Source organism: Nilaparvata lugens, chromosome 3 (genome assembly GCF_014356525.2).
Source record: "Nilaparvata lugens isolate BPH chromosome 3, ASM1435652v1, whole genome shotgun sequence".
Classification (NCBI taxonomy): Eukaryota; Metazoa; Arthropoda; class Insecta; order Hemiptera; family Delphacidae; genus Nilaparvata; species Nilaparvata lugens.
Genome location: NC_052506.1, coordinates 18,530,265 through 19,106,980, shown reverse-complemented (window position 1 = coordinate 19,106,980; position 576,716 = coordinate 18,530,265). Strand labels below are relative to the sequence as shown.

The window sequence follows — 576,716 nt, the reverse complement described above, 5'->3', positions numbered from 1 at the left end:
GCCATAAATCTAGAATATAAAGTTAGCCTGTGATATTTTTATTGATTTCAAATATTGTTCTATTTTTTATATTATATTTTTTATCGCTCTATATATATTTTTTGCCTCGATTGATCTTTGCATTATTTGTGTAATATATGTGTGAAATTTACATGGTGTGCAATTTATTTTATATTCCTCATCTCTATAGTATAAGTATCATTTTTATATATATACTTATTATTTATTGAATCACAAGAGTCATAGGAGAAGCCCATATATAGGCCTATCAAGATTTTTTAAGACTGAATACTATTAGAAAACCACGCCCTAATTATATTAAATCTCATGCTTTACCGACTGATGCCAAGCAGGAGGCTAATCGTTATTTTTATATAAAGAATAACGTGACAGAAAGACATGTCGTACCAACGTGGGACTGATGATGAGAGCCAAGCTCATTAAATAATTATTTGAAATTAAGTCAATAACCATATTGAAAATTATAGATAACTTATACGAGTTGTGAGGAAAACTGGTGAAGTAAAATTTGTATTACTTTTTGGGGAATCAATAGCTTTAAATAAAGAGAAATTATATGTTTTAAAGAAAATTTTTTATTATTGTTATTGTAAAAAAGAAAATATATTTTATAGAGAGAGCTATTATATTTTATAGGCCTAAACTGCTAGTCAGAAATCAATGAATAGTATTATTATATTATAAGAGCTTAAGTAATAAATAGGTTACCTGGCTTGTAATGTCCATAGGCCTATCCTCATTTGTGTCCTTATTAATGCCTTGTTGGCCAAAACTTTCACTTTTTTAACAAACACTTGACACTTAATCCATTTTTAAAATATGAGTCTCTTTTCGTCCACGCAAAGTAAGGTAGCAGACACACTGCAGACGGCGATAGTAGCGGAGATCGACGCTGAGGGGGGCGCGATGGAGTCCAACGCCCAGATATCTTCAATCACCGCCAAGAATCCTGTGAACAGTAATAAACCGTTAAATGTCTCCCAAGAAGCAATAAGGAGGGTTATAGTAGAGGGGATGATCAAGTCATTTTCTAATAGTTTAGAAAAAACAATGACCACAGTAATGAAGAACTTAAAGGCGGAAATGAAGGAAATGCGGGAATCACTGAAGGATACATCGGTAAGAATGGGTAAGGAGACTGCGGAAAGAATAGATAACCTACCAGCACAAAACACTTTACAAATTCATGAAATAGCTACAAACAGGAACAATAGTCAACTTATTTCCATAAATAAACAACAGAATAGTAAATCTACACAAATAGCTCACCTAAATTCTGATATAAATCAAAACAAAGTACAACTTAATTCATTGGAGACAGCCGTTGGAGAACAGCAATTATTTTCATCTGAATTAAATGCCGAAGTAGTAGATAATGAAACAGAAGCTTCTAGTCATTGGAAACAGGCCCAAGAGAAGTTGGTACAACTTGAAAGTCAAATACATCAATTTCCGCACGAGAATATAGAGCCTATTCCCATAGCAACGTTTGATTCACTACACAGTTTCAATGAATTAGGCCGTTTTGACAATACAGACCGCTACCTCCAACCTAAAGAATTTATAGATCAGATAAAACTAGTTCAATCATTAACACCCACCTCTTGGAATTTTTGGCGTCTTCGTTTGACTAGTTTATTGATTGGCGAACCCCTGATGTTCTTTCGGAGTAGAGCCCATGAATTTACATCATTGGATGAGTTTGTAGCTGTCTTCCTGGAACAGTATTGGAGCAGAAGTAAACAGTTGGACGTGCTAGCGGACATTATATCATGCGATTTCAACCCTAACTTAGACGGTGCATGTACCACTTTCGTCACTGCCCTACAGTTTAAAAATTCTCAATTGAGCGAGCCCATTAATGAATCGGCATTAGCAAGTATTATTTTAAAGAAGCTACCGTATCAAGTTAGAATGGCACTCGCCACACAACCCATTACTGATTGTAAGCAGCTGATAAATCATTTATATGGCATACAGTCTGTGATGGCAATGTCAAACCACCGTTCAGACCAGAGATATACACAAAATCAACATAACTCGAAAAGTAATCAGTATACCAGCCAAAACTATGAATCAGTACCATATGATTGCTCACGATCTACCCCTCAATTTAAACGCCGCTATAATCATAATCATAATAACAGCTGGAATAATAGAAGTTTTCAGAATCGTCAAACAAATCATTATCCACAGCAAACCTATGAAAGAAATTATTATTATGGCCATGATCGATTCAACACAAATAATGATTACACTCAGAATAATTATAATAGAAATTACAAACCGCCACCTCATCAAATAAGTACAAACTATACATTAGCACATGCAATAGGTTTGAATCAACAAAAAACCCGGAACCCAACACCCAACGACCCGCCACCAGATATACAGAAAACTACAGCTAATAAACCAGGACTATATGATACCCCCGATATAACAAGCACAAGCTCAAATGAAACAAACCAAGAAAAGCAGGATATTTCAACGTCATACACCACATTCAGAAATGATTTACCGGAGACTTTGTTACAAGAGACACAAGATAACCCACCACCAGACACACAGGAGCCCATACAAGACAGCCTATCACAAAAAACCGCCGCCAAACATGCAATTAAAGCCAGCCGAAAGCATCAACCTCTATTAAGTATTCTGTTCCCCCCCCGAAGAATCACTACCGGCCACAACCCTACAACAAGAACCGATACACTATAATTATGCTGAAATCCCGCCACTGCCAAAAATAAACAGTTGCCAGGAGGAGACCGCCAACATGCACCCGCGCACAGAATCTATGCACCCATATCATTGTACCCCACTGAAGCGCACCAAGGACCCCAAGATGGAAGACCGAGAGGACAGCATACAGGACCGTAAGAACCAACATCACAAGGCCCGGGGACGGAGGCGCCCGAGGACACCGGACGGCCGACATCAGGACGGAGAGGACGGCATTCGGGAGAGGAGCATGCATCGTAAGGCCCGGAGGCGAAAGAAACGGAGGAACCGCGCGCGCCGATGGAGGCCGCATGCACGGTTCAAACGCCCGAAGAGGACACCGGACCGACACCGAGGAGGACAGGAGCGGACCGACGGCGTGCATCCGCGGCACATACGTTTTAAGAGGGCCAATCAACGATGTGACCGGAAGAATGGGCTAAAGGAATGTGATAAAAACGGATCGAATGAATGCATTAAAAATGAAACTGAAAGGACTATTATGGATTCGTGCATGGGCAATAACAAAATGGATTACTTGTGGGAACTAATAAAGGATAAACGGTGTTTGAGAAGAATGGAAGCAATAAAAAGTTATATTAATAAAATGGAAGTAAAATAGTTATTATATGATAAGAGGTTATACTATTGAAGAGAAAATAAATGTTTTGTTATGGTGTTTAATGTTGGTAATGGCTGTGATATTAATAAAAGACTGTGTTGTAGACATGATGGAAAATATTATATTGTTATTATTAAAAGAATCTAGTATTGATGAGTGGAAAGTTAATATTATAAAAATGTTTATTGTTGCAAGCCTAATGAGTTATAATGAGCCGAAATCAAGAGTATTAGATGAAAATAAAAGGAAGGATGAATTAAGAGTACAGATTGATTGGAAAAAGAATGGATTGAGAGGAACCACAATTAATGAAGCAAGGAATTGTTTGAAAGAATACACAAGATACCGGGGTTTTATATTCATGAAGATAAGTTAATAATAGGACAGCCTCAACAATCAACAACCGGAAAACAGATAACCTCACCAGCCTACAATAGCTACAAGCAGAATGCAAGAAGATGCAAGTAAACTACGGGATTTCTACATGAAATATCATCGAATTTGAAATAAATATGATAAGAAAATCAAGGAAAACATTATTATCAAACCGATTACTAACCTTCCTTAATAAATTTAAAATTGGTATAGGACCTCGTGGCAACAATCCAATGTTTTAATTCCTTCCAGCCGTTAGAAGCCTGCAATAAGGAAAAGAACAATTTTTAAATATGTAATTAAATTATATACATCAGATAAAAAAGGACACAAGCGGGGATAATAAAATTAAAATTTGTTAATTACTTTTTAAGAGAAAAAATTGAGCAGTTAGGTTAATAGTTATGAAACTCGACAGCGAATTCTGTAGAACCAGTGACCAGCTGGCCAAAGCCACCCAAATCAAACGAATGTAATGTCTGTTGAACATATGTTTATAAAAAGAAATACTGTACCCAAAAAGTTATTTATTATTGTTATTTATTATATTTATTAATGTTGATATATTTATTTATATGTTTTTATATTTATTACTTTTAATTATGCCACGTTTGTTACCTGAAAAGACTTAAAGTGAATACCAGTCACCAAAACCAAAGAGCCATTAGCAAAGAAAGTATTGTACCTGATGTATAGAAAATTATTTATATTAAGACCTAAGAAATACTATAAGATATAAGCCCAGAAGTTTATGAATCGAAATTATTGTCTAAAAGGAATCATTTATGAGAATCATGAAATGTGTGTAGTTAAGTTGGCAGCCCTGCAAGCGGCGAATTCAAAAATTACTGTGTTGTAAATGGTGTCAGGAGGAGTGCGTTTAGAAGTTTATATTTATGATATTTTTATGTGTGTTGAGGAGGAGAATTTGTTATTGTTTTTGATAAAGGTATAAAGGAGATGCAGCAAATATGACTGCGAAATGTGATAGAAGTAGGAGAGTATAATTTATAAATAAAGTATAGTGTATATCAATGTATTGAAGGGTGGGTTTTCATTAAAAACATTGTGATTCTCAAATATTTTGAATTCAAACCCAGGGGCGCGTGTAACATATTTAAATCTGGGTAGATGAAAAGCCCTAACAGAAATAGTAATAGGTCTAAAAATAAAGTAATTGGCTAATATCGCCAAGCAGATAATAAACAAGATTAGATAGCATCAACTTGTTCTGGCTAAATGGTACAAGAACTTAAAAAGGATTTGAAGGAAGTTTACTACTCATAAATAGATTATTTATAAAATATTTGAAGATTGAGGTTATGTAGATGTATTCACAGATCGGTGACCTAGAGATCGATCAAACCGAAGAACGTAGAATCTGACCAAAACCCCTTGGCAGAGCTTTATTGCATTCGGATGGTGTGCAATGTGAAAAAACACCCGTCCACGTGGCTAATTATTAAGTAGCATGGAATTAATATTAATATATATAATATTAACTAGCATGCAAAGAGCATAAATAAAAAACCAAATAAAAATAATTTAATGTATTCAGGAAATAAGAGTTACCAGGCGCATGAATACCTAATAAAATTTGCATGCACCAATAGTAAAACGGCAGTTAATGGGCGGCAACTGTAGGCCGATTCAAAAATATTTATATATATTTATATAAATGTACTAGTTTTCGTGTAAAAATTTGTGTAATCTATGTTATCAATATGGCTCGAATGCAAAGAAATTATTAATCATATAATCTAAGCAATATTTTGGCATTTTTTGTAAGATCTATTTGAATTTAATGGCGGAAGATTGAGATATTTAAATTTTATGCTAATTTGAAAGTCGGAAAGAGGATCTGTAAAACTTGAGAAGGAAGAACCAGCACTCGCCAGCCAGATGCCACCATAAGAGGACCCCAAATATATTAGAGCGAAGTACCTTATTAATAATTTTGTAAAAATTTAAAGTTAAAGTAAATTATTAAATTTCTTAAAAGACTTCGTGATGCTATTGTGAAGCAGAAGTCATTTTTCATTTTTATTAAATTTATAACCCCTTGGAGGAGACGATTCCGGCTACCATATTCCCGGACCACATGAAGTTGGATCGACATCGGCGGCTTACAAGAAGATTTTCGACACGTGAGTGATTTAAATTTGAATTTAGTGATGGGCGCCCTAGTGCTTCGAAATAATCTGATGATCAAAGCTAGCTCGCCGAAAGGGTTATTATAAATTAAGAAATTAATAAGAGTAATACTTGCACAAGTAAAAATTAGTATTAAAGGTATTTAATTGAAAGAAAAATATATAGATCAATATTTTAGAAATTTCTATTTAATCAAAGAAGTACGAAATCTAGGCTATCAAACGTATGCATACAATATTTAATTTTTTGCAATACAATTTGCGATAATTTATCATAGTTCTAATTCACTAGATGAATGGCTCTACCTATTCCGTCAGGTGCCGAATCTTGCACCCTGAGATAAAAATATATATTCGATACAAATAAATCTACTAAATACTAGAGATTTTAATATATAGATATATTTGGATTATTAGTGGCTAATTTATCAAGCTGATCTTAGAGCACATATTTTTGATTGAATTATCCAAGCCGACAAGTATTAGCAAGTACATGTCACAGCTACATGCCAAAGAATGCATATGATTTCAAGATAAAGGTACATGGTAATGATTCGTGCCATAAATCTAGAATATAAAGTTAGCCTGTGATATTTTTATTGATTTCAAATATTGTTCTATTTTTTATATTATATTTTTTATCGCTCTATATATATTTTTTGCCTCGATTGATCTTTGCATTATTTGTGTAATATATGTGTGAAATTTACATGGTGTGCAATTTATTTTATATTCCTCATCTCTATAGTATAAGTATCATTTTTATATATATACTTATTATTTATTGAATCACAAGAGTCATAGGAGAAGCCCATATATAGGCCTATCAAGATTTTTAAGACTGAATACTATTAGAAAACCACGCCCTAATTATATTAAATCTCATGCTTTACCGACTGATGCCAAGCAGGAGGCTAATCGTTATTTTTATATAAAGAATAACGTGACGTTGTACAACTGCCAAATCAGTGATCCGCAAAACGGACGTCTGGGGAGCAAACACACCAGCCTTCAGCCTTCGGGGACGTCTAGCCGACCTGCAAAATCATACAAATTCCCAAAATGACTTAGCCAGGCGCAACGTTAGAGCCATCAGGTTCACAACCATTGAATATTGCTGTGCTGCTTCTATTTATCACAGAGCTCACTGCTGACGCAGCAACTGACAACAACAATAACAATTCGCTGTGATGCTCTCTTATCCACCTCTGCTCACTCACACAACATGATTTCCAAATTTCATCTCCGATTTCACGAAAAAATCTCACAAAAATGTACCTCATTCCATATGAGACTCTCTTGGCATATTTTGTGCTTTTGAAAAAATATTGTTTCTTCGTAAGCAAGAAATTTCAGTTCCAAGCATCTCATCTTAGTTGAGCGTGGAAGAGAATTTTAAAACTATCATGTTTGGTGTTCAAATAACTCTCAACTTTTTATCAAATCTTCCTAATTCTCCGCACATTCCAGAAGAAATCATCTTCTTTTTCTACTTGGAAATCAAAAGAATAAAAAAGTAATTTGAAAAACAAGTAAATATAAATTAGTTACTGGAAGAAGCAAAGGAATGAGGATGAGTTGAAGAGAAAGAGTTGACAGTATCTTGTGGATCCCGTCATTTACAAAGCTCAAAGTTATCCGAAATCAATGAATTTTACACAAATATCGATACGTACGTCAATATTGATCGAGAATTGTTTGACTGATCTATTTTAGATTGATAGAATATTGTCTTCAATTCAATCCAATTCACACCTTAGTTTCTAATCGTTGGTTATTGATTCCATGATTGTCCGACTAACTAGGATTTTTTGGAAATTATCCAATACTATTGGAGCAGAAGCATGAACGTTGAAGATATATTACTATTCAACCATTCATCACTTGAGTTTGTTCTAAATAGAAGTTGAATAACTTATTCTAATCAAGGGTTGTCAGATGAATTATTATTCATGTGCAAGAAGTTAGTTCAAAATCTTCAACCATACAGAAATGAAGCTATGGAGAGCATCGAATGCATTTACATATTGAACCTTCCGGCTATCCTATTAGCTAATTGTAATGCGTCAATAACTCTAGAGAGCCAGGGCATGCGGATAAATCGCTTCAAATGAGCGATACCTCCAGTAATTCGTAAAACGATACAGTTTAAGCAAGTTGAAGCTGTTTTGAACTAGAAGAGTCCGAGACTTAATCTTATACAGTATAAATGAGGTCGAAAAATTATTGAGGAAGAAGATGTATCGAGCAGGCGATTAGTTAGACCAATAACATTCAGAAAGACCTTTCTGATCAGCCTTCAGTACTTCCTATCTCTATAAGAATATTTTGAACAAAACAAAAATTCACCCCATCGGCTGCTTATATACAGAGAGCTCATAAGCTTGATAATTAGTGTCACAGTGATCGGAACTTGAGTTTTTTACCCAGAACATCCTCTAAATTAAGTTGGATTGTGTTTATTATATTGAGTGATATCAACGCGACTAGCGAGAGAAGTGGAATTTAATATGGCGTCGCGTCGCTATTAACCTGTTACTCTTCAAGGATATTATATAGCTAATATATACTACAATATACAAGGGTAGCTACTATATACTATTCTTGGTTACTCTCTCCGTATAAGCAGCCTATGAGAGACGCTGTATTTTGAATTCGAAACCACTACTCAGAGCTCAATTTATGCATCTGACTCCAAACAATTGACATGGAATTCCGATGAAGAATCAAGACAGATCGTTAAAGACTCGTATCCCTCCAGTATATTCAACTGATTTAGATGAAACCAACAAATTGATGAACTCACAAAAACGACATACCAACTAATGTGAAGCCAAGAATATAAATTAAATCAAACATCATCATCAGAATTAATACATTTTCGGAACTAACAATGAACAACTCGTGTGGAACAATTTAGTGTCAAGCATCAATATCACAATAAGTAGGTATTTGAAACCAACTCATATGAGATCAACAATATTAATTTTATCAAGGTCTGACATCACAATACGTGTGCATATGAACCAACTTGGGTTCAGCATAGCGCGACGCAACGGACAGCAGAACAGCAAAGCGACATAGCGGCTGATTAGAATGCAATAGTCACGAGTGAGAGAGAGTGACATCAAGAAGCAAGTAGCAAGTAGTACCACCAGCCCGGGAGCACACAGGGCGTAACAAGTTCAAATTTACAGTCTTTGTTTACCCGGCTTATGCAAATTACTCGAGCAGCACAAGTTCATTTAGCTACTGTTGCGTGTGAATCGCAAAATAATTTGATCTGCCGAGTTTCTAGAATCGCAAAGAGCTGCGCGGGGGTTATTTCAGTCATGAATGTAAACTAGCAGCAAAAGTGGTCACACCAGACTCTGTAGCATCCGATGCAGTCGGTAACTGGGCGTGCGTAATTGCACACTTTACAGCTCAATGAACACTTCGTTTCGCGTTCAATGAACGAAATTCACAAGGAAACGTTCGCTGAATACATTCTGCGCTCAATATATGCTCCAAGTTTTACAACAGGAAAACGTTGGTTTTGTTTTTGTGTTGTGTTCCATGAGTTGGAACACGTGTTCTTGATACAGTAGTTGGGTTTGTGCTCAACGAACATACATTATTTTTGGAGAAAGCTTATTAGAATCGGATGTGCTGGAAACATTTTTGAAATATTCTACATCACAATCTAACGTATGAGCACTATTATAGAAGATTTCTTTTCAAGTTCGGTCTGAAATCCACATTAGAAGCAGGATTTTTCAAAATTCCAAGTTGTGACCTTACTTTGATCTTGTAATTTGAAGCACAGACGTATGTTTCATACAATACATAATATTGGCCACTTCAATGTAAAGCATACAATGCAAAACTGGGTAAGTGGAGTATAATACTACTCCCGTTATTCTTTAAATATCATGAATACCCCTTTGGGGAACCATGTTTGGAAAATAATTTCAAAAGAGATGGTGTGCGATGAAGTATTGAAGGAAGACTGATCATTGGATCTAGATGCACCCATTATCATTCCAAGAATCAATACATGATTAAACAGTTATGAATAGTTTGGAATACATTCCATAATTATGATACAGCAATACAAGGTTGAGAACAATATACATGCTTTGGTATAGACCAAGAAATTTCAACTGAAGAAACAACCAATCACAATCGGTGGTTTAGAATGCGATGAGTCAATAAGTCAACTGAAATCCTCCCATTGCCAGTAAGAGTTGCAACTGAATTGCAATGAAACTAACAAAGCTGAGTGCACCACTCCAGTTTTTCCAACTCCACAACCAATTAGTCCATCAGAGACGAGATGAGTCTGTTTCGACATTAACAACTTTTTGTTTTGAGGAGTTACAGACAAGAGAGATTTATTCTCCTTCACGTCGTCATAGATATAACACACTCCAAGCAGGGCAGCCGGATTTTGAAATGCTAATCTTGTAGCTGAATTGAATCAAAATGTATAAATTGAAATAAAAATGAATTTTGCGAGATTTTCCGCCGTCGCTAACGATGACAACGTCAACTACAAGACGGCACAATTAATCTCGCGGGTGCGCGTGTGTGTGAGCAAGATGTGAGAAGTGTTAGGAGGGCTGTAAGGGGTGAGAGAGGGGGGGTTTAGACGCGTACTAATGGTGAGAATATGAATTATGCAGCTCTTCATTCCCTCAATAATAAACGCCTCCCCATCCACAGTGCTCACACATGTGCTGTCGCTAACAGATCGTCGTGTCTCATGTCGCCAGCAGCAATCGGAGCCGAGTGACGAAACGTGAAGAGGACGGACGGACGGGCGGACGCGCTCACGAAAATATACATCAAAAAGCCGCCTCGCAATAAAGAACGCTCAAGGGCGTCAACGGGGTTGCTGTGGAAGTGTGGTATGAAAGGCGTCAACGGGCATGTTGTCAAGGATCAAAAGTCAATACCTCGGCTCATTTCTCATACTTCATTACCCGATCATAAATTCAAATTTTGCCATATCAGTCATGTTTTGTTGGTTACCCCTTACCTTGAGTCTTTCTCAACCCCAACTCGCATCTTTCTACCCAAACAGAGGGTAGATTTATAGTCTGTGCTTATAAAGTTTGCGGATATTCAACACAAACTAACAGCTTGCGCTATGAATAAGTTATTTTCTTGAAAAAGGAACAATTTGACTTAATTCGCGATAGAAATAGCTGAGATATCAATGTTTTAGGATTCGCATGAGAAATTTCTTTCTAAATTGGTGGATATGGAATGCTATAGTCAATTTCATAGACTGTAATGAGAGGGAGAGTCATTGCTATTAATTTCCAAGATTAGCATTTAAACTAAGTCTCAAGAACTCATAAACGCATTTTTATTATGAATAATATTGAAGAATGTCTTTCGTTAATATTTAATATCGGGGACCGAGCTTCGCTCTGGAGTACAAAGCATAAAACATTTATTACGAAAGAAGAAATTATATTAACATTCATAGTTCATACATAAATGTTCTATCTAATCACTGTAAATTGAGATTAATTCCCAGAGGAATGCAAAAATTTCCCTCACAAAGGCCCGGTTGCACAAAAGCCGGTTACATTTTAGTCCTGATTAATTTCACGTGAACCAAATCAGAGAAGACCATTTCAAAAAATCTGTTGTGGCGCACCTGATTGAATGATTACAAAAGTTCAACACCTGAGTCATAATTTGGACACAGTCCCACACACATGAACTCGCTCACACACTTCCATCATCAACAGACGACGAAATAATAATTATCAGTTGTTTTTCCAAGGATGAATAATAATTATCCTTTTAATGTCCTTCAGCGAGGTTTCCCAGGGATGAGACCTAGTGCAATCGAAGCTTGATATCATAAACCTACTATGTAAGAATCATAAACTATGTAATATCATAAACTTACTATCGTAAGAATCGTTGAAGCCGTTTTCGCGATCCGCTGCAATACAAACATCTAAACATCCAAACATCTAAACATATCAACAGAAATTGTTCGTTTAATAGTATAGGATTAAGAACACTCAACAAATCACGTCATGGAGATGCTTAACGCCTGATAAATCGGGATGGAACGTTTCAATAGCACACTTTAGTACAAAATAGCTAATAAGAAAAAGTAACAATTAGATAAAGTTCAAAAGAGAAAAATATATCAGTTATTTGGAGAGTAATTAGATTCAGTTACTTGTTGTGGTTGGTTTCATCATGTTGAAGATGACAATTTCAATTTTTAGAGGTAAGAATCAGATGATTATGAGTTATTAGTAGATAGCAAAAGCAGATAGCACTCACCGATGAGAGGGGTCCATCTTTTATATTGACCAACATCTGTCTCAGGTTCAAACACCGAAATTATACAAAACGTTTTCATCATTCGCATTGTGATGATTGTAGCTTCAACGAGCTAGTTCGAACTGTGAATAAAAATCGGCACTTGAAAGAATGAACTTTGAGCATGACAAAAATAGTAGAGAACTAGACGCACAGCGTATTTTTCAGCTACTGGAACAGAACTGGAAGCAAAGCGATTCCGACTGGCTTCAAACAGAATGGAAAGCGAAACTTTGGAAACAGAATGCAGAGAGTGTGAAATGGAAAAGGAAAGGAACGGAACATGCAATTGAAATAGACTGGCTCGCTTTGTGCCAGAATAATGCAACTCTTCCACTTGTAATGCTAGACTTCATGTTTGGGTGTTTGAACTGTATCACTACAAAAACTCGGTGTTAGGCCAAAACATGTTCTTCTTGGTCTGGCAAAATGGTACTTTGATAGATCCAAATCTACACTATGAACGACAGTAGACGTGTTCATAAGCTACACCAAGATAACAAGAGAACATATTTGTTATCAATCACTTACTCATGAAAATTGTCATTTGAGATTCATTAAAGGGCAAAAATGAATTATGAAATAATGAGTTTTTCTCTGCCCAATGTAATAAGAATGAAGCCTCTCACGGCAAGCCTTTCTGGAAATTATCCAGAAAGGATATCCTTCCTTGAAATGTTATCTCAGATGGTTCATATGAGTTTTGCTATTTACAGGATAGAAAAGTATAACTTGTTGATTTATAAAAAAGTTTCTTTCTCTACATAAACTCTGTGGATTGATTATGTTGAATGATGAATGTCAATTCAAATCCTCTCGATGTAATTTTCATCTTCATTACATTATAGAGTGGTGATTCAGTTCAAATGACGTAGTATGAAATACCGTCAAAAATGTGAAATTGTCAAATCGTATTTTTTGAGATTCCGGTATGAAAAACCGTATTCTAAGATATTCCAATATAGAAAATCGTATTCATAAGCCTTGAACTGTATTATTAAAACTCTCATCAAAACTCGATAGAAATGAGAAATGATAAAGTAGTTTAAGCAGAAATGACAATCAGATTAGTAGTTTGCTGTTTAGAACAGAAAATTGAATGACTTTTGAAGAGTGGTTTTTATGCGATTCAAAGAGAAGAATTAATGATGGAGGAAACGAGGAGAAAGTCTGAAACAACACTTGAAATAGTACGCAAAATACAGCATCGATTGAAAAAATATCTGTATTTGAAATCGACGATTGAGCCTCAACGATAATTTCCAACTCGCAGCCGTCGGACGAAACTTGCAACAAAAGTTTCTTTGTTCGCTTAGGGGATCATTATCGTCATTTTCCCCCTCACCTCCTCTCCTTGCCACTTCATTTTCCTTTCCGATCATACTTTCTCCCCGTTTTTCTCGTCCATCCACCTTCTTTTCCGTTCAGATTTTATCATGCCCGTTCCGGTCACTATTTCTTATGAATCTCTTCCCTACCTTCCGGTCGTTTGGGGCTTTCCACCAGATCTTTTCTTCTGCTCCCCCTTCTATTCTCCATTCAAGTCTTCTCCTTTTTCTTTTTCTTCTTTTCCTTTTTTGTGCCAGTTTCCACACCGCAACGCGCGCACTCGCAATCTTTTCTCAATGCCAACCTCTTCCGTCTGCTACATTCATAACCATCATTTCTATATCTTTGCGAAAGATGTCAGTTTTCGTATCGTTTCCGTTCTCTGCCCAATAAAGTGAGCAAAAACTCCCGAAACTGTGTATCTCTTATTCAATTTGAAAAAGATAGTTAGATCAAAATCATTGGCGTTAGAAGAATAGAAGAGAGAACCTAATGCACAAAAAAACAATATGACTGAAAAGGGAGCAAAATACAGGAACACCGGTAAGTCAAAATCTAAAACATATTGACAGTGGCCTATTTTTGCTTTGAGGAAGACAATATTGAACTACTCTACGAACAGATCGAACTAGTTTGTAGTTTTATTGGACTCACTTTCCAATACTGTGAGCGAACTATACTATTCAAGACCAAAGAGAAAAGACAAACCATAAAGTTTCATCAACTTGTCAAGTCATGTAATGACTAGGCTAATTAAATGAACAATGCTAATTGTTCTACAAGGATAGTGGTTCACCAAATCGCCAATTCTGGGAGTATAAGGAAACCAAACTTACTATAAGGAAACCAAACATATCGAGCTCAAATATGACTTTAATATGAACATTACCAAACGTTTTCTGCGATATTCAGTTTTGTTTGACTTTCAATGCATGAATAATGGATTTAAGAAGGGATGATGTAGTAGCGCTGCGAAGTACTGTACAAAGAGAAGATACGATTTGAATGTGAAATTTCTCGGCTGTATAAGCATCACCAGGCAAGGTGGGCTAACAGATGATGAATTCTTAGCAAAAGTTGGGAGAGATTATAATTTGAATAGCCACTTTTTCCCTGACAACGTTTCAGCGAAAGCCGTCTGAATGCAAGATGAGCCAAGGCGTATTGTAGTCGGAGTACAACTCCAAATCTAGATCCATCTCCTTTGCTTCTTGAGACGACTTGCAACGTTCTCTCGTTCTTCTTTCACAAATGATCAATGCGAAACGTGACGGCCATACGTTGCAACTGATCGATTCAATCACAACTCTAATCAAAGGTCACAATCACACTTCCAATGGAATAGGTAGCTTTGCTACTTTCATAAGAGTGCCCTCTACACGGAGGTGAGATTTGGTACAAGATCACATTTCCATAACATCCTTCCAATAGAAGTGATTGGAAGTCTGTGAGAGAATAGTATTGTCAAATCCACTTGAGTCTTCAAAATCACTCGAAATCGGCGATAATAATTATGCCAATAGTTCAAATTCCACAATCAATTACAGCTATCAATCATACTGTGATGGAATCGAAATATGAGATTAGAAACTGATTCACATACTCTTAGTTCTGTTTTTTTCTTGAAGTCCCATATTCTTTAAAATTAATCCGATTGACAATGAGCGGTTAGTTTCACTCCAAATAAAAAGTGATAACTGAATAACATGAATAAAGGACCTCCGAAACAATACTGGTCAATACATTCGTTAAATACAATACATTCGATAAACTCAATACATGGAATTGTGTACAGTTACAATAGCCTAGGAAAAGGGCCTCCGGCTATAAATTTGACAATTGTGTAATACTGAACATTCAAAACCATACCTGTTGTAATATTATAGTTGGACTAGTATAGTTGGTTGTAATAGTCTGTGAACAACCTACTGCACCTTCAATTGTACTGTTTTTTAATGTACGGTACTGTATTTGACAGATGGACCCAGATTGTGTCAACATGAACAAAGAGAGGCGCGAGACTGTGTATGATAGAGGGGAATAATAATTAGTCAATTATTAGAGGTATTGATTCATACTTGAGATATGCAAATCGCTCAGAGCTACATGCATACATAAACATGATATGGCTTGCAGAATACATCAAGCGAGCTACATCTTAGTAACTATTATCTGTTCCTCGAGCTAGAACAGTATTTTGATAATACTCTTCATGTAATAAGATCTACATTGTTAAGTATTTGTAATCAGAATTCATCAAGCTCTGTAAGGACGAGCTCAGATACAACCCTGTGTCTTGTCTGTGGTATGAGTTATTAGTTTTGTTTCAATTACAATCAATAGTTTTGGCTATTTGCCTCTTGAAGAATCAGAGAAAAGACAACTTGCCTTGAATACTTGGGAATATGAGCATTATATTATATTTTAGTACTGGCTCTCATACATTCACATTATCCGTGAGAATAAGCTCAGTGCTACGTAATATCATTGTATGATTTACTATACATACAGAACTCAACAGAAATTGTCCCGGGGAAGAGTTCAATTAGGCTTCAACAATGCTTCAACAATGATCAAGTCTGAACTTTCCGTGATAATGATTTTCCTCATCATCCATCATTTGATTTCAACAAGAAATAATAGAACATGATGTCGGTGCAGGCCACAATTACAATGTGCACACTGAGTGAATTTCCAGGGCGGAGAATTTCTAAAAGTACATTTTCCAGCGTCATATTGTACTCGAATGGAGATGAAGCAGTTCTTCAGTAGCTCTAAAAAATTAATGTTTTTGAAGTGTAAAAATGATGAATGAACCCTTCCAAAGACATAGCTTACAATTTGTTTTGGCGGCTTCGAATCAAGTTGGCACGTAGGTCCTAGCAAACAAACGAGTTCGAAGGTTACAGATAAGGGCAAACGTCGAATAAGAAGAGTCACTAGAGAAATCAGACGTATGATATGTGGCAAACAATATGTCATGTGTGGAATATTTTCAGCTCGGAACGGTTTATCGCCCACAAGAAGTGATCAATTTTAATCCGAACACAAGTGGCCTGTCTCGTTAAAAATATCTCGCCAAACAATGCGGTGTTATAGAGCGAGAAGAGGATGGAAGATCACTCCTAACCTGAATGAACTATATAATGAATTGGCTTGGTATTATCAATTTGGTATGGTAATATCAATTGGTAAGTAAGAAGAACGAAGAGCTGGAATTGTTTGTGTATTACTCTAAATGTGTGCTTCAAAATCTACCCAATAATATAATATCATTATTATTGGAGAGAGTATGAGAAATTATTGTGGAATTCAGAAAACACATAAATTGATTGGATTCTGCTCCTCTCTACCACACAATCTATCTAGAAACACACTCTCTATCACATACTATCTGGTGAAATCGACTGCGCCCCAACTCCGCCCTCCTAGGAAAAAAATAAAGGCAGCGACTCTATCTTTCTTCTTTCCTTCCTGATCAACATCCCCATGATGACACGGAAAGCTATAAAGCTGAAGGAAAGGAATTAATTGGATATGTGATTCTCTTAAAGTGCATATGATTTTGATGGAATTATAATTCTGTAATATTAATAAAAGATTTTATGGAATAATTATTTGACTAATAGAAAATTCCAAGAAGAGTTTCAAGCTTCAAGAGTCGTTTCAATAGGTGGAAACATTACTAGTAATTAAACAAACACGTAGCTAGAAAGAGTGAGCACGGAGTAATTGTCTTTTCTAAGGTGTGAGAGCTAAGTGTCTGTGTTAGTGCAGTCCCTTGCAGAATTGTGGGAAATCAAAAAAAGGATGATTATCCAGGAACAATTGAAAAAAGAAAGATAACACTATGATTAAATTGAAGATGAATTTATCATACTCATACAGTAGATGTTACATGGAATGAAGCCAAGGGAACAAAGTTTTTTTTCAGTCAAGTTATCTTTTTAGTTTATAGAAGAAATTATACGAGATGGCTTACGATGAGAAGTGAATGGCGGTAATGGAAAATCGAAGAGAAAGTCAATAATGAATAAGAGGCCGGTCAAAATCTGACCAATGGACAAAACCTTCAAAATAAAAAAATGAATGAGGAAGAAAAACACGTTTATTCCCTTCTCAGAAAAGATCATCTATGGAAGATTAATATTCTTGACAGGAGTTTAGTGTGAGGCGAATAGGTAGAAAAAAGGCATATACCATCGAATAATGTCACCTTGAACAAACTGCATGACAGATTATGTAACAAATACTAGAGAGTAAAGCTTGTAAGAGATGTATTATTTGTGGGTGTTCGGTCATCTAACAACGTGCTCGTCTGCCATTCCCCACTCTAGCACAAAAAAGCAGGTGAAAAACACCATGAATCTCCCGCGCCACAACTTTTCTCATAGTCGATGAGTTTTTATTATGTAATGCCACAAAGTTTTCATATTATCTTTGTTCTAACAACGCTGAAAAACGGCCAACAAACAACAAAGATGCAAGCTGTGAGCTTTCCGCACAAAACTTTGTCTCATTTATTCAGTTTCATTGGGAATATCAAATTCAGTGCCTACATTAACCAGTTTCATGAGATCAAGGAATATTTCGATGTGCTCTCTTCAATGTGTTACGTATTCTACGATGATTTTTGAATCTTTCTAAAATTTTGCGTAAACAGTACTTGATATAAGGAAGTCTAACATGCAAATCTCACCCAAGTATATAGAGGCTGCCATGAAAAATAATGTATAATGATGGCTGCATTAGCAAATATATTGATTTCAAATTGATAAAAAATATAAAGACGTTCTACTATGCTGACGTTAACACTACTTTACGGAAAGAGCACGTACATTATCAACATAATTATTGAACGGAAATAGCTCATCTCAAAGTTCATAATAATCAGAATCACAATTTGAGTTTCGAGAACATCGCAGTCTATATCATCATAACAATCAATACTCAACGCTTTTCACAATGACAAGTAATGGATAGAAATGAATGTCTATTACCACTTCATCTTCAGAACGGGGAGTGAAGTCGAGTTTGAAGTATTTCCTCAGGGTATTTTATGTATTTGGCTGAGCTCCAGTATTGACTTCTCACACTATTTCAGCCATCAGCTCCACTTGCAAATGGATTCTGCACATGATATTTCTTTCGTCACATCATCTATATCCCAATAACACTCGGCAACAATGATAGAAGATGAATGGATATTTACGACAGATGAATTATTATTATCATCACTCTGTTTAGAACCCTCTGCAAAGACGTGAAATACTTCTGTTGAATATTTGAACAATCTGGTAGAGCTCTCGAGATGGAAAAAATAAACAGGGATTCAAATGCTATTTGTTCATGATACACCGACTTAGTGATTCCTTTGTCGTTGGAATTTTATATTAACCCAGGAAAGAATCCGTTGGCGTTTCTGTAGCAGCGCACGAGAAAACCACTCGAAAAAACGAATTTCATTCCAAAAAGTACTTTTCAGAGTCAGATATACTGCACAAATGGAGGTTTTATCTATTTGTTTCTAGGTACTCTCTGACAGATTGAATTGAGGTACGTTTCTGGCAGATTATAACGAATGAAAAGCTGATAAAGTCGTTTTGATGAATGAATAAAAATACGTAAATGATGATAATCATTTCGATGATGTCTTATTGTATGAATCAATAAAATGTTCTCTGGAGCATTCACGTTGTGCTGTTTCATGAAAGATTTATGAGAATAAACTTATGCAAGCTCGGTTTGCTTGTCTAGAAACCAACAACAGGACCCAATCTGCACGATTCTATTGATGCTTTGTCGCTTGGCAACCAAACCAAGCTTGGATAACTTCGTTCATCAACAATACTTTTTTCAGATTCTCAACGCTATCTCCAATAAGAGTCGAAACATAGTGAAGCGGCGAAGGTGGAGGGTAGCGGAGAAGGTAGCTAAGAGTGATGAAAAGTGATTTGTGAAGCTGTTTGTATCCAATGTTTCAAAACATAGTGGGACAGCGAAGTTGGAGTCGAGCGGACATTTAGATACTTGCAATATTTTCAATACTCTCAGCTACCTTCTCCGCTACTCTCCATCTTTACCGCTTTGTGTTGGTGGAACCAAATATTTTACTTCAATTGAAAAATAGAGATCTGAAGAGAATATATTCATTTTCCTTCCCAGTGACTTTTGATAATCATTTGATATTAATCAGAGATTAGGGAACAATGAGCCTCAACCAGTCTCCAAATGAAATTTCATCACGATCATGACTAATTTGACTGAGCTACAAGATAGCTTATCCAAACCAGCATTTCGTTCCATATCTACGTTGAAGATAACATAACATGTGAGTGGGAATTGTTTTCCCAAACAGCCTCACATTGTTTGCAGCTTCACACCGATCGATAAATACATGCTTTGCACTCGCTGGCAAGCGAAAATACTTTCACAGAAGTTCACCTTATCGACACTCCAGCATTGTTGCGAGGCAAAACTCGTGGCACAGTGTGAATTTGCCAAAGGAAGCGGCTGAAGCTTTGGAGGCCCATACATATACACTGGATGCTGCGGCCAAGCATTACAGAACGGGCTCACAACCAACTTAAACCAGCCTTTGGGTGTGCTTTATTGAGCCAAGAACTCCGTTACAAACGGTCTCCCATCTTCCCTCTCTTTCACTCTGCCTATCGTTCTTTCTCTTGCTGCGTATCTGCGATACGCAGCCCCCCTCCCACTTCAACCCCTATTCGACCAACATCACTCTTGTCGCTCACTCACTCACTCACAAATCTGCCACCGCTGAATAAACGACCTGGCCGCTGGCGGTACGCGCGCGCGACCAGCAAATAACTTTCTTTTATATTTTTTGATCATTCTGCTGAGCGTGCACTTGTCCGTTGAGCGTGCATAACGACAGGCTGCTATCACCGGCAAAGAAAGATCCGCCGGCTATACACATCCGACGTTTCTTACCACTGTGGACCTTTCATGCTCCCTCAAGGGTAACAAAGAATTGCTGAGTTTGAAGAAATCCTTCACCAATTCCTCGGTATTATCGGGTTTTGTGGTTATTCATAAGAATATGCCAATCCATATCTTTTCATTTCTTATCAGCGCAATTCCTTGATATTATCGGGTTATGTGGATATTCATAAGAATATGCCAATCCATGTCTTTTTATTTCTTATCAGCGGTAGTGTTTCGAGCGAAATAGGGACCACTTTTGCACAGCTTTTGGGTTTTCTTTGCTGATGATGGTCACATGTATTTTTGTTATTCAAATAAAATCTTATATAAATACTCATAATAGCCTGGACTATTCGTTGCAATAAGGGAGAAATAACGTTTGTATTTTTGTCTTCATGTTGGTTTTTATGTTGCTCTGATATTCGGAGGATAGAAATAAAAGAGGTGAGAGATGTACATATGCTCTGCGTGTAATGAAATGATATTTGTCTAGAATAATGGATAAATAAAGTGAAATGGAAATTTAGTCGAGGTTAAGAGTGGTTTAGCAAAGGTTATAATAGCTGATCATGATTACTAATGTTATGATTACCTAAGTTCCAATGTAGGTCAACTGTGGGTGTACATTGCTATTTTGCCGCTCAGAGGATTATGCTCATTACTTATTTTACATTTTACTATCCAAGTATCTCTTCTCCTCTCAAACTTCTCCAAATTTTCCATTAAAATCTGCTATTCCAATAAATTCTGATCTCTAGAAACTTTATTCTTATTATATCAACAAATTCAGGACTTAATAATAGTCCAGGCAATGAATGATAGAAAAAGGGTATAGAGGGAAAAGTTTGGATGACAATTTTTGACCCTGCAGTCCTGTTTGGGGTAGTGAGGAAGTGAACATATCAAATGTCCCCACCCCTACTTCCTGTGCTAAGGGGGTGGGGGTGGTTCAAAGGTACCACTTTTTGGTTTCGTATTTTGGTACCAATTTTCGAGTTATATGCGAGAAACCAAAAAATGGTACCTTTGAACCACCCCCACCCCCTTAGCACAGGATGTAGGGGCGGGGACTTTGGATATGTTAACCTCCTCACTACCCCAAACAGAACTGCGGGGTCAAAAATTGTCTTCCAAACTTTTCCCTCTATAACACTTCGTTGACTGGGCTATAAAGAATGAGAGCCTGGGTGATAATTATTTATTGAACAGTTCAAAAAATTCGAAATTTAAATCTATTTTACACTCTTAAATACATAATACAGAAATCAAATAAAGTTCAGCATGACAATATGATTCAACTAAAATTTGATAATAGATTGTAAATGAAAAAAGCACTGACATAAGATGACTCTTGTTCGCCAATGGGAGTAGGAATCGACAATGAATTAACAATGACCATTGAAAAAAAATGATGAATGGAATTCAATTCAAGAGGTGTGATTTGAAACATAGTTCCATAGGAGATTTCAAAATTATAATTTGATAGTAAGTCTCTTAATTTTTTGGAAGCATAATTTATATTGAATAATAACATAATTCATTTGATGAATATTTCCTTTACTGAAGTAGAATAATGATGAGCTTATTTTGAATTCAAATGCAATGGGGACTGAATTTTTTCGAAACCTCTTTAATTCCAGTAAATTTACGTACTTACGAGCAAGTATGATGTAATAAAAAACTCACCTCATCTAGCGGCTGAGCCATGGCATTCCACATGAACATGAACACGACAACTTAGCCTATTAGATTCAATATTCAACGGCATTTTGGCCAGAGAGACCTTGCGCGCTCGAAAAATTTAATTAATTAGAAGCAAAGAGAGGCAGACGAGTTAAGTGAGGTGAGACCCTGGAAATAGATGTCTCGCCTCTGCTCTCTCACTCTCGCCTCGAGTGAGGAAAGGAAAGAGTGATGTCATTAACACGGGTGGCCTTTGTGGCCAAGCAGTTAGCATGCTTTCCCTGCCAAATCGAATCAGGCTTTTCCTTGAAATGAGAGGCCTGTGGGTTGCCAACGGTGTAGTGGAGGCGTACAGCACTTCAAGACCTGTTTTGCATTGACTGACTCAAGCGAATATTCTATTTTATTTCAGGTGAGACGAGCCACCCCACAAGATGATACTTTGTTACTAAGTCCAGTGAAGCACTCCAATCATGAGATAATTAGCCAGTTTTGATTTTAATCTAATTGGAGTTTCCAAGAATATCTACCCTAAAATTTAATAAGCTCGATAATTCCCAGAATACAATACAGCGAGTCTCCCGCACAGCCTATTTACAATGAATTATCAAGAATTTTCTCATCATTGTTTTAAAGCATGTCCAATTCATTGTTCAAAGCATGTTATATCCTTTTTCGAATATCATGTGAGCTTTATTAATTTGATTGCTTGTATCTTAAAGGAAAAGCAACTTATCAAGATTTTTATTCATGTGATAATTCCATCCATATAGAGCTGAATTCTGAACTTTTGTGACAATAAACATCAATTTTAGGAATTAATAATTTGGAAAGTTACAAAAATAATTGTATTTGATTCGTCTAGGCCCACCGTTTTTGATGCATCGAGTATCAAACTGTTCTCAAACTTCAAATCAAACTAAAGCAAGTAATATAAAACTTATTCTTCCAAAGAAGCTGCTTAAAAATAGTACAAGAACTATTGTATCCCATCAAGATAAACTTGTTCTGGAGAAATATGATAGCGTTGAGTACTAAACTTCAACAGTCTTCCTATTCAAATAAAAACTTCCATGTTTTATATCGCTGGTCTTCTCCTCCTGCTAGCAATAGTCCAATCAGTTTTATTCACCCTCATCTCCTCTCTCAGCTCATCATCCTTAATGGATATCGCTCAAATTCATTGCAATTAGAATAGAAAATTTGTTCATGATCAAATAATAAGCCTTCTATACTAGAGTTTTACCATTAAATTCCTATTTTTCAAAATGAAAATCGACAATGATCTTAAATAAAAATTCAAAGATGAATAATTCGTTTCATTGATTTTATGGAAGAGGAGTTCTGGAACAGTATCCAATTCTCAAATCGTGAACAGGATAAAACATGGGGCACTAATAGAACGGTAGGTCGATGTCAGTGTAGGTCGCAATCGAGAATGTCCTTAATGTAACACAAGCACTTAATAATGCAGTGCATAGGAGTGAACGTTCAGTTATTTTTCAATTCCTGTTCAACACGATGATATTCGAATGTTTTTATTATTAATAGCTAAGTAGTGGAATGGAAAGAAACTGAGATATACTTCGCGACCTGTTCGCATGGATTTATTACATAATAAGATATGGGTATCTTTCAAAAGCCGTTCTATCAAAATATTGCATGTGGAATATTCCACCTTCTCTGGTAAAATACCAGAATTGATAAATTGTTTGGAGCTTCCGAATGGAAAAATGATCAAGGAGTGATATACTCTCGATCTTGAACTTGACATGATAATAAAACTTCTCCAATTGATTTTCTTTCCGAAGTCATGCCAATAAGAAACTTTATTCTTATCATGCAAATAATAGAATCCACAACAAACAGATTCAAACTCTTCGGAAGATACGACTTGTGGAAAATTTTCCACGAAGCACGAGTCTGAAGCGGAAGTCTGAGCAGAGTGAGAGAGCGGAATTCGAGAGGTATGGTGAGGGGGGGGGAAGGAATGCGATGGAATGATAAAGCAGGTGTAAAGCAGCACTCGTGAGGGACGTGAATTGGCGTGTGTGAGTTGTGTGAGGTTTAGTTTTGGCAGAATGTATGTGAGGTGGTGTGTGCTAAATTCCCATACAAAGCTCTTGGCTTAGCCCTGGGGGATCGGGAAAGACAAGGAAAATTGTTGGGGGGGGGGGTGAAATAGAAGCCACTTTCAGTGTGTATGTGTGTTCTTCTACAGGGGAATATCTCGATATTGCTGCTCTTCTATCTTGTCAATCTCCCCGCACGGCGCGGAAGCTCTCCTGGCTTTCCCCTATCTTCGACTTTCTCTAATTCCCTTCCTCTTCTGATTTTTCACCCTTCCTCTCAATCTAAATCTGGTACAGCCCCTACTTAAACATCAGCTACATGTCTCTCAACTGCACCCCTGCTCGCACCCCGTCTCATCTGCGGAATCAAGCCACCTAAACCTCATTAAATATGTATTCAGGTCTGGTTCCCAACATGTGCTCCACGTCTTACTAACACAAATATGTCTCACCATATGCTGCCAACAGGAGTAATAGCTCATTCAATAGTTCCTGGAAGTTCAAATAATACGTTTTTTTAAATAACTCATTAGGATATAAATGCCTACTCATAAAATGTTTTATTGAATATAAAACTGTCGGTGGAGTGAACTTTAGAATTTTCAGTACTGCTGTACAAGGGTGGAGATTGAGAAGAGAAAGGGTAAAAAATTGTAAAGAATGTAGAAAGTAGAATATTTCTGTGTTTGGTCTTTCACATTCACTTCATTAAGATATAGATCATAGCAAATCTTTTTTTCTATAATCAAGATTCTTTTCAAATGTACGAGTATCCCACTCTAAAACCCGAATGATTATCTGCAATGAAACTTATAGCTCTAAGACTTGATTAAATTGAATGTATAGTCTTTTCTGAAACTATAGTATGATTACCGATTATCTGACGATTACGTGTCGATTACCTGACACGCACAAACGAACTTGATTTTCAAATTCAAATTGTTTTATTCATAAAATATTACATATTCACAAAATATAAAAGTGTTATAAATTACATGAATAAATTCTCCCTGCCTGGATGATTTGTCCGTGTGCAGGGAGGAGTCGCAAATTATCAAACAGAGGGCAAACACTAGCAATAATAAAATAAATTACAAACTATGAATAATAAATAAATTTGAAAGAATAATAAGAGAGTTTATTTTAATAATAAATTTTAAAACTAAAGATAGAAAAAAAAACAATAAATAAATAAAATAAAAGTGTCAGCTCGACGGCGTTTAAAGGGCTGAGTTGGGAGTAATATAGCTTTATTAGCGTGGTACTGTGTGTAATATTTGAATGTTATTCTGTGTTCAGAACTAGAAATATTCATCTATATGGAGAATGTAGAAGAGCCTCCGCATCATCTGAACCGATGCAGAGCAGCCACCCGGTCACTCTCCGCTTGTAGACGGCAACGCTAACCCCCTCAGTAGTTGAAATCTCGGCCGGTACATTACGGTAAAGCCAATGGGCTAAATGAAAACAGTTTCCAAGTTGAATTGAATTACTTAAACGGGGAAATTGAATATTTATATGCAATCTGTTTCTAGTGGGATAATAATGTTGAATTTCATTGAAGACAAAGTTACTTTTTTTATAAAGACAAGTAAATTTTTTATAAATAATTGTTTTATATTTAATACAGGGAATTCTTGGAAAAGTAAATGTGTTGGATATCTATGATTTTTGGCCAATAGTGTTTTAATAAGTGCTCTCTGTGAGACCGCGACAGGACGCAGGACACCCAAGGAGGCACCGCCCCACGCCAAGATGCCATACTCAAGCAATGCCTGCACATATGCATAGTAGACAGAACGACAGTGTCCAGGACTCAGGAACCTTCCCAGCTGTGCAAAAGCATAATTCATTTTACGCAACCTCTGCCTGAGGTACTGCACATGGGCCACCCAACTCAACTTGTGGTCGAATATTATGCCAAGATATTTGTAAGTTAAGACTTGTTCTATCTCAGGACAGTTACAGTCATTGGAGAATGGGTCACCACATGAATGCATCCTGAGCACCCTGGGCCCGGGGCTATTACGAAGGAATATAGGTAGACACTTGGATTTCGAAATATTAATTGACAACACATTGTTGTCAAACCAATTTTTTAGTTTAAGGAGATCAGAGGAAGCATTATTGAATGTTTCAGTCCATGTGCAGCCTGTAGACACAAGTGCCGTGTCATCGGCAAAGAGGAATAATTGACCATGTAGGTGCAACCTGGATATGTTATTGATGTAAATGAGGAAAAGATTTGTGGAGTTTATGTTTCATGCAATGAGTAAACTCGTATGGTTTGGATTTCTATTGATGAAGATCACTTCACGGGAAGCTTGAATGATTATTTGCAATGAAACTTATAGCTCTAAGACTTGATTAAATTGAATGTATAGTCTTTTCTGAAACTATAGTATGATTACCGATTACCTGACGATTACGTGTCGATTACCTGACACGCACAAACGAACTTGATTTGTGGAGTTTATGTTTCATGCAATGAGTAAACTCGTATGGTTTGGATTTTTATTGATGAAGATCACTTCACGGGAAGCTTCCTAGCTAGCCTGAATATGAAAGCCGTCAATGAGCCTTGTTATACTTCAACCGGGACCGACAATATACCGTGCTCAGCCGATAACACGAGAGAGATCTAGCTACAAATTTTTGGTCATATTATCTGGGTTTATATCCAGCACCTCTAAGCAGCCACGAATACACCCCTACCACTAGCTCACAAATCACTCCAGTATATTATATGCAATACATCATGGACTACGTGAACCAATATATTCGAGTTCATATTCATCTTGTTTGGTGTATTAATACATAAACATTCGAAAATCACCATTTCATTATCCACTGTGACTTATTGAAAAACCATTCAATAAAATTATTATTCATAAAATTCATTTATTCATTTATCAAATTGAGTACAAATATTTAACATGAGGAAAGGCACAACAGGCTCATGCCCAGAACTGTCCCATTTCCAATTTATACTATACTGTCCAAATCAAAATGTAGGTTATGTCACTTTCAATTTTCAAAATACAATTTATGCTCTTCAATACTCAGATAAAAGAGCAAATCTTGAATCAAACAGATACTATTAGAACCTGAAATCAAAAAATCTTGAACAGTAACTTAATAATTATTCAAAAAGTCTAAATTTTGAATGAAACTAGAACTTTTCGATCTAAAAACTTCACACTTTACAGAAAACAACCGTATAATTATAAAGAAATTGCACAATATCAATTCTATTCAACAAATTTTAACATCAATTTTAATTTTTTTTAAATGCAAGTTTGTTATCTATAGTTTTGTCCTCCAGAAAATATTCATAATAATCGCAGAAACTTTTCTATATTTGCTTTTCTCTGTATGGGAGCTTCAAATCGATTTGAAGATATATGCAAGATATTCAAGTTTTATGAGAGAAAAACAATGTTAGCAATATTAGTTCATTATGTGTTAGTACATATTAAACTACTAATTCAAGTTGCAATTGGTGGTCTTCCTCGTCTCCTTTGTGACCTAGTTCCAGAATACATATTGGAAAGGAATCTGAAACAATCCTTTCAAGTACTTCAATAATATATGGTTTCCTGATATTGTGACATCACATTTCATAAGCGGGCTGGCATAGCTGAAATTGATAGTAGCGAGCAGCAATATCGATTAGATAAGATGCCAGCCTGCTATTTCTTCGGTTCATACAGCTTTAATTATAATAAAAATTCATTCCAATACTGTGATATTATAAATGTTTGTCAAGTTATATTTTTAATTATTATTATTTACCCTCTCTCGGAAAGGTGTTCTTCAAATTATCTCTACCTCCATGTTCATTATCTATTCCTCTTATATTGAGAGTTCTCTCTTTTACAATTGAGGGTGCTTACCCCCACCTCCATAACTTTGGGGAAATATCGGCGTTATCTGCTAGAATAACGGAACTCTCTCCCGGCAACTGAGAAGGAACTCTGCCTGTGTTTTCGTCACTCTTCTCCTAGACTCCTCGGGACTTGCAAACGTAAAGGTGTGCGGAGAATCGAAGTGATTTAGTGGTTTAGTGAATACGCGTGTGAAAGAAGGCTGGCGGACGGAAGACTACCACCTAATGCTCTACCGACTGAGGATTGCTGTCTGGGGACGATACTTAAACTAAAACCGGTGAGTCCGTTCCTTATTGAAAATTAGTAAAAGGGACCCTTAGGTCAAAATTACAAAATTCTCACAAAATGGCGACCCGCGAACATGGACTTTAGGAGGGGCTCACTGTGAATAATATTATTCATGAAAAATAATCTCCTGTTGAAAAAGCAATCAGTCTTTTTCTTAGTAAATTTTGCATTTAGAAACAGCATATTAATTTATTACTGATCCAGTATTAATTTAGATTAATTGAAGATCAAGTTACCTAAGATAGAACACACGATTCGAAAATTATTAAATTTATTAGAATGATTTATAGAGCACACCTTACCGAGAGAGAAGTTTACGCCTTTGGGATAGATGTTTAAGGCTATTTCTGTGATATTCATATTAATTTTAACAATATTTTAAGAAAATTGGGCTATATTATAATATCATTCAGCAGAGCTGTACAAGTAATGAATTATTGAATTATACAAGTCACACCTTAAAAATTATTATTGCAGGTCCTATCCTACAAAAAGCATGCTGTTGTTAATATTGAAACATAATACCTATTCTTGTCATATTGAATTGAATTTAGATTGAAAATTCTAAGGAAAATATATTATTTTCATCATCAATAAATCATAGTTCTTTGACGAGACATGATGATCGCAGATCTTGTCCTGCAAGAGCTTGCAATAGGCCTATAATTGTGATAGCTTCAAGGTCATTCCAAGGATTTGTGATAGGCATATTGAATAAACTGTGATAATCATACTATAAAATTATTATTATTATAAGCAGAGTTTTTATGAATAATTTATTCGAAAATTATATGCAGTGTTTACATGTATTATTATTGGAGGATAATTTATAATATAATAAATTTATTACGATATTATAAAACTGATATTATATGGATTAGCTCAATAGTCAATCGCTACTAGACTTTTTGTAGATACTCCATCAATAAAAGTTATTCATTCGTGTAAGCAAATATTTCAAATCGAAATAATATTTATCTTATACCAATGTTATTGGCATATAATGAAATTATTCATTATCAGAAGCAATGCTATTTTTATTGAATAGGCTATAATATATGCTAATTATTATGTGGGCTGCCTACTACTACAACCAATAACTAAGTATTTTGTTTCATATGCTTCCACATTTCAGGAATAATTATTTGAATGAACAAGAGGCATATAAGATTAATATAATACCTATAATTCCTTGTTATGGTGTGTTATACTGATGTTATCGAAATTTATGGTAACACTTTATGGAATGATTTACTAGGTTCAATATCTTGTTTAGAGCATATTACCAGTCTAATTTTTTATTTTAATACACGAATGTTATAAATTGAGGTAACATTTATTCATGCAACATTTTATTGGAAGTTCCATTATCTGGTATTATATTGTTGCATGAAAGATACTACGACGTGCTTGAAATGCTGGAGTAGCCAATCATTTACAAATAAAGTAATTTTTTTTTTAATGGTAATTATATGAGCATATATGAATGCAGACAGTAATCATCTGGGTTCGCTTTATTGTTCCATCGTTTATTGTTATATAATTTTATAAAATACTATTTTATAAATAAGAAAAGCTTCTCACGTTTCATGTGAATGGAAAGATCTCTGGACGTTGACTATTTTACTTATGCCTATAATTAATACGCATTAACCGCGATTTCTGCCTATTTTCATCGTGCACTCTAGCAATTAATAATTATAGTAATTAATTTACTCAACCTACAGTCATTGCATCTACAGAAACAAGTTTGTTGTGTTCTTCACGTTTTGACTTGTAAAGAAAAATATGGCAGACGGATCGACTACCGATTTCAGCTCGGCCGAAGACCAGTCACCCGGCGGCAAACATCCACGATCCAATAGTCTGACGTCCGAGGCGTTTTCGCAGGATGTACTGCATCACATGTCATCCACACAATTGAATGCAACAGATACAATGCAGGAAAGAATGTCGCCCACCAGAGTGACGGCCGAAACTCCACAGGGGGACGTCATGCAGCAGGTCGCGCCAGCTCAGCCCAGCAGTGCAGCTGATGGAAACCCGCCTCTCATAGACAAAACTAACGAACTAAGAAAGCAACTCTACCACACACTACCTTCACCGGAGATGGCAGATAGCATGTTAAATTTTATCAAAGAAATGGGCGAGGAGCAGAGAACTAATCAAAAAAATCTGGAAAGGAATCTAATACAAGTGATACAAGAAGCTCATACAAACATGAATTCAAGACTGGATAGAATGCAGGAGAGTTTTAAATCGGAAATGCTCAACCATACCGAAGGTTTGAGGAAGGAGATGAAGGAAAAAAATACAGAAATCAAGAAATACACAGACCAACAGACCGAATTGACTCGAGCAGAGATGGGAGCACAAATTTCCGAACAAAACAACAAATTTACTGCTCTCACAAGCGCCGTAGAGGTTAGATTGAATACCACCTTGGCTGATCATAATCTGGGGGTAGATTCAAAGCTTAAGGAAATAGAGCTAAAACAGATCGATACTACAAAAAAGGTTGATAGAATCGAAGAAGAAGTTCAGTTGTTGAAAAACAATAATTTGATCCTATCTTCCAGTTCAGAACTTAGCTCACAAGTAACTCTGGCAGAGGCTAAGCTTAGCGAAATCAAGAATAGCTTAGCAAGCATGGCTAGCGCGCCCAGAGATAATAACTTGAGTCAAATTTTGAACTCTATCCCCAATTTTGATAATTCCTATGGTACCATTCTACCCCGTGCTTTCACCAAACACCTATTGATGGTCAACGACATGTACAATGTTAATTGGAATATGTGGAAATTGAATCTAATAAGCCGATTGCAAGGCGAGCCTTTGATATTTTTCCAGAGCCGCTTAGAAGAATTTACGGATTTGAATCACTTTGTAAAAGCATTATTGGATACATTTTGGAGTCCTGATAGACAACGAGTACTACTAACACATATTATTACCTGCAAATTTCAAAGGAATGCTGGCTTATCTATGGTTGCTTTTTCAGCACACTTGAAGTATTTGAATTCAGCACTAGATCACCCTATACCACTGGATAGTCTTATTCAAGTGTTGGCTCAAAAATTGCCAAAAAGCGTTCAAACTGCCCTTAGTACCAGAGATTTTGAAAATTACAATCAATTTGAATCATGCCTCTATCGACTACAATTCATACATGATCAATTTGAGTCAAATGGTAGCAATACATCCTTCAACGACAGCTACGACCTAGGATGTAAACACTCACCTCAAAACGAAAATGTAAACCGAGGCCCGGTCAATAGTAGAAGCCAGGGGTGCCCACAAGGGGGGGGCATGGCGCAATTTGCGCCATCAACATTTTTGGGGGGGGCATGATTTTTTGTATATTTTATGTCAACATTTTGAATTATGATTAAAAAATCAAGGTATTAAATAGAGATATCCTAATGTAGTTAATTTTTCCCTTCTTTACAATGTTAATTTTGCTAAGTGTAACTCAATATAAAACATAAGCACAATTGATAATATTTTGTATGCAGGAATTTTAGTAATTTTAAGCCTATGAGTTTGAAGATAAATCTTTGACAAAAATAAATTATAACTTCATCATCCACTATTATTCTGATTTCCTTTGCTTCATTTTAATTTTTAATGGTCCTGTGTTTGAGTTTCCTTGCTGTTGCAAGAAATATGCGATATTTTTCTCATTTTCACAGTCTCGCCAGTTTTTCGATATAAACAGTAATGCAAGATCAATTTAGGGCAACTCAGCTTATAGAGCATGAAATTTTCTCTCATTTAAGACCAATCGCAAGTTTCTATCATGCATTGTACTCATTTCAGAGACTCTTTAATAACAGTAAAATCGCAAGAAAAATGAGAAAATAAAGATCATTATTCAATTGGCTGTAACTTTTGAACGGTATTGAAAACAGAAGTATATTTCATGGGAGTGAAAAGAGGAGAAAATTCATCACAACCTCGACCACTTTTTGGATTTTGCATCTGAAGTGTTCCACAAGATACGCAACGTTGCATATGCCAGACTGTGAGAATGGGGAAAATATCACAAATTTCTCGCACATTCAAAGTTGCGTATCTTGTGGAACACTTCAGATATAAAATCCAAAAAGTAGTCCTGCGCGACCACTCAATTCATTGGAAATTTATTATCTTTAATATTATATAGAGAATGCTTTTACTCGAAAAATTCAAGGTTCTCGAGATTAAATGGAAAACTTGAAAAAATCGAAAATTTTGGGGTGAAGTCGCCTTCTGGTGTGTCAGCAAATTTCAGATTAGAATTCAGCGCCCCAAAATATATATAGGACCATCGAAAAAAATTATTTCGGGACTGTTTCCTGAAAAACGACCATTTGACTGGACTATAAGTTGTTATCCTATTATAATAGCGAGCAATTTATGTACATCTGTTTATATTTTTCTATTTCTATATCTGGTTATCTGGCTATCTGGTTATTTATGTTCAACGGATCTCGGAAACGGCTCTAACGATTTTCACGAAACTCGGAATATAGTAGGTTTATGATATCAAAATTCGATTGCACTAGGTCTCATCCCTGAGAAAACTCCCTGAAGGACATGAAAAGGATAATTCATCCTTGGAAAAACAGATGATGATTTCGTCTGTGAATAAATCACAGACAAAATATATTTTTCGTAGTGAATAAATCAAAATTTGGGTAAGTAACAGTTTTGGGCTGTGCCTGTTAGTACTTCCCCAATCATTTTAAAGAAATGATTATCAATGAAATAAATCTGTTTATCAATGAATAAATAACGAGCAAAGCTCGGTGCCCCGATATTTGGTATTAATATAGATAGAATTTACAAAATGTACTTGTTCAGAAGATATCTTTATTCCAAAAACCAAACCATTTAAAGATACATTTTGTTCGACTTGTGTTATTTACTCCTGTAATGTTAAAAAGTAAATACTACCAACAACACAACATCAGTGACAACCTATTCCAATTCATGATAAATATCGGGGCACCGAGCTCCGCTCTAGAGTACCTACAAAAGCATATAAAAATTATTACGAAAGAAGAAATTATAATGAATATTCATAGTTCATACAGAAAGGTTCTATCTAATCACAGTGGATTGAGAATTATTCGCAGAGGAATGCAAACATTTCTCTCACAAAAGCATGTTAAATTTTAATCTTGATTCATGTCACGTGAACCAAATCACAGAAGACCATCTCAAAAAGGTAGCTTATCTGATTGGTTCTACTGGAATTAATCAGGATTAAAATTCAACCGGCTTTTGTACAACTGTCACTAAGTACCTGATTGAATTATGTACAAAAGTTCAACAGCTGAGTCATAATTTTGTCTCAGTCCCAAACACATGCACTCGCTCACTCACTTCCACCATCAACAGACGCCGAAATTATCAGCTGTTTTTCCAAGGATGAATAAATTCTTTTAATGTCCTTCAGCGAGTTTCCCCAGGGATGAGACCAGGTGTAATCGAATTTTCATATTATAAACCTATGTTCTGAATTTCGTGAGAATCGTTAGAGCCGTTTTCGAGATCCGGTGAAATACAAACATATAAACATCTAAAAATTTAAACATCAAAACATCTAAACAGAAATTGCTCGTTTAATAGTATAGGATTTAGAATACCTAAACTTGCCGACATTATACATTGTATGAATAAAATCGTTCCAAATTTGTATGAATGTTTACCAAGATTGCTATGCAATATTCTTTTGCAATAAAGAATTATCAATGATATTATTATTCAACTTTTTATAAGTAACCTTAACATTTAAAAAGCAAAGCCTCCCTTACTTATCTTTTAATATCCTATTAAAATATGTGTCATGTAGTTTTTCCTGATGTAATGAAGTTCTTTCTAGTCCTCCCGAACAAGAACGGGTGCACTGCTAGTCTCAAAAATAATATCAAAAAAATACTTTATTTCTATTTTAAAGAGATAAGAAACGATGGTATAGTCTATATTTTTACAATATTATGAAAACAGAAAGAACTCCTCACAAGACCAAAGGTAAATAATGTCCTTTGGAAGATTAGAATGTAGAGGTGCGTACCTTGGCTGATGCCAAGCTTTTTATATCTGTATTTTACCGTTTCTGTAAAAATACAGATATAATCAGCTGATTGAAAGTGAATTGCTCATGTTCGCGGCGCGTATATCTGTAAGTACCTAAAGATGTGAATTTTATTGTCATACACTGACTAATTTTAAAAACTAAAGAGTTGGGAGTTGGGGTACTTTGGGGGGGGGGGGGGCATTACACATGGGTTGGGGGGGCATTAAACTTGAATTGGGGGGGGCATGCGCCATTGGCCTTGGGGGGGCTGGGCACCCCTGGTAGAAGCTATGGATACACAAAAACATTCAGTAATAATGATGCTAACAATTATCAACAATTAAGTAGCAATGATCATTTTGCTAATAGGAATGGGAATCGATTCAATAATAATAATTCAAATCGCATGTTTGGATACAACAGTGAGGTTAATGGTGGTAATCATTCTAGATCTACAAACACAAGCCGGCTGCCAATGCCATCTGAGGATAGAAATCGTAGTTCACCCCAGACCCGGAATCAGGGCAATAGGAGTCAGCCAAACTCTGCCGAAAACTCTACTTCAACTCAGCAAAATAGAAATTGACAATTAAATACAACCGCCCTCACCAAAGTAACAGATGGTTTTAAGACGAGGGTGGTTAATCAATATAACAAGTCTTCATCACAAAGAGTTATGGGATTGAACGAAAGAGTTGGCCAACCTGTTTTGTTTGAAAGTCAGACTACCACCAGTGGAAGAATTTTGTCGCCAACACTACCTAGCAGTGATTCAAATGTTTCCTCAACACCCGGGTCGATTCAAAATGTTGGAGTGAAACTGCCAGTGACAGAGAAGAACAAAGAATCCAGATCAGAACTGCCTAGACTGTTCATGATATCCAGACATGGAAATTCGGAGGATGATAACAGTGATGATCATTGTGAGAAACTATCTTCGAATGGCTATAAACAGGGAGCGTCACATGCAGAACCTCAAATCTCAAGAGTCAAACACAGAACCTCGAATAATCAACAAATCTTGAAAACCATCTCTAATAAAGATAACGAAATGACTTCTGAGAAGAACAAAACACAAAATGAAACTAATACAGCCGAGGCTTGTGAAATCACCTTAAATTGTTGTACTATATTCATCGACACCTTATTGGAGGAAGAGAAAGATGATAAGCAGGAAGATCACTACAATCAAAATGATAACTATGTGGATGTAGTTGTTTATGGGTTACATTGTCGCGGTTTGTTAGACACTGGAGCTCAATGTAGCATTATACAGAGTGATCTTTTCTCAAGAATAAAGGATCAGCACAAGATAGCCATTTTGCCTCTCACCACCACCTTCATACGTGGAATCAACTATGGTCGCCGCACTCGTATCACTATCCAATGCCTGTTGGACTTAGAAATCAGTGGCAAAACGTTTTCACATGCCTTCCTTGTACTACCTTCGAAATGTCCTTTACTCATCATTGGTGCAGACTTTCTAAAATACTTCCAGAGCATAATCAACCTAAGGGATTCAACAATATCACTACAGATTTTGGAGGGTCAATCAACCATAACTGTGAATGCATCCATAGTACCAGGAGATTTTGTTGGACATATTAGCGAAGTCTATCGAGTCTACCATGATCCAGAGTTTGTTCCCCGTGAGTTTGGTCAGCATGATCTGGAAGAGAGGTTGAGTGACTATCACGCCTTCATAAATTTGCAGTCAGACAGCGTGATAGATAATACTGATAAATATTTCCAAGAAATACTGGATGGAATTAAGTCACAGCCCTGGGATGAAAAGGAGATCCTGAGGATAGTGAGAATGTTGGAAGATAACCGGGAAGTATTTTCAGAACTACCAGGTCGCGCAACACATTTCACCTGTCACTTGGAGGTTCAACCACATAACACATATTTCCACAAGTCTTACCCTATTCCATTTGCTCGCCGATTGGCTGCCGATAAAGAGATTCAGCGGATGGAAGATCTCGGAATAATTGAACCATCATCAGCTCAATACAGCTTACCACTGGTTTGTGTTGGTAAGAAAGATGGAAGTGTGAGGCTTTGTCTGGATGCTAGAGCCCTGAATCTCATACTAAAGAATGACCGTGAAAGCCCAACACCTATTGATCAAGTTCTGCAGACCTTCCATGAGAAAAAGGTATACTCCACCATTGATCTGAGTAGCGGATACTGGCAGCTTGAAGTATCTGAAGCATCCAGGGATTATTTGTCATTTGTTTATAATGGCAGGAATCTACGTTTCACCAGGCTTGCTTTTGGAGTTAGAAACGCAATGGCTTTATTTATCAAGTGTTTGCGTCAAGCTGTTGGAGAAGACACCTCTGATTTTTGTACATTGTATGTGGACGATGGAATTATCTCTTCTGTTTCACGTCTGGAACATTGCCATCATCTTGACCTCATATTTCGCCGACTCCGAAAATGTGGATTGAAACTTAGGCCTTCCAAATGCAGACTCTTCAGACAACAAGTGAAGTATCTAGGGCATATTGTTTCAGCTGATGGCATTAAGCAGGACCGAGACAAACTCAAAGCCATAGAAGACTTTCCCTCTCCCACTGGTAGAAGACAACTACAGAAGTTTCTTGGTTTTCTGCAATTCTATCGCAGATTTAGTCCACACCTATCCTCCTACACAGGACAATTGGGACATGTCTTATCCACAAATAAACCATGGAGATGGGGAGAAAAAGAAGAGAAGGTTTTCCAAGATATCAAAAAGCATTTCCTTGATGATGTTATGCTCAAGCATCCTGACCTTTCTAAGCCATTCTACATAAATGCAGATGCTTCACACCATGCAATAGGATCTGAAATCTTCCAGTTGGATGAGAATGGAGAGAAAGGTGTGGTTGCCTTTTTTAGTAAGACATTAAACCCTGCACAACGGCGATACTCTGTCACTGAAAAAGAACTCCTCAGCATCATTCAGGTATGTTTGAAATATAGAACCCTACTCCTAGGACACAAGATCTATGTGAACACCGACCACCGTGCACTCACATTCTTGAAGACTGCCAAGCTGACCAACAACCGGATATCACGCTGGTTTCTTGCTCTCCAAGAATTTGACATCCAGATGACGCATCTCCCTGGCAAGCAAAACTGCACAGCAGACTTCCTGTCCCGTGAAGTAGATGCCACCCACACTGAAGAACAGACATTTGCGTGCTATGCTGTGGACAATGCTACCCCAGTCCCATTTCCAGAGGGTATCAAACCAAAGGACCCCAGCCAGCTGTTAACGGTAAACAACGTGGTTGAGTCACAGAAAGGGGATGACCGGTTGAGAGTCATCAGGGAGCAGTTACTCTCCAACACTCCAGCCACACTTGACAAAGAGTATCTGAAACAGTATGCATTATATCAGAATATACTTTTCCATCGATCCCGGCCTGATTCATATTGCTGGAAGATAGTTATCCCGGAGCAACTGATAGTGCCAACAATCAGAGAGATGCATGAGCGCTTAGGCCACTTTGGAGCTAAACGAATCTACAGAGCCCTAAAGGAGCTATGTACGTTCAAAGGAATGCATAGACACGTCAGTCGCATCACCGCTGCTTGTGACATCTGTCAACGCACCAAACATGATCACTTTCTGATAAGAGGCAAGATGCTACCAATCATACCGGACAAACCACTGGACCTACTATCTACGGATATGTATGGGCCACTACCTCAAGGATATGGGCAAAAAAGATTCGTTTTTGCTGTCAAGGATGTATTTTCAAAATATACCCGCCTGTTTGCCATTGGAAAGATAACAGGAGAAAGGTTGGCACACTGTATCACTCAGCAGTGGATACCTCAAGTTGGTAGACCTCTTCGTATACTTTCTGACAATGCCACCTACTTCCGCAGCAAGAAGTGGCAAGACATCTTACATGGTGAAAACATTCTGCTCTCCTACACCTCCAGTTACAGTCCCAGTGGAAATCCTGTGGAGAGGAGTATGGCTGAAATATCAAGGTTCATGAGAGTATACTGCCAGGATGCACATCAACATTGGGTGAGATACCTACCTTTCCTTGAAATGTGTTTGAACCATTCTTACAATGAAACTACAGGGGCTACACCACATGAGGTCGTCTTTGGCACCAAGAGCACAAACTTTCTACGAGATCTAATTGAATTCCCGACTGGACATCAAGAGATGGTCATACCCACCATACAGCTTGTCAGACAGAATCTGGAAAAGGCAGCAAGCCAACGGAAAAAGCAACATGACAAGCATGTCAGGACTTACCAGTACACAGTTGGACAAGAAGTATTGCTAAGATCCCATCGTACTTCTGATGCCCTTGGGAAAGTTACCAAGAAGTTCTTCCATCTCTATATAGGACCCTACACTATCACCAAAGTATCCAGATGCAACACTGTCTATCTAAAAAATCCTCAGACAAATGAAGTGGTTGGATGGACAAATGTCCTCAACATCAAACCCTATCAGCATGAGACATAGTTGGATCAGATCAAAAAATTGGAAAAAAATTAAGAAGGTATCATCCCACTTCAATACTCATATCCTGGAGGAATATCACATCATTAATGTTCATGTCACCCCTTCATTTCCTGTTATTGTTCACTAGGAGAGTCTCTATGCTTCAAGAATTGTCATTCTACAACCCACATGAAGCACACAGTAGTAGAGAAATAATTTAATTGTATCCTGAAGTTCCTTGTTGTTTGTATTATGTTCATATTACCATTATTATTATTCAGATATTTAATTATCATATTATTATACTGTAAGCCTGTATGTAAATGTATCCCAAAGGCGAATTTATGTTATATTTCTATGTCACCAACTTGAAAATTGTCAAGTTGTGTGTTGTGTCTCCTGCTGCCCATTTAAATGTATAATACACTAATTAATTGTGATATATTTTCTGTGAACTTGAATATCATAATATTCACTATTCGAGAATATTTTTCTCAATTGAAGCAGAGCCTAATGTACTCTATTCTCGATTTTTATGTTCTTTAAATGTTATGAGATGGTGCAGCAGGATAATGTGAACATTTATGTAAAATATTATATGTCTTTCTTCATGTGCCAGTGCAGTTATCAGCACCTTAAGTGCGCTCCACTGTTAGGAGTAGCCCTTCTGGTCTTCAAGACGAAATATTTTGAAGCTATATTCCAAATTTGGAACTTGAATTTTCAAATTAAACTTTACAGTTTTCCACATAAGATAACTGCACAAAACGTTAAATTAACATGCAATGCGCATAGTTGCATGAAAGGACAATTTTGATACTAACTGATCTTGTATTTACACTGATTGAATAATATTATCAACACAGACAAAAAAAAAATTTAATTAAAAGTTGGAGAAAAATTACTAAATCAATAGCAGCAATGTGCTGTAATAATAAAACATCAAGTAATAAAATGAAATAACAGAACAAAGCAAAAAAAAAATAAATAAAATAAAAATTAACCAAAGAAAAATGTCTGTGATATATTGTAAACTAACTCAGTATTATTATTGTTATTAGCATTAAGATTAGTATCATTGTTAAGATTATTATTATATTTGTTAGATGTTATTTAAATGTATATTATTTGTTATTATCAGCATGCCCCACTGTAAGGAAAATGAGAAAGTTATTAGATTCAAAGCTAAACATAGTCAATAAGTAATTATCAAGTTGAATAGGAGGAAGTAGAGTATAGTAACAGAAAACAATGCACAGCCAACAAACAAGAAAAAATCGAGTAGAGAAAGATTAATCATGAAATAGAAATGAAAGAATAGAGCCCAACACAAAATGAACACATCCAAGAGGGAGAAATAATCAATTGAAAAGACAAGTTTGTCTACGGATGAATAATGAACACAGATATAAAATTTGGAAACAGTTATAATTGAAATTGGAGAAATCAAAGACAAATTAAGTGAGTCAGAAATGTGACATAATGCTCTAATTGTATTCAGTTTGTAGGAATTGCTATTTGCAAACTTATGTGGCATCACAGATGTTGTCATGTTGGAGATATTGGAGTATGGCGGGCCAGCAAACTTAGTATTGCATCTTTTTTGGTCCTCCGGGCCAGATTATTATTTGGGATTTTCTTTTCTTTTTTTTTTAGGTGAGTGGGGCTTGTTGCCCACTTCACTGATTATTGTAATTGTTGTGGAGAGAATTCCACTTGTAAAGTCGAAGGGCTTGGACCCAGACTCATATCAATTTTGTACTGATGGTTGATTGTTTCCCATTGGGTACTACCATAATCTTAAAATATAACAGTGTAGTGCTGGAGATGCTTGGCTAGTCTTGCTGCAGTTGACCCGATGTGAGGGCTGAAATGTGCTGTATGGGTGAGAAATTGGCAAGACCTTGAGACTCAACCTCTTGCAAATTTGGGGCTTTTATGTGACATCACATTTCATAAGCGGGCTGGCATAGCTGAAATTGATAGTAGCGAGCAGCAATATCGATTAGATAAGATGCCAGCCTGCTATTTCTTCGGTTCATACAGCTTTAATTATAATAAAAATTCATTCCAATACTGTGATATTATAAATGTTTGTCAAGTTATATTTTTAATTATTATTATTTACCCTCTCTCGGAAAGGTGTTCCTCAAATTATCTCTACCTCCATGTTCATTATCTATTCCTCTTTTACAATTGAGGGTGCTTACCCCCACCTCCATAACTTTGGGGAAATATCGGCGTTATCTGCTAGAGTAACGGGACTCTCTCCCGGCAACTGAGAAGGAACTCCGCCTGTGTTTTCGTCACTCTTCTCCTAGACTCCTCGGGACTTGCAAACGTAAAGGTGTGCGGAGAATCGAAGTGATTTAGTGGTTTAGTGAATACGCGTGTGAAAGAAGGCTGGCGGACGGAAGACTACCACCTAATGCTCTACCGACTGAGGATTGCTGTCTGGGGACGATACTTAAACTAAAACCGGTGAGTCCGTTCCTTATTGAAAATTTGCTATCCACTATGCCACAGGAACTTTCCAATCACAGATCAACGGCAAGTTTTATCAATTGACGAATACCACCAGCTTCTTATACTCTTCATTTCGAGGGCTGCATGTCAGGGCTGAGTGTAAGAGAGGGCCGGCTGCGCCTAACTTCGCCTTCTTAAATGAAGGCAGCTAATCAATCATTTCCTTCAGACAATTTCTCGATGACTCATGCCAAACACAGTTTTGTAATGCACACGCGTAGTTTTCACTTTGATAACGGTTACTGAGCAATGTAACAGGCGTATCATGGAGTAGACACCGCGAGTGATTCATGATTATTATGAAAAAATATCGTAAAAAAACTTTGAATCATACCAGCATATTGCCATTTGGAAGCTGAAACCTAACCTCTTGACCTACCCTCTCACCACTGAAACATTGATAGACATTTTCTTGTTGGTTATGTTACAATTACTTATTCAATACATCGTTACCAGAACTCATTAAGCTAGGTTCGCACACAACAGTGACAATATAATTCTCATATGTTCTAATAGGATAAATCACACTCGCTCCTTATTGGTTATGTCATCATTGCTTATTTAGTACTCCGTTCCGGGAACTCATTAAACTATCATACAACAGTGACAGTGAACAGTGAAAATATAATTTTCATAATTTGTAATGAGATTATTTATACTCGCTGGGCTGGACTGAATGCAAATAGTCCAATTAGAACTCCTGGGAATTATATTTTCACTGTTCACTGTCACTGTTGTGTGCGAGTCCAGCTTTACGGTGACCGTTAGCTGTCGTTACTCGTTCTATTTGGCAGCGATCATCAACAAGGAAAACGTTAGCGTTCGGTACTCTGTCTATTTGGCCGCGATCATCTACTAGAGTAAGCCTACTCACATGCGGCTCGCCAGCTTTGTGAACGGTCTTCTCGTGCTCGAGCAGCACCTCGACAGCCTCGACGAACTCCTCGGAGATAGCGTGGAGCAGCGCGTCCTTGGTCTCGACGCGGAACTCGATGAGCAGCTCCACCATCTCCAGGTTCTCGTTGTCGATGGCCATCAGCAGCGCCGACCTCCCCAGCGGGTCCACGCAGTTCATGTTGATGTAGTCCACCTCCTGTTCTGCCTTCATCAACATTCTGCAACGTATCAACATATCAGAATCAACAACTGAGGTTTGAAACATTGTATATTAGTAGCCTGGATCACATCAACATCAATCATTAGGATCAAAAAAGGATCAAACATTGTAACCAAAAAGGGATTGAACATTTAAATAAACCTAAAACCTGAAATTCATCAACCTAAAACTTGGTCAAACATTAGAAACAAACAATGAATTTAAACCATTCCATCAACAACTCAGAATAAATTCCAAAAATATGAACATCAAACATTTTATAAACAAATCAGGGAAATACATTGAAATCAATTCATCATATACTTTAAAATCACAATTATTTTCTCTGTTTGGATGCGAACACAGCCACAATGACATGCCGTGCCCTGATGTGGAAAATATTCTTGTACAGTCGCTACTGTAGTTAGCTCAGATATCTTCACAGACCAAGTGTAATATTATTGGAAGCAGTGAAAAGTGAGTGGAAAGACTGAGATAGATGTTGCAGTGCACTGAATTATGCTTTGAAGGAAAAGAAGGAGAAGAAGAAGAAGAAGAAGAAGAAGAAGAAGAAGAAATGAAATAGAAAAAAGGCGGAAAAGAAGAGCAAAAATCAATCCAGAATCAATTATTATAATATTACTATTCCCAGCTATTGGAATTAGTTATGGGGAATAACACTTGAATGTAAGTGGAGAAGAAAATGGAGAGGAATGGTCAAGAAAAGGAAAAATGAGGAATGAGCCAAGAAGGAGAGAAAAGGTGCAGACACTTTAAATCAGAATGATGATAATAAGAGTGAAGATTTGTAGAAAAAAAGAGGAGAGAATAGTTGGAATTGCAGAAGAAGAAGGAGGAGAAAGAAAATGCAAAAAAGAATCAATTCAAGAATATTATACCTCTATTACAAGCATCACTATTTGAAAAATAGTTATAGGCCAAGAAAATCAACAAGAAAAGAAATTGGAGAATACAGTCGTCATCAACGGAAAGAAAGCTTCCAATAATTATCACTGGATCTTCCTTAACATTGATGTCAGGTCTTATTCCAGCCTGCACCAATAAAATAGTGCCAGCTTTTCTACGGAACTTCCACATCATTGCCATCAAGTTTTACGTGTACAATGGCAACAGTCCAACCATAGCTAGAGAAAAAGGAGAATAGAAAGTACGAAGAGAAGTTGAGAGAAAGAAGTGGAAGAAGAAGAAGAATTGAGACAAACAGTCGATGGGAAAAGTTTGTGTCACACCATCTTAATGGAGTTAATTCAGTTTTCCCCATGAAAACGTTGCCAGCAACTTTTCTGTTGAACTAGCAAGCAATAAAGACAAATTGCAATTGAAACGGCTGCTCATTCAATTCTTACTGACAATTAGCTCGATGCTTCAAGGAAATAAATCTAAAGAGAAAAATCTGTGTGTAACTTTATTCAGGAATTTACGATAAGTTCCAGAAAATCTGTTGCTAAAAGAATCTCAGTCTACAGATTCTCTTCTGAACGAGAAAAATGAATGAAAAGGAATGTTGTTTTCTGTATGGTTATTCATCCCAGGAGTGACTGGAATAGTGTTTAATTACGGATGCTCTATTCGAAATGAATACAGAAGTTCCTTCTTGATGAACGAGCATATAGTGAGGTCCACATTATAATGACAGTATTTGATGAACTTTGGTTTTGCTATACTTGTCTATCATCCGACAAAGTCGGTGGTACTATCCTTTTCTAGGTCCACAACGATGCCAATTATGTTTTTGACAGTGTAGAAATATAATTAATTAATGCAGAGAATCGGCATCGCTATTCTTCTATCTTCATCCACTGCCATTATAACGTGGACCTCACTATAGAATCACTTTAACTTTCATTTTCTAGAATGAAAATCTCCATCTCCAGTGGTTTGAATTATTTATGCAATAACCAACTAACTTTTAAGGGGAAACGCTTAGCGAAATCATTCATTGATATAGTTTTGAAATGTTGTTTTGCATTGTAATACAGAATATACAGAGAACTTGATAGTGTATTCCTATTTGAAGTTGGAATATTTTTTCAGATATGCAACCCTCAATTCAATAGAATGTGAACTTCAACAGGTAAACTCCATTATAATATTTACTTCTGGGTATAAAAATTACAGTTTTTGATTCATTACCTCAGAATATCATCTTGTATTAACATGTTCAATCTTAATCCTTATTATTTGACTCCAGAGCAATCTTGTTTCAGGCATTCTCAATCTATAGATTAAACTAAATAATATCTACAGATTAAACATCTCCTGTATCAATCTAATTGGAACTGGAGTCTCCCACTTGATAAAAATTTGTATTATTGGTAAAAAAATCAAGTGATGTTTGAACAAACCTGTCTGATGCGCATGAAAATAAGAATAGCAATTCGAACGAGACAGCTACAAGGAGCACAATGAAAGTTATAATTATAACCAGCAGGTAACCCGTGCTTCGCGAGGGTCTTTCTTAAAACTTGACGTAATGAAATCTAGAAGAATTCAAAATAGGCCTATGTACAGTAAGTCAGTCATTCTATCAGGGCTCCAATTATTTTGAAATTTCAATTAAATAAAAATGGAAGAATATAATTTCTCTATGTAAATAACAACACCTTCATTGAAAGACATATTAACTGCATGCGTTTTCATATTGCCGATACAGCATTGATGAAACTGTAGACGTTTATTTAGCATTATTTGTCTCAAAAATTGTTCTAGGTGAAAAATTAATAATCCATGCCACGTGTAGGCCTAAACATTGCATCAGGAAAACGAAGTTCAAAACTATGGTTTTCCTAAACATATGTTTTTGAGATAATTTCTTTGATGCAGCTGTTTTACAGAGTTTGTGAAAATAAAAATATTTCTTGAGTATCAAAACAATACTATTATTATATTATATTAGCTGTTATCATTTATGTAGCTAAGGAGAAACGTGATATTTTCGAGCTCAAAATTTAAGTGGATTCATTCTTTATTTTGTGAATTTAAAGTTTGTTTCATGTTTTTACGAAAGATTTACTATCAATCTATCCAAATTTGAAATTGTTTGTTTTATTCTAATTTATATTCCCAGATTGTGATTTGGTGTAGAAATTGAAATGGACATAACCTATGTATAATATTTGGACAATTTGAAACTAAATTAGGAAATTGGGAAAGTTTTAGGCAATAGCCTGTTTTTTCTTTTTCGATCATTATATTGTCTTTGCTAACCTAATAAATAAATATTAATGATAATAATTAATTATTAAAACAATACTTTTATTATATCAATAATAATAGTATTAGTAAACATATTTATCAATTATCAGAACAATATTATTGAGGTTGAGTGGAATCAGGTAGAAAGCAATAATAGAACAGATGTTCTTTTTTGAATTTATATCATATTATTTTGTTATTTCCAATGATTACAACATATGTTAGAATATCACATGTCAATAAATAAATTATCTCATTTCCATATGGCACTCACCTTACCATGTTCATAACCTTACTTAATAGGATCCTTTTTCATCCTTTGAAATCTTTATATTTCGACCATATGATTTGGTGATTTTTTAATGAAATCGAATGTACCATTAATGGAATTCAAACATTAATTCTGAAAAATCTAGAAGAAAATTAAAATTTGGGCTTCCAGGTGCACGAGATTGATATTTTGAGAATCTATGTGCAAAATTTGGAGATCTAGATCATTCCCGTTTTTTCGGTATGCAATCCACAAGTTGACATGTTTTGATGCGAACAAACGAACAAACACAACCCTACTCTCTCTTTTTATATAGATGAATTAATAGTTCTACTCAATATAGAAGCAGATGTTCCTTTTTTTATTTCGACCATATGATTTGGTGATTTTTTAATGAAATCGAATGTACCATTAATGAAATTCAAACATTAATTCTGAAAAATCTAGAAGGAAAATCAAAATTTGGGCTTCCAGGTGAACGAGATTGATATTTTTAGAATCTATGTACAAAATTTGGAGATCTAAATCATTCCCGTTTTTCCGGTATGCAATCCACAAGTTGACATGTTTTGATGCAAACAAACGAACAAACACAACCCTACTCTCTCTTATTATATAGATGAATTAATAGTTCTACTCAATATAGAAGCAGATGTTCCTTTTTTTATTTCGACCATATGATTTGGTGATTTTTTAATGAAATGGAGATCTAAATCATTCCCGTTTTTCCGGTATGCAATCCACAAGTTGACATGTTTTGATGCGAACAAACGAACAAACACAACCCTACTCTCTCTTATTATATAGATGAATTGATAGTTCTACTTAGCAGCATCTCGATTTTCAATTTAGTAACAAAATCAAGCAAATAATGTGACATGAAAATGTTGATCGACTGAATGCACTTGTAATTTAGAATTGGGAATCGTGTGATTGACATAAAACGGTAATTGGATTGCTGACTGCGCGTAATGATGTTCTAATTACTCGATAATAGCTGTAGTCGGTCGTTAACCCACCGAGATAACGATCAACCCTGGAGTAGGGTACTACCCCCCCCCTCACCACTACAAAGCCAACAGTTGAACTATGCTTGCTGGTCTCCTTTTATCAAGTAACCGGAATCATAGCAATCTACCTCAACAATATCATTATCTGAACTTGATCTTGTGGCAGGTTTTCTTTTTTAAAAAGCAGTTATGTTCCATAAATAAGTGCCTCATAATGAGAGTGTTCTAATTAGGATGCTCTCATTCCGGATTTTCTACCTTGGTTTTTAGTGGAGAGAATTGGGAAATTATAAAATCGTGAGTGAGATTCTTGGGAAACACTCGAACTCCAAAATTCATGATGTAGTTTGCAGAGGAGATTGTTTAGATAATTTAGATTACATTGCAATCAAGTTTTACGTGTACAATGGCAACAGTCCAACCATAGCTTAGATCAGATAAGGAAAAGGTAGAAGAGAATAAGACAGATGACAGGAGGGAAGAGGAAAAAGGAAAGGAAATAACTACTGATTACTCATAGTTTCTTGGAGCTTGCATTGTTTCAATTTAATATCTCAAAGACTAAATTCTTATTCTTCACAATAAGATATTGAGTTCATTGATCTCAAGATATCCCAGGTTACCAGTTCTTAAAATGAAACATGACAAGGACCTTTGAATAATCGGACAGGTAAGCATGAGAAAAGCAAAAATAGAGTGTTGAAAAAAAATGTTTTCAAACTCTCAGCCTCGTCATTCCAGCTGAACCTGTGTATTGAATGAGAAAAATTCTAGTTCAGTCGTTCTTGAAATGAATAATCAAATAAACCTTCTATTGCATTATTATCATTGAATAATCAAGACACTAAAATTGAATTCATGTAGGAGTGACTGACTTAGTAGTCCAAACCTCCAAAACTAAGGAGCTGTCTGATTGGTCTATGGGTTGATTAGCCGCCACTTTAACTTCACAGCTCACTACCAATAGGAAGCGAGCAGCATGCAAATTGACTGCTTGTTGAATTTGGGGCATGGCTTAGGTTACCACAGTCACTCTTAATAAAATATACAATAAATATGAAGTTGATTAGTGAGTGTCCAATGAACTAACATGATATAACATAATAGGCCCGCTATAGTTTTTCAATTTATGATTTTAGTACATCAACTCCAACAATGCCAGGCGGAAAAAATCAGGTCTTGAAGCGCCAAATTGCAAAATTTGGCTCTCTGTGCGTCTGTGATGGGTTGATTGATAATGAGAAATCTATGAGCATGAAGATCTGCATCTTTATATCTCCATGAGTGTCATTCCCCCTGTTTGCAGGCAATTATTGATTTGATTATTAAAAATTAGAAAACACAGTACTCTCGTGGGAGATTTAATTATTCTACCCATCCTCAGAAACAAAATTCAAATAAATCACAAAGAAAACTATAATCTAATTCTTCCCTAATTCTTCAATTTGTTCAGAGCAATGGGAGAGTTTTCAGTTGGATAAAAACAGTAAGGATAAACCACAGTCCAATGAAAAGCAATCTTTGAATATTCCAATGTCGTCAGCATTTTAATGGTGGAACAATCTTACAGTGAAAAATGGGGAGTTATTTTTTCAACTATTAGTGAAAAGAAGAAAACTGTTCGTTCAATCTTCAAATGATATGATGTAATGGAAGTCCTCTCGATAGAAACCTCTTCATTGGAGAGCTTAGCGGGAAATTGATATCCGACATAGAACAAGTACGGTACTAAAGAAACTTAATTATAGTATTTTTAGTTTTCCCTCACCAACTTTAATGTTCGGCTCAACAATTTCCTGACAGAATGTAGGTTATCAATCAATTAGATATAATTGAATACAATCAAATGCCACAAGTGTTGAACCAACAACAAATAGCTCTATTCATCATACCTGCCACTAACAATCAGCCAACTACAACACAGATACGGAAACCAAGCTGCCAAGGTAAATAAGCTGTTTGTGGTTGAAGTGAGAGAGAGTGGGAAAGAGAGAGAGAGAAGATGAGAGAAACAACATTATGCCACACGACAACCATCAACCAGTGACCGATGACACTGGATTTAGACCTTTGTGATGGACAACACTGTAACTGTTGTTCTATAACCCACTTGTCCATCCAAAGTGGATCAATTCACATCCAAACATCAACTCGTCGTGTCAAACCAAACTGAGCATGTGTCACACTTACAGGATTGCTCCAAATTTTAATCATAGACTAACACAAGTTGATGAAAACATAGAATGTTTGAAGCTGCTACTTAGAATATGGTAAAATGGTCAGCTACATCAACTCTCTCTTGATCAGTTATGTGTGAGTAATTTAATGTAAATGATTCTGAGGTTTCCCAGAAAGCTTATAGGAAGTCAACTTCAACACTTAATTATCCAATAACATGGAAACTTAATTTCGTTTCCATTTTGTGGTGATAACAAATCTGACTGACGACATATTTTCAACCATATTCAAGTGATTTTCGCATTATTCAAGCTGTATTCCCACACACAGGACAGTAAATAGTGGAAATATGATTACCACAGGTTCTAATTGGATTATTCCCATCCAGTCGTGCTGAGCGAATATGAATAATCCTGTTACATTTTATGGGAATTATAGTTTCACTAATAACTGTCACTGTTGTATGGGAATTCAGCTTTATTCTCAATTCACATTTTGCTTTGATTCTTAAATGTTAAAGTAAATCGGAGAACAGCAGTGATAAAGACTGCCGCTATAGTTCTCATGGATGAACATTGAATATTTGAATGTGAAAACAGGGTAAAATGTGGCCAACGATTGAAAAACAAGTGCTGAGAATTTGAAAACTGTTAACGTTCAAGAATAATTATTACACTCAGGGGGGCATGCATAGTGCAAGCTTAAACTAATCGAAGTAGTACCAAAAACTATTCTTGGTAATACTGTACCAGTAGCTGAACTCATTATCTTAGCATTGAATTGTTCATTCGCTCATTACATTCCAAATTTTTCTATCCTGGAAAATTCAAATTTTCATTTCTGTGATAATAATTTCATTCATGATTTAATTTTCATCATCAGAGCGAAACCATCAGAGTGTGACAGTATAAAGTGACTGATTGATGCTAGAAAAAGAAAGACAGTGTAACTGAAGTGTGACTGAGTGAGAGGGAAGACAGATGCTCATTCACAGTACACTCTGTGTGGTGTACGTATAGGGTGTGGCGATCCTGGCACCGTCGAGTATTTGATAAATGGATCGACACTTTATCGCGTCGCGGACATTCCTTGTACCCCCTCTCCTCTTTACCCCCCTACCACCTCTCCACCCCTTTACCACCACTACCTCATCGCCAGTTCACCCTTAATGTCATCAAGTGACCTATTATACACACTATGGTTGATAGTGTAGCGGCAGAGCAAGTGCTAGCTATTCTATTCTCCTCTAGAACTGAGCTGGAACCGCGGCAATACATCAGTCGCCATTCTATCCTAATAAATTCGTAGTCATTAATTTGTTTCATCCAGTTGTCGGTTGATATCTGTTGAAAGTTGAAGCCCAGCAATTGAGAATGTTGGGAGTTTGAGAAGAGTAGTGATTTGATCTAAACTACTTCGATAACAGTGTCAGTTATATAATTACTTGTGATAAAAACTATGGTAGAATTTGCTATGTCAACATATCAAATTTCAATATTTGAAAATCAGATCGGTTGTTTAATTTAGTGGAAAGTGAAAATTGATAATGTGATTATGACACATTGTTCTGCTCTGGACAATTTAATGAATTTTGGTCTACTGTTAGAGACGAGTTTTTTCTTCCCAATAATGTAATACTTCTGACCTAATACATGGATTTATTAATATTATTTAAAAATGAATATGTGATTCCTTAAACATTTTCCTATTCTCTAGCCATTGATGGATAATTCAAGTTTCCAAGACTAGATTGCAACTTTTTCATTTATTTATTTTTCATATATTCCCTATTACACTTTGTATTGCATTATTCTTTCACACTTGTGTATCATTGAGTACGAGGAAGAGGGAAAAGTTATATCTATTGTAATTGGAGTAAGAGGAAGAGGGAAAAGTTATGTCTATTGTAATTACCACTTTCCTTATGTTTATCATTGAATAGGGGGAATACTTTCGTGGATAGAACCAATATACTAATAGCAAGCTAGCTGGTGATTCAGGCTCCGCCTTCTCTCTCTTCTCATTGGTCGCAGCTTGAAATAACCGATTTTGAATTCTACGAGCAGATGTCAGCAGTTACTGGGAGCCCCAATTCGAATAACATGATTTATTTTTCAACGTATCAAATAACTCTTGCATTGAGAATGTGAACAATATTAGATTGATAAGACTCAAGTGTTTCGTTAAGCGTCTACATATTCAGATCCATGCATATCTCATCATCATCGTTGTCAATAAATTGTTCAATTTCCCGAAGAAGCCTTATTATACCTTACTATTGCTTATCTCATATTTGAAAGGTGCAGCCACAGATTTTTATCTTCAGTGAATAAATGAAAAATAATAGTACTATGATTATTTCTCAAAAATTCTATTCTCCACTTCAAAGTGTCATCATTCCTTATATCCATTTTTAATTATATCATTAACCACGTAAGACCCAGTGTCATGTAATGTAAAGTATAGTGTACATGGATTTCACTCTATTCAGACCTGACCTCTCTCTCAAAATACAACTTTTCAAGAACTCCACAGTTAACTGTGGCCACTGCTACCTTTATAGTTGTTATACGATAGCTGACAATGTACACTAGTAGTTCTGCGGAACAGTAGACCTCGCTCATGAATAGCCTACAACTTTCAAACTAATGAGAAGGGCCATCAAGAAAGTACAGTATATTGTGAAGATTTATCCATGTCATCTATTATTTTCTCCATTGAAAGTGCTAGAGACATTGTTTCCAGGGACATAGGACTTATCTCCCAAGGAGGTGCCTTTATATCGTCTCCATATTTACAATATTACAACTTTTCTAATAATTAATTATAAGAAATCGGTCAACTGACAGCTCAGATCGGTCAGCTCAGAAAACGAATGTACAGTATAGTGTACAAATCAACCGAAGTATAAGTAAGTGGAAGAAGCCAGTTCTGACGAGGCCTGTTTTTGCACTATCTTGATGGAAATTGGTATAATTCAGAAGCTTGAAGGAGAATACTACATATTGCTGTATGAATCCATTATATGATAAAAAATAAAATCTGAATCACTGATTAAATAATTCATAAAGGGTACTGAGATTTTATTTTTCTTTCTATTTCTATAAAAAGTAGCCCTATACAGAAAAGAGATAAATAAGATGGCATATCAACCATTATATGATGTATGTCCAGCTAGGTGATGCTATGATGCTGTGAGATATTCAATCATTGAATATTTCAACTTACTAAAATTATTTTTTTAAATGATGTGACAGTTTTGCCCACTCATTATAACTTCCATACATGTTCAGTCTGGAACGCCTTTTACTTTCCTTGCCCTCCTATTACCATAGGTAAGAAAAGTATTGCTTTCCGAAAAAAATTAAGGTAGGCCTACCTCAATTTGTAAATTTCTATACATTTCGAGGTCCCCTGAGTCCAAAAAAGTGGTTTTTGGGTATTGGTCTTTGATCAAATTCATACCTAAAATAGTAATTGATAAGCTCTATCAACTGCTAAGAGTTCCATATCTGTAAAAATTTCAATAGCTCCGCCCCATCTATGCAAAGTTTGATTTTAGATTCCCAATTATCAGGCTTTAGATACAATTTAAACAAAAAAATCCAAGTGAAAAAGATTGAGCATGAAAATCTATTCAAATAATGTTATTAGTAACATTTTCACCTAAAATTGAAAATAAGCTCGAAATTCGAGAAAATGTTATTATTTCAATCACAAACTGTTGGCAACTTTCGATTCTATTAAATCATTCACTATGAAGAGATAGCAAACTTCGTGTGTATCCAGCCTTATTGTCCTGTCATCAGCTGGCTTGGATCTTTGAATAGTAGACTTGAGATGCGCGGGAACACTAGCGTCAGGTGATAAATTCTCATAACGGCAAGGAAAGTTGTGTGAGTGCGCCACACCAGATTTTTTCAATTATCTACCAATAATTATGGAGCATTTCCTATTTCTACAATGTCTTCATAAAAGCTGACATGGAAGAGAAGCTATACTGATCATTGATGCCACAAAGTTTGCTTATTTTTCTAATTCTCTCATGCATTCTTTTATCTCATCATTTTGGAAATTTTAGATTGTCAACTGTTTTATTTCAACAATGACACTGTAATTAAAATGTCAAAAATGTTACGTTCACTCATTATTGTACAACCGCATCAAAATTTCATAGAACCTAGCACACTAACAAGAAAAATTGGGTAATTAGGTAATGCAATGGGAAGTTTTCACTTGATGGAAACATGCCATTACAACAACGTCATGCAAATTTGATGAACAACGGTTCAATAGGATAAGCGGATCTTATATAATTCTCCTATTTACTCTTCAGTAATTAAAGAGTTAATAATATAAATAATTAATTTACCAACTAGTGATTAAATTACGAACTGGATGGTTTTGAACTTAGCGTGTCCAAGTAAACATAGGGAACAGGTCATTAACTGATTAAATTAATTAACTGAAGCTTGTGAATTTTTTTTGCTTTCTAGAAATATGATATCCAAGTTTTAGTGTAGTTTTCGCAAAAACTGCCATTTGAACTCCCACACCATACGAAAACAACTTGTTTTTATCGAAGTTAGAATGAAGAATTATTAGATTTCACCGAATCTACGCAGCAGACAGGACTATACGACGTCCATTTCGAAATACAAACAAGACCTGACATAGTTGGTTTACCAGACATATAAAATTGAGAAAGATGGAGCCTGTATAGAGGATATATGTCTAGTGCTTCCGCATATGATAGTGACAAGGGGTGGTGGGGGAGTATAAGCTTGATCGAGAGGTTTTTAGGGAGCTGGCAAGCAATCTTCTTCTTATTCGTCTTTTTTCTTCTTCTTCTTCTTCTTCATCTTCTTTTACCGCTTTCCTTTGTTTTCTCTTCTGCTGACTTTCTGAGAAAAATGAGCCCTCACAGGCCAATACAGGACAAGTCTCAAGTTTGTTGTTTGAATTTCTGTACTCGTCTTCTAATCTTTGGAGAGGGACTGCTTTTCCTTCCTCTCCCCTCCACTCAGCTCACCACCTATTTCTTTGTCCCCTCTTTCTTCTTCCTGTTAACTTGATAGTCTTCGACAAACAGCCCATGTCACCCCGTATCGACCCTCCATGCACTCTTCTTTCTTCTCCTATTCTACACCCTTCTTCTTCTTCTCCCTTAACTTCTTCTTCCTCATCTTTCCACAAGAAAAGAGCCTTTTTGTCTCAACTTTCACGTCTTTTCAGTTCACAATTACTCTTCACGCATCCCTTTTTCCGCGAAATACTTTTTTGTGATCTGTATTCTAGTGACAATACTACAATCTCAGATTCAATCTCGAGTCGACTCCAATCGCACTTTAATACCATGATAAAACTCATTTCAGCTAATAAACAGTGATCGTGAGTAGTCTCGAATATAGCAGATAATGGGTAACAATAAGACAGATAGAATACAGGTTTTATCAACTGATACATAGATCATTTGTTGAAACTGAATTTCAAGAAAGTTTAAACGTCATCCGAACCCCTTTTTCTTTCTGAGTTGATTATGAAAGCTTCAGAGAAGTTAGCAGCGAATAAGCGAAGAACAGTATCTTTGTATACGATTCTTGCTGAGGAACGGTACTTGAGCGGAGTTATTTTTAATTAAACAAGCGCAGTATTTCAAGCGACAAACTTTGAAACAAAGTTGGCAAGTGTTTATGAAGTTATTTTTCAATTACCGTACTAAGTTAATGAGCTACTATAATTCAGCAATGTACTGTGATACCAGGACAACCGCTGAATACAGAAATCATCATGATCTGATCTCTAGAGAGATAAATCTTAACAGATACCAAAATATTAAACAAATTTTATCTGTACATTTTGCTTCCACAAGTTCGAGCTTGCTTTCTTGGCGAAGTAGTTGTAATTATGATAATATCGAGTGTCCTGGCTGGCTCAAGTCTGATGTTAGAGTTTTCAGGTCACACCTGATCCATTTCAGGGCCTCTGACATGACCTAACGACTGTTATTAAGCAGCCGGGACCGACATTTGAACGTGTCCATCCGAAACTATGGAGAAGTAGTTTCCAATGTTTAATTTTGTAAAATGGTTGAATAATCACAGTATGTATTTTTAATCTATTGATTTTTTGTAATGCTATGAGGACTAAATAGAGAGGATGATAGATAAGTATTTTCATTTATAGAGAAAATTGCGAATGATATAATAGTTTCGGAAATTAACATAACCAGTTTCGAAATTTGTGTCAGGGACTCGTGGTAATCGATTCATGCTCAAATCTCTGAATCAATCACAAATTGGAGCAAAAAAGAGTATTGCATTTTATAGGAATTTTCGAGCTCATGAAAAAACAGAAACCCGTGCTAATAGGAACTGGTGCCACTGCCAGTGCCACAAACGTGAATTATTGTTATTTATTGAGGAGAGGATTAAGCGGGACTTTCCACAGTTGCACGGATTATTGAAAGCCAACCGTTCGCGGCTTTTCCACTTCGATTAATATCTACATCGATAATATTAAATCTTGTCGATACTGAGCTGCTATCGATTAGTGTGATAAGCCGAGCTGACTTCATTCTCTCGACGCTGCAACCACCAACAGTTGTGATTTAATTGAACCACTGTTGCCGGTTGAAATCGAAATCAGAATCATGGGGTATTCATTGACAACACGTACGTTTTATCTGATATTGATTGATGTGTATTTTCGGTACTCCTCTCAAGCCAATTCATATAAAATCCAAATCGTATTTGCCAGCTAATATTATAAATGCATTATCGATACTTTTATATTGTCAAGTGATATGTTTCATAGGCTATTATTAATATATTGTATTCTTATGGAGAAGTACTGTGGCTGAAATCATTTTCTGTTTCGTGGTGCAGATGATATTCAAATGAATATTCACATGAATATGTGGTGTGAAAACGTTTAAGTTATTATATCTTATAAGATTGATAGAATGAGTATTCCACTAAAGATTGATGAAAGAACCACAGATCCTAGTTACTTGTTACTCCTATTACAGTATATTGAGCGAGAGTATGTGTATGCAACGGATCATGAAAATTTTTTTGGTCTCCAAAGATTTTGTTGAAATTTGAATGCAGGATATGATTGAAAATTATATCGATTTGATCACAGACAATCTTTCCGATGATAATTGGCTTCAAATTTGTCAAGCAGATTTGATCTCTATCAATAAACGATAGAATGAACTGTAAACAATTCTCTCGAATTAAGAACATTCGAGCTCTTGAAGAACACTCAGCTCCCAGCTCAAGTGCCAAGGATCTTCTTTCTTGGAGAAACACAATTTGAGGAAAGTTCTGCGCATAGGAAAGCTGAAAACTTTAAGCTCAATAAAGTGCAAGGAGTATCCCTTTTCAAAAGGGAAGAGACCTGATTTTAGGGACAAAAGTGTGATATTATATCTGAGTAGGAGAAGGAGTGAATTATATTGAAATACTATACCTAGAGCAGAGAATTCTAAAAATATTATAGAACACTCTCAAACTCAAACAAATCATTCATTATTGATATATTTTGCTTTTTAAGATATGGATTGATTCTCTTATTTCAATTTCTGGGTTATAAGGGCATTAATGGAGTCTCAATGGTGCCCTCACTTACCAAGGTAGTAAGATAGATCAATGTAGATAATAATTTTATATTATTGAATCAATAAAAGAAAAGAATAGATAGACAATGTAATATATCTATCATCTCCCTTGTTCACTCGCTACAGATTTTCAATAATGGGTGAATAACGGATAAGCTTGTTAACTACATAATATTATTTTCAAACCATTTGTGATCAAATGATCATATCCGTTGGATCAAACCTGACACAGTTTTCATAACTTCTTGTGAGAAAAGCACAATGGTGCAAATGTTTGTAGGGATAAATACCACACACTTTTCAAAAGAGTACAATAGTTTCATAAGTTAACAGAGGTTATTCCAGGTTTCGAACTGAGCTAGGTACTGTTTAATTTAGTGCAATCAACCATTTGAGATCAAGTGGCTTGAAAGTTACGGATCAAGAAGTCATCCTGTAAGGATCAAGAATGAAGTGTAGAAGTAGAGACATACCTGCGCGTTGATGCGACGTCACCCCTCTCCACCATCAACAGGAACTTTTTCTCGTCCATTTTGAGCTGAGCCATCTCCTGATGAGGGCGGACCACGTTCTCCTCCTCCATCATGCCGTGGATGCTGTGTCTCTAAAATCAAAAACATACAACGAATAATTTATCAATTTTCACAATAAATCAACAAATAAAAGTCTCATCTCCTGATATCCAATTAGAACTTTTTTCCCGTATAGGACGTCAGAATGCATTTACGCACAGTTATGAACCTAGCAAGCTATAGTCCATACAAAATTACTTTTGACTTGGAGGAATATGAGGCACAGAGAAATGGAGGGAGATAAGCCAATTACAGAGATGAATATAGTCATAGGTAGAAGCGCAGTTGCCAATTTGTCGATTATACTCAGTCGACTCAGTGCTTTCATACAGGAAACTTCGCATGTGTATCATGAGCACCTTGCACACTCATTGGAAATTAGAGAACGCTGGTCAGTTTAGAAGGGGAACATCACGACGATGTATCCCTGCCTTTCTCTGCTGCGCATGTCCCTCCAAGTCAAAAGTAATTTTGTGCGGACTATAAGCTCACTGTGTGCGAGACTCTATTTCTTAGTTGAGAGCCCAGTAAGCATGTAGGACTCATTCGACATTGTTGTGCGTCCCCGGCATGGCAACTCTATCAACAAATAGTCAAAACTGGAAAACATGAATGGACACGAATCTCCAATCCAATTCTGAAGACAGATTCTAAAAAGCAATTCATAAACATCTCTGAAAACTGCAAAAGTACAAGTTTCTTCTCCATGAATAATGCGAATCTCTTAATTTTACTGACAGTCATTAACTTGATAAGAACTGTTTTTGCCTAACCGCATGAGTAGTCCCATATTCGATTACACGATGTTTTTATCTTTTACTTGAGATGGAATTCGTGAGATTTCTTCTCTCTTCACAATTTTGTCGATTAGATTTCTCGGATGTGATGGATAAACTCATTTGAATGAATTATTCATTTAAATATGAATTGGAGTTTATGTGGACTTTGTATAAACTTCAAATAAGCTTGTATGCTTGTATATAGTCTGTTCCCATTCCCAACTCACGAGACTTTTGAGTTTTCAATTCTCATGATACTGTCCTTATTTGGGCTATGAATCTGAACTGAGAATATGAAAAGTATTCATTCTTACTTCAGAGTAAAAACTACTTTTTGAGAATACAAGTCATTAGAGAAAAGTCAATAAGAAAAATACTAGTTAAGTCACCCATTTAGAATTTATCTAGTGAGAGGAAACGGAATGAATACATATGAAGGAATTATTCTATTGAATTGATATTATATCCAAAAGATCTGATATTAATTGAATTGGAAAACTATAACCTCAGAAATCGAAAACAATTTTCTTAAACTGAGACGTATTCTATACACCCACATAAACCTTTCAGAAGCAATTCAATTCCTCTGTTCTCGCAGTAACTTTATCAGGAAATCAGAAACAACAGCCACGAATGACACGTTAAGTTTTTGAGGCACTTTTCGTTTTTGTGTATTGCCTGTTTGGCAAATAGGAAAGACGAGGCTGCAGAATCGGTTTACCAGTCGGTCGTAAATCAATCTTTCCTGTTTGTTGGCAGTTGGCTCCCGAGGGAACACACAAGAAATCCAGTTTTCCTCTCTCTCTTCCTCTTCCCATTGACGTGGCCCATCAATACAATCAAATCCTCTCTCTGCTGCCATCACTCACTTCCTCATTACTTAATGACGACGTGTTATTTTTCATTGCCGCAACTATCAGCCAAATCATTATTTATTACGCCCAGGACGGTTTTATTGGAAAATACTGCTTTTATGGATTGAATGAGGTTTGAGCTGTAGAACGAGAACACCCACACCCAAACAAACATGACACTCACTCATAAGGTATGATGTGGCTCACACAGTAGGCTATCAGGAATGTAAAACTCTCACGAAATATGTATTTGTGTGTAAAAGTGGTGAAAAAGTGATTATACAAATATTGTCAAATCCACAAAATTATGATTATTTTATTTACCAATTTTATTACATCAGTGTCATTTGCATTGTAAATAAATAAAAAATTAAGTTTTTTTTTAAAAACCATACTCGAGTTTCAACGCCATACTTGACATCGTTTTCAGTGTAAATGTATTTTTGTGTTTGTGTGCGCAGATTCCTAAGAATTGGCAGTATTTCCAAAGCTTCTTCAATAATTGAAGAATTATTTTCATCCTTCTCCACAAAAATATTTCAATTTTCATAACAAATACAACTTTTCATCATCCATCCCAACTCACATTATTGATAATATTGTAACTCAATCACTCATAGAGAGTTACTTGATATTTATATTAGGGCCAAGCCACACAAGGCGTTTTTTCAGTCGGCAAGACAGGACAGGAAATTCTCCAATTGGCTTGGCTTATTAGGGCGTATCGAGTGAGATTAATGTCCTGTCGTGCCAACTGAAAAATTCCTCGTGTGGATTGGCCATTAAGTTTCATTGTTGATCTCTAAAATGTAACGTTTCAACTGCAATGTAACGTTTAAACGTTTTCAACATCCCTCTCCAACATGTATGTATCCTACATTTGAATTATTCAAAATATTGATTGCTATGATGCTGAAATAGATTAAATTTATTAATGTACGAAAATGAATATATGTTGATATTTTCATCAAATTCAATTCTCCAAAAGTATGAATAGCGACTATTGATAACCAAGTTGGTTTGAATTAACAATCGATCGAGAAAGATGGAGACGATTCTAAAAGATATATGTTTTCAATTTTGATTAAACAAAGAGGACATCCTCTGAAATCAATAAGAATCTTATCGGAAATCACATCCATATGAAATCCAAACTGCGATCTGGAATCAAACTCCACTCTTAAATAAATTTCCCTTGCAAGATGAATGGTATTTCCGATTGGAGCCGATTCTTGGCTACACGATTAGTTATATGCCATTACTTATTGAACAAACTGCTTTTGGGATCGTTTCCAAATGCAGGACTTCTTGAACTGGAAGGGTTGAATGTATCAGAATCTAGTTTACGGGGTGGGAAATTTACATAGATGAGTCTAGATATAAACAAGGCTTGAAGAGAATCGTTTCATTGACAAAATTGGATAGGGATGATCAGATTTGTTGCTCTCCGACTCTCTGTTTTATTAGGTTTCACATTCTTCCTCCCTTAAAACCTAACACAGCTAGCTGCGTCTTCTAGCCTCATCATTCAATCTTATTTTCTCCTGTTTCTACGGAGATATTAATAATTACTATATACTTTGACTGTTCGCAGGTAACAAAGCTTTCTCAATCATAAAGAAGTCTTTTTACGTGTGAATTTCAAGCTTACTATACACTTAGTACTTACTATTTGCAGGTAAAAAAGATTTCTCAATTATTAAGAAAGCTTTGTTACCTGTGAATTTTAAGCTAAGTGAAATATTACAGTAAATAGTAAATACTTACTATTCGCAGGTAACAAAGTTTTCTCAATTATTAAGAAAGTCAATGTATATGGAAAAATATTCAAATTTTTCTCTTTCAAATTTCAAGTATAATTTTGCAATAACTAATCGAGTAAAGAACGGTAATCGATAATATTATGTTGGTTGTTCATGCCAACGACCGAAGAAAGATAGCATTCATTGATCCTTATGGAAGTATTCACAGATTTATAGACTGACAATGCGTGAACAATCCCATAAGAACCAGAGGTATTTTTTGTTAGTCGTCGACTGTGATCACATAAACTAAATCGTAACTGCAAAACTCCATTTCATCCACGCGTACCATTATAGTGATATTGTTCAAAGGTGGATAGAAATTGGAAATGATCACAATGATAACAAATTATAATAACAATGCCATAGTTCATGAATCAAAAGGAAATGATCATAGCTATCATACTAACGTTATTCACAGGCGAAGCAGATAACAATAAAATTCTCTTCGTATTTATTGCGATCGTCAGAGAAATTGATTGATGGAAAATCGTAGAGTCACTGAATTCTGGGATCCAATAAAGACAAAAGATACCGTAGTAGAACAGCCAATGTAAGAAAGTCGGGAAAATGAAGGGGATGCAGCCAGCTGAGTTCATTGAAATTGGTGGAGGGCGTTGGAAAGAAAATATTGTTCACTACCAGGAAAGTAAGGAAGAAGGGATGGAGAAGTCTATGGCAGTAAAAATGGTCATAAAAGATTACGATCTATTTTAGTATCTCATCGGTTGCTGCTGCAAAAACAACTACCCTTTCGAATGCAAGACGCTTGCATAATTCATTGTTTGCATTTTTTTTCAAAATTATAAAAAATAAACGTTTCCATTGATAGATAATAGGCTGCTCCTCTCTGGTAACTCATAAAAACGTTTTCAGAAAGTAGAGCTATTAAACACCTAGAGGTGTCGATGAGTGCATTAGTTTGAAACTCTACAATCTTTTAGGTCGATGCCCCATTCCTCACTATTTATGTAGCGAAATAATTGCTGTTCACGCTTAGAGTATCCGCTCAATGACTGTGACAGTACCATATATCAATCGTTACATTAGCGTAACCAACTTCCAAGCTCTGAGGAATGCAATACAGTTCCAAATGAATTCTTCTGGCTGTCTAGATTACGATGTGAGGCTCCAACGAGCATCGAGAGTGAATGTTTAAAAATAAAATTTATATTGATTTAAAATATCGCATCTTGAAGCCCTTGAAAATTTCACTCAATATTATTCCTGAAATATACAATAATAATCGAGCATTGTTCTTGAAAGATAAATGTAATTAATTTCAGAATGGAAGAATCTGGATGCTCATGTTCATGATAAGATTTGCTTACTTCCTATACGGAATCTTCGAATGAATAATAAACATCTAAATCAATCAAATCAATGAATCTATCCGCTATATTGCAATATAAGTTTACCAGCATATTGTATGAACTTCAAGCATCAATTAGATGGATCTTTCAATATTAATGGATGTATCGATTAAAGCGTATTAGAAAGTAAGGTCTCACTCGCTCTTATTATAGATGTTGCTGATACTATTAATATTGGAAAGAAAATATTGTTCACTACCAGGAAAGTAAGGAAGAAGGAATGGAGAAGTCTATGGCAGTAAAATGGTCATAAAAGATTACGATCTATTTTAGTATCTCATCGGTTGCTGCTGCAAAAACAACTACCCTTTCGAATGCAAGACGCTTGCATAATTCATTGTTTGCATTATTTTTTCAAAATTACAAAAAATAAACGTTTCCATTGATAGATAATAGGCTGCTCCTCTCTGGTAACTCATAAAAACGTTTTTAGAATGTAGAGCTATCAAACACCTAGAGGTGTCGGTGAGTGCATTAGTTTGAAACTCTACAATCTTTCAGGTCGATGCCCCATTCCTCACTATTTATGTAGCGAAATAATTGCTGTTCACGCTTAGAGTATCCGCTCAATGACTGTGACAGTACCATATATCAATCGTTACATTAGCGTAACCAACTTCCAAGCTCTATGGAATGCAATACAGTTACAAATGAATTCTTCTGGCTGTCTAGATTACGATGTGAGGCTCCAACGAGCATCGAGAGTGAATGTTTAAAAATAAAATTTATATTGATTTAAAAAAACGCATCTTGAAGCCCTTGAAAATTTCGCTGAATATTATTCCTGAAATATACAATAATAATCGAGCATTGTACTTGAAAGATAAATGTAATTAATTTCAGAATAAAAGAATCTGCATGCTCATGTTCATGATAAGATTTGCTTACTTCCTATACGGAATCTTCGAATGAATAATAAACATCTAAATCAATGAATCTATCAGCTATATTGCAATATAAGTTTACCAGCATATTGTATGAACTTCAAGCATCAATTACAGATGGATCTTTCAATATTAATGGATGTATCGATTAAAGCGTATTAGAAAGTAAGGTCTCACTCGCTCTTATTATAGATGTTGCTGATACTATTAATATTGGAAATAAATACTATAAAAGGGTCAGAAGCGGCTGTACATCAATGTTATGATAGCAGCTGTCTGTTATTGACACAAAAAACATACATTTCAAAAATCTGGTGTGGTACACTCACACAACTTTCCTTGCTCATTGATCTATAAGCCTCATTCTTAAACGAGGATAATCTAGGGGAATAACATTATGCCGATTGGCGGCTAAATAATTTTATTAAAACTACGATTATACTATTGTTATTGTTTTTAGAGTACATTTTCCTTTGTTTGAATAATATATGAAATTTGAGGATTTTTTAAAAGTTGTCAAAACAGCTGTTCTACAAATAAAATATCGAGGTGTGTTCTTCTAAATAAACTGATCTACTCACCTACCTCAAGCACCAGAAGGAGGTTACAAAGTAAATTTCTCAAGGATGGAGTGGACCCCCTGTTAGTTTCTCAGGGAGGAGACTCATTCTAGTTGATAGAGCTGATATATAAATACTTTACAGGGTATGAATTTGAAAAAAATCGGTCAAGTCATTTTTGAGAAAATTGTGAAAAACATTGTTTTTTTGTGATTATCCGCCATTTTTCTCAAGAATATTACGAAGCTCCTGCAATTTTCCCAGAAATGAGACTCATGTCAGTTGATAGGGCTCATGAATAGCTATAAATTTGCAATATAGCAATATAGCAATATAGCAATGTAGCAATATAGCAATATAAATTTGAAGAAAATCGTTAGAGCCGTTTTCGAGAAAACCGTGAAAAACATGGTTTTTTAGTCATTATCCACCATTTTTTCCGCCATTTTGAATTGAATTTTATTGAATTTCTTATTGTCGGATCCTCATGGTATAACGGACCTTAAGTTTAAAATTTCAAGTCAATCGGTTAATTAGGAATGGATTTATCGTGTTCACAGACACACACACCACACACACACACACACACACACACACACACACACACACACACACACCCAAAAATCTTTTGCTTTTGGACTCAGGGGACCTTGAAACGTATAGAAAACATTAAATTAGGGTACCTTAAATTTTTTTGAAAAGCAATACTTTCCTAGGGCAACGAAAGTAATACCTATGGTAATAGGGCAAGGAAAGTAAAAAATGTATGGGAATGTATACTCATTACTATCCACTGGCAATAACGAATCGGCAACCAACGAGTTTGCCATAACTCATGATTGAACTCGGTGCTTTAGTGACAATATGATTTATTCAAGACTTGCTTTTGTTTGTAGTGATTGATTTCTCCTTTTCATGATTAATAAGATATATCAGAGAATACTGTAGCTCTAAACTTCAACAACTCGGAAGATGATGGTATGTCGGTTCTCAATGATTTGATAGTATGATTGATCACATCGTCTCAAAAACAAGTCGTAGTTCTTCAAAGAAGCAGGTCTTCTCAAAACGTTGTAGACGAACTGGAATCGTTGAAGCTCTTTTCATGTCTGCAAGGAATCACAAACGATTGCTCGACTAGACGCAACTTTATGCCTTTGTCAAGATCAGGAGAGCGTCAAAGGAATATATTCAACAGTTTGAGCTCACAACTATCAGCGAATTTGCAAACACATGCATCTCGTCGCATTGACATTGCCACTCAACAATAGCAGCAGGGTCTGTCAGTCTGCCACGAATAAATCTTTCTCCCAAAATTATTACCATTTTATCTATCCTTTCTCCGCATGGATTCCGGTTTTATTCCATTCCTCAAACCACCCCCCCCACCCAATCTATCCTTTCCACACTCTCAATCGGGAGTGAGTGATAGAATGCAGGGAAGAGGAAAGAGTGGATAGTTGAGAAACTTATTATTCTCGGTTTACAACAGATGAAAAAGGTTCAGATAAAATATTGGATTTTAATATTCTTTACAAACTTTATATGATAACACGGAATCGGATAAAACGGAGATAGAACTATAAATTATAATGTCTGCAGTTGAAACAATCATAATATTATCATTTCGAAGTGCAGTATTGCAAGAGACGTTTGACATTCTTCCCTGTGGGTTTGACTCGGTTTGAACTCAATGATTATTTTATTTTATCGTTGAATATATTACTATATCAATAATAATACTTGAAGAGCGTTATTATTATGATCAATTCCGAGATTTTAAAAAACCAACAGAGATCGAGTCTCAAACGATCAAAAAAGCGGTTCGATATTGATTAGGAACATGTTTTTCTGTAACTCATAAAGGTGTAAAATTACTGCAGATTAGAATTTGGAGACGAGAAGCTCACATTTTCTCTCTCTTATTTCGAAAGTGAGATGTTAATCATAACGCTTCACAAACATTGAAGCTAATTACCATTCCTCAACCGATTCCAATCACCGTTTTTCAACATGTTATTAAAAGACCGGTATGATGACTTTATTACGCAAAAGATGATTACTGCATATTTTGTGCGAGATTAAACAGAACACTGTTGATAATATTCATGGCCAAAAATGATGATCATTTCAACTGATTGAATTGATTTCGAGTTCCAATGATTTGATTCACAATTGATCGATTATTATTATTATTTGATTATTAATTATTCATAATTTTGTAAAAATTATTAAAACTCGACAATTATTATATTATTTTTCTGTTCACTTATATTCTGTTTATCAGGTACTTGGAATATTGATAAAATTCAACATCCATTAACAGAATTGTTTCATTTGTACAGCTGTTATTACATTAAAAAATGTATCTCTTATTTTTAGAACTCGTGGCTGGAGCTCAAAGCTTCTTTTTCCAGTCACGCCAAAAACTATTGTATTTTAATGATTCTTTTATTTGTAAAAATATTTCTTGTATTTGGCAATAAATTCATCGTTCATCATTCATTCATTATATGGCATTGCTTTGAAAATTATCTGATACAGAACACTTGAACCACAACGAAAACTGAAGCCAAGAGTTCTTTAATTTCCATATCCTATCCTGTGCCTCCTTGATCCATTGACTTTGACTGAAATAGAGCTCTGAGTGAAGATTTTGTAACCCAGGATATTTCCTTCTACGAGGTATAAGGATATAACTACAACAGAAACTCTAACGTTTGCTCAATGTTTTTTTAACATGAGTTTTCATAATCTGTGACTGGAATAAATTGCTTTTTAATCTCGTGAAAAAAAATTAAACGGCTGACCAACCATGTTGCACTTTACTTACTCTGTTGAAGGGCAGTAAGAAACATTTTGAACAGGATGTAAAAAGGTGATGGATGGTTGGAGGACTAAGTGACAGGCCACCTGCTTACTCAAACTCATTCTTCATGTCGCGGAGAACCCACAACATCACATCTCTGAGTGAATTTAATTTGCACAGTCAAGCTTCAGTGAGCTCAATTGAAATGGATGTTCATAGTTCTATAACAACGGGGATGTAAAGTTCAGACTCTGTGTCTATACTCGTGGTAATTGAATGAGTACTATAAGACATGTAGGTTAAGCTATTGATTCAAACTGTAGCCGAGTTGATTACCATCAATTGAAAGCAATAAGGAAACCACATCCTCGTCTTCTTCGAAAATCCTTACCTTCTCTTTCAATGTCATTCTCCTCTTCTCATAAAGTTATTCCTCTCCTTTAGAATATCTCTCCTCCTACCAGTTCTCCTCCTCCTCCTACTCTTCCAACTTCTCCTATTACTGTCCCAACCATTTCTACTCCTTCTCCATTTTTAACATCTACAACTTATCTTCCTCCTTCTTCTTCTTCTTCTCGTCCTCCTCCTTTATCTACGACCCTATCTTTCCCCTCTGGCTTGTCCTCTTCCCCTTTTTCTGCTAATACTACTAATTCTCCTCCATCCCCTCTTGAGCACCCATCCACTTGATGTACCGACTCAACTCGCATAATCAAGAAACGGATCATCTTGGAGTATCAACTGAATTTTTGTGAATTCAATTCCCTAATCTACTCTGTGTAACTATCGTTTTCAAATTTCATGTCCCCTTAACCTACTTTGAGATTGTTGTTGTTTGAGATTGATCGTTTGTAGATTTTTGCTTCATTTCTAATGAGATTACGGGTACCATGAAAATGTATTGAGCAGGTGGGAGAGATTAATAGAACTGGTGATATTCTGAAGTTTGAGTTAAATAAGCTCAAAAGTTAGATTCCGGGTAATAGTTTACAGTTTATACTTAATAGTTTCCGGTTTAGTTTACATGAACTCAAAAGTCAGATTCCGAGTAGCATGAGAATGTATTTAGCAGGTGAAAAAAATGAAGGGAACGGCTTCATAGTCTTAAGTTTGAGTTACATAAACTCAAAAGTTTTATGTTTACAATATTGAACTTATGTAACAAAACCTATAGGCTGTAAAGCAATTTCCTTCATTTTTTCCGCCTGTCTAATACATTCTCATAGTACCCGGAATATCATTTGAAAATAAAGCGAAATTACACAAGAAGATGAGCTCTTCTTGCTATACTCTACAACAGGAAATAGAACCAAGCAGTGAGTCAATGAGGACAAGATTGATGAGTTATTCTCTTCCTTTCTCACTCATTCCTTCACAATAGATTTGGGATCCCAGAAGTACTTTTTGAAGCCAATACAATCAATGCTGTCAGAAGTAAAGTATCATTTGTCATCGAATTCTATACAAATATTCTTGGGAAGAGGAGGGGGCTATCGATTATTACTCACATTGCTATAGCCTAGTAATAAATGGCAAAGTAACTCATATCTCACATTATTGAGTTAAAATCAATCATGCATAAGTGTATTATAGTTATGGATAAAAAGTTATGGATATTCGTTTATCGACAATACTAATATGGGATGATATTAGACTATTATATGGGATTCAATACATGAATAGTATTTAGTATTATGGTAATGTTAGTGTGCCGAGAAGAAAGATTCTCTATTCGACAAGACTCTTCTCTGAAATATATCATTAGTTGCTCTCGAATAATCCATAAAAGAATCAAAAAGAAAAAGTGATATATTGTTTATTACATTCTTTGAATATAGATGGATGGACGTCTATCTAGGTATTTCATCGAGGTGTACTACTTCTAGATGAATGGTAATATATCTTTATCGTTTGTCTGTATCGTCTTAATTGAAAGTAAGTGGTGATAGTAAGATCACACGCATATAAGTAGAGAAGTCTCCAGAGACGAGAAAAATTCCCATTGCTGTATGGCTCAGAATAATTTTGTTTACACGAGGGAACTAACTAACAAATAATAATCGTTAATATCAGACTTATAATTTGTGAATTCTTTATAAATAAAGATTGATATTGGTGATTATTCTAGTAAAATTTTACCTAATTGATAAACTACGTAAATTTCAGCCCGTACAGTTTACTCAGTATCGAGCACTTATTGTAGGGCTTCAACAGTTGCCAATTTTCAGAATACACAATTCAGGATATAATAACCAGCAGCAGTTTTATGTGATTAGATAGTTTGAGCAGGCTATAAGCAAGGCTGGGTCCGAGCGAGCCTGGACTTTGGTTGAGAACCCTTTCTGCTCTACACTGGCCCCTGGCCACATGCCATCAAATGCAAATTCCAACTCAACCTCATGCCGCTCGAGTGTTCTAAAACTCTTCTCTGCCCTCGAATCCTCATCATGCAAATATTATTATCCAGAACAAGTCATTCTAGCAAAATAAATCATTTTTAACAAGGTGAAACTGAAAACTTCCCTCCACACAGGCCCTGAATGTTTTTTGGAGAAGGATGATGTTGACCTCTTCCAGTGGACGAGAGAAATTCAAAACATGGAGGAAGAGAGTGGATTCTCTCGCTTTTAAGCGAAAAGTGTTTCCAAATTAGGATTAAAATCTGGGTTGCACAAAACGAGATTTTGGTTCGAGATTACTACAATGCTGAGACAACATTAAAGGTTAGGATTTGGAGCATTTGAATATGGTGATAAAAACGACATTTCGAGATCCCTCAGTGGGCTACCTTGCTTCTAAGTTGAGAATGTCTGAGACCCTGCTCGGGGTCTCAAGGCTCATTGGTGCACAAGAGTGAGATCCCATAAGGGATCTCATGGCCTATTGGTACAGCTGGGACAACTCACGTTACGTTATGATGATTGGAAAAGTCGGCTCTTCATAGGGGGCTTCATATGACTTCATATGAAATGGGAAGGTGCATGTTTCTCAATTTGTATTATCGACTAGCCGTCAGGCTCGCTTCGCTCGCCATATCCGTCTAGCCAGGGGGCTCCGCCCCCTGGACCCCCGGCTGGATCGTCCAAGAATAAGATCAGCAGGCTCGCTTCGCTCGCCTGCATTTTTATCATATGTTAGGACAATCCAGTCGGGGGTCCAGACTAAACGGATATGGCGAGCGAAGCGAGCCTGACTGCTAGTAATATAATATTCCCAGGATTGAAGTAGCAGTGCCCAATCAATATTTTTCCGCGATAAATGCATTTAAATCTTCAATTTGGTGCCAACCTAACAAAGACAACTCAACTTAATGCCAACCTGACAAAATTATTAATTTAGTTGCCAGTTAACAACTGTTTCAAAGAGGTACTCTATCTAGATTATAGTTCTATAGTAACATATGATATGGAAATTTCAATTATAATTGAGAGATTGGGAGAAGAAGAATATACATGCTAAAAGACGAACTTTAAACCCTTAAAAACAACCCTTAGAGTTAAAATATTGCCAAAAGATTTCTTAGTGCGCCTCTAAAGGGCCAACTGAACATACCTACCAAATTTGAACGTTTTTGGTCCGGTAGATTTTTAGTTATGCGAGTGAGTGAGTGAGTGAGTGAGTCAGTCAGTCAGTGAGTGAGTGCCATTTCGCTTTTATATATATAGAATAGAAGAATAGATAGCTTATCAGTGCAACCACGGAGCCAATGGCTTCCCAAACAGCTTGCAACACTACAAAAGAGAAGGAAAAAATCATGAATGCAAGAAAGAAGGCGATTTGTACAAATGTAACAAAAGTGAAATATTGAAGACGAATAGTGCAAAAGTAACAAATAACGTAAAATATCAACGTACATCTTAAAAAGAAGGGGAATAGTGGGAAATTAACAGAATAGCTATAATAAGAATACAATTATGATACTAGTTGGGGAGTAAGTGTAAAAATGAGTGGGTGAGTATGATCAGGGATGGCAAAGAGAGGGTAGAATTTTGTCAGTTACCTTGACATTTTTGAGCTGCGGCCTGGGCTTCTCGCCTAGGGCGTCAGCCAGGGCGGCCTCCACGTCCACATCGTGGTGGGGGACGTCGCCGCCGCCAGGACCCCCCCACCTGCCCCCTGTCCCCCTCATGGCCACCCCCTCTCCACCACCAGCCGCCGCCACACTTTCCTCCTCCTCATCCTCACTTTCTGAAAAAGAAACACCAAAAACATGAATTAGTTCAAAAGGGATAATGCGTCAATTGTGTATATCCTCAAATAATCTCATATATGTATAAGCCAATTCCTTTTTTTATAATATATGAAACATGAATTGATCCATGACATATACTAAAGATATGTATCTATGTATATGTTTCCGTATATGTATATATTGGATATATATACTACATATATGTAGTATCTATGTATATGTATATGATACATATCCAATGATATGTATTATGACCCATAGAATTATTATAACAATATTGTTTTCTATGTGCCTTGTGTGTTGCGGATACATTGAATTGGAAATAACTGGTTGGTAATTTTTGCAATTAAACTACTGATATATTATAAAACTAAATATTACTGAATTCAAACCACTGTGGTTCTATGTACACTAGCATAACGTGTTGTCCTGTCCATCCAATTCCATTCATTATACAGGAGATGAATAAGAAAACCCTGAATCCAATATCTCATGGATCAAGACAGTATTCTTCCTGATCGATACAATGAACCATTTCTTGAGAGGTTGTTATTGTATTGGAATAATATTATTCTTTTAGTAGTCTATGTGGACATTTTCCATAACACCAAAATCACATACCACTCATATTGGATGGAGTTAATCGATTCATATTCTCTACATTCAAAATACTATAATAGTGAGTTCCACCTTACAATGACAATGGAGAAAGATAGGAGAACAGCGTTGCCGATTCTCTGCCTTGTCACTGCCTTCTATAGATGATGTCTGATGCCGGTATATTTTATGTAATATTTACTGTTAATTCTTGTTTGAAATAATCAATTATATCCAAAGAGTTAAGGAAATATATTTTTTAATGATTAAAGGATAGACTTCCATAATTGAGATTCAATATTTTGTTAATTAATCATCATACACATCATAAAACATGATCTGGCAACGTTGCAGAGCTAGAAATGATAGCGCCATCTGCTTTGTTGAATGATCGACAAAGATAACAACACCATTGTCAATAGACTATTGCCATTATAACGTGGACCTCACCATAGAGATCCATTTGAAAAACGTCTACTTTGAAGACACTATTACTGAAGTAATTAACTTAATGCAAGTTCAATACAAATACAAATAATCAGGTGTGTCCACCCCGCCTCGCCCAACCCCAACCCCCAAATTATCCCAAGCTCCAGTACTACTCCCTCTAAAAAGTCATCCTCGCAAAAAGAACGTTGTCAGACTTCAATATTAACCTTTTTCTCGAGAATTCAAGAATTTTCGTCTCTGTAGGTACCCCTAAAATGATTGTATTTCATTGATAAGTCCTCCCAGAAGAGTGACCTCCCTTGTTCAATCTATTTCAAAGACACATTCAAACAGTATTCAATTTTCAACTCAATCATTTCGGAACCCAATAAAACCAAGTCCAAATCAAATTAAATTTGCCAGCACTCAGTTAATCGATTTTGAATAACAAATCTGCAAGTGATTTGCGACGATTATTCTAATGATTGAAGCGGTTGACGACGGTTGCAAGCTTTTTCAATTCTGCATATTCGAAAAAACTCGCCACTAAATCACCGCAGCCACACCAAGGGTGGATTCGAGCTGCAGATGAACAAAAGAGCGATTATGAAGAGATTCGACCCCAATTCACCGGGTCGGTCGGTCGGCAACTGATTTTTACGCTTCTCATTTCTGTTTTCCTCTTCTACTCATTTTCCCTCGTCCTATCTACCGAAAATCCGTTGTCAGGGTAAGGGGGGAGGTTGTGAAGGTGGTTGCTACAAACAGATGACGGCTCTCTCTTCCCTTCTCACACTCTCTCTCCCCTCACTCATTCGATCTCTCTCATTTGCCAACAGATTAAAACCCTATCAAACATCTGACCCTCATTTGTTTCACAATTTCACACGCGTTTCTGACAGATTGGCATGCCCTGTTCGCTCTTCAATCAATCCAAGATTTGTAAAGAGTTAATTACTCCACGGTCCGAGTCTGCGCAGTAAGCGGTCTATTTGCATTGCGTCGATAATCTCACACCGGTCGCAAAATAATAATCGTCGAAAATAATTGAATCTGACTATCTCAATAAATTGAAAAAGTGAATTTGTCGTTCCCAATTATATGAATAATGAGTTTCACAAGTTTATCGGCGAATTTATTATCCCCAGTAGACTAGAATTACTGTATAATTGAGTGTATGCTTTTCGCATATTGTAATAAAGTACTTCATGGCCACATAATTTAGCTCATCGCTTTATGATTATCAGAATAATTTATAGTCATATCTATTATAGCCAGAACCGATATTCTGATTCCGGATCAGTTTTGGCTGAACTGTCTAGACTGAACTTACTGTTCATCATATTGTTTTATTGTCCGTTAAACATCAGAAACACTCAAAATGTTCATTGAATGTTTTGAATTTGTTTGCCCCTTGAGAATTTCTTCATATTGGACATTCCACTTACAGCGCAATATTAACCATACTAACTACAACCAGAGAATAGATTGGCATTGGCTATTCTATGCTACAACATCGTCATGAAACAAGATATTCGGAACCTTAGAACATTTGAAAAATATTTAGTGTATTTTAATTTATTTGTACCTTGAAGTATGTTATATTCTATAACAATAATAACAATGATAATAAATTATTGTTATTATTATTTTTCTTTCAGTAGTTTGTTGGGGCACTGATCTTATTATAGGCCTATTATCACACCATTATTTTTGTTACTAATGCTCACTATTTGTCAGCTTTTAACTAACCTTGAAATATAACATCAACAAACAACAACAGTAGCAAAGGCGAATCAGTGGTGTTACCTCATGAATAAATTATATCAATTGCAAGTTGAATCCAATTTCAGTTACAAGCCAATTCACGTGAGTTGGGTTATGCATGAGGAGGAAAACTTTGTTAAAGCTCCCATTCTGCTCCAAGACGATTTGAACACATTTGTAAAGTAGCGAACGCCGAAAGGGTCAAAATCATGTATAATAAAAGGCTTTCTCCTGTTCTCACAACCCCTAATCTTCTCACTGTTAGCCGTTTAGTGGGCAAATCCCTGTTCTGGTCTGCTAGCTTCACACCAGAATGCGATGCGATGCGATACTTGTGTATTACACAAATCCCAATCCCCCTCACACCTCATCACCTCATTCTTATCCTACTTATTCTTTTGTTGTTTATCGAGCAGGTGCTGCAACAGCCACTTGGCTCTGCTGACAGTTTGGATTTACAGCGTCGTTACCTTCGAATGGTCGGTCTATATAGTCTCCAGAATGTTGCAAGGAGTCAGACTGAGGTGATAAATTTCGAATTTGAAATTGAAAAACGAAATTGCAGTTCGTAATAAAATGCTATAATATTTAGCAGGAGGTATTTAAGTTCAGAATGAAAGAAATGTCCTCGTCATTCCAAAATTGATGAGGCTTTGTAGAGGCTGTGGACCAGACTACCAATAAATTGCTATTGAGGATGTAAATTGTACATACAATCAATATTATCACAATTTGATTCATATTCTACTGACTGTATGAAAGTACCACAGACAAGTATCCATTTATTCACAATTGATTATCACATTTACTGATATCGATTGAATTTCATGAAGGTTTAAAAGATTAAACAAAAAATATTATCATACCTGTGATCTGATGAACCCTGTGTACTGGACTCAAAACATGCAATAGAAATGGTTGTAGAGGATAACATAGGATCTATCATTAGATGTTTCTGATTCGACTAATTTTTTAGGTTTTATGATATGAAGACTCAAATTTTCTGATCATAATATGCAAGCTCGATTATGATTATATGGTGAAGTTGATTGCATGTGAAAGGAAAGGTTTACAAAAGCTACTGGAAAAAGGAACGAAAAAGATTGGATACAATTGCATTCCTACTGACATATACATGAAATTGTGTGAGAGTTGTTGCCTCCTTTCAGATGAATAATCGTTCAGTAGAATCATTTGATATTTACATGGGAATTTCTTCCGAAATAACCAACTTGATCGAGAGCTAATAGCATACAAGTTGTATCCCTAGACACTTCTGGTCGACCAGAGTGAAACTCAATATCACTTCCAAACTTTTGTCGAAACAATCATTCTTGATCTATCAACAGTTGGAGCTACTTAATTCTCTAGAGACTCATGCCTATTATCATCACTATTCAAACCAACGGGCTGACCCACATCTTGTTATTTATCACAGAGAACCAAATTGTTATTCTGATGGAAATAATGTGAAATTTCACAATCATCAATATCAGTTTGATTCAATAGAAGCTTTCGTTTCATAATATTTTTCACCACAAATAATAATCAAGAGGATACCAATATTGTATATGAGATGTTGAAGAGAACTAAAAACATAACCTTTTTACACTATATTAAATTTCAAAATTCATAAGGGAAACATATTATTTGAATTGATCCTGTCGATTCTCTTTTGATCTTTCTCTTTTTTGAGCCAATCATTGATTAGATTATGTTATTCATTCGTTTTTCTTATCTTGTATCTAAGGAGCGCAAATCAAGGTACCTGGGTCACATAATGAGAGGACATAAATATGGAATATTGCACTTCATTATGCAAGGCAAAATAACAGGTAGGAGGTCAGTGGGGCGAAGAATGATATCTTGGTTGCGCAATTTAAGGTATTGTTTCAAGTGCACCTCAAATGGACTTTTGAAGTAGGCATGGTGAAAATTGCCATCATTATAGACAACCTCCGCCATGGAGACGGCACATGAAGAAGAAGATATTATGTCTCTCTTATTTCTCCTTTCTGAGAAAACTAGAACTCTGAAACTATAATTTGGATGCACTTCTCTTGACGATATCTTTTTGAATATCACCCAGGTAATTAAAACTATTGTTTATCTTGTCTGTGTCCAATGTTGAGCAATCATCAGTAATGAACGTTCAAAGAAAAATTAAGAGGCTGCAAATCACAACTGTTTGAGAACTACACTAAACTACTACTGTTTAGAAGAAAATAATATTAGTTATAAATAGTTATCCTATGACACTTCCAAATCATAGAAATTGAGATGAGATAAACTGTGAAGGGTTGCACGGCTTTAACCAGATCAACCACCAAAAATATGTGGAGGCATATTTGGAATGAGTGAACTTCAGTGTTTCTCAAACCACCGCCATACATAATTAAGTTGAAGTGAAAAGTTTCAGTCAGATGTAACTTAATTCACCTACTACTTAGTGCGTTGTTTCTGAACAGAGACTCGTTCTGTCGAAATTTATCACGCTCTCCTGATGAAATCATACGAATGGGAAACAGAAGAGTTATATAGGCAGGTTTGTCAAGAAAGTTTGTGCACATGAAAGATGATTAAACTTGTGAGAGAGTGGAAAGCTGTAGTGTATTCCTGTGATCGGAAAGAAACCCTTTTTGTTGAAACATACCTTGCCTTCCCTTACCAGCATCTATATCGGTTCAGATATACATGTGTATATCTATGTTTTCATAGAGAAAACATAGGAACTCAATAGGTTTCTCTATTCTCAATCTAATGATTATATTCTCCAATACACTCATATCGGAGTAATTCATATTTATTCTGTTTAACCATCACTTGTTTTCTCAGATTTCACACTTGTGTGAGTAAATGTGATTAAATTCACTATGAAGTTTCCTTGCTTTTAGTTTTCTCTGTTCCTTTTTCATTCATTTAATCTATGTATCAATTTAGTTGTTTTATTGGAATTGTAATCAATCTTATAGTTTCATTGAAAAATTTTGTATATTAAGTGGTTGAAGGGGGCTTTTATTGCCTCAACTTCGCCCACATCACTTTTTGTAATGTTATAAAGTGAAAATGAAAGACATTCATCTATCTATCTATCTATTCCATTCGACTGCAGTCCCATACTGTTACTGTGATTTCTATAAAATATCACTATGGTCAAATATGAAATATTTCTTAATCAATCAAAAGAAGTAATTCAATTTGGTGAAACAATTAAATCATAGGATTCCATCACACATTTATTTTGTAGACATCATTGTAATTGAAAAAACCCGCACAATCTACAGGATGAATTCATTCATAGTATTTTATTCAATTCATACTATACTCTTCTCAGAACGTTCACAATCAACTGGGAAATCTGTTGATGAATGAATAGATTTTTATATTCCATATTGTTCTCTTGAATGCATAGGTAGTGTTATGTTAATTAAACTGATAGTGATGTTGCTCTCAATCATATACGATGGCAATAATAATCATCAGCATTCCCGTCGGAATTTTCCATTTTCGACAACTCTACCTCTAGAATTACTCACCGAGATACTCGGAACTTTCCTAATTCCGCTAAAAGGAATCGTTTTCAAAGATGTGAAAATGTTCATAACAGTAATTAGAACGAGAGACATTTCTCTTTCCTCTTGGGTTTCTTCTAGCTCTCATTTCTCTCAAACCTGGATTCGCCTAAAAACCTCCTCTTCTTCATCATCCTCTTCTTACCCCCTTCTACTTGGTCGCCATCCACCCTACCTTTCGGACTGACACCGTTCCCATTGAGCAAAGCAGCAGCAGCTCTGTTTTGGAAGTGCTGGTCACATTATTGCAAACACCGCTTTCTTCCCGTTTTCTTCTTGCTTCGACAAATTAAATCCTTTCAGCAAAGTTCACGCAAACTCCTTTTGCTTCTTCATGGATGGAGCAGCGAGCAGCCTGGCCGACTCAACCTCCACTCCTTCTCTACTGCAAAAACCTCATGGCAAAGATTTCGAGCGGAATCTCTTTAATTAGCTCTTTGTGTAGGAAATCTACTGAGAGAAAAAAAGTTTTGAAAATCTTGTGAATTCTGTAGATATCAGTTGAAGAGAAAATTAAAAACGGATCTAGAATGAGAGTATTCTCTTTCTTATTCAAATACGAGCGTATAATCATTTTAATACTTGCAGCATATTACTTTTATCCTCAAGATTTTATTTGATATTTCTTACAGAGGGATTTAATGGTAATAAATATATGCATGATAACTGACTGGAAATCGTGTCTCAATACATTTTTGGTAGCTCTTGATGAATTTATTGAAAATACTATCTTCAAATAAAGGTACATGAGTTATTAGAATTATTTCCGCATTCCAAACTCGAATATAATCCTATTATATTGAGCGAGCAATTTCTGTATATATTTTTTTCGCCACACTTGGATGTAATGAGCTGGTTTACGTGCGTCATATGGAGGCCAAAAGTGATTGTTTTCCGACCAGGCCGGTAAAACTTTACGGCCCTAGGGCTGTAAAATGACCTTGAATAACAGCTGATCGTGTCCGATCTCACAAAAATCATAGAGAGATAATCTCATAACGACTGTAATAATCTATATAATTATGTATCGTGAATCGCGGTATTATGTCTATAATATATTTTATAAATTACTGTTTCATAATTTAATATTTGTTATTGTGTTTTTGATATCAAACAATAGAATACGATGATATTTCCATAGCCTCAACAATATACTTAATGTTGGTTGCATTGTCCATTGTCAGAAAGGTACGTATCGCAAGTATTTAAAAGTGAAGAATCGAATTTGAAATCAAAGTACAATAATTGAACCAATATTTTAAAGTGAGGTAGAGTAATAATTGTTTCTTTTTATTGTCGAATTCCACTTCTTAATGCAATACAATCAACAATAATACGGTAAAGGCGTAATACATCAAACCTCAAAGCTCAGTGAATAACAGACATGATCTAGGTTCGAATCTCGGTCAATGACATTTTTTTTGTCGATGAATTTCGACTTTTATTAGCTATTTTTTATATTAGTTACCGTAATTTAAATTTCAATAAATATTTTTGATATATTTTGAGACAAAACTGTGAAATATGCAATTATATTTAATTTTTCACATTATTTCAAAATAGTAATAAAAATTCTATTCATCCATCTATCCATGAGATATTGCACCGGGCGCAAAGCGCGAGCTATAAAAATTCAAACAATTATTCGAAATATTAATAGTATAAAAATATGGTCACTATTGTAAATTATTAATTAGTAATATTGAAATTAATTGACAGTAAAAGTTGTCATAACCAAGATTCAAACTATCAAAATAGGCTGTTTGAATTTTATTTATTTTTCAATTTCTTATATATTGGGAAGTTTTTTTATGGTGTGGCGAAAAATAGCGTTCGCAACATGGGCAAAAATGTTTTTCCGGCTCTCGAACGCTTCAAGTTCTCGACTTCGTCTCGAACTTGAAAACCGCGATCTTGAGCCGGAAAACGTACATTTTCGACCCTAGGTGCGAAATATACTATTATATTTATCTGGTTATTTAAGTCCAACGGATCTCGGAAACGGCTTTAACGATTTTCACTAAATTTGGAACATAGTAGGTTTATGGTATAAAAATTCAGATGGAATTAAATAGAGAATGCATTTATTCAAATGCTAATTGATATATAATTATTATTCAACGAAAATCCTAAATAAATGCTGCAAATCACCCCGAAGACCTCTGCTACTGCAGACATTGACAACAGGGTTAGCAGCTAGATGGAAATTCCATGAGAACTACTATCCAAAAATTAGTTGCCAGCCCGGGAATCGAACCCGGTACATCCCAATTGCTAGTCAGGAATGCTTGTTGTCAGGTTGGCCGCTATGGCTTCGTATAAAATGAGCGCTGCTATCCAGAGATTGTCAGTTTGGGGGTAAGCATTCCTGACTAGCAATTGAGAGGTACCGGGTTCGATTCCCGGGCTGGCAACTAATTATTGGATAGTAGTTCTCATCGAATTTCCATCTAGCTGTTAACCCTGTTGTCAATGTCTGCAGTAGCAGAGGTCTTCAGGGTGATTTGCAGCATTCATTCAGGATTTTCGTTAAATAATAATTGTATAAAAATTCTATTGCCTTAGGAGTCATTCCTGGGAAAATTCGCTGAAGGACATGAAAAGGATAATAATCATTCATCCTTGGAAAAACAGATGATAATTGCGTCGTCTGTCGATAACAGAAGATGCCTGCGTGCCTGAGTGGGAGAGAGACAGAACTATGTTCAGCTGTTCAACTATTTGCAATGAATCAGCTTATTTCACGAGAAATATTAATCCAGAAATTTTAATCGACTTGATCAAAATAATCTGATTTGTTGACATGACATGGTATATCATTCTAAATTAGAGTATATCATAATTTTCAAAGTTAACCATTATTTTACAGTTTTAAGTGATTAGTGAGTGTTATTTTGTTATTCAATTTGGTTTGTAAACAATCTAAATTAGAACTTTTCTGTTTTCAAATGTTTGGACTAAAAATTGGACCTGAATACAAGTGTATGGAACATAACCTACTTTTTGAATCATTTATAGTGTATGAATCAAAATTCGGGGAAGAAAGAGTTTTGGGCTGTGCCTGTTAGTCCTTCTACAATCATTTTAAAGAATTGTTTTCTGTTTATCAATAAATAAATAACGAACAAAGCTCGGTACTCCGATATTGAGCAATAATGAGCTTCAAATATAATAGAACTCACACAAACTGTACATGAATAGCATAGCTCAACTCTAATCGTCCACATGTGAGAGAACATGAATTTGGAAGTTTGTAACGCGACGATGACAAACAGTCCTCCATTATAACTATCAATCGCAAACTTCTCTGCCGAAATAATATCATTAGTTTGCCGAGTGCAATGGAGCGGAATATCATTCCTCGGCAACCCCGCCCACACAAAGGCCTCCTACCTTGTCACCTATCCATTGTCTGTGCCGTACAATGCTTACCAGTAATCCTCACTCAGTTTACTAACAATTACAGTCACAAAGGATTTCATCGTCAAAAGCTTCATTTCCATAATTCAAATTCAATTTAAGCATCGTAGATGCATTCCACATATTGCAGCATTGAGGATCGCATGGTCTCCAAGATTCTTCCTTTTTCATCAAATGTTATTATAATCACACGTGAATGAGAAAATATACTGTGTATAAGAAAATTTCACTGCATTCATAAGAAAAGAATGGAATTTCAATACTCCCCCAAATATTTGGGACACATTTTAATTTGTACCCCACAAAAAATGTATTACAAGCTTTTTTGTTCAGCTCGTCAAGGTAAGTGTAATGCCATAGCTAAATTTTAACCAAATTCAAATGGCGACCCAGGAAAGGGAGTTTTCATCGAAATTTTTTTTTGTGTGTGTTTGTGTGTGTGTTTGTGTCTGTGTGGGTGAGAGATCTTTGGCAGTGTTCCAAAGGCTAGCTTCACACTGTTGATTTTTACGTCGGCCGATATTTGTAACATGAGCGCAAGTTTCAATATGCAGTCGAAAGTGTAACTGATATATTCATGGATAATAATGAAGACAATAGGTTAATTGCCGTAAATATTCCACCCCTAGTATGTTTTTGTTCCTCTTCATTAGAAGAAAATTGAGCTAGGTGATAAATCAACTACATCAAAAACTCAACTGCTTGATCAAGAATCATTTCATACGTCATCAGTGGATTTTCTATTGATTTCAACTATTCGTATTATAGAAAGAGTAATATCAGGATTCATTCAAGTTTGTCTTCAATATTCACGTTGATTCATCAATGGAAAGCGTAAACCAATTTAAAATCGAAGAATTTTTTTATTGAGAATTCTATAGAGAGAAATTGAGAATAATTGTGTTAAGTATGAATAAGGATGGAGTGAAATTTCATAAAGTTGGAGTTTCATTGGATTGTATGTTTATAGGGATGTAGGGATATATTCCATGGTTACTTGGACCTGAAAAACCGAAAGTTTTTTGAAAAATACTACAAGAGGAGGTGTTTTTTGCCATGATAATTAAATTTCGCCTGGATTAAAGAATTCGCATCAAGTATATATTTGTATGTGTGAAACCACTGAAAAAGGGGCATAATTATTTGTATTTTTACTGTGTTTTATTATTTTATTATTTGTGTTTTACTTTGTTTTCTCGGTGGTAGAACATTCGTATACAGTATATACTAATCTTGCATTCGCACTACCTCACAATAGCTCCTCCACTACACCTCAACTCTTCATGCCAGACTCCATAAGGAATCGAACCCAGCACTCGTGTTTCATAATCAGTATCACAAGACAACATGGCTATTTGCAGCCTCAGCGATCGTCGCAGCATGGAGGCCTCGTGTGTGACAGTGACAAAGCAGCTACAACCGAGCGATCGATGTCATTAATCCCATTGACAATTGTTACCCTACTTGAGGGAGATGACCACCAATATTATGATCATGATTATGACAGGGAGGTTGTAAGGGTGAGGGAAGTGGTGGAAGGTTGTGAGAAGGGGTGTCGTGAAGGGAGGGGTGGTAAAGGGTAGGGGGAAGGACGTGATGGGAGAAAGGGGAAAGATGAGGAGTGATGAAGGGGAGGTGTTACATGATGACGCAACTGGTGTGAAGATGACCAGCTAAGGGAATAATGACAAGGCCTATTGAAAGGGCGGGAGGAACGTGGGTGTGGGAGGACTATCTATCTGTACTAGTGTGTATTGACGTGGCCATCAATTATGCTCACTTGTGTTGTTTCATCAATGGTTCTAGGTCCTCGGCGACTGCAACACAAGGCGATGAATTGGGCGCGTTTCCACAGCATCAACCACAAATTATAGCTGGATGGAAAACGGCCAGCTACCTTTCAAAACTTATCACTACACTAGGTTCGGTCTCTCATGAATTCGGCAGATACACTGATATAATGTGAATTTCATTATTGATTTGATGTATAAAATTTCCCTAAAGAATGACGGAAGTTGGAAGCAGATCAAAATTTTCAAGTGACGTTCGCGCCATCTCAGTTTGAACGGAGATTGATCAGCTGTCGGTTTAAACCAGATTTGGAAAAGATCATAATAAATGCGACAAAAGGTCGATTGAATAGGATCTAGCAATAGCTAATACTAGGATTCACGTAAGCTATATAATCTTATAGCCTGACATATCTAGTAAATCGATTGTAAACCTATCATTCAACCTAGATTAGCGTTAAACGGGTTAGGTGCATATGAGCCTATAGTAGAAAAAACGGGAGTAATCTCGAAGTTGAACACGGTTATCATAAATGTATAATTGCTACATAATGTAATAAATATTAATCTTTTTTTCCAATTTGATAGTATTCATTTATACAATAAGTGCATTATCAAAATGATAGGGAGAGGAAAAATAAGGAAGCCTTGTGCTATTCCTCTTCCAAATTCAGATAACACAAAATTCAAAATTGGTTAAGTCTTGTAGTTCTTCAATTCACAAAATTTTCAGTTGCTCAGTAAGGTTACTGGGTTTTTTTTCTTATAGGTTTTATGAAATTTAAGACCTTCTAATATTTGACTTGTTTCATGGATCGAGAAATATATCTATCTATCTGTTTTCAGACATTGTACGGTTATATGATATTGAAGTGGAGAATAAACCATTCCCATATCAAGTCAATCGCATAAAATGATAAAGCGCGTGAATATCCTTTAGGAAAATGGATTATTTAAGCTCATTCAGCGAGGACAATGGTTCAACTTTATAGCAAAAATGTTACACTAGACTACATAACAATCTGCAATAAATAATCAAAGATTTCAAGAATTGGAAAAAGCATCACAATCACATTTTCTGTTGAATTCAACAATAATACAACAAGATTCAATCACTAAATAATAAAACAAGATTTTAATTACTGATGTGCCGAATTTTTTTTTCAAAATTATAACTTCTCCAAGATAATTTTCATTAGAGTGCTGGATTAACGTTGTGATTCTCACGGTATCGGAGTAGTTTCATGATGTACTTCAGCACATTACGTAATTAAATTCTAATATTTCCTCTATTGTTTTCCAACGTTTTCCTTGAGTACTTAGAATTGTTGTAGACGCAAAATCATCATGAAAAAATCAGTTGAACATCCATTCTATTGCTGAGTCTCCTACTTCGATTGAGGAAATTTCGCTGTATTCTGTCCTTGTTAGTTGTATTCCTTTCTCGTTCTATTGAGGGAAATTATTGTCGTCACCACCACATCCTTTGTAATTTGGTATTTTCTAATGTATTATTGCTCAGCCTGATACCTAATTTTTTGAGCCTTATTCGGTAAACTTGGAGAGCTGAGCGAGAGAACACTTTTAGATTCTGTAGAGTACAGACTTGTTTTCTGAGCTTAATTATTTATTGGCCTGATTGAATCATGTCTTTTCCAGACAGTTTTTCGTTCTCTCCTGGAGACTAAAGTTATTTATTATTATTGGGAATCATGTATTCCATCAGTTTTGTAATCACTTATTAATGACATACTTTACTTAACTTCATTCAGAGCGGTTGACTGCTGCAATTTATTAATCTTAGGCTAGATGGATTAGTAACAGTCGAAAACCTATTTAAGGGTGAGTAATGAATATCTTATAGTATTGTTGTATTGTCTGTATCTTGATAATTTTACTTGTATGTATCAGGTAACAACCCCTGATTTAATGATTTTACGTTTTCTTTTATTGTTTAATGGATTAATCAATTATTTTATGATCTAATTTCACTCAATTTTTTAGTCTTACATCTGAGATGTATGACAATATCCTAATGTACAAGAAAGTGATACTAAATGGAGTATTTTCCTACTCTTTACTTTATTGGTACAGTCATTTATATCTCTGGAATTTTGTAATTGTGAGTGAAGTTTGAAATACTCACTGGTTGTACATCAACTGCAACTCTGTAACTTCTATCTTATATTGTATCATGACAATTTTATCATCATGATTGATTGTATATTGTTCATCAATCTTCTAACTAGTAATTTCTTTTCATAATCCCATTCATTATAGATTTCAAAGCCTACAATTGAAACCTATAATAGTTCTTTCGTTTGTCATTTTATTTTCAATGTAAATTGTATGTATATATTGTATTCATTAGATGATTTCTTGAAAAATCATTCATTGAATACAATATTAAGTATTTTGCTTATTCTAGCATCACTAAGTAGTTGTGACTTGTTTCGCAGTTTTTTTTGTGTGTGTGTGTATTCTTGAATACTCATTTGAGGATCGAGCTGTAAATATGCCTTGCTGTCGTGGGCTGACGGATTCGCCGACCGAGATGGCCGGTGATATCGGACATCTGACCTTGCCGTGCGTGGCTGAAAGACGATCTTCGATCTGACGCCACTAGCCCGATGCCTGGAGGCCATCACCCTTCACCCTCATCCATCACCCTTTGGACACCGGACTCGAGGACGACAGATCTTAGATAAATACTTGATACCCCCCACTACAATATCAGATGTGCCCCCGTAAATTTGGTCTCTTGAAGACATGAGTATTTGGTCTCTTAACGACATGTTGTGTTGGTCTCTTAAAGAGAGATTGATTATTATTTGATTATTCATGTAAAGATATATTTTGTAATATTTTCTATATTATTTTCATTATTATAAGAGCACTCAGTCAACCGCAGGCTGACTATTCTACTGAACGTGATAGTAATTCTGATTTTAGATTCTATCCTGTTAAAATACTATAGCACCTTTGTAGACTGACATTTATAGTTTGATTCACATTGTAAATACAGAGCTTTCGTATTGGAAATATCATATCATACTCCATCATAGTCATATCTAACTTCTATATGGGAGATTGTGGAAAAAACAAAGAGCACTTTTGTTCAAATATTAGGCTATGTTATGTCAGGAATTCGTTTCTGACTCACATGATTTATCAAAGCAAACATTTTTTGTTTGTGATTGTTAACAGACTTCATCCGCTAATCAATCAAGATTTTTTTTCTGTCTGAGTTTCATCTCCATCATAGCCTCCAGTTGGCCTTGACAATGTCATTCCTGACCGAGTTATTAAGAGTCCAGTCCGAATTGGTAACATTTTTGAGTAAGCAAACATTCAGTTGTACTTGACAATGGTGCATTCGACCCTGGCTGATTGATCAAAAATTCACTTCGACTGAATAAAATTCTCATGTGTTGTGCATATCACAAGATCCGAGCTTACATGGTGCGGAGCTCAAATAAACAGAGTCACAAAGAGAATTGATTTCAACAGCGCTCCCAGATCCTCAATCTAGTGGAACACACGCTTGTAACGGCTTCGGATAAGCCTTTACTACCTTTCTGCACAACAGAGCAGCCGATGTACAAGCCGATAAGTCCAACCAAAGCACAAATTGATGACACGACTTTGCTGCTGATAAAAGTGTAATAAATTAAGCAGGGCTTCTAGTGAACTTGGATACTACACAAGTGTGCTTCATTGCTCACAAAAAGCTTTATGGCACTAAAAGTTGTGTTGCAAAAGGTCGACAGGATTGATTCTACCCCATGGCCGATATTTCAGCTTCGATACAAGAAAATATACTCGCAACATTTATCACCTTTGATCTTGCTCCCTCGTCTCATCGATCTTTTGATCCGGTTTTCCAGTTGTTTTAGCTCTCTTCTTTGAACAGTCAGGTGGAAATTCAATAGCGCGATAGGAATTCATCAGCAGTTGAGCTCACAACAGACAACTTCTCAACTCATTGGTAACTTCTTAAAGATCTTTTGAAATGAGTTCATTCAAAGTAGTTTGAAAGTATGTATTGAAAAAGTAACTATTCAGTAGTGACAATCAATTTATAATGAAGATCGAGAAATCCAATATCATACTACTGCATACTATGTAGATCGAGATCAGTCATGTACCTTATTTATAATAATTATCCACAAGTTACCTACACTTGATAGCACAGGTTCTTCTTACATTTTGTGCACAGTTTATTTTGTTCACAGATAAACAATGAAAATTAAACATTCACAAATGAGAATGAAATTGCTTTCGAGTGAGATAGATCACGATGAATGCAAGAAAATTCCAAAAGGTAGTAAGAATACAATACATATTCACAATATTATGCTCGTATCACATCTAGAAAATTGAGTTGGAAATGATTCTCATTCGGATAGCAACAACATTCCCCATTGAGTGACTCTGAGAAAGGAATACAAACGAAATGAATGCTCAATACAAGCAATCGATCGATCTCTGAGAACTGCAGACTGCTCTCTATTACACAATTCACCCACTTTCAGAAATGTTGAAACAAAGATTCACATTGAAATGCAGAGGAGCTTACACCTTTAACCTGAATTATTAAGTAGTTAACAGTGGTAGTTGGAAGTGTTCAAGCCTAGGCTAAGTACTAAAGTACTGTACATACAAGCAATGAGCGGAAGGAGGCATGCCGATGGAAAGTCATTATGCTGATGTGCTCAATTCTACTGGATGATGATGATGATCATGATCATGATGATGATGCTCTTGATGTTAATGATGCTCCTACTTCTGAGAACGGCTCAATGTGTGATTTGCATTTTAAGTGAAAATTGAAGTCGCCCCTCTCCTCCACATCCTCCTAACACCGGACAACATCTGAGAGCCCCATGGAACATTCCTCAACTAGTCCTATAGCTGGAGAACTCGTTCATCAGCCACCAATTACACGCGCTCTGCATTCTTCAGGGCTAGTGCTCATGATTTAGAGCTGGTTATAGTGATTGTTTCGGAGAAATTCTGTTTTCCATAAAATTCGGGCCAGTATTGCTGTTTGTTGATAACGAATATACGATTGATGTATTTGAATCATGTGGCTGTTAAGATAGGAAGGTTTAAGAAAAATTACTAAATATCTATTTTCAGTTTTCTTCTTGACGTATCTTCTCGAATAGATTGTCACAAGAAGGAATCAATCGTCAATAGCAAGCCTTTTGCAAACTCGACTGATCAACAGTTAGATAGTAATAATGAGGTTATGTATCAAGAAGTGCTGGAATACGATGAATAATCATGATATTTTTGTAGGTTGATAGTTCTCATTATAGTATTCCCATGTTGGGAACTCCCAACAATCAGGCCCGATTTATGAGGACTTATATGAGTGGAATACTCGTTATCTTGTTGGATTTACAAGTGAAATGTATTTAATAGTATTATATATATTACATACTGTGTGCGTGCGGTGCCTAAGTGGAAAGTGCTCTTGCATCAGTACTAGAGAACTAATCTGTATTGATGAGTTTGAGTTTTTATGTATTGATGAGTTATTTGTTTGAATGCATCTTGATGACATATTATTTAATACAAAGAGTATTATAATTAATGCTTTGCTAGTCGTAGCACTTAAATGTCAGCATAAGCACCATGCGCAAACTATGTGTAATAATAATGATGGGCATGCGAATACAATACCATAGAGTAGTTACTATCAATGCTATCCAATCAGCTCATATAAATCATTAACTCATTCGTAAGAAATTAACCATCCTTTGTTCTTCATACTTTTACGACGCCGTAATAGCGATAGAATGAGGCGAATCTGTTCTATCATTTATAATGGGATTGGCTTCCAATACTCCAGAAAGTGTAGAAGAGCATTCACTTTCTCTAAGTGGCTCGGACATTAATGAGATATAAACGGAGGAAAGAAGAGGCGGATGAAGAATACTGAGCGATAAGTTATATAGCTGAATGGGAGAAGAACAGAGGAAGATTAACGAGGGATTAGAAAAGGACTTGAGCAATCAGGAAGAGTGTGTGTGTATGCTTTTGCTGCGAGACGGTGGAAGGGGGATTTGAATGGCCAACTCGTACACAAACTGGCCTAATGCGGCCTGCAGTGCTGGCGCTTTTTTATCGCGGTCTCTCCTGGAATACATACCGCCCATTAAACAGCATAATGCAGGTTCCAAATTGGCTTTTAATTTCTCATATCACTGGAGCCTGTGCGCAGGCCTGCTCCATTGCTACAAGTCCAGTCAAAGCTCCATTATGACCTCCAAACATCCAATGAAACCAACTGTACTGCCCTGGTGGAGTGGAGTGTTATACGCATTCCATCATACATTAAGCACAGGTTTGTGTGTTCATCATGATGGAGAGACAATTTGAAGGCAATTGCAATTATTATGGATTGAAGCACCACAAACTTGATACGAGTAGGGTCGTTTGTTTATCATGTTACACTGTACTGTGTGAAACATTTCTGCAAAACTTGCACATGAAACATTTCAATTCTAGTTAAAAATTATTTAATTATATAGTACAAGACAAAAATGATGAAGACAATGACAAGAATGATTTTCACAAATCCAAGTATTTTGTAGAAACATAAGTCTAGAGAGTTTTCAAAAGCTTTTCTCGAAAAATCAATGATCAATGGTCGATTTGGAACTCAACGCTGAAATACGCTGGAGCATTGATTTGAATAACAAGCATTATGAGTACCTGATACTTCCAACGTGAATCTAGTCATGATGGAAAATTCCAATGATCATTTGAGTAGAAGTTCAGAATTATCTCTGGACGACCAAAATTTATCTCTGAACCGATATCAAACTATGATGTTCAGTCTATAATCGTCTGTTTCTTGAATATAACAATTTTATCAGTTACCAAATTGAATCAATTATTATTGAAAAGAATAAAAATGACAGAAATACAACTCTTATCTGATACGGTTCTAGGGATTATTCTCAAATTAACGGATGAAAAAACTTGGGAAAATGTCTGAGATGAAACTGTGATTATTATTACGCGATTATGAAAAAGAATTCATATTGTTTCAGAGAGTGTCATCAGATCATGCTGTGAGGTGAAAGTGAAATTTAATATATATGACCTTTCCATTCTGCCTTGATACTTTCATCCAACATTTTAAGAGGTTATACCGTACTTCTTCATTAGGAGGAAAACGTTAGCTATGTAATGCGAGAGATTGGAGTCGAAGAATAAAGCCAGTACAGAAGTAAGATTCCAGCGTGAGAGGGCCTCGAGTGTTGAAATAGAATCTCGACACAGAGAATATAAATGCCGTAGAGCACACAAGCATATGCCAATAGGGCATAAGTGGGTGGTCTCGGGTCTCGGCTGCGAAAAGTGTGTCGGAAAAACTGTGATCTGTCAAGACAGAGCTCTGGTTCGCGAAAAAGCATATTGTGAGTAGGAAAACTGCGAGAAAGAGGTGAGAAGGGAGAGAATTCAAGTTGTGAGATAAAGGCAGATGGATTTGACAGAGCGGACGAGGGAATAGAAGAAGACGAATCAATATAAGACCAGCAGCAGGAGCGGCAACAAAGCTGGGAAAAGCGTGAAAAGCGGAGGCCCGCTATAACAGGGCGGAACAGTTCCTTTCATAAATCTTGATAGACGAATCGTATTCGTCAAGTCGTGAACTGAAATGAAGAATGGAAGAGCAAGAAAGAAAGCAAAGAGAAAACCCGGGAGAAAGTGCTGGAGGGAAGGTTAGGCCGCAGTTCAAAAGCTAGCAAAAAATGTTGGGGTCTTTCGTCATAATATTTCTTGCTGAACGATTCCAGGCGAATTTTCGTGAACAGCTCTGCTGCGAAGATTGGTCGAACAATGGATTCAACAGCGCTATCAGCCGAATTCAGTGCGGATTAACAGCGAATGAATTCCATGAAGTGTGCTCAAGTGGATGACATAATTATCTAACTGGGTTTTCCGATTTTCCGATTATTTTTGTTCAGCACAGGTCGTGAATAACCATACCCATAGTAAGGCTACAATAAAATCGTTATGATCACTTAAAAATAGAATCTACATAGTATTTTACTGTTCTTTATCACTCAACTTTTCTTATTTTCTGGAATAATTTGTGGTGTTCTCAAATTGTAGCGCTTTTCATATCTGATTCTACGTGGAAATTCTAAGTTCAGTTTTCAGTACATAATAATTTTCAAGTATTTGATCCCTGATGAATGATAGGGAACGATGGATTACACGTTTACACGAAATGTTCCTCCAACAATAACATCCATACAATAAGTATTATTCAATTATTGAATGGAATGGAAGAAATGATTGTTCACAGATGAGAATGATAAAAGTGTTTATAATGCCACTGATCCATTAAATTCATTCTAAACATTTAAACAAATTCAATTGCTCAGTTGTTAGTTTCAAATGTATACACGTATACTTTCGAACATTTTTTCGATTATGATACCCTCCAAATTAAAATGTGTGTATTTCATATTTTTCAAAATCAGTTTATATTATGTTTTGACATCATTATATTTCAAATCTCACTGCTGGTTTATGAAATTCACAAAACCTCTCTTGAATGCACTCTGGACATTCTTTATAATATTGATAAGATTCCAACACCAAAACCTGATGTAGAAAATGCAGAATCCATCAAGAAGTGGAACGATGGTGAAAATTATGAAACTTGCACACGGACAAATCATCCACACAGATTATATTCTTTATATTATTGTTGCACTATTATTCTGTAAATATGTTTTTTTGATGAATGAATTTGAATTTGCAAATTTTCAAGAGGGTGCCAGGTCCCCTTCAATCTTCTCAACTCTTCAACCGCTCATTTGACACCAAAATTGAACTGAAACTCTTCCTGACAAGCATCTCACTTTTGATTATTTAAGATTGGTCCATTTATTTCAGAAATCATCGAGTTTTTTGAGATGTTCATCTTGGAATAATGCAATCGATATATTATATATGCTTTTCCTTGTATTCCACCAATTCAAATAATATTATAAGACAAGAATCTATCATCCACGATTTCGAGAGGTAATCACAGTACAGAAATGTTATTCCCTGCATCAGACCTTCCTAGGAGAACTCTCGCATATGAGTTGAAAGTTTTTCCAGTAAGCACTTTACCTAACAGAAAGCAAAAAATCCTTCTTTATAAGTGTGAGAACTTGTGCAATATGTTAGGAGAGCATCCCGCATTGCGAGGTCCGTTTGCGGTGTTGTCGATATGGAAACTGAGAAATGCCTGGTGGTTTGGTGGAAGGAAAAGTGTGGAGAATGAGGGTTTTGTGGGGAGGAAACCAGTACCAGAGGAATTCAAATATCCAACCTCCCAAATTTCCTTCGTCAGACATTAGTGGAGGAAACTTGGTGAAAAGTCTGGGCCGAACAATACTTGTATAGAATGCACGAGAAATGGAAGTCTGGGAGAAGGGGTAGCAGTTTGAGGGGGTTGGGAATCGCCACCCATCCTCTCAGATTCAGTTCTAAGTTGTGAGTCTGTCGTGCATCATCGTTACTTTCTTATCGTGAAGCTGACGTGCTACTGATGAACTTATTTAAGTTCAGTGTCTCCGAGTTGAGACACTCATTTGACATCCTCACTCTCTGTTCACCATGCCAAAATTGAACTGTCTATCATGCCATACTCGATCAAACTAGCGCCATATCTTGTTCAATTAAAATTTACGCTCAGCTGTTTATTCTTTGTTGTTACTCTGAATCTTATTTGCATTTTAAAGCATTCTGAAGTTGCGATCCCGTCATCGGAATCTTCATTCCACCACTTGTTATCAACGATGAAGAAATACTTTTGCGATTTTAGGTTTCATTGTTCCTTTTTCCCGTTTGGTTTCAACGCACTTTGCATGATAAATCGAAGTCTATAGAGACTGGACTCCTGTTCTAGACCCAGTTAGAGGGACTATATGTAACCTTATCTAAATTTAGGAGAGGAATAGCACAAGGTTAGCTTACGTTTTCTCTCCCCATCATTTTGATGATGTAATCATTGTATGAGTCAATCAACAAAGAACAATTAATATAGCTAAATAAATTATAGCTACTAGCAATCACCAAGCATAATATATCATAACTTCCAAAATAATGTGATGCTGATAAGTTATATGGATTGATGTGATAGAGGTGGAATGATGTGTGATAAACGAAACGCTTTAGGCTTCACAAAGTTGTAGTTTAAACATGATATAACTGTTGAAAATTGATTCTCACATTCTTTAGAAAGTGGTAAAATAGGTTTCCCAAACATCGTCTCAGAGCGTATGAAATATGTCTTGGGCTAATCAATTCATCCATTTCGAATGCCAAATTCGTATTCCGAATGCCACAATTTGGAAAGTATTCTTCATCTTGCGTACTTGGATACTCATTTTTATCTAAAGCGTACACGTTTACTAAACGTACACTGACACAAACATGGAAAGCAATATCGTAAGCAACCTACAGATAGTATTATTCATGAATAAAATTTTCGAGAGAAGATTCATAATGTTGATAAATATCACTTTCTTATTAGAAATCATTTTTTTTATTATCCTTGAGGAAGAAGAAGAAGAACAACAACAAGAAAAAAAGAAAAATAAGAAGGAGAAGAAGAAGACCATGATGTTTCGAGTCGTAGTCGTATTATAATTGCATTGATTCTCATTCTATTAATTGATTATTCACTATTATAGTTGCTCATTTCTTATGCCTCGCTTTTTCACCATTATTCAGAAATTCACCGAAGGCCACAATTTGTGATTGCAGGCTAGTTGACAATACTCTGAAGAAGAGTATTGAAATCACAAGAATACTCTAAGGTTAAAAAGATAATAAAAATGAAAAAGTCAGCTCTAGTTCTAGTGATTCAAGGAGAAGCTATTACAAGATTCTTCTCGTGAAATAACTTGAAGTATCAATTTAGGATAGAAATAAACTGATCGGTTGTCCCAGTAACAGTTGTTATATTCAATAAAAAAGATATATTTTTGAGAACGATATTTTTATTCCCAAAATACAGTGAAAACTCTCCCGGTTTTGTTACTGAAAGAACAAAATTCAGACAGACAGATCAAACAACAAAGGCAGTCGAAAGGCATTTTTATAATTTGAGAATGAGGCAGCGGAAGACTTGGTCATGAAGGAGTGCGGGAGGGGTGCTCCACGTGGTTTGAATAGTGGCGAGGCGATCGGGGGAATGAATAGAAGAGGGGAAAGAGAGCGTCTAAGCCGTGAGGCGCCAATCATCTTCCTAATGTTTGGAGGAGATAAGGCACCCCTTAATGACAGGCGAGAAATAAAACGACGCTCTGGGCGTCTGGGCACTGGCAATCAATTTTATGGACAGACGCAACGCAACGCACAACGGGGAACGAGCTAAAGGTGCCTCTGTCTCACTCACACTCGAAGGTTGGCAGGCCTACATTGCACTTCTCCTAACTGAACTTTTTATACCGAACTGTATACATGTGGTCTATAAATAAATATACAGTACAATGCACTTCCCTCCACTGTATAACTTTGACTACACAACCAACTATATACATGAATAGGATAGCCATAGTTATATATAGAATGCACTCCTATTCACTGTGTTACTCTGTACTCTATATAGATAGTTATATACATGTGTTGTCTCATACATAGATATAGAATGCACTACTCTCCACTGAATAAAAGTGTACACTACACAGCCAACTATAATGCACAAATATGCACAAATAGGTAAGCAATAGTTAGATATAGATTAGAGATATATAGCTCTTCTCTTCACTGTATAATACTGTGCTCTATGTAGCCAATTATATACATATAAGAGTGGTATGATGTGTAATATTTCTTCTATATTCGGTATTGAAACAATGTAATTTGAAAATCTGATTTCTGAAAATATTTTTGGACTGGAATTTTGTGTAGTATCTTATCTAAATTTGGAAGTGGAATAGCACAAGGTTAACTCATTTTTCCCCTTTTCATCATTTCAATTATTACTTACTGTAAGTATTAATCAAGAATTAGTGTGAGAATATTTAGATAAAGAATGCATTTCGTTCCACTACATAACACTGCAATCTATGCTGACAACTATATACGTGAATTGGTTAGCCATAGTAAGATATTATAAAATGCTCTTTACTTCATTGTGTAACACTGTGATCTATCAACACAATTATATACATTTGGGAGAGCCATAGTGGGATATAGAATGCATTTCTATCAACTATATAACACTGTAATCTACGCATCCAACTATATACACCGTGTCCCACGAAGAGGTTAACACGTGTAATTCTATATTATGTGCCCATTCATGCACTGAACTATTTTAAATTTCACACAGTTTACAAAGTAGGTCCTAAAACATTCTAGGAAAATTTCAGCACTCTAACCTTTGTAGGAACAGAATGGCGGCATATTGAAAATGTTGATGAATTGTTAAAATTTCAATATGCGGCCATTTTATTTCTACGAAAGTTAGGGAGCTGAAATTTCCCCACAATATTTTTAGAACCTACTTTGCAAATTTTTTAAAATTTAAAATTTTTTTATTTCTCAGAAATTTGATTCCTTTTCCCAGCAATTGAAATTTTTTATGGATTTTTAATATGCCGCCATTTTTTTCTACGATGGTTAGGAAGCTGAAATTTTCCCAGAATATTTTAAGAACCTACTTTTTAAATTGTGTAAAATTTGAAAAAGTTTGGTGCATGAATGGGCACGTAATTTAAAAATAAATGTGTAAAGCTCTTCGTGGGATACGGTGTACATGTTGATTACCATATAGTATACACTTCAGTATTACACTGTGTACCATTTTACTGTATATAGTCAACTATAAACATAGCTCCTACAGAACGATATGTGTTGTGCGGGTTGCCGGTCTGCCCCTGTTTCTCGATCGGCTCTACACTAAACTTGTCTCCATGGGTCTATAAACGACCTGTTTACTTCTTAGCTGCTGCATTCGTTTCGAACCTACTGCTTCTTGACAAGTAGTAACTGCTTCAAGAAGAACCCAACGACTCAAGAGAAGTGCAGTTCAATCCATACTTATTTGAGTGGAGACAATCTATATTGGGTATCTACTGCTGCCTCGAATACCAATGATAATCTAGTTGGTTTGCTTCATTACCGTAGAATATTGTAACCGAATTTATTTATTTATTTATTCATCACATCGTGTACAAATACTTTAGATGAGGAAAGGCACAACAGGCTCATGCCCAAAACTGTCCCATTTCCAATTTCTACTATATTGTCCAAATAAAAATGTTGGTTGTGTCACTTCACTTTTCAAAATACAATTTACGCTCTTCAATACTCCGATAAACGTGTGAATTTTGAATCAAATAGATACTATTAGAGGCTAGAATCAAAAAATCTAAAACAGAAACTAAGTAATTATTCAAAAAGTCTAAATTTTGAATGAATCTAGAAATGTTTGAGCTAAAAACTTCACTCTTTCAAAAAATTGAATTGCATCACAATAGAACTGAGATTAGAAAAAACACTTCACTCACATGGGCTACTTTTTAAAAAAATAATAAAAACAGTATTAAAATCTTGAAGTACCCTTTATTTATTCATTTATTTATTTTAGTTGAACTATTTTAAAGTTTTCAAAAAGTGAAGGGTACTTCAAGATGTTTATGTTGTTTTTATTAACTAAGATTAGATATACCAGTGTCTTCAATAGGAATCATAGATAGTATACATAGAATTATAGGATTATAGAATACATGATGCTTGAATTGAGATTTGATAGATGAGGCTCGATGCTTGAGCTGAATGCTTTGGCGATGATACAGATTCGAAGCTTGTTCCAGAGTAATGCAAACGGACCCTTGGCTGAAGTTGTATTGCCTCTATTGTTTTACAAGGTAGAGCGATTCAATATTGGATCAGTTTTTTTTGAAGATCTGGAAATCTTATGTGTTTATTTGATCAAAGAAATTAATTCAAGCTCTCATCAATATTGTAAAGCACTTGTTGTAGTTTAATTCGGTGGTAGTTACAGCATTGTTTGGGTGCATGATAAATTTAAGTTTTTGTAATAGATTCGTGTGCTCCAGGGCACAAGTGCATATGTGGAATAAGCATGTTTAATCACAGCACATTGTAATGATATATTGAACCCCCGAATAAAATATTCTTCCATGAGAGGCTGAAATCATCAAATAATGAGAAAACTAAAATGTTGATGCTAAAACTATAAAATTGCCGAGAAATATTCATGAATTAATAAGATATGATGGAGAAAATCACCTCAACAGTGACTTAAATGAAGAGCTCTTTCCATGAATATGTGTGGAAAATACATAGTATTATTATAATGAAGGGATCATACATAGCGAATCTATTGTTGAACAGAACCAAGTCATCTGTACTGTACGGTAATAAAGTAAAGAACTGGCGTATACACGTACAAATTGGGCAAATTATGTTTGACGCATCAACACGTCTAAACTACTGGACTGATTAACTTGAATTTTTGCATATAGATTCTCAATCGACCGAGGAAGGATAGAGGCCTATTTAAAATTCTTCAAGATTCCATTACTCATTATTCAGTTTGTCATGTTTCAAAATATACCATTACGAAGCACGGGTCTCCTGCTTATCATTCATCATTTTGTTGAAAAATTCTCAATACTTGAACTCTCAAATTCTTCTCAGTGATAGTTCAATTTGACTGCAGTAAACGGCTTGTTCAATGCTCATTCAAAAAAATTAACAGTTTCATCCAACTGAAACTAGGACCTCGAACCAGTTTCACATTGGTATGCACCCTGATGTTTCATATGTGAGCTGTCGCATTAGAGCTGCTCCTGGCAATCATAAATCAGGCAAGTTAATGGGAACAGAATGCAGCCAGTTGAAGGCAGTTGCTACTGCTTCTGCTACTGTTGCTACTGCTACTGCTGCTACTACTACTGCTACTATTACTGCTACTTCTGCTGCTGTTGTTGCTGCTGCTGCTGTTTTATAGGACAGTTGTCGCCGACTCTGCATAGAATAGAAGAATTGCTAACATAATTTGCAAGCTGATGTTAGCGGTTGGTTATCTTTGCCGCCAAAATACGGCGACTGGTTTCACATGGTGACAACAAACAGTAGCTCCAACATACGCCACAGCCCAATTATTTATAGCCTCACCATTCCGACCCAAAAATCTCTAATGACCCACAGAGCTGTGCACTAATGCTTGCTGGTCCATTCAATTATTGTTCTATCAATGAGCTGAGGTTGGCACCATCGTAATGGGTGTGCGAGCGCTCATTTAAGGGCTATGTAAAGTGATCTGATATTTATGTTGATGATGATGGGCCATCTGGTACTTTCAAACAATTTCGATGCTACTAACGTGATAGGTCGAGTCTACTTGAATCATTGAACAAATGACCAATCAGAGAAAGAATGAAAACAAACTTCATATTGTCAAAACTACTGAATCATCAAAACAATTTCAGATATTGTTGTTACAATATAATAAACCTTCAGTAAACTGGAAGTTTAAGCATCTAGAAGCAGAATATTATATAGTTTTAGGCCCTAGGTGAAGCGTAGGTGAAGCCCTACGATTGACCAAGAGCTTTTGACCAATTGAGGTTGAACTGTACTGTCATTGGCTGAGACTAGACGCACCCAATTATCTCAAATTTGTCATGAGAACCTATAAAAAACAGCAAATGGAAATCCAATCCAAGAAGTTATACTCACACTATATTGTTCTCCTCAATGTGACCTCTGTAATGTTAGCTGTACTGTGAGCTCTCAGTTTAATAGAGATTGTCAATGGTGTATCAACCAGGACTAGTATCTCAGATGTTTGAACAAAAGATTGGTTTCCGACAATATCAATTCGTTTTCATTCAATATGGATAACACTAAATCATGTCTACAACAACAGCGAATAATTGGAGATGGCATTAATATGCGTAATCAATTCGAATATTACAATAGAATGATTATTGACGTCTTAAAGCAAGTGTTTTTCCGTAAATGAAGCAATTAGTTATAAGAGAAAATTTGTATAACCTATCATATTACACTATCGATATCTTAATTCGAAAAAATCTGGTGTGGTACACTCACACAACTTTCCTTGCTCATTGAACTGTAAGCCTCATCCTCAAACGAGAATAATTTAGGGGTCACAATAATTTAGGGGGGGGGGGAATAAAAATAGGGTCACATCATGACAATTATTGGCGGCAACATATTATTTGCAACTACGATCAGACTACTGTATATGTGTATAAATAATTATTGTTTTCAGAGTACTTTTTCCTTCGTGTAAATTGTGAAATTAGATGATTTTTTTTTTAAAGTCGTCAAAACAGCTGTTCTACAGATGAATTATCTTGACTATGACTGTGTACTTTTTATAAACTGCTCTACCTACCTACCTACCTCATGCACGAGATGGAGGTTACAAAGTCCATTTCTCAAGGATAGGGTGGACCCTCCATTAGTTTCCCAGGAAAAGACTCATGCCAGTGATAGATCTGATAAATAACTATACAGGGTATGAATTTGAAAAAAATCGTTAGAGCCGTTTTTGAGAAAATCGTGAAAAACATGGTTTTTAGTCATTATCCGCCATTTTTCTCAATAATATTACGGAGCTCCTGAAATTTTCCGGAAATGAGACTCATGCCAGTTGATAGGGCTTATAGATAGCTATCTATGATATGAATTTGAAGAAAATCGTTAGAGCCGTTTTTGAGAAAACCGTGAAAAACATGGTTTTTTCGTCATTATCCGCCACTGCTACTGCTGCTACTACTACTGCTACTATTACTGCTACTTCTGCTGCTGTTGTTGCTGCTGCTGCTGTTTTACAGGACAGTTATCGCCGACTCTGCATAGAATAGAAGAATTGCTAACATAATTTGCAAGCTGATGTTAGCGGTTGGTTATCTTTGCCGCCAAAATACGGCGACTGGTTTCACATGGTGACAACAAACAGTAGCTCCAACAGACGCCACAGCCCAATTATTTATAGCCTCACCATTCCGACCCAAAAATCTCTAATGACCCACAGAGCTGTGCACTAATGCTTGCTGGTCCATTCAATTATTGTTCTATCAATGAGCTGAGGTTGGCACCATCGTAATGGGTGTGCGAGGGCTCATTTAAGGGCTATGTAAAGTGATCTGATATTTATGTTGATGATGATGGGCCATCTGGTACTTTCAAACAATTTCGATGCTACTAACGTGATAGGTCGAGTCTACTTGAATCATTGAACAAATGACCAATCAGAGAAAGAATGAAAACAAACTTCATATTGTCAAAACTACTGAATCATCAAAACAATTTCAGATATTGTTGTTACAATATAATAAACCTTCAGTAAACTGGAAGTTTAAGCATCTAGAAGCAGAATATTATATAGTTTGAGGCCCTAGGTGAAGCGTAGGTGAAGCCCTACGATTGACCAAGAGCTGTTGACCAATTGAGGTTGAACTGTACTGTCATTGGCTGAGACTAGACGCACCCAATTATCCTAAATTTGTCATGAGAACCGATAAAAAACAGCAAATTAAGATCCAATCCAAGAGGTTATACTCACACTATATTGTTCTGCTCAATGTGAGCTCTGTAATGTTAGCTGTACTGTGAGCTCTCAGTTTAATAGAGATTGTTAATGGTGTATCAACCAGGACTAGTATCTCAGATGTTTGAATAAATGATTGGTTTCTGACAATATCAATTCGTTTTCATTCAATATGGATAACACCAAATCATGTCTACAACAACAGCGATTAATTGGAGATGGCATTAATATGCGTAATCAATTCGAATATTACAATAGAATGATTATTGACGTCTTAAAGCAAGTGTTTTTCCGTAAATGAAGCAATTAGTTATAAGAGGAAATTTGTATAACCTATCATATTACACTATCGATATCTTAACTCGAAAAAACTCTGATTAAGAAAAGTTTCTGTTTTTTGTACAATGTGGAAGAGGATGGAACCCCACATGATTGAGATAAGGCTTGGCCAAAGATGAAGGAAAGTGGATGGAGATGACAGGATTCAACATTCTATTCAATAATCACCTGGATCAAGGAATGATTTATTGATAAAAGGAAAAATAAGGGAGGTTGAGGGTAGTCAATATCATAATACCATAAGCATACACACCATACAATAATGAAATCTGTTACTTGACTTGATAATTTGTTTGGCGTTACACAACCAGAAATTCATTGACATTTTTTCTAATCAATAGCAATATATTGAAAATATCATCATTTTCAAGAATATTTCCCCAATTCACGAATGAATAAAGAATACTCTAGCAGGTGACTTCAATCTTTAATGTGTTTCCTTTCTGATTTTTCTTCACTGTACTCAAATACTCACGAGAAAAACTTCAAGTCTCATCTCGGATGTGAACGAAAAAAGCTTTCCACCAGTGAGACAGACTCTTTGATGCGCAACTGTTAGTAGTTTGCTGCACTCCGCAGAGCACATCCCAGAAGGACCATAAACCATTGTCTACTCAGCGATAATCACACCCGTCGCATCGCACGGCTCTCTCCATTTGTATTCTCTCCACAACGATTGCGGAGCACAGCTTCGGACCAAATAACTGAGCTTTATTTGTTTATTTATTGACGATAGAGACAACGGGTTCACCAAAATATGTCTCCTTTACAATACAAATTGTACAAATACAAATGAAAACAAAAGTTACATTGCTCAATGATCATCAATTCGGAGGAATAGGAGTCTAGAGAACTGTAGAGCAGAATATGATTATATTTCATGCTGATCGGAAATTCATTACCGATGTCTAAATTCAAGATTCCATGGAGGTGATTGAAATGAATAATAACATTAATATTTCGAAGTATGATTATTCCAATTTATTGTAGCCTGACGACTGATAACACAAAAAATCAAACATCCTGAGTATATTGAAGATTCGTCGACTTATTTAAGAAGGCACTCCACTTTTACATTTGATAATGTTTTGTTATCAGGAAGGTTGAAATTCATGTCAAATCGTCTATATTAAGGAATAGCTGAGCTCTTTCAGCAAGAGGATTGTTTGTTCATTAGTGATGAGCCATATTGTGCTATATCTGTTCCCTCTAGTAGTTGACGAGAGCTCAATTCTCAATACTGCCGTGGAAGGATGAGTGGCCGCTGTTCAGTACGGTACAACTAACTTCCAGTTAAGCCACATCAACAATGCCAATTTGAAACTGAGGGTCCACTCACCAACATGATTTTCATGAATCTATGCCTGCATCATCATCATCGTTATCATCATCATAATCATCATCAACAAACTCTTAAAATCTAAATCATCTATAATGTCTGAACATTATAATGTCATTCAACCATCTTCAAATCAACATAACCATTTTTCATAATACTAGGGTGTGACAGACAATCGTAATATCTATCTTCTTACAAGGATGCTACAGACTATCTTAGGAGGTCATTCATCTTCCAAACACATCACTACTAAGTACTCTATTGCTCTTCACTTCAGTCTCAGTTAACGAGGTATTGATAATAACAGTGGAAAGAAGTATCTCAATATTGAGATAAATTTGTGGTTCTGATAACTCTCAATATTTTAATGCCATAGCCTGAACTATTCGAGAATGAGAGAAAGTTTACTTACATCAGTAGTGCCATTATTTGTGAAGGTATTATGTATTATGGATTATGGGATTGTTCACGGAATGAAAATATTCTGCTCCACATCCTCATGCTTGAGAACTGAGTTGAGCCCGTCAGAAACAGCCTACAGATGAAAAGTAGATAGTGAGTGAGAGAGAGTAATCATTGTTCATAGCTGCACCGTCCAATCTGAGTAAAATTATCCAGTGCTTGTAGTACAAGAGAGCGGTGGATGGGAGCGTGTTGCTGAATTTGAATGCACATTCGTTTTTTCGAGCCATTGTTCGTTCACAACTCCATTCGTTACAACAACTTTTTTTTCGGCCGTCGAGGCACTGCAACTGTTTTTGTAAACACTCCATTATACTGTTTTGAGTCTTCGTCGCCAGCATCTCGTGCACTCCATTGTACAGCTTTCACATTATCTAATATTCCAGTAGCGGCTGGCTCTATTGTTTGTACAATATAATTAAAACGCCACTCATTAACGAGAACGAATAGTTTTCTATTTGTCAATTGCCAAGAGCGAAAATTTAGCGATTAGTGCCCTGCAGGGATGGGCGAAAATCAAGAACAACAAATCTCAGGCATCTTGTGGAATTATTTTAGAGCCAGTTTTCTGTATTAGAGGAAATAGGATGCAAGAAAGTTGGAATCGGCATTTACCAAGGATTCTCTATAATTTGGTACCTGTACTGCATCTTCTGTATATCCCAGTAAGTATAAGAGCTAAAATGCTTTCCACTTCTAAGAGAAAAGCTGAAATTCATTACTTGTTATCGAACTTTAGTTACCGATCAGTGAGTGAAAATTCTTGATGTCATGCTGATCATAACCCTTCTTTGCACAACTCATCCAACTAAATTCAGGAAGAAGTGATGTTGAGTCAGTTTTTTTTTTTTAATTTAATCATTGTGATGCGTGTGATTCAATAAATGGAAGGACTTTGAATGAAAGGTCATCGACGAATAGAACTTAATCTCTATGACGTTGTACAACTGTTAATAATTGTATTGTATTACGTGTAAACTATGTTGAATAAATTTATATCTTATCCTTTCTTATATTAACAGTGAAAAACTTGAAAATCGAGTACATTGTGAACTCTATCTCTAGGTCAGAGAATCCATGAATGGTGATACTGAACGAGCTTGAATTTGACAAAATAAATTCAATTGAAACTAGATTGTAAATGAGTTGAACAAATCATATACCTGAGCAAATATTGAGAAAAAATTAATTGAGGGAAGTCGGTAATTGCTATGAATAGTCAAGTAAAGTTGAAGTTAGAAAATGAACATAACTTGGAGCTCTATTCAACATGAAATACATCTAATTATATGCATACATGTATATAACTATATCAACGTGTAGTAAAAAAAGTATTCAATCGCATGCAAGTTATTTTTGTATATGAAATTTTATTATTTCACTTCCCTACCAGTTATTATTTCGTTGAATATCATTTCCAGAAGGAAATCGGCTGCAGAGTTGGATATTCATCGACTTCTGAATCCAATTGCAGATAAACTGATATCCAGAAAGTGCATAAATTGAGTTCATCCCAGAGGAATACTTTTCACTTTCAATTGCGTAACTGATATCCAGGAATTACACAAATTAAGTTCATCCCAGAGGAATACTTTTCACTTTCACTAGCGTAGCATCATGAGCCTTACAAAATTCACTCAAATCCATCATGTTTGATACTTGTCCTTGGGAGTTATACCATTTAATTTCAGAATAGAATACACTGAATACTGAAATAAAATTAAATGCTTGAATTGCTCATTGATTTCGTTGTCGTAACTGATCACTTACAAGTTTCCTAACGAACTATAGTATCTTACTTGTTATCTTATTATTTTATCTTTTTTCTTATTTCTTTCTTATTATGTATCAAAAACCCCACAACAAGGTTATATAATTATAATTTGCGATCTATTTTTATCGATTGAATAATTTTCGATCTATTCAATTCATGATGTATAGTGCTGATTGATGAATTAACTCAAAAGAAGGTACTGAATCACAGGTATTACTGCTACTATATCCATTAATTTGATCTGGAACACAAAATCACGACACTGCTGTACATGGTAGGAACACCATGGAAAATTTCGCACCATGATAACACCCGGCCGTCCATAGTGCAACTGAGGATCCGTGGATAGGCTGCAATCTGTAGCAGACCGCGGCCACTGCTCAAAGAGAGAATCTGTTTACACAATTGTCCGTCATGCCAAAAATAGCTTGCTTTTCAAAGCTAAACTCAAACAACTTCATCAAAATTCTCGACTGGCTACTACAAACAACTGCACACTCGCCTTAGATTATTTTCCGATCCCAGCCGTATCAGAATATCAGAATGCTTTCGCTTGTTGCAGCCTTCGGCAACATATCATCTCATTCAGCTTTTTGTCAACAGACTGAGAATGTTCACACTTGGCTTCAAAAAATAACAGGGGATTTCTAATTTTCAAATTCTGGAAACATCTCGAGCATTCAAGCCTGCATTCGAAGTTTTTCTTCAATGCTGTTTTGGGAAAGATTTCATCACAGTCTCAAATATTGACTATTCAATGTTGAATAATGAAGATGAATCAGAAAATCCTCTCAATATTGATGAAGCTCTAATATACCTTCCACCGTATATTTCTAACCATAGTATATCGTACCGCATCTTGCTTCTCATCTTGCTTCTATAACTTTTCTCATAACGATTTGAACAAACAATTATTCAGGTATCTTATTAGACAGATCAGAGTACTAGGCAAGTACTAGAGACTCTCCAGTAAATCAGAACTTATCCTTACAAACACGAGAAATGGAAATTATCAAATGAAGCTATTCTGCTTTATCTGGAGCTATTCTCTACACTCATGACGCAGATTTGAAGAAGAAATCTAGGAAAGGAACATAGTAATATGATGTTATCTATGAAAAAATATAATTTGACGTTGCAATAACGTAGAAGTTTTATGCGACTATCAATTGAGTCACATATCAACTTCTCGAAGATCGTGTCAAGTTATAGCCAACAATATCGAGGAAAGAAAAGCAGAGGTTGGTCATGAACTCCTTCTATTCAAAAATTATCTTATTATTTCAAGATTGATAATGATGATGATTGACAAAACTCTCAATGTTAACAACGCATGACCTGGCCGAGTGTAATAAAAAAATGCATTCACGGTTTTACGACTAGGAAAGCAGATTTGAACCGTAACGTTATTTCTGAGCAACGCTTTGCACTTGTAAGAAACTCAGTTAAGTTTTGTATGAAGTCTCACCTTGTAAAAGTGTATAGTGTAGCGAGATAAGGGTAATGGGCGTCAGATGAAAATGACACTGACATGACATGCAGAGGCGAACGCCGCAGCCGACAAGATTACGAAGCCGACATGGGGTCCATTACTTGGCTCAATGGGCGCATCGCAGCCTCCGTCCGCCTCTGCCTTTGCCTCAATACCCACTGTAGACCAGAACCATCCACCCAACCCCTGGCTTGGCCTTCATTCCCGGCTCCAACGACGACTTCAATATTAGAACTGAATTCACAAAGCAGATGCTCATGACTTTCAGCTCAAGTTATGATGCAACGGTGCATTGCATTCACACGTGAAGAGTAGAAATAGCTCTAGTGGATCCGGCATTGAGAATGGAATATTATTCTTGAGATAGTATAGGGAATACCGAGATCAAGCATTAATGTGTAGAGCTTTTCTCTGTTGATACTGTCATAAGCCTGCTTGAAGTCTATGTAGAGATGATAGACATCTATGTTAAATTCCCAGAACTATTCTGCTATTTGTCGGGCAACAGAAAGCTGGTCAGTAGTTGACCTGCCTCATCTGAAACAAGCCTGATATTCTCTTAATACTCTCTCAGCATACACATCTATTTTATCTTTAATGATTGAGGTGAACGTCTTATATGCTGTTGATAGGAGAGATGCCTCTGTAGTTCTTGGGTTCAAGTCTATCACCCTTTTCATAGATGGGGCATATGATTCTCATGTGCCAATCCTCAGGTAGAATTTCAGTTTCCCACACAGAGTTTATAAAATGAAGCAATTTTGTTGTTAATCTCTCGTGACTATTAAATGCAAATTGATGGGTAACATTCAGTTGTCACCAATAGAAGTTTTTTTAGAATTCTCAAGGAATTTAATTCCGTGATATCTTGATAAAACTAGCGATGCTTGACAGCAACTATTATAATTATTGAAAAACACAGTCTCAATTCTGTCGCATCCACATTAATTTATCAAATTTGTTGACATGACTGCAATTATGATTGTGCAATCTCCAATGAATTCCCCTTATAACATGAAAAATGTTGACAATAAAAATGAATTTGAAATAATGAATATACACTATGTGTACACTGTACACGGCTCCAGGAATAGAATAGTATCTATTCTATTAGTAAATCAGTCAAGTTATTTGATGGTCTACTGTGGATATTGTGAGTGAATGAGGAGGTATTGAAGAAATAGTTTGGAGATTGAAATGATGAGCATAATGCCTGCTAGGACAACCATGCATCAAACAATAGCAGGAGTCAAATAGAAATCATGAAACCAGCTGCCAGAAACGATCCAACTGGTTCATCAAAGCTCAAATCTCTCATAAATACGGTCCGTATTGCTGTAGGCTTATTGAACCAGAATAATATATTCACAATTACTTGGTCACTTCAACAATGAATCTTACCAGTGAATTCAACATTCAAGAGTACTCAATACTGGGAATTTATTCATTTATTTATTTATAAATGAATAAATAGTATTTTATTTATTCAAATAAATATTTTTCTGGTTAAAATCATTTTTAACGAGAAGTTTCATAGGGTTCTCCCTTATCAAGACTCCATATCAAGAGTGGTATTGAAGCTATTTCTAATAATATCCGCTTTCTAAAGAATTGAAAGAAATGTTAAAAATGAGATCTTCCACTATCTGTATGGAATTGAGAAAAGCTCAAGGTAACGGCATTGAATCGAGAATGAAAAATGAGAGGGAAAAGGAATCTTGGAAGGATGCCATTTCTTAGAACCTCTATGACAGCTTTTCCAGCAATAAAGTGACATAGCATATTAATTCAGGCTTTGAACTGGGACTGGAAATCCTTAAACGTGATTTTTGAATATATGATTATATTATTATACTAATTTGATGTAGAAGAATTTCTAGAATCAACCCCAGAGTTGAACATTGTGTACGTTCTGTGTACAGTAAATTGTTCCAGTTCCAATCGTAAATTGTTCCATCACGTGACTAGAGCAAAGTGTTCCCATGGAACGCCATTTAAAAATCGTTGGTTCAAGCTTTTGGCGCGCACTTATAAAATTGATTTACAACGAAATGTGTCGTTTACTAGCAGCGTGAATGAAGAAAGGCTGTTTTACAAACTTACAGTCTAGAAAAGTGTGCATTTCTTTCATTTCATTACTCTCAAATTTTCTATAGAGAAAAATTCATTCAACGAATGGTTATGAAACATCATTTTGTTGGTGATGTATTCTATGGCTATGCTATTGTGAACAAACTAGCTATCAGCGCATACGCATAGAAGCAAGCAGACTACAATCCAATCCACCAATGAGAGAGCTCGGATAGTTGGAACTGTAACAATTTACCAAGCTTTGACTGTGGGGCAGGAACTTGGAACTGAAACTGGTTTCTGGTACAGAATCTGTCAAAACTCTTCCCATGGGACGCGGGACTTTTTACCTGGTGAATATTGTGAATCGGACAATTTACCACATTCTATATACCCAGAACGGGCTCATTAATTAAAAAAACCATCTTTGTTACCGAGACAGGCACGTATCATGTAAGTGATTTCAGGTAGAGATGCTATGGAGATGATTCTAAAGAAATATTGTAGTTGAACATCCAGCAACTTTTTCCATTACACTCACAACTAATCAATTTTATTTGATCATTTTTAAAACAATCTGAAGTATCCTATACAAAACACTCACCTGGCTTGTAAACTTATCACCTCTACTGAAGTTTAATCAAATAAATTGATCTAAATACCAGTAGACTCACCAATAGCAGGTATGTCCCTGTCATGATCCAGCCATTCGGAAAACTGTAACAGAATAAAATTTTAGCTTATTTTACTGGCTCTCATGGACTTTTATGTAGCAAACATTTGATGACCAGTGAGTCAAAAGTTTCAGTGCTACCATAACGGACAGACCATTATTCATTCACATTTTATCATTTTATCATTATGGAAGATATAAACCATCAACAGGAAATATAACTTTGTGTGGAAGAACTGCAGTGAAATACTCTTCCATTCATTTTTATCACAAGTTGAACGAAAGAATAATTCATATTTTTGCCATTAAACACACATTTTGCGCATTTAACAATCATGATCAGGATGCATCTCATCTCAATATTAAGATACATCATTGAAAATGTTATGTTCCAGTTTCTATTTAACACTGAATACATCACTTTTTCTGCTATAATATGAGAGAATAATGTTCATGTCATGTATTTGTTTCATATTTTATTGACGTGGAAATAGGCCATAAATTGGGATAATCGAGAATTGAATTCGAAAACTACCTATAATTGACTATTCGTAAATCCAATTCAAGATTATATAACAAATACATGTTATCTTGCAGTTCATTATTGTAATTACTTCAAAAGTCTATGATATTTCACCCAACGTGGTAAAGTGGTAGAGTGGACATTACTGTCAAAATTTCCTTTCAAAAACATCAACAAAAGGTCATCTTATTCTATATTTTCTTTTTATTCCCAATGAATATATCAGAGGCTGTATGATTATTACTCAAAGTGGAATAATATCTCAATATTGCATTCCATTAATAAAGCCATGGCTATCATTGAACATACCCATTGACTATTTTTTGTATAATAGTCATAAGTCAAGTCACTGAGAAAAAAATAGTTAACTATCAACTTTTTGAGATAAAAACAAAATTCTTGTATCAAGGGGGCTCAAAGATATATCAACAAACCTTAGCTCACTCAACTTTCTATGAAATATCATATCCAATCTTTCTCATTCAGTCTGTATCGATTCATCAAATCAGTTATGGACCAAACCAAGAGAAAACGATCATTCCTATATGTCTCTTCTTCTTTCAACTATCGATCAAAAATGTTGAAGAGGGTGCTATCAGGTACTTGCCTAGGGTGCTGTTTAATAAAAAAACGTACAATAATTATTACAAAAATATAACTCACCGCATAACAATCAATTCATTTCAAGGATAAGCATTATTTTTTAAGATTGGGAACGGGTCACGACCGCCTCACAATTTCCTGAATATTTTGTAACCTCCTTATGAGTGAATAGAGAGTCTTCGTCACTGAAATCTGAGCTGTACTGTTCAAACCTCTACTTGAGAATGCAATGGAGCTAAGGATTGTCTATACACATGGAGACATTCACTGTGAAGAAATTCTTTTGATCTGCAAAATCATAAAATTATCATTTACAGAGACCTCCAGCCAGTTGAATTGCGAACAGATAAATAACGATGAGGTGGAGTGAGGTTGGGCTGCGGTGCAAACATTTATCAGGATCAGTTTGTGTCCTGACACATGAACACATCTCGGCTCTGCTTCTCAATGGATCTGTCTGACGGTGTCACGGCGTGGAGTCGTCACGGCGCATGGCGACGCTACGTTTGTCAACGTTACTCTTTGGCCCAGAGTTCCAGACGTTTGATAAAACTGATGAAAATATTTCTAGCGTCTTCTTTTTGGCAATTTTTTTCTACGTACCATTAAGTTCAAGTACGAACTCCCTTCAAATTTACATTCAATACCTTTTTTACAAAATGTTGAGTGTTGACTTGATTATCAATCATCGTCATCCGTAATGGTTATTTTGTAACAATTAAACAGTATGGGTATTTTCGAGATAGGTATTTTCACGTTTTCGGAGTTGTTACAGCGCGAAAAAGTTTGAAAGCATACACGTACATACGAACGAAATTGATGAATTTGTGTAATGATATTACAATTATGTGTATTCGATATTAATATTTTCTGTCCAAGAGAAAAATTGACGTTGTCAAGATATGAAGAATCTTATTAATTTCCAACGTGATATTACATTCAAATTTCAGATATGTATCTAACCCAATTAGAACTCATTGACGGAGGCTAGTCATTCATTCTAATTTCATAGTAATCGGGAATATTGTTACTCATAGATCAATAATATTGTTTGGAAATCTATTAATGGAGGTATCATCAATTTCAAACTGGTATTGAATTATCACTGGTGAGAATATTATCCAAAACCTAGTATGGAATGGGAACAAGAGACTATCACTCAAACTTCTATCACAAACGTGAATAAATAAGACTACTGTCTACTATACAACAAACAGTGTCTTCCATATTTTTCTGTACTCGAAAAGGTGACATGTTTGTTTCTGTGTCACGTATCCTAGCTTGCGCTTCCATTTTCAGGAGGACATGATGTGCGTGTGCATGTGTGGGTGCGTCTGTGTATTTCGCAGGTCTTCATGAAAAAAGTGGGCGGCGAAGAGAAAAAATGAGATGAGCTGGGTTCTTGGCAGCATGCACGCGGCAGGAGATGAAGTTAGCAAAGGTGCGGCAGATAGAAGGTAGTTTGTGATAGGAAACGGGAGAGACGCATGCAGTAAATAAGAACTGCGAAAACCCCCGGGAAACTTGGAAATGGAGGGAAATGTCGGGAAATCTCTCGATAAAGTTGGATGAGTTGATCAATGAGTATCAGTTGAACAAGAATGATGCAATGTGAGTGATTTTAACGGGCTGAAATCAGATCACTGAGTTTCTATCCTCAACAATCAAATTTCCAACGGGCAAAAATCAGATCATTGGATTTCTATCCACAAATATAAATTAAATCGACTTCTTTTTTCTTATAGATACTACTTGACATTTACATTCTATGAAAGAATTCAGGATAAAGTATAGGGAAAAATATATACTTGAAAAAATATAATTTTTAAAGCAACAATTATAAGCAACTCTTTTCTATATTAGGTAATTTCATGTGATGAGTAGGATATTAAAAATAATGTTGCGGGAAGAACACTCTTTTTGAGGTTAATCCTTTCTTGGAGGATGATTTGAGGGTCTTGTTGCATTCACCTCATCGACATGAAACGATGCTATCACTCACCTATATGAAGCAAACGGAGAATTCCTTGAAGTGCTATAATCAAAAAAACACGCATCCTAAACACCGAATTTCACGATCGAAAAATCAAATTGCAAATCGAGCCACCGAACTGAGATGACTGCCACATCTGCCAGAACAAGCTTATAAATTTCGACTGCCATGTGAGCAAATATCTGCATACATACACCTGGCTTGACTTCCGCCGAAAGATAAGGCACTCTTTGTGAGAATTGAATACCTTCAGAGGAAACGTGATGTTTGATTTATGACGAGGAGAGGTGGAGAGGGGGAAGGTTGACTTCATGTAAATAAGCGGACCGAAATGGGAACTACACGCGGAAATTTCTGTTTTCGAGAGTGAAAATTCACGCTGCAAGAGAAGCACCGAAAGGTTAAACCTATTACGTTTCAACGCGAACCCTATTCAGTGTCACACTGAAATAATTGACGAGTGAAGACCTCAAATCAATGCGAATTCAACTCTCTGAAAAGCCTCAAAGAGCCATTTTCATGCATTCTCTTTGTATAGTAGTAGTGGAGTGGAAGCCTGTCTACATAATGCATAAACAATCTCAAACACACTCTATATAACGGGTATATGACTCAAATACAGCAGCATTCTCCACCGCAAAGCAATAATATTCGAATTGAGGTGACTATGGAAATTGCTTTGGCCGCAATCTCTTCGAATTTCAGGCATACTTCCACGAAATATTCCAATCAAACTCTGATTGTGCGGACAGCACACCTATTAAGTTTCTGAGGTGAGTTTACATAGTTGAATTGAAATTTTGTTCTGTATTATTTTGAGTAGCATATTTTTTGCTTGATCGGAATTAACCGACAAAGTGTTTGCCAGTTTAGGACGAAAAAAATGGATTCATTGAAAAGAAGAGAAATTGGAATGACTCCATTGAAATTGAATTAAGTCGTTTGAGATTAGATCATTCCATAATCTTGTAATATTCATTCAATTGTTACAGATTGTATTTGTTATCCAATTGTACTTCTGACATAGCCTGATGTATTTCTTGTATTTCTGAGCCATTCAATCATTGGATAGATCATATGGATTAGAATAAAGATATAACTATGAATTTATCATATTCAATAAGACTATCAACTGAAGAATGTTGCTTGATGAAAGCTATCAAAATCAGACTCTCTACATCTCTATATATTCATATTCTGAATATCCATGCACAAAGTTTCAAAGCACGACGAACAAAATTTTTGTACCTGTGCAAGTCCAGCAATATAAACTGGTCATGTTCTGATTTGACTACAAAGGCACGAATGCCCTTCACAAATACAGTCATGTTTTTCACCTCTCATATTATAATAGGTAAACTCTACACTAGACTAAAATGTGGACTACACAGATGAAACAGACATTTTTTCCTGTCAATTTAATAAAGCCCTGTGTACACCAGCGCAAAACGCGTTGACAGTGACAGCAGCGGGATACCCTTCAAGTCCTGATTGAATCGTTGAAATTGTCTTGCTCCCGTTTTCCTTCAATGTATTTAAACCGATGAGTATTAAAGAATCTATCTATTAAAATTGGCTACCTTGATTGTAACCGACTATGATAAGATTTTCCTATTCGTTCTATTATAAACCACGGAGAACATATAGCAAATACTTGTATCAACAAATTTAATACGGTACGCTAAAATCTATAATCTGAAACAGTTAACTCCCGAATATGGTTTCAATTTGAAGTTGATTTTAATTGCATGAGCCCATGCAGCATGCATAAATGCAGCAAAGTACTGCTTGCAGTTCTGAACTTTGAACTTCCCTCCCCAACTCCATCAATTGCACCCCTACTAGTCAACTCTGGCACTTTGTAATGAGCTTGACGATCATGCTGATGATGATAACGTAGAATGTAAGACGATGATGGCACTAAGTACTGAGAATGTGCGTTTCACAACAGGCCATTAATAATAGGTAATGAACAAAACTATACAGTTTACTTGCACTATAAGCATCGCACCACGGCCAACTTATACAGTGAACTTGCTTAATAGTTATAACAATAGGTGAGCGTAGTAGGCTGACTCGTATTTTCGATTGCAATCCTCCAAGAAGCGAGTGAAGGTAACTGCTGCGCGCACTGAGCTGAGCTAGTGTAGAGTCACAGCATGACAGTAAATGCCAGACAGCCACGGAAGCCAAGCCTTGCTCTGCACGCATTCAAATTTATTATCCAGAGGCCGTTGAACTATTCCCATTCAGACCTCTGCATTGATCTCACATGCACCGATTGTCAAGTCTGAGTCGTTTACTATGCGAGTGTGTAGTCTAGAGTTTTCCATTAACTTGTATCTACTACTATTTCTCAAGGAAACTATATTGAATGAACTATTTAAATCAAACTACTGAATCAACAAGTAAAAAACCACTGAGAAAACTGTGGTTGTTTCAAACCACTGAAACAACAATTCCATTAGATATGAACGAATCGGTATTAGCACGGATCTAACCCATTAGCACAGATATCTAATCTATGTTTACATAGTCTATGGATGGTATTAGTGTCCGAATCCGGTTGAGTGGAAATATTGTTCCCACGAGTTGTAATGGGGAAAAATACGAGTATTTTCACTGAACCGAATCTGGACTACTTACAGGACTACTCCTGAATACTAAGGTGGGAATCAAGCTTTCATCCATTAACTTCGAGTATTGTCCTTGAAGCTCATTGATAATGTGATATTTTTTGTGAAATTAAAAATTCTCATTGAATTTATTTGGTTTCTATTCATACACCAAACAAATAGTAACTAGTTTTGTGTTTTCTGGTAGTAACAAGTTTTGTGTTTTCCCACAAAGTTAACAAACAGAAAAGGGAGCGAGAGTCCTCGTTTACTATACTCAAGATTAATGATTGACATTACTCATATCTAAAAATATAATACTCAAGATTGAATGTTATCAGAGATAAGAGAGAAAATAACTCCACATATGAATGCGGATCTATTGTGATGACGTAGATTGAAGAATAACAAACTGTATAGGAACTTCTTGAACCAAAGTTTAAAATGGGAGAAATCTATTTCTTGAGAGATGATCAAGTTATAGTTTGAAATAACAGTTGAAGCGAATGGTGACGCCTTTACAAATGATTGATTTGGATGATATAACCCAGTAGTGGACCAAACAATATTGGATTTAGTTCGCTTGTTAGGCCGATTCGAATTGTGTGAGGGTGTGAGTTAAGAGCCCCAACTTACTCAATTTGCAGAGCAAAACGCTTATTGGATTCTCAAATTACACGCGGCTGTATTGTGGATAATTCGAATGGGTGAAGTCAGGGGGGGTTGTGGCGAAGGGGTTATCCCTGCCCCAGGGACCATTCATGTCTGGCAGTCCGAAAATGGGTTTATTCGCCAATTCTCTCCAAGAAGCACTCCATTGCATGGCTGGATTACACGCCTCACTCATTCTGTTGTGCATTTGATATCATCTAGCAACGTGAGATTGAATTGCGCCACTGCTTTCCATTGTATTGGTTCAATTAAAACGTCGGTGGAGAATCTAGTTTGTGTTTTTCGGGATATTTGTTTGTCAATTTGATTTGTTACAGTGTTACAATCGGAAACATCATTTGTCACGTGTTACAAAATTCTTCAGCTTTAGCATGAACAAGAGGATGGACAAGTAGACAATTTCTAGGATAAACAAATTAACAGTCTGGATGTAAAACTTGGAGATACTTACAGCGCATCTTGCAGAAAACAAATAATTGTGGTAAAAAAATACCGTATCAAGTACCCTTCCTTTACAATTTTTTCTAATAAAGAATACAGAAACAACTAGTTTAGAATGTTTCCGGTTTTAAAAAAGGCTACTAAGGTATTATTTTTGAACTTGAAAATCAAGTAGCACTGGAGAAATACGTTGTCAGTTAGGAATTTGAAAATCTACGTTGTGAAAATAATTAAGGACAAAAAATTCTGTGAAGTGAACAACTACAAGACTTAACCTATTTCGGACTATGTGTAACCTTATCTAAATTTGGGAGATGAATTGCCTCAGGTTACCTTATTTTTTCTCTCCTTATCATTTTGATAATGTACTTATTGTATCAATCAATAAAGAATAATTGTGATATGGGTGGATCATTACAAATTTAGAGATTCATCTGGAATTCATTATTGGTCAAAATAGTGAATCATCATAAATTATATTCATCAATCGAATGGAGAACAGTTGAAAGACGAAAATGTTGTTGGAGTATTTTGCAAACCTATAAATTGATTACAAGCTCAGAAGGAAAACCAACCATAGGATCGATGTGAGAACAATTTCATTAACTAATTTGATAAATCTACAGTGAAGTTCATAGAAATTTCCATCTCTTTTTAATGTCCCGTATTTTATTCTCATGTATTATCTGGTTTGAAAACATTACACTGATTTATTCTTCATAAAAACAAAGTTAATCGATAATGATAATTATTGGGAAGCTTCAGTCCATTCAATAGAAGCTTTTAGGTAAGAGCTTATCGGATTTTTGGAAAACCGCAAACAGTCCTTAATTCTTCTGCAATTCCACATCACGGAAAACACCGTATAGAATTAGATTCCCCCATAACCAATAAGATTGTTTGTCAGCGATAGTCCGGCCCTTAATCCGAACAACTCTTCTACTCACACGTTCCGTCCGCTATGAAGCTTTCAAGGGAACACCGGAATCGATCAATTCTCAATTGAGTTTGAAGTGTATGCTGCTGGACGCTTCATCAAGTTTGATAAATTACCTCCAAAGCTAGAGCCAGCTGAGATGTTCATCAAGTTGCGCGTGCTGCAAACGATATTCCGCCGGAATAAATCGATCTTGTGCTGACTCTGAATCTCATCTGCAACCCCAAGTACAGTAGTCAGCCTCAAGGCTAATCGAGATTTACGGTTCAAGTAACGCAGGCCTTTTTATTCCCTCAAGTTCAGCCTATTTTCTCATGGAGGTTCATTCAAATTTGATGAACTGAAAATGAGGATGAGATGTATCCGTTGAGAGCTCTAGGTATTCTCGAAAAATCAGCCGAAAACAGGGAAACAGACGATATAGTGTTGAAAGTACTTTGTCATGAGAGGCTATGGCAATAATAAAATACAACGCTACTTTCTGAAAGGTCCTACTAGGAGCTTTCTGATTCGAGTTGAGTGAATTGAAAATTTATGGTATGTACCACCAGGTGAATAAAAGAATGTGAATTCCTATTGGATAAAAATTGTTTAAAATACTCGCGTTGAACTATTCGCCCTCCTCCATCGATGTTTGCGGGATGCGGGACCATGATGGGAGCGACACAATTTCTGTGCCACAACAATAATTATACTAAATCACTTTTTGCTATTAGAAAAAACGGCTAACAATCAGATATGACTGCCAGTCGTTTTTTCTAATAGCAAAAGTGATTTAATAAATAGCAGTTCGTGATGGAAATAAACATTGAAAAACAATATATACTTTTAATAATTGAATGAATGAAATTATCTGGATAACGTACGCTTCCGCACTCAACCCGTCGATGTGGCAAGGCTCAACTGAACGTTCCAAATTATATCAAATAAACAATACTCATAAAACTGAAGAGACTTGAGATATTGTCACTTTATTTTGATAAAAATTATTTAATTACATCACCTCAAATAAAGTTAATTGGTGGATTTTTTACAATAACTCGAGTCTCTTCCAGTATGGAAAAGTTCAATATTCACTCTACAATACTCTCAGGTTTTTTCCCAGTACAATAATTGATTGTATGTCAATGACACGATAGAGCTGTACAACTTCTATATTCGGCCGAGAAATATAGGAGTACGTATTCACAATAATTGCAGGACAACTATGAAGACCTTGACATAGCCTTATGGAAAAATGAACTGTCTGGTCATGTGATATTCATGATAATAATAACTTATTGATAGGGCTGAAGAATATAATACCATAAAGAAAAGATAGCGTAAGATATCTACTAGAAGATTGCTAATTGTATCAGTTTTGTCTGATAATACTACTCACTGCAAACATTCATAAACTTCAGGTTTTCCACCAGGAATGGGTATGTTGTAATTGATGCTTTGAGAATAAAGTGATGGAATTATAGTGTTGAGAATGAAGTATTGGAAGTAGAGCTTCTGACTTTTAATTTAATACTGAGTAGTCATGTAACTTCAGCTAGTAATTCACTCCAGTATTAACTCATCTACCTTCATCGATTTACAAGCTCTAACGATATTGTGATGTACCAATGATCGTACAGCCCTCAAAATACAAAATAAATTTGTTCATAGGCTAGTACAAGAACGGAATAGCTTCTATCACCGTAGAAACATATAATCTTATCTGAGGTCGATAGACGATTGTTATCTAACTTACCAGGCAAGAAATAAATAAATCTGTAATTGTATGCCTTCCAAAAAATTAGTCAATGGAAAAAACCATATATGTTTATATGCCAATGGATTAGAACAGTAAAGTTATATTTGAAGGTTAGTTTCGAAATGAAAACATAACCCCGAAACAAACCAAGGCTAGCTCATTAACAAGCAGCAAATTGAGAAGGCAGTTCAACTAAACATCGATCAAAGAAATAATATATTATTAAATTTTTCATTTTTATACTTTCGTTTCTAGGCCAAATAAGCCCGAATATTTATTTATTTAAACTACAAAAGAAAATATACTTGTTAGAAATATATGAACAAATTAGCTTAGCCATATATGACGTTTGAGGGTCGATATTCTAGCGTATAAAAAACAATATAAACAAAAAAAAATAGGAAGAAATATTTATTTATTATGATATTCGTTATTGTTATAAACATATATACCCTTGTCTACTGTATCTTATACTAGCATGTCTATGTTCTATAATTATTAGCTGTTCATTGAAGCCAATTTAAAAAAATATCATCATAGACGAATTCTATTATTTATGTATTATTATAATTATAAAAAACTATATGATAATTTGGAACAACTTCAAATCAGGAATTTCACCATATTTTTAAAGCTTTAAAGTTGGACACAGTGACACCACCCATTCGGCGTATTGGTTACGTCACAGAATCGGACCAATCCCGAATTAATATGTAAATTTGGCAAGATAAAATTTGGAGGAGAAATTGAAGTGAAAATTAGAAGAGGAAGACTCGAGGCCATTTTGCAAGGATCATCGGTAGGATGCAGACCTAGTCCACGTACCTAATTGTTTAAAAGCTTTAATTTCTGTTTCATGTAACTTAATCTTCGTTTTTCTGTTTTTTAAAAAGTTGTTCCAAAGTTCCTATAATAATTGTGATATTAAGATTTTAAATTTCATTCAAATAAGCCCTGAAATTATATCAGTGAAGTCTGTTCAACATTTTTCGCCACGTGGAAGGACCCAGCCGGAACGATCTATTCTACGGCCGAATATATTTCGAAAAAACCAAAAAACGGAAACAAAAGTCTGCGTAAGTTGCTCGAATATATAAAAGGGGATCCCCATAAATCTGCGAAAATTGTACAGCGCATAAATTCGTTCAGTTAGAAAAGTCATGACTATAGTTTTAAGGGTACAAAACTTATCATAATTAATTTTTATAATATTAATACATTTAACTATCCACGCTGTACTTAGCTAAAAGGTCTATTTTCCTTAGGCGAAACCATACCCTGAGAATAATTTCAATTATTAATTTATTCTATTTTCTGAATCACCATTTCATATTAACTTGTTTTTTCTTGTTCAACTAGTTCAGTTTATGACCCTTTCCAAGGGCTATTATCCATTTCATTTTGTTTAATTGAAGAATACCGAACTTTCTATATAATCTTTATAAATTAAAGATTCAAATCTGCTATCAACCAATATTTATTTTGTATCTATTGAAAATTATTATTCACATAATCTGTTCATTAATTTATTCCATATTTGCTGTAACAGTTTATCTCTCAGAATATATCCATATTACCGTTTTGTTAAACTGGGTTTACTTCACTTTACCTCCAAATTCGTTCTTTCTCGGCCGACACACATTGGTCATTCAGGACACGTCCTGTTTTGCAATAGCCAGACAGTAGCGAGTATAGTATCTATCATTAGACTATTATCTATTCTGGTGGTAAGTGGTGGTCGTTTTTCTTATCAAGTAATAAATTCTGTCATTGGGAGTATCCCACAGAATCAAATAGTAAATCGACTCCCACCGGCCTGCTACACCGAGGTGAAGTGAATCCCGCATCATCAGCCGATCAACGTTTGAAAAGAGAGGTAATAGATCGTATAGACAACGTTAGAATTAAACTCGGCACTCGAAATATTTACTATTTTGGTCCAGCACTTTGCTACATAACCTATAGTATTTATCAGAGACCTGGTTCGCATGGATTTGCCATTCTACCTGTTGTTTCATACGGTCTAATATCTTTCCAAATTACGGCACAAGTATTGGATTCTGGATATATTGGTCATCACTTGGAGAAAAGGTTCACTCTAAAGTTACTATCTCTGTCTGATCATAGTGACAACAGGATTTATTTTCGGCAGATTCAAGTTGCGCTGTATTTTATTATTAAAGTGAATTTAATTCCACCTCACTATATTATAGCCACCTACCATATTAAGTTGGAGTCTCAGGTCCCTTACTTCGGCTACCTTTGTAGACCGACAAACCCTCTGTTGAGCAAATTAACTTTTCCAATCTGTCCCATCACCCAATAAAGTTGAGGATTTTAGACCAATCAGTATTTTACCTGCATTGTCCAAAGTGCTAGAAAGACTCATTCATGCTCAAGTTGTAAAATTTCTAGACAACAATAGTAAGCTTCATAACTTTCAATCAGGCTTTAGAAAATTCCATTCAACTGAGACAGCTCTGCTTCGTGTCACTGATGATATAAGGTTAGCTATGGACCAAAGAAAATGCACCATCCTCACCCTATTTGATTTTTCTAAAGCATTCGATACTGTTGATCATACAGTCCTTCTGAATAAGTTGGCTATTCTTGTTTTCAGTCACAACTCGTTAGTTTGGTTAAATCCTATCTATTAGGTAGGAAACAATGTGTATCTGTCGGTGACAAAAAGTCAACTTGGAAAAACGTTATGCATGGAGTACCACAAGGTTCAATTTTAGGCCCTCTCCTCTTCACTTTGTATGCTAATGACCTTTCTTCCATTATCAAATTCTCCAGTTTCCATACTTATGCAGACGACCTTCAAATCTATTTAAGCTGTCCCATAACAAAAATTAATGAAACAGTTGGAATAATGAATCAGGATATCAATTCGATAGTGGAATGGACAAAGAAAAATGGCCTTAAGCTTAATCCCATCAAAACACAACCCATTATAATTGGATATTCTCGTCTTATAAACAATATTGACCTTGAATCGATTCACAAAATTAGTGTAGACGGTAATGACATTCCTTACTGTAGCTCAGTTAAAAATTAGGCATTATTATGAATAATACTCTTGACTGGTCAGAACAAGTGAACAAAACTTGTAAAAAGGTATTCTCAGCCATGCATGCATTGAAGAAAATGCACGATATCCTCCCTAGAAACATTAAATTATTATTGGTTCAATCTCTCATCTTCCCACATTTAATGTATTGTAATTCTGTTCTTAACGATATGCAAGTCACTCTGAATGATAAACTACAGCGTTGCCAAAATTATTGTCTACGTTTCGTCTACTCTCTCCAACGCCATGATCATATCACCCCAGCCCACATTGCTAGTTCAACATTAAAGCTTCCCGATCAGAGGCTTTTTCGAATAGTCAAGCTTGTTAGAGATATCTTGATATACGGTAATCCGAACTATTTTAAAGATGATTTCAAATTTGTCTCTGAAGGTAGGAGGATAGATGCTTCACATACTAGAAACGGAGAAAGTACTTTAAGGATACCCAATCATCGAACTACTATTTTCACAAAATCCTTCTTAGTCAGTGCCTGTCGTGCATGGAATGCACTTCCTGTTTCTATCAGGTCCATCGAGAGCCGAACGAGCTTCATCCTAACTTTAAAAAAACATCTTTTGGAACAAATGACTGAAACTGTCCGGCCCTAGAACGATCACATGACATCCATCCCCCACCCATCCCACAAATACAAACCTTTAAACCATGTTATAGAACGAATTGTATATATATTGTGATGAATTTTTTAAATAGACCTCATGAGAAGAGAGAAAAATTGTGATTACCTTTTAAAATGAAAGAATTTGCTAAAGGAATAGTTAGCGACCGAGCGATAAAGCTTACTTATCAGTAACTGTATATTAGATAAGAGTACCGTTCTGTACTGAACATTTTCTAGAAAATTATTCAATAAAATTATAATTATTCTGCAAATAAAGCACAATTATTTACGAATTGCTCATTGAATTTGAGGTTACACTTTGTTTACTATTGATCAGATGTTTAAAGCAGCCTGAACACAGCTGACTGATTCAAAGTATTGTCAAATGTCATGCCGGTTTTCATGCAAGGTATAATATCATTCCTAAAAATTATAAAACTATCAATAAAGGACCAAGAATTTCGAATAAAAAATAAATGTATGTATTATCGTTGAAATTATTTATTATTTAAGAAATTATATTATATGTCAGGTCTTATTGTAACTAACTAGGTCATAGCATGAACAGTATATTATTGATAAAACGGCAGAAATTAATTATAACAGTCTCAAACCTAATAAAAATTGTATAAGAATATTAATTTATTAATGATTAATTCAACTGAACACATGGTAATTAAATCTCTTTGGCAAGCCTAAGCCAATCATAGTGCATAGAAATAGCACCAAAAAGGTGATCGTTTGAAAGCAACACATGTTAATCTACTATCAGACAACAAACCTGCCTTATCATATACGCTAGCACATGTACATTGTATGAGAGGAACTATGTCTATGAGATTAAGCAGTTTTAAGAATTACATAAATTGAATTATTATTGTAATTAAAGGAATTATATTCTACTGCCTGCCACTGACGTCACGTCTACGTCACAATCGTTCTACCAATGGCAAATTTTCATGCAAATTATTACATCGAGATTCTCAGAAGAAAGGTCTAGCCAAGAAGCTTAGAGAAAAAGACAGCACTTCCCTTTTGAAATCCTCACCGTTCAGATCTCTTTATAGTTACCAAGACCTATTTGTAAAAAATTCTTGTTCGATTTTATATGTTTTATTTGTGAGCCAATATTTTAGGCCAATATATCTGTTATTTGTTAATTTATTTCCATCAATCGATAAATTGAAGAGTTTAAAGTTAAATCATCCCTTAAATAATTTGGTGAAGGAAATATTAAATTAAAATTCCCCACGTGCTGAAACCGAAGCCTGGACCCGCTGCCGATCAAACGATTTTTGATCTAAAGAAGAAAACCACGACCACCAAGGAATTTCACGTGAGTTATAAGTTTAAAGGGGCCCCAATCTACGCTTCGAAAATATTTCAGTGCAGAAAAACATAAAATTTTCTTCGTTAAATTATTGGCCACGCCGACAAGCGCTTTAGCATTTAAGAGCCTAGAATTTATCCATATAGAACTTCTAAGAATTTGTAGTTTGATTAGCTATCCTCCGCTGCCAGAACCACGACCCCGAGCATTTTAAAAAATATTTTTTATAATTCATTTTTCACTATTTTTTCAAAACTGTTCAACTTTATCAATTGTAAAATTCTGTCGAATCACGCATGGTATCATGCAAGCACAAGAACATTTTTAACTCCTTTTGTCAATGCTAAATTATTATCGATCTGTAAATCAAATTCTGAATCTGCCCTGTATGATCATATATTTTATTATAATATATTCCAGTTTTGTTAATTCGTTTTCTGAGTTCGATTATTTCTTAAGCCTGTCAATTATTGTGTCTGATACGTTCTATATCATCAAGAACCGATCGAATACGATCATTGAAATAATTGAATTAAGCTGGATATTGGAACAGGTCTAAGTGGATGTAGCGAGTGGGGTCAGATCGAGATATTTATTCTTTGTCCTTACCTGCTCATATATCAGCTTTTATCTGTTACCAACCTCGACTTAGGAGCGAACACATCAATTGTACAGCAGATGCAGCCAGAGATCATATAAATTCCTACAATAGAGCTTAAAACCCGACAAGACTCTGTTCTCGAAGTATATTCTGAACGATATTTGGTCCAAATACCGTATGTTAATCCTTCAGAACTTATTAGAGACGCAGTCCCGTAAATTATCTACATCGGGGTTTTTGCTCGACCTGTATGATTTTGTATGCTCATTCTCCACAGGTAATAATTTTAAGGTATCCGTATTCAGTGTTTAGCGGTCGCTACACTGCTTATAAAAATTTCATCATTATACAATCTGTCATTAGAAGAATCAAGGGTGAGCGAGCGTTTAGGCCTCCCGCGATTCCGACAATTGTATTGAATCTTGTAGTGAGTCAATCTGTCTGGTGTACACTCAGCGTCCACACACGCCATTACAAAATTTATAGCCTCTACACCATTGATTCAGTACAAGATTCACTCTACATGTGTGAGGCCTTCAAAAAACGCACCACATGATTTGCCGGCCCAACGTGAGGCATTTAAATACAGCATTACATGATTATACATATGTGAGGCGAGTAAAATAACGCTCTACAATATATATATATATATAATATATATATATATATATATATATTATATATATATATATAATATATATATATTATATAAACTCATGTTATTTCAATTATCCACTGCATAATGCTGTATATTACTGAAAGTTGATAACCCTGATCTACTTTCAGCCTACTTCATTTTATTAATCAATTATTTGATCTTATCTACCTATATAATTATTTTACTCTATCAATTTTCTGTTTTTTTTCTCTTTAATATTCATATTGATTAAAACTTTTACAATATTCCATTAATAAATAAATCCTTAGTTTAAATAACGAAATTAACGTTTTGGTAGAGAGTTAGTGGGGAGGATATTTTTAATATTCTTTCCGAAGAATGGACATTGATATGTCCAAAGCTCCGCCAATTATGTAGATGCATAACAATATGATTATTATCTATAGTTATTATATTACAAACTGCTTTTTCATATCATATACAGTTCAATAATTATTTTCTTAGTCTATATTATGTAAATTCATCTATAATTTTGCTGTATTGTAAGCTATTGTATATAAGTGTATAAGCCAGAATATATTGTAATCTACATAAATAAAGTACTCAATCAATCAATCAATCAATCAAACCATCCATATACTAGTCATTCTGCTTCGATACATCGATTTAAGTGATATCGACAATTCGATTAAACAAAGATCAACCAATCTAACCTACAAATATCTATCATTGAATCATAACCTCAAATATTACAACCGTTTAACTATTCTATTTAATCTGACTATTCTAATCATAAATTACTTGTTCATTTTGCGTCCTCTTCTTTCTACGGAACAAAACAGTGGGGCATTAAACGTTGAGGAATATTGCCCATGGTTTATGATTGTAGTTTTGGTTTAATTGTTAAAAGTTTTTAATTATCAATTTTAGTGCATGTTCATGCCCCTCCCCGGAGCAGAACTTGACAATATTTATTCACAATATTTATAGCACATTGATGCATATTCAGGCATTGATAAGGAGCAAAGTAATATTGAAGTTACTGTACATTGTAGAATAGAAGTAACGGCCCTCCCAAGTTTTTCTGATAATTCAGGCTCCTGCCTTGGAGAAGTTAGAGAAAGAAACAAGAAAAACCCAGCAGCAATAAACTTGGAACTTAGTGATTTCCGGAATCCATTTTTGACATTATACGGAAAGAGAAGGAAAGAAATTCCTTTGGAGTTTTGGAGCAGAAAGAAAGCAGCCAACAGATAGATATAGACTCGTTACAGTGGGTTGAGTCTCGCTCGAATCATCTGGCTCGATGATTTTTCTCATTAGAGCTACTCGGCAGAGAGGATGGGATATAATACACGGCAATGAAAGCATCAACTGCTTGCCAAAGAGTTATTGTAACTCTCCAATATGAATGGCAGATCCTCATCTGTTTCGATTGCGTTCACATCGTTCTTCATTTCCAACTTGGATGATGAATAATAATGCTGGATGGTCTGCATCTGTTCGTCTGTTTCATCAATTATTCAGTTCTCAGCATGGATACAGTATTGTAATTAATACAACATACACCACCATATTGATGAAGTTGAAGTACTGTATGATTAATGAACTAACACAATGTCAACTTATTTGTGAAATTAGAACCAAATAAAGAATTATATAGGGTGGGTTGTGATAAATACTCTTGAATCGAACTTGATTATATTGATACGGTTTAATGTGTAATTGAATCGAATTAGCTATCATATTCTATTAAAATGATGAGCTGATATTGTTAATCCACCAACCGCGACTTACTCGTTCTATTAGCACCTCAAGTGTTGATGCTACTGTCATATCAATCAATTCCTGAAGTCTGAGTCACACTCTAAGTAACACTTCAAACATGATCCAGAGCAACCTGGTCGGAAACTTCTCCCCTTGTTCTACATTTCGTTCATGTTTTACATTCCAGTGCAGCTCCATTTCATTTTTGTCACGTGTCTAGCCCATATTAGGCAGTCAGTCCAAGAAAACCCGAACCGATTTCCGTTCCAACTCGGCTAGCAAAAAAAGAAACGAAAAATGGGTCGACCTCACTAATGCGTGGTGAGTGAGGTGAAACGCGTGTCGAGACGCAACTCATTCAATCGCTGAGGCGTAAGGAAAAAAGAGGGAGGAGGAAGAAAATTGAAGGTGGGGGATAGAAAGAAGAGAGAAGGAGATGGAGAAAAAGGTACATTGCTCATAAAAAGGGCCGAATATTGAATTGCAAATGTGGTGGCACTAAATCAGTGGCTAGCTCTCCTATTAGACCTAAGCAATGCTAGAATGCTAGGCCTAGATTCATGCCACGACTGAATACAACCGTTGCCACTCGCTCATTTATTCCCTTATAAATCCGATTCCCATGGAATGCATGCCACTTCAACAGTTCAATAACCCCTGTCTGGCTTGAAAATGCATTTTTTTATATTGAGGTTTAGTTTAGGATTGAATTGGGATAGCTGGATTAGATGGCATTTAGATAGCTCAGCTAAATTGAAGTATTTTACTTGTATTGATTCGAATTCTTATTTTCTCATCAAGTAGAGTAATATCAATTACACTATGTTAATCCACATAAATGTAATGGGATAACATGAACTAATTCATACCGATTTTTGGACGTAAGATTTATCTCAGTCCTTATAAATTCTAATTAGATTAAACAGATTATGTTTGACAAGTTCCGTTTCATCAGATTGAGTTAATAAGGACGGCAAAAATCGATGTGTGTGTAACTGGCTTAATTGGGTAAAGAAAAAAGATATACACAAATTTATGAAAAGTATAAGAACTGTTGGACTCAATTTTGGAGCCTAAGAACGAATGAGTACTAAAAAACAGGACACAGGGAAAACAAAGCACAGTCCACCAGCATGTCACAATCGTTTGATGCTTTTGCCTCTGACCAGAGTCCATAGGGTCCACCATGGGCCTGATTTAATTTAGTCCGCTCTCCACACTCTTCATACACACATCGCAGCCCTTTTACTGTGTTTTGTCGTTTCTCTCCAAAGCAGCATTCTTGCCCAATCTTCCACTGCCGCTTTTATACGTCGCGTTCTTTTTTCACTTCTCTGTCACGCGTTTTCTTTCATTGGTTGCCGCCGCCGCCGCGACGGACGAGTGAAGGAGAAGAAGGAGAAAGACTCGACAGACACGAGGCGTCGTGTGGTGTAGGATACTACTCCACAGTAAGAAATTCGACTGATAAAAACTACGTCGCCCAACCCCAACTCCTGTCACATAACGACCCTCTTTTTGTCTTTTACAGTGTGTGCCTCCCAAATTGGGATGTCCTCCTCCACCCCTCTCATCCACAAACCACAGCCGTCTCTCATTTACAACAGCCTTGGAAAATCGTATACCGGAGACATAAAGGAAGAAATAGCAGAGACCTCTATCTCGCTGGTGACGCGCGCATCCTTCCACTCTTTCACTTCCTCCCAATCTAAATCTATTTCTCTTTCTTTCAATTTGTTAGCCAAATTTCAGTTGAAACCGTATCCCGAGCCTGAGTTTCCACTTCCTAATGTCTGAGCTGCAGCCAATATTGTGCCCGGAAATCTGCATTAGTTCCACTACCCAAACAACCCAACCTAATTTGACAAAGCAACTTACACGTTTTTATTATTATTCAGTGTTGCTGCAATAGTATGTTTCTTCAAATAAGGATATCGGGGAGAGATCTTAAGTGGTGTCCATTCTTGGTAGAGCTAATCTTTAATTTCAAAAAATATCTTAGCATATTGTTTTGAGTTCTCTGCTGTGGGTTGTAATAACATTCAAATAATCAACATTATGAATTCTTATAAATATGTTATAATTTTCAATTAAGATCATATAAGGCGCTCAGTGTTATTTATTCTTGACGGAAAATAATCTCCATTGAGATAACTATACGAACATACCATAATGGATTCTGTGCTTTGGATTGTAATAACACTTAGATAAACACATCATTCTCAAATCTGTTATAATTTTCATTTAATTCGATCATTTATGAGCATCAATATTATCAATTCTTTGCTCAAATTATCATTTATTGAGAAAAATATGCTAAAATACTATAGCATTCAAATTATCAACTATTATAATCGCAAATATGTTATAATTTTCAATGATTTAGAACAGATAACAACAATATCTCCTCCACAATCAATATAGGATAAATACAATTTGAAATCTATTATCAAGGGTTGGACACAAAATCATAAGTTTAGTATCATTGACTTTGCACTACATGTTCCAATTAAATTTCGACTAAATTGAGAGTGAAAACGGTTAGGGAATAGAATAGAATGACTGCCTTCACTTTTCCCAGCGAGAAAAGTTATGGTTGGGAGCGGAGTTACGGCGAATAGCTTACTGCTTGAAAAATGAACCAGGAAATCAATTGAAAGAACTCATTCCGTTGGAATAAATCAATTGCCAGACAAACTGAGCCACGTTTATGGAGTGGTAGTCTATCGAGAGTGAAAATAGCTAAAATCTTCTCTAATATCAGTATTTCCTTTTTGCAGCCGAGAACTCAGATGTTGTTTCTAGTTGAAAGCTTTTCGAACGTTATCTCTTCCTCCGTTACATCTGTGGCAGGTAATCACACATAGAAGATCACAAATCTCATATACCAGAGAAAAGACATTTCTTTAATAATCATTTCGTAATTCATCATCGAATTATTGGGATGGACAAGTTTCCAATATTTTTATCGCGCACTATTCTATAATCTATTCTAATCTATTCTATAATCTACTATTCTATTTTATAGCACTATTCTCAAATCTATTATTATTTTGTCGTATTTAGATAATAGATAACAACCCCAACTCCAGAATCAAGACTTTTTGTGACTCCTACCAGCGGTCAAAGACTTTTCTTTCGCTTGTGGTGCCTGAAACAATTTCCAGTTTTTCGGTTATGGGTATTTTATTTTCTTGTGATAAGTGTTGATTCATTAACCTTTGATTTGTTGCGTTGTTAAATTCTGGCAATAAAGAATTGTATTGAATTTAATTGAATTGAATATTGCATTCTAACTTGAATATTATAGAATCAAAGAATCAAGAGCTTTTAATTTGTTTTATTTCAATAAATTATGATAAATTAATCACCATTGCAAATGATATTATACATTAAAATACGATCAGAATGATGACTGTGCGAAAACTGTTGCACTGATGTAGTCAACCCGTGATTTCAATAACCCCAAAAAATATATAATTATTTATTGTTGACGTTATTTTATGTTTCGAAACTAATCATTTATCAGAGTGATTGTTGCAGTTACTAATTTGTCCAATAAGATTCTCTCCGTGATTCCTGATAATTGAACAAACTCCTGATCAATAGATGGGAAAAATAATAACAGTCTAGACAAGGTAACTATTGATAGCCATGAATATAATGGATGCCTATCATCACACTTTCCCTTGATGATACTTGGCACAACAGAATGCAGAATACCCTCAAATAATCAAAACCAGCTATTTTCAGTTACGAAGGTAACAAAAGAGTGTAAATGTTTTAAATAATTGAACAGTAAGAAGTAACTGGAGTAGCGCTCAAGGTTCAGACTCTAAATAATATGGTAATAGCAATAATTTGGGTTTACTGTTGTTTCAGTTTATTATTATCAACAGTTAATCAAAATTATTCCCATCATGCATTGTTACATCGATTTTTCGGTACCTAGTGTTCTGAGTAAAAACATTCATTACTCTACCTTTTCACAGCTTTCACGTTTCGAAACAGTATGGAAATTCTGTTATCATTGAATTCCCAGCTGCCATACAACTTCAACAAACTGACAGCGGCCGAATAATGTAGGAATATATTGGAAGAGAACACGCAATAGCCGGATAATTTTATTCTCTTGAGTATTGCGTTGAGCTTAATAATTGATGGAATTAATTTTTGCCTCACCACTTTAAGCTGATATTTCACAGAAATTAGTTATTAATAACTTGAGCCTATAAGATGAGACAAGGAAAATGTTACACTACATGCTGTGCTAAATATCGGGGCACCGAGCTCCGCTCTGGAGTACAAAAGCATATACAATTTATTACGGAAGAAGAAATGGTAATATAATTATAGTTCATACAGAAAGGTTTTATCTAATCACAGTGGATTGAGATTAATTCCCAGAGAAATTCAAAAAATTTCTCACAAAAGCATGTTGAATTTTAATCCTGATTAATTATTTCACGTGAACCAAATCATAGAAGACCATTTCACAAAATGATAGCTTATCTGATTGGTTCTACTGAAATTAATCAGGATTAAAATTCAATCGGATTTTGTACAGCCGGCACTAAGTACCTGATTGAATGATTACAAAATGTTCAACAGCTGAGTCATAATTTTGTTTCAGTCCTACACACATGCACTCGCTCACTCACTTCCATCATCAACAGACGACAAAATTATTAGCTGTTTTCCAAGGATGAATAAATCCTTTTAATGTCCTTCAGCAAGTTTTCCCAGAGATGAGACCTAGTGCAATCGAATTTTTATATTATAAACCTACTATGTTCTGAATTTCGTGAGAATCGTTAGAGCCGATTTCGAGATCCGGTGAAATACAAACATATAAACAGAAATTGCTCGTTTAATAGTATACAGTCCGGTTACTTAAGGGATTTCGTGTGCACTTCGTGAAGATGGAAACAGACCTAAATATTCTGATTCTAGGATACCTCAGGATATCCGAACCCCTTGATTCGCATTTGGGGGTCGCGACTGGGCCGCGTAATGGCCGATTCAAAATGACGGATCCAGCATTAATTAAAACGGTCATAGGATGGTTACCATTCATGATAGGGACCTCTAGTGGACGCGAATCGAATCACAATGAACTATTCTACCAAGTTTGTTATTACACATTTCCACCTAAAACATGATTTTAACCTACAAAAATGAACTTTTTCAAAATCATTCAATTTTTCACGAGAGTTTTTTCTGAATTACTACTCTCAATGACAATTTTTGGAAATAAAAAGCCAAACAAAACTCCTTTGAAATAGAATTTTCCTACAGCTACCTCGGAAAGTTGCTGTTCCTGTACTGATTACAATACCCAAAGATTCACTTTTCCGCTATAGTGCGGGAAAAATTTTTTCTGTACTCCAGATTTGCAACATGGCAACACAAAATAGTTGGTGGGTAATATGGAGGATTAGTGCACGAAAACAAAAATTAAGTTGGTAACAATGACTGTGGTTAGATTTAGATAAGAATCATTTCAATGGCTACCCTTCATTTATGATAAAATCCCAATCTAGAAATCCAAAAGAAGAATAATGTTCATCCAAATCATAATTAAATAATCATCATTTACGAATTCTCATCATTTAATAATAAATAATAGTTCTTTACTATTGATAATTATTATTTCAACTGCAAGAAATGAGAAAAGTAGCAAATATACATTATAAAATTCGAATTTTGAGGTTAAATGATTACCGTTCGATATTCATATAAATAAAAATAATAAAAAACATAACAATACTACAATAAATATTCCCTGTTGTCTATGTAATTCTTATGAATATTTTTCAGTTTACTTTGAGCATTTTTCTCGGTAATTTGAGCAAATGTCTAAATTTCTGAATCCTGTTTCAGTAGCTGGATGAAACAAACTTAGGTACGATTCTTCCCGCTAGGTCACGCACTTGTCGGTTCAGCCATCTTGCAGCCATCTTGTTGGCGTGTATTTTGAATGCAAATTTTTTGTTATATCTGTATTTTTTCTGATTCTTGAATGGATAAAAATGAGAACTTTGGCTGAGAATTTTCAACTTCAATTGGATTATCAATTTTTATTGGTGTAGCAGCCCTACCTGTGCTGACGTGACACGAATGCACTACGGTTTTGTTTACGGAGGTAGTGCCTATACCCGCTTCGAACTTCAGAGGGTCGAATTTATACACACATTAAGTATTATTGTTGCAGTTTCATATGACGAATAAGGAAATTAAAGTGGAGTGAATTATTACGTTGAATCATCAGAATGTTCTTCATTTCCAGAGAGAACATAGAGGGTCACAGCTTTAGGATAAACATAAACCACTGGAGCTGATGAATATATCAGAATATTTGGATATGAATGATGAAAATATTTTCTCTTTCAATATCATTTTAATAATAAGTAGTTTTTACTAATAAATAAATAAATGAAAAAGTATTATGATGCGTATTATACTTCTATTTGAAGTATGATCTTCTATCTGATTATCTCTTACACTTGTAAATGACTGTAAATGGTTCGAAACATGTTGTATTAAAATATATACTTAAAGGTGCTATGATCTTTAATCTGTATTATCTCTTACTATATTGATCTATATACAACTATTCAGCTATCAATATTCGTAACTATAAATATATATATATTCATAGAAGAATTACATTTTTCCCATTAAACAAGCAATCAAAATAATCATTTCAAATGGTAAGGAGACTATTCTATTCTATTCTATTTAGAAGCCTTTCAGGCTGAAAACATATCAATGTACTAATCTCCATGATTGAGACATTCTGTAACATCAATGATTCCCATATCACAAACAAAGCCGAAATCGTTTGTAATACATCGACACATCTGTATAGCATGGATATAACATGAGATCGAGTAATATTATCATACAACCTAAACATCATGAACAGAGTATTGCAGATGACCAATAAATTGGTGGAGGGAGGGGAGTGGTGTAGTGGACAATCGAAAATTGCATATTGCAAAACAACTCTTTCTCCAAAATAAACACAATCAACTCAGTACGGTTGTTGAGAATTATTATTACAATACCCACACGAATTGATCCCTCCAAACGAATTCTGTACCGGAATATCCATTATTATTCCGCTACGACCACAGTGAAATTCCGGAGACGAAAAGTTGGAACGAAAAGCGAGGCTACACACTTGGAAACAAGAAGAACGTTATGTGAAGTGGACCTAGCTCTTTGTTTCATAAAAGGGGAGCAACAACCCCGATTTCCACTTTTCATTCTCAACTTCGTCCCCTTCCCCCCCACTGCCCTACCCGCTCCATCACAAAACACCAGACTTCTCTCTTTCTCTTTTTGGCTCCAGCTCCACTCCTACATTCTTCTATCTCATAGACGTTCAGCTGGTATTTGATCATTGCACGAGTATCCCCGGCACAAATTTGCAAGAGTCGCTCTCGAAAAGGTCGAGTGGCTTGAAATTGGTTACCGAAAGTCCGAATGTATGCGGGCAACGGTGCTATACGACAATATCTTTTGTAGGATGATCGTACTACGGCAAGTATGGATCAGTAAGGCATTTCGGAAATGGGATTATTACAGTGTTCTTACCAATTCGTATTCAAACGCTCTTGGGTGATAGTTCTGAAACTATATATTGGGTAAAATATGGATGTATGAATCCGTAAAGCGATTGAAATGGACAATTGCAGAGATAAAAGAGTGCATATTGAATGAAAATATATTATTCACAAGTTGATTGATTGATTACAGATAAAATATTATCTGAAAAATTCAAAATTTCAATTATTCCATAATGAGTATGAGTTGATTACAGTATGCTCCGAGAAAGCCTTGACAATTTAATGAGGTAAATGAAGTTTGATTAAATCACTGGCCTGATAGTCCAGGTCATTCCAGCTAATCAATGGAGTAGAAAATCAAATTTCAACTCTCTCTCTTCCGCGCTTTTTCTCTCCCTCTCTTAATATATACACTCTTTCCTCGCCTCCATCAATATATGTGAAGTAATTAAATCAATGTAATTATCAATGCCATTACTAACCAAAAGTAAAGTGGAATAGATCAAACTATATTCTGAGCTTTCTCATATATTAGTGAGAAATTTATCTCTTCCTGGTATAGACACTGGGATAGGGTGGAACATAATATAGTAGGACTAATTTTAATTCAATAATCATTCATCATCATCCACGGCTTTACAATCCGAAATGGATCTTGGCCTCCTCCAGCAATCGCCTCCATTCCACTCTGGCCATGGCAGCTCGTCTCCAATTTCTTACACCAAGCCTCCTTGCATCTTCAGTGATTGAGTCCATCCATCTCAGTCTTGGTCGACCAGGGCGTCTTCTTCCTTCCATGTTATAATTCATGACTCTCTTAGCCGGATATGAGTCATCAGCTCTTTCAACATGGCCTGCCCACCTGAGTCTCCCTACTCTGATAATAGCCAGTGCATTGGTGTGGCCGTACATATCATACAGATCCCTATTCTTTCTTCTCTGCCACACTCCATCAATTTGCACACCACCAAAAATTCGGCGTAGAATCTTTCTTCGTTCGAAAACGTTGATCATATTCTCATCCAGTTTTGTTAGAGTCTATGCCTCACTGGCATAGGTCAGCACAAGCAGAATCAGTGAGCGGTAGACTCTTGTCTTTGTTTCTCGGCTCAAATTCCTTGATTTGAAGTGTTTGGCTAAACCGAAGTATGTCCTATTTGCAAGTAGGATTCTTCGTCTGATCTCATTATTTTGTTGTTTCATTTTTTGAGTTTACTGAAGACCCAAGGTAGACGAACTCATCAACCACCCCCAAACCACAATCAGCTATCAGGTCACACTGAGCAGCATTCAATCTATGAGCATTGGACCTTGATGAGACCATAATCTTTGTTTTCTGCTTGTTTACAATCAGTCCCATACTATTTGCTGCCCCTCTCATGCTATTATATGCATCCATCATATTAAGGGACTGATCTGGCTGCAATGTCAATATCGTCAGCATAAGCCAGTAATTGAATTGTCTTATTGAGCAGGATTCATCTAGTGTCAATTTTGGAGTCTCGTATTACTTTTTCCAATGCCACATTGAAAAGCAGACATGCTAAAGCATCACCCTGCCTAAGACCATTGTAAGACTGAAATGGATCCGATAGAAGATTCTGTACTCTTAATCATTACATAATGAAAATTTTCATTGTGATATAATGTCTGTCCAGTTCGATATTATTGTATAGTATCATACTTCTCCTGTATGTTTAGTAATAAAGCACAATTATCCCATAATTCCACTAATCACTCAAAATAGTTCACTCTCACAATACATCAGCATCACATAATATCCTCTCCCACCACCGATCATAGAATAAATAAATATTGATTCAAATTGGAAATGGAGAGTTCCAAGTGATTGAAAAGTAGATTAAGGTTGGCCATCCACTAGAACCGTTTTCGTCCGAACTAGCATCGGCCGAAAACTACCGAACGGGACCGGACGATCCCCCCGACAAAGGAAGGAATAGATGCTCGTCCATTGCAACAGGTTCATACGGCCGTGCACGGCCGTCTCCGGCCGATCAATTTTTCGATCAGAATTGAATAGGATTTTCCGGCTCTGTCCGGCCGAACTGAGCCGGACTAGTCGAGCTGAGACAACAAAGTGTTCCTCACCTAAAATTGTTTTACAGTCTTGTTTGTTTTTGTTTTTTGAAGTTGTTCTGTTTTATAAAGTTGTAACTATGTACAATGAAAAGTTGATAAGTTTGGTTTAAGAGTATGTTCCATTGTGGGATATGAGAGACAAAAGTTATCATCGTCGTGATGTTCAAAGGAATCTGTGAACAAAGATTACTTGATAATGGATAACTAATTTACTTACTTACTTACTTACTTACTTACTTACTCACTTACTCACTTACTTACTCCCAGGGCTATCTATATCTAAGTTGACATTTGGCCGCACCAACAAACTGTCTGCACGTAGTTCGATCCTCAGCATCTCTTTCTGTCGCTCCAAGTCTCTCCATGTCAGTCTTAACCTGTTGCCACCATCTCTGTCTGGGTCTTCCCCAGAGGGTTCTTCTTCCTAGAGGGTTGGGTGTTAAAACTTTTTCAGCTTGGACTCTTTTCCTCTTCTGAGTATGTGCCCAGCCCATTGTAATCTCCTACATTTTATTTCACTTACAATGTATGGTTTATTGTGGAGGTCTCTGATTTCCTTATTATGTTTCCTCCTCCATTCTCCTTGCTCGTACGTGGGCCCATATATCTTTCACAGTACTTTATTTTAAAACACTTTGACCTTTTGTTCTTCTTTCTTGGTCATTTTCCAAGTTTCAGACCCATAGAGTAACACTGGACTTATAATTGAATTACTAATTTAGTGGATATTTTTTGCAGGTGAGATTATTGTAATGAATAACTAATTCAGTGGGTATTTGTTTATTCAATTTTCAAAATCTCAATATAATCATTGTTTATGGAAAATGATGGTGGCTATGATAGTAGTTAATTCAATAATTGGCAACTAGACTGACGTAACGGTTCTAATGGACGACCATATTCGGCCGCATTAACGGCCGGCAGATTCGTCCGATCCAACGGCCGAACGGATCGGTTGAATACGGTTCCAATGGACGGTTACCCTTAGTGAGAAGGTTTTAAAGAATAATATTGAAGAATGGGGGATGAAAACGATCTAAGACGCAGTTACACGGTGTTAGAAGAACAATAAAACGACTGTTTTACAACCAGGCAGTGCAACTCGCAGTTCAGTGAAACAAGTTTCTATTTTATAGGTTCCACATAAACACTTCATTGAGTTCAGCTTCACAAGTGGGCGCGATTGAAACTGTAACATGTATAAACTCAACCCTACTATTCTAAGGGCTGTTAACACTGTATACGTTCAAACTGAATTAGAACAGCTACTTGTTTAAACTCAAAAAGTATCATTTTATAATAAATTGAACCTGATTCTATCCACCAGTTGTTTAAAGTTGGTTAAAGGTGATACCATGCAAACGTCCCTATGATCCATTATTGTGTGGGATATTCTACTACTGGAGTTTTTCAAATTCTCCCTTTTTAAAAATTTACTAAATTCCCACTTTTTCTCAATCCATCAGAGTACTTGAGGCATTTTATCTTATTTTCTATGTAATACAATGTACTTCACATTCAATATACAGTGAAGAGAACATGCTGTGGTCTATGGTAGTGAAACATGGCAGCTCACCTTGACTTTGCGGCTCTTTCTGGCGGCTGCGACAGACCGTGACTTCCTCCTAACGCGCTCCAGAGCAAGAGTCACGCCTCCACCTCATGCCACGTCACTACACATTCCAGCACTTCTGCAAACACAACAAAATATTGCAACATGAAATTTCAGAGGAATACTGAGCTTATTTGTAGAGATTTCTGTAAAACTATGTAAATTGGAACCATAAAAGTTTAAAACGTGATCACTACCACTTAGAATTTTATATACCTAATATGATACTCAATTGATACCCATTTTGAATTGAAGTTATTAGAAACGTCATTTCAAGTTGAATGCTGTAATTTTCAGAACTGCGAGTAGAGAATAAATTCATACATTTTATGTTCATTCACATAGAGGCACATACTTGTTGAGGTGGAACGGATTGTAATTAAAAAGTAGTATTTCAGGTAACCAGTACACAATCTCCACATTTTAAAGGCAATGTATTTGTGGTAAAGAGAACTTCACGTTGGAAACTATAGAAAACATGTGGAAAGTGGAAAGAAGAAGAAGAAGAAGAAGAAAATGGAATATATTAAGGTTGGTTAAGAGGAAGAAAATTTGAAAGAGAAGAGCCGGAGCCCAAGAATTTTGTAGTTGTAAGCTATTCAGTGAGGTTAGTGACTAGGGTTTAACTAAGTTAATGTTCAGGCATTACTATAATGTGGTTACATCGATCAGTCTCATAAGAACAAAGTAGAGGTGTTGAGATATGCAAAGTGAGAAATCTTTTCAGTGCTATTGATATAATATGCAATATAATAAGCTGTTTTTTAGATTCTCATGGCCGCATCAAGAAAACACGTGTATTGATACCCATTCACAGTTAACTTTCTATGATTTATGAGATTCCTCGAAAAATCTTCCCAACTAGGGAGGAGAGTGTACGGTCTAGGGTGTAATAGTTTTTGAAGTTATGGTATATGGATCATAGATTCATAATACTGCATTTTTATTTCCCAGTCTCGTATCAAGGCCTGTAGTGAAGTATTTCTAGGCATACAAACTCACCTCTCAGCCAGAAAAATCGATCCTACACATATTGCAGTGTTCAACAGAAACCTATAATATTTTTCAACAGTGATTCAGTTTATGCCCAAATTAAAATTCCCTTTGTTGACATGCTCATAGTCTCTGGCCTGGGCTGCATCGACTCCCATCCCCTCAAGGGAACACGTAGCACCATGTCAATAAAATAACGTGTTTGTTACCGTACCAGACTCCAATATTGGTTTGACTGGTAGTATGGTGAACGCGTACGTGCGACCAAACATAAATCATGTTTCAAAACCCCAAACCCCCTTCAACCCCCTGCCTGATCCTAGACCCCGCAGCACCGATTCAATAAGTCACAGGGTTTCATTTCTATCCGCAGTATCCATAATGGTCTCTGCGTCCTATTCAACAACTGCTGGTCTACCTGCCTGCAGCCAGAGCACAATCACAACAGATAGTTGATAGTATCAACAATGTTTTTGAAACTAATTAATTTCAACAAAGACTGTTATTATGAGTAATGCTGTTCAATTCGATTAATTTACTGAATCAAGTACTGGTATATTGTTGTGATACAGATGCAAGATAATGAAGATAATGTAGTTAAATGATGTACAGTAGAACAATACTAACTGGATTCCATTTATGGGTGTATTTGTGTGGATGAAATACCTGTGAAAGTTTTCATCTGTCATTCAGCTACCATTTCATTATCAAACATGCTGGGAATGTGTCTGCTAATACTTGTGTCAGGATTATTGTTTGGGATATTTATTTTCTTGGCAACTTGGATCCTTTTGGTCAGACTAATTGGATCACAGTTCTTGTTTCAACATAGAAGTCAATTAAAATATTCCAGACGCAAGCATAGGATCTTTAGATTATGACTAATTTGTATAAGAATTATAAGTTCTATTCCAATGAAAAATTATTAAGTTGAAGAATCACATCAATGGCAAACATGGTGAAATGAAAGAGCGAAAAGTGCATAAATCATGGTATGGTATGTTCAATTCAGAAGTTCTGTACAGTGATACGAGGCAAACTATCCGCTGAACGAGGATAGCAGGAAATTTATAATAATTAGCGTATGTCCAATGTGTTATACAGAGAAATAAAACGCAGGATTTTGAATTTTCAACAGTCATGTTTTGAGTACAAAGCATCTCCATGTATTGAAACAGTAGTTCTCTTTCTCATATATATATATATATATATATATATATATATATATATATTGTAACGTATTAAAATTCGATAAGCAAGCAAAATCGCTAATGAAAAGAATTTTATAGGTTTGGAGCAAACAGCTACCGGTACTCTATTATCGCCAAGTGCGATAACAACAAGTGAAAGATTAGATAATAACGGGTACCATGGCTAAAATTAGAACAGCCGAATAGGAAAGAATTTTATTTGCTATTTATTATATTATAAAGTATTGGAAATTTGAGGTTAGGCTATAATACCTACTGGTCGGCTACCTAATAATCAATCAAGCCGTATAAAGTGAAATCTAACCTTGGCAAAAATTTGTTGTAAACAAATAGTATTCAACTAGAGAATTTGGAAAGCACATGGCTACTTGTTGTAGAGTAAAAACAACTTATAAATTCCAAAAATATTTATTATCTGTAATGAGCATGAACAAGTACACTTAAAAAATAAAATTAGAATATTAAGGAAGTAGGATATTCATAGGCGCATGGATACATTTGTGAATTTGCATGAACCAATCAAATTACAGTAACCGATGGGCGGCAATAAAGAGCCAATATATATATATATATATATTATATATATATATATATATATATATATATATATATATATAATATATAATATATAATATATATATATATATATATATATATATATATATATATATATATATATATATACATTGTACTAGCCGTAAGGCTCGCTTCGCTCGCCATATCCGTCTAACCTGGACCCCCGACTGGATCGTCCAAAAATGAGATCAGCGGGCTCGCTTCGCTCGCCTGCATGTAGACCTCAGCGGAACCTCTGTACCGAATTTAAACGTATTATGTCAATCTGATCTCAAAAAACACCTGTTACTATATCGGCGTATCTTTGGCAAACAAATTCTTCCATCTCAGCTAAACCTGTGTACTGATTTTTTTTAAATATATTTTCATCAATTATTGAAAAAGGTGAGGAAACGCAGAAAAGCTGAGAGAACGCTAATTTTGGCTAACTGGATAAATTGGTATTTAGGAGGTCCTGGATAAATGCATTTGAATCTTCAACTTGGTGTCAACCTAACAAAGTCAACTCAACTTAATGCCAACCTGACCAAATTTTTAATTTAGTCACCAGAACAACTGTTTCGAAGAGGTACTCTCTCTAGATTATAGTTCTATATTAACATATGGTATGGACATTTCAATTATAATTTTAAGATATTGGAATAAGAAGAATATACATGCTAAAAGACGAACTTTAAACCCTTAAAAACCACCCATAGAGTTAAAATATCGCCAAAAGATTTCTTAGTGCGCCTCTAAAGGGCCAACTGAACATACCTACCAAATTTGAACGTTTTTGGTCCGGTAGATTTTTAGTTCTGCGAGTGAGTTAGTGAGTGAGTGAGTCAGTCAGTCAGTCAGTGAGTACCATTTCGCTTTTATATATATAGATATGATCATGTTTCTCATAAATCAGGTGGGGCTGGGAAAATTTTATTTTCCATTGTTTATTCAATTCTACTTGTTTTATTTACCTACCTTCACAGTTTCTCAAACTCTATTCCGTAGAAGCAGTTTACGATCGTAGCTTATGATGTGAACTGAGTGAAACACAAACATCAATAAACAAGCAACTAGATTCAATCATACTGGACACATTAAAAATGGAGCCCGGCCACACCACAAAGGTTAATTGGTCCCTTTCAGCTGATGGACCCAGATCCCCAAACGTTCAAATTGGTGGAAAGTTGAGTTTTGTTGTAGCCGTTAGGTTTGCACAACGGAATGTCCCAGCCGAGACAGACAAACCCAGTAAAAAGTGGAGTGCCGATTGAAACTTCACGAAACAACAAAACTTGACAAAGTTTTCTGGCGCTGAAAACACAAGACCGAGTTACTGTTTTGTCTCCTCAATGCTGCGCAGACTGCTTCCGTCCTCAGAAAAGCTTCTTATATTATGAGTTAGCACTGGGAGACAGTTTCAACATTTCGTTGGGAAAAACGAATATTATTTGATGCTAACCATTTTTACTTTCCTTGCCCTATTACCATAGGTAAGGAAAGTATTGCTTTCCGAAAAGAATTGAGGTACCCATATTTCTAAATTTCTATACGTTTCAAGATCCCCTGAGTCCAAAAAAGTGGTTTTTGAGTATTGGTCTATATATGTGTGTGTGTGTGTGGTGTGTGTGGTGTGTGTGTGTGTGTGTGTGTGTGTGTGTGTGTGTGTTGTGTGTGGTGTGTGTGTGTGTGTGTGTGTGTGTGTGTGTGTGGTGTGTGTGTGTGTGTGTGTGTGGTGTGTGTGTGTGTGTGTGTGTGGTGTGTGTGTGTGTGGTGTGTGTGTGTGTTGTGTGGTGTGTGTGGTGTGTGTGTGTGTGTGTGTGGTGTGTGTGTGTGGTGTGTGTGTGTGTGTTGTGGTGTGTGTGTGTGTGTGTGTGTGTGTGTGTGTGTGTGTGTGGGTGTGTGTGTGTGTGGTGTGTGGTGTGTGTGTGTGTGGTGGTGTGTGTGTGTGGTGTGTGTGGTGTGTGTGTGTGTGTGTGGTGTGTGTGTGTGTGTGTGTGTGGTGTGGTGTGTGTGGTGTGTGTGGTGTGTGTGTGTGTGTGGTGTGTGTGTGTGTAACGATAAATTGATAAGCTCTATCAACTGCCACTAGTCCCATATCTGTAAAAATTTCAGGAGCTCCGCCTCATCTATGCAAAGTTTGATTTTAGATTCCCAATTATCAGGCTTCAGATACAATTTAAACAGAAAATTCCAAGTGGAAAAGATTGAGCATAAAAATTTCTACAATTAATGTTCAGTAACATTTTCACCTAAAATTGAAAATAAGCTCGAAATTCGAGAAAATGTGATTATCCAATTGCAAACTGTTGGCAACTGTTGATTCTATTAAATGATTCACTATGAAGAGATAGCAGACCTCGCATGTCTCCAGCGTTATTGACCTGTCACCAGCTGGCTCAGATCTTTGTTTATAAGTAGTAGACTTGAGAAGCGCATGAACACTAGCGTCAGGTGATCAATTTTCATAACGGCAAGGAATGTTGTGTGAGTGCGCCACACCAGATTTTTAGGCTAGTTTTGAGGAGAATATTATTCAGACTACCATATGCTACAGTTAGGAGTTTTTAAGCTTTTACAGAATAATATCATAGAGAAACAATAGCGTAAGTTTGCTATCGTTTCTCTATGATAATATGAACTTGGATATCAGCTATTTCAAATTTATTTGGAAATATTTTGAAAAATATCTAGATTATTCATTGATAAGAATGAATTCATTAGTAATTGCTAGCTTTATTGCTGATTCATAGCCCCCTGTTCACACATGATTCATTTCCCCGTGAAGATGCCGCGTGTATTGTTGTGTTACATGAATCTTTAAGAACCTTTCAAAATTAAGAAACCTTGTTGATAATACAGTGGCAGAGCTATATTTCATGTTTCGCTAAAGGCTATTTCATATCGACAACTCATAATTGGTCAGGACCATTTTTATAACTCTACCAATCAAAGCTGCAAGTGCATGATGTGGATTGAATGTGGCTATCCAATGCCAAATAATGTGTACAAAAAAAAGCATGCATGAGAAAATTGATGAATTCATGGAATCTCGTAGATTGAAACATCATCTTACATCTACTCGGAAAGCACTGATTGTTACAGTGATAATCATTAGCACTAGAACATAAACTCATTTGGACTTCAATAACAATCTAAATTAGGGAGAGAAACAGTCTTGGGATGATTTTCATTTCTCAAAAAATCATTGATTTGATTATGTGTTTTTGTAAATTGATTAAAAAAATCGAATGAAAAATGGAAATACGTTTTCTCTCGCTCATAGACCCACTTCTACTTTTACATTCAATCTAATCACCCTAATCATCAATTCATTCAGATTTCATCTACTGAGCATATTCGCAGAAATATTGCAACTCAAAGCCGACCAAATGAATTTGTCAAGACAATAGCATGATTACAGGGCTCATTTGTCGATGTGTCTACCTCGCAGTTGCAAATAAACGGATGACTGAGTCACATTGAGCCAATCACTGAGAGAGATGCGGGTTTACATTCTACTGATCAATTGAGTTCCCCTGGTATGAGTGCGAAGTGGATGGAACAGAGAAAGAGAAAGGATAGGAAAGGCAAAGAGGATGAAGCGAGAAGGCAGATATCAGTTTTTCAGCTGACCAATACAGACCGGCTAAATGCGACGGGGAATCACGCTTCAAAAAAGCCAATCACTAATTTCCCCTTTCCACATATTTCTGCAATCTGCAATGTTTGATTGGGGATTCAACTCTTGCTGCCGAAATGTTTTATTGCATTAACAATGATGTTGAGTTTAACTAGTCAGTCGTGATGTCAATATCAGGGCGTATTTGCAATGAACTTTCTCTTTTTTTGTGAGGATAATACTTTCTACATTACAGTATCAATACTGAAAAAGATTTTTTAATTTAGAATAATTGTTCTGCTCTTTGAAGCGTATAAATTACTTTCTTTGGTAAAGTTGATTTGAAATAGATATTGTTGATACGGCTGATATTATTGATATAATGTAATAGATGTAGTAAATTTGCAAGAAGAGACAAGAGTTATGAAAAGTTGATAAAATGGTTGAATGAATTAAACGAGAGAGAGTTTTCATCATAAATTAAACCTATTGAGCAAAATCGTATTTATCAATCCTTAAATCTGGAGCAAAGGCAAAATAATATTTTTAAGTTGGCATATATAAGAAGAATTGGACAGAATGTTTTTTAAATTCTCATTTTGAGATTTCATGAATTGTATATCATAAACAAAACAATCCCTTTGGAATCAAGTTCAGGATGGATAAGAAGAGATTTTTTCAATTTCATCATGAACGAAACGCGAGGCTGAAGCTTCCGATGTCCCTTTTACAGGGCATTGCAGATTACGCCGGAAATATTTTGTCAATTTGATTCTACTTTCATTTCCTCGGAACAAGCATCCTCTCCAATATTACGCCAAACACTCTTCTTCTATCCATGGAAAAATGTATATTATTCCTTTTGAGAAATATATTTCTATTACTAATTTGGGATCCTTTATTATCTCCAAACAGAATTGAGTTGCAATCTCTCAGAGAAATTGAAATTAGAGGAATTTTGATCAACAATTCGTAAAGTTCAATTTATGCTAGGTCACAATGTTTTTTGGAAAAATTTCACCAAATTCAATACATCTAGCTCAAACACATTTATCATTCACGGTGGAAATTGCATAAATTCAATTTCAATAAATCTTCTAATTCATTGGACATTTACTTTCAACCACCAAAGCCATCTCATATTATGTCAGAAACCTACATGCAACTGATCATATCAGGCTCCTGGAAATGTTTGAGTGCATTTTTTTTTATTGAACTTTCACTCAATCTATGTAATTTGATGCCAAAAGATATATGTGGAATTGAAAGTAGTTTGTCACGACAAATTACGATTGATGAGTTTGAATCAATGATAGCGAACCAATCCATTAACTCACTATCTTCACTGATATGTTCCGAGAGTACAAAAATAGCTTTAGTTTTGAATCACTTCACTCAGTAACAATGGAAGAAGTAAGATTGGAGCTTTGTGTGACATGATATAATTTTTTAATTATTGACAATAATTACATTGATTTTTCTCAATACAGATAACTGATCCGGGAACATAATTTCTCTTGATGAACTCCAACTATTACTACTGCGTCCCTTGACGGCTGTCAGGTCTATTTCTACGCCACTGATGGAAAGGAACTTAGACGTCATCCTACTAAATCATCAGACCCACCTAATTACAATGTGCTAATCGAGTTGAATCCAATCAGATTATCTGTTCATCAGTTGCATTAGAAACCATGCGCTTGGAAATAAGGAACACGCCTGGTTATTTCCTGTGGCTGTGCGAATATTACATTACAAAGATCAGTTTCGACAGTAAACGGATACAAAACTTGGAAGCGAATTTCGGCTGGTGTGGAAAGGGAGAGGCTTGCTGTGAGAGAGAGAGAAAGCGCGTCCATGATTTGATGAAGAGAGGAGGGGATGAAAGAGAGAGAGCTAGAGAGATGCCCGTCAGGGAAGAGTCATTAAGAAGTCGCTGCTGCCTGGAGAGACAAGAGCCCTCCAGAACCGAGCACCTCCGGATTGATTATTTCCTCTAACCAGACGCTGACTGAGAGCTCACAACTGAGAGCAACGCAGAGCAAAGGAAGCAGAGCGCCTCCCGGGACCTCTTCGCCCCCTCTTAACCCCCCTCCTTCCTGCCGACCAACTATTGTCTTCGCCAAACAATATCAAAAGGCCAAGAAAATAAAATGGCGCTAGCTAAACACTGCACTTTTCTCTAAACGAAAAATCTCTTCAGTCCATTCATTAACTGGTTTCATAAAGGATTTGGTGCTTATTTTGCTCTGACTCTATATTATTACCACCGATTATTATGCTGACCAGTAGAACGGTATCATGTAATAATAGCCGAATTTATGTTCCTGCCGAATAAGTGGGATAAAAATGTATATATTGTAATAATTTGTCTTATTGGTGTGATATAAGATGAATACTTTTGTTTCACCGTTATTCATAGAAATAATTGAATTTTGTACTCAAACACTAATTTATCATTGATCTCAATTAAAGGCATTCGATTTAACAGATATGAAAGGCAAATTTTGCAATGCCAAGACACACTTAATTATTATAAACAACAAATTGATTCAAATGAACAAGGAAATGATTCGAAAAAATTACTAAGCTCTTGCTGCAGGTTGATGCGAATATTGAAGGTGAAGGCTACAGTAGAAAACAAACAACTTCTGATATTTTGTTGAAAATTCATGAGTTATACTTTTTTGTACATCGGAAAGAAATCAGAGAGGAATTTTTTACCCTACACCAATTAGAAATAAAAACACTCTGTGTTACAGGTATTTTTATCTTAAAATATTATTCCACTTCCATATCAACTCATAAGTTATTCAATAGTATGTTTTCGTAGGAGAAGATGCCCATACGAGTATTGCACGTGATTAGTGAGGCCCCAGAATAATTGTTAATGATATAAGAAATATTCTATCAGTATTTTTAAAGATAAGTTCTGTATCACGATAAAGTGATTCAAAGAGCAGAAACAAGAGAATAGAGCAATGGTTAGTTTAGTGCATATTTCTAAAAAGAATGATTTCATGCAAAAAATACAGAGTGAATATTGGCATTATTCGAACTCAATGACACTCAAGTAAATAAGAATGGGGACTGAACAATATAAACGTTATATTGAGAAAGTAAGAGTCTTTTCAATAAGCGTCTCTCACAAGTTCCGAATGCCACGTCTTGACAAATTTAACAGAAAATTGAGCCAGGGAGATGATAAACAAAAGTGGGTAAGACCAAGAATCTGTCCGAAAGGTTGATATCAAAAGTTTCTCAACAAACGTATAAACGAGCAGTGTCTGTGAAAATGTCAATTTCAAACGTGAAAAGCTCTTCATTCTTCTACCTCGCTGCTTGAGATCTCCTTTCAATCAACTGCAAATAATCTTCTTTCCAGTGCTGAGAGCCCTTGGGAAATATATTGGACTGTCGTCTTTTCTTACTGGATGCGAACAGAGTAATCAAGCGTTACTTTTAATATTCAAGTGAAAGTGGGAGGTGGTTGGAATGTCTTCTGGTGATGATTGCTAGGAAATTTAGAAACTAAAGAAAATATTTAATTCCAGACTAATTTCTAGGGCGATCTCCATCAACGAACATAAGATTATCATTCTTCGGACTTACTCATATGAATAGACATTTCTCATTAAAAGATCCAACAATATCAAAATCAAAATCTCTCAGTAATACACAATATCTGTGTGAACAAACCAATAGTGTTGCACATTAACACAAGAGAAAAATCGGAAAATAATTGAGTTGTTGACGACTCTTGTGAAAAGTAACTTACTCCACTAATTGGACTAAATGTGAAAATTTATCCACTCCACTAAATGTGGAAATTACTCCACTAATTTTTGCAAAGAGTAACGATAGATTTTCGCCATTCCTCCAATTTAAATTCAATTTAATCAATATTCTGGCAATTATCGATGGTTTCTAAATGCCTTTGTTATTAAGAAGTAATATTATATGTTTTATTGATACTTTCCTTGAACTGAGATGATTTCCCTGATGTTCTGTTACCTGCTTCTTATTACCCAACCGTTTATTCATATCTCATTAGTCTAATCCAATTCTCATTTTTCCTGGATACCTTTCTCGGTTGACAATCTAGGGGTATTTCCAAGTTATTCGTTTATGATGTTGTGGAATCTAGCTAGCTTCACCACAATCTTATTCCCATTTTCTTGAATACTTCTATCGTTCAATACTAATCAGCATGGCTGCCTCAGATTAATGAAGAACCCATCGTCGTTGCGTAAAACAAAGTGTAGTGGCGTTATCAAGAAACTGGTAAGACGCAGAAGGCAGAAGGGGCAGTGATAAGACTAGAGAAGTCCCCTGAGAAGCTCATCAGTTGGTGCAGAGACATCAGAAGCAAATTTCAGGAGATAGGGGCTGCCATTCAGAGCCGATGAGAGACTGCTCTCAAAGCCCAAGTGCACCGAAAGGCTTTGGGCAAAAGTAGGCTAGTCTGAGATTTCGACAAGTGAAAATCCTATTGATGAGTGTGCATTACTGAAAGTATTACTAAAGTATTCTCCTATAATACTTTAGTTTCATCTACTAGAATCTAAAGTATTCTCCTAGAATACTTTCTTGAGTATCCACAATCTCATTCAAAAACTAAACTTCAAACAATGGGTTCAAAATGATCCAAAAACTTCCATTAATCTTTTTCTTCTATCTTTCGATCTTCAGCTTCTTCTTGAGATTAAGTATCCACAATCTCATTCAGAAACTGAACTTCAAACGATGGGTTCAAAATGATCTAAAAACTTCCATTAATCTTTTTCTTCTATCTTTTGATCTTCAGCTTCACCATTGCTACTATTCTATTTTACCATGTACATTCCCGTACATTTTTTAATTCAGCAAAGTTCATGTCAGCGGGAATAAATAATTCAATAATATATTTTAATGTTTATCCTTCATTGATCCATACAATAAGTACATCATCAAATGATAGGGAGAGGAAAAATAAGGTAACATTGTGTTATTCCTCTCCCAAATTCAGATAAGGTTACACATAGTCCGAAATAGGTTAAGTCTTGTAGGTGTTAAAACTTAACAAAATTTTCAGTCCTTAATAATTTTCACAAATAATTATCAATTATTATTTCAAGTTTTAATTATTATAATCAAATAAGTTATTATTTATAATTATCAATTTGTAATATTAAACTTTCATAATGATTAAACGTATACTTTTTCTATGATGATGATCATGACAGACTCAACTGCTAAAATAAAAAAATTACACTCTTATATAGTTTTGATTTTCTTAGATCAATACCTATAAGATCTTAACCTTTCATCTCTTTTGGCAAGTTTTGCTTCGTGCAAATCGCTCCTAACCTCCATTTCACGATCACTCCTTATCTCTCCATTTCTTCTCTCTCAATCCTCCAACTTCCATTTCCTGCCATCGATATTTTCTCTGACCTTTCTCACTTTTGATGTTGGTTCAGCGTCTATACAAGATCAATCTTTCCACTCGTATGAAAGGACAGGAGAAAGAGGTCTGTAGATGTCAGATGAACTGAAATTTTATTCTTATTTATTCAGAATTGGGCGTTCTCCATTGGACTTAGAAGTATTACTTAGTGTACAAGTTTCTTGGTGAAAATCTATCTTGGCGATAGTCGTTTGATGGTATCAGAGAGAAGATGTAAGATTGTATTTCCATGTCTCATATTTTCCATCCCAATAAAAAAATCGCACGCTATGAGATGTATTACAATAATAAGCATGGAGCGAATAATCTAATCGCATGAAGGAGAATGCACCTGGTAATGAAGAGCAAATCAATAGTCATAAACTAGAGAGTGGTCCTCACTCGTAGATTTACAAACAGAATCATATTTATTGTTATTAGAGAATTACTTGTTAATGATGTGAATAAACATCATTATATCTATTGGGCGCATGGACAGGTAATAAACTGTCAAAAATTATATATTGCCTGTTGTTTTATTCGAATGTACAATAGCACGCTTGAAAAACATTCACCGAAATCTCCCCAAATTCTTTCCGCCCTGGGCAGTAACACACTGAACAAATTCATAGGCAGTGGCCTGATTCAAGAACTGGAAGAATAATACTGGATGAATAATGGCATCGGCTACCTTCACACAGATATAAATTCAATGTGATAGTAATACTTGCAGAAAAACAATAATAATTTGAATACCATAAGAAAGATCCTCGTAAGAGAAGCCACTGTTGACAAAATTCAGTTTTATATCTATTTCATCCGTCATTTACTATCAAAAGAAACAAATGGCTTAGTTGAGTGGGCATACTGTAGTTGCTGTGGAAGTAGCCCGTGCTATTCCCATAAGTTAGCCGTTGGATATTTGCAGTTGTGAAGCTGAAACTGACATTTTCTGTTGTGTGAAAAGGAGGATGACATTCCCAGTTGGATGGGCAATGCCACTGAGATAATAGTTTGTATTAACCAAGTTAGTTGAGGTTGTAGTCCTCCAGTTACACAAGTGGTGAGTGGACTTAACAGGTGTTTTGATGATAACAGCGGAGAGCTGAGAGCCGAAGCTCGAATTCATTCCATTCGTCAAATGAATGAATGGAATGAGTCAAGGGAAAATTTCGTTCTCAATTCAATGCAGTTTGTAATTACTAGAGCGGAGTAATGTCAACATTGTCAACCTACAACCTGATTCCTGGAATACAACTGCACATCGTGTGTGGAGAGTTTCGGACTCGTGACGTCATCATTGATTATTTCACACATGAAATTGAGAGAAGCGTCATAACATTGGTCATGATGTTGATCCTTGCAGAACAATTACTCTGATACAATTACAGTACATTAAAATTTCGGAATGAATCAATTAGAGAACATACATTTTGAAAGCAACAAATATAGCATTTATTTGATGATTTTCACAACTTCAAAATTGAAACATTAAAAAGATTGAAGGAGATTGAGTATTTGTTAATCTACATACTGATCTATTGTATGATAATCATCATATGTTCTCATAATCATATAATCAATATGATCACCAATATCATAGGTTCTCATAATCCAAGTGAGTCCATGAAAATTCACTTACTGAAAAATGTGTTATCAGCTTAGAAAATCAAGCCTTCGACCTTATTTGAATCCAAATATGAACCAAACAACATAATCATAATCGAAAGTGGAAGATTCGAGCATTTTTGATCCAGGTACCATTAAACTCAAATGAATTTGATGAATCACTTTTTTATTTGGTTCAACTTTTCAACAGTAGTATTTAATCTTGAGAGTGCGAGATCGTTTATAGTGGAATTCACTTCAAACTGTCACCACTTCTTACAAATAACAACATTGCTGCATATTCAACCAATGCTGACAGTTAGAAATGAATCTCTCTATAGAATGTGCGATCGTTCTTCAATGTCTTGGGGAAGAAAAAAAAGTTGGGAATGAAGCCGCCGAAGTGAGGTAAGATTCATTGATCGAAAATTAACGAACTATGTCGTTCAAACGCCGCCACCCTCCAATAAAATCTGTGATTCAATTAATTATTCCTTCCGCTAACGTTCGTAGTCAAGGAGAATTCCCAGCTTCTTGTTTTTGCATGCCAAAGGGAGTGAGAGAGAAAGATAAGATTTATCATTTTTCACGAAGGAAGACAGTTCACCTCAAGTTTTATTCAAATTGAAATGCTGATGACATACAACAATAGAATTCTTAAAAATTCTCGTCTGTTATCATAATATTGCCTTTTCCGCCTCAGACCCCTTTCCATTCATCATTGATCATTTCTCCTACTTCTCCACAAGCTTCTTCTCATTTCCTTGATATTTTTATCTCAATAAGTTATTTTTATATTCTAGAGGTATTTCACACTTTCCGCTTTCTCTTGCACGCTCAACAACTTTTCCCTTTTTTCCTTGATACGGTACACGTTTCACTGTTTTTACTTTCCTTGCCCTATTACCATAGGTAAAAAGTGGTTTTTGGGTATTGGTCTGTATGTGTGTGTGTGTGTGTGTGTGTGTGTGTGTGTGTGTGTGTGTGTGTGTGTGTGTGTGTGTGTGTGTGTGTGTGTGTCTGGGAACGCGATAACTCCATTCCTAATTAACCGATAGACTTGAAATTTTAAACTTAAGGTCTTAATACCATGAGGATCCGACAATAAGAAATTCAATAAAATTCAATTCAAAATGGAGGAAAAAATGGCGGATAATGGCTAAAAAACCATGTTTTTCACGGTTTTCTCGAAAACGGCTCTGACAATTTTCTTCAAATGTATACCCCTAGATAGGACTAGAAGCCCTATCAACTGACGTGGGTCTCATTTCTGGGAAAATTGCAGGAGCTCCGTATTATTCCTGAGGAGAATGAATTTTGTTAAATTTCTATCACGATTTTCTCAAAAATGACTTGACCGATTTTTTTCAAATTCATACCCTGTATAGTTAGATATCAGCTCCATTAACTGGCATGAGTCTCCTTCCTGAGAAATTAACAGGGGGTCCACCCCATCCTTGAAAAATTTACTTTGTAACCTCCTTCTCGTGCGTAAGGTAGGTAGGTAGAGCAGTTTATTCAAAAGAACACAACATGACGATATTTTATTTGTAGAACAGCTGTTTTGACAACTTTCAAAAAATCCTCAAATTTCTTAATTCAAACAAAGGAAAATTTACTCTGAACACAATAACAATAGTATAATCGTAGTTTTAATTATTTAACCGCCAATCGGCATAATGTTGTTCCCTAAATTATCCTCGTTAATGAGGCTTATAGATCAATGAGCAAGGAAAGTTGTGTGAGTGTACCACACCAGATTTTTAGGCTAAGTTACACATTACACAAATGAGTCATCCAGCACTATTGATACTAGCATATCAAGTATTTATACTAGTAAGGTGTGAAAGCTACTACTGATTCATCATCCTGATGACCAGTTTACAAGTTTTTTTTTATTTAAAGTCTAGTATTTAAAGTTTTAGTAAAGATTAGCAAAGCATAGAAGAATCCAGATAGTGTCTAGTTTGTTGTATAGTCGAGTTTCCTTGCACAACTACTCTTTAGTACTTACTACATCTACTCCCACGACTACACTCAACTATTGAAGTATCATTCTAGTCAGCAATAAGCACTAGTCAACTAGACTATTCACCAAAACCGTGTTCCCAAGTACTTCTTCTTCCTACAAATTTCTACTTTTTTGGCATTCTCAACCTTCTGTCTCTCCTAGCCTCCTATATTTTCACTTCTCTTCTCCTTAAAGTTCACAATCTACCTCACTCTTCTTTTTCCTTATTCTTATTTCCTCCTTTTCCTACAATGTATTTCTCATATTTTTCTTGCTTCTTTACTACTCTATTTCATCTCCTCATCTTTTATTATACCTCATTGGTCCACCTGCACCAGATGTAAAGTGTAAGAGAGGACCGACTGCGCCCCAACTTCGCCCTCCTAGGTCAAAAATAAGGGCATTCATTCTATACTATTTTCCCTTCTCTTCTATTCTCTTCTCTTCTATATTTCTCTGGAGGGTTAAGTGTCAGAGAGGGCCGACTGCGCCCTAACTTCGCCCTACTATGTAAAAAATAAAGGCAGTCACTCTATTCTATTCTATACTATTCTATTCTATTCCCCCTTCACTCTTCCACCCTACCTGATTCGTCTACTAAAACTTATTTTTCATCCTCTTCATTGATCTCTATTTCATTTGTACCTATCCTCAAGATCCAAAATACTCACCGACTACTTCTCCTTCTTCTCTCATCTTTCTTAATATTCTCCCATTTTCTCCTCTCCTCCACCCACCATTTTCTCTCTCTTTTTTTTTCACCCTTCCCTCTCATCTCACCAACTTCTTCGCTGCATCTTCCAATTTATTTAGTGAGCAAGTCTCTAAAGTGTGACCACACTGTTGATAACATTATAGAAATGGCACAGCAGATAAAAATGAGAATACAGGCCATCTCCTGCATACGTTATCTGGTCTTTATAGTCGGTACGCGCTGTGCAAGCTAAACTTTGTCAAATGCAGCGGCTAATATGAGTTCACGGAGAAGAGAGATGAGAATAAGGAGAGAATTTTAGTAGAAGAGAAGAAGTAACTGAGGGTGACAAAGTGGAGAGAGTGTAAACTGAGAATATGAGTGTTTGAGAGAAGAAATGAGAATAAACTAGGAAGATGAGAGTGAACGAGAAGAAGAGAGGGTAAATTGAGAATATGAGAGTGTAGAGAAGGAGGAAACTGGGGAAATTAGAATGGAAAAGAATGCATGGTGAGAGTAAACCAAGGGTATGAGAATGTAAGAGGAGTGGAATAAAACTGGGGGGATAAAAGTGGGGAAGGAGGAAGCTGAGGAAATGAGAATGGAGAAGGATGAAAGAGAGTGAACCAAGGATATAAGAATGGAAGATAAGGATTGAGAATGAACCAAGAATATAAGAGAATAAGAGGGAGAGTAGACCTAGCATATGAGAGAGAGAGCAAAGCAGGAAACTGAGGATATGAAAGTGGAAGAGAAGATGGATACTGAGGAAATAAAATTAGAATAGAATTCAGAGAGTTAGACTAAATCAGGGAATAGTATAACAGAATGTGTAAGAGTGAAGTTGGGAAATGTGATAAGAGTGAGAGAGATGGATGAGGGGAGAATGGAAAGGAGAAGTGGGGTGAGCCTGCCTAAGTTGCTTATGATATTTTGAGAATGTCCGTTTAGCGTAGACGAAGTCGTGCTGTGTGTGAACTTAGCCCCCTTCCGCCCGCCGCGAATCTTGCCCCCGTGCCCCAACCCCGGCAACTTGCAGGGTGAGAGAAACTGACTTTTAATGGTCCGTTCGTTCACTCCGGCCTTCTGAGGGCACGTGCGCGCCTCCAGGGGCAGTAGAATGGGGCGTCGCGAGGAATGAGAAGTAGGTGAAGAAGGAGGAAAAGCAAAAAACATAAGAGACGACCGACAAAACGGGTGTCAACTGCCACACTGCTCCACAAACATCTCAATCCCTCTCAGGCGGTGAGAAAAAGACGTCACTATTAATAAAACTTGATGACGGAAACTCATAACATTTGAATCGTTTCCCATTTCAAGCTTTGACAATAATTCTGTAACAAAATGATGTATATGTTCTAATGCACATTCCAACGTGCGTAATTTTAGTGAGCGCTTATTGATTCAGGCACTTATTGAATTGTACGAATAGTTACTCACTGAATCGAGTTGCATTATTGCTAATAACTTATGAAGACAAGGAAGATTAGAGTCAATTACTCCCTTATGCCAGTAGATTTCCACCAAGCTTATGCTATTTGGAGTGTTGAATTATAGTGTCATGATAATCCTCATTCCATTCAGTTTGATTGTACATTCTAGTATCTTACTAGATGAGAATAAAAGTATTGATACTATTATTGTTCAATTCATTATTTTTTAGTAAGGAATGTTATTATTTGAATTGATTGTAATTCATTGCATTAGTATTGTATAGTTAAATGTCTGTACTTTATGGAAATGAATTTGAATTTAGAGTAGCGTTTATGCAAGAATTCTATTAGATTCGTCCAATCTCTATACAAGAAGTAAGTTTCTCAGAATTAAATAATAGAAAAACAAAGGAGTTGAATTAATGCCGAAATATCTGGGAGCAAACGTCGTAGAAGTTCAGTAAATGATGTTGAAAATAGAAATGAGTAACCCGATTCAAAAAATCAGGCTAATCAAATAACGGCGATATCATACGATGTTAACAATAGAATTTTAAACATTCATCAATAACTGATTATTGATTTGAAAAATTCAATCTAAAGGAAAGAATATTGACATTAATTTGTGGTGTGAATAGATAAAGTCATTTGAGTAATTATCGTAGTCCGATCGAAAATTCCCAAAGCAACAATTGGATAATGGCAATCTAAGAACCGTATCCAGTGTTCTGCCTTTCCTCACCCCAAGCTATAACAACATAGGCCTCAATCCAAAGCTTCAATAAAATGTGTAAAAGCCTCCCGATATGAACATACTCACAGATTTCGCAAATAGTTCCATATCAAAAAGCCATTTCTGGAATCTTATCCTCGGATTATCTGGGTGTTAATGCAGTAAAACAGCCTGTAAAGGCACCAATTACGGGAAAAAGGTGACTGCGAACAAAGCCGAGATAACAATAAACTCTTGACAAAGCCTGGAAAGGAACAAGCCCCGCCAACAAAGACTGCGAATCGTGAATAGCCGAATCGAGAGATGACTCTGATAAAGGCGGATGTAGGATGTATTAAGAAGGAAGGAGAGCGAAGGAGGTAAAGAAGGATGATGTAAGGAAGGTGAGAGGAAGATGTACTCTCTGTTCTGAGTGCAGCATCCTCGTCGGCAAATTCCTTTTCAGCGCAAGGTGATTTATCAAACTTCTCAACCCTTCAACATTTTATACTCTATTACAGCGGTTCCCAAATCCCAAACTGTCGGTCGCAAAGGGACCGGGTAACAGGTGAAGTTCTAAAACTATTAGAAACCATGGTATCAATGATAAGTAGAATATAAGTGGAATATATTTTTTACATTATGTCTTGAATCATAATGTCCTTCAATATTTCAGTTCTTTAAGCCTTCATCGTGAGTTATTTTTGAAAAAATTATTAATCTAATTGAGTTTATAATACAGCAAGATGTTACTCTCTTCTCCACCCGTTTTTTCCATATTATGTTTATCAATTTGACAGTTTTCAAAGGCTATTCTCAAATTTAAATACATTTCACACTCTAAATATAAGGAATGATGAGTATGGACAGAATAATAATGAGTAGAATTTGCAAGGACCAATATTGTCAAAACAATAGCACACTTCCATAGCGTACCTAGTGAGTCTATCACTTTTTGGCTAGTTCATTGGAGAAAAACTCAGAGAAATTGGATGGAATAGCTATTATTAATTTGATCTTTGAATCTTAATTCATCCAGTAACAATAATTTTTATTTTGTAAGGATCATTAGTTCACATTTGGCACTTATCACCTTCATTTGAGAAGGAAGTCTTTATATAATATTTATTCCAGAAACAATAATCAAATTAAATTCAGACAACTTTTTATCGGCAAATCCAGTGGTTTTTATCAAAACAATTCGAGAAACTAAATACTGTTTTCGGTTCTTACATTATCATTAATCTCTTTTCAAGTGAAAGCTTCAACATTTAGCATCAGATTGCAGAATAAATATTTAGTGTGGGTAGAGCCGTACGATTCACCATTGAACAATAGAGGCTGAGCTCTATTGCCATTGGCCGAGACAAGACACGCCCAAATATTCCTGGGAATGGCTGGGAATAATTGAGCGTGTCTTGTCCCAGCCAATAACTGTAGAGCTCAGCCTTTATTAGTCAACAGCTAATGACCAATAGTAGTGCTTCACTCACACTATATATTTTGCTACACAAGCTTCAAACTTTCAGTTTACTAAAGATTGATAATGGTGTAGCAACCGAAACTAGTATCTCGAATTATTGCTTTCATAAGCCAGTGGTGTTGACAATATCGAGTAAGTATAAGTAAATAAATAGTCATTTTATTCAATAAAGAATATACCACAGCATCAACTTCACAACAAGACAGAAAACTTACTAAATAAATATTGTCACGTTATTTTTGATGGAATAACGCTTTGCCTCCTGCTTGGCGTCAATCGGTAGAGCATGAGAATTAATAACTATAAAATCTGGTCGTGGTTTTCTAGGCTATAATTTCGCCAAGATCCTAATAGGCTCATTCAGGAGCTCTCACAATAATTTAATACTGATAATTAACATATATATATATATATATATATATATATATATATATATATATATATATAATTTGTATCCTATGGTATTGGGGAATAAAATGAATGGTAACCCATGAAAAATTTGATACATATATTAAACAAATAATCTCAAAGTTAGATCAATATAGAAAATATATAGAGCAACAAAATATACAATGAAACAAGAAACGAAATCAAATAAAATATCACAGATCAGTACTATTTTCCAGTTCCTATGGTATTGTCCATGGTATTGGGGAATAAAATGAATGGTACACCATGAAAAATTTGATACCAACTTGCTGTTGCTTGTCGATTTCGATAATCCTACTTTATATATTTATTAACTTCCCAAATCAGAGCATGATAAATTGACAAATCAACAATTAAATATATATTAATTTTTACAGTTTCTAATAAATATATATATATATCTCAGGGTGCAAGATTCGGCACCTGATGGAAATAGATAAATCAATTTATCTAATGAACCAGAGCTACATTATATTATTACAAATTATATTATAAAATCAATGATTATGTGAACATTAGTATTATTAGCTTAGAACTTAATATTCTTTCAATTGGTGTATCCTTTGATTTATAAATTGACTTGTTCCTATTCAATAAAATATTTCTTATACCATTTTTAAGACTTGCGCAAGTATTTTTATTAATTTCTTAATTTTTAAAACCTTTCCGATGAGCTAGCTTTTATTTCTTATTTCACTCGAAGCACTGAGGGCGCCCTATTCTTATTTCAACTATTTGTCACTCACGTGCTGGATTTTTTATAAGTTGCTGATGGCGATCCGAATTCCTGGTAGTCCTGGATTATTGGTGGCCGAAGTCGTCTCTTCCAAGGGATTAAAAAATATTTGAATGACTTTTGCTTCACTATAGCATCACAAAGTCTTATGGAAAATTAATAATTTGATTAAACTTTGAGTCATTAAAAATGTACAGTAAAAGATATTGTGCTCTATAAATTTTGGTGACATTCCATGGTAGTGGTTGGCAGGCAAGTGGGCAGGTTCTACTTTCTTTTTCACAATTTTCATTTCCGACTTGCAAATTTGCATAAAATTTAAATAATTCGTTACTACGCCATTCAAGGCTCAAATAATTCGTGCCAATCTATTAAATTATTACTTATGTCACCCATCTGACATTATATCTGTCTTCAGGCCATATTCAATACATAAACTGAACAACAATAATTCATAAACTCTTTATTTAAATTTTCATTTTCATTTTCATTTTCAAATTATCATTTATAGAAATATATACAAAGACATTTGAATCGGCTCACTATTACCGCCCATCAATTGCTACCATTTGATTGGTTCATGCAAATTTGTTACAGTATACATGCGCCTACGAACCTCCTACTTCCTTAATACATTAAATTATTTTTATCTTGGGTTTTTAGTACATTTTTTACATGCAATATAATTTTCTAATGATTATAGGTTGTTTCTCACTTTATAACAATTAGCCATGTGCATTTTTAATTCCTCTAGTTGCATACCATTTAGTTACAATAAATTTCTGCCAAGGTGTCTGGCTAGATTTTACGTTATGCGACTCAATCGATCATTATGTCGCCGATCAATAGATATTTTATGCCTAACCTCAAATTTTCAATACTTTATATAATATTATATAAGTAGCAAATTATTTCCATTTCTATTCAGCCGTTATAAATTTAGCCATGATACCTGATATTATCTAATCTTTAAAAAACGTTATCGCATTTGGCGATATTAGCCTATTATTCCACTTAGACCTATGAATTTCTTTCAAGTAGGGATTTTTATTTACCCATCAGATTTTGATACGTTACAATATATATAATAAAATATATGGATACGATCCATTGTGAACTGTGACAAATACAAGCATTGCTAACAAGTGTGAATTGAATTGTTTAATTTGTTCTGAAGAGAAGTCTTGATTTACCAGCAGAGACTCAGGAATCAATAAAATTATATCTCTGAGAGGATGATAATTCTATTTTTTTTTTTTCTAATCATGACATCGACAACTAGGTATTCACCGTTAATATATCAGAGGTCCAGCTACCAATCCACTCAAGGAACGAGATTTCTCCAACAAAATCAGAACACGCACCTCGATTAGTTGAGCTTTGAACAAGATGAAGCCGATTGGAGTATGTCATAAATTTCGAGAGCCTCTCCAGAGATGTGCTGCGCTAAGACACGAACATGGACTGAAGCCATAATATGTTACTCTGGCTGTTCAATACTAACAAACATCTCTGCCCAAGCAAACTATTTAACGGAATTAGTTCCCCCAATCATGAAATATTATCAATCAGGTTAATGATTATTCGAAGGATCAATAGTTGTAAAACTGAAGGAGATTACACAATTCGGAAAAATAGAATTTTTCGATATCTTTTCATGTGAGTATTTTTTGTGATTCACAATTATTGAAAAAACAGATTGATTTTTTAATTTCTCTGCTGATTAGTGGAGACACCAGTGAAATATTTTTGTTTTTTAAACTAGCTTTCAAACATAACAATTTGAAATGATTAGTGTAATCGATAGTTTTTGAGTTTTGGACTTGAAAGTTAAAAGTGAAAACATAACCTCATTCTTAACTCCGTCCAATAAAAACGTTTTCCATTCCAGAAGATATTTAGCTAATATTAACAATCAATAATTATCCATTATCATGAATAATCATTATCCTTGATCATGGAAAATCATCACAAAACACACAAGTTTTCTTAATGTCCCCATTGTTCTGTTCTGTTCATGAGGATACTCTCACATTTCCCTCCATATTTGGAAACGGTAATAGAACTATGAACAAATTAAAATAAATTTCAATAGATAGACCAAAAAAATCCTTGCTCTTGGGGGAATCTCACAACGTTTCCCTCATTTTTCAGTATTTGGGAATTCTTATAGCCTAATTGAGCAAAAATGAAATAAATTTTCGTCCAGCTGTCAGACAGGAAAAATAGCACGGAATTTATTACGGCCTAGTGGGTGAATATTTGCGGTCGAATAGATCAGCGATTTTTCACGGTTGGGTTAACCGAGTGTCGCCGTGAATGGAAGCCGCAATCGCACTGTCTCTGTCAGGCTTTGAGGCCGTGATCGCACTGTCTTTGTCAGGCTTGATTAACTGGATGCCCGCCAGCGCTCAAACCGGCAACAATGATAAGTCACACCGCTACACCACCACCTTATTATTTATTCATCCCCATTGTACTCCCCGCACTAATAATGCTCGCTGAAATTGCGAGACTGTTTCAATAGATTGTTGCAATCGCGACCACCAAGTGAGCAGTTTCTTTGAAATTGTTTTTGTGTGTGTCATATCTGGGCCAGTGTTGACTAGTATATTTCTAGAATTTCTGGTGCGGTTTTGTAGTAGAATAGTTGAATGGACTGACACTATTAGTTGTAGGTATTACATCAGTGCAATAACGCATTCACTTTTTAAAGATATTTTAATTGAAAGAATAAGATTTTGATATTGTCAATACCACTTTAATTTATTCGAAAATTAATTCATATTACAGAACCAGGAAATTTCTAATGAATTTCGCAGTTCAGATACACAAGTACAGTACATGTAAGGCCCGGTCGCACAAAGGCCGGTTAAATTTTAACCGTGATTAATTAATTACACGAGGACCAATCAGAGAAGGTCTTTTTGATAAGACGGCTTCTCTGATTCGTTCTGGAATTAATCACGATTAAAATTCTACCGGCTTTTGTGCAACCGGCACTAGGTCAATCAGTCAAACAATATTTAATTGAGGAATCAGTAAATTAATATATCAAAGAGAAAGAATCTATCTTATAAAGAAGCTATAAACAACAATGGAATGAAATTAGTAGAATTGATGGTGATGTTGTGAAATCTCTCCATAATAAGAAAACAAAGAAATTTCTAGTGAAATTTGACAATATCTTTGTTTTCTTATTATTAACAATGGAATACCTACAAACGTTATGAATTCCTATCTCCAACACGTTCTGATAATGAGCTAGATAAAATTATTTGAGCCTATTACAATTAATTTTGTTGAAGGTTAATCGATCTAGCTGGATCATAGGATGATGAAGAGAAAGTTTACTGTAGTAAATCCTATTGGAAAGATTGGCAGGTGGAAAATGAACATGATTGAAAATGTCACGATTGTATTATGATTATAGTGTTTACATAATAAATGAATGAATGATGAATGAAATATAAAGGGTTGAAGGGTGCTTGAGTTTTTTTCATTCCATGAGTTGTGGAAGCCCTATAAGGAAGAGCGCAAACCTGATGAAACTGTTGAATGATTGCAACTTACAATTTCGACTCGATTCCCTACTAAGTATTGGGAGAGGCATGGTATTAAGAGCTCGAAAACAGCTCTCAATCATCCTCCCATTCCACGAGATTCCAAGACAAATCCTCTACAAATCTGTTTGGAACTTTGGAAGCACTTGCAATACTCTAATCTCCTAGCAGACTTGTTTATCGATGAGGTAGGTATTTCAAGATCGCCAACTTCTTTGGATTACTCACTTCAGAATTAATTAGAGCGTGGTACGGCCTAATTTGCCAGCTTTTAAAACCCACAATAAGGTTAGGGCGAGCTCTTAATCAGTCTTCAAAGTTTACTAGCCTTTACAAATTCCAAGAGAGGAGATGCTGTGTCACCTTAAAATTCCAGTTATATTTAGCGAAGATCAAAAGATAGAATAAGTTTCAATAAGACTAGTCGCATATAATGAGACGCGACGTGACGTGTCATGATGTGACTCGAATCTGCTAGATGAGTACCTAATATAATCATAATTATAGTTGTGTAATTCTGAATGATTAAATAAATAAATAATATCATAATGTTCACAAGTGCTAGTTTCATAATAATGTGAACATTATGTAGATGGTATTAACTCATCTAGCATACATACTCGCCAACTGGAATTTATTCCAACGTCAACAAGGATCAAAGATTAATTATTTTTACTGTGGTAAATGATGGAGAATAAAATGGTTTTGAGATAAAAAAATATAGCATTCATTGTTTGAATTAATTTATTTTCTCACTAGCCCTATTCAACATTTTGATACTGGTGCCATTTTAATACTTACTACTTACTGACGGGCTTCCCAGAAACTAAAATATTTCTTAAATGATGGACAGAAAAAGTTGAAATTGCAGAGTAATAAGTAGAGTAATTGGTAACTAGTTGATAAATTGAAGGTTGATTTTGAGAGATAAGACTTTGCTTTTATCAGAGGCGTTGATATTGGAAGGGCTTAGGTCTTAGCTAAGTTGAAGCTCGTGACTTGACAGGCTAAGTCAGGAAATGCTTGAGCCAATCGGATTCACCGCCATCTTAGAAATGGAGATGGACAGCCAGAATCACTTCCACTCCATTCCAATCTTCTCCGTTCCACTCACTCCATTTCCTTTGCAAATTTGGAATTTATCTCTGTAGAAAAGGTACATCAGGTGGAGTAATGTTCGAGTTAAACATTAGATGCATAAATTAGAAGTATCGATGGTCATGAAAGAAGTGCGATTACTTCCAACCATGTGAAAGTGGAGTTATCATATTATAGAACTTTTGAAAATTATTGAAGCTTGATGTATCACTAAGTCTCAACTCACATTTACGCGACTCAGGGTCGAGAAGAGACTAGAGTCGCAGTCTCTTCTCGACTCTGAGTTTAAATCTATCAACATTAATGGACATCGGCCATTCTGGCCATCATGACCAAATCGGCCATCAACAATAATGTTAACTCAAATCCTGATACTCGAAATAATTGATTTACAAATATTGTAAAAGTAATAATAATTGACGGCATTTTCAAGATCAGCTTTAAATTTGAGAAATAAGCTTATCTTGGAATTCAACTATTAAAACCGACTCCTGGCAGATAACCTTCCAGGTTTTGCCATTTGTAATGTCTTAGTTAATTTTCTGATTTATAATAATGTCGAAATATGGTAAATTTTTATTTTGTTTCATATTGGGTTTAGTATTAATGGCATTTTTTTGTAAAGTGTTGTTGGTTGTAAATAAAGACATTTTCACTACTACTACTACTCATTGATTAGAATCTTTTCGCTTCTCGACGCAGGATGTGTTTCCAAATAGTGACACTCAGACCAGTCGATTCTAGTCTCCGCGACATCATGTTTGAAAACAAATGTTGCGTTGAGAAGAGACTAGAGTTGCAGTCTCTTCTCGACTTGAGTCGCGTAAGTGTGAGTTGAGTCTAAATGATACCAGATCTTAGCAGAACTGATTGATGGATGAAGACAGAACTGTTGGAATGAAGTCACTCTATTGTGTTTGATGAATATGATGCTTAAGAGGAATTGCTTAATTTTCTCAGAAATTGGGAATAAGCCACTTTGAAACTGCCTCCTTCCTGAACTTATTCTGCTGAAAAAGCCTGTTGATCTATGAAATAAATTTGAAAATCTTTAAAAAAAAGTAAATTTGTATGGCTTTTGTTGGTGGTGAGTCCCTTGCGGGAAGGTCCCACCGCCTGAATATATAATTTAAGCCGTCAATGGGCCTTACGACTGTCATACTTCAGCCGGGACCGACAATTTAACGTGCCCGTCCGAACACGTACATGGGAGTGATCTGGTTAAAAAACTTTTGGTAATGAGGGGGGTTTGAACCCGGGATCTCTATGCTGCTACCCAAGCACTCTATTCACTAGACCACGGATCACTCCGTGAAAATCTGTAATATGAGATATGTCAGAAGTATGAGATAATCTTTTTGTTGCATAAATTGGAATAGGATTTGGGCTTGAGCCTGTGGTACTTCTATGAAAGTTACATATTTCTGAATGATTGGTTGAATTAACAGACACTTTCATATTCATTCAAATCGCCATTTTTCAACAACGAATCAAACATTTTCAACTTTTCATACAAAGGTACATAAAGATCCATATCATAGAGAAAAGATAACATAAGAAGATATCCCATGGTTCAAGGAGTTTATATTCCAAATTCCACTGCTAGCTCAAGCCGATAGTCCTACTAGTTTTTGTTCGTGAAGCTATGTGACGCTTGTAGTCTCTCATAATGTGCTGTTCTAACACTCTCACCCAGCCAGAACATTGATAATAGACAGAGTAGTCGAGGGTAATCGGCCTGAGTTAACAAAAAATAGTCTTGAAATTTGAAACATAAACGACCTCTATGCCACGAACACTCGCATTTCACTTTTCATCAGTTGTACAAATACAGATATGATAAACTTAACATCAGCTGATTAAAAAGTGGAATGCCATGGCTTACTTTAGATAAGCCTCTATCTATAGTAGGCTGTGGAAATGCCCGTGTTCGTGACGGGGTTCAAGTCTGTACCTTCATGCAACATTTCGAATTTCCCATACCACAACATATGTTCTGATCAGCATCACTCTCGTCGCGAAAACAACACCAATAGTGTTCCACAGCAAAAATCACAATGAAACTCCATAAATAATAATAGAGAGGTCAAAAGTTGTTTGGAAGCTCAATCGCTCGCAAAATTTTCACGTTCAGCGTTTCAGAAATCACATTCGGAATTCGGCATTCGATCACAATCAGCAATCAATCAGTCAATCAGCAATTGTGGACTGTCGCTCTGATTCCTTCGCTCGCTCGCTGGCGCTCGTTCGTTTGCTGACTATTGACTGTTATTTACCATTCCTGCTCTCCTCTTCTCTCGTTTGCCTCTTCCTCATTCATGTCTATCAGTCTCTCCTCGTTTTCCTCTCTCTTCCTCATTCATGCCTATCCGTCCGGCAGCCGTAAATTGGATGATACAGAGAATAGCTGTTGCAGCAGTCACCGCGTTTTGCCTGGGGTGCACTGCTTGCTCCAAACGCCACAAAAACCAGCAGCTGAACAGAGACAGAAGATCGCCAAATATTTATTGGCGCCGCAGCTAGCAGCGTTCACGCCTCGAGCGCTGTTTCAAACTTCTGTCTGTGCGTTGCAATCGATAATGAGATGCATTACTACATTGATATCAATTGTGCGTTATAGCCTCACCATGGATTTGCCAGGCGTGCGGGCGGTCTACTGCACATTCAAACAGGCTCTCATGAGACCAATAATATCATTAATGATGAATCAGTCTCGCTTTGAATTTGCATCAATATTGCATTGTTGTAGTGCATCGTATAATGTTTCTGCGACTTAAATAAGCTTCATTTCCTCGTTTCCACTCCGAGTAATCTCTTTTTCCACTTTTCTTATTGTTCAAGAGCCTTCGATTGAATTTTATAAATAGTGGAGATGATTAATATAATATAAGTTGAAAGACTTGGCTCAAATTTGAATGGTGAAGAAGAATATTTTGATGATAAATAATGATTTAATCATAGGACCTATTGATAGATTGAAATGAAATTATAGGAGGAGGAATAAGAGTGTAGTATCTTCAAATAAGAGCAGTACTCTGATTGTGTATGAGCCTTGTCTCGTTTACCGAAACGTCGTAGTGATACAAACAAAAAAGTATGTATTGGTTGGTAAGATTATGCCATATAATGAACTATAGTAGTTATAATGAGCCGTATAATGGACTATTATAATTTTGTTGTTATGGAAGCAATTTTTGGAAGGAATCCTGTACCGGTATGCTTCCATGTTTCTCATAAATGAATAAATTATTAGCTGCAAAGAGGTTGATTCACCTAAGCTTTCGTGAAGCAAAATGGATTAATTTTCAATCCAAGCTATTGTTTGTCTAATTTTGGATATTATTTGAGCTATAATATTTGACGAAGTATTGGAATCAACACTATTAAATAGATGTGAATGAACCCCAAGTCTTTCCAGTTGATAATTTTAACGAACAAAATTATTTAATACTTCAATCCGTTGTTAATGTATTCTGAATATTCTAGGTACATGGTTAGTTTCGGTAAACGCTCTATAGCTCTTGTTTGGAGAAAATTCCATTCCGTGAAGATACTATTGTTGCAAATACATTGGTCGTTTCAGCAAAACTCTATACCTCTTGTTTGGAGAAAATTCCATTCCGTGAAGATACTATTGTTGCAAATACATTGGTCGTTTCAGCAAAACTCTATAACTCATGTTTGGAGAAAATTCCATTCCGTCAAGATACTATCGTTGCAAATACATTGGTCGTTTCAGCAAAACTCTATAACTCATGTTTGGAGAAAATTCCATTCCGTGAAGATACTATCGTTGCAAATACATTGGTCGTTTCAGCAAAACTCTATAACTCATGTTTGGAGAAAATTCCATTCCGTCAAGATACTATCGTTGCAAATACAATGTTAGCAGCGACATTGTTGCTATTAGTAATATGGAACAACAGGTGTATCCAGTGGAATGGGATGGGACCATAATGAGCAGTAGGATTAGTTGATGAGTGTTCAATACGTGAGTTGGGAAGTGGTTGTATGTGTTCCCTTCCCTGTTCCAAGGGTTTCCATCCTAGATGGCTTAGCTAGGAAAATCGTGGCTGTGAGTTCCAAGTGTGGATATCCAGCAATAATTGGCTAATCCCGTTAAGCTGATTAAGATTCTTGAGCGGCAGGATGAATAATCATCAATCAAATGAATTGATAGACTACTATAAAATTAAATGCGCACTCTTTGGTCGCAGCAGCTGGACTGGGACAGTGAAGTGCCCGCTCTGCTGCAGAGTCATTGGAAAAGCTTGACTTCAAATATGAAATGTTTGGACCGCATCATGATAGGCTACCCAGATTGTTAGCATCATGTGACTCAACCATCCATCTCATCGGTTTCACTGACGCATCTGAAAAAGGATTTGCTGCCTGAGATTTGTATACACAAATTGTCTATAAGTTAATAGATTAATGAAGAAAGTGGTAAATTGTAAAGGCATAAGCTAATATTGATTACTTCTATAACTTGTAGTGAAACAAGAAATCTGCTAACCTTATAGTGATTTAATGGTTATTATATGCAATTGAAAAAAATCCTCAATTTTGATTATTTCTGAGTACTCGCGAAGCAATTTATCAATTCGAGGGCGCTGAATCCGAATCTGAAATCAAAATTTCTCGATCTTCATTTTTACGCAGATTAAGTTTCCGATGAGCTACTGGAGACCGTCTGCCGTCTGAAGACAGCGCTACACATTACAAGACCAGACCAAAATAGTGTTCCGGGAAGCACAAACAGTCTGTTGTCTATGGTTCAAGTCAGCAGACCAGCAGACGGTTTGAAAATCATTAATCGGTCTGAAGACAGCCCTACACACTTGCAGACCACACCAAAGACTCAGACTGTTTGTGGTCTGGTCTGGAAGTGTGTAGGCGGCTTAACGCACATTGTTAGATAATAATATGAATATGATTCATTAGTTGTAAAATCGCTTCCCAGTGGTTCGGAACTCACCTAAAACTTGTATTCCCATTCATCTCTCATTCTCATCCGCCTCATTAACCACGCTCAAGCCTAGAGCTCATGTGGGCATCACTCTCAGCTTAATTTTTCAATAAATATATTGTCATTACATACTAACCTATAATTTTATATAATAAAATTATCTGGCCCGACAACAGATTTTATGGCGTCCGTGGAAAGCTATTGAGCTCCCTATATAACAACTTCATAAAGGTTAGGAAGGTTGGGGGGAGGGGAAAATTTCATTTCTTCCCCAATTCGGTTGCCTTTCATCCAAAATTTTAGGTTGTGGCCCTTGAGAGGAAAAGGTTGGAGACCCCTGTAAGAATCTATTGCATAATACCTTAATAGCCTAATTAATAACATTGCGAATAGATAAAAAGTAATGGGTATATAAGAGAATATAACAAGTAAATGATTTCAAGGAGCTGCTCACTGTAAGAATTTAAGAATTTCAAAAAGAAATTCTGAATATCAAATGGAGAGAAATGGGAAGTACGCATGGAAAACTGTTGTGTAGATATTTTGTGTAACTCGACTGCTGTATTTACAATCAACATCTAGAGTAGATTTCAATTTCAAGTAGAATTGATGATTTCTTTTATATTGATTCTCTCCATTACCCATGCCTGAACTTTGAGAGTTCGAGTAGGAGAGAATAAAGTAATGGAAAATCAACTTCCCTCAAGTTTGCTTCACGGATAAAGATGCTTTTAGTCATTCCTAGAAGTATAAAATATCCACTTCATGAATATTCATTCCTTCGAATATTGCAGAATTGAGAGATTCCACTTCTCTTGGAAGTCTTCTTTCTCAGGAATTGACGGAAATGTAGTTTCTAGAGTGTGACATATATATTTCAAACTGAATAATAGGGAAGAACAGGATGATGAAACTCTTTCTTCCATGAAATCTCTACAAAGAAGCGAGTCAATATTCATAATTCTCATTGGAATGAACGTCGTCTTTTAAAGAAAACTAGAACTACAGTAATGTATTTCCGAGTCAATTGATAGAGACATTTTGGTACTCAGCTACTGATGAGAAAGAATGATAGTAACCCAATTCCAATAGTAATTCAAAGTGATAACTAATAGGAATTACCTCTTCAGGGGAATGAAATATTCATCACAGAACTGAAGACTATCCAAGACTTCACTTGGCGAGGGATTCGTGTTCCAATTGAAGAGTGATGAATAAGAGAAACGTTTCTATTTCTGTTCTCAACTACGGGCAGAAATATTACATCATTGTCATCTTATCAGGTATTTCAAGGTCTTTTTCAACTGCTCTAGACCCTGGAAAATCGGCCATTTTGGATCAATCGATCAATTAATCCGAAATTTTCGGTAGGATCTTTATTTTTTCAGTTTTTTTTTTTTTTTGAGAGAGAGACAAATCGCTTTAGAACGTTCACTATTAACTACAGCGGGAAAAACGAGTCGACTACTGAATTAGTAAATTTATTGAGGATAGACTACTCATATTAAGTACTCACTGTATGAAAATATCAATGGATGGAATAAATTATTAAATATATCTCGCAACAGTAAATTGTTGGAAAGGATTATCATATTCGCCGTAAACATATTGATTCTGGGAAAATATGAGCCAGGCTTTTAAATATTCACCATGAGCGTGAAAATTGTAATGATTTCACATTGGGAATAAAACTCTCTCTTTTGTCAACTCAGATTTGATAATCGCGTTTGATTTCATCAAATGCCTAATTTGTGTCTGTTCCATGTTTTCAATTATTGTCATCATGAAATTTAGAAATGTAAATTTAAAAGTACAACTTTAGATACCTTTGATATTCCTCCTTCTGTACGCGTATTAGATGTCATTTCGTGTTTATTCCTTGAATAATAATTAGTCACAAACAAGAAAGCTTATGTTTTTATACTTCTTCGCTCTAGCACCGTTATATCCGATAAGGTTATTGCAATAAATTAAAAAGTATTGGATTTTCTTTGAGCTAAGGTAGGTACTTAAAATTAAACATTCGGAGGTGGAATGTTGATATCGCTATTATGGAAGTACCTGGATGAACGTGGATAACATGGACAAATCAGACATGAACATCGAATTACATCACAACAGGATTGTAATCAATTTTTTGACAGTCTATACATTTCTACGGTTTGTGGATATCAATAAAAGGAGAAATAGATTAGTGTCGTTATATTATGAATATTATGTTTGTAATGGAATGTAGGACTCACATTTCTCCGATGTTGCACAGGACTGCACTAAATTCTTGTTTGATGATTACAACCAAATATTGGTTCACAATGTTGTCCGTTTCTACACTTGAATACACAAAGCAGCGAATAAACACACGGCGAAGACTGTTACTTTAGTACGCCTAAACAAATTTATCCACCAATTAGTTCACACTCCATAGAGTAACTTCATAGGATATCGCAAGCACCAAGTATTGACTACAAGTACACGAAGCATGCATATTATTGTATTTGCATTAGTAGGCCTACAGTTTATCTATTATTCAATGTATACTTCATTAAAATGTGGTAGCGATTAAAATTATTCCTTTACAAGGCATCTTAGAGCTTCAATCTACATTGTAAGTCAAATGGATGTAAAAAGTGAATGGATTTAGAGAAACTCTCTAAAGGGAATCCAGAATTTATATATTTCAAAAATCAATACTGCCTAATGTCTCCCTCAAGCTTTTGACAGGATTCAAATTCCATTCTACAAGTACGCGTACAGTACGTATTTTGGAGAGAAAAATTCAATGTTGAGGAAGTCTTCCAGCTCAAAGAAGTTAATCGATGTTACGCGTCAATACATTAGTACTTGGGGAACCATAGTTGGCAAGATACGTATTTCTTCCATTTTCCAGCAAACCACATCATTTCAGCAATTTGGCTTGTTTTCATTGTGTTACATTCAGTGTCTCTGTTATTTTATTTGTTTTATTGTATGTTGGTTTTCCCTCATTGTATTTTTGTGTGTTATCAATGAATTGAATTGAATACATCAATAAGATCGGCAGTCTACAACTCCAATGAAGTTAATTAGTACTAGCTGCAGTGTCTTTGCATAATACAGTGAATATGGTGATACATTGATAACATATTCGTGAATTATACAAATATTAAGAATCTGATGAAAAGGTGTGATACATTCAATGGAAAAAACTTCTAACACTATTATAGAGTTGATTCTGATCACGATACCATGATATTCTTGTATTCACTAATACTGGTTGAAAATTGAATTGCAATTTGAAATTAACAGATAAGTTGATGATAGTTGGGTGATAATGAGTCATTTATCACAATTTGCTATTGAATTTGCTTGAAAAAAGAATGAAATTAATAAGATCGAGAGAAAAATTCACAGTAGAGTTTACAGTAGTACATTTTTGCTTTACAATTTCCCAGAGTTAAAGAAAAAAACTGTTAGGCTATCTGTTGACAATTAGCTTAATAAAATGTGAGGACAAAACACAAATAATCTTCTTTATAATATTATTTAAATTACTTTTCTGGAGTAATGCTTGACAGAGCCTCTCTACATTCTACTCACTAAAAAACTCTTTGAATTGAGAAAACATCATTTATTATGATACGATAACATCAAATTCTACCTTATCATTATTGAATAATCCACGAAAAATGTTCTAACTTATTATTTATCAACTATATTATGTTATCAACCTTCAATAGTATTCTTGTAAAATGTAACTAATCATAGAATCAATTGATTCAAATTTGAAGAGTGTATGCCTGTTTTCAAATTCACTCAATTTAATATTATGACCATCTTTTGAAGAGAAATATTGATAGAAGATTGGCCAATTCTGTAAATAATTCGTGTGCACCGAATATTTACTTTTTTCAACACTGGGGAACAACAAACTACAAAAATTGTTTAATAAAATAACTAATATGAAACGGTCACGTGAAAAATTAATTATTTTTAATGTTCACCGAATGTTATTCATTTTTTGTGTCTGATAAACAACAAACGATAATATTTGGGAGGCTACGGTGACCAACCATTGATAAGATTGGTGATAAGACGGCTGTACGATGATCGGTCGAAACAGAGATAGTGGGCAGACAGAGAGCGCTGGTGAGTTGCGCTCTACGTTACACGCGCGCACGCGTACGACCCGCCAGGACGAGCTCTGTTACGCAGAGGTTGCCGACGGCGACTGAAGAGAGGATTGCCTCTGCGACTGAGGAGAAGCCACACCCTCACCCTCACCCTCAACCCCACCCTCACCCTCACCCTCACCCACTCACCCTCACCCTCACCCTCACCCTCACCCTCACCCTCACCCTCACCCTCAACCCCACCCTCACCCTCAACCTCACCCTCACCCTCACCCTCACCCTCAACCTCACCCTCACCCTCAACCTCACCCTCACCCACTCCCTCACCCACACCCTCTCACCCTCACCCACTCACTCACACCCTCACCTTGCCTCAGCGCCACCAGAGTGCATTGCAGCATCCCCTACCGCCACCCCCACCCAGCCTACAACCACCCAACCCTTATTATTCAATAACCGACCCGAATATTTGCTTCTGCCGTTTCTTTTCGTTGCTTCCTTCTCTTCACTTCCTCTTCCTCTTCCTCCGCACCATTCTTTTCTTCGTTCTCCTCACCTTGTCCACCAAGTTCTCCCATCTACACCTTCCTTCATCATTTGCTGTTTTTATTCAATTTCCTCACAATTTTCTAACTGTTTTCCCTTTTTTTGTACTTTATGTGATCTTTTTTCAACTCTGAAACCTCTTATTTTTCTCCTCCTTCCATCCATCACCTTCGTCCTCTTCTTCCCCTATTTATTAAACCCCTTTCATCCATTCTATCCCCTTTTTATCTATCTACTTCTGGTCTTTTCAACCCTCCACACACCACCACCTCTGTTCCTTGTTCTATTACCATCCTCTTCTCAAGCTGTTTCTCCACTTCTCTAATTTTATGAATTTCCTCCTATTCTTCTTCGTTCTTCTTCTATCCCCCTTTTTTATCTTTCACCATCTCTAAACTACTTTTTCATTATCTTCCCACTCCTCCTCCTCTTCTCCACCCTCACCCTCGCCCCTATTAAAACCCTCCTTCCAACATCTCTACATACTCTTCCTAGTATCTACATACTCTTTCATCTCTTGATCCTCCTCTTTTCCCTACTATTCCATTCACACTTATCAAATCCTCCTCTTCACTCTCTTTATTTTTCTCATTTCTCTCCCTCCTTCTCTTTCCTCTCTTTATTTTCTCCTTTTTCTCTTCCTAGTCCTTCAGTACTTCTCGTTTTTCCTGTTTCTTTTTTGTGCCATGTTCTTGTTACTTAATTCCAAAACTCAACTCACTGATCTCACATCCTACCCCTCCTCATCCTCATCCTCCTATCCTCATGTTCCTCCCCCCTATCATCATCTTCCTACCCCCTATCATCCTTCGTCTGCCCTCCTTCTCCTCCTACACATCCCCTCTATTCATCCGGCTTACTTCTCTAATTCTCTCACATTTATTTTTCATCATAACCATAATCATTTTTATCGTACCTCAGACGGTGATGGGTGAATTAGCTAATCCCCTACCATTATTTTCCCTCCTCCCCTTTTCTCTCTCCTATCATAGGATAATTATTATCTTTGGTAGAGAGTTAGTGGGGAGGATATTTTTAATATTCTTTCCGAAGAATTGACATTGATATGTCCAAAGCTCCGCCAGTTTATGTAGATGCATACAAATATAATTATCTATAGTTATTATATTACAAATTGCTTTTTCATATCATATACAGTTCAATAATATTTTCTTAGTCTATATTATGTAAATTCATCTATAATTTAGCTGTATTGTAAGCTATTGTATATAAGTATATGAGCCAGTATATATTGCAATCTACATAAATAAAGTACTCAATCAATCAATCAATCATTATAACCAACCTCCTGGTTTTCTCGGCTACTTCTTCCTTCCTTCTCCTCCCACTCTTCACCTCTCATTTCCTCATCTGTGTTTCCCCATCCCTTCAATCCATTCCCTTATACATAAAGCTATGCTCATCCAACAGATTGAATGGAAACACTAGCCTAGATTCAGGTTACCATATGGTCTCCAGGCTGTCCTAGCTCAAATTTCCATGTGAATTGGTCTGAATATCTGTATCCAAAACCCACTCATAATGAGTTGAATATTTCACTTGTTATTTTAGGATGGTCACACATAGTAATGATCAATATTATCTCGACGAGGTTGATTCTATAGATCTCAATGATAGCCATCTCAATACCAAATATATTGATGTGGGAAACATATTACTCAACATCTATTATAGTCTGTTTGATGCCGGGTGATGTTGATAGAGAATGTATCTGTTTGGATGAATATCAGTGCGCATAGCAACGAATGCTAATTCACAGTATCCCAGGATTAATAGAATTTGCCTATACATTGAGAGTAGAATGACTGTTTGAAAAACGAGAATCGATCACTATAAATTACCACCACTTCAGTCTCACTCTCTTGATTACACACTCGAAATTGGACTTTTATTGATTAAAAGAGGATACTTCAGTGGCAAAATTTATTCTTCCTACAGTAACCTTGAAAAGTGACCATTCCCATTGATTACAGAACGCAAAGAATCACTTTTCCGCTCTAGTGCGCAAAGAATAGCTTTGCGTACTCTTAATACTTTGCGTATTATCTTGCAGCCATTCCAATCAGATGTTGACATTGTTGGCGTGTATTTTGAATGTGAATTTTTTCTATCTATATTTTCTCTGATTTCCCTATAAATAAAAATGAGAACTCATTAAATTATACATTTTGAATATTATTGATTAATCATTATTTCAAATAATATTTTTTTCATTCATAAATTGACTGGTTGAAAAATTATTTATAAATTAAGATTTACTCAAAATTATTCAAATTTTCAAATTAATTGAATTAATTTAATGTTTAATTTGAATAGATTATCGATTATTAATTTTCAATTGGATTATCAAGTTTAAAATAAATTAAAGATGCTATTAGTAACAAAATTATACAGACAAACATTTGATTGATTTCAGCCATCATTCTACCCATTATAATCAACCACTTTTCAGATCCAATGGTAACTGTAGGAAAAATTTGATGTGAAATACGTGCGCAAAGCTCCTCTGCTGCACTCAAGAAACCATTCCGCCCTCGCCTACGGCTCGTGCGTAAACGTTTCTTTCGGTGCAGCAATATGTCACTTTACGCACTTGTTGCACAAATAACTATTGCAAATGAAATAGGTTTCAATACCATGTAAATGCTACAATTAGTAATGCTGTCTAGACAACATTATACTAGATGCCAAACAAGCTATGTCACAAGATGAATTATTGATATTGATTAATGAGAAAAAAATCATTTACAGAATTATTAAGATTGATTGATGGAAAATAATCATTTACAAAACTGACCGAGTTATTTCATACGTTGAGAAAATGAGATCTGTGAGTTCTCAAGTGAGCTGGTCAGGAGATACTCAGCCTCCTCTATCACGCTTTTCTTTCCAGATTTCAAAATTATTACAAGCTCATTGTCATCTAATTTTGGAATCTTTGAATCTTAATAGAAAAATTAAACAAAATAATACGAACAAATATCAATTTCAATTGAAAACCCCAAATTGATCAAGCATGTGTCATTGAGGAGTGGAAATATATGAGAGAATTATATCAATTATTTTATTGTGAGTACAATATACATAAGAAATATAGAATTAGTCGATGCTATCTATAGTGATATCAATGATTACACCAAGAATTTCATAAAATTATTTTTCTCCAGATTCCAATAAAGGCATACTTTCATCTCATTAGTTTAAGATTCTTTGGGAAGTTTAAAATATGAATTCAGATCACTCAATTCTGATGGAGTCGGAACGTCATTTTTCTCAAATTACTTCGAATCTGACACTCTCAATAAATTATTGTTATCAGGACAGGAAATGATAAACATCTCACTTCATCCCGAATGTTGATCACCTAGATTTCCAAGACTTTGACACTTATTTCGAAAACTCCACTAACACAATTCGAAAGTATTTTGATATATTCAAATTAATGTCTGAAGCGTGGAACAGTTCAGCAAACTTTAATGCAAGAGTTCCAAGTTTCTCAGAGATTTGTATCACTCTCACGTCAGCTTGCTATAACTAGTCTTTCCAACTCCATTGTGCTTTTAAATATGCCCATCAACTGTATCTTCGAGATAATGTAACTCACATGAAATCTCTCATTAATCTCTTCTTCATGAAGTAAACTCTAAATGACATTGCTACTAATTTGATATCATAAAACTTTCTAATAAGATGACTTCCTTTTGGAGAATCATGCTAGCTTTCACTTCAATTCTATTTTTAATTCCACTGTAAGAGTGGTAAACCTTCGACATCATTCAAATAGCTTTCGAGTCCCGATCATTTTGATGAGGATTGTTTCAAAATATTTATCTAAATACTAATGGACCTTGCAAACAATGAATGATGATGGTATATTAAAATGAGTTATGGGATTATACAATATTATCATTCTTTACCTTCCACAATCATTCAAACAACTCCACAGGAATATATAAGAAGTAGAGTTCTCAACTGAATCATCCGATTTTACGTTTCAAAGGCATTACAGTATGTAATGATTCATAACCGAAATGAATGAATATAGATTCAACTTAAACTTCTTGTATTTTTCAGGTATTAGATCACTGTAGAATATCTTCAAATCCCACAATTAGAGCTCACTCTTCAAATCCCACAATTTGTCTTTAGAAATGAAGCTCCGACTCATGCGTTGCTACATTTTCTCTGTTTTGCTGTATGGTGTGGAAACCTGGACTCTGAACAAATAAATCACCAGGAGACTTGAAGCATTTGAACTATGGCTTTACAGAAGAATTTTAAGGATATCTTGGACACAAAAAGTCACGAACGCAGAAGTACTACAGCGCATGAGAAAGGGAGCAGAGTTGGTAAACACCATAAAATGCCGGAAACTCCAATACCTCGGACATATAATAAAAAACACAGAAAGGTACGGGCTACTCCAAGAGATCCTTCAAGGCAAGATAAACAGCAAGAGAAAACCGGGTCGAAGAAGAATATCTTGGTTGGCAAATCTGAGGAAGTGGTTCGGTAAAACATCAGTGGAACTCTTCCGAATCGCAACCAACAAAATCAAGATAGCCATGCTGCTGATAGCCAACATCCGGAACGGATAGGCACTTAGAGAAGAAGAATATCTTACAAACAGAAATAATAATATTATAATGTTCTACTCTATATATCTGACAATCATTTATCTCAATTCATGAAAGATCAATCTAAAACAAATAAGTTATAATAGATTATCAACGTTAGTAGACTGTCTACTAACTTTGATAGATTATGGTATTCGCTATGGAATAAGTTGATAAATTTGATGGAAAATTGAAATTATCTCATACCAAAGCAGCTGCTAAGATTCACTGTAGTAGATTATTGAATGGTCCATGAATTCAAGTTGGTCATCATTATCAATAGGCCAGTATTATATCCGAAATTGAGTGATAGACAAACAGAAAAACAGTGGTAGAGAGGACAGGAAAGTCCTAACTCCACCTAATAAAGTTATTCCATTTCATTACATTATTAATTGAACTTGTGATATTAATAAGACAGGGAATGGAAAATATATTGCATTATTTCATTCCAAGACAGAGATATGATGTAGGCCTATATTGCTATGTGGAGTCCGATCTCACTAGGCGTTCAATCTGCAAAATCTGTAGAAATCATGAAATTGATATCAAATTTAAATCCAAATTAATTTAAAATCTGATTTTAAATAATGTACTTGATGAAGTTTGAGTTTTGCACACTTGTGTCACAAGTGAAAATTTCGTATAATAAAATTATAATTTGGTATAGACCAATAAAATACCTTGTTAATAAATTAAACGTTCTAATTTGTGTTTTTGATAATTTGTTATTTTATATTAGAGACTTCTCAAAAAGAGTACTATGATGTTATTTTACAAACAATGAAACCACCTCTAAATCAAAGTACGGTAATACTCATGTATAAAATCCATGCAATTTAAATTATGCTTCAAAGTGATATATTGTGGACACTTACATAAATAATGCTGATCACTCAGTAGCCTATAATGCAAAAATAACTAAAGTCTTCTCTGTAGAATAGGACAGAAAGAGAGAAAATTTGTTTCGAAAAACAAGGTTTTCCCAAGACACTCACATTGCGTGAGTATCCGGCATTCAGAACAAAAAGAGTATATTCGGTTTCTTCCGTAAGGAAAATATTCTTTGGATTATGAAAGTAGCCGGCGCAAGAAAAAACTACCAGATTGCCCCAGGATTGAGCGTCTCGGGGGGACGCCACTGTTTGTTTACTTCTCTGGTACTTCTCTTCAATAACAACATTCTTGCTTCGATTTCTTTTGAATTGAATTCCGAGCAGCATGTACAAATGAGGGAAATATGTGCATAAGTTATCGTATTATTATACAACTCGCACTGCATCTTATGGAGTTCTGTTATTCAAAAACAACAGTTTTGATAAACTTTGTTTTCGTTTCATTTGAAATTATCCAAGCTCACTTCCTTTTTACATCGGCATAGTGATATAAACGGAAAATAACAGGGAGATGGAGACTGAATCTATACGAATCTATTATCTTATAAAGAACAATCGGCAGCTCCAGTCAATTCAGATTCTAAACTAGATTCAAGAGTTTCGTCCAAACGGAGATATTCATTGTACCTGGTTGGGGAACAAAATTCTCCACTAACTCTAGTTAACAGTGAAATCCTAGTAGCAATCTTTAAGGCTAGAGTATCATTGTTTCAGAGTGTTCATAACTACCGTAAGGAATTATTGAAATAGAGTAATCATTTGAACACCAGAAAATTTATTGGACAATGATCGTAATAATTTCCGAACAATTAGAATTCATTATTCATGAGCTTCAATCAAAGATCTTCTACAGTAATCTATCTATACTTTTTTCAGGGCTTTTGGCAACTGCCCATTCACGAGACACCATTTTTATACTCTGATCATCATTGAATCACATGAATTGAGAATAATTGAATGATAGATTTCAGTTAGTACCAACTTTATCTAATCAATATGTTTTATCATAATATTGGAATAGTTTATGTGTTATCAATAAAATCATATAATCAATAATATCGGGGCACCGAGCTTCGCTCGTTATTTATTTATTGACTTTGATAAACCGAACACAATTCTTTAAAATGATTGGAGAAGTACTAACAGGCACAGCCCAAAACTGTTTCTTTCCCGAATTTTGATTTATACACTATAAATAGTCCAGAAAGTAGGTTATGTTCCATACACTTGAATTCAGGTTCAATTTTCAGTTCAAACATTTTAAAACAAAAAAAAATTTAGATTATATACAAACCAAATTGAATAACAAAATAACACTCACTAACCACTTGAAATTGTCAAATAATGATCGACTTTGAAAATTATGATATACTCTAGTTTAGGAGGATTATCATATAAATGATAATATCATGCCAACAAATCAGATTATGTTGATCAAATCGATTAAATTGTCTAGCTAAGATAAAATTTCTCGCTTATTTATTATGATTACACAGCTGGAAATAATTCTGTCTCTCTCCCACACAGGCACACGCATCTTCTGTTATCGAGAGACGACGAAATAATCATCTGTTTTCCAAGGATGAATAAATTATCCTTTTAATGTCATTCAGCGAGTTTTCCAAAGAATGAGACCTAGTGCAATCGAATCTTTATATCATAAACCTACTATGTTCCAAATTTCGTGAAAAATTTTAGAGCCGTTTTCGAGATCCGTAAAACATGAATAACCAGATATATAAATACAGAAATTGTTCGCTTAATATAATATTATTGTAAAATTACAATAAATTCAATGTTTCAATTCGCTATATACTTTCTACTACAACCTCTTGAACTATGACTAAGCACAGCAAGTGTCAAGATTCCAGTTTGATCCCTGTGTGGGATAATTACGCTGACCTGGTCAATACACACCAGGAGGTAGGTGATTTCATCGTGGGTGAGGGTCTGGCCAGAATGGAGAGCTCTGTTGCCTGCCACTGTAAGCTTTGTGGACCAAGGCGGTCTACCCGAGTCCATTCAAAGGCATACAAAAGGAATAATCAAATCTCAAAGGCCAGACCAAGTCATTAGTTAGGATCTTGATAGCTTATACATGCCTTGAAACAGTGGCCAAATTACAATCCGAGTTATTGTCGAGTCTAACTACTCAGATCCTTCTTTTGTCTTGCTTGAATTACGCATGAGTATCTCTCACGATTGCTCTATTCAATGGTTATACAAAACAGAATTTCCGGCCCAATAATAGCTTACAATTCGAGGAGAGTCGTGTTTCTGCCCACTCACTCAAGCCAACCAATCTTCAGGCTCCATCTTATTAGATTAATAGTTTTTCTCGGGTGACATATCTCCTGTCATCTTATCATTCCCTATTATCAACGGTTTCCCATTAGGGAACTTTGGACTATATACGGCGAGGTGGAACTACCCTTGGGTCTCCCCACCATTCAAAGCCATACGCTAATAATAATGATAACTGCAAAAATAATATGCAAGTTGCAAGATACAGTACAAATTGTACACTGTAGACTAGAAGCGGATTGGATATGGGAACTTAATGGATAAATGGATAAATATTCATGTATGAGCTATACTGTATGAATGGATTTCTGAATCACTTATCATGAATCATAGACATCAAGGATTACTGAGAATTCTGATCTCTTATTATTTGAGTACATACCGTACCTGAGTAACTAAGTATCTTACAACAGATTCAAATTCAATTTCAAATTCAACCTTGAGAAGCCACTAAATATGATCTATGAAGTAGTCAAGGGGATCAACATAAACCGTTCAAGATGAATCTTGAATTGGTGAATTTTGATTAACGATGACATGAATTCACATACTCATGATCTTTATCTACTTAGCTCACTGCAACCTTCTATGTGAAAAACGAATTATAATTATGGTTAATGAATCTTCATCATCATCATCATCATCAGTATTCTTCTGTCCCAGGGCAGGTCCATACATGATGCCACTTTCTCCATTCTTCCCTGTCCTGTGCTATTCTCTTAGTAGACCACCATGCCTCAGCAAGTGAGGAATCAGTTATTAGTATTATCCTCAAACTTTGAAATTACATGAGAATTTCAATCGAAATTATTTCAGCCTTAGACTAACGTTATGATCTACTTATTAGCCGGTAATGGGCATCACTTTTTGTACATTACACCTAATTACCACGGAAAAACTTGTTGATTAACATGAATAAATTTGATCTGAAATATTAAATATGACCAATCCAAGCATTTGAAACAATAGTACAACATACTCGTAGTAGCACAATCAAAGAGCCGAATTCACCAGCTCTTCAAAAGTTAGTGGAGAATATCTCAAGCAAGATGTCACATTCACAAGTATTCATTCTTCTCAGTTTTGAACAAGTCCTTTTCAGGAAAGCTCTCTTTTGTGGATCGGATCACCATCACTCCAATATAATCAGTTTCAAACGAGAGTAATGCTCGTGTAGAGGTTTGAACAGAGGTTTAAACGGACTAAAGTACGGCTTGCTTTAGCACTGCATGAATAAAATCATACAAAAATAGAGATGAATGATGGTGAGGTGAAGAGTGAGAGAGAGTGAGAGAGAGGGAGAGAGATTGAGAGAGTATGGAGAGAGATTTATAGAGGATGGTTTTAGAGATTTGAAGGAGAAACGGAGGAGGAGGAAGTGGAGGAAGAAGAAGAGAAACCCTGAGGAGAAGAAGAAAGCTAATCCGCAGTATATGAGGACGCATTGACGAATATTGCCGAAGCCGCAACTCGGCTAACTTTTGCTAGTCGGGTTATTTTGAACCCGTATACGAGATGAACTTTGGCTTGGCGGAAGAAGGATAGCTCAGGAGAAGAAGAAGTGGGGGGAAAAGGAGAGGGGAAGAGGAAGATGAAGGATGAGAAGAGGCAGAAGAAGGAGAAGAAGAACGGAGGAAAGAGGAAAAATTCACAGTAACAATTTTTGAGTCGCTTCTTCTCTCGCAATAGCGGCTCAATCCACTTTTTGCTAAGTTCTTGTGACTGCTGGGTGGCTGCTATACCCTCCAATGCTACCGCCGCTAACACGAATTTATTTCCATCAGACGTCAACGGCTTCTTCTCTTCTCTCTCTTCTCTCTCTTCTCTCTCTTTCTCTCTATATATACCTCTATCTCTCTCTTTCTCTCTCTATATACCTCTATATCTCTCTTTCACTCGAGAAAAGAAAAAATTTGGAAAGCTGGATGAAGAGGCGAAACTGTACAGAGAGATCGCAGTTGATACTGGAAGATTACACTGGCAGAACGTCAATGAGAAGTACGTGAACATGGATGCAGGTTACCAGAAGGCTAGATTGGAGAAGTTGAGGAGGATTGAAACGAGAAGTATGTGGGAGAGAATTGGCAAGGCTAAAAGGGGGTTACAAACCGAAAGAAGGGAGCATGATGTTGAGAAAGAGGCGTGAATGAGAAGAATGATAAGAAGTGGAAAGTCGACGATTGTGAGACAAATTGTCAAGGATTGATAAGACAAATGAAGCATAACCAGAGACAAAATCAAACAATAAACGGAAAAGAGAAGGATAGAGTAGTTCGGGGTGAAGTAGTGGGAAAAGAGAATGAAGATAAAGAGAAAGAATAATCGAAAGGGAGGCAAATAAAGGGTGGAGAAGTGAATAAAAAAGTGACATATAGGTAAAAGGACGAGAAGACAGGGCAAAAAAGTAGATGTTTTTGATGTGAGGGAGAAATACATGTGGAGAAAGTGTACAGTAAAAAAAATGAAAAACTGGAAGGAAAATGGGAAAAGGGAGACGAAGAAGGCACTGACCAGCAGAAAAAATCCAATCTCTTGGGGAAAACGGAGATCGTGACGGCCATGGCAGAATAAAGATGAAGATGGTTCTGATGATGATGATGGAGCAAATTCATCATATGGCACGCACGCACTGATATGGACCACCCTTGACCCCCAGGGGGTGGTTAGGACAGGAAATATTGCTGAAATGAAATGGCAAGGGTAAAGCAAGTAATTCAGAATAATGATGAATCTCTGTAATTTATTTATGTGGTAGCCTGTGAAATGTTGATTATTTATTGGAGAATAACCAAAGCTCTCAATTTCAAGTCAAAAATGTAATCTTTCAAAATGCGATTTATTAGTAAATATAATGGTATCTATATAGTATTGAGAAATTAAATTTATAGAATGAAATATGTATTTTATAATAATGTACTTCCACGAAGAAAATTTTATACAATGTTTACAAGATCTCATGAGCAGAGTTTCCACTGTCATGACAAGTTGTCTGTGTGAAAAGTATAGCTCCTTTGAATACATAAGACTAATACTTGAATATTAGTCTTCATACTTAATACAATAACTATCATTTTACTGTTCGAAAAAAAATATTTTCATAAGTACTTTTATTACACTATTCTCTTTTTATAATATACTGACACAAAGTTATAATTTAATTTGATATCCTTAGATTATCTTCATCTGAGTTAATGAATGAATCACATACTATGAAATTGAAAAAGTAAAGTCAAAACTCAAGGGAGAAGCTTCTCACACAACTAACATTTTTACTTTCCTTGCCCTATTACCATAGGTAAGGAAAGTATTGCTTTCCGAAAAAAGTTAAGGTACCCCAATTTCCAAATTTCTATACGTTTCAAGGTCCCTGAGTCCAAAAAGGTGGTTTTTGGGTATTGGTCTGCGTGTGTGTGTGTGTGTGTGTGTGTGTGTGTGTATGAGTTTATGTGCGTCTGTGTACACGATATCTCATCTCCCAATTAATGGAATGACTTGAAATTTGGAAGTTAAGGTCCTTACAGTATAAGGATCCGACACGAACAATTTCAATCAAATGCAATTCAAGATGGCGGCTGAAATGGCGAAAATGTTGTCAAAAACAGGGTTTTTCGCGATTTTCTCGAAAACGGCTCCAACGATTTTGATCTAATTTATACCTAAAAAGTCATTGATAAGCTCTATCAACTGCCACAAGTCCCATATCTGTAAAAATTCCAGGAGCTCCGCCCCATCTATGCAAATATTGATTCTAGATACCCAATTATCAGGCTTCAGATACAATCTAAACAAATAATTCCAAGTGGAAAAGATTGAACATAAAAATCTCTACAATTATTGTTCATTATTGTTCACCTTGAATTGAAAATAAGCTCGAAGTTCGAGAAAATAAGATTATTAGATTTGCAAACTGTTGGCAAGACGTGTTGATTCTATTGAATCATTCATTATGAAGAGATAGCAGACTTCATGTGCCTGCAGCGTTATTGTCCTGTCACCAGCTGGCTAAAATCTTTGAATAGTAGACTTGAGATGCACGGGAAGACTGGCGTCAATTTTCATAATGGCAAGGAAAATTGTGTAAGTGCGCCACACCATATTTTTACTGTGTATAATTCCTTCGTTACTTTACATTCACAAATCACAATATTGAACCTGATGATAAATCAAAGATGCTAGTGACAAATCACAAAGATGAGATAACTAATCATTCATTTCTTATAACTAATATATTCACAATAATCATGTAGACAAATCTAAAAGTTGGCACGAATACCTTTTACAAGATATTCAACATCGTGTTGGTTGAAACTTCTGTCTAAAAAAATTCTTATTAATATATGCTGGAATGTTTCAGACTGTTTCCATGTATAACTTAGTCCATTCATGTTCTGTTCAGGAGTCGAAATAGTATATTTCGCACCTAGAGCAGAAAATGAGATTTTTCCGGCTCGAAATCGGTTTTCAAGTCCGTGGCCGTAGGCCGACTTGTGCCACACACAAAAATAAACAATATATTTATGAGAATAGTTGTTTACTAAACACTTCCGAAAGCAGAAGTGGAAGGTGATAGCTCTAGCAAATCTGAGGTAATCTGAATATCAGGAAATTGTCCAAGTATTTTTATTTTTTATTCTGATTGCCTAAATAACCTAAAAGATGATGTTCAATTATGTGGGAGGTTGAGTTTGTACTTTTTTATTCTTTCAAATGACAATAAGATGATATTATTATAAATTTTTAGTTATTGAATAATGAACACAAATAATGAAAAGTTTTTTGATCACCTTTCTTAGTTCCATGTTAGCGGCTGGAAAGGGTACTCTTTCCGGCCTAGGCCGGAAAGAAACCTCTTCTGACGTCAGACGAGAGTCGTCTGCAAACAATGTCTCTCAGATCTACGTAGGGACTGGAAAACAGCTGTTTACTGTGAAGTTGTCCCATAGTAGATGATACTACGTTCTCGTATAGTTCTTGTAACTGCTCAGTATTTGAAAAATTGTACCAAGACTGTTACAATACTCTTTGCAGTATGTTCATCTACTTTATTAGTACAGCTTGCAATGTAGACTACTCAGTAGCAGTTGCCTACTCTCAATCATTTTTTCTCACAACGTCAACTTATTCCATCTTCAGATGCTATAGAATAATAATAAGAGAGTGGGAAGTACGATTATACAGTAGCATGTTGAATTGGAACAATTTTGCATTTGACGTGACGTTTGCGATCATTAATTTTGTCCCCTTCCCTCCCTTTGCAAAAACGTCATCCTTATCTTGGGAGCAGGCAGCACTTCTCTTCATTTTCTTTGCGGCCGGCTTTTGCACAGCCTGCTTCTGACTTCTTTTCTGGTCAGCCTCTTCGCTCATTCTCATCTACTTTCTCTTATCTTTCTTCTCCAGACACATTCATTTTCATTCGACTCCTTTCCCTCCCTCACATTCGATAAAGTTTCTTGTTTATCTTCTCTCTTGTTCTATCTTCTATCGTCCATTCATTTCATCATTATCAAACTTAATATTATAATAGACAGTGTCTGAATTTTATTCATTCCAAAGCCTGAGAGCCAGATGGTCCACTAATCTGCCTCAGGAAGCCTACTAACTCAACAATGATCAACGAAAGAGAAAGAGATAAAGGTTTGATTTGATTGACACAACTCTCATTACAAATTTATAAGATCCTATCAAACTCTATCAAATCATTGTATTACTGTAAAAAGATGTTTGTTTCGATGATGAGATATGGATATTTTCTCTTATTGTACTATTTTTTGGATGGATAAAAACTTGTTCATTTTCAAATGGTAACATACATAAGTCACAGTCACAATAATCATTGCAATAATACATACATTGCAAAGGATTCAGTTAATGGGTTAATAGGTACCATGAGTCTGTCAGGTTTCTACGACATTTCAACGACTTTCACTTTCTTGAGACCGGACTTTCACTTTCTTAGGATCATGACACATCGGTCATGTACCTTTCCGATCCCACTCCGATCCGATCACAGATCGGACTCCATTAGATCGGAACGCTGCATGACAATATTGTGTTCCCGGCTTTACTTGTTGAACATTTGAAACTGAGAAGGATGGAGAGTAAATTCATGGAAAGACAATCTAAGTAAATAAGTGAGCTCCAGAGAGTTTAGTATATAGGCCTAGTATTCATTATTGTGCTTCCTGCTTGCGGTTGTTGATAAGATTATCAATGTACAGTCTATCAATACTCTCCTGAGTCTCTTAAAGACAAATGTCATTATGTATCTTCTGTTTTATTCAAATTATTTGTTTTTAAGGTAACACTAAAGGTGCGTACAGATATACGCGCCGCGAACATGATTTCACTATTAATCAGCAATTCACTATTAATCAGCTGATGCCAAGCTTTTTATATTTGTATCCTACCGTTTCTGTAAAAATACAGATATAGTCAGCTGATAAAAAGTGAATTGCTCATGTTAGCGGCGCGTATATCTGTACGCACCTTGAGAAATACTAACATAATGGATTCAATTACTTCAATCTTTTTTGGATAAAATTTACAGCTAAATTAAATTATCAATAATCATTTTTCAAACATAAGAATTTAGAAGAAAGTAGAAGAAGCCTTGTATATTAGCCTTGTATATGGAATGATAAGATTGACTGTGAACTTTTGTAGACGAACATAGGAATCAACAAGAAAGTAAAGAAGCCTTGTATATTACCCTTGTATATGGAATGATAAGATTGACTGTGAACTTTTGTAGACGAACCTTGTTTATAATATGGAAGCTTGTTTTACTCTTCACTCGAGTGTGACGTACATTTAAAGTTGGTCTATACTATTATGAATTTGAATACATTAGTTTGCATAATTCAAAAAATGAGGTTTACTTGTTTGGAGAAAGATTTTATATTTAAAAGTTTTCGTCAATGACCCAAAGTTTGTATGTCGAACCATAAGTACAGTAGAAGCTGAGACATAATGCTCAGTGGAGTGAGAGTAAGGCGGTGGTGCAAGTTTTATGGGCCAATCCAGTCATCTGGAACACATTCTCTAATAAAGCGCAACCACGCCGCGTATTTTGCTCAGCACTTAATACCAAAATACGATGCTATGGTATTAGTTCCTCTCTCTTCAGTAGCCGAGTACGGTACGCCCCAATAGAGGTAACTAACGGCAAAGTATTATTAATGGCTTTGATCTGCTCTGCTCCGAATTTGTTGCAAGTTCAAGCTCATTCAACTGCCACAGATACAGTAATACGTCTTGAGAAGGCGGATTGCAGTCTAGCCATTTGAATATTCACCAGTCAATATTGGTTTGCTGGTTGTTATAGTTAGTTTTCAAGTTCAACTTGACACAAGATAAGAAAGCTTTCGAAGTTCTTGGAGCAATCAGATGGAGCAATGAAGACAATTACAGAGTTCCGTCCCGTCCACTCTCAGGGAACAACCAATAGCCTACTGGGATGAAAACATTGGTGTTCAGAGTAATAATTTACTAAAATACTTTTGCTCACTCTGCAAAACATTTCTGATAATGGCTGTATTAGAATCTCCAATGAGATAGGCCTATAATATTACTAGTTGTAAAGTAGTAAAGTAGATTTTAGATTAGTGGCTATATTCAGAATATCTGGTAAGATATAATATTACTATAAGTACCTAAGCCTATGTTTAGTCAAAGCTAATTAAGAAAAGTGGGGAAAACAAACAATATCCACATTCAGGAATTTATAAATGTATACTCATTTTAATAAGATCCACAAAAAATATATTACATATGTGCTATGATTATATACGTTTTTGGAAGGATTGATCGCTCGCTACCCACTGGACTAAGAACTTAAGTTCTTAGTCTTTTTCATTCAATATGAATAATTACCACAATATCAACTTCTCAACTACACAAAAAGTGAAAAAAATTAATGTTGTAATTTATTATTTCATTTACATCAAATAGTAAGAATAGTGCAGACTTAAAATTTCGATGAAAAATTAATTCCTGTACAATTCAAAACAGAAATATAAGTGTTCAATAATTTTGTATTACTTTTGATACGGTATTTACAATTTCATTATAACAGTTCTGGAAACTGTTTCATCGTTTAATGCCGTATTTTATTGCATGATCGTTTGCCTTCTTCTGGAATTTCTTGTAATCAGAAGAGTATTCCTGAGCCAGCTCGGGCCGGATGGCATTCTCCGGCTGCGGGTTGTTGATGACATCCAGGAGAGCCAAGATGACATCCTCAACTTTGGTGACGGGCTTCCAGTGCTCCATTGAAATAATCGGCAAACACACGTGACCACTCTCGTCCACGTTCGGATGATAGATTTTCGTTATGAAATTAATTTTCGGCGCCAGAAATGGATAATCGGTCGTGAATTTTATTTCAATCTGGAAGGCGGCCTTGTTGTAGGGCGGTTTCTGTGGCAAGAGGTTGCCTTGCCATTTCAGAAAGTTGGAATCGAGTACGGTTACACTTTGGAAATCTTTTATTTTGCCTCTCTGTATCTCCTGGAACTCCTTTTGCAATCTTCTCATCAGATGAGCCATGGAGGGTCTATAGACCAATAATCAACGTGAAAACAGTACCACAGTATTTCTATGATATAATCAAACTACAATTTTACAGCACATAGCTTTATAGATAATCGATTTCATATTAGATAATTATATCAACTTTTTGTTGAGGGCTACTCATCTTATTTAACAAAAAATAAAAAATCCAAGTACCCTTTTCAAAAACTTTTAATACAAAATATGTTTCAACATTAATGCCATTTTTATTTTTTGATAAATCATTATAATTATATTTTTCACAATACTCCATAAACCCTTTCAATTAAAAAATAGGTCCATCAGCAATCTGATGTAGGATAACAATTTTCTATATTTAAGTACCGTATTTTTCATATTTTTATAATGTTCAAATTATCCATGTTCAAATTTTGAAACAAATCTACATAGCTTTTGTAAACTACGGACACATTTTTGAACTCTGATAGTGACACTTTTTAAAGTGCAGAGCTTATTTTCTATGATGAATTTTGACATACCGTAGTTTATTATCAATAAACTAATATGTAAAACATGTAAACATCTCTGGTTTTTACTCTCAACTTAGATTTTCAAGTGGCTTATAATAAAAACAGGAATTTATCATTAAAATGAGTATTGAAATTTTGATACAATGAGCAATAAAACTTTTCTTTTTTCAAAGAGAAGTTGGAATAATTGTTTTATATAAATTTGTATTTTTCATTTGAAAATAAGATAAAAAAAATTTTCGTATAATTTCCATAGACGGTACATCAATTAAGATGAATGCTCACAAGGATTTTGAGTTTTTATTTATTAATGAGAGTAGGGGTAAAGTGAGAGTTCTGGAAAAAAGCTGGCTCAAACCTGCCCCAAAGCTGCCCCCAAATCTGCCCCAAATCTGATTCTTGGTTCTAACCTTGCCCAACCCAATGTAATCCGATCTAACCTAACCTAGCCATACCCCTAATCTCACAATAAACCTCAAATGAAGATTTCCCACTTTTTTGGAAAAAAAAACTAGATCCAGCTTTTTTTTATTTCTTGAATAACTAGGAAACCGTTAATTTTACAAAAAATCTACAAGAGTAACTTTTTCCAGTAAATCTAATAACGAATCCATTGACACCCCATTTGTCAAGATTGAACAGAAAATAAGGATCTCATGGGAAAACTAGATCCAGCTTTTTTTTATTTCTTGAATAACTAAGAAACCGTTAATTTTACAAAAAATCTACAAGAGTAACTTTTTCCAGTAAATCTAATAACGAATCCACTGACACCCCATTTGTCAAGATTGAACAGAAAATAAGGATCTCATGGGAAAACTAGATCCAGTTTTTTTTATTTCTTGAATAACTAAGGAACCATTAATTTTACAAAAAATTTACAAGAATAACTTTTTCCAGTAAATCTAATAACGAATCCATTGACACCCCATTTGTCAAGATTGAACAGAAAAAGTGGATCCAATTTCTTGAATAACTAAGAATAATTTTTTTCAGTAAATCCATTATTTGTCAAGGGATCCTAACTCTGAAACTGAGCAACAAGCATTTTTATGTTGAGACCCTTTCTTAAGCAAACCTTAGCACTAAACCCCCCCCCCCTCCCCACAAGGGGGGGGGGCTTGACCCTCTGCCTTTAACCAGCTAAGCTTGAACTACTTGAAAACTCACCTCAGGTTGTATTGAGAAGAAAAAAATATATAATAAAATGTATAAGAAGAAGTCAAGTCGGATATATTACTTGTTGATCAGAGTGTACATCTTGATGAGAGTATTACCAAATTGAGTATATCCTCACACACCATATATTCAACAGACATTTAATTACAATGATGAAATTCGAATTAGTTTAAAACAAGAAGATATTTATACACTTCCAAGTAGAAGTTTTCTCATAATTGAAGATTGAACAGAGATTCCCATTTGTCAAGATTGAACAGAAAATAAGGATCTCATGGGAAAACTAGATCCAATAACTAAGAAACCAAGAATAACTTTTTCCATTTATCAAGATTGAACAGAAAAAGTAGATCCAATTTCTTGAATAACAAAGAATAATTTTTTTCAGTAAATCCATTATTTGTCAAGGGATCCTAACTCTGAAACTAAGCAACAAGCATTTTTATGTTGAGACCTTGCTTAAACCTCAGCACTAAACCCCCCCCCCCCAGGGGGGGGGGTTGGGGGCTTGACCCTCTGCCTTTAACCTGAACTACTTGAAAACTCACCTCAGGTTGTATTAAACATTTATTATAAAAATAGATCATGAGTGTTGATAAATTTGGTCGATATTTGTATAATAAAGATAATAATAGAGATATTAATGTTGATATCAAAAATTTGATTCAGAATTTTTTCCATTTTTTACAATGTATACCATTAGCTGCAACTTTCATACCAAACATCAATCTCAATAATGAAAAAGAATGGAAGTATATGACTGATCCAAACTTAATCCAACAATTCTCACTTTCCTCTGGAATCTCTTTTAAAGAATGGTATGAAAAAAATGTAATAAATATAGGTGAAAAATCTTAGGTTTAGGTGAGTACACCCAGAAAAAAATTGTAGATGTAGGTGAGTACACCCAGAAAAAAATGTAGGTTTGGTTACCCAGACCAAGAACATTATTCAACTTTAATGAAAAATCTAAGCTCATATGGATAGCACTATATCATCACAGTCAGTATTTTGCTTTGAAAGAAGCTGATAATTGAATAATAATATAAAATGCTTTAAAATTAAATTTGAAGAAAATGGTTGAGATCAAGACAAGAACAATTCTACAAATCAATGGGATGATACTGAAGGTAAAATATTGATACATTTGTAGATAATACTTTTGATTTGAATATTGTCTAGTTCTTTGTTATTTTATAGAAGATTTATAATACTCTTTTTACTGTTCCACTCAGTGGTGTATATTCAAACTCATTATCATAGAGGATTAAACAGTAGGCACTGGTTTTTTCTGAGAAATTATTTGTTGTTTCCAATGTCAACTTTATGTCTATTGCACCAGATTTCAATAGTTCATTTTGCTTACTACAGTCTATAACAACCAATGGTGCATATTCATCAAATGTTTTATACTCAATTGATGTACTGCTGTTATAAGGATAGTATTCATTTTGGAATTCAGAGAACATGTGATACAATAAATGTTTATTACCAACAATATTTTCATAGGGGAATGATTGAGCATTTAAATAGAGATTAACATTATTCAGATTACAGAAATCAAAATGTGACCTGTTAGCAGTTATAACATTTTTCCTATTCTTTTGAAATCCAAGAATAATGAATCTAGGTTTCAATATGTTTGAAGTTGTCTTAACTGTCCATTGAAGATTGGTAGTTTCAGGTAATTGTGGAAATTCATGCAATTCCCATGATCTGAATGGAATGGTAATTGGTATATCACTATGTGTTAAACTCAGCAGATCAAGACAAACAGTGTCAGAAGCATGTATATAGGGTACTTTCCATTGTAGTTTTGTAATATCAATTTTCACCGATTTTGCTGTCTCTGATTCAATACAATTTAAGTCTGATGATGATCTTAATAGAACAATTCCTGACGAACATTTAATAGAACTTTTCTATAGTCTTCCATTACACCTAACCACATATCCAAGGAATGCAAAAGCAGAATTTATCTAAACTTTTCCATCCAGTCAACTTCCATCCTGCATTCTCCATAATTTTTTCATTGAGTTTTGATTGACGTAGATAGTTTTTCATGGTTGTTGTCAATCCTACATTACGTGTGCGATCAACTTCAACCCCTCCCAATTCATATCTGATTTCATCAAATAGGTATGCAACTCCATTATTGATAAGTGAAAAGTCCTTGGTTTCAACATCATTCTTATCTTTCACTTTGATTTCGCCTTCAATTATGAGAAAACTTCTACTTGGAAGTGTATAAATATCTTCTTGTTTTAAACTAATTCGAATTTCATCATTGTAATTAAATGTCTGTTGAATATATGGTGTGTGAGTGATATACTCATATTTGGTAATACTCTCATCAAGATGTACACTCTGATCAACAAGTAATATATCCGACTTGACTTCTTTCTTATACATTTTTATTATATATTTTTTTCTTCTCAATACAACCTGAGGTGAGTTTTCAAGTAGTTCAAGCTTAGCTGGTTAAAGGCAGAGGGTCAAGCCCCCCCCCCCTTGTGGGGAGGGGGGGGGGGGTGTTTTAGTGCTAAGGTTTGCTTAAGAAAGGGTCTCAACATAAAATGCTTGTTGCTCAGTTTCAGAGTTAGGATCCCTTGACAAATAATGGATTTACTGAAAAAATTATTCTTAGTTATTCAAGAAATTGGATCCACTTTTTCTGTTCAATCTTGACAAATGGGGTGTCAATGGATTCGTTATTAGATTTACTGGAAAAAGTTATTCTTGTAAATTTTTTGTAAAATTAATGGTTCCTTAGTTATTCAAGAAATAAAAAAAACTGGATCTAGTTTTCCCATGAGATCCTTATTTTCTGTTCAATCTTGACAAATGGGGTGTCAGTGGATTCGTTATTAGATTTACTGGAAAAAGTTACTCTTGTAGATTTTTTGTAAAATTAACGGTTTCTTAGTTATTCAAGAAATAAAAAAAAGCTGGATCTAGTTTTCCCATGAGATCCTTATTTTCTGTTCAATCTTGACAAATGGGGTGTCAATGGATTCGTTATTAGATTTACTGGAAAAAGTTACTCTTGTAGATTTTTTGTAAAATTAACGGTTTCCTAGTTATTCAAGAAATAAAAAAAAGCTGGATCTAGTTTTTTTTTTTCCAAAAAAGTGGGAAATCTTCATTTGAGGTTTATTGTGAGATTAGGGGTATGGCTAGGTTAGGTTAGATCGGATTACATTGGGTTGGGCAAGGTTAGAACCAAGAATCAGATTTGGGGCAGATTTGGGGGCAGCTTTGGGGCAGGTTTGAGCCAGCTTTTCTCCAGAACTCTCACTTTACCCCTACTAATGAGCAAAATAAAAACTAACAAATTGGCTAAAGTGCACGTCCAGTGCCAACATACCTGTCATAAACTTTTTGGTTGGGATCAATTTAGTATGTTATTTTGAGCACAAAATCACAAAAATTAAACGGCGAACACTAACTTGTTGTTTTTAAAATAACTAAGTTCAAAGTAGCACAACTTTACATGCATTTAACCTATAAGTAGCAACCATAAGTAGCTAAGGTTAGGAAAAGCTTTAGTTTAGGAAAAGCTTTAGGTTGGGAAAAGCTTTGGGTTAGGAAAACTCAGATTAGGAATATCATAATTTGATGATTTCAATAATCAAAATGGCTGCTACTCAGGTTAAATGCATGTAAAATTGTGCTACTTTGAACTTAGTTTATTTTTAAAAAAATAGTGACCGCCGTTTAATTTTTGTGATTTTGTGCTAAATCGATCCCAACCAAAAATTTTATGACAGGTATGTTGGCACTGGACGTGCACTCACACCAGAATTTTAATATAATTGAATTTTTATCTTTATGTCACTCTTTTGAACACTTAATTTTTAAATGACAGCATTGAAGAATATAAACTGAAAAAGTTAATGAAAAATTTCAGACTCACCAAAACTTTTCAAGTTTTTTTAGTTCTATGTAATTTTAAAAACAAGTTAAAAGCATGAATCCTGCACACAAAATTTAAAGGTTATAAAAATTGTAAAGCACACTTTAAAATGACTGTGATGAAATAAAATCAAAACTTAGCTCAGCTTGTTACATTTTTTAAAATAATATTATGAATCAATAACTCAGCTGAAAAGCTGATATTTTCCGTCATTTAATTTAAGACTGAGTACCAAAGAAGTAAGTTGATAAATAAAATCCCAGAAGACTTATCACTACAAAAATAGCAAAAACTAAACTTAATTCAATAAAGGAATGGGTGAAAATAAATTATTACTTTGAATCTCCCAATTAATTAAGGGAATATATTTTTCCAATTTCTCAATAATTATGTTTGATGTTATTAATATGTTTACTGAAGTATGCAAATTTCCACTAATCTGTTTTTTCAATTGTAGTGCTATCTTGAATACTTGAAGTAGCTTGGTAATATTATATGATTAACTATATTAATTATATGATTGTTTATTCAATTTATCTATCTGCATTGTACTGGTCTTGATTATATTATAAAGAGCTGTATAAATTCTAAAATCATGTTAAATATAGTAACGAACTCGTGGCTAGAGCACAAGATTTATTTTTCTAGCCATGACAATTTTTTAACAAAAAATTATGTATTTATTTTCCTGTAACACTGTTGTTAATAATAGTGAGTAAATTTGATTTGAATTTCTTGCATGGAATAAATGACTTAATTCTTTCATGTATGCTTCCATGCTCTTTAAAATATGAAACAACAATAATAATTTATTATTACCGGTATGCTTTGAAACTTTATAATTACAATATTATAATTAATATTCTTCCAATATTATTATCACTTAAAAAATGTTACTTTTTAAACTATAGAGCTGGATTTCCACATATAAGTATGAAAGTGCGTGCCCACTTCAGTGAAAATATTATCCTCATGCGTTCTAATGATACTACAGATCCCAACCGAGCGAGGTCCCTATTGGGTTTCATTAGAAAATAACTATTTTCTCTAAATCGTACAGGTACTCTGATACTGATATGTTGGAAAATAGCTTAAATACAAGAAAAGTTTCAGCAATAAAGATAACAATTGTCTGCTTGTGGTCATATCATCAGGAAGGCTCAGGTAACACTGGCATAATTTTTGAATTCCAATTCATGGTGATCCCTCTCCACATTTTGAAACCAGCGGGTTCTGGGGCGACTTCTTCTTCTAGTTTCTATACAAAATCAAACCTGAATAGTTTTGCTAAAAATTTGCAAGAAAACCTTTTTTACATTTTTCTGTAATTTTGGGAAAATGTTTGCTCTCAATTTCATGCTCTTTAAAACCAGGGACGTCATTTAGGGGGGGCAGGGGGGTTCCTAGGCCCCACCCAAGGATCAGATAAATAATGGAAATGCGGGTCTATCTACAAGAATCCGTAGAATCTCATACTGAGCTAATCCTTTTTTATTAACAGCAGTAGTACAGTATCATATTCCTTCTACAGTATCAACAATGTAGCAAAATTGCCTTGAAAGTATGGCTACGGGTATGGAGTAATAAAGGATATATATTTCCCTGTGGTATAGTTGAAGCTTAAATATAGAATGGGTACAATTATTAATCAGGGCACAATAAGTGAGTTATTGCATAAATTTCAACGTGAGAATAACAAGTTGCAAGATGTTACAGTGAAAGCAAAAGAACGGGCACAATCAGACAATCAAAAATGTATGTACAGAGTTGGTGAGAATTATGGGAACAGCTTAATGTTTCTTTAGCTTTCTAACTGAAAGTTATTTTCCAATTAGAATATGATCCCCAATGAAACTGTTGAAATTTTCATTGCAAATGAAGAATCTATCAGTTTCCATGATTTTTAAGAAATCTGTTTCAGTGTATTCCTACTTTAGGGCATCTCTGTAGGCCTATATTTCTAATAAATATTTCATGATTTAATAACTAATAATGTATATGTTTGTATTGATACTTCAACCACATTTGTATAAAACTGGAAAAAATGAAACATATAATAACATCTTCGAATGTAAAATTTATGGGGAAAAACCCAGGACCCTCTATCCTTTGGGGGTATTCCATCCCCCCCTCATACCTCTTGGTTTTTGCCCCCCCCCCTAGTGGTTTGGTGAAACGGCGCCACTGTTTAAAACCGTAGAACTCTAACAAAGTATTGAAAAAAATAAATGTTCATAACAGGCTTGCAGAGCATGAAACTCTCTTCCAATGGAAGTATTTTCCTTCGAAAATATTAAATTCATCTAGTGTTTTAACTTGTCACCTTTTCTGAATATCGTATGACTTCAAGGACCTCATCACACCAATTCCATAATTGGATGCCTTAAAAAACATGGCTGAAATTAAAAATATTCTGTCATGACGCTGTTTCTATTAAGAATGAACAGGTTTTGAGAAAAAATAACGACAATTGATTATTATAAATGTGGTAGTTTAATTCAAGTTAAGCTTGTAAAACTGGTCGCTCGTGTTTAGCTTCAAGACCATTATTAGTAGTGGAGTATCCAGTTCCTCCCTGAAAACACAAAAATACAACTATTCAGACATTAAAGATAGAATATGAAGAAAAATACACAAAAAGGCTACTGAAAACTTTTGTTCTGCTTATATGCTATGTCCTTCGGATATAGAGATATAGGGGATAGAGTTATCCCCTCTAAAAACCATAAAATCGTTTTTATTTAACGGTTGTTCCAAGGCAACGTATTGTATTATCATCCGATATTCGGGAAGAAAAACATGGCTGATTTGAATAAGGCTGGGAGTACACCGGTTAGTCAAGACAAGACAAGACATGATCAGACACGTCCAGTCACAATACTTCACATAGTAGCTTATGAAGACATGTCTAATTGCAATGACTAATCAGTGTGAGTTGCGTCATAAGCAACAATGTGAAGTATTGTGTCTAAACGTGACTAGTCTTGTTTTGACTAACCGGTGTACGCCCAGCTTAAGGCTAGGCGCACACCAGTTAGTCAAGACAAGACAAGACAAGACATGATCAGACACGTTTATTCACAATACTTCACATTGTTGCTTATGACGCAACTTACACTGATTAGTCATTGCAATTAGACATGTCTTCATAAGCTACTATGTGAAGTATTGTGACTGGACGTGTCTGATCATGTCTTGTCTTGTCTTGACTAACCGGTGTACTCCCAGCCTTACGTAGATCCAAATAGCAAACCTTTTGATATTTGATCACTGTTGAGTGAGAAACTCTAATTCTCTTTAAATTGCAGTTGTCTACAACACCTCTAAAAACAGTTTCTATCAAAATTTTGGAGAGAAATGGTACAGGCTCAGCCTAGTTATTCCTCCACGGTCATAATAATTATGTCATGATTTCGTGTTTTGTACAATAAATGAATGAATGAATAAGTTTTGAATTTTCAAATTTCACACATGCAATAGATCAATTCTTTTCAAAACTCAAGTCTCAATTCAAACTGTATCCTGAAATGTTATGATAATTATTGGCTCAATAGGTTTATATTTTCATTTTCTACAAAATTTAACATACCTATTTTAACTATTGACACAAGTATTTGGAGTTCAAAAGAAGGCCTATAGTTGAATTGGAGAAGGTATAAAACTACTTTTTTACAATAGATTGCCTACATATTATAAATATGGATTTCCCTGCCTCGTTCTACTTAACGATTGTACTAAGGCGACGTATTTTATCATCATCCAATATTTGGGAAAAAACATGGCTGGTTTGAATAACGTGGTTCGAAATGCCAAACTGGTGAGAAACTCTAATTGGCTTCAAACTTCAGTTGTCTACAACACCTCTAAAAACAAATTTGAATTTCCAATTAAGTTATTTAGCAAAAGATAATAATCAAAGCATAGCTTGACAATAAGAGTGTAAGCCTAAATGAGAAACCATAAAATTTACAGACGACTCAAGTGTATTGAAAGTTTGTGGATTCATGTTGATTAATTCAGCTATGTTCATTACTGTCTTGAGGAACGACGAAAGTGCTTATGAGCATAGCATTGAATTAGATTGATTGATTGAGTACTTTATTTATGTAGATTACAATGTATACTGGCTTATACACTTTATATGCAATATCTTACAATACAGCAAGAATATAGATGAATTTACATAATATAGACTAAGAAGATAATATAATTGAACTGTATATGATATGAAAAAAACAATTTGGAATAACAGTATAACTTAGATAATATTGTTATGCATCTTCATAAATGGGCGGAGCTTTGGACATATCAATGTCCATTCTTCGGAAAGAATATTCAAAATATCCTTCCTACTAACTCTCTACCAAAATTAGATTGGATAATGTTGGAATATATTGTTTATTGAAGTTTTGTCTCAGTACTCGATAGAATATTGATAAACAAACGTTAAAACAATAAACGAATACTTACTCTTTCCAGGTAGATTATATCTTTCTCAGTGAGTTTATCTCCAGTTAACGGATGTGTCCAATCTTTCTTGATGATTTTTTCAATGCAATTGACTGTTACTACATCGCCACTGAAAATCGAAACAATTCAACTATAACGTACAGTTTTCAATCAGATTGTTAAAGAGGAAACATTTATGAACAGTTGAACTATATAGGTAAACAACACGAACTATATTTCATAGATTATTCAGTTGGATCTATAAGTGGATAAATTGCACCTTGAATATTAGTATCCACCGCCTTTATGTTGATGATAATCAGCTACAGCTATTTTGAGCTACTTATTACTCACTAATTATTAGGTAGAGCTAATATTTTGTTATTATATGAGAATAGATTCCAGGGTCGATTCTAGGTGCGTTAAAAATGAAATATTTCTGATTTTAATGAATTTTCAAGATATTTGCATTGGTTAAATTCAAGAATTATAAGAAGGGATTATTGTCACAAGTTTGCGAGATTCATACTTTTAATAAAACTAGTTGAGATTTTGTGAAAATATTTGTAGTAACCAGGTGTAACGGGACCGCTACTTGTCTTGTATTAGTGGAATGGGTAGCCAACTGGGTGTCCTTCCACTATTTTGACTTTTTCATTTTGACTGAATCATCTACGCCACCGAGTAATTCACATTCTAAACCAAAAAATTCTGAAAATTAAATTCCATAACTTGATTGCATAACTCGATTGTTTTACCAGATTCAATCGCAATTGTGATTGAATAATATTCTCGTAAATAATACGGTGATTCTAATAGGCTTCAATTATCCTATTAATTAATTATACTGCAGAAATTTATTAGAAAGAAGTAACCTAATGTACTCACGTAGTGCGAAGAACAGCACACGGCACCGAATTACCCAGGATATCATGCGTCACTGGGCACATGTACCTGTTCTTCTTTAATATCAGTGACTTCTTATCATCAGGATCTTTTACCTCTGTGAATTTGACATCGATCAGGTCCTTCATTTTCAACGGTTTTCCTGTCATCGGACATAATACGTTGGATTCCTATAAAAAATGAATTGAAACTTCAGTTGAAAATATTATGAGCTTCCACTGGATGAAGTTTTTTCACTGTTCGAAAAATGATTAATAATATCATGGATTATAAAATATAGACGGGGAAAATTTATTTGAAAAAAATGAATCATTCTTATTTTCCGTTAAGTTTGTTATAACTTGGTGATTTTGTGGAAAAGTGAAAACTAGTTATGAATAAACGAAAATGAATTATTTATTTATTTATTTATTTATACGTGAATACAATAACAAATCATATATAAACATGATTGGGAAGGAACAACAGGCTTGGCCCAAAACTATTCCATTCCCAAATTTTGATTAATTGATTATTAAACGAAAGTTGGAAACGGAGAAATGAATGTATTCATTTTTCATGGATAATAGAATTAAATAATGTAGTCCTCGGTAAGTTGTAAAAGCATAAAATAGTTTCAAGTAGTTGAATGAACATTTTACTGGTGATTAACACACAAAATTCCATTACTCATTTCTATCGACTTTTTAGATTCGATTTCAATGATTTATAGAATAAGAGATCATGTGACAAGTACTCACCGGTTTTTTAACCGCAGTTTTCTTTGCTTCTGGCGTTTTTGAAGGAATCCAAAAGCTTGGGAGATGCTTATCCCTGCCCTCTGTCATATTTGAAACTGAGGGACCACCAAGTGTGCTATCTGGAAATTGAGACAGTAATTATTATTAGGATATGACTATTTAAAAGCATTAAAATGCAATTCCTCAGGGACAACTATAAATTCTAGCCTCTCGATGGCTGTCATCACAACAAATTATACCTAGCCTACCTTAATTAATAAATTCGCTGGTGGTGACAACCTGTCTACTGTTCTTAAAATCTGTATGCACAATTACACTTACTAACCTTTCTATTTTTTTTTTTTTTTTTTTTTTAAGCTATCCAATAATCCTCAATATGTAATAATAATATTAAATAGGATTCTGAATGCAGCAAAATTAGTGTTTCCTTACTCTCTATCAAACTTATAATATGCAACTCTGGTTTGCTCACAGGCATTTTTTGCCCATGTAGACCAATTTCTAAAGATTTATTTGTCTTAGTGTATTCATGAGGTTGTTTTTATTCTTTGTTGTTGTTTTATATTGATAATGAGTACATGAGATTATTACTTTGTATGTAAAGTGATTTTTTTTTTAATAAATATCTTTTGTCTGTCTGTCTGTATTAAAGGCTGTAGTCTATTAGGCTTACTGTATAGTCTATAATATCGATATAGATTCTATAGCAACTACTAATAGCAGCCGCGCGGCTAGAATCGTAGAGTAGTCGCTAAGTAATTGCACCTCCAGATGTGTAGGCTATTCTGACACAGCTTCATTAGTCAAACCAGTAAAATTAACTCAATAGAGATCCACAGAAAGACTTGGAAGTACATAACTCCTCTTTATTCTAATTTTAATGAAGACAAAGGACCGTAATCAAAGAAGATTTCAAAACATGTTGGGAAGACAAAAATCTTCTTGTAACTATCTATTATAATGCATTACTTTATAAGTTGGTAGTATTCGAAACTCTCTCGTATTTGGATGAGCTATAGCTATACATCTAAGAATGTACAATAAATATTTAGACTCCCATTTGTAATTTTTATTACTTATGACTAATACGCTATCCTAGTTCAATCTGAGGCTTCAAAAGCCTCATAATCATTCTGATTTATTGAGTTATATCCTAATCGTCAGATTTACAGTTTAACGAATATATCCAGAGGATTCTGAAAGTAATGAAAAGTTATTTGTAGTACCTAAAAATAGATTCTTACCTGACTTGAATGCTCTAACTGGAGTGCTCACAATATTTTTCTCAGTTTTCACAAAGTTCTTCAGTTGTGATTCTTTTTCAGCAGCTGCAAGCTCAGCTAGTTCTGACTGCAAAAGAAAAATACTGTACCGTGAATACGGAATCAGAAATGAAAAATGGTAAACTATGTTATGCTCTGCTTCGTGGTAGTTTCAAGAGTAGAATTAATGGGACTGTAACAAATTAAATTGATTTATTTTTTCATTAGATTTTTATATTTCTTTTGTTGTGATATAATTATTTTTTGTTGGGAAATATGAACAACAAACCATATTTATACAGCAAGAGATGAATGGGATTTAAGCAATTAGACAGAATATTAAATTCTTTTCCATGTAGAAACGACAAAAAATACTATGGGCTATTAATTTGTTATACCAGAAACATCAGGCTAGATGCCAACACACAATATTAGAGTGCTTAACAAAAACAAGACTCAATCATTTCTTACCTTTTCTTTTGTCATCTGTTTTTCGTATTCTTTCATTTTCTTGCTAATCTCCCTTTTCTTTGAGATGATATACTCCAATATTGCCATTTTGTCGAATAAATAACCGTCCTTTCTGAAAAGAAAAATACAAATAAATACATTTTTACCATATCTTGGGAAAATAACTTCTGCTTTGAAACTACAATTCTCAAGCCATTAAATAACATCTTTAAAAAAACAGACCAACATTTTCAGCGTATCTTGAGAAAACGGTTTATGCATTAAAACTCTTGTTTTCAACCTAAATATAACGGTGTGCCTTAGGACTTGATAGGACCAATCCTTTTCATAATCATGATCAATGACCCAGACAGTAACGGCTCTATTCTCCTACTTGCAGATGATGGATTTTGCTGTAATCAGGTGTGGACATTCAGCCGGTGTTGGATATTTCTGTAGAACATCTGCGATTTTTAACTTCATGTTTCCAGATTAACCGCTTCCAGCTAAATGAGAACAATACCCAGCATATCTTCTGCAGTCTGTCTTGAATACAAGACTCAGCTGGCTAGCCAAATTTAGCAGATGACCAAGTGACTGTCCCAAATTTGTTTTCTATTGCTGAAGCTAAGGGGACATGTGAAAAAGACTTATCTGGAGTAGCACACTCTTCTTCACTGACATATTTCCTGTAATCCAATCTTGTGAGTTTAATCTGCTAAAATTGTGCACTATATCAATCGCACAAATTTGGGTGAAGGATAAAGAACGTATCAAGGCACCCATATAGCTACTTGCTCCGTTGAAGAAAAATAATCCTAGTAGAGGAACAAATAATCTTGGATTCTCCGTCGGGAGAATGCTCCAGCCATTTATGCAGTGAATCAAATAACAAAAAAGTACTAAGTAGCATTTTCTGCCAAGCAGTTACAAGAGCACCAGCTATATAAAACCATCAGCTATATTTGTCTGACCTTCCACTAAAAGATTTTTTTTGCTCCCTCAATGTCAATAACTAAACAGGCTATGTACAAGTCAATATCAGACTGATGACAGCACTCATTTCAACTTTATTCAGGTTCAGGCTAACCAAACCTTTAACATCAAAATAACGTTTATTATGATTTTTGCCAAAACTTAGCGTTTTATTTTTGAATAGACAATGTTATATAGTAGAATAATGATTTTGTATTTTAAACCTGATTACTTAATATAATACCATTCAATGTGGGCTAGATCTACAAGGCTCAAGGGCCAAACTAACCTCACTTCAGTAGCCTAATTTAATAGTAATTATTATAAGCAAAACTTACGTAACAACTGGATCTTTGCATGGTTGTAGAGTGAGAGAGCAGCAATCAAAATCTTTTACTGCTTCTTTTCCAAGTCTCTGAGATTGAGTTCCATAACCTGAAGCTTCAGCATCTTTCTTTTTTTCGTGATAAGTATAGACAGCTCCAGCAGTACAGTTTCTAGCGTGACGAGTCATTTTTGTCCAGAAATAGAGTGGATAAAAAAGAGTTAATGGGATATCAGCATACTTTTCAATTAAAATTATACTATAAAACGTTATTTTTTAATAAAATTCTGGAGGAACAGACAACAACAAAGAACTCAACTGTCGTCTGTCAGTAATATCGAATCGATATAATTATTATCATGTATCGATATTTCAGATTCGATAAATATATTTATATCGATATGATAGTGTCTATTCGAATTGCAATATCGATACTTTATATTCGATATATCGAATTACAAATAATATTTTATTATAATTTTGTAATTATTAATTTCTCTTGTAAATGTACAAAATAGTATCATAGCTTGAATTATTATTGTTGATCATTATCATTAAACTCACGATTATGCCATGCCCGACATCGGTTCACATTACTTCGGACAATTCCCGCGCGGCTGCCACCGTCCATCGGAGTCTGAGTTACAATCACAGGCCATTGGTGTCCTTACGCCCAAGCAAGTCGCAATGCATTTCAGTTCTTATTGCATTCATAGCGGTTACACATTCGGTACACTAGGGATACAAGATTTTGATGTCAGGAGACACGCGGCCTGTTTCACAAAAGCCAGTTTTAACCGTGATAAAATTTTACCGTACGGGAAGCAATCAAAGAAGCCCTCCTTTCAAAGAAGCATTCTCTGATTGGCATTTAATAATCATTATTGAAATTTAATAGGCTTTTGTGCAACCGGGCCTAGGATTTTGTTTCCGGCTAGTGTGCAAGTCTCTTCTTTAGATACCATTGTTAGAATAATTGTATAGACTACTCCTGGATCCGGAGTTGCCTGCAACTGAGTGATTCGAGCCAATGGAAACCGATTCCACGCTTCAAACGGTGAAAGGTTCCTCCTTTTTCTGTGGTCAGTCACATGTAGAGTAAGGGTGTGATCACATTTAATGTGTGAGCCGAAAAACAAAATTTAAAGTAACATTGAAACATGTTGTCACTTGCATGTAGCTGCTCACACACTGAACGCACCAGAAAAATGCAAGCATTCATCAGTGAGTGTTCCTATAAATATTACTCTTTCCAGATTTTGTTTCTCATCTGTAAGCTTGATTATTCATAACCAAGCGTACATTTGCACATTTATGCATCCAATGTGATCACACACTTGAGATAGGTGCTAGGGGCCACAACCACAACTAATCTAACGAAGTCAAGAGTTGCATGCGAGAATCGATTGGAAGATGAGGCAGCATCAATCTGCCCTAACCCAGACTGTCGAAAACACATGAATGCCAACCCTTCCTGTACGAACTCTTTTCAGACTGTCGCTTTGTGTCCCAATTTATGAAAAAACAAGATGAAAAAATTATTCTGGTGTTTTTATGTTTCAAAACACTCTTAAAAATGAGAAAATAATTTTCCCCAAATTTTTCTCACCCTCCAGGGGCCCCTAGGGGTTTGTTGTTTTAAAACAACATTGGGACATTTGGGTCATTTCAAATACGTATAGTAAAAAATTTTGGTTTTGCATTAGAAAAATCAATGGTACTTTCATCATGCTTTATTCAAGGAACGGTGAATGATTTCATTATGGAATCATTCCCAATCAATAATTTTTTCTTGATTTCAACATTATAACAATGAAAGTCATATAATAAAATTCTCAAGTGTAGTAAAATGGATTCTCAAAAATGTGATACACAGAACCAGATTTTGGTGACTAACTTATTTATTATATTCATAACTGATACATATTTACATAATATAAAAACGTGAAATTAAAACTGAAAATAAGGTTCTAAATATCATAAATTTCCTACTTTTTTAAAACTATATTTTGTTACTAACTTATTTATTATGTTCATATCTAACTGATACATACTTACATAATATGAAACAAACTAAAAACTGGAAATTGGGTTTATCATATTATAAATTTACTACTTTACTACATCTACTTACATCTACTACTTTATCATATTTAATATTTTTAGAACAAGTTGTTCCTTGTAGCCTATTGGATTTTTTTATTTTATCTATGGTAATGATTGAAGCACATTCTGTTTGGGACTGAGCAAAGACGTACTCCACATTTTGTGCAATACACCTTGGTGTACCCAGTCTTACACAGCTTCCTTGTTTTGCAAAATACCCATGTTCGTGCCCAATATTTCTTCCAGTGTCTGGAGAAAAAGGAAATTATGAAGCTAGGTTACACTATGTAGCAGAGCTACATGTAGCTCAGCTATAAAGCTCTGCTACAAGTTCAAAGAGTGACTTTGGAGATAAAATGCTATATAGCAGTTGAGCCTATTTTCTCAGCTATATAGCAGAAAATGAGCTATCCAAAATTTACAAAATTATCCAATATCTTCTCTCTCTTCTCTGTGCTGAAAGCATCACAGTAGCTTTGCTGAAAGCAGTGGCTGCTGCAAGAACTACGTACATTCTTCTTTGGCATCTGGTTGGGATAACTAAGCAGTGAATAGTGGTTTATTCCAAACTATATGTAGCTCTGCTACATGAAATTTGCATAGATCTCCTTATAGCAGAGCTATATGTAGCTCAAATTTCATATAGCTCCCCAGCTACATATAGTGTAGTGTACACTACTATAATGTAATGTATAATGTACTATAGTGTACAACTACATATAGTGTAAACGTAGCTTTAGGCTATTTGCTTTCATACCAATGAGTCCTGTAATACAGGACTGCTGACTCAGGTAATGATTTAGATTGCACAGGTAAAACAGACTTTTGAAAATAAATTGGAGAGAATCTTACCTGTACATTCTCTTGTAGAGGATCAGCAATAATATTACTGTCCGGTATCTTGATTTCTAAAAAACTATTCAACTCATCTTCAGGAAGATTCATGAGTTTGTCTAAATCTTCATTATCCAAGATTTTGTACATTATAACGAAAAACGTTATATTTAACGTTTTTATTCTTATTTTCAGTTCTTTAGAATTTTATAAAAACCGCAGAAAATTGTCACATTGAAGTGGTACAATTGGATATGACAGCTGCTTTTTCAGAAATTAGACTGCATTTGAGTGCTCTCTAGTGGTATAATACTAAACTAGACTAATGTAGCTTTCAAACAAGGCCAGTAGATGGCAGATTCATTCAATCACTGATCCAATAGACATCATAGAAAGTCATGTTGTTCAGGAACAACAGTGGGATAGAAAGGGTTAAAGCATAAGTATAGGAAGTTTTGTAAGCTGTTACGCGAGAAACTTATCAACTATCCTCTGTACTCACTGAGAGAGGATGAAATCAGTAGCCTTGTTAAAACAGTTTGAGATTTTTTTTTAGTTTGGAGTCGTGTGAGTTCAGCTTCAGAGCCACATGAAACTACAGTTACAATATATTTATACATTAACTGTTTATGAAACTATCAGCGACCATTTCAAATTATTTGTGTTCAATTTTATCATTAACTTTGACGAAGTCTGTCTGGTGACTGCCGGTCAAACATGGTACGGTATATAATGAATTACTGAGTGGGCAGTGAAGATACACATAATTTCACAAAATAAGATTCATTCAACTACCAGCATTCCTTAAAAATAACAGAACCACTTCCCATTTAGCCAATTCTTACAATTTGAGGCGTATCTCACCATAGTGATCACACGGTGAGATCACTATTATTTGTTGCAATACAGTAGGCCTAACCAACTCATGTAACCAGGTCTCTTGAAACTCGAGCTCATCAACCGCTGGACAGTTCAAATTAAAATGTTATTGTAGGATTTGTATGTATTCTCAAGAGCAGACTTTTCAAAACTGGCAATATCAGGAATAAAGAACTGTTGAACTTAGAATTCAATTATAATTTAGAAGCGGGTAACAAATCAGAAAACAGTGGTAAATTTTCATTTTTTTTATTATCCAAACATAAAAAGATTACTTCTTCTTCGATACACCAACAGTTCTTCCTCTACGGCCGGTGGTCTTGGTGTGCTGACCGCGAACTCTCAAACTGTAACAAATAAAGAAATTGTCAATATATTGGTTTTGAAAATACTTTAAAATATTTTTTTCCAATCAACATGGATATCGGGGAGTCCGATCTCACTAGGCATCAAACCTGCACCAGTGTAGAAATCAATCTGAAAATATAATAAAACTAATATTAAATATTCAGTATAAATTGGAAGTGCAATTGTAAAAGGTGTGATACCATATTGATATGAGTAGAGCAGTAGGCCTATTTATGAACGATTCTTATCTGAGCACGACTTTGTTGTCTAGCAACTAAAACCTAATTTAGTACATACAGCGACAAAAGTATAAAATTATTAATACATTTACCATAAGACGGAAAGGACGGTTTTCTTTTACTTGAAAACACCAGCTATTCTTTGAAAATGACTGACACCCTATCTGAAACTATAGATATAGTCTCATTAGTTGATCACTAGTTTTTCGATGAGGTGACCGGCCCCGAAAGTTGAAATAAGCCAACTGCACATCATGCTTGACTGCTGTATTCCTAAATATAACATTAAAGGTCATTCCACACAGCACATGGCGTGCGTGGCTGGACGCAAGCTAGCTACTTTTCAAAACATCGCTTCCCAGCTAATCAAATGAAGCAATTCACATAGCAGCCACGGCCACGCGGCAACGCTTGCTATACTAGCCACGCGTGGCTACCGTTCGCTCTCTGAGCGATCTTTTCAAACGTGTCCGGCCACGTTTTGGTCCGAGCATGCGCAGAACGTATACTAGACGTATACTATCGTATAGAACGTATACTATTTTTGTCAGCCTCAAGGTCGTGCATTAAATGATTGAATTCGCCATAGGTCTTCCTTTTTTTATTGATTGGATGTACCCACTGGTCCCGTGCTGTCACCGAATACAATAAAACCAGCTCATTATCATTACTACTGCTGATTTTGGAGTCATCAAACCAAGGTAAGCCACAAGAAAATCCAGATTCACGCCATGGGACCGTCGGAGTTGACATCTTCCTGCAAACTGACGGGAAACGTGGCCGGTATAGCATCGCAACAGTCGTGGCGGTGTGAATTGGCATGTGGCTAGCGTAGCCGGCGTGGCGTGTGTCCAGCCACGCACGCCACGTGCTGTGTGGAATGGCCTTAAGACGTGCTGGGCAGGTTGACTCAAATTTATACAATTCAGTTGGTTCATAAAATTTTATTGCTATGCATAGTAGCGTCTTAATGCTATATCGGTCTAGGGATCAACTTGTGAAACCGTGACTATAGGTTCCATCATACATTTATGACATACAGTACAATCATAACACAAATAAAAACATATTTTTATATTGTAACAAATGAAAAGACTGTAGCGCACAGTTTCACACTTCACTTGCATAGCAAAACAAGTCAAGTCCAAGGGTAAGTGCGCATTTACTTTAGCACAGTTCGACCAATCACAAAGCACGATATATGCTGTACGAACCGTTACTGTGCCATATGTGCAATGAAGTGTTCAACAACCTTAGTTTTATTTATAGAAATATTGTATCGTTATGATAGAAATATTAGTTCCAAGATATTATAAACGATCGGCATAATTGAATACGATTTTTTAAACTTATATGCATCGTTCAAAAAATACCCTATCAGTTCTTGCGACTGGATGAAAAAATCATTGTAGATATCTGGATACTATCAATTTCGTGACCAATAGTTTACATTTTGAAGATATTAGTTTAAATCAATAGTTTACTCATCATTTAGCAAGTTTCCAAGAATGATCTACTTAATGAGAATAACATACTTCATGTTTATTTCATTATTTTTGTTATCGAATCGGGCTACTATCCGACTCCTGATTGCATTTAAAATTTCATTGGTATTAGAACTGATTGCATTAAAAATTTCATTGGTATTAGAAAGTTCAAGATCTTAAATGTGGTGACTTACCCCCAGTAGTGACGCATACCACGGTGGGCTCTGATCTTCTTCAGCCTTTCCAAGTCATCACGGAGTTTACTGTCAAGGTTGGATGATGTGAGCTACAAACGAAAAGAAAAATATTTAAAATGAATCAAAGAGGGATCAACAGTAGATGAAGAAGACAAGAATCAGTTGATATAGATAAGTAACAGCAGTTGATAAGAAGAAGTTGATATAGATATCTATAAATAACAAGGGAGAAACATCATGGAAAATATAAAAAATTTTTTTTTTCTAATAAGTTCAATTACCAAGTGATTTGTTTAAATAATCTAATCGATTTCAATTGGTAATCACGAAGGTGATTGAAAAATATTGAAACAATTTAAAAAATGTATAGCAATCTTTCTGAATGTGTGGAAACAAAGACAAGAATGATAAAATTCCTAGATGTTTGGTTCATTAACTAGCTGCTGCTCTGATAAATGATAATCCAAGATAGTGTACTTTTAAATATTTTTCAAGATAGTGTAGCATCTAAGTTGAATTATAAATACGTGTATTAGTGTAATGTACATATACAGACAGACATCACTGGTAATTCAGAATGTTGATATGATGACTGACTAATCCTATTGCAGGATATTATTGTTCAATCACAATCAATTATCAGGCTGCATCCTAACAAACTACCAATATTACAGTAACTATATTACCAACAGTATGGCCATTGCATTTTTTTCCCGCCGCCGCCATGAAGATTCCAAATATTTGAATTTTACAATGGAGCTTATAGGCGATAATAAGTAAAATCGCTTGCCTTTACTTATTAAAGCATATTTTTGTGATTATTAACTTCGATATAATTTCTTTAATGTTTTTCTATATTCCAAATATAGTTTTGGAACTTTAAATAGTGATTCTTAGATAATAGCGAGTAAAAATGAAAGGTAGGTAACGTAACCTGAAAGCTGAATCTCCAAAAAACTTTTGAAATATGTCATGATATTGTAATAAATTTTGTTTGTTCCATTGACAAAAAATAACGAAGTTCTCATATCTATTTGTAGAAATATGATGGAATTCTCATCACAATAGATTCCATAACATTCAAATATTTTGTTTTATTAGTTGCCAGCCAATAAGTCTGACGGAAATATTGTAAACCCAACATTGGATATAAACTGTGGAAAAGCCAATAGTTCTACTTAATGATTTTGATTAACATGTAAGCAATTGAAAAAGAAAACACATAACCCATTATTATACCATGATTAACATTTAGTGATATTTCAAATTTTAAGCTCGTGGTAATGCAACTCTAAATCCATATTATATCAATAACTATTGACTAATAATTATTGAACATGTTATGGGTAGGGTACTCAGTACTGAAGAGAATCAATAATAGAAATCAAGATTTACTTAATCAGCACTTAATCACGGTTAAAAATTTCATAAAATGTTATATTTAATTGAGCCGCAAAAAGTATTTTGAAATTGAATTATTTGAAGTTCGATCCAATAAATTGGATGAGGAAATACAATAAAATTAAAATTTATCTTTCTGCATATTTATCTAGATCACTGGTTCCCAATAAGTTGTCCGCGAAAGCTCTAGAAGTGGTCTGCGATGAGTCCGAAGGAAGGAAAATTAATGTTTCAAGCTTTATTAGTGTTTTTAAAATTTTCTTTATCGCCTATATTTAAGTCTAATCAATTTCCCTTCGAAAATGATATATCAAACTCATCGTGAGTTCAAAATATGATTACAATCGGTAAAAGAAGTGATAAGTTCCAAATTTCTAATGCTATAAGATAGGACTTAAAAGTTTGTTTGGAATCTTAATGGCGGATTTGTACCATGTGACCGGCTAACCAATCAGAAGCGTGACAGTCAATGACCATACTGTGGGTAATATAGTTACTGTAACCAATATTAGGGGAGAATGGGGGAATAAGAAACATATGAAAATTCCACAGTATACACCAATATATTAATGATGCTGATGTTTTGTATGCCATAGGCCTACTTATACAACCAATAGCTGTTTAAGAAAAAATTGTCTAGTCTCTAACCAGAAAATAAAGAGGGGTAAAAATTTGTTTCTTACTACCACATTCAAGTGTATCTTATTGCCCCACTTGGGGTAACAAGGAGCAGTGTAGTCATTTCAGTAAGTAATAGCATTAAAAATCAAAGGGACATCTCCTTGGTGTATCTCAATGCCCCACCAACCTTCAAGTTTTTTTCCCTCAAAGTTACGAGTATTCAAAAATTAGGTTTAAAAAAGTTGAAGGCCAAAAGTTTTTTATAACCTTTCAATTTGTAAGTAAAACACTAGAAAATCACGATTTACATGTTGAATACTTAATTATAATTGATTATAGTTGAAAATTATACTTGAAGATTGTTCTTAAAAATTGCACTTGGAAATTATTCTTGAAAAACACTTGAAAATTGAAATAAAGTGGAAATTGTACTTGAAAATTATAATGGAATTTATTTCCACAAAAACATGACTTTGGGTAGGTAAAGTTTTTGCAAGGGTGCACTACTTGAAGTATAGATTTTCATATCAAAATTTTTTTTGAATTCTTTGACATTTTTATATGATATGTAGGAAGGTTCAAGGTAACTATGTAAATTTAATCAAAATTTTCAACACATAGGCCTACATAAAATAAAAAATCTGGTGTGGTACACTCACACAACTTTCCTTGCTCATTGAACTGTAAGCCTCATTCTCAAACGAGAATAATTTAGGGGAATAACATCATGACAATTATTGGCGGCAACATATTATTTGCAACTACGATCAGACTACTGTATATGTGTATATATAATTATTGTTTTCAGAGTACTTTTTCCTTCGTGTAAATTGTGAAATTAGATGATTTTTTTAAAAGTCGTCAAAACAGATGTTCTACAGATGAAATATCTTGACTATGACTGTGTACTTTTTATAAACTGCTCTACCTACCTCATGCACGAGATGGAGGTTACAAAGTCCATTTCTCAAGGATAGGGTGGACCCCCCATTAGTTCTCCAGGAAAAAGACTCATGCCAGTTATAGATCTGATAAATAACTATACAGGGTATGAATTTGAAAAAAATCGTTAGAGCCGTTTTTGAGAAAATCGTGAAAAACATGGTTTTTAGTCATTATCCGCCATTTTTCTCAAGAATATTACAGAGCTCCTGAAATTTTCTCAGAAATGAGACTCATGCCAGTTGATAGGGCTTATAAATAGCTATCCATGGTATAAATTTGAAGAAAATCGTTAGAGCCGTTTTTGAGAAAACCGTGAAAAACATGGTTTTTTCGTCATTATCCGCCATTTTTCTCAAGAATATTACAGAGCTCCTGAAATTTTCCCAGAAATGAGACTCATGTCAGTTGATAGGGCTTATAAATAGCTATCCATGGTATGAATTTGAAGAAAATCGTTAGAGCCTGAAATTTTCCCAGAAATGAGACTCATGTCAGTTGATAGGGCTTATAAATAGCTATCCATGGTATGAATTTGAAGAAAATCGTTAGAGCCGTTTTCGAAAAAAACGTGGTTTTTTAGTAATTATCCTCCATTTTTTCCGCCATCTTGAATTGAATCTTATTGAATTTCTCATTGTCGGATCCTCATGGTATAAGGACCTTAAGTTTTAAATTTCAAGTCAATCGGTTGATTAGGAATGGAGTTATCGTGTTCACAGACATACACACACACACACACACATACACACACACAGACCAACACCCAAATATCATGTTTTTGGACTCAGGGGGACTTGAAACTTATAGAAAACTTGAAATCAGGGTACCTTAATTTTTTTTGGAAAGCAATACTTTCCTTACCTATGGTAATAGGGCAAGGAAAGTAAAAATAGTCTCTTATTCCCCCACTGTCTCCTAGTCAAAATAAGAATTTCTTGATGCTTGATAAAAGTTGCTTGAGTCTAGAAGGTCTCGCTAATTTGTTTTATATATATATTTAATAATTTGTAAGAGAATCCCCAACTGAATACGCACCACCGAGAAAATTCAAAACCAAACACAAGTGATACCAACCTGGGAGTACTTTCCATCTTGGATATCCTTTTGTCTGTTCAAGAACCAATCGGGAATCTTGTATTGTCTTGGGTGAGCCATGATGGTGATGATCTTCTCTACCTGAAAATTGGAAAATATTTTTATTATAACTTTCAAAAACTCTATAACACATTATTTATGGTACATAAAAACCGAAATGATGCATCTTGTTTATTCGATCAGTGTAGGTGTAGCACTGATTCTGGAGCTTGTAAAAATCAAAAACATATTCTTATTCTAAGAATCAGGGGAATCAATTTTGCACAGGCTATCAGTTGCAAAACATATTTGATACTAACCGTTTATCTGTGCCCGTGAAAACGATAAATAATAATAGAAATCAATAATGAATAACTATGAATAATAGCATTTGCTACATAATATCAAATCTCAAATCTACTATGATCGAGCTTGTAATATTTTTCTCTGTATTGTTATAGCACACCTATTGTAGTCAACTCATGATCTTGTGAAACAAGTTTAAAAGCTGACCCAAGAATCAGGGAGCAATTTATTTTGCACAGGCTACCAGTTACAAAACATATTTAGATGCTGAGAACCGTTTAACTGTGCTTATGACATAACAATGGACACACTAACCGATTGTCAACCGTCTTATCGACACGATACTCAGATTGCCCTACGATTGGCTGTGATTCGGCTCTTGGTGAGAGCATTGACCAATCGGCGAACATTCTCGGAGTCGTCTCATAATTTAATGACAGATGAATATAGGAAAATGTGAAAACAACCATTAGCGAAGAAAAGCAAGAAATCTCCTTGGGATATCTTCACATTCAAATCTCTCTAGTGGAATCTTTTATACGTAATCCAACTCTTTTATTGAACATCTTTATGCTTAAGATTGTAATAAAATTGAGATGCAATATTAGTGAGTGACTGAATTGATTATCTTTGAGATTCTGTAGCACACTCCATTGTGGTCAACTTCAGTTCTTGTACAAGTTAAAAGTTCACCAAAGCAAAAGTGAGCGGTTGCTTTAGCACAGGCTATCAGTTGCAAAACATATTTGATACTAACCGTTTATCTGTGCCCGTGAAAACGATAAATAATAATAGAAATCAATAATGAATAACTATGAATAATAGCATTTGCTACATAATATCAAATCTCAAATCTACTATGATCGAGCTTGTAATATTTTTCTCTGTATTGTTATAGCACACCTATTGTAGTCAACTCATGATCTTGTGAAACAAGTTTAAAAGTTGACCCAAGGATCAGCGAGCAATTTATTTTGCACAGGCTACCAGTTACAAAACATATTTACATGTTAAGAGCCGTTTAACTGTGCTTATGACATAACAATGGACACACTAACCGATTGTCGACCGTCATTTATCGACACGATACTCAGATTGGCCTACGATTGGCTGTGATTCGGCTCTTGATGAGAGCATTGACCAATCGGAGGACATTATCGGAGTCGTCTCATAATTTAATGACAGCCGAATATAGGAAAATGTGAAAACAACCATTAGCGAAGAAAAGCAAGAGATCTCCTTGGGATATCTTCACATTCAAATCTCTCTTGTGGAATCTTTTATACGTAATCCAACTCTTTTATTGAACATCTTTATGCTTAAGATTGTATATAAAATTGAGATGCAATATTAGTGAGTGACTGAATTGATTATCTTTGAGATTCTGTAGCACACTCCATTGTGGTCAACTTCAGTTCTTGTACAAGTTAAAAGTTCACCAAAGCAAAAGTGAGCGGTTGCTTTAGCACAGGCTACCAGTTGCAGAGCATATTTAAATGCCAAGAACCGTTTACTGTGCCAACTCAATACGAGAAACAATAGATGAATCATAAATAGTTGTTCATTCTTATGATTGTTCATCAAACTGAGAGGCTGTAGTAGTGAGTGATTAAATTGATTATTTTGGGGTTCTGTAGCACACTCCATTGTGGTCAACTTCAGTTCTTGTCAAACAAGTTAAAAGTTCACCAAAGCAAAAGTGAGCGGTTGCTTTAGCACAGGCTACCAGTTACGAAGCATATCAAAATGCCAAGAACCGTTTACTGTGCCAACCCGATAGAAGAAACAATAAAGTAATCATAAATGAGTAGTAGTTCATACTTATAATTACAACTTATTGCTGTATTGGTGAGGGATTGATTTGATTATCTTAGGGATTCTGTAGCACACTCCATTGTAGTCAAATTCAGTTCTTGTCCAACAAGTTGGTTTTCTAATTGTACATGGTTTTCTAATTGTTGGGATTGGCATTTGTTGGAAAAGCGTGTTTTCCGCTGCAAAGAGCACTTTTTACTCTTTTTCCGATGACGCTCCAGCCGTAAAATATGGACTTACAGCCAGATATCATTTTGAAGCTTCGGAAATATTCTACAACACTGTGCCAATAATACTAGTGTTTGTTTACTGCAAATACATATACAGAGTGGAAAATACTGTCCCCGAAAAATGTATGTTTCAAGGTTTTTGAAGTTGAATAAGTAATGAAAAGAGTGGTCGGAATGAGTTGATTCTCTCGAACATCATTGTTTGGTTAATTCTAAACACTTTGGTGGTAAAACCAATCTGATATTTCTCACAATAACTGAATAACAAGCGATATAAAAATTTCTGACAATAATGACCGCCATATTGTATTTTTCAATGATGTCGAATATTTTCGTTGTTTCCATCATCAATATTCTTAATCGTCTTGTTCTTGTTACCTAATCTAGCTTGTTACCTCATGGGTATGGAAAATTGCACCAGAAATCATACAGGGTTTTCTTTGGAGGGCGCTGGAGAACTCATTTTTTGACGTACAGCGCATGAAGTTATATCGTTCCAAAGTTGAAAAAACGCTCTTAATTTCATAGATTTAAAATTTCTCTATATCTCTTGCACAAAAAAGTTATAATGGAATGAAATTTGAATTAAAATTTTGGCTTTTGAAGGTTATAACTGGAAAAATATGCGTTTTAGAGGAGAATTATATAAAACATAAATTTTAGAGGAAGATTTTAGAAATATTTTTGTTTTGAAAAACGGTTGAATACGGCTATGTCTTGAGCGGCTATTGAAATACAAGCGATATAGCAAAACCCTGAAAATTTTGGCGGCCATCTTTTTTCCGATGTTTGCCTGTATTTTCGACTTATCATCATCACGATCCTTATTATGCTAGACCTACCGATGAAATTGAGACATCTTCGACGGTCGTTACTCAAAAATGACCACGAAATGACATTTGCGCCCTGACTACTATATTAGTTGGGGATTCAATTGATTATCTTTGAGATTCTGTAGCACACTCCATTGTGGTCAACTTCAGTTCTTGTGAAACAAGTTCGAAGTTCACCAAAGCACAAGTGAGCGGTTGCTCTGGCACAGGCTACCAGTTACGAAGCATATCAAAATGCTAAGAACCGTTTACTGTGCCAAATCAATACGAGAAACAATAAATGAATCATTAATAGTCGTTCATGCTCATGATTATTCATCAAACTGAGAGGCTGTGGTAGTGAGTGATTAAACTGATTATTTTCGGGATTCTGTAGCACACTCCATTGTGGTCAACATCAGTTCTTGTCAAACAAGTAAAAAGTTCACCAAAGCAAAAGTGAGCGTTTACTTTAGCACAGGCTACCAGTTGCAAAGCATATTAAAATGCTAAGAACCGTTTACTGTGCCAACTCAGTTGGAGAAACAATTAATCATAAATAGTCGTTCATGCTTATGAATGTTCATCAAATTGTGAGGATATATTAGTGAGTGATTAAATTGATTATCTTTGGGATTCTGTAGCACACTCCATTGTGGTCAACTTCAGTTCTTGTCAAACAAGTAAAAAGTTCACCAAAGCAAAAGTGAGCGGTTTATTTAGCACAGACTACCAGTTGCAGAGCATATTTAATGCTAAGAACCGTTTACTGTGCCAACTCAATTTGAGAAACAATAAATTCATCATAAATAGTCGTTACACAATATTTGGTAAAAGGCTAGACACACACCAGTTAGTCAACACAAGACAAGTTTAGTCACAATACTACACATATTTGCTTACGAAGACATGTCTAATTGCAATGACTAATCGGTGCGTGTTGCTTTATAAGCAACTATTTGAAGTATTGTGACCCTTAGTTAGTAAATTATGCAAATAAACAGGAAAATAATTGAGGTTTGTGATGCAATCAAAATATTTAAGCAACATCACTAATAATCGCTACAATGTAAGCTTAAATGTGATCAATATGATTTATTAATATAATAATTATTGTAGCACTCAGTTTCACACTTCCCTTGCAATACACAAGTCAAGTCCAAGGGTTAGAGAGCATTTACTTTAGCACAGTTCGACCAATCACATAGCACGATTTATGCTGTACGAACCGTTACTGTGCAAATATTCAAATCAACAAAATTAAACAGAGTTTAAAAGTATCTAAACTATAGGCTAATGCAACTGACTACGCAATATTCTTGAAAAAAATAAACAGTTACATTTTTGTCACAACCACATTTATAAAATTGAATCAATTGCTAATCAATAAATTAAAATTTAGCTATTTTTTGTTGCAAAATCATGCTTTAGAGACGACATTGTAGCGCATAGTTTCACACTTTACTTGCATATCAAAACAAGTGAAGTCCAAGGGTTAGTGCGCATTTACTGTAGCACAGTTCGACCAATCACAAAGCACGATTTTTATGCTGTACGAACCGTTACTGTGCAAAGTATACAATTGATATTGATTCAACTAATATAGTATACTAAGTGCCGGTTGCACAAAATTTGGTTAAATTTAAACCGTGATTAATTCCACGAGAACCAATCCGAGAAGCTGTCTTTTAAAAAATGCCGCATTTTAAAAACGCCTAAATAGTACTAAAAAAAAGTTCAATTGACTTTAACAATCTTAGAAAATATATTAATTACATGAAAGATGACAATCAATCCTAATTGAACAATTTAAAATAAAAATTATGTGAATCACACGTTATTATCCAGCTTAAGGTACTGATCAAGAATAAATTAAACTATTTACCTCTTCTTCTGAGCATTCTCCCGCTCGTTTGTCCAAGTCGACATCGGCCTTCTTGAGGACGATGTTGGCGTACCGGCGACCAACACCCTTGATGGCTGTCATGGCAAACATAACCTTGCGCTTACCATCGATGTTTGTTCCGAGAATACGGAGAATGTGTTGAAACTTTTCTGGGATTACCAGCGACTGAAAAAAAACATAAAGTTGAAAAAAATTAAGGTGTAAGTGTACGTCCAGTGCCAAAATACTTGTCATCAAAGTTTTGGTTGGGATCGATTTAGTATGTTGTTTTGAACACAAAATCACAAATTAAACGGCGGGCACTATTGTTTTTAAAATTAACTAAGTTCAAAGTAGCACAATTTTACATGCATTCAACCCATAAGTAGCAGCCATTTTGATTATCTAAATCATCAAATTATGATATTCCTCACCTAAAGCTTTTCCTGACCTAAGTATTTTTTAAAAATTATGATTAGTAACCGCCGTTTATTTCTTGTGATTTTGTGTTCAAAATTACATACTAAATCGATCCCAACCAAAAATTTGATGACAGGTATTTTGGCACAGGACGTACACTTTAGCCAAAATTAACATGTATATAATTATAGTTATTCAAATAAATCAGTTCAAGAGTAAACAACACAAACATTTCAACAAGCTAGGTTAACCTAAACTATTTTTTTTATAATTACCCCAAGAATAACTACATAGATATCTCTGCGCACTACAGCAATGATTACAATAAATTTAATTTTGATGATAGTTTACAATGAATTCATCATGTGAGGAAGTAATGATTTACGCAATCGAGGATCAAAAATTTGAAATTTAAACTTAGTATATACTTTTAGCATTTGATTCAACTTCCTTAAAGTCAATTAATCTTAAAACGGATAATATTTGAGTGGATGCATGGAAGAATAAAATGAATTGAATATAAATAATATAGGCATGATTCAGTTTTGGACAATTCACACGTGTACAATACCGAACTCAAACTCATAATCAAATTGGCACTAGCCATTCATACGTTTCATAGCATTTATCAAGTAGAATACAATATTAGATGATAAATAAAATAGTAAATTGAATAAAATATAATTAGTTTACCATATTGACGAATGTATAATTCCACCCAAGCTCTAATCTAACCAAAGTTTCGCATCAAAGAAAGCTGCAGCCTGCGGGTGCTGGATGAATGATTTTGTCAACGGGATACGGAAACAACTGCCAACTTGATAAAGTCAAATTGCGTGATAAAATAGTAAATATATATTTTGATGGATAATTGAATTTCAGAAATATGGAAGAGAAGTAAACGAGATACAAATTCGAAGAAAATTGATACAGAAACCATATTCTATCAGGATATTGAGTCTATCATTTGTTGGTTCAAGTGGAGAGAGCAATCACCATCCTGTTTGAAGAACTGAAGAAATTAGAATTGCTCGAAAATAGAGAAGATATTTACAGCTATTCGATAAATAGAATTGAAATGTGAATAATCAATATTTTTATCTGTGAAACACCGTCGTATTATGAAACTTTGTTACATCACAATATTATATTATTGTCATTCAAATTGCATTATATCTTTATTTTCATGAATTCATTTCCGATACTTTTTAAAATTTGTTGAATAATAAGCAATACTGTCATTCAGTATTGCAGGTTTACAGAGTGTATATAATCAAGTATGAGTAGAGGCAAGTATATATTGTAAGATACATGGATGAAGAAAAAAAGTAAATTCGTATGGCTTTTGTTGGTGGGGAGTCCCTTGCGGGAAGGTCCCACCGCCTGAATATATAATTTAAGCCATCATTGGGCCTTACGACTGTCAAACTTCAGCCGGGACCGACAATTTAACGTGCCCATCCGATAACACGGAAGTGATCTGGTTAAAAAACTTTTGGTATTGAGAGGGTTTGAACCCGGGATCTCTGTGCTGCTACGCAAGCATGGATGAAGAAGTTTCCTAATCTGATCACTCACCTTCTATCTCTCTCACTCACAACTCTTACTCTCTCTGTGCAATCACAGAGAGATGTTCTCTTACTTTGTGGTGCAATTCACTGTTAGACTTCAGAGCTTCAGGTAGGCATATTGAGTCTATTGTCATGACAAAACTCTACAAAGATATTGAGATCATACTAATATATTGTCATTCAAAGCATAAAACCTGACCCACTGGCCTTATTTAATATGTTACCATTCTTTGGATGTACAAAAAGGCAAGAATGAAAATGTTCATAGTAACATTTCAACTCAAGCATGAATAATAAACATACTTGGTTGACAGAATTCCTTATAATTATTGACCGAGCGAAGTGAGGTCTAAGATTCAAGTTGACGGTTTTGCATTTCTCTTTATGTTCAAATGTTTATATGTTGCACATTTACAGCAAAACGAAGCAATATATTTTCAATTTGACAGGTATGTTCCTTTTTCAATTTCGCGTCGACTTATACATAAGGTTTTTTATAATTTTCCATCTTAAGGATAATAAAAATGGAAAAGTAGTTTCCTTCGAAAACCAATATTACCGTAAAAATCAGACTATAGAATTTATTATTCATCATAAATCAGCTGTCTAGTGTACTATAATACTACCCGTTCAAAAACATCAAACATCTTGAAAATGTATCTTTCCATCAACGTATCTTTCCATCAACGTATCTATCCATTTGTATCTTTCCATTAGTAGACAGTGTTGTCTACCAACTTTGTCTTTCCATAAGCTGACATGATTCTAGTTTTGAGTTATTGATAGAAAACATTTTTTTTACATTTTTCTTTTTCAATCTGATGATTAAAATTGCAACAAATATTATTGAAAAGAAATTGATTTCTAAAATCATGAAAAGTGAGAAATGAAGTTTGTAGGTAATTAACATTATGGTAGTTCATTTTGTTAATTTCAACACACCGATTTTTCACCAACACGACAACACAGAATGTTCTCTGATGGGTTGACTGGATTGGCGTATCGATGGCAGCCAGACCCAAACCTGATAACAGCACTCACACTCACATTCCGGGACGACACGTCACAATACGATAGGACAGAAAGCTGTATGTTTATTAAGGATTTTTTCTAGATATTTCAAATTGATAAATAATTTATTGATTTTTGAGAAAACATAACAACAGGTCAATGTAACCTACTGAGCGCGAGATCCACCAATCACACAACTACTAGTACGTTCTCATGTAGCAATGTGTGATGAATTTGAAAACGTCCTGTCAGGAAATTTATGAATACTTGCTCTACCTCATCCAAAAAATTATCACTTGTATGATATAGCTCTGTACGCAGATGTATTTTAAAAATCATTCTATGACGGTCAAACGTTACAGCGAAGAATTTATCCAGTCACTTACGTGTAGAATACAAAGAGAAAGTCCATAATTTCTAAATCAGTGGAAAATGATTTGATTTTTTTTTGCAAAAGTACTTCATATATCATTTTCTCTTTTTTATTTTCTATAATAATTTATATTTTTTTTGCTATTGAATCTTTGAAGTCGATAGGTTGATATGTCGATAGTCGATACTGTCGACTATCAAACTGTCAAACTATCGACTGTCAGAAATTGATAATGTGTCAATTTTTTTATGTTGAGGTTATGTTTTGAAGTAACAGTGTCATACTTATTATTATAAAGAACATTTTAACAAATGTATTTAAAGAAATGCTTGTTCAAGTTGAATTCGGTCATGTAAAGTATTTCCGAAAGTTATAATAACAAATTTATAAGGTGGGCTTTTAGACTAATATTACCAAGCACAAGAGTGTGAGTGCAGTTGCTGCTACACTTTCAAATTAGCATAAATAAATCAGTTATTACATATTTCTCTTTTATTTATAAGTAATTTTTTATACTTAAAACGAATTTTTGTAATTTTAGTTTTGAATGTAGCAATATGAAAGTAATCTCTATGGATTAAATTCTTATATTATATGTTTACTTATGGTATGTTTCAGACAATATTAATCAACTACAATGGCTGAGGATAATTCTTCTCAGCCGCTTGAAGATGATGTTGTACAAGAAGTCTTACGTACAGGAAAAGATTTGCGGGAATATTCCAAACAGGTTGAAAAGGAACTAAAAGAAGTTGAAAACAAATCCATTCAAGATTACATTAAAGAAAGCCAGAATATTGTTAGTCTGCATAATCAGATTACAGCATGCGATGACATATTAGAGGTAAGCCATTGTCTCTATAAATACTTCTGCAAATAATTACTATAAATAATAGGCTACTACAAGGATTGGTTATTGGCCTCCTTTTGTTCATATTGCTCATAAATGATTTCACAAGCAGTCAGGGTGCAGTACTCTTCGCAGATGACATCGTCGTGATTTCTAGAGAAGCCAGCACCAGGGAACAAGCAAGAAAGGAGTCTACCAGACTCATTGAGGCGGCTAAGTTATGGTTCTTTGTAAACTGAAGCTTAAATGAAGATAAAACAAGTACCCTGGTCTGCTTATTGAAGAGAACAGAATCATTTAAAGCAGTCAACCTACTAGGATTCTGGATGAACGAGAGGTTAAGCTGGAGTCATCATGTGCAGCAAGTCTGCAAGAAACTGACACGAGTGGTAGGTCTATACCTTTTCAGAAAACTAAGAAACTTGGTAGATCGCAACACCCTCATTATGGCCTATCACTCGCTCTTCAAAAGCCACATAATCTATGGCTTACTATTGTAGAGTCATGCGCCGGCCACTCTTCATTCTCTCGCTCTCAGTGTTTAGTTTCACTTAGAATTTTATTGGAGGGTCAAGTGTAAGAGAGGGCCGGCTGCGCCCTAACTTCGCCCTCCTAGGTTTTTAATAAAGGCAGCCAATCAATCAATCTCAAATGGCGCTACAGCCCAAATCGGGCTTTGGCCTCAGTTAAACTTTGCCTCCAGCCATCTCTATCCATTGCCGCACCTTTCCATCTCCTCACACGTAGCATCTCCCTAGCGTCCTTTGCCACTCTATCCTCCCATCGCTCTCTTGGTCTTCCAACAGGTCTCTGAAGACCATTTGGTCTTCAAATCTCAACAGTACACAGTCAATACGTAGCCTACTGTATAGGTTAAGAAAAACCAGGAGCAGCTGCAAAGAAGGTGTGATGTGCATGGCTACAATACCAGGCATTCCAACAAGCTGGAGATAACACGAAGGAGACTAGCAGGAACCTAAAAAAGGTTCCCAACACAGGTCATTGAATTCTTTAAAAGTCTTCCTGAGAATATTATGGACTTATAGTATTTGAAGTTGTATGAACTGTTATGGAGAAACTCATAAGAAAAGCCACTTTCTTCTCTTCGGGAGCTGAGTGAGGAGAAGCCTCTATTCTGGGGATCCAGCGCATCTACAGCATGAATAGACATGCAGATTACTTTTATTGTTATTGGCTGGAAAACTTTGACACTGCTTATCTGGAAACCCCAGCCCAGTAAGTAAGTAATATTAAATTATTGTAGCTCTCATGGACCTTATAAATTTTTTAAAATTATTTTGTCTTCAATAATTAATTGTATAATATCAAAGAATAAGGTGAGTATCTAATAATTTATAAGGGTCAAGCCACATGAAGCTGTTTTGTACTGGCGGTGGACGAATTGTCAGGGCAGGAAGCCCTCCAATTGGCTGATTATCAGCTGATTTCCGAATGTCAACCCAATCAGCTGATAATAAGCCAATCGGAGAGCTTTCTGCCCAGCCGACTTGCCCGCCGCCAGTGCAAAAACGTTTGAAAACCCCCGCTTCATGGCCACAAGAGCTTCTTGGCTTGGCCCCAAGTGCTCTGAGGAATAAAATAACGTAAGATTAGTACATGACTTGCTATTTTGCAATATTTATTTTAATTCTAAGCACTATTTGCAATGAAGTAGGTATTATCAAGGTGAATTTAGATACATTTATTTTTTCAGTAACAATGTGATTGATGAGCAGAACAAAATTGTGTTCTACAAGGCAAACATTAAACATACAATTTTTATTTATTTATAATTTTCACAAAGTAGCACTGATTGGAAGAGAAAAACTAAGGATACTCCTTGTACTATTTCTCTCCCAAATTTACATTACATTTTAAAAGTCCGAAATAGGGTTATGGTTTCACTTTTCTAAAATTTAGTCAATTTCACTAAAAAACAACGAAAACTTTGAATTTTGACGGTTGAAAACAGAATAAAAAACAAAAATATCACACTCAAATCACCATTAATTAAAACATTAATTCATAAATACTAGATTATCAGACTTTGCTAAGAAGCAAATATTCACCAAGAAGCAAGCAGTTTTCATTTGTCAAGATGAACCTATTATCATCCTATCTCATCCCTTAGCTAGCGCAAACCTCATATATTTTAACTTATTATTACGGTCATATTACAGGAAGGTCTTCACACAAAGACACAGACAAGTTAGTGCTGTCTCATTGATAAATTCAGGATTCTCATTGGGTTTGCGTGTTGAAAATATACTCCTACCTATATCAGAACATTTAAATTGCGTTATTAGTTATCGATTATTTCCCAATCAAATTTAATAAGTCAGAAAAATCATCTGGACTTTCACAGTCCAGAGAGGAAGGGCAGTCGCATGGGACTCGAGAAAGGGTGAATTTGTATGTATATCGTCGTTACCTATCAAGAATGAAGTGCATTTTCCAGTGCTAGCATTGAGAATTTTCAACTGCCTGACAGACTTGATTAGTGGTTACCTGGTGAATGTGGAATCACTGTCAAGGTGAAGAGATTCAATCGGAATCAATCAGGAAGAGATTCTTAGAGGTTTTTTTATTACAACTATACTGGGCTGACACACCGCCAAATGTTTATGTATTATAATATGTGTTCATAACCTACTTGACATGTTCTATCCAAGGAAGCCTTGATCACAACATTGGATATTCAATCATGCTACACAGTTATGTAATCTTTGCAACTTTGTAAAACAATATTTTTATTTTTACAGCGAATGGAATCAATGTTGATGGGATTCCAATCAGATTTGGGTAGTATCAGCAGTGAAATTGTCTATCTTCAGAAGAAGTCTGTATCAATGAGTCAACAACTACATAATAGACAAGCTATTCGTGGACAACTGAGTCAGTTCATCGATGATATATCTATTTCAAAAGGATTGATCAAGTGAGTTTTTGTAAAATGTTCAGTCTATATGGTTCAAATTCAGTCTTTGTGGAGAGTATTCACTGTTAAATGTTTAAATCAATTTTATGAATTTGTATATAATTTTTTGTGAATAAAAAACTATTTGATTTGAATTCAATATACATTAAAATTTGTTTTAATAATTTATCTCAACCAGATTGTGTCTCCTATTATTATTCGATAGCCTATCGAATAGTTATAGATTTAGCCTACTCTGGTTGATTAGCGTGTTCAATACGAAGTGACATGATATTGTGTTTATTGCATAAGAGCAATTTTTTAATTTTAGACTTCCATAATAATATTAATCACGTAAATGTCATAAAAAAACATTAATAATTGCAATACAGTCTAGTGTTACAGGGCAAAAATACTACTATATATTATATGTTTGAATTAATGGAATTTCATGTTATATCTCTGCTTGTAACAATTTGCATTGTATCAGTGATACAGTAATATTTCAACGGTATTGTGATGATGATGATATTACTTGATCATTAAGCATTATTCTCTCATCAATAGAATAATTAAATGTTCTTTTTCAGTGCTATACTTGATTCTCCAGTTACTGAAAAGGAATTTCTTACAAATTTGAATCTTCTCAACCACAAAATTAATTTTGTGAAGGAGCATGGCTTCAAAGGTAAGCTTAATGTCAATCATAGAAAACTTCTATGAACACTGTTATACAGATATTGAAAAAATTAATATGTATCTTCTGGCTAGTCTACTAATGAACGGTATTCTTGATCCGAGCATGATGATTTTTTAATAATAGAATTCTCTGTCATATTTTTAAATATATAGCCTACTGTATGTTGGTTTCACAGGGATCCCTCCAAAGAGCAAAACTTTTTGCACTGTGTTTGATCCTTGTGAACCCTGCGAACCACCTTCAAAACAAAAACGCTGAAGACTGTTTGATTTACGTAAATAATATACTGTATTATTTGATTGCCATTCCAAGGAATTACAATGTAAAGGACTTATTTGTTGATACAATTACAAATCATATGAATATGATCGGGATAGAACAACAGGCATAGCCCAAAACTATTATGTTCCCAAATTTTGATAAAAAATAATAAAATGTCTGAAAAATAGGTTATGTTCTTACTGAGGAAAGTTAAAGTTCAATTTCTGTCCAAAAATATATATGAGCTAGAAATTTTGAATTTAGAATGATTAAAATATTAAATTATAGTCAAATATTGCACTTGATATCACCGAACTTTGAATAAATTAAGTTATTTCAGAAAATTTTGAAGCCAAAAATATACACACAACTTTCCAATAGGCACAGCTGTTACCACGCTGTGGTAATTATCCTATACTGTTAAACGAGAAATTTCTGTTTATATGTTTGGATGTTTATATGTTTGTATTCCACCGTATCTCGAAAACGGCTCCAACGATTCTCACGAAATTCATAGCATAGTACGTTTATTACATAAAATTTCGATTGCACTAGGTCTCATCCCTGGGAGAACTCGCTAGAGGACATTAAAAGGATAATTATTATTCATCCTTGGAAAAACAGCTGATAATAATTATTTCGTCGTCTGTTGATGATGGAAGTGAGTGAGCGAGTTATGTGTGTGGGACTGTGTCAAAATTATGACTCAGCTGTTGAACTTTTGTTATCATTCAATCAGTTACTTAGTGCCGGTTGCAAAAAAGCCGGGTTATTTTCAATCCTGATTAATTCCAGTAGATCCATCTTTCTGAAATGGTCTTCTCTGATTTGGTTCACGTGAAATTAATCAGGATTAAAATTTAACCGGCTTTTGTGCAACCGGGCCTTTGTGACGGAAATTTTTGCATTCCTCTGATAATTAATCTCAATTTACTGTGATTAGATAGAACATTTGTGTATGAACTATGAATGGTATTATAATTTTTTCTTTCGTAATAATTTGTTTATGCTTTTGTACTCCAGAGCGAAGCACGGTCCCCGATATTAGAAATTACTAGACTTATCAAAATCATATAAAATTTAATTAGACATTAGAGATATGTATGAACTTCTCACTCGAAGTAGTATTTTGATTTTAATTACCCCAGCAATAAAGTTATTAAAGTTAAATGGAAAAACTTGCTAGTGGAGAACCATTAATATTATATATTCACATTTGGTGAGAAATGAAAACATTTAGAGAAAAAAATATTATATTTTTCTGTGGGGGTAGCTAATTGAAAAATATATTGTTATAATTCTTGAAGCTATTCCATTTCGGATGGAATTTCACAATGACAGTTCTGAATTCAGCTTTAATATAGGACAACTTTTGAAGATCTTGAAGTTTATTTGTTAAGAACCTCTATCCGGTAGGGAAAAAACTGAAGTGTGAGTTCCCTTTTTTTTAGAAGTAAAAGCTTGTCAAGATGTGAAGGACGATTTGGAAAAGTTGAAGATAAAAGCTGTCTCAAAAATTCGATCTTACCTGATGGAGCAGATATCGAAGTTTCGTAAACCAATGGCAAACTATCAAATACCACAAAATGCGCTGCTGAAATATAAGTAAGTAGGCTACTGTAATCTCAAAACTTTGATGCCTCTTTTCGTTAAAAACTAGTACAATCAATCCAAATATGAACCTGCAGTAATTTGAACATGTTCATTCATTTCAAATAAAAAACTCAAATTAACTCAGGTTTAATTAATTCTATGAGAATAATTCTACAATATCAAAAATTTATGTACATAAATTCGTATCTTAGCCATCAACTGTTACAACCGATTTTTTTACTAAATTATAAATTCATTGTAAAACGATTATTCAAACAATACAACATACAACTTTATTGAAGTATTTTTATAATTTGGCAAAAATTTCGAATGTTGCAGGTTTTTCTTTGAATTTGCTCTTGCCAATGAGAGGGCTGTAGCACAAGAGGTCTATGCTGAGTACACTGATACGATGAGCAAAATTTATTTCTCGTACTTCAAAGACTATTCGTCACGACTTATGAAATTACAGGTAATAGATTTATCCTACCAATTTATACAGGGTGTTCTGAAAAAAGTGCCCATAGGTCAGGACGTGAGTTAGTTACCAAAATGCTTAGTTACCAAGTTATTCAGGGTGAAATATTTCGTCTGAATTTCAGTTCCCTTGCTGAAACGAAGCCCTACAGGTATTTGTTGGCTGTTAATTAAGATGTCCAATTTAGCGTACATTATGTAAAATGAACTGAAAAATTGAAAAACCCCGTTTCCAGACCTGTAGCTACAGTAATTTTTAAGTGTGGTCCCGAAAAACAAGTTCCTTTAAGGTTTGAAGCAGAATTACTATGTTAAATATACAATAAGCACAACATATTTTTTTATAGAACTTGTAGAAAATTTAATTTTGAAGAGAAAGATGTAAAATAAGTCTATAATAGACAAACGCAACCTTTAAAAAAAATTCTTAATTACATACAAAACGCATGAAAAATAGACAAAATCTGTTAAGCTCTCTTTTCATGCGTTTTGTATGTAACTAAGGATTATTTTTTATAATGCTAAATTTTTTCACATCGACTATTCCATCGACTTTTGTTTAACTGGTGTTTATTATTTGTTGACTGACTTTGTTTTGGTATTATTTCTAATAGAACACTTCATTTTCCAGTACGAAGAAAGCGCTGGGAAAGATGACTTGATTGGTCATGAGGAAGTCGGTCAGAGAGGCCTCTTCCACAAAGCTTCGTTGAAAAATAAGAGCACAGTCTTCACGATTGGCAACAGAGGCGATGTGCTCACAACTCAGCTGGAAGCTCCAATTATCATTCCTCATTCGGCGCAAAAGAGTGAAGCCAAGGTATTATTCTGTTAGCTAATCCATCAGTTGATCAATAATTTGAAATTGTTAGTATTTCTATCATTCAAACCTGTGTGTATCCACTAAAAAATTAGTATTCCGTATGCTTTTTGTTTACTTTCCTCAGTACATACTTTTCTGGAAAGATAGTTTGACAAGGAACGGATCTTGCTTCAAGAAATGCTTGTATAGTCTAGGTCTAGAACAGAGGTTTATGTTTCCAATTTTGAACTTTGTGAACTGTAATTTAACTCAGATTCCTGATATTAATAGTTACATTTTAGATGGAAATAACTGTAGTTTGACATAATGCATATCAACGTAACTATTTTTGACTAAAGTTTGTTATATCAAACTAAGGATGACTACTTGTTTATTTTGTTGAACTATCATCTTGAGCAAAAAGTAACTATTGTAATAAGTAATGTTTTATGAATTGAATGTTTGGAAATTTTGATTTGTGGTTGAAATATGTGGTTCATTTAGTTATCTTGTAGTTCATTCTAGTGATTTAGTATCTGTGTTTCATTTAGTAATCTATTATCAAGAAATATCTCCTGCTTTTCTTGGTGAATTTATTTCCAATATAATTCATACAGACTAAATTCCTAGATTTTTGGATCATCATTATTTGAAGTAGAAACAAACTAGCTGGAAGATAAAGTGATCATCATCCACCTATGAACTCATTCCACATGCGAGCACAACCAAAAAGCTTACGTAGACATCTTCCGCAATAAAAAAATTGATTAAGATCCAAATATTTCAAATGTACTTCACCGTTATTTTTTAAACATGCATGCACTATATAGGAACATTTATCAATAATAAATTTTATTCCCCACAGTATCCGTTCGAGGCATTATTCAGAAGTGAGCAGTTTGCTCTGGTTGACAACGCCTGCAGGGAATACCTGTTCATCTGCGAGTTCTTCATGGTCCAAGGCAAGGAGGCCCAAAAGCTGTTCAATCAGATAATGGGCAAAACTCTTACTCTGTTAGCGGTAAGACTGCTCTTTCTCTTCTTGATTAACTTGCATTCATTCTTGTAGAAATTATTCCTTGGTAAATACATTTTAATTTGTTCTAATGTTTATTTATCATAAAGTAGAAGTTGAGCTAGTATATATTTCAATCCATATAAATTTAGTAATCCAATCGAAGTTATTTAAAGAACTTCATTTGCTAATGAGGATTTGTCAGTGATTAGAAATAGGAACGAATTAGAAATAAGATTCATTTTAATTGATTGAAAATAATAAAATGAACTCGTCTTCTTCTATTGTTTTCAACTCACTTTTGAGATCCTATCTTGTGGATAGATACCAGGCTGTGAAAAATGATTGTGATGGCTCTCAGTTGCTTTCTGAATGGCAGATGGTTAAGCGAGGGGTTCCTCAGGGCTCCATACTTGGGCCTACATTGTTTAATATATTTATCAACGACTTGTCCTACAATGTTGATGGTAAATTGGTGTTGTATGCTAACGACACAACAATCTTACTTGAAGGAAACAACTATCAAGATGTCATGGAGAAGGCTAAGATTGCCATGCAGCAGCTCAATGGATGGTTTTATGATAATTCCTTGAAGCTTAATCCAAGCAAGACACATTTTATTAAGTTCTCTATGAGAGGTAATGAGAATGATCCAGCTATTGTGGGATGGGAGTGTCCTGCTACTGATAAGACAAAGTTTTCTGGGGATTGAATTGCAGGCAAACTTGAAGTGTGATGGTCACATAGAGAAACTCCAGAAAAGGCTTTACCATGCTCTCTTTGCTCTGAGGACTGTTAAGTCGAATTCAAATCTCAAGACAGCTCTAAAGGTTTACCATGGGTATTTTCTTTCACTTATTAGATTTAGTATTTTGTTTTGGGGGGCTGGAAGAATTCATTTGAACACAAACTTAAAAATGCAGAAAAAGCACTTCGGATTTTGGGGGGAGTGGGTCCATCTTTCTCCTGTAAGACCATATTCAAGGCACTCCGACTACTTACAGTTCCAGCGATATACTTCCTTGAAGTTGTTTCGTTTGTGTTCAAAAACAAGAATATTTTTATTGCTAACCGAATTTGTCATACTTATGAAACACGAGGTAAAAATACAGGATTATTCCAGTTCCCTATCCATAGACTGACTCTTCTCGAAAAGGGACCATATTATTCAGGACTCAAGTGTTTTAATTGCATTCCCGAGGATATAAGACTGTGTAGCAGCTATAAGTTATTTGTTTCAAAGATAATTAGAACACTGGTAGAGGCTTGTCCTTATACCATTGAGGACTGTTTTAGAGCATTCATGTGACTCCATTCTAAAAATGACATGTTGTATGCCACTTGAGCACCGCTCAGAATTTGTGGCTTCACACAACAAAAATATAATAATAATAATAATAATAACTCACGTGTTCAAGTTTGTTGATTGTCCTTACACTGTTTGAACTATCACAAATTTCTGTGAAAAGTTACAAATATTGAGTATTTCTAATCTAGACATGCAATTGTTGCCTTGAGTCTTGTGGTACAGATTTGTAAACCTGTAGAACTGAGCCCTTCGTTATAACATTTTTTCATCTTATAATTCAGTTTCTATTCGAGAAACTGGTAGATGGTCACTTGATTCAAGAAACCTTAAAGTCATGGCTTCTGGGATTTACAATAGACCAACAATTGTCTTGGGATTTCCACGTGGATGATGTATTGAAGAAGATGAACTCTGGCCTTTATCACTTAGGGTATTGTCCAAGTATTGCAGCCAGACAACACTGAGAACCATCTACTTTGTCAACATTCATTCTCACCTGTCTTTTCGAATAGGTCTCTATGGAGGAACATCTCTTGGAAACTTGAAAAAATGTATATTACAGAAAAAATCAGTAAGAATAATCTTAAGGTTAGATTTCAGAGAGTCTGTACGAGAGTAATCTAAAAGCCTCAACATCTTGACCGTTTATAGACTCTATGTAATGGAATTTATTCTGAATCAAAAATTAAGAATATGTCAATCATCAATATCATACACGCTCAAGAAGAACGTGTGCACTTCAGCAACATAGAAGACAATTCTTTGAAGAACGTCCCTCCTACATGGGAGCTCAGTTCTTCAATCAGTTACCGATTGATATCAGAGAGAAGGATAGTGCGTATTTCATGAAAGAGCCCATATTCTAGACAAGACTTTCTCAACTGATTATTGTTAATTATTATTTTATTTTCATCTCGACACTTGATAAATAAAGAACTATTCGATTTGTTTCAATTTAGATTTTGTTTTTTGATTTCAATTATGATTAATATGGAACCAGTCAAATGTCATGTATTCGATGAATTGTTTCAGAAAAACCTAGAAACGTTTGTGCAGAACTGCTACGACACTATCGCCTTGTTCCTTTGCCTGCATTTGATAATGCATTATCAGCTGTTGTGTCATAAGAGAGCTGTGCCTGCCCTCGATGATTACTGGGAGAAAATGCAATCAGTTATCTGGCCAAGGTAATTTTATGGTTTTATCACAGGAATAAGCGCAGAAAATGAAAATTAACAATGATTTAATACTATGGAAGAATGAAAAACTGTTTAAAAACTACCTACCTCTTCTACAGGAATTCTGGAAAATGATATTGATAATTATTCAAAAATCAGCTTAATCGCATTCTATTTTCATGTATCGAAGTAACTTAAATACTTTATTCAAGAAGAAATTTTCTCTTTATTGTGCTACTCGAACAATAAATCAAGGATGGATTTTTTTTTATCTTGTCATGAATTGATTTTTTTTTTAATTGATTTTTCAATTCAAAATTGTTTTGAACTGTTACTTTTTTCATGAATTGATTTTTTTTATCTCTTCATGAATTGTTGAGCCGTAACTACAATAAAAGGAGACATTAAAAAAATAGTATGCAATAGAACATTAGACCTATGTGTAGGCCTAAATAGCTTTATAATAATTTCATTTCTCTTTAAAATTAACAATTATTATGTTATAGTTCAAAACGAAATAAAATTACTTTCTGTTTTCAGATTTAATTACATCTTCAGATTGAATATTGCGAGTGTTAAAGACTGCGATCCAACAAAATTCAACAAAGAAATGAAGCCGCATTACGTAAGTAAATCTTAATCTGATCAAAGTAGACTGAATCTAGTTCAGTCATTAATTGAGCTTGTGCTTTGAGGAAGAATGGTCGCTTATTATATGTATTCTAGGACTTGATAATAAACCAAAAGAGAGCCATTAGAATTGTGATGAGGGCTGGTTGGATTGATCACTGCAAACCGTTGTTTGTACATTTACGAGTGATGACAGTCTACAGCCTGTACATATACAAGTGCTTGGTTTCGGTTAGAGAGAATATTCATTTGTACACCAGGGCTAATCTGGTTCACAGTCATGCTACACGGGGAAATGGAAATCTGGTCATGCCCAGGGTGAGATTAGAAAGATCCAGGAAAAGTTTTCCCATATCTGGAATCAGATCTTTCAATAGGCTATCTGATGAAATAAGAGAGCTGCCGCTGGTGAGCTTTAAGAAACGGGTCAAGTCATGGCTGGTCGCCAACCCGTTCTATTCCATTCATGAGTTTGATGAGTCTGACCCAACCACCATATAACTAAGTAAATTGACTGTGTAAGCACTAAGTAAATTGACTGTGATAATAGTTTCTATGGTTTTAGTTTATTCACAATTTATTGTAAAATTAGGTATAGATTAAAATTAGAAAAGGCTGTATAGACTGTGATAGAATTGAAGTTTAGTAATTGTTTATTGATATTTCTGTATTATTTTTTTAACCGAATAGCTTTGAAGCCTGCTCTGGCACTGCATGTTGTGTATTATCTTTATTTATGTATTGTTATTGTAATTCTGTTTGAAATTTTATTGTATTGACATGGCCTAGTGTACTGTATGTATTTTCTGGCTGTAATAAAATCATTGAACCAAACATTTAAAGAGATAGAGTTAGTAAAATAATGCTAGCAAATGCTACTTGATGCAATTTATGGAATGTATACAAATTAATAGTTTATTATAAGAAACTCATTATATTGAACTGGGTGATTTTAACTCTCTAAGCAATTAATTTTAAAATACCAGCAATTTTTCCAACAGTTTTTCAATAATTCTGGTAATTTATCTATGTTATGTTGTTCTCTTTTGTTGAATAATTTACCGATTTTTGAATTATTTCTGTATCTACATCAATTTATTAATATTCATGCATTTTTCCATTTCCATTAGATCACAAGGAGATATGCTGAGTTCAGTGCAGCAATTGTTGGTATAAGTGAAAATTTTCCCAGCGAACTTGTCACTAAGCTGTGTGCAGAACTTCTTGAAGAAGTTGAATTTTTCATCCTACGAATGGCTGCAATTTTCCCACAGAGGAAGGAGCAACTGATATTCCATATTAACAACTACGATATGATTCTCAGTGTACTGATGGTGAGTTGAATCTGGATAATAATATATTGTGATATCAAACATGGTACCGCTGTATCTTATTCTAGTTTTTACGCTGTTGATTTGTTGATAAATATTTGAGATATGAGGCCTTCTTGAAATCTGTTGAAGAAATAACAAATAATACCGATAAACGAGTGTGTCGATAAACTTGACCGATTTGAGAATTTATAGTTTTGTAATAATTTATTTATTGAAAAGATAATTTTGTTCTTTTAATGGTGATCAGGTACCAAAACTATTTTCTGGGACATTTTAAATACCCTCAAACGTACTGTTAAATAAGACTCAATGTAAAAGTACTGTTAAATAAGACTTAATAATAATAATGAGGGTGATGCCCACATAAGCTCTTAGGCTTGTGCGTGGGTAATGAGTGAAAGGGATGATTTGATTTGGACTGTAGTATAAATTTGAAAAGGGACAGTTTTGGGCATAAGCCTGTTGTGCCTCCTCATAATTATAACTGTAAAAATAATTGTACGACTGAGAAAATGAATAAATAAATATAAACTATGAATTCAATGTGGTGAGAGATGACGACTACGCTTAAGGTAGTCGAGACCGACGGCTTATCGTCTCCTCCGAAAGACGGGGTGGCCTTATCTATGTGATTGTGCTGTTGTCAAAAACTTTTGCCCCGGTCGAGATTCGAACTCCTGTTCTCTTGATTATTGGACCGGCGCGTTATCACTTAGGTACTCCAATGAGCCACCCAATGTAAAAGTAACCTCGTTGTTGTCAATAATCTGACACAATAATTTGTTCTCTTGTGCCCATGATGTATTTAACATTATAGACTACTGTGGCTCGTATGTACATTTTTGTTATTGTTGAAAAACAATAAATATTTTATTTTTGGTCTTAGAGCCCTGCTTACCAATGAGCTTCTACTCTGCTGAAAGAAAATACTATTGATTATGATAGGAGTATTCACATATTATTTGGAGTCTGCAAATGTGTGAACACTCCCATAACAACCAATGATTTTCTCTCTCTGCTCAGCAGAGCAGTAGTTCATTGGAACGGAAGGTTGAAGTGTTTCAAGGCTACAACGTAAATGTTCGATTCTTGCAATACATTTGGAAACAACCCTCAAATTTTCAACAGTCGGATGATTTTCTATATCTTTCTAGCAGCTTATTATATATATATATATATATATATATTATATATATATATATATATATAATATTATTTGAATGTTATATTGTTTCCAAATGCTGATACATGGATAGCAACTCTATTTGTATGAAATATGTTCGATAACAAATAAAAATTTTGATTGATTGATTGATAGCTTACTATATATAAATTAGTTGTGATGACATCTACAGTAGGCTGTACAGTATATCAAGCTATAGGCTTCCAATCGATACTTCACTGACAATGAACATGACAAATTTTCCATTCATCACATTTTCTAGCTTGTGTGAGTTGTAAAGTTTTTTTCTACGTTGTCATTCCTTGTTCAAGTATTCTTGAAAATTGTAGCTTGCATGTATATAGACATCCTCAAACAAAATATTATTTATTTATTAAGAACTATGACAATACAACTTGATCATAAAATGATTGGAAACGGAAAAACAGGCTTATAGCCCTTACTATTCCATTCCCGATTCTTGATTGCATATTAGTCCAAATTAGGTACTGTTAATGCATGAATCACAAACTGCTATTCGCATAAACCTTTTCATTTCACAAACTAATTCATATTATTACTTGAATAGATTATTTTCTTTAATGTGATTGAAGGAACACACCAGAGATAGTTCAAGGGAAGCCGAACATTTTCGTGAGCAATTGAGTCAGTGGAGCACTGAGTATGTTGAGGAGATTCTGTCTCCTCATTTCGGTGGAATGATTCAGTTTGTCAAGGAAGGCGAAGCAATTGTTGAGAAAGGACAATCTGACCAGCTCAAGAAACAAGAAAGTAAGTCAATAAAAAAAACTCAAGCTATTGTAGTTTAAGGCCCGGTTGCACAAAAGCCGGTAAAAATTCAACCGTGATTAATTTCACGAGAACCAATCAGAGAAGGCTTTTTTGAAAAGATGGCTTTTCTGATTGGTTCTCGTGGAATTAAAATTCAACCGGCTTTTCTCCAACCGGCACTACGGCTGGCTAACTCGGGATTTGGCTAAGTTCTAGACTTTAAACAGCTGGAGTCGGAAAATTGGCTTTCCGAAACGGGGCTTAGTCGTTGTCATTGTCACTTTTGAATTAAATTTCGAAAAACTAGAAAATTGAACACAAAATAAAATAAAGAGAAAACGGTGCAAAGTTTCAATTATTTCGTCAAGGAAAAACTTTTCCAATTATAGAAATGAGAAAATGAAAACAGCGACTACGCCCCGTCTTGGAAAGCGAATTTTCTGGCTCCAGCTGTTTAAAGTCTAGAACTTAGCTAAATCACGAGTTAGGAAACCGGCGCTAAGTGATAATATTCTATGTGCGAACGAAGTTCTATGAGTTTCTCCCATTTTTATAGGTCTTCTACAAGACTTTAGTACTCACAATTAAGTTTAATTATTTCAATAATTTTTCTTATAATTGCATACTTGTGTCAAAATGGCATAATGATAAAATTTGGTAACTCTTAAGTATCAGATTTTTGGCTCTTCATAGTCATACTAATCACTTGCTTAGCCTAGCCTAGCCTAGTGATGGCATACCATCACTTTTTGCAATTATGTTTTATTGAAAAATAGTTGAGTGAAATGTTTCCTCCATCTTCAAGAACAATGGCTATACGAAGTAATAAAAATCAGAAGTTATGTAATCATGTATTATGGGTACCATATTATTTGTATAGAAAAAATCATTTCACTATTCACCTTCCTATCAATGGATCATTATCGAATCCCAGCCTGGGCATGATATTTTTCTCGGGCCACTCCTGTGTTTCGGATGGACACGTTAAGCCGTCGTTAGGTCATGTCAGAGGCCCTGAAAACAGACACCTGACCTGAGCCAGCCAGGTCACTCGATATTTTTCTATTTTTACCTTGAATACCGTACCTTTTTACCTAATCGACTCTATAAGAAGAGTAATAAACCTCACTTGAACAGTATTTTCCATTGAACTGTCGTGTGAATAGATTATAATTCAACTACTTTCAATGCTTTATTTGAATAAATAAATAATGTCTCAGTTATACAGTAGAAAGTTTGTTATTGCTTTTTGTGAATGGCAAGGCTTTTTGTATAATGTAATTGAATGATTTAACGTGCTCATGAATATAATATTACTCTTGTAGGTAAATCACTTGCCCTGGTCCAGTCTTTCTCATCGGGCTGGAAACGTTCCCTAGAAGTGATCAACCAGGAGGTTCTCTCTTCATTCCCAAGCCTTCTTACCGGCTCGACTCTTCTGCAGCTGGCTTTCACTCAACTCGTGCAATACTACCATCGCTTCCACAAGCTGCTCACTCCCACTGCCAAAGCGCAACTCACCAACATACATCACATTATGGTTGAAATAAAAAAGTATAAAACGTCTTATTAATAGAAATAACCGTTATGTGGTAAGATATTGTCAATATAAATGTATTATACACCTAGCTTTTAAAATAAATATAAATTATCCAGCCTATTAAGGTTTATTTTGAAATTCAGTAAACATCTCCTTTTCCCATTCGCAAATTCTTACAATCTCAAATGCAGAGACGAATAATGCCACTCAACGGTATCTTTTCTCTATGATAGTTACAAACAAAATAACTAGGATGTGATTCACATCATATAACTCGAAAAGAACGTTGTCTTTATTGACATCGATTATGTTATCTGTGTTGCCTATTCTTAATCTCAAATAGAATAAATAAGAAATAGCCAATAAAATTGGTGAAGAAAATAAAATGAAAAAATTGGCTAAAAAAGATTGATATCAGTGAGATCACTGCTACAGTCACGGACTCACAACTTGATCCCTTGGGCTGATTTACCCCTTCTACAGCATCAAGATTTAAGGCACTGCTTTGCATATCAAAAACATCAAACAGATAAGTTTTTGCCAGTTATTTGAGTCAAAAGCCTGCAATTTTATAATATTAGGAATACAGCAGTAAGACACGCGCAGTTGATATATTTCATCTTTAACCCGTTCTCGCACCGAACAATTAGGGATCTTCTAATTGGACCATAGTCTGATGACTCAGAAAGAAATAATTGAATTCTTAATTTTGGCATAATATACTGTACAATAAATACGGTTAAATTCAGTCATGTTGCTTTATTATATTTATTTTTAGGATATGGAAACAATACAATTTTCAACACACTTTAAGAATTGTTACAAAAATATTGCTCTACAAAACTTAAAAAATAATACCTTCGTAACTTTTATCTCAAAGTTATTAGGCTAACTTTAGTTTTGTAAGCTTTGTTTGATCAATAAATTCTGTTTACGATATTTTCTTCTAAAAATAAAAAAAATTCTTTGTTGTAGTTCAGACACTGTGTTACTTGTAAATATTAAAAAAAGCACTTACTTTTCTTGGAATATTGAGAAATGCATTTCAAGTAGGAGCTTCATCAAGCTGACACCAGGGGCGCTTGGGCTATGGGTTGGACTGTGTGGTCAAAATGTGTGAAAATATTGTATTTGATTTGAAGTTTATTTGGTCATTGATTAAATTGGATTTGTCACTTTTAAGGTGTTTTAAAATTTCTTATTGTTCAAGTGTGTTGAGTCTCTGGCCAACCTATAGAAAGCAAGCGCCCCTGGTGTCAGGCTGATGAAGTGAGGAGTGATGAGTCAGGAGTGAAATGCATTCCTAAATACGTCAAGAAAAGTAAGTGTTTTTTCAAATACTTACAAGAAACACAGTGTCTGAACTATAAAAAAGTTATTACATATAATGTTTCCTCATGGAAAGCAACATTCGTTTTTTCCTCTGACTGGGTAGCCCCCTGTGAGGGTTCAGTCGCCTTAGTGTGGTTTCGACATTGCTCGCCCAACGTAGTGATCATTTAGTTCTCTCCGCTGAATGAAACTATAGTTTTGTATCGTTTGGTTGCGGAGATATCCAGGGAGCACGTGAGAATAACTCGAACGCGATCACATTCAACCCATTCAAGGACTAAGGTCTCCTCACTCTTAGTCTTAGTCAAGATGCTCTACAGTGGCTAGTGACGTGCAAGTATCAATCTAAAAGTTTATATAAGTGTTTTGTAACTTTATTCTTTTAAATTGTTTGACAAAGCTATTCAATTGGCAAGCCTAGATAATTTTTATTTTTTCATGCCTGACTCTTTTCTTGTGAGGATAGTACTATGTTTTTCCCCTGACGATACGAATATATGTATCAATAAATTCTACATGTAATTTTCGGGTTGAGATTACGTAATTTGCATTTACGAGTCATATGTAATGGTATGTTTTGTTACAGCATCATTTATAAGCAAATTACTTTCAATCGTTTGAACAATTTTCTTGTACTCAGGAATTAAATCGTCCAGAGTACCGTTTAAATTTTTCACATATTCTGACAGTTTAAAATGCACAGTTCTCACGTCGACAGCACTTATATTCAAAAAATTAACAATCAAAACGTCATTGCAAGGAATAATTGCTTGAAGTTCATAAATGATTTTATTGATAGTATTGATGTACGAGAAAACAAAGAATGAAGAATCACTATTCCATGTTGAAGGTAGAATTTCTGTAGAATTCTGTTTTGTGTTGGTAGAATCTAGAAGACGGTATTTTCTATTGACTAGTATCAAGTGAATGAGGCCAATTAGGACGTCTTGCTTGCACCTGATGTCTTTCTCCAGCATATTGTATAATAGATTCCAACCAATAATAGCGCCTTGCTTGGATGCCATCTTCAGTTTTATGAACTGAATATTAGCGCAAAATAAGGAATTTCACCTGAAAGTAAAAAAATCATGAATTTATTTATTACGGTAACAATGATTTCAATTCGATGGGACATTTTAGTCAAGACAATGTCAATAGAGCGTTTGACATTTTGTACAGGAGAAAGCTAATTGAAGCACTGGACAAGAATAATTTACCTTCAAAATTAATCAGACTAGTGGCAGCTACCCTAAATGAGACCTACTCCAGAGTAAGGATAGGCAAGACTGTTGGGAGGCGTTTCCCTGCAAAGTATGGGGTAATGCGATAAGGGTAAGGAGATGCGCTGTCTGCATTATTGTTCAATTTGGCTCTCCATGAAGCAGTCGAAGGTATCTCCCATAATAAATAATATCGAGTGACCTGGCTGGCTCAGGTCTGGCGTCAGAGTTTTCAGGTCGCAACTGATCAATTTCAGGGCCTCTGATATGACCTAACGACTGCTTTTTTTAGGCAGCCGGGACCGACGACTTAACGTGTCCATCCGAAACACGGGAGTGGCCCGAGATAAATATCCATAGAAGTACCATAGTAAATAGACTATGGCAAGTTTGTGGATATGCAGATGATCTGGTCATAGTAGCGAGAACAGTACCAGCCTTGAGAGAAGCCTTCACATCCCTAGCAAGCAATAGTAAACAAATGGGATTAGAGATAATCGAGGCCAAGACAAAATACCTGAGAGTGTCACCAGCAGTAGGTAGGAGAGATGCTAGAGACATGAAGATTGACCCAACACATTTCAACAGGTAGACGAATTCGTAGTGGAAAAGTCTCAGCAGAGATTAACAACATGATCATGGCGGGAAACAGAGCATAGTATGCTAGTATCAAGTTATTCAAATCTCGAATGCTGTCAAGATCTACAAAATTGCAATTATACAAAGCATTGGTGAAGCCTGTGGTGTTTTATGGATCGGAAACATGGGTGCTTACTGCTGGAGATATGCAAAGACTGAGAGTTTTTGAAAGAAAGGTGGTGAGAAGAATCTTGGGCCCTGTTTTTGAGAATGGTCTCTGGAGAGGAAGAACAAATATTTTGAAATAGAGGAATTCAACAATGAAGACATTGTGCGGTCGATAAAAGCTGGCAGAATAAGATGGATGGGGCATATGTTGAGAATGGGAGATGGAAGAGTGGTGAAATGTATATGGAAGGAGAAAATATATAACAGATGAAGAAAAGGTCGACCAAGAAATAGATGGACGGATGATGTGGAACGCGATCTAAGGACGCTTCGAGTTCGTAACTGGAGGAGGCAGGCCGAGGATCGAGACAGATGGAGAGGCTATGTGAGGGAAGCCAAGTGTTCTAAAGACCTGTAGAGCTGAGGAGTAAGTAAGTAAGCAATGTCAATAGCCTGAATTGATGGAAAAACAACATTATATTAACAAGCAAAAGTTTTTCATTGAAAGATGGATGATTCACCACCTTCTTTCATATCTATTACCTAATTGTATATTTATCATCCCAGCTTTCCAAGATATGATTGTAATATGATTCTGAACTCAAACTAGTATCAAATTGAAATTTGGAAGGCTAGATGCTTCGTGTTCTGACTCCTAGTGTTCGTGTTCTGACTCCTGTCCTCCCACTAGATGAGAATGACAGATGCAGTTTTTGTGGTGGGGGTAAGGAACATTGAATCTCGGCAATCGTCTTCTGGGCTCTGACATCTGAGTGCTCAAGAAAAGTTTCCATGGAAACCAAATAAATTTTTTTACAATCAACGACGACCAAATTAGGTCTGAATATAAAAAGACGCCGTCCATCCAGGAAGCTGGTCAATGACGAAGGACAGAAGTAAGTATGGAGCTGATGTTTATTCTTAGAGCTTGCATGCAGAGAGATTATGAATGATGTGTTAGAGTGAAAAAATATTTCCACTACAACGTGCTACCTCTGTTTTGACCGTTTCAGGGGCTAGGGGTCTTAAGGTAGGTAGTTCAGAACAAGTTTTTGAGGTTTTTCTATTACAAGTGCTTTGGCCAATCCTGTCCTTTGGGTTTCCCTACAGACCGTTTAAGAATGACATTTCACTTAATATATTTGTTTAATCTTAAAAAATGAAATATCAAACGATTTGTTATTAAATTTACTAAAAAAAATATTTCTGCAATTTTCTTGTAAAATAGACGGTTATTGTGTTATTTGAGAAATAACATTTTAAACGCCCGCCATTTTATTTTATGAATATGAAAATTGTCATAATTTTTTTTAGCAGTCTATAATAAATATTGTTTTGTAAGTTACCTGTCTCAAGTTCCGGTTGCACAGAAGCCGGTTAAATTTTAATCGTTATTAATTCAACAAGGACCAAACAGAGAATTTGTCTTATAAAAAAGCCTTCTCTGATTAGTTCTTGTAAAATTAATCACGGTTAAAATTTAACCGGCTTTTGTGCAACCGGGAACAATAACTTAATTGTTATTAATGTTTGTGCAAATTTTCACTTCCGTATGTTCAGTTCAACCATTATAGATAAAAAAATAGTATGTTGAAAATTTAATAAAGTAGGAAGAATTTAATAAAAATTTTAAATAGGCTATGTAGAGGAATTGAGAAATGAAAGAATAACTTGTTGAATAAGAGCTATTGGTAGCAAATGATGATGTAAAACTAATTTGATTTATCTATATAAAAAATATTGATATTAAAATAATATTCTAGTGTATGCTACACTAGTTTTAGATAGCATAATGTTATCATATTCAATAACCTAGCATTCAAGAACGACCAATAGTAACAAAGTCTATTTAGCTTTCTGCATTAGATAAAATAATTTATTGCTTTAAATTTTTAATAGAAGCAATAAAAATTCATGCCAATATAAAAATCCAACTAAATCTAGATTAATAAAATGAGATTTTAAGATTGCTTCAAAATAATTTTAGCAATAATTACCTGTGTAGTGTGTACTTCTAGGTTCTAGTGTAAAACCCCAGGCCCAGGCAGGCATGCTGAACGAGAATGATCATGTAGAACAAGATGAAAATTATGAACTAATTTACAACTTTATAATACAAATGTATAAACATTATGCATCATATTATTGCTTTATAGTTTTAATCAATGAATAACTTGAATCTTGAAACTGAATCAAATAAGGTAGGTTATGTATATGTACCGCGTACAGCAAAATTCAAAATTGCAGGATACAGAATAGCCAAGGGATTGAGGAACAAAAACTGGATTCCATTCTGGAATATCTCATCAATCTGAAGATGTTTATTCAATGTGAAATATTTTTCTTAATTTTTTTTTAATGTATGTATCTATATTATTCAAAATTACAATTTATATTTTTATTCGTACTTCTTCAATCAAGATGGCAGTGAACTGTGATTTCTCCTCAGCATCAGCGCCATCTTTGTCTTCTGTGCTCTTGTAGCCACTTGGCCTGCTGTCTGTTTAATTTTGTTGTTTTAATTGAGGTGAATTTATTAAAAGTTATCCACTTTATCAACGATGGCGTCTTCATTCCGGTATAATAAAAGGATGACGAATATTAATGAAAACGATTGTACAATAGAATATGTTCAAATTGATGGACTTGTGAGTATCAACGTCGACATAACCTAACTTTGCATGCTTGTCATTTTTTAACTATTGTATAAAAAACATAATAAAATCGATTTAAGCTCTATATTTTTGACGTTAAAATATCTCAGTTTAAAACATTTTTAATAAATTACAAAGTAAACATCGAATTTGATGCCTTGATATCGAATATAATATTTTTTACATTGCTCATTAGCATTAACTTACAGTATGTAGAAGTATAATAATTTTATCCTTATTTCAAGAAACGTTTAAATTCCTCTTAAAACCCTTAAGTGGTCGCGTCGCCTTTTGTGACATAGAACCCCAAATATTACTTGATACTTGAGCTTCTTGCCAAGAACTTGAGTTTCCAGATAGACAGTTTCGGTATTTTTTGATCACAGTAAAATAGCATAGGCCTACATAGCCATTCACGCTGTGTAAGTGCTTATCTCCGAAAAAGAGTTTCCTCGTAAAAATCCTGCCGTGAGTAGAGTGACTTTTCCAGGAGTTTATTTTTCACTGTAAAGATGAGTTTTTATTTGCTTCTATATCCTCAAAAAATGTATGCTGTAGATCATCAATTATTTTTCTATAATGATAAGTGGAGTCCACGTTATAATGGCAGTGGAGAAATACAGGAGAACAACATTGCCAATCCTATGTCTTGTTAATGCCTTTTATAGACGGTAGCTGATAAGGGACCAAGAAAAATGATAAAATTGCTCATATTTATAATTGCAACTTATCAAGATTCTCTTATCTTAATTAACTTAAGTCAATATTGTTTGCTTATTTTGTTACAATCATTTTAGGAAAAGATAGAATGTTTTTTTACTTCGCTGGCAAGTTTTTATTTACATATTAAATGAATCAAATCATAATGAGCAAACTCTGATAGCTCTGCCATTTTAGTTTTAACAAACTTTGACAAACTGAGTAAATTTATCTCTAGTTAACTTTTAATTCCACTTGCCTACTCACGTAGAGGCTAAAGATACAATTCCTCAGCGTTGACACTGGCCGCACAGTATAGCTCAATCTATAAATTTATAAGATCCGATGATTCATTGGATATGAATCGTAAAAGCAATATAGCAGCCAACAATTCTGATTAATGTACCGCAATAACATTCATACAACATAAAAATGTAATGAATCATCCAATCTAATTTATAGGTTACTAAAGCGTCATCAAGGAATTGCACCTTTAGCATATTTTTATCTCATGGTCGGAAAAATCTATTAAAAGAGCTTTTAAATATATAATACGGTAGTTCAATGAATAAATGATCAATATATTATGTACAATATAATTATATGAATAATATACAATATATTATAAATGAATGATAATTCTATTCCAATATAAATATAATATTGATGATTTGATTATAAGAATATATATTTGAGAACGTATATTTGGTTTTTCTGGATTTGAAGGCTGCCTTTGACACAGTTCCAAGGAAGTTAATATGGAATGTGCTCAATAAAAAGAGAGTGCCCATGAAGCTCATTAAAGCTATTATCAGTGTGAATGAGGGAATAGTCGCAAGGGTCCGCACGGGTGGAGGAATGCCAGAGGAGTTTGCCATGGAAAAGGGGGTTAAACAGGGTGTCAGCCTGTGATGATATTGAATCATCATAATTATGACTAGTGTTTTTCTTCTTATGTTTCTGTTATCAGATGTTGAACTATTTATTCTAATTTCGAATCTGTTATGAATTCATTACTGATCAATAAAGCCTAGAATGCAGAGGTTTTTCATTACAATTTATTGATCAGTAATCTAAAATCATCAAATCAATTCATCTTATCAAATACGAGTCAATCAATTTCTATTCTCTATTTCACAATTTCTATTCAACAACAAATGTATAATCTTCAAATCTTTTCTGGAAACGAAAACTGAAAATTCGCGTTACGATGGACAAATTTTTGAAACCAGACAAGTTTGATGGTGATCCGAATTCTCCAACAGCTCTACAAGAATGGAACTTCTGGCTAAAGACTTTTGAGAATTTCATCGCATCTTTTGACGAAGAAGACATCGATGATGAAAGTAAGTTGCGGTTGCTTACCAACTTTCTATCTCATTCTGTTTATCAAACAATTGCCGACAAAAATTCATATACTTCGGCTATTGACGCACTAAAATCTGCATATGTAAAACCAATAAATGAAATATTCGCTAGACATAAATTGGCAACTAGAAAACAGTCTTCAGATGAGACAATTGACCAATATAACCAAGCTTTACAACAACTGAGTAAGAATTGTGGGTTTGCAGATGTTGATTCTGAAACTCATAGGAAAACATACATTCGTGATTCATTTATCCGGGGCCTCAGCTCTCATCAGATAAGACTGAGACTTTTGGAGTTTGACAAGCTAACTCTTGATGAAGCTATTGAAAAAGCACGTGCCTTGGAATCTGCCAGAAATCAATCAGCTTCTTACTCTTCTGAAATAACTCTTAATGCCACTTCAAATAATTCTTCAGAAAATTCATGTAAAGAAACAAATTTGTCAGCTGTAAAAACTGGAAGCTCAAGTTTTCAAAAATGTTATTTTTGTGGTCGTCAGCGACATAAAACACGTCAGCAGTGCCCTGCACTAAATGACTCATGCGAAAAATGCCAGAAAATAGGTCATTGGAAAAATGTCTGCAAATCTACTAAAACTTCTTCATCTTCGGCGCTTATTGCAGCCTCTACTGTTCTTGAAAATGCTACAGTACAAGCTCAGGTAAACACATTCCTACTTCTGCTTTGATAGATACAGGAAGCTCTGAGACATTTATTTCACACTGTTTTGCTAAAAAATGTGGACTTGAAATGTACCCTACAACTGGTGCAGTGTCCATGGCTTCAACATCACTAAGAAAGAACATTTCCTTTTATTGTGTAGCTCATTTAGAATTTTCAGGTCAACATTACCCCAAAACAAAATTCAGTGTATTGCCTGATTTGTGTGCTAATGTTATTGTAGGACATGACTTACTTAATCAACACTCTGAACTTAGAGTTTCATTTGGAGGAACTAAACCCCCATTGACTATCAATTATCTGGCTCCAGCAAAGATAGAACCTCCACCACTTTTTGAGTTTTTAACTAAAGACATTAAACCTATAATTACTAAATCCCGAAAGCATTCTCTTGAAGACACTAGTTTCATGGAGAAAGAAATTGAGAAACTGCTAGCTGATGGAATTATTGAAGAAAGCAGGTCTCCCTGGAGAGCTCAAGCATTTGTAGTGAAGAACGAAAATCACAAAAAGCGAATGGTAATAGACTATTCTCAAACTATTAACCGATACACACATCTTGACGCATATCCCCTCCCTAGTCTTGAAGATATTGTTTCTAAGGTCTCAAAAAACTCTGTATTCACCACTATTGACTTGAAAAGCGCTTACCACCAGGTACCCCTACGAGAAAAAGATCGACCTTTCACTGCATTTGAGGCATGTGGCCGTTTGTATCAATTTCGAAGGCTTGCTTTTGGTCTGACAGATGGTGTACCCACTTTTCAGCGAGTCATTGATAATGTTATTAATAATGAAAAACTTGAAAAAACGTATGCATACCTGGATGATGTGACAATATGTGGTAAGAATCAGAAGGAACATGATTTGAATCTCAAAAAATTCTTAGATGCAGTACAAAAATATAATTTTACAATCAATACAGAAAAAAGCAAATATTCACTTACTTCAATAAGCTTGCTTGGCTATAAAATTGAAAATGGGACAATTTCTCCTGACCTGAACGTCTGAAACCATTGCTCAATCTTCCACCCCCAGATAATAGAAAGGCTCTTGAGCGAACAATTGGAATGTTTGCACACTATTCCAAATGGATATCCAATTATTCAGATAAAGCTAAACGGCTTCTTACAGCAAAGACCTTTCCTTTGACTTCTGAAGCTATAGCTGACTTCAATCAACTCAAAACTGAGATTTCTAAGGCAGTAGTTAGTACAATTGACGACTTTGAACCTTTTGTGGTTGAAACAGATGCATCTGATTTTTCAATTTCAGCTGTCCTATCACAGTGTGGACGTCCAGTAGCATTCTTTTCTCAGAAGCTGAATGATAGTGAGCGTAAACATTCATCCATTGAAAAAGAGGCTTTTGCTATTGTGTGTGCTCTTAAAAAGTGGAGACATTTCTTACTTGGAAGATTCTTCAAAATTATCACTGACCAGCGCTCTGTATCATTCATGTTTGATATGACTCATCAAAATAAAATAAAAAATGAAAAAATACAACGATGGCGATTGGAGATGTCATGCTACAATTACGAAATAATTTACAGACCAGGAAAGGACAACCAAGTAGCAGATGCACTTTCCAGAGTGTGTAATGCAACTCAAACCGATAAATTACACTCCCTACACTGTGACTTGTGTCACCCTGGAGTGACCAGAATGATTCATTGGGTAAGAACTCATAATTTACCCTATTCAGTTGAGGATGTCAGAAAAATGACTTCTTCATGTCAAACATGTAATGCCATAAAACCTCAATTTTTCAAGAAATTGAAATCTACTCTCATAAAGGCGACACATCCATTTGAAAGATTAAGCATGGACTTCAAGGGTCCTCTTCCATCAAAAACTAAAAACAAATATTTGTTGACAATAATTGATGAGTACTCTAGGTTTCCGTTTGCATACCCTTGTCCGAATATGAATTCATCAACTGTAATTCAGTGCCTTGTGAACTTGTTTACCACATTTGGTTTATGTACATACTGACAATGGAACCTCTTTCAAATCCAGAGAGCTGCAGGAATTCCTTTATAATCGAGGAGTAGCCACTTCCATGTCATCACCTTATAACGCACCAGGAAATGGCCAAATCGAACGAGAAAATGGTACAATTTGGCGCACAGTGTCTCTTACATTGAAGCATAGAAATTTGGATGTATCTGATTGGGAATCTGTGCTCCCAGATTCTCTACATTCTATTCGATCCCTATTGTGCACGGCTACTAATGAGACGCCACATGATAGGATGTTCCGACACTATAGACAATCATCTAATGGTATAGCACTTCCAACCTGGCTTGCCCCTTCAAACAAAGTCCTAATGAAAGTACCTATACGAAGAAGTAAATTCGATCCATTGGTCGAGGAGGTGGATATTCTTCAAATCAACCCACAATATGCCAAGGTACGGCTTAGTGATGGAAGAGAGACAACTGTATCATTGAAAAACCTTGCCCCTCGAGGAGAAGAGAGCATTCAAGAAGATAACGATAAAAATCAAGATGATACAAATGCAGGATCAAGCCTTAGTGATCACGCAGAGCCTGAGAACAATCTATAAATTTATAAGATCCGATGATTCATTGGATATGAATCGTAACACCAATATAGCAACCAACAATTCTGATTAATGTACCGCAATAACATTCATACATCATAAAAATGTAATGAATCATCCAATCTAATTTATAGGTTACTAAAGCGTCATCAAGGAATTGCACCTTTAGCATATTTTTATCTCAGGGTCGGAAAAATCTATTAAAAGAGCTTTTAAATATATAATACGGTAGTTCAATGAATAAATTATCAATATATTATGTACAATATATATGAATAATATACAATATATTATAAATGAATGATAATTCTATTCCAATATAAATATAATATTGATGATTTGATTATAAGAATATATTTTTAAGAACGTATATTTGGTCTTTCTGGATTTGAAGGCTGCCTTTGACACAGTTCCAAGGAAGTTAATATGGAATGTGCTCAATAAAAAGAGAGTGCCCATGAAGCTCATTAAAGCTATTATTAGTGTGAATGAGGGAATAGTCGCAAGGGTCCGCACGGGTGGAGGAATGTCAGAGGAGTTTGCCATGGAAAAAGGGGTTAAACAGGGTGTCAGCCTCAGCCCACTGCTGTTCATACTGGTAATGGATGAAATAAACAAAATATGTAAGAGGACACAAAATATGCTTTTGGGTTACTGGAATATGATACCAATTGACACAAGAGCTCTCCTGTATGCTGATGATACTGTCCTTATTTGCGACACAAGAGAAAAATTGCAACAGTCTGTAACTGAATGGGCATAGATGATGAAATTGGGGCAAATGATGCTGAATGTGAAGAAAGTAAGTTTATGGTTGTGTCGAAGGGGATGAGAGAAAATGTGCAAGTTATGGTGGATAGGGAGGAGATGGACCAGGTTGCGAAATATGAATACTTTGGTACAGTGTTTTCAGAGGATGGGAAAATAGATAGGGAGGTGCTCAACAGAGTGAGAAAGGGAGCTGCCGCCTATTATGCAACAAAAGATTGTATATTTGGAAAAAGAGAACTTGATAAAAAGATTAAAAATCAAATATATCGGACAGTTATTGAACCTATATTACTCTATGGAAGTGAAAACTGGCCAATGAAATCATCTCATGAAAACAAGATAAGGACAGTAGAAATGAAGTGCTGTAGAAAAACTGTTGGAAAGACAAAAAGGAATAGAGTAAGGAATACTAGAATAAGGGAAGAAGTGGGCATGAGAGATGTCAGTGAAAGGGGCAGAAATGGGGCAGTTGGGCTGGTATGGACATGTACAGCGAATGGGGGATAGTTGCAAAACAAAACAGTATGTTAATTTGAGATTGCAAGGAAGGAGAGCAGTAGGACGTCCAAGGAGATAGGACGGAGAAGAGGAAAGTCTGTTCCAGAGATGAAGAGAATGGCGTTGGATAGGGAATCATGGAGGAAATGGACTGAGGCTACCCCAACGGCATAATGGGGAGAGACAAAGAAGAAGATGATTATAAGAATTCGGCAATATCCATCATGCTATTAAATGTTTTTGTAAGAGTCTAAATAATTATTGAAGAAACAGTGGTTTAACATACATTACAGAACAATGTCATGATTATGATTTTTGATGACTTATGGACGACCATAAAATTGATTGAACCTAGGATCAGAAAATATCTAAATCATTTTGAAGTATTTTATCCATGAGGTTTCTTTTTAATTATTCGTTTTGAAATTATGTATTGTAATAACTTTGTCTGTAAATTTGTAAAATTCATAAACGCTATGTGGTAATAAATTATTCAGCAATACAATATTTACTAGATGTAACATATTTACTTTTTGTTTTGCAGGCTGTTATGAAAATCGTTAAGCATTGCCATGAAGAATGTTCTGGTAATTTGGATATAGCACAAGGTGCCCTTCTAGGATTAGTTGTGGAAAATAGGTTAGAAATCACCAATTGCTTTCCGTTTCCTAAATCCTACGATGACGAAAACTGGGATGAAGGTAAGATAAAAGTGTTAATTCTTCTTAATACTATTCCTTCAAATTATTTTCTATTATTTATGCCTTCTTCTAATATATTAATCAAATTTCAATTGCTAGTGAAAGTAGTTGTTTATAATGATGAACAACTTTTTATATTTTTCAGTAACTTGAATTGATTTAAAATATAGTGTACACATTTTCTATAGCTTCACTATTATATTTGAATAGTCTTCAGAAACTTGAAAAAAACGTATTAAAGTGATATTCTTTTCCAATACCCAATGTGCTTTATCATTTTTCTGAACTTTTTTCAAGATTTCCATTCTGTTGTTTCCTTCCCGCATTTGCCTCCAATCTCATTCAATTATTTTTCATTGTTTTGGCAGAGGAGTATCAATTGGACATGATGAGGAAGCTGAGGAAAGTGAATGTTGACCATTATCACGTAGGCTGGTATCAGAGCTCGGATGTTGGTGGATTCCTCAGCCAATTACTACTGGAATCACAGTACCATTATCAAACTTCTATTGAAGAATCTGTTGTATTGCTCTACGGTAACTCATCCACTTTATTAAGCTTTATAAGTTTTTAAATACAATAAACACTTAAATATTTTATCATTTAAAGACATACAAATTTTATTCAACGTTTTTCTCGTGAAATGAATAACATTACATAATGTCATGTATCACATATTTCTCACGAAAAGTTTTCCTTAAAACTACTTTACTGTGAACATTTTACTAGACTTTGTTGGATTTTTACAGCTTTTTTGTTAGATTTTGTACTTGTTTTTGTATTAGTTTTGTCAACATGATATTAGGAGAAATATACAGGATGTTCTGAAAAAAGGTGGCAATACGTCATTCCTCTCATAAAAAGAAGAAAAAAGTTCCGATTAACATAGGTCCGAAAATGCTTGGTTACAAATTTATACAGGGTGGAAGATTTCAGTTCCCCTACTGAAACGAAGCCCTACGGGTATTTGTTGGCTGTTAATTAAGATGTACAATTTAGTGTATTTTATGTAAAATGAACTGAAAAATTGAATAAAACCGTTTCTAGACCAGTAGCTACAGTAATTTTTTAAGATATGTGACGAAATACGCGAAACTTGGTCCCGAAACAAGTTTCTTCAAGGTTTGAAACTGACTTACTATGTTAAATTATGTACAATAACCACAAAATATGTTTTCACAGAACTTGAAGAAAATTTAATTTCGAAGAGAAAGACGTTTGTATGTTTGCGTTTTGTATGTAATTAAGGATTCTCTTTCAAGGTTGCGTTTGTCTATTATAGACTTATTCTACATATTTCTCTTCGAAATTATATTTTGTACGAGTTCTGTAAAAACATATTTTGTGTTTATTGTACATTTAACATAGTAAATCTGCTTCAAACCTTAAAGAAACTTGTTTTTCGGGACCAAGTCTCGCGTATTTCGTCACATATCTTAAAAATTACAGGCTACAGTAGCTACAGGTCTGGAAACGGGTTTATTCAATTTTTCATTCCTTTTTACATGAAGTACGCTAAATTGTACATTTTAATTAACAGTCAACAAATACCCGTAGGGCTTCGTTTCGGCAGGGGAACTGAAATCTTCCACCCTGTATAACTTGGTAACTAAGCATTTTCGGACCCATGTTAATCGGAACTTTTTTCTTCTTTTTATGAGAGGAATGACGACCTGACGTATTGCCACCTTTTTTCAGAACATCCTGTATATTTCTCCTAATATCATGTTGACAAAACTAATACAAAAACAAGTACAAAATCTAACAAAAAAGCAGTAAAAAATCCAACAAAGTCTAGTAAAATGTTCACAGTAAAGTAGTTTTAAGAAAAACTTTTCGTGAGAAATATGTGATACATGACATTATGTAATGTTATTCATTTCACGAGAAAAACGTTGAATAAAATTTGTATGTCTTTAAATGATAAAATATTCAAGTGTTTATTGCATAGAAATTGCAAGAAAGCAATAAATCAATCGATTATTCGCCATACTATTTTAGCAGAGTCATTCTGATTACAAAAACTTTGCAAAATACGTCTATTTTTTATTTCCCCATATTCATCGTTACTGACTGCGTCAGTGGGTCGATTGAATAAAAACTAGTAACTAGTGACTATAGTGAGGTCCATGTTATAATGGCTGTGTTTGATTAGCAATTGTATTGTTATCCTTGTCTATCATTCAACAAAACAGATAGCGCTAGCTCTCTCGCTTTGTTCTGTTGCCAGATCGGTTTTTAACAATGTAGAAATATTATTAATCAAAAAAAATCTTTAGTCTTGATTATGAAAATGCATTATGAAATTATTGAAAAATATAATTTCTTGCTTGATAAAATATGATTGATTATTTTAAACGAGAATGAACAGTTAATATTCCATCAATAAACCGGTATCAGTTACTCTCCATAGAAGGCATTGTCAAGACAGAGGATCGGCAACGTTGCTCTCCTATCTTTCTCCACTGCCATTATATTCTGTCCACGAATAAATAAAATAAATAACGTGAACCTCACTATAGCAACTAGTCATTGGTTCTAGCTATACAAATAAAATTATACAGCTGACTCGAATCCTAGCATTTGCTTGAAAATTACTTAGAACTAGCAATTGTTAGGTTTCATTCAATTGACCTATTATGTTTGTAGATACCCAGAAGACAGCTAGAGGATTCCTGACATTGAAAGCATACAGGATGACGCCGCAGGCGATCAAGATGTACAAAGAGAACGAGTTCACGCCGGAAGCACTTAGGCAATGCAAAGTCGGCTACGAGAACCTGATGATGGAAGTGCCAGTCGTCATCAGGAACTCCCCTCTCACCAACATCCTGCTCGGTGAACTGCAGGAGATGATCCCCCCTCAGCAGGGATCGAACTTTTTGGATCTAGGAACCGCGTAAGTTGAAAAACAACAGCTGGTCGACTATTTGTTTTCGTTATGGTAGGCGCACACAGATCGTCATCGGACGGACGGCACGCATCGGACGGATCGCACGATCCGCATCGTATAGGTATGCGCACTCCAATTGAAAACAATGCATCAAATCTAATCGTTCGATCCGTCCGATGACGATCTGTGTGCGCCTACCTTTAGATGGAAACATCACACTTTCATTAGAAATTGAAACTCTTTGAATACATAACCCTTGGAATTTTAGTAACCTACTGTACCAAAAGATCTGACAGTCATGAGTACCATGGTATTCAAGGTGGAGATCAAAAAAATATGTTGACTCAAGGAAAAACGTCTGATCGTGTTTGCGAGATTGATTTTCTTTGAACTTGATTCTGACATGTAATCTCGATAATTTTTTGCAAGCTAGAAATTATTAAAAGAAGATGTTTCTCATCCTATTCAAAACCATATAAGATAATGGGAATTAGTATCGAAACATTAATATTTCAGTAAATTAAAAGACTAAAATCCCGCTTTAGTCCAGGCAATGAATGCTCAAAAGAGGGTATAGAGGGAAATGTTTGGAAGACAATTTTTGACCCCACAGTTCTGTTAAGGGTAGTAAGGAGGTAAACATATCAAAAGTCCCCACCCCTACCCACTGTGCTAAGGAGGTGGTGGTGGTTTAAAGGTACAATTTTTTTGTTTCGCATAAAAGTCAAAAACTTGAATGTCATAGAACAAATTAAAGCTTACATAATTCCCTACAATATTCATTCTATAACTTTCTTTATATCTCCTCTAGTTTTCGAGATATCCGCTCTTGAAAGTGTGACATTTTTGAAAAAGACACACGTTGCCACCATTTTTTTTCTATTTTTGCTCTTATAACTTTTTCATCATTCTCTTCAAATTCCTTTTTCAATTGGTCTATTGTTGCAAAAATGGAGATTTCACACTCAACACTAAAGCTGTTGCAAAAGGTGTAGGGAAATTCGTAAAAGTGTGAAATTATACATAAAATTGAAGAGAATTTAATGCTCTATAAGCTCATAATCAACATGGATTTTTCCCATCGATTTTCAAAAAGTTATAAGAGCAAAAATAGAAAAAAAAATGGTGGCAAACGTGTCTTTTTCAAAAATGTCACACTTTCAAGAGCGGATATCACGAAAACTAGAGGAGATATAAAGAAAGTTATAGAATGAATATTGTAGGGAATTATGTAAGCTTTAATTTGTTATATGACATTCAAGTCCTTAGGATACATAGTTTTTTACTTTTATGCGAGAAACAAAAATGGTACCTTTAAACCACCCCCACCCCCTAGCACAGGGGGTAGGGGAGTTTTGATATGTTTACCTCCTTACTACCCTTAACAGAACTGTGGGGTCAAAAATTGTCTTCCAAACATTTCCCTCTAAAACCTTTCCTTGACTGGACTACTTAGGATTGATAAAAGTTATTCAAATGTGATACTGACTAGAAACTTGGATATTGGAATCCTAATGGAGGTTATAAATTCACAGAAATGATCAAATACGAAACAAATCATTTCTGTGAATTAATAACTTCTTAGGATTTCAATCTCCAAGATTAATCCATTCATTCAAAGTAATAATTTGTATTGACAATCCTCTTCCTCACTCAGGAAGGCAAGCTTCAAGTTATTTATACGATTTTTTTCCATTTTAAAAAATAGGTTAAACAGGTTGAAAAATAATATAGAAAACTATTCAAATTGCTATTATACAGAGTACATGGTATTGGGAAACAATGATGGTCTACCCTTACAGCTTGAAGGAAACCAACCCCAACCAGTTGCAAGTTTTAAGTACCTGGGAGTTCAAGTGTACAGAGAGATGGAGGGCTTGATGTAGAAATACAGCCTAGAATAAATTGTGGATGGATGAACTGGAGAAAAATGAGTGGTGTTATTTGTGATAAGAGAGTGAATTGTCAAATGAAGGGAAAAGTGTATAGATCAGTTGTGAGGCCAGCTATGCTGTATGGAACAGAAACATGGCCCATTTCAAAGAAACATGAACGAAAGAAGGAAGTAACTGAGATGAGAATGTTAAGATGGATGTGTGGGGCTACAAGAAGAGATAAAATAAAACATGAATTCATTAGAGGCACTGTAAAAGTTGGAACACTGGAAAGAAAATGCAGGAGACAAGGATGAGGTGGTTTGGGCATGTACAGCGACGGAAGAAGGATTATGTTGGACGAAGAGTGCAGGATTTGGTTTTGGATGGTGTGAGAGGACGAGGTAGACCTATGATAAGGTGGGGAGATCGAATAGCGGCTGACTTTTGGGAGAGTGGTTGGAGGAGAGAGGAAGCATTGGATAGGGCTTTGTGGAGAGGCAGACTAAGAGAAAGGAATGCCGACACCATTTAAATGGGATAAGGCACAGCCAAAGAAGAAGAAGATTCAAATTGCTATTATATTATTCACAGCACTTGATATTCGTTTAAACTTTTGTAGGTATGAGTTTGCATCTTCTATAAATATAATCGAGTAACCTCCTCTCCTTATTCATTTTTGATACTGAAGGTTTTGTATAACAATGATGAATATTTTGCCTTCAATATGGAGAATTTTTAAGACGTTGATGTGATGATTTCTTGTATGATTATATATGTGTAATGATTTATGTAATTTTCTCATGACGTGGCCTATACAAATTGTAATTTGTCTTTGGCAATAAATGGATTTTGATTTTTGATTTGAATGGTATTGTTATCCTTGTCTATCATTCAACAAATCGGATAGAGCGCTATCTCTTTCTCGCTTCGCTCTGTTGCCAGATCGTCTTTTGACAATGCTGAATTAATAATTAATTAACAAAATATTTAATCTTAGTTATGAAACCTCATTATGAAATTATAATATTGAAAAATATAATTTCTTGCTTAATAAAATATAATTGACTATTTTAAACGAGAATGAGCCGTTAATATTACATCAATAAACCTGTATCAGCTACCGTATATAGAAGGCATTGACAAGACAGATGATCGGCAACGTTTTTCTCCTATCTTTCTCCACTGCCATTATAATCTATTGTGACTTTTAGATCCGGCTCCTTGGACACTTATCATTCAACCTTTTTATAGATTTAATAAGTGTCGACTAGAAACCGGGTCTAAATGAATGTAAAATAGGTATAAGTTTTGAATGGAATGTAAGTGATGGATTGATTGCATTGCAGGAGTGTGCTGGAAGGCCAACTTCGCAGCCTGATGGATCGCGTGGATGACTTGAACCAGGAAGCCATTAAATTCAACCGCTATCAGCAGCAAGTTGTGCGCCAGGCACAGGACAAGCATCGCTACATGGCCAAGAGGGTCAGTAATTTTTACTTTTCATTTAATTTTCTTCCAAAATTCCTTCTTACTTAATGAGCGGCTGCATGGTATGCATTGTATGCTAAATGCTTGCAATTTTCAATAGATTTTAATTATTTCAAACGCAAGCAGCTGATTACCTTTAGAAAGGCTGCAATGCATCACTGTTGGATTATTCGAGGATGTCATTTTTTACCATTCATAATAATGTGGCTTGCAGTCCCTGCATTTTTCAAGGGTACTGTATTTTGTTTTTGTTGGTCCCAGCTATTGATAGCATATGGTGGCACACCATTCAGCCGCAATCCTTGACTTTAAAACTCCTGAGTGGCCAAAATAAGTTCTTCCGACTACTTTTGACAATTGGAAAAACAATTTCAATTATTTCTGAGAAACTTTCTCGCTTTCACCACCCTCATTTTTGGAACAAAAAAATTTCTAGCATGTTTAGAATCTCATGTTATCTGCTCGAAATGTCTCAACATTGACGAACAATTATTAATTGAAAAGTAACTATAGGTTGAATAAAAATGATCCAGACACCAATAGAAAGGAGACATTCTCCCGTTACTTTGATAGAAAATTCTCACGCATTACGACGCCTCATTGTTGTAAGAAAAGTGATATTCAAAAGAAAAAATTTCGCAATGTTTCCAATTTTCATAAAAAAATTAAATTTCTTTTTAATCCTTCACCCTTGAAACTTTTTCAGCACTACTGGGATATCGGTGATAATATTCTATATCCTGTGACGTTTGATTGAAAATTTGATAAAGTTGTAATTTTACACGTTTTGGCAACCCTGTAATCTCTTCGCATGGAGGTCTTAGTCTCAACTTATTTTATTCAAACTATAGTATTCTGGAAGAAACTAATTACCGTTAACGAATATATTGACGTTTGTGTAACTAACCAGTGCGATTGGCGTTTCAGGCGCAAGAGAACGCGGCACGCCAAGCGAAGGACGAACCGCCCCTGCCCGAAGAGGACATGAACAAGCTGTTCCGTCCCATTCCAGTGTTGCCACGTCTGGCGCCTATGATCATGGCCGGGCAGGTGGATGCCTACAGCCAGCACATCTCGCAGTTCTGCTCGCAGTCGCTCGCTAAGCTCTATGTCATGCAGTCGCTGCAGAAGGATAAGGAGCAGTGAACCTATTAATATCAAATAATAACCAAAAAAAGTGTCAGCCTTTTTCAAATAAATATCGTGGAAAATTAAGGATGTGCGTTTTTATTATGTTTGCAATCCTTGCAATACAGTCGAACCTTTACATAACGGACTTCTAAGGGTGGCCACTAACGACAGGACATGCATGATGAACATGCACATGTACACACATGTTCAACATGGTTGTTCTGTCGTTAGTGGCCAGCCTAAGTACGAAATCCTGTACTTAACGTATTTGGTCAAAGGACGTAGTAGGATTTTTCATGGTTTTCAATCGTTTTACATCATTTTTCGTGGCCAAACATTAATTTTTATTATCAGATTGTTCGGTTCTCTTCTATGCTGTTTATAGAGTTTATCCCTAAAAGCAATACTATCAGCTAAAACAGGACTCATCCAATGTTTTAAAACCTTGAGGTTGAGGATTGTATGTAATGCGCTTAGTAGTTTTTATTCAACATACTGTCAACCAAATCATGAAATTTGTTGAATGCCTCATTTGTATAATTAATCTCATAGACACTTTACCAAGACTACCGCCTCAATATTTCACTTAGCAAATTATAGTAGATTTTATTATCTTCTGATACATGTATCTTTTCTTTACCTCCACCGACCGGTAATGCATCCGCTATGGCCCGGTGATCTATAGAAAAGTTTTCAATCACGGCAACTTTTTTAATGGTAAGGTAGGTGGAGCGCATTGAAAAATGATTAATGCAGGTTGAGGAGACGTTGCTGAACCTAGTGTTTACGTCTATAAGCTGCTCTAAATTATGACTATTCAAGCATTCTGAATTTCGTCAGTAATATCATCATCCAAGAAAAGATCTAGCTTAAAATCGCCAATGCAAACAAAATGTTTAACTTTTATCGTATCAAGAGCAGAACTGAAATTAGATATAAAAAATCGACGATCACCAGAATGCAACCTAAAATATTGAGATACACACAGTTTAGCATCAACGACTCGTAGACTCGCTATAACGCATTTCTGCAACACAGCGGTTATAGTTTTAATTCCAATAGCTCTTAATAGGGGATCGAACGATGAGAAGCTTCTCATACAGAAGCTAGCTTTCATACTGATCGATTTGGTAAAACAAAACATTATCTTCATTATTCAACCATGCCTCAGTTAGCATAATTATACAGAGTGAGTCATGTATGGCCTCTTTCACACGGCAGAATCCTCGCTCCTGAAGATCATATTTCATATTTTGCAGCTCTCCTGTGCTTTCACATGGGGATCTTACGAATAAACCGACAGATCTAACAACTACGCCGACGTTTGCTCAACGTATGACTCATCACTTTTTCTCAATGCCTAACTTCCTTAAAAATATAGATAGAAAATTTCGGATTTGGATTCAGCGACCCCAAATTCTTTAAAGCGTAAGTCTCATTTTCAAAAATACCCGAAAACAAGGGAGTTATAGCTGTTTTTAATATAGCTTTCCATTTTCATATGATTATATAGTAAACGTACTAAGATAATAATACTCCTGCCTCACAAAGGGACAGGCAAAGGTTTCAAGAAGTTTTTGAACACCTGAGAAGTTTAAACATAAACATTTTCAATTTTTAAAAGTTCTAGTTTTCCAAAAAAATATTGAACTATGAAAAGATGAATCCAAATATGAAATCATAAATCATCTCCACTCATCACCCAATAAAATAGAAGGAAAAGGAATGTTGTACAGTAAACTTCACTGAATTTCAATTGTCATTCAACAATCCAATTTATCATGCTCAAATCGTTGATCATATCACTTTAAATTCCCAGCAATTATTGACTACCTATTTCTTTTCAACAATCAGAAAAATCTATTATGAACATACAGTATAAACATTGTGTTGATCTGAATCGATCAATGATACGGAATGAAAACCATGTATCATAGTAGGCCTACAAAGCAGTTCGATACTTTGTATCATGAGTAAGATTAACATAATCATGGCTTGTCGATTTTAGTCGCTGAGCTAAATCCTCAGTGTTGCCATAATGCGAAAAGCATAACCTTTGTAACAACTATTCTAAATTATCGTACTGTATTTCGTGAAGCAATGCTTTGTTAAAGCCAGTTTCTCAGAAAGCGTTTTTTTTTTGTTGTTCGATGTTTTGTCCTCCTTATGAATTCTGTTGAATCAAACATAATGTTATTTAAGAAGTTGTGCTGAACCTGGTAGAATTCATAGGAACGGTAAAAAATCAATTCTACGAAAATCGATTTACATGTAACTGGATTTAGAAGATCAATACGATAATGTGTTCTATCACAATTTAATCACAGAAATGTTCAATTGAAAACGTTGGGCGCAAACCTTCTGCCATGAGGAGACAAATAAATTTATGAAAAGCTTGATTGCTTGAATAGTGATCTGATATTTGTTACACGTTTTTAGTCTAAGACATAATATGTCTTAGACTAATTTTTAATGTTTCTTCAATCGGCAGGAAAACTTTGGTTTTTCAGAGTTATCTTACTCCCTTATTTTGGGGTATTTTCAGAAATCAAGATAAATATCCTACCAAAACTTGGATATTTTCGAAAACGGGACTTACCCTTTAAAGAATTTGGGGTCGCTGAATCCAAATCCGAAATCAGAATCTTTCTATCTTCATTTTCAAGAAAGATAGTTTCGTAGAATCACCATGTGAAAGCGACGATTTGTCCGCTGGAATCTCGATGCAAGCCGGTTTCTGCTTGCCTCGAGGGGAAAAGACGTGACAAATCGAGGTTCCTGGCTAGGGGTCACCATGTGAAAGACACGATTTGACTCAATGTACTTCAACAAAAAAACGTGAACACTGTTCAGTGTTCAAGTTGCACGTCTCCTATCGTGTAAAAGTAGCCTTATTCGTAAGATCCCCATGTGAAAGCACAGGAGAGCTGCAAAATATGAAATATGATCTTCAGTAATATGATCTTCCAGGAGCGAGGACTCTGCCGTGTGAAACTGGCCTAACTCTCAGGAAAGTTATTGGTCGAATACTCTACCTTTTGACGTATAACTGAATTTCAACCCCTCATAAGGGATGTAACTTGAATATGTTAAATGTAAACACCCATTGTGTGGTACATCATTTTAAAGGCCTTTTTAAAACAAGAAGGATGCATCATAAAAAGTTCTAATATATTGGCTGTTCATGCTTGTTAAAAATGATCAATTATTATAATCAATTATATACTTCGTCAAGAAAGTATATTTTCTAATGATTAATAAATTTTCATAATTTAGATTTAATGGGTACTTTTTTAATAAAATAGTTTTTTATATTAAATAGACATTGTTGAAAAACGATCAGGCAACGTTGCGGAGCCAGAGAAGGATAGCAACACCGCAATGTTAATCAAATACTGTAATTATAATGTAGACCTCATTACTGTTGGCCTACATTATTTACTCTTATACTGTATGTGATAATTGCATTGGTATCGTGTCAAATGCCAAAAATATTACAACTTTGTATGGTAATCTGCCAGTTATCATCAACAGTTATTCCAATTGAATTAGATTGGCAATTTAATTGAATTAGAACACAATAGAAGTTATCAAGTAGGCTATCCTTTATTTTATCACAAAACAACTCTTAAATAGCAATTTTCAGTAGCCCTAAAAAGATAAGTATTCAATTAAATATTTGAGATCTCTCAACTAGGAATTTAAAAATACTTAATAATTAAGACTGTTACCGTTACAGGGGAAAAAAGGACTGTTGCCATTTTTGCTGACCCTTATTTTTTGAGAAATAACTGTTATCTTGAAGTAATTTCATCTTTTTATAAAAACGTCCATGTATTAATGACAGGGCATGTTATGACTCAGAAGAAATCATTTATGAAAAAAATTTTTTTGCGTCGCATTCCGAAGCAAATGTACCGCTGAAATGCTAATAGTTTCTTCTCTCTTCGGTAGTTCAGTATTATTATCTAGGAGATAATAAAAAGTAGAAGACTACTTTTGATAGCGACTATTTGAAATTTTAGAGCAAATAGTAATTATTTTTTCCAATTAACTTGTCTACGAGTCGGCCGATTAGTGCAGTTACTGAGACCATATTGAACGGCCATTGTGGCAATTTTATTTGCCGATTCAAATGGAAAATGAGAAAATCGCATGTGAGTAAATTCAAATGAGTGTGAAAATCGATTTTACGGCTAACAAGACACTAAACGACCGATCCGCGTTATTAATTAATTCCGGAAAGCGACTACAGAACAGAATCCTATTGCCGTACAAGTAGAAAAGAAAATAATGAGGATTGCGCCTACTCTCTCGCTCCAACCATCAGGTGAGTCATCTGCCCCTCAGGGTGACGGTTTGTTGACTCTGCTAATTGGGTTCTAATTAAATTTCTCGATTCGACGGAATTTCTTCAGCTGAAAAGCTGAAAAAAGAGATTGGCTGTTTATGCGTAAAAATGGGGCTGATGGTAGAGTTCACTCTTATCTTTGTAATTATACTACTTTAACTGGTAAACGGTCTTAGTCGTAGGCTACCGGTACGTTAATTAATGGAGGCTGATGAGATATTCTTATCAGTTTTGCAGTTCACAAAGTACCGGTAAGTGAACAAATATTTCAAAATACTTATAAGAAGGTTTTTTCTTCTCACACATCTCAAATTTTAATCCATATTTTAATCCCAACCAACCAATTTCCCCTGTTAAAACATGGAAGCCATTAGCCTACCGGAGAAAATACTCTCAGATTTAGCAAAACCATAAGACTATTGCGTACATGTGATCTATTCATTTGAATTTCATGTATTTTTAAACTTTATAAATGCTTTTTACAATATTAATGGGTCGTTCTATACTAAAGTGGATATTTTAAAATGTTTTATTAGTTCGTATTATTATAGCGGTGCCCACAGGGGGGGAGTGGAGACGCAGACTGTGTCATTAGAACTCTGGTAGGCCTACTAAAATAGGGGGACTGATACTAAAATTTGTTATATCTAGGGGTGGGGTGGGTAATATTAGTTAGTTGGTTTCAGTATGCAGAAATGAAATCGTAGTTCAATCAATGTGTATTTTCAATAATAATTTCATTTCTTCATGATATTTATTCGTCATTACAGTATATTTTACAAATAAAAAATCCATATTACGTCTCGAAGCTTTGGACCTTATTGCCATTGCGGTTATTGTTTTCCACTTATCTGGCTTACATAGTGCGTCAACAATAATTCAGATAATATTATATTTATCACACGAATATTGAAAATGATTGCTGTCAAACAACCTGAAGACTTCGAAGACATCTAATCTACAAATATTGACAACACGGGGGGAAAGGCTAGGAAAATTTCAATGATAGCTTCGATTTTCTAGCTGTTCTCCCCCTTGTCAACCTTAGTTTGCAGATTTGCAGTAGCAGAAGTCTTCAGGGTGATTTATAGTATTCAATTTCGATTCTCGTGTAATAATTATTATCAAGCATTTGCTATCATAAGCATTTGAATTAATGCAATATCTCATTCATTTTCATAGAAAAGTTTTGACTTGCACTTAGGTATGCTTAGGTATGCACTTAGCCATGTTTCTAATGAGGATAGAATGGGCTAGTGTGGACATTGCAATAATATTGAAAAAATAACATTCATTTGGGTGAAGAAGAATATTATTATTATCTGTCGTAATATTTTCCAGGCCTGATTTTCCAATTCTTGAATTACTGTCTTACAAAATTTTAGAATATCAGATGAATCAAAAATTGAGTTCATTCCATGTCAGTAATTTTGTACTATCCTCCCAATTCAACATACTATGCATCCATAAATTACGTAATTTTCCAGTACGGAGAAGGATTCTCCAATTGCGTTAAGCCCTCCTACAAGGTGGGACAGTCAAACTGCACTATTTTAGGTATTTAACTAAAATTCACAGAAACAATTTTAAGCCATATATTCCAACAAATCGTGAGAATACAAATAGGAATATTGTTTTTTACAGAAAAATTGTTACTTTTTGAGTATTACTCGTCCAGTAAGATGCGACCATCATTTTGCACACATTGTTTGAATCTCACACTGAAATTCTCACTAACATTCCCAAAATGAAATTCTTACGCAACTCCTCTGGTGTTATTGCACGAATTTATTGTATTATTCGCATTTTCAAGTCCTGTATTGTAACTGGACGAGTCTCAAAAACCTTTGACTTGATGTATCCCCATAAAAAGAAATGACACGAGCTTAGATGGGGTAATCGGGGCGGCCAATGAATAAACCCCCCCCCTCCACTACCTCATTCCTACTGATCGAGAAAAAGATTTCTCGTCAGGTCAATTGTACTCTGGCCATATGGATAGCTGATCCATTTTGCTGAAAATGGGTGTTCCCATTCACATGAAATCGTTGCAGTTCAGAAATGATGAAGTTGTTCAGCATTTTAACATAGCGAGCTGATATGTTACTGAAGGCCGTTGTCATCCTCAAAAAATATGGACCAATCATTCCATTCAAAGACATCACACACTAGATATGGCAGACCATCGCCATCACTTTGGCACTTTGGCCGAGTGGAGTGGCCTTTCATGAAGTTCTCAAGGATTTCGAACAGCCCTATACCGAAAATGTTGTCTACTTGTTGGTGACAATTTTAGTGTGAGACTTGAACAATGTGTGCATAATGATGATCGCCACCTTCTTCTTCCAGCTCAATCGTTTGATTGGTTTGCAGTCTTCCATCTAAATCTGTCCATTGCTACTCTCTTCTATTGTACATTGTACATAGCTGATAGCACCCAGATCCTTCGTCATTTGTCTTAAATACTGTAGCCAGCGTCTCCCACGACCCCTTTGTCCATCAACTGTACCTTCCAGAATACTCTTGACGTGAATGCGTCGCGTCTTATTATGTGTACAATCCAAGAATGTCGTCTGTCCCTGAGAAAATTCAGGAGACATCATCCCTTTTCCACCGCCTTCTGGAATACCTCCTCATTTGTAACTCTGTCAGTCCATTTTATTTTGAGCATTCGCCTCCAACACCACACTTTGAAAGCATTTAGAGTCTTTTCCTCAGCCTTACCAATAGTCCACGTTCCAGACCCATAGAGAGCTATACTCCAAATGCAACTCTTTATTAGTCTCCTTCTTATTTCCAACTTTAAACTATTTGAGGAAAGAAGCTGCCTTTTACTAATAAACATACCCTTAGCTTCTCTGATTCTGATCGCCACCTTACTGGAGTAATATTCAAAAAGTAACAATCTTATCAAATAAGATGAATCAAAAGTACAATTCATTAATAATCAGTTACATTATGTTACATCTAAAGTGTAATTATTCAACCAGATCTTTAAATTTCTTTTCAGTTTTCAACAGGCGTATTTTCAAAGGAGATGTCTATCTAGTAATCGTTTACTTTCTTGTTTCGTAAGGAATTTATGAATCCTAAAATTGTTTTTAATCGTCCATTAATTAGAAAAAGCAAACTATGCTCACTGTATTACAGTTGGCATCATGCAATTGATGATTGAGCTTAATCCATTTGAATAACATTTGATAAACCTTGATTTGGGAAATTAATGGTTTTGGGCGAAGCCTGATTTTCCTTTCCCAGTCATTCATGATACGAATGATTGAGTATAAATAGCCTGAATGCTGTATAAAAGCATAGATCTAAATTTGATTATAAGTGCAAAAATAGTTGGATGTGCTTGCGGTTTATCTTTTGTTCTCGTTTAATAAATAGTAATAAATTAGTTTTGTTAATCAAGTCTTCTTCATTATAATTAAACGTTGCTTTATAGCTTAGTTAAACCTGAAATGAAATAGAAGAACTTCTTTTTTCTATAAAAATAGGTCAAACTGACAAACTGTCTTGCTGACCTAGAAAATAAGATGAATGTCTAAAGCTGTGATAGACCTAGGAACGAAGGAACCATTATCAGTTTGGCGAATTTTTGAATATAGGCTTGCAAAACAATAGTATTGCTGATTCATTCGTTTTTATGGTGAAATTGCTTCATTGTCAGTTAATGTTGGTTGGCCTAATGTGTAACATGCAAATCAACACTACTATCTAGTTCGATTTGCAATTGAATGAAATGCGAATGATTGATTCATTATTGAATTACTACTTTCTCAAAATCCCTTCACACTGTAAATCGACTGATCCTAATCCTACCAAGTTTAAAGCTTGATAAAAGCTGAAAAAATTCGTGGCAGAGGCGTTTGAAAGGAAGGATTCAGAGGCTGTCCATTCTATAAATCAAGTTAATGTGATACAGCATTTTCCAGTCATTTTACCAGATCTCCGCTCATCTGTGCTTTCAAGTTTACTAATTTCTCCCAAACTCTTTACGCTAGATTCCTATGAGCTTATATAGTCCTATGTCCCTAATTGGCATGTTACTACCCTATCCTGTTAAGCCCGTGTTGTCTCTCGATTAATAGACTCAATAGTCATAGTTAATAAGATAAATTTTATACCTGTTTTCTCTTCTATAATTTTGTTAAATTTTTAAATATTATTCTCTGTAATATAGTAGTATACTGTGATTCTCCAATCATAAAATTTCAATTCTCTTTTACAGAAATGAAAAGTTACCTAGTTTCCATATTTTCTTCTAACTGTACGAATCAAATACTGTAATTTCTAACTCTTCCACTTCTTTCAATCGACCCGTTTCGATCCAGTAGTGAGTGAGGAGTGTTTATAAAAATTTATTTCTTGTTTAGAATAAATTCTGTGATCTCTATTCATTAACAACAACCTTCTATCAAAAATTTCAGATAAATCAAAAATCATTTTGTTACTTCAACTGACTATAAATAATATTGTAATTTGTAATCTTGTTGAAGCAGGGTTGCTTGTCATTCCCGATTTCATTTATAGGAACTCGTTTAAAATTTGTTTGCATTCCATATTTTTTGTTTTTGAAGGAAACAATTAATATTTTTCATACTTCTGGTACTTGCAATTCAGCCCAATTTTCTACAACTCCATTGGTATAACTCAATAAAATTATAATCACCATATTATATCCAATAAAATTATCATACATTCCTGAAGCAAATAATTTTAATGTTATGATTATTGTTATTTCAAAGTTAGTTGTATCCAAACCTTATAGATATCGACGTAATCGTTGTTCTCTTTGATTAGCTTGTAATTGGTCACTTCCCCTCTACTCAATGACTCAATGAAAATCGGTTGTTGCCATAATAACGAAATCGTTGCTCTCTCATTGGCTACCTTTTAATTGGTTACATTCCTCTTTACTCAAATTCGATTGGCTGTTGTGCGAAATCGCTTTTCTCTCATTGGTTGGATTGTGATTGTGAATTCCCTCTTACTCAACTCTCATTGGTTGCTGTCATGACAACAAAGACTCTGCTCTCGTATTGATTAGCTTGTCATTAGAAGAATCTTCTGTATCTGAGCCCCCATTGTTGACAATATTCTCATTGTTGACAACTCTCATTGTTAGATTTGATATTAACCGAAAAGTTGAGATTCTATGCAAATGTTCATCTAACACGTTGGGAAACTGTTTTAAAAACGATCCGGTGTAACGTGGAAATTCCAATGTGTAGAAGTTTCCAATGCGTTTTTGCAGCTTATCCGAGAACTACTTCACACTTCCCCAGAAAATTCCAAATTTTTTATTGGCTATGGGATCATTGATGACTTATTGACCACATTGCTTGGGGGAGATAGGAATGTTTCAGAATATTTTATCACACCATATTTTCATTTCCAGTAGCTAGGCGAGCGTAGCGATTAATCTGATTAATCCTTTATCATTTTCTGTTTAACGTAGTGGAGTATATCCAGGAGAGCTGAGAGGTTTGATGAATACTGAAATTTTCAAATATACAACAAAACTTCCCAATATAACTCTTTGAGAAATTTGTTATTGTGTCATATCATAGTAATGTTAAGCCCACCTTTGATAAAGACTATGTTGAGGATGGAATATGTTTCATTACTTTCGTATGATTTCAATGTTGACACCTTCTACTTGAGATTTATGAAATAAATATAGTGTAATTAATATTATGCCTGTAATTAAGCTCCTTGAATTATTGTAGTTTTTAGATACTTTGATTTCACACTAAGCTAGCAGAGTTGTCTCAATGCATTATGAAAGTTTGGCATTTATTGTGTACAATAGTTCTCAATGATTGGTCAAATTAACCTCAGAAATGAAATTTCATTTGAATTTGAAAACTTTAGGGGACAACTGATAAATCCTCAATATAAATACCGTAATCATCTTATTCATGTCTTTTATTCTGAATTCTGCTTTCAAATAAACTACCTAACTCTCATTCTTTACTAATTCTCTCTCTCTACTCATTCTCTCATAACTTTACTTGATTCTCATTTTGGTTCTCTCATTCCAGTCGTTCTCTAGACTCATTTAATAAGTTTTCTGTGCTTGACTGAGTCAAGAAACAACAACTCAGATAAGTCAATGTAAAGTCAACTCAGATAAGTCAGAATAATTCAGTATTGAAATTCAAATTTCATCCACTTTTTGCTATTTTCCACTTTTAACATGAATGATATACTTTTTGCTCCTTCACTCTTCATTCAATATTATTTGGTCTAATTCGATGTTTGAATTATCCATATAATACTAGATTGTAATGATATATATCCTATACTATTAAACGAGCAATTTCTGTTTATATGTTTAGATGTTTATATATCACCGGATCTCGAAAACGGCTCCAACGATTCTCACGAAATTCAGAACAAGTTTATAATATAAAGATTCGATTGCACTAGGTCTCATCTCTGGAAAAACTCGCTGAAGGACATTAAAATGATAATTCATCCTTGGAAGAACAGATTTCGTCGTCTGTCGATATCAGAAGATGCGTGGGAGATCAGCTGTGTAATTATTCAAACAGCTTACCGTATCTCGCGAGAAATATTATCTAAAAATTTCAATAGACTCAAAAATAATCTGATTTGTTGACATGACATGGTTCATCACTCTAAATAATGAGAGTATATCATAATATTCAAAGTTAATCATTATTTTACAGTTTCAAGTGATTAGTGAGTGTTATTTTGTTATTCAATTTATATCATTAGATTATTAGTGATAAATCTATAAATGATAAGAGCACGGAATGACGAATGAAAAAATAATAATTTGAGAGAAAAAAGAAAGAGTGCTTTATGTTGTTTTACATCCTTCTATCACAAACTCTCCTGACTCCACGTCAGGAGAGTCATGGAGTCATGGAGACATGGAGTCACCAATTTTTCCAAGACAGTAACAAGCTCTTCCACGTTAATAACTTTCCAATATACGTCCTTATGAAGAAACAATGAAAAAGATCTAAAAATTTTCATAAGTTCAGGAAGATAATACCAGAGACAATGATATCTTTAAGAAAAAGATAATCTTTAACCTATAATTCATTTGATTATGGATACATAACGAAGAATACATATGGATATATATCCATAATCAAAGATAATAAATACTCTCTCAGCTCTCACTGATAATGAAACTGCAATCTTCCACAGCTACCTACAGTTCTATCTAATGACCCCCACACTTCTTTGACACTCCTCCCATTTGGACGGACCCCCCAGGCGCATCATGGCACCCCATTCACTCTGATAACAGGCGACCAATGCGCCCGTTCTACGAAACGGCGGCCCACCAATGAGGGTGAATCCCATTAGCTGTGCGCATGCGCAGTAGAGCAGTTGATGGCGTTCGGTTGTCTGTTGGCATGATGGGCTTCTCTTCTTCACTTCAGTCTACTCTCAGTTTTCTCCCGGCGTCAGCCGTGTGTTGTTTGCCGTAGTTCTAGTGTCAGGTGTGCAAATCGGTGCTCTGAGGAAACTCTTCATTGTGTCAAACTCAACTTAAATGGTTCGTAGATAAAATAGTTTGATACATGATATTATTTCTAGAATAATAAAGCATCTCATTGAAGGGAATATGTTTTGTAGAATAAACAGTATGGACATACATACATGCACATACAAGAGAATCGTGAAATCTATGAATAATAGAAAACCGGTTATTTAAACTATTACCATAGAGTAAAGATACTGTTTAATTGTTTTACTTGTAACCGTAATTGTCTCTTCTACTACACTGTGTTTGTATGTTTTGGACTGCACCTGTCTTACCTCAATCATTCCAATGTATTGTGTGTGAATCATCAGTAGCCTATCATAAATGAATATTATAGATTTTCCATTTCGATGGAAACTCTCATTAATTAGTTTATTTTATTATTTTACGATATACTTATTACTAATATATCTTCACAATCAAATTATAAGCTCAAGCTATTCAAAATGTTTGTGTTTTTTATTCCATTTTCTTCATCTAACCCAATGTGCCGTTTTCACAGCGTTGGTTGGTGTTTCTTATTTATTGATGTTAATAATTATTGTTTTAGAGTTTTATTCATTGTCACTGAGTTTTGCGATTCTAGCGATTGTTTAGGAATTCTAATTGCGTTCATTGAATAAAATTAGTCCTCAATTTTTTCTTAATATAATAGTCATCCTTATATGTGATAGCGCCAATCATAATTATAGGAAGAATGGAACAATCAAATGTTCAAATTATGTTGGATGATATAACACGTTATACAAAGAGCTCTGGTGTTTCCAGGAGTCCTATCGCGGAAACATTTGTAACATTTTGGGTTTTCATAAGTACAGTACGCTATAGTGAGGTCCACGTTATAATGACAGTATTTGATCAACTTTGGTTTTGCTATCCTTGTCTATCATTCGACAAAGCCAGTGGTACTATCCTTTTCTAGGTTCACAACGATGCCAATTATGTTTTTGACAGAAAAGAAATATAATTAATTAATGCAGAGAATCGGCATCGCTATTCTTCTATCTTCATCCACTGTCATTATAACGTGGACCTCTTTATAGCTAAAAATGTGAAGGAGCCAAAATTAAAAACAGAACAGCATGATTTTGAATCTTAGGATTATTTAGATTCCAGAAACTCACCTGTAGAACTATACCATAGAACTGTACTAGCAATCTTGAAGAAGGAGATAGATGATCGATGATAGATAGACATAATAATGCTGATGATAATGGGATGAATCTGTGTTGAGCGGGATGCGGGAAATAAGGGGTAGGTTACTCTCGGGAGATTATTAACAGAGACAACTGATACCACCTTACGCTATCTCCATGGTATTAACCGATCTAGAATTTTGGTTTTGCTTTACAAACGTTTATTGAGTATGAAACTTTCTTTATTAACTGTTTGCAATATTTTCAAAATACGGAATAAACAAATCATTCAATGATTTATAAGGAAAGCTTCTTGGATTATTATTCTATTCCTTTTTCTATAATATGTTTGAATCTCCCAATTTTTGTACGATTCTTTCAATAGTGAATGTCTTCCTTTTGACAATCGAGATAATATATACATATGATGTGTTCAAAATTGAATACAGTATTATACTTGGTGAAGCCAACCCACTAACTACCCCAACTTATAAAACCCATTGATGAATTGAGGAGATATGTTCTGAAACAATCAATAGTATGGAAAAAGGTGATGTCCTATTCCATAGTTTTTATTGAAAAGTTTTCCGCCTTGTTTTATTCTTATATTCAAAGCTTAGCGCTCTAATTCAACCGCGCCCTAGGCTGTAGCTAGGGACTGGATTTGTCTGAAAGAAGCTCTAAAAATTTTACCAACAATTTTAAAAGTATAGAAAGCTACAATATTACTGAAAATCTACTGTATGTGTATTTTGAAAAACTATGGTTTTGGTACTACTCCTTGGCCAATGATAGAACCATTCTTTAGAACTTATTCTAGAGGCCTACTTGTGATTTGTCCAATGTTTTTAATAACATTTGTCTGATTCATCGTCATTATGACTCAGTACAAGCTTTTTCGGCAATTAAAATTTCATTCCATTAACGATCCTGTATATTATTCATCAAAATATCAAATGTAGATATTATAATAATTTATATCATAAATCATCAGACTGTATTGATTTTTACGGTGGTAAACCAATTGTAGAGCAACATTATTATGACACCTTTATTATTATTACAAAAGCTATTATCAATAACAAGATTATCATTAGCAGAATTATTATAACAATATTATTATTGTAGCATCAAGAGCTTTAAAAAAAATCTCGAGTCAATTCTTATTTTCATTCAAGAGGCGAATCTATATCAATCATCATTGAACATTATTAACGTAAATTGCAAAGCCTAATTTTATTCAGTGTCATGAACACTATTCCCACGTCATAGATGAATCATGAATTGGAACGAATAGAAAGAGAAAGATTGTAAATAATCCACTGACCTTATTGATTTCAACAAATTTTTAGTCTCTAATAATCGAAGTAGTGCATTGATGGAACATGAAATTGATACAAGTTTAATGCAACCAGTAAGATCGTATTTATGGCTAATAAATTTGAATTGAATTTAAATATTTACATTGGGTATATCACGATAAGAATATTTTTATTTAATTCAATCCAATTTAGTAGCTTTAACACACACATTTCAAGTTGTCATTTTATTTTTCGTTTTGAATACCGGTATTTGTATTTTCAATTTCAAAAACCATCTATATTTATTTATTCCTCTATTACTTTTGGATCTGTGATGTCAATGAACGACAATTACGTATTGATCCTTATTATACGAAACAAATTCAATTTTTTAATCGTACTATAGGCGTAATAATGATGGAATCAATAATAGAATTCAACTTAGGCGTTGAATAAAAATAGGCTTGAAGAATTCACTCATTTTCCAATTGACATATTACCATCCTACACTCTTCTTCGAAATTTGAGATATAGTTAGATATATAGATATTTGACGTGTAAGACATTCAAGAATATGGAATGATTATTGCAAAAAAGTAAATATAATATTTAATATGAAAATATTTTTGAATAAAAACTCGTTATCCATGAATCACCAGATATAATAATATAAATATAATATAATGTGATATAATATAATTAAGATATAAATATAATTAGTTATAATGAGAATTAATCTCCATATATTCCCCTATCTTTGAAAAAATTAACAGAAGATAAGACTTATTTTTGTCAATTCCTACATAGATTCTGTTCTAAAAACTGTAATATCAATAAAAAATATTGGATGTAGATCTTAATAATTATTATCTTATTGAATGACTCTTCTATCTGGATTTGAGGAAATAATTTTTCATCCTATATACAAATCATTGAACATGCAAACTAATAACATTTTTGAAGGCTGATGATGATTACAGTAGGTACCATTTTGAACAATTATATTGGCAACTACCAAGAACTCAGTAATCGTTCAACATTACTCAATATAGGCCACCAATGTTTTCATTTCACCATGGTGGTCTACTTCTATTTTTAAATCTACGATTTCCATAAATGCTGACACAGCTTAGAAGACTAGGAATAGGCTATTGCTTGAGAAATGTGGGAGGCAGATTGTATTGCTAATACAATTGTAATCACAATCAGCCTAATTGGGCCAATCGCGTTTAGAATGATTTTATATACTGATTTCGTCACAATTTTGTAAGCTGCTCTAGTACACCGTCATTGCAACTATTCTTCCTTGGTCAAAAAGAATAATTTATTGATGGGAGTTGCAAGGCTATGGCAGCCCATTATTCATTTTTTCACGTGTACTTACATTCAGAAATCCTATTATATTAAGCAAGCAATTTCTGTATATCTGTTTATATTTTTCTATTCTTATATCTGGTTAGATGGTTATTTATGTTCAACGGATCTCGAAAACGGCTCTAACGACTTTCACGAAATTTGGAATATAGTAGGTTTATGATATCAAAATTCGATTGCACTAGGTCTCATCCCTGTGAAATCTCGCTGAAGGACATGAAAAGGATAATTCATCCTTGGAAAAACAGATGATGATTTCGTCGTCTGTCGATAACAGATGATGCGTGTGCCTGTGTGGGAGATCAGCTGTGTAATCAATTAGCTCACCATAATATCTCGCGAGAAATCTATAAATTTTAATTGTCTTGATCAAAATACAGTAATCCGATTTGTTGACATGAGATGGTATATATCATAATATTCAAAGTTTATCATTATTTTACAGTTCCAAGTGATTAGTGAGTGTTATTTTGCTATTCAATTAGGAATGTAAACAATCTAAATTAGAACTTTTATGTTTTAAAATATTTGGACTGAAAATTTCATCAGAAATCAAGTGTATGGAACATAACCTACTTTTTGGAATATTATAGTGTATAAATCAAAATTCAGGGAAGAAACAGTTTTGGGCTGTGCCTGTTGGTCCTTCCCCAATCATTTTAAAGAATTGAGTTCTGTTTATCAATAAATAAATAGCCTAACGAGCAAAGCTCGGTGCCCCGATATTACAATAATATTATCCTGGCGATTCAGGATACAACTGGTGCTAGTGAAGTACTAATACTATAGTGAATACTAATACTACTAGTGATATACGAGGATTAAAAAATATTCATCTAATAGTCTAGGATGCCCAGGGGTTGGAATTGGATGGAGACTGCGTTCTTAAAAATTCTTGGGGGGAGGGGGTGGCTCAAATATCAAATCATGAGGAGAGGATTCCAGAGAACGGTCAACAATGACTAATAATGACACGGAATAACTTCTTGAATCAAGCAGTTTTGGTCTTGGAGCCGTCTTCTTAAAACGTTCCAATGAAAACACGCTTTGTTGAACCAATCAGAACAATTCTAGAAGAAATATATTAGCTGTTGCAACGGTTGTGATTATAATTTTATTGGTTGCTTGGCTGAACGTACAAAAACGTTATAAAAAATTTCATAAATACGGTCCTTAATAGTAACTACCTTATTAAATGCAAAGCTATTTGACAGGCACTTCGTAAGGCTAATTGGTTCGCTAGTCAAATAGACAATATCAATAGACCTAATTGACTCAGACTGGAGGAGGAAAGAATTTAAATGAAGATATTTCTTTGGCATTTCTCTTGATCGAGGCATAATCTACTTTTTCTACTTCAAATGTGGGGCTTATGCTTAAAGTTGGGCTAATGAGTAAGCTTTATCATGAATGCTACGAATAATTATTTATAAATGAATTTCTCAATCAATATAGTTGACTCAGACTGGAGGAGGAAAGTAACTAAAATTCAAATGGAGATATTTCTTTAGCATTTTGCTTGATCAAGGCATAATAACTTTGAACTGTGATATTCTATTTTTGCTACGTAGAATGTAGGGCTTCTGCTTAAAGTTGGGCTAATAAGTAGTAAGCTTTATCATGAATGCTACGAACAATTATAATCTATGAATTTCTCAATCAATTTAAGGAGTTTTATCCAGTACATTAATCTTATCTGCTCTATTATCATATTAATGTAATCCGGATTATCAGCAAATAATATTTCAAACGTTTTATTGCATAAGAGTCCGGTATAATTATAAATTCTTTCAAATTTTTCATACCGTAAGTTGAGTGAATTTCCCTTAAATGATGATGCTTTATTATATTACAGCATTCTAAAATTACAATCGAACTCTGATACCAGATAATTATTGATCAGTTTCATTTCCTGTAAGAACTTGTAGAGTATTTTGGAGTGGTTGGAGTGAGCTGTAACTGTGGCTTCGAACATTGTGTAAAAGTGAAGCGTCAAATTTCAGTCATCATAAGACGTCATGGTGTCTCATCTGCTACCAGACTCGGTGAGTTTATCAAATAATTTTTATTATAAAATAATAATTATCATTATCATTTCTAATCTCAATTCATTAAAATCATTTTTATACTAGCAGGTAACCCGTGCTCCGCAAGGAACTAGTTAAAAACTTGACAACCTGAAAACCTTAAAGTACGCCTATAACCATCCACGGTAAATTAAGAATCAATATGCAAAATTTCAAGTTAATCAGTCTAGTAGTTCAGACGTGATGATGCGTCATTCGTGAACTACCTATTCCGTACGTGTAGAAGCCAATTCTTTCCTATATTATATTATAGATAATTTGTTATAATTTCCATTCATTCTATGAGTTGCATGTATGATACGAGACATGAATATGGTGGTATTATATTAATACAAAAATACACACTCAAGAATTTCGTAATAATTGGTTGGCTATTGAACGATAATTTAACATTTTTACTTTCCTTGCCCCATTACCATAGGTAAGGAAAGTATTGCTTTCCGAAAAAAATTAAGGTACCCCAATTTACAAATTTCCATACGTTTCAAGGTCCCCTGAGTCCAAAAAAGTGGTTTTTGATATTTGTGTGTGTGTGTGTGTGGTGTGTGTGTGTGTGTGTGTGTGTGTGGTGTGTGTGTGTGTGTGTGTGTGTGTATGTGTGTGTATGAGTGTATGTGCGTCTGTGTACACGATATCTCATCTCCCAATTAGCGGAATAATTTGAAATTTGGAACTTAAGGTCCTTATACTATAAGGATCCGACACGAACAATTTCGATCAAATGAAATACAAGATGGTGGCTAAAATGGCGAAAATGTTGTCAAAAACGGGGTTTTCAAGATTTTCTCAAAAATGGCTCCAACGATTTTGATCAAATTTATACGTAATATTGCCACGTAAAATCAATTGCCACAAGTTCCATATCTGTAAAAATTTCAGGAGCTCCGCTCCAGACAAGCAAAGTTCGATTTTAGATTCCAAATTATCAGGCTTCAGATACAATTTAAACAAAAAATTTCAAGTGGAAAAGATTGAGCATGAAAATCTCTACAATTAATGTTCAGTAACATTTTCACTTAAAATTTAAAATAAGCTCGGAATTCGAGAAAATGTGATTATTCAATTGCAAACTGTTGGCAACTGTTTATTCTATTGAATCATTCACTATGAAGAGATAGCAGACCTGGTGTGTCTCCAGCGTTATTGTCCTGTCACCAGCTGGCTTGAATCATTGAATAGTAGATTTGAGTGATGCGCGTAAACACTAGCGACAGGTGATTAATTTTCATAACGGCAATGAAAGTTGTGTGAGTGCGCCACACCAGATTTTTTTGTTTACAGTACATTAGTGTTTGTATGGATCATCAAAGAATCTTTGACAAGTTCATTTTACAATACACATAATCTTGAACTTCTCAGTCAAAGAAGTGAAATCACAGCCACCAATCCTAGTGCCAAACCTAATAGACTAGTTGAAGTAGATTATAATAGGGATAACTAAGTAGACCCTAAATCCCTGAATATACCATTATAGTTTTGTGATAGAATGAGGGTTGAACTCTTAGCTAGCAAATCATGATTGCAAGAGTTTTTCTCATTGAATAAAAATGTATTTTTCCTATAGTTATCCTGAAAAGTGACCATTCCTGCATTGATTACAGAACGCAAAGAATCACTTTTCCGCTCTAGTGTGCAAAGTATTACTTTGCGTACTCTTAATACTTTGCGTATTATCTTGCAGCCATCCCAATCAGCTGTTGACATTGTTGGCATGTATTTTGAATGCGAATTTATTCTATCTATATTTTTTTCTGATTTTCAAATAAATAAAATTTGGAACTCATTAAATTTTAAATATTATTAATTATTCATTATTACAAAAATAATATTTTTCTCATTCATAAATTGATTGGTTGATAAATTATTTAGAAATTAAGATTTACTCAAAATTATTCAAATTTTCAAATTTATTGGATTAATTTAATGTTTAATTTGAATAAATTATCGATTATTAATGTTCAATTGGATTATGAAGTTTAAAATAAATTGAAGTTGTTATTAATAACAAAATTACACACACAAACATTTGATGGATTTCAGTCATCATTTTACCCATAATCAACCACTTCTCATATTCAATGGTAACTCTAGGAAAAAATTAAAGTGAAATACGTGCGCAAAGTTCCTCTGCTGCACTCAAGAAACCATTCCGCCCTCGCCTACTCGTGCGTGAACGTTTCTTTCGGTGCAGTAAACTGTCACTTTGCGCACTAGTTGCTCAAATAACTATTTTGATGATTTCTCCGATCAATCGATGTATCCATGTTTTTATTCGTTACTGAAAGATATAATGCTCGAGTGTAGCCTATGTCTTCCTAATTAAGACATAAATATTTCTACAAGTACTAATTCATTGGGAAACTTGATAATTACAATCTATAATAGCGCACATCTTATATGCATGAGGATAATACGAATACTGAGTGCCGGTTGCACAACAGCCGGTTATATTTTAACCGTGATTAATTCCACGAGAACCAATCAGAGAATCCGTGCTCTCAAAAATGCCTTCTCTGATTGGTTCTCGTGATATTAATCACGGTTAAAATTTAACCGGCTGTTGAGCGACCGGGCCTGGGATTTTCTGTTTGTGAGAAAGTCTATTCGTCTCTATATATTGAATTTATATTGAAAATTATCCGACTATAATGAAAATAGACAGATACTATAAACAGTTTCATGAGTCGTTCAAATTTCATCATAATGAACTGAGGAAAAGTGATAGAAATGAATTAATATAGTTTGTTTCAATAAATGTTGAATGTAATACCGTTCATACCAATTAGTCTCAACTAGTTTTATAACTAGTAAGTATTGAAATTTATCCGACTATAATGAAAATAGACAGATACTATAAACAGTTTCATGAGTCGTTCAAATTTCATCATAATGAACTGAGGAAAAGTGATAGAAATGAATTAATATAGTTTGTTTCCAATAAATGTTGAATGTAATACCGTTCATACCAATTAGTCTCAACTAGTTTTATAACTAGTAAGTATTGAAATTTATCCGACTATAATGAAAATAGACAGATACTATAAACAGTTTCATGATTCGTTTAAATTTCATCATAATGAACTGAGGAAAAGTGATAGAAATGGATTAATATAATTTGTTTTCAATAAATGTCGAATGTAATACCGTTCATACCAATTAGTCTCAACTAGTTTTATAACGAATTCAAAAATGATTCGCTTTGATTTCAGCAGGATCTTGAAGACAATGAGCCTCTCAAAATCAAAGAAGAACCGTTCATCACCCGTACCGCGGATTGCTCCAGCTCCCACATTCATGGTGAGTTTCTATACATATTAAAACAATCAATTTCCTTATTTTCATTGGATTGAATTCACACACTGACTTGATCTTGTGTTCATTCATTTTCTTACAGAGTTCAATAATTTAGCTCGTTCATAGTGCGATATCCATAGTAACATAAAATAAGCATGGGGATTATGTGCGATTTCTCTATGAAAACATGAGTTTTTATTTAATGGATGACAGAGGTTGGCAGTCTTCAACTAATCGCTCAATCCGGCCCTTACAAATCTATTCCTCTTCAGTAAAATTTTCTCGTAGTTCTACGAGTGTTGCATCACTTATTGAATTCATCTTCTTTCTATTCGAACTTTGTCATAATTATTCTACTATAGTAATGTCTGTTTTCATCAATTTCAATCGAACTTTTATCACGTAGCCGTGTGTGTGTATGTGTATTTTAACCGAAAGTACATATTTGGTTGGTTGTTTTATTATTGGTTGGTTTATTATACATGTCATGGATAGTGACGAGCATCATATCGACAATAGTCATACAATAATAGAAAAAACAAGATATTGATACACAAAACACAATAATTGTACATAATAGAACAACTCTCATCATAACACAAATAACTTATTATATCTAAGACCTAGACAACATTTATAACTGATGCAACATATTCAATGGTCGAAGATACTTCGCCACTCATAAAAACATTTCTCTAATAGCCAACATTTTAGATTAGTCTTGAAATGTTTAGGGTTTGGGCAGCTTTTATATTCTGGGGTAAACAGTTGAACACTTTTTTGCCAATGTAATTTGGGTTGTGCTTATAGAACCCTGTCCTGTGCTGTTCAACTCTGACTAAGCCCCTGTTGATGAACATCCACACCTGTCATCCAATCATCTTTCATTTTATAAGCAAAGATTGCCAGATGGTAGAAATAGAGACTAGGAACCGTCAAAACGCTATTTATATTGAGATAATGAAGGAAGATTGAATGTTTATAAATATTGTTTGAAGTTCTCAGATTATTCATTTTCCAGTCAGTGTGGTAGTAATATAAATATTTAGAATACCACCAATTATTTCTAAAACGGCAGACCATTGCATTGACAATACTGTAGAAAGCCTACGAACTTGAAAGCTCTCAGAATTAGTAGCTTGTAATAGCTCTAATAATATTTTTGGATTGGTGTTCCATAATTAATTAAGACACTAGGACAAAAATGCGGATTCTAATTTTTTCCACGCTGTTTTCTTTAAATGTGAAGTACTCAAATTAATTCAAATAACCGTTGGACTTGGACTTTGGAAAAAGGTAAGACGAAAACAGGCACTTCCAGGACAAGGGAAGAAATCCCGGAATAACAATGCAAGTGTCGTGATTTTCATGAAGTATCAACAATAATAATTGTTCGTTTATAAAGAGTCTCGCTCATCTACACTTAAAATTTAAAAAGAAATTGATGAGAATCAAACATTGTAGTTATCCTGGGCATCCCAAAACATTTTTTTTGACTCATGAAATGTAGAGAGTGGATCATTTTCAGGATGATTAATGTCATAAGGATAAGTGGCCTATTTCTCCCTCAAACTGTCGCTACAAACACAAACATAAAAATAGCTTCTCCCTCTCTTCCACTCTTCTCTTATTAATTTTCTCTTTCCTTTACTCTCCTCTCCTTTTATCTCTCTCCTCTTTTATTTTTTATCTCATCTTCTCTTCTCTCTCTTCTCTTTTTACTTTCTCCTCTTCTTTCCTTTCCTCTCACTTCTCTTTCCTCTTCTTTATTTTATCTCTTCTTGTCTCTTTTAACTCTCTCTCTCTCTTTCCACCAGCAGTCCGTTATATTTGAAACTACCGCCCTCCAATTTAGAGACTGATTGAATGAGTGGATGAAAGCCAACTACCTGTCAACGGAGAATTAGTCCAGCTTCTGTAAAAACGCTAATCTGTGGTGGCCTCTTCTCTAGAGAGAGAACAGAAATATGAGGGTTTGGTGTGCTGGTGGAAAATATTATTTTTCAACAGTTTAGTCCAATGTCTCTTTCATGTGAGACTTGTACCGGAACATAAATCTTGGCTCGGAAGACATTAGAACCGACATCAATTTCAGAGTCTATTATAAAGCTGTTACTGGCTCATTTTGCACCTAATAATCCCTCCCAAGACGTTTATCCTACTCAACACGATTGGTCTCACAGTTATTAGACTCAAAATTATCCTCAGCAGGATGAGATAGAACATAATGTAGTGTTGTACTTGTGGTAAAACTTATATTCTCGAATATTCGAATAATGTTCATGGTATAAATATTTTATTTTATTCTATTTTCATAGTAAGCTCAATATGACTTTTTGAAGTTTACATCGAGTTACGTTATTTTAGATCTACTTTCTATCAATGTTGAATGTGATTCATATGATACAAGAGAAATATGCAGTAATTATTTGATAAATAACCTTATAAATCCAAGATGATTGAAATAATTGAATCAGATAAAGTAAAAAAATTATCTTCTAGTGAGACAACAAAATTGACACACTCATTCGTCCTTTTTCAGGATATAACAAATAACATTGATTGTGCATAAAAAACATCTGGTGTGAAACACTCACACAACTTTCCTTGCCGTTATGAAAACTTATCAACTGACGCTAGTGTTCACGCGCATCTCAAGTCTACTATTCAAAGATCTAAGCCAGGTGACAGGACAATAACGCTGCAGACACACGAAGCCTGCTATCTCTCCATAGTGAATGATTTAATAGAATCAACAGTTGCCAAACAGTTTGCAATTCAATAATATTATTTTCTCGAACTTCGAGCTTATTTTCAATTTTAGGTGAAAATGTTACTGAACATCAATTGTAGAGATTTTTATGCTCAATCTTTTCCACTTGAAATTTTTTGTTTAAATTGTATCTGAAGCCAGATAATTGGGTATCTAATTCAAACTTTGCATAGATGGGGCGGAGCTCCTGAAAATTTTACAGGTATGGGACTTGTGGCAGATGATAGAGCTTATCAATGTCGTTTTTAGGTATAATTTTGATCAAAATCGTTGGAGCCGTTTTCGAAAACATTTTCGCCATTTTAGCCGCCATCTTGAATTGCATTCGATCGAAATTGTTCGTGTTGGATCCTTACAGTGTAAGGACCTTAAGTTCTAAATTTCAAGTCATTCCGTTAATTGGGAGACTAGTAGTTCTGTGAACAGTAGACCTCGCGCAGTTATAACGACGTCCCAAACCATAAGCACATCCACACTGATACACTAACTATTTATTTGATCAGATCATGCTTACACAAGATTTAATTATCATATAACGCTTTCCGGAATTTAGCGCGAGAAAACCAGAAGACATCTAGGCGCCCAGACGAGCTGTTATAAGTACTTTGCATCCTATTTAATAGTGCATAAAAATTGCATTCAATGAGGCATGCAATGAGGCATGCAATTTATAGTCTACACAGCTGCTAATTTTTTACCAAGTTACATTGAGATATTGAATTGCATGCATCATGTCATGCAATTTATAGTCAACTCGACAGCTGATTATTATGATGAATAATTCTATAGTCTGATTTTCACTCTAATATTGACGTATGAAGGAGGCTCCTTTTTCCTTTTATATTATCCTTGAAATGCAAAATTTCATGAAAGTCTATTACCGCGTTTCGCCGTAAATGCGCAACATATAAACATATAAACATATAAACATATAAACATATAAACATATAACATATAACATATAAACATATAAACATATAAACATAAACATATAAACATATAAACTATAAACATATAAACAATAAACATATAAACATATAAACATATAAACATAAACATATAAACATATAAACATATAAACATATAAACAATAAACATATAAACATATAAACATATAAACATATAAACATATACATATAAACATATAACATATAAACATATAAACATATAAACCTATAAACATTTAAACATTCGAACATTTAAACATTAAGAGAAATGCCAAACCGTCGACTTGAATCTTAGACCTCACTTCGCTCGGTCAATGAGATATCGTGTACACAGACGCACATACACTCATACACACACATACAGACCAAAATCCAAAAACCACTTTTTTGGACTTTGAAACGTATAGAAATTTAGAAATTGGGGTACCTTAATTTTTTTCGGTAAGCAATACTTTCCTTACCTATGGTAATAGGGCAAGGAAAGTAAAAATTTGTTGTGATTTATCATTTAGTCAGCTGGAGAATTCATTGTATGCAATTACAACAGTTTTTCCATTCATTCATTCATTCATAACATCAGCTGAGTTTATATGGGAGCTATCACACTGACATGCGCTCACACAAGATTTCAGGTATACTACATAATTTACAACTTTTACATCAACAAACTGATACGGGTTGAGATATTATCAATGAGCAGTTTTCGCCATTCATTTTCTCTTGGAGCTCAGTATCAAAATCATGTATCACATGACGACAACCTTCTCATTAAAAAAAAGGATTTTGAATTCATATGAGGGACAAAGATGTTGAAGCGACTGAGTAATTTTTGAAGAGTGATTTATTTTTCATTTCAAATAGAATCCCCAATGAAACCTACTGTATAATAATTATTCTTGAAAAATAAATATTTAGCTGTTTGCATAATTTTCACCAACAACTCTGTATGATTAAAATTTGCGAGTTTCAAAGATTACAATACCACAGTTTTTGAGCGAGTTCTCCAACCCACGGGGCTTAGTTTATATTCCATATGAAACCAAATCTCGTCGTCAATAACATTTATTGAGTAGGCTAGTGTTTCAAACAATTATATATAAAGTTCAAAAGTTCTCGGAGCTCGAAGAAATCGACGTGATCAGTGAGTATAGAATGTTTACATTACTCACTGCGCTCCATTCGCGGAAAATTCAATCAGCAATGTTTTTTTATTAATCCACGACTACATTGTAAGCAAATACGTCAGAATCGACGTTGGTGGCATTCAGTTTGCCTAGACAAGGACCACCATGAACTGTATTCGCTAGATGTGATGATGGATTTTTTAATATATTGAAGTCTTCACTTCACTGTAACTGTAGCTACAACATGCAAACAGAGGGTATGGAGTGTAATTCTACACTCTCCGCATGCAATAGCTAGCTACCATACAGTGGGTCTCAACAACAACCATAATCAAAATATGCCTTGCTAATTAATAATAGGAATTATTCCAATTTCGAGATTCTTCGAATCTCTCACGACGTTGCTTACAAAATTGCTCATGCTATTCCAGATTACAGGAATCAATTATTTGTCAAGTGAAACATAGAGCAACGTCTTTCTGACCTGTTGAGTCCAGTGATTATAGAATGTATACTATAGAATAAATAGTATTACATTCTGTACTCACTGGTTGAGCCACCCCTCCTCTTCCTCACCATCTCTATAATTATTAACTCCCTTCCCTATGAAAACTACAATTATAACTTCAATTAATTACTTGAATCAATTATCTTTTGTATGACTAATTTACTATGACTATTTACTAATTCACTTACCTCTAACTTAACTTTTCAACTTCTTCACTGGAACTTTATCAGACCAAGATGAAAATAATAATGATTTTTTTCTCGGCGAGAATTTGAAATGCTTTATTCATCCATGATTAGTGGCTCCATTAGTGGGCTGGAGAACGCTGAAAATGATTAGCAATTGAAAGTAAATTGATCAAAACAATAGAGGGTAATCGTCGAACATAGCATTTGCATAAGTTATTTTACTCATTGTAATGGATAAATAACATCTGGTACAAACGGATAACGACTCGAGCTTCTAGTTGTCAGTAAAAACTCGTTAGGATTTTTCAATGAGTAGAAATTATTCTCTTCCTCACCTTCTCTGAATCTGTTTCAAATCATTCTCTCCCTCACCTTCTCTGTATCAACACATCAGGATATGGAAAGTAAAATGATGAACATTTTTGATTCTATGATTGTTGTATGGAACTTGTAATAAACGTTTCAGTCTTCCGAGCTTCGGTCCATCTCTGAGATTACTGCGGCAGTATTAAGTCATCCTTCCCAGTCTTTCTCTCTCTTACACATGATAGTAAATCAATTCTAGATTGAAAATGAGAATGACAGAGCGTCGAAAACGATGAAAACTAAATGCGGCATGTGAGTTCCGTGCACACTGTACTTTGTTTCCGTTAAGAGTGCCAGCTGACAAATAGTCGCTGTACAAGAATAAATTACCGTCCAGAAAACGACGTCTAAAGTCAGTGGCGATAATAAACGGCGAATTTCGCTTGAGAATCGGACGCTTTTAGGATCTATTTGCTTGTCGTTGAATGCATTTATCAATCTTTTATTTTCTCGTTGCTCGAATTCAACTGAGCGTGGCAGGTACAGGTCATCAGGCGCCTTTGATAACAGGTACAGTGTGAGAACTGTCTTGAATTGGTTGAAGTATTGACGTAATGCTGACAGGTAGAAGTGAATCTCGAGTCGTCTCGCCTCATTTCTGCTGTGCTTGCACTCTATTCCCACACCGTTGCACTATCTTAATATGCCCACTAAACATTACTCAAACACAAACTGATGATGTGTTGTCGGTAGAGAAGGGCCTATTCCAATAGTACTGTAATAGCATACAGCCTACTAAGTATAAGAATGTGCCGTAATAGCCTCATTGTATGTGCTTCTAATACCTCCACATTCTTGACATTGCTCGCATACGTGTGAACCTTCTACAACTTGAACAAGGGGAGTACAGTGGTTATTTCATATGAAATAGTCTAGTGTGTAATTTTGCTTTTCTTCAGCATAAGTGTTGGACATGATATAATATGTCCGACCAACTATTAGTAATAATAATAATTAATAATTTAATAATAATTTTTATTTCCATTAAGATGTATACAAAAGAACAAAAAACAATTATATAGAATAATATTAATCACACTGTATGAATAGTTAAGTGATTCAAGAGTCTGTACTATGTTAAAGTCTGTAATATGTTTACAATATATTATTACCTCTTGGTCACTGTTGAATGATCAAGGAATTATGATTAGGTAGGAGTGGCCGTAGTCGAGTGGATCAGATGCTGGCTTTATGATTCACAGCCCGGGATCAAATATCAGCCCGGGCAAGATATCTATCTCGGCCACTCCCGTGTTTCGGATGGACACGTTAAGCCATCGGTCCCGGTTGCCTAAAAAGCAGTCGTTAGGTCATTTCAGAGGCCCTGAAATTGATCAGTTGCGACCTGGAAACTCTGACACCAGACCTGAGCCGGCCAGGTCACACGATATCATTATCATTATGATTAGGTAATTTGAATTCATGGACACTTCCAGTATTTAGAGAAGTAAGAAAGATTGGATGAAAGTGGGACTAATTCAGTATCTCTGAATTATTATTGTATCACTATATGGTACGATACTCGTATTTTTTTCTAATATTTTTCGAGAACGAACAGGACATAAACTCCAAATTCGGTTCTCAGGTTCAGCTATAACTAGTTCAGGGATCATTGAAAATGTCCCAACACTATTTCCTGTAATTTGTTTTAAATTGCACATCACTAGAGAATAAGAATAGGAATATGTTTTCTCTATGTCCTATATAACTCCACACAGTTAAATTTGACTTAGTTCATATATGTGATCTCTGAAATTGTAAATTCGAATTCAAGTAGAGTACAGTACGATTATACAATGGATGAAACTATTGGATTATCATATTACAAAAAAATGCAAGTTGAAATTATAAAAAACCTCACTGACAGAAAACTCTGATCAGACTGAGTAATCTGTGCTGAATGTTAATATTCAATTTACAAAACTCAATCTGAAATAATCTCAGTTATGAACTCTTTATTGAACCCAATATGATTGAGTTTTTTGTGTTGGAAGTTGATGTTAAATTTACTTCAAATAGTACAAGCTTCATCATTTATTATAATCAGCGATATGGAATAATAAGGAGGCAATATGAGTATGATACTCGTAAGATACACATAATAATACAATAGTCGACAATCGTTGATAATAGTTGGCCTCCAGTAAAATCATTCATGCTGTCACTGGGGTTCCGGTTCGGATTTTCCAGTTTCCCAGGTGTAACAATCATTCTTTTGTCTTTTAAAGTTCATCGATTCATCTCAATTGTGAATTAATGATCACTGATTATTCATGAAATCATATTGATCTCCAATCTAGGCATTGTCCTTTTTATTTTCATGAGTCAGAAAAACTATTTCCTGAGATAGTCAGCAGTTTGTTGACTGACCTACATCAACTGAGTTTCGTATTTCTGTGGAAAGCTATCTGAATCATTTTTCTTCCATTTTCACAGACAGAAAGTCTCTCTGTTCGCAGACTTCCCAAGTAGAAAAATATGCAAAGCTACTATGTTTATTATGTTCACTGCTAATCTCACATTACTAGAGACTGTGGGTGGTCCTTTTACATCGTTTGAGCTCGATTTTTTATTCTGGATGAATTCATTGAATTCAAGCTATTCTACTTGTACATATATTGATCATATTACATTGTACATGATGGTGCATGTTACATAAAAAGCATAAACGTATTGATGTAAAGAATGATTTTCAATTTTTATTAAAATCTCGATTTCAGCTTTAAATAAACTGGAGTGTAATGCTCTTTGAGAGCCAAGGAAGAATAACAGAACGTTTGTAGAAGAAGAGCTTACACGATAATTTATTGTACAAGAATTTACACGATTCACTCATTCATAAAGAGATCGAGTTGAGAGGAGTAGAGTGCTGATTTTATTTGATTCGTAATCGTAATCAATTTCAATTGAATAAAGCCTACTCTAACAAAAAAAAAAGAAAATGGGATTACTGTTCTTAGGCCTGACGTAAATAGTGTTCTTCACTCCGTGCCACAAGCTACAATATTGTTTGTTCCAATAGTTCACTTGTTATTTGTGTATTGGTCGCACTTATGCAACTTGAAGTGCAAACTTGCAACACTGAAACAATATTGAGGTTGGAAGGATGCAAGTCTACGCCTTTTTAGTCGAACTACATTATTAGTGTTTCAACACCGAGCCGAGCTATTCCAAGAGCAGCATGAATAACCAGACACACATTCCGTGCAAGACGATGGTGTATGTAAAATCCACGCGTTTTGTGGTTGAGGGGGAAGGGTTTCAATTGGGAAGGAATTATTCTACTTGAAGGAGGAAGCTTGAAAGGGAGGCTTCACTACAAGAAGGAAGCCGACTCTACGTCTGCACGGTCATTTTGCATTGCAGTCCCGTAAAATTCACAGGTGCTCCATGACAAAGAAAGAGTCTTAGAGAGAGAAACAGTAATAATATTATGTGAGAGAAGTAGAAAAGGAAGGGGTGAGAGAGCAAGATGAAAGTATGGAGAGGAAGTAAGAAAAAGGAGAGGAAGGAGAGAGTAAGTTTGATGGGGTCAGCAAGCTCCAGTGTTCCCTGATTTTGCAGCTGGTCGTTTCACATTTTTATAACTGCACGCGTCCAGAGGAGCACAGAAGTCCACGGCTTGGCAGGATTCGGACCACTGGAAAAGTTCTAAAGCGGACGCGTTCACAGTAGGATGCGTTTGGTTGAGCCATTCCTGTCAACAAACAAGCGGCTAACTTCTGCAAGGAAGTCGCTGTGTTTGTCGTCGACACTCATTCATTTGACACTTATGTTTTGGTTTCCACAACATTTTAGAATAATAACAATGCGGCAAGAATTGGACACTTTACAAAAATACTAACCGAAATCAAACCTACCAGCGGGCTGAGAATTTCCTTCTTTGTATAAAAAAATTACATTACATTTATTACATTTCACAACTGTAAGATACTTCTAATTTTCTTATTTTGATTGCAGTAAATGTATTCTAGTGTCATTCAGTAGCCATTCTGCACCATATATTTTGGCCATTTAGCACACCATCAGATCACATAATACAGCACAGAATATTATAGAAGTGTTCTCTGATCAGAGCTTAAATCATCTTTCATCCAGTTACCATAATCCAGTATAGGAGGAATTGGGGTACGAGGATTGTCAAAAGACAGTTGAGGATGTATACTGTTGGAGATCAAAAGGATTATACAGTAGTAGTTTTAGAGATGAAAGTTTGAGGTTGAGGGTGGTAGAGGACTCTTGTCATCTAACTGCGTATAATAAACTATATTTTGAGCTCATGAATGTCTGGAAGAGAGAGTAGGTGATTTCAAATAAAATGATAATTGAATTAGAAAATGAAATAATGATAATGGATGATATCTATGACAATGGATCAATAATTTAGAAAAATAAAACGACAGTTGAATTGCATTGTGGATTGGAATTGAGAGATAATGGAACAGTAATGGATCATGCCGATAATATATATATATCAGCGTTGAAATATACAGGAATGCTGTTTCTGTTGCAACTATTTGTCCATCAATGATGCAACTATTTGTCCATCTTAATATCTCAAAACTTTTCAACTACATCAACATACCTTACATCCTTCATAATTATTTGAAATATGTTACTCAAACTCCCATTTCAGCTGTTTGCTTATCCACACGTAATATAAAGCATCGTGGAACTGATACAGGTCAAAAAAAGGGTGGATGATTTGGGGGAAGATCAATTTAAAAGATCAGGATACTGTATACAGGATGCTGTATACTTATGGAAAACATCATTTAATTCATATTATGTCCTTGTTAGCTACTCCATGAACTTCGTAATGCCAGTTCACCGCAGTTACTAGCAACATTAGCAACTATTTATGTTCATCTTATAACTTATATGTCCAACATGTCCATCTTAATATCTCAAAACTATTCAACTACATCAAAATACTTTACATCCTTCATAATTATTTGAAATATGTTACTCAAACTCCCATTTCAGCTGTTTGCTTATCCACACGTGCCCAACTCTTGTCAACTGTATTTTCAAAAATGAATGATCGATAAATGAGCCGTTGCAAAAGCCAGACAAGTCACAAACGTGAGTTAAACTCGACGAGCACTCGTAGGGAGACTAGGGCCGTCATCTCTCCTGCAGAATCATTATTGCTCCTCGAAGAATAATGCACCGTAGCCTGTTGGAGCAGTATGCAAATTGCTCAGTCTGTGATTGGTTCAATGTCAAGGACAGTATTGCGTGTCCAAAGTTGCAATCCCGAGTGTTATTAGAGAAAAGGAAACAAAAACATAAATGGTGGGACAGCTGCTGAGAGCTGAGAAGTAGCAGAATGAGAAGAAACAGAGGTCATAATTAGTCAGTCCTCTTTTTCGCCATTTCTCCTTCCCTATTTAGACACGTTTCTGTCATCTCGTGTTGGAACTATAGTAGCCTACTACTACTGTTTCGTGCTGGCGGGGTATGTTATTGCGGGAGAACCCATCGTATGCGTTTTCCATCAAATGTATGATGAATTGATGATATCTCATTGTTCAGGTGTGATAACCGAAACTCTTATTCAAAAGATTTTTATGAAATACCATTGAAAAATTTAAAATCAATCGATCATTATCCACTGTTATTCGATCATTCTTTTTATAGCATCGTCTGACCGCCTATGACAAGAGTACATGGATTAAATCGTAGGTGGTTGAGGAACTCTATTATTACCCCACATCCCATGATGAACAAAGAAATCTACATTCAAAAGTTTTTCACCAATAATAATTCTCAATTCACTTTTTGCACAACTTCGGATTCATATAACCTTTTATTATGTATTCCAAACTCTACAAGTAGGTAGGCTTACATGTGAAACCTCCACTCCCTTCCATTTAAACTAGTCCGTTCATTCTCTCCCCACGTTTAGTCGGTTTCTAGTATCATTAAAGCGAATTAAATGATTGCTAACTATATTGAGATACGTTGAATCACATAAAAAATGTAATATTATTAGCTCAGTATGGTAAGATTATCAACTTACTGATTTCTTATCAAGAAAACATTAAAGAGTTCCAGTGAAATCAATAAATTATCAAAGTAACTGAATATGACATTATCATTAGATTAATTTATATGAAACCCCATTGCTACAGAGGTAACCCTGTCAATTTTTTTCAGTTTTCAAATTGCATTTACAAACTCACTGTTATCACTCACTGTAATCACTTTCAGTGATTATCCATACTCTAAATATTTTTGAAACATAAAGTATAATCCAACCTTTGTATGTATTACTTTAGTAGCTGTTACCAATAATCTATATTATTGATGAGCAGTCTTTCAGAATGAGCTGTCATCTTTTTGCAAATGTGTTGAGTGTGTATTGTAAATGAAGCGCAGAGTTTACGACTTGCAACTTCATTTCCTTGTCAAAACACAAGAGTTTTGTCGAGCAACTTGTCAAAACATGCCAAGCTAAATCGGTGGAAATAATCTTGCTTCTCCTCGCGTTTCATGTTTTGAAAAGGGATGCAAATGTTTAAAAATAATTTTTCTAAATTGTTTTCGAAAGCACTATGCAATAACTACACCACTGCAGAGTGTTTTCTTAGAATATTTTGTTCTGGTTCGGATATTTCAAATGATCCATAGCCATCAGAAATGAATAATATTTTTGTAAATTATGGCGTACATAATATTTTAACATAAAGAGCAAGAGATTGTTTGAAAATTATGGTTGTAACTATAACTACCCTATTACAAAATTAATCTGAAATCTAATGTCAAACACATTACAAACTTGAGTTTCCAACACTTTTTATCTTATAGATCTTGAGTGCTCTACTAGAATCATCCATTCATACAGCTAATCATTTTCTTCCCTCAATTGAATCTGTAAAATTCCCGGAAAATAGAAACTCAAGGAAATAGCTTAATTTTTTTAAATTGGTCAGCATTATAATAATTTGAATCATGTACAATTGAACTTTTTAGCTACAGCTTGTAGCTAGAGTATCAACCATGATAAATTCTCTCTTATCAGGCCTGAAAAGGTGAAATTAATAAATATGATAGCAGTTAAACCAAATTGTGTCCAGGAGAGAAGCAGTTTTCGATTGACAAGCTCTTGTTTCTCTTCTCTCTATTCAATTTATACATTGTCTGTATCAATAAATAATAGGAATATCAATACATAAACCATTAATCTTTTCGAATAGATCGGTGATGTGAAATTTATCTTTCAATTCTTGTAGCTCGGAGAGATGATGTTTTTTTAAATGATAGTTGAATCGTTTATCTTTGATTTTACTCCTAGCTCAGACACTCATTATTATAGTAACATTTATTAATTTTAGTTGGCTTTCAAAAAAACTTTATTTGCAATAGACTACACCGATGACAGGCTACCTGATTTTCCATTATGCAATTTATTATTTTTCAAATACTTGTTGTTTAATTACTCGCATATGCGCCAAGGCTACTTGGCGAACATCTTATCAAGTTCACCCCTAGTTTTGAATAAAGTTGACTATCGAATTACAGTACACTTACACCACAGGGGATGCTGAGATCCCATCATCACTAGCACCCTTTGATGCCCCTGGGGTGGGTTACGATATCCCAACTTGCGCCGGGTCGGCCTATTAGTGGCTTAATTAGCTCCTCCTTCCCCTTCTCCTTGTTCTTCTCCTACTCTCCTCGACCTTTCCCTCGCCTGCTTTTCACGTTCATTTTTTGCTCTTCTCGGCTTCACTCTCCCTACTTATTCTGCCTTCCCTCTCTGAGACTTTGGTAGACAGTTGATCTCCAATTTGGGCTGGCAAGAATTTTCAGAAGCCCGGGGTGAATCGAGGGTGAGAGTGTCTGACTTGTGCCAAAGTTCTGTAATTCATCTCCTTTGAGCATTGTAATCAATCTGGTATCAGTAATATCCATTAATATAAGTATAAGAACTTGATGCTTTGCTGTACAGTACTCTCTATCAGAGATTCATCTGTTTCGTTTAGATTGTTCGAAATGACTTCGGAATACGATTGAGGAGTTCCACATGGTGACTCGAATGACACTGTTCCACTTCTAATACTTGAAATTATTACAGCACTATTCATGCGTCCAAGTGAGAAACCATTTTCCCAAAGTATAGGATAATCAAATTCTCATAAAACAGGTAGCCGAGTACAGTTATACAAGTTTTTTCTCTCCTCCTTGCTTTATCAATTCTATTTTTAACCTCCCTTCAATCCTCAACTTTCCAATGATTTTATCAAGAAAGTGATCAACTCCTTACTACTCTTCTTCATATCAATACAATTTTTTTCCACTTTGAATTTAATCAATCCTCAAATTTCTCTGCAAATCTCTTGTGAGAAAATGTTCAACTTTACAATCACCATCAATACGATTTTACAATTAAAACCACTCCTAGATCTTCAACATCTAACTCAAAAATTGATTTCTTGTTTGTATGATAATGTTCAATCTTCCATCCTTCAACTTCCTTTCAATACAATCTTCGATTACCAATTTTTCACCGGAAACTTCTTGTAAGGGAATGTTCCATTTTCCACATTTCAATTTCCCATCAACACAATATTCAAATTCAAAAATATCTAGCTGATATTCTTAACTTCTCAAGACTGATTTCTTGTTTGAAAATCTTTAATCCAAATCTCTATCAATGTACAATCCTTGATTCAATCAATAATAGGTTTAATTAGTTTCAATAATTATCCCTATTCCTATCAGTCATATAATACAATCGTTGAACCTCTTTTCAAATTACGATTTTTCACCACAGTTTTCTCTAACTGTTTAAAAGCTGTGCGTGCACTAGGTCCGTGGCGCGCAGGAGAGCGGAAAATGGAAGGCCCGTGCACTACGAGCGCGGCGCGGCGCGACGCGGCGCCGTTTTGGCCTACATAGTCGTGACGTAGACTTGTCAATTGCGATTTGAATTAAGACATAGTTATTGAAGTTAGAGTTCTAATTTGAAATACAAATTACTCTTCGAATATTAACTTACTCTGTCGCTTCAACATCTTAAATATGCTTTTATGAATCCAAATTCATGATGCATCATTTCGATACAGAGTTTCAAAAGAAAATAAATGGCAGAAACCGCACATTGATATATATATATATTATATATATATATATATTATATATATATATATATATTATATATATATATATATATATAATATATATATATATATATATATATAATATATATATATATATATATTATATATATATATATATATATATATATATATATATATATATACATCTTGCTATTCAAGTGGCAGCCGCCTGTAAAGCATAAGTGTGGCAGCCACTCTTAGGAGTGGAGTATATGTCGTTTTTATGGTGTATAATGTCTTAAAACATCGAATTTAGGTCCGAGATCTACTTTTTATTGTCATAATATCAATAAACAAAAAGTTTGCTAACATTGCAAAATTGTCCTATAATAATGGCAGCCGTCAACTTCCCAAATTTATGGCAGCCGTGTATATTTTTGTATGTTTCCCCATGATGACCAACAAGTGGCAACAACTGGTGACTTATGGCAGCCAGCAACGTTGCCAATTTTACCATCATAGATTACAAATTCATTCAGCCGGTTTTGCATCAACTCTGTTGGAACTAGATAAGGACCAGCCGTTCATCACCCCACAACTCTGCTCCCTCTGCTCGCATTAAACGATCACTGCACTGGGAGGGGGATCTTTCTCTGTCTACACCAGGCTTAAACATTCACTCTCATTCATTCTCTCTCATACATATCGCGCGCGCGCGTACCTGAAGCTCTGTCAAAGTCTTTTTCTCTCAATCCTATACTTTCCCTCTATCTCACATAAGCCCACACGTCAATACAGTACTTCTCTCTCACAATCTTGTTCAACTACTCTCACTTACTATCTATCATTGCAAAAAAAGTAATTAGTGATAATTCGCTTGACAGCATGCTTTAATCTCATTCAAGCAATACAGACAGTTTAAAATGAATAATTTCATTATAGAACAACAAGAGCTGAATACTCACAATCGATTATATCTGGCTAATTAGGAATGTTATTGAATAATGACTATCGAAGTGTATAACGGTTTCAGAGGAGTCTCGCTTAAATTGTTCAAAAGCTATCTGAGTAATAGAACCCAGTCTCTAACCATAAATGATCAATCTAGTGTAACTATCCTTTGCAGATGATACTGCAGCTATTTTTCACGGTAATTCATGAAATGAAGTTCATACTATAGCTGAACATAATATGCTTTTAATTAAGACGTGGTTAGATGAGAATACCTTATGTTTAAATATTGAAAAAACTTATTAAATAACTTTCTCTGCAAATAGAGTAGGGCAGCCCAACGAGAATCAAGATTTGAGACTCCATTCTCAGTGCAATTTAAATTTGGGTAATTGTGATTGTCCCACCATTAAAAAAGTCACTAATACTAAGTACTTGGGAATCATAATTGATGAAAACCTTAAATGGGATGCTCATATTAAATACATATATGTAGAAAAAAGAGATATTTATCTTTTAAATTTTACCAAGTTAACAGAATTCTTAATAAGAACCACCTGAAAATGATCATATCATGCTCTAGTCAAGTCAATTCTGCAGTACCTATGGCATAGTTGTTTGGGGAGGCTGTTTCAACTGTCATATTGCTGAATTATTTTTAGCACAAAAACTGATAATTAAAAGTATATTAAGCAAACCCAGGTTCTATCCAACGGATATGGTTTTTAGTGATTTTGAGGTCATGTCTATACGTCAATTATACATAAAAACCGTAATTGAGTACTTAATAAAATATAGATCAGATTTTCCTCTCACATTGAACTCTACACTCAATTTTTATAATCTAAGGGCCACTGCTAACAAATATGTAACCTATAACACTAATATTGAATGTATAAGGAGGCAGTTAATTCACATAGGTACTAAAATAATAAACCTTATTCCAAATCACTCTCTCATGGACAATAAGATCAGCGGAAAAATTAAACTGGACATACAGTAATTTCCTCTTCCATTTAGATACCTACATAAGACTCAAGATTTTTGCTCCAGCTTTGTTTTTTCATTATTTTTTTTTCATTTTTCAGTGGACTTGCTTACCTTCATTTTGCGTACCTATTCCTCTGTTTTTCTTCCTTCCCCCATTTCTCCCTTCCCTTTTTTCCTCATCACTTCTCTCTTCTCTTCTTTGCCAGCCTATTACATAGGAAACCATAGTTGGCTAGGTATCTTCCTTTCTTTTTTCTCTTCTCCAACACACCCAACCACAAAGCCCACGGTTTTTTTATATTTGTAACATTTTATTGTATTTTATTTGTTTTGTAATTCTTGGTAATTTTGTTTTGTTTTGTGTGTTTTAATAAATTGGAAATTGAAATTGAATTATTACTTCTTTATTGATAAACTGTAGCCTATTGGAAATTGCAATTATACCTACATTAATCGAATTCTTTTTATTCTTCTCTCTATGAATCTGTGCGATTCTTCTCGAATAATAATAAACAATAATAATATAACAATATTATATAAGCTACAGTAGTTATTTTATTCACCAAGCACTGTTCACCAGTGTTGGTATACATAATAAATATAATCTAATGATCTAATCTAAATTTTTGTCTTTGAGTGGATTATTTTTTTTGTACCATACATACAATAGCCTAGTCTATTATAATCAATAAACCTAAATAATCAATAATCATAAATATAAATAATACTAGCAGGTAACCTATGCTCTGCAAGGCTATTGTTAAAGCACGGGATAGATTGAATTCAGCTTTATAGTTCTTGACTTTAATCAAGCAGAAACCAAAAATCCCTATTAAAATGAATGACAAATAGAATTATCATTGTGATTAGTGCCTCACACTTTCAAATTCATCCTCCAACAGAACAAAATAAGAGAGCTGTATATTTTGTTAATGATTTCCAAGATTTCAGAGCATTTGTGATCAGAATCTTCAAAGCCTTGATCAGTATTTATAATTTTTTAAGTATCGACGAATTGCTTTAAATTCAGCCAAATCTTGCTCGAAATTAGTGAAGATTTGTCTAGTCTCAACAAATGGATTCACAGCGCTTATATTTGTTTTATTGGAAGGAGTTCAGCATATAAACTATAAACTAAACACGGCAAGTTCTCAGAATTTAATACGCACGTAGTATCGCATCAAAACTTCGGAGCATTCGCGTCGGTGTGCACCTGCTATTAACAATAACAATCGCTCGCCAATCGCCAAAGTTGTTGGCTAAACAACTTGGATAAACGGGAATGATTTAGATCTCCAAATTTTGCACATAGATTCTAAAAATATCAATCTCGTGCACCTGGAAGCACAAATTTTAATTTTCCTTCTAGATTTTTCAGAATTAATGTTTAAATTTTTCATTAATGAAAGTACATTCGATTTCATTAAAAAATCACCAAATCATATGGTCGAAATTAAAAAATGAACATCTGTTTCTATATTGCTTTCTACCTGAAAAACATAGATTCACAAAGAGTTTCAAAGAGTTTATCAGAGATTGACAATGGTGTAATAACCGAAACCGGTCTTTCTAATTACCAATAAATCAGTGGTTTTTTGACAATTTCTTAGTCTTTTTCATTCAATAGTTTTGATCTTCGTTTTCCTGATGCAATGTTTAGGCCTACACGTGGCATGGATTATTAATTTTTCAGCTAGAACAATTTTTGAGACAAAGTGCTAAATAAACGTCTACAGTTTCATCAATGCTGTAACGGAAATATGAAAACGCATGCAGTTAATATGTCTTTGAATGAAGGTGTTGTTATTTACATAAAGATATTATATTCTTCCATTTTCATTTAATTAAAATTTCAAAATTATTCGATCCCTGATAGAATGACTGACTCACTGTACAGTCAGTCGAAAATTTTAATATTGGAATGAGGGGTATTTTGGCAAGCTGAGCAAAAAAATTAGGTCATATGCACCTTTTCGTTATATCTATCTTCAAATGAAAAATGAGTTTTGTGGGTTGTCAAAACTCCCTCTGAAAGGGAAACTACTCAACTTATTCTATCTTTTCGTAAAATGACAATGATCATCCATCCATCTATTATCTTCTGTACTATAATGAAGGAAAGAACTGGATTATACACGTATACAGGTGTAAAGTATAGGAAAATTATGTTTGACGCATTATCACGTCAGAACTACTGGACTGATTAACTTGAAATTTTGCATATAGATTCTTGCTTAACCGAGGGTGGTTATAGACCAATTTTAAATTCTTCAAGATTTGATTACATCACGTTTTCAGTTTGTCAAGTTTTCAATTATTTGTCATGCTTCCAGTTTGTATGGAAGCAGCAGAAGATTTCTCTTAAAAGGGAAATTAGAAGATAGGTATGATTGGGGATCCTTTTCGAATGATAAAAACAGGTTTTCCGTCACACCCAAATTTTTTCCGCCATTCTCAATCCAACTTCTTTTTTTAATTGAAAGGTGGTCATACTGATTTACTTGAAATGCAGCATATAAATTCTTAATCAACCAAGGATTCTTATAGGCCTATTTTGAATTCTTCTAGATTTCATTACGTCAAGTTTGAATAAAGTCCCTTGTGAAGCACGGGTTACCTGCTAGTATATAATATTACAATAGTTATAACTTTAGTATTATCTCCCCAAATTCATTTTATTGATATATTGTTGTATTGGAAATATAAAGATTAGATTTTTAATATTGTATGACACAATATTTTTATTGTATATATATTTCGGCGGCGCCCTCAATTTTGCCGCCCTCAGACAAGAATCCTACTCACCTTCCACCAAGACAACGTGGCCCTTAAAACTTAGAAATTAAGAATTTAAATCTCATCAACAATCGTGAAAATCTTCAATGATAACCTCCGAAAAAATAGAAAAGAGCATATTAAAAAAGTTTGAGTTTCAAACAAATAACCAAATAAATACCAGAGAAGAAAAAAGCCTATTTAGAGATTGAAATTTTTATTATGATGTACATTAGTTATTGAATAATACTTGTGAGTTACAAACAGAATCTAAAATAGACCAATAGAGAGCCTCTGCGAGCAATAATCACCCAATCAACTAAAAGCGCGCCAAAGACTATTTGAGCCGGGAAATTCAAAACCGGTCTTACGGAGTCAAATCGCCCGAACAGTTTTTCGGATCTGGAGGGGAAAAGAGCCATGGAAAAATTCTACAAAAAAACAGGAACATTTATCTTAACATTAGTGTCCTTCCCATAAATTTTCAAGTCAATCTGTCAACAACTAAAAAAGTTATTGTGATTTTTCGAATTTCATGTCTTCAAACGATCAAAGTACAATAAATTCCGTGTAACCTACATAGATGTTGGACACAATTAGAACTACTCATTCCATTTTTATCAAAAAGTGATTATTCAATGATATTTTGGAATTTCTGAACGCAGGATTATGTTTCAAGAGAGTTCCTTCATACATTTAACATATCAGTCAAGTTTTAAATCGCACAGTTCTTCCGTAATTAACACTTATATTTTATACACGCGTATATTATTGACAATGATATATACGCTTTCAAGATGTATAATTTGAATACTTCTAATTTAATTTACTACATGAATCAATAATATTTCAGTGGATTCGTGAATATTTCATTGTTTAGGTATTTGCCTTACTTTTATTCAATAATTTGAGAATAGTAAGAGGGTCTTACTTAATTACGACTTACTGCATTCGACTAATTATTTTATTATAAACTATTAGTTACTTTCTTGTGAAGTCAATCAATGCAATGAACACCCAGCATTTTCACTGTGGTGTGGAAGGAGGAGGAGTGGGTGGAGGAGTGGGTGGAGGAGTAGGGTGAGGAAGAGGAGGAGAAGTAGATGCAGGAGGAGTAGGTGGAGGAGGAGGAGGAGGAGGAAGAGTATGGTGAGGAGGAGGAGTAGGTGGAGGAGGAGGAGGAGATTAGAAGGTGGAGCATGAAGAGGAGGAGGAGGAGAAGGTGTAGGAGAAAGAGGATGAGGTGGAGGAGTAGTGGAGGAGGAGGAATAGTTGGAGGAGGAGAAAGAGTAGGGTGAGGAGGAGGAGTAGGTAGAGGAGTAGGGTGAGGAGGAGGAGGAGTAAGCGTGGGAGGAGGAGGAGTAGGTGGTGGAGGAGGAGGAGGAGGAGGAGAAGGAGGAGGAGGAGGAAGAGGAGGAGGTGGTGGAGTTGAGGAGGAGGAGGAGGAATAGTTGGAGGAGGAGGAAGAGTATGGTGAGGAGGAGGAGTAGGTGGAGGATGAGGAAGAGGAGGAGGAGGAGGAGATTAGAAGGTGGAGGAGGAAGAGGAGGAGGTGGAGGAGTTGATGAGGAGGAGGAATAGTTGGAGGAGGAGGAGGAGGAGGAGGAGTAGGTAGAGGAGTAGGGTGAGGAGGAGGAGGAGTAGGTGGGAGGGGAGGAGGAGGAGTGTTGAGCGTTGAGGAGGTGGAGGAGGAGGTGGTGGTTGATGAGGAGGAGTAGGTGGGAGGGGAGGAGGAGAAGGAGGAATAGGAGGAGGAGGAGAAGGAGGAGGAGGAGGAGGAGGAGGAGGAGGAGGCTTGAGTTACTATTCATCTAAAGTTTATAAACACTTCAAAGACTTCGTATAGAATTTATATACTTTAAATGTATATTTAAAGTCTGACACGACAGGACAGGACATAATTTACTCTGATTGACAGTATAAGAGGAGGCTGTGGTTAATAACTGCGCGAGGTCTACTGTTCACATAACTACTAGTTTATTAGAACGTTTATTAGAACTAAAAAACTGAATGGAACGTTACGTGCGCATGCTCATTACGGTGCTGTCTTGGGATCAGATGGCCTTGTATCATTAAAATTATTTATTTTAAATTGCCATAATGATCACTCTACTCAAACGTTTGATAAAAGATCGTATGAACAAATTCGATGTGTATGAAGTTGCCGCTTTGATCACATGCGCCACTGTATTCACGACCACTGAACGACCACTACACGATGTCGTGTTTAGTCGAGACAAGAGACGACCACTACACGACATCCGTACGATAAAAATCGTTGATCGATGTGTTTGTAATCACCAATCTATTTCATTGCGCTACCATTGGAATTTGGTCGTTCGATTTTTTATCGTACGACCAAAATCGATGTGTGTGTAGCTAGCCTTACAGAAAAAGCTATTCTGTACAAAATTTGGATTTCAGCTGTGATCCTAAAAACTGTTGATAAACCCATCATAATATGCATCGTTATTCAAAACTATCAAATTCACTATGCATGATTGAATTCTGCATTGGAAAGTGCCAGTATGTGAAAATAGCGGCTTTCCTAGATTTTCCTTTTTTTTCATTATGTTTCAGTTAATTATCAACCACTAACTAGAGACTAATGCAATAAAAACAAATTATTGTTATAGATTTGTGGAAAATCTCTTCCTCTATAAACCCTGTTGTTTCAAATTTGTCTTCATCCACTCCGTTTGAACTTTGGAAAGAGGATACATTTTTTGAAATCCTCGGCTTCTTTTTAAACTTACATTTAATTAATTTCAGAACTAATTATTATTGTAATCCAATTCAATGTAAGTGAAAGGGAGAATCATCATCTACAATTTAAATTCAATTCTCTATTATCAAGGGCAAAACATTTTTCTCGAAATACGGAAACGTACACTTTTACTAGTGAAGATTCCCTACTTTTCTGGCGTTGTATGGGAATAACTTCCTGAACTATATATGATTGACAATTATCATAAAATAATGACCATTAATATAAATAATTACGATTATTATAAATAATGACAATTATTATATTATTTCATATTTAAATTTAATTAATTTAATTAATATAATTCTAAATGACATTAATATTGTAGTCATTCATTCTCAAAATAGGATGCAAGCAAAGTCAGCTCGATATTATGATTTCGAGCTACTTTTTTCCGCGAAAACATTGCAGTTTCGAACAATGGAGGCTTACGATTGCCGTTTTTATGCTGATGATATCAAAAAGACATACGCTCTCTCTTTCGCTCTTTCTCGAGTGTGATTCCTCTCTTACCTCAATAACTATGGGCTTCCCCAATTTCTATTTTTATATTATTAGTGCAGTATTTTTATTAATTGAAATGGAATGGTTCAATGAAAGATACATTATTTATAGTTCTACTATAATATAATACATGATCATGGAGTTGTATCCTTATGGATGTCTTTGTTGAAATAATGTTTTTCACCTTAATCAAATAGAATTGAGATGGAGGAACAGAAATTTGAGTTATCATTTTCAGGTTTCTATGACATCTACTGTTATTATGTATACTAACTGTTTACTACTACATCTACTGTTTATTTGGACTCATTAGTTTTACAGCTGCAACCAGAAATTCTAGACTAACAATGAGAGAGAAAGAAATGTCCAGCACTTCTTTATTTTGAACGAATGTTATAAGCAGTGAGTATAGAATATTCATTCTATACTCACTGGTTATAACAGAGATTAGATTAGATTAGATAGAGAGAGAGAGAGAGAGAGAGAGAGAGAGAGAGAGAGAGTGAGAGAGATTGATTGATTGACTACTTCATTTATGTAGATTACAGTATATACTGGCTTATACACTTTATACGATAGCTTACAATACAGCAAAATTATAGATGAATTTACAAAATATAAATTAAGAAAATAATTATTGAGCTGTATATGATATGAAAAAAGCAATTTGTAATAACTATAGATAAAATGGATAATATTGTTATGCATCGACATAAATTTTGGCGGAGCTTTGGACATATCAATGTCCATTCTTCGGAAAGAATATTCGAAGTATCCTTCCCACTAACTCTTTACCAAAAAAGAGAGAGAGATAGAGAAAGAGAGCGAGTGAGATTCAGATTCAGATTCCTTTATTCATGTGTTTAACAAAACATAGTTAAACTCACGTTGTAAAATAACATGGTGAATCATATTTAACTGATGAGTTCTACAATAATATTGAGCAAGAAAAGTGATGAAATATGCAAAAGTTGAGGTACTACTGTAATGTTTTCAAATGAAACGGTGAAGTTTGAACTTTAAGAAGTCCATTCTCTGAGATACCCTCCCCTTCAGCACTTAACCGTAGAAAAAGAAAGTTGAAAATTCAAACGAAATATTATGTCTAAGCGTAAAAAATTAAGAAAATATATCAAGTAAAAACCAAATCATAGAAACGATAAATCATTCAGAAAAGAGTAAATCATAATAAGGATGGAAATAAAGAAAAAGTTAATTCCCAATAATTAGAAAATCGATATGATGTAATAATAAGTGGAATAATGAGGGAGTGAAAGTTATCATGAGAAAAGAGATTTGTAGATGTAAATCCAAAAATAATGTTAATAAGAAAGGGAAATTATTATACAAAAGAGATTAGTTTATGTAAATAACAAGATGATATGATTATGAAAGTTCCAAAAAAATAATTTTCCAATTAGGGAATTATGAAGGGGGAACTATAATACGAAAGAGAGGGGAAGGGATGTAGAATAAGAATGCTGAGATCCACTCCAGGAAGAGTTTGAATAAGAAACAATCTAGAATGTAGCTTATACACAATTTTTATGCTAAATTTACATGAATGATAGTGCAAAAGAGAAAAACCATCATTTTTACTTGAGAGTGGAAGGAAATGATTATAAAGGATAAGGATAGGGATTAAGGAAGGAATTTGAATGTCATGCTGCTCTAGGGTTGGACAGTTTCAGCCATTTTTCCTGAAAGATAATGTCTGAATGTACGGGTGAAGCCCGCTTGACTCTCTATGGACCTAATTTGATTTGGGAGTGCATTCCATGCACGACAACCGCTAACAAGGAAGGATTTTGTATAAATAGTTGTTCGATGATTTGGAATTCTTAGAGTATTTTCACCTGTTCGAGTGTGGGAAGCATCAATTCTCCTACCTTCAGAGACAAATTTAAAATCGTTTTTGAAATAGATTGGTTTACCATATTTCAAAATGTCCCTAACAAGCTTGATTATTCGAAGAATTCTCTGATCAGGTAACTTAAAAGTTGAACTATCAATATGGGCTTGAGTGATTCGTTCATGGCGTTGGAGAGAGTAAACAAACCTGAGGCAATAGTTTTGACATCGCTGAAGTTTATCGTTTAAGGTTACTTGTATATCATTGAGCACAGAATATAAGATGTGGGAATATGAGCGATTTGACTAGTAGCAATCTAATTCTTCTGGGAAGAATATCTTGCATCTTCTTCAATGAATGCATGGCAGAGAGTACAAATTTACAAGTCTTATTAATTTGATCAGACCAGTCAAGATTTTCGTTCATTAATTCCAAGGTTTTTAACTGAATCACAGTAAGCTATTTCGACACCATCAACATTAATTTTGTTAAGTGAGTTTACATCGATGTTGTTTACATAGAGAGAGAGAGAGAGAGAGAGAGAGAGAGAGAGATGAGAGAGAGTGAGAGAGAGCGAGAGAGAGAGAGAGCTAAATTAACTACACAGCACAATTCAGATACATGAATATGAACCTATAAAAATAATGAAAGTTGTTATTCTCTGAGCAGGTGTTTTTTTATTTAATTATTTTGTACAATGAGTTTTTTTATACATCTTCAATATGATTATTATTGAAGATTTCAACACTAAAAGGAATCTATGGGTAATAAGGTATGGGATAAGGTGTGGGATAACAGTCACAAAGCAAATAATCAGCTCTGTCCAATAGAGAGCCTCTGCTGGCAAAAATCACGCAATCACGTAAAAGCGCGCTAAAGAATAAGTAAGCCGGGAGATTCAAAACCGGTCTTACGGAATCCATTCGCCCGAACAGTTTTTCGGATCTGGAGGGGAAAGGAGCCATGGAAAAATTCTACAAAAAAACAGGAACATTTATCTTAACATTAGTGTCCTTCCCATAAATTTTCAAGTCAATCTGTCAACAAATAAAAAAGTTATTGAGGTTTTTCGGATTTTATGTCATTAAACGATCAAAGTACAATAAATTCCGTGTATCCTACATAGATGTTGAACACAATTCGGACTACCCATTTCATTTTTGTCAAAAATTGATTATTCAATGATATTTTTGAATTTCTGAATGCAGGATTGTGTACCTAAAGAGTTCCTTCATATATCTAACATAACAGATAGATTTTAAATCGTTCAGTTCTTCCGTAATTAACACTTATATTTTATACACGCGTATATTTTTGACAATGATATATACGCTTTCAAGATGTATAATTTGAATACTTCTAATTCAATTAACTACATGGATCAATAATATTCTAGTCGATTCGTAAATATTTCATTGCCTTACTTGAAGGCTTTTATTCAATTATTTGAGTATAGTGTAACAGAGTCATACTTATTTACGACTTACTGCATTCGACTAATTATTTTATTATAAATTATAACTTACTCTCTTGTAAAGTCAATTAATGCAATGAACTGAGTCGAGATACTTGAAATAATTATTAATAAAATAGTACGGGTAGGTGTTTCTTAAGATGAATTACACCCAGCATTTTCACTGCGGTATGGAAATAAATTTTCCAAGAATCTTACAATCAAAACATTGAAAAGTATTCTGAATAGAGTTTATTTGATTGTTTCTTCTTAATCACGATTTAGAAATATTGTTGTTAATTTATTTTTAGCATTACCACAAAAGAAGAAGTAACAGTATTCCTTCAACTTTGTGGCATTATACAATAATACAATCATTGTAGCTGAACTAAATATTTCAACTAACATACTATAATACAAGAATCCAAGAATCTTCTGATAATGAGTATGTGATTTCCTTAATTATAGGTACTTAATTATTGGATTTACAATCAGGACCTTTTGACTCCTCTTTGTTTCTTCGCTATGAACATTTTCCATCACTCATAATGTTCACCAGGAATTACAATAGCTTGTTTTTTCTTCTGGTTTTTTTCATTGTTATCTTACGTTTGTTTTCCAAGCTGGTTCTCAACTTGTTTTTGATCATTTCATCCTCAAGTCTCACAGTATGACCAATTAACAAGCACTGTCTCATTATAATAACAATTTAATTTTTATTACCACACTTTCTAGAACAGTTTTACTTTGAATCAATTAGTTACTGATCTCCTTTAGTCTGAATTGCAGTAACTATATTACCCACAGTATGGCCATCGACTGTCACGCATTTGATTGACTAGCTCAATCACGTGAGAGAGAGAGAGAGAGAGAGAGAGAGAGAGAGAGAGAGAGAGAGAGAGAGAGAGAGAGAGAGAGAGAGAGAGAGAGAGAGAGAGAGAGAGAGAGAGAGAGAGAGAGAGAGAGAGAGAGAGAGAGAGAGAGAGAGAGAGAGAGAGAGAGAGCTAAATCAACTACACAGCACAATTCAGATACATGAATATGAACCTATAAAAATAATGAAAGTTGTTATTCTCTGAGCAGGTGTTTTTTTATTTAATTATTTTGTACAATGAATTTTTAATACATCTTCAATATGATTATTATTGAAGATTTCAACACTAAAAGGAATCTATGAGTAATAAGGTATGGGATAAGGTGTGGGATAACAGTCACAAAGCAAATTATCAGCTCTGTCCAATAGAGAGCCTCTGCGGGCAATAATCACGCAATCACGTAAAAGCGCGCCAAAGAATAAGTAAGCCGGGAGATTCAAAACCGGTCTTACGGAATCCATTCGCCCGAACAGTTTTTCGGATCTGGAGGGGAAAGGAGCCATGGAAAAATTCTACAAAAAAACAGGAACATTTATCTTAACATTAGTGTCCTTCCCATAAATTTTCAAGTCAATCTGTCAACAAATAAAAAAGTTATTGAGGTTTTTCGGATTTTATGTCATTAAACGATCAAAGTACAATAAATTCCGTGTAACCTACATAGATGTTGAACACAATTCGGACTACCCATTTCATTTTTGTCAAAAATTGATTATTCAATGATATTTTTGAATTTCTGAATGCAGGATTGTGTACCTAAAGAGTTCCTTCATATATCTAACATAACAGATAGATTTTAAATCGTTCAGTTCTTCCGTAATTAACACTTATATTTTATACACGCGTATATTTTTGACAATGATATATACGTTTTCAAGATGTATAATTTGAATACTTCTAATTCAATTAACTACATGAATCAATAATATTCTAGTCGATTCGTAAATATTTCATTGCCTTACTTGAAGGCATTTATTCAATTATTTGAGTATAGTGTAACAGAGTCATATTTACTTACTACTTACTGCATTCGACTAATTATTTTATTATAAATTATAACTTACTCTCTTGTAAAGTCAATTAATGCAATGAACTGAGTGAAGATACTTGAAATAATTATTAATAAAATAGTACGGGTGGGTGTTTCTTAAGATGAATTACACCCAGCATTTTCACTGCGGTATGGAAATAAATTTTCCAAGAATCTTACAATCAAAACATTGAAAAGTATTCTAAGTAGAGTTTATTTGATTGTTTCTTCTTAATCACGATTTAGAAATATTGTTGTTAATTTATTTTTAGCATTACCACAAAAGAAGAAGTAACAGTATTCCTTCAACTTTGTGGCATTATACAATAATACAATCATTGTAGCTGAACTAAATATTTCAACTAACATACTATAATACAAGAATCCAAGAATCTTCTGATAATGAGAATGTGATTTCCTTAATTATAGGTACTTAATTATTGGATTTACAATCAGGACCTTTTGACTCCTCTTTGTTTCTTCGCTATGAACATTTTCCATCACTCATAATGTTCACCAGGAATTACAATAGCTTGTTTTTTCTTCTGGTTTTTTTCATTGTTATCTTACGTTTGTTTTCCAAGCTGGTTCTCAACTTGTTTTTGATCATTTCATCCTCAAGTCTCACAGTATGACCAATTAACAAGCACTGTCTCATTATAATAACAATTTAATTTTTATTACCACACTTTCTAGAACAGTTTTACTTTGAATCAATTAGTTACTGATCTCCTTTAGTCTGAATTGCAGTAACTATATTACCCACAGTATGGCCATCACGTATTTGATTGACTAGCTCAATCACGTGGTACAAATCCGCCATTGAGATTTCAAACAAACTTTATAGTCCAATCTTATTGCGTTGGAAATTTGGTACTTATCTCTTCTTTCACCGATTGAAAACAAATTTTGAACTTCCGATGAGTTTGGTATAACATTTTCGAAGGGAAGTTGGTTAGGCCTATACTTAAAAAAAAGACTGATAAAGTTTATTCAAATAACACTAATAGCGTAAACATTAAGGTACCTTGCCACTGGGTGAAACTTTGAAGACCTAAAATTTTCAGCAGTCATGTCACCTTCATCAATAAGCAATGCCATTGTTGAGACTTGTGAAGTACTTGCATACATCTTGCAAGACTACATGAATGTACATTTAATTTACTTCATACTTGCATTTATTTATATTCAGCATTAGTATGTTATTGTTAAAAAACATACACAGATCAATTAAGTTTCCCTTTCCATATGTAGAATATAGGCTACTACATGCATATAGTGAGGTCCACGTTGTAATGACAGTGTTTGATTAGCAATGGTATTGCTATCCTTGTCTATCATTCAACAAAGCGGATAGCGCTATCTCTTTCTCGCTTTGCTCTGTTGCCAGATCGTTTTTTAACAATGCAGAATGGATAATTGATTAACAAAATAGGTTCCACAGTTCTGGAAGGAAGTGTTTCGAATGTTTTGATGAACTGTCGCAGATGTTCTTCTCCAAATGCATTTCCTTCACAAGGTGCAATCACTTTACTATCGCTGTCCATGATGATTGTACAATCTTGCAGTGCGAACTGAAAAATTACGATATACTGATGCACGACACTACACGATCATTACTAATGATATTATCCCCACCAAAAGCGAGTAATGATGACTGAAAATCAGAAAATCCGGATTTTTGTCATTACTATCCATCATTACTATCTATGTCTCACTACACGATCATTATTAATGACATTAGTCTCCAGTAATGACATCAATAATGACCGTCTAAGGTTTGTTCAACAGCTGATTTTTAACATTATGAAACATATAATTATATGCTCATGTTCGCTGAATTCGCGATGCTCGGCGGAATGCACGGTTTGCTACGCGGTTCGAGGTTCGGTTCGGCATGTGTGGACGCACCTTTGGTTGTTACAGGACATTTATACAGATCAGAGGCCAAAGCGACATAATAATCTATACTATAATAAAGGAAAAGAACTGGCTTATAGGCTACACGTGCGGAATAGGAAAATTATGTTTAACACAATAATCACGTCTCAAGTACTGGACTGATTAACTTGGAATTCTGCATATAGATTCTTTATTAATTAACCGAGGATGGTTATAGACCTATTTTCGATTCTTCAAGATTTGATTACATCAAGTTTTCAGTTTGTCAAGTTGTAAATAGACCCTTGCGGAGCACGGGTTACCTGCTAGTTAACAATAACAATCGTTTACCAAAGTTGTTGGCGTCCGCTATATCTGTGTTGACATTCTCGAAACTCAAACCAAAACGATGTTTGTTTAGTGACGTTCACAAATACATGTATTGAAAACGTTTTCAAAACACATTAGGAACAATAGAAACCAATAGAGAGCCTCTGCGCGCAATGATCACCCAATCGCTTTAAAGCGCGCCTAAGACTATGAAAGCCGGGAGATTCAAAACTGGTCTGAAGGGATCAAATCGCCCGAAAAGTTTTTCGGATCTGGAGGGGAAAGGAGTCATGGAAAAATTCTACAAAAAAACAGGAACATTTATCTTAACATTAGTGTCCTTCCCATGAATTTTCAAGTCTATCTGTCAACAAATAAAAAAGTTATTGCGATCTTTCGAATTTTATGTCTTCAAACGATCAAAGTACAATAAATTCCGTGTAACCTACCTAAACGTTGAACACAATTCCGACTACTCATTCTATTTTTGTCAAAAATTGATTAATCAATGATATTTTTGAATTTCTGAACGCAAGATTGTGTTTCTAAAGAGTTGCTTCAGACATATATAATATCAGATAGATTAAAAAGAATTCAGTTCTTCCGTAATTAACACTTATATTTTATACACGCGTATATTATTGACAATGATATACGCTTTCAAGATGTATAATTTGAATACTTTTAATTCAATCTTTTCTCTATTTTTGATAAACTTCCATCCTCAAATCTCGCAGTATGACCAATGCACTCACTCATTCCAGCAATATTTCATTCTTATTATTCTTATTTTTACACTTTCTGAAACAGTTTTACTTTGAATCAATTAGTTCCTGATTTTCTTTAGTCTATATTGATAAGCTGTTATGTACAAAAATAGGGAGGGATTTCGAAGCGGAACACATTTAATATATTTTCTACAACATCATTAATCATAAAAATTCTTATGAATTTTCCTTCTCGAGTCCGGGCGCAAATGTCATGAATAAGGCACTCCGTGGTCATTTTTGCGTAACAGCCGTGGAAGATGTCTCAATTTCTTCGTTAGGTCTAGCATAATAAGGATCGTGATGATGATAAGTCGAAATCACAGGCAAACACCTCGAAAACAAGATGGCCGCCAAAATTTCCAGGGTTTTGCTATATCGCTTGTATTTCAATAACCGTTCAAGATAATCAACCTTTGTTTTGGACGAAAATATTTTAAAAACCCTCCAATACAATTTTTGTTCTATAAAATCTTCCTCTAAAGCGCATATTGTTTTAGTTATAACCTTCAAAAGCCCAAAAAAACGTTTTTTCTAATTTTTTACAAATTTAATTCCTTTATAACTTTTTTCGTGCAAGAGATACAGAGAAATTTTGAATCTATGAAGCTTAGAGCGTTATTTCAGCTTTGGAACGATATATCTTCATGCGCTGTTGTACGTCAGGAAATGAGTTCTCAAGCGCCCTCAAAAAAAACCCTGCACGGTTTCTGGTGCGTTTTGCCATACACATGAGGTGACAAGCTAGAACTATAAAATCGATTTTTTCATGACTACTTCAAGATAGAGACTTGAAAATGGTCTCAATCTCTTCGTTACAACAAGCCGAATAAGAATATTGATGATGGAAACAACAAAAATATTCAACATCATAGAAAAATTCAAGATGGCGGTCATTATTGACAGAAATTTTTATATCGCTTGCTATTTAGTTATTGTGAGAGATATCGGATTGGTTTTACCACCAAAGTGTTCAGAATTGAACAAACTATGATGTTCGAGAGAAGAGAATCGACTCATTTCAACCACTCTTCTCATGACTCATTCAACTTCAAAAACTTGAAACATACATTTTTCGGCGACAATATTTCACTTTCCACCCTGTAAATGTATTCGCAGTAGACATACACCAGTGTTATTGGTACAGTGTTCTAGTATATTTCTAAAGCTTCAAAATGACATCTGGTTGGAGGCAGTCAGTTCATATTCCACGGCTGGAGCGTCATCGGAAAAAGAGAGAAAAGTACTGTTTGCAGCTGAAAACATGCTTTTTCCACCAAATGCCAATCCCAACAATTAGAAAATCTTTTAACTCATGACTCCTTGAAGGTACAGACTTTGGAATGGTATCAATCTCTTTATAATAATGTGTAGAAAGAGATTATCCATGATGGTAATCTCAAAAATGTTTGTCATCATAAAAAAACAAGATGGATGCAAAAATATGCCGATTTTTAAGAAATTGTCCGTAATTCTAATAATGTCGTGGATATCGGATCAGTTCAGCCATGTGGGAGCTCCAAAATAATCATACTACAATATCCGAAAGATTTATCTAATTCCAACAACTTCTACTATGGTTAATATAGATGTCAACCAGATGTCATTTTGAAGCTTGGAAATATACTAAAATATAAACTTTGAATTCTTTGTTGCCTAGAGGACTGGTACATAGAAATTTCAGTCTGTTTCCACTGTTCCGATGAAGTTAAATTCTCTTTCTGCCTGGCATTCATTTGTATCACCTTTTAACTTATAGCTCAGCAAGCACAAGTGAGCAGCTTATTTTATAATTCTCGTATTTTGACAGTAGGCTTATAACTGTAGTGCTCTCAATAATGAAGAATTTGAAAATGATTAGAGCTTACACAAGACAATCATCCCGTTGTTCTCAAGATTATTGTTTGTGCTTAGGCCTAATGATTTTTAGAAATTATTGCTGAGGAAATCGAATTTCTTCAAGATTTGATTACATCAAGTTTTCAGTTTGTCAAGTTGTAAATAGACCCTTGCGGAGCACGGGTTACCTGCTAGTTAACAATAACAATCGTTTACCAAAGTTGTTGGCGTCCGCTATATCTGTGTTGACATTCTCGAAACTCAAACCAAAACAATGTTTGTTTAGTGACGTTCACAAAATACATGTATTGAAAACGTTTTCAAAACACATTAGGATAGAAACACAATAGAAACCAATAGAGAGCCTCTGCGCGCAATGATCACCCAATCGCTTTAAAGCGCGCCTAAGACTATGAAAGCCGGGAGATTCAAAACTGGTCTGAAGGGATCAAATCGCCCGAAAAGTTTTTCGGATCTGGAGGGGAAAGGAGTCATGGAAAAATTCTACAAAAAAACAGGAACATTTATCTTAACATTAGTGTCCTTCCCATGAATTTTCAAGTCTATCTGTCAACAAATAAAAAAGTTATTGCGATCTTTCGAATTTTATGTCTTCAAACGATCAAAGTACAATAAATTCCGTGTAACCTACCTAAACGTTGAACACAATTCCGACTACTCATTCTATTTTTGTCAAAAATTGATTAATCAATGATATTTTTGAATTTCTGAACGCAAGATTGTGTTTCTAAAGAGTTGCTTCAGACATATATAATATCAGATAGATTAAAAAGAATTCAGTTCTTCCGTAATTAACACTCATATTTTATACACGCGTATATTATTGACAATGATGTATAATTTGAATATTTTTAATTCAATCTTTTCTCTATTTTTGATAAACTTCCATCCTCAAATCTCGCAGTATGACCAATGCACTCATTCATTCCAGCAATATTTCATTCTTATTATTCTTATTTTTACACTTTCTGAAACAGTTTTACTTTGAATCAATTAGTTCCTGATTTTCTTTAGTCTATATTTATAAGCTGTTATGTACAAAAATAGGGAGGGATTTCGATGCGGAACACATTTAATATATTTTCTACAACATCATTAATCATAAAAATTCTTATGAATTTTCCTTCTCGAGTCCGGGCGCAAATGTCATGAATAAGGCACTCCGTGGTCATTTTTGCGTAACAGCCGTGGAAGATGTCTCAATTTCTTCGTTAGGTCTAGCATAATAAGGATCGTGATGATGATAAGTCGAAATCACAGGCAAACACCTCGAAAACAAGATGGCCGCCAAAATTTCCAGGGTTTTGCTATATCGCTTGTATTTCAATAACCGTTCAAGATAATCAACCTTTGTTTTGGACGAAAATATTTTAAAAACCCTCCAATACAATTTTTGTTCTATAAAATCTTCCTCTAAAGCGCATATTGTTTTAGTTATAACCTTCAAAAGCCCAAAAAAACGTTTTTTCTTCTTCTCTTCTTTTGGTTCCTTCTCCTATCGGAGGTTGGAAATCATCACGGCAATTTTCACTTTATTGATTGCAGCCTTGAATAGTTCCCTTGAGTTGCAGCCATACCATTCTCTTAAATTACGCAGCCAGGATATCCTTCTTCTTCCCACACTCCTCTTTCCCATCCTTCCTTGCAATATAAGTCTCAACAGCTCATACTTTTCACCCCTCATTACATGACCCAAATATTGCAATTTTCTTCTCTTTATAGTCGCAACAACTTCACATTCCTTTGCCATCATTAACGTTACATCCCTATTTGTCACTTTTCTTGTCCATGGTATTCTCCACATCCTTCTATAGCACCAATTTCAAATGCCTCGATGTTTGAGGTTGACTTTTTTAAAGTCCATGCTTCCATGCCGTACAGCAATGTAGAAAACACATAACAACGCAGCATTCGTATTCTAAGTTCTAGTTTAATATCTCGGCTACACAGAAATCTTTTCATTTTTATGAACACCTGTCGTGCTATTTCCACTCGTCCTTTGATCTCCCTGGTCTGATCGTTCACTTCAGTAATCCATGCTCCAAGATACTTATATGCTGTGACTCTTTCAATAGGTGTATTGTCCACTACAATATTAATTGGCACTCTCTGCTTTTTCGAGACGATCATGCACTTGGTTTTCTTACGTTTTTTCTAATTAAAAAAAAAAAAAAATAGAAAAAAAAAAAATTAAAACGTTTTTTCTAATTTTTTACAAATTTAATTCCTTTATAACTTTTTTCGTGCAAGAGATACAGAGAAATTTTAAATCTATGAAGCTTAGAGCGTTATTTCAGCTTTGGAACGATATATCTTCATGCGCTGTTGTACGTCAGGATATGAGTTCTCAAGCGCCCTCAAAAAAAACCCTGCACGGTTTCTGGTGCGTTTTGCCATACACATGAGGTGACAAGCTAGAACTATAAAATCGATTTTTTCATGACTACTTCAAGATAGAGACTTGAAAATGGTCTCAATCTCTTCGTTACAACAAGCCGAATAAGAATATTGATGATGGAGACAACAAAAATATTCAACATCATTGAAAAATTCAAGATGGCGGTCATTATTGACAGAAATTTTTATATCGCTTGCTATTTAGTTATTGTGAGAGATATCGGATTGGTTTTACCACCAAAGTGTTCAGAATTGAACAAACTATGATGTTCGAGAGAAGAGAATCGACTCATTTCAACCACTCTTCTCATGACTCATTCAACTTCAAAAACTTGAAACATACATTTTTCGGCGACAATATTTCACTTTCCACCCTTTAAATGTATTCGCAGTAGACATACACCAGTGTTATTGGTACAGTGTTCTAGTATATTTCTAAAGCTTCAAAATGACATCTGGTTGGAGGCAGTCAGTTCATATTCCACGGCTGGAGCGTCATCGGAAAAAGAGAGAAAAGTACTGTTTGCAGCTGAAAACATGCTTTTTCCACCAAATGCCAATCCCAACAATTGGAAAATCTTTTAACTCATGACTCCTTGAAGGTACAGACTTTGGAATGGTATCAATCTCTTTATAATAATGTGTAGAAAGAGATTATCCATGATGGTAATCTCAAAAATGTTTGTCATAAAAAAACAAGATGGATGCAAAAATATGCCGATTTTTAAGAAATTGACCGTAATTCTAATAATGTCGTGGATATCGGATCAGTTCAGCCATGTGGGAGCTCCAAAATAATCATACTACAATATCCGAAAGATTTATCTAATTCCAACAACTTCTACTATGGTTAATATAGATGTCAACCAGATGTCATTTTGAAGCTTGGAAATATACTAAAATATAAACTTTGAATTCTTTGTTGCCTAGAGGACTGGTACATAGAAATTTCAGTCTGTTTCCACTGTTCCGATGAAGTTAAATTCTCTTTCTGCCTGGCATTCATTTGTATCACCTTTCAACTTATAGCTCAGCAAGCACAAGTGAGCAGATTATTTTATAATTCTCGTATTTTGACAGTAGGCTTATAACTGTAGTGCTCTCAATAATGAAGAATTTGAAAATGATTAGAGCTTACACAAGACAATCATCCCGTTGTTCTCAAGATTATTGTTTGTGCTTAGGCCTAATGATTTTTAGAAATTATTGCTGAGGAAATCGAATTTCTTCAATATTTAGCATTTTCTCAATTGATTGACAATCGGGAGTATTGAGTATCGGATTGACATTGAATTATGATCAAGCTAGACTATATAGCAAGATTTGTGAAAATTGATCAGCTATCAACAACTTTCAAAACGTTTGAGGCTTGCAAGATTGTCAGAAATCATAATCTAATTTGTTAGGCAACAAAGAATTCAAAGTTTCTATCTACTGCAGAAGGAAAATTCATAAGAATTTTGGTGATTAATGATGTGTTAGAAAATTTATTAAATTTGTTCCGCTTCGAACTATATCATTTTATTTTATCTGATATTATCAGATTAGCTCATTTACTTTAGATTACCAGTTTACCAGAGATTTATAATGGTGTAACAACCGAAACCGGTATCTCGATTTTTTATTAATTTGTGGTTTGACAATATCTTTTCTATTCATTCAATATAAATTACAAAATACGTTCGCTTGAATTCTAGGTTATGATAGTTGAAAATGATACTAATTCAGTATTCAATTGATTGACCAAAGCATAAATACTGGAAGGACTTATTTGAAGAAAGAGGGAAATAAAGAGAAAGAGGGTGCGAGAGTCAGGTTCTCTTCATCAGACAAACCCATGAGTTTGTGAGCGGGTAAAAGAGAGTAAGATAGAGAGATAAAGAAATGATAAAAGATAGCAAACGATATAAGATAGCAAATTATAGGGATTCAGAGAGCTTGTACAAGAGAGCAAGAGAGTATTGGAGGGTGCATACAAACTCGGCAGTAATGGTCAAAGGAATTTCAGAATTTCATGGGACCCTCAAAAAGTGCTATACAAACTCGGTAATTTTTGTAAAGATTGAGCAGGGACTACATAATACACCTATTGTATTTCGTGCTTGCTTGTAGAAAACCTTTCCACTCATCACCACGATCCTTCCCATGAAACGCACATGACACCACTCAATCAAGTGATCTAACAAATAATTATTAATCTCGAATCGTCCTTTCCAGTTTTCAAGTAGATTTCAACAACTCTTATACTGACAGATAACAATTTCTATGAGATTTACAAGGTTCTGTTGAAATTCAACACTACAATAGAACATTACTCTATCATTTACAATGTATAATCCTATATTGTTAGTTATAAGATTGTTATTCTTAGTCTATCATTCATTAATTTTATAATATGGAAAACTGATATTATTTCATATGATCTTGTTGAAGAAATATTTATATTTTTTAGGAAATAATTACATGAATGTGGCATATGAAGTAGGAAATTAAATACTAAATTAAAGACCTCGATCAACAAGTCACAGATAGGGCAAGAAATATTTCAAAATCAATTAGTTTGATGCAAGAAATACATTGTTTCTACATGGGAGATGGGAGTAGTAATTTCAATTGAACACCATTTAAAATTCATCGCATACTGATTCTCGATCATGACTCTTACTGAATGATTGATGTAAATGTGAGGGAGACACTGTTGAAATTAAATGGGATCATTCTATATTCTTCACCATGCATTCATTAAACGTATGAAATATATATTCGATTGGTCATTCTTCATAATATTTAATGTTTGATTACCGTGGCTGGTCACCCGTAGCCATTAAATGCTATAAGATAAATGAATGTTTTAATCTTCTGATAATAATAAGTCCTATTACGAAAATAGCGTACTTTTTTATACATTTACATCCATTGAGAGTCGAATACATCTTAAATCGAAAGTTCGATTGTCGAGTTTGTAGGGCCCTGACAAGGATAGCCGAGTTTTCATACCTGAGAAAAATAGCCGAGTTTATATAACACTCAAGAGGGATCTTTTTCTTAAAACTGCCGAATTTGTATACTAAATTTGTGAATGTCTGACCGCACTGCCGAATTTGTATACACCTGTATAGGGTTAAGAGACCATGTGGAAAGTAAGAGAAAAATAGAATTGAAGGTTATCTACCAGTTATACTTTTTGACTTAGATAATATTATAATGGAATCATTAACATTATATGGTACCATTTCATTTCCGTGAAACTCTTATGTCAATTGGGATAGTAATGAGGGTAAAATATAGATATGTGTAGTTTTCATCTACATTATTATTCAATCTGTAAGATTAACTATTCACTTCATCCATAAGAAATCAAGTTATATTGACTGGAATCATTGATTATAATGGTTGAAAATACTATTGATTTTATAGACATAGATCACTATAGAGTTATATCCGTTCATGGAATTATGTTGTTTAATGTTGTTTACTGATGATATGATCATCTCCACTGCATCAAAATGAAACATAAACACAAACTCAAGGAAGGAAGAAAGAAAGAGAGACATAGTGAGAGAGAGAAACAGCGAGTGAGGAAGCCTGTGAAGGAGTAGTGGGCGGAGAATTAAGTTTAGAGAATTGCAAATGAAAGGGAAGGTATCAGTAGTCAATAGTCAGACGCACCCACTCCCGCGAGAACTACTCACGGTCATTCGCTCTTACACTGTTGCCAAATCTCCGGTTGCCATTTGTACGGTAGAACCGTTTTTGTATATTTCTGGAAAAATATACATGGGTAATGACAGCCCTATCTGACGGTAGAACGCTGAACTAAAATTTATACTTTTCATACATCTTCCCAACTTATAGCAACCAGAAAAAAATTTTTTATCATTTTTTATTGACGTCCATTTACTTTGAATACCCTTATAATCGATTTTATCGGGTTCTTTGAACCTTGAAGATTACTGAATAATTTTGTTTAGGCGTTTTTGAAATTCGGGAGATGAGTTATAATGGAAAAACAAGTGGCAACCGTATATGGCTGCAATAAGTAGGGGCTGCCACTTGTAATGGCGAAATTAGCATTATGTGATGCCACTTGTTGAGGAAGATGTACATATATATATATATATATATATATATAAATTGGGGGGGTTTGCGATTTGATTTTTTTGTTTTCTTCGATTAGCTTCGAAGCAAATGATTTTAAAGGAAAAGAAGTCAGATAATTAATGTAGCCACTTTCATTGCGAATCCATTGATGTATATTGCTATATATTTGCGATTCGATTTGACGGTGTGGAAGGGGAAACGGCTACATTAATTATTTGACTCATATTTCTTTGAAACTACTTGCTTCGAAGTTAATCGGAGAAAACAAAAAAATCAAATCGAAAAACTCTTAATTTTAACATATATATTATTTTATCAAGGAAACTGTTTTATCGAGAAAATTAATACGACTAGTATTGTAGTCGCGTCGCGCCGCGATCCTAGTGCACGGAGGTACACTTGATCAGATCACATGTATTTAATTCTAGGTCGGAAATTCTCCGCGCCGCTCCACCGACCTATATAGTGCACGCTCTACTTTATGTGCACTACCTTATCTACTTTATGTGCTCTACCTTATCTATTTAGGATCTTTTTCTCACCTAGCATACTAACCTGTTTATGCCCGACTCCCACCCAGAGAGTATAGAATGTGATATGTGTATAAAGTATAGAATGTAACTATATTAAATTCTATCCTCACTGCTCGCACCAGCGGACCACAAGGGGTTTTTCTCTTGATTTTGATAAACAGTTTTTTATTTGTTTGTGAATTGTATTGTTATTGCTTATTTTTTGTGTGTTATCTGATGTATTTCACAGTATTTTCGTGAACTGTTACTTGAAGAGAATACAATTTGTTTTGATGAGTGTTATCAGAAAATAATTCGACCAGCTTTTGTTCTTTGTTACTGACGTGTTACGACTGTTCTCTGTCCAGGCTACGACGACAAGAGCAGCGACAACGTGAAGAGTTCTCCGTGCTCCTCCTCGTCACCGAGCAGCCACACCCATCAGCTGCAGCACAGAAGCAGCAGCAGCTGCAGTGGAGGCAGCTCCGGCGACCATCACCTGCTCGCTCAGCTGCAGTCCACTGTCTCCTCCACCGATCTCATGCCCTACATCCACAGCCCCAGCCCCATCCAACACACCACCAGCAAGGAGTCCACTGTTGTTTCCACGTAAGTCCCCACAAACATACAGCTTAGATAGATCAAATGTGTAGATTCCTTCAAATAGGTACGGAAAAAAATATTCAGGAAAAAACTATTGAGTAGTCCTGAAAAATACACCAGAGACATGACAATAATATAGATGATACAAATGAAGATTGAAATTTCAGTTCAATTTAAATTTATTTATTTCACACACAATACAAGTTTGATACATATTAACTAAAGAAGACATACAAACATAATCTATGATTAAGGAGGAGTCCATCTATGTTTAAGGAGTAGCCTACAAGGTGAAACCTGTGCGTAGACCTAAGTAAATAAGTAATAAATATCAACCATTGATAACTGTGAATGGATTATAAATTGGGCAACGGAATCTTCATCTATTTAAAGATGTTCCAGCATATAGAAAATCTAGCATAAGAAGATACAAGATATCTCATGCTATAGGGCGTTTATGTTCCAAATTCTAATGTTAACTCAAGCTGATAGTCCTAGTAATTCTTTTTCGTGAAGCTATGTGACGCCGGTAGTCTCTCGTCATTCTTATCTGTCCAAAACAGTAATAATAGACAGTAGTCGGCAATAATCAGCTTGAGTTAACAAAAAATCTGCTTGAAATTTGTAACATATAGACGACCTAAATCGTGGTGGGATTTCTTCTTATGCTTTTTTTTCTCCAAAGTTCTAGATCCTCGTTTATATTATTCCGTCAACTCACAATTCGTAGTCACTCGTTTTGCACTCACTTACCGGTAGTTGATATCGTACGTCACTTCATTTCATAATACATGGATAGGCTACTGAATGGTTTCTGTTTTTGCTACTAGTTTTGAATGATTACTGTTTTTCGAATTTAAACAACTTGTTATTGACAAAAAGACTGACACATTAAAACAATTTGGGATTCTAGTTTCGGTTCTTACAGAACAGAAAACTACTGCAGGTGATATGGGTTAAAACATATCATTTTCATGGTTTTTGCAATTTACAAACTAATGGAAGATTGGAGAGAAAATAAAATAATAGAGTTAAAAAGAGGAGAAGAGAAGAGAAAGGAGAGGAAGAGGAGAGAAGAGAAGAAAGGGAAGATAAGAATAGGAGAAAGAAGAGAAGACAAGAAGTGATCGGTTGCGGAAATGTAGGAAGAAATAGAATACTGTATTCATATAAGAATGGTATCAGACTATAATTATGTGAAAAAGAGGAAACTTAATCAATCAAGATTATTCAGTCACAAATATTCTACCAGGTTCGGTGATTGGGTAAAAATAATTGACAAAAATATCTGGAAATATCACAGAAAGGTGTGAAGGTTACGGTATGGTTATTTTTAATTCCATAGTCTGTAACAGTAGAACGGCTAGGCCGTCGGTTGTGACATTTGATGAACTACTTTCCCTATCACAATGAAATGAAAACGCTGACCTGGCGAATTGAAGGCCACCAATTATTTAGGTCATGAGACAAATTATGACAGTTGTAGAAAAAACTCACAAGGAGAAACAATAAGCTACCAAGTGGTAGCTCATTGATTTCCAGAATAAAAATTGCACAAATATTTCCAGTTGCTATCTCAAATTATACTAATGGACAGTAATACTAGTCAATGTTTTGACTATTGGAAAGAACGAAATATGATTCGATTGAAACAAGCATCAAGTCATTCTAAAGATTAAAATCTTACAAAGTTTTACTAAACCTAGAAGTCAATGCAGTAGGCCTATGCAGACTAATCAAGTCTCAATTATATGAAGTACTCAGAGCCTTCAAACATGTAATCTACATAATCATGGGATCTATGCCCTATTCTTTCCCTCCCAGAGAAATCGATAACTAAACCATTCACAAAGAAACAATTGCATTCAAGTTCCCACAACTGAGCGGTTCTAGGAATGTCTTTTATTACATATGAAGCATGAACAGAGGAGTTAAAAATATCATAGAGTGCAGTGGCAGGCTCGCATGTGTATTCAGCTCTCAATAATTTTCAGCTACTTTTATTTCTGAGAACTTTACGAATTTATTGTTTTTTTTTATAAAAAAGTCAGCAACACTTCCATGTAAACACATTTCTACTCAAGTTGATTTTGTCAAAATGTTTATAAGTATTATTTGTTCGGCTTCTGTGAACTTAATTTTTCTGGAATTGTATGATATCTGTGAGATGTTGAAATAACTCGTGTATAACAAAGCTACACCTCTAGGTGAATACAAAACTATTTAACTTGCCATTAAACAAGAAGATAGGCCTACTTCTTAGTCTACAGAGAAACATAAAATATTATTAATACCGTATCACTTAAGATTGTTGACAAAAACCAATAACCTCTGTAATAATAAATAAAACGAAATCCTGGAATTAGTTCTATTTATTCCGCTAATTGATTCTATTTGCAAATCTATTAGTCCTACTATAAGCACATAATATTTCAATATCTTTGATAATTCACATGGCTTATAGTACTTTCCATATACTAAAACCTCAACTTCAGACCACAACACTGGCTAGGTATAGAACAGGTACTCCAAGTACTGAATTTCAAATACTGATCTAATGCATTGCAATGAACATTATTGGAGTAGAGCCAAAAATTTAATACATACATCCCAAATCCCAATCATTGAATAATACTGTAGTAAAACTATTCTGTTTGGAAATGAACAAGTATAAACAATCAGGAAATATTATCAAATTTTCCTTACATCAAGTGACTTCTCCTCACCAGAATAATTTTAATTGGCCGCGTGAATGGGAAAAACGCACAAAGAAACAGGTATATTAAAGATTGATTGAGGTAAACTAATTTGAAGTTGAACAAGTATGGAGATAAGCAATCAGATAATAATTATTATCAATAAAATTTTTCCTTAGATCAAGTGAGTCCTCGTCACCAGAATAAGAATAAGAATAATTCCTCTGGTGAAGGAAAATACGTTCAAAGAAGCAGTTATTTTCAATATTGATTCAGGTAAACTCATTTGGAGTTGAAGAAATATAAACAATCAAGTAATTTTCTCAATTTTTCCTTTGATCAAGTGACTTTTCCTCACCAGAATTAGAATAATATTTCCCTTGTGAATGGAAGAACCGCTCAAAGAAGCAGGTCTTCGAAATTGATTGAGGTATACTTATTTGGAGTTACAAGTTTACACAATGGAGGTAACAAGTTTAAACAATCACGTTATATTCTTAATTTTTCCTTGGAATAAGAGACTTCTCACCAGAATCAGAATTCATTAAAATAGGAATAATTTTCTTTGTGAACTGAAAAAGCACTTAAAGAAGCAGGTATTTTCAATATTGATTGAGGTGAACTTATTTGGAATTGAACAATCACGTCATTTTATGCTGTTCTGTCGTTTCTTGGGCAGATCAAGCGGGTCCCCCTCGCCGGGAACAGTGGACTCGGACCCCTCGGTGAAGCCCCCCTACTCGTACGTGGCTATGATCTTCTTCGCGATCAACCAATCGACCCTGAAGCGAGCCACCCTCGCAGAGATCTACAACTACATCTCGACCCGCTTTCCCTACTACGACAAGAACAAGAAGGGCTGGCAGAACTCCATCCGCCACAACCTGTCGCTCAACAAGTGTTTCATCAGGGTGCAGCGGGAGGGCGGAGATCGCAAGTGCAGCTACTGGACGCTACGTGAGTTGTTTTCAAAATTTTCAAATAACTCACACTTAACTGAATTTTGAAGAGTTATCCATAATAATAACATCGGAAGTTGTAGCAGTCAACCGCTCTAGAGAATTACTTTAACAAAATGTTCAATATTCACAGACGTTTTTCAAATTCATGTTTAAAACACTCCATTCCGTTTGAAGTAGCTCTATTAGTTAGATTGAACAATTGTTTTCGTAGCACGATCTCCTTCATTACCTCAACAGGCTACTGGGAAATTCACAGGCGAAAACTACTCAGGTTAAACTGTTGATTTTGTAGCACGATTTATCACCTCCATCACCTCCCAGGTTTTGATTGTTAGGCATACAATTTTAAAATAATGTACCATAGTCGCCGACTACTGGAGGCTGGCAGGGCATTTTAAAATTGGAAGGATCCCCGGATTGCATTTTTTCCTGTAGGTTTCCTTAGTTACTCCCCAGACCCCCCGGAAAATTTGATCCCCACCAAAGTTTTTGATAAGTCGGCGCCAGTCTAATATACAGCATGGAATTCTCGTAAATATAGACCTGTAATACAATTCTTTAAATTTCATGTTACTGTATTACTTCCATATAATAGCATTAAATCTCCTATTCAAATATAGCCTACTATGAAAGTACCGTAATCATGATGAGTCGATTGAATTTTCAAGTACAGAGATACGGACAAATATTTAGTTCACAATATATTGTTTATTTTCTTGATAGTTGATTTAATTTTATCACCGTTTACAATATTATTTTCCCAGGTACAATATGCTTATTGGATTATTCGTTATCATTGCTCATTGTTGCGTTTTTTAAAGCACCTCAACAAGAAAAAACTTTCCACATTGTTCAATTCCTCGACTATCATGATTTCACTCATTTGAAACTCCAACAATCATGTTTTACCTTCATTATACGTGATCATAGTTTCTCATTCCCACACTCAGCGAACTATTAATCAGTCCTGTATCAACATAATCATGATCCTACATAATTTCGTTTGAAATAATTATCTCTCTCCAATCTCCATTAATATTGTCGTTATTATAATTTTTTGTTCGATCTAATAAATTTGAATTTCCCTTATCTCCTATTGATTTTATATTGCATGATATGATTTGTTTCGGACAGACCCTACTGTCCTTCAATATAATTTCGTATGAAACGATTTCACTCCATCCACTTTCCAACCCCATCAATCATGAAAAATAAAGACAATGTGATATAACATCGATTATAAAGACAATGTCCAATTAAAAAACTATCTCCATTCAATTTGTTGTTATTTGATTTAATTTGTTGATACCAGACCCAACATAAAGACAATTTGACTATTATATAGATTTCATATTACTTTCCTTGCCCTATAGGTAAGGAAAGTATTGCTTTCCGAAAAAATTAAGGTACCCCAATTTCCAAATTTCTATACGTTTCAAGGTCCCCTGAGTCTGAAAAAGTGGTTTTTGGGTATTGGTGTGTGTGTGTGTGGTGTGTGTGTGTGTGTGTGTGTGTGTGTGTGGTGTGTGTGTGTGTGTGTGTGTGTGTGTGTGTGGTGTGTGTGTGTGTGTGTGTGTGTGTGTGTGTGTGTGTGTGGTGTGTGTGTGTGTGTGTGTGTGTGTGTGTGTGTGTGTGTGTGTGTGTGTGTGTGTGTGTGTGTGTGTGTGTGTGTGGTGTGTGTGTGTGTGTGTGTGTGTGTGTGTGTGTGTGTGTGGTGTGTGGTGTGTGTGTGTGTGTGTGTGTAAAGGTGCGTACAGATTTACGCACCGCGAACATGAGCAATTCACTTTTATTCAGCTGATACCAAGCTTTTTATATCTGTATCTTACCTTTTCAGTAAAAATACAGATATAGTCAGCTGATTAAAAGTGAAGTGCTCATGTTCGCGGCGCGTATATCTGTATGCACTTTATGAGTGTATGTGCGTCTGTGTACACGATATCTTATCTCCCAGTTAACGGAATGACTTGAAATTAGGAACGTAAGGTCCTTAAACTATAAGGATCCAACACGAACAATTTCGATCAAATGAAATCCAATATGGCGGTTAAAAAGGCGAAAATGTTGTCAAAAAAAAGGGTTTTTCGTGATTTTCTCAAAAACGGCTCTAACGATTTTGATCAAATTCATACCTGAAATAGTCATTGATAAGCTCTATCAACTGCAACAAGTCCTATATCTGTAAAAATTCCAGGAGCTCCGCCCCATCTATGCAAAGTTTGATTTTAGATTCTCAATTATCAGCCTTCATATACAATTTAAACAACAAATTTCAAGTGGAAAAGATAGAGCATGAAAATCTCTGCAATTAATGTTCAGTAACATTTTCACCTAGAATTGAAAATAAGCTTGAAATTCGAGAAAATGTGATTATAAAATTGCAAACTGTTGGCAAGTGTTGGTTCTATTAAATCATTCATAGCAGAACTCGTGTGTTTCCTGCGTTATTGTCCTATCACCAGCTGTCATATCTTTGAATAGTAGACTTTAGATGCGCGAGGACACTAGCGTCAGGTGATCAATTTTCATAACGGCAAGGAAAGTTTTGTGAGTGCGCCACAAAAGATTTTTTTATTTATTTATTCATAGACATAATATAGAGTGTCCCACGAAAAGGTTTACACGTTTAATTTCATATTACGTGCCCATTCATGTACCGAACATTTTTTAATTTTACACAGTTTAGAAAGTAGGTTCTGAAAATATTCTGGGAAAACTTCAGCTTCCTAACCTTCATAGAAACAAAATGGCGGCATATTGAAAATTTTACCAATTCGCTCCCTATGAAAACTATCAGTTATCATCTGACTATCTGTTCAAAACTATGAATAGTTATCATCTGATTTAATTACTTCGTTGCGGTAGTCTTGACTCATTTGATGGTAACAGAAATGGATCAAGCAACCTTCCAACAAAATGGTGCTCCACCTCATTTCGCAAATCATGTCCAGCAATTACTAAATGACAAACTTTATAGCCGTTGGATTGGTCGTGGAAGTGATTTTTTAGATTGGCCACCCCGATCACCAAATTTAACTGTGTTTAACTGTGATTTCTTTTTTATGGGGTTACTTGAAGGAAAAAGTTTATACCCATAGCTTCAGTAATGATGAGGAACTAAAACGATCAACAGAAGAGGAACTTCCCCGGATACCGCGGAGTTTCTTTGTTAAAGCTTACAAATCATTAAGCGCTGTTATCAGTGTGTTGCTGTGGATGGATTTCAATTTGAATCATTTTGGACTCAAGCTAGGTTTTTCATTAGGCTATGTCATAGTTTTTTATTAAAAAGTCATATTCTTCTAAAGTGCAACAATAAACATATCTAATAAAACCAAAAACACCTTTTTAATGTTCTCAAAGTATCGTTTTTCAATATACCGCCATTTTGTTTCTACGAAGGTTAGAGAGTTGAAATTTTCCCAGAATACTTTTAGAACCTACTTTGTAAACTGTGTAAAATTTGAAAAAGTTCGGTGCATGAATGGGCACGTAATATAAAATCAAACGTGGAAACCTCTTCGTGGGATACGGTGTATTATACAATTCAGGTAATTTTGTGTGTGAAAATATAATTATATAAACGATTAAACATGACAAAGACAATATAGTTGAAGATAAAATACAAATTATATATAAATCCAATTATATAAATAATTAAACAAGGCAAAGACAATGAAGACATATCAAATTCAAAGACAATCTCTATTTAACTTGTTATAATTTGATTTTGTTTATTCGAACCAGACCCGAGCAGCGGCGATATGTTTGAGAACGGCAACTTCAAGCGTCGACGCCGCATGAAAAAGACGCCGTTCGATGTCGGAGGCGGCTCTCCCTACATGAAGCAACTCTACGCCGACTCGCCCTACCACCCCCACAACCACCATGCCGCCCCCGCTCACCCACACCCCCACCACCTGTTCGCCACCAGCAATCATCATCATGCCGCCGCTGCTGCTGCTGCTGCCGCCGCCGCTTACGGCAGCCATTACACCAGGTGAGAACAGAGATAGTAGACGTGAAACGGTAGGTGAGAACAGAGACAGTAGGCGTGAGACAGTAGGTGAGAACAGAGACAGTAGACGTGAGACAGTAGGTGAGAACAGAGACAGTAGGCGTGAAACAGTAGGTGAGAACAGAGACAGTAGACGTGAGACAGTAGGTGAGAACAGAGACAGGTGAAGTGAGGTGGTGACTCTTCTTTCCACGCCCACTATCATACTTTTCATGCCTTCCGTTGCTAACTGCTTTTCTATGAGTCGTTCTGTTGTAAAATGCTGTGATAACTTATCTGCGTGATGGGTTGCTAAATTCTATGTTGTGGTTGTCTTGTACTCGTATAGAGTGTTGTCAAAGTCGTCATCACATTCTTATGTTTATTTTGTTGACAAAATCGGCATTACATGTGGGAAATACGAGTACGTTTCTCACTTTACTACTGTATTACTTGAGTATTGTGAAATCTTTCCAGTACGTTTAAAAAATTGATAGAGCGTTAAAGATGTTGGAATGTCTGATATTTTAGTCCAACATAGCTATTTATAACACAGTTCTTATTTCAACCTGATATATAGTTTGTCAATGTCATTAAGACATTTTCGAATTTTCTAGCGGCAATAGCAGAATCAGTGCCTAGTAAAAGGCTCAACTGCTGTAATTTAAAAGGAAAGCTTGTAAGCATGCTCTACAAGAAAGCCGAATATTGTTACATTGTAACAGTGAAAATTTTTAATTTCTTCCAAGGTTTACACCCTCTTGAGCCATAGAATCAACAATCTCCAGCTGTGATTGACCTGATTCTGATTGACCTTTTGGTAACAAAGTAAAATGTATGATTGACGTCTTTCACTTTTAAAAAAGTATTTTTAACCTACTTGTTAAATCTGGACGCGTCTTGGGGCACTGGTTTCCTTTTATTCTTCTTCCTTCTTCAGCAGACAAAGAGTTCTTTAATACTCGCCCCAATTTAACAATAATATTTCTTGCTTGCTGAAGATGGGGCCCAGCAATCTGAAACGCGTCCAGGCTTGATAAGAAAGTTAAAAGTACAATTATTGTAAAAGTGGAAGAAGTAAATCATTAAGTATAATTGAAGAATTTTCATGAAAAAGATGTGATTACTTAATAAATGAGTTGCCTAGTATAAGACCATTCAGATATACAAGTATAGGGTAACAGTAAGCTTTTGACGATTGCGAAAACTTTATTCCACTTCACCAAAAAGAAAAGAGACCATAGAAAATTAGCAAAAAATTCAACTCTGTTGGGTTTGGGTTGAATTCGAGGTATAGGTCTACGATACAATAGTTGAATGTGGTCTGGAATTCTTCAGATTGCCTATATTATGAAATATTAAGGACTGCAGGCATTCTACAATATTAGAAATTAGAGTACCTATCGGAGACATTGGGATAAAGCAGTAATTTGTCTCCATCAGAGCTGTATGAGAAAACTGAAGACTGACTGCTACATACACTAATAACTTAAAAATTATTAGCAACAACAATAAAATGAGTACCAATAATTCATTCTGGCCGACTCCAATAGTAAGTAGAAGTTATAAAAAGGCACACGGAGTGCGTGTGAAAGTACAAACATCCATTAGTTTATGTCGACTATCAACCGACATTGCATATACTCAACTGAAACGATCATTAAAAATGCAGCTCCTTTGTTATATTTGGAATAATGTGGCGTTTCTGAAAGCTATTTGCGTTTATGATCTGGCAGCCTTTTGTCTCTGAGCGTGTTTGTGTATTAGTGTGTTGTATTCCAGTGTATGTGCATGTGTGTATTTGCAGTGTATAGATTACTTCCGGCCAAAACTCAATTTTCAATCCCACGCTAGTTTTAATAACGCATTAGCGAATCGCCTGCTTTCATGCCACCGATACCAGTCCAGTCCAGTGTGGTCCATGACTAATCAGTTACCCCAATATTCAACTACCGAAACTACGAAAATAAGTGCTCTAAGTGCTTCAATGGCACTTATATTTGATGCTCAAGCTCCAGTGATTAATAGCACAGAGCTTGTGTAATCCAATTGTGAGATCATGCGGCTCCTCACGAAATTCCAACGATTGATGAAATTGAGGAATAATAGAGAGACAATTTATGATTGTGGGAAGAGAATAATTATTGGTGAATAACAATAGCTCAACCTAAGATGAAATGTTTTGGCTTTGTTGAGATATTATACGTTTCAACAAAATTAGAAGATGAAGCTAATAAATGGTGTAGGATTGGTTTCGATAGGCGGAGCTGGTTAAACACAGTACTTCATCCTGCCTGGTTCAACCAGTTATTGAACGTAACATTTTAGTATCTTACGTTTTGAATCGAATACTCTTTTTCTCTATAAATACTATTATTTTCTCGTATTGTTATTATATACCTATTACTATAGTTTATTATATTACTATATTTTAATATTCATTACTATCGTTTTCACGTACTATAAAAAATACTATTATTTAAATCGTATTTTCTCCTGCATTTCTTTTTCTGTGCTTTTAATAACTTCTCTGGAATATTATTATATAAAAAATTAAAGATTATTCCGCTTTAGACTCTAGCCTATTCAAGTGTGCATACTCGACAATATAATATTGCTTTACTTGGTATCAGTGTTATCTGATAGTGAAATGCAGTCTGATGTGAATGCTGGAAAAAACATAGAAGAAGCAAACTTGAGAAAAAGCCAAATTTGAAGCTTCAATGATGCCTTTAGTTTCTTACCATTACATTCTGTTTTCAAATGTCTTGCTTGCGAACAGGCCAATATTTACACTAGAAGTGATGACGTAAAACGTATGAAGTTCATAGGTCACAATAGTGCAGAATATAGGTCAATGTGCACAAAAATATAAATACAGACTTATTCTCATCGAATCATGAAAAAGAAAATACTGTACAGTTGTCGACATGAAAATATTCTCAAATAATTTCAGCTTTTCGAAAATAAGAACCACTGAGAACCGACTCAATTAGTTTTTAGTCTATTGCTCTTCTTCAAAATGTCAAAAATATTCGCTATAATTCTTCTAGTCTACACTCTAACGCAGAGACTCCTCAAAGACTCACTTCTCTCTTTTCTGTAGCACTATGTTGGTAGAGCTTTTAGTTTTTTATTGAAATAAAAATAATATTTTCCTACAGTTACCTTGAAAAGTGACCATTCCTGCACTGATTACAGAACACAAAGAATCACTTTTCCGCTCTAGTGCGCAAAGTATTACTTTGCGTACTCTTAATACTTTGCGTATTATCTTGCAGCCAACCCAATCAGCTGTTGACATTGTTGGCGTGTATTTTGAATGCGAATTTGTTATATCTATATTTTTTCTGATTTTATAATAAATAAAAATGAGAACTCATTAAATTATACATTTCGAATATTATTTATTATTCATTATTTCAAATAATATTTTTCCATTCATAAATTGATTGGTTGAAAAATTATTTAGAAATTAAGATTTACTCAAAATTATTCAGATTTTCAAATAAATTGGATTGATTTAATTTTTAATTTGAATAAATGATCGATTATTAATTTCCACTTTGTTGAAGTTCTGACACTGTGTTACTTGTAAATATTTGAAAAAACACTTACTTTTGTTGGAGTATTGAGGAATGCATTTCACTCCTGAAGTGCAGCTTCAGAGAGGCTGATGAAGCTCCTCTTCAGGAGTGAAATGCATTCCTCAATTCTCCAACAAAAGTAAGTGTTTTTTCAAATATTTACAAGTAACACAGTGTCAGAAATTAAACAAAGTTATTATATATTGTTTTGTCATGGAAAGCAACTTCAATTAATTTTCAATTGGATTATCAAGTTTAAAATAAATTAAAGTTGTTATTAATAACAAAATTATACAGACAAACAATTGATGGATTTCAGCCATCATTTTACCCATAATCAACCACTTCTCATATTCAATGGTAACTGTAGGAAAAATTTAATGTGAAATACGTGCGCAAAGTTCCTCTGCTGCACTCAAGAAACCATTCCGCCCTCGCCTACGGCTCGTTCGTAAACGTTTCTTTCGGTGCAGCAAACTGTCACTTTGCGCACTAGTTACACAAATAACTAATTTATTCAAATAATTATAATATTATTTATTTATTCTCGGAGGAAACAGTAACAATGTATTTTTTCTCACAGCAGTACATGGCCAATGCAGCCTTCACAGTTGACCTACCCATCTTGTCAGGGTATTGTTACTCGCAACGCTTCTCAGTATCCTATCCAATCTCAGGTAAATCAACTATTTAATCTTCCATTAATAGAAGTACTGTACCTTGATTGATTGAAGTTATCTAATTGGTCAATAGTTGTATTAAACAATAACTGGAGACAACAGCATCTGCAATTCAAGATCTGATTCACAGTTTTGTTTGATCTTTTGCAAGAGAGTATAAAGTGGGGAAAATATAGAACCACTATAGACGTGACTCCTCTTCGCCCTCAGTATCATGCTTCTTTACCCTCTACATTTGATCAATCGTACTTAGATAAACACTGGAAAAGTATTAAAACCTCTGTAGTTCTTGCTTAGGCCTACATCAACGTCAGAATTTGTAGTTTTTTTGGAGGGGGGGGGGAATTCGTTTGTTATTTGCTCTGCATATTCTATAGCTTGAGTTATGATCGAGTTTCTTATCCATATCATGCCAGTTGCGAATATAATAATGCCAGAAAATTTTTGAAAGATGCTTGAAAGAGAAAACGAAATTGAATAAATAGGCCTATAGAGGAAACAAATATGTAATCTCATCTTTGAGTTTGTGTATTATTTATATTCCTGACTTGAATCAAGTGTCTAATCAAATGTTTTTTTTTCGTTCACTTTTGCATGTAAACTTTCATTGACTACCGTAAGTTATGAAAACGGAGCATGGTCCTTAGTTGATAAAATATTCTCAAAAACTGTGAACTAAGCCTTAACACTAAGCCTTAAGCCTACTCAACTCTATTCTCAGACTGGAGAGTCGAGCATTTTTCAAAGTATGAAAATTTAGATCTTTTTTAAAATAATTCAAACAACTTTTGAAGATCATTGATGATAGTAGATTATTCATTGGTGAAACAGTTTATTTGATTAATCTATTCACATTTTCAGTTGTCTGGACAGTTGATTCAACCTTTCCAAATATCGAGTCAATTGAACAACAACTACCAATTAAATCCTGGAATCAGTAAGTATTCAAGTTGATATAAACTTTAATGTTATATGCTATTTCTATTAAGGCGTGTAATAGTATGGGAGGACCTTGTAAAGCAGTATTGAATTTAATGCTCCATAAAACCATCACAATTGAATGCTACATGAAAGTTTTATGATTTCAGATAAGATTATGGTTATAGTTTGAAAGGTAATTAGGGGAAAATCGGTTTGTAGTTTTTGACGATCATAACAATGTTAATGGGGTATTCGAGTGGTGGCGATATTTGAAAGTTTGCCTGAACCTAAATAAAATTTCACAAAGCATTTATTTTAACGAATGATGCCAAATAATCAATATTTATAATAATTATAACTAATAGCATATTTTGGAAAGACCTGCATTTCATGTATTAAGTCCATGTATCGACTAGAAATTGAGATTGCTGATGCGAATTAAATTGAAAAACCAAGAATACGGTAGCCTATGGTTGGAGCTTCAAGTAGAAAAATAATGGGCGTTTCAAGGAGTTTACTTTTCATGAAGTTTTTATTAGAATAGTCAAGGGATAATTGAGTTTTATTGATTTAGTGAGCATATTCACAGACTAAAATTGATTTTGTATTGTTTCAGGTATGACCAGTAGCAGTGAGTTTTCATCTTGCTCCATGAGAAGAACAGAGTCTGATTCTATGCGATATCCTTACTGGACATCTTCAGAAAGTAAGTTTCAGTTCCAGATTATGAATATTCTATAATGCATCTAAAATTATAAAGACTATCTTGTTTCTGAATATTACTGATGAGTACAAGTTTTTAATATCAATATCGGGGCACCGAGCTTCGCTCGTTATTTTTATTTATTTAAAAAGAATAGAAAAGAATTTTATTGGTCATGAAATATTCACATGAATCCATGGACGTCGTCAATTTTTTAACACTAATAAATAAGTCAAAACAAACACACTAAGATCAGTCAGTATCAGTACAATACAATAAAATAACATGAATCACATGAAAAAATTCCAATCTATTCCAAAATAGTCATGTACGTTGTACATTTAATTCATCAATTAACACTGCTTTCAATATTTTTTTAAATTGTGTGCAAGTGAGTACTTTAAAGTGGTCAGGTGTGGAGTTATATAATTTGATAGATGTGAAGTGCCAGTTTCTTTGTGATTTAGTATGACTGTACAACGGAATTCTCCAACAGTAAACAGAACACAATTCTCTAAAATGATCGTGTTTATATTTCACAGCTGGCTATACGTCATATTATGAATTTCGGGGATGCGATATTTTGATTTTTCACATCATCACTCGCTCACTCTCTTTTTTACGACCCACAGCTGTTTCAGCCAAGATGAATTATCCTTTTAGTGTCGTTCAGCGAGTTTTTCCAAGGATGAGACCTAGTGCAATCGAATTGTTATATCATAAACCTTCTATGTTCCAAATTTCGTGAAAATCATTAGAGCCGTTTTCGAGATCCGTTGTACATAAATATATAAGGTACCCATATAACCACATAACCATATAAATATATATATACATATATACAGAAATTGCTCGCTTAATATAATAGGATATTCGCAGCTGAAATTATTAATACAGTAACTTATTTATTATCAAGGAAACAAATATTCATTTGCAAGGACATAATATTTTTTTAAATACAATAATAGAGAGGAATTCTAACAATATAGTTAGACTACATGATATGATCATAATAATACATATCTGTAATGAATTATACAAAGTAATTCTTCTAATCAATTTTTCAAGTAAATTTTATCATCATTCTGTGTCCTTACGGTACTTCAAGTGGTTGATGTGAATGGAATAGGGTAGCAATCGTTTACTGCAATAAACCTCTACCATCGATACCATTGACCAATTGTATTCACTATAGTTACCTACTCAAAGTTTTAGTTGTATGAGGAATTTAATTAACCTGATGATAAATTATTTGTAGCTCCTTTGACAAATTTCGTAATTTTCCTCTTATCTGTGCTAGGTGTTGCATAGACTAATATCTTGAAAAAAATGTTGATCGCCAATTTTTTTCACAGTGAAAGATGAATCGCCGATCTCAATGAACAGCTCGCCAAGTGAAAGCCCGTACAACGCTCTAAGTATGGAGCTGTTAGCATCCGCCAGACCAAAGTGTTTCATGTCGTGAATGGTGAGAATTATATTTGTAACTTCTTTTGTATATCTTGATAGATAGGTACCTCTACATAAACGCATATAAACATGTGAGTGCCTTTTTCAAAGAACTTGAACAGTCAATTCTTCCATTAGAAAAAATAGTTCTTAAAGCTGCATTTACACCGAAGTTATAGATTCTATTAGATTGAACATAACTTATCATACACATGATGAACTTATGTGTTTGTCAAGTTCCGTTCAATCAAATAGAATCTATAAGGATAAGTTATTAACATTTTGTTAATTAACCGAGGGAAGTGAGGTCTAAGATACAAGTCGACGGTTAGGCATTTCTCTTAATGTTTGAATGTTTATATGTTGCGCATTTACGGCGAAACGCGGTAATAGATTTTCATGAAATTTGACAGGTATGTTTCTTTTTAATTGCGCGTCGACGTATATACAAGGTTTTTGGAAATTTTGCATTTCAAGGATAATATAAAAGGGAAAAGGAGCCTCCTTCATACGCCAATATTAGAGTAAAAATCAGACTATAGAATTATTCATCATAAATCAGCTGACAAGTGATTACACAGATGTGTGGAGAAGCCAGTCTATTGCTGTATTTCCATAAGGTCTATAGTTTCAATCAGGTACTTGTGAATACTGCGTGAGGTCTACTGTTCACAGAACTACTAGTAACTTTGGTGTAAACGCAGCTTCAACTTCTCTTTTAGGACCAAAGTTCACTATATATTTTTTTGACGATTGCCAGTTTTTGAAACTCTAGTACCTACTGTAGTATTATCTCTTCATTTTTCTATGGATATTAGCAAATTCACTACAAACTTGGCAACTCTTCTGCAACTTGGACAATATTAACAAGAGTCGTGTAAACATTAGAAATCATTTTCCAACTCCAAGATAATTTTGTATGAGTCATATTTTGATACGCAGCTGCTCTTTCATTAATAATAACATTAGTTCCAAATTACACTTTATTACCTCAATAAAGATTTCCTCTAATTATATTATATTAATCCGCTCTTATAGAGCGCTTTGATCGACCAAAGGAAGCTGGCAGAAACGAAGATGTCCACTTTATCCCAAAAACCAATGAATATTCGTCTGATTTAGTTATTTTCTAAACATACTAATATCAAGTTATTCAACATGTATACACACATCGGGTCGTAGGATTCGAAATGGACCAGAAAGATATCTTAGTGATCCTAGTGTTGACACTTCTTCAGCACTATTTTTAAAACATTTTCCCCCCTCCCTACCACCCTCCCACCCAGCAATACCCAACGGGATACCAATATTTCACTAGAGGGAGCTTAACATTTCAAGTCTTTAAATGTTCGCTCGTCCTCTCTCTATTTCTCCTTCTCCATCCGCTTTGCACGCAAGAACAGAAAGAAAAAGAATGACTGAGATGGTTTGTTAAATGGTTTGAGGGATGAGATGAATGACAGTACATGCTACCGCTCAGCTGCTAAGAAGTGTTGTGGGTGACTTTTTATTCACTCTGCCTCTCACCCCCTCTCACTCTTCTCCATCTCGCTTCAATCTTGATTTATATGTATTTCTTCCTCCTCGGTCCCAGAATTCTCTCTTCCTTGGCGGAATAATGTTTTTACTCCCTCTCTCGCCCTCCCTCTTTAGAAATCGCTCTCGCTCGCACTCAGACTTTATGACCGTACATCGTAAACGTTGGCATATAACAAGAATAATATTACACCGCTGATTTTATTCCTTCCTTGAAAAATTGATTATGATTTCAATCTGTTGATGTTGTTGCAAGATGTGTTGCTTGTTTGATTTCTGTTGCGAATGGGACTTTGATGATGAGGAATCATTATTGAACATTTATTTTCACTTCATCTGGATTAATTTGATGAAATAGAATTTGTAGTATCTTGTCGACTTATGACAATATGGATCATCAGTAGCAAAGTTAAAAGAAAAATTCAGTCATAAATAATAATAATATAGTATCTACGTAATAAGCCTATATTGTCTTCCTTATTATAAACATAATAAATACTAATGAGAACCCTTTTGGTTTTATAAAAATTTGGCAGGAATAAGATTCGCGTTTAAAATTCTGTAATGATTATTCAGTTTCTTTAAAATAACTGAATGTACAAGCCAACTACATAAAATCACTTTACTTGTATGGGCTACTTTATTCAAATTATTTTAAAAATATAAAAACATAAAGTAACCTTTTATTTAAATCATTTCAAACAACTAGTTTCGGCCTACTTTGGTCATTTTCAAATTTAAACTGTGCCCAAAGTATTAAGCCGGAACTAGTTGTTTGGAATGTTTTAAATAAAAGGGTACTATTCATGTTTTTTTATTGTTTTTAATAACAATACAACTACAATACATTATTGTGTGATTAACAGTCCAGATTTGAATAAGCTTAATGTTCATTGAATTTGAGAGAATAGGTCTCTGTAAACTATCTCTGTAAATCCTATTTGTTTGTAGTTGCTATGTTCCTACGATTGAATTTGAAAAATGATTTGTTTCAGATGCTGGTATTTGTTACCGCGGCTCTAGAGCGGTTTCCACTCTTTGGAATCAAGCGATCATCTCAGTCAATAAATTTGCATACAGTACGAGTTTGGAGTTATTGAAAAATTCTATCATTATAAGAAACTTCTTTAAAATCCCTGCTTCCAGAAAAAGCTTTCTATTACAAACTTATTCTCTATTTAAAAAGTTGACCAACTTGCTTTCACATTATTTGCTATCAAAATGGAATGAGAACATGTAATAATATGCATGCATTACTTGGTTTTTTATGTTCAATTCATATTATGTAGGCCTATGAGCCTACTTTTCTTACTATTATATCATAACCACCAGTATGTTAAGACTAAATTCATTCAATGAGCGGTCAAATTGATCCAATCTACTACGTGAGAATTGATTTTCAAGAATTGAAACACAAATTTTATTTTATAAATTTGATTATATTTTATGTTTTGTGATTAAGATGTGGGTAACTTGTTCAATTTGAAAATATCCTTGTTGTATTATCTGTCTCACATTATTTTGATTTCTTGTCAGTTTAATATCTTTGTATTTGTACATACATATTATTTGAATATTATGATGTTTTCACTTATTAAACCTTATGACTTTTTCTATAATATATTGAGATAAGTAATCAATAAATATCAGAAAAGAATATTGAAATGATTAGTTAACATTTTTACCTCTTCAAATTTGTATGAGATAGCAGAAAATAGCACCATAATTTATTTCAGCCTTGATATTTTACATCGTTGACCAAATTAACAAACGTTTTCCAAAATAAAAACGTGCACAAGTGAACATAACGGACTGTTAACCTTAGTTTTATATGAAGAACAAGTAATTTGTTACAGTATAACATTTCCAGCAACTGTAATAGGGGTTGTAAAAAAATTAAAGTAAATACATAGGTACATAAACATGTGTAAGAACCGACGTCGGATAGGTAGTTTTCAGAAATAGTGACTGCATAAATAGTCACATCAGAATTAGTAAGTGGAAATTATAAAAAATTCGAAAGCATGCTTTAGTCCGTGAGTAAAATATTTCATATTTTTCACAATTGAATAATCGTGAAACAAGTCGTGAAGCACAATAGAATATATCAAGTACCCTTTTATCTTATTAAAACACTTTTAGTGTAAAATAAAAGGGTACTTTTTATACAGGTATTCTATTTGTTATTACGGTACAACACTTTTAATATAGAAAAATCTGGTGTGGCGCACTCACACAACTTTCCTTGCCGTTATGAAAAATGATCACCTGACGCTAGTGTTCCCGCGCATCTCAAGTATACTATTCAAAGATTTGAGCCAGCTGGTGCCAGGAAAATAAAGCTGGAGACACACGAGGTCTGCTATCTCTTCATAGTGAATCATTTAATAGAATCAACAGTTGCCAACAGTTTGCAATTGGATAATCACATTTTCTCGAATTTCGAGCTTATTTTCAATTTTAGGTGAAAATGTTGCTAGACATTAATTGTAGAGATTTTCATGCTCAATCTTTTCCACTCGAAATTTTTTGTTTAAATTGTATCTAATGCCTGATAATTGGGAATCTAAAATCAAATTTTGCATACATGGGGCGGAGTTTCTGAAATTTTTACAGATATGGGACTTGTGGCAGTTGATAGAGCTTATCGATGACTATTTCAGTTATAACTTTAATCAAAATCGTTGAAGCCGTTTTCGAGAAAAACGCGAAAAACCCTGTTGACAACATTTTCGCCATTTTAGCCGCCATCTTGAATCGCATATGATCGAAATTGCTCGTGTCGGATCCTTGTATTGTAAGGACACTACGTTCCAAATTTCAAGTCATTCCGTTAATTGGGAGATGAGATATCGTGTACACAGACTCACATACACTCATACACACACACACACACATACAGACCAATACCCAAAAACCACTTTTTTGGACTCAGGGGACCTTGAAACGCATAGAAATTGGGGTATCTTAATTTTTTTCGGAAAGCAATACTTTCCTTACCTATGGTAATAGGGCAAGGAAAGTAAAAAGGTTCTTGATATAATATATTCTATTGTGTTTCAATTCTTTCTGTAGTCCTAATAAGAGTGAGTCTGCAAGTCGTTATAATAGTGTTTAAACTTGACAAAATACTATTTCAAGAGTGTGGATTTTATGATGAATGCTCCTATTTCAATTTAGGATACCTATGGACTTCGTGTAGGCTACCGTACACAATTCTATATTTTTCAAGTTGAATTGAGGAAATATAGTATAATCAAGTCTAATAATAGTTAAATCTATCTGCATTAATGTTTTCTAGAGGTCACAACTCTTGTTCGACCATGATATCGACACAGTGGGAAGGATCATAGATACACACCACTGATTTATTTGTAAACAAGTGGGTCATCAAAGCGGTCTGATGAAAAGAATATGAGAAGCCGCCCCCAACCATAAAGGCATCCGCCCCGAACCGTGTTAAGTGGCATGTTATGTTAGTGTCAAAACAAATTGATACTTCCTCCACATTTTCAAGCAGGTGGCGCTCCTGCTGCCACTGTCAAATCAACCAACACTTTTCAGTTGTAGCCGAAAAAAGAACACCGCCTGAAGAGGGTGAAACCCCATCAATGAGAGTCAATCACGGATAACTAGGCTTGTTCGCGAGTCAGTGACGGATAACCTGGGTCGTTCTCAACACCTCTAGAGAGATAGGCCTATATATTCTCATATAACCACTTCCAAGGAAGAAAGTTGTATGTAAATACACAAGTAAAACATTAATTCAACAATGATAATAATTATTATAAAAATAATCATGATAGTATACCAAATGGATCTTAAATCCTAATGTTTTTTCAGAAGCTTCAATATGAAACACACTTCCTGAGTGATGCTAAAAATGCTGTTAGATTGGTCCTTCTCATTATCTGTGAAGGATTATGATTGAGCTAGTTCTCAGTCAAGTGAGATTTGATGACCTATTGTGAGGTCCACGTTATAATGGCAACAAAATGGTGTTGCTATTCTTGTCCTATCATTCGTCAAAGCAGATAGCGCTGTCCTTTTCTACCTCCGTATAACTTTGCCAGATCGTTTTTAACAATTCAGAAATATAATTAATTAACAAAATACGTATTCAATCTCAATAATGAAAATTGATGATAAATTATTGAGAAAAATATACTATCTTGATAATTGATTATCCACAGATGGAAATAAATTGGAAGTTGCATTTGTTCAAATGCTAATTAATGAATAATTATTATTAAACGAAATTCCAATTAAATGCTGTAAATCACCCCGAAGACTTCTGCTACTTCAAATATTGACAACAGGGTGAACAGCTGGATGGGAATTCGATGAGCGCTACTATATAAAAATTATTTGATGTCAGCCGGGCAATCGAACCCAGTACATTGAGCTCATTTGAGCGCTGCTATCCATAGATTGTCAGTTTTGTGTAAGGGTAAGCATTCCTGACCGGAAATTAGGAGGTACTGGGTTCGATTCCCGGGCTGACAAATAATTTTTGTAAAGTAGTGCTCATCGAATTTCCATCTAGCTGTTTACCCTGTTGTCAATATTTGCAGTGGCAGAAGTCTTCGGGGTAATATACAGCATTTAATTGAAATTTCGTTTAATGATAATTATAATTGATTATTTAAAACAATAATGATCAGCTAATATTATATCAGAATTGCCTGTATCCTCAATTGAAGGCAGATAATCGGCAATACTGTTGACTTTCTCTACTGCCATGAACTTCACTAAAGCAATCAGTTATTGGAAACGTTTTTATATTGATTTCTGTTATTGCTTGCTAGGCAACCACATCAATCAAACAAGTTATTTCTTGATAATATGTTTTTCATAAATACGACCTTTAATGATTCAATTAAATCAATAACTTAATAAGTGGATTAAATAAATAGTGGTAATTTTTTGTTCCATTCCCAACCAATATACATGATATTATATAATGACAATGAATATTTACTGTAATGAAATGAACATCACCAACAGAAAAAGTACAGCAACTTTCTCGCTGGTGGGAAATGAATGGATATAGGCCTACTCTAAAGCGGCGTTTACACCAAAGTTATTAACAAAATGTTTATTTTTCCGTCCTTATAGATTCTATTAGATTGAACGGAACTTGACAAACACATATGCTCATCATGTGTTTGATAGGTTATGTTCAATCTAATTGAATCAATAAGGACGGAAAAATAAACATTTTGTTAATAGCTTTGGTGTAAACGCACTTAACGCAGCTTAATAGGATGAATTTGACTGGTCTATAACTTGATATAAATGTCAATATAAATATTTAAACAATGATTTCAATTAATATAATTTTTTGGTAAATTAACTATATAACAATAACAATGATAAATGCTCGACAAACATGTATGTTGAATGAATGAAAAGACCACTGAGTCCAAACAAAGATGGCGGCACGTCTGTTCTCCTCTACACTGAGACTTACTTCGAACTGTAAGCATTGTGAGAATAGTAAGAATTTATGTCATTTCTCAAGTAAAGTGTCATTTCTCTTACTGTAACTGAATATATTTTGCTATGACGCGTTCTAACTGTCCATGGTGAAAATGAAATGATGAGTTTCCAGAAATGATGAAACTTTCTCCAATGTTTTCAACAAACAAGTATGTTGAATATTATTTGCTTAGGTAGTGTTGGCAAACTACTCTATGCTGTCATTTTCTTATAAGATAGATAGCTCTCAATTTCTTTCCCTTCCCAGTGGTAATTTTTTTCTCCGTTGAAAAACCTGGAAAAATTAACGTTATTAAATAAAACTTGTTATATTACCTACCAATTTCATGACTTTAGTACATTAATTGATGATGATAACATTAGTGATTGATGTGCATTAGTTTCACTGTGATCTCTATTTACAGAATTAGTTCAGTTCAACTCTGGTTCTATACACTTGGTCACCAACGATCATTCAATCATTTTTATAATATATAAAAGTTCTGTTCACTCTGATATATTGACTTCAGATAATAGAAATACAGTACTGATCATAAATATATTTATTTTAACCATTAGTTTTAATCTGATCTGTACCGTATCTAAATTCTCTAAACTGTACATGGTAACATGATAACTGTAGCAATATTACTAATTTGATGATGCTATTGAATTTACAAATTAAAAAAATATAGAGTGACGTAAAAGTAGTTATAAGATATAAGTTAGTTCCATCATCTAATATGACAATTCTGTACATTCCAAAATGGAATTCAGTCGATGATGAACTAGCTTCAGTTCAAATGAGGGAATCTGACGGTATGGTGATGGTTTCTCGCTCCATTACGAGCTGTGACGTATTAACACACGGGTTTGATGTTTTATTTCAACGACGTGCAATCAATATTATTATTAAATAAGCAATTTTGTTTACTTACAGGCTGGAGTACTTTCTAACAGTGATTTCGTCCATTTTCAACATTGTTGACTACTTCAGTTAGTAAGTTGTCTTTTTTTGTTAGGGCTACTCTTGAATAGAAATAAAAATCGAAGTAACCTTTTGTTATACTATTTACTAAAAATTATAATGAAATCATAGCCGAAACATGCTGTGCGTAAATAATTTTACAAAAGGGTACTTGGATATTTATTTTTATTTCTAAAATTGCTTATTTACTTAAATAATTGACTGCACGTCGTTGTAAAAAACATCAAAACTGTGTGTTAGTATAATATGAATTATTAAACAAAGAATTAGAAGGAAGAAAATTTTTCTAGAGAAATTAGAAATGATCTAAGTATAGATGAGAGGGAATTTAGAGACAATAATAAGAGAAATGAGGATGAGATACGGCTTTTACTTACTTGTCTTTTATCTCGGAAAGAACACGATATTCATTCTCATTCAAACCATTGTAATAGACATCCAGATTCTTGTCCAACTCAGCCATAGAGCTCATTCCAACCAGATTGGAGTGACAACCAGATTCCTTCAGGGAATGAGCAATGCCAAGCTTTGCAATATCCGTTCCTCTTTCCTGGAAATTTATTGACAAAATTTGAATTATTCAAGAAAATGACTTATCCTAACAGCAACTTGAAAAGATGACCGTTGAAGAAAGACAAGGAAAGAGGTTGTAAGTACGTAGATATTCGATATGATAAAGTGGATAATATAATAAAATAAATGTAACTAAGGTGCTCATTTATATGAACTAAATACGGTACTGTCTTCAGATGATCTTTCTAAATAATAATCGACAATCAACATCAATTATATTATTAACATAGCCGTCCACAATAATAAATAGTTTATTTATAAGGAAAAGTAGCATTTATAGGATTTGATCTATTATTTTCCTACTATTGTCCATAAACACGATTACAAGCAAGTATGTTGAAAAACAAAAAGTACAGAAGTTAAAGGAAATAAACACCTACTGAGATGATACTGCAAATACAATAGGTACCAGCAAGGTACAGCCTAGCTACATAGGTACATTGGGTACTAGTACCTTCCACAGTTGTAAACGAACTTGGAAAACCAGGAACATGAAAATATAAAAATTATCCACTTTAATAGTGGAGAACAATTGATATTTGGCATAACATTATTTCATGTGCAATAAGTATATAAAATTGTAATTCTAAATCTTGGTTTGTGCTGAAAATATTGTTTCATACTTGTAAAATAGGCGGATAATTTTGTTAAAACCCCAAAGAAGACAGATAAAATTGAGATAGGTAAATAATTCATACATATTTCAATTTCAATTTATTTATTCACGTATCATACAATTTTTACAACACAATGACAATTATAAAATGAATATTAGAACCCACATTGACTATTACGTCCGTGTGACGATTTATGTGAGAATAAATAAATAAATAAATTTATGTGTGTGAGAGCAGTTCTTACGATTAGCTGTGTTACAATCAAAATATTGGACTATATAAGTATAAGATATATAAGGTACGGTAAATGAAATAGAAATAGGTTATATTTAATATTTTTTTAGTATTAACTATATAAAAAATCAATTCGAATTTGAGGAGAAAGAAAAGACAGATCCATTGGAAGAGAAGTAGGTAATCGGCTTGTAATAATACCGATTTTTATAATTTATTGATAATTATTATTTTCATCACACCAGAACAGCCGGAATCGCTTTTTGCAACATGTACTTGGTAAGAAAAACAAATTGAAATTTTAAATTTCAAACATGAGGTGATTTGATTAAATTCTCTGCACCCTGCCATCCAACATGCATTCATTAACCATTCAGAAATTCTACGATTTAACACAACAGTGATTCGGCCCGCCTCAGCCTCTACTATCTCTGGAGGAAGGCTTGAATTAGACTCTAAAGTTGTTTTCAAGATACTAAAAAATGAATCTGTAGCTTTGTCAACATCATTTGTATTTAAAAATTCATCCCAGCACTGAAATTGCAAACAATGTTTAACGCTACTCCAACATACTTTTGAATAAAATTGATTACTAATGTTATTGTTATTATTATTACAATTAGTACTATTATGAATTATGTTAAAGCAGATGGGATAGTGATCGGTTATTTCGGATTTTAAGATAAAGGATGATCATTTTGTTCTGTTGGGTATTTTTGCAAAAATATTATCAATACAAGTTAGTATTACTATCAGGCCGGGTTACTTTATCAATACATGAAATTAAGCCGTTTGCATACATCACCTCAATGTAGCGATCTAATTGATAAAATTTCAATAACCATTCCCCTTGGCCTATAATCTTATTTTTTCAAATTCGGTTTTGATTGCTTTGCTGCTATGCTTCCAAATCACGAATTTAGTTATAAGACTTGTGCATTAACGCTCTTAATGGCTGAACTACTTGGATGTATGTACAGCATATTTGGGGCTGGATTAGGTATGTCACAGTTAATATCGCCAACCACTGCCAAAAGGCCAGCGTTATCATAAAGTACTTGCCACAAAAATCATTCAAGGCATTTGTGAACAGCATCTGATTAAAATTTGGACTGCGATAAACAGCTAGGAGATTGCAAGGCAGACCAAACCAGTCGAAAACAAGGTTCAGGCAGGTGGCAACCCCTCCCAAACACAGCTCAGTACACGATACAGACAGGGCACTATCAATGAAGATAACAATACCATCATTATTATTAATATTATTGAATGATCTAAACACGTTGAAACCATCAATGTGTATTAAATTAGTATCGTAATCAAGCCATGCTTCTTTTAGAATAATGTAGTTGAATTTTACTTTGAGATCTTCAACTAATACTAAAAATTCGTCGAAATTGCGATTATAGCTCCGGATATTCTGGTGAATAATTTTGAACGAATGAGTATTATCTATCCTATATTCCTTGCTAGCCTGATAAAAACTGTACCTGTATTTCTACAGTATAAACACTCTACTAACTGGTAATCAAAAAGTAGATTCTGTTCAATCATAAAAATCAATCTGAAAGAATCCGCTTTTGGAGAGCTGCTAAAAAAATATAAAAATAGAATTATAAGTGGCCAATAGCTTTGCTTGAATTGAAAAGATAAATAATAAAACATAGATTGCCAAAAGTGGTTGCTTCATGACACAAAAACTGATGAAATTCAGATTTGAAAAAATGAGAATATTATTTAAAGAAAGGTGATACAAGGAGCTTACATCAGCATAAATTGCAGCTTGTCTGCAGAGCTCCTTCAACTTGGAATCAGCTGGATGCCAGGCTGGGGGTCCTTTTTTGGTTAGGAGTCCCATGCCAGTAAGTGCAGCATTTACAATACCCATTCCATTTTGCTGAAAACAATATTAATTACAGAATTGAATTGTTATCCTACTTTCAGTCCAAGTATGCTATTTTTCTAAAGCATTCTACTCTTGTACTACCGTATCTTAAATTTCTACTAGAACTCATAAATAGCATATGCAGTTCTTCTCATATTGGCTTCATTATTCAAATATGATGAAAACTGTTTATAATATTACTGGTACGATTTTCATGATAATTGGCTTCATTGAACAATCATTATGAAAATTGTATATACTATTCATAAATAGCCTACTAGTTGCAAAGTTTACAGATCATCAAATTCGACGGAGTTCCAGGTAGGAAACAGCAAAATGCTATACAGAAAAAGGATTTACTTTCATCAAAATAATGAAGGCTATAATATACTAGAATAATGAAATAATAAATTCACTTTCTATGAAGTTGAGAAGTTGATATTGTGGTAATTATCCATATTGAATAAAAAGGCAATTTCTTAGTATTTTTATTTAAAATATCGAGGCACTTAGCTTCGCTCGTTATTTATTTATTGATAAACAGAGCACAATTCTTCAAAATGATTGGGGAAGGACTAACAGGCACAGCCCAAAACTGTTTCTTTCAAGAATCTGCTTTTGGAGAGCTGTTAAAAAATAGAAAAATATAATTATAAGAGGCCAAGAGCTTTGCTTGAATTGAAAAAAAAAATAAAACATGGATTGCCAAAAGTGGTTGCTTCATGACACAAAAACTGACGAAACTCAGATTTGAAAAAATGAGAATATTATTTAAAGAGAGGTGATACAAGGAGCTTACATCAGCATAAATTGCAGCTTGTCTGCAGAGCTCCTTCAACTTGGAATCAGCTGGATGCCAGGCTGGGGGTCCTTTTTTTGTTAGGAGTCCCATGCCAGTAAGTGCAGCATTTACAATACCCATTCCATTTTGCTGAAAACAATATTAATTACAGAATTGAATTGTTATCCTACTTTCAGTCCAAGTATGCTATTTTTCTAAAGCATTCTACTCTTGTTCTACCGTATCTTAAATTTCTACTAGAACTCATAAATAGCATATGCAGTTCTTCTCATATTGGCTTCATTATTCAAATATAATGAAAACTGTTTATAATATATACTACGGTACTGGTACGATTTTCATGATAATTGGCTTCATTGAACAATCATTAAGAAAATTGTATATACTATTCATAAATAGCCTACTAGTTGCAAAATTTACAGATCATCAAGTTCGACGGAGTTCCAGGTAGGAATTAAAAATTCCAGCAAAATGCTATACAGAAAAAGGATTTACTTTCATCAAAATAATGAAGGCTATAATATACTAGAATAATGAAATAATAAATTCACTTTCTATGTAGTTGAGAAGTTGATATTGTGGTAATTATCCATATTGAATAAAAAGGCAATTTCTTAGTATTTTTATTTAAAATATCGAGGCACTTAGCTTCGCTCGTTATTTATTTATTGATAAACAGAGCACAATTCTTCAAAATGATTGGGGAAGGACTAACAGGCACAGCCCAAAACTGTTTCTTTCATGAATTTTGATTTATGCACTATGGTCCAAAAAGTAGGTTATGTTCCATACACTTGAATTGTTCATTAACAATTTTCAAAAACAAACCACTCTGAGGGCAATTCAGGTTCAACTTTCAGTCCAAATATTTGAGAACTGAAAAGTTCTAATTTAGATTGTTTACAAACCAAATAGAATAACAAAATAACACTCACTAATCACTAAAAACTGTAAAATAATGACTTTATTAATTTTGATAATACAGTCGAACCTCTGTATAACGAATTCGATTATCCCGAGAAAAAATTCGCTGCCGAGAGGTATTCGTTATTGAGAGGTTCTGTCAAGAAAACTGCCACGATCCTATGGATCTTATAATATCGTATCACGGCGGTAAATACATGAATATGGTACATAAAACATATCATCGCGAACGTAGGTAGGGTACCTATTAGGCCAATATTAATATGGAAATTTGAAAATTCATACTGTTGAAAAAAAAATGTTTTTTGAATATTTGTAGAACATAATAAGTAAGTAAACTTATCAATTGCCTGATAATTTTGAAAGCCTCTAGAACTTCTTGATCTGACGGATTCTTCTCCTCAGGTTCGTCACAGTCATCATCATCATAATCATAGTCGGTTCAAAGAATTGAATTATGTGACAAAATTCAATTTCCAGTAACTTGCATTCAATTTCCGACATGTGTTTTACCCTCTATTGACTGTCTACCTCTCTATCTTCTTCCTACCTGAATTGCCATTATTTTTAGTCTATAAACCTTTCTGTTGAGATTAAAAATTCCTTGAAAATGACCGTCTGCTTCCTTTACACACTACACTTTGTATGTTGAAATCAAGAGAAAACTTTGTTGTTGAGAGGTCCGAAATTTGTTAAATAGAGGTAAATAAGCAGCAAAAACTCGAAAATGTCATGGGACCAGGTAAAAATTCGTTGTGTAGAGGATTTCGTAAATTGGAGGTTCGTTATAGAGAGGTTCGACTGTAATTTTAAACTTTGTAATAAATAATTAACTTTGAATATTATGATATACCATGTCATGTCAACAAATCAGATTATTTTGATCGAGTCTATTGAAATTTTTTAGATTTCTCGCGAGATACGGTAAGCTGATTGATTACACAGCTGATCTCCCACACAGGCATCTTCTGTTATCGACAGACGACAAAATTATCATCTGTTTTTCCAAGGATGAATTATCCTTTTTATATCCTTCAGCGAGTTTTTCCAGGGATGAGACCTAGTGCAATCGAATTTTTATATCATAGACCTACTATGTTCCAAATTTCGCGAAAATCGTTAGAGCGGTTTTTGAGATCCGTTGGACATAAATAACCAAATATAAAAATATATACAGAAATTGCTTGCTTAATAATATAATAGGATAACAAATTCGTCATAAGGCAATTCCATTCACAGTTGCCATTCGAAATTTAGTTAAAATTTGTTTAGTAATTGTAGAATAAAATAAAGAATATACAGAACAATCATTCTTGTTGATGACAATCGTACAGGGGATGAATAATTATTAGGAAAAGAGTAAATGAATTGAGAACCAATGAAATGCATAACTTTTTTAGATTAATTTCCAAACGAATGCTCATTGTAACTAGATTAATGTGTCAAGATAACGATTAGGAAAAAAATCAAGAAACAATCAGAAAAATAGTATTCTAGATATCCCATAATAAAAAACCATTGTAACTAGATTAAGCGATGCTTTAAATGCATATATTTTGAAATATAATTTTTAAAGTATTTGCTTCCCTCAGTGCCTATGATTTTTGAATAGCATCGTTTTATCAACTAAAGCCAGCTAGATCCAGACAGATGGAAAATTCTCCACAGATTTCTCCAACTAAATGTTGAAATTTTCCTACCTTCACCCAGGCCTTCGGATTTCCTTCGCTAGTGCAATTGGAGCTAAATCTACATCTGAACAATTCTGTAGACCTCAGTAGTTTTGAATAGTACTGCAGACCTTTTTTTTACATCATGTTCTTAATTAATCTATCTGGACCCATCTCCTATAGAATAAGACTACAACTTGACGTGTTGCATGCTGCAAGAGCCCTGCTCACTTAAGCGGCTAAACGCAACAAATTAATAACAATAATATCTAAAATATAATAAAGGAAAGAATTGGCTTATACACGTACGGGATAGGAAATTCATGGGTGACGCATCATCACGTCTGAACTACTGGACTGATTAACTTGAAATTTTGCATATTATATATTCTTAATTTACCGAGGGTGGTTATAGGCCCATTTTAAATTCTTCAAGATTTCAGTAGGTTAAATTTCCAGTTTGTCAAGATTTTAATTGGATCCTTGCGGAGCACGGGTTACCTGCTAGTACAAAATAAATACAAAATTATTATTTTTCATTTTCCAAAGTACCGGTATTCATGGCGTTAATTCCAATTTTGAGATACAAACTATTATCATACCTGGAAGAACGGAATGAATTCCTGTAGGGTGTGATCGAAAACCAACTCTCGCGAATAAGATAGAACAACGTCGATTGGCACAGATGATTTCTCCTTAATCTCTTTCAGTACATCCAAGGGATATCCAGAGATTCCGATGTGTTTGACCTTTCCTTCATCTTGTAGCTCTTTGACAGCTGGTAATGTTTCAGTCAGTATTTGATCCAATGTACCAAATTCGACGTCATGGACCTTTAAAAGAGCATATCAGAATATTGTAAATGGTTAAAATTATCTCAATCAACTAGAATAAATATTTCGAGTATTACCTATATTCAAATTTTACTGATTTTCCTACTAATTTGGAACACTACGTGAGGAGAACTGTAGTCAGGTGAAAGCTATTGTAGTGAGTAAAATTGATTTGAATGATATGTATTGTATTGAATTGAATTAAATTGGAATGAACTGGATGATAGTGTTGCATTTACAAGAGCATTAATTAGTAGATTGTGTTATGGTTCATTCATGCTGTAAATGAATATAGTTGAATGTTTTGGATTTCCATGAGAAACGTCATAAGAACTAGACTCATCTACCACAACACTACTCTTTGATGATTTATCAGAATAATTTATTTCTCCGCCTAAAAATGTTACCTTGGTTTCTCTTAACAACTGGAGTGTCAATATCTGGAGGCCTCTTGTTTTGAGCTATATAATTTTTTATTCTGCAATCATCCAAAAAAAATAAATATATTATTCAGCTTCAGCATAGAATCTAAGAAAATGTTTAGAAAATTATCACAATTATGAATACAATACTCGGTATATAAAATTTATAGTAAATAGATTAGTAATGCTAAAAAAACGATAAAGAACGTTACACATCACAAAAAAAGTAGAATAGTGTAATAGTTAGTAAGGTACGGCTGAATTCTTCACAACGAAGTAGGGAAGTATAGTATACTAGAAGAATCTAGCAATTTTCAAAAAATGAAACGAGCTCGTATTATTGTAAACAGGTACCAACAGGAAGCATCTCAAACATGTAGTCACGTACTTGGACAGGTTGCAGGTTCAAGTTGCCTAGTGACAACATACCAAAGTTAGTAGACAAAGTTAGTTGTCTACTAAAGTTGGCAACATACAGTAGGGGTTTGAACACATGATTTTGGACTACACACAATAGTAACTTTCTTGTCAACTGATATGTTGTAACCAATGTACCTAGAATACCTAGGTATTCGATGTGCAGTCTCTTACAAAATCGACCATTCTGAAAGATCCAGCCGTCCAAAAATGTATTGAATTTCTAGAAAAATTGAGGATAAATATTGTATGAATCGTAGGAGATGTCGATGAGACTTGAAAGTTATTTACTTTTTGAGAAAAATACTTACAAAGTTGCTCAATTTAACATTGAAAAGATAGGAAGAATATATATTTAGAGCACCAATGACGACACCAATCATCTGACTCTGATCATTAAAAAATCGAGATGCGCGTGGCCAGTACCATACCTTGTATTCTAGGTACCTTGGTTGTAACCTAATTTGGACAAAAAAGTGAATATCGCTGCGAATCAGGTAGGCATGACATTGCTGTATATGGCTGTGATAATTTTCATACTGATTCAAATTAATTGTCATCATATTTAAATTAATTATATTTTCGAAATTGCTGTATACTTAAGTAAATGAGAGGAGTGATATAACTCACAAAGATAATGTCAACATAATCCAAGCCGAGGCTTTGAAGGCTTCGCTTGAATCCAGCGGTTACTGCACTGGCCGACCGATCGAACATGGTTGCCCAATCCTTGCCATATCTGCTCACTTTGGTGGATACATAGTACGCATTTCGCGGTATTCCAACCAACGCCTGCCATAGGACAGACATGAAATCCAAAGTAAATACTAGAAGATACATAATTAAATACAACAATTTTCCTTAATCTGAGTATTACTTGAAATTCAAGTTATTCAAGTCAAGTCTGATCTGGGATAACTTGGAACATCAAATTGTTGAAAGTAGGCTATTCCTGGGAAAAGTGATAAAACCTCACTTAAATTTGCGTTATTAAATTGAATTGGATGACTGCGCCTTTATTTTTCCTAGAAAGCGAAGTTAGGGCGCAGTCGACCCTCTCTTATACTTGACTCTCTATTACACAAGATAACAATACAAAAAATACAAATTTAATAGTGATTGGTTTTTGATAGAAATTTATTATTAGCTTAACCGTTTGTCAAGTTTATTAACGCCTGCCTTAGGAGAGATATGAATTCCAAGTAAGAACTGAAACATAAATAAATTTTAATGCAACAATATTCGATGATCTGAGAATTACTTAGATATTTTCTCGCTGTTACGATTCTCTCGCTGGTAAAGATTTGATTTTTATCAACTTAAGATAGGAATTATTCAACTTTCAATCAATTTTTTAGTGCCTATGTGAGAATTGTTACTTTATAGTCTAAAGCACACTGCACACAGGGACTAGCGTCCACTAGCTGCTACAGGAAATTGAAATTGGAAATGTTCGGAACTGGAATGTAAATTATATTTCCAATTCCGCTTTCTATATAATATATTCGTATGGTCAGGGGAAAAAAACATAGTAGGTACTTTCCTCACTAGAAAAGAGTCGTCAAGAAAAATTAAAATTATATGCTTGCCAGTTGAGTAGCTTTGTCAATACATAAATAAATAAAATAAAAATAAAGTTACATGAAAACACTATATAAACGTTTAGATTGGCACTTCCGCTTTCTCATAGCAGCTTGTTGACGCTACAAATGTCCCAATGTGCAACGTACTCAACTAATTTGAAGGCAATTTTGAAACTATGACTGCTGTAGCAGCATATACCAAGCATGATAATATAGTTTAGCAAACTAAGAAGTATATGTTGTAAAGAGTACCAACCTGTCCAAGAACTATTTCCGAATATCCTTGACCATATGCAGGAGCTGTGTCAAGATAGTTTATGCCTTTTCGAATTGCCTTTTCCACAGTAATCTTCGCCTCTTCTTCATTGTAATCCCTGATGAACAATAAACAATTATGTATCAAATCAAAGATCGCGACGTCATCACTCAATCATTATTAAAAATGATAAGTTTCTATTCAATCAACCAATCAGTTAACAATAATAAAACAATGAATTGAAACAAATACTGAGTGACCTCATGAGGCCTGCTGAGCAGAGCGAAAATTCACTCTCTGGATGTCAGTGTGGAAAAGCCTACGGTACAACAAATAGTAAGACCATTTCGTATCTTTTTAAAATTTCATGTTTTTTAACAAAATACAAAATTATCTTACTTTTTGTTGTAAGCAAGTTCAAAATTCATTTTTTGAAATAATTCATAATCCACACTATTCATTTCATTGATTTTGAACTAGCATATAACTATAATCTATATTTTAATACCGTACTGTAGGTACATTTAACTCGACATGAACTTATATTAAATAAAGTAAGTACTTATGGCTTTTGTTGGTGGGGAGTCTCTTATTGCGGGAAGGTTCACCTCGCCTGATGCCGTCAATGGGCCTTACGACTGACATACTTTAGCCGAGACCGACAGTTTAACGTGCCCATCCGATAACACGGGAGTAACCTGATCAAAACCTTTTAGTGATGAGCGGGTTTGAAACCGGGATCTCTATGCTTCTATACAAGCACTCCATCCACTAGACAAAGACAACGGATCACTCCACTTATTAAATGTTCGGAATGTGGTTTGTAAATGAATCTTGAAACTTTTTGATGATGGACATTGTCTGAGTGTTGAATTTTTGGTGAGGGGTACTTTTATTTATCTGGAAATGAAAAATCCAAGCCTCTTTTAAAATCTTTTACCCACAACATTTATTTCAGAATATTAATGCCATTTTCAAAGGAATTTTTAAAAAAGGGAACTCAGATTTTAATTTATAGTATTATAGATGGTTTAGTGATTTGGCTGGTCCAAAAAAATATATGCTGTCATCTTTTACATTATTTGGTGTCTTCAGTATGTAAGTTACAGGATCGAGAAATCTTCTAGATTTTTGGGGAATATCAGAGTTCTCTGGTAGGCTAGTACTTGATTAATTTCAGGTATTTTGGTCTGAAGGTCCAGCACTACATGTAGGAAGGTTAATCTATAAATAAACTAAAGAATTGGCTTATACACTTACGTGATAAGAAACTCACGAATGATCACATCATCACGTCTGATGAACTTGAAATTTTGCATATTGATTCTTAAATTAACGAGGGTGGTTATAGGCCTATTTGAAATTATTTGAGTGTTCAGTAGGTCAAGTTTTCAATAAATTAGACCATTGCGGAGCACGGGTTACCTATAATAATTAATAAATACAGCACCGAAAACTTTTAAATTTCTTTCATAAGTTGTTATAATTTGAAGACATTCTATTTTCGGGCATAAAATGTAAAATGCGCGTTAATAGAATGATGAAAGTTTTTACCTTCTCCTCGTTAAAAAAAAATTGAGACGATATATACCGTATCTTTAGTAACTAAAGATATAGTGACCTACCTTCGGCGCTTCCCTATGTTTTCACCCTAAATATTATCATGGTACAAATGATATCCCTCATTTTTGCATGGCTATTAAACCGTTTCAATATAATATCAACAACGAACCAGTCTTGGCCATCATTGGGTCGGTCGGTCGGAGATTTTTTTTCAAATTATTCATAGCTACAATAGGTTTTACAATAGTGCAATCTTATGTAAAATTTGACAAAGAATCCAAATAAGAAACCGGTTTCAAGTTCGTAACTTTAGTAGTTTTAAGATAATGTACCGTAAGATACTGTATAGCAAAAATTTTGCTTTCAAAGAGACTACGGTAACTTACCTACTTGGTGATTAACAGGTATTCCAAACTATTGGATGTTCTAGAATAATACATTATGAAGGAAAAATGTTTAGTCACCTGATGGCCTAAACTCAAAAATTTCACCCCCTACATTGAAGCAGCTATAACAATGAAAGGAAAACTTGGAATAGTGAAATCATACATAATTTCAACGAGAATTTAATGCTCTACAAACCCACGATGAGTAATCATTTTTACGATGCATTGTTGGAGAGTTATAAGCCCTGGAAGAGCAAAACATTGCATGAAAACCTGTTATTTCAACAATTACACACATTCAAGAGCGAATATCTCGGGAACTATTGGGAATATCACAAAGTTTCACTGAACAAAAAGTGTAGAGAATTCAGCAAGCTTCATTTTTGAATGGTTAGTTACGGTATGTCGGTTGAACGCATTGTACTCAATATATGAGCGTGGAAGCAAAACGCTGAAAAATGCAACTTAAACCACCCTCATCCCCTTAGCACATGAGTTAGGAATGGGGACTTTTGATATGCTCGCCTCCTAACTAGTCTCAACAAACCTGCAAAGTCAAAAATTTTGTTTAAAACATTTCCTCCAAATTCCTTGTCAATTTGGTAGGCTATATACCAATTTGGTATAAGCTTATATTGTTGCAAAAATGAAGATGTCACACTTAATACTAAAGCTGCTGCAAAAGGTCTAGGGAAATCCATAAAAGTGTGAAATTATACGGTACATCAAATTGAAGAGAATTTGATGCTCTATAAGCTCATAATCAGCATGAATTTTTTAGATCGATTTTTAAAAAGTTAGGGTATAAGAGCAAAAATGGAAAAAAAATTGTGGCAAACGTGTTTTTTTCAAAAATGTCACACCTTCAAGAGCGGATATCTCGAAAACTAGAGGAGATATAAAAAGTTGTAGAATGAGTATTGTGGGAAATTATGTAAGCTTTAATTTTTTATATGACAGTCAAGTCCTTAGGACACATAGATTTTTAGTTTTATTCGAGAAACCAAAAAATGGTACCTTTAAAACCATCCCCACCTTCTTAGCACAGGGGGTAGTGATGGGGACTTTTGATATGTTTACCTCCTTACTACCCTAAACAGAACTGAGGGGTCAAAAATTGTCTTCCAAACATTTCCTTCTATACCTTTTTTTGAACATTAATTGCCTGGACATTTGAAAAAATAAAAAAACAAAAAATATGGTAAATGATATTTTGAAATTAGATTTTTAAAAGTTCAATCCAATAAATTGGATGAGGGAATAGGCCTACAATAAAATTGTAATTTATCTTTCGGTACCGTATACGGTATTTACCGTATCTTGATCATTGGTTTTTAATAAGTGGTTCATGAAAGCTCTGAAAGTAGTCCGTGAGGATCTCGAAGGAAAAAAAATGTTTAAAGCTTCATTGGTGTTTTTAGAATCATCTTTATTGGTCTATAAAGATGTTTAATCTATTTCCCTTTAAAAATGTTATGCCAAGCTCATCTTAAGTTCAAAATATGTGTCCAATCGGTAAAAGAAGTGATATGAGTTCTAAATTTTCAATGCATTGATGCATGATGCAATAAGAAATAAGATTTGCTTGGAAATTGGAATCATAATGGACCACGTGATCAAACTAGCCAATCAAAAGAGTGAGTCAATGGCCATAGCCATAGCGCCATGCCTACTATAGATAGAGTAAGCCATATTATATGCCTTTATCTAAAGTAAGCCATGGCCTAACCCAACCAAGATTGACATAACCTGGCCTAACTTAATTGATCACCATAACCTAGTCTAAACTGATTATGCCTAGTCCAAAGCCTTTATTAACATGTAGTAGCAAAATCTAAGCTGAGAAAAAATAATTGGAATATTTACCAACACTTTCAAATCCTCTGATAAATTATACTTCATAGATGGATAGATACAGTGGATAAAGAATTTCTGTTTTGCCCAACACAAAATAAACATATTTATAAGGAAAACATTTCATTCATTCTATTCTAAAAATATTGATAACATGTTCAAAAATTCTATATGCGTGGCCACAGCCGTCAGCCAGAGTTGATAAATACTTTGCAATTTGATAAAATATGATTGAACATGAAACTGTTTTAAAAAAAGAGTTATAATAATAATGAGAACTTTTAAAAGAAAAGCTGATTTAAACAATTTTTAATCAAGAATCAAGATTTTTTATCATTGTTATCATTCCTTTTTTCTTTTTTGACAACCTGGCCAAGACCAAATCAATATCTTTGACATGAAGTTGTTGTATTTATTCATTGAAAATAAAAATTTCAGCTCAATTAATTGTTCTTGGAGAACTAATAGTTTTCATTTATTTTATATAAAATAATAATATTCAACTAAAGTGAAGTGGCGAATTTAAAATCAATCATTTTTTTTTGTATTAGATACATTGAAAATTGCTTGAATATCGAAAGTGAACGTCGTGATTAGCTATTTGATATGTGTACCTTGTTGATTAATTCATTATTATCAATTTTTTTGACCATTTGTTTTTTTTTTATGAATTTGGTCAACTAGACTATTATGAAAATGAATATATTAAAAAAAATAGTAAAATGATATCTGTTGGAAGCTTACCCAATGTTGCTTTCGCCCCACCACACCAGCTGCCTTGAGGAGGATCATACGCTCTTTCAAACCCTCAAAAAGTCCAGATGTGTTTGGCATGTCTGTGAGCATGCTTCGAGAGGTTGTTGATGCTATTGCAGTTCCTCTCTCTGCATCTGTCAATGAGTGCTTGAGGTCTGGAAATTTTCCTGATTTCTTGAAAACATCAAGAACTGTCCCGGTCTTCAAGAAGGGTGATCGTGAGAACCTTCGTAGCTTCAGGCCAATCTCCATAACTCCTGTCTTTGGCAAGGTGATTGAGGCAGTGATAAAGCCTCAGCTGGAGGCCTTTTTCGAGGAGAATGGCCTGTTCTCCAACATGCAGTTTGGTTTCCGAGTTGGGAGATCAACTGTGGGTGCAGTTGACCATGTGGCTGAGCGGATTGATGCTGCCTTCGAGGATGGTGAGTCTCTTGCTCTTGCTCTTTGTGATCTGAGCCGAGCCTTTGACTGCGTGGACCATGGCATTCTTCTTAGAAAGCTGAGCTTTTATGGTCTTAGAGACTCTGCCCTTTCCATCTTGGGCTTTTACCTTTCTGGAAGGACTCAGCTTGTCTCCCTCAGTGGTGCTGACTCCCGGACACTTCCGGTAACTTTTGGTGTTCCTCAGGGATTGGTGCTGGGGCCTACACTGTTTCTTGTCATGATAAATGACCTCGATGACCACGGTTCCTCTCTGATGTTCGCGGATGATGCATCTCTACTGTCATCGGGTGCTGAGCTTGAGCGGGTTTTGGAGGCATCTGCGGAGCATCTTCAGTCTGCCACTTCATGGTTCCTGGCTAATCGATTCCAGCTGAATGAGGACAAGACCCAAAGGATCATCTGCAGCTTGTCACGTGAGCCGCGTGACCCTCAGAATCCAGTGAAGCTGCTGGGTTTTGTCTTGGACAGCAAACTCAGCTGGAACAGTCATATACAGCAAGTAACCAGTCGACTCTCCCGCATTTGCTTTCTGCTGCTCAAGATGAGGGGCCTGGTGACTGAGAAGTACCTGATAATGATGTATCATGCGCTCTTCCATTGCCACATTACCTATGGCTTGCTTCTGTGGGGTCATTCAGCGGGGGCTGCTGATGTGCTGAGACTGCAAAAGAGGGCTATAAGAATTATAACAGGCAGCGATCATCTTGCCCACTGCAAGCCCATCTTTGCTCGCCTTGGTGTACTGACTGTCTTCAGCCATTACATCCTCCTGTGCTTGGTGTATGTCAAGAAGATACAGCATACTCTAGCTGCCCGTAGTGACATCCACCGCCACAACACCAGGCGCAGTGAGCTGTTGGATATCCCCAGGAGACGCCTCCACCGATCACAGGCCAGTTACAGGATTTCAGCCCTGAAATTCTACAACAAGCTGCCTAATAGTGTGAAGCAATTGGATGAGGCCGCCTTCAGGAGAACCGTCCGGAAGCTACTGTGTGTAAAGGCATACTACAGTGTGAACGAATTTATGAGTGATAATTTGAATTTTTATTGAGAGCATGAGCACTGGATCACTGCTATCTGAACTGTTACAGTTTTTTTTTTCTTGTGTTTGTACGTGTTTTGATTTTTTGACGCCATCGATCCCACAATTGTGGGTAATGGATGAAGCTGAAGGTATTAAGGTATTAAGGTATTGATACAGACCCAACCCAAAACCAAAATGATATAGATTTTACCTGAAACTCAAACTTCCCATGAACTGTACTAAAACTTGACTTGAAACATTCACATCTCAATCATTCACTCAACTTTCACAACCCAAATAGGATTCTTGAATTCAGACTGGAATCCCAATATTCTCAGTTTTGGCTTCAATATTCAATTATTCATTTTTGTAGATAATCATCAGTATGGTTTTGAAGATGTTTTTTCAAGTCTAAATTTATTTTCAATTCAAGCCTTATTTTATTCCTCAGAATTTTGTATTATTCATATCACAAGCTATTCATTATATTCCTAAAAACCTGAGCTTTTCAGTGATACCTCCGCAACCACAGTATCAGCAATATTATTCCAGATCAATCAAAATAGGTACTGGTACAGTACTAAAACAAATTGGTACACACTGGAAATTATCACTCATAGCTCTTTATTAGTAGTGAAACTTAATCCATGAAGTCAGTGGAAATTATAGGAACGTGATGTTTCCACTTATTCATGTAAATTATTTAGGCCTATAGGCTACACTTGTGTTATTCAAGTAATCCTGATGTAGGCCTATTTGTGGTCCAATATTGAATGATAACCTTTTTGTTTAAAATGTTCCATGTAAAATTCCTGTCAAATCAATTATATCTTATTGCATATATGAGAAGTTATAATGCCTTATTATAATGGAGATTAAAAATATTTTGTTATAGTCTATAACTGTATTAGTTTTGTTATAACTGCACAAAAATAGTCTAATAGAAATTGAAGCTGAATACCAACTCATCCACCTACCAAGAACTAATGACCTTGCTAATATTCATCAGGTGTATTATAAAAATCTGGTGTGGTGCACTCACACAACTTTCGTTGCCATTATTTATATGAAAGTTGATCACCTGACTCTAGTGTTCACGCGCATCTCAAGTCTACTATTCAAAGATCTGAGCCAGCTGGTGATAGGACAATAACGCTGGAGATACACGAGGTCTGCTATCTCTTCATAGTGGATGATTTAATAGAATCAACAGTTGGCGATTGAATAATCACATTTTCTCGAATTTTGAGCTTGTTCTCAATTTTAGGTGAAAATTTTACTGAACATTAATTGTAGAGATTTTCATGCTCAATCTTTTTCACTCAGAATTTTTCGTTTAAATTGTATCTGAAGCCTGATAATTGGGAATCTAAAATAAAACTTTGCATCGATGCGTTCCTGAAATTTTTATGGATATGGAACTTATGGCAGTTGATAGAGCTTATCAATAACTATTTTAGATGTAAATTTGATCAAAATCGTTGGAGCCTTTTTTGAGAAAATCGCAAAAAACCCTGTATTTGACAACATTTTCGCCAATTTAGCCGCCATCTTGAATTGCATTTGATTGAAATTGTTCGTGTCGGATCCTTATATAGTAAGGGCCCTAAGTTTCAACTTTCAAGTCATTCCGTTAATATTAGAGATGAGATATCGTGTACACAGATGCACATACACTCATACTCACACTTACAGACCAATACCCAAAAACAACTTTTTTGGACTCAGGGGACCTTGAAACGTATAGAAATTTAGAAGTTAGGGTACCTGAATTTTTTTGGAAAGCAATACTTTCCTTACCTATGGTAATAGGGCAAGGAAAGTGAAAATAATTATAATAAATTCTCATTTCATATTAGCCTTTAGATAACCTTGTTCAACTCGTTTAATTTGCATCTACTCTCATCGTATATTTTGGCGACTGTGCAGTGCTGGAAAATAACGAAGTTGTCATATTTGCTCCGTCGACTGATATACAAAAATAAATCTATGTTGATCATTTTCGAGTGATTTCCCAATCACTTTATAAAACGTATGTGAGTATGCCATCAGATATATGAAATAACGGTCAAAATCCACCACGTAGAACTCAAGCCTGTTGATTTAGACGGTATACGCTGAGAAAAGTTTTCTTATATTATCCAAAATTATGTTGGTAGTGTTGGCTGTGATCCATAAATTTATTTTGGCGCGAATATTAGTATCGATATATCGAACTCAGTATTAAAGATATATCGAGTATCGAGACTGATGTTTTAGATGACAGTACCGAATTAGAGTTCCTTCAAATAAGAACGGCTTTCTTTTCGTGATCATCAAGTACAGACAATAAACGACATCATGGATATTTGCAACTGGAATTTTGATGAAATTGAAAGTCCTTCCATCATTATTGATGATATTATCAAATAATATTGCAATATTATCGTGACAGGGAATATGTGACGGAATATCGATACTCGATAATATTAATTCGATCTTCGATAGCATCACAGGATCTCCTGTTCAACTGTTTTCTGATTCTGACTGAACTTCTTGAACTTTCGTGTGCGTGTGTGTGACTTTCTTGCAAGTTGTGAGTTTTTGTAACGATATTTACAAATTGGTTAGATTATTAAATATTAATAATTGTTTGTTTGCAACTTGTAATAGTTCTAGGTAGTATATGTTTTCAATTTCATATAAGGTGAGTTCCATATTTATTTACTTATAATAATGTTGATAAACAACATATCTGTAAAATTTGGTCTATTGCCTATAGCCTAGCCTAATAATATTATTGTATGTAAAATCAGATTGTTCAGTCATTGTTTGTTTTTGATAATATTCTAGTTAGGCAAGTATAATATTAAATTTAGAATTCACTTTGATATAAGGTGGCTATCATATTCATTTACTTATAATGTTGATCTATAATAATTTGTGGTTTTACAAATGATACATGATTGGACTTGGGTTATTGAAGGAAAACGGCACCAACAGCGGCTACTAACGGTTGAAAATATTGCAAACGTAGCCTAAGCTCATATATTATTTATATGGAATAAAATATCAAGTATTTAGTTGTTAATTTCTCAAGTAATCAATTTGAAAATTCATGATGTGTAATGTCATTATAATTATCTACTATCAAATTTTTGATTGGAATGATAATAATATTAATGCTTTTGATTAAGCTCATCAATTAAGTATGTTATTTTGATCACAAAAATTTAACGGCTACTCATGAGAAATGAAAAAAAAATTAGTTTTACTAACCTCACTTTGTTCAAGACTTTTCACACACCTCTGCACCTAGAATTACGCCTGTTAGGGATCAGGTTGAGTTATGTTTATTAGTGCCGGTTGCTCAAAAGCCAGTTAAATTTTAACCGTGATCAGTTCCACGAGAATAAATCTGAAAAGCCGTATTTTCAAAAAGACCTCTTATTGGTACTTGTTCAATTAATCCCTGTTGAAATTTAACTGGCTTTTGTGCAACCAGGTCTTAATGTTTTAAAAGTAAAAGGGTAGGTTACTGGAATTATGTTTTTGGTTTAGGATTGCTTTAAATATGCTGGAAAGGATGGGATCCAGGTTGAGGTACCGGTATGTTTATTAATTTTTCAAAAGTAAAATGGTTGGTTAATATTTTGCTCTTAAATGACAACAATAATATGCTGGAAGCGGTTAGGAATCAGGGGTTAGGAAGTACTGTATCGATTTAGAATCGTTTTAAAAAGCAGTATGGCTGACACGGTTTAGGCCTAGGTTGAATGCATGCAAAATTGTGCTGCTTTGAACTTCTTTTATTTTCAAAACAATAGTGACCGCCGTTTAATTTTTGTGATCAAAATAACATACTAAATCGATCCCAACCAAAAATTTCATAACATGTATAATGACACTGGAGCCAGAGTTACGCTATTGAATAAACTTACCAATCCTTGAATATTTATGATAGAATATTTATTTAAAAATAATTCCTGTAGGCCTATTCTATTTTTTGGATGATATCCAATTAATCATTTTTCATGCGTGGGTGATTGATGACATGTTCAAACGTCCATATTACCGGCGGGATTCTAACTCACAATCAGGCAGTGCTAGCAGACTAAAGGTTCAACAAAATAGTCTAACTTACTCAACCAAATTGGCTTGCAGAAATAAGATTCTGCATCTACAAGTGACTCAGGGAACTTATATAGTTTACATGTAAACTACATCATGTTGTGTAAAATAATATTGTCAGATATTTGACCAATTTTTGTCCAACATTTGATTCCTTCTAATACTTATAGACCTGTTGTCAGGTTAGAAAATATTTGATAAATATAGTCTAAATGATCAGTTAACTATAATCATATAACCAGATAGATATATGGCAGTTTAATAGGGCTCATTAAATTTGAATTCGCCATCTCCATCGCCAGAACAAAGGACACGTCATCACAATGTTCCTGGAGGAGGTCACTTTTTACTGCACCTGACGTCTCTCCTATAAGAAATGGAACAAACTCAAAGAGGAATAGTGCCACAAACATTGTATCCAAGATTCCTGTCAAGCTACCTACCAAGATTCCATTGTAAGTGTCTTATTTACATTACGTCCACACCAATTTACAATAGCTGAATATATTGTATAGTTCCTTGCTGCCATTACAATAATTTGACAAGTGTAATAATTTACAATAGAAAAACTATCTGATTCGGCTTTTATCTTACGCAAACTTTGTAACTCAAATTAAATCAAGCTAAATTTTTTACAATTTTAAAAATCATAATTGATTGATAAATAAAAATGAAAATAGGCCTGTTACCTCTTCAGTAAATTAAGAATCTTTATGTAAAATCTGAAGTACAGTATATCAGTTCAGTAGTCTAGACGTGATGATACGTCAATCATGTATTTCCTATCCCGTACTTGTATAAATAAATATAATTTTATTGCCATGAAAGATACATGTTATGTATATAACAGAAGATGCGTACTCCAGTGTATGAAACAGCTCATGATTTTTTCATTTTGGTAAAGCTGTATATTGGCTCAGTGGCAATCCATATTCCGATAAATGTTGTCATAATAGGAAATTAAAATATTGATTCTGAAACATGTTTGAATCAGGACCATTCATACGTTAAGCATTTATATTAATCAAACTCAATAAAACAATATAAAAATCTTGAAGCACCCTTTATTTTTTAAAAAACTTTGAAATAGTTCAATATTTTATAACCTGACGATGGTGTGATCACCGAAACTAGTTATTGAACTATTTTAAAGTTTTTAAAAAAATAAAGAGTGCTTTAAGATTTTTATATTGTTTTATTAATTTAAAAAGTAGCCCATGTAAATGAAGTGTTTTTAATCAAACTCACTATGATTTGAAGAAGAATATTTTTTGTAGTGAAATTAATGACAAAATAACCGGAAGATGAATTGTTTTTCAGATTGAGAAGACAGACTAAAACTTCCGAACCGGAGAAACCAGTATTAAAGACCAAATTAAACAATGACCAAACAGGTATGCCGTTTATCAATGTACCTTCCACTCCAGTAATGACACATTTCAACAAATCCGTTGATTGTATAAAGTGCTGGTATACAGTATAAATGATTGTACAGTCTCCTCGGGACACTGCTGATTCAATTTGATTGCCGTAGCAACCAATCTTGCATTTGAATAAAACTGAACCATATCTACTCTTAGATTTGATAAGCGAAAAATGTGTGTAAGAAAGACTTTGAATGTGGAACCCGTATTTGTTTGAATTTATTATAAATTCAAATTCAATTGAATCTATTCATCAAACAACTAAGCTCAGTTCTAGCTAAAACCCATTAGGCTAGTTCCTGATGTATATCAATTGAAATGTTCACTAATGCAAATATCGTATCTAAATAGTATTTCTTTATTGAATTGAATGAGGTATTGAACTAGTTTTATTCCTAATTATTATTATTAGGTGTATGAATTAATAAGAACATAGTAGACCTTATTGTTTATTGTTTTTGAAAGGACGGATTCAAGGATCCAAAGGTTCAAAGAACCCCACACCTCAACCGAAGCTTATTGTGTTCCCAAGTAGCATGTTAGTTAGGCAAACCAATATCTATGTCCTTTACAAGAACCAGGAGTTTTTCCCTATACTAACATTCCATTCATCACCTGGTTGCAATCCAGTGTGATATGCTTAGCAGTCTCTTCAGACTGATTAGTCCTCGTGACCTCCGTGAGTTCCACTCCTGGCCTTCTTTGTAGGTCCTTCCGCTGAGGAAGGGGCGGCCAAGTTGCCTCTAGGGCGCCCGGCCACCCTTGGCCACTCTTGAGTTTTTCTTTTTGCCCCTCAGAAACTTTGCAGGGTCAAAAGCCTCACCTCTCCCAAGAAGTTTTGCCTGAATGACCGCCCTTCTTTGAGCAGTGGTGAGTTTTGACCTCTCCACCCACAAACTCGTGACCTACGTGAGTTCCACTCCTGGCCTTTTTGTAGGTCCTTCCGCTGAGAGAGGGGCCGCCAAACTGCCTCTAGGGCGCCCGGCCAACCTCAACTCAGCCTCTTGACCCACATTTGTGCCTGGAGTTTCACCCACCTCTGGTCTCTTGGAGTTTTCTTTTTGCCCCTCCGAAACTGCCCTGATGGGGCAGATCCCGTGGGTTTGAAGGCAAGGCAACTTCTGGAGTTGCCTTGAGGTCCATTTTAGTCGCCTCCTACGACAAGCATGGATACTGTGGGTGAATTCTGGTTTTCAACACATTCTTGAGTACGATGATCGACTCAAACCTCCCCCAACCCACAGGGGGTAATATAGACCTTAATAAGAACCTGAATATTTTGACTTTTACAGATGAATTTAAGAAATAGAAGAAGTTTTAGGCAATGAGTTAGTCTGTTTTCCTTTTCTGATATTGTATTTGTTTGCTTTATCAAATGAATAAATAAATATATCATGATAATAGTCGTTCGCTAAAAGATGATTAAAAACATGTTCAGAACTCTTAACATAATTTAGGTAGGCTGCTAAACAGATCGATACATTTTGAGAAGGTTAGTTTTTATTCTCAATTTAATTCATACATTTGATTTATCAGTTATACCACTAATGAGTTACTCCATTTTTTCTTCCTAATCGAACCTCACTAATAATGTAACTAATGCGATGAAGAGTCTGAAAAGAAAATCTATGCTTTCTAAATAAAGTACAACAATTCTACTCTCAAATACCATTATCAATTTCACTCTCAAAAAGTAAGTTTTTGTAATAACATTTTTAAATTTGCCATCTGTAAATGATACTTTAACTCTCTAATAATAACATAATAAATCCAACATAATTTGATAAGTTTCAAATTTATATTTTTTGCAGATGCAAGTGGAAAGATCAAGAATGAGAAAGAGAATAAGAGTCCAAAACTTCCATCTGCTGGTAAAGAAGCTGCGAATAAAAGTTCCAATTCGTCCACTTCAAATAAAAAGAATACAGCAGAAAATGTCAGCAAAATGGAATGGGATAGTAAGTACACAAAAATATTATTCTATTTCAGTATATTCTTAGTTTTCTACCTTATCGTAGTGTTCATCTAGGATTTTTTAAGAACTTGAAATTGACTTGACTAGCTTCCAATTTCTTTTATATCGAAAAACTTTAATTCAATTTTTATTTCAGCATTGGAAGTTTTGTCTGTTCAAGTATTTCCTCCTGTATCCAAAGAGAAGTCTAATTTAGAAATCGGTGAGTAAGCTTTAAATGATTTTTAAACAGTAGTATGGGTTACATAACTTGAATGTTTAATTTACGTGGAAAAATGGAGTAGGTAACAAAGCGAAGATCTGTTGAGCTGTGAGCATCAAGATTTTTCATAGAAACTTTCTTTAAAGGAAGGATAACTTGGTAGCAATATAGGGGACTTTTCCCATGCAGTAATGTTTAAGGCTGTGCAAAGGCTAAAAATATATTTCTACTGGTGGTATTTTTCAAAGTTTTTCGATTTGTATATCATCAAGCTAGCAAAATGAAAAAGTTTTCTCAGGAAAACATTTTTTTTCTGACGATTACTTTTTGAGATATGAACGCCTAAAGTTTAAATTTTTGGGACAGAACATTTCAAATTTGGTATTGTTGATTGAATAAAACAAATAAATTTTTGAAAAAATTTACAGTTATTTTTGGTCATTTTTAGTAAATTGAATAACTTTCTCAAAAATTGTTATTTTCAGATAATTTTTGTTTTATTCAATCAAAAATACCATGAAGAATTTATCCTGTAAATCTCATGGATTTATCTCTTACCGAATTTGAAATGTTCTGTCACAAAAATTTAAACTCTAGGCGCTCATATCTCAAAAATTAATGATAGGAAAAATAATGTTTTCCTGAGAAAACTTTTTCATTTTGATAGCTTGATGATTTACAAATCGAAAAACTTTGAAAAATATCATCAGTAGAAAATTTATTTTTAGCCTTTGCATAGCCTTAAGGAAAATTTTAGCTTTATAACAGTTAAGGGATGAAAGCTATGACTAGGCTTGCGAGTGATAATATCCTATTATATTAAGCGAGCAATTTCTGTATTTCAAGATCTGGTTATTTATGTTCAACGGATCTCGAAAACGTCTCTAACGATTTTCACGAAATTTAGAACATAGTAGGTTTATGATATAAAAATTCGATTGCACTAGGTCTCATCCTTGGGAAAACTCGCTGAACGACATTAAAAGGATAATTCATCATTGGCTGAAAGAGCTGAGACTTTTTTCACCTGTGGATAGTAAAAAGTGAGCGAGTGATTCTGTGGAAAATCATAATATCGCATCTCTGAATTTCATAAGCTGACGTATAGCCAGCTGTAAAATATAAACATGATCATTTTAGAGAATTGTGTTCTGTTTATCAATAAATAAAAATAACGAGCAAAGCTCGGTGCCCCTATATTCTATACTAAACCACTTGTCCTAGCACTACTCAAGTCACTCCTTCCATAATACTGAAGAAAAAAATCAAATCTTTTCTGTTGATGAATCAGCTGTTCTCGTTATTTTTTGCGGATAATGAATGAATATCGGGGACCGAGCTTCGCTCTGGAGTACAAAAGTATAAAACATTTATAACGAAAGAAGAAATTACTAGTAGTTCTGTGAACAGTAGACCTCACGCAGTATTTTCATCCACAAGTACCTGATTGGAACTATTATAGTTAAGGTCTATAATAGACCTTATGGAAATACAGCAATAGACTGGCTTCTCCACACATCATCTGTGTAATCACTTGTCAGCTGATTTATGATGAATAATAATTCTATAGTCTGATTTTTACTCTAATATTGACGTATGAAGGAGGCTCCTTTTTCCTTTTATATTATCATTGAAATACAAAATTTCCAAAAACCTTGTATATACTTCGACGCGCAATTAAAAAAGGAACATACCTGTCAAATTTCATGAAAATCTATTACCGCGTTTCGCCGTAAATGCGCAACATATAAACATTAAGAGAAATGCCAAACCGCCGACTTGAATCTTAGAACTCACTTCGCTCGGTCAATAATATCATTCATAGTTCATACAGAAATGTTCTATCTAAACACAGTAAATTGAAGAATTTAATTCCCAGAGGAATGCAAAAATTCCCTCACATAGGCCCGGTTGCACAAAAGCCGGTTAAATTTTAATCCTAATTAATTTCACGTGAACCAAATCAGAGACCATTTCAAAAAGATGGATCTACTGGAATTAATCAGGATTAAAAATAACTCGGCTTTTTTGCAACCGGTACTAAGTACCTGATTGAATGATTATGTAACTGGTTGAGATATTTTTAACCCTACACCACACCTGACATCATTTCTGTAACCGGTGACATATTTGTTTCTATTTAGTTTAATCTTCCAAAATATGAAATATATAAGAATACATGTGGTTCGATAGTCATTCTTGCAGACTATACCACCGCTGGCCACCAATGTAAACGGAGGAGGGTTTGTTTCTTCTTTTCTATAATATTTGCTAAAGTTTACTGCTATCAATTAATCATCTACCGGTATTTGAATCCTTGATTGGTTGGGAGCTTTTAGTGGATTCGTTCATTCAAATGCACAGATTATCATCATTAACTAATTGTCACCTATTTTAGCAACTAGCAACTACGAGCCAGGAACTTCAATGAAAAATACTTTTTAAATTCAACTTCAGGTTTATTGAACTCTAAATAAGTTGAACGAATTAATAAGAGTCAGGTAACATGTCAAATTTTCAAACAGAGCAAAGTTATTCAGCAATCGATTCAGGTCAAGAAGACATACTCAATTTTTAATCTATACATTTTGGGAACCTACTAACTTGCTGCATTTAAATTTGGGCCTCGGTCATTCTATGAAACTAAATTTTGAGCTTAATAAGAAAAACAACAGAAGTTCGGCACTCACCATTTTAGCAATATTCAAACTTGGACTTTTCAGAAACACTCACATATGCTTTAATAAAACTCACTATACATGAACTCACACGCACAAATAATTTCCCGATTCTACTCCTACTAACTCTATAAAATTTGGTCTCCTATTCAATTAGATAAAAAATTACTGATAACTGAAATGCACTCACATAATCCAATGATTCTAGATGTGGGAAATGGATTAGTATTTAGTAATGTGAGTGCAACAGAATTCGCACCTCCTAATAAACAAGTTAAGATACATAAAAATGTAAGAATACTTGAGAATATGGTTGCGGTGGGAAGCCCTGTCTGAAAAATGCTGATTAGCTGATCTCCACCACACTATCCTTACTTTTAAAGAATGTTTACCTTGATGCTCACCCGATCCCGGGATCGTGACTACTTGAAATATTCCTCCCGCTATGTCACATATGTGCTCTCCAGTGATTGTTTGAAACTATTCAGCTCATTATGCGTTAACTACTAACTAAAGAATTCTTCAACAGTATGAAGGTGACTTGTAAATTATGATTTTCATTATGTAATACCGTATTGTATTGTATCCACACAGAACAGTTAGGCCTAGGTCTGAACTCATCAATGTTTCCTTTTTTAGAAAAGGATACGCGATGATTCACTTTCTGTAAACACTTGACTATGAAATGAATGTAATAAATATCGAGTATGTTACTAACTCTAAAATTCGTAATTCTTCTGACTAGATAATTTAATAATTCAATAACGATTTCTTAGAACGTTCGATTTTCACTTATTGTAATGTAGAAGTCTAAATTGAGTATTTTATAATTTTACTCTCCAATTAATTCAAATATAACTCCTATTTCTAATCGTCATACGGTCAATTCAAAAATACGGTTCGCAGTTTCAAAAATACATTTCCGAGATTAGATATAATTGATTCAGCGTTTAGTTCAATAGGCAACTGCAGAAAACTTCAGTTGAAGAATATGAAAAGTAAAAGATTTAATACAATCTTTGAGATGTAATCAATTAATAAGCTTGACCATGTAATAAAATGTATCGTTCAATACAATACAAAAATCATCTTAATACAATAGAAAAACTAATGAAATTTCGTCTTTATAGATCTGGATGATGACGACGATGGTGATTTCCAATTTTCTAAGAAAGGAAAGAAAAACATTTCAAATAAAAAAAGTCCCAACACCAAAAAAGCGAAAGGAGCAGGTATTTATCAATTTCACATTATTAGTTTAACATGTTTATACCAGTCCTAGAACATCCTCATTTGAAATTTTCTTCAATTCTTTATGATGAAAATTCATAGATTATTTCGAGATGCCCACTCTCATTTCAACACGTAGGTACTTCTATGAGATGAGAACGAGTTTTAATTATTTAGAACATAATACTATCCTAACAAAAATCAATATAGATCGGAAGCATTTTGTGTTTTATTTTAGCGTGACTCGTTAGTGATTATTTGTTGTGAGACTTCCAGTGCAATCCTCCTCTTCCATGCACAATACTCTTCCATACACAACGTAACAAGGACAAAACTCATTGAGCATATCAATATTATAATGCAAGAGATTATTAAGCTGTCTTTCAAGTGTCAGGCCATCTATGCCGTGTAAAGAGTACTTAGTCGTGCTTTTTTCTAATAAAATTAAGAGAATTGGGAATTTATGAAACTCCATAGAATTAGGAATTTATGAAACTCAATTCCAGTCATCATCATCATCATTATCGATGTCCGTCTCCAGTTGCCCGGGTGCGGTTTACGATGCCTCGCCATGTCTGTCTGTCCAAGTAGCTCCTCTCCTCCTCCAACCTCCTCCAGTCCAGTCCTCTCTCTTGGATCTCACTCCTAACCTGGTCTCGCCATCATCTTCTTGGTCTTCCTCTAGGTCGTCTTCCCTCCACCTCTCCGTGTAGCCACACCTTCGCCGTTCTAGTATTCTCCATTCTTTCCACATGTCCGTACCACTTCAGCCTTGCATTTGAAATGTGGGTCAATAGGGTCTCCCTCTGCTCCACCTCCTTCCTTATTTCGTCGTTCCTCACTCTATCTCTCCTCGTCTTCTGCACGCATGTCCGCAAGAACTTCATCTCCCCCGCCTGCAGCCTGCTCTCCTCTCTCCTGTTTGTGGTACAGGCCTCCAAGCTGTAGCTGGCAATCGGCACATAGTAGCTACTGTAAAGAGTTTGTTTGGTCTTGAGTGGTATTTCCTTATTCCACAGAAGTGTCCTTACTTGTTGGTAAAATTGGGCTCCCTTCCGTACTCTGTTTATTACTTCCTTGTCGTTTCTGCCCTCTCTGTCCAACATGCTACCCAGATAGCTAAAATCTTCCACAGTCTCAACTCTCTGTCCTTCTAGTGTGATGGTGCATGGGCGGTTGTCTCTACTCACTTTCAGTACCACTGTCTTGCTCTTACTGATTTTCATACCAAACTCTTTGAACTCTTGATACCATAGATCCAATTGCTGCTGTGCTTTCTGTTCTGTGTTTCCCCATATGACAACATCATCGGCGAATGCATATGCTTGAAACTTTCTCAGTTTTCCTTTGATGTTTTTCATTATCTGGTCCATTACAACAATAAAAAGTAGTGGTGACAATGAACTGCCCTGTTGTACGCCGTTGAATGTTTCAATTCCAGTATCGCAACTAAATCACTTCACGTTAGTGTTTAAAACTTCTTTCAAAATTTGGTTTCATTTTGTGTTGTAGATAGTATTAATTGTTTAGTTAATAATAGGACCTTTGATATTGAAATTTAAATTGGTTTTACTGAACATTATCGAGAATCCACTTTACCATACTGTCTCCATTCCATGATCTCAATGTTAGTTCCTATTCATTAAAAATAATAGTTGTCGATCTTCCTCTTTTAGATAAAAAGCCAGCAAAATCAGCTCGAGGAAAGAAGAAAGAGACCGCAGAAGAAACTGAAGCTGCTCCAGAAGGTAACTGTTTTAATCCTTGCAATAACGTTTCAGCATACCTACCGTATTTCATTGTAGAAACCGTTTACAACTGCAACCAATATATGATATGATTAGAATCTAACAGGATTGGTTTACAACCCTTAGGGAATAAAATAAGTCAGGATAGTTCTATCGATAAGACTCTTATCATCATGATTGTGTTGTGATAATGAGAGAAAAAAATGTATTTGCTCCCTTGTAAGACGCAATTCGAGAGTTATTCTTATGAAAAAAAAATAATGAATGAGGAAACGTGAATTACCATATTTAAAAGTTAGGATAAATCTACATTCAATAAATATATTAGGAATTGCTAATTTACTGATTATCTTTTTACCCAACTTTCGTCGCTGCTTCAATCTCCTTCTTCAGATTTGACATAGTCTTCTACTTCATGGTATCTCAGATGCAGAATTTCTTGAAGCTCTCCCTACCAGACCGGGTGAAATAAAGTCCACACACACATTAATGTCACTGTTGGCAAATACAATAGTTGATCACCTTAAGATCCAATTTCAAGTTTATCTGAGTATAGCGCATAGCTCCACCTACAAAAATTGGCTGTTCGCTTTTATGTATTAATCGGAAGGTACCCTATAAATAATTATCTACTAGTGACCCCTGGGTTGGAGAATTCGCTCATGAACTTTTGTATAGTAATATTTGAAACCCCCAACTTTTAATTATATGGAGTTGGTGAAAATTATGGAAACAGCTAAATATTTCTCTTACAAGAATAATTTGATAGTAGGTTTTGTTGGGGATCCTATTTCAAATGAAAAATAACTCTGTCGCTTCAACATCTTTGTCCCTCATATGAATCCAAATTCATTTTTTCATTTTAATGAGAAAGTGGTTATGTGATAGATGATTTCGATAGCGAGTTCCAATGGCGAAAACTGCTCATTGATATTTGAACCAATATCAGTTTGTTGATGTAAAAGTTGTAAATCATGTTGTATATTAACCAGCTGAAATCATGTGTCAGAGCTTGAAGGACTGTCAGTGTGATAGCTCCCAAATAGCCTCAGCTGATGTTATGAATGAATGGAAAAACTGTTGTAATTGCATGCAATGAATTCTTCAGCTGACTAAATGATAAATCACAACAATTTTTTTCCTTATGCACTTTCAATGTTATTTTCATATCCTGAAAAAGGACGAAGGAGTGGGTCAATTTTGTTGTCCAACAAAATTGACCTGTAAAACGGTTGAAGAATACGTGTTCAAAATTTGAAGCTGATTGATCAATTCTTTTCGAATATATTGTAGAACATACAAGCAGACGGACAACGACTATGGCCATAGCCACCTCTAATACAAGGCCGCGGCCTACGATATTGCATCGTCGCAGTGTAGGCTAGGCCTAGAATCTAATATATGATTGGTGAAAAAGATTTTAAAAAATACCAGCTGATCTTTTTCACCAATCATGTATTAAGGTGCGTACAGACTGTCGCTCTGCTCCGCAACCGAACGTCACTCCAGCAGAGCGATTGATGATCGACCGGCGAGCAACAATGGTTCGACCGGGGAACGCGAGAAGATCTAACATCTTCCGTAACGTTCATGATGGGTGCGTGGGCGGTGCGACTGTGGTTCGATGGAGGAACGAGGGCGGTACGAGGGCGGTACGAGGGATGAGCGTGCTCGGTGCGGGTTGGAAGCACGAGTATGTGTACGCAGCTTTAGATTCTAGGCCTACACTGCGACGTTGCAACATCGTAGGCCGCGGCCTTGTATTAGAAGTGGCTATGCTATGGCCTTCAGTAAGTCAGAAGTAAGAACTCGCTGACGCTCGATCAATAAATGCTATTTAAACATGATTTTTTTTAAAAAACACTAACTTCCGAATGACAATGAATATAATCTGTACAACGGTTTTCTTCCAGAAACTAAAATAAATTCGAAAATTCAATTGGATGGAGATGGTGCAAATAAAGTGGCAGAAAGTAGGAGAGTTTTGAAAAAAGGTCCGAATAAAGGTGAAGATATTTTATGTTTGTCATTATAATTGTTTATCATTAGTTTATATTATCTTATTTGTCATCACTTCAGCAGAACGTTCACTTGGAAATGCTCTTATAGTTACCAACATGTTTCAGCTTCATCAAAACAAATGTACAACTTACCTTCATAATAATTACAAACTTTATTTTATCTTAGTCTTTAAATACCTCCAACTTATAATGTTCAATTTTAGACACTTTTTATTTTGTAAAAAGCACTTAATGCTTTCAATAAGTTATAAATAATAGTTGGGCTGTGCCTGTAGTACTCAATTGCCAAACTTGTAAAAATTATATTAAGGTTTTTTGTTTGATGTCCATTTATTGTATCAATATGATTGCATTGTGAATATGAATTCAAAACTCCCTCCAGTTTCTCACTTCCATCACTCTAAGGTCCTCCTCCACACCATCTATCCATCTCTTTCTTGGACGACCTCTCCTTCTAGGTCCATCTATTTTTCCATTCAGTTTTGCTCTTGGAAGCCTCTCATTATCCATTCTCCACACATGGCCAAGCCATCTTATTCTCTGGGCCTTGACAAATCTAACAATATTCTCACCCTGCAGTGCTTCCTCTACCTCTGCATTGCTCCTTCTCCTCCATGTATCCGCTGCTACCCTTACCGCACCAAAAATGTTCCTGACAATTCCTCTCTCAAATACCCTCAATGCCTCTTCGTCTTTCTTAGTCATTGTCCATGACTCAGAACCATAGCATACAATAGGTCTGATCAGAGTTTTGTAAAGCCTCATTTTACTATTTTCACTTAATACTCTTGATGAATTGCATTGTGAATATGAATGTACTAAGTCTGAATGTCCTTTAGTTTTCAAAATGCACTTTTTGAAGTGTTGCCCAGCTTTTACATAAAATTAGTCAATGATTTATTTTTGCCAATAGAATACGAGCCAAAAATGATTGAAGTCAAAAATTAAGTTAGTAAGTTTGTTGGTTTCAAGGAGAATCCAATTGAGGTGGTTCTTGTGAATTTAAGTGTAATTAAATGATCATTCTTCCAACTATCTACTCCATCTTTGTTAATTGTTTCAAGAATCCAAAAATAAGTGTTAGCAAATATTTCAATCAATTCATTCATTTTTCTATTTTTTGTTTGTTGAAGACCAAAAGAAACCTGCTGCTCGAAATAAGAGAAAAGCCGCAGATTCTAAACTTGATCCTGTTGAAGAGCTGAACGATGCTGAAGGTAGGCATGAGATTTAACACTATTTCAACAATCCAATTCATTTATTTTCGCAAAATTCAATGGCATGATCAGACTCAAAACAATTATACAGAATGACCCACGAAAGGTGTAACAGCCGCAGACTATGTTTCCAAATGATCTTTTCAACAAGAAATATCCAGTACAATATTCTCCTATTGCGACCTTAGTTTTTGAAATATATCGATATTAAAAAAAAAAACTAGAAAAGTGTAAGTCAAAATCTAATTCTAAGGGTATGGCTGACGGGCTAAGGGTACGTTTTTAAACTTTTTATAGGCGCATAAGTTGTAAAAGTAGATTCGTCGAGTTCAAAACTAGAAAAGTGTAAGTCAAAATCTAATTCCAAGGGTATGGCTGAAGCCAGGAGAAAATTCTAATAAGATACGTATAATTTTCTTCTTCATTCGACGTTTTAAAACTTTTATGAGCGATCAAACTGTTTGAAATTTGGTTTTGAACTCGACGAATCTACTTTTACAACTTATGCGCCTATAAAAAGTTTAAAAACGTCAAACAAACCAAAAAATTATATGAATCTTTTTAAAAATTTTATCCTCTTTCCAACCATATCTTAGAATTAGATTTTGGCTGATAGTTTTCTAGTCATTGAGGTTTTTCAAAAATATCCTAGAATCTATGTAACTTGAAAACTATAAGACGTAAACTCGACGTTTTTGTTGTAAATTTAATGTAGAATCTATGGTCTTTGGCTGTTACTCCTATCGTGGGACACTCTGTATAGAATCCTTTTTATATTTAATTTCAATTCCTCTTCTGTTTTCTTTCCTGTTGTAGATGAGAAGAGAGCCTCCACTCGTAATAAGAGGAAGACTCTGGGCGGTGATCTTGAGACAATAGCTGAAGAGGCAATTCATGCCGAAGGTAGGTTCTTAATTTCATTAATTGATTTTAAGATTATGGATGGTTTCATCTTGAAACTAAATCGTAAAAAATACTGTAGATTAAGAGTAATCTTACAGTCGTGAGGCCCATTGACGGCTTAAACTATATTTTCAGGCGAGGCGGGGCCTTTCCGCAAGGTACTCACCACCATCAAAAAGCCATACGAATCCACTTACTTACTTTGAGAATAATTTTTACGTTACTTCGATGGCCTATCTGATGAATTATTCAATTATATTAATTATTATCTTTAATTGTTTGAAAAGTTTCCAATTTGTTTGTTGCAGATCAGACAAAAAGTCCCACAAAAAATAGGCGAAGGACATTCGATCTTGGGCCAATAGCTGAAGAGCCAAAAACAGTTGTAGGTACGTTGTAAAGTTGACTGATCGTTTTCGTTTTACTATTGATGTGTTGTAGGAATGAATAACTGGAGAGTGATACTCAACATTATATTGTGAAGAAAATAGTGTATGAATATTTCACGAGTCATTCACGTTACGTTTGACCATAGAGGTTCACCTGTACAGGCTGTTTGTAAAATATTATCTTTGAGAGAAAGTTGCTGGCCAGTATACTATGGAAACCTCTTGCTTTCTTTTCAAAAAAAAATCTATTAAAGAAAGTTGCTGGCCAGCATACTATCGTGAGCTACTTGCTGTTTATGCAGCGGTGCAGCTTTTTCGTCACCTCTTAGAAGGACATCTCTTTACTATCTATACAGACCGCAAACCTTAATCTATGCTTTCAGACAGAACCGTGAAAAACTTCCACCAATTCATCTCAACTAATTATATTAATCATCACGGGGTTCTTAACGTATATACAATATGTCTAAGCTACCCAACACATTCTTGCTAATACACTTTCACGTATTGAAGCAGTTAATGCAATACTCGATTATGAGTTTTTGGTCAGATCTCAAGAAGTTAATGGAGAACTTCAGAAGATAACACCAGAGAATTCTTCTCTTTCATTAGAACGTGTACCCATTCCTGGATCACTACTTACTGTGTTACGCTCTTTGAATACAGGGAAACCTTGACCGTATATTGCACAACCTCTTAGACGACACGTCTTCGACAGCCTCCATAAACTTAGTCATCCCGGTCATGACTCATCATGATACTATTCCCAAAAAAGGAACTTTGAAATTCAAGTTGATCAAGTCTGCCTGGGGGAGTGATGTGGAGAATCATCTGCTGTTTCCCCACACGTGTGGAAATGTGTTAAGCAACTGGTATTCAACCGGTATTAGTTTGTTCATTAGTTGTTATCAATATTTCAGTTCAAAATTTGTCATCATTCCATTAAAGTCGACTTATTCATCTAGTCCAATGTATTTTGCATTATAGGAAATATGCAACAACATTCCTATATGTTTAATCAGGGTTGCCAGAACTTATGTGACAGCCGCTTTTGTCGTAGCTGTGCAGGCGTAGTAGCACATGAAGATGAATAAAATGAATGAAAAAATGTAGAATATTTTCATTGACTTTATCTGCTGTTCATAATAACCAACAAAGCAATTGAGTCAACCTGAAATGAAAAAAATCTCAATTTCATCGACCCCTCACTCGTTCTGTTGACGGTAGTGTGTGAGATCTTGTCAGTTCAGGCAGGAATACCTGTACAGTTGAAGCCGTGACGTGAATGTCAGACCTTCAGGTGAACGCACACAACAGCAGACAGATGGAGGAAAAATTTTGCTTGCAGTCGCAAGTTATATCCATTGTTATTGTGCAGTAGCTGATACAGCACTTAGAATAGTATATAACGTCTAGTAACTATAGTTTGTGTAAAATAAGTTGAGACTTGGCCCTCCATCCGACGAAATTACAAGGTTGCCAAATTACAACTTTCTCAAATTTCCAATTCAACGATAGAATTGGATGTAGAATATCATCCCCGATATCCTAGTAGTACTAAAAAAGTTTCAGGGTTGAATGATTAAAAGGAAATTTAACTTTTATGATAGAATTGTAAACATCGCGAAAATGTGTTTTTCTTCTGAATATCACTTCTCTCAGAATCATAGGGCGTCGTAATGCATAATAATTTTATATAGAATTAACGGGGAGAATGTGTCCTTTCTATTGGTGTCTGGATAATTTTCATCCGAATATAGTTATGTTTTAATGATTATGTTCGTCAATATCGAGACGTTTCGAGCAGAAAACATGACATTTTCGACATGCTAGATAAGTGGGTAGTGAAAGCGAGAAAGTTTCTCAAAAATAATTGAAATTATTTTTCCGATTCTCAAACGTACTCGGAAGAACGTATTTTTTCCTCTAAGGAGTGTCAAAGTCAAGGATAGCGGCTGAATTGTGTGCCACCATATGCAATCAATGGCTGGGATCAACAAAAACACAATACAGATCGACTGAAAAATTCAACAACTGCAAGCCACATGATTATGAATAGTGAAAATGACAACCTCGCCTCGAATAATCTAAGCAGTGTTTCATTACAGCCTTTCCAGAGGCAATCAGCTGCTTACGTTTGAAATAATATTCAGTCAAATATCTCGTAAATTGCAAGCTTTTAGCATACAATTTGGTATACAATGCATACCATGCAGCCTCTCTCCTAACTTTAAAATTCCTTGGAGACCAAAATACGATCTTCCGACTACTTTTGACAAATGAAATAGTTATTTGTGCAACTAGTGCGCAAAGTGCCACTTTGCTGCACCGTAAGAAACGTTTACGCACGAGCCGTAGGCGAGTGCGGAATGATGGTTTCTTGAGTGCAGCAAAGAAACTTTGCGCACGTGTTGCACATTAAATTTTTCCTACAGTTACCATAGAATGTGAAAAGTCAGTAATAGACGGTGAACTTGTCCTACACCAAATAAAATGTTTGTTTGTGCAAATCTTTAGTATTTTTAATGCTGATAATAAATATTGCAACCATTCCACAACAGAATTATTTCAAACTCAGTCTGAATGACAATAGAATGAATATTATAAAGTTATATGAGATTCAATTATAATAATACTTCCTCTACAAGAAGTCATCAGCAAGTCTAGAAATGGCACTTGTCTGGATAATGAGCCTCAAAAACATTATACTTCACCCGTGACTAACAGTTTAATATTCTCCTATCCGAAAACACCCGTGACTAACAGTTTAATATTCTCCTATCCGAAAACACAAAAGTTAGGCAGCAAAACTTTGCTTATACTTAAACGGTGCCCATTAATTTGGTTTATTGATTAATTTGTCTATGCGATCAAAGCTGTAAGCTTATGTTTTAATTTGTCTATTAATGTAAATAAATAAATAATTTAATAGGCCCAGGACTGATCAAGGATTAGGCTAGTGATCAGCCCTCAGGACAGACTTCTAACCTGACCATTCTATGAAATTTTCATGTGTACTTTTTATTCCAGTTCCAAATATCCTCAATTTTGAGTCTGAATGATATACACAATTAATGTAAAAATATAGTTTCAGCTTGTTTTTTTTTTCTTGTAAATACATTAGTAAACGTGTCAATTTGGCCTTTCTGCTTTTCTGGCCAATCGCCCAGTAGCAGCATGAAACGTATAATTAAGGTTATAGGCTTACTGCATTATTTAAAACGTGATTAAATTATATTATATAGACATTACATTTACCTGTAATTCTGAACGTCAATCATTCAAGTCACTGTTGAGTAAACAATATATTGTATTGTGTTTTTGATTACGGTATTCAATAAATCTATTCTGTATTCTGTTTCTAATTCATCAACGGCATTCATTGAAGTTGTTCTACGAAAATGTGAGTAGAGATGTTTCGGGGAGTTGAAGAACTGAATAACTTTTTTCAAAGTGTAAATATTTATGTTTCAAACCTAATGGATAAAATTATTGTTTTGAAAATATAACGTTAGTGTCAGTAATAAGAGAAACCTAACCACAAAAGTAATTGAAGATATAAAAATACTTGATTCCTTGATCATAAAAATGATTCCAATGTCTTCCAGTTAAAAATATAGGCATCTCACACATAAAAAATCGTTCATGATAACTTGAATAGAAATAAAATACTGATATTGAATACTATCAAAACTTCTTGTTTATTTACTGTTCGTTATTCAATATCCCACGGTAATAATCAGCTGTTTTACAAAAATTTCCAGCCAGCACATATTCAGGTTTTTACCAACATTTCTTTTACTTTGCCGCACTCTACCGTCATAAAGCGTGTTAACTATTTTGTGTTGTTATGTTGCAAATTTGGAGTGCGACAAAGTCTTTGCCGCACTCAAATCTACTTTCCTGCACTGGGTGTGGGAATAAGGTATTTTGCGTACTATAATTGATGCGGGAATGAGCACTTTTTCGGGTAACTGTAGGAAAAGATAATTTCAATTATTTCTGAGAAACTTTCTCGCTTTCACCACCCATTTATCTTTTCAAACAAAAAAGTTTCCAACATGTCAAAAATTTCATGTTTTCTGCTTGAAATGTCTTGACATTGACGAACATAATCATTAATATTAAAACATAACTATACGTCGGATAAAAATTATCCAGACACCAATAGAAAGGACACATTCTCCCCGTTAATTTGATGTAAAATTATTATGCATTACGACGCCCCATGATTCTGAGAGAAGTGATATTCAGAAGAATAACAAAATTATTTTCACGATGTTTACAATTTTATCATAAAAGTTGATTTTCTTTTTATCCTTCAACCCCTGAAACTTTTTTAGCACTACTAGGATATCGGGGATAATATTCTACATCCAATTCTGACGTTGAATTGGAAATTTGAGAAAGTTGCAATTTTACACGAATCGTCGGATGAAGGGCCAAGTCTCAACTTATTTTACACAAACTATAAGAATCTTTGTCTCATTTCTGTATTTTAGGCAGTCTCTATGCCGGTTTGATTCTTTAATAAATATTTTTAAAAAGGATGTCACGTGTTCCGTTTAGACATATGCAGACAGACGTCCGGTTGTGTACGTTGCATCTTTCGAACGCCTAGGGAGGGATTTTCCCATTGTCTGTTGCTGTGTGCGTTTGATTTGAATCTAAATTAATTGAAACTGCCGGATACAATTTAACACTTTGAGCATTAATGAAATGAGATTTCTTCTTTCAACATTGTGTAACAGAAAATGGATTTTCTATCAATTTTTCACGATTAATTATGATGATATTCAGTTTTCAACTGTCTTGTTCCTTGTTGCAGATGAGGTGAAAAGTCCTCCTAGAAATAAGAGAGAAACTGCTGATTCAGATGTGACACCGGTCACAGAAGAGCCGAAAAATGATGATGGTAAGTTGATGAATTATTGTCAGCTATTGTAATTACAGTACTGTATTTTATTTTCAAAACTCTGCAGTATTGAATACAAACTATACCTATTTCACATTTTTGCATATATCATGGGTGACTCTTATCTCAGTACATTAGGCTCACTCAATATAATTTAATTTGGTCATAATCAATTTAATTTATTCAGTATATTATATCGAAAATAATCCATTATACAGTAAACAGAGAATTAGTTTGCTTAAATATTTGGGATCAAATATTCATATTTATTCTATTTTTATATTTAGTTTTAGTAAATATCCATTTTATTTGATCTATTTTCATATTTATGAAAATAGTTCCTACTCATGAAAAATAATAGTTGTCGTTCTTCCTCTTTTAGATAAAAAGCCAGCAAAATCAACTCGTGGAAAGAAGAAAGAGACCGCAGAAGAAGCTGAAGCTGCTCCAGAAGATACTCCAGAAGGTAACTGTTTTAACCTTGTAATAATGTTTCTAGCATACCTACCGTATTTCATTGTAGAAACCGTTTACAACTGCAACCTATTACAAGTTTGAAATGTTTAGAATCTATCTTGATTGGTTTATAACGGCTCAGGGCATAAAACAAGGCGGGATAATTCTATCGATAAGACTTTTCTCATCATGAGAGAAAATAATGTATTTGCTCGCGTACCACGCGCTCCTTGTAAGACGCAAACCTCAAATTCGAGAGTTGAGCTCATGAAAAAAACAAAATATAAATAATATTAAAGGTTTATATTGAAAACTCCGTTTAATGATTATTCATCTACGAAATATTTAATTAATGAATGAGGAAACCGTATTTAGAAGTTTGCGTACAATGAAGAAATACAGTATATTATGAAATGCTTACTTACTGTTCAACCTTATCCCAACTTTCAGTGGCGTAGCCGGAAAATTCGGGGGGGGGGTGGTAATATAACATTGGAGTAGAAAGAACTTAAACTTGAAGAAGACACCGGTGGGTGTGGGGTGTACGGTAAATTTCAACCTCGCCCGGAAAATTTTGAAAATATACCTTCAATTTGGTGCGATTTCACGCATTTTCCACTTGAGAACAAACATTCCATTCAAGTTTTTTTGGTGATCAGTAGGCCACTTATTATTACGATTTTCCCTTGAAAATTTCATAGACCTATTGGTTTTTGATTAAATAAATAATAGTATTGAATACAAACTATACCTATTTCACATTTTTGCATATATCATGGGTGACTCTTATCTCAGTACATTAGGCTCACTCAATATAATTTAATTTGGTCATAATCAATTTAATTTATTCAGTATATTATATCGAAAATAATCCATTATACAGTAAACAGAGAATTAGTTTGCTTAAATATTTGGGATCAAATATTCATATTTATTCTATTTTTATATTTAGTTTTAGTAAATATCCATTTTATTTGATCTATTTTCATATTTATGAAAATAGTTCCTACTCATGAAAAATAATAGTTGTCGTTCTTCCTCTTTTAGATAAAAAGCCAGCAAAATCAACTCGTGGAAAGAAGAAAGAGACCGCAGAAGAAGCTGAAGCTGCTCCAGAAGATACTCCAGAAGGTAACTGTTTTAACCCTTGTAATAATGTTTCTAGCATACCTACCGTATTTCATTGTAGAAACCGTTTACAACTGCAACCTATTACAAGTTTGAAATGTTTAGAATCTATCTTGATTGGTTTATAACGGCTCAGGGCATAAAACAAGGCGGGATAATTCTATCGATAAGACTTTTCTCATCATGAGAGAAAATAATGTATTTGCTCGCGTACCACGCGCTCCCTTGTAAGACGCAAACCTCAAATTCGAGAGTTGAGCTCATGAAAAAAACAAAATATAAATAATATTAAAGGTTTATATTGAAAACTCCGTTTAATGATTATTCATCTACGAAATATTTAATTAATGAATGAGGAAACCGTATTTAGAAGTTTGCGTACAATGAAGAAATACAGTATATTATGAAATGCTTACTTACTGTTCAACCTTATCCCAACTTTCAGTGGCGTAGCCGGAAAATTCGGGGGGGGGGGTGGTAATATAACATTGGAGTAGAAAGAACTTAAACTTTGAAGAAGACACCGGTGGGTGTGGGGTGTACGGTAAATTTCAACCTCGCCCGGAAAATTTTGAAAATATACCTTCAATTTGGTGCGATTTCACGCATTTTCCACTTGAGAACAAACATTCCATTCAAGTTTTTTTGGTGATCAGTAGGCCACTTATTATTACGATTTTCCCTTGAAAATTTCATAGACCTATTGGTTTTTGATTAAATAAATAATAGAATGGAATGGAGTAGAATTTTATTTGCCATTCGATTGTTAAAAAAAATATAGTGATTTTGTAGAAGGCCTACTCATTATTATTCGGATAACAAGTTATAATGCTTAAATTTTGGCTTCAATAAAGCACTATTCCAAGCTTTATTTAAGAATATGCATGAAACTGAATAAACTATAATCAACTAGGGCAACATAAATTGAATTTTCTTTATAATAATAGATGGTTAAAAGTGATCTATCTTTGAAGTGCTATCTATCTGTAGTTTCTCTATCCCCTGCTATCCAGTCCCCACGCACTAGACCACTCGTCACTGTCTATAAGAAAATAGCTCATTATTATCATTGCTATTACAGTGCTATTCTCTCATCCCTTATATATTTCTCGACTTCATAGTACAATATTGTATTTGTATATGAATATAACTAAAATATGGTATTAGATGCTAATTTTTGTGGCTGATCCAGCCACAAAAAAATCAGGTTCCATTTCGGGGGGGGGGGGGGATACATCCCCATATTAACCCCCATATCCCCCCTGGATACGTCACTGTGAACTTTCATCGCTGCTTGAATCTCCCTCTTCAGATTGAACATCGTCTTCTACTACAACATATTCGCCATCCCACTCGGCAAAATTTTGTCTCCATCTAGGCTATTGGAGATGCAGAATTTCTTGAAGCTCTTCACTACCAGATCGGGAGAAATTAAGTCCACTCTCACATTAATGTAACAGTTGGCAAATACGGTAGTTGATCACTTTATGATCTAATTTCGCGTTTATCTGAGTAGAGCGCATAGCTCCACCCACACATAATTGGTTGTTCTTTTTTATCAGATAGTTCTAATTTATACCTTATCAATAATAGTGACCCCCTGGGTTGGAGAACTTGCTCATGTATTGTAATGTAATATTTGAAACCCGCAACTCTTAATTATACAGAGTTGATGAAAATTATTGAACCAGCTAAATATTTCTCTTACAAGAAAAAATTGACAATAGGTTTTATTGGGGATCCTATTTGAAATTGAAAATTACTTTTTCGCTTCAACATCCTTGTCCCTCATATGAATCCAAATTATTATTTTTTTAATGAGAAAGTGGTCATGTGAAAGATGATTTCGATAGCGAGTTCCAATGGCGAAAACCGCACATTGATATCTCAACTTGTATCAGTTTGTTGATGTAAAAGTTGTAAATCATGTTGTATATTAACCAGCTGAAATTATGTGTCAGCGCTTGAAGGACTGTCAGTGTGATAGCTCCCAAATAGTCTCAGCTGATGTTTTGAATGAATGGAAAAACTGTTGTAATTGCATGCAATGGATTCTTCAGCTGATTAAATAATGACAAACCACAACAAATTTTGTGGTTTGTCATTATGCACTTTGCACTATGCACTTTCAATATTATATCTATATCTTGAAAAAGGATGAAGAAATGGGTCAATTTTGTTGTCCAACGAACTTGACCAGTAAAAACGTACGAAGAATACTTGTTCAATATTTGAAGCTGATTGATCAATTCTTTCCGAAGTTATTATAGAACATACAAGCAGATGGACAACGACTTCGGCCTTCAGTAAGTCAAAAGTGAGAATTCGCTAACGCTCGTTTAATAAATGCTATTTAATCATGAATTTTTTTAACACTAACTTCTGAATGACAATGATTATAATCTGTACAACGGATTTCTTCCAGAAACTAGAATAAATTCGAAAATTCATGTGGATAGAGATGGTGCAAATAAAGTGGCAGAAACTAGGAGAGTTTTGAAAAAAGGTCCGAATAAAGGTGAAGATATTTTATGTTTATATTATCTTATTTGTCATTATTTGAGCAGAACGTTTTCTTGGAAATAAGTTGCCAACATGTTCCAGCTTCATCAAAAGTCTGTCCCAACTTACCTTCATAATAATTACAAACTTTATTTTATCTTAGTCTTTAATACTCCAACTTATAATGTTCAAATTTAGTCACTTTTTATTCTGTAAAAAGCATATAACGCTTTCAATAAGTCATGAATAATAGTTGGGCTGTGCCTGTAGTACTCAATTGCCAAACTTTTAAACAATTATATTTAAGCTTTTTTTTTGTTTGATTTCCATTTATTGAATCAATATGAATTGCATTGTTAATGTGAATGTCCCTTAGTTTTCAAAATGCACTTTTTGAAGTGCTGCCCAGCTTTTACATGGAATTAGTCAATGATTTATTTTTGCCTCTAGAATACGAGCCAACTATGATTGAAGTCAAAAATTAAGCCAGTAAGTTTGTTGGTTTCAAGGAGAATCCAATTGAGGTGGTTCTTGTGAATTTAAGTGTAATTAAATGATCATTCTTCCAACTATCTACTCCATCTTTCTAAATTGTTTCAAGAATCCAAAAATAAGTGTTAGCAAATATTTCAATCAATTCATTCATTTTTCTATTTTTTGTTTGTTGCAGACCAAAAGAAACCTGCTGCTCGAAATAAGAGAAAAGCCGCAGATTCTAAACTTGATCCTGTTGAAGAGCTGAACGATGCTGAAGGTAGGCATGAGATTTAACACTATTTCAACGATCCAAATCATTTATATTCGCAAAATTCAATGACATGATCAGACTCAAAACAATTATACAGAATGACCCACGAAAGGTGTAACAGCCGCAGACTATGTTTCCAAATGATCTTTTCAACAAGAAATATCCAGTACAATATTCTCCTTTTGCGACCTTAGTTTTTGAAATATATCGATATTAAAAAAAAAAACTAGAAAAGTGTAAGTCAAAATCTAATTCTAAGGGTATGGCTGAAGACAGGCGAAAATTCTAATAAGATACGTATAATTTTCTTCTTCATTCGACGTTTTAAAACTTTTATGAGCGATCAAACTGAAATTTGGTTTTGAACTCGACGAATCTACTTTTACAACTTATGCGCCTATAAAAAGTTTAAAAACGTCAAACAGACCAAAAAATTATATGAATCTTTTTGAAAATTTTATCCTCTTTCCAACCATACCTTAGAATTAGATTTTGGCTGATAGTTTTCTAGTCATTGAGGTTTTTCAAAAATATCCAAGAATCTATGTAACTTGAAAACTATAAGACGTAAACTAGACGTTTTTTGTTGTAAATTTAATGTAGAATCTATGGTCTTTGGCTGTTACTCCTATCGTGGGACACTCTGTATAGAATCCTTTTTATATTTAACTTCAATTCCTCTTCTGTTTTCTTTCCTGTTGTAGATGAGAAGAGAGCCTCCACTCGTAATAAGAGGAAGACTCTGGGCGGTGATCTTGAGACAATAGCTGAAGAGGCAATTCATGACGAAGGTAGGTTCTTAATTTCATTAATTGATTTTAAGATTATGGATGGTTTCATCTTGAAACTAAAGCGTAAAAAATACTGTAGATTAAGAATAATCTTACAGTCGTAAGGCCCATTGATGGCTTAAACTATATATTCAGGCGAGGCGGGACCTTTCCGCAAGGGACTCACCACCATCAAAAAGCCATACGAATCCACTTACTTACTTTGAGAATAATTTTTACGTTACTTCGATGGCCTATCTGATGAATTATTCAATTATTTTAATTATTATCTTTAATTGTTTGAAAAGTTTCCAATTTGTTTGTTGCAGATCAGACAAAAAGTCCCACAAAAAATAGGCGAAGGACATTCGATCTTGGGCCAATAGCTGAAGAGCCAAAAACAGTTGAAGGTACGTTGTCAAGTTGACTGATCGTTTTCTTTTTACTATTGATGTGTTGTAGGAATGAGTAACTGGAGAGTGATACTCAACATTGTATTGTGCAGAAAATAGTGTATGAATATTTGACGAGTCAATCACGTTACGTTTGACCATAGAGGTTCACCTGTACAGGCTGTTTGTAAAATATTATCTTTGAGAGAAAGTTGCTGGCCAGTATACTATGGAAACCTCTTGCTTTCTTTTCAAAAAAAAAATCTTTTGAAGAAAGTTGCTGGCCAGCATACTATCGTTAGCTACTTGCTGTTTATGCAGCGGTGCAGCTTTTTCGTCACCTCTTAGAAGGACATCTCTTTACTATCTATACAGACCACAAACCTTAATCTATGCTTTCAGACAGAACCGTGAAAAACTTCCACCAATTCTTCTCAACTAATTATATTAATCATCACGGGGCTTTTAACGTATATACAATATGTCTAAGCTACCCAACACATTCTTGCTAATACACTTTCACGTATTGAAGCAGTTAATGCAATACTCGATTATGAGTTATTGGTCAGATCTCAAGAAGTTAATGGAGAACTTCAGAAGATAACACCAGAGAATTCTTCTCTTTCATTAGAACGTGTACCCATTCCTGGATCACCACTTACTGTGCTCTGCCCGTGAATTCAGGGAAACCACAACCTCTTAGAAGACACGTCTTCGACGGCCTCCACAATCTGAGTCATCCCGGCTATGACTCATCATGATACTATTCCCAAAAAAAATGAAATTTAAGTTGGCCAAGTCTGCCCGCGGGGGGGGGGGGAGAGGTAATGTGGCGAATCATCTGCTGTTTTCCACACATGTGGAAAATGTGTTAAGCAACTGGTGTTCAAACCTGTATTAGTTTGTTCATTAGTTGCTATCAATATTTCAGTTAAAAATTTGTCATGATTCCATTAAAGTCGACTTATTCGTCTAGTCCAATGTATTTTGTATTATAGGAAATATGCAACAACATTCCTATATGTTTAATCATGGTTGCCAGAACTTGTGTGACAGCCGCTTCTGTCGTAGCTGTGCAGGCGTAGTAGCTCATTAAGGTCAATAAATTTGAATGAAAAAATGTAGAATATTTTCATTGACTTTATCTGCTGTTCATAATAACTAACAAAGCAATTGAGTCATCCTGAAATGGAAAATGTCTCAATTTCAACGATCCCTCACTCGTTCTGTTGACGGTAGTGTGTGAGATCTTGTCAGTTCAGGCAGGAATACCTGTACAGTTGAAGCTGTGACGTGAATAATAGGCCTTCAGGTGAACGCACACAATAGCAGACAGATGGAGAAAAAAATTGATATCCAATAGCAATAGTTTAATCTATCTTTACATATCTTTGTGGGTTTATAATGACATTATTGACATAAATCAAATACTTACCATCCCTACTAACAAATACAAATGATTTCACAATATACAATAATACTAATGATTCTACAAAATACAATTTTTCTAATGGTGTAATGAATCTATGCATATCGAATAAAGCTTGGTCGGCCTGAACCACACGTTGCCATATTGAACATGTTCCGGCCTTCTATCTATAGTAGGCCGTGATACCATGCAGCCGCTCTCCTAACTTTAAAATTCCTTGGAGACCAAAATACGATCTTCCGACTACTTTTGACAAATGGAAATATAATATCAATGATTTCTGAGAAACTTACTCGCTTTCACCACCCTTTCTATCTTTCACCATCTTTTCAAACAAAAAAGTTTCCAGCATGTCAAAAATTTCATGTTTTCTGCTTGAAATGTCTCGACATTGACGAACATAATCATTAATTAAATCATAACTATAGGTCGGATAAAAATTATCCAGACACCAATAGAAAAGACACATTCTCCCCGTTAATTTGATATAAAATTATTATGCATTACGACGTCCCATGATTCTGAGAGAAGTGATATTCAGAAGAAAAACAAATTTTCGCGATGCTTACAATTTTATCATAAAAGTTAATTTTCTTTTCGCCCTTCAACCCTGAAACTTTTTTAGCACTACTAGGATATCAGGGGTAATATTCTACATCCAATTCTGACTTTGAATTGGAAATTTGAGAAAGTTACAATTTTACACGAATTGGCAACCTTGTAATTTCGTCGGTTGAAGGGCCAAGTCTCAACTTATTTTAGGCAGTCTCTATGCCGGTTTGTTTCTCTATTAAATATTTTTATAAAGGATGTCACGTGTTTCGTTTACTTAACTGCAGACATATTATACAGACAGACGTCCGGTTGTGTGCGTTGCAACTTTCGAACTCCAAGGGAGGGATTTTCTCTTTGTCTGTTGCTGAGTGCGTTTGATTTAAATTCAAATTAATTGAAACTGCCGGATACAATTTAACACTTCGAGCATTAATGAAATGAGATTTTATTATTATTATTAATATTTCTTTTTTCAACATTGTGTAACGAAAAATAGATTTTCTATCAATTTTTCACCATTTTCACGATTAATTATGATGATATTCAGTTTTCAACTGTCTTGTTCCTTGTTACAGATGAGGTGAAAAGTCCTCCTAGAAATAAGAGAAAAACTGCTGATTCAGATGTGACAACGGTCACAGAAGAGTCGAAAAATGATGATGGTAAGTTGGTAAATTAGTGTCAGCTATTGTAATTACCTTATTATCATAAAATTTGATTTTCTTTTTATCCTTCAACCCTGAAACTTTTTTAGCACTATTAGGATATCAGCTATTGTAATAACCTTTTATTCAGTATTGAATACAAACTATACCTATTTCACATTTTTGCATATATCATGGGTGACTCTTATCTCAGTACATTAGGCTCACTCAATGGAATTTAATTTGATCATAATGTCATAATCAATTTATTCAGTACATTATATCAAAAATAAACCAGTATACAGAGTATCAGTTTGCTTAAATTTTTGGGATCATATTTATGAAAATAGTCCCTATTCATGAAAAATAATAGTTATCGTTCTTCCTCTTTTAGATGAAAAGCCAGCAAAATCAACTCGTGGAAAGAAGAAAGAGACCGCAGAAGAAGCTGAAGCTGCTCCAGATAATACTCCAGAAGGTAACTGGAATAACGTTTCTAGCATACCGTATTTTATTGTAGAAACCGTTTACAACTGGAACCTATTACAAGTTTGAAATGTTTAGAATCTAACTGGATTGGTTTATAACGCTCAGGGCATAAAACAAGGAGGGATAATTCTATCAATAAGACTCTTCTCATCATGATTGTGTTGTGATAATGAGAGAAAATAATGTATTTGCTCTCTTCCTTGTAAGAAGCAAACCTCAAATTTGAGAGTTATTCTTATGAAAAAAACAAAATATAAATAATATTAAAGGATTATATTGAAAACTCCATTTAATGATTATTCATCTACAAAATATTTAATTAATGAATGAGGAAACGTGAATTACCGTATTTAGAAGTTTGCATACATTTAAGAAATACAGTATGTTAGGAAATGCTTACTTACTGTACAACTTTATCCCAACTTTCAGTGGCGTAGCCAGAAAAAAATTTCGGGGGGGAACATAACATTGGAGTAGAAAGCACTTAAACTTTGAGGGAGACACCGGGGGATGTTGGGGGTACGGTAAATTTCACCCTCACCCGGAAAATTTTGAAAATATACATTCAATTTGGTGCGATTTCACACATTTTCCACTTGAAAACAAACATTCCATTCAAGCTTTTTTGGTGATCAGTAGGCCACTTATTATTTCGATTTTCCCTTGAAAATTTCACAGACCTATTGGTTTTTGATTAAATAACTAATAGAATGGGATGGAGTAGAATTTATTTGCCATTCAATTGTTAAAAAAAATAGTGATTTTGTCTCATTATTATTCTGATAACAAGCTAGAATGCTTAAATTCTGGCTTCAATAAAGCACTATTCCAAGCTTTAAGAATATGCATGAAACTGAATAAACTATAATCAACTAGGGCAACATAAATTGAATTTCTTTATAATAATAGATGGTTAAAAGTGATCTATCTTTGAAGTGCTATCTATCAGTAGTTTCTCTATCCCCTGCTATCTAGTCCCTATGCACTAGACCACTCATCACTGTCTATAAGAAAATAGCTCATTATTATTATCATTGCTATTGCAGTGCTATTCTCTCATCCCTTATATATTTCTCGACTTACATGGTACAATATTGTATTTGTATATGAATATAAATAAAATATGGTATTAGATGCTAATTTTTGTGGCTGATCCAGCCACAAAAAAATCAGGTTCCATTTCGGGGGGGATTCATCCCCATATTAACTCCCCCCTTGGATACGTCACTGCCAACTTTCATCGCTGCTTGAATCTCCCTCTTCAGATTGAATATCGTCTTCTACTTAATCATATTCGCCATCCCACTCGGCAAAATTCCGTCTCCATCTAGGCTATTGGAGATGCAGAATTTCTTGAAGCTCTTCACTACCAGATCGGGAGAAATAAAGTCCACTCTCACATTAATGTAACAGTTGGCAAATACGGTAGTTGATCACTTTATGATCTAATTTCGAGTTTATCTGAGTATAGCGCATAGCTCCACCCACACATAATTGGTTGATCGTTTTTATCAGAGAGTCTTAATTTATACCTTATCAATAATTATCTACTAGTGACCCCCTGGGTTGGAGAACTTGCTCATGTATTGTAATATAATATTTGAAACCCCCAACTTTTAATTATATGGAGTTGGTGAAAATTATGGAAACAGCTAAATATTTCTCTTACAAGAATAATTTGATAGTAGGTTTTGTTGGGGATCCTATTTGAAATTAAAAATTACTTTTTCGCTTCAACATCCTTGTCCCTCATATGAATCCAAATTATTATTTTTTAATGAGAAAGTGGTTATGTGATAGATGATTTCGATAGCGAGTTCCAATGGCGAAAACCGCACATTGATATCTCAACTTGTATCAGTTTGTTGATGTAAAAGTTGTAAATCATTGTTGTATATTAACCAGCTGAAATCATGTGTCAGCGCTTGAAGGACTGTCAGTGTGATAGCTCCCAAATAGTCTCAGCTGATGTTTTGAATGAATGGAAAAACTGTTGTAATTGCATGCAATGGATTCTTCAGCTGATTAAATAATGACAAACCACAACAAATTTTTTTCCTATGCACTTTCAATATTATATCTATATCTTGAAAAAGGATGAAGAAATGGGTCAATTTTGTTGTCCAACGAACTTGACCAGTAAAAACGTACGAAGAATACTTGTTCAATATTTGAAGCTGATTGATCAATTCTTTCCGAAGTTATTATAGAACATACAAGCAGACGGACAACGACTTCGGCCTTCAGTAAGTCAAAAGTGAGAATTCGCTAACGCTCGTTTAATAAATGCAATTTAATCATGACTTTTTTAAACACTAACTTCTGAATGACAATGATTATAATCTGTACAACGGATTTCTTCCAGAAACTAGAATAAATTCGAAAATTCATGTGGATAGAGATGGTGCAAATAAAGTGGCAGAAACTAGGAGAGTTTTGAAAAAAGGTCCGAATAAAGGTGAAGATATTTTATGTTTATATTATCTTATTTGTCATTAATTGAGCAGAACGTTAACTTGAAAATGCTCTTTTAGTTGCCAACATGTTTAAGCTTCATTAAAAGACTGTCCCAAATTACCTTCATAATAATTACAAACTTTATTTTTTATCTTAGTCTTCAATACTCCAACTTTAATGTTCAAATTTAGTCACTTTTTATTCTGTAAAAAGCATATAACGCTTTCAATAAGTCATGAATAATAGTTGGGCTGTGCCTGAAGTACTCAATTGCCAAACTTTCAAACAATTATATTTAAGCTTTTTTTTGTTTGATTTTCATTTATTGAATCAATATGAATTGCATTGTTAATGTGAATGTCCCTTAGTTTTCAAAATGCACTTTTTGAAGTGCTGCCCAGCTTTTACATGGAATTAGTCAATGAATTATTTTTGCCTCTAGAATACGAGCCAAATATGATTGAAGTCAAAAATTAAGCCAGTAAGTTTGTTGGTTTCAAGGAGAATCCAATTGAGGTGGTTCTTATAAGAAATCTATTCAATTCAAGCGTAATTAAATGATCATACTTCCAACTATCCACTCAATCTTTCTAAATTGTTTGAAGAATCCAAAAATAAGTTTTTACAAATATCTAAATCAATTCATTCATTTTTATATTTGTTGTTTGTTGCAGACCAAAAGAAACCTGCTGCTCGAAATAAGAGAAAAGCCGCAGATTCTAAACTTGATCCTGTTGAAGAGCTGAACGATGCTGAAGGTAGGCATGAGATTTAACACTATTTCAACAATCCAATTCATTTATATTCGCAAAATTCAATTGCATGATCAGACTCAAAATAATTATTCAGAATGAACCACGAAAGGTGTAACAGCCGCAGACTATGTTTCCAAATGAACTTTTCAACAAAACATGTCCAGTACAATTTTCTTATTGCGACTTTAGTTTTTGAGATATATTGATATTTGTGAAAAAAAAAACTGGAAAAGTATCAGTCAAAATCCAATTGTAAGGGTATGGCTGAAGACAGAAGAAAATTTGAATAATATTCGTAAAATTTTCCCTTTTATTTGACTTTTTAAAACTTTTATGAGCGATCAAACTGTTTGAAATTTGGTTTAAACTCAACTAATCTACTTTTTTAACTTTGAGTGCTTTAAAAACGTCAAACAAAAAAAACAATTGTATGAATCTTAGTAAGGCCAAATCTTCGTAAGTTATATGGGTCGTAAGGACCATTGACGGCTTAAACTTTATATTCAGGCAAGGCGGGACCTTCCCGCTAGGGACACCCCACCATCAAAAAGCCATACGAATTTACTTACTTTACTATGAGAATAATTTTTACGTTACTTCGATGGCCTATCTGATGAATTATTCAATTATTTTAATTATTATCTTTAATTGTTTGAAAAGTTTCCAAATTGTTTGTTGCAGATCAGACGAAAAGTCCCACAAAAAATAGGCGAAGGACATTCGAACTTGGGCCAATAGCTGAAGGGCCGAAAAAAGTTGAAGGTACGTTGTAAAGTTGAAAAAAGGAACTTTGAAATTTAAGTTGGCCAAGTGTATCTGGGGGGTGGGGGGTGATGTGGCGAATCATCTGCTATTTTCCACACGTGTGGAAAATAATGTGTTGAGCAACTGGTATTCCAGTTATATGACACCTATATGTTTAATCAGGGTTGCCACAACTTGTGTGACAGCTGCTTTTGTCGTAGCTGTGCAGGCGTAGCACATAAAGGTGAATAAAATGATGAAAAAATGTAGAATATTTTCATTGACTTTATCTGCTGTTCATAATAACCAACAAAGCAACAGAGCAATTATAAATAGAAAGGGTAGATATGAACATTCTTTTCCTCTATTTCAGTGCCTTGGATGTTTGCCTCTTAGATATATGTATGTGTTTAAGGTCCTGTATATGTTCTTTGTAATGTCTGGAAACGGTGATCATACGTTGCTCAGGGATGTTCCCAGCTATCAAACTAGGAGAGTGACAGCTGATTTACTGAGACTTCCCAAATCGTATACCACTTGTTTCCAGAAATCGTTTGTATTTCTTGGCCCCAAGTTTTTTAATAACATCCCAATTGAAATCAAGAGGATTCAAAATCAACTTGTTTTCAAAAAAAGAATTCTTAGATGGCTCAGAGGTCTTATGCCTGACCATTTAGAATCCTTATTTAATGTTATTTCTTAGTTTAAATGTAATTTTGGTGGCTGGCAATAAGCATTAGTAAGATGAGCTGTTATTGGAAAGTGTGCAAGGTGAGTGAATGTGAGAGTGAATGGTTGCTAGTCTTTTCTTTCTCTTTTCTTTTTCTTTCTCCTTTTATTCATGCATTTAAAATTAGTTGAAGTGATATTCATTCCTGCTTGCAAACGTGGAGTATTGTATACTTCCAGCAGGTAGTATTTTTTATTCCAATTCACAAATTTACCGTATTTCTAATAAAACATACCAGTATTTATCTTATTAATCTTCCATTAATTATTTTTTATCTTACTGAGCTGAGTGTTTTGTTTTTCTTATTGATTCTGAATGTGAATATTGTGAGTTTGAATAAATAAAATTTGAATTTGAGTCAACCAGAAATGAAAAATTTCTCAATTTCAACGATCCCTCACTCGTTCTGTTGACGGTAGTGTGTGATATCTTGTCAGTTCAGGCAGGAATACCTGTACAGTTGAAGCCGTGACGTGAATGACAGGCCTTCAGGTGAACGCAAACAACAACAGACAGATTCTGCTTGCAGTCGCAAGTTATATCCATTGTTATTGTGTAGTAGCTGATACAGCACTTGGATTAGTATATAACGTCTTGTAACTAAGGATATTTGTCTCATTTTTGTATTTTGGGCACTCTATGCCGGTTTGTTTCTTGAATAAATTTTTTTAAAAGGATGTCACGTGTTACGTTTACTAAACTGCAGACATATGCAGACAGACGTCCGGTTGTGTGCGTTGCAACTTTCGAACGCCTAGGGGGGGATTTATCCTTTGTCTGTTGCTGTGTGCGTTTGATTTAAATCTAAATTAAGTGAAACTGCCGGATACAATTTGACATTTTGAGCATTAATGAAATGAGATTCATCTTTTCAACATTGTGCAACGAAAAATTGATTTTATATCAATTTTTTGCCACTTTCACGATTGATTGTAATGATATTCAGTTTTCAACTGTCTTGTTCCTTGTTACAGATGAGGTGAAAAGTCCTCCTAGAAATAAGAGAAAAACTGCTGATTCAGATGTGACACCGGTCACAGAAGAGCCGAAAAATGTTGATGGTGAGTTGACGAATTAGTGTCATCTATTGTAATTACAGTACTGTATTATATTTTCAAAACTCTGCAGTATTAAATACAAACTATACCTATTTCACATTTTTGCATATATCATGGGTGACTCTTATCTCAGTACATTAGGCTCACTCAATAGAATTTAATTTGGTCATAATCAATTTATTCATAGTTCGTCATAGTTTGGATTGGGGTAAGTAATTTTCCTATTTATTTTCCTGAGTCCAAATACTGGTATACTGAACTGGATATATAAATGTGTTTGAGAACAGTCCAACCAAATAAAAAAAAAATCTGGTGTGGCGCACTCACACAACTTTCCTTGCCGTTATGAAAATTGATCAACTGACGCTAGTGTTCCCGCGCATCTAAATTAGTCAACTATTCGAAGATCTAAGCCAGCTGGTGACAGGACAATAACGCTGCAGACACATGAAGTCTGCTATCTGTTCATAGTGAAAGATTTAATAGAATCAACACTTGCCAACAGTTTGCAAATTGAATAATCTTATTTTCTCGAACTTCGAGCTTATTTCCAAATTTAGGTGAAAATGTTACTGGTCATTAATTGTAGAGATTTTCATGCCCAATCTTTTCCACTTGGAAATTTTTGTTCAAATTGTATCTGAAGCCTGATAATTGGGAATCTAAAATCAAACTTTGCATAGAAACTTTGGAGCTCCTGGAATTTTTACAGATATGGGACTAGTGGCAGTTGATGGAGCTTATCAATGACTTCTCTAGGTATAAATTTGATCAAAATCGTTGGAGCCGTTTTCGAGAAAATCGCGAAAAACCCCGTTTTTGACAACATTTTCGCCATTTTAGCCGCCATCTTGAATTGCATTTGATCGAAATTGTTCGTGTCGGATCCTTATAGGGGAAGGACCTTAAGTTCCAAATTTCAAGTCATTCCGTTGATTGGGAGACGAGATATCGTGTACACACACACACACACACACACACACACACACACACACAGAGACCAATACCCAAAAACCACTTTTTTGGAATCAGGGGACCTTGAAACGTATAGAAATATAGAAATTGGGGTACCTTAATTTTTTTCGGAAAGCAATACTTTCCTTACCTATGGTAATAGGGCAAGGAAAGTAAAAACCTATGGATTCGTAGTTTTTGTAACAGAGTAGGCTACTTATCCTAAACAGATTGGTGAAAGTAATCCAATAGATGATGAAACCAAGGAAAAACGTGAGTGTGTTTATTTATGGAAATATTATTTGAAAGTATGAAAAATTATTTAAAATCGGCGTTTTGGATGGGTAGATAGTGTTTTAGAATTGATTGATTTACGATATGTTTTTCATGAATTCTATCATTGTTGTGCTTTATCATATCCTTTTCCTTCTCTTCTCATAGCAACCGACTGCCTACTGATAGTTCGCTTGATTCCCTAATCAATATTTGGCCAATATGGTGCTTCATTTCTGAAAATATTTATTATAATAGCATTTCATATTTCAATAGTGTGTCTATGTATTGCTTTATTGATAAAGATATGTTTCCGATAGAACAAGCAAAATTTCTGTGCAAAACGGTAACCGTGGAATTGTATCAAGATTTCTCGGATCATTAATTAATAATTACTATTTCAATTCATCCGTTGATTCTCCAACTGATTTCCGCAGGATCTTCAATTCATAGTTATGTGATTGCTGCGAAAGGTTACCTTATCAACAATATTCGTTAATCTCTGGGTTGTACGATTAACCGAATTCGATTGTGTTGCTTTCATTTTTCAATGATGTCCACTGAAATCATTCAAAGATAATCACATTTCTTATCTAGAAACTGATAATTTCCTGTCACCAGTTACAGACAGTTACTTTTGAAGAATAGTAGTTGGATTGTTGATGTTAATTCATTCCAATGCATTAGTTTCCATTTAGAAATAGTGTTGAATATTTCTTAGCACTATTTGAATTTAGATTGGGAGTAATGTTCACTGTTGGAAGCGTTTCAAATTATCAGTTACAAATTATTGGATTCTAATACATCAGGTTTGAGGAATAACCTACTTTCATATTATTATCAATTAGTCAATAAGCTATTCTTTTTTTGATGAATATTGATGTTGTGGAACGTTTCCATAATTGAAGAGACTTGAGATGCAATTGAAAGCATGCTCCTGTGATATAATAATTTTTATTAAAATAAAATGTATTTTTGACAATAATGTCTCAAGTATCTTTAACTATTCTTATTGAATATTTGTCTAGGTAGGTTATTAATGGATTCTGGTTTATAGTTATAACATACAATAGTTCTTGTAGAGGAATGATAACACTTCCAATAAGTGAAGAATATAATCAAAAATCCATTATTTTCAATTTTTCAAGAGGTACTAATGTAAGTATATCGAATTCTAGTATTGATATTCGTTATCAAATCCTCAACTATTAATATTATTAACCGACGACGTTCTTGATATTAATATATGTACTTTATAGTAATGAGATCAACTTGATGCATGCATTGTCTATTGATAAATAAAGAAGAAAAATCAAAATATTCCATAGAAATGATTTTTATTCCGTATTGAGAAAAATATTTTCTTTTAGGTTAATGTTGGGTTTGTGTATTATACCTAAACTATGATATAATCTTTGAAGTAGTGATCTATCAAGTGTAATATCAGTTTCTTATTTAGTGCTTCATCCTTCTTAATCAAAAATGTCTAATTTTGGACATAAAATTTGTCTCAAATTCTTGGAAGTGAAAATTTAATCTATCTTTTGTAAATTTTACTATTAATAAAATTTGGGAGCAGAACAGTTTTGGCCTAGGCCTGTTGCTTTCACCTAGTCATATTTATATTATGATTTGTCATTGTATAGATAATTAAATGAATATCTGGATGCACTGTGTAAATACGGCTAGATCACCATGCACCATGCATCTCACAAAATAATGTATTGAACAATATTTGCCACATTTAAACATATTCACATTTTATATGCTTCATTTACTCATTCATTTTGTCTTTCAATTGATAGTCAACAGATTTATGTATATTTATTTATATTCACAACTTTTTTATAGCCGCTCAAACCACGAAAACAGTAAAAGCCGAGAAAATGGGAACTGACCAAGAGGATGGAGATTGCCAGTTACCAGTCGAAGCTTCAAAAGAAGAAAGTGAAGAAGCCTCCAATGTTGATGATAAAGCTTTGAAAGGTGGGTGTATTCCATGGTAACTAGCCTACTGTCTTGTCACTTCGAAAACTGATTCCTCAACTAAATTATTCTTGTCATGTCCATATTTCAATTATTTGTGAATTTTTCAATCATGTATGAGTCATTGATAAATTCAGTCTGGTCTTAAATCTAGTCTAACACTAGAAACCTTTATCAAGACTATTTCCTGTTTGCACATAAAGGACCTGTTAAATTTTAATGATTATGAAATATCACCAGAACCAATCAGGGAAGGCTTTTTCGAAAAGAAGGCTCCTCTGATTGGGGGCATTTATTAAAATTTAACAGGCTTTTGTGCAACCGGGTCTAAGAATTAGAATTCCTTACTTTATTTATTTATTTATTTATTTATTTATTTATTTATTTATTTATTTATTTATTCATATACAAATACAATTCAGGTAAAAACAACAGGAATTTGCCCAAAACTGCTTCAAACCTTAATTTGGAATACACAGTCTAAAGGTTATGCTACTTACGTAACTTAAATGATAATTTGTACACAATTTTGAGTCCAAAAAATGTATCTACTACAATTTTGAATCTATTAGATTGATCAATTTCCAAATACGAATCCAAACAAAACTCTTCCTTCACAATTGCAAAAAAATATTGAAAATTTCACTCAAATCCACAAACTCATGTAAACATCAAAACATATGTTTATTCCTGCAATGTAAAAGTATTCTTAGTTGTAAATTTAAAAAAGTCATTCAAGTTTTTACTTTTGAATTGAGTTAAACCTAACTAATACTAACCCAAATTCGTTGTCTATACCTTCATTATTATAACTGTTATATCCCACAACTTTAAAATTGAAATAATCTTCATAAAGAATCTCGGGATTTGTATGTTTAGTAATAATGAGAAAACTATTGTACGAGGTTTAATTTTTCAACCTCCGATCACATATCATAAGACACAGACAAACGGTAGGGTGGCTACTTTCACAGAGCTGAACAGCTTGTTATCCCCACCAACGCCCTGTGATCGGTGCGGCCACATCGTCAATTGTTGTCGAGTAATAAACATAGGCCGCTACACTACTTGAGTCTCCCGCCAAGTGCTGGTTTCGTAGAGTTATTAGTTTTTTTGCAAGTAATGGCAAAAGTTCAGCATAAATCTAATGGAGAATGATTCAAGTCTACGCAGTAAACGTTATTAGTGAGGATGTTGTGCGTGCATGGTGTCGGAAAATTGAAGACTTCAGTTGAAATGACATCTGGAATCGTTGTGATGCATGACATCTCGGCCTCACTGTGCTGGTGCAACCAAAATGCTTCTCCAGCAAATCAAATGGGATAATTTCGATCACCCACCATACAAACCTGATTGGGCGACTAGTAACTCATACCTATTCTCCAAACTCAAACTAGAGCTTTCAAACTAACGATGATTTCCAAAACAACGTTATAGCCTTCTTAAACTCATTTGGCGGCAGCATTTTATGAAGAGGGATTTGGTAGGCTGTTCCAACCTTCACGGCAATTATGTTGAAAAATTAACCATCAGTGTAAGTGACTTTTGGTGAAAGAATTATTCTTTTATGCACATTTGTCTTTTATTAATGACCAATCGGAGGTTAAAAAACAAATAACCCTCGTTTATGTTTTTCACATTGCTCTATCACTAGGCCATTGATGAACAATTCATTCATGAGCACTACGGTTGTTAACTTGAGCGACATAATACTAAAACCTCTCAATTGGTACTTGATTAGATTTACGTCTAGATTGAATGGTTCACCATTAATTCGGTAAAATTCCAATTATCAGAGTAACCAATCATTCGTACTACTCCAAGAATGAGGGAGAAAAATTCTACAGGAAAAATGAATGAGCTACTTGGACAAATTAAAATGCAGTACTTAATTTACTCTCAAATAAGACTTGTACTAGATTTCCTGTTTCTACAGTAATATAATGTGAATAGGGTTTGTCTACTTTATGGATTATCTCTCAAAAATGTATGTTGTTTGTTTTATTATTTTCGCTTGCATATTCCTTTTGAATTCCGATTCTGAAAAATGTAGGATAATTGAAGATCTTTTGTAGCCTATTGGTGCTTCAAATCATATTGATAAATTATTATTTTGTGTAATACGGTAATCTTTTCAAACACAATATTAATAATTCTTCAACCAAGTTGAATATTGAATAGGTTTGATGATTTTATCTTAACAAAAAATTTTGAATACAATTTTTTTATTTTACAGAAAGTGAATCCGAGGTAGCCCCAAAAAGGAAAAGGAAAAAGAAGAACGAAGAGGACGTCAAAGAAGTATCAGCGGCGTTCAGTGAAATTGGAGAAAAGGGACAGGAGAATTCTGATGCGAAGGAGCCTGAAGCTGAGCCTAAAAATGGTTAATAGATATTCTATTTAATTTTATTAATTTTAGATAAAAATAATCAATTTCACATGATTCGTTGCCGAATATATTTGAAGATTGAAGATATATCAAAAAACTCTATAACAAAACATATAAATGGAATTTTTTTCTTACAGAAATTGAACCTGAAGTAGTCCCAAAAAGAAAAAGAAAGCAGAAGAACGAAGTGGATGTCAAAGAAGTTTCAGCGGCGTTCAGTGAAATTGGAGAGAAGGGTAAGGAAAATTCTGATGCGAAGGAGCCTGAAGCTGAATCTAAAAATGGTTAATTGATATTCTATTTAATTTTATAAATTTTACACATTTTATTCTAGATATATGTATGTTATGAAGGGACTGATTCAAGGATCCAAAGGTTCAAAGAACCACAGACGTCAACCGGAGCTCATTGTGTTCTTAAGTACGTTAGTTGGGCAAACCAATACCTGTGTCCTTTAGAAGATCCAGGAGTTTTTCCCTATACTAACATCCCATTCATCACCTGGTTGCTTGCAGCCAAATAGAGCCCTTCTTCTTGCCCCCAGTCTCTCGCAATCCAGTGTGATATGCTTGGCAGTCTCTAAAGACTGATGATCAGGGCCGTGGATAGCCGTGGCGGGCCCCCCGACTAGACCCGTATCAGGCCCCTACATATTTATACAATAATTGATATAGTACTTGATCATTAAAACGAAACCTCAAATGGCCTACACACGAGCACAATGTTTTACAACGTTACTTATGATACACAAATATTCTCTCTTTTCATTAGGATAATGGAATTACATAACATAATTTGATAATAATTCAAGTATGTGTCTATTTATTACACACATATTTATGTTTCATATAGTAAAAATATGGCAAAAAACTATGTTGAAGGATTAAAAATACAGAAAAATACTAGTGAGATAGAATACCAATTTAATTCTTTGAAACAGATACCATATAGGCCTATTTTCAAGTTAACTTTCCTTGCTTTACAACTAGCAAAGTTATCAATGACAAAATTATCAATGACTGCTGAATTCCATTTTTAGCACTAGTCACTTTCTAAGGCCAGCACCCCTTTATAGGCTTGAAAGGCGATCTTGAGCCATGAGCCAACATTTAATCACACGTGCCAGCAATCTGAATGACCTTTCAGCCTCAGCAACAGTTACTGGTAAAATGCAGAAAATCCTCAAAGCAATCATTTCACTGGGAAAAGTCTGGAAATCTTCTGTTGAACGAGGACATTCAATAATTCTAATAAAGTTTTTAGGTTCTCACTAAAGTTTGCTGGCTGGATGCATTTGAAATGTCCCATCTCTGAAATGAGCTCTTCTTCGACAACATCATTTTTGTACAGTGTAGTCCATGTTTTGATCTGGTTACATAGCTCATCTGTTTGGAGCTTCGGATACATCCACAGAAAACTGAACATTTTATTGATTTTCTTAACAGCTGTAAACCGAGAAGTCACACTTCCAATGATGGTGTCCATTACAACAAAGGAAACATGAATCTTGAACTGGTCTTCTGGAGTTTCATTCGAATCAGCTGGCCATACTGGCCACTCGGCCAGTATTTAATCAGTTGCTATCAAATAGGGAAAGTTTTAGTAAAAATTATTATTTTAGTTAGGGTACGTTTGTATTGCTGCTTTAGACATTTTATCAATAGCTCATTATATAACTCCAACTTATTTGTAGTTTTTTTATTTCTCACACAGTTACAACTAAAGATATTTTTTTTTCATTGATACCTGGCCTCCGGGCTCCCCTGGGAGACCGGGCCCCCCGGATCCAGCCTTACCTGCCGTACCCTCTCTACGGACCTGCTGATGATTGTTCCTTGTGACCTATGTGAGTTTCACTCCTGGTCCTTCCGCTGAGGGAAGGCCACCCTCGACTCAGCCTCTTGACCCACATTTGTGTCTGGAGTTTCACCCATCTCTGTTCTCTTCGGTTTTTTCTTTTTTGTAGGGTCAAAAGCCTTACCTCTACCAAGAAGTTTTGCCTGAAAGGCCGCCCTTACTTAAGCAGTGGTGAGGTCTGGTCTCTCCACCCGCAAACTCGTGACCTATGTGAGTTCCACTCCTGGCCCTTTTTTGTAGGTCCTTCCGCTGAGGGAGGACATCAAATTGCCTCTAGGGCACCTGGCGACTCAGCCTCTTGACCCACATTTGTGCCTGAAATATCACCCATCTCTGGTCTCTTGGGTTTTATTTTTGCTCCTCCGAAACTTTGCAGGGTTAAAAGCCTCACCTCTTCCAAGAAGTTTTGCCTGAATGGTTTGCAGATTTTATTTGAAGATTGAAGATTTTATTAAAAAAAACTGAATAACAAAACATATAAATTTCTTTCTTACAGAAAGTAAACCTAAAGTAGTCCCAAAAAATAAGAGGAAGAAGAAGAATGAAGAGGATGTGAAAGAAATATCAGCGGCGTTCAGCGAAATGGGAGAAAAAGAAGAGGAAAATGTTGAAGCGAAGGAACCTGAAGCTGAACCTAAAACAGGTAATACGATATTTTATTCAGATTACACATTTTATTTCAGACTAGCAGGTAACTCGTGCTCCGCAAGGGTCTATTTTAAAACTTGACAAACTGAAAACTTGATGTAATGAAATCTTGAAAATAGGGCTACCATCCTCGGTTAATTAAGAATCTTTATGCAAAATTTTAAGTTAATCAGTCCAGTAGTTCAGACTTGATGATGCTTCAAACATAATTTTTCTATCTCATACGTGTATAAGTCAGTTCTTTCCTTCATGATAGTATAGACTGATATTAGGTGTATAATAAGAGCTTGACATGATTCGTTGCAAGGATAATGACAGCCTAACCTAAACAACTTGTTTCATGAGATGTTGTGCCCTATAGAGAATGGCAACTAGGTCCATTCAACTTGTCAGCCCGAGTTGAACGCAGTGGAAAGCGAGTGAGAAGTCCAACAAAGGACTCCATGTTTGCCGTAACTGACAGCTGATTTTCATCCTACGTTTACAGTGTTGTCAACTCGAATCTTTCAAAAACACTTATGAAGTGAAAGTGAACACTTACGATCGTTTCAATCTGGGTCATCATCAGACTGTAGGAACTTACTCTGATGTCAAAGTCTCTACAGTCTGATGGTGACCCACACCAGTTCGAAACGATCTTAAGTGTTCACTTTCACTTCATAAGTGTTTTTATAAAATTCAAGTTTTATTCCATTAGTGAGAAAGTATGGATATGCAACAGAGTTGTCAACTCGTTGGGCATCACATGAAATGTGATTACCTTTATCAGCGATGGCTGTTATTTTATTTATTAGTTCTATCCAGACAATAAAAACAATATGATGGGAAAATAGTCCACTTATTAGATGATTGAAGATTTTAACCATCTTTCTAAAAGACCAGGACCCATTTGCACGTAGCCTATATATATATTGAATTTAACCGCGGTCAAGTGACATCATCTCACTTGTTGATTGATTATCGTGGCAATTATTCAGTAAGATGCCACTTATCTGCGGTTAAATTTAATAAACATAAATGCAATAAACTATAAACATAACGTTTATTTCTTGATAAACTTCACTGAATGAATCGTATTATAGCAGGTATTGAAAACCTGCATTCTTATGTGAATTAAAAATCACTTGGATTTGTTTTAATGAAGTAAATTATAAAATAACATTATCAGACCTATTACTTTCGCAGAGACAGCTCCTGCTGAGTGTATTTCATTTATTTCCCAGTTACTATATTAGTTATCTTTATACAGCAACTGTAATGTATCTATAATTTTCAACTTTGAAATCGACATGAAAAGTCCTTATACTCCTTTAATAGGAGGTCACTGGATGCTTTAAATATAAAATGATTATACTGTTACAAGGTCTATTGTTTTCATAGATAAAAACAACTGATAAAATTTAGAATCTAACTCAATTTTTCTTTTTGATTCCCTGTACTAATTATGATGTACTTTAGCACACAATATAATAACAGGGTGTTCACCTACCGGGAAAACCGGTAGAACCATGAATTCCTCATGATTTTAGTAACCGGGGGAAAAATACCGTGAATTCCTCATGAATTTTTCCAATTACTCATAAATTTTCCATAAATTTCTATTAATTTAGTAAATAAGTGTACAGTACCAATAAACTCAAATAAAAAAAATACTTGATGGCCAGCAATAATAATTGGTAATATTCTTGAACTACCTAACCTAAAAAAATATCTTAAAACATATATATTCTTGTCAAGTCAAAAATTATCAATATATTTGTAAATTTAAATATGCTATTCGCAATTCGTCATGGAAGATCAAACTGAAGATTTCCTTAATAAATTCTTTGCGAATGTATCTTGTTCCTCAAATACCGCGGATACTCTACTTGGAAAATTTGAAATTTACTCTAGAAAACCGGGAACTACTCATAATTTTTTTATTTTGAAGTGGGTGGCCACTCTGAATATTTTTTTTTACTCCTGATGCATTAGCTGAAATATGTTCTTTCTATTTTAGGAACAGAGGTGGAACCGAGGAGGCGAACGAGGAAAGTGGCACAGAAAACTGTTCCGAAAATGGTCCGTGAACCGGATGAATCTACCAAAAGTGAAACTGTCACTGAAACATCCAAAGGTTCAGGTAAGCTCACAATAATATTACTCATTCAACGATTAAATGCAAATTGATTATTGTTCAATTGATGTGGCAATTGTTGCAGGTTGGTGTACAATAGCCTGAGGGTGTGTTGTGCAGTTGTGAAATTCACGTCAAATAGTCAGCATTGGTTGAATGGGAAGCATTGGTGTTTCTTTATGAGGGATGCTGACAGTTCACTAGCCCTGCAGTAACGCGTCCAGCATAATCGTGGTTTAACTACAATTAATTTTTTCTATTAAAGTGATTTTAAAGTCATAAACTTCTTAGAAAGTAGCGTCTGTTAGTTAGCACACTCGCCGATTTCTGATGGTCGGAATATATTCCGATAGTGAATCGTTAAGCTGCGTTTACACCGGAGTTAATAGCACACGTTTTTAACATTTTTGTCATCAACTGATGTTAATTACATAAGTTATTAACAAAAGTTATCAACTTGACTGAATCGACAAAAATTTCTCTTAACAAAAGTTAATAACTCGTGTTTTTAACAGAAAATTCCTTGTTATTAACAATATTCATGTTATCCATCGAGAATCGGTAAAGATCAAAGGAAATGTGTTATGTTTATAACAAAAGCCTCTTTTATCGCATTAACTTTTGTTGATAACAAGTTCCTATCTTCCCCGCAACCCCCTCGCCCATCATCCCTACCCTACAACTACAGCTGTTCCCAACCAACTACAGCTGCAGACGAAAACGTGACATAGTTATCAACTTTTATTGATAACAAAACTTGTAGCCAAAAGAAAATGTTATCAACATTATGTTAAAAACTTTTGTTATCAACTCTGGTGTAAACACTATAATTTGTTTACATTAGATCAGATAAAGATCATTATGTTAATGATCACACCTTTTTCAATTTTAAATTATTTCAAGACATTTTTTTGATTTTTATCCCGGCTATTATAATATGTGAATACTCTCATTAAATGAAATCATATGGAAGCCAATTATTATGATAAGGAATTTTTTGTTAAAAACACGAGTTATTAACTTTTATTAAGAGAAATGTTTGACGATTCAGTCAATTTAATAATTTTTTGTAAATAACTCGTGTTATTAACTCCGGTGTAAACGCAGCTTTAGTGGTTTTCACAATTACCGATTGTCGACCGACTATCACACAGTCGACACTCAGAAGTTATACTCCGTACAAAATTAATTTTGACTTGGGAGGGACATGAGCAGCAGAGGTAGGGATAAAACGGCGTCGATGTTGCCGTTCTGAACCGGTCAGCGTTCTCCTCGAGTGAGTATTCAAGCACTCATGTTAAACTTACGTTTCCTCTCTGAAAGTATTGAGTCAACTGAGTCCAGTCGACAAATTTGCAAGTGCCATCTTCTACCAATGGTTCTATCCATCACTGTAATTGGCTGATCTCCCTCCATTTCTCTGCGCCGCATATATTCCTTCAATTCAAAAGTAATTTTGTACGGAGTATAGTATCTTCCGATTGGCTATCAATCAGCAGTACATAATGAAATTTGACAGTCTAGAGTGTCGGCCGACATTTGACAAGTGTGAAAACGACCATGGGATGGAATGGGGCCTGCCACATTCGCCGATCTATTCTAGTAGATCTTGCCATGACGAGATTCGTCAGTCATCTACTGTCATTATTGGTTGGTGATAAGCGTTGAGGGTACGCTTGAGGTTGAGGTATTTATAAGGAGTAATTACTAGTCATTCAATTTTCATTCCACTAATCGCTACACATTTTCTATCATCAATCAGATGATAATTTTCATCTTCTCATGGAATTTGTCAAAGCAACTAATCTTTGGCAGGTAAAAATCTGGTATGTTTGCAAGCTCCTTTTACAGATAAATTTATCGTTAAATTTTTCACCGACCGTATGAAATCTGTATGTGTGCTTCTAGCCTTATTCTGGAAGGCTCTCAGTTCCTTTCAATATCAGTTCATCTAGTGCCTATTTTTTCATGAGAAACTGAAACAAGTGGGACACGGCAAATATCACGGCTTCACAACATAACCTGAACATTTATGTTCAATTATGCTTCAAATGTAGGTTAGGGGGTTGTTAGGTTTTTGCTTTTAAATTGAAATATATTAGTATTATAATAAATATATTGAGAAGAATATATTATAAGATATATCCGAATTCATAGGATACTATATCCACTGGATATTCTGAAAGCCAAGGAAACTAGACTAACTAAAATTTCGAGAAACTGAGACCCTCCCAAATAGCTGATTCGAGATCAACTGAAATCCAAGATGAAATGAATGTCACTTCTTATTTTTTGTGCAGCTGACACTTATACATGATTCTTTTTTGCATTCTAGAAAAGAAGTCTGATCAGCAGAATGCGTCTAAGAAGCAGGAAATGATGAGCAAGCCTTCAACGTCTAAGCTGAAACTACCTGCTGATATGCCAGCCCCCTCTTCCAGTAAGTTAAACTTTGAAATGAAGTATTTTAAACGATTCAGTTTCACCATTGCTCTGGCTTGTTATATGACTCATGAAACTTGTTGAAAAGTATGTTATCAATGTTTGTCTAAATGGAAAATTGGCTCAGTTTTCAAATAAGCGAAAATTATTCCTGTATCGTACCTAAACTGAATGATGAACATAATTCATTTAATAGACATATGCTAAGGGTACAAGGTGAATTAATCTGAATTGCGTGATACTGAACTGTTTATGGAATGCTCAAATCTCAAATTATCAAAGCCATTAGAACCAATCAGTCTCAATTCAGCTTGAGTTTGTTTGATGAGAATCAATTTCTACCACATTTTTATGACGTTTATAATTTATTCATATATGCTATTTATCATTGAATTTGAAAACTTTTAAATGGAAAAAGCAATGGTCGTTTCGACCTGGTGTAAATCATCATCCTTGGGAGGTTTTTAATTCAATCAAAGAGTTTTGAAATTTCAATCAATTTTTTTAATTCAATGTCAAGTTGATAGTGGACAAAAAAATTAATACACACCAATATATATATATATATATATATATATATATATATTATATATATATATATATATTTTATGAGATGATATTTCATATGGTCTTTGATTTCTAAACGCAACTTAGTAGTGCCAATAACACTTATAGTATCTAGAGTTTTGTTTTTTCTGTGTATTCAATTCAACTTCTATCAGTTGTATGTTTTTAACATTACATTGAACGCTTAATACCATGTTGAAACTCATCTAATCTCTCTTTTCAAGGTCTGACTGTACGTTCGTCCAATACTAGTGGTGTGGAAAAACAGATTCTTATGAATAGTAAGTACTGGATAATAAAATTTTTTTATGAAATTTTTCTTATAAAATTTAATGCACTATGTACAGCACTTTCTACAGATTCAAATTCAAATCAATTCTTTCTATTTTTTACAATATATACAGAGCATGAAATTACAATCACAATCATACCCTGAAGAACATTACAAAAAATCATTTTATATGGAAAATAATCCCAAAGGTTACAAAAACCTGTTTGGGCAGAAAAAACTACCTAAAATAAAAAAGAAGTGTTACAGTTAACACAAAGCAAATTAAGAAAGAGAAAAAAACTAAAAAGACAAGAAAAAACCTAAAAGACAAGAAAAAAGGAAAGATAACTTCAGTATCAGTGAAGACTTAGATTCGTTTCTACCATCTATGATCCTCCCTTACAACTTATCCCAACGATATTTTCTGAGCTATATATTGGGCACAATATCGTGCTGGTGCGAACGCCGCCTTATTGTTTGTATTTTCATGTATTTACACCTAACCTTGCATGTATTCAAAGCTTGATCTTTGACCTCTATACCCATATGAGGACTTGTACAAAACTCACTGTCGTAATTATTGTAACAAATTATACTGATGCTAATGTAGTAAATCTAACCCATGGCATGAAGATATTGAATTTTAACTTTATTTTCCAGGTATTTTTGGGTCACCTGCAAACACAAACTCTAAGCCCAGTAAACCAGTAGAAGTGTTTAGAAGCTTGAAGCCATCAGATAATGTAATGGGAGGATTTATATCGATGATACCAAGTTCCATTCATAGTGGGCTAGCCACTAATTACAATGTGAGTATTTGAAATAGATGCTTAGAGCCTATGTGGTATTTCTGCTAGACTATCTTGCAATTTATTACCACATTCTTCTGTTATCTTTTCTTCTTGAAGCCCACAGCTATTACCTGTCTTCACCAATATGTGTTCACCTTTGTCTTCGTGAAACTTCGTCGAATTTGAATAAGCTAAATTTTCAGCGCAACATCGCTAACCAAAAGCTGTAATTTTTGTTAAAGTTAAGGAACCACATTTGGGTTCTTACCTATTGCTTCTGTTGAAAATTGTAACAAATAAAATAAATAAACCCCAAATATAATCAATGTAAATCAATAACTGCTTCGCTGTGTATCATGAACTTGATAACAGTTTTTTTACAGCTGTTCTAAACCTAATACAGCACTTGTGAATAGGTTCCTCCACATTAGGGTGTATATTCAGAGCAAATGACGATAAGATCCTATAATCTCTCAAGTTTATACTGTTTGTCTCGAATTTTTACTATTTTTTCCTAGTTTAATGATTATAGGGAAGTTTGAATATTTCAAAAGTTTGTATTTTTTGACTCAGAATATCTATTTTTGCTTGTGTAATGACTTTTAATGCAAGGTTGAATTTTAGACTATTTTCATGTTAAAAAACAAAGCATTCTTTTACTGTTAGTAAACTTTTTATCAAGCCTACTGCCTATTTTCACTGTATTTTTCCACATGCAGAAACCCCCATTACCATCTGCAATTTGTTTATAGAACTAATAGTATGTTATTATGTTTCAGATGTACTTTTTGAGTACAGATACTCTACTTAAAGTCAATACTTGTGGAATGGAGAGAGTGATTGGGAAACATACTTCTTTTATTATTCCAAAAGGTGAGAAATAATCATTTTGCATCCATTATGCAGGTTTTTGTATTAACTGTCTTCAGTGATCTTCTAGAAGTATTATATTGAACTAAATTGATTTATTCATTATCTCCAACATATTTATAACTAGATAACTATATAAGTTGCATGGTCATGAGTGTATCTAGTACTTGAAGCTGGAGGAAATATCCGTAGATTAATTTAATTTTCTTACAAATATCTTCAGTTTTGAAATTGTTTGAATTCTGAATATAAATAAGATTCAAAACCAATCCTTAGCTTTTGTAGAACTCCATCAGTTTATCGACTTTTTATGACTTTTGTAATATCTAATCCTTGGTAAATCCTCTAGTCTTTCAATTTCAATTTTTTTCTACCACCTGGTCCAATCGTTTTTCCCATTTATCATTACCTTCCTCCATCCCATCCTTTGATACCTACCTTCTATTCACTTTTTCTGATACCTCCCTCACACTCTCAAGAATGGAAGTTTTCCTAGTACATAACCATAGTTGGAAAATCGTTTAATCTCCCCCTATATTTTTCACCACAGTTCTTTATTTGGTATATTATGATTGTTGTTATTAACTTGCATTTTATCTTCTTGTAAATGAGTGAATAAATAAAATTGAAAAAAAATTACTTTACTTTGCAAAAATATAATAAACATTTTCGTGAACACACTCTATCAAAGTATTCAAGTATTCAAGTAGAACTCTTCAAGATAAAGTAGGCTTTTCATGAAAATCAACTAGTTGGAATAGAATCTGATCATCAGTCCTAATACTTACTAGTCTTTCTAAATTATATTTGTGATTAAGCTCTTGAAAATCTTTTATTGGAATGTTATATTGCACTCTTACTACTTTCTTGCTGTAAGACGGAACTTTAAAGCTGATTATTCATTTTTCAGAAAGTCGTTTTTGCTTTGAGAATGTTGGAGAAGAAACAGCTATATTATCGTTTACGAAGCTTCGATCAATATGAATCCCACTGTAAAATTTGAATATGGGACTTTCATTCACAAAGTGAACTGTAGTGATTAATGAGTATACGGAAACGGAAAGGCTGAACGTTTTAAAAATTGCGTGCTGGTTGGATTTTTGTTATTTCACGATTTTGGTGCACGCTTCAACCCATCTGGTAGTATGTTATCGAACAGTGAAATCGGTGTTCTTCAGCGGTTCGCTCAACAATAGAAAGTAAGTCAATTTTGAAGAAATTTTAACCTCCTGACTTTCATTAATGCATCTTTAATTTCATTTGATGAATATTTGGACAGCTTTCCGAAAATGCAATGTAATGTTATGAAATCACCAAAACAAGTTTTCCAGGAAATCGTCTGTTTTGGGATCAGTAATGAATTTGAAAAAATCGATTTTATTAATAATTATCTATTCGGTTGAAAAATGTTGTTGAAGTTGAATTTTTTCACTGAAATTCGAAGTTTCATGGTTTGCTACTGTTATTAATATCGCTGGGAAGTTTTGCCTTTGATCTTTCAATCAATTTATATGAAAGGTTATTGTTTATGATGGACTGACATTGGTGTCTTTGGTACGCAACTTTTTATCTGTTCATCCTCGAATGATGATCTAATCCGATTTCCCTAATTCAGTTCTCTCAACATAATGTAAATAAATTTATAGTTTTAGGTCCAAGGTTTTTTCACCTTGAAAAGTTTTGTCAAAAGTAGGCTACTCTTAAAAGTTTGTAAATCACTCTCATTGTGCCTTAATGGTTTAGAAAGTGTAAAACCCTAGAAAAATTGATATTTTTTATAAGTAGAATTTTTAGACAACTCAATGCATTTTATAACAATTACATGCATTATGCATGTTTCTTATATAATTATAGCTTAGACTTTTTGTGTATGTTGTATGATTGATTCTCGCTAAAGATAGACCAATAGAATGATTTGTGTGCATAATTTATCATGTAAATGTACAGTGAGCTTTTTATGTCAGTGTGCAATTTTTATAGTATTAGTTTAGAATGGTCTTCTCCATTGTAAAATACTGTTCATGAATTGCTAAATTTGTTATATTTCTTGATAATAAATATTTTTTAGTAACAAGAAACTGTTTTCAGAATGATTTCCAAGGTACTTTAGTACTTCTTATTACATTGATAATTTTGTTATTTATTGGTAATTCATATTTTCAAGTAAGTTAACAAGTACTTGTTATTGCGGTTTTCGAGAAGTATATAGTATTTTGAAAGAATCGTGATCTAATGGGTACTTCTTTCTTGATCCCGGTTATAGAATTCCAAGATTAACTTTCAAATTATTATCCACTTTCACATGATTCACTTTCAAATTATCTGTTCCCCGTAATCTGTTGATGTTTTATGTTTTGGTCAGTGCGCTAATAGGATTGAAAATGCAATAATCTTAAATGTCATATCATCTAGTACCGGTATGTGTCTGCCAACCATTAGTGGAATGGGTTCTATTTTTACCTGTTTTTATAGGCTCTCTTTTTAAACCTGTCACAAATGAAAATGATTGTCTAAGAATAATATCCACTCTTGAAAAATGTTAGCCTATATATAATAAAATTCTATAAGCATTTTTATCCGTAATAGACATCCACTACCAACTAAAATATTACTTCACTATTAATACACTTTTGCGCTCATTTCTTGTTCATTTTCATCATATAAGATTTTTGCAATATTTTGAAATTTGAATGGAGTTACTAATAAGGTTAGTTTTGCAATATTTTGAAATTTGAATGGAGTCACTAATAAGGTTAGTTTTGCAATATTTTGAAATTTTAATGGAGTCACTAATAAGGTTAGATGCTCAGTACATGTTGATAATAATAATACGCGTATGCCTATATAAAAATATTTTTTCATTCAAAGTTTAAAAGCACGTGTAAGCAGTATGAAACTACTAGTTTGACAATGAAATGGAAAATTTCAATTTTGATTTGAGGAGTTCAGTGCTAAAAATATGCAGGTATCTATTTTGCCATAATAATTCATGATTTTCAACCAAAAGTTTGATAAATATCTTGATGATTCATTGAATGTTGGATCGGTCAATATGGCTGGATTGCTGCCTTGTTGGATAAGATGCACTTGTCGAGAAAAAGTGGATGTTGTTTTCCAGTAGATATTCTATCATATTGTCGTCTGACTCCTGTTCCCACACTGAAAATGTATATCGTTTTAAAATTATATTTGTTATAGAAACAATAATTATTTGTTTTCGAAATCAATTCAAATTCATCAGTAAATCATCCAAAATATAATTCAATTGCGGTATAAATATAATCAAATTGATGTAATTATAATGCAATAATTATAGTATTATCAAGTAATGGAGGAAGGAGGATATTCTTTTTACAAGAGAGAAGTTAATGTTATTTCCAATTTGTTGAAAATAATAGTGTGTTAGAAACTATTTCTCGTTAAACCTCTTCACTTCTGCTGTAGAATCTGCAATAATTGACAGTTTTCTGAATAAACCTTAGATTAGTTCTAAATTTTGATTGTATAGGACGTAATAAGACGTATTCTATGTAATTCAAGTCAGTTACGCTCTCAATTGATAAACCAGTTCAGCTCAAGATGTGGTAGGTGTTGCAATGAAACCTGGTTTTGTTATTTAAATTGATTTTGAACAAAAATAGTGGTATTGACAACATCAACGTCTTATTCGTTTAGTTCAACATTTGTTTCAGCTATTTTTTTTAGGTTCATAATCGTCTTCAATACAATCCGGAATAGTCCTACTTCTGAAAAACCTATTTGCTTACGCACACACACTCCTACACTTACAGTTACTATTTCAATTAATTTTCAAAAATTGTTCAAATAATTGATGTTTATCTTTAAAACATGTTCACATCTCCCCAAATATATACATGTAATATTGAGTGGATGTTGTTTTCTATGACAAAGTACTTATTAATAATTACTTATTTAAGGGTGCGCGCATAGTGAGGAGGGTAGAGGGAAGCGGAGTAGAGGTACCTCCTATAATTGACCGAGCGAAGTGAGGTCTCAAGCTGCGTACAGATTTACGCGCCGCGAACATGAGCAATTCACTTTTAATCAGCTGATTATATCTGTATTTTTACAGAAACGGTAAGATACAGATTTTTATTTTTTTTGTGTGTAGTTGAGAAGTTGATATTGTGGTAATTATTCAGTAAGATACAGATATAAAAAGCTTGGCATCAGCTGATTAAAAGTGAATTGCTCATGTTCGCGGCGCGTAAATCTGTACGCACCTTAAGATTAAAGTCGACGGTTTGGCATTTCTGTTTAAATGTTTATATGTTGCGCATTTACGGTGAAACGCGTCAATAGATTTTCATGAAATTTGACCGGTATGTTCCTTTTTAAATTGCGCGTCGACGTATATACAAGGTTTTTGGAAATTTTGCATTTCAAGAATAATATAAAAGGAAAAAGGAGCCTCATTCAAACGCCAATATTAGAGTAAAAATCAGACTATAGAATTATTCATCTTAAATCAGCTGTCTGGTGGACTATAATACTACCCGTTCAAAAACATCGAACATCTTGAAAATGTATCTCTCCATCAACGTTAGTAGACAGTTGACTATAATACTACCCGTTCAAAAACTTCGAACATCTTGAGAATGTATCTTTCCCCCAACGTTATAGACAGTTGCAGCCAGACCTGATAACAGCGCTCACACTCACACTCCGGGACAACACGGTACGATAGGACAGAAAGCTCTATGTTTATTAAGGATTTTTTCTAGACATTTAAAATTGATAAATTATTTATTAATTTTTGAGAAAACATAACAACAGGTCAATATAACTTACTGAGCGCGAGGTCTACTGTTCACAGAACTACTAGTACAAATACATTTCATGCTATGTGGCGCCCGCATAGTAAGAGGTCCAGGTAGATGTACAACTCTTCCATAACACACAATCTATTTGTGTTACAGTGAGATACCCCTACCATGCTTCGATCTCTTCCCTCTACCTCCACCAAAAAATCAAATAAAGGTTTTTAAATGGCAGCTAATCAATCAATCCACCTCTTCACAATGCGCGTACCCTTACTAATACTTCTAGAATGAAACAAAATACCTTATCAAGCACATTATTCAAACAATAAACAAGGGCATAAATTTCTGTATATAATCACAAATTATTATATTTGTAATATAATTGTTTATGCAATCGATGAAAAACGGATTGCTATTGGCTAATTGAAACTAATAAAGATGGAAGTGAATAATCAATATAAGTAATCATAATTAGCAGCTAATCAATATTTCAAAAATATAATTTGGGTTTTGTGTAATAACTATAAAAACTGATATCTAGTGAAAATGAGCTCACCACAATAAGGCGCTGGGAATTTTGTTTGTACATAAAACGTTCCACGGCCTGGAAGCAAGCTTGTGTACTTTCCCATTTCTTGGCATTCATCAGGGGTGCATGGGTTTAACTCCGGGAGAGGTCTGCAAATTGACATGATGTTTGTTTGATCATTGGTAGAACTTGAAGGATTTGAATTAGTGATTGTCAAGGAGTTGAAAGTAATATTGAAACTCGCTCGTGGCTTATGAACTATCATATTTTTCCCAACAGTTGGTCGTGAATTTAGAAGTTTTCTAATTTTTGTAAAATATTTTATTTATACATTAGATTTGTGGATAAAATATCATTTTTACTCATTATGAATAGGTTATGTTGAAAAAAATTTAGTGTTGTTTGCTACCTATTGTACGATTTTCCTGAAATTATAAACTATAATGATAAAGATAAATATTCAATTTTTCACAACTCCCACACTTCATATAATGACTCTGGTTGCTATTATTAGATTTACTTCTGAATAAAACTCAGGTAGGCCTACCTAAAAGGAGTCCACTTTCTTGCCCAAAAACTGCAATCCGTTTTCAAGGCTTCTATGTAGTATTGATGTGCTCTCCTATGGTTGCATGAGAAGTAATCACCTACGACTAAAATTACGTTATTGTTATTGATTTATGGGATTAGCAATAATTCAAATGATGATAAAAAATCACGAACATGAAGAATGGAAGTAATTATTAAAAATTACAGTTTAAATTGTAATTGATAATTAAATATGAAATCTGCAATTGACAAGTTGAATATTTATACAAAATCTTCTTTCGTTCTTCAGAAACTAAGTTATATAGTTATATTTTATCAGGAACCATCGAGAGTGAATAATTATTGTCCCAAACCAATCGTGTCTCGAAAAATGAAAAAGTTTACTAATTCCTCAAACTGAAAAATTATCGAAAACAATTAATTTTCAGCCAATAAAAACATTTTTAAACTCTATTTCAATATCATATTACTCACGGTAATATACTGCCGAAATTACTGTATCTATTCAAGAACATAAATGTATTCAATGAATAAAAACTTGAATTTTATTTTAATGTGTTACTCACGGTATTGCTGAAATTGCTGTATCTATTCAAGATCATAAATGTATTCAATGAATAAAAACTTGAATTATTAATAACGACTGGTGGTGCTCCATTATGCTTTGATTGTAAGTTACTTGAATGTCTTAAGTCGACACTTGTCAAATTAATAAAGCACTAGTGCTAGAAAACTCCAGATGAAAGTTTAGAGATTTAGACATGAGAAAGTTTCCATGGTGAGATTCTTTTTAATTCAAATTATAATTCATTTATTCTTGTTACATTTCACAAAAATGCATAACAAAGTCAAAAGAAAGTAAAAAATAACAGAATTGGCTTAACGTGACATCATAAATTTGTTAACAAGTCATCCTTACTATATGGACAGATATCGACAAGTAAATCTTTTCTTAAAACAATGAATCTGTCTTCTTTTAGCATTCCCTATAAATAAGATCATTATTTCCCACTTAACAAATGCTGACCGGTGGAATTTCATTATAGCTCAATATAGGTCCTAACTATGGTTTACTTTTTCTAGTAAACAAGAAATCTAGTATATGAATGATTTAAATATTTTTCTTTGCAATTTAATTTATCGGTAATACTATAATAACAATAAGAGACATTCTCGAAGTTTGAATAATAATATTGTTGAGAATTAATAATAATTATGGTTTTCACTCTTTGTATTTATTGCTACAAAATAAATTATATGGATAATTTATTTAATAGATCATATTTCAATAAATTAAAATGTATCAAGCTAGTTCAATTTATTCAAGGAAGTGAATTATCTCACCTGAGTGAGATCAATGTAACAATTTCATTCATTCATGCCAGTCATAAAAATTAATATTCTAAAATTATTCACCTTGGAAGGGTGCTGTTAGTATGCTGAGTACGCTTGGATAATGATGAAGATGCTCCATTATTGTTTGAAAACAGCCCGGTTGTTGTACTCCTCCATTTACAAAAAAATCAACGTCACCTGAGTATTCATTAAACAATATAAGCAGCAATTAATGTATTATTGTGAAATATGTTCTTCAATGCATTGATATAATAATTAAGCAAGAATAATCGAAATAAAACGAATGCATTTTAGTCACATCAATGGTAATAAAGAAAAACGCTTTTCAGTTGATATAAGAAACTCTTGATTCTACTAGTATTCTGTTTATAAAATTTTGAAACATGATTTCCCTACCAAGCAAATAAAATAAACAACTCATTGAAAAATTTAATAAAGTTGACAATTTAAATAATTGTATTTGACTGCCTAACTTGGCATATTGTAAGCGCTAGTGCAGTTCAATTAATTCCTGCATTGAATGTAGAAGAGTTAGATAAGTTGAAAAATTACTACCACCTAATTATTTTTTTCTGGAAACTTAAAGCTGGAGTTTTTCTTATACATGTTGCTGTTGTGCTGGTGGACGTTTTTTTTTTAATATCAATCTCAACCTCACTATTCCTACTGCTTTAGTGATTCTTTTTCTCACTACTCAATATTTTTCATCCAAATCAATTTTATCATTCATATTATACATTTTTTTCAGTTAATTTCATATTCTTTATTCTATAATTAATCTGATGATTTGAAATCCATCTAAATATGAAGTACCCGCTTTACATAGGTACTCTACATCAGGGCTTTACTCCTCAAATTTTAGAAACACCTTTAATAAAAATAATAAATAAGAGGCTATTTCCAGTTTATCTCTTTTGGAACCCATAGTAAAAATTGGCTCTCATAAGGCCTCAAATATTGTTTTGAGTGAACTTTCACTATCGTCCAATTCTACATATGGGTAATACGTATATACAACTTTGTGAAGTGAGGAGTGTCATAAAAATAACTCACCGGCCGGCTCAATGAGTCCGAGTCCCAGATCGGGAAGAAATGGCCTGGCGTCAGTGTGAATCACATCCACAAAGTCAGCATCGGTGGGATCAATCCTGACATCGGGGTGAGTCCCCTCGAAGCCAGGCTGAGCCGGGTCGAGGCCGGTCAGATGAGCCACTGATTTCAAATTTACCGCCGCGTAGGACATGGCGTGTGCACCGAGGCTCTGACCAATCAGGTGTATCCGTTCCCTTGCCGCCAAACTGTTATCCAATAGGAACTGAGCAACTCGAGCGATCTCGGCGCCCACCACCCTTGCATTGGCTGCGGCCTGCGCGTAGTTTATTGTCCTGCTGCCGGGCGACCAATCACAAGCTATCACGGTGACGTCACCTCTGATCAGCAGCGCTTCCTCCATCTCTCCTATCCAGTTATTCAGAACTGCACTCCCGAAGAACCCGTGTGTAACGAAAACCACCCACTTATCCCAATCAAAAAAACTAGAATCTATTTCCAAGTTAGGCCTCGTCATTAGTAGTGTTCTATTAGCACCAGTTAGCCTATTACTCAAGTAAAATTTCACATTGATCGTTTCTGGGCTGCTGGGAAGATAATCGGTGTCGTTCCAGGGGTATTCCGTAGAGTAACATCCCAGTTCATTGTAGCATACTTTTCTGGGCGGTTTTTTGACTGGTGGTTCCACTTGATTCTCTATTCGGTCAATGTCAGTAGTTGTGTTATTAATGCTACTTATATTCTGAGATATATTATAAATGCTACTGATATTCTGCGTTGAGTTATCAGCGCTGCTGGTATTTTGTGCTAAAGGAAGCAACTATAATCAAGATGTCATGGAGAAGGCTAATATTGCTATGCAGCAGCTCAATAGATGGTTTTATGATAATTCCTTGAAGCTTAATCTAAGTAAGCCAATTTTTTTTAAGTTCTCTATGAGAGGTAATGAGAATGATCCAGCTATTGTGGGATGGGAGTGTCATGCTATTGATATGACAAGGTTTCTGGGGGTTGAATTGCAGGCAAACTTGAAATGGGATAGTCCCATAGAGAAACTCCAGAAAAGGCTTTACCATGCTCTCTTTGCTCTGAGGACTATCAAGTCGAATTCAAATCTCAAGACAGCTCTAAGGTTTTACCATGGGTATTTTCTTTCACTCATTAGTTATAGTATTCTGTTTTGGGGCCTGGGAGAATTCCTGTTTGAACACAAACCAAAATATGCAGAAAAAAGCACTTCGGATTTTGGGGGGGGGGTCCAACTTTCTCCTGTAAGACCATATTTAAAGCACTCCGTCTTACAGTTCCAGCGATATACTTCCTTGAAGTTGTTTCGTTTGTGTACAAAAACAAAAATATTTTTAATACTAACCGAATATTTGTCATACTTATGAAACACGAGGTAAAAATACAGGAATATTCCAGTTCCCTATCCATAGACTGACTCTTCTGGAAAAGAGACCGTATTATTCAGGACTCAAGTGCTTTAATTGCATTCCAGAGGATATAAGGCTGTGTAGCAGCTATAATCTATTCGTATCAAAGATAATTAGGACACTGGTAGAGGTTTGTCCTTATACCATTGAGGAGTGTTTTAGAGCATTCATGTGACTCCATTCTTAAAATGACATGTTGTATGCCACTTAAGCTCAGAATTTGTGGCTTCAAAAAACAAAAATATAATAATAATAATTTCTTTGACAAAATCACCACATTAAGTCACATTAGAGTTACTGTGCTGAAATATTTTAAGTCGATTTCCAGCAGTAGTATTTGTAGTATGCTATAAAAATAGATAATAGAGTCGATGCGTCAATGATCAGCATTACGATACATTCAAGTTGAATGAATGATTCAATGCTCTAAATACTGCAAAATTTTATTGTTAGTGCTGTATTCTATTGATGGGGCTCTTATTAAATAGCATACATATTCATACCGAGACGGTTCGTATATGACGGTTCGTAGCACATGATCGGCAACGGTATTCAATTTTTTTAGTTTATATTCTGCAAAACAGATACTACAAAATATTATAATCGTCACAATCACAAATATAATTCAGCAGTTCATCCAAATGAATTTTTTCTCTTATTTACGATGTTTCTCTATATTTTCTATGTTTCTCTTATTTAACAGTAATTATTTAGCCTTCTGTTATCCACTCTATAAACTTTCACTGTATCAAATCAATAAAATGAGATAAACACTACTTTCACATTAGTCATCAATTCATTAATATTTAGGAAACGAGTTCATGTTCAATAACTTTTACATCAATGTTGAATTTTCAAGTACCGGTAATATATAGGTAGTATTCAGGTAGGACTCTTTTGGACTTCTTTTTATCAAGTAGGCTGAATGATGGAGTCGATTTTCAAAAAGTATAATCTCATTATTTGGTTTTTAATGATACATTAGAAAACATTTTCTATTATTAGTCAAGTGAATGAATATGCAAGGGCGCTTACGAATTTCATTCAAATTATGGAATGGTGTATTGTTCTATTAAGGCTGTTCAGTACACTTTTTTATTATTTAAATTGGATAATCTTTTTCAATTTAATTGTTAAGATCATTATAAGAGTGAGAAAAAGTGGCAACTGGAATTTTTAAGTGGTCTAATAAGCGAGTTATGGGTTGTTGAAGTGCTAACTTTGCAGATTCCGTTTTCTTTCCAGATCATAAACGGTTTCGACTATATTAACAGAACTTCTCTTAAAAAATCAAAAAATATATCCCTCCAAACTAAAACATTTTATTCCCCGTATCGTTCATACATAAAAAATTAACATTTTTTGTAAATTCGATATCTTGTTTATTTTGGCATGAATCGCGAAAAAACGCATATTAGAACAAAGCCTTTGATATACTGAATGTATAAAAAAAAACTGCTTTGGAAAATTTGAAACCGTTTATGATCTGGAAAGAAAACGGAGTTAGCACTTCAACAACCAATAACTCGATTATTAGACCACTTAAAATTTTCAATTGCCACTTTTTCTCACTCTTATAATGATCTTAACAATTATATTGAAAACAATTATCCAATTTGAATAAAAATAAAAAGGTGTAGCGAACAGCCTTAAATCAACAAATTAATAAGCCCACCAAAGTGAAAAAAAATATTGATACTCACCTTGAGAGTAAATCAATGTGAACGCACAAGAAAATATTATAAAAGTTAGATACTTTGATGGTTTGTTGGTTATCATCTGCTGCTTTATAATTGCATTGATAGGTTTTCCAAAGCGAACTAAACTTTTCTGGATGGCTGTTAGTTGGGAAACGACTGGAGAATCAACAGCCTTATCCCCTATTGTTGTGTGTGATTAAAAATGCTTCTAGTTCATTATTCGAAGGATTATTCTTTTGTTTTGAGAACACTCTTCTGAATACTCTGTTCTAATTAACACATTCGATGACTTCTTAATCAATTCCAACAAAACAACTGAGATGAAATAACTCTTCTAGGAAGAGAATAGGATTTGATTTGAAGAAAAGACCAATATTATATTTTCTATATTATACAACTCTTGAAAGTTATTGGTTGCATATAATTCAAGTATTAGGCCTATCGCAATCAGATAGTTTCAGTTCATTAAAAAACGTTTTATTCATTGAATTAGTTTCTTTGATATTCAGTTCAAGTTTTTAATTTTTCTCCGATAAATTGTATAAACTTCCATTCCAGTATTACTAATCATGAGAATAATGTGTTTGAAAAACAATAAAGACTAATTCTAAATACGGTATTACAAAAGCAATTCCATAAACTGCTGGCATGAGTAACAAGGTATAATAAGGTTATATTAATATAATATATGAGCATACACGAAAGCATGCTCCTGTAAAATATTAATTTTTATTTAATTAAAGTGGATTTTTGAGAACGTTTTAAGTCTCTTCAATTATGGAAAAGTTCCACAACATCAACATTCACGCTACAAACTTAATTATAATAAGGTTCATAAGTTGAAACTTCCATATAAAGTTTTCTAATCCAATTTCAAAACATGTAAAAAGTTTCAAATGCTCAATTTATGATTCCCATAGAAACGACTTCATTGTGTCATAGAAGGCACGGAAATCGCGCTCTCTTCATTGGATTCCTCGCTCAATCTTCTGAAAAGCCCCTTTTCCAATAAATAGTCTGGTTTCTCGAACTGTGGGTTCTTCTCCAGCCACTTACAGTACTCTTTCACAGATCTGAAAATGTAATACAGAAAAGGTACTAATTTTTGTCTTGAAACCTAAATTTGTTTATGCCGAAAAATATGAGTTTCATTAATTTAATTTTCTTTCAGTTTTTGAGATGTTTGAGATCAAATCTTGGAGCTTTAAGAGAAAATTTACTTGCTTGATTTTAGGCTATCATTCAAAACTTTCGTTTCCTTCAATCCAGAGCGAAAAATTTAAAAAATACTATTATTTTCAATACTCTATTGTAAACAATATTAACCAGCAAAAGAAAGCTCTAAGGAAAAAGTAGTGGAAGGTCGCCGAAACTTATTTGAAGTTTAGTGTATCTAGCAAAGTATCAAATAGGTAGCAAATTCCTTTTTTGTTCTGTATGAAATAATCATGATTTGTCTTCTGTCTCACAATTAGATAGTTTACATACTATCATGCTTTTTAATAGTCCATTCATCTTTATTAAGGAATTACAATATCAATCAACCTCAAGCCAAAATTACTTTCATTATAAAATATTCTAATTACAATATTTAATTAAATATACTGATAATTAGAGTTCACATAAAAAACAGTTCGTGCCGTACTAGAAAACTTCACAACTAGACTGTAAACTTCAATAAATAATGTTTTCACTAATCACTCGCATTCTACAAATTAACAAAGCATATGACACTAATTTTGCCGACCGTTCAAGATTTCTTTTACCGATGATTTATTTTCCATGCACCCTACTGTATGATTATATAAAAAACATCTATTTAGATTCAATGCCAATATTTTTACTTTCCTTGCCCTATTACCATTAGGTAAGGAAAGTATTGCTTTCCGAAAAAAATTAAGCTACCCCAATTTATAAATTTCTATACGTTTCAAGGTCCCCTGAGTCCAAAAAAGTGGTTTTTGGACATTGGTCTGTGTGTGTGTGTGTGTGTGTGTGTGTGGTGTGTGTGTGTGTGTGTGTGTGTGTGTGTATGAGTGTATGTGCGTCTGTGTACACGATATCTCATCTCCCAATTAACGGAATGACTTGAAATTTGGAACGTAAGGTCCTTCCCCTATAAGGATCCGACACGAACAATTTCGATCAAATGCGATTCAAGATGGCGGCGAAAATGTTGTCGAAAACAGGGTTTTTTGCGATTTTCTCAAAAACGGCTCCAACGATTTTGATTAAAGTTATACCTGAAATAGTCATCAACAAGCTCTATCAATTGCCACAAATCCCATATCTGTAAAAATTTCAGGAGCTCCATCTATGCAAAGTTTGATTCTAGATTATCAATTATTATCAGACTTCAGATACAATTTGAACAAAAAATTTCGAGTGGAGAAGATTGAGAATGAGAATCTCTACAATTAATGTCCAGTAACATTTTCACCTAAAATTAAAAATAAGCTCGAAATTCGAGAAAATGTGATTATCCAATTGCAAACTGTTAATTCTATTAAATGATTCACTATGAAGAGATAGCAGACCTCGTGTTTCTCCAGCGTTATTGCCCTGTCACCAGCTGGCTCAAATCTTTGAATAGTAGACTTGAGATGCGCGGTAACACTAGCGTCAGGTGATGAATTTTCATAACGGCAAGGAAAGTTGTATGAATGCGCCACACCAGATTTTTACTATTAATCTTCACTATTTCTTTTTAGTATTTATCTGTAGATATCATAACATCAACCAACCTCAATTCAGTAATGCTTTTGAACAACAGTGAAAACGTGGTCAAGTTATCATTGATTGTTTTTGTGTCGAACCACATGCTGGTGGTGTGATTACGGGGCGGGTACCATTGCTGGGACGGCAGCAGTCTCCTTCCGAACGCCCACTTTCTCACGCCTTTCTTCTCGGCTTCAATGTCCCACTCGATTTGTCTTTGCAATCCTTTTTGAAAAGCTCTCTGTAAACGATTATTAATTCATATATTTTATAAAATTATACAAGTATATGTGACTAATTCTTATGTTAAATCATAGAGAAAAGATAGCATAAGAAGATATCACATGGTTTAGGTTGTGATTGTTTCAAATTTGAAGCCGATATTTTGTTGACTCAAGCAGATTACTGTCGACTTATGTCAATTATTACTTTTTGGTCGGGTGAGAGTATAAGAACACCACAGTATAAGAGACTACCAGCGTCACATAGCTTCACGAAAAATAACTACTAGGACTACCGACTTGAGTTATAACAGTGAAATTTTGAACATAAACGCACTTTTCCATGGGACTCTTATACTATCTTTTCTTTGTGGTTGAATGTCTTGTGTGAAGGTGTTAGTTGAAGGAGAGGTACTTAGTGCTTGTTTTATCGTACTTGAAAGTTGAATGAACTTATTCTGCCATCTGTAGGCCTATATGGGATACAATATGCGTTCACATAATTTTCCATTATTTAATTACTTTTACTGGGTGAATCAAGTGGGTAGAATTGATATACAAAATTTAATAGGCCCATAGGTTCGTGTATCTTATAATATTCCCATCGACCCATACCAACTAACAACAATTCTCGATGAAATGATCAATTAGTTACTTTGAACAGTAGGCTATACAATTATATATCACTTATTTACTTGGGCTACTTATTTGGGCTATACAATGCTGTATATCTGGCCCAATGGTTCAAAACATCATGTAAAACGCCTATAGCACAATATCGTTCTTATTTCACCTTAATATGGAGAAATTCCACAATATATCTGTTCATAGTGTAAGTTATATTGTCAGTACCGTATTTGGTGTAATTTACTTGAACATTCAGAAAAGCAAAATAAGATTAATATCTATACCAAACAATTTATTAAACATTTATAGATAGAAAAATCTTTTGTTAATCTATCTTTGCGTGAGTAAATTAGTTCAATGGATTTGATCAAGTTTGCCAAGTTTTTTGTAAAATTTCACAATACCTACTACCTACATATTTTCTATGTCTTTGTATACGTTTTGGATTACTGTTGGAAGGTGGAATTCGATTCTTCATTGGATTATTGACTAATAGTTGCAATAAGTGAACATAAGAAGATATTGAATACCTCTGGTATTTGAACAGCTTCAGCTAGATGATGCGATACGACCGGCCTCTCTCTCATCTGTACGCATATTGATCGTGCGGCAGGATTTTCCAATCCGATTTGAAACAGTTCTTTTAAAATGTCTTCATCCATACTTGTCTCCTCCACCCCACCCAGTCCTCTCAACCAGTCACAAAAGTCTTTTGCTATCTGAAAAGGTTGACTCCTTGAATTAGGAGTTCCTGAAGACATGTAGGCCCGCCGCAAAGTAGACCCACGCTAAAAATCCACGAAAAGCAACCCACGCCGTGGGATGTTTTGTAAACCATTGCTAGGCTTCTCCAGACATCTGTGTAATGATAATAATACATGCAATCACGGTATATAATTTATATTTTCATCCAAATACCGTGCATGCAATGAATAATCCACTTGTCAGCTGATTTATTATGATAAAAATATAGCAATGGTTTACAAAACATCCCACGGCGTGGGTTACTTTTCGTAGATTAGCGTGGGGCTACTTTGCGGCAGGCTGTATTGTCGAGATTTTTTTACTGTACTCCATTGCTCTTAATGACGTTGATGTTTCTGATATTTTTCAACTTTAAAAATTGACAGTAGTGCTGTATTTTTGTCTTTTGATATAATTGTAATATACTATTGTTGAAAAATTGATAAGATAAACAATAATAAGGCTCATAATTTCTTTTATTTGAATCATTGAACAAGATTCTGTGTTATTCTTGTAGCCTATTTCTCTTTCAACTGAAAAATTTATATTGATTTGTTGATATTATAAAATCTTGTATTAAGCCTGTGCAACTATTATCAATCAAATAAAATTCATCATTAATTTCAATCAAAGAGGAGTATTAATCATTGTACAAATACTGTATTGGCTCTTGTTCTGTATAGTGGAATCAATCTGCTATGAAAATATCAAGCTATAGTTAGTATGATACCATATTCAACGAAAACTCTTATTCTTAGAATTCCATCAAACAATACTAGAAAATATGATAGATCTTTCATTAATAAGCCTGCAGCTATTATGAGTTGGGTCTTATTAATCAAAATAAATTGAAAGAAAAAATATCCGTACTTGGATACTTGTAATAAACTAGTATTTACATTTAAAATAGAAGTTGTTCTTGAAGGCTGATGTATGTAGATTAATTTTCATGTTGAAGAATGTTTCATTTCCATTTTATTTTATTAGTTTTTCTAAGACAATAATTTACCATGTTAGTGATGATTTCTCCTCTTTGTGAGAGAGACATTTCGTTTAATTTATCTCCACTGCACACTTCTTCTGGCCTCCAAACTGCTGCTTTCTTCTCGGGATATTGTAAAAACCTCACATAGAAATTCCTATTCACATTCTCAACTCTGAAAATTCAAAAATTCTATGCTAGCACTTATCTTATTGATTGATCACATCACATCAAATATTACTCTTCAATGTTTTTTCCATTACGAACTGCTTCTTAATAATCACTTTTTAATACTTAAATTATATAGTCCAGTCAAATGGTCGTTTTTCAGGAAACAGCCCCGAAAGAATTTTTCTCGACGGTTCTATATGTATTTTGGGGCACTGAATCCGAATCTGAAATTTGCTGACACGCCAGAGGGCGGCTTCACCCCCAAAACCCCTAAAAATTTAGGACTTTTTTCAATTTTCCCATTTTATCTCGTGAACCTTGAGTTTCTCAAGAAAAATCATTCTTGACAAAATTAAAGAGAATAAAATTAATAAATAAATTGCGTGGTCGCGCAGGATTCTACCATTTTTGGTTCCGGAGCTACGAATTTTCAAAAAAGGGGTATTTTTTAAGGGGTTTTCAAAATTATGCAAACCTACCACTTCTTCTACCCTATACAACGTGGATATTTTGCTAGTATAGATAAAATACCACACCTCACGTGAAAGAACAATTCATTATAAACAGGATTCCTTAGGAATTTTCGAATTTAGTAGTGGGGGAGGGGAATATACCCAAAAATAGAAAATCATCTCCTACAGCCAAAATACAAATTTTTCATTATAATACCTTTTCAAGGCCGTAGAACATGTAATTCTCTTTCATTTGAGACCAATCGCTAGTTTCTATCATGTGTCTTCCTCGTTTTAGAGACTCTTGAATAACAGTAACATCGCAGAAAAAATGAGAAAATGAAAATTATCATTTTTTCAATCAGCTGTAACTTTTGAACGGTACTGAAATCAGGAAAACGATTCATGGGAGCGGAAAGAGGAGAAAATTCTCTACAACCTTGATCACTTTTTCAATTTTTTATCTCAAGTGTTTCACAAGATATGCAACTTTGAATATACAAGACTGGAAATGATTAACGTATCAAAAATTTTTCGAATATTCAAAGTTGCGTATCTTGTGAAAACTTCAGATAAAAAATCGAAAAAGTAGTCAAGGTTATAGATAATTTTCTCCTCTTTCCGCTCCCTTGAGTCGTTTTCCTGATTTCAGTACCGTTCAAAAGTTACAGCTGATTGAAAAAATGATAATTTTCATTTTCTAATTTTTTCTGCGATTTTACTGTTATTCAAGAGTCTCTAAAACGAGGAAGACACATGATAGAAACTTGCGATTGGTCTCAAATGAAAGAGAATTACATGTTCTATGAGCTACGTTGCCTTAAACCCATCTTGCATGACTGTTTATTATCATAAAACTGTCAATACTGTGAAAATGAGGAAAATATCACAAATTTCTTAATTTTTTGAATCAAACGTATCTTACCTCATGATTATATTTTTACGAAATTCATTTATCTCACATGAAAGAGGAGATTCAGTTCTTCAAATCAAGACCAAGTACCATTTTTTAACATTTCGGGTTACCGAGATACACAGTTTTGAATATAGAAATTGGTCATTTTTCTGTGTATTTAAATAGAGGATAAAATACACTAAAAGTGGATTTTTTCATCAAATTTTAATTATGATACATGATTTTGAACCGCCTTGACGAGCTGAGAAGAATGAGCTGTAGTACGAGGAGATCTGATCATTCTGTCAAAAGTTATAAGTGTTTAAAGTTTTGATCCTTGACGTATCCTTATGACGTACCCCCCACTAGGAAATACTGAAATAAAATGTTTCTAACGGGTGATTCTCATAGAAAATAACCCGCTTGAGATGATTTCAGCCGAAATATGTATTTTTTTGTTAGGAAGGCCTTGAAAAGGTATTATAATGAAAAATTTGTATTTTGACTGTAGGAAATGATTTTCCATTTTTGGGTATATTCCCCCTCCCCCACTACTAAATTCGAAAATTCCTAAGGAATCCTGTTTATAATGAATTGTCCTTTCACGTGAGGTGTGGTATTTTATCTATACTAGAAAAATACCCATGTTGTATAGGGTAGAAGTGGTAGGTTTGCATAATTTTGAAAAGCCCTTAAAAATACCTCTTTTTTGAAAATTCGTAGCTCCGGAACCAAATATGGTAGAATCCGGCGCGACCACGCAATTTATTTGAAATTTTATTCTCTTAAATTTTGTCAAGAATGATTTTTCTTGAGAAACAAGGTTCACGAGAAAAAATGGGAAAATTGAAAAAAGTCCTAAAAAAATTGAAAAAGAGGGGGTGAAGCCGCCCTCTGGCGTGTCAGCAAATTTCAGATTCGAATCCAGCGCCCCAAAATACATATAGAACCGTCGAGAAAAATTCTTTCGGGGCTGTTTCCTGAAAAACGACCATTTGACTGGACTAATAACAAAACAGTCTGATTTGAATCAGAATTCAATCATACTGCTATGTCGTAATTTAAGTATTCAAAACTTACATAAATTAGGCCTACTTATCATAATTTGAATACATTAGTTGATATTACTTAATATATTCAAATCGAATTTATTCTCCTCAAAAGATTGTATACAAATAATTCAGTAAGTTGTACATAACACGGAATATGAATAAAATTCACAATTTAACAAATGAAGTTTATCAAGAATAACAAGAAAATATCAAAGTTCATGATAGGTGTTTATATAATAAACTCCTTGTTTTCACTCACATGTAGCAAAAATGCCAGGTATTTTCTTCTATCCTGGACTCATCTAGATGATAGATACCATAATATGAATAAATTTTAATCATATTTTTACACTACATCTCTGAGAACAATAGTTTAGGTATTTTCACACCTAAGGTAGCGTAGTTGGGAAGACGTAGTCGACGTATCTCCGCTGATAATCGGTTCATCAATCTGTCCATTTTATACCAGCATAGCAGCTTAGATTCAACATTGGGAGATAAGACGGCTACGTCTTCCGAAGACGTATTTCTAGCTACGCTACGCTAGGTGCTGTATTATTTTTGAATAATTTATGAGATTCTCAATGAACCCATAGGATATTTATTTATTTTTTCATATCATTGTTCATTGTTCAATGATGTTCACTGTAGTTTATTAGAATTTATTCATTGAAAAAATGTCTAGTAAACGTCATCTGTTTATTTAAATAGTAAAAATTAATATCAAATTGCTTTTGATTCTTGATTCTATCATTTCCTCTGCTAACTTACATTTTTTGGTCAGGTAGATTAACTTCCATGTCCCAAGAATCTTCATCAGTAACTATTTCTTTCTCATCATTGGTAGGAGTTTCCTTTCGTTCGTTCTCGTACAATCTTTCAACCAGCTCCTGAGCATTACTTTCTTTTTTCAAGATTTTCAGTATATCTTCGTCTGGTATTTCTTTAACCTGAATTGAGGTTTGAAATTATATTCATATTTATTACAATATATAAAACCAAGAATAACAATGGGGTGAATAACAACTCTTCCAAATTGAAACCTCATCTTCCGACTTCTTGCCTTTTGTAAATGAAATGTAATTGAGATAATAAAAGGTTAAAAATAAGCCAGTTATGTGAAAAATAATTGCTTTTCACTCGTCAGAGAAGGAAGGCAACTTATTCTTCAAACATCCACTAATTTTGATGGGTTCCAATTTTGGATTTTTATGATGCTCGGGATTAGGCCTACTTCATGTAAAAACCATTATTATTTTTATTATAAGTAGAGTTATTAATTCTTTATACGTTTATGATGATTAGAGTTTTTATATTTCTCTTCATTCAATAACTACATATCGGCGACCGAGATTCGCTCTGGAGTACAAATTAAAGCATGAAAAATTTATTACGAAAGAAGAAATTATAATAACATTCATACATAAATGTTCCATCTAATAACAGTAAATTGAGATTAATTCCCAGAGGGATGCAAAAATTTCCCTCACAAAGGCCCAGTTGCACAAAAGCCGGTTAAATTTTAATCCTGATTAACTTCACGTGAACCAAATCAGAGAAGACCATTTCAAAAAGATGGATCTACTGGAATTAATCAGGATTGAAAATAACCCGGCTTTTTTCAACCGGCACTAAGTACCTGATTGAATGATTACAAAAGTTCAACAGCTGAGTCATAATTTTGACTCGGTCACACACACATGAACTCGCTCACTCACTTCCATCACCAACAGACGACAAAATAATATTATTATCAGATGTTTTTCCAAGGATGAATAATAATGATCCTTTTAATGTCCTTCAGCGAGTTTTTTCAGGGATGAGACCTAGTGCAATCGAATCTTTATATTATAAACCTACTTCGGTCTGAATATCGTGAGAATCGTTAAAGCCGTTTGATCCGAGATCCGGTGAAATACAAACATATAAACAGAAGTTGCTCGTTTAATAGTATAGGATTGTACGGTATAATTTGCTCAATGAACAACTTGTTGAAAGGTTTCTAACGAATGGGAAACAAATGAAATTTAGGTATTTTTACTTAAATTTACGATTATTATAATTCTTATGGAAGTTTTACCTCTACTGCAGCTTCTTCTGTTTCCGAGAAAAAATCTTTCCATTTCTCTTTTGTGTATTTCGATTCAATATCGAATAATGTAGGCTCTACAATACTTTTTATACACCTTTTCTTCATCCTACTAGCAAGAGTATCACTACAAAACAAGTTTATTTGCAGTGTTGAGTTATTTATTATCAATTATAAAGGTGTTCACTGTATTCTTTTGTAAGAATGATCATCAAAAACACGTATCTAGTTATTTTGTTACCAAGCAACTATCTTTGATCTGTTTGTTGGGTTGCCATGAGATTGAAAGTTTTATTGATTTTATAATGCTCAAACATTTGTCTCAAGTGTTGAAACATTCCAACAATTATTTTTTCGAATTTCACAAAAATATCATAATAAAATCCTTTACTGGGATTTTCACTGTTTAAATTGAAGAGACAAATATATTCAGACAGTAGTTTTTCACTTTCCTTGCCCTATTACCATAGGTAAGGAAAGTATTGCTTTCCAAAAAAAATTAAGGTACCCCAGTTTCTGAATTTCTATACGTTTTAAGGTCCCCTGAGTCCAAAAAAGTGGTTTTTGGGTATTGGTCTGTATGTATGTATGTGTGTGTGTGTGTGTGTGTGTGTGTGTGTGTGTGTGTGTGTGTGTGTGTGTGTGTGTGTGTGTGTGTGTGTATGAGTGTATGTGCGTCTGTGTACACGATATATCATCTCCCAATTAACGGAATGACTTGAAATTTGGAACTTAAGGTCCTTACACTATAAGGATCCGACACGAACAATTTCGATCAAATGCGATTCAAGATGGCGTCTAAAATGGCGAAAATGTTGTCAAAAACAGGGTTTTCGCGATTTTCTCGAAAATGGCTCCAAAGATTTTGATCAAATTTATACCTATAATAGTCATTGATGAGCTATATCAACTGCCACAAGTCCCATATCTGTAAAAATTTCAGGAGCTCCGCCCCATCTATGCAAAGTTTGATTTCAGATTTCCAATTATCAGGTCTCAGATATAATTTAAACAAAAAAATTCTAGTGGAAACGATTGAGCATCGACATCTCTTCAATTAATGTTCAGTAGCATTTTCACCTCAAATTGAAAATAAGCTTAAAATTTGAGAAAATGTAATTATTCAATTGCAAACTGTTGGCAACTGTTGATTCTATTTAAATCATTCACTATGTAGAGATAGCAGATCTCGTGTGTATCCAGCGTTATTGACCTGTCACCAGCTGGCTCAGATCTTTGACTTGAGATGCGCGTTCACACTAGCGTCAGGTGATCAATTTTCATAATGGCAAGGAAAGTTGTGTAGTGCGCCACACCAGATTTTTTCCAATAAGTTCATTACTTGAATGAACTTATGATATGATTACCTACATTTTTAACTATTGTTTTGTAACATTTATTACAATGTAGATTGATCTAATTATTAAGTCAAATGAGATAGTTTAGTGGTTTGAAAAGAATTCAATTATAAAACTTACTTTGATTACCTTATAGGAATTGGTAAGCGACAATGAAAGACATTTTATACTAATTGTAATAAATATAAAAGACTGTTTATTTGCATTACAATTGTACAAATATTATATCAGAAATTAGTTAGTAATGATGGTAATATTACATTATGTACACTCAATTATTCAATAAAGAATCTTCACAGAATATACAAATCAAATTTACAGACGTTTTACATCTTTGGTTCTGGACTGTTCCTTATTATTGTTGTTCTGTAAAATAAAAAACAAGGTTTTATTAGGAGACAATTTAAAAACATTAAGTCCAACAAGCCAATATAATTAAAAACCAACACATAAATATTGAGCTTCTATATAGGCTCTACATTAATTCTACAATACTCTTGCTGATAGCTTGATGTGAAATAAGCAAATAAAAATTATATATGAATGGAATCTATGGAGAGTGAACTTTGAAAACAGGGAATAAATTATTTTCAAAAACCATAAAATAGTTAGTTAGATTTTTATTTGCAATACAATCAGTAAGTTACTATTTAAATGCACTACAGTCATTTTGAAAAAGAAACATTCATTGAGAAAATTTGAAAAATGTTAGTATTAGTAGTGGTCTATCAAGACATGTAACTGAAGATAATAGAATTTACACTACAGAAACAGAGATGTTTTGGAATTTCTCCATATTAAGATAAAATGAAAAATATGTTGTCAGTTCCACATACTATGTGACAACATCTCTACATAATGTGTGAAGCTGACAACATATCTTTCGTTCTACCTTAATTTGAAGATAATCTAGGTTTCTAGGTAGAGTGTTTTAGTTGAACTATTCAACCTTTTTTATAGAGCAATTATCAGTTGAGGAAGAATAAGTTTCTAATGTAATGGAATAACTGAAGAAGACGACGATTTTTATGCTGCTTCAAAATAAAAGATCCATCAATTCGAGTATATTATAGCTTAGCCCTAAATGTCTAGATGCAAGAAATCAACTTAATGCCAGTGCCACACTCACGCCGAGTCGCCTTGTTATAAGGGCGGAGTGAAGGTGAGCGCTAGAATATTAGCCAACCATATTCTCGCGCTCGTCCGCACTTGGCAAGAGTGTGTAAGCGGCATAAAAGTTACATGCTAGTAGTGCGAGTATACTCACATTCCACCAAACTTGATAGACTTGTGTTGTTGTGGTAATCGGCTGTTGGCGGTCGCATTGACGTTCTGCACCTGCACATGCGACACATTCCCGTTGGCGGTTCCGTTCTTCAGAATTCCGTTTGGCTGTGTTGTTCCATTTGCTCGCAACTCCGTTTTCTCGCCGTTTCCAAAATTGAACGTAACTGAGTTCCGGTTTCCGTTGTCCGGGTACCTGGCATTGGCCGACGTTTTGCGCAGCTCGACATCTTGAAGGTCGCTCTTGCTGATGAGGGTGGTGGAGACCATTCTCTGGTGTGGCTGGTTGTCTTCAGCTTTCCTCGGGAACAGGTAGAACGGTTGACTGCCGTTCTTCGTGTCAGACGGTTGCTGGCCGTTGGCTGCCGGTTTTTGATTGGGATTCACGCATATTGTCACAACGTTCGTTTTTCCGGTTCCGTTTGTCATTCCGTTCGGTGGAGACTCCTGTTCAATAACAAATTATCAATTAAAAGATGTGATTTATAATATCAGTTTCAATGGTATTGTATGAATCTATTGTACAGTTAATGTTTTAGAGAAGAATCTAAGAAGTATAATACATGTTTACTTCGAAACTAAGAGGTTCTAACTATATTCCCACAATCAGTGAGAATATTGTTTTGTAATACATGTTGAAAAATGATGCAGAAAGCCATATTCTCCTACTCAAGTAGAAAGGCAAAAGTTTGTAGGCTGTGGCTGGTAGACAATAAGAGAGAATATGGTTTTGAAATCAGTTTGGAAAAATAAATGTTTATAAATGATGCAAAAAACATATTCTCCTACTGCTACCTGTATAATCTATAAAATAATAATTACTGTAAACATTTTACAGTCTCTGAACTACAGTATTGAAAACTATATATTCAAGTTCATTTTTATAATATTGAATGCATTATTTTCATTAGAGATAATGCGAATAATTATCCTAATGATGCATTGATGATCTCTGGAATAACATCTTTTGACAGTACCGTTGACTAAAGCAATATTGCTAAAATCCTTGAGCCAGGAAATGAACAATTTCAATATTTCTCTTTCTAGTGATTTTATCATGCAGCCAATTGTCAACTAAAGAAAGAATCGTATATATACTATTTTCTACCCACATCTTATATAATATATAATATCCCAAATATATTGGTGTTCTCATTTCATGTTGTTAATAGTGATCAGTTGATCAGTATTTCTCATTATTCATAAATATTTTGCTAATTATAATAAAGAGCCGATGAGTTGGAGCAAAATCTAAGAACCTCATGCAGAAAGCAGTAAGTAAGTAGACAGTGATAATATTATTTTCAACTGTAGCAAAATAGTTATTTTACTACAGTTACCTTGAAAAGTGACCATTCCTGCACTGATTACAGAACGCAAAGAATCACTTTTCCGCTCTAGTTCGCAAAGTATTACTTTGCGTACTCTTGATACTTGCGTATTATCTTGCAGCCATCCCAATCAGCTGTTGACATTGTTGGCGTGTATTTTGAATGCGAATTTGTTCTATATATATTTTTTCTGATTTTCAAATAAATAGAAATGAGAACTCATTAAATTATACATTTTGAATATTATTAATTATTCATTATTTCAAATAATATTTTTTCCATTCATAAATTGATTGGTTGAAAAATTATTTAGAAATTGAGATTTACTCAAAATTATTCAAAATTTCAAATTAATTGGATTAATTTAATTTTTAATTTGAATAAATTATCGATTATTAATTTCAATTGGATTATCAAGTTCAAAATAAATTAAAGTTGTTATTAATTACAAAATTATACAGACAAACATTTGATGGATTTCAGCCATCATTTTACCCATAATCAACCATTTCTCATATTCAATGGTAACTGTAGGAAAAATTTAAAGTGAAATACGTGCGCAAAGTTCCTCTGCTGCACTCAAGAAACCATTCAGCCCTCGCCTACGGCTCGTGCATAAACGTTTCTTTCGGTGCAGCAAACTGTCACTAGTTTGCGTACTAGTTGCACAAATAACTATTCTTGAGTATAGCAAAGGAACTTTGTGCACGTATTTCACATTAAATTTTTTCTACAGTTACCATTGAATAAGAAAAGTAATAGAGTATACTAGGATCCTCTAGTATGGGTAGAATGCCCTGAAATTCATCAAATGTTCGCCTGTATGATTTTGTAATTAATAACAAATTTAATTAATTTTAAAATCTTTTCAATTTTCAAATTTTAGAATTTTTTATTTCCAATTTTTAAATTTTTTAAATTTTAGGTTCAAATTTTCAAGTTTTTAATTTTAATAGGTACGGTAATTTACAAATTATTTCAAAATATTCATTTTTTCAAAGTTACATGAAGTAACTTTTAATGAAGTTGAAAATTCTAAGCCTAAAAAAGAGACTGTGAATAGATTCGAACGACCAACTCATCATTCTTATCAATAATTCATCTTCCAGTCCAGTTCGTCATCAACTGAGCTACTGAGCCACTCTCAGATGATTGAGTGCTTGAAGGGGGTTTATCTCATGTAAGCATTGAAATGTCCAACTTAATTTCGATTTTCCCGCACTGGTCCTCTATATAATCTACTAACTATTTTGCGTTGTCATGTTGCAAATCTGGAGTACACAAAGTACTTACTTTACGCAAGAGTGCGGAAGAGTGATTCTTCGCGGCCTGCAATCTGTGCAGAAATGGTCACTTTTCAAGGTATTCTGTAGGGAAATAAAGTTTTCAATCTTATTTAGAAATGTGAAAGTTTACTAAAGCTGAAAGTACGTTACCTGTGAATTAGACGACTGCAGCTTCACTCTTGAAAGTGTCTGAGTAAGTTCACTGTGCAGCTGAGAGGAGATGGGCTGATCTCTGGAAACGACTGGCGTGCCTTCATTCTGGTTCAAAAACTGAAATCTGGTTGGATTTTTCCTGTCCATAGTGGTGGGATATTCTCTTATTGTGATGGTTGGCTTGGCTCCTTCAACGGCCACGTTTTGCATGGAGTTTCTACTGCTGCAATAAGAAGCCGCCGTTAGAGTGATTCGTATTTTGATGGTGTCACATCAGAATATCAAGTATATTCACATGTAGGCTGGAACTCTATCGAAATTCATACTTGATTGAAAATATTGATGAAATGTGAATATGGTGATTGCGGTAGAATACATCACTATGAATGCTAACTTGATTAGAAAGCATTTTATTTTCAAAGCTTCATATATTCTGCTTGACACTTATAACACTCCCCCCGGAGTCCACCTTGCTACACCTATACGAATAAATAATGTGAATTGAATGTGTTGAAAAATATGAATGACTCATGATGGATATGAATAATAAATCTCTTTTTGAATTAAATTTATTCAAATTAATTAAAACTGAAAGAAACTCAACCTCAGCTTGTAATCCCCAACGTCTTACTTTTTGTCATTGATTCAATCCAAAATAGATAGAATATTCATGGTTTTTTATGAATGTGTCTGGGTTATAAAGACTTATATTCATGGTTTTTTATGAATGTGTCTGGGTTATAAAGACTTATAGTGAAATGGAATATAATTCCGTTGCAATTTCCCTGAATAAATTTTACCTCGAGTGTTGGCAGCTATTAAAGCGTACCATTCACTATCCGATTCATTATCCAATTTGAGGTATAGCATTCAATATTCGATTTGACGTCAGACCGTGAATGTTAGGTCGAATGTTGGACGTCTAGCTGAACGAGTTGGGTAAACTGGATGTCCAACACATCCGACATCACAAGGTCAGCAGCGAGTAATCAGAGTCGAGTTGGAACGTGAGAGGGGATGTTGGACTAACTCGTGGACAACCAGTCGGAGCGTGAGTGGTGAAATATGTTACTAGTAGTCATATTACTGATTAAGATATCGGATAGTGAATCTCAACCCTCTTCAGCTCAGTGATGTTATCTTCCCGTAATAGGACTCCCCATTAACAAACATCCATGATATAGTTTTACAGAATATATTTAAACAGAAACGTATTGAAACTCACTTGAGACTGGAGTCTGACGACCGGCTGGCACTCTTCCGATTCTGAGCAAAGTATGTGGCGGGAGGTTTGGGCCTGACCTGCGACGGGTTGGTCAGCTTGAACGACTCCAGCGACTCCATCTCAACGGCGTCCGAGTGGCCGTTCCTCGTCCCACCGTTCACCATAACCGTCGACGTCTTCCCGTTGCGATGTGCCATTGGCATGGTTTTGGGCGTCGGTCGCCGTCCGTCGTGCTCCGACGCCAGACTCATGGTGTCATAGTCGGGTGTCGGACAGGCGGGCGGTGAGGGAGGGGCGGGAGGCGGTGGTGGAGGTGGCACTGGGGTGGAACCGCCCCCTGCCGGCCTCTTGCCGCCTGCGAACGTCGACAGTTTGATGGTGGACGTGGTCGAGCCATCGCTTTCGTCTTTGGGCAACTGCAACACAATAAATTAAACATTGTTGATGACTGAGGTATAATAGTAATGTTTTGAATATAAGAAGAAGCAATTTACCACAAATAACTTAATATTTCAAAGATAATTCAATACAATAAGAGCAATACTTGCTTCTAATCGAGAGAGTTATTGCCTCTTTCCAATTAATATTGTCGAGTCGAATATAAAATATTTAAAAAACTTTATACCTATATGAAAAATAATATTTTTAAAATACTTGAGAGATTATGACAAATATTTATCCATTCACCTATTCAGAGTTATGTACTTCAGTAGTTATATTACACTACTTAGTACTTGGTAGTTAGTTGTAGTAGGTAGTTATATTTATGTACTTCAGTGCGACAGGTAGAGCCGAAGAAGCATTCATGACCATGCGCATGATCAAAACCCATACAGTATATCCTGTTACAGTTTTAAACTGGACAAATTAAAAGTAACATAGAATTAATAGAATAGGCTAGTGCATTGGCAAAGTTTACTTTAGTTTTTGTCAGTATTACAGAAAATCCACTTTTAAGTTTAAGTTTTTGAATGAACAACTTGAGTAAATTCCTGGTAAAAGGTAACTTCCAGTATCTTCAACTCAGCTCTGTAACAATACGCTTTTCTGTTACAATATTAATTTTCCATAGAAGTTTCACATTTTCATGATGAATCAACTAGAAGTCCTATATTCTTACGAAATCAAACTTTTCCATGAGTATAAGTATTTAATTCAATGACATACTTTTTGGTTCACTTGTCATTCATATAGAGAAATTCTCAGAGCGATTCCCTTACTCTCAGATTTTGTAACAAAATGTTCTTATTATATCAATTTTATCAGTTACAAAAATCTATTCAAAATAAATAAGCTATTAAATGTCCTTTTTAATATCTAAAACCGGGTGTAACAGACAAATTTCAAGTTTATCCAACTAAACTTTCAGTGATCAGAAGGCAGCTAACTTACACAAGCAGTAAACTGATCAATGAAATACCTTTTGACTTGGATTTCAAAATTAGTAAAAAGAGAGCCAATGAGTGGATTAAGAGGGAATATTTCCTTAGGTACCTTAAATATGGCATTTTAATTTTAATTCTTCTATTTTCATTTCGAAGTCTTTTCTCTGCCCAATATTTGTTGATTTTTTATGATTCTGCTGTTCAAGTTTCTATTGTAATTATTAATTTAACCTAAATTTCTTGTTTTGAAAATGTTTCGAATTGTTATTAATTTTCTAAATTAATATTGTTTCGAAATATTATGTTTTTCTTTTACTGTTTTGCAACTCTCACAAGCGGTCAAAGATTTTATTTTTGCTGGTGATGCCTGGATTTTATATTTTATTTTATTCAAATGTATGTATGAGTAATTATGTTTATTTAATTATATTTTTGATGATATGTCATATTATAAAGAGTTTGTAATATGTGTTGAATATTCTAATTGGCAATAAAACTGAATTGAATTGAATATAACATGTTCTATTCTGGAAATGATTACTTGATGTAAAATGCTGAGCTGAACTATTCATATGATTGTGCATGAATGAAATGTCTTCTAGGTACATTGGTTCATACAACTATATCATGCACACAATTATTGATCATTTATTGAATAATTATTGATGCAACTGACCGGTGGGGGAGGGGGTGGAGGCACAGAGCTAGAGTGCTGCCTTGATCTGAATTGCTTGGATGCATCCTGGTCAGCATTGGGACCGCTCTTGACTATCCCATTGGTGAGGCCGTTTGCAGTTGATGGCTTAGCTACATTCTTGACTAATCCATTCGTGAGGCCGTTTGGGGCTGGTGGCTTGGCTGCATTCTTGACTATTCCATTGGTGAGGCCGTTTGGAGCTGATGGCTTGGCAGGATTCAGGAGGTGTTGTAGAGGCGGTGGAAGGGGGGCCTGAGGCTTTGGGAGGTGTTGTTTTGGCACGTTGGGTTTGAGGGGCTGTTGTTGTATCTGTGGTTGTTGTTGTTTCTGCTGCTGTTGTACTTGTTGTTGTTGTTCAAGTTTCTGCTGTTGTTGTAGCTGTTCTTGAGCTCGTTGTATTTCTCTTTCCTAAAGAACAACAGAGACAATTGAATAATACTGTTGAAGAAAAAATGAAATTAGTTGTTTTTATGTTGGAGTCTTTATTCATGCTCAACATTATACTTTGAATAGAACAGGAGTTTCTTTGAAAAGCAGAATCGATAAAATGTTTATAATACTGATGATGAAAAAATGAAATTAGTTGTTTTTATGTTGGAGTTCTTATTTATGCTCAACATTATACTTTGAATAGAACAGGAGTTTCTATGAAAAGCAGCATCAATAAAATGTTATTTTTTAATACACCCAATTTGTAGATCATAGCTTTAAATAATTATGTTTTCATGTTGGACCTTTTATTTATGCTAAACATTATAATTTTAATGGAAAAGGAGCTTCTTTGTAAAAAAGAATCGATAGAATGTTTTTTACCAATTGTAGATTTGTAGATTATAATATACCCAATTTGTAGATTATAGCTTTATTTCATTAAAATGATGGATGAGTACCCCCATATTCCTTATCTGCCTTCAACTACTCTCTTATTGCTTTCTTTGTATAAAGTTGAAAAGATTGGGGATCCACGCAGTATTTTCTGTTCCATCTCTAATTTTTCATGTTCAGTAACTTTTAAATTGGTGTGGAATTCAGTGCCAACAGATTTTTCACAAAAAGTCTACCTATTAAATTAATCATGGAAACAGTATAATACATAATATAAAAAATTATAATTATACATAATATTAACATAGCATAGAAAGGATACAAAAATGAAGTGCAAAATGTAGGAAACTAAATAAATGCATTACTTTATCAACTCTTTATAATTTCATAAATGAATAATTTTGCAAAATAAGTTGGCCACACTTTCAACTTTATCCATTTATCCATAGTTTCGATTGGCGATAGTGTTTTAGGTCATGAAGAGCACATCCAAAATTTAATACCATATTACCGTACACTAAAATTGTCTTTAAAATTACTATTTTTACAAATGATAACATTCTATAATCCATCTTCTAATCCACGAATCCAAATCCCAGTTTCTCTAAGCGATAACATTTCTAAAAACTTCCAATTATTTATTATTATTAAACGAAAATCCAAAGTGAAAAAACACATTCTTTTGGTGTGGCGACCGTTTCGTGATGGTGTTGCACATTCTCAAGCCCAACAGAAACTCTGTTTCTGATTTCTTTCGCAACACCGATAGAATGTGAGTGCTTTTTCACTTTAAAGTTACCAAAATACAATAGTAATAATGAATTAGTGAAAACTCAAGATGGATAACCAACAACGAAAATCCAAATTTATTCACTATTCATCCATTGATGGACCCTAGTAAGCACCCCTATACGCTATAGCCTACCTCGTTTGAATATTCCCACTGCCAACAATCTCTTACTTGAAATTACTTAATAGAAAAATGGAATCCGGATAGGGTGAATGGGAATGTTCTCTTCTATGGTTGTATGGATTCAAACTCTGACATACCTATCAATTGCCATGAGCTACCAATTATTTTTGTAATTTAATAAATGAATAATTTTTGTAGAAGTTCTTTTCAACGTTATTCATCGCTAAAGAGGGAAATTTCACGGCTAGCGATTGTGTTCTCGGTCACATCAGTACCATAATATATAACCGGCTTCAACAACTTGTTTAAACAACCAACTAGAATAATAATTGAAGTAGAACATGATAAAAAGACAAGGTCACTTGCAACGTTGCAACCGTGCAGTGTTGAGAAGGTGATGAGCGGAAAGCTGCAGCTTCGTGCATTACAGCAATGTCATCATCATTATTTTTGTTATCATCTTCCCACTTTCAAAAGGAACATGATCTCTAGCGAAAACTTTGTTGCCTAATGCAAAGCCGAACTGTAAATATTTTTTTCGTATCACCAAAATGAGAATAAAAATTAATCAAGCTTCAAGCAACGTGCTTCTTATGATTTGAATTGATTACTGCAGAGAGGAGAGAATACAGTACTTGGATATTCGTTTGTCTGTGATTACAGCTTTCAATCCGAATTTCGGGTCTATAAATAGATATGACTGAAATCATTGCTTTGAGAATCACACCAACTTGATACGGTACAATTCATTGGTTATAGAATTATTATTTTATAATAGGCTACTGATACCGCAGATAATAATATAGTAGATATTAATAATAACATTTTATAGTAAATTTTTACTAGAAGAAAAACATTGGTAAAGTCTATGATCAAAATTTGATTGTTGACAAATTTGTTTATTTGTATATTGGGCACAAATGAACAAAAATATTATCATTATGACTTCAAGCGAATAATAATATTTCTGTTTTTCAGCTGATGTTCTTCAAATTTCTATAAGTTGTCAAAATATTCAATCAATTGTTTTCCTTTTTAAATTTTAATAGGCCTATTTTAGTAGGCCTATGTACTCTTAGTACTGTAATAATAATAATAATATTACTGTTCAAGTTCAATTTTGTTATTAATTAAAAAAATAATGTCTTTAAAAAAAATGTTTCGTACCTACCTACACAAGGGTATAACAACATGACTCACATTAACAGATCATAGGCTTTTACAACTTCAACTATTAGTACATACCGTAAAATTCAACTTTTTCGATACCTATTAAGCTATTTAAATATCGCAAGAAATGAATTCATTTCATTATTCGATTGGATACATTTTTTTTACTGAGTCCACATTTTCTAATTCCAGTAACATTTTATAATCTGTCTGACTACTTTGATGATTTTTCTGAATTCAACAATCATAAAAATAAAATCATAGATAGTATTATATTTTGTAAGCGAATGTTATATTGCAAAATATTACGCACTCGTGACAAATATGAGACCATGAAAGTATAGGTAATGTTTTTATAAATCATCCCTACAAGAGAATAAGAAGTAGATTTAGAAGAATATTGTTATCTTCTACAAGATATAATTGTTTTCTCATTTGATTTGTGTTTTGGAAATGATTTTATAATACCGTTCAGCAGCTATATAGGAGCTACTGATTTTAGCTATTTTATGAGTATCAAATTTTTATGACACTCACATAAAAAACTATTCACTATGGATGAATACTAATCAATACCGTGCTCTTTTCTGTCAATTCAAATTACAGTGAAATACAAGGCCACAACCTACAACAATATGCATTATCAGACTATGAAATAGTACAGTCCTTATCCGTTCTTCAGAAATGATATTAACCTCCATCAAAACAAACCAAAAAAGGTTGGTCAAGCTAAGACAATCGAAAGTGATTAGTAAGCTACGAAAGAGAATCATATTTTCGTATTCAATTATTCAGGTTCTCTTCATTGAAATAATAGCCTGGTTCACACCAAAGCTATAAGAAACTTTCAAAATCTACTATTATACACTGCTAGTGATTTTCAATTAATAACCATCAGTTAGGCTACTGTCAATCAATCTCGTACATGTTTATCTTAAGTTATATGGAAATGAAACAAAAAATATCGTGAGTCAATTTCGTGAAATAAATTAGTGTATAATATAATGTTAAGTTACTTTACCTCGTAAGTGCGGATTATGAATAATGGTTTCCCACTCATAACTGACTAGTAAATGAGTTGATAATTCTGTAGGACTGCTCGGGGAAAAGGAGGGGATCAGGTGGAAGGCGGTGTGTGCGCATGAGAAGAGGGGAAAAGGTGGGAGACAGAGACAGAAGAGGAAAATGATGGTGAAAACGTGAGAGTGAAAGAGTAATTGTTCGTTGGATTGATAGAGTTTGGTTGAGATAAGTGCACAAGAAACAATTGAGCTCTGCGTGGAGAGGGAAGTTGATACCTGGCTGAACGCTTCAGTATAAAGAGTATTGAACGAGCTGAACCAGATAAGCGACTGATAGTGGGATTGAGTTCCACTGTCGCCACCAAGATAACGTGCTAATTAAAACAACCTGTGCTCTAGAATCAACTATTCTTTTTTATTGAATGCTCTCTTATGAAAAAGCTTACAAAAGGTCTCTCTTCTGTAGGAGCTAAAGAAGAAGCTTAGGCTCATAGGATTACTCTCTAATGAATAAGTATAGATTGTTATAGGTCTTATTAGACCTGTAAATGTAAATGACCAAACATAAAATATACTACGCTATATCAGAACAATTGAATATTTTTGATTGAGAGACCAGAGAGTATCTAACAATAAAAATATTTTCCAATAGTTTTCACAATTCAGTAATGTTCACAGTTTTCTAAGCTATTTTTGTAGAATACACAAATAAATAGACTTTGATGAAAATTTAGTTCAATTTTGGAAACGAGTACAATCAGGAGGCATTTTTCAAGAAATAGGCAAAATAATTAGTTGGTACCGTGATTAAAGGCTAGGTGGGTGATATTTTTTAAATGTATTTATTTGTGAAATATTCAAGTTTAAAACGTTACAAAGAATTTTATGTAGACCTCAACTCTAAAATAAATTTTTAATAGTTGAAAGCCCAATAGGGTGGATGAATGAAAAAAAATAGTCTATTCTGAGGATGATTTATTAATTATTGGATGCCATAACATGGAGGCGGTTCACACCCTGTGGATGATGCTAGATTAATAAAAAAGAAAATAATCTCTGAAATTGATATAACTCGTATCAGATCTCTTCTTCTATTGTTCCATTCACCTCGTCAATGAGAAGAGATTCCACATTTGTGAGGCAAATGTAAATTTCGGTTATGTAAATATAAAATGTGATTTAATATGTACCGTATCTGTTTTAATTATTCATCTGCTTAAATGGATATAGGCTACATATCTATAAAATGTGGAAAACGATTAGAATAATGTGTTTAGAACGATTGTTATACAAGAATAACATCTGTTCCTGAGCCAGTTCTCATTAACAGCAGCAGTAGTAGGCCTATCACAGAATAAAATTTAGTAATGAACTTGATAATGGCTACTATACAGAGTTCTTTTAATTTATTCTGTTAGACTCAATAATTACGAGAAAGGAGAGGTCAATTTAGGAGGCTGTTTTCAAAATGGAAGTGCTTACTAATTATTTTTTAATTTTCCATGTTACATTTTGAACGTGTAAGTTTTCCATATTCAATGATTTTCCTTTTTCAATTTTTTCATCGCTCAAGCTTATGTTTGAATTGAATAATCTTTACTCAATTTGAAATATTTTATTACATTTTGAATAAACAATGACCAACTCTTTGTTTTGTGATAGTTCAATCAAGTAATATTTATGTGCCCACATGTCAATATATAACCTGATTTTATGATAATAAGTATGGTAAAAGTAAGTTAGAAAATTTCTCCGTATATTGAGAAATGTCAAAGTGTCAAGGTTGAATGTACGTGAAATTATTTTTTTACTGAACACTTTAGGTTCAATAGCTTATGAGTTATAACCCTTATTAGGCAGACAGAAGAAATCTGACACTACAATCAATAGACAAAGGAAGCCTTCCTGAACCGGCTCCCCAGTTATAATCGGATCTCCAAACTAAACCAAACAAACATAATATGCTACCATTCACATTGGTATTCCTGGAGACAAAATAAAAATTTGTTTTCTCCTTACGAAGGTGAAGGAAAGATTTGTTTTCCTTTGAAATATGATAATGATGTTTTCCAATTATCATAAGAAACAAGATTTACATTTATGTTGGGAGAATTCTAATAAAATATTGTTGAAGTCATGAATTGTCTTCTAATTCTTGCTCTGATCAAGATCCTTCATATACACAGAATTAAATACATTTTTTATGAAACTTGCATACAATTATGACTGGTATAAATAAAAATAAATCCCAGTACCCTTTTAAATTATTTTATCACAACATGTTTCGGACATTAATGTCATTCAAGTCTTGAAAATGACATTAATGTTGTGATAAAATAATTTAAAAGGGTACTGAGATTTATTTATATTTATATTTAAAGTAGCCCTGAAGAAAAAAGACAATTATGAGTGGTTTATACAAAAACTGAACACCAGATTGACACAGATATTCTCTCAAGAGACATTCTCTCTCTACACAGCTTCACACTACTTTTTGCCAACAATAATTATTTCTCTGTAAAGCCTTTTACTGCTTTCAAATTGCATCTTAATTCTGTAGCTTTGAATTCAGTATGGACTAAATCGACCAACCTGTGGGAAGTAAATTATTACATAATGATTACAGAATGAAGTGAATAAAGATTGTGATGCAACGCGATAAGGCCTGCCAGCCGTTCTTTCTTCTTTCACAATTCATATTCACACTTTTTGTTCTTCATTTGATGCACTTAGCAGTGACTGTTTCAATGACACAAGCGGAATGATCGACGATCATGAAGCTGCATAAATTGAATCAATCAACGAGTGCATCTTCTTCAATCAATCAAACCTGTTCGTCATCTAAGTTTGATTGCGTTCTTGAATATGAACGACTTTCTAATCAATCACCATGTGCATCACTCTTCAGCAATAAAGGTTAAAAGATGGAGCCTTCATCAGTATATTTAGAACAATAATAATTATTTTTCTATCAGTTCTAGCCATCGATCACTTGTCTCAGATTTGATCTGGTTTATCAAAAAATGATAAATAAAGAATGTGGTGATTTTTTACTAGATAATTTAAATAGGTTTAAATTAGAGCAATCTAATAAAACTAAAATATTAAACCGTACTTCAAGACGAAGATTCGAAAAATGATAGCCTTGTGTGATGAAAAAATTGGTTGGTGAAGAATAAAAGAAAAAAATTGATTTATGTGATAAATATAGAATCTTCTCGAAGTTCAAGGTAGTGGAGCAATCACATTATACATGCATACAAGCAGGCTATATGTTACAGAAATAAACCAAAAAACTATTTCACTGATGATTAATTTTCAAAAGATAAGACTGCATATACTAAAAGCCTCTTGATATTTGAATTTTTGATTTGTTGATATATAAGTTCAAATTCATTAGAAAAAATCTCTGAAAAACAAGAACGATATTTGAAAATCATTCTTCATAGCAGAAGCTACGACCGCCGAGCGTCTGACATTGAGAAAAGATATTTGGAAATCGTATCAATCAAAATAAAAACGATTGAAAGCATAAATATTTTTAAACAAGCAGGTAAGCAGATTTTTAAAAACTTTTAGATGCTGAATTTGTTGAGATTCCTAAGAGTGATATTCAAGCTTATAAAAATACTCATCAGAATGACTATAGCTCATTTATTAAAAAATTCATTGAAAGAAGCTAATATTCATTATTATTATTATTATTCCTTTCAGAAACATATAAATTTGATAAGAAATTTAAATCAAATTAAAATAGCTAGAAATTTCAAACATACTGGACTCAGTGTACTTAAAAATTATGAATGTAGAGAAAAATAATGTATACTATTTCTCAATGAGGAAAAAATACTTTCTTTTATCTGTTCAAAAAGTGAGAAGTATACAAAGTATTCATAAAATCTACATGGAACGCAAATTGGAAAGTGAGCATTCCAGAAAAGCTGTCGACCATCATAACCGGAAATCTTCTTTCGGATGAAAACGCATTAGCATTGGCATTAGAACTTATGCTAGGTCTACCGTAGTAGGTACGCGTATCACACGTGCGGTGGTAGATCTATTTCGCTAGGTCTACAGTCTACATCAACTATACGGTAGCAACTACCGTTAATGCACATTTTCTATTTCTCGAGTCTCCGACAAGAAAAGCAGGTGAAATTATGCGTTATGTTGGCATTTCTTAATCCTCACACTTATCTCCTCTGAATCTGCGTTGACTTGCTTTTACATTATTTCCATATTCCTAAGTTACATAATATTTTATGCTGCATAAAAGCATAAAATATAAAAGGTACCACAAGATTTTCATTCATTTGATGGATAATTATTTCACAAAAATTCTGTTGTAGACTGAATTATTGATTCCTTCATTTCTTCTCTATTTCATGTTTGCTCTTAAGTAATATTTTACTTTACAAACTTTTACTCTTTATCTTATTTTTATGCTATATTAATAAGCATCATTTACCGTAGACTATTTATTAAGGCTTCCTGCCTTCCGGCCTTTATTATAGAAGGCTTCCTGCTCATTTGAAAAATTGTGAAGATATCAATGTTTTGGCGAAGGAGTTGAAAAGCTTCTTGATGGTTGGAGTATTCTATACCACGGAAGAGCTTGTGTGTAGAGAGGGTTCCTTTGTGTGATTTTTTCTTTTTTTGTGTGTTATAAAATTTGGCAATTCCTATACTCTTAATTAGAGTCTCTGGTAAGCTTCAAAAACAAACAAATTTTATGATTTTTACTAACCATTTAAGCTCCCTTACCAGAAGTGAACCCACGGAGTAAAATGATGATTTATTCATTGAACTTTTTTGCATATCAGCTACTGTATTTATTTTTGAGAAAATGTCCTGTCCTTTCTTCGCTCTTACTTCGACTTTTGATCAAAGCTGTCGATCTTGGAATAATTTCCCACTCCGACTCTAAAATGATTTCCCATTTATAGATTTTCATTTCAAAATTCTCTTCCTGAGTCTGAAATAATTTCCCATTTATTGATTCTCTATTCTCTATCTAGAATAGTTTCCTATCTATTTATTTTCATTTCAAGTTTTTTCGACTCTGGAAATATTTTCCGTCATTGATTTTCATTTCGATATTCTTACAAGATTGAAAATTTTATTATTGGTTATTTTTGATAAACTATTTATATATCCCTATAATTTCGAAAATATCCTTTTCCATTGGCAAGTAAAGCGACATATTTATTAATATCACTATTTTTCTTTTTAGTCTGTAATCGAGTCAAAATATTTAGCCTACTATATCATACTACACTGCGTGTTATTATTCTTGAAATGTATGGTGTATTTTTCTCATATCTGATGCTATTTAAATATTTCTAAACTCAATTACAATTCAGTTCCAATCTATACTATTAGTCCAGTCAATATAGACATGAAAAATGGGGGTGTGCTTGCAATATTGTTGTTCTGTTTTTTATATATTATTTGGATTCATGACAAAAGTCCAAAACCAATTTCTTCATGCAAAATTTCCTTGTGCTAGATACAGAGTGGCCCAAAAACCTCGTATTTTCGGTTCATTTTCCAGTTTTCAGCTATTTCCTCTAAATCTGTTAATCGGACAGAAAAATTTGCTCCCGCCTTTTTTTAGATCAAACAATTCTGAATAAAATGTGATAATTTGAAACTCTCTGTCTCTTATGAGTACTGAGTTATAATTTTTTTTAAATGAGTGAAATTTAAAGAAAAAATCAATTTTGATGAATTTTAGTTTTTAATCAACAATATCTTCCGATTGTTACCATTTAGATGTATAATTCAAAATCCCTCTGGGCGTATTTTTGTGCTCTACAATCTAAGATCAGGTAGAGCGCTCTATCTCATATAAATTTCCAGGTACACCTGATAACAATGCTCCTTGTATTGTAAAAAACAGCTAATTTTTAGCTTCAACCATCATCACCAACCAAATTGTCGTCATTGTCGTCAATTGTCACATTGATATTTCACACAATGATATAAGTTCATGAGATTATGTTCTATGAGAATCACCCTTTCAATGCACTTCATTTCAGTATTTCCTAGAGGAGAGGTGCGCATGAGGACACCTCAAGAATCAAAATATCAAGCACTCAAAACTTTTGACACACTATCTTCAACCTTCTATAAGCATATTCATGCTTGCTCACACACTTAATACTCTTAATTTTTTATATTCCTAGAATTTAAAAATTCAACTTGAAAAACTTTAATGGAATACACTTATCCACATAGCTCACAATCATTCTTCTAACTGTGTATTTCCACTGGAATCATGTGTACATTTCATCCCCTTTCTTCATATTTCTATCACTCCGAAGCCCATAAATTTATTCTATATTATTATAGAATATTATATTATAGGCTTCTAGTTGTTGATATACCATAAGATGAGCTCATTATGGAATAAATTCTTCATAATGTTGTTGAAGTTCAGTTTTCTTTGAATATCATCTATAATATATAATAAAGGAAAGACTTGGCTTATACGTACGGGATAGGGAATTCACAAACGACGCATCATCACGTCTCAACTACTGAACTGATTGACTTGAAATTTTGCATATTGATTCTTAATTTACCGAGGATGATTTTAGAGGCCTGTCTTAAATTCTTTAAGATTTCAGTTGGTCCAGTTTCCAATTTGTCAAGATCTCAATTAGACCCTTGCACGGGTTAGCTGCTAGTTAACAATGAAAATATTTCTTGATTTATTTTCAATTCGTTTGAAGATTTAAAAAAGAAGTATTTTTAGTTACTCAACCTGTTTTTTCTTCGTAAAATACTTAATTCCCTCCACATTACTAGATTTTTCCCAATGAATTGCTTATTCTCAATAATGTATCAATTTAAATAGCAATAGCTCTTAAAAAAGTGGTTGATTTATTGTTAGAATCATTTTCCTCTTTGACAAGCGCGGATCCAGGGGGGGAGCGATCGCCCCGATTGCCCCCCCCCCACCACTTTCCGAGTGGTGTTTGAAAAATCTACAGTCACTTAAGTCCAGTCAATATAGACATTAGAAAAAAGGGGGTATGCTTCGTAATATTACATTTTTTCTCGATTGGAATCGAATCTTCAATTCGAGATCTATAAAACTTTATAGTAAATATCAGAGTAATCGATATACGGACAACTTTTTGACTGAGAATTTATCATATATAATTGTGTTGCTTGTTCCATGGTATCACCGAAAAAACAAACTCTGTAAACAGAGTTAACAGAATTAACAGATCATATAGAGGATATATAAAATTAAAATAACAGTTTCGAAATAAAGTTCTATTGAGAACAAATGTAAAATGTAAATTCTAAACTTGTAATTTATAATTTTTTGATGACGTGTCCATGACGTCAACACTGATTTTGAAATTTTAGGAATATTAAAGAATTAAGAGAATTAAGTACGTGAGCAAGCATAATATGATATACTCATACAATGTAAGATATTTTCTCCTTTAATAAGGTCAAGAAAAAGCTGAAGTGTAAAATGTAAAACGTAGTGATTAAACTGAACTCGCACTGTCTGCTCTGGAGTTGGGGTTTGTCATCCACAGTCTGTAGGCAGTGTAGATAATTTTCTAACTTCTTAAAGTTGGTGACTTGATGAGTTGCCAGTGCGAGTCGTAGTATGTATCGTGGCAGCTTGTCGATGATCAGTCTGACTAATACAGATTCTGGTACTGAATTGTCAAGCTGTGCATTCAGATACGGAGATACCTAAGGCGAGTGATGTATGTGGTGTATGAGTATTCTAGACGTGCATCATATTGACTAGAGACGACTTCCGCCAATAAACTTTGTTGTCTCCCTGCACTCCAATATTTCTCTTGGAAAACCTTTTCAAATTCTTCAAACGTGTTTATCTCCTGGGCACAGTTATGAAAGAATAATAGTGGTTCGTCTGACAGGAGAGCAGTTAGTTTTATGCACCATATTTGTCAGGAGTTGGGTATCAGTTGATGAATCGATTTAAGCTGATTAATGAAAGGTTTCGGTTTTACAGATTGCTGGGTGTTATCAATTTTTACTAAATTATTGAAGAGGGATGAGATATTAGTGTGGTCGATGGGTGAGCTGTTACTGTTCAGATTTCGAACAAGAGTCATCCGGGATTGCAAGTGAGTGATTTTAGAATCCGTAATAGCTATCTTCTTTTCCAGTTGGACTTTCTGCACCTGAATGTCATCCTGCATAGAATCGACTTTCTCATTCAAACAGGTCTGCTGACCCGATAGATTGTCTGCCTATTCGACTCTCCAGGATTATTGGTTGTCTGCATTCTGCTCGGTTTTGTGGCTGACGAGATCCATGGAAGTGCTCACGGCTCGGATAGCAGTCTTCAACTCTTGTTCTATATGTTGTCGACCATTTTGCATTTAGTGTAATGACTCTTTAATTCCGATTGTAAATGTTTTTGGGTTTGCTCTTCAGTTTCCTTTATTTGGTCCACTATTTTATTAGTCATCCGTCTTTCCAACTCTTCTGTTTTGGTAGCTATATCAGCACGTAGGTTGGTGTTTAGGTCGTTAAGTTTGCTCTCTTCATGCTCTGAGACATTTCTTCCATCCAGGTGTTGAGATCGCCAGTGACTTTATCTACTTTCACCATCACGTCTTTGATCACCTTGGCTTGTTCTGATCGACCATGGCAGTGATTTTTGTTTCTAGTCCTCCTAACTTGGCTTCGACCTTTTCAATCTCTCTTAAAAAACTTATGTGTATATTATACAGTGTATGTGTTACCGGGAAATTTGGATGCCACAAACGAGTGAAAAGTGCCTTATAGTGTCTTCTGAGTTCATGGAAGCCCAGAGGAGGTTTGACGACTGAGGTGAGCAGATAAGCGATTGGAGAGATCAACTTCTAAGAGAAATATAATTGTCATATTATTCCAGAATTCCAGTATTCACAAATTATTTACGCAATCATACATTCATGATCATCGTTGATAACCTTTTCATTTCGGATGATTCCTACATGAGCTTTTTGCTTGAGCGTTGGTAATGGAAAGTGAAAGGGGAATGCTGTACTGGAGGGTGAACAGTTGGAACAGGTATCATCTTTCAAGTATTTAGGAAGCATAATGGAAGAGGATATGAAATACAACAAAGGAATCAAAGTAAGAATTGCTATGGCAAAAACAGCATTCAATAAGAAAAAGAGAATTCTTTGTAGCCAACTGGACAAGACACTAAGGAAAAGGCTAATAAAGTGCTATGTTTGGAGTGTGGCACTGTATGGTGCAGAAACTTGGACGCTGAGAAAGGAGAATAAGAGGAGGCTTGAGACATTGGAAATGTGGATATGGAGAAAGATGGAGGGGATCAGTTGGAGGGATAAAGTTACAAACTTTGAGGTGTTGAGGAGGGTTGGGGAAAGAAGGAGTCTGCTGGATGTGATAAAGGGAAGAAAGAGGAGATGGCTGGGACATTGGATGAGACGGCAATGCTTGTTGGTGGATGCCATGGAGGGGACCATTCAGGGAAGAAGAGGAAGAGGGAGAAGAAGATACAAAATGTTGGACGACATCAAGGAGGGGATGAGCTACTATACAACGAAGCGACTGGCAGAGAATAGAAGAGAGTGGAGGGCTGCTGCCATATAGAAGGACCTGCTTACGAGCAGAAAACTACAGAGAGAGAGATCATATTCTATGAGAATCACTTGTTAGATGCTCTAATTTAGTTGAGAGGTACGCATGACACCTCAAGATTCAAAATTTCAAACACTCATAACTTTTGACACAATGATCGGATCTCATTGTACCACAACTCATTCTTCTCTGCTCGTCGAGACGGTTCAAAATGATGCATCATAAGTCGAATTCGATCGAAAAATATAAAATTCATTCCTGCGTGTAGTTTAACCAGTATTTCAATACTCAAAGAAATGACCAATACTTCAGAGCTATGTATGTCGGTAACCCATTATTATAATGGTCTTGACCTTGAATTTTGGAATTGAATTTGAATTTTTTCTCTTTTAGTTGCTGTAAATGGAAGAATAATGATCATTATTATTAGTAAGATTGAATCATTAAAAAAATCAAGAAATCGAAGATACTTTCCTCATATTAACGGTCTAGGAAGTTCTATGATAGGAAACAGTGATTCAAAATGAATTCAAGGCAATTAAGCTCGAAGAGGATGGAATTGTCTACAATTTGGAATCAATCATGAGTTCCTATGATGTATCAGACTCATTTTACAGACTCTTAATTAACAGAAAAATCGCGAAAAAAATGAGAAACTGAAATATTTTTTTTTAAATCGGCTGTAACTTTTCAATGATACTGAAATCGGAAGACTTCTTCATTGAAGTGGAAAAGAATGCTTCTCCACATCCACATTTTGAAATTTTATCCGAAGTATTTCACAAGATATAAAGCTTTGAATATGATAATTTGTAATTTTTTAGTCAATTGAAATACTGGTTAAAGTACACTCAAGGATTAATTGTTATTTTCTAATCGAATTTCACTTACGATGTATGATTTTGAACCGCCTTGACGAAACTGCCGAGAAGAATGAGCTGTGGTACATTGAGATCTGATGTGTCAAAAGTTATGATAGTTTAAAATTTTGGTTCTTGAGGTGTCCTTATGCGCGCCTCTCCAACTAAATTGAGAGCATCTAGCTGGTGATTCTCATAGGACATGATCTAATGAACTTATATCATGGAGCGAGATCTGGATGTGATGACAATAGAGTTGCTGATAATGAAGCTAAAACTTGGGCGTTTTTCAAAATACAAGGATCATTGTTATCAGGTTTACCTAGAATTCCATATGAGATGAAGCGCTCAACCTGTAGAGCACAAAATTACGCTCAGAAGAATCTTGAATTATACATTTAAATGGTAACAATCGGAAGATATTGTAGATCAAAAACTAAGATCATAGAAATCGATTTTTCCTTAAAATTCTACTCATTTTTGAAAATATTGTAACTCAGTACTCATTGAAGATAGAAAGTTCCGAATGATCTCAATATATTAGGAATTTCATAATCTAAATAAGAGGCGGGAGCAAATTTTTCTGATCTGTTACAGGATTTGGCGGAAATAACTAAAAACTGGAAAATGAACCGAAAATACGAAGTTTTTGGTTCACTTTGTATCTAGCACAAGGGAAATTTTCCATGGAATACTTGTTTCTGGATTTCTCTAATGTATCCAAACAATATATTAAAAAATCAGAGCTACAATATAAAATGCAAGCAGCAATATATAAATAGTGACTAGACTATAATTACTGTAGTTGCAGAAATAAGTATCATAAGTAAATGTGGCAATCAAATGAACAAATTCAAAAATCCAATCAATTTCAACAAGGATAAGAAAAAGCTCAAGTGTAAAATGTAAAACGAAGTGATTAATTATTAGTAGATGTCTTCTAAGCTCTCTTAATAAACTAATGTGTTTATTATATGTGTATGTGTTACCGGGAAATTTAAATGCCACAAACCAGTGAAAAGTGCCTTATAGTGTCTTCTCAGTTCATGGAAGCCCAGAGGGGGTTTGACGACTGAGGTGAGTAAATAAGCGATTGGAGCGATCAACTTTTAAGAGAAATAGAATTGTCATATTATACCAGAATTCCAGTATTCACTCATTATTTACGCAATCATGCATTCATGATCATCGTTGATAACTTTTCCATTGCGGATGAGCTTTTTGCTTGAGCGTGGGTAATGGAATGTGAGATGGTAATTTGATGAGATGATCAAAAGTACGGTACATGCCTTCCGCAACAATTAACTATTGTTGAGAATGGTGAACTATTCTTCAAAATCCATACCGACTCCTCAATTTTTATTCATTTATTTTTTTTTTTTTTTTTTTGAACAAACACGAACCAAATTGTTTATTTCAAGACGTTGAATCCGAATTTGATATCTTATAGTCGTCTCGATTATATGATATTCCTGTATGGAATTAATTGACTTCGGAGTGATAGGAATATGATAACGAACAGAATGAATCCCAGTAAGATATACACAGAACAAAAGAACACATTACACAAAAATACACAGAACAAATTTCCTAAGAAATACACAGGAAAAAACTGGATGAAAAATGAATGAATTCTTTCCAAAGCCTCAAGGTTCTCCTTTGTTACAGCTCAATGTAAGCTGTAGACTAAAGATGGGGCCCATTCCAATGAAACGCGTCCGGAATTAACAAAACACGTATAAACTTATTAATTAATTAATTTATTTATTCCAAAAGGCAACTTTCTACAAGTATTTTTAACGTGGGTGATGATGAGGGGATGGATTATAACTTGATACAACCGCTTCTATTTATGATTTCATGAATGGACGACCAATGGAGATTTAGATTCTGATTTCTCTATTCATGTGTTTGACAAAAGAAAATTTAACTTGAAAGTAAAATAACATGATGAATCATATCTACAGACAGTGAGCAAATGAATATGATGAAATATGAGAAAATTGAGGTATTACTGTAATGTTTTTACTGTACATGAAACGGTGAAGTTTGAACATTTAGATGCCCATTCTCAGAAAATGTATCGAGGATACCCTTCCCTTCATCACTTGACCGTAAATAAAGAAGGTTGGAAATTCTAGATAACTCTAGGAAATTCTGAACGTATATGTAACTGTATGACGCTAAATTTAAATGAGTGATAATGCAAAAAAGAAAAATCATAATACTTGGTAAGGAGTGGAGGAATATGATGATAAAGGTTCAAGTAAAGTGGAATAGAAGTGTGGTTATTAAACTTGAATTAACTGTTAAATCTTTTCTAAGAACCTACCCCAGATATCACATTAAGCTTCTCACAACCTTTACAAAACCTTCTCATGTAAATTGTGAATTAATATTATTTACACTATAGTAAAAGTGAATATCATTAGAAAAGACTGAACTTTAATTGAAGTTATTGGAGTTGAATATACAAATTATTCATGACAAAAAGTACGGTAATTTGATAAGAATGATGATGGAATGACTCACAACTGGCGGCGAATGGCTGTTGGAGTCGCTGTGACTGCTGATGTCGAGGTCGGACGCCGTCCCGGAAGTGGAAGACGACGTCGTCGACGTGGAAAACATTCTCCTGTGCGCCATTTTGAATTCCTCCATCAGCTGCTCGTGTTGCTGCACCTTCTCCTTGTCCAGGCCCGACCTCACTATGTCCAGATTTCTACCGGCTGGCGACGTATCCAGTTTGTTCAACTCGCTGGTGTCGCTGGCACGTCTCTGAAAAATCAGAAAAAAATAGCGGTTTACAAAAAATTGATAAAATACTGGTAAACAGCTGTATTCCAACCAATGTACCTATTTTAGAATACATCCTCATTCTAGGTACAATGGTAATCAGAGGAACAATGCATTCTAAGTGCCTCAAGACATTCTATAGTGAGGTCCACGTTATAATGGCAGTGTTTGATTAACAATGGTATTGCTATCCTTGTCTATCATTCAACAAAGCGGATAGCGTTATCTCTTTCTTACTTTGCTCTGTTGCCAGATCGTTTTTAAACAATATAGAATTAATAATTAATTAACAAAATATTTCATCTTGATTATGTAAATTCATTATGAAATCATTGAAAAATGTAATTTCTTGCTTAGTAAAATATAATTGATTATTTTAAACGAGAATGAACAGTTAAAAATATTACATCAATAAACCTGTATGAGCTACCGTCTGTAGAAGGCATTGACAAGACAGAGGATCGGTAACGTTGTTCTCCTATCTTTCTTCACTGCCATTATAACGTGGACCTTACTATAGGTAGATTGGAGATCACTTACGAAAGTCGGAATTAGTGGAAAGTAGCCAATGATGGGGGTTTAGCTGAGAAAAACAGCAGTTAAACAAAGATAATTATAATGTGAGTAGATATCAATATAGAAAAGTGATGTATGGTGATATTTCAATACAGTATGAAGTGGTTGTAGATGAGGCTATGAGAAGTGAAGTGATTAAATTCACGGTAATCAGTAGAAGTGAGGTATGTGACAATTTAGTCTGAAAATGATAATAAATGATAATGAACATGTAGTTATGTGGTTATGTAGACACAGAAATGAGTGTAAATATTAGTTCCTATGTAAAAGAAAGAGATTGGAAATGGATGAGAAAATGGGTGTAGAAGCGAGTAATAGATGAAATCAAGAGAATAGTCCAAAAGGGAGTGTTGAAGTTACACGATACTTTTCAACGGAAATGAACTGCTGATAATCATTCCAAGTACCAACTTGTATTGAGGAAACTCCTGAAATTTCCTTCGGTGGTTCGAAACTCACCAAGAAGTGAAGATCCATTTATCCTTCTCATTTCCCACGCTCAAACTTGAACGAGTTCATGTGAGCATCCTACTCAGTAAAAAGAAAATAAATAGAAACTATATTTTTAATATGTGAATATTCCCTATTCTAGCTATAATAATGTGAAATATTTCTTCTATGTTTAGTTTTGGAGCATGTAAATTTGAAAATCTACTTTGTGAAAATACTTGGACTGAAAATTCTATGATTTTAAGAACTACAAGACATAACCTATTTCGGACTATGTGTTATCTAAATTTGGGAGAGGAATAGCACAAGGTTACCTTATTTTTCCTCTCCCTATCATTCTCAGATAGAAGATAGAATCTCGAGCCTGTCTATGTCTACATGAGACTGTATAGGGTTTGAAGGAGTTGCAGAAAACTCTTCAACTGTATCTACATCAAAGTGTTGGCAACACCGCAACAGAGTCTTGTCCAAAAATAGTCTTCTACGAAAATGTTGTCTTTTTTGAAGAAAACAGACTGCTGTTCTCAAGTATGGAGCAACAAAAGTTTTCAATTTTTTGCTCAGAGAGTGTAGTCAGTGTAGACTACAAGAACAGCGTATACTAAAGGGGAGCATTTTGTTGGCAACTTTCTCAGTGTTTCCTATACTGAGTGGGAAACACAACCTTTGTTGAAATCAAGGATTTCCACAAGTTGACGTGAAACTGTTATTGTGTTTCTTGAGAACTGCTTAGTAACGAACTGCCGCAATCAGTTGAAAACTCAGTTGACAACTTCTTAAATCTGAATTTTCCGGTATAATCCTATTTATATTATACTGCAGTGTCGATCTTAAGATTCGGACTCTACTAATTATTCCAATCTTGAACTGATCAATTTATAATCAGGGAAGAATGAATGATCAGCTCACTTATTCAACGATCGTAAATAACGGACTTTCAAATATTGAAATTGAATCATTATTTGCTTTTTGGGATTATCACTTTTCAATGATGATTCTGCCATTGTTGGAAAGTCTAACAATCTTAAGCTCCGCACACACACATCGATTTTTGTTCGTACAGTATTTTGCCATCCTCATTAGGTGCGTACAGATTTACGCGCCGCGAACATGAGCAATTCACTTTTAATCAGCTGATGCCAAGCTTTTTATATCTGTATCTTACCGTTTCTGTAAAAATACAGATATAATCAGGTGATTAAAAGTGAATTGCTCATGTTCGCGGCGCGTATATCTGTACGCACCTATAGATTCTATTGGATTAAACACATGATTTCAAACAGATTATGTTTGTCAAGTTCCGTTTAATCTGATAGAATTAATAAGGACGGCAAAATATCGTACGAACAAAAATCGATGTGTGTGTGCAGGGCTTTACACAGGATAAGAATGGTTTCTCTCAAGTTTAAGAAATTGAGAGATTGCTCATCTCGATTGAATGAATAAAATAGTGGAAGGATCACACGCTCCAAAAAGTAATATACTAGTAAGATATGATGCTGTTGGTTTAGCCTACCTGTGATCTTCGTTGTAGCTCTTGGCTGATAGCACTGCTCAAACTGTTGGTGGTGCTGCTCGTACTGGTAAAAGAACTCACTGATGAACTGTTCACCAGCCCCGCTTTTTCACACTGAAATCAGAAAATAAATTGTATTTATGATTGAATTATAATGATCATATCATACCAACTGGTTTGTCAAAACTCATTGAATTGATCATTCACGTTCTAAAGTTGGAGCTTAAAAATAAATTGAGATGCCGTTAATCTCCATAGATGATAGGGAATACTTCAGTTAATAGTCTACAGAATTGAGACAAAAATACTGAAGTTATGAGGACAAGTTTTGTTGAATAAATGAGGAATAGTAGCAATACTCCAAAATTTATCCAAAAGCACTGCATATCTTTTTATAGGTCTTTTAAAAGCTTTTTATTTTTTACAAACAAAAATTTCCAATTCTAGTTACTTATGCTCACTTTGGAAGGAAGTGAGGTAATTTGCTGAAGATTTCAGAGCGATTTTTAGTGTTAGAATTCTCCAGTCTAGAGAAAGGAAATTATCGAATTTGTTGGAAAAGCTGACCTTGGTTTGAGTTGACTCCTCCTCGCTCTGGTGAACTTCAACCAGCACCGTTGTGGTTTTCGTTTCAGTCTGTTGTGAAACCATACAGATTTCAGCCAACTGTCAACAAAGAAAATAGAAAAATGATAAATAAAAAAATGGAGATCCTGTTATTCTACTCCATAGAATATAGGGAATACCAAGGTATCTGGAATACAAAAGTATTGAAACCCTAGAAAATTTTAACATAAATACTGTATGAATCGTAGGAGATGGCGATGGGACATGAAGTTATGTACTTTTTGAGGAAAAAGACTTTCAAAGTTGCTCAATTTAACATTGAAAAGATAGGAAGAAACGATTTTTAGAGCACCAATGACGTCACACCAACCATCTGGTTTGGATTTGTTACTGCGCATCTTTTCATGACCCCTACGTTGTATTCTACATACCTTGGGGAATACTACAGTTGATAGTCTACAGAACTATCAAAAATACTAAAGTTATGAGAAGGACGAGTTTTGTTTAATAAATGAGGAATAGTTGCAATATTCCACAATTTATCTAAAAGCACTGCATAATCATGTTATAATTTTTTATTACTTGTCTAGGAGTAGACAAATAATTACGAGTAAATCTCGTATTTTTGTTGGCTTGTGTGAATATCGATAAATTGAAACTTAGTTCACTCAGAAATAATGCAGCTCTCCAAATGAAGGTCTTGGGCCCCAACGTTACAGGCTTCATTAACACGCTGAATTTCTTCAGCTTATTGCCTCTTTTGGAGAAAACTATACGAGCGTAATAGATGCGCCCCATGTATTCTGGAGACGCACGAAATGAATTATTCAGTGTCTCTTTGATGCCCGTATGGTTGATAACTTGGGTGATAACTCTGAAAAAGGAGAATTGTTTTTTTAATATTACTGATTTCCACTAATGATAGGATTCTCTTCTTTCCACCAACACTGTTAATGCGAATAGGTTAGTAGGCCTGCGAACTTTTCAACACAAACGACTTGAATTTCAGATATGGAATTTTATTCTCTTTATTGTAATAGATGATTTCAGTCACGATAGAAAGGTCGGCCGTCAGTAGGCCTACGCCGCTGTAATTTTCACACTAATCTCGTGATTGATCTCCATCTATATTAGTAGAGCTGGATTGAGAGCTCACACATTACTGTTTTGCTTCGAATTTATCTGGATATAATTTCATAGAAGTTTAATCGAATTATCCAAGTTTAAACACGTTTCAAATCGAGTTTTATAGTTTCATCGTATATTAAATGAATGCTGTAATAAAGTTTTGTGACTCACCTTATTTTTATGACTATCATTTGTGCTATCTGTTCTCCTACTTGAATCTATTGTTGGTTCGTCTGATCCAACCCTAATTACTGTACATGTGCCAATGTTTTCTGTAATAAAAAACAGTACCTTTAACTAATAACACAGATAAAAATTAAAATAAATATCGGAATCATCGATGAAATAGGAGATGAAATAGGAAGAGGATATATCGTCACCGAATAAAATAAAGTAAAGGTTCCAATTAAAAACACCCCACAAGGGCTCATAAATCACAAATCTGATTGGTTCTATTTCTGTCTATTCACATGATTTTTATCTATTCCCAACACAAGAATTGAACATTGAAATTATTCATTTTCCATGGTAATATTACTCTACATTCTGATAGGAAAATTCACGATTGATTTGAACTATTGATTATTAAGTCAAATTCGAACTTTGAATTTTCATAAGTCTAGCAACATATTTGTGAGAATCACTGTATTTGTATAAATACATGCTAATTTTTTCCATAAAAATGTTATTTATATTTATGTTTGTAAACTGTATTTTGAATGGAAATAAATTTGATTTGATTTGATAAGAAATATGAATTATCAGCTTACTTGTGAGTTATAGTATTTTCAAAGTGCATATCTGTCGAATCAGAACCATAATTTTTCAATGTTGAACAACAAATTCATTAAAAATGTTACTTCTCTACATGAGAGTAGCATATAATGTAAGAGCATTGTATTGATAGAATGAATAGATGACAAACCACATGTTGAATTATTTGTTACAAGAATCTGTTCTATTTCATGATTGTAAGTTGACATGCAGAAATACGTATTTTCCAATTTATTTCATATTCATGCTACAAAAAGAGAAGATATTACTCTATAGGAGGACTGATATTTACCTGTATTTGTTGATTTATTTGAGCTGTTTTGTGAACTGCCGTTTGACAGTAAACCTACATCTTTCTTATCTAAGTAATTCCTGTTGAGATCATTATGGCTGAGTCGGCTGAAAAGAAAAACATTTTACATTTATTTGTTCGGTAACAAATAAGATATTTGTAATGAAGTTATGAGTCAAAGTCATATTGAATTATGACATAGGTATTATGCAAGTATATTTAAACAAATATAGGGATTGAAAAAACTAGTATCAAAAGATCTGATTGCCAGATATGCCAGTTGAAGAATATATATGGTAATTGCATGATGATTCAAATTTGTAGAGCATCCAAAAACCCACGAAAGCATGAGGGAAATTTTGGTAAGGAGGCATTCATAGTCTATGACAAATTTCTTTTTCATAAAGAAAAGTCTTTATTTGGATTACAGAAATTTTGGATAGATCCAATTTCCCATCAACTATAGCCTAGCTTCCCGATAAATTTCTGCTCTGCTGGGCAGAAAAATAGTACATTCACTCTTATAAGTGCTTACACATAGTCAGAATGGAAATAAGTGAACATTTCGTTAAGAGGAATGGTAATGGTTTTCTGCCTAGCAGAGCAGAAATGCAAGGCAGAATGCCTACAGTGTTTCAAGAGAGCTGGAAGACACTGATCTTAGCTGAAGACCCACGAAAGTGGTACCGGTATAGGAGTTAAAGAATTGAACTTTTGGTGAAATCATGATGATTCAAATTTTTAGAACATCAAATTTTTGTCATGTTATGGTTTCTCTTTTATATATTTTTTTAAAATAATTTAATTTCAAATTAATACAGGATGTTTAAGAACTCCCTACCAATACTCTAGGGCATTGTTTTTCACTTATTATTTTTCTAAATAATGGTTAAACATAAGAAATTGAAACTTTGCACAATCATTTATAACAACTAGACAAAGCAACAAAAAATTTATGATAATTTTTCAAATTCATATAACAAAATGGCGGCCATTTAAAATTTTGTTCCTCAAATAACTCAGAAACCGTTGGTTTTACAAAAAAAAATTACAATCATAACTGTTTTTAATAAATTTAATGACCTATCGATTGATACCAGATTTTTCAAGATTAGATCAATATTAACTGAGATATGGCAGCCTTAGTGATAGGTGACCACTGAAGGTTTGTTGCAGTGCAAACCAAGGAATACTAATAATAGAGTCGCCTCAATGATGCAACAATCTCTATTTACATTGCATGGCTATAGCAAGCGATTTTGGTCATTTCAAACAATAAAATAACGTTACATAACCTTCTAAAGGTGGGACACCAATCGCTAAAGCTGCCATATCTCAGTTAATATTGGTCCAATCTCAAAAAATCTGTTACCATTCGATAGTAAATTAAATTTACTAAAAAAAGTTATTCTTGTAAAGTTTTTGTGAAACTATCGATTTCTGAGTTATTTAAGAAACAAAATTTTAAATGGCCGCCATTTTGTTTTATGGTTTTGAAAAATTATCATAGTTTTTTTGTAGCTTTGTCTATTTGTTATAAATGAGTGTGCGAAGTTTTAATTTCGTATGTTCAACCATTATTTAGAAAACAATAATAAGTGAAAAAAACAAAATGGCCGTTGTGTGAGTAACTGTAGACTTCCGGATAAATGAAATTTATTTATTATTTAATAAACCATGAAAGCATGAATGAGATTTTCGAGGGGAATATCTGCTGGTGAGCTGATTTACCTTTCAGAGTCAATGACAGACTCCTCCTTTACAATGGACAGTCTTTTGTTGAGCCATGTCTCTGGACTCTGGTCTCCAGCCACACTGCTGGCCGAGCTGTTGTATCCAGACGATTCTCCAGGAAAAAGGTCGAGACCAGCACCTTTCCTCACTTGCAGCTCCAGTAGTCCAGAGCTGCGCAGGACTGAGACGGCCTTGATAAAAATAGAAAAAAATCAAACATTTTCGACCTGGTAATTTGAAAAAACTTAAACAACATTTTAGAAAGTTCTTCAATACAATACTACATGTGAAAATACCAATAATATAATTGGAACTACCGTATCTTAATATCCTAGTGATGGTATCCATTCCATGGAAAGTATTGTCGAAGCATGTAAGTTGTACATTTGAATACGGTACATTTTCATAGCTGAGATCACTGAAACCGCTTGGATAAACAGACAAAAATGTAAAAAATCTCAGGGTCGCAGGCAGGTAAATTTTAGTATAATCTAAACTATGAATGAAGCTGTCAAGATATTAAACAATTCATTCAATTGAAATCAGCACCAACTAAAACAGAGGTTCAGGAGAATTTGAAACGAAAAGAAAAACAAATAATAGTGTTTATTCAAAAGTACATTTTGAGAATTGCGAGTTTATTTGTGAGTAGGCTACCATAGTGCGTATACCAGATAAATTTGTTGGGCATATAACCACCATAAGCAATGTTCTATAAAAATGATATAATTGAAGGAATATTATTATAAAACTGATTTATTTTATTTATTCTTAGGATCATATACACGATTCTCTGTATCCAATTGATTAAAACAATATTTCATTTTATGCAGCAATAGAAAAAGAATCATAATAATAATACCATTAGAGTTGCTTTAAAAATACCTACAATTGAAGATAAAGATAAAATTAACTCTAATAATAATGATGGAGTATATACTACAATATTCGATGATGGTAAAGGCACTAAACAATGAGGAACCATAATTTAAATGAGAATGTGAAGTTTATTTACTCTGAAAAAGAGATGAATATCTGTTCTGAGATGAATATCAGAGATGACTTCTCTGGAAGAGAAGTCAATGATTATTATTGACTACAGTAATTATCAATTCATCTCTTTTTCAGCAAATAATGATTTAGTTACCTCATTGAATGGAGTTTCAGGCGTGAAGGTAATATTATTGCACTTGAGAATCTGGTCTCCTGGCCTTAGGCCCGCTCCCCTCGCTAAACCATTCTCTTTTGTAAATTGGATGAAAATTCCAGGTCTCCATTCGGGTCCTTTACAGATCCTAGAAGAAAACACACATAACGTTTTATAGAGATCAGAGTTGCTGGGCATGAATGAATGTATATCATGAAAATGTTTGTGGGTGACGTGATGCTTGGGAATAATGAAAAATCAAACTACAGCAAAATAGTTAGGTACCTACAATAAAATACTATCCAAACGTCAGAGCCAATCGTTCAGCAAAAAATATAGGTGAGCAAATCATCAATATTTTCTTGTAGATGAATGGTAGATTGAGATCAGCTCAACTAATTTATACTCATGCACTTTATTAACAAAACTCATGCATTTGAAATGATTATGCGATAGTTTAGTACCCATTCTCAGTTCATTCAACTCTCAGTACTTACAACTCAACTTTCCAGTACATGCACGTTTTTGTGTCGCATCCTTGAGCCTTTAGCCTAAGCAAGAATGGGTAATGGCCTGACAATACATGTAACACGGGACGGCTGGCTCACTCAAGAGGATCAGTAGGCCTACTTGGCTCTTGCCAATCGAGTCACATGATTCAATTTGACTTCGGTGCAGTTCATTTCTGCAAACTCAAATCAGCATATTTTTGATTTGAGTCTTGTAGTGAAGATGATTCTGTGGTACATAATATACATATTGAATGAAACGTTTTAAAATTGTCACAATCACTCAGAGCGGACAGTGTTCTGTAGTATTTTCGTGAGTGTTCAACTCCTCATGATACGAATACCTAGTTTCCTCTCTGAAAGCATCGACTGAGCTTATTTGACAACTTGGCAATCGCGCTTCTTTCTATGACTCTATTCGTCACTCCAATTGGCTGAGCTGGTTTTTCATCTTCCTCCATCTCTCTGCTCCACAATATATCCCTCCAATTCGGAGGTTGTTTTGATTCTAATATACAGAGTGAGTCATATGTATGGGAACCCTTCAATAAATTGGAGACTGTTGTAGATATAATACTGTAACTTTCATGATAAGTTATTGGTCAAAAATACTTGACGTACAACTGAATTTCAACCCCATAAGGGGGTGACTTAGGGGGTGACTAACTACTAGAATATTTTAAATGTAAATACCCATTGTGTGGTACATCATTTTAAAGGCCTTTTTGAAACAAGAAAGATGGCATCGACAAAGATGTTCTATGATACTTGTACCCAGAATGGCGGCTGATTGAATTTTTAGTTTTTAAAGAAATGAGGGTTTGAAACTCAAATATTTTGAACGTAAACACCCATTGTGTGGTACATCATTTTAAAGGCCTTCTCAAAACTAGAAAGATGACATCAATAAAAATGTTCTATGATACTTTTATTCAAAATGACGGCTGATTGAAGTTTGAGGTTTTAAAGAAATAATTGATAAATTTCAATCAGCCGCCTTTTTGTATAAAAGTATCATAGAACATTTTTATTGATGTCATCTTTCTAGTTTTGAGAAGGCCTTCAAAATGATGTATCAAACAAGGGGTGTTTACGTTCAAAATATTTGAGTTAAATATAAACAGCACAATCACATAGATATTGCCACCCCGTCTTTCGGATGAGACGATAAGCCGTCGTCCCGACTACCTAAAAAGTAGTTGTCATCTCTCAGCATCATCCCTCTCACTATGCTCACTAGGACCCACGCACAAGCCTAAAAGCTTATGTGGGCATCACCCTCAGTATTATTATTATTTTATTATAAACCTGCCTTAATCTTGAAGAGATTGGAAATAGAAATAAACAAAAAATGATTGGAATTTGTGACTGAATTGACTTGACTACTGACCCGCAACCCAACTTGGCCCTCGGCGCGACATGTAGCACAATTCGCACTTCGTTGTGTGACTGCAGCGGCGGATGGTCGTCACAAACGTCGCTCTGATTGGACGACAGGGAGGTGGGCACCAGACTGCAGTCAGATGACTCCACCAGTTTCCACGTCAGGGCATCGTTGAAGCTACTGCAAACACACACAATAATAAAATATTAGTTGAGGTGTTGTGAAATGTCTAAAAAGTAGAAATACAGTAAACGATTGTGTTTATGGATGCTTGGGAAAATTGCGGCTGAACAAGTTATAAATTATCAAATTAAATTACAGTCCTCATATTAGAGTAATTGTAACAAATTGATAAGTACCGTAATGTACAGTAATTGATAGGTATAGCAAAAATGTATCAGTAATTGAGCAGCCATAGCCAAGTGACGACTTCAGGGCATCGTCAAGAATAATACAACGAATCTACAGCTTAGAGAGTATTATAGAAGGTACAGAAATCTACTAACAACTGTAATAGAAAATGCGAAGAAACAATACTTTTCAAGGCGATTTGAAACTTCCAGCAACTCTAAGCAAACATGGGAAGTAATAAGAGAAATAACCGAAGTGCAACGGCCAAGAACACAAATCCACCAAATCAACTTGGGAGGGAGAGAATTGAAATTGGGAGATGATGATAAAGATATGGCAAATTCTTTCAATGAATTTTTTATTAGTATTGGATCAAAACTGGCCCAGGACATTCTAAATAGCGATTGTAATGGCGCAGATGAGCATGCTGCAGCTGATCAGATAGTCTGCCGGTCATTATTCTTTACACCTGTCAGTGAGGACGAAATGATAAAAATCATTAATAGTCTTAAAGCTAATAGTGCACCTGGACTCGATAATTTAAAACCAGATTTTTTCAAACAGAATAATACTATACTTGCCAAGCCTTTAACACATATTGCAAACAAAATTTTTGAGGAAGGTGTTTTTCCACAGTGTCTTAAGGAAGCTGTCATTTGTCCAATCTTCAAAACAGGAGATAAGAAAGATATGAATTGCTACAGACCCATATCATTACTCAGTACATTATCAAAAATTTTTGAAAAGTGTATCAAAACAAGACTGATCAGCTTTCTTGAAAAAAATAATCTTCTATCGCCAAACCAATATGGTTTTAGATCTAGTCGCAGTACAAATGATGCTATCCACTTTGTGACCACTCAGATTGCCGATAAAATAAACATTGAAGAGAAACCATTAGCAGTATTCTTAGATTTAAAGAAGGCTTTTGATACGGTGTCACATGACATTCTTCTTTCAAGGCTTGATAACTATGGAATAAGAGGAGTCGCATGGAATCTTTTCAAGAGCTACCTATCAAACCGAACACAATGTGTCAGAGTCAATGGATGTATAAGCAACAAGCTGACTGTAAAGTTTGGAGTGCCACAAGGAACAGTACTAGGACCAATTCTTTTTCTTCTCTACATAAATCCATTATGCAACATGGTAATAAATGGATCAATCACCACCTTTGCAGATGATACTGTTATACTGTTCTCTGAACCGACCTGGGAGATGACCTGGAGAGAAGCCGAGACTGGACTTCAGAGGGTGTCTCGCTGGTTGGCTGAAAATCTGCTGACATTGAACCATGAGAAAACCTTCTTTCTGACCTTTTCGGCGACTCAACATGGACAGCCAACAGGAGATGAGATAGTAATCAAGAATCAATGGAATAACACTTCATACACAGTTCACAGGAAACAGTCACAGAAATACCTGGGAGTTACTATGGACTCTTTTCTGCGCTGGGATCATCATCTCAATGAATTATGCGGGAGACTGAGGAAGACCATCTACAGATTCAGGATTCTGAGGACACTGGTCGACAAGGGATGTCTAAGAGTTGTCTACTTCTCTCTAGCACAGTCCCTTATGCTGTATGGGATTGTGGGATGGGGAGGTGCAAGCTTCTTGCACATTGAACCGCTCCTCAGGGTGCAGAAGCTGATCATGAGGGTCATCAACCAGAAGCCTCCACGCTATTCATCAGACCAGCTATTCAATGAGTTTGACGTGATGGATCCAAGACAGCTTTACTCCAAGGAGATACTATGCAGATTACACAAGAACCCAACATCATTTCAAACTAGAAACCACAACCACAACACCAGATACAGGAATCTTCTCATCACCAGTGTTGCAAGGAAGGCACTATACCAGAGACATTTCAATCATTTAGCACCAAAATTATATAATCTACTTCCTGCAAACTTTAAAAAGATTAATCTTCCTAGAAAGTTCAAAGCAATAGTACACAATTGGTTGATGAGCAAAGGAAGACAGAACATAGAAAACATTATTTCAAATAACAACTAACCACTTAATGACTTACTAAACACTAACTAATTGATAATACACACAAAAAACTAACAAAACCTACTCTAGAACATGGTACGCCATAGTGGAGTAGGTCAATTTTCCACACAGAAAAACTAAACAAGAAGAGAACACATTATAAGAATCTTTTGTAACTAACTATTGTATGTAATATTGTAATTTATCTAATATTTTTGTAATTGATGTTGTAGTTTTAGCTTTTTGGGAAATAAACATTTTATTTATTTATTTATTATTTATTATCGTAGTAGCTACTGCAAACATACACAATAATTTGTGAGTGTTTCAACCAATCGTGTGTGTTTGAAACACAATAAATTAATGTGTTCTAAGCAGTAATTATTATTGATTGATAAGGTGTTGGAAAATGTGAAGAAGTTGAAATAGTAAAATATTTCCATTATTTAGATTGATGCTTGGAAAAATTGCGGCTGGACAAGTAATGTATTATCAAATTCAATATTGCAGTCTTCATTTTAGAGTTGTTGAAACAAATTAATGAGGTTATGTATATTAGTAACCCATCAGCCAAAGCCAAGTGAGTTCTTTCTTTGAATGAAATAGGCATTATTTTATTGACATGAATTTCGCTGAATAGAGTTCGTGATTCCGATCTAGAACATTGAAGCTATAATACTAGATAGTTCACATTCTATCTAAGGTCAAAAATCTCAACAAAGGCCACAAGTGGCCACTAAGGTATCGCGTTTGAAACAAATTAATAAATTAGGATAACCCGAAGAACATAACATTAGATCTGATTTATTCAAGTTGATCACAGCCTATATGTTAATAATGATTATTCGATAATTTTGCTAGAACTATTAAACTTGTTGCTAAGACAAATGAGCTAGATGATGGAAAATGTTCCATTTATCAGTGGTTTGATAATGAAATTCATGTTTGCCAACTGCTTAAAAAATCATATTCATATCAAAGTATAAAAGTAGTTCTCTACAGAATCACAAGATAAATATCACCTAATACGATAGAGTTCTCTTCAATAATAAAACTGATATAAATAAACAACTTACTCTTTGACTGGAATCATTCCAACGGCTGAAACAGAGAAAAAACAGTCATCAATAACATTGTGCATCCTAAAGATATAGAACTACTTTCTAATGATTGAGATAAAGAAAAAATGGTTACTCAAGTTGAAGGCGTGATATAATATTTCTAGTAACAGAATAATGATGATTATAAATTTCTTCAACTGTTAACAGGACAACTAAACACCAAATCAAAGAGTTCAGGAACAGAAGAAGGAACTCTTATGTTTATACTTTGTGATTCAGGTCAATTCAAAAGGAATTTGAAATCAAAGGAATCCCAATCCTCATGGGATTTGTTGAGTGAAAATCTCGATCAACAGATTTCAGTAGACTCGATTGGAACGATGGAACAAATAATTTGCATTCAAATGCCACCGTCAATTTGTAGGAAATCTTTAATAATGATAATGAGGTTCAATTGGAATCCAAATTGAAATAAGCTCCTCTTTTTTTGCTTCAGTACCCACTACTTGTACGCATTGATTTAATTAATTGGCAGGACTCTCATTCAATAATCCTTCAATTTACTTATTATCTCAGTAAAAACTTCAACTTACATCTAACTTTCAACGTGATGTTCATCTGCCCCTGTATAAGTTGTAAAACTTCTCTATGCGTCGCATCTTCAACAGGAAATCCATTTATTCGTATAATCTGATCACCAGGCTGAAAATCATAAAAACGTCATTTACTCAGTTTATTAACAATTACAATATCAAATGAACAGGGTTCATACATGACTTAATATCGTCCAACTTCAAGTATTTTAATTTATTTTATTTATTCATTAGTTGACACAATTACAAATCATATGAATATGATCGGGATAGAACAACAGGCATAGCCCAAAACTATTATGTTCCCAAATTTTCATAAATAATAACATGTCCGAAAAAATTGGTTATGTTCCTACTGTGGGAAGTTAAAGTTAAATTTCTGTCCAAAAATATATATGAGCTAGAAAGTTTGAAATTACGCCACCACCTTTCTTTTGAATGATTATCACATCATTTGAGTTCAATGCTAGTACTTGTACTACTATGTGAAGAATTGTTATATGCCAATCCAAAGGATTGGGGTTTGGATAAAGGATTGGTATTAGGTTATTATTCCATTATTAAAGCATCAAACATAATGTAAACAGATTAACACATGGCCTAATACCGCAATAACTTCGATGACCAAGACCTTAAGTGAAGGTCAACTTTGTGGTTGCTCTTGTATTTTGAAGCGTTGCGGTTTATGTTGGACTTATCTGGACTGGTAGTCTCGGCTATTTTGCCACTTAAAAGACGATAAATTCCTAAAGCGAGCCTTCTGAGTATATTGTGTGCGTAGATAATGTAATGTATTATTTCACTTTTACTTTCTGCACCTCCTTACTGTTATCTTCCGAGATTAAAAATCTGACAAATCAAAATTTTCTGTTTCAAGTGATAGATATGTAAGAAGTGTTTACTAACACTTGAAAAGAGAAATTTATAGTTCAGATTTTAGATGTGCTCATATAAATACAATTTATATGTGCTTATACAATTTCATTTTTGTATTATGATTAATCGGTATTTTTGAATATGAATAACTTTAAAACAGTTTGTGATATCGATATGCGGTTTTCGTCATTAAGTTTTTCTTGAAATTCTATATAAAAATCATGTATCATATATGACCAAATTCCCAATTGAAAAAGAAGAAGTTGGTTCAAAATGGCGGTTTCCATAAATGGCGGATAAGAATTTAGAAGTAGTTTTCTCAAATTCTATAGAATCCTCAATTAAACCTATCGTCAAATTTCCCTTGTAGAAGAAATATTGAGCTGTTTTCAAAATGTTCACCGATTCTGTATGCACTTTTTATTAAACAATAAAATGAAATCCCTAAGTGAGAAGAATTGAAAAGAAACATTATTGATCTCCGAATAAAATGTCAGTAGTAAACTTCCTTACTCTGGATGTATTTTTGAGAGTTGGAATACACAAAGGCTGAAGCTGTTCTATTGCACGTGAAATTTGCCTAAACATACTCAATCAGTCACTTGGCGCCATGTGGGGGAATGGGTTGACTGTAAGTGATGATGTGGAGGCAAAGTATTATTATTATTACTATTATTATTACTATAATTACATATGTACAGTGAATTGTAGATTAATAATTACATGAATCATCTCTTTTTCTTTTGAGTTTTTAAATTATTATGAATTCATTCTAGTTTTTCTACTCTCTTAGTCTTTCACTCTTAGTACTTCTTCTTTTCGGATTGAAATTTTATTATTTTTTTTCTAGTTTTTCATACATTCCATATGTTTCTTTTTTCTTTATTATATTTTTTCTATTTTCGACTGAATCTCAAGCCACTAATTATAGCCGACTGATTACTCGTTGCCATCGCTCAAACTATTTAGTTTTGCTGGTAACGCCAATGATAATATTATAATCGATGTTTAAATGGAAAATATTTTAATTTTAAGTTTTTGTAATGTATTGTATATGAAATTTTTTATATTTTTCACATTTGTAAAGTTGTGTTTAATGATTTTGGCAATAAATATTTCTTTCTTTCTTTCTTTCTTTCTATTAAGATTTATTCATCAATATTTAAGCTATGTATTTTGTACTCACTTTTTCATTATTTGTAATTGTGTTTTTAAATGAGGAGATAGAATGGATTTGAAGTATGAGAATTCTCTCATGATTCTCCAGAGAAGAAGTATACGAATAAAAGTATATTAATTTTACCTGGAGGCCCCTGGCATGCGCCTCCGACCCGACATCGACGGCCGACACAAAGAAGCCGGTGCCATGCTCTCTGCCGCCCCTCACCGAGAAGCCAAGGGCGGTGGCCAGCCGCCTCCGACTCAGGCAGACGGTGCGCACTCTATGCCTGCTCCCGCCGCCCCCAGTCTGCGAGTCGCTGCTCGCGCCGCCCCCGCTGTCCGAGCTGCTGGAGGCGGCATACTGCGGCTCCACCGCCCCCGGCCCAGGGCGCAGTGCGGGCGGCAGCGGCAACCTTGCCCCCGGCAGAGAACTGGTCAGTGCCATCTGCAACAGATCACAAGGAGCTCGTTAGTTACAAAATTCAAATAGACAACCAAGGCAACTTCAATATCAAACAAATTCAAGTAGGCAATAAACAACTAAATGAATTTCCACTTTCAATTTTTTACACAAATCATAGTTACATTACATACACCTATCTAATACAATAGAACTACACACATTATACACACCTATCTAATACAATAAATAATTAGAAAGTATCAAATGTGAGTGGTCTGAGCTCATCACACACTCAATATTCAACAAATTCAAGTGAACTAAGCATAATCAGGGATATTCTACTCGTATTTCGAATTGCATGATTCCATAAGAAACGAATAATTGACCGAGCGAAGTGAGGTCTAAGATTCAAGTCGACGGTTTAGCATTTCTCTTAATGTTTAAATGTTTAAATGTTTGAATGTTTAAATGTTTATATGCTTTTATGTTGCGCATTTACGGCGAAACGCAGTAATAGATTTTCATGAAATTTGACAGGTATGTTCCTTTTTTAATTGCGCGTCGACGTATATACAAAGTTTTTGGAAATTTTGCATTTCAAGGATAATATAAAAGGAAAAAGGAGCCTCCTTCATACGCCAATATTAGAGTAAAAATCTGACTATAGAATTATTCATCATAAATCAGCTGTCTAGTAGACTATAATACTACCCGTTTAAAAACATCGAACATCTTGAAAATGTATCTTTCCATCAACGTTAGTAGACAGTTGACTATAATACTACCCGTTCATAAACATCGAACATCTTGAAAAAGTATCTTCCCATCAACGTTGTAGACAGTTGCAGCCAGACCTGATAACAGCGCTCACACTCACATTCCGGACCACACGTCACGGTACGATAGGACAGAAAGCTCTATTTTTTTAGGATTTTTTCTAGACATTTTAAATTGATAAATTATTTATTAATTTTTGAGAAAACATAACAACAGGTTAATGTAACTTACTGAGAGCGAGGTCTACTGTCCACAGAACTACTGGTTTACTTGTTTTAAAGATACTCGATTTGAAATAATACAAGAAAAATAGTTGACGTTTTATCTTGTTTTTTAAATCCTATAATGCACAGGGAAGCAAATAAATAATGTAACAAATGTGCTAATAATTGAAAGATGGGAGAAACAAACTTTGTTAGTATTTGTTCCAATCATCAAGGGGGAAACCATATTAGGCGTTTCTTCAAGACTTTTTTCAGGTGCCAACCCAATCAGCCAATTGGAGAGCTTCCTGCCCTGCCCTGTTGACTCTATAAACGCCGTCTCAAAACGCCTGAAAAAACGCTTAGTATGGTATCGCCCCTACGGTACTGAGTTGATATTTCGGTTTCTGAGTAATATTGATGCAGGATGTATGTTACACAATAATCATCAATCAATTATAAATTCTCATCGATTGGTTTGCAATAAATTGTTGATTTCAAACAGGATAAGCACAGTGATTGCAATCCATTCAAGGATCATCATTAAATACTTGTGTGGAAGCCGAGCACTTCTTCAATTACAAGAGCTCCAGTTGCGTGTCTTTGATTCCAGGGGAAAAAACTATCGGACGTAATGGTAGCCTAAATACAGAAACGAATTGCACACTTTTTCCAAATAGACCACATATTTAACATTCGTTGGTCAAGGTTACGTATTGTAGGATGGTTGCAAATGGTGTCAGACTAATGACATTAGTCACAAAGATTTATCTAGGTTGCAACGCTTGGTAAAGAGCTAAGTGAGGCATCGAAACAAATTTAATCAATTAAGATTTCGTTCCTGCGTTTATACCAACTCCACTACTTGTGCTACCGTTGAAAAAAACAATAGAATCGAATCAAACAATCGAATTACGTAAACGATGCTCTATTGTTGTGGTTTTTAACGTGCATTACAAATTGGGACTAATCTTCAATTGCGATGTGATTCCTTCTCAGCTTTATTGCATCTTGTCATGAAATTTCAATAGACCCACTTTGAAATTAGATCATTCTAGACTCAAGAACACAGTTAATGGTTATTGTTATAGATTGTACGTCTTTTTCGGGATTCTTCGGAAAGTGTGAATGAAGTTAGAGTTGTTGTTGAATGGATTTCATCAACTCTATGTCATGTCCTATTGTTAGATGCTTCGATTTAAAATAACTTCCTGGAATGACAATCAAACTCAACTAAACGATTAAACTATATTGAAAAGTCAAGCTTTTAATTTCCTTTCAATTTTTCCATTATCTTGATATGACTGTTTTCTAGGACAGTTATTAAATCGAATGAACCATAAAACCTATATATTTGATGGTCTATTAGATTCAACAACTGTCCAAGAAACCAGCCTGCTGAACAGTTATTGAATGTTGATACCGGTAATTGTATTTCAATTGATAGAGAGAATAGAGTTATTATAGTGTTGGGTCTGCATTTATCTTCAAGAATCGTAAAATATTATTTGCACCATAAAGATACAAAATACAGTAGACTACATGAAATTCTCTATTGGAACCTTTAAAATAATATGATATTGATGGATATCGTGGGGAAACTTATTACTTTTCAATGCTTTGTGTAGACAAACCAAGCTCGAAATAAACAGAATCAAACTCCAATTTCAACTCTTGTGTATCTCAATTTTTAGGCTACCCTTTTTGATAGAAATCCTCTTTACAATAATCGGAAGCTTATTATTTATGCTTAACTTCATCTTCAAGGTGGAATCTTTATACTTACAACGCTATTCTGTTATACTTCCATCAAACTCTACTTTGATGGTCTATACTCAGCGTAGTGAAGCTTTTTGAAGCTATAGCAGCTACATGCTCCCACTCACTGGTGAGCTAAGGGTACCTTCAATTTCTCAATGATTTCTTAATTATATACTTATAATATCATTCAATTTTCAAGGCGTTGGAGTATGAACTTCTACTGGAGCACTTTGTCAGCTCGACACTGATTCTTCTCATCCAAAGAAATCTAAACCATTTGCCGGCGTGAACCGCTTTAATCCAAGCATCTCTAGCTAAATCACATTCGGCTGTGTTTATCTGTTTGTGAATGCGATTGAAGTCAGGAGGCGAGGCGGATACAAATGTCGGGCCGGTTTCAGGTTTTTTCTCTCCATGAATGATGGCCGCCTACTTTTGGCTCACTAGACGGTGTGACGCCTCAGCTGGAGCTGGAGATGCTGGAGAGTCTAGACACGCCGCCGCTGGAAGTCTTTCAACTCAAACAGCAATAAAATCGACAGTGCGAGTGTGTGGCGGCTGTCTCTTGTTGCTTTCAGCCCGGAAGGGCTAGGGCCGGATTCCACACGAATCAAAAGTGGGTCACCACTTCTACTTCTGCTCCTCCTTTTCTGTTTTTTTCTTGTTATTGTTCATCTTCTTCTTTTTGTCTTCTTTATTTTGACTCTACGCACGTTTACATTACTTACTTTTCTGAGAGTAGGTAATGTTTCCACAGCTGATAGATATTGGAGAAATGTAAGATCTACTTTGAAACAATGGACTGTGGACCTAATAACACCCCAATTTTAAATAGTTTGAATTTATAATATGAGGATAAACGAGTTATGATAGGGAGACGGGCCGCGCTACCTGTCCTGAATTTAAAAGAGTTAAATTCTCTTTGGCAATAATTATAGAAATTGATTTGGTATGAAAAGTGAGCTTGTAATCTCGACTGACAAAAAGCGAATGGTCATTTTCTTTTTAGTTATCTACTTTTCCCAATTCTATATTTTATACCCTTTTTTACATTCCCATTTCCATTTTCACTATCGATTTTCTTTCTTTGGAATTCCGTATTTCATTAATTGAACTGACTGAAATAGCATATAGGGTTACGAAACTTCATAATCAACGTTGACGAAATTATAATAGGCTATTACAATGAAATTTATTGATAAATCAGTGATCATAGACTGTTGTAACAATTTACTTACAATAACTGTTGTACCAAATGTCACTTTACTGATAGCTATTTGGTAATTCATTGATCATTCGCATTGCCAAAATAATTGATGATATCAGGTTGTTGATTTCCTCTTAGTGATAATTAATATCCAATTCAGGATGGGAACTATTACTCATATCCTCTGCGATATGTGAAAAAATAGACGACTAATTTTTTCTTAAGGAAACTATAAATTTAGACTGATTCCCACCAATTAATGATATCTGAAGCGTAAGATCAACATAATAATAACTACAGAGCGCTGATGATTGGTAGTAAAACACTTTTGAGAGGAAATCACTTCACAGAGTCCATTAGAGCCGAATCAACTTTCTCACTTTCCTCATTCTAAATGGACTGCTAACCAGTTTCTGCACGCACAACATTTGAAAAACAAGTGAAAACTCTAATTTAATAGAGAAACAGAAATATGAAATCGGAAATGATGACGACGTATTTCGTGTTTCCATGCATTTCGAACGAATAATCAGTCTTCCTTCTCTTTAATGCACAAGTCATTTAATAGATGTATGCGAAATCATAACAAAATCCGTCACTTCGAAATAAATTTTGATTTCTCTGATAACGATTTTTTAAGAATATAGTTTATGATTTCTTGTGAATATCTCATATTCAGAGCCATAAGAATTAATTATTGGCTTAATGATATTATAGGGTATCGAGTATTTCACCATCTTGACCGAAGGAATTATCTTTACTATACTATATGAAGAATGGTATTAATAGTAAAAATGGTATTAGTAGTAGTAAAAATCAATAAACGTTTTCCCGATTCTAGGTCAATGGATTGATCCTGGACAAAGAAATCAACCAATTACAGAGAGAAGAAGAGATTGATGATGAGTTTTTTTAAGGTTTTTGGTGTAGAATAATAGGTTTTTACTACTGCAGTAGCCTATACAGAATATTACAGCATACATAAATTTTTAGTGACGAAAATCATGCACTGAAATATCTTTTATCAAAAGATCGCTTGATCCCAATTAGCATGTGGATGAATTAGAATACAAACTCTACTTTCAAGTTCTAAAACAATTCATAAAATCAATCATAATCTCATGGTGGGAGGTAAATGGAAGAAGATTCTGGACAACATGGAATAATTTTTCAGCATTTTTATATCCTTTTTTCATATCCATATCCAGCATTTTCATAATTTTCAGCATTTTTATATCCTTTTTTCATATCTATATCCAGCATGATTTTCATATCCAGCATTTTTCCAAAACATTTTTCAAACCTATAAAGTGTTGACGGTATATCAAACTATACAATTATGGTAGTATTAGCTGTTCTACTGCAAATTCATAATTTGAGAGCGCGTTTATCGCCTCAAAACCTCTATCTACAACCACCACATTGCGGTGTTTCCAGATTGTAAGTAAGACCTATAATCGATGGAGAAATCGTTTTATTGATTTTAAATGCCACAGATAACAATGAGCAGTTGGGATAGTAGAGGAGGTATGTGGAGAGTTCTAGTTAACCAGATCTAGTACGTGATCTATGAGTCTATGAGAGCGAAGGGGTTTCAGCAGCAATAAACAAGCACGCGTGATAGATCACCCGCAGCCACCGCCCTCTCGATCTCGTCTGCTCTGCAACTTTCTCTGAACGGAAGCGCGCGCGGTCACGTGACTTCTTGAGCGCGCCAACTACCATGAGAAGCCGCAACCGCTGCAGCGACTCTACGCCAAAGATGTCTTCGATTTCACTTCCCTTCGCGATTCGTTGTGTCGCTGACGTACCGTTCTAATTACGATTTTCCTCCCTGCTCCTCCCCCGATCACCAAAACAGAGAGGAGACTCCAGTATCGACAGCCCAAATCAAAAACTGGATCTGCACTCGCTTTTAAGCGGTCTTCTTTAAGACAATCATGAATCCAGTCACGACAACATTTTTGAGTGACTATCCAGTTCCTCAAAAAGTAGCTGAATTATGGTCCAGGAAAACGTGTATCCACTTAGCGGCAGAAGGAATGATATTTGATTTCTATTTACGCATGACTACTCTACCTGTCACTCATCGGTGTACGGTATCGTAGTATTTCTGTTTTGATCGAAATTTCATAGCGATCTCATGACGGTAGTTTTTAGAAACATTTAAGTAGCCTTCTCTGTTCACTATTCATTGTAATTGTCGATCATTTAAAAAATACAAAACCGTAAAAATAGTAGTTTTGTACTGCTATTCGTTTCCATTCGTGACATCCTCCTAGAATAGCCTGCATATCATTGCATTGTAAGGAGAATGAAGTGTCTAATGAGAAGAAGAGTCCATGAATGGAATTTTATTTTGAAATTTAAAATGATAGCATATATTATCTTTTATAATTGAAATATCAAGTTTTATGCGTTTAATAGGTCTACCAGTCTTATGGTTGTCACGTTATTTTTTTCAATAACGGGTTGCCCTGCTTGGCTGCAGTCGGTAGAGCATGATCTAATCTTTCACTTGTTGCTATCGCACCCGGCGATAATAGAGCAGCTGTTTGCTCGAGACCTATAAAATCTTTTCATTAAGCGATTTTGCTTGCTAATCAAAAATAATTTATTACATGGTACATCATGTTTGTAAGGTTTTGTAAATCATGCTGATCTCGAATTGGAAAGGGGCTCGAGCTAGAGTGAGTATAGATACACCGTTCTTTATCTAGTTAAATATCTAATCTTTTCATAGTAGAATCTCCAATCAAGAGTATAATCTTCCATTTAATCCTCTTGTTGACTGTAATAAAATCAACGATATTTACAATGATTTTGGTCAATTTGTGATACATTCGATGAATACAATTCAGTAATCTAGAAAATAAAACATATTACACATCCATCACTCAACATTGGCTGAAAGGAAGATTGTTCGATGGAGATTGAAAAATGAGAGTTGGAGAGAAATTTAGTGAGCCATCTCTGAAAGGAAGACTGATTGCTTGTCTTTGTTCGAGGCAATTGCCAGGGCTTGTGAAACATTTTCATGATCGATTAGAGATGTCCTCGCTACCTCTGTCATGGTCATTAACGTTTCAGCAGTTTAGTTACAGTTCTTTGTGTCAAGGATAGCTCCAAGAAACATCTTCGGAGGTGCCTGGTGCCTGGCTCTCGTCCATTTGAAATCACTGTCTGTCGGAATTAGTTTTTTGTGGTGGTTGTCACTGAAAGTCATTATGACTTGATTTCTTGACAACAAAGGTAGCCAATGGATGTAATACGGCTGGGTGATATACCATGCACGATGAAGGTTATCTAGACTGCAGTCTTGAAGAGTTCTCGCGTTGGAATGTGCTTTGCATTTGAGAAAATGAAAACTGTATGTCTATAAATCATTAAACTAACGCTATATTCGAGATGTAATACTACACAATATACGATGCAATAATCCATATTATTATTATACTATGAGTATAATCATTAATATTAACGGATGTTGCCTACCATCATCATCATCATTATTCAATAGATGGTATAATATTTAATTCCATAGAATAAACAAGCTAGATTGTTCTCTATGTAACAATCTAGATTGTATATTGTGACCGATTTGTCCTTCCACATTCTATTCCATGGCAATACTCATAATATGCATTGACGGAGCTATCGTTGAGAACTACAGTATATAAATATATATATCAATAAATCATAGGTGCACTGTTGTAATTATTTAATGTTTATCATGCAGGTAACTACTATTATTGACAGGTGTATGCTCATAAAACATGGTATTTATGATACTTAAGGAATCAATTTTTTGGATCACGTTCAATTTCCTGTTTGTTATTTGAGCTAAGATAACATTCTCCCTAACAGATATTACTCATAAACTCAGCCATGTTTATCGAGCTTCCATGAAACGGTGTGAAAGCCTAACTGTTATAATGTACCCTTATATCAATTCTTTAATTGATATAATGATTGATTCTTGTTTCTAGCGCGCAACTAATTCGAGACTTATGCTAGAATATGCTTCTTCGGTTGAAATTCAGAGAGAAAATTGATTGATCATGATATTTTTTTTTGATTTTCTTGACACATAGAGGTTGATAGTATAAATTATGTAAAAGTCAATAGATAAATATTGGTTTTTTGTATTTCTAGTCATAAAGGTGGATAGTCCTATTATATTAAGCGAGCAATTTCTGTATCTGTTTTTATTTTTATATCTGGTTATTTATGTTCAACGGATCTCGAAAACGGCTCTAACGATTTTTCACGAAATTTGGAACATAGTAGGTTTATGATCTAAAAATTTGATTGCACTAGGTCTCATCCTTGGGAAAACTCGCTGAACGACAAATCAAATCAAATCAAATTGGTTTTATTATCATGATTTCAGGGTACAAATATTCATATTATACAACAACGTTACATCTTCTGCAACCAATAAAACTTACAGTTAAACTAAAAAATTAATCATTATAACTAAATCTAGTTGTTATTATATCGTAGCTCCAGAAAATACAACATTATATTTTAAAAAACTTCATGGAAACTCTCCACAAAGGCAAAGCCTGTGTGTGGAAGAGGGTCTTGGCGATGATTGGCTAACGTCGGACTGTCCCCATACTTGATCTATCACATTCTTGGGTAAACCAGGTATTAATATCAGAGGAAATTTGAAGTTTAAAGGATTTTAAGTATAAAATATGTAAACATTTAGAGTTAAATTTGGACTATCATTACACGACATTTGCTTTATTTATACAATGAATGAATATTATCACTTCTATATTTGTCCTCCCAATCTCCTTTAACCAGTCATTAACATTTTTTTTATAAATATATTTGGATTTACCTTCGGTATTACGTAGATTTTCAGGCAGATTTCTATACAGAGTGTGTGCTCTATAATAAGTATTAGTAGTGGAATGAGTTTTGACTAGTCTTGGAACTTGGATTCCTATTACTTCTGACTAACGAGTTCGATAGCTGTGCTCAATTTTCTTAAACATATCTTTATGATTTTTGTACATGTATAATAATATATTTCTTACATAAATTTGCCTTATACTTAAAACATTGAATTCTTCAAAAGTTTCATCAGTAGGAGTGCGTATACGTTTTCTTAATGCTGTTTTAATAATAGATTTCTGTGAAACTTCCAAGGTTTTTAGTAATGTTTTATAGGCACCGTCATAAGCTAAAATTCCCGCTTCGATAAGTGACTGGACATAAGAAAAATAAATATTTCGTAGCTCTTTTAGTGATAGAATTTTGTTTAATTGGTAAAAAATGTAAATGGCTTTGCGAATTTTACTTTTCAAGAATGCAATATGAGCCGACCAATTCAATTTATCATCTATCATTACTTCTAAATATTTATAAGCTACTACACTTTCAACCGATTCACAGCTACATTGTATATTGGTAGGTTCAGTACAAGAATGTAGAGTGATATTATTAATGCTGTCTTCTTGCCTTCTTCTGGAAAAAAATTCTATGAATTTAGATTTCTTAACATTTAAAGTCAATATGTTATTATCAAACCATTTCTTTAAGAGATGAAGATCTGATGTAGCGTTTTGGTACAGTTCTTGTTTATTTTTACCAGTCACATGTATTGCTGTGTCGTCAGCAAATAAAAATAGATTTCCCTTGATTGGAACTTTCGACACATTATTAACATAGATTAAAAGGATAATTCATCCAAGGCTGAAACAGCTGAGACATTCGTCGTCTGTGGATAGTAAAAAGTGAGCGAGTGATTCTGTGGAAAATCAAAATATCGCATCCCCGAAATTAATAAGCTGACGTATAGCCAGCTGTATAATAATTATAAACACGATCATTTTAGAGAATTGTGTTTTGTTTATCAATAAATAAAAATAACGAGCGAAGCTTGGTGCCCCGATATTAATAATTCATTCTAAGAGTATGTTCTTTGTTTATTTGTCAAGTCCACTGATGAACTGATATTTCTTCTAGTATCTAAGAAAAGTAATTGGAGTCGATGTTTTCTCCACTGTACTTGCTGTATTGATAGAATATTGAAGAAAAATTTCTTCATGCAGGTTGATTCTGGAGGTATTGTTGAATTATGTAACTTATCTTCGATTGTAGTTCGACTACTTGTAACCAACTATTTAATCGAGAATCTAATAATCGACCATTTATTTTACAGGTAGTTCATAAATCGATATGAATGTTATCAGAAATAATATCAATTCAATGCAATCAAAAATGCAAATTAAATTTTGAAATAATTTCAATCAATTACTCTGAATAAATTATCTAATACATTTTGTAATCCACCCTATCACAACAAGCCGCTAGTGCTGTAATATTGGTACCACTTCACCACTACAAAAGCACCTCCAGGCTGGTAAATTGTTATCTGATGTGTTTGTACTGCACTTTATCATACTGTCCAATCATTACACTATACTTTATACCGCATTGAACTAGTGATACAGAAATTTATTGTGATCTCTTATCAGTTGTTTAGTGATCTACGATTACTGCTCCAAGTTCCAGTAACTACCGATTAGTTGTAGCTAACTTTATGTGTTAGTCTACCGTGAAGTTTAACAATCTCGATCGATCGGTAGAGAATAAATGACCAATACAAACTCTTTGTACAATTCAGCAGATGTTGTCGAGAAGTATAGAACAACCAACATCAATCATTTGTTGTAAAATATATTTGTAGGTAATGGGAAAAGTAGTGTACTCAATGAGGCAGTAGAGAAATATTATTCAACTTTCTCTCAATACAATAATACACTCGATGTTTATTGGGAACTGAGCAGTTATCAACGCTACACGGCTGAATAAATTACGATTATTATTTTGCATCACAGAGCGACTGCATTTCCTGTTCTTGGTCGGTGTTTATGTGTTAATTTAGTGAACAGAAAGTCGACAATTGGGTAGGAGCCCCGTGACGCCTGGTCAGGGGGTCATGACACACACGAACCGCTATTCAAATGCTGACGTTTTATGGCAAATTGTAAATCTCTTTCATCTCTGAGCCGGAGAAGCTGGTCGGCCTCCGCCACAACGAGCCTCCCGAACCCGCTGGAAAGTTGAATTGACCCATTTGTCTCGTGTACTACCGACTCCTAACAAAGATAGAGATCAACAGAAATATTCGTGCCCAACAGAGATGGTGTAGTCCACTGCTGCACAACTTCATAGAGGTATGTTGTTTTTAAAAGTTTGTGTACTATGGTGTAATTCAAGCTTAATGTACCCGTAGAAATAATTATTATTGCCGGAAGGCTCTGTTGTGTTGTTTGGTATTGCATCATGCAATTACATGTGGCTTCCAGTTGTTTTTGAACCTTGTTTTAATAACATACAACTACTAGTGCAACAAATGGTCAAGAAAGAGATATCAGGTTGGAGAATGTGATCGAATAAGGAGGAATTCAGGTGGTGAAACTTGAAACAGATAATATGATAATGGTAGTGAAAAAGGGTTGAAGTTTGGGTAGGAGTAAGATGTGCTACAATATGAAAAGAGATGAGAATGACAAAGAGAAAAATAATAATAACGAAAGTAGAGAAATTATGAGTTGATTAAAAAAATGAGATGTAATATGAATGTTTATTGATTTATGATATCAGGTTGAATTCACAAATCCTGTTGTAAATACTGTACTTGAGTTTTTAACAGAAACCATGCAAATGTGATGAGTATGATATTGATATGGGAGGGAATAAGCAATGAGTTACTGCTTAAAAATAAAAAAGACCGCCTGTCTGAGAGGTAGTACATGACCCAGTTACTACTTCTATCTAGTGACAGAATTTGGAAACTACGTCTCGATGAATTGTCGACCAATCATGAGAAAGTAGGCAGGGCTTGAATCTTGCGATCTGAGTAGTTGAACATGACGCAGTAGCTGCTACCATCTAGTGACCGATTTTGAAACTACGTCTCAATGACGAATTGGTCTTGTTGACCAATCAGAAGAGATTAGTGGAAGCTTGAAAGTGTTACTGAAGGTGTGACTTCAATAAGAATCTTATCCGTAATTTTGTTATAATTCTGTGATATATTCTTAGATTGTATCCTATAATTATTATGTTTCCTTTTATATCAAGCTAAGATTAATCGCATTTCCATCTTTTTTTGTGAAAGTTCCTACAAAAACTGTTTTCATTTTCATGCGATTCAGAACTGCATAAGGGAATGATTTTAGAATGGTTCAGCAATCCTGATAATGCCATCAAACAATGCCCGACATGAGAGAAGTTTCACAATTTATAAGGGGCAATGAAGTTCTACAGTAAAATAACTGATAAAATTTAAGTTGATACTGATTTGAAATTGTAATTGATCTGAAATTGATGACTGGAAAATTTGATACAAAGGTAACTAAATCCAGTTTCCCAATCACGCCATACATTGAACAATAATTTTTGATCAATTTTGGTAGTGGGCGGGGTTTAATGATTCGCGAAAATGATTAAACATTCAAAGATGGGTCACCAAAAGTAAGAGGTTAGGATCTCCTGTCGTATACAATCCATCATACCAAACCATCTGACAAGCATGGAAATTAATAAAGTCATTTACAAAAAACGTTGCTATATAACAGATGAACTGGTTGCATAATTGGTGTTAGATAGCAATTTGGTTAGAAAACTGTTATCATTGTGATCAGCGAACACAATAAACTTACTGAGGAAGCTTTTAAATATGAATTTATCATTCTGACAAAGCAGTCACATTGAAGGTTAGCCTTGAAAAGTCATGAAAATGTATTAAAGATGGGCAAATGACGTAAATTGGTGTGATGAATAGCAGAGGTAAACGAAATATGAATGCTGTTATTTCCTTCTAGATTTAGCCTGTTTTTCACGGTCTGGTTGCTTCTTTTGAAAGACTACACATGCATCATCAATCAATTATTATTCAATCCAGAATCGTGAGATCAGCTTCTCAAAAAAATTGTTACTATTATACAATTTGATAGGCGATTCAAGAGAAAACAGGATTGGAAATTTGCCTTATTAGAAGAAGTAGACTGATGAATATTGTGAAAATTTGGAATATCTTCATGGACAGGATGATTATAATTCTGGCAATACTAACACTCTGTGATGGAATCTCAGCATTTAGATCTTCAGAAAGAGGCTCTTTTTGTCATACAGCTCTCCCCTGGAAAATATTTCAATATTTAAAACTGTCTTGCATAATCTTGTTTTGTTTATTGTTGATTGGAGAGGAGGGAAATCTAGAGCTACTTAGGAATGGTTATTTCATTCAAGGATACAGAATGCTTTCTCAAGAAAATGAGGAGAGCACTACTTGCTCGAATTCATCAACAGATTCTCATTAAGAAAACTAATAACTTGTACAGTCATATAGTAATATTTTTTTATGTATAGTTTGGCATTTGAATAGTTTTCGATTTTGATTTTTTTTAATATAATTTGACATTTTATGTAGTTCGGAGAATATTCAGTTGTGAACAGTGTTGGAAAATCCGTATTTTTATAATATTTAGTTGTTTGTTGAGAGAGAACAATCCTAGAAAGTGAGAATTTTGTGCTGAAAAAACTAATTTAGGTTAAAAATGTCATAAAAATAAGTAAAGATTACAAAGTGATCAATTTTTATCTCTCAATACTCATTCATAAAACTGACACATTCAGATGACCTTTCAGGTTTATAGAACCAAATAACAGTGTTTAAAGAACAATAAACTCAATTCTTGTTGTGTCGCATGACTTGAAAGCATCTTGCAAAATTCCTGTTGAGTCCCATTCCTATAAATTCTCTCTTGAAAGCTTCACGCTTCAAAGTCATTAAATTTATTCTGAGAATTCTATCTAGAAAACTTGTACTATAGAACAAGGAAACGAGAAATGCATTGGAGTGAATTAAAAAATATTGTCTTACTGAGAAAGTTAATAAAACTTCTTCAATTCAATTCTACTCTACAATTTTAAATTTTTCAGTTGATCATAGTGAACTTTCTAACTTAAATGTCTGGGAAGTAATAATAGTTTAGTGAGTCTGAGCAATTATTTGTATGAAATTCAAGAAACCTCCTAGTTTGATAGCTTGACTATCCAAGAGTTAATCATAAATTAATTTTAATTCAGCCAATAGGAGAATACTTAGATTGAAAATTCAAGCATGAAGATTACTTTGGAGTTATTCATGACCAACGATACAGATTGAAGCAATAATGAATCACTTTTCACGGTACATGTGATGAATCAGCTGAATGAATCTCTGAATAACTCAATCATATCTGAAAAAATTGTCGTGAAGCACAATATTATTTCGAATAGAATTTCAACAGAAATTTAAAATATTGCTCAGGTTGAAATCGTTAAGAGTAATTGTGAGAATACCAATGGGAATGTATAGGTTGTAAGTACTTATGGCTGTTGTGACACATTTTCAGTATCTCAATGAAGCAAAAATCTTGCAGCATAGGATACAAGGAGTTAACTCTAATAATAAGCATTATCATTATAGAGTACAGAAATCACATTCATAAGTTTTACAATCTCTGTAGTGCATAGAACATACCAATGGAATAACGTTAAAAATTCCTGTAATATTATTTTCAAGTTTTACTCATCCTCACAAGAGTTGTAAAGTTTATTTTCATCCAGTCGACTTAAAGAAATGGTACAACATAAAAGTAATGTTCGGTATACTAGAACATTCGGTATAGTTTATTATTCGTAATATTGGGGCAAACATGAATATAGTATGGCAATTTACGTATATGAATGTGGCTAAATTATACGTTGTGTTGTCTTAAAAAGTGAACGGCGCCTTTAGCTTGCCCAATATACTTTCATTGAGAAGATCACTTACTGCTTGGGTGAGATCTTTTCTCTTTCTTTTTTCTTACTCAGGAATATCATTCTCTCTCAACCTAGTAAGGTCTGTTCGAGCTGAATGATACAATACTCTCCTCATTCTTCATTAGTAGGGAGCTTTGGTTTTCCTTTTTTTGTTGGGTGATGGCCACTCAAGTATTATTTATTCAGATGTGTCTTTTGAGTTCATGTAAAATACATAGTTTGGCGGAATTGGAACCCATTAAAGGGTTGATCGCATCGGGTTGATCACTTATCTGACTAGGCCAGTAAAGTCAGCAGTTTTCAGGAAAGTTTTCCAAATATTCATTTATTTTGAAGATCACTTGAGTGAGATTTTATCACGTCCCCTAGATTTGAAGATTTTGAGCATTGAACTTCCCACTTATGAGCCTCATGTACCTCAGAGGTCCCACACATGGGGGAGGGGAAGGGTGTTCGGTCGCAAACTGTTGCATCCTTAAAATTCTGGTGGGCTATCAAGGGCGAGCAGTGTTTAAAATGACGAGATGTTTTGTATTTAATAGAAGATTAAATTTGTTCTCAATTTAGAAGGTGCGTCGTCAATGGGCCTGGAAAGGACCTTCTTCGTTTTCTACAGGGTATTTTGTCAGATTTAATTCAATTCACTTCAATATCAGACTCCTTCCAAGGGTCTTTATCAATAATCTTTTCCATGTAGATACTTCTCGCTATCAGGGAGAAGTGTTTATGAGAAGGTTATCTAGCTTATCTTTTCATTCACTTTTTTGAGAATTGACATTGATTGGCTCAATATTTCCCGATTCATGTTGATATATCATCTTCATATGATTGAAATTCAATCATATTCATGATTTTTCTCACCGTTTATCAACTGTTGTTTTCTCTGTAGTAGGGTAGTTTTTTGATAAAAACACTTTCATGAAAGATATTTTATCCCTTAAACCGTACCTTTCTCTTTCTACGGATCCACCCAATTGAATCTCCCCTCTTCTATTTTCATGGCTCGTGCTCTCGTTTCAATTTTCGATCAAAAAGCGACAAACAAGAAAGTCGAGCGGTATAATCGAATTCGTGAACTATCGGTTTACATAATAAATAAATTTCGCCTCCCCGCCCACAACGATCGTCTGCTTGGGATGTGGATGATATTTATCGGTCTGGGAGTTGTTTGAGCACCCCTGCCCCCCTCCAACGACTGTAATGATCTCAAATACCGGTCCAGCGAAAGAAGCATGATCGCCGCGGGACAATTGGTACCGAAAACTCCAGGTCGGGAACACTCTCCATCGACCCCAAGTAAGTCAGTAAGTACAGTACTCGTATACACCAACACTTTTATGGCTACAAAATCGAGAGTAGCCTTAGACCTTCTCAATTGAAATGGGCGGTTTGAGTTTCACTAATTTCATTGATCGAGATTATCATGATTTTTTGGGAGCCATGAGACTGACTTTGCCTTCAGGCTACTTTTTGATAGCTATCTCAAATCGCATTGAATGTAGATTTCAATAGGTGTGTTGTCTTTCCAGAGCGTCCTATAGTATTGGACTCATTGATTGAGGTTTACACTGTTCATGGTAGTTTCACTTTTTTTGGAAGGGTTTTCACGCTTTATTGTGAGTTTCAGAGTTTCAGAACTGTGAATTAAAATATGCCATACATCATACTAGAATGTTAATAGTTTATTAACCATGTTCAAGCGATATAATCACCTTGAGCCGATTTCCGAAGATTCCTTACTTCAAGGAAGTATGTTAATAGATAGATAGAAATCCTTCAATATAAAAATAGTTGTGGTCCAAACTATCCCCAAATTATTGCTAACTGACCAGACAAATTTTGCGAATACATGTGAACCACCCTGCTAAGCTTACAATCCCTGAAAGAATGAAATCAAACCTACGGTACAGCTCTTTTCAACTATGAAATGGAATAAAAAAATATTTATTAGGCGAAGTGATTTGCTAACTTGCTATGCTATTATCAACTATAGTTATATTAACTGTAAGGAAAGTTAAATATTATTTCACATGGCTTCGAAATCCACTATATCTCATGAAGGAGGAATTGCTTCCAGCGTATTATAAGGTGGTTGAATACACAGTAAAGTTTCAATTTTCGATAAATTATTTATAAAAATTTTATTATATACCATATTTTTAATCTGTATGATGATTATAGTGGGCCTATGAAATGATTAATATTATTATTAATTATCTGATAATAATGTGAATATTGATTGTCATATATTGTAGTTCATGAGTTAATAGATTATGATAATGAGATAAATAATCCCTCAACCATTACTAGAAATACTAGAAGCTGTAGCAGAAACAGAATAGAGACTGACTGAACTATAGAAAGTAGTACCCAATGCAGAAGCTAACTCAAATGATTATTACCGGTGTAATGCAGCTATAGACATCGTAGATATCTGCCTCAGGTAATCTTGAGCATTACTTGTTTCATTTACTACGGCCGGAACAAATAATGTATGAAGTACATGCATTTACGAGCAATTAGGGCCTATATCTTGAATGCTTACTGCATGTTGTACTGAATTATGTGTTTTTGTTTCATAACACTGACTAACCACTTTCAGGTTTTTGAAATTTTGTACGGGCAATACAGAAGTTATGCAATGGGTCAATTATTAAGTTTATTACGCTTTTACTGGAAGTACAGACTGAACTCGAAGAGGAGAGAGTCTAATTATTGCGTTTGTTTCGAATACCCGCGTATGTAAAAGTATAAAAATGCGAAAGGCGATCTCGGCTAGCTTTTAAGAAGCCTACAATCTGTCATAAAACAAAAATCTTTGTTTTTACTCGTAATCTTTATTATAATATTTTTGCCAGTCCAATTTTTCATCCTTATCCAAGATCCCTGTAGGACATCTAATGAAATTGCATAGGTCTCATTGAAAGAATATTGAAAATAATACTCTATTGGTGTCTGAGAGTCTGTGAATGAAATAAGGGAATATCTTTATGAATGCCTACAAATCATAAGTTATGTTAAGCCCTACTCCAGGCCTATCCAGTTTGCATCGAATTTTTTATCTTGGAACAGACGGGTTTGGATCAGCAAGGCTCCTTTCTCCCTTCAATTAGACATGATAATTATTTTATGTACGAGAATAAGTGAGTATTTTGATGATAAGTCTAGTGGAAAAAGTTCAAGTGCAAGAGTATTATAGGTAAATTTGAATGAATAATTGTTCAATATTCATTCAATTCAAAATTTGAATACGGTATCAGGAGTGTCATTTATTTGAAAATTCTCCATAGAATCTTCGCATTTCCACAACTGTAACCTAATTTATTTCTCTCTAACCTTGTTAGCGATAGCGATAATCCATTGTTGCACTAGAAGCTGATGTGAGATCTGAGATTTTTGGAATGGTTTTTCTTCTATCCTTATCGTATTTAAGGAAATACAAATTTGTAATTGTAAGTCACAAGAACCTTGTTCTAAAATAGAAAGTTTCTCATAATTTCTTTCAACTGTTTCATTTACGAAATTTGGAATGCAAACCTTCTGATGGTTTAAGAACCATGAAGAACATGAAGATGTGCTAGAGGACTGTAATTCATAGCAGTTGTGCATAGGTGGAGTTAACACAGTAGTGTTTACGTGGGTGAATACAGTAATAATTGTAACGGCGGATGTTCCATGCACTTCCTTCTTTCTTTCTTGAAAGCTAAACGATGGGAAACATATTATATTGTTGCAGCCTTACATTATTTTCCTAGCGGTTTACAATCCGGTCTACGATTCCACTACTTCCTGATTCGCCGTATGGCTTTTATCAATCACTGATTAGTTCCCTGAGAATTGTTTGATTAATGAGTTTGCTTTGAAAAAGTTCTTGATCTCTCATTATCCTATAGACATCCATTGAAGAATTCTTATGGGAATCAAATGATATGTTTCAATTAGTAAATTATTTCAATAGTGCAGTATCGAGTGAACATAGGTGATCAATCAAAATAACAAATCTAGTAAGAAAGTGATAAGCTTATTTGTAGACTTCTTTTTAATACTCTTGACATACGCAGGTTCCATATTTTTAAAATACTGGACACTTGACACTCTGATTTATTTCTGATATTTGAAATATTGTTGTACTTTTATAGTTCCATCTATATTGCTTGCATTTTATTCCCATTTCTCACTGGGTGCTTCCAGTCATTTTATTCTATGATTTTCATACTCAGTTGATAGAACAAACTGATCAATCTTAGTGATTAACCGTAATTATCTCTGTCAAGAAGCTTCTAGGCTCATTACTTTTCCATTGCACATTTACACTATTTGTAGAGTGTGGTTAATTATCATTATTATTTGGAGAATGTACAAATGTATTGAGAACTAAAACAATTTAAATAATCAATACGGAGTTCTAACAAAGCTCATTCAGGAAGAACTCTGTGAATACGAGTCTTTGAAAATCAGTTGTACGAGTATAACAAAATCAATTTCCACTATCAATTTTATGAAGAGGTGTTCATCATTCAATCCAATCCAATCATCGTGATGTTAGAAAGTGTTGTGGAAAGTCTTCTGTAATGTGACAGAAGTAATTATTTTGAATCTGTTAAGAGGTGTTCTCACTTGTAGCTATAAACTGTTTCGCCACATTATAAACAAGCCTATTTGAACTGGATATTCAACTAGGGTATCTAGGCGCTAGACATGCAGTATATTGAATGCGTGAAACTACACACTCGGTCCAAAGCGCACTCAACACACATAACTCTGTCTCTTTCACACACACACTGGTCTCATGATCTCTTTCTCTCTCACATCATTAGAAATACATGTAATCTTCTCTCTTCCCTTGTTTGTTGGATTGCATGAGCGTGTAAATGGCCGAGTCGAGTGTCTATGACCATGATCTTGTAGAAATATATGTTTGTTTAATACGAACTAGGGCTAGAATTATTGTCTCTCATTGAAATATTCATATTCAATTTGAATTGTTATCATTTGTACAGCTTGATTTTGTTTTATTATTCCATTGACGTACATCATGAAATTTCATGTTTTCCAATAATCTCTTAATATCGGGGCACCGAAATCTGCTCGTTATTTATTTATTGATAAACAGAACTCAATTCTTTAAAATGATTGGGGAAGGACTAACAGACACAGCCCAAAACTGTTTCTTCCCCGAATTTTGATTTAATCACTATAAATATTCCAAAAAGTAGGTAATTAATGTTCCATACACTTGAATTCAGGTGAAATTTTCAGTCCAAATATTTGAGATCATAAAAGTTCTAATTTAGATTGTTTTCATGCCAAATTGAATAACAAAATAACACTCACTAATCACTTAGAGCTGTGAAATAATGATTAACTTTGAATATTATGATATATACCATCTCATGTCAACAAATCAGATTAATGTATTTTGATCGAGTCAATTGAACTTTCTAGATTTCTCGCGAGATACGGTAAGCTAATTGATTACACAGCTGATCTCCCACACAGGCACACGCATCTTCTTTCATCGACAGACGACGAAATCATCAACTGTTTTTCCAAGTATGAATGATCCTTTTCATGTCCTTCAGCGAGTTTTCCCAGGGATGAGACTTAATGTAATCGAATTTTGATATCATAAACCTACTATATTCCGAATTTCGTGAAAATCGTTGAAGACGTTTTCGAGATCCGTTATATAAATAACCATATAACCAGATAGCCAGATAACCAGATATAGAAATAGAAAAATAGAAACAGATATACAGAAATTGCTCGCTTAATGTAATAGAATAAAAAATATAAATAGATATACAGAAATTTCTCGCTTAATTCAGGATTCATATCCTTTACTATTAAACGAGCAACTTCTGTTTATAATTATATTTAGATGTTTATATGCTTGGATGTTTAGATGTTTATATGTTTGTATTTCACCGGATCTCGAAGCTCTAACGATTCTCACGAAATTCAGAACATAGTAGGTTTATAATATAAAGACTCGATTGCACTAGGTCTCATCCCTGGGAAAACTCGCTCAAGGGCATTAAAAGCATAGTTAATATTCATCCTTAGAAAAACAGCTAATAATAATTATTTGGTCGTCTGTTGGTGATGAAGGGATTGAGCAAGTTCATGTGTGTGGGACTGTGTCAAAATTATGATTCAGCTGTTGAACTTTTGTAATAATTCAATCAGGTACTTAGTGCCGGTTGCAAAAAAGCCGGATTATTTTCAATCCTGATTAATTCCAGTAGATCCATCTTTTTGAAATGGTCTTCTCTGATTTAGTTCACGTGAAGTTGATCAGGATTGAAATTTAACCGGCTTTTGTGAGGAAGATTTTTGCATTCCTCTGGGAATTAATCTCAATTTACTGTGATTAGATAGAACATTTCTGTATGAATGTTATTATAATTTCTTCTTTCGTAATAATTTTTTTATTCTTTTGTACTCCAGAGCGAAGCTCGGTCCCCGATATTGGCTTTAATTCAACCAACCTTTAAAATCACATGATATATTGAGGGAGGTTGATGGATGACAACCAACAAGTCGAGTACTGTGTGAAAAACTTATAATAAAAATTATAATTCCTTCCTAGCTAACCCTCAAAACAAAGTACTGTAATTGAACTTGTGAACAAGCATGATTTTATTGGCCTTGAAGATATGATCTGTTAACTTATACATCACGTAGTGATATATTATTTGATATTATATTCCTCCCAAACAATCCATTACGAAACGTCATGCGCTCATTAGGCTAAGAGATTATCCCTATTATTTTTGTAAGCTAGCCAATAAGTGAAAGGTTAAAGGCCTCGACTTGAGTGGCTAGCTATTACATTGTGTTACACGTTTCTTAATTTATCAACAATTTTAATCCGATGAAATCATGTAGCTCCTGGCGATTTTTGATAATATGTAGCAATTTGTCTGCGCCGTCCATGTTTAGTATAAAAACGTTCCCAGTCACTCAAAATAATGCAAAAGTTGATGGTACACTATTAATGCAGCCAATTTGCGGTGCAGTTGTGCAATTTCCGTACTATTAAAACTATGTAACAATCCTTGACGTTCTCATGTATGCTGGTTGAAAAATCATTGCAGATTCATGCCATCAAATTGCAAGCTATCTGCATCTGTCCGATGCTTTATAAGGAGAGGTCATTGCTAGTGGGATTTGGTCATCACTTTCACACTCGTTTCTATAACATTTTAGTTTAGGGTCTAGAATATTATCTGCCTGGATTTTCAGTGCCTTGCCTATGTATGTAGTCTATGCATCACTAATATTTACGACCATTACTTATATTATCATCATTATTATCTTATTTATATTACTATTTCCACATGCTTGGATGCAAATATAACACAATAAAATAACGTAATTATTCGAACTTCACAGGTTCTAACATAACAATTTAACAGGCTCTAACATAATCTTCTTATAGATGCAGATATTTGAAGGTTGCTGATTAAATTCGTTTAGTAGTTGATATAAAAATCGCCAATTATAAATTTGAATTATATATCGCTCTTATAAATTTGAATTGGAAATTCAAAGCAACCATTGTATATTGAAAATGTTTGAAAAAAAAATTGAAAATGAAGTTGACCTGTTATTGATTTGAGAGAGATGAAAATCATTATCTATTTACGTTTAGTAGTAAGTTAGTTCAAAATTGTATATTATTATATTGGATGTACCTTTCTTCAGGAAAGAGAAATATAATTCTTAGGAAAAGGCCCCTGAACATGGCAATTATATAAATATACTTTACTACTGTACTGGCCAAACGGAAATTCTAGATCCCTGATTGAGTATATTAATCTGGAAGTTTGGGCAAATGTTTTAATCTCATCGAGAAATAATTATTTCTCCTATACACTCCAATTTATTTTCCTGTAGGATTATGTTGTGTTGTGTTTCTGTAAAATCCGTAATAGTATGTTGAATGTTGTGTTGGTTTTATACCGTACATTATTTATAATTTTTTTCTCAGATTTGTAATTTTGTAACTATTTTCAATTTATTGCATATCGTAGCAGTCTCACATAGTTTGTTAAATTAGATGTGAATAGTTGGATACTATTATCCCAAAAAAGGCTCATCCCTCTTCAATCTTACAAATAATTTTCGGCATATTATAGTCTCTTTGATCTCGTTACTATAACCTCTTACTATACTCATCCTTATCCTTAAATAAGATTACTCCATGCCGAATGCCTCTAATCATAATCTAAAACGAAATTGTATAAAATGAACATAACTTTCAGAACTCAATTCTCAAATAACACTGACATAATAGGACGCGCTAACAGGTTGAAGATACAATCACATTCGCAGATTGCTTTTTCGTTCAGCCAGTTAGAGAACGTTATGAAATGAAATTCGAAGCAATTATAGTGGCTGTGAACTGTCAGTTAGATCGAGATGAGAATATTCATGCTAGGAAAAGGCCATGAAATGAGCATTTGTATGTAAACTCCGCTGACTTGCGGTTGAGTTGGGCAAATAACGTAGAGACGCTGGCCGGACGGACTAGAAGGTGGAAGACCTTTCACTGTAAACAGAAGGTTGCATAACTGGTATTAGAATATAAACCGCATTGAACGGTCTCCGGTCCTGTACTTGCAGTAGCTGATAGTACTCACAATGTTTTAAGGGATTCAATTGACAAATACAATTTATTCTCTTCACCCAAATAAGTCATTATTATGTTGGTTTGTAATAAGCTATTTCCTACTCCGCTATGACATATTCTTATACTGTTACTCAAAATTGCATTCCAAATGAGTTATACGATTGCTTGATAAATTCAAAACCTAAATTGCATTTCACAATCTTTAGTTGTTTGATTGGGTTGATCCATAAAAATAGGAATTCAAAGAAATAATATGTCAATCTTGTGTGGTTTTACAGGTAGCAAAAATGTATTCTTGACCATTCAATAATCTCAGATATCTACCAAGTATTCAAATCAGAATCGAAATACCCTTCACCGCAACTATATTTCACTTTGATCACTGCTTTTCACCTTTTCATCAGTCACTTGGAAGTTAGCTGACGGAAGAAATATAAACTAAGACAGTATATTTCGAGCGAAAGTAAAAACATCGCATTTTCCTATAAATACTTTGCAATAGCTCTTTTACATGCAAACCTGTAATATTGTACAAAACAATATAAATGAGAATTTTCTAAGAGAAAAATAAACCTGTGAGCATCGTTAGCTGTTCCCAATTCGGCCAGTAACTGTTTAATGACTGATAATACATATAATCTCTTTTCGTAAAACCTAACCGTCAATCTTCTCAGATCAGCTCTTTCCTCGATTGAGGATAGCAAAAACTTATAAAACATTTTAATCAAACCTGGGTGAAAGAATTCCTTGTCCTTTCTCCATAAAGTCACGATAACGAATATTATGTATTATGATATATAATCATGCTGATGTAAACGACGATAGCAATATAAGAGAATATTTGGGAATTATATGCTTATTTTGAATTCATAATCTTGAATCAAAGATGATTTGAAGTCTGTAAAAAATGACTACTTTGAATTCACTCTCTACACTTACTAGGTACCTTTCTCATTCTTTTCATCATGCTATAATACATAGGTGGAATGTTACTTTCCTTGAATGAAACTGTTCTCTTCTTTATATTCGAGTGTGTTTGGTTCATCGAATAGATTTGCAGTAATGGTTCTTTGTCAACCGTTATTTTATTCGTTTCGTTTAATCAATAAATGACTGGTAATGTTCATGGTTCACCGGCAACATTATGTAGTTCATGATTGATGATTTCATGCATATTGGAAGAAAATTTAGCCAATTTTGTTTCAATTCATCTGATAGATCATTCAAGAATTCACATGAAAAAAATTCAAAAAGTACGTGAATAGTAATCGGAAGCTCTTAGCAAGTCAGAATAAAATCAAACAAGTAATCAAAAGAGAGAATGTTCAGTATACAAGTGCTCAAATTTGAAATATAAGTGAAGTAACTGATATTATTTCCAATATATAACTTACAGTCAAGAATGACTTGTATACAAATGAATAACAATACTCGCTTGATTCTAATTCATACTAAGATCCAGTGAGTATAGTTAAATTTGAAGACTGTAAGCAAACTTAAACTATTGTTTAAACATTACTGTCCAGCTCATACAGATCCAGCTTCTAGATATAATAAATCTAAATATAATAAATTAATAACTTTTTTGATAATTTTCTCTCAGGAGCAATACAGTCGATTGAAACACTCTGAGTAATTATTAACAATCATCTATAGAATTTTCTAAGAGAAAAATAAACCTGTGAGCATCGTTAGCTGTTCCCAATTCGGCCAGTAACTGTTTAATGACTGATAATAGGTACATATAATCTCTTTTCGTAAAACCTAACCGTCAATCTTCTCAGATCAGCTCTTTCCTCGATTGAGGATAACAAAAAAATTATACAACATTTTAATCAAACCTGGGTGAAAGAATTCCTTGTCCTTTCTCCATAAAGTCACGATAACGAGTCGAATATTATGTATTGGGATATAATATCATGCTGATGTAAACGACGATAGCAATATGAGAGAATATTTGGGAATTATATGCTTATTTTGAATTCATAATCTTGAATCAAAGATGATTTGAAGTTGTTAAAAATTGACTGCTTTGAATTCACTCTCTACATCTACTAGGTACCTATACTAGGTACCTTTCTCATTCTTTTCACCATGCTATAATACATAGGTGGAATGTTACTTTCCTTGAATGAAACTGTTCTCTTCTCTGTATTCGAGTGTGTTTGGTTCATTCAATAGATTTGCAGTAATGGTTCTTTGTCAACCGTTATTTTATTCTTTTCGTTTAATCAATAAATGACTGGTAATGTTCATGGTTCACCGGCAACATTATGTAGTTCATGATTGATTATTACATGCATATTGGAAGAAAATTCAGCCAATTTTGTTTCAATTTATCTGATAGATCATTCAAGATTTCACATGAAACAAATTCAAAAAGTACGTGAATAGTAATCAGAAGTTCTTAGGAAGTCAGAATAGAATCAAACAAGTAATCATAAGAGAGAATGTCCAAGTGCTCAAATTTGAAATATTAGTGAAATAACTGATATTATTTCCAATGTATACAGTCAAGAATGACTTGTATACAAACGTATAACAATACTCGCTTGATTCTAATTCATATTAAGATCCAGTGAGTATAGTTAAACTTGAAGACTGTAAGCAAACTTAAATTATTGTTTAAACAATAAATTACTGTCCAGCTCTTATAGATCCAGCTTCTAGACTGGTACAGTACTACGCAGATATAATAGATCATTTTTTTTATTATTTTCTCTCAGGAGCAATGCAGAAGATTGAACCACTCTGAGTAATTAACAATCATCTATAGAAATTTCAAAGAGTGTATCGCGCAGGTAACGGTATGCGGGATTTTATCGCCATAGATTAGCATGGTCAGTGAGGTATTTCACATAATTTCTGACGATAAGCCGAGCACTGAACGGTTGCTTCCAGAGCCGGCGTGACTTGGCCAAAAGTCAAGGCTGAAAGCGGCACACCAACCAACTGATTAATGGATGCTCATGAGCCAACAGCAAAGACGTCTGGAGATTCATAATTATTGTTATGACTGCTTGTAGGTGATCTGTATGCCATAAACAACTTTAAATGGACCGATAAACTGTGTATTGTTGATACAGAAACGATAGGTGATCTGTTTGCTATAAAATAACTATAAATCGAGAAATAAACAATGTGTTGTTGATCGAAATCGGCAAATAATCTATTAGCAACAATCAATGAACGATAAACAATGCATGTGTCCCGAAAGAACTGTGATTTGATAAATGGACAATGTATAGTTGATACAAAATCGATATTAATTAACAACTATCAATCAAACGATAAAAAATGCATGTAGTGTCCGAAAACATCTGAAAGTTGATAACTTGACAATTTATTGTTAATACAAATTCGATAGATCTATTAGCAACTATCAATTAAACGATAAACAATGCACGTAATGTCCTAAAACAACTGTAAATATTGATCTATGAACTATTGTGTTTTGGTTTCAAAATTAGTGTTCCAATTGATTTTGTCATCCTGAATACAATAGTTCGCTTAACCCCAATCGTAACACCTTATGTTGTAATGGTTATTACTAACCATTGAGTTAACATTTGATTCCAGGAAACTTCTGCTACTTTTACAATTTGAATGAAATATTCCTATTAGAAGGAAATAACATTAATTATTATTAAATTATGAAAAGCGAATCCACCAGTTTTTTCTAATAAGTAGAATAGAGTTTGAGGAAGTAACCAAATGTCAATCATTAAAATCTACAGGAGAATGGTAGAGCTACAATGATCAATTGCACAAATAAATTGCATTTTTAATGTGTAAATAATCTAACCAATCAAACCAAGTCATTCGATCTCGATAGTTCAACATTCAAACGAGAACGCTCCATGAAACCCGTGGAAGAGAAAGACAAGAAAACCGTAGCCAGAGATAGTTGTATAATTCCGATAATAATTTGAACATAAATCGTGGCTGATGGTCTGATTGGGTATACCGTAACAATAGAAAATAGCTGCTAATTGTTCTAATTGCTCCTTCGGTAGGGAAACTGGACGAAGCTGTAATTGTACAGACAAAGAAGTGAAATAAAACTGGGCTAATTTGAGATGCAATCATTCTGGCATAAAAATTTATATTTCTTTGCCAAGCGGCTTTTAATATATCTCTCTTATTGACATTGACAGTTTTATTAGGTTGCATTCTACTGAAATATTGTTGATTTGAACTAGGTTAGTGATTAATGATCGTTTAATAATAAGTATTATTGGAAAAAAATCATGTATTGCCGTCAGTAACATGCAAGAATATCGCGGAGAAAGAATGTTTCGATTCAAGAATGGAAGTCTTAATAATTGTTTTTTATCTCCCTTATCCTGCCACGATACAATATCAACATTACATCTGGAATTTCGTGATTCCTTGTATCAAATTTTTAACGTGATTGTGATCTCTGTGAGAATCAATTTTAAATGATCAATTTAGAGAATCCTTATTTATTTATCTTGGTTTTTTCCAGCAAAAAATGGAAAATAAATTACTCGATACCGTACGACTGCTACTATACCACATCCACCATATACTTTATTCTAATTTTCTTCACTTTCCATCTTCTTCATTCTCCATGTTCATGTAAAAGTGTCAACAATAATGCAAACTGAGAACTTTGAATACATTGTATTGACATTGATTTTTACTTTCCTTGCCCTATTACCATAGGTAAGGAAAGTAATTGCTTTCCGAAAAAAATTAAGGTACCCCAATTTCTAAATTTCTAAATTTCTATACGTTTCAAGGTCCCCTGAGTCCGAAAAAGTGGTTTTTGGGTATTGGTCTGTATGTATGTGTGTGTGTGTGTGTGTGTTGTGTGTGTGTGTGTGTGTGTGTGTGTGTGTGTGTGTGTGTGTGTGTGTGTGTGTGTGTGTGTGTGTGTGGTGTGTGTGTGTGTTGTGTGTGTGTGGTGTGTGTGTGTGGTGTGTGTGTGTGTGTGTATGTGTGTGTATGAGTGTATGTGCGTCTGTGTACACGATATCTCATCTCCCAATAATTAACGGAATGTCTTGAAATTTGGAGCTTAAGGTCCTTTCACTATAAGGATCCGACACGAACAATTTCGATCAAATGCGATTCAAGATGGCGGCTAAAATGGCGAGAATGTTGTCAAAAACAGGGTTTTTCGTGATTTTCTCGGAAACGGCTCCAACGATTTTGATCAAATTCATACCTAAAATAGTCATCGATAAGCTCTATCAACTGCCACAAGTCCCATATCTGTAAAAATTTCAGGAGCTTCGCCCCATCAATGCAGATAGATTCCTAATTATCAGGCTTCAGATACAATTGAAACGAAAAAAATCAAGTGGAGTAGATTGAGCATGAAAATATCTACAATTAATGTTCAGTAACATTTTCACCTAAAATTGAAAATAAGCTTCAAATTCGAGAAAATGTGATTATTCAATTGCAAATTATTGTTGATTCTATTAAATCATTCACTATGAAGAGATAGCAGACCTCATGTGTGTTTCCAGCGTTATTGCCCTGTCACCAGCTGGCTCAAATCTTTGAATAGTTGACTTGAGATGCTCAGGTGATCAATTTTCATAACGACAAGGAAAGTTGTGTGAGTGCGCCACACCAGATTTTTAGTAGAGATTTACTGAAATGAAGTACGAACTTTTAAAGAGAAAACAGTATATTTCATCTCTACTGTATCCTACATCTACTCATGTAGGAAGAATTCTCCTTTAATCTGGCAAGGAAATAGAGTAGAGTTCATTGAGCTATTTTATTTTCATGTAGGTTGTTGCAATTTCAATTTGCATACAAACTTTAGAATTGATCCGACAATGGAGTGATAATTCTCCTCATATAATATTATCGCTGACTTATCTAGTACATGGATTTTCGAATGTCTTCTATTTAGAACCAGTCTTGAAAGTGAAACACTAAAATTTATTGTGTGTTTATGGTGGCAATTTTATTAGCAGCTCATTATACAAAATTACTTTGTTCTGAATAATGTATTCTAATAGGACAAATGGATTGTGGCTCTAGACACCTGTCAGAGTTGTCCAACATTATTGTTTCTTTACGATTTCCTGGAGCGTGAAGACGATAAACTAGAATACGACTCAGCAGCAATTTGGGAAACTTTTGGTCTGATTTGTCTCTTTTATTTCCTGGACCAATTCGCCCACTTTGGAGCTTGAAATTTTATTGTTTGTACTAAAACCCGTGAAGACATCGGACGGTGCGACTAATAAAATCTCATTTAATTGAAACGACCTGTACTTATTTGATAGAACTCGGGGAACATCAAACTCGTTTTTCACAACTCAAAGATGGTATAGTTCCAGGCACGGAATTTATTCTTCTATAAACCGTGGTTCCAGGTAATTGACACAAAATCTTTATTACTATAGTGAGGTCCACATTATAATGGCAGTGTACGATTGACAATGCTGTTGCTGTCCTTTTCTATCATACAACAAAACATATAGCGCTATCTCTCTCTCGCTTTGCAATGTTGTCTATTTGCTAGAATAGTTTACATTTACTTTTGACAGTGACTGTACAAAACTGAACAAACCATATTCTCAGCCGCCATTTTTTTTCTTCATTATATCAAAATACTTGAGTTCACAAGTCGTATAATTGATTTAAAATATTGTGTTTTCGAAACAATGAAATAATTTTTAAACATTACCTTATTAGAAACACAAATTAAAATACCTGAAATGACATTTTAAAAGTTGATAACTAACCATCCTAGACTTCATCCATGCTTATGTTAGCCTACCCGTATAGGTTGACCTACTCGTACCGGTATAAATAATATTGAAAAGTTATTTCAGAATTAATCCATTGAAATTACTTATTTTTAAATAGGATTTCTATTTTTCTATTATTTTTAAAGGGAATTGGAATAGAATACCTACCAAATAACTCAATTTCTGTTGTTTTGAAATTCAGATTGTTGTATCACAGCTTTTTAAATTAGCCGCTTTTTCATGTATAAAAATAAAAATCTGATCTCAGTCATGAAAGAAAATTTTTGAATCAAATTATGAAAAAATATATTTTCTTTATCAATTTGACATTAAATTGATTATTTTATCAAGGAAATGATAATTATTAATAGATTACATTTAATGGGATGAATTGAGTAACAGCTGTGTACAGTCAGTGGCAAAATGGAGAGACTTGGCAACGTTTTTCTCCTATCTTTCTTCACTGCCATTATAACGTGGACCTCACTATATAACCATAAATATGTTATGCATCAACTTTCTCAAATGAATTATTTTTTTCGAGTAACTTGTGATTGGAAGACTTCCCGTTGTAAGAATTATGTCTTGTCCAGTGAAAGGTATGAAAATTATGGCCTCATACTATGTATTATTGTTATTGCTAATGAAGGGATTTCATATTAATCACATCAAGAATGCTAATTCGAGGGCTGGATTCCCCAATAGGCCTGGTAGGCTTCGGCCCATGGGCCGAATATCAATTCAGTAATTTCTTGAAAAATGAAGTTCTTAATTTTGAAATTTTAAAATTAAATTCTTGAAAGAACTTTCACAGAGTTCATGTCTAACCTTCACAAGTCTAAATGAAAGATCAGATTGAAACGAAAAAAAATGGTGTAGGGCCTAAAGCAAAGTATCTAGAATACAATGCATTTTAATTACATTGGTGAAAAGTAAACTCTCAGCCCCGAATTTCCATCTGAAAACGTGGAATGTAATGAAACTAGTCTGGTTCAGTTGTTCTTGAAATCAAAAATAACCTTATATCGCATTCTAATAGATATATTTGAATATACTTCTTAGTCCATACCTTCAAAACCAAGGAGCTATCTGATTGGTCAATAAGTTGAGTAGTCGCCATTTGACCGCAACAGTTCATAACCAATGAGGAAGCAGCTCGATAATCACATGCTAGTGATTGTCCAATGAGACTGCTCGTTGAAATTGGGGCGTGGCTTCCATTCGCATGGTCACTCCCATATTTTTCGGTATGTCGAGCTAGTTCTGTCTTCCTCCACTAGCATTGTACTTCATAAATTCTCGAAGTTTACAAACCAGTTTACCCTTTGAAAAAATGCAATAATTATAAAGTTGCATCGGGATATGATGTTCAATAGTAGGTCATGGTATACCCTAATGGACCATAGTATGCCTTCTATGGATTTTTAGACTATTTTTAGGAGAATAACTCTAACTAGGGGTCGGGGCGGAAAAAATATTGTGCATAGGGGCGCCAAATTTCTAAATCCGGCCAAGTACAAGAACAAATTTGTAAATTTCTTCTGTGTTGGACTTTCATTTCAGAATATTCACTGAAAATAAACAATAAAACACATCACTGTAGTCATGGATCTGTAGTAAGGTTTGATGGATCATCCTTATTCAATATTAGATTAGGTCTCTCTTGCCAATGGAATCTCACTGAATTTTCTCGACTACACAAAGTTAATTTTCATTGATCTATACACTATTATATTCATGATCGTAGCTACAGGTGTTACATAAATATCATTTGTATTCACACTTGAAATCAGAAAAGAGTCCAATAAAGATGTTTCTGTTGAAACCGGTCGTGGGTTCGAATCCGCCGGTATGCATGGACGTTTGATAATCTCATCAAAACATCCTCACACTTTCCATTACCCAGGCACAAGCAAAATGCTTATGTGGACATCATCCACAATAAAATAATAATAATGATTATATTTATAATATGTAATAATGATTTGAAGCTGATTTATATTGAATTGAAAAATGTTTTCCACAGAAGACAAGTCCACTAAAGTCGTGAAATCCTGGTTGTAATGTAATAATCATTTCAGATTACGTGATAAGATAGAGTTACCTTTCCCAATGGTCAACAGGTGTAGATTAGTTTTTATGGGCAATGATTCCTATTCTGGCCGTTTACTGTTAAGTATGTAAACTTGGGATCAGGAACTAGAAATTCCATTCGAAGAAATAAGCCATTCAGAACCCATTAACAGTTCTAATGACGTAGGTGTGAATCCTCAGAAATAACACAATGATTACACTGTGAACTGTGCAAACTGATTATACATTCACAAAGAACTCTTATGCACATCGCATTGCTAGTCATTTATGTAGTATCTGATGGATATTACAAAACTCATTGTATTGCATTAGTGTGACTGACATTTCACATATTAACAATGCAATATTATATGCATTTTTATAACCTTTCAAGATTTCATCAGTTATAGAATAGATTATGGTTATTCTATGGTTATAGTATGATTTCAGTACCTGATTAACTTCTACTTGAAGATGATGATGAATGATTTACCATGAGATTATTATATTTTCAATGAACCAATTGAATTTTTCATTATTTCGTCAAGTGACAAAAAAGGTGACACATAAGTATAGTCCAATCCAGATTAATTTTATATGTCACATTTCTACATTCGCTGCTGTAGAAGTGCTAATGAATTATTGTGAGACTGTCTCTGGCTTACTATGAATGAAGTTATCAATAACAATTTTCTACAAATTAGTATTTCAATTTGCATTTTTTCATTAGCAAAGCTTCAATGAGTCTTGCGTGAGTTACAAGGTGTATGCACATCAGGTGTCTTATTTACATAATGGGTGACGAAGAAGACATTTGAAAAAATATTCTCCTTGAAAAGGTGTTTGTTTAGCGTGCAAATTTCAATATTTTAAATATCTTTCTTAGTTTCGCTCTCTCTCTCTCTCTCTCTCTCTCTCGCACTTGTTTGTTGCTCCCACGCTGGCTTTGACATCATTCATAGGTGTCAAGTGGTCACGACCTGGCTGCAGGCTATTATACTTCTCTTGGCTCCAAATCCTTTTGCTATGCATTTCGAAATGATTATTCAGAATGCTCTTTCATACATAACGACCAACGTTACACAGTGTTTACTGGAGTTATGTTGTGTAAAGTCAGTTATATCTAGATGATGGTATATTATTCAGCTATATCATAGTTGCCAAGTTATTCTAATCCGCATATCGTTCTGATGCTACTTTCAAGGCTGATGATATCCAACTCTGCTTCTAACTTATGTATCGCATGAACTCATTACTTGGATTGCAACTATATATTTCTTACCCAACTCTTCACTTCAACTTTAATCTTAATCACTCATACATACAACGTTCGTGTTTGTTAATCAATTGTTCTGGCTCTAGAATTTAGTGGAGAAGGAACTTCGGTAACGACCTATCTTCCTCTTGTCTATTTGGAATAGAGCAATCGCTCGAAGAAAAAATGTCTCCATTCGAATATACATTTTATATCGAAATTATTAATATAATAGTTGTTCTATGTTAATCGCGATTGACAAAAAGTACTTAAGGCCGGTTGCACAAAAGTAGGTTAAATTTTAATCGTGATTAACTTCACGAGAACCAATCTCCAAAGAGACCCAAATGAGAGAAGGCTTTCCCGAAAAGAAGGTTTCTCTGATTGGTTCTCGTTAAATCAATCACGATTAAAATTTAACCGGATTTTGTGTAACCGGCACTAACTTACTGTTATATCTGAAAATATTGATATTATCAGAATTTATCTTATCCCCGAAAATTGTTCCAACATATTCCTCAATGTCGTTATTTTCTCTGAATGACGACTCTTTGAGGACTCCCTCTGGATGACGACTCTCTGGTTCCACTATTTGATTTTTCTTTGAAGCACCTACCTAAAATTTGCGAATTTGATATAACAAATTTCCAGAGACTTTCACGTCATCCAATATTCTCATTTTCCTTGTGTGCTCAACTTTTCAAATTTCTCTTCCACTTCTGGTTGTCTGCATTTGCCTTTTCTTCTTTTATTACTTCCGCTTCTATAACCTTTCTCCTCCAATTCATCTTTAAATATTATATTGGCATTTCAAACTGGAATTTGAATTCCTTTGAAACTTCTCTCTCCTGTGTACTTGTTTATGAATCAAATTAATGGACTTCTTAACAACACATTAAATTTAAAAACAATTCTGCATGCTCTGAATGACAATTCGAGACCTCAAATCATGGTAGCCTACTTCGGTTTCAAAGAATCCTATTCACTAGTTAGCTAGGAGTGGACATTGCTTGTAGTCTAATAAGTGTGAAAATAGAAAACAGACGCCCAAATTTACCGTTAAGAAGGGAGTGGCAGATGGTATTTGTTTACAGCAGTCTAACTAGGCATAACAAGGAGAATGCCACTGGTTCATCCAATTTCCGTGTACCTCCCTCAATGAATAAGTAACATTGAAAAATCCGTTACCAATTCGCATTCTACTTTGAAGTTCAACTACTTGAATCCACTATTGTTCTCTCATATTTATTCCCAATTGCTAATATAACATAATATTCAATAGAAAGTCCTTATAGACTACATCTCATCTATTCTTTCTCATAGTTATTCCTTTCAACCCAAAGCGGGTTAAAGTGTGAAAGCGTATATCTGGAGTGGCCTGTAAATCACTAAAGCTAGTGTAATTAATTATACCTACACACTAACACAGGCGCAGATACTTGTGCATTAGTAGTAAGGGAGGGTTGTGTGATTTTTATCAAATTGTGGTTTTCCCACTCATTGGGGATAATTCATCACCGGTATTCGACAATGTGGAACAACCATCAAGTCTCCACATCAGCAGAAGCAACACAAATCAATAAATAGAAACAATTTTAAAAACGAATGACAGTTGCTAGCATTCATTGTTTTTTGACCGAACGTAGTGAGGTCTATGTAATAACTCGGATTTTCTTTTGTCTGTCTGTATGTAACACATTCACGGCCAAACGCGTTGGTAGATTTCTATGAGATTTGGCAGGAATATTCCTTTTTCAACTGCGCGTCGAAGTATACACAATATTTTTTTTTTTAATTTTGCATTTGAAGGATAATATGGAAGGAAAAGGAATTCCTCCATACTCCAATATCATTATAATTATTATTATTATTTATAATTTACTCTAAAGATAGGATTAATCAGACTATAGAATTATTCATAATCAATCAGCTGACAAGTGAATTACAGAGATGTCTGGAAAAGCCGTGCCTATTTCTATAAGGTCTATCTATGGTTTCAATATTTTGTTTTGTTATGCGTGCCCATCAGTATCAATATTCTCACATTTGAAAAAAACAAATTTAATAGGTGAAATAAATATGAAGAAATTATAATATTTTGATTGAAAAAAATTAATTTTCGAATATTTTCATCAGATAGAAAGATTATCACGGAACTGGATAAATTATCATATGGAATACAAATTCAATTGTGAACTGAGTTTAACTTCGCAAACAGGTGACATCAGATACTTGTGGATGAGAAGACTGCGTGAGGTCTACTGTTCACAGAACTACTAGTTATTGAAAATTCAATCTATACTAATCAATAAGTTGAATCTCTGCCTCCAATTTGAATATTTGATTTATCCCATCATTTGATACAGTATGGGTTGAAGACCTCCAATAATAGAAATTAATAGCTTGAAACCAAAAAACTATATCAGCTACATAAATGCGTCTTCAAGTTTCTGAAGATCAATTCTTCCTGAACGAGTTGTTGTGATTGGGGCATCAAAGATGATTGACAAGTGTTGCGAATAGCCGAGTACGGTGTAGTCTGGAAGTATCGTGGAGAACATACCGTGGTCTACTATGCACCGTGGAGTAGAATACAGTATAGGAGAGGATAGCAGTCATCCTGATGAGGAGAGGACAATCTACTGAAGGTCGATGTCCCGCGGTGTGGGAGAGGCAGAGGCCGCTGGAACCCGTTATCACGCCGCTTCACGCTTCTTGGTGACGGGGACCCCCCTTCCCGCCAAAAAAACTTACTGCTCCCCTCCCACAAGGGGCTGAAGCCACCGGATGGTTTTCCCAACGTGGCTAGCCGCATTTTTCTCGCGACACCAAGTAGGCTAGCGCATGCTTCAGTCTCCACTCACCTCGCTTTTCAGTCTCCCCCGTTTTTTCTCTATCATAATCATTGACTTCTCCCCACTGCGACTTTTTCCTGTCTTGTTGGTATCCTTGTCATGTTTTCCTTGTTTTTCTCAATACTGTCTACTATACCTTGTGTGAAGTGCCTAGCATTAGTGCTTGCATTTGTTCCATTCTTTATAATATGCTTCGTATTCTCTTCCCTTGTCAAACCTCTGTTTGTTTCTTCATTATAAGTCCTCGTCATGAGTATTTCTTGGTTTTGTCTCCATTTAAAGTCCTTATTCTTGTCCAGTTCACTTATTATTTCGGGTTTGCTATTGGATTGAGTGATGTCTACAGATGGAAATTACTGAGATATTGCAATTATTCAAATGCCAATGAATTAATTATTATTATTAAACGAAAATCCAAATTAAATGCTGTAATTAATAATAATTAAGTGATGCCTTAATTTTCTATAGTTCACACCACAAGATAAATAAACTGAATCATTACAGACGAAGGATAGAAATTTAAAGAAAAATGCAATACTTGTTAATACTATGAGTGAAATTGTTACGTTGAACGTAGAATACACATTTATTAGGATCTAGAGTGAGTATATTCTATGTAGGTGACGGTATGTTTAGGTTAACGATATTGCCTTTTTGATAATTTAATATACTCACTTAAATATTCTGGTTCTCTGTTGCTACCTCCATAACGAGGAATGAGCGATTACTCTCTTCTGAAAAGAAAAAAAATATAAATGAATTATCATTTCAAAATAATGTTTCATTAGCTCAATAATTCCGATTTTAATTTTGTGAATTCAATCAGCTTCATCTTTCATATCACTATTTTTATTGACATATTCATCAATCACTAAAAATCTCATGCACCGTATTTTTAATGCGTCTTATTCAACCTACGAAAATTCCGATTTGATTATTAAAAAAAAAAACATGATCTTGAACGTGAAATCAGGAAGTACAAACTCACTGAAATACTTCAAAATTCATCATTTATTCAAATCATCACAATCTGTTCAATGTGGAAACAAAATACAATTTACTACAATTGGTAGTTGATTTATTACACTGATTTTCTCCATTAGTAGACCTACGCAGCTTTTATTACATCTTTGGTTTGCCTCAAGGTACCGTGCTATCTCCAATACTATTTCTGCTTTATGTAAATGATCTTTTAAAACTGAAACTAGACTGTGGTAAACTGGTGTCTTTTGCCGATGACACAGCTATAATTTTTTCGCAAAAAAACTGGAAAGATGCTTTCAGGGTTGCTGAAGGTGAAATGTCTAAAATTCAAAAATGGCTGGAACTAAATACATTGAGCTTGAATGTACAGAAAACTAAATATATTTCATTTTCAGCAAATGCAGCTGGAAAGCCTGATAGAAACTTAAAAATAAAACTTCACTTAAAGTGCACAAACAAGGACCTCTGCAGTTGTCCAAGTATTGTAAATGTATGTAATTTAAAGTATTTAGGAATAATTATTGATGAATGCTTGAAGTGGCAGCCCCATACTGCTTTTATAACTAAAAAACTTAAATATATTTCATATAAATTTTACCAAATAAATAAAATATTAGAACTGAAAGATTTAAAAACCGTGTATTTTGCATTGGTGCAATCCATTTTAGAATATGGGATAGTAATCTGGGGTGGAGCTTTTGACACTCATGTAAATAATTTATTCACCCAAAAATATATTATTAAAACAATATTAAATAAACATAGACTTTATTCAACAAATCTATTATTTCACGAATTCACGAATGTCAAACGATGTTGTTTCTATTTGCTGTCCCTTTCTAACTAGGAATAACGAAGCTACTGTTGTTTTCTATCTCTTTTTCACATGGAATAACGAAGCTGTTGTTGATGAAACAGTGGAAAGTAGTTGGCAAACAAGGAATCAGCGACTGACTGGACATCCTTTTATTGTTGTTGTTTTCCGCTCATCTGGGAACAACTGCTATAGTAGGCCTACTCTGTCTGGCTTGTATGAGTGAAACTTGGCTCACTGCTGGGTCGTTCCAGTTATTTCAAGGCGAGAAGATAGCCGAAGAATGCATCAGGTAATGGATGGCAGGAGAATGCATAAGGCAAGAGGATGGCAGGAGAATGCATAAGGACTTGGGGTAAGAAGCACATGAATAAATATAATACGATTCACCTACAGAAGTATGATAACTTTATTCAAGTCAGATTCGATTTTTGCAATAATCACATGGCATGGTACATCGTTGCAGAGACTGAGAGCGAGATTCAGGTTTTGAAAATTAAGAACATAGAATGAAAATGATAGGAATAGCGTAATGTAAAATAGGAAGTGTCAAGAAGGATACATTTTACAGAAATAGATAGGCGAAGAACGAAGGAAAATGGATGACACTATGAATATGAGGAAAGTGAAGTTTATGATCAATAATATATTAGAAAAAAATCGAAAGAAGAGAACGCTGGATGGGATAAAATAGTTGCAATTATTTTAACAGGTGAAAAAGACTGTGATACATCAAGGTAATATTCTAAGACGCGTACAGGCTTATAAGCCACAAACACGCGCATTTCACGTTTCATCAACTGATTTTATGCTTATTATAGCTGTATTTGTAGAGACACAGTATAAGGCACTGATATAATAAGCATAGCATCAGCAGATCAATAGCCAAGCGCATGTTGGTGGCGCATGAGTCTGTACGCACATCTAGATCTAGAAAAGCAAGACAGATTACCGGATTATTACCAATCGATAGACTCTTATAGAGAGTTGAACTTGAAGAGTTATACAAAAATGTTATGTACCCATATCCTGAGAGTGAGGAGAACGAACTTGAATTCAAATTAAATGAAAAGATAATCTAAACTGACGAGATATTGGAGAGAGATAGTAAAACAACTAGAAGAAGATGAAAAAATTCGATGAATATGGAAAGTTTGGTTCCATCAGAGCAGAAGATCACACTGCTCAGTGGGCTCCATTTCTTTTCCATTGCAAGAAGTTAGTTAGTTCTCCTCAGTACCGTGCTAATGACCTGTTCCCATGTAGATGCTGGAACCTACTTTTGTGCGCAATGAAAGAAGTCTCTCGTCGTATTTCTCTTTCCACGCCTTTCATTAACAGTCCGATAACTGGCCATAATGAATGAATGAATGAGCTCAGACGTGTTTTGAAGAGTAGAAATGTTTGATTCGTACAAGTGATAAATAAGAGCTCTGTAATCCTCAACATCGTTGGATTTGAGGTTCATTCTCAATATTTAAAATTAATGATAATGAATGTCTGACTGGAATATCTCGGAAATTAATTGAAATGCTTTGAAGGTCCACGCTCTGGAATAAAACAGATTCAATATTTATCATTATTCAATCAATTTAAATGAGCTTTATTGAGTTGCTATCATATTCTACTTGGATACTAAATGTGTATTTAAGATCGTGGATTGTGCTTAAGCAATTACTACCGTAGTAGCAGGATTGATAAGAAGCGTAGATTCTCTTACTTCCAATACAACAAGTATTGCAAAAAGAAAAATGTCAGTCTTATATTCTCAACGTCTTATCACTTCTGGAATAAAAAATAATAGAAAAATTTTACCCACTTATAGTCAACTTCTTGTTTAATTTGAATTCAGATGAATTTTACTATTGAAATAATCAAATCAAATAGTTTTATTTATTTATTTTTTAAACCTTGTACTATTAACTCTCTCAAATTTAGATCACATAAAAACGTTCGAAATAGGGTTATGTATTTTATGTTCATTGTTTTTAGATTTTGCAAACGCCCACCTTAAATTTGAATGATGCAGCAAAGAAAAAGTAAAACTTATTGGCCCACTGACTGAGAAGATAAAATGGAACAGAATCTGTTGTGAGAGAAGACAGTTCCATACCATAGAAAGTGGCTTGATTAATTTAGCATTGTTCCCGTACGCAGACTGCTCATTATCAACAATGGGAATTACTTTCAAGGAGAGGCCAAAAACGTTTACACTGGTCACTGACTATCACTTTGAATGCCCTAATCCATTAATTAAATTCATCAACTCACAACCACTGCGTGTGAATGAACATAAACTCTGTAATTCAATTATATGAGTTTTAGCTGCCTGCACTAGTCAGATCCACAGAACAAATTGCAATCTACATAGAAAACAGTATCTTGATAATTTAAGAACCTCGGCACTTTTTTGAGGGCAACAGTTTTACATCGGAATTTTTTGACTTGAGTTAAGAAATTTTGTTGACTTGTTTTTTAGAAATCAGTCACAGTGATTTTCACATTGAGATTGTAATCAATCACTCAATCATAGTTGTAACTATTTCTAACAATAAAAATGGTCTAAAAAAGAGTAAAATACGTTATATTGATAACATTGAGATTGAAACATCAGGAAAGCGTCTCATTCTCGGTAAAATTCATTATTAGAAGCAATCCCTGCTAAATAGCAGCTATGAGCTTCAAGATACCAACACACTGTAAAACAATACTGTAAGTTGATATTGGTTTTGGGATGTATTTGTTTGTTTATTTATCTTTGAATAAAGGATAAAGAATATGTCATCATCATCAGCATCATCCCTTCCAGTGACCTTCTCCCAACATAAGGTCTCATTGAAATTGGCCCTGGAATAGGATGTTTTCCCTAAGAACAAAGGCTCTTGTGGGCAATAAACCATAGTAGGAGAATATTTCGTCAGTTGACCTGTATTTTCCTCATTGTCATACATCTTCACATCTCTTCCACCTCATTAATGCTGCTCAATATCTACTTACTACGAATCAATTGAACGTTTTCTACACACCTAATTACATGGTGATAGGAATATGAGGATATCTATGTCCAATGATTGATGATCACTTTCTGCTAAATGCTTCTACAAGGTATCTGCCGAATTGTTCAATTCCAGATTGGATTGAATGAATGATTTTGAGATTGTAATAAATAAGCAGATTCTCAAAACTGTTTTCAGAGTTGATACTATACAAACTTGTAAGTGATACACCTCAGATTGATAGGCCTCCTATATTTCTAGATCGAGTGAGAGTGTACTAGAAATTGATCACAAGAAAGCAATTGAAACTAAGTAGTTTCTCAATAATGTTTTAATGAATGAGAATTTCTAAATTTGATTTTATTAAAGTTTAAGAAACTACTTGGCGAAGTACACCTTCAAAGTTGGATGAGGATAATCCAAGTATTCTTGCCAGGGGTGTTGCCCACTTCTGTTCAAGGCTTGTGCGTGAGAAATGAGACGAATGATGATGATGATGATGATAATGAGAGAGATGAGTGATGGATCTACAACTTTAGGTGTTTGAACCACTGGGAAGCGATTTCTAAACACATAAATTATATTTAGAGGTGTCCTTAAGTAATCATCCTTTCAAAGGGAGTAGAAGGAGCGTGAACTTATCTAATCGATAGTTTATCAGCGCGAACACAGGGACAACCGCTCCTCAAGTATTTCAAGTACCCCGACTGTTTCCCAAGTTGACGCTGTACAATACTTGCAACTGATAAGCCACCTCCACATCCAGAGAGCGATGAGGATGATTCAAGTATTGAAAACTGTTTGCAGTGTTGATGCCATGCAAACATTGCAATCGACTGGCGGCAACCAATTCCTCGTGCAGGTGCAACAATTGCAATGACGATGACGGGCGAACCGTTTGAGTGTGACGCACGCAACGCTCGACTGCTCTGTGGGCTGCTGTGGCATGTCACTGTGGGCCTGTGGCCCGCTCTCAACGCGGAAATTGAACGGAAGCTACGTCCCCACAGGGCTATGCCTACCGTCTGTGTCCTGTGCCTTTTCTAACCAACAGTCAACAACTGATGCTTCTCAGTCTATCAATTCTTCATAATATTAAAGAAATTTATAGATTCTATGTTGATGATAATATATTATAAACTTGTCAATCATCTAGTCAAGAGTCAGAAACTGTTTCTGACTCTATCAATCCTACATAGTATTGGAAGTTATAGATTCAATTATGATGATGATAATATACACAGTTTACAAAATTAAAAAATTCTGCATGTTGTGATTGTTTATTCAATGAAAAAATACCTTTTAATAAAATACAGATGATTGTTTAACAAAAGCATCTATTCATGCTAATTTCCCAATTTTATAATCTAAGAAGAAGAAGGATTCTTGATTTTTAATGATGTTATTACTGTAAAAGCATGAAAGCTACACTAACTGCTATGCCATTCATTCACACTATGAAGAATAAAAGCATCGTTTTAGTATTAATACTCCATTGTAGGCTGGATAAAGATGATATTTTATCTTAGTGCCAAGCTAGTTTTTGACTCTACGATCTAGGTAACTGGATACAATACTGTATTGAATACATTTTCAGAAATATGCATTATTCTTGAAAATTGTGCATTCGACATGAGAAGAAATTCTTCAAAACTCCATTATGCTTTAGTTGCATGAACCTTTTTCGATCTATGTAATAACATAGGCATAGATAATAATCGTTTACTCATTCGACTGTGATCCCGACATGATGTACCTAAGTTCACTATTGTACAATCGAGATTAGAACTCTCATGATCTGATGAGAACCCACAAGTTTCGCTTTTTACTGCACTGAAATGTGAAATAACTATAATACTGACGATAAAGATGGGCAAAGTAGTTGCACGGTTATAGTTGCATGCATTGTAGCCGATTATAGGGCACTGGCATGATCGGTGAGATAGAAATGGATTTTTTATTGTTATGGACGGAGAGACGCGTTGGCCCGGGCATTCTGGCTCAAATGCTTCTCCCGGTTGATGACCTCTGCCATTAAATAACACTTACCTTGCTAAAACAAGTCAGCAGTTCAATCTCGCGACCTATAACCGTCGCTGAGTACACACCCGAAGCCTATAACCATGCCTATAAGCGCCTATACACTTATCATAATGAGGAACGTAGGCTCGCTCCCCGATCGCTAATGATTGCCAGAAATTTATGTAATGCTCGTCATTATCTTGATGTTCAGTTCATTAGTAATTCTTATCGGCCTTTACTGTCAGTTGCAATCAACGCGGTCCATGTTGACATTCTAATCAACATCATTTTTGATTGATTATCGAGTTTGTTCGAGCTAATGGACGTCATTTGATTGAAGAAATAAATTGGGCCTCTTGAAACTCATCACTGAGATGGGTGTGAATTATATTGAGAGATTGGAATCTGGGATGAATTTTCCAAGATATGAACACGTCAGAATAGTCCGAATCACCTTAAACAGTGACAACACCAATGGTTTACATACAAGATTCGATGATCTGAGGAATATGTCAGAGCAACACTTTTCATTTAGGCTATTTATTTTCGGTTCTAGAATGACATAGATTCTAAAACCAATAAGTTATATGAATCGGGAATAGACAAAACAACCAAAACAAAAACAACAACAACAGTATTTCAAATACAGCTCAACAGGTACCATGGAGATTGGGTAGATTATTTGATCTCTTAATTGATCTTGATGGGTAAACGAAGAACTGAATGCACGGTAATGCCGGCCAAACAAGAGTATGAAATATAAGTTTGGCCTAAGTATTAATAATGATTCTAGTAACATGTTTATAAGTTTTCGAATAAAGAATACCTACTTATCCAAAATGTGTGTTTGAATATGAGCTTCTATCACACCGGTAGCAGTGTAGTATACCGGTAGTATAAATACTAAACAATACTCGTATATAATCAAATCAAATCATCGTTTATTGTCATAAAACATACAATATGTTGAGAAAATCGTCATTGTTCATTAAAAAAATTGAAAAGTTGAAGAACTTAACTATCACAGTTATACCGCGTTGATCACAAGTGACAGTATAGGCCGATGAGAATTAGTATAAGACTTCTGGTAAACTCAAGTAGTGTAATGTGAGGCACCAAAAGTGGCAATGAGGTCTCTATGAGTCCCTATGGGAGACACTATGAAGTCTCAAGTTATAGGTAGAAATGTACCATCGTCAATCTAGAGAGTAATGTTTGACGATAGTAACTCATAAAATTTCTGAAAGGAGGATTTAGAAATATTATATCATTCCAGTATTGTCCAATTCAACATTCTGAACACGCAATAATTTAGACGACAATCGTTAGAACAGAATACTTTCACTGTTCCAGGAAGGCATAGGAATTGAAAACGGTATCGTTCATTCGAGGAGTTGTTTATCTACTGTCATAAATGGTAGGAAAATGAGGTTTTGGATTTGAATGTTGAGTGCTGACTGACTGTATTTGGAATTCAAATTTAGTTAGAAAGTACCGTCTGTACCTTTCACTCTTTGATAACGTGACGGTTTTTCGAGATGTTGAGTAACCCACGATTTTCTTCAACGTTCCAGTAGGAAATCAAGTGAGCACTTTAACGACTTGCCACCAGGTGTTTCCTGGTTGTAAAAGATGTGATAATGTCCATCAAATCCGATGATCGTTGTGCTGCTATGATCCCTCACTGATAATTTGTCCAATTACGCGCGCTATGATCGCTGCAAAATGTCGATGATAAAACAGCCTGCAATTGAATTCTCAAATTATTCGTTCAATTGATTCACACTGACGAAGCCTTTCCATTAAACTGAGATGAAGACGATCAAGATAGATTTTGTACAATTGATTGCCAGTGAAATAAGATAGAAGGGAAATAAGTCATGTAGGAAGTAATAAAAATGAGTGAAAAAAATACTATCCCTGAGAATATACAAGCTCCAAAATACAATAAATATGCTCCCACACAATTCTCATAAAAAAGGTGGTTCATTGAGTAAAATTCAAGAGAGGAATGTTACACCTATAGTATTACCAGGATCTCAATTTATGTATGGGAAACTTACACGAATTTTACTGGAAATAATAATTTCAATTCAATCACTCTATCGCTCTACACTTCTTCTACTATCGTTTCCATTTCATAAATCAGGAGCAATTGAAAACAGTAATATGAATTCAAATATTCTTAATCACTAAAAATAACTGTTACAAAACAAAGCAGAGTCAGTCAGTTTTTCTAACCCTCCAACTCCTTCATCAAATTACCTTCTTGATTGAGAATTCTCTATTGAAATTTGAGACTAAAATGTTTTTTTTTTAAACAATCAAATTGAGCATTTCATCAAATATCTCAAGGTAAGATTAATATTTAATCAATTGATAATATTATTACACATTTTAACAATGTCATCGCACAGCTCATATTCAAATTTATCAGCCAAGAGTTTCAATAATTTCAATCGGATAAAATACTAAATAATCTCTAGTTATAGTACTGGTTGATAATCCTCTTCAAATAATAATTATGTGATCAAATTATAATTTGCTCTGGGAATTCCACTCAGCATTTCACGACCCAAACTTTGTTGATTCACTTATCAACACGTTCAGCTACAAAGTGATTGAGTGGGCAAATGAATTCATCGATCGTCAGTGAGCCGAATCGTCTTTTTTCCGAAAAACGTGTGCGGAACTCCCACGTATGTTAGGTAACTGCAAATGGGAACGCACCGTGTCGTGATCGTCAATCGAATACCGAAAAAGAAAAGCAATTACTGCTCGTTCCGAAATTGAAATGAGGTAACAGTATTCGTGCGATTTATCAGAAACACCCGCCGTGCGGAGGTTGTCTCTCCATATGCGAAACAGCAAATATCTCACAAAATTTAACTCTTTTACTCGTTTTCATCTTCATCAGAGTTTGTCTTTATTAGCTTTATTCCAGCTGAGACTTGATCAACGAGTTCACAAGTAGGCCATCTCGTCCCTCGTCCATGTGTGTGAGTGTTTGGCAAGTTTATGATCATCCTTTTCTTACTTGTTTATCATTATCATCCTTTTAAGGTGCTTGCTTACCTGCTTATGAAAAGCTAACAATGTTTACACCAACGAAAGAGTCTCAATTGCACCGTCTGTCTGCATACTTGCACAGATAAAGAGCTTTACTTGATTGAACAATCTCTCACGCTCTTCAATCAAAACAAGAATGCAATTTCGCTTGAAAAATCTATTTAGATATATAAATAAATGAGAAATTGCATTTGTCCAAATGCTAAAAAATTAATTGTTATTATTAAACGAAAAACTGAGTGAATTTGAAGTATTTTTCGTTCAATAATAGTTACTAATTGATTTATCACTACTTAATATATTATTGCCGTTTTTGGGAAATATTTTTTGAAATTGAATAAGATTCATGCCAACCACAAGTCCTATTTTATCACCTACATCTATGCAGATATCACTTTCATGCTCTTTAGTTCCATTGTTATAATCCAACAAACATGTTATTACGCACATAACTTACAGTGTTTTTTAATATGATAGGTTTGCCTTATTCAATTTCATTATGATTAATAATTTCATCATATTCGTCAAATTCTCGTCGGATTCAAAAAAACTTAGAACACGTTGGTTTGATGCAATAATGAATATTGAATAATATTGTAATACTCTGACTTCTTCAGAGTTAAAAAAAATCCTTAAATTCCTTGGATTTCATCCTCTGGTTCTTCTTTGTGAGTCGATATACTTTATCTATTTGGGTATAGACCTCCTCAACGATATCCGATATGAATTCCTTACATAATATAATCTACATCCTCTGGAATTTGATACCACATGATCAAGTTCCTCTGCAACGAAGACAACATGATTTGAGACATTTTTCGATCGTCTCTTTCCAGAGGGGTTCGAAGTTTGAAGACACCCAAGCAGCTTGAATTTTAAACGTCAATTTATTTGCATTCTTTATTATATTTTCGAGTCATTTTCTATTGAAATTAGCTCGAAACTTGTTCGAAGATAGAAGAAGAGCCTTAAATTCATTAGTGATTATGTCTTCAAAATCAACTATTTAATGATATTTAAAGCTTCATATCCGTTGATTATGTAACATATTCATGAGCGCAAATTGCATTGGATTAAAGGAAGTAAGCGATTTATAGATAATAGTATCACACTTGACAGAGGTTTTATGTTGCAAAAAGTGTACTTCCTTGAACCTTCCAACTTCAAGTTGAACCGTATAAATAAGGAAGTCATCTGGTTAACGTGGAATAGGAGCATTATCCTGGATAAGTCAGTAGCAGTTTTAATGAGACCGATTTTCAATTCACAGCAAGTTGTTAATTCTTTTTTCTCCAACTAGCAGGCAATTCTATTCTTTTCTTCCGTTAAGGTGAAAAAAGTCGATAAGTTGTACGTGCAAGTGCACTGAAGATGGAAAGTAGGCACTTCCACTTGCTGTCAAGTGGATAAATGGTGAAATAGATGAAGAGGTAAGTAGAAAAGAAGAGGATAGAGATGGAATAAGTGAAGAATAAATAGAAATAAATGGGTAGACAAGTTCAATTGACCTCGCTTCCACTTTTTCCGGACGTTGACATAGGACGCAAGTTGAACTAGTGCCTTATAAGGGACAATCAATGAAAAGTCCTGAAGAAATAGTTATATGGGGAAGGTAAGAAAGAAAGCAGATCGACTATTATAATTATCATAGGTGAAGTTCAAGTTTCCATTGTTTTCAATTGAATCGTCAGCTTTAAACTTGGAAATGTGATTTTAACCTTCTTTCACCAACTACAATAATTACAGCCAATGAATCTATTAGAAACCACCTCAATCTACTCCTACTTGACTTTTCAAGAGGACTCGTATTCGAAAGGGTGGAGATGATTCAATATAATCATTATTTTTTTTCAGATCAGCCCCTTCATATGGTGATTTTCCATGTTCACAGTTAGAGGATAATAATTTGAATAATATTCGCCATATAATTTGCATGTTTTGATCTTGATAATGTAGATTTGTGATAGTGAAGAAAAACTTCATTCACATTTCCGTTCAATTCATGTATAAATGGTCACTATGTATTTATGTTCATGTTCACTGATTCTTAGCTTGCCGAAAATCGGCTGGCTCCTTCCCCAAGCTCGAGCTTGCTCTTCTGGGGAAGTAGTTTTCAATACTTGATTTTGTACATTAATTTGATTATTGCATTATATATTGTGGAGTTTATTAATTTATTTTGTAGTTTATAAGGAATAAATAAATGAAAAAAATTTTGAAATGTGTACTGTACCTTCTGGAATCTGATACAGACAACCAAATAGATGAGACCATAAACAAGACAAAACATACATTCATGTATGTTTATACCACCTTTGTTTAGAAAGAGATAATCTTAATATAGTGGAGAAATCATCAGTTTATAAGAGTTTCCAACAATCAAGGCAATGCAGAATTGAACGGAGATGGGAAATAGTGTTTTCCATCACAGAGCTAAACAAACTGTAGAAAGCAGAAGCCAATACTGAAGTTCAAGTGTTGATCATGCTTCACAGGCATTAACCAATATCATCCCAAAAACATAATCCGATTTTGCTGGACCTCGGGATACTGGAGAAGGTGTTGAAATGTTAATTCTAATATACCGTTTTCCAGCTGAAAGTAATAACTGGGTTGCAGCTAATGATATAGTACCAAGGCTATGATTGATGAAATTAGAATCAATAATAGAGTGCTGCATTACTATTTCATTCTGGAAATCCATCACCTATAAATCATCACGAATATATCATTATTGGTTTCTCGTAGTATCAGCGAATCACATCACAACCGCGATTGTGCCTGTTATACCAGAGAAATACTGCAGTATTGCATGAGAAATCATGCGGAAACACAACTGAACTGCAATATTGTTTCTCGTTTTGGCTGACCAAAAATGAAATCGTCTTGCTCGAATAGAAATCTAATAGGTCAGTGAATCTCTCTCTCGCTCATTCCCATTGGCTAGCTTTGAGCACGTAGAAGTGGATGACGCGAAAACCTATTGGCTCAAGACCATAAATCAGACAACCGCTTACTTTTTTCTTGTAGAATCATCGATGGATTTCTCTCCTTCATCCACCGCGAAAATTCAACACTCCAGAAAGCTTATTAGGCCTACACAGGTTGCGGTTTGACATCGATTTTCAATGCCGATCTAACTGATCATTGGATTTTGGTTGGGTTTCACCAGAGGGCATTTTCTAGTATTGTATCTGCAACATCACCTTCGAGAGAAGTCTTACATGAGAAAGTATTATTCTAAGATTTCTGTGAATCTTTAGATGCATGAATTTTGTTCTTGAAACGCTGTTTAAAATAATGAAAACTATGTTTTTCCGTCATAGAAAAATGTGAAGTTTTGATGATAAAACTCGAGAGCTAGTGAAATTAGTTATACAACACTAATCGAATAACAAAGTCTAATAACTAATCTACAACACAAGTAATAGCTATTTGTTGTGAACAAAGTTTTTCCGACATAGAAAAATGTGAAGTTTTGATGATAAAACTCGAGAGCTAGTGAAATTAGTGCTACATCACTAATCGAATGACAAAGTCTAATAGCTACTCTACAACTACTCTACTTTTCTATGGTACTTGTTGTGAGGAGAAAATATCCAATTTAAAGAAAGGGAAAGAAAAATGTGACATCATAATAGTGCATGTTTTCTGGCTTCCAATTTATCAAGTTTTTTAAAATTTACCAATTTGTTAATGCAATTCCAAGTGTAATAATTCATCTTTCTACCTTTCTGATTAATCAAATTTAAAGAGATTAAAAACATTTACTATAAAACATACTAGATAAATTCGTACAAAACTTTTAGTAGAATACATACTTTCGTATTATATAACTGGAAAGTGAATTTTCATGATTATTATAACAAATGATCATTTATACTATTTTACTATAAGAATTAGGGAAAAAACAGTTTTGGTTTCAGCATCCTTTTTATTTTCTTCCAAAAATGTATTGTATGGTGTGATTGTGTGAATGGAATAAATATGAAATATAATTTTGAAAAATCATATTCTACCTACAGGAGAGAGGACACCGTGAATGTCAATTGACTTCATCGAAATTTCAAACCATTCTTGAATTGAGTAGTCTACTTCAATGAAATAATGATACCTGAAACCTGAGTTATTCATAGTTCTCAGCCAAGAAATATTCTTATACCTATTATTATCCTTATCATTCTCATTTTTCTTATTGAAAAAAGCAAAAACAAAATGAAGAAGACACTTTAGAAATCATGTTGTCTGTGATCAGTCATTTTCGAATGAGAATTGATGGTTGACATGGTTTTTTGAATAGCACATTTTTCAATAAAGTACATTACTTCTAACGCCTGCTGAGATGATGGAATATTGCTTCCAATTTGATAGAAAATTACACATTATCTATCTCTTATTATTATGTTTGTTCTTTAACTATTATACTGCTCATTAACTATCACTCAATCTTCTTCTTCATTTTTTCATTTCTTTTCCATAAATTTATATTTTAGCTCCAGGGCTTATTAATGCTTGGGAACGCGATTCGAAGCTGCAACTGAATTAAATTGAATCCATCATCACCTCTCTTGAAATCAACACTACGCTATTTCGATTCTAGGTTAACTCGAATTATTATTAATTTTTATCTGTCAGGCCTTCTTACAGTCTGTACTCTCAGAAAACTTTCTGGCGCCAAAAGAGAAAAATGATGAGGCATTAAATCACACCTCCTACTTGTAGCCCTCTTCTGACGGTGATGGAAATTTTCCCGTTATGATAAAAAAATGTCATAGAACGGGAACATGTTAGTGCAGCACTACTGACCGTAGTGAGAAGGAAAACGAGTGAATCCTTGAGGAAATGACATCTAAAAGGGCGCAAGAGAGAAAGAATAACAGTAGGAGAGAAGGGAGAGTGAGAGAGATGGAAGAGAATATGCCAGAGTGGAAGAAACGATTTCCTGTGAGGATTAGTTCCCGTAGTTACGCGTTTTGCTACCGCATAACTGATATTTGATTACTATTCTATCTACCTGTAATTGAGAACAATGGATTTCAAGTTTTCGAGGCTAGATAGATTTGGTAACGACCCAATTCTTGAAGCCTACTGACTTTTGTTGGAAAAGTTTTACATTCCTCATCAAAGTTCAACTCTTCTCAACTTTTGAACGCGTAAAGATTCAGAAGTTCTATTAGCAATGGAAATCAAAAGATATTGTGATTTCATTTGAGCATAGAGGGGTAGAGAGGACTGAGAGCTGAGAGGACATTTGGTTGAGTGTATTGATTGAGTACTTTATTTATGTATATTACAATATACTGACTTATACACTTATTCATTTATTTATTCATTTATTCGTGGACAGAATCACAAATCATATAAATATGATTAGGAAGGAACAACAGGCTTGGCCCAAATTTATTCCATTCCCAAATTTTGATAAATTGATAAAATGTCCAAAAAATATGTTATGTTTCTACTGTAAAACGTTCAAGTTCAATTTTCGTCTTATATACAATAGCTTACAATACAGCAAAATTTATTATAGATGAATTTACATAATATAGACTAAGAAAATAATTATTGAACTGTATATGATATGAAAAAGCAATTTGTAATATAATAACTATAGATAATTATATTGTTATGCATCTACATAAATTGGCGGAGCTTTGGACATATCAATGTCCATTCTTCGGAAAGAATATAAAAAAATATCCTTCCCACTAACTCTCTACCAGAACGTTAATTTCATTAATAATTAAACTAAGGGTTTATTTATTTATTGGCTGGGGTAATCAACTTTCAGTAATATACGGCAGTATGCAGTGGATAATTAAAATAACATGAGTTTATATAATATATATATATATATACAATTTATTCTATAACAGGTTAATAGGTTTGTATTGGTGGGATGGGTGAGGGATGGTTGTCATGTGATCGTTCTAGGGCCGGACAGTTTCAGTAATTTGTTCCAAAAGATGTTTTTTTTAAGTCAGGATGAGAGAATGAGTGAGGACTGAAAAGTCCCAACCTATATTTCAATTATGGAACCTCGTAATACGAGGTTTTGCCATGAACCGTATATGCGTCATACCATGAAATATGACTAGCAACCGAAACGTAGAAGAGACTAAAAACATGTAATTTGTAGCAATGAGTAGATTGAAAAGTAATAGAAGACTTTTCGAAGGCTGGTTGGAAGTTACTGTTTGCAAGTCCGATGCCAAAAAAATATCAAGTCCATGATTATACAAAATAAGCTATCATTATATTATTAGTTAGCTCTTCAACTTCTTAATTATTAACATCACTTACTGCTCATTTTTCAATGATACATTCATTGGATTATGATATAGTAATCGGTTCGCTAGATAAATCAAATGGAATTATAGAACTACCAGACCGTTTCTGAGAGGAAGTATTAATTGTGAGCGGCTAATAGCAATGCAAATCCAGTTATCAACCTTTATCCAGCAATGCTGGCCTCTGCTCTAATCCTGCATTAAACTCCCTATAAGAAGAAAGGCACGACAGACCTGTCATGATGACATTCATTCTCGAACATCTTTGTTTTGGTCATGATTGAAAACACTTTCCTTGCCACGTTTTCCACTTTCACTTTTCCATTGTTTATTCATTATCAACGAATTTCGGTTTGATTAATTAGAATAATAACAACAACGTAATTGACATCAAAGAAATCGAAAGTGGCTAGTGGCTACTGTTGTGACAACTGAGCCAAGATTACGACATTTCGAACAGTATTAGCGGTCTATTGAATCACAATCTTCATTTTAAGAGGTGGTACGGGATAGACGATAATTCGATTTTTTTAAAGCACAATCGTCAATAAGCTCACTTCATCCTCAGATCTAAGCTACAGATTCTTGTCTGTGCTTCTCTTGAGCTGTTCTTCAGAAATACTGATATAATGGAAACATCCTATGCAATTTTGGTACTCACTTTCTCTTTAACCTTCAGGTGGTCGCGCCCTTCTCAATCACTCGAGCAGTCGCGTGTTGTATTTTGTACAACATCCAATTTTCCAAGTGTCATGTACTCTACTGTCAAAACATATCAATTAATTGTATAATTACTTTTTCCATCTTCTTGGATTATTTTACGCCTATGAACATTTGGATGATTACCATTTCATAGCCCAATAAGGTACATCAAGCAAAGCCTTCTATTCTGTGTTATTGGTTCTTTTACAGTCCCCGTATACAGTCTTTCCCTATCTTATGCACTGTCGTGACTAAATGGCACCTAAAGACTGAACCATTGCTCGGTTGATACTGCAACTCAGTAGAGTGATGGGGGGAAAGTTTTGGAATGCATAGGTGACTCATTCACTGACACAACCCCAATCAATAGTTTTGTGCAGCGAAAAAACTGACACTGTTGTACTTTTTACAACAGCGCGACTGCCGGAAGGTTAAAGGAACTCATTGTAAGAGACAGAATAGGTTTTTGGCAAACTTGTAAAGATCATTGTTAAGGTTTTTCCAGTTATTACAAATAAGAGTGAGAAAAATTTAAAAAGTACAAACTGGATCCCTATTGTAAACTGAAGCTTTTACTACCCATATAGTGCATTTAAATATCCAAGATGTTGACCCTTTAATTATATAAATTTCTAGTTCAATTTTAACAATGACCATTCGTTCATGAATGAGTCATACTCTTAATTAAAAAATTTCAATATTGATTTTCCCTCCCTTTTCCACGGTTTCATAAATTTTAACTGAGAAGGTTTGTGTCTTGTTTTGAATTAAGACGTCATGGTCGTCATGGTTATTTTTTAGGGTTAAGTGACTTATTTAATCTTAATGATTAGATGATGATGACTGACGCTGATGGCTGATGATAGACGCTGATGGCTGACTATATTTTTCCCCAAGAACTTTTAACATTGATTCGTTTGATGTAGAATAACAGTGAAGATATTCCAATGATCGAACCGGTAGATGGTGTATTATTAAGATAATAATTGTTTACATGATTTCCATGAGTATATGTTGTTGATTGTTCACATGGAATACGTATGTTTTGTACTTTATTTTTATTCTTACAATGAAATTAGTACAATAATTTTGAGCATCATCTTACGATAATCAGTTATTTATCTCAAGTCTGAGCTAGAGATCGAACAGTTCCATCAAACATAACTTTCCCACCAAATTCCCACAGTGCGAAGTCGAATCATCATCAATGAGATGATGCATGATGCAGTTCAACATGGAACACGATCCTTGATATTCAAAATAGACCGATCCGATGTGATGTGAATGAACATCAGCGACCATGAGAATTTACAAATCAAATACTGCTACATCAATGACCGTTGAACGACGATGCAAATAATCTAATGCACAGTATAAACAGTTGAAGCCAAATATTTGAGAGCTGAGTAAAACAAAGGGCTAGCCGGCATGGAAACGGAAACGAGGGGAAACGAGCCGGAAGCGAACAAACAACTGGAACATGATGAAACCGGTTTGACCTTGACTGTACTTTCTAGTAAAGCGCGCAATGTCCAAGCCAACAACACACTGCCACTGCCTGCCACAACACATGGAAGAAGCCATCTAATTGACTTTTTACTACAAGATCTGGGTCTGCTTTTTTCGGTCATGTGCAAAAAAACTTGCAGAGTTCGTGGTTGAGAGGAATTCCATAGCGTTTAGAATGTTGGTGAAGTCTGCTCTTGCGGAAAGATTTGGCATGCATCAAGTTTGAGCATCAAGAAAGCTGAGAACACTGCTACAATAACGTCAAACTATCTAAGGGCCCTATGCTGGCCCACTACGTTTACTTGTAGATATGGTTGCAGTTATCATAATGTGTTCCATACAGGGTTCAAACGAACAGCTGACATTTCTCCGTTTAAACCGAGTATAATATGCATAAGTGCCTAAATAAATAATGTTTATGATATTTCAGTGTCTGTTAATTTTTTCGAATAAAATAATTGTACATTTCTCATGAAATTTTAGAATCATCAGTATTACGAATACTTTTTTAATTTTTTTATTATTATACCGAACAACTTTCTGTGTTATTGTGAAATGGCAGACATCAATATTGGATGAAAAACTCACTGTTTAACCGAATTGAGTATCTCAAATTGTTTTACCGAATATATGCGTGTTTATTTCATTGGAAACATACGACTAGGTACTGTAGTGCGTTTTTTAACGGCTTCACACATGTAGAGTGAATCTTGTACTGAGTCAATGGTGTAGCGGCTATAAATTTTGTAATTGCGTGTGTGGACGCTGAGTGTACACCAGACTGATTGATTCACTACAAGATTCAATACAATTGTCGGAATCGCGGGAGGCCTAAACGCTCGCTCACCCTTGATTCTTCTAATGACAAATTGTATTGTGATGAAATTTTTATAAGTAGTGTAGCGATCGCTAAACACTGAAGACGGATACCTTAAAATTATTACCTGTGAAGAATGAGCATACAAAATCATACAGGTCGAGCAAAAATCCCGATGTAGATAATTTACGGGACTGCGTCTCTAATAAGTTCTGAAGGATTAAAATACGGTATTTGGACCAAATATCGTTCAGAATATATTTCGAGAACAGAGTCTTGTCGGGATTTAAGCTCTATTGTAGGAATTTATATGATCTATGGCTGCCTCTGCTGTACAATTGATGCATTCGCTCCTAAGTCGAGGTAGGTAACAGATAAAAGCTGATATATGAGCAGGTAAGGACAAAGAATAAATATCTTGATCTGACCCCACTCGCTACATCCACTTAGACCTGTTCCAATATCCAGCTTAATTAAATTATTAATAAATTAATATTCTTGTACAATTTTTATTAGGTTTGAGATTATTATAATTAATTTCTGCCATTTTATCAATAATATAATTTCATGCTATGACCTATTTAGTTACAATAAGACCTGACATATAATATAATTTCTTAAATAATAAATAATTTCAACGATAACACATACATTTTATTTTTTTTTTATTTGAAATTCTTGATCCTTTATGGATAGTTTTGATTTTTTGAGATGGTATTATATCTTACGTGAAGCCAGCGTGACATTTGACAATACTTTGAATCAGTCAGCTGCGTTCGAACTGTTTTTAAAAACATCTGATCGATAGTAAACAAAGTGTAACCTCAAAATCAGTGAGCGATTCATAAATAATTTGTGCTTTATTCGCAAAATAATTATAATTTTATTGAATAATTTTCCTAGAAAAATATTCAGTACAGAACGGTACTCTTATCTAATATACAGTTATTGATAAGTAAGCTTTATCGCTCGGTCGCTAACTATTCCTTTAGCAAATTCCTTCATTTTAAAAGGTAGTCACAATTTTTCTCTCTTTTCATGAGATCTATTTGAAAGATTCATCACAGTACGGAGGCGAGTACAGCCTCTAGTAAGATGCTGACATTGCAGGAGAGATAATTTTAATTAAGCTTACCAGTACAAAGCATTCATTCCTTGAAATTGAATCCGTCATGCAACTATACGCCTAAGAGCATACACGTACTGTACCTTTAAAATGGTTTGAAAAGAGAAGGAACGAGCACAAATCATCACACTCTGAAATTAATATAGATTTCTATGCTCGAAATAGAAGGTAAGGTCACACATCCCTCTTACAGACAGCATACATAATTATGCACAGAAACGAATCATCGTCGTGATTTCATTACACTAACAGACGATTTTCGTCCACCTCCACGGTTACTTCCAGCACATCTCACTGAAATGTCTGGTTTTCATCGGAGACGAGCCAATTGCTTCCCGCTTTGCTCGTCTGATTGCCGATTTCATATTGGAAGTCAATTGGAATGTGAACGGGGCCTGTCGAAATGTCCGCCTGTCAGTCCGTCATAGTCGCTTGATAACAAGGTCAGATCAATGAAGCCAGCAGCAACAATTGAACAGGTAGTTACTTGTTGGTGTAGGTACCGTTGCAGTGCAGCAATCACGTCGCTCTGATGAGAGCAGAGCACCTCCTTCGATTTCGATGCTGTGCGATGCTTCTCATCAAGATGGCTTCCTTCAACAACACTTTCAGCTGTGCCAGAATTGAGAACATCATCATTTGCCTCAACGATTATTCCAATACTGTTTCATAGTCAATAAGGCATTTTATCAAACAAAGAATATTTCCTTTGTGTATATTTCTGTGTTCTTGTGGGTGTAGGCATGTAACACTGCAATCCCATTTCAACTCATATTTGGTTACGATGAGGAAGTCATGAACCCAAGTGCATGATTTTTGGACACATTAAATTATCACAGAATAATTTTCATTCTCATCAAATTCTTTTAATTTAATTAATTTGATTAGTTGATAAGTAACGAAACATCCACTAATATTTCACTAATTATCACTGTACTTTGAACATTTTTGTGTATGAGAACTAGTAGCTAAGCAAAATCTATGATTCACACTCGTTATGATGATGGTTGAGACAATAAGTTGGGACACTATTGGTGGAGTTTTGCACCAATAGTATAGAATAGATTGGGAACTTTTTCTTTGGTTAATGAGAATGGTAAAAAACTGCATCAACCCGACATGGTACGATGGAAATTGAATATTGAATTCTCAAGGTACGGCATTATTGTGAATAGTTCCCTTCCATTACATTATGATAATTATTTCCATATAGTTTCAGTCTAAACGAACAAACCCGAGTGAAGACGAAGTGTTTAAACCACCAGTCACCAAATTTAGTCTCTAAATATGAAGGTATGTGAGAGCAACGGTTGGGTATCGATCTAAAAATAACAATGATCGTTTGTCGATTGTTCTGAATGCCACGAAGATATTGAAGAAGAATAGAGGAATGGAAGGAAACGGCGGGGGATCGAGTGTAGCAATAATTGAAGGCCCGCCATTTTTGCTGGTGAAGCCTTTCACTGATCGCCGCTGGTGATGCTGGTGATTCCAGGGTATATTATATACTTGACTATATAGTTGCAACTACAGAGCTGCTCCCTGGCCGCTGTTATTAATGTGTACCTTCTCGTTTGACCCGAATACCTTTGCTTGTTTGGTCCATGGCACATCTCCACCTGCTTAACCGCCCGCATCCTCACTCACTCACTCTCCATCAATCTCATTTCACTCTCTCCTTTTCGCTCTCTCGCGCCTTCAAATATGCACAATCCTGTCTCTTTCACTGAAATGCAAGTTCAGTTCAGAATCAGGTTTCAAAACAATAACGATTATGCTTCTGCATTCCTGGCATCGGACCCACCTGTTTTGTCTCTCCGCTAATTATTTATTTCTGTAGAACTTATCACGCCGCGGATTGTCCACCATGCACCACCCAAGTGGAGCACTCACGACTGCGCCGCCGTGAAAGTCAAAATGTAGGTGAACTGTGCTAATCGTTCACTAGTTGAGCGGTGATGAATTTGTGATGGATCTGTTCATTTTCATCACATAAAAATTTAAGGGGATGCGAGGGCACTAAGAAAGAGACTGAGAGCATTTTCACTGAACTGAGAGATAATTTTAATTAAGCTTACCAGTACAAAGCATTCATTCCTTGAAATTGAATCCGTCATGCAACTATACGCCTAAGAGCATACACGTACTGTACCTTTAAAATGGTTTGAAAAGAGAAGGAACGAGCACAAACCATCACACTCTGAAATTAATATAGATTTATATGCTCGAAATAGAAGGTAAGGTCACACATCCCTCTTACAGACAGCATACATAATTATGCACAGAAACGAATCATCGTCGTGATTTCATTACACTAACAGACGATTTTCGTCCACCTCCACGGTTACTTCCAGCACATCTCACTGAAATGTCTGATTTTTATCGGAGACGAGCCAATTGCTTCCCGCTTTGCTCGTCTGATTGCCGATTTCATATTGGAAGTCAATTGGAATGTGAACGGGGCCTGTCGAAATGTCCGCCTGTCAGTCCGTCATAGTCGCTTGATAACAAGGTCAGATCAATGAAGCCAGCAGCAACAATTGAACAGGTAGTTACTTGTTGGTGTACCGTTGCAGTGCAGCAATCACGTCGCTCTGATGAGAGCAGAGCACCTCCTTCGATTTCGATGCTGTGCGATGCTTCTCATCAAGATGGCATCCTTCAACAACATTTTCAGCTGTGCCAGAATTGAGAACATCAACATTTGCCTCTACGATTATTCCAATACTGTTTCATAGTCAATAAGGCATTTTATCAAACAAAGAATATTTCCTTTGTGTATATTTCTGTGTTCTTGTGGGTGTAGGCATGTAACACTGCAATCCCATTTCAACTCATATTTGGTTACGATGAGGAAGTCATGAACCCAAGTGCATGATTTTTGGACACATTAAATTATCACAGAATAATTTTCATTCTCATCAAATTCTTTTAATTTAATTAATTTGATTAGTTGATAAGTAACGAAACATCCACTAATATTTCACTAATTATCACTGTACTTTGAACATTTTTGTGTATGAGAACTAGTAGCTAAGCAAAATCTATGATTCACACTCGTTATGATGATGGTTGAGACAATAAGTTGGGACACTATTGGTGGAGTTTTGCACCAATAGTATAGAATAGATTGGGAACTTTTTCTTTGGTTAATGAGAATGGTAAAAAACTGCATCAACCCGACATGGTACGATGGAAATTGAATATTGAATTCTCAAGGTACGGCATTATTGTGAATAGTTCCCTTCCATTACATTATGATAATTATTTCCATATAGTTTCAGTCTAAACGAACAAACCCGAGTGGTGTTTAAACCACCAGTCACCAAATTTAGTCTCTAAATATGAAGGTATGTGAGAGCAACGGTTGGGTATCGATCTAAAAATAACAATGATCGTTTGTCGATTGTTCTGAATGCCACGAAGATATTGAAGAAGAATAGAGGAATGGAAGGAAACGGCGGGGGATCGAGTGTAGCAATAATTGAAGGCCCGCCATTTTTGCTGGTGAAGCCTTTCACTGATCGCCGCTGGTGATGCTGGTGATTCCAGGGTATATTATATACTTGACTATATAGTTGCAACTACAGAGCTGCTCCCTGGCCGCTGTTATTAATGTGTACCTTCTCGTTTGACCCGAATACCTTTGCTTGTTTGGTCCATGGCACATCTCCACCTGCTTAACCGCCCGCATCCTCACTCACTCACTCTCCATCAATCTCATTTCACTCTCTCCTTTTCGCTCTCTCGCGCCTTCAAATATGCACAATCCTGTCTCTTTCACTGAAATGCAAGTTCAGTTCAGAATCAGGTTTCAAAACAATAACGATTATGCTTCTGCATTCCTGGCATCGGACCCACCTGTTTTGTCTCTCCGCTAATTATTTATTTCTGTAGAACTTATCACGCCGCGGATTGTCCACCATGCACCACCCAAGTGGAGCACTCACGACTGCGCCGCCGTGAAAGTCAAAATGTAGGTGAACTGTGCTAATCGTTCACTAGTTGAGCGGTGATGAATTTGTGATGGATCTGTTCATTTTCATCACATAAAAATTTAAGGGGATGCGAGGGCACTAAGAAAGAGACTGAGAGCATTTTCACTGAACTGAGAGACCATATTAGTTTATCGAATTTTCAATTGGAGTATAGTGAATTGTGGAATTTGCATGTAATATCGACCACAATGATTCCAATTCTATGGAAATAGTTGATATATTCTGTAAAATTGTGAATATAATCGATTGAAATTTGGTTCAAATGCTCAAAAATCAAATAAAAAATCTGGTGTGGTACACTCACACAACTTTCCTTGCTCATATTTGAAACTACGATCAGACGTCTGTCAGTATATGTGTATATATAATTGTTTTCAGAGTACTTTTTCTTTGTGTGGATTGTAAAATTCGATTATTTTTTTTCAGTCGTCATTTTTTTTAAAGTCGTCAAAACATTTGTTCTACAGATGAAATATCTCGACTATGTGTTCTTTTTATGAACTGCGCTACCTACCTACCTCATGTACGAGAAGGAGGTTACTAAGTCCATTTCCCAAGGATGGGGTGGACCCTCCATTGGTTTCCCAGAAAGGAGACTTATGCCAGTTGATAGAGCTGATAAATAACTATACAGGGTATGAATTTGAAAAAAATCGGTCAAGTTATTTTTGAGAAAATCGTGAAAAACATGGTTTTTTAGCAATTATCCGCCATTTTTCTCAAGAATATTACGGAGCTCCTGCAATTTTCCCAGAAAAAAAACACATGTCATTTGATAGAGCTTATGAATAGCTTATGAATATCCATGGTATAAATTTGAAGAAAATCGTTAGAGCCGTTTTTGTGAAAACCGTGAAAAACATGGTTTTTTAGTCACTATCCGCCATTTTTCTCAAGAATATTACAGAGCTCATGGAATTTTCCCAGAAATGAGACTCATGCCAGTTGATAGTGCTTATGAATATCTATATATGGTATGAATTTGAAGAAAATCGTTAGAGCCGTTTTCGAGAAAACCGTGAAAAACATGGATTTTTAGTCATTATCCGCCATTTTTCTCAAGAATATTACGGAGCTCCCGAAATTTCCCTAGAAATGAGACCTACGCCAGTTGATAGGGCTTGTAAATAGCTATCCATGGTATAAATTTGGAAAAAATCGTTTGAGCCGTTTCCGATAAAAACGTGAAAAACATGGTTTTTTAGTAATTATCCGCCATCTTGGATTGAATTTTATTGAATTTCTTATTGTCGGATCCTCAAGGTATAAGGACCTTAAGTTAAAAATTTCAAGTCAATCGGTTAGTTAGGAATGGAGTTATCGTTTTCACAGACATACACACATACACACACACACACACACACACACACACACCACACACACACACACACACACACACACACACACACACACACACATACACACACACACATACACACACACACACAGACCAACACCCAAAAATCATGTTTTTGGACTCAAGGGACCTTGAAACGTATAGAAAACATGAAATTAGGGTACCTTAAATTTTTTTGGAAAGCAATACTTTCCTTACCTATGATAATAGGGCAAGGAAAGTAAAAACAGAAAAACGTTCCAGAAGAGGATGACAAAACTCTACAGAAAATTATTGCTTGATATTCTCATTAAGGGAATTTTCCATTTGAGAATTATTTTTGAGATGTTATTAATATTTAATTTGGCTCAGTATACCCATTACATAAATATAGCAATGAGGTTTAACGTGTTCATCTATTACATGAAATAATCTACTATGTCAGAAAGCTTTTCTCTACGTAGAATATTGTATTCTACAATCAATATAGTATTATACAATAATCTACATATGAGTGGCCTTAGTCGATTGGTTTAGATGCTGGCTTTGTAAATAACAGGACGGGGTTCGAATCCCGGCCCAGGCAAGAAAAACTCTCATGTTTCGGATGGACAAGTTAAGGCATCAGTCCCGGCTGCCTGAAAAAAAGTCGTTAGGCCATTTCAGAGACCCTGAAATTTATAGGGACGACCTGAAAACTCTGACACCAGACCTGAGCCAGCCAGGTCACTCGGCAATATTATTTATTATTATCTACGTATCTTTCCTAGCTTCAAAACACAAACATTCACACAATATCAATCAGCCAACCAGACACTATTTTTTTCAACGTTGGCTCTGACCTTAGACCTTGTGTAGGCTAGTATTGTTACTGGAGTTTCATTATCAGAACAGAACCCATAACACTCCAATCTGGCAGCAGACAATGTATTCGAAACGTTATGAATTAGGAACTACATTACTCCCAACCACTTTCCTTTCTGGCTTTGACTTACTGTTTGAACACTAATGTTTTCCAAGCTCATCCACCTCCGGCGAAATCGATTTTTAACAGTCCATCAGTTATCGTTTCTCCGGACATGTTTCTTATAAACATTCAACTAGTTGCCTGCATGAAATCAAACAGAGTTGACAGCGAAATTCGGTTATGTATTGAAGAGCGAGCATCGTAATAACCGGGAGAAAGCTTTCGGGGAAGGACGGCACATCTGACAACCCTAGACGTTATGTTCCTTGAAGCGCATGTTAAATTCAAATATTAATTACCTTGGTTGTTGGTTTCTGTTGTTGTTGTTGTTGGAGCTTTCTATATGCGCGTTGTTCGTATAGTAGTAACGTCAAGCTATATATGAAACAGTCGTGCATTAAGAAAACAAAAGACATTCTGAAATGAAAGTGTTTTAAATCTTGCGAGATCTGTGAGATGGGGACAATGACACTAATTTCTCCATCATGCATGAAGCACAGCAGTAGACTTGTACTTGAAACCTTGATTTTCAGTCACGCAAAGTACATGAGACGTTCCTATTCGCTTATAAAACTGGGAATTATTTTATATAAAGAATAATTTTTTTCAAGGAAATGTTTATGTATGTGTGAAGCTCAATCCATTACTGCAAGAGTAAACATATTACATGTAATTTATGTTATGAATTCTACTTCTCATTATAACACGATATATCCTCTCAAACTCTTGATTTTTTAGGATTATGAGTTCAGTAACATATTCATTGAATGATAACATGAGGTAGATATGTGAGAAGAGAAGATAATAAACTAGTAGTTCTGTGAACAGTAGACCTCACGCAGTATTCAAAAGTACCTGATTGAAACTATAGACCTTATGGAAATACAGCAATAGACTGGCTTCTCCACATATCTGTGTAATCACTTGTCAGCTGATTTAAGATGAATAATTCTATAGTCTGATTTTTACTCTAATATTGGCGTATGAAGGAGGCTCCTTTTTCCTTTTATATTATCCTTGAAATGCAAAATTTCCAAAAACCTTGTATATACGTCGACGCGCAATTAAAAAAGGAACATACCTGTCAAATTTCATGAAAATCTATTACCGCGTTTCGCCGTAAATGCGCAACATATAAACATTTAAACATTAAGAGAAATGCCAAACCATCGACTTGAATCTTAGACCTCACTTTGCTCGGTCAATAATATTCAGTAAATACAGTATCAATGACATTGAGGTAATGCCATCAATTATTGGAGGTGCATTGTACTACTGGGGTATATAATCTCACATTCTGTTTAATCTGATTCTGAGGCACTTATGAAATTTTCAAATTGAATAATTACAAATATTAAGTTCTTGTGAGTCAAAAGTGAGGTTATGAGTTAGGCCTATAATTGTAATTTTTCTGGAAGCGCATTATTCAATCATACAACCATCAAGTACAAATATGACAATTAAACCTTCGAGCTGGGTGATTAGCTTTATTATTTAATTGCGAATAAGTATATAATATGATCTCTAACATCCCAATTTATTTGATTGTCGAAATTGTAAGCATTTTTGAACTTCAAAAGTTTGTACACAAATGTTGCATCTCCAGGCTACAATGAAGTAAGTCAATCAGAGATGACGTCTCAACTGAAAAAATTCACATAGAAACTCGACAACGTTCATCTTGATAATGTTTGTCAGTTGAAGTGACGTTTAAAATTAATTATTTCACAGTGAGCTTTCTAGTTTCTGAGCTAGTTATCTGATAGGCAGAAGGCATTAATCTTAAGAAACTTGGATTAGCTTTCGGTTTATTAATCCCAAGTCGTGAAACGTCAAAATAGATTATATCTAGATTGTATTTGGAAGAGTGCTTCTATGACATTTCATGCACTAGTTGAGGTAGGCCATTAAATGATGTTTATTTGACGAAAGAGAAATTTATGTTGAAATTAAGAAATAAATCAATGCAGAACAATCGATAAGTCATTCTAAAATTTTTCGTTAAAAGAGTGTTTTGAACCGTCAAAAGCAGAATCTTGATGATAGTTGGCTGTTGGTGTGATTTATCGTGTCAAAACCATGAATTTTTATGTGAAGTTGACAGTGATTGGTATTAATAGGGTTAGGGGTTTCCCTTTCTCATTGAATTATTGTAGCTGAGTTCTTTCTTATCATTTCGTAAAAGAATGTTTTGACAATTTTGCGTGATTTACGGGAACAAATCCTGATTCTTCATGATTCTGAAAGTTCAATTTTATTTGAACTATTTCAGAGCAGGTAACTGGATACAACTGTTGTATACGAGAATCATTCCCCTGAGTACTTTATTTCAAAGTATTTTCCATTTATTTCACTTTGATTTCTTTAGAATCAATAATAATATTGTTGACGAAATCATAGATTACAACAATGAGACTATGAAATGGATCAGCCATAAAAATTGTCATTTTTATCCTACTCACCACTTGAGAACTATTAATACTTTTGAACAAGCAATAGTTTAGAAGGAGCTATACAACAGAAATTTGAATTAAGAAAATGTTAATTACGACTATCGTTAGTCAGTCTATCGTTATCGTTTCATTCAACTTCACCCTTCTAAAAAATATTGCAGCATGCTTTAAAACAACGTTATTTAACAGTTTACAGTAGCAGTTACAAAGTTCAATTACGAGCTAAAACCATTTTAGTATGAGATAGAACAGCAAGTTGAGTAGAATAGGCATTTTAAAGCAAAAATATTTTTGTATTTATATTGATTTGTTTTTATATCAGTAAACTTTCGCTATCACTCGTATAAATTGATAACAACGTGAAAGTTGACGTAGAATCGTAAAAACTTCTCAATTTCTTCCGCTTCAAGATTAATGTTTTGGTCATTGACAAAGTCTCTGAAAGTTCTTCTTCATAATTTAGTGAGTCTATTAGCATAAACGAACTCATCAAAATTCGGAAATGCATGTTTCGTAGTTCTTCACATTCGGTGAGAAAAAGAAACGACAAAGTTATTCATTGCTTTTCTGAAAAGGTGAACGAGAAAAAAGGAGAAATTTGTTTGAAATAATGCCACTTTCATATTTCAGCAGATGTTACTTGTTCCTGTTGATATTTAGAGACAAGTTGACGCCATGGATCGTCAATAGAACTGTTGACATTATAGGTTTTTGTCAACTCGCCTCTCTGGCCTCTACTGTTGTGAGAGATGGGAAAGAAATCTCTAATGCTGGTTATTTATTAGGTAGAGATCATCGATCTTACCAATTTACATTTAAAGAATATCATTAAACCACATTAAAAATTATAATTTCAGTATTTTGAGATTGGGAGACTCATTTGTTCTTGTCTGAACATCGTATTTGATCACTTTGAACCTGACCAGAGCTTATCATTTTGAAAGTTGGGAATGAACTTTGGCTTTTAAAATTGAATCACTCAACTTTAACGGAATAGAAACATGATTTGGACATTTTAACTCAAACTAGGAAGTGAAATAGAATGAAAGCTTTCCAATATCCCTTATTATTCAGTTTTGCATTCGACAGACAACTCACAGTTCCTGAATGTGAATCAAAGTCTCACTTTCAATGGTCAACGATCAATACACCTGGAACCTGAACCTCGATAGATAGAAGGACATGTTCCAAAACAAATACAAAAGGTATATACATACAATCATCATGAAATAGCAGAGATTTCTTAACTTTGTTTCGATAAAATCGGTAGAGTATGAACATTACTACCATCATTTAAAAAAATATATTTGAATTGGAACTGATTAATAAAATTTACATTTCACATCCCATTCCATTTTCATCTACATTGGTGTTAAATTATTACAACATTAATCCTCGCATTTCTTCTCTCAATCAATTTTTCAACAAGGCTTATCACTTGTGGCTTCCGTAACCTCTCCCCAACTATTGCCATGATCAATTAACTTGATCTCCTAATTGTTGTAGGCCCACTTCTTACAAAGTCATTCTGTCTCATTCAGCAGATTGCAGGTGAGAGTTATAGAGCACAATTGGAATTATTATCGTAGTCAAACCCGCTTATGACCATTTGTTAAACGTATAATTACGTAATAGGGACACCGAAACATTCTGCACAATCATGCGATGAAAGTACTTCACCCATGTTCTAATATCTTAATCACGGTTCACCACTAGTCGGTGAAAGCGCCATATAACTTCCTAGACTGATGGAATAATTATCTCTAAATACTTCCAACTAATAAATAATGTGCGTTGATTTGTACCTATGACGAATGAGCAACAAAAGAGGATTCTGATTGGGCCTTCTCCGGTTATGTTATGCATCAATAACAACTTTGTGTCGGTCATGTTTCTTTTCATACGAGTGTTTTTGAAAAGTCACGAAACACTTTCGAGTGTACTTGATATTTCTTGTGGCTGGCACTTTCACGATCTTACATCTTCGACCTATTTAATTTGAAAATCATATAATTCAAAAAGTGGACACTGCTATTTCAAATTTCAATTGCTTTTCAATAATCCTTCTTATTCGACATTGAATTGTTAATCTGAGCTTGTATTTGTCACATTTGAGTACCGTCTTTCAAAAAAATAATGTTCTTCCTTCTTCAACCTTCTCCTTCCTCTTTCTCATTCAAATGTCGATTCAAAGTGGTTTGCTATAGCGCAACTGTAAGTAATAAGGTGTGTACCCATGACGTAATAATCAGTCTCTTTATTTGATGGCATTATCAAATAATACTGCACACAACTAACTAGTAGGTAGTATTCAATTAACAGTTCAATAAAGGATCAATTCAAATCGGTATCCAGACACAAATTGAAAAGGTTTCAATAGAGTCGGTGTGATTAATTTATTTACCTTTTGTCATTTGACTTTTGATGAAAGGTTCTTAGTCCATTCATATTATATTGATTCACTCCTGATTATGTAATTCGAATAGGCGTACAAAATTTCAAATAGCTTTTGTTATGTTATTCTTCAGATTGAAGAGCAGTGTTGATAGAAGATGAGTTCAATTCAGTGATGATTACAAACCGCTGACTGATCTTTTGAATTTCATTTGGAAATCATCTGAATCTTCACAGGATTTTTTACTTCATGAACGGGCTCCCAGTGATGAGAATGGCTCCCCAGCTCCATTTGATCAAAAATGAACTTTTCCGATAAACATCAAACTGCTTGGCATTTTGAAATGAAAATGAGTCTGAACGCCATTACAGCAATCTAGGAGAGCCATATTCAAGTTGCATCCTTTCTTTGAAAAAGAAGTAAACAGAAATAGCAGGGTGTCTCTGTTTGATCAGCCAACTGTGAACAGGAAACATCCATATTCATGGCTGAAACTCTTATGCGTGAAGTTTAAACGATTAAGGAAGGTTCAAGGAAACTATCCTCCACTTGGCAAATTGCTGATAAAATGAATAAGCTCTTAAAAACTAAACTTGCTTCAGAGAGATTCATTTTTATCATATTTGTAATATTGTACTCTTTTACCATATCATTTGAATATTGAAACTGAAATCTTAGATATCTCGTCATATTTTCAACAACCAACAAGGTGTACAGAATTTTATCGAGCTGATTTATTAGGCTGTTGAGTTGTAAGCTAACTCGTGGTCTCTCATTTCCTCTCTTACAAGAATTTCTAATCGGTAGCTTCAACTCAGGACGTTGCTCTTAGCTGGTGCATATAAATTTTCCAGTGGATGCATATACAAATGACAAGAACAAGTTCGATAACCATGAAAGCTTTTTTCATGCAGACCGGATTGAACGGAAGTTGATGATTAAAGTGCAGATTTGGTGCTCCGAGCCACGTATCGCATTCCAATTGAGAGTAAATAATTTTATCAAATAAAACTATATAAAACTATAAAACTAAAACTATGTTAAAATCTGTTTAATTAGAAAACATTATTCCTTGAACAACTTGCATTGATACTGAAAACTATATTTTTAAATAAGGGGCTAGCCTGGGAAGAAATCTGAGAAGTATTTGTAGTATTTGATAATCAAGTGCAAAATGCGATTCCCAGACTGAAATGCAGTATATTTTTAAAAACTGTTTGTTTCTTGACTGTTTCTGTTTGTAATCTATTTCTGTTGTTGCAGAAACCAGAAATTGGTGCTGGCGAGAGGCGAGCTATAATCTCGTTTTCATCAATATACCTAGAGTACATTGATTCTAGGTACATTGATTTTAATTTTCTTCCACAATTTCTATGATTTGTGTAAGTATGAATGAATAAAGAAATGGAATAAACATATTTTTGATGGATTTTACAATTTTTGTCTCTGATAGACATCCATCATTTCTACTGTATTTTATATAAAATGAACCCACTCGTGGAGACAACGTGACTACCTGTACAAATAGATTTTATATAGAGTCCCAGCTTACATTGACTTTTCATGTTAAATTGTTGAAAATTGCAACCCCATTCAAATTTTCTCATACCTGATTTGGATATCCAAGACTCAGTCAATGAGTAATTGAAAAAAAAACAGATAAATGAATTGACTTTAACAATAAATTCTGGAACTGAATATCATTGTTTCTTGTTATGCTATATTAATACATTTTTCGAGAGTCATTACAAATATTTCCATGCTCATTTACAGAACAGTACGGTAGTTGTTTGCTTGAGAATTGGCTCTGCTTGAAATCAGTTCTAATGTTAGTTTATCAACTGGGAAATATAACGGTGTTTTTGTTGCAATTAAACACTGACTGCAAAACAATAATAATTGATATACCGTTGTGTTTGGGTCGCTTGTCATTCCTTTATCCAGGTCATTGCTAGAACAATATCAATTTGTATAGTTTTCAGTTCTTATTTATTTTTATTAACAAAATTGTTTTTTTTGTAGCATTTTTAGATTCTCATGTTAGATTTATCGTTTACCCACCGTTTCTCAATTTTTCTTACTCATATTTATATTTTTTTGATCATACAAACACCAAATTTATTCGAAACAACAATGGAATCTATGAATATTCACATAGCAAGGTGTTTACCAGTGACCTTTCCGCGAATGTCACCGTGGTTTTTGCCGCCTGGACTCTGGAGTAATCGGGCCGGGCCGATTGCACGCTCATTTCGCACATAGCGATAGTCGATGAAGCGTGAACGGGGTGGTGGTGGGGGGACGACAAAGAGTGGTGAGGGGGTAGAAAAGAGTGGAGAGGGGGATGCATGGATCACGCTCCTGCATGGACGTTACAGATTCGCGGATGGATCTGCGGCGTGCCCACTTTTTCAAATAACGTGACTTATTTGACGTGAGACTGATGCGACGCGAATCTCATCTAAACACCCATTGCATTGCTGGTGTTGCTGGCCAGGATGGCCTGTTTACACGTCACGTTAATTTTCACGCCAAAGTCCTCACATTAATCGTCATAAATAAATTATAGAGGGTGCAATCTCAGTCTCTTCCCACCGTTTTTCTTCTTATTATTTTTCTTCTCCTTCTTCTTCTTCTTGTCTTCTTTGTTCTCTTTCTTCTCTTTATTCTCCTCCTCTTTTTTCACCTCCTCCCCATCCTACTGCTCCACCTCCTCATCCTCATTCTTCTCCCCCACAACCACTTTTTCTCATTATCTCATTTTCCTTCTCATTTTATCTCTTTGCGATATCTTTTTCTCCTCTCCCTTCTTTCCCTTTCTCAAATCTCTTCATATTCTTTATTCCTACTGTTTTTCCTCCTCTCTTCATATCTCTCTATTTCCTCTATTCTTCCTACTTTTCCTTCTCCTCCCCTCCTTATTCTCCTTCTTTCTTTCCCTTTTCTCTATTTCAACAACTTTTTCTACTCTTCTTGAAGCTTCTATAGCTTGAATATTCTATAAAATTCTCTTTACTCGCTTCCCGATCATCATGGATGCTAATGTCGTGTTCGCCAATAATAATTATTCTAGAAGACTTTCCGGGTTAAAGATCCGAGCGTTAAAGGTTGAAGCTGAACTATTTCGTGATGATCCTATTCTTAACGGGGCAGTTATTGAATATTTTATTTTACGGTTAAGAACTAATTCCCACACTAGATTAGTAGAAGTCTCTCTCTGATAACATTGATGTTGACATCATTGTTTTGTTTCATTGATGAGTCCCTCACTAGTTCCTGTTTAATACATTTATTTCTTTTAATAATCAATTTAATTGTAGGTTTTTACAATTTACGGTTATCTCTTGTGAAATCACCTCCACTAACAATCAGTTATGAGCTTCTAAATCAACTTCGATGGTTGGGGAACCACATAAATAATAATAATTATTAAACGAAATCCCAATTAAATGTTGTAAATCACCCCAAAGACTTTACATGTAGCTGTTTACCCTGATGTGAATATTTGCAGTAGCAGAAGTCTTCGGGGTGATTTACAGCATTTAATTGGGATTTTCGTTGAATAATAATTATTCATTAATTAGCATTTGAACAAATGCAACTTCAAATAATTCATTTCCATCTGTAGACGTAAATAATACATTCATCTCTCATCATAATCATCATCTATCATCAGTCCATTACATCAGAAGTGGATCTGTACCATCTTCATACTTCTGATCAACTTTCAATTATATTTTTCAATTTTTCCCAAATGAATATATGAACTCTCATACTCTATCATCTAAAAGGAATCATTTCGAGAACCAACCCAAAAAAAATTTCATCTCAACAAGCAGTCGTTCAGCTTGTGAGGTTATGTTGTCCATTAACAAAACATACAAATAAAAACAGGTAACTGAGATGAGCTGTCAGAAGTCAAAGTCAAAGAGACGTGCCCTTTGCTTTCCATTAACCTTCCACTTCCATTTCATGTGCACTGCTGCCGAGCTGTGCTGCCTGGCCTCCAGTTTCCAGCAGAACTTGTTCGCCGTCCGTCAGAGGAGTACACATGAACCTTGTTTGATGCGGAGCTGAAGAAAGTCACTGAAAGTCCCCCCTCTCACCCCGCGCCTTCTGACACTCACCTCCCCCCCTACCCTAGAAAGTACCGGGCGTGACCCGGTCATGCCGTTGCAGACGAGGTAGACGACAAAAGGACACAAACAGTGTGCAGAACAAGGAAGTTGATGAGATGAGATGAGATACAAAAGGACTTGAGCACTTGAGGTTCGGGTGCATTAGGATCTATGAATTTGTAAGGATTGTTGTGAGTGTGTATTAACATCATCAACAGATCATTCCTTGGTATAATCATTCTCAGATATAGTTTTTGGAGTTTATACTTGCATTCAATCCTTGGTAGAATAAATTCCAAATATTTTTTTTTCATATAAATATTTTTGTTATATTCATAGTTTATATTGTCAAGACTTTCTCTTAGGTTGCTTGAGTAAAGAATGAGAGGTGTGAAACGAGAGATGGATGGACCTAGAGTTTCAGGTTCTAAACAATTTTTGGAAGTGATGATGAAGCTCAGAACGGCCAATGAGTGAAACCACAGTGATAAAATAAGTAATAAATTACTTATTACTAACTCCTCTCTGGTGAAACTAACCCTCAAGCACGGAGTGAGATAGATATTCATTCATTTAATTTTGTACAAATACTTGACATGAAGAAAGGCACAACAGGCTCATGCCCTAAACTGTCTCATTTCCAATTTATACTATACTGTAAGGAACAATAAGTATCCCTTTTTTGTTTCTCAAGTCACCACTCTTCCCAAGAAAGTCCGAGGGACGAAGAAAAGACACATAAAGTAATCGGACTGATTGATTAACTTGCTAACTCAAAAGGTCAATCACATCTCCAATGTGAGCTATCGTAGTCCATTATTGAAAATTCACCATCATCAACCCGGGATAAAATCAAAGATAAACTTCAAGTCCACAAAACTAGACAATGAAAAATGTGAATGGATCATGTAAATTATACATTCTTGATAGCCTACCTTATCTCTTCATCTTCATTATTTTTATCGGTAGTCAAAAGATAGAATTGACAATACTATTCAAACTCCGCCACGTCAAATAAATAGGCATAATTCTCCATTCTTTTATATTAAAAATCGCCCACAAGTGGAGGAATTTATTAGTATCGAGGTTTCAAGAACGCATATCGCAATATCGCATGAACATAACTCAAATCATAAGTGAATGAGAAAACATGTCATACCAGTACATGAAAATTAAATAGCAACATACCACCTATTTTTGATGAGGTTCAATTGCTACAAAGTTGTACCTATGTGGTACAGCGAACTGGTCTTGCCTTTTATCGGTACCGACTGTGTGTTCTACTGTAGCAGGCTAATTAAGGTGATGGAATTTATTGAAGGCAGCGTATTTTTTATCGGACCGCGTACTCTTCAAACGGAATCTTTTGCCACCCATAAAACACAGAGTCGAAGAACGCCCCAGCATCTCACAGCGGTTCCGTCAGCGTTGAACTACTTACTACATGCCATGCTATCACGCGAAACCGTACGGCAAAAAGTGGATGAGATATGCAGGATTGAAAGCTTCAATCTAGCCTGACATTTTTGCGAATGTGGGACCAATCATGAAACATCGAGAACTTAGATTTGCTTAGCTAAATCAATCCAGGATCGTTGAATACTTTGGAACAGTTAAATTATCTTCTCTTGAACCTATTAGAACAATTGAATAATTTTATCTTGATCCAAACATGAAATACATCCACAGCCAACTATAATACCTATTGTATCTGCTCTCCTAGGTCTCAGGTGGCTGTGAAATCATATACAGGGTGATTCATAATTATGGTAAAATATTTTAATACGTGATAGTAGAGGTAAAAATAAGAAAAAAAGTTCATATAAACATATATCCATAAACGCTTCATTAGCGAGCTATACAGGGTTGAAGATTTAGCCCGGAATTCAGTTCCTCTGGTGAAATATACCGATGCTGAATTGTTTGGGGACTAGTTTTTGAAAAAATTATGCTGGATTCATATGGAAAAATATCTGAAAAATTGAATAAAACTGGTCTGGAAGCTGTAGTGTGAGAAGTTTTTGAGAAAAAAGTTGAAATATGCAAAAAATCTAAGTAGAAAAACATAGACTTCTACGTTTGATGACCAATAACTTTCTTTAATGACCAGTAAACAAATAATTTTTCGCACTAAAAATTGTAGAGAATTTAATTCTGAAAAGAATTATGTAAGCTGTGTGAACTAAATTTAAATAAAAGTTGAATAAAATGTATTCTTATGTAGTACATTACACCACAAAAATTTGCTGTTTCATGAGGAGAGAACTAATAACTCATAGGTTGTAGCTGATTGCAAATAAAACATGGATTTTAATAACAGCTGTTCCAAAACAGCTGATAATTATAAAACACCATAATTATGAATCACCCTGTAGATATAGCCTAATTATCCAAGAACTTCATGTCTACTGCACGCCTATCGACAATGTCAAGGAAAGTCTGATAGTGTACCGCTATACAAAACCACGCATAAGGGAGATTCAAGATTCATGAAGTTTATATCGATATTTAAAGCAAGCACTAGAGGTAACAACTTAAATATTCTTTATGCATTTGACAACTCGTTTCGACAATGTCAAACCTTTCTCCAGAATCTACGATATTTAGGGTTGAGTGTAAGAGAGGGCCGACTGCGCTCTAACTTCGCCCTTCCAGGTATAAAATAAAGGCAGTCATTCTATTCTATTCTATTCAATTCTATATTTAACCAAATTTAACAATTTTGTCTTGCAGGAGAATATTATTATCCGCATCAATATCTTACAACTGCTCTAAGTTCCACGAATCTCTCCTCTATTTACACTATCCATACCAGTTTCTTTGTAGACTGCAACTATGTTTTTATTATTCGAAATCAAAAGTAATTCGTGAGTACAAACCGAAATGAGCACATGAATTTTAGGCGAACTGGTTGTTTGGACAAAATTTTACTTTTGAATTACCATATCGTGCACTTCATGATACCGGAGAGGCAATTCAGTTCAGAGTTCGGTTGGAACAGGTGAAGCAACTTCTGTGGAACAGTATTTTTCTCTCCCAATTCACTCTCTCTCTCTACCCGTCACTGTTACTCTTTCTGCTTCCTCACTCATTCTCTCTCTTACACACACGTTTCTTCTTCAGTCTTCTGCTCACCTTCTCTATCCACCCTCACATACTATTCTTTATTGGCCTCTCGTTCTCTCCTCCATACGTTTTTCCATTAGACCTATTCTCTCTCCCAACATTTCTATCCTCCCTCGCCTTCAATCACCCATCACCTCCTCTTTCTCTCTCTATACTCTCTTTCACTCTCTCGCTCGTCGCAGGATTATAATTATTGCAGGTAGAGCACATGCGAGCGAGTTCAAATCGCTGGTGCATACCTCCGGCAATCACACTCCAATGATCACGAACAACCGCGCAACGGGCAACGCGCAACTGACGAGCTGACTGCTGCCGTCGTCTGGACATTATCCCTCTTCAGCTCCACCCACAAGTTCACCCAACAATTTACATGCTTCCCCCACTATAGAATTAAACCATAATCATTATTTAATCGTCTCCAGGTGGTTCGAAAGGAGCATTTCCACTGGTTCACATGTTTGAAAATTTGTGGGATAGCCAGGTTGGTGGAAGAGTTTGAGGAATGGGTACACTATTATTTCTTTGAACAAATGGTTATCAATCGGTGATAGAATAATATAGAATCATATCCTACAATACAATGTTACTCGAATCACAGTTCTCAAAACTGCAAGTTTTCATAAGCTACTGATTAAACAGAGAGTTTATAAAGAAACAAAAGAGAACATCATCATATGACAATAATTTCAGCTAGTTGAAAGAGTTTTGCTTTTTTCTATAATTTTATTACGAAAAGAGTACTCAACTAAATGGATAAGACGCCGATTATAGATAGTATAGATTGTAACAAAATGGTTGCTCATAGCCCCCAAATTCATCAGCCCTCTTCTTCGAGGCTTACGGGACAATTTAAAAATTTCGATTTGAAAAAATCATTGGGTTGGATTCACTATCGCTCTCATATTATAGGAAAGGCATGAACAAATATAAAAATTATCATGAATTTCCAATTCAAAGTATTCGAATTACTTAGGTTCCACTGTATTTACAGTGATATTAAATTTCTGTAGCAATAAGCCGATCTACATATTTCGTCTTTCACGCAGCTCTTTCGAGTTCTCTGCTCAATTCAAATACAATGAAACCCTTCCTGGACTACAACAGTCGTTATCTGTTTGCTCAGACGGTGTCAGCTGACTAGAGGCTTGTAGGGGCTTTTTTGTAGCGATAACAACCGACAGGTGCTGCTCTGACTCTGTGACCCCTCCAAGGGGATTCAAGGTTGAGCGCTTACCACCAACATCATCATCATCATTATCATCAACATCAACATCGCCACCTCTGACAGCACAGCTCAGCCTCAGAGTCTCTTCTTCCTTTCCGGCGGCTCCAGGCCTGGGCCACTGCCCACTGGAGCTGGACAACTGGAACTGGAGAACCCGCTGGAGGAGCTTGTTGGTTGGGCTCCTCTTTGTTGTCAGTCGCTAGAAGCTGTCTAATGTGTTCAAGGCCAATGCCTTCCCATGGACGGGGATTGCCTGCAGTTTGGCCACTTCAACATCGATTTCCTGTTGTAGTTGGTGGATCTACAATCGAGTATTCAAGCAGAAAAGAATTAACTATTAATATTAGATAAAGTATTTTTTCTAGATAAAGTTATTTTTCATTTAACTAGTAAAGCTATTTTTATGATTCTATCAATGAGCGTTTGGATTGAAACGCTCTCAGAAGTCACACTCTTTCAAACACATCGTACTATTGTACTGATCGTATTCGGTGCAATCCGTACTCAATAATATTATTACAATTTTTTAAATTATTTTTCGTCATTATTTATTGTAATTCGTTGCATGCAATTCAATTGGATTCATTCAAGATAGCTTGGAAATATGCTTTATGAAGTCAAATGCTCGTCTAGATTGAATTTGATTCATTGAAGAGAGCTTGAAAACTCATCTTGGGGTTGGGAAGATCAACTACTGGTTGAATCGACAATTTCAAGTAGTATGTGAAATTCAAGATGCATTTTGATACTTCTTGATGGAGATTTCAATCAAATTTGTATTCATGAGAAACTTTTTGTAGTCTTTGTTTTTCCGCGATAGCTGATTGATTCTTGTTCGGTGAGAAAAAGTTTCATTTCTTAGCCGATTTTATTTAGAACTGTGGTCCCAAGAGGTCTGCAATATGGAAGGCATTTTTTATTTCCTCGTCATTCAAAGGTTTTCAAAGTAATCTAGCTAATTCTACTAATAAAATTAGTAGAATTGATGGTGATGTTGTGAAATCTCTCCATAATAAGAAAACAAAGATATTGTCAAATTTCACTAAAGAGTTTGAATTTCACTAATATTTTTAGTGGAATTTGACAAAAACTTTGTTTTCTTATTAATCTAGCTCTATTTTTGGTCATTTCAATTGTAGAATTGAGATGATTGGAGAATATTTTGTGAAAATTATTATCAATGAAAACTGGTCATTACTGGAAAAGGGTCTCTGGTAAGAAGATCGCAGATTAGCTTATCTTAGTACTGATAATACTAGAATTTTTTATATAAAAAGTCATTCTTTTCTATTTCACGCCCATTAAGCTTGACTTTGACTGATAGTGTTTACTGTGCCTATTACTTGAAATAGCTGGGCTTCTCACATTATACTCTGAAAACACCGACTAAAATACCAAAAACTGACTATGGTCTGAATGAAATAAGTGAGGACTGAGCAACCAAATATCGGCGTTGCCAGGTTTTGTGAAATCAAGAGTTTCTCATGCAATCACATGCGACTGAACATAATGCAATGCCACAATAGCAGTTAACAATGTTGATGGACAATGTCCATAGACTATCACCAGAAGTGTTGTCACATTGAAAATAATATTCAGTCAAATTAACAAAGTATCAATTTCACAAAGCCTGGCAATGCTGATATTCGGTCGACTGAAGACTCAAATCTCAATGTACGTTATTTTATTGAAGTTATAATCAGTTTCTGTTGGTTTTTATCAGTTTTTGACCGTAGTCTGATTCGACTGGTAAGAATCCAGCTCGACTCCGAACTTCATTCAACTCATTCAGTTCAAGAAGAAACCGAAGAGCCAATCATCCGCTGTTGAAGGCTAATTGGCTCCTCTAGTAATCTACTGCGAAATAAATTAACATTCGCCTTTCAAAAGCAGATTTCTTCGAAACAAGTGCTCAGGCCTGATAGAGAAAGATGCAGTTATTCCTGTTGTCTGAACGTTAATCGGTCGCACAAAGTTCTCACGATTTCTTGCTGCTGTTTCTTTATTTTCTTTTTCTCGTAAAGGACGACCTACTGCTTGTTCGCAGACCACCTAACATCGGCTATTACCTTATGGATTGGAGATTATCCGCTCGGAAAACTAGTTTTATCCGTTGCATTTGAAGGACTAGTCTAATCATAGGTCAGATTCCAACTAGTGAAACTGGAATAGTCATAATATCGTAGTAATAATGAGAAAGCAGATGGCAGTCTTTGGACGTCAACATTCACTTTCGATAATTATTTCAGGTGGATTACAGCCCAGTTCAAAATTATGAATACCAGTGAAGGTTGAGGTAACCTAGGAGAAGAGGAATGAACAAGTTATAAATTTTCTTCTAATAATAACCATCAATATTTCATTTAACTTAATAAAGATTCTCATCTATTGGAATATAAATCTAATTATCTTCTGGTTGTAAAAAGAAGTTGCAAATGTATGACCTGCAATAGCTAGTAGTTCTGTGAACGGTAGACCTCACGCAGTATTCTCATCCACAAGTACCTGATTGAAACTATAGACCTTATGGAAATACAGCAATAGACTGGCTTCTCCACACATCTGTGTAATCACTTGTCAGCTGATTTAAGATGAATAATTCTATAGTCTGATTTTTACTTTCCTTGTCCTATTACCAGGTAAGGAAAGTATTGCTTTCCGAAAAAAAATTAAGGTACCCAAATTTCTATATTTCTATACGTTTCAAGGTCCCCTGAGTCCAAAAAAGTGGTTTTTGGGTATTGGTCTGTATGTGTGTGTGTGTGTGTGTGTGTGTGTGTGTGTGTGTGTGTGTGTGTGTGTGTGTGTGTGTGTGTGTGTGTGTGTGTGTATGAGTGTATGTGCGTCTGTGTACACGATATCTCATCTCCCAATTAACGGAATAACTTGAAATTTGGAACTTAAGGTCCTTACACTATAAGGATCCGACACGAACAATTTCAATCAAATGCAATTCAAGATGGCGGCTAAAATGGCGAAAATTTTGTCAAAAACAGGGTTTTTCGCGATTTTCTCAAAAATGGCTTCAACGATTTTGATCAAATTCATACCTAAAATAGTCATTGATAAGCTCTATCAACTACCACAAGTCCCATATCTGTAATTTCAGGAGCTGCGCCCCATCTATGCAAAGTTTGATTTTACATTACCAATTATCAGGCTTCAGATACAGTTTAAACAAAAAATTTCAAGTGGAGAAGATTGATCATAAAAATCTCTACAATTAATGTTCAGTAACATTTTCACCTAAAATTGAAAATAAGCTCGATGTTCGAGAAAATAAGATTATTAAATTGCAAACTGTTGATTCTATTAAATCATTCACTATGAAGAGATAGCAGACTTCGTGTTTCTGCAGCGTTATTGTCCTGTCACCAGCTGACTCAGATCTTAGAATAGTAAACTTGAGATGCGCGTGAACACTAGCGTCAGTTGATCAATTTTGATAACGGCAAGGAAAGTTGTGTGAGTGCACCACACTAGATTTTTACTCTAATATTGGCGTATGAAAGAGGTTCCTTTTTCCTTTTTTATTATCCTTGAAATGCAAAATTTCCAAAAACCTTGTATATACGTCGACGTGCAATTAAAAAAGGAACATACCTGTCAAATTTCATGAAAATCTATTACCGCGTTTCGCCGTAAATGCGCAACATAAAAACATATAAACATTTAAACATCAAGAGAAATGCCAAACCGTCGAATTGAATCTTAGACCTCACTTCGCTCGGTCAACAATAGCTACTTTCACCGAAATATTACTTTGTAATGATTGTTTGTTGTATAGTTCGATTGATTGTACGAAAAGTACGCGGTTTTTTTTTTTCATTTCAAATCTTCAAATGTCAAAGGATAGTCAAAATATGAATCCTTGACAAAGGACTAGTAGAAAATAACACAACTTGGACATTTTTACTTTCATTACACAACATGTCATGGTTGACATGAGTGAGCATGATAACAGCCCCTATGACCTTCAATCGATGTTTCACTGTCAAATGTTTGGAGGAAATTATACAATAACGAGTAACGTCGATAAGCAACACAACTTGACAGGAAAAGAAACCCCACATTATGCAGGTGCCATATCCTGTCCATTCGATTGGAACACTCTCCATTTTCTACCTGTACTTTGATAACCGTCAATGACTCATACACTCATATTATGGTACCAAGTACAACAGAACACCCTAGAAATAAGGGTGCATGGACTCACCCCTTGTTTCTATTTCCGTGATCGAGCTATTAGAAAACGAAATATGGCGACAAGGATTTACCCTTTTCTACTAATGATATATTTTTTATCAGGATTTGTTTTTTACTGACTGTCAGCATATTATTCATAGCTACCTACTCTATTTGGTGAGTCACTTCTGTTCCTGTAATCTCATTATTTTTTTAATAAAGTTTTTTCCTGATTGGTGTGATTTTATTAATTGAATCTCAATTGACTTCGAAATTGTGTTGCCCAACCTTTAATAAAATCTTAGGTACCTTTTTATTCTCTTATTATCATTTCATTCCATACAATCAAGATATTCCTCATCTCATTCATGGTTGTGCATTGAAGTTTATTTTTCAAGCAAGTTCGATTTTAGAGTTGAGTCATTCCTTCTACCTCTGATTTATCAATATTGTTTTGTCAATTTTTATGTGTTCTCAGTCTGACTTTTAACAAACTTGAATTATTCCTATCCAATAATAGTCCTATCTATTAATAATTGAGCCTTCAAATATGAGAATTGAATGTAGAGGAGCAAAATCTCATAGAAGAATATTTGACCGAACGTAGTGAGGTCTATGTTTCAACTCGATTTGCTTTTGTCTGTCTGTATGTAACGCGATTACGGCCAAACGCGTTGATAGAATTCGATGAGATTTGGCAGGAATATTCCTTTTTCAACTGCGCGTCGATGTATACACAAAGTTTTTTTGAAATTTTGCATTCTAAGGATAATATGAAAAGAAAAGGAATTCCTCCATACTCTGATATCACTATATATAATAATATATCATCTACTTTGAAGATAGGATTAATCAGACTATAGAATTATTCATAATCAATCGGCTGACAAGTGGATTATTCATTATTCATAGCATGCATTACACAGATGTCTGGCCGTGTCTGACAACATAAGTAAGTTTTGGATCTTGGAGAGAACAAAATAATAACAGTTTATTTGTTTTGAGTAAATTATGATTCAACTACTGTGAATTGTGATTCAACTGAATCAACTAGAACAGGTGACATCAGATACTTGTGGATGAGAGAACTGCGTGAGGTCTACTGTTTACAGAACTACTAGTAAAACTTGTTTCAACTGTTACAATTTGTTTTTTATTTTTCAAGTCAAATAAGATAAGCTGGAAATGAATAGTATTCGCTAAAATCACCAAGTTTTTGATTGAAGATGAAATCAAAATTAGTCCATATAATTTAATTCAGCATTTGATATTGGAGTTCAACAATGTTAAGTTGAAATGAGTGCTGGGATCAAACTAATGTACCTATTATTAGCTTGGTAATAATTATATGTATTCGAGAATATTTTGAGAAACTCTTTTGCTTCAAAGAAAAATGTCAAGTATCATTATTTTAAACGAATTTTCATCCATGTATCCCTCAGTTAGCTGATTTTTTTATTTAGAGGAAGAGCTGAGCAGATTGTAGCTGGTTCCAACAACAACAAGAGTAGGTAGTTGTCGATCGGACAATGACATTTTGCGGAAAACAGTGGCAATTATGAGCAATGCGCACTCGTTTCACGAATTTCTTTTCCGCCGCCGTCCAATGGCCTGATTTGCGGCACGCATCACTGATGTACTCAGATTCACTTTCAACTGTCAGCATTAATTTAAAGGGAATCATTGATCATATTAATGAAGAATGCTGACAGTTTAAAGTGAATCTCACAATAGATGTGGTTGCCACCATTATTTGTCCGGCGTTTCATTTCCTCTTGCACAGATTATTCGACAAATCAGGGATAACAAGATATAGTAGACAGTAGGCCTATATTTATATCCTATACTATTAAACGAGCAATTTCGGTTTATATGTTTAGATGTATGGATGTTTATATGTTTGTATTTCACCGGATCTCGAAAACGGCTCAACGATTCTCGCAAAATTCAGAAAATAGTAGGTTTATGTTATTATAATTTCTTCTTTCGAAATAAATTGTTTATGCTTTTGTACTCCAGAGCGAAGCTCGGTCCCCGATATTACTACATGATTGGAAAAACAACTTTATAACAACAATTAGAATGTTGTAACAACTTTATAACAACAATAAGAATGTTGTAACAACTTTAGGATGAATAAAATCATTATGGATCAGCATTACTTTCTAGAGTTGAAAAAATAATTTCATTATCCACATCTTGATCCTGAAAATTCCAAAGCTGCATGGATGCATGAAAAACTAGTCAATAGAATATTATTGTTGAATACAAAAGGAAGATACGGTACCCACAAAACAAAGAAAGGTGAAAGTAAAGGAATAGGTATAGGGGACAAAAAGTAAAAAATAATAATATTCAAAAGCAGATAACTACAATATCCAAATATTGGATAACCTATTAGATTTTAAAGAGAGTTATATGCTATATCAATTTTTAAATACGGTAATGGAAACTTGAAATCCATATTAGAAGTTTATTATTTTTCCAAGTCTTTCTTTTTGTATTAATAACATTGGACATAACTTAAATGCCACCAAAATAATATAATGTTGCTACTTTAGTATAAAATAATTTATAACCATTGTACTAAAGATATTCTCAAGAATAAACAGGCATATATATATAATCATCAAAAATTCAAAATAATAGAGTTGATTCAATTGTTTATTATCGATTTTAGCCTACTGATAAATTTTTCACAATAAAATAATTCATATTCAAATAAACCATACAACAATACAAATTTTAATTATCAATCACTGAATGATTTTTGTTTCAATATACTGTAATATATTTGTAAATATACTGTACCTACCTCATTAACCTTTATACAGAAAATTATTCTTCGATAGGTGAATCCGTTTTTTTTCAATACCTATTATAAAGTGTGATCTATATAAGATTTCCTAGAATGTTGAATGATAACTAAACTTAAACTGTCAGTGTAATGATGAATACAAGAAGCTGTTTTGAAGTCTACCTCTCCCGGCACAGTTTTCACCTGAATTAATAAATAAAAATAATTGAAATCCATTAGTCTTACCTTGAAAATAGTTATCCAGAACTGTAATCACATCACACACTCACAGTCAAAATCACAACAAATCAATTCCGATCAAACAAGAATTGAGAACTTCACTTCACTGTAAATAACACGGGTCCACAGACTATAAAGTGGTTGTCACAACCATCCTATTCCGAAATTCAAACGGCTCTGGCGCTGAAGATTTTACCTGGAACAGGTGAACCACATTGTTCGACGCTAGCGCTCTCTGTACTTTCTTGCATGAACTATTCTGCTGATCTTCCTTGTCCAAGAATATCAACCCAGAGGCTTGAACGGCACCTGGTGGATAGTGAAGCAACCAACGAAATTGATATCTATTCATGAACTACCCTTCTAATGGTAATATTTTCATTTTTGAAGTACTGTACAGTACATAAGTTGTAGGTATCAGAGTTCTCCTGAAAATTCTATTCCCCACATACTCTGCTAATCTCAATGATGATTATGATGATGATGATGCAATGAAAAAGATTGAATAGGTACCTACCATCAAGCTATATTATTTTTTATGAAAGTCACATAATATGTGAAAGAAATGTAGGTACCGGTATAGGCCTATCTAATTAGAACTGCTGCTATGACGAAAATAAAAATAAAAGTCACTTATTTTGTTACAATCTTTAATAATATTTTGGAATAGTAGCCTGTTAAAATATTGATTGAATTTTCTAGCACGAATATTGCTATATTTTAAGTCACTTATTTTGTTACAATTTATATGATTATTTTCGAATAGTAGCCTGTTAAAATAATAATTGTGTTATAGCTATATAATATAGCAATATTTTTGCTAGAAAATTCAATTAATATTTTAACAGGCTACTATTCGAAAATAATATTAAAAATTGTAACAAAATAAGTGACTTTTATTTATATTTTTGTCATAGCAGCAGTTCTAATAAGATATACTGTACCGGTACATTAAAGTGGCCTACCGGTACATTATTTTTCTCAGGCCTACTCTCATCTCTCATACAGTAGGTCATTGGTAATAAAATAATTATCAAAAATGAATACGGTAATTGATTATTGATAAAAACCACTTATATTACCTTATGAACATTCCAGACTAAAAAGTTTACTATATTGAAAACATATATATTCTGGTTGAATTCCTAATGTAAAACACCTTCTATTTATTTCACATTAAACACTCTATAAAAAAAGCATTAAGAGAAAAAAATAAATACCCCATCGTACCTCCGTGACGGAAATATTAACTTGACATTATTAGAAATTGAGGAACATCAAGGAATTTGAAAATTAGTTGAATTATTTGAGGATTGAAATTAGCATTAGAGCGTTAGAATAGATCATTGTCTATTTGACCTTGTTAAATTTTTTAGATATTATTTTTGTCTATTTTATAGTTCAAACAAAGGTAGCCCAAATTCAAATTTTGGTGTGGTGATTGGAGAAAATATAATAGGAGATTGAAAAAATTCAAGCGGTCGTCCAGTCAGTGAATTAATTAGTCAGTGGGATTTTGTAACAGATATTGCAAGTGGCATGGAACCACACGTCTTTCAAACATTGATTTAGCTCAGTTGGATTTTTTTACCAGTGACATATAATATATTATACACAGAAACCGTCTCAGTGGGGTTTGATGCTACTACATCATCTTGATCAGATTATTTTTAGGTCTCAAGGTACGGTAATAACAATACCGTACAAATACATTGAAGATAATTATGTATTACTCTAATCACCTTGCTAGAACTCTGTAGCATGTCTACAAAATAATGTAGGTAGCGCTGTTTCACTTAGGTACTTTGTTTCCATGTTATTATAAAAATGAAAAATTGTGTGATTTTGCAGTTAAAATTTATTTTGTATCAAAATAAACAGTAATTCACTGGGGTAGCACCGATTAAAACCAAGCAGAGCTCTGCTTATTGTGTGGTCACCTTGAGCACCCTGATATCACTACACATATTATATTTTTATTCTGTCTGGGGATTGTGCATAAATATGTTGACTTTTTCACCATTGTCTTCTATTCATCTGGTAATATTGACGATATACAGTTACTAGTAATAATATAGATGAATCACATACAAAGTGTATGGAATGACTAAATTTAGCTATTGCAGAGCAAGGTAGATAACACAACTTGATTCCAGTGTGGTTTTTGAAACACACAAAATCTTCATTCATTTTATCTTTTTCAATTTTTTCCCATGCTAACATGAAATTTTGCTGTAGTTTTCCATTGATTTTACTCAGGCTTATAGTCTCATCTGTGTAGTTATAGTGTCAAGCTAAAAAAAGTTTGGGTCGGTTTTTCTAAAAAAATTCCAGTTGAAGATTTTAGATCATGGAGCGCTTCGTTTCCAATCTCCTCAAGTATTATTTTTCAGATATTGAAAACATTATTATAGAACTGTTTATACACCTTAGACCCAGGGCCAAGTCTGTTGTTCCTTCCTAATCATATTTATATGATTTGTGATTTTGTCCACGAATAAATAAATAAATATATAATAGGTAGTTTTGTAGTTAGCCTCTATGTTGAAAATTATTCCCAAGAATCATAAAATATAGGACTAGATATTTAGTTGATGAACTAATTTTTAAAATGGAAGAAACTTATTCAATATGAGTAATAATTTATTTTTTTGTTTATAAGGATTTAAGCTCTAAAGCCTGTCTATACTCTTTTTACAGGCTGATGAACTGAGGAGCAATATGCTGAATAAACTTGGCAAAAAAAAATAAAAATTTTCAATTCATACATGAGAATTATTATTATCTTCATAATAATATTGTAGGTAGTTAGCCTACCGTAGCTTCATGACGAGATTTCACATACATCGATAGACTCTATATATTTTTTTAGTTACAAATTTAATAAAAATTTTCCGTAGAATAGGCTACCTCTTTTGCTACCTACTAACGGTATTTACAACAAGAGTTACCTACCCGACTCCAGTACCTAAGCTTATAAAAGGTACAGTTTATTTCTTATATTATAGTAAATGTAGGCCTAGTACGACATAGGTACCGTACCGTAGTGTTTCTTTGTATTCTGAGAGTGAATTATTCAGACTATTCAATTGTTCAAGAGTTGACTCATAGTCTGAGACTTCTATAATTGGATCAAAAGGATCCTTTTCTTCTCATTAAGCTGTGTTGTCTAGACTGTGGTACCGATACAATACTCAAGTTTAAAAATAATTTTATTCAAGATACTGTAATATTAGTTTCATAAATAAGTTTTTATATTTCAAACATATTTTTATGAAAATCTTCAGCCGTATTAGGTCTATATGCTATATCATTGATAAAACTCTTCAGATTATTTGAATAATGTGTGAGTATCCAAGGCTTCAGTTGAAAAAAGCTAATTCCTTAAATAGAGCCGTTTGAAACGCTCAGAGGTATTTTGCTATTTTGAAACAACCGCTAGTTTCCTTCTTTTTTGAATAGAAAAGTCACTGCCTTTATGATTATTATATGGTTCAGAAGAACTGATAAATATTCAGTTTTTATACAAATTTATAAGTAATTTTTTGAATAAAAATTTTATTTCTATGAAATCATTTTCATTTATCCAACAATACGGAACAGAAGAACTGAATTATTGGCTTGTACTTATAGACTGACGGGTTTGTTGGTGTATAGGAGGCTGTGAGCTCTCCCCGAAAGCTTTCTTGTTGGCCTTTGCTTGCTGAATAAACTCGTTCTTGAATATAAAGTGGTTGACCATCACATTTTTGATTACTCTAAATTTTTCAGAGACTAGAAGTAATTGAATTTTGTAATTTTACGTACTCCTCCTATTATATTTCTTAAATTATTTTCTGTAAAGGTAAGTTCTTTATTAAATTCAAACCATGAACTAATCTTATAATACAATTTTGATTTTGCTAGCCTACCTTTCTAAAACAGTTGTGATAACATGCTTTTTCAAGATAATTTTGTGTTTTAATGAATTATAATATTATAGTCTAAAACAAAAATATCAATACTTATTCTACATAAACTGGAAAAATTTACTAATGTCCCTTGTTTTATTAAATATTATGGTTTTTTAGCCTAAAATTTTACGATCTCAATGGATCACGTCATTCCAATAATATCATTATATTCAATTTATTCAGATGAATTGTCAAAGTTTCTCTGTAATAAACGTAATGAATAGTTTTCATTAAATCTTTTGAGTAAATTTCCATTGTTCAACAAAAATGGTTTATACACTTCCTTGAACTGCTCTAGCCTAACTAGTATTAGCCTATGGAAACTAGGAAGAGGATATTTTTAGAGAATACTTTATTTTTAAATACCTATTTATTTAATGTTACTGATTAATCAAATATAAAAATAATATATTTCTCAATTTAATTCTTGGTAGAATTTAATCTAAAAGAATTTTTGAGTTGAGATAACGTCATTCTTCAAAGGTTTCTAAGTCAGAAATTGAATCATTAACCTCAAACTTTTTGAATTTCCTTCTTAATATTGCAATACCGGTACTAGTTTAATTATAATTAAAACTTAGCGTATCGTCTTATTTGTTATGTGCCATAGTTACTGTTTGTTAGTGTGTTAGTTTATGTTAAATTTATTGAATATTTCCTGTGTTGAGCTAAATTTTCTAAAGTGGGCTTTCAAGTCTACTTACACGAGAAATGCTCGTGCCAACAACGGTGATAACATGAATGAATCATATTTCTGTATGTGATGAATTCTACTGTTTTATAAATAGTCAAGTTCTATCATTAGGTAGTAGGCTAATATTTTTTCTAAAAGGTCTATAGGCCTAGGCTAAGCGAATCCCAGAAACGTTATGTTGTAATTACTGCAATATATAGAGTTGAAGTACTAAGTAGTAGTTGTCAGTATGATAAAACCCATATTATTTTTTACCTAAATGCTTATTGTTGAAAATCAGAGTCTTTTTCTTATTTGTTCAGCATGTCAAGGCGATTTCAAATGTACTATAATTGTTATTCCACACGGTATTATAACTATTTTAAAATTAAACACAAACAACTTGAATTTGAAAAGTTTGTACTTTAGATAGCTGTAATCTGTAAATAAAACAGACCGATGGCATAAACCCTGAAATTATCAGTAACTTTTAACTACAGTACTTATAACTATTATTTGTCAAAACAATCAAATTTAGCGGGCTAAACTACAGTAACCTCTTAGATTAGGCCTAGCCAAAATGGATAAATAATTTTTGAACCTTGTAGGCTAACTATGCCTCTTCAGTGTTATGTAAATTGCATAATATAATTATTCATCATTAATATTTTATTTTGTATTTGCTTAACAAGAATACTGTCAAAAATTTCTTGATAACATGTTGATTACGTTTTCTCATGGTTCTATTTAATACATTGTTGAATTTGATTTATTGATCACTATAGAATCATTTTTATTTGTTCCATAAGTCCATAACTAACATGCTCACAAAACATTGATTACAACTGCATATTAATTAGGCTATGCAAAATGAAAAATATCAACATCCATTCATGTTCATTCAATATGAAACATGCATAAAGATACAAAATAAAATTAGGTATATTCTCAAGTACCAATGAGTAGGCATTCAAGTCAGTTTAGGAATTTACTTTAAATGTTGAAAATAGAGTTGGATATCAGTGCCAACTTGTACCTGTAACAGTATAGGCCTACTGTGTTAACATCTTATCTTATTGATGTAATTTTTCTCAAGTCAAGAAGTTTCTGCTAAGTGGATTTAGGCCTATTGTGACTTGAAACATAGCATTTTATCAAACCAAAGGCATATTTTGTTTTTCCAATTTTACTAGACCGAATGACCTAACTGCATCTGAGCAAAAAGGGAAGTTGGTCACCTTATTCAGGAGCATATTCCTCTCACTCAAAACATCCTAACCTGATCCTGCTTATACCTTACTTCCAGGACTTGTATAGTGTCAAATTTATCGCAGTATACAACTTTGACTCTGTTGTCCAACTCTATCTTCAACATTTAAAGTAAATTCCCAACCTGACTTATAAGCCTACTCAATGGTACTTGAGAATATACCTAATTTTATTTTGCATCTTTATGCATGTTTCATATTGAATGAACATGCATGGAGGTTGATATTTTTTATTCTATTTTTTGGCAAACACGCTATATCAACATGTTTTACTTCAATACAAATCAATACTTCTTTCGTTTTTACAAAAATTCAATCTTACTCGGCGTGAAAAATGTCTATAGCTTTACATATTGGTCAAATTTATATAATGTAGTTACTAATCAGTGTATTACGATGAAATTTGATTTAAGAATATTATTTAATAGTAGATCAGAATTTTTTCATGCTGAATGTTTTCTTGAATTTTGGCATTTGGTACGTTTCAACGGCATTTTCAGTTAATTTAAAAGTTATTTCAAACTATCAAATATATAAAAAGTAATCATCTCCACTATTATAAATAGGCAATTTATGGGATACACTACCTAGATATGACTCCAATTTTGTATTCTGAAATACGCTATCGTCTTCCAATGTGAAATATTATTCTGTCTTTGAAATGATTTTCAGATGCCCAGTATTAAGCTGCAGAGTTCTGATGGAGAGGTGTTTGATGTCGATGTAGAGATCGCAAAATGCTCTGTTACAATAAAAACCATGTTGGAAGACTTGGGTGAGTCAATGGCATGTTTTTGTTACTTCGAAAATTCAGTATCCTGCTGCTATAAAAATTAGTACCTAATTTTGAATTTTATCAAAGTGAGAATGATAGAGGATCTGCCCTCTTGTGATACATAAATCCATTCTTATGTCTCCTCCCCCATCAATTTATTATTGCTCTATCAGAGATGACCTATAGATTTCGTTTCTCTATGGTTCTATATATCTAATGGTATTTGAAATGTTTTCCTCCCTGAGTAGTTTTGAAGGTGATATTGTGGTAGTTATTCATACTAAATAAATTTAGATTATAAAAATAAATAAGTTCAATAAATATGTGGTTGGACAATAGGCCTGCTTAGTTTATTTACTCAGCATTAAAAGTATTGTTTATTTTGTGGTAAAGTAAGTACAGCAGTAGAGTAGACAACTGTCCGAAATTCGTTATATTGTAAATGAAAGAAGTCATTCTATTTTTGATTTTGTTTTATTATTAATCGTCTGTTCCAAGTTATAACTACAAGGTAACCCGTGCTTTACGCCGGGGAAAATTTGGTGTTGTTAAATAATGCAATCTCTTTATGTCCAGGAAACTTAGAGAAATTGAATAATTATTTATTATTTTGTTCAAAATTACGTGGATAATCTTTGTAAGATTTTAAAATTTCCAGCAAAAAAAAATGAGTTTGATAGATCTCGAACCCGTCACCTTTGATTCATGAACCACGGGAACCATCAACTAAGCTACATAATCCAATATCCAATTTCGTGATCAAGGCCAGCTTTTTCTGGATAGATCGTGTCACTTGGATTATGCCCTGTTCGGTTGGACTTTATACTTTTGTAATCTTTGAATAACAAATTGAATAAATTATTTCTAATTATCAAATTAAAATAAATTGATTGTGTTAAATAAATTTGTGGTGTCACGTCTCATGCCTACACTTAGGCTTCTGGACTTATGTTGACTGGACTGACTTACTGATTTCTTTCGATTCTTCTCTGCAGACATGTGTGGGCCCGGCGACCGCTGCGATGGACGATCCTCTACTTTTATAAAGCCTTTTTTGCTCTTTTTTTTGTTGGCTTTAACCTCCTTTATTCTTTTCTATCTTCTGTATCATTCTATTTTTTCATTAGTAAGTTATTTTTTACTTTCCTTGCCCTACTACCATAGGTAAGGAAAGTATTGCTTTCCAAAAAAAATTAGGTACCCCAATTTCAAGTTTTCTATACGTTTCAAGGTCCCCTGAGTCCAAAAAAATGATTTTTGGGTATTGGTCTGTGTGTGTGTATGTGTGTGTGTGTGTGTGTGTGTGTGTGTGTATGTGTGTGTGTGTGTATGTGTGTGTGTGTATGTCTGTGAACACGATAACTCCATTCCTAATTAACCGATTGACTTGAAATTTTAAACTTAAGGTCCATATACCATGAGGACCCGACAATAAGAAATTCAATAAAATTCAATTCAAGATGGCGGAAAAAATGGCGGATAATTACTAAAAAACCATGTTTTTCACGTTTTTCTCGAAAATGGCTCTAACGATTTTCTTCAAATTTATACCATGGATAGCTATTTATAAGCCCTATCAACTGAAATGAGTCTCATCTCGGGGAAAATTTCAGGAGCTCCGTAATATTATTGAGAAAAATGGCGGATAATGACTAAAAAACCATGTTTTTCACGGTTTTCTCGAAAACGGCTCCAACAATTTTCTTCAAATTTATACCATAGATAGCGGAAAAAATGGCGGATAATTACTAAAAAACCATGTTTTTCACGTTTTTCTCGAAAATGGCTCTAACGATTTTCTTCAAATTTATACCATGGATAGCTATTTATAAGCCCTATCAACTGGCATGAGTTTCATTTCTGAGAAAATTTCAGGAGCTCCGTAATATTCTTGAGAAAAATGGCGGATAATGACTAAAAAGCCATGTTTTTCACGGTTTTCTCGAAAACGGCTCTAACGATTTTCTTCAAATTTATACCATGGATAGCTATTTATAAGCCCTATCAACTGACATGAGTCTCATTTCTGTGAAAATTGCAGGAGCTCCGTAATATTCTTGAGAAAAATGACAGTTACTAAAAAACCATGTTTTTCACGATTTTCTCAAAAACGGCTCTAACGATTTTTTTCAAATCCATACCCTGTATAGTTATTTATTAGCTCTATCAACTGACATGAGTCTTTTTCCTGGGGTACTAATGGGGGTCCACCCAATCCTTGAGAAATGGACTTTGTAACCTCCTTCTCGTGCATGAGGTAGGTAGGAACACGGTTTTTACTTTTTCTTCTTCCATATACCGTGGGTAGGTAGAGCAGTTTATAAAAAGAACACAGTCATAGTCAAGATATTTCATCTGTAGTACAGCTGTTTTGACGAATTTCAAAAAAAAAACATCGAATTTCACAATATTTACATAAAGGAAAAAGTACTCTGAAAACAATTGTATATACACATATACAGTAGTCTGATCGTAGTTGCAAATATGTTGCCGTCAATCGTCATTATGTTTTTCTCCTAAATTATTCTCGTTTGATATTGAGGCTTAGGTTTATTTAGCGAACTATATTGGAAATTTTAAGGTAGGGTTATAAAACGGGCACTTTGTTCCGTGGATGTTTTTTTTTACAAGAGAAATAAATATTTGATCAAAATAAGGGGAAAGGTTTTTAAGCGAAAATAGATGTAAAATTTTAAATAGTTCAATGAGCAAGGAAAGTTGTGTGAGTGTACCACACCAGATTTTTTTAAATACTTCCTCTGTACAAATGAGATGAATCGATTCAGACTCTTCTTTGCACACAGGCACCACAGCCCATGAGAAGAATATTATTTCTCTGTATTTTTCTTACTGTTTTCAAACTTGTTTTTATAATTGAAGAGGAAATAAATGACTTTGAATTTGATTAATAAGAATAAAAATAGGCCCATGACCATACTCGGTAAATTCAGAATTATTATGAAAAATTGGAAGGTAATCAGTTCAGTAGTTTCAGATGTGATGATGCGTCGTTCGTGAATTTCCCATTCCGTACGTGTATGAGACGATTCCTTCCTTTATTACTTTCCTTGCCCTATTACCATAGGTAAGGAAAGTATTGCTTTACGAAAAAAATAAGGTACCCCAATTTCTATACGTTTCAAGGTACCCTGAGTCCACGATATCTCATCTCTCAATTAACAGAATGACTTCAAATTTGGAACTTAAGGTCCTTACAAAATAAGGATCCGACACGAACAATTTCGATCAAATACAATTCAAGATGGCGGCTTTAATGGAGAAAATGTTGTCAAAAACAGGGTTTTTGCGATTTTCTCGAAAACGGCTCCAACGAATTTGATTAAATCTATACCTAGAATGGTCATTGATAAGCTATATCAACTGCCCTAAGTCTCATATCTGTAAAAATTTCCAGAGCTCCGCCCCATCTATGCAAAGTTTGATTCTAGATTCCCAATTATCAGGCTTCAGATACAATTTAATCGAAAAATTTCAAGTGGAAAAGATTGAGTATAAAAATCTCTACAATTAATGTCTAGTAACATTTTAACATAAAATTTAAAATGAGCTCGAAATTCGAGAGAATAAGATTATTCAATTGCAAACTGTTAGCAACTGTTGATTCTATTAAATCATTCACTATGAAGAGATAGCAGACCTCGTGTATCTGCAGCGTTATTGTCCTGTCACCAGCTGGCTCAGATCTTTTTTTATAAGTAGACTTATGAGTAGAGATGCGCGTGAACACTAGCGTCAGGTGATCAATTTTTATAACGGCAAGGAAAGTTGTGTGAGTGCGCCACACCAGATTTTTATTATAGATTATGTTTTGAAATAGTTATATTGCAATCTTAATGCTTTTCCAATTGAACTATTATTGTGACTCTACATTTATAATTAACAGTAGTTGTATAGATTGCCATTCTTAAGTATTGATTTTTTAATTTTAAAGTTTATAGTTCAATTGATTCTTTTGTGTGGTGTCTGTACCTTAAGTGTAAGTACCTTACAGTTCATTGTGCAATAAGTTGTTATCAAAATATAATTGTAATGAATGCTGCAATTTGTTACTTAATAATCCACCTACCAAGTGTTCCAGGATTAAACTTATACAATTTCTAAAAAAACAATCTATAAACAGTCTACAGTTTGGCATCAAGGTCCATATTATTTAAAAGCTACTCTTTAGAACGTTTTCTTTGGAAATCAATCAGAATAGGCAAACTACCTACTATATAATACAAAGAATAGTTCTGATTGTTGCATGTAATTGCTTGCGAGGCAACCGAAAGATGCTTGTCTAGAAACGATAGGAATTGTTTTAGAACGGCCACTCAATAGCAAAAGTTGATATGTGAATGTAATTTTTAATAGTTATTTGTGCAACTAGTGCGCAAAGTGACAGTTTGCTGCACCGAAAGAAAGTTTGTTGAGTGGAGCAGAGGAACTTTGCGCACGTATTTCACATTAAATTTTTCCTACAGTTACCATTGAATATGAAAAGTGGGTAATTATGGGTAAAATTGCCTGAAATGCATCAAATGATTTCTGTGTAATTTTATTATTAATAAATAAAATAGAATAATGAAGTAGTGTTTGAATGGCGGGGCGGCTGTGTGCTGAATGTGGTGGTTGTCCTCGAACTCGGTGTCCTTGATATTATTATAACGTTTACCTCACTATACCACAGTCACTGTTACCAACTTAATTTTGATTTTGCTGCACTGGTGCTCCATATAACCTACTAATTATTTTGCGTTGTCATGCTGCAAATCTGGAGTACGCAAAGTACTCACTTTGCGCACTATTGCGGAAAAGTGATTCTTTGTGGCCTGCAATCAGTGCAGAAATGGTCACTTTTCAGGGTATCTGTAGGAAAACAATTTTTCTAATTGCGGATGATGCCCACATGAGCCTTTTACATGTGATGGGTTATAGAAAGTGCGTGTGTGATCTATTAAACTATCAAACGTCATGCCTACTGGCGGGATTCGAACAAAACCAATATTATTTTGTTAACATTCTCTTTCATCATCTTTACTCCACAATCTCCACATGAGTGTCTGAGTAACTTGTTTCTTTAATATCTGGCTCTGTTAGATTGTTTCAAGTCTGGGTATTCCTTACCTTACAAAACAACTACAAATGCTACTCATCTGCGATCAAAGTCATATTTTATTAAACTGTTTAACACAAAATGCATGTGTAATCTGTTTCATGACCTAAAAATCCTAATAGACCGTGCTAACCGGTTAACTGTATTGGATCTAGGCAGTTGAAAGAAAATCAATATTTTTAAAATACATTGTCACTATAAAAAATGCATAGCATACCTATCTTTTGGAATAAGGACTTGTGAAAGTATACAGTTTAGTATTTACTACATAGGAAAGAATGCTATCAAGGTAGAAATCTACTCTTTGAAATGCGAACGTACTTTTTATTTCAAAAAACAAAGTACCTAATAAATAATTTCGTTACCTTTGATAACTAACTAACCTTTATAACTAAAATTACTAACTAATGTTTTTTATACATGTTTCAGAAAAGAATAGTACGATCATCCCGTCACATATTATTTCAAAAAACAAAGCAATCAATAATTTCGTTACCTTTATAACTAAAATTACTAACTAGATTTTTTATATATGTTTCAGAAAAGAATATTATGATCATCCCGACAAATATTATTATACTGGGGTATCATATTTAGGACTAAGTTTATTATTATCAACTTTTGTATGTATATTATAATAACGATGTATATGTTTTGTCAATAAACTCCTCTGGTTGCAATTTATAGGCAATCAGAGAAATTATTAATAAATGGCAAAATCACTTGCGATATTATAAAAATTTTATTTTTAAAATTATGAAAAACATTAAATGTGATTTAGATAACAGTAGTTTGATGTTGGTAATTGAATGTGTGTTACTAGGAATGGATGAGGACGAGGAGGAAATAGTTCCGTTGCCGAATGTGAACTCTGCTATTCTGAAAAAGGTGATCCACTGGGCGACCTACCACAAGGACGACCCCGCGCCACCCGAGGATGACGAGAACAAGGAGAAGCGCACAGACGACATCTCCAGCTGGGATGCCGACTTCCTCAAGGTCGACCAGGGAACGCTCTTCGAACTCATTTTGGTAACAGCCAACTTATCCCATCTTCAAAATTTTGAATTTGTACCTGAAGAGGGTTGACTACATGATAAACTCGTTACTCAAAGTCCCGAAATGCATAGTGGTTTCTTTCAATTCTTAGGGCCGGTTTCCAAGCTCGGGATTTAGCTAAGTCCTACACTTTGAACAGCTGGAGTCAGAAAATTGGCTTTCCGAAACGGGGCGTAGTCGTAGTTTTCATGATAATCTTTATTTTATTATTTCTGTAATTGGAAACTTTTTCCCTTGACGAAATGGAACATTCCTAAATACTGTAATTCAAAATAGCTTACACCATTTTCTCTTTATTTCATTTTGTGTTCAATTTTATGGTTTTTCGAAATTTAAACGTGGACTATGATGGTAAAAACTACTATATGGTAAAAAATTTGAAATAATTGGTAAAACGCTGCTCATACAGAGTGAACAGTAGATTTGAAAAACTGAAAACTTGATGAATTGATTTTTTGACAAACTAATAACAACCTGACAAATTCAATACTTGACGGAATGAGAACCTGATGCAATGAAAATTTGACATACTGAAAACCTGATTTAATTAAAACTTGATGAACTGAAACCTGTTGCCAGCATCAGAAACCGTGCTTTAATGCCACCAGCATTGACAACCGTGTTATAATTTTGAAGTCGCTGCATAAAGTCCTCATTATAGTATAGTTTTTAAAATCCATTGCGAAAAGACCCCTGTTATTGGATTGATTGTAATGTAATGTTTATATTATAACGTGGTCGTAGATAAAAGTAATGAATACATCTAATATTCAATATTTTGAAAATTGATTGGTCAATAGCCTTATCCCATCTTCAAAATTTTCAACTAGTTTATCAGGTCATACGAGTATTACTTTGAATTATTTTGGCGAATATTATTGATCATGATTGTTTATCCCGATTAGAGCCATCGCAATACATGATAATACTCGTTACTCAAATAATATGAATTCTGAAAACACTTTTTTGTTTCATGTCTATATAGAATTCATTTCATTTTCTTATCTCTAGGCTAGTTAATAATTTTTTGTAAGTAATTGGTTATCAGTCGAATAATTCCAATTATAAGTTAGTCTACCAATAAAAAATGTACATCTCAAAACAAGTAACGAATTATAGGAAAAATGAGAATCAAATCTTTTTTCATCCACCGATCCACCGCAAAATCCGTTTACAAGCTTACCAAATTCAGGATAATCGAATTTATGAGAAAAATTATAATCACTTTCATTTGGATATAACTCACATTATTTGCAATTACTATACGTTACTTTTTTGGGAAAATTGAATTATTCTTGCAAATTCTATAAATGTTAATGAATCAACAGGGTTTCAGGATAAACTCAATTATGTTGCGGTTTTTCTGAAATAATAGTTATGAGATCAATTGACGGTTATATTATATATCAGATGAAGTGAAACTCCACCAATAGAAGTCATACGAGTATCAATATTCTGTTTGTTTTTCAGGCGGCAAACTATCTGGACATCAAAGGACTGTTGGATGTGACTTGCAAGACTGTAGCAAACATGATCAAAGGCAAGACCCCCGAGGAAATTCGAAAAACGTTCAACATCAAGAATGACTTCACAGCCACTGAGGAGGAGCAAGTTCGCAAGGAGAATGAGTGGTGTGAAGAAAAGTGAACAAATTGGACCTTGTATATTCTTGTACGGTATTATGTATGCTCCCATACGGCAAATCACAATTTTACACCTTGATCAAACTATTCAAACTTTATTTCAATTTCAACAAAAATAGTAAATTCGTTACGGTTCATTAAATGTGTACATTAAATTCTTGATATTAATTTGGATTGACTTATGTTTATTATTAAAGCACTTAATTTTTGTATACAAATTGATCATTCAATTTATTCGGACGGCTTGCAATCAATAAATATACTACTTTTATTGCATAGCGTTGAATAAAGTTATTTCAAAAATGTAGTCTTGAGGTTTTTAAAGAGATTTGAAAGAAAATTCATTTATTTCGATTGTGAAGTATTTATGTATGTTTGAAATATTTGAACTCAGTATTTGCAGAGGGCTGAGTAAACTTTTTTTGAAACAACATTTTAAAACTGACATATGCCAAGAAATAATTTATTACTTTTATGTGTAATAATTAGAAATCTGAAGAGAAAATGAGGTTCTGATATTTTGAAAATTCACTTTTATTCACAAATTAACAAGCTCTTAAAGGGCATGAGAAAACTTGGGTAAGCATGGGTAATTATCTTCCATAATTTAAGTGAGGTTAATAATGTGACTATTCAATAACCCCCCCCCCCATTATCTGTATTTTCTTTTCAAGCATACCGTATCCGTCTCTGTTGCATTTTCTATTCTATGTATATCTTTTCTATTCTATTATTTATTGCTTTGAATGTTGTGTGCATTTATTTTCTATATACAATTCAATTTTTCATCTCTTCAGTCCTCTTTAATAGTATTTGACATAGTAAGTTACTTCTGTGTTCTTGCATCAGCTTCTTCGATCTTTCTGTATTAGTTTTGAGTTAAAATTCTGATAATAAACTGTTAAAAATTTATTCCATTGCTTTTTCACATTCACTTTCCTGTTGAGTTATTATTTGGTTTCATTTTCTATTATATGCTTCCCGTAAGTTTGTTGTAACTAACATTATACTAAGCTGTGTCTATAAATAGATTTTTCTAAATATTTGATGAATTGTCTACGGTAAATTTCAAAAGAATCAACAAAGATCCTGAAAAGGATTTGTAAATAATCAGACAACTTATTGTCTAGTACAGTCATGACATCAGAAATTGACATTTCTGAACAACATTATGGTGAAAATCTTCAAATTCCATCATGAATTATATTTTTTCTACAAAGGTGGAACTGTAAGCATCTTGTACAGTTATCGATGAGGTTGACAACATGTTTTTTTGCAAAATACGTTCTCATCACAGCCATCTCCAGTTGGATGTCCTGGCCAAGGAACGGCAACACTGTAGTACTAGTTCTAGATGCAGCTGTCAGTTGGTTAGATTGCATTCCCAGCAATTCCTTCCATCTTCACTCGCTTTCCAGCTTTTCACTGCTTTCACTTTGGGCTGACCAGGTGACTATCTAGTAATGCAAAGTTGCCATTCATTCATTCTTCTTAGGCTGGGGCATTCAACTAAGATGAATCACACATTTATGTTGGGTTGCACCATCCGGCTTCAACCGCCTGATTCAGCTGATCGGACAGTTTTGATTTGATTTGATCCTTGCTCGATGTAACTCAGCTTTGGGATTTTATAATAACTTCCATTTTAGTTAACTGACAGTCAAGTCATCTGCATTTGATTGTCATGGGCTAATTGGGGTATGATCTCATTGAATTTTCCTTATGTGCAAATGCACATAAGATCATGCATGAACCGAAAAACAAAATTTTGGAAAGAGACATTGAAATACTTTGTGACTTGTCTGTGAGTCGCTGCTCACACTGAACGCAACCAGTGCGTGCAAGCGTTCAGTGTGAGTGTTCCTATTGCTCTTTCCATAGTTTGTTTCTTATCTGCGCGCTTCGTCATGCATACCCAAGCTTGCACTTGCACATATTTGCCCATAACGCATTCAATGTGATCACACCCGTAGGATGGAAAGTTGCTTTCACTAACATTATTCTTACTACAATACTTACTAGGATTGTAACATGATGCGGCATACAAATCAAGAAACTTAATCTTTTTAATAATTATGATTACAGTATTGTTAATAGAAACCAAGATTTCATAGTCCAAGCAAGGAAATCAAATAGTTGAAAAATGATGCTCGAGGATCTTTTATAAAGCATTTGACAGTGTAATGGGTCCCGATCATATACTGTTTGGAAGATTGGAATAAATGCCAGATAATATGTAAATATTACATTTGCTGAAAAATCATATTTTAATT

At 34.5% G+C, this 576,716-nt stretch overlaps 14 protein-coding genes across 37 annotated transcripts in view; 6 read left to right on the top strand and 8 right to left on the bottom strand.

Annotated features, from left to right (window-relative positions):
- Positions 1-171,609, bottom strand: part of LOC111061806 (transient receptor potential-gamma protein) — a 228,530-nt gene extending 56,921 nt beyond the window's left edge. For 6 of the 11 annotated variants that reach the window (XM_039423184.1, XM_039423186.1, XM_039423187.1 and 3 more), the window contains exons 1-3: positions 70,528-70,681; positions 57,368-57,498; positions 42,374-42,614 (exon numbers count right to left, since the gene is read on the bottom strand). In XM_039423184.1, coding sequence (XP_039279118.1) covers positions 42,374-42,614; positions 57,368-57,498; positions 70,528-70,656 — 501 coding nt within the window. In that variant the 5' untranslated portion in view covers positions 70,657-70,681. Of the gene's footprint in view, positions 1-42,373; positions 42,615-57,367; positions 57,499-70,527; positions 70,716-108,031; positions 108,075-136,817; positions 136,933-169,641; positions 169,861-171,105; positions 171,124-171,378 lie in introns of those variants that run through there. The other 5 variants (XM_039423190.1, XM_039423193.1, XM_039423191.1 and 2 more) reach the window with 5 other exon arrangements.
- On the top strand, positions 28,609-35,617 carry LOC120350344 (putative uncharacterized protein DDB_G0277255). The gene is made up of 2 exons (XM_039423195.1): positions 28,609-31,721; positions 34,790-35,617. The coding sequence occupies exons 1-2, from the start codon at positions 30,233-30,235 to the stop codon at positions 35,092-35,094; spliced, it is 1,794 nt and encodes a 597-aa protein (XP_039279129.1). The 5' UTR covers positions 28,609-30,232; the 3' UTR covers positions 35,095-35,617.
- A 15,996-nt stretch (positions 171,610-187,605) lies between the features above and the next one.
- LOC111045247 (ubiquitin-conjugating enzyme E2 L3-like) lies at positions 187,606-194,465 on the bottom strand. Its single transcript, XM_039423183.1, has 2 exons — positions 194,030-194,465; positions 187,606-188,447 (listed from the first exon to the last, which is right to left on the bottom strand). The coding sequence occupies exon 2, from the start codon at positions 188,438-188,440 to the stop codon at positions 187,982-187,984; it is 459 nt and encodes a 152-aa protein (XP_039279117.1). The 5' UTR covers positions 188,441-188,447; positions 194,030-194,465; the 3' UTR covers positions 187,606-187,981.
- A 2,034-nt stretch (positions 194,466-196,499) lies between these two features.
- On the bottom strand, positions 196,500-203,502 carry LOC111051928 (nitric oxide synthase-interacting protein homolog). The gene is made up of 7 exons (XM_022338517.2): positions 203,150-203,502; positions 201,858-201,969; positions 201,369-201,474; positions 200,125-200,243; positions 199,367-199,554; positions 198,500-198,608; positions 196,500-196,604 (listed from the first exon to the last, which is right to left on the bottom strand). Exons 1-7 carry the CDS (start codon positions 203,323-203,325, stop codon positions 196,533-196,535), a joined length of 882 nt encoding a protein of 293 aa, XP_022194209.2. The 5' UTR covers positions 203,326-203,502; the 3' UTR covers positions 196,500-196,532.
- A 3,686-nt stretch (positions 203,503-207,188) lies between these two features.
- LOC111051930 (40S ribosomal protein S18) lies at positions 207,189-219,741 on the bottom strand. Its single transcript, XM_022338519.2, has 5 exons — positions 219,429-219,741; positions 218,316-218,501; positions 213,268-213,369; positions 209,224-209,315; positions 207,189-207,302 (listed from the first exon to the last, which is right to left on the bottom strand). The coding sequence occupies exons 1-5, from the start codon at positions 219,429-219,431 to the stop codon at positions 207,227-207,229; spliced, it is 459 nt and encodes a 152-aa protein (XP_022194211.1). The 5' UTR covers positions 219,432-219,741; the 3' UTR covers positions 207,189-207,226.
- A 2,165-nt stretch (positions 219,742-221,906) lies between these two features.
- On the top strand, positions 221,907-238,379 carry LOC111056262 (vacuolar protein sorting-associated protein 52 homolog). Of its 2 annotated transcripts, none has more exons than XM_039423180.1 (13): positions 221,907-222,081; positions 222,309-222,534; positions 225,303-225,478; positions 226,048-226,145; positions 227,870-228,023; positions 228,351-228,483; positions 229,120-229,308; positions 230,156-230,311; positions 232,647-232,801; positions 233,333-233,417; positions 234,553-234,756; positions 236,533-236,710; positions 238,036-238,379. In XM_039423180.1, the coding sequence occupies exons 2-13, from the start codon at positions 222,328-222,330 to the stop codon at positions 238,281-238,283; spliced, it is 1,983 nt and encodes a 660-aa protein (XP_039279114.1). In that variant the 5' UTR covers positions 221,907-222,081; positions 222,309-222,327; the 3' UTR covers positions 238,284-238,379. The 2 variants fall into 2 exon arrangements, with proteins under 2 accessions (XP_039279114.1, XP_039279115.1); XM_039423181.1 differs by having other exon boundaries at positions 221,919-222,117.
- Positions 238,380-243,988: 5,609 nt separating this feature from the next.
- Positions 243,989-258,962, top strand: LOC111056255 (eukaryotic translation initiation factor 3 subunit H). The gene is made up of 6 exons (XM_022343597.2): positions 243,989-244,197; positions 251,333-251,489; positions 251,858-252,025; positions 254,139-254,388; positions 257,606-257,741; positions 258,675-258,962. Exons 1-6 carry the CDS (start codon positions 244,111-244,113, stop codon positions 258,891-258,893), a joined length of 1,017 nt encoding a protein of 338 aa, XP_022199289.1. The 5' UTR covers positions 243,989-244,110; the 3' UTR covers positions 258,894-258,962.
- Positions 258,963-270,555: 11,593 nt separating this feature from the next.
- LOC111055631 (forkhead box protein D1) lies at positions 270,556-338,687 on the top strand. 13 transcript variants are annotated; one of them, XM_039423178.1, is made up of 11 exons: positions 270,556-270,775; positions 276,478-276,619; positions 279,871-279,958; positions 320,343-320,583; positions 323,953-324,230; positions 327,983-328,235; positions 332,406-332,496; positions 333,361-333,436; positions 334,037-334,126; positions 335,479-335,591; positions 338,104-338,687. In XM_039423178.1, exons 2-10 carry the CDS (start codon positions 276,593-276,595, stop codon positions 335,586-335,588), a joined length of 1,254 nt encoding a protein of 417 aa, XP_039279112.1. In that variant the 5' UTR covers positions 270,556-270,775; positions 276,478-276,592; the 3' UTR covers positions 335,589-335,591; positions 338,104-338,687. The 13 variants fall into 13 exon arrangements, with proteins under 13 accessions (XP_039279112.1, XP_039279111.1, XP_039279107.1 ...); XM_039423177.1 differs by having other exon boundaries at positions 276,463-276,619; XM_039423173.1 differs by having other exon boundaries at positions 276,430-276,619.
- Positions 338,688-342,419: 3,732 nt separating this feature from the next.
- On the bottom strand, positions 342,420-353,919 carry LOC111062139 (L-galactose dehydrogenase). Its single transcript, XM_039423166.1, has 6 exons — positions 353,794-353,919; positions 352,585-352,746; positions 350,885-351,115; positions 347,686-347,817; positions 343,955-344,127; positions 342,420-342,884 (listed from the first exon to the last, which is right to left on the bottom strand). Exons 2-6 carry the CDS (start codon positions 352,669-352,671, stop codon positions 342,803-342,805), a joined length of 705 nt encoding a protein of 234 aa, XP_039279100.1. The 5' UTR covers positions 352,672-352,746; positions 353,794-353,919; the 3' UTR covers positions 342,420-342,802.
- Positions 353,920-358,428: 4,509 nt separating this feature from the next.
- LOC111055634 (titin) lies at positions 358,429-414,734 on the top strand. The gene is made up of 33 exons (XM_039422728.1): positions 358,429-359,567; positions 364,191-364,388; positions 365,254-365,327; positions 367,169-367,315; positions 367,469-367,534; positions 371,343-371,444; positions 373,119-373,190; positions 375,104-375,196; positions 376,345-376,428; positions 377,245-377,331; positions 377,640-377,720; positions 382,549-382,635; positions 383,018-383,101; positions 386,645-386,737; positions 387,392-387,475; positions 388,174-388,260; positions 388,569-388,649; positions 391,191-391,277; positions 391,654-391,737; positions 394,114-394,206; positions 394,880-394,963; positions 395,642-395,722; positions 397,409-397,495; positions 400,571-400,705; positions 402,942-403,088; positions 403,232-403,330; positions 405,448-405,594; positions 407,599-407,721; positions 410,051-410,155; positions 410,949-411,005; positions 411,656-411,804; positions 412,566-412,659; positions 413,567-414,734. Exons 1-33 carry the CDS (start codon positions 358,429-358,431, stop codon positions 413,638-413,640), a joined length of 4,305 nt encoding a protein of 1,434 aa, XP_039278662.1. The 3' UTR covers positions 413,641-414,734.
- Positions 414,735-415,183: 449 nt separating this feature from the next.
- Positions 415,184-421,779, bottom strand: LOC111055630 (pancreatic triacylglycerol lipase-like). Its single transcript, XM_022342858.2, has 5 exons — positions 420,928-421,779; positions 419,935-420,051; positions 418,517-418,622; positions 417,997-418,118; positions 415,184-415,815 (listed from the first exon to the last, which is right to left on the bottom strand). The coding sequence occupies exons 1-5, from the start codon at positions 421,439-421,441 to the stop codon at positions 415,685-415,687; spliced, it is 990 nt and encodes a 329-aa protein (XP_022198550.1). The 5' UTR covers positions 421,442-421,779; the 3' UTR covers positions 415,184-415,684.
- A 2,798-nt stretch (positions 421,780-424,577) lies between these two features.
- On the bottom strand, positions 424,578-434,238 carry LOC111055636. The gene is made up of 6 exons (XM_039423165.1): positions 434,003-434,238; positions 432,694-432,872; positions 429,380-429,527; positions 428,157-428,345; positions 426,805-427,019; positions 424,578-425,133 (listed from the first exon to the last, which is right to left on the bottom strand). Exons 1-6 carry the CDS (start codon positions 434,117-434,119, stop codon positions 424,989-424,991), a joined length of 993 nt encoding a protein of 330 aa, XP_039279099.1. The 5' UTR covers positions 434,120-434,238; the 3' UTR covers positions 424,578-424,988.
- Positions 434,239-435,531: 1,293 nt separating this feature from the next.
- On the bottom strand, positions 435,532-560,135 carry LOC111055635 (PDZ domain-containing protein 7). Its single transcript, XM_039423164.1, has 18 exons — positions 559,963-560,135; positions 513,463-513,521; positions 476,179-476,481; positions 474,000-474,108; positions 473,422-473,446; positions 470,000-470,173; positions 468,101-468,248; positions 466,951-467,144; positions 465,220-465,326; positions 464,325-464,425; positions 463,026-463,124; positions 462,459-462,572; positions 459,653-459,898; positions 442,710-443,138; positions 440,649-441,064; positions 439,421-439,646; positions 436,637-437,100; positions 435,532-435,735 (listed from the first exon to the last, which is right to left on the bottom strand). The coding sequence occupies exons 3-18, from the start codon at positions 476,479-476,481 to the stop codon at positions 435,696-435,698; spliced, it is 3,195 nt and encodes a 1,064-aa protein (XP_039279098.1). The 5' UTR covers positions 513,463-513,521; positions 559,963-560,135; the 3' UTR covers positions 435,532-435,695.
- Positions 560,136-563,430: 3,295 nt separating this feature from the next.
- LOC111056797 (S-phase kinase-associated protein 1) lies at positions 563,431-575,355 on the top strand. Its single transcript, XM_022344203.2, has 4 exons — positions 563,431-563,800; positions 566,523-566,625; positions 572,565-572,773; positions 574,271-575,355. Exons 2-4 carry the CDS (start codon positions 566,523-566,525, stop codon positions 574,445-574,447), a joined length of 489 nt encoding a protein of 162 aa, XP_022199895.1. The 5' UTR covers positions 563,431-563,800; the 3' UTR covers positions 574,448-575,355.
- Positions 575,356-576,716: the final 1,361 nt, after the last annotated feature.

Bases quoted from the DNA above. Each gene is read 5' to 3' on its own strand.
- LOC120350344 (XM_039423195.1), top strand. From the start codon at position 30,233: ATGGCAGACGGATCGACTACCGATTTCAGCTCGGCCGAAGACCAGTCA. The intron at 31,722-34,789 runs GTAGAAGCCAGG...TGGGCACCCCTG, and splicing joins AAACCGAGGCCCGGTCAATA to GTAGAAGCTATGGATACACA.
- LOC111045247 (XM_039423183.1), bottom strand. From the start codon at position 188,440: ATGGCTCATCTGATGAGAAGATTGCAAAAGGAGTTCCAGGAGATACAG.
- LOC111051928 (XM_022338517.2), bottom strand. From the start codon at position 203,325: ATGACTCGTCACGCTAGAAACTGTACTGCTGGAGCTGTCTATACTTAT. The intron at 201,970-203,149 runs GTAAGTTTTGCT...TTTTCTTTTCAG, and splicing joins TGCAAAGATCCAGTTGTTAC to AAAGGACGGTTATTTATTCG. The intron at 200,244-201,368 runs GTAAGAATCTAT...CTCAATTTCCAG, and splicing joins AGTTAGAGCATTCAAGTCAG to ATAGCACACTTGGTGGTCCC.
- LOC111051930 (XM_022338519.2), bottom strand. The intron at 209,316-213,267 runs GTTGGTATCACT...TTTCGTTTGTAG, and splicing joins AAGATGGAAAGTACTCCCAG to CTCACATCATCCAACCTTGA. The intron at 207,303-209,223 runs GTAAGTCACCAC...TATTTGTTACAG, and splicing joins GGTATGCGTCACTACTGGGG to TTTGAGAGTTCGCGGTCAGC.
- LOC111056262 (XM_039423180.1), top strand. From the start codon at position 222,328: ATGGCTGAGGATAATTCTTCTCAGCCGCTTGAAGATGATGTTGTACAA. The intron at 228,484-229,119 runs GTAATAGATTTA...TTCATTTTCCAG, and splicing joins CACGACTTATGAAATTACAG to TACGAAGAAAGCGCTGGGAA. The intron at 232,802-233,332 runs GTAATTTTATGG...TTCTGTTTTCAG, and splicing joins CAATCAGTTATCTGGCCAAG to ATTTAATTACATCTTCAGAT.
- LOC111056255 (XM_022343597.2), top strand. From the start codon at position 244,111: ATGGCGTCTTCATTCCGGTATAATAAAAGGATGACGAATATTAATGAA. The intron at 251,490-251,857 runs GTAAGATAAAAG...TTGTTTTGGCAG, and splicing joins TGACGAAAACTGGGATGAAG to AGGAGTATCAATTGGACATG. The intron at 252,026-254,138 runs GTAACTCATCCA...TTATGTTTGTAG, and splicing joins ATCTGTTGTATTGCTCTACG to ATACCCAGAAGACAGCTAGA.
- LOC111055631 (XM_039423171.1), top strand. From the start codon at position 276,593: ATGGTGTCTCATCTGCTACCAGACTCG. The intron at 279,959-320,342 runs GTGAGTTTCTAT...TTCTCTGTCCAG, and splicing joins CTCCAGCTCCCACATTCATG to GCTACGACGACAAGAGCAGC. The intron at 333,437-334,036 runs GTAAGTATTCAA...GTATTGTTTCAG, and splicing joins CCAATTAAATCCTGGAATCA to GTATGACCAGTAGCAGTGAG.
- LOC111062139 (XM_039423166.1), bottom strand. From the start codon at position 352,671: ATGTTCGATCGGTCGGCCAGTGCAGTAACCGCTGGATTCAAGCGAAGC. The intron at 347,818-350,884 runs GTATGATAATAG...TATTGTTTTCAG, and splicing joins AATTCATTCCGTTCTTCCAG to CAAAATGGAATGGGTATTGT. The intron at 344,128-347,685 runs GTAAGCTCCTTG...ATAAATTTCCAG, and splicing joins AAGCTGCAATTTATGCTGAT to GAAAGAGGAACGGATATTGC.
- LOC111055634 (XM_039422728.1), top strand. From the start codon at position 358,429: ATGTCTGTGAGCATGCTTCGAGAGGTTGTTGATGCTATTGCAGTTCCT. The intron at 377,332-377,639 runs GTAGGTTCTTAA...TGTTTGTTGCAG, and splicing joins AGAGGCAATTCATGCCGAAG to ATCAGACAAAAAGTCCCACA. The intron at 411,805-412,565 runs GTGAGTATTTGA...ATTATGTTTCAG, and splicing joins GGCTAGCCACTAATTACAAT to ATGTACTTTTTGAGTACAGA.
- LOC111055630 (XM_022342858.2), bottom strand. From the start codon at position 421,441: ATGACGAGGCCTAACTTGGAAATAGATTCTAGTTTTTTTGATTGGGAT. The intron at 420,052-420,927 runs GTGAGTTATTTT...ATGAATACTCAG, and splicing joins CGGACTCATTGAGCCGGCCG to GTGACGTTGATTTTTTTGTA. The intron at 418,119-418,516 runs GTAGGCCTACCT...GTCAATTTGCAG, and splicing joins AGAAAGTGGACTCCTTTTAG to ACCTCTCCCGGAGTTAAACC.
- LOC111055636 (XM_039423165.1), bottom strand. From the start codon at position 434,119: ATGAAGAAAAGGTGTATAAAAAGTATTGTAGAGCCTACATTATTCGAT. The intron at 429,528-432,693 runs GTAAGTTAGCAG...TTGAATTTTCAG, and splicing joins AATCTACCTGACCAAAAAAT to AGTTGAGAATGTGAATAGGA. The intron at 428,346-429,379 runs GTAAATTATTGT...CAACCTTTTCAG, and splicing joins GAGAAATCATCACTAACATG to ATAGCAAAAGACTTTTGTGA.
- LOC111055635 (XM_039423164.1), bottom strand. From the start codon at position 476,481: ATGGCACTGACCAGTTCTCTGCCGGGGGCAAGGTTGCCGCTGCCGCCC. The intron at 470,174-473,421 runs GTAAGTTGTTTA...GTGTGTTTGCAG, and splicing joins GGAATGATTCCAGTCAAAGA to TAGCTTCAACGATGCCCTGA. The intron at 467,145-468,100 runs GTAACTAAATCA...ATTTTTATCAAG, and splicing joins CTGAAACTCCATTCAATGAG to GCCGTCTCAGTCCTGCGCAG.
- LOC111056797 (XM_022344203.2), top strand. From the start codon at position 566,523: ATGCCCAGTATTAAGCTGCAGAGTTCTGATGGAGAGGTGTTTGATGTC. The intron at 566,626-572,564 runs GTGAGTCAATGG...GTGTGTTACTAG, and splicing joins AACCATGTTGGAAGACTTGG to GAATGGATGAGGACGAGGAG. The intron at 572,774-574,270 runs GTAACAGCCAAC...TTTGTTTTTCAG, and splicing joins CGCTCTTCGAACTCATTTTG to GCGGCAAACTATCTGGACAT.